Raw genomic sequence first — 576716 nt, 5'->3', positions numbered from 1 at the left:
TCTCCTTCTTCCTGCCCCCTCCTCCATCGGTCTTCTAACCTTCAGCTATGTTATTAGCAGTGTCATCCACTGATGCAGGCTACTGCCGGCTGGCTCCAGAAGTGATTGTTATGCTGGGTCCCACCTCTGCGGGAACAGGAAGTTGTGTCAGTGGAGGTGGGGGGCAGGACAGTGGTCATTTATGGAGCTGTCTGGCAATGTTCTGCTCCAGTGGTTGATGCTGCTGATAACAGTCGAAGGACTGGGTTGGGGGGGAGAGTAGGAAGAAGGGAATAGAGCGTTACTGGACCATGGGTTGGAAAGGTTAGAGGAGATGTCTGTCTGCTCAGTGAGCGGGGTTGTCAGGCAGGAGAATGAGGAAGAAGGGAATAGAGTGTTGCTGGGCTGCACAGGGTGGGAGGGGGGAGTAGAAAATGCCACACTTGCTGGAACTTGTGGGGGGTAGATGGAATAGAAACAGAGATGCCTAACTACAGGGGTGGGGAGAGGAAGAGATGTTGAAGGAAGGGAGGGAAGGAGAGAGGGAAAGAGAAATGATGGGAATGCGAGGTGGGGTGAAAAGAGAGAAGAAGGGAAGAGTAGAAGAAACGCTGAATCCAAAGATGAAGACAAAGGCAAAGAGTTATTAGACTACTTGGAGGAGGGGTGTAAGACCGAGATCCTGGCCTTGGGATGGGGAAGCAGGAGAATGGGAAGAGAGGGGGAGAAGCTGGGAGAAAGAGGGAAGGTGCTGAATATAGGGAAGAGATAAGGATGAGGACACAGAGGTAATGATGGTGGGCATGGAGAGAGAAGTGTCAAACAGACTAGAAACCCTGGAAAGAACAGAAGATGAATTGGGGGGGGGGGGGGAGCATAGAAGAAGATGGATGGGACTCGGGTGGGTGTTATAGGGAATAGAGAAGAATATGGATGGGACTCAGGAATGGATAGTAGAGGAACCCAGCAGATGATGAATGGAACTTGGTGACTGATTGGAAGAATGCTGAGGGGGGGCAGAGCAGGGAATTATGGATGAGAGATATGAAAAGAGAATTTCAAGGGGACAGTGAGGACCTGGCAATTTGTAGGTATGAGTTTGAGGTGTTGATGGCTTAGAAAAATGAGGGTGTGAAATGGGGGAGGAGTAAGAGAGGGGATGAAATGTGAGGGAAGGTGAGGCGTAATATGAATGACCTGAAAGACTGAAGAGAGGATGAAAGGTAAGAGATGGGGATTCTGGGGAGGGGTATAAGATGAAGGGGATGGGTCTCTGAAGGAGTTGAGTGAGGGTGGATATGGGTTTGAATGATGACGAAAGAGAGGCAATATTAAATGAGGTAGATGGTAAGAGATATAAAAATGCCCTAGAGGCAAAGGAAGGCAGGAGAGACAGATATGGAACTGGATTTATGAGGGGAAGATAGGGAGGGTAGGTGAGAGCTGAGAGGGTGAGCAAAGAGTACAGAAATGGAGGACTAGGGAGTGGATGAAAGATGATGGAAGGATATTGGGGAAGCAGAGAGATAGAGGGGGCAATGGGAGTACTGGAAAGAGGATGATAGGGAGATGGGAAAAGCTGGTAGATAGATGAGGTGAAAAGGAAACAGGGAGAATTAGGGTAAAATTAAATGGGCTGATATAAATGCAGAGAAAAATGGAAAAATATAAAAAGAAAGATCAGTGGCAGACAGATAGAGATGGAAAAGAATATGAGAAGAGAGAAAAGAAATGGAAAGGCAAACTTGGAAAATAGACTGACTCAAGGAAAGTGGAAAAGAGACTGGGACCAGCTCATTCAAAAAGAAAAAAAAAATGCCTAGGCAGCAAAGGTAGAAATAAAAAATATTATGTAATACTTTTTAAGGACTGAGATGTGTCCACTTTGGGAAAATATACCTTTTCTTTCTATTTTTTTATCTGTTTTGTAGGCTACAAGAGAAAATACATTTGTATTTCTTTTTTTACCAGTATTACCCTGTTTGTAGGGTCTAACTTTCTTGGGCATAGGGGAGGGAGGTCTCCAATTCAGTTTTTGTATGTATATATTTGTAATGTATCAGGTGAGCATCTATCCATATTCTGCATGTGCAACTGAGGTGAAGGATTCTGCTAACATGTAGTGTTTGTGTAGGGATATGTAACAGTCCAGCATATTCTAGGTTCCCAGTAGTAGGTATACTGGTGCTCTAGGGTCCAGTGCAATATTTATAGCAATGTCTTTTCGTAGGTGAGTTAAGGCTGTTATGGTTTGGTAAGTTTGCTATATAGGTTTTGAATGTATCTTTGCTAGATGGCTCCAGAAAAAGGAGGACAGATTGACCCAGTCCAGGTTTTACTTCCATTTAGAAAACAGGATACTGGGCTAGATGGCTAGCTTGCAATGGAAGAAAAGCCAGGCTGGCTCATGATAACCCTAATCTTTGCAGGATTTTGTGTTATTGGTCTCCACATCCTGTAGAGTCACCACCACATAAATAAAATCCCATCTGATTTAATCAAAATGTCTGGCAGTGGAAGGAGTAAGTGCTGCTCTTGAGGTGATAATCACAATTTGAATATGTTATGTATGATGTGTTGTAAGAGGGATAGCTCCATTGTTGAAGAATATAGAGTTTATGATACAGAACTGGAAGTGCAGGATTTATATTGAGATGTTATCCAATTCTGTAGAGAATTCACTTGACGTGTCACATAGAAAAATATATTGAATGATGCAATCAATTGCAATGGCGTTTTTTTCCTGGGAACTCAAACTAGCTGGAGGAGGAGGGTTTCTTTATGCATAGAAGACCATGTTGTCTTATTGTGTTAATTTAAAAAAGGGGATTGGGCGAGGGCGTTTGAAATAATGGGCATGATATGTGGAAATTTCACTTTGGCTTGCCCCCTCCATTCCTAGCTTGCCCCCCTGTTGCCACCCTAAATATTTCTATCTGGAGACACCACTGACATGACACACCCATGCCCCTCCCAAGGTCATGGTCCCTTTTTGGATCCATATGGAAAACTTTCCATGCACATCTTTATAGAATAGCTACTACAAAGATGCATGTGTACATTTCAATTATTGCCAATTAGTGCCAATAATTAATTGTTAGTGCCCAATTATCAGTGCTAATTGGCTCACTAAGCAATTAAATTGCACACACAGTTTGGGCACATGTCTAAATTCATGCATGAAAGTTTGAGTGCTATAAATAAAGGGGCCAATAGTCAAAGTGATTTAAGCAGGCAGGAGCCCCTGATGGTAATTCTAGGGAGTTATGTGGGTGCCATCAATATTCAGCTGAGGCCCACATAAGTGAAGTGGGTGAATTTAGGACCGTAATACACGAGAAAGTGGGAACAAAGGAAGCCTAGGTAAGCCTCAGGAACAATGCAGTTAAGAGTTTATTATTAAAAATATGTGTAAAAATGCTACAAAAATAAAATAAAGCCAATACACAATGAAATAAATAAATTAAAAATTAAACAATGTGCAGTGAAAGTAATGTCAATGCTTAAGATTCTACACAGCACCGTATTTCGGCATGTAACATGCCTGCCTCAGGAGTCTGACATTGAGTGCATCAAAAAATGCTGCTGAGTGGAAAAAGCAAGGAGGTCTTTAATAAGACCATGCATGTGAACAAATGCACAATACAAAGGACGGAGCTGTCAGCAAACAGTGCAAATATTCCACAAGTGCGAGGTAACCTCGTGAATGCTCAATCACTTTGCTCAAAAGCTGTCCTAAAAAAGAAGTATTTTCCCCCTCCCGGCACTCCCAATGTGCTGCCCCCATAACAATAGGCTCCCAGGCAGCATCACATCCCTACCCCCTCCTGGTCAGGATAGGACTCCCCCAGGGACTACCTGATCTCCCTGATGATCCAGCAGGGCATAAGAGGCAGGAGAAAAGCCCCCTCACTCCTGACCCTATTGGCAGGTTCTTCAAAATTGCTGCTGGGCCCCCATAACCTCTGATAGCCTGTCCACCCACACTTAGCCCCAATATTTAGTGCTGGTGCCCAGACATGGCCTGGCACTGAATATTGGGGGCTAATTCAGCTGGTGATGGTAAACGTTTAAAAAAATGCTCACCATTGCCAACTGAATATTGGGGGTTTACGTATACCTTCAAAGTTTTAGGCGTTGATTCATTGAGGGGTAAATTTTAGAAGTCTTAGGTTGCCATTTACTAGTACAGAAATAAATTTATATGAGTAATTGGTACATATGTACAAATAATAACTTTGATAAAGGTGCTGCATATTTATATCAGAAGCATAGCTAGGTGGGGCGCAGGGGGAGCGGTCGCACCCCTAAACAGCTGTTTACAAAAATGGCGCCTATGCGCCTCAACCTAATAAATATTTTTTTTCTGCTCCTTCCCGAATCTGTAATCCTATCTGTTTTGCCCGCGCTCTCCCATTCGCGAGGTCACTCTTACTTCCCAAAGCGTTCTCCCTCCGGCACTGGTGATTGACATAGTCAGCTGTTTGACAGCGTCAGGGCCTCTCAGGCGCGTCCCACCTCTGTGGAAAACAGGAAGTTGCTTAGAGTAGGTGGGGACGCGCCTGAGGAGAGGCACCGATGCTGGCAGAAGGCTGACTGAATCGATTCGCCGGTGCAGGAGGGAGAAGGCTTAACCCGAAGGTAAAGTGATGGTAACAGCTATTGTTATTGTGTCTCAGGTGGTGGCAGACAAAAGATGGGCAGATTTCCTTTTCTCAAAACCTATCAATTCTCTACTTAAAGTAGCTCTGAATCCTTGCAGAATTTTACAATAGTGTTCCACAATAAAAGCAAGTTGGATTGAAGCCTCTTGGTATTAGCAAATGTCCCTATTACCAAAATCTCTTTCAGAATCTTGCAGCATGTTTTTATCTTTTGATCTGAATTTCTGGTTCTGTATATATCTTCATATAGTTAAGATATTTAACAGTTTTAAAATTCAGTGAAAAAAACCCATGTAGTTACATACTCTCATATGAAAAATTCCCAGTATAATAATGAATTTTCTGTTGCATATTTATTTTAAATGCAACATATTCAGACATGAGTGAAAACTGTTTAAATGTCTGTTATACAGCACTGTGGCAGACTGCAATAGCAATGCCTTAGATAGCAACCTGTGAGGACCCATGTCTATTTCTTGGATACACTCCTATCACAATAACACAATCCATTCAAGAGACATGCTGTCTAGTTTTATTATGTAGCCTTGTAGCTGATACAGCTTAACTGCAAGTCCCATATCTACTCATAAGAAGAAAACATTTATGCTATCTCCTCCTTACTGAAAGTGTCTTGCAGAGCATGTTGTGACAAGAATCAAGGCAAAACAGTCCTAATCCACTCATGTGATTTAAGCAAGTCTCATTCTGTTTTTTCCCCATGAATGCTTGGTTGAGATGCCCCTGCACCGCCTCCCACTTTGGGAGCAACCCCAATATCATTCCAAAATGACAAGGGACCCACAATAACTATTTGCAGAAATGAAAGGCCACATTTTAAGATGCCATCATCTTTGGTAGTATTGAATCATTCCAGCAAGGTGCTTCCATTAACATAAGAACAATTGCACATCACTATTTCTGTGGATTTGCACTACATACGGTAATCTTCACAGCAGTCACTAGGAATTGGTTTTCTTTTCTAATTCAGTGAATGTTAATAGACATAAAAATAACTGAGAAACAGAAAGCACAGTTTAGAGTTCCTCTAACTAGGTCATTTTCACATTTCCATACTGTATTACTACTACTACTAATAGCATTTATATAGCGCTACCAGACGCACGCAGAGCTGAACACTTGACATAGAGAGACAGTCCCTGCTCAAAGAGCTTACGATCTAGGTAAAACAGACAGACAAGACATTACGGGCAAGGGAATTATAGGGTAAAGAGGAACAGGGAGGAGGAGAGCAAATGAGTAGCGGTTAGGAGTCAAAGGCAGTAGTGAAAAGGTGAGCTTTCAGCATAGATTTAAAAACAGGTAGAGATGAAGCTAGACTCAGGGCTTTTTAGGAGTGGAGGAGTAGCCTAGTGGTTAGTGCAGCAGACTCTGATCCTGGGAAACTGGGTTCAGTTCCCACTGCAGCTCCTTGTGACTCTGGGCAAGCCACTTAACCCTCCATTGCTGCAGGTACAAATAAGTACCTATATATAATATGTAAACTGCTTAGAATGCAGTTGGAAAAAACACAGAAAGGTGGTATATAAGTCCCATTCCCTTTCCCTATTGCCCCCTTTACTAAAGTTTAACTCAAGCCATCTGCAGCAGGGCCCTTGCTGCAGATAACTCATATTAAGCTTTAGTAAAAGACCCCCTCACCGCATTAATCCTCCTGTGACAACAGATTTTCTAGTCCTGATAATTCATTAGTCCAAACTGAGCAACAGTAAATTCTTTTCATTTGGATCTTAAGGATTTGAACTCAGGTTTGTAGAAGTGAACCCATACAACAATTCACATATCATCCAACCTCTTTTATCCATTTTAGCTTACTTTCTCTGTTGCATTCTCTCAGTGGCTGGAGAAGGGAGAAAGCTGCCGGGGGGGGGGGGGGGGGGGGGGGGGGGCTGGAGAAGGAAAAAGCGGGCGGGGGCTGGAGAAGGGAGAAAGTGGGCGGGGAAGGCTTAATAGGCTCACTTCCACTCTGGTCAATCTAGTCCACTTTAACAAGGGAGCCAAACTTACTTTCCTTGTGCCATCACTATCCAGCAGGATAGGCAATGTCTTGAAAGGTGGAGGATAAAGGATTTTTTTTTATATATGTTTATATCACACATTATCCCAAGCAAAGTTGGATTCAGTGTGGCTTACATTTTAAAATACAGTGAGACAGAATAATAGAATTTAGTTATATCATAGGAATAAATAGATGGATGTGTCTGAAACATTTAACAAAGTTGAGATTAGCATATATACCTAACTGGGCATTAAAAGTTTGTCCTTTATTGATAATACATGTTCAGAAATCATAGCCATAAGTATAGACAGTTATTCAAAGATTATCACATGGGAGGGGAAGGAGAGAGTGACACAAAGAGGGCACTACTGGAAAGGGGAGGAGGAGATAGGGACACAGAGGGGCACCACTAGAATGGGGATACGGGGACAATGGTGAAAAATGGGTGAGATGGGGACAAAGAGGTAATGCTGGAAAAGGGGGAAGATGGTAACAGGGGTAATGCTGGAAAAAGCAGGAAGATGGGGACACAGGACAATGTTAGAAAAAGGGAGAGGTGGGGGACACCAGGACGGCAGATGCTAGAAAGTGGGAGATGAGGAGACCAGGTAGGCTTGTGCTGAAAAAGGGGGAAGATGGGGACACAGGGCAGATGCTGAACTTGGGGGTAGGATAGGGACAAGGAACACAGAAGGGAGATGCTGGACAGGATAAATAGTGGTGCAGAAGAAAAAAGGATGGTACACTTGGAGACAGAAGAAATGTCAGATGGGCAAGAGACCCTGTAAAGCAGAAGAAACAGAGAAAAACAGAAAAGAGACAGTGGGACCAAAGCAAATGAGAAAACAGTAGAGGAGTCAGAGTGCATTTTCTTAAGTCATTGTACTGCAGCACAGATTTTGATGGGTAGAATCAGGGACTGCAAATCCCACATGAATTTGGGATGTGAGTTCACACTAGGACTGGTTGAAAAATCTCCCTTCTGGAACTGGATCACTTGGCAGCTCTATACACAGCTATTTGATAGTGGGGACATAAAATGAAAGATCAGAGCCAAACAGATGTAGAGAACGAAAGGAAGAAGACAAGAGGCGAGAGAAGAACTAGAAAGGTCAACCTGGAAAAGAATTTGTAAGGCTGACTCATGGAACATGGAAAAAAAGACTATTCCCAGACAACAAAGGTAGAAAAATATTTTTATTTAATACTTTGTAAGCACTGAGATGGGAGAAAATGCATTTCTGTCTCTCCCTCTTTTTTTTTTTTTAACCAGTATTGCACTGTTTTAAGTCTGGCTTCCTTGGGCAGGGGATCTCTATTTCAATTTTTGTTGTTGTTTTTTTTGGGGGGGGTTTGTGGCTCCCTATTCTGCATTAGATTGGTAGCATGGAATGTTGTCATAATTTGGGTTTCTACCAGGTGCTTGTGACCTGGGTTGGCCACATTGGAAACAGGATACTGGGCTAGATGGACCATTGGTCTGACCCAGTATGGCTACTCTTATGTTACATAGATGAGGGTCTGTCCATGTTCTGCATGTGTGACTGAGGTGAAGGATTCTGCCAGCATGTAGTATCTATGTAGGAATGTGTAACAGTGCAGCTTGTTCCAGTTTCCCAATAGTAGGTATATTGGTGTTTTAGAGCCCAATGTAATATATATAGCACTGTCTTCTGATAGGTGGTTTAGGGCTGTTATGGTGTGGTAAGTTTTGTGTTCAGGGTAGTCCTGGAGTACCCCCTTGCCAGTCAGGTTTTCAGGATAGCCACAATAAGTATGCATGACATTGATTTGCATATACTGCCTACATTACATGCAAATCTTTTTCATGCCGATTCATTGTGGACAGCCTGAAAACCTGAATGGCAAGGGGGTACTCCAGGACCACCTAGGGAAACACTTCTCTAGGTCCCACTGTAATATTTATAGCATTGTCTTTTCTTAGGTGGGTTAGGGCTGTTTTGGTGTGGTAAGTTTTCAGTATAGGTTGTGGGTGTCTTTTTGCAGGGGTTTGTGTTATTTCACAAAGTGTCTAGCCCTATTTGAAAGTAGGCTCTGGAGCAAGGGCCACCAAAGGTCACCCAAAATAAAAAATGCTCAAGACTAGTGTTCTTCACCTCCTGTAGAGTCACCACACAAACAAAAGTCCATCTGATTTAAACAAGGTGTCTAGCAGTGGAAGGACTGGGTGTGCTATTCCTGAGGTGATGGTCATGATTTGAATATTTTTATTTGAAGTTAAGAAGACAGGTTTCCTGCTCTGGCCAGTCCAGGAACCTCTTCTCTATCCTGCCTACTGATGTAACTTACTGTTTCCTTGTAGGCAGGACGCAACAGAGACAGCCTGTATTAATCATTGCCCGCCACAGCCCCTGAGCAACAACACAGACACTGCTGTCTAGCTGACACCAACCGGCACCTATTTTATAAAAGTCTGCTCCCCCTGAGATCAAAACCTGGCTACGCCTCTGATTTATATGTAGAAGACAGCATGCTGAGGGTATATTCTGGGCAGTCCTTTGGAGTATAAATGTTTTGTCATATTTTCTAACAGCAATACACATATACTATGATCTATCTATCAGCATTCTACCTGCTTTGAGTCAGGCATAATCCCTAGTTAAAGTCTAATTTGGACTTGGGGCTTAGAAGAGAGCTTGGAGTGGGAAAAAGTGCCCACTTCTCTTGCACTCAAAACCATTTTCAATTGCAAAAATGTTGTATGTCAGAGGATGTTCCCTAAACTGCTCTTCATGGATTTACATAATCTGCCTCGTATACATGTAAGTTACAGTTGCAAAAGAGCATCTATATATGTATGTATGTATGTATTGCCGTTAATAAAGGCATTTGCATTTCACAATCACTCACCATAAAAATCAAGAGGTCCAAAACAATACAAGGATAGTGGCAAAGCATGGACACATCCTTATTAACATCAAACACCAAACAAGAATTGCCCAGCCAAGTATACTTATTTTATTTTATACTACATTCATATATGCTATGAGTGTAGGTTCTGTGTAGCTCAGTGTGTGTGTGTGTGTGGGGGGGGAGTTATCTTAACATTGAATTTAGGGACCCTTTTACAAAGGTGCGTTAGGCTATACATGTGTGCAGTGTGCATCAAAATGAGAATACTGCCAGGCTACCGCACCCCCTGGCAGTAATTTCACATTTGGTACACAACCATAATGCCTGGATGATTTATTTATTTATTTACTCCCACACATGTCATTTTTGATGGTAATCAGTAGTTGACATGTGCCAACTGGTCATCACGCATGTAGTGTGTGATTCCTTACTGCTAGATCAATGGGTGGTGTTAAGGGCTCAGGCTGGTTTTAGGCGAGCGCTGGTATCAGATTTACTGTATGCCCTTTTCCCGTCCCTTTAAAAAAAACCTTTTTTGGACGCAGTAAAAACTGGCCCAGCATGTGCCCAAAATATGCACCTACAGTACCGCAGGCCATTTTATTACTACGGTTTAGTAAAGGGACCCCTTAGTGAGTAAAATATTTTTGGTTAATAACATTGTTGGATTCTTGGTTTCATCATGAGTTGATAATGAATGCAAACGTTGGGCAGACTGGATGGACCACGTAGATCTTTATCTGCCATCATCTACTATATTACTATGTTATTATACATCAATATCGTTTCTCAAATATGCATCACACTTAAGAACATACAAGTAGCCATACTATGTCAGACCAATGGTCCATCTAGCTGTTTTCTAAACATATTACTAACAATAGCTCAGCAATTTCATGCTTGAGTTCTTTGAGTACCCTTGGATGTATGCCATCTGGTCCAGGTGATTTACTACTCTTTAATTTGTCAATTTGGTTCACTACATCTTCTAGGTTCACCAAGATTTCTTTCAGTTCCTCTGCATCATCACCATTGAAAACCACCCAATCTGCTAACAAATCTAAATCCCTCATCCCTGCACCATTGTCTCAATCATGCATTGAGACTTCAGAGCTCTGCCTGCTTTTGGGGTCCTGCATGTGGAATGGGGAGCATCTCTGAAAATGCTATCCTACAGGATCTGGATTTCAACTTTCTACCTAAAAGCCTACATTTGGCTTCCAGAACCTCCCTCCCATATTTTTCTATGTCATTGGCACCCACATGTACCAAGTCAGCCGGCTCTTCCCCAGCACTATCTAAGATCCTGTCTAGGTGACATGTGAGGTCCGCCACCTTCACACCAGGCAGGCAAGTGACCAGGCGATCCTCACAACCACCAGCTACCCAGTTATTTACATGCCTAATGATCGAATCACCCAACTACAACTGGTATCCTAACCCTTCCTGCCTGGGCATAAGTTTTTGGAGACATATCCTCAGTACCATTTGACTAAATGGTGCCATCCTAGTCAAATATTTATTTACCTCATTACCTGCTTACCCCCAAATTTCCAACCTGCTGTAGAGCAAGGTGGGACCATATAGACAAGCAAAAAGTTCCCAAATTGCACACAGCAGTACCAGCAGCCATGTTGTGGATACAACAGCATTCAACTTTCTACTGACTGCCCCTAACTCCAATCTGAGAGACATTAATAACATATCAACTTGTCCCCAAACTACCACCATCAACCTACAACCAAAATTCCCCTCTACTTCCAATATTTGCCCCAAATCCTACAAGCAACACAATCAAATATGACGTGTGTATGTGTTTGTGTAAGAGGGGATGCTGTGAGCCCCCAGAACATCATGTTGGAATCTCACAAACTTTGTAGTAGCTCTGAATGCATGTTCCTGATGTTTTCCTGTAAAAAGTATTCAGTAAGTTTTCATTCTGCTTAAAGGTAATTTTTTTTATTACCAAATAAAGTAACGTGTACATTATTTAGCATCATTGTGTTTGGTGCCATTGAATGTTGGGAAGACAAACATCTAAATCCTAAATTTAGGGTTTTTTTTTCCTCTCCCGCCCTTTGAGGACGGGAGACATGGTTAGTGTCTCTGCATCACTCCCAGTGTTCTGCAGTGTGTTTCCAGAACTTGGTCCGACTACTACCATCCGGTTCTGGGAAATACTCAGATTTCACCCGGAACACTGGGGGTGCATGTAAGTTTTGGCGTAGTCGGCAGGATTCTGCTTGTGTTGGGACTGCCAAATTTGACAGATTCTGGGGGTTGGTTGAAGGAAATATCAACTGAAGTGCTGATATAAGGTGTTGAATAATCCAGAACACTTCCTTCGCAGACTAGCTTGGTGCTGTGATAATTAAAAAAAAAAGTTTGACTATGCCAAAACTTGTAATCACCCCTCTGTGTTCCGTTGGGAAGGTGCGTAACCCCGAACCCTGATGGTTGTAGTCATGCCAGGTAAGGGTTTAGCACCACAGAACACAGGGAGTGATACAGGTTCACTAACCACACTGTACGCTCTCAAAGAGTGCACAGGGAAAAGAAACTAAAATTGGATTATGTTTGTGTTAAGGAAACCACATGCAAATCAGTTGTCACCATAAAGTTAACATTTAGTTTATTAACAGCAAATGGTAAACTTAATCAGTATCTCTTAACAGTAAATAATTCCCCGTTTGTCATCTTCTATTACAGTCTTCTATTACAGATGCTACTCCAGGGCTTAACTAAAATAACAGTTCAGATCAGATAAGCATTTCTCCCAAAACTTTAAACGTCAAATGTATTCTTAACAAACTTTAAATGTCGACATATAACCACAAGAAAATGATACTTTGTGTGCACTTTTTATATCTTGCAAGAATTCTGGACAGCGATCATCACAGGTAAGAAATAGACTTCATGTTTGTGCAGTATAATTACCACTCTGTTGCAGCCACCACCACAGGCTGATTTTGCTCAGGATCTGTCTTGCGTTGGGGCTCAAGATGTTTTCAGGATTTCCCTTGTGACCGTCACCTCTGTACCCTACACCTCACTCTTAAACAAATCAAAAGGAGGGAAAACCCTGACTCCTTATCAATATTTTCCTCCCCCCAGAACTAAATACCATTAACCTAAATTGATTTTAAAACATTGGGCAACATCTAACTAGCAAAATCAAAGTAACTATAACCTCGCTAAACCCCCCTAGTCTTACTTATAAAATCCCTAAACTAAAGAGCACTACGATATATACACCACCTATCACTCATACAATATTTCACCCAAAAAATCACAAAATTCTTTTTAATCACCACTCTCCAGCATCCAACCTCACACAACGCCCTCCCTGTCACCAAACTCAACAATCAACCACTTCCAACCTTCCCAAAACCACTCCAAACTCACCACTTCAGCCACACCACCAAAAACACTTCCTCTCACTTCCTCAGTCACCAGCGTTCTGCCAACCACCTCACTGAGCGTTACCTGGGAGACGGAGTCTTGGCTTGGGGTTCCAAACCCAGCCAGCCAATCCCTAGTCCTGCTCAACATTCCGAACCTTCCTGCTGACAAGTGGAATGTTGAGCAGCACTGCTCAATCTCCATTTTAATTAAAGATTTCCCATAGAAATCAATGGGAAATCAATAATTAAAATAAAAACCCTCCAAATTTCCACCAAAATATCCCAAATTTCCCATGCCAATTAAACTGCCCATCCCCTATTAAACTGTGACTTTAAAATGTAAAAATCCCAACATTTAACCCCGCCTCACAACAACCTTCCAAAAATCCCAATAAAAATTCCCCCAAAATTTAAAACCTATCTCAAAAATTCCAAAATGACCCCCCCCCCCCCTCCCCCCGGACACACTAAGTCAAATTTAGAAAATTAACTCGTTCCTAACTCCCTAAAACCAAACCCCCTCCAAAAGACCCCCTAAAATTATTAAAATTCAAAAATTAACCCAACAGAAAAATCAATTAAAATTCCCCGAACCCGAATCCAAAAACAGAATTTAAATTTAAGCAATCCCTGAATTTTTAAAAATCAAAAATCGTATTTACACATTATAAAATTAAACTAATTAAAATTTTGGGTCAACAGACCCCTTACCTGAAAATAGAATTTCCCCACACTCGACCCCTATCCTTGGTTCCAGTCTCCGACGTCCGTAGGCAAAAACGGAATCCAAAATAAAACCCCCTCCGGATTAGGGTGAAGCAGGATGGCAGACTGAGAGGACACACTGTGTTTTATCTCTGCTCCTTTTTCCACTATTTAGAATGCCTTCAAAACATGAACTTGCCGTAGTCTCTGCCCAACCACAAAATAAGGGAAAATAGAGGGGAAGAAAAAAGAAGAAAGGAAAAATGTGAGGGAAAGGAGGGAAGAAGAAATTGAGGAAAGAAGAGAATAGGGAGGAAAAAGGGGAGGGGGAGGGAACCCATGGGGAGGAAAGGGGGGAAACAAGAGATAGAGATAAAGGAAAGGAAAGGGATGACATGAATAAGGAAGATGTTAGGATCAGAAAGGGAACATTCTTTTACAATTAAACAGAAAGAGACAGCGGTGAAAATACAAAGATAGCCCATCTGCTTTGTTAAAGTTATTGACGCCGAAACACGGCCCGTGTCGGGTCACTCATTAATAAAGGACTCCTGTTGTCTCTGTCTTGAAGGCCCAGTTGTGTTTTTTTGGTCTGTATACTTTTTGTGTATGCTGTTTTCCCCTCCTTTTTTGCTCTTCTCTATAAGCATACAAATATGCATACTAATCTAGGTTTTTTGTTCTTTATAGATTATTTTGGAGTTAGATATGATGATTTTGACCAGTTAGTTATGATGACTTACCAGTCAATATTCAGCTGGTAGCAGTCAGCATTTTGTAATGTGTTGATCACAGTGGTTAGAATTAAACTTGGATTTTCTGTGTCGGGCCATATCCTGTTATTGGCTTTGAATATACGGGTCTGACTGGCTAATAGTTTGTAACTGGAGAATATGCAGACCCCAGCGGAATAGAAGACAGGAACTGCATAAGGATAAGTGTTGAAGGAAACCGTCTGATCCCCATTACATCCATATTCCCCTGATCCTTTACCAAACTGGAAGGTCCATCCACAGCCCCAAACCCACCCCTCCCCACACCCCCTGGAGTTCTTTATTATCCCCCTTGAACCTGGAGGCTTACCACATGGAGATCACTGGTGGCTAGTAGGATGGAGCTGAAGCAGTAACCTTTCCGAACCTGCCTCATCAGCTTCGGCAATCAAAATGGTGGCACTGGCAATCCTAGTAGAAACGCATTGTCTCCAGCTCCATTCCATTAGCCATAAATGATCTCCCCAGAGTGATAGCACACTCCAAGAGGAGTGTTTGGAGTTGTGGGCAGGCTTTCCAGTATGGTAAAGGATAGGGGAGTTCATATCAACCTGGGTTTCAAGGACAGGCATGGGATGGCTCTGATGGGAATCAGTGTAGATGCTAAACCTGGGAATCGTAAAGGAGAGATTACTAGACACAAAGACAGTGGCCATGGGTATGATCAGAATAGGAGGTGATGAGTGTGAAGGGATGGAGGGTGGGACAGAAAGGGAGAGCCATTGGATTGTCTACCCGGAAATTATGTAGGTGCCAGCTGATATTCAGGACGTGCACCCACATAGTCAAGCAGGCATAATTAGGACTGCATTTTGTGCAGTCCTATATGTCCAGTTAGCAATGCAAGTACTGACACTGAATATTGCTGGCATCCGCATAACTACTAGCTCCTCCCTGACTTTGCCTCCACAACAACCCTGTGCATCAGTTCCAAAATGGCCGATTAGTGCCACTATTCAGCAGTATTGCCTGGTTAAGTGCCACTGAATATTAGCATATAGTGGGCCTCAAGCAATTTAGGGGCCCTTCTTCTAAATGATGCAAAACCCTTAGCACAGGGTTAACACATGAGAACAGGCTACCGCAAAATGTGTTCAAGTGTTTTGTGGTATTTTGCCTGTTAGTACACAATAACCCACATGCTACTTGTTTTAGAAAAATATTTTTGGAGGGGGTGTGCCATAAGTGGAGATTGGGCATTCTTGTGTCATTCAGCTAGTGCATTATGGTTAGCATCTGCTAACTGGAAAAAGCTGAGTTAACATGGAAGCACCTAGTGCCTCCTAAACAGGAGGCTGTAAGTGCTCCCATGTTAATTTTTTGTGGGTCTCTTATGCTAATCGTAACGGTAGTGCACAACCTGCACATACAAAAAAAATTTTGGGCTTAGTGTACAGGATTTCCTGCATTAAAACATGTTAAGCCAAGAATTTTCTGCACTTTAGTAAAAGAGCCTCTTAAGTGGGTCGGTGCCTCTCCTTCCCTATCAATTAATTTTGGCTATTGACCGCACCTCAAATATTGTGTGCAATTCTGGTCACCACATCTCTAAAAAGATATAGTGGAATTAGAAAAGTAAAGAGAAGGGCAACAAAAATAATAGAAGGGATGGGACGTCTTCCCTATGAGGAAAGGCCAAAGTGGCTAGGGCTCTTCAGCTTGGAGAAGAGATGACTGAGGGGAGATATGATAGAGGCCTATAAAATTCTAAGTTGAGTGGAATGGGTAGATGCAAATCGCTTGTCTACTCTTTCCCAAAAACAAACAGACAAGGACTAAGGGGCACACAATGAAGTTAATTTAAAAGAAGTAAATTTAAAACAGACCAGAGAAAATATTTTTTCACTCAACATGTAATTAAGCTCTGGAATTCATTGTCAGAGAATGTTGTAAAAACAATTTTCTTAGCAGGGTTTTATAAAGGTTTGGATAATTTCCTAAAAGAAAAGTCTATAAGCCATTGTTAAAATGGACTTGGGAAAAACCACTGCTTATTTCTAGGATAAACAGCATAAAATATATGTTCCTCTTTTGGGATCTTGTAACCTGGATTGGCCACTGTTAGAAACAGGATACAGGGCTTGATGGACCTTCAGGCTGTCCCAGTATGGCAACACTTTGTTGTTATGTTCTTATAACCCATAACAGATTCCTACTGTTGTTTCCTTCCCCATATGGAAAATCTTACACTGAACAAAATGCAAAATGTTCAAGGTTAGGGTTATCATATGGCTCCAGAAAAAGGAGGACAGGACACATTGATCCAGTCCGGGTTTTGCTTCCATTGAAAGCAATGGAAGTAAAACCCAGACTGGCTCAATCTGTGCTCCTTTTTCTGAAGCCATATGATAAGAGTATTCAAGGTAAACTAGTTTCATTACTTGTTATCTTAATGTGGTTCTGATCTCTAGTACTCTGAATTATGTCTTTATATTTTCGGAAATCCATTGGCAGTCTTGCTTCCCAGAAAAAACATTATACGGGACAGTCTGGTGAAGTACAGAATGTGTTTATTGCTCATATAGAAAAAATGTTTCTCATGGCAGTAACACCAATTTCTTGTGTTCTTTGATAGCTCTCTTCTTTGTTTTTCAGCTTTCATGTTCTCACTTCTTTTGTCACTCTTTTCACAGCTTTTGCAGCAATTCAGCATCAGCTCACACAGTCTCAACTTGATGACAGATTGCATTCAGCTGCTCTTGCAGCAGTATTAATGTTAAACCCTTATAAGTGATGTAGCCCATTCTAAGCATGGAAAACAGTGAATTCTGAAAAGACGTGTACAAGACACAGCAGGTTGCCTATTAATTGTTCCAATTTAAAGGTGTCTGGGTTTAAAGATGTTAGAATTCAAGGTGATACCCCTCACTAGTGGTTCACAGTCTTGTCCTTGGATTATCCTTAACTGCTCTCGTCCTTCAAGCTATTCCTGGTGTTTCTGCAGATCTTATCTCATGCATCTTCATTGCAGACATCGTAAAAATCAGGGGTCAATATTCAAAGTAATTTATGTGGCTATCTTCAGAGTTAATGGCATAAAGTTTTACTTTTAACATTCTGGACTGGCCAGCATATAATGTTTGGTCAGATGACCCAATGGCTGGTCAAACATTATGCAGGTAGAAGAGTGGGATCAGTAGTGTAACAAGGGTGTGGCTTAAATGTAACTACATATGGGCAATTTTCAGTCACTGTCTAGTTTGGCTTATCCATTTCAATAGGTCTTCAATGAATAACTGTCATTAAGTTTTGGACTGCATATTAAATGGATAGCATGACTAGAACTCTGCTTATGTTGAATATGGAGACTTCCTCAGCCTTCAAGAGAAATACAGGGGGTCTTTTACTAAGGCACACTCATGTTTTTAGCGCGCGCTAAATGTTAGAGACACCCATAGGAATACATTGGCGTTTCTAATGCTTAGCGTGTGTCTATTTTTAGTGCGCGCTAAAAATGTGAGTGAGCCTTAGTAAAAGACCCCCACAGTCTTAGTATATTCTTAATGAATATGCATGAAATATATTTGCATACTTCAGCCTGGATTTTAGATACAGTTTCCCTAATTCTAAATAGAGTATCATATGTTAGGCACCAATTACATGAGTACCTTTCATTGCTGAAACAACAGTTATGCGGCTAAGGGGGTCTTTTACTAACGCGTGCTCACGTTTTTAGCTCACGCTAAAAACGTGAGTGCGCCTTAGTAAAAGACCCCCTTAAAGTGGGGTAATGGTAGTTATGCGCTTTGCAGGCTTATTTTCTAAAGAGAAGGGCGCCCATCTTTTGACACAAATTGGGAGATAGGCGTCCTTCTCCCAGGGTCGCCCAAATCAGCATAATCTAAGGCCAATTTTGGGCATCCTCAACTGCTCTCCATCAGGGGGATGACCAAAGTTCACGGGGGCGTGTTGGAAATGCAGCGATACACCTAACACATGGGCGTCCTCGACTGATAATAGAAAAAAGAAGGGCGTCCCTGACGAACACTTGGGCAACTTTTTTTGTTATGACCAAGCCTCAAAAAGGTGCCCAAACTGGAGCTGGGAGAACCTGGGATACAAGATAGCGTCTTGAGCAGATGTGCGTGAAGCAGTCTCCTTTACCCAGTGGTGGGCTGCACAACCAAGTTCCACGGACCAGTAATGGGGAAGAGGAAAGGGAAACCCAATTTGCCTACCTCCACAGGCAGGGTGGATCCCACTCCTATGCGGCAGATGATACTTGAGGAATCAGGACTGCAAGCACGGGGAGCTGGAGCGGCCACTTTGGGAGGTCCAGAAAATCTGTTGGACCAAAGCGCCAAAGGAGTGTCGTTGAGTCCTCCTTCACTAACAGCGCCCCCAAGACCAGGAAAGGATGAATTGGCAGCGAGTGAGCAGCGCGCAGAGTGCAGAAGTCGGACCCCTGCGGCTGAGTGTGGAGACCCCGCCGCCTCTTCGACGCTAGAGGGAACATCAGGCCAGACAGGTTCTCTGTCGGAGAAAAGCTCAGGTGTGCCTTCCTTGAGTTTTGGGGCTTTAAGAAAACCAATGTCTGTTACATTGGAAACAGTATGGGAAGCAATTCAGGCCTTGAATAACAACTTGCAGCAAATTTCAGGTATTTTGCGGGGAGATGTGGCTGGACTAAAACAGACTCAATCAGTGATGACAATAAAAATTGCAGAACAAACAAATAAGATGGAAACTTTTGATAAAGAACTGAAATCAGTGAATTCCTCAACTTTAATGTTGATTAAAGATAGTAACCTTCAGCAGCGTAAAATAGAATATCTAGAAAACCAGATTAGAGGAAATAATCTGTGTTTTCTTAATTTTCCTAAATCTCCTCTTATCCCAGCTCTAGAGATGTTAAAAAAGTATATCAGAGAAGTATTAGGTGTGCCCGCTGAGGGTTTTCCACCTATTACTAGGGTGCAATATATCTCTGGAGCTGGTAAGAGTGAAATATTAAATGATCCACAGAATGTTTTAAATTTAACTGATTTCTTAGAGAATTTTATGGAGGTTATAACTGAAAGAACAACACTGTTGGTCATATTCGCTCTGCAACTTGATCGCAACAACATATTTAAGCTTTATTTCCGCCACATGAACTCACCCTTTCTTGGGTCAAAAGTGCAGATATTTCCAGATCTTTCTAGAGATACTCAAAGAAGAAGAAGAAAATTTTTTCTTTTGTTGAAAGAGAGAGTTCTTCGAGTTGGAGGGACTTTCATGTTAAGATTTCCTTGTAAATGTTGTGTCTCTTTGAATTCTACGAATTATATTTTCTTTGATCCAGGAAAATTAACTGAATTTATTTCCTCTAAAGAATAATGCTGTAATAGGTTAGCATTGCTAGGCGCTTATTACCCAGCTGTGATTTCTCTAGCCCTTTCTGCTCTAGTTTAAAATTTTCTTTTTCTTTTCCTTTTCATTAAATATGATCATTTTTATTTCCTAGATCTTGGATCCATTATTGTGGACTAAATAATTGGAAATAATTTCCTGTCTGATTGATTTGTCTTTTGATATGTTTTCTGATATTGGAATTTATGCTATATTACATAAATGTAAAAGTATATAATCTATAAATAAAAAATTTAAAAAAAAAGGTGCCCAAACTGACCAGATGACCACCGGAGGGGAATAGGGGATCACCTCCCCTTACTCCCCCAGTGGTCACTAATCCCTCCCACCCTAAAAAAACCCTTTTAAAAGTATTTTTTGCCAGTCTCTATGCCAGCCTCAAATGTCATACCCAGCTCTATCACAGCAGTATGCATGTCCCTGGAGCAGTTCTAGCGGATGCAGTTCATTTCAGGAAGGCGGACCCAGGCCCATCCCCCCCACCTGTTATACTTGTGGTGGTAAATGTGAGCCCTTCAAAACCCACCAGAAACACACTGTACTCACATGTAGGTGCCCCCCTTCAACCCAAAGGGCTATGGTAGTGGTGTACAGTTGTGGGTAGTGGGTTTGGGGAGGGTTGGGGGGCTCAGCACACAAGGTAAGGGAGCTATGCACCTTGGAGCAATATATGAAGTCCACTGCAGTGCCCCCTAGGGTGCCCGGTTGGTGTCTTGGCATGTCAGAGGGACCAGTGCACTTCGACTGCTGGCTCCTCCCACGACCAAAGGGCTTGCAATTGGTTGTTTCTGAGATGGGCGTCCTCAGTTTCCATTATTGCTGAAAATCGGGGATGACCATCTCTAAGGTCGACCTAAAGTTCGCGATTTGGGCGTCCCCGACCATATTATCGAAACGAAAGATGGACGCCCATCTTGTTTCGATAATACAGGTATTCCTGCCCCTTCACCAGGATGTCCAGCGAGGACGTCCTCAGGAAAACTTGGCGCTCCTTTCGATTATGCCCCTTTAAGTGTACTTAGGTGCTATTCTTTAACTTCTAGTATGTAACTGCAAAGGGGTGTGGGTATGGGAGGGGCAGCAGCAGGCCATAGGTGTGTCTAGCAATTATGCGCAATCCTTATAGAATACTGTTGGTTATGCCATGGCATAAGTGGTCTTGTCTAAAGTTACACCTGTAAGTGCATTACTGCCCAAGTAATTACCATTATAGAATACATGGTTAGGACCTAATTCTATTTTTGGTGCCTAAAATATTGGTACCAATTGAAAACATGCTCAGGTGTATTCTATAAACTGTGCCTAAAGTTAGGTGTGGCTTACAGAATATGCCTAAGCCCATCCACGTGACTAGAATTTAGGCACAGCAAATTACGCCAATGAAAACTTGGTGTGAATGCCCACGCCTTACTTTAGGTGCGGAGCAGGCTATTCTATAACACTGCACATAAATTTTAGGATTGCCCATGATCCATCCATGCTCCTCTCATAGCCATGCCCCCTTTTTGGGATCCGAACGGCAGAATTTACATGGACTACGTTATAGAATACGCTTAGCTAGTAGTGCATGTAAATTTTAATTAGTGCCAATTAGTATCAATAACTGCTTGTTAACATCCAATTATAGGCACTGATTGGCTTGTTGACCAATTGAGTTGCGTGTGCTAATCAGAATATGCTTAGGAAAGGGATGGAAAACAAACACGAGGATGTTATAATGCCATTGTATCGCTCCATGGTGTGATCGCACCTCAAATATTGTGTCCAAGTCTGGATATAAAGGAATTGGAGAAGGTGCAGAGAAGGGCGACGAAAATAATAAAAGGGATGGAACGACTTCCCTATGAGGAAAGGCTGAGAAGGTTAGGGCTCTTCAGCTTGGAGAAAAGGCAGCTGAGGGTGGATATGATAGAAGTCTACAAAATAATGAGAGGAGTAGAACGGACAGATGTGAAGCGTTTGTTTACACTTTCAAACAACAATAGAACCAGGGGACACAAGATGAAGCTAGAATATGGTAGATTTAAAACAAATAGGAGAAAGTTTTTCTTTACTCAGCGTGTAGTTGGACTCTGGACCTTGTTGCCGGAGAATGTGGTGGGAGCGGCTGGCCTTACGGAGTTTAAGGGGGGCTTGGACAGATTCCTGATGGAAAAGTCCATTGAACATTTTTTTTTTTACGGGGGGGGGGGGGGGGGGGGGTTGCCAGGTTCTTGAAGCCTGGATTGGCCACTGTCACAGACAGGATGCTGGGCTTGATGGACCCTTGGTCTTTTCCCAGTATGGCGGTGCTTATGTGCTAGTCACACTATATAGAATCTGGGGGTTAGTGTGTGGTATTTAGTTGCCTAACTTTTGGAGACTTTTACAGAATTACCCCCAACTGTATTAATATTCTGATCAATTCCAGTCCTGCAAACAGATAACTTTTGGCAGGACATTTTGATGTCTGGACAAAGTTTATTTGAGATGCTTTAGGGGCTATCAAAATGTTAGACAAAATAATGATGGTAGTCATCCACTAAAGAGGTAATATTATAAAGGTATTTTCACAGTATACACCATAAAATGTACATCTCAGTATGGTGGCAGTTTAGCAAAAGGGACCTTTTATCTCATTGCCTATCCAGGTAGCATACTGAATATCGCCAATACCTGGATAAGTAGCACCAGCCAACCTTCAGCACCATCTGGTATTCGGATACTGGTGCCGGATATATCCTGGAATAAAACCCCATGGTGGTCAGCATTTTAAAAACTGCTGATTTCTGTAGGCTGAATATTACCCTTTATGTTTTCTCCAACTCCAACATCATTCACCCCAGGACTCTCAAACTTTCTCATGTACAAACTTTGAATCATTTAATATCAGCTTAGTCATTTGTTTCTATCACCTTCATTATTTCTGGTTTCATCTGCAATTCAGTTTGCTAATTTAAGTAGCTCAGTTGTAATTTCATTTCACAACAAGTGTTCTTCAGTCATAAAATAATTTTCTCAAAATGTCTGAAAACTAATAGGAATAATTGCTTTAAGCAGGGTTTCTCCAGAGCTTATTAAACCCAGATCTATTTATTATGGTACAATAAACCGGCCATTTCCTACAGACAATAACTTAATAGTGAAGCATGGTTGATTATATCAAACTACACATTGTTCAGTAGTTTCACAGGGGAAAAATAGGAATGGGAATCTAGGTAGCAATTTAGATTGATTTGCTGCCCTCTATATACTGGCATTTTCATTTCTGAGACCTACCAAGTCCAAAACAAAACCATTTTTTATAGTTGTTCAGTGTCCCAAGATAAATGAGTTCAGGTGATCTCAACCCAGCTTCATATGTACGAGAGAATATGTGTGTATATTGTGACAAGGCAAGCCCCAGAGATCACCCCATGAAGCAGTTGAGCCCAGAACTACGGGTCCCAGAAGTCCTTGTAAAAAGGAGAGAGGGTAGTAGTCCTGAAAAGAAGGAATGGATTCCCAGCCACAGCAGGGGGAGCCCGGGCTTGAGGCAGAATGAGCCTGTTACTCTCTTCCCCACTAGGGGGAGAGGCAAGATTGAAACTCAGTTTCCCTGGCTTCGCCATCAGTATATAATTCCCCCCAGCTGTGGGAGGGAGAGAGCTGAGTTCCTGGAGGCTCTCAGTCCTCAGGAGAGAGGGAGATTCCATGGATTATGTGGAGGAAGGAAGGAGCCTGCCACTAGAGCTGCCCAAGGGAGAGGAATCAGCTACCATGGAATGGGAGGATTCAAAGGTTGCCCTGCCCAGCACATGAAGGCAGTGGAGGAGGCCACCCCAGAGGTGGTACTGAGAGGTGGGAGAAACTGCAGGTGATAGGTGATATTGGTGGCTGTGCAAAGACTGTGAAGAGTTTTCTGCATTATTGGGCTATAGTATGCTATGCTGGACTCTGACAAAGCCCTCCTGAAGGAGGGAGAAGGGAAACTGAGCGGGTGCTAAAGGGATTTTGGAACCTGGATTGGACCTTTTTCTTTTCTTTCCTTTTGGAGATGATCGTATAAGGACTATATCTTTATTCCTTTGGAAGACTATGTTAGGCAGGCTGTACCTTTTGTTTTGAAGAAGATGTTATGATTTTGGCTGGGAAATTGCCTGGATAATAATAGGCTTTTGACCCTGAGTTCCCATATCTGTAGTATTCTGTCTCAGGCCCCGAAGAGCCCCGTTGGCCGGCTGGCCTCCAGAGGAGGAAGTGCACCCCCTTTACTATATATATACGTATATATATATATATTACAAGCATGAACAAAAAAATATATTTTGCAAGCAGGATTTTTTCCCATCTACTAACACAAGGTTACTAGTCCCTGTTGTATAAATACATGACGTAGATATGAAGACCACATATCTCTGGTTATTAGAGTACTTTCCTAATTGACCTCATTTTCTTTATTTTTTCCCTGTAACATGACAAAATCTCAGTAAACCAAAGTAACATCCTGAAGTAAACAGTGAAGCGTGTAAAAACTAGAAAAACCCTACAAACAGTTATTTCAGAGAGATAAGATATTGAGAAATGCACATCATAGAAGAAAACTTGGTGATGTCAAAGTAAAAATGTAACCAAGCAGTGTTTTGCAGAATGTTCTCTCAGCTCTTTCCATCTCTTGGAATTACCTCTAGAAAATTAGAGCCTCTGAAAATGAAGCTTCCCCTATATGCCTTTTCCCCTCAGGTTTATCTGGGTCAATGAAAAGATAGCTAATTTGATTTTGTTCAAGTTAGTTTTCTCTGAGGGTTTAAGAAACAGCCATATTGAAAACTGTGCTCCGTGTACAGCAGCATCAGGTACTCTGTTTCAAAAGTATAGTTGTGTCACACCAAAATGTGTAAAACTGTTTTTATTGTCTTTACCATGGTCATTTCCATTGTTGTAGAAAAGATCTGAAAAGAAAATTACCTGCATAAGACAAAGTGATAATGAAAGCACAGCTCTGTGTACAATTTCCTGAAGCTGAGTATGCACAACTGGATTGGAAACAGGCTAACTTATGAATTTTTATTTCAATGATTGTTGTGGTGCACTATAGGAATTAGAAGGGGAAAGAGGGAAGGGAGGGGTTATAGATGTTGCGCATGCATTGTTCAGTAGTAGCTCAAGGTGAGTTACATCTAGGTACAGTAGGCATTTTTCTGCTTCTAGAGGGCTTAGGAGCCCTTTTACTAAGCTTTGTTAGGCGCTAATGTGCACCTAATACAGCAAAAATGGTCTAATGCAGGAAATGCTAAATCATTCTAAGTTTGTCATCTATGTGGGCTAAGTGGGAGATTCTATATATGGCGCCTAAAAAAATCGGTGTGGAAATCAGTGCCGACTAAGTGTATGCTATATGTGGAACCTAGATTTAGGTACGATATATAGAATAAGCTTATTTGATATCTCAGCACCTAAAGCTACGCACCTCCATTTACACCAATGAAAATGTGGCGTAAATCCCAGTACGTAGATTTAGGCGCACTAAGCCGTATTCTGTAAGTATGCACATAGATTTCAGAATGCCCACAAAACGTCCATTTCTCTGCCCATAACCACACCCCTTTTTGCCTGCGTGCGTTAGAAGTTAGGCGCACTGCATTACAGAATACATTTAGCGAGTTGTGCGTGTAAATTCTAATTATGGCCAATTAGTGCTTGTTAAGAGCTGTTATCAATGCTAATTAGCTTGTTAAGCCAATTAAGTTATGCTTGTTGTTATAGAATATGTTTGGATTTCGGCACGGATCTCTAGGCATGCTATATAGAATCCAGGGGTAAATGTGTAATAATTATTTTATCTTAATTTTTTTGAGGGGGTACATCAAGAGTGGCATTTCATGACCGCATGTTAACTGGTTAGTGCACAGTTAATGTAGGAGCCCTTACCACATCCAAAATAGGTCGCAGTAAGTGCTCCTGTGGTAATTTTTGTAAATGGCTGTGCTAATACTAACAGAGCTTAGCCATATATTGAAAATAACCCTTTTTCAAGGTCACAAATAAAATAGCCTTAGCAAACTGGAAGGATCTGCATAAGAATGCACTAAGCTCATTTCTTATTGTGTCTTAGTAAAAGGATCCCTGAGATTCTAAGAGGCCCTTTTACTAAAATGTAGTAAAATTTGGGCTTAGTACTTTTAACATGGGACTTTCTCAAAGACTAAGCCCAGATTCAATGTGGCACTTTGTAGGTCATTTTCTTTCTTTCTTTCTTTCTTTCTTTCTTTCTTTCTTTCTTTCTTTCTTTCTTTCTTTCTTTCTTTCTTTCTTTCTTTCTTTCTTTCTTTCTTTCTTTCTTTCTTTCTTTCTTTTTTTTTAGATTTGCATGTTGTGCCCTAATGTACCTGAAATCTGTATAAATGAAAGCTGGACAACTTACCACCTCCTTTTTAGGAGATACTAAGTGCTCCTGTATTAACTGTGTTATACAATTAATGCATGTTAATCTTATCACTCTAGCTAGATATACAGGAACATCCAGTCTCCTCCCATGACATGCCCCTCCAAAAATATTTGTAAAAAATATGTAATGCACAGGTTACTGTGTGCTAACAGGCAAAATACCACAAACCTTTAATGTATTTTACGGTAGCCTTTTCTCGCGCCTTTGCCCCACAGTGAGAGCTTATTACCCTTTAATAAAAGGGCCCTTAAGTTTATAACTGAAATGGAAGGATAAGTGATTTGACCAAGATCACAAGGCCTGGCAGTGCTCCCTGAGAGTAATCAGATGCAAATTTTGCCTACACCTCTAAGCAATCTATAAAGATAGACTAAGGGGCCCTTGTTCTGCTCTCTTTCCTGATAGGCTCTCTGTAGTCAGATAACCAGAGTACAGAACATCACTGTGAAGACTTAGAACTCATGAACCAAAATATTCTTTAATGTAAATTCAAACAAAGGGAAATAACTCAGATGTGCTATTCAAGAGTCTTTGCCTTGCACAACTGGGAGTCTGTTCCAGCTCACCATGTATACCAGGGGAGTCAGGAGTAAATACTTTTAAACTGGTAAATACTTTTAAACTGGTAAAAACCTGGTTATTTGCAGTAGTTTCAGAGGGGAGTATGCAACAGGTACAGCAAAGTTAGTTTATAGTTCTTAGAAAACCATCCTGCAGATACACTCTCAACCCCAAAATGGAAAAATAAGGGGCAGGTAGTTACAGTCCACATACAGAGGGACAAGGGCCAGCCAGTAGGAAAAGTCCCACAAGGCATAGCGAACAGGGAGAGGTGCTTAGGAAGAGCCTATCACAAGAGAACTACAATTGCATTACTTTGTAGTTTTATCCTACTCAAACAGCACAGGACACATAAAAAAAAACAAGCACCCTGCCTCCATGAATATGGGGCCAGACAATACCCGCCTGGTATTGGTAGATACCACTATTTAAATTCCCAAACATAAATACCACAAGTCCATAAATAAAGCCAGATCTTGAAACCTAGCAACTTCTTGCTTATCTCTGGTTCACTGTTGCTCTAGTGACTTGTCTCTTGCAGTCTCGCAGGAACTGTAGACAGATGGACCCAGACTCATATTTCCCTCTACCTTTTACACTTGTGGTGGAAATTGTGAGCCCTCCAAAACTCATCAGAAACCTACTGTACCCATATATAGCTGCCCCCTTCACCCGAAAGGGCTATTGTAGTGATGTGCATTTGGGGTAGTGGGTTTTGGGTGGGGTTTGGAGGGCTCAGCAGACAAGATAAAGGTGCACACTGAGATGTGTACCTGGGAGCATTTATATGAAGTCCACAGCAGTGCCCCCTAGGTTGCCCCATTGCTCTACTTGGATGTCTGGGGGGCCAGCCTGCTAAAATTGCTGCCCCCTTCTACATCCCAATGGATTGAATTTCTACATTTTTCAGTTGTGTGTTGTTGTTTTTTTTTTTCAAAAATGGCCTCAAAAGATAAATGCACCAGGCAAAAAACTTTGTTACAAACGGTAGTAAAAAAAAAAAAAATAGACATTTTGCTTTTTTGAAAATGATTGCATTTGCTATTCAGATTTGGAACTTTTAGTGCAAAACATCTAAAGTCTGACTTAGATGTCATATTAAAAATGCCCCTCCATGGGGCTCATTTTCAAAAGAGAAAATATCCAAAAAGTGTCATAAAGCACCTTTGGACGGATTTCTTCTCAAAATGACCAAATTGGTATTTTCAAAACCTATCTATGCATTTCATCTGCACTGTGTCCAAATCACAAGGAGGCATGTTGGGGTATTTCAAAGGTGGTATTAGGGCAGGCTTAGGGTGTGCCTAACACTTAGATGTTTACAGCCAGAATGGAGCAATACCAAACCGTCTAGGGTGAAAACTTCAATGTTTCGGTCTAGACCTGTTTTTCTAATGAATAAGACACAAAAAGTGCCTTTGATAATGAGATGACCACTGGAGGGATTCAGGGATGACCCCCCCCCCCTCCTTTACTCTCCCAGTGGTCAAAATGTGAATACAAATAGTACTCACCAGCCTCTATGACAGCTTCAGATGCTATAGCCATGTCTATTAGAGCAGCATGCAGGTCTCTGGATTAGTGTAGTGGTGAGTGTAGTGCGGGACCAGTCTTCTAAAAATGATGGCCCCTCCTACATCCCAAAGGTTTGATTTTCTCCATTTTTCTTACTTGTGCATTTTTTTTTTTTTTTCAAAAATGGCCTGAAAAGATAAACGTACAGGGCATAAAATCTAGTTACAAACAGTATTTTTGAAAAAAAAAAAGATAAACATTTTTCTTTTTTGAAAATTGTTACATTTCCTATTCAGATTTGCGATGTTTACAGTGGCGTAGCCAAGGGTGGGCTTGGGTGGGCCCAGGCCCACCCACTTTGAGCTCAGGCCCACCAGTAGCAGCACACCTATGATGTGGCCGGCAGAGATTCCCAAGCTGAAAACTCCGAACTGTCCCTCCCGCATACCTTATAAATAGCAGATCTTCGCCTGCAGGAAGCAGCTACTGATACATACTGCTTACACAGCCTTCCCTCTGACGTATTCCCGCCTATGCGGAAACAGGAAGCTGCATCAGTGGGATGTGGGGCCTACATGAGTAGTGTGTATTACTTGCTCCTCACTGAAAATCTGAAATTTAAAAGGTGTGCAGGAGAGGAGGGATGTTTGAGACACCATATGGCATGCAGGCGAGAGGAGAGACCAAATCACCTATGGGATGGGGTGGGGTTCTTCTGCTCACCCATCTTGGGCCCAGGCCCACCCAAAATTGGGTGTCTGGCTACGCCCCTGGATGTTTAGCACAAAATGTCCAAAGTCTGACTTAGACATCATATCAAAAATGTCTGTCCACGTAGAACAGAATCAGTTGAACACTAGAAAACAAAGTGATAGTACTGCCAACTTCTATTATAAAAGAAATACTATACAGCAAAAGTTACCAAACTTGGAAGATAAGCAAGAAAATAATATGGAAAATAGGCAGCAGAGATGTTAAAGCAGATTTTAGAAGAACATTCTGGTAGTACTTTTGAAAATGATTTCTTTGCATAGTCTGTTCTTAAATACATGCAGGAATGGATGTGTATGTGTTAGCTACCTGTGCAGCAGCACCCATTTGGCAACTGTCAAATTTGGCAGCTGATCTGCAAGACTTCGCTCTGTGAGTCTGACGTCCTGCACGTTGTACGTGCAGGACGTCAGAAACAGAAGGAAGCCTTTTGCGAGAAGAAGAGGACCTTGGCTGGCGGGGGTTGGGGTCCCCTGCCAGCAAAGGTAGGTAACAGTGGGTTGGCGGCGGGAGGGGGGGGTCGAGAGGGTCGGTGGCAGGGGGGGCAAAGTCGACAATGGCGGGGGGGGGGGGGGTAGGTGGCACCGGGGGGGCTAAAATGTGCCCCCTCACCTCGGGCTCTGGACCTCCCTCCCTCCAAAGTCTGGCTACGCCCCTGCCCACAACTATGGGAGCTTAAGAACACAGCCAGAAGATGTCATGGAGCCTGGTATCCCCTTTGCGTTTCACTTTCAGGGGAGGGGAAGGGGACAGCGACCACTAGGAGATTAAGGAGGTCTCATGCCTTAATCTTTCCTCTGGACAGCTGCTCAATCAGAGCACCTGATGTACCCTGGACGTGCCTGAAAAAGGCCTAAATAAAAACATCCTTCTTTTTAGACATGAATAGTTTTTCACCTTTTGTAATCGCTGTTGGATGTGCAGATTTCAGGCCCTCCATAGTCCCACCCAAAACACACACCTTTGCTATATGGACATATTGCAGTGTTAGACATCCTTGTTCTGCCTTTGCAAAATCAGGATTTGGATGTTTCAAGCACATGGATATCTATTTTGGCCTTTTGAGTGTCCACATGCAGTGGGTTTCAAACTTCTTTGAAGGTAGACATGAACAATACATGTTAGGAGACTCTTGTCTTAGAACCTGAAAGCAGAGGTATAGAGTGCCTCAGTTACTGATATTGTCATGCTTCATATTTAACATCTATAGAACTTCTATGTTTTGGCAGATAAGATGCAAATTGTTGTCCCAATACATAAATAAAAAAATTGGAGATATGACTGGGATTAAGAATGCTTTATAATGGGTTATTCAGTGATTTATAGATCATAAATTGGAATTGAATATTGCCAAGTTTGAAGCTCTATAGATAGGGAAAGGTAGGGCTTGTGCTGATTTCACCATTACTACTAGTACTACTGCTAATTACTATATTGCTATACTAACTTAAACCTGGATAGTTATCTAAGTACTAATTCTGACTTTTTACAGTATCCAAATAGTTTCCAGAAGCCACCTTAAACCCAGATATTCAGCGCTAATATCTAGTACTGCCACGGTCAGTATTTGAAGTCAGTTCCGACCATAGTCTCTGACACTGTCATGACTAAACTATTGTAATTCAGAGTATAGTGTTATATTGCAAGCATCCATTTGATACAAAAAAACTTCAGTGAGGGTTGTTTATGACCCCCAGTATTGAAACAATTTCACTGGCTTCTCATCCAATATGGGGTTTTAATTTAAGATTTTGACATTGTTCAAGATCAGGGGTGGGCAGTTGCTGATTTACTTGCCAGGCAAACTAGCTATGGATTTGGTTAAAATATGAGATCACAAAGAGAATCTTTTGTGTTCCTAGCCCTATCCACTAAGAAGTGATCACAGAGGGGGTAGTAAAGATACCAGTAGGGATTATTTCCTCAAACAGGGTGCATTACAGATAAGTGCAAGATGGAGATAAGGAGGGACTTTTCAAAGGATGGTAAATCAGGGGGAAATGATATGACTAGCACTGTAAATATTTAGTGGCATTTTGGATTTACAGTATGTTATCTATAGCTATTGGTAGTACATTGACAATATGCTACTTGTTTCACCTGCCTACAATACATGTGATTGTCTAGTTAGGTGTATATTGAAAATGTACCCTATGTGCACAGGAATACATATTCAAATGCATTTTTACATTTTATTGCAGTTTAAGTCCTATTCATGCTCAATATACCTTACTATATTTTATTGTGGTTAATAATAGAAAACTACTTAAAAGTAATTTAACATTCTGTTCATGTTTTATTTCTTACTTTCTATATTTTTTCTCTGCTTCATTCTCACCTCTTTATTTGTCAGCCTGCTATATTTGACTTAACACATCTCCAAGTTCCCTGTGGAGCAGATGTCAGTGCTACTTTTAATATCTAGAGAGCATTGGTACATCATTGAAACTCATTCTCGAGTGATAAATATCTGCATTATTCTTTGCTGATGATTTTGGCACAAATTCAGGAAACATTTCTCAAAGAGTAATTTAATAGAAGAAAACAGTAAATATGATGGTAATTTTGTAATGGAGACTGACCCATTACTGTGCTACAAGCCATTAGAGCATTACTCACAACTCCAATCAATTAAAAAAAAAATACTGAAGATATCTTTAGAGGCCAGGAGAAATTTTCAGACAGGGTTGTGTAAAACAACTGACTTTTTTTTTTTTTTTTTGTGGGGGGGGGGGGGTGCCTACAGAGTGGATGTCAGAATCCATATTTCGCTGTAGACATGATACACAAGCTTAGCTATCAATCAAATATTACAATTTAAGAAGCTATTTAATGATGTCCATTCAAAATCAGTCTACTGTTATCACATTCATTAATCTTTATTTTGGTAAACAATCCACTATAATGTTTTTTTCCCCATTGGAATGAATTGATTACGGTGCAGGATTTCTTTTCTCCCCTCCCCCCTACAATAAGCAACAATTGTTATGGAACTAGGCTGGACTTCTTACTCAATTTTCTTTGTTGTATATAAAAGGGGGCTATATTCCTTTAAGTGAGAAACTTTTTTGCAATGATTTAAATGAAAAGATTATGGCAATTACTAGCAAGTTTTTCAGGAAAATAGAGGTATTCTAAATACACAGCGACTATGAAAACAAAAGGACATTTATTTCCACCACTGTTCTTTAAAAAGGAGCCTTCTATTAGGATAAGCTATTTACACATTTGTAAAATAATTTTATAACAGGTTGCCTAGATTAGGAGGGAAAGCAGGTGCATATTGTGAGCTTTTTTTTAAATAAGATACATGTGGGTCCATTTACCAAGCCATGTTAAAAACTGGCTGGCCCTGGTGTCTCTGTGTGGATTTTCTGCATGCTGCATCTATGTGATGGTAAAGTGGCTGTTGTGCCATATTTTATTGTAATGACCATGTGCTAATTTCCCATTAGCACATAGAAATAATTGTGGGAGCCCTTATCACCACCTATTTAGGAGGCGGTAAGGGCTCTCACACTATTCCCATGCTAATCATGTAGGGCTCCTTTTACTAAGTGGTGGTAAGCCCAATGTGGGCTTGCCGCTCACGAAACAGGAAGTACCGCTGGGCTACCACAGCAGCCTGGCAGTATTTCCCACCCCTAGAATGCCGTCATATCCGGTGCTACAAAAATATATGTATTTTTTTAGCGCCAGAGTATACCCGGCATTAATCGGGCAGTGTCACTCGCTGCCAGGTTACCGCCAGGTTAGTGTGAGAGCCTTTAATGCCACCTCAATGGGTGGTGGTAAGGGTTTCCCCCCCTTGAAATGGCCGTGTGGCAAGTGCTTTACTTGCCTTACGGACATTTCCTGCAGGACAAAGAGACTTTCCTTTTACCCGCTCCGGAAAATGGGGCCTCAGTGCGTGTTAAAAACACACACCGATGCCAGCACAGGCCCCCTTTTGCTGCAGCTTGGTAAAAGGGGCCCATAGTACGCTACCCGATTAGTGCAGGTACGCCTACTCTCCACCCATGGGCACACCTTCCACGTTGGAAAATAAAAAATATTTTCTGGTGTGGAATTAGTGTGCGCTGAGTGGGAAACTACCACAGGACACCTCAGCACATCCTGTGGTAGTGCCCTTTTAGCATATGATAGGCCCACATTAGGCCTACTGCACCTTGGTAAAAGGGCCTCATGGAGCACAATTTTAGAAAGGTTATAGAGATGGGAATTTACATGTCTAACTTAGAATTTTCACAATTCCCCCCTCCCCCGTATTTTACAAAGACTGTGTCAAATGCAGAGTCTCTTGTAAACTACATGTAAGGATATGCAGGACTGCACACCAATATCTATCCATGTCCAATAGGAGCAAAAATTTTAGCAAGCTGCTCATGGAGAAAGAATATGTGCTTACTGCTTCCTTTTTGGAGTTGCAGGAGGTCAAGAAACTAAGGGGTCTTTTTACTAAGCTACGGTAAAAAGTGGCCTGCAGTAGCGTAGACACATATATTGGGTGCACGCCGGGCCAGTTTTTACAGCATCTACAAAAAAGGGCTTTTTTAATGGGACAGGAAAAGGGCCTGTGGTAAAAATGAAACCAGCATATGCCCCAAACCATCCTGAGCCCTTAACGCCACCCACTGATCTAGCAGTAAAGGTGCTACACGTGTGGTGAGTGGTCGGCGCATGCCAAGTGCCGATAAATAATTCGTCCATGCATTATGGGCATCCGCCAAATCTGAAATTACCATCAGGAGGGCATGCTGGCCTGGTGGTAGTTTCATTTGGGTTTTTTTTTGTTTTTGTTTTTTTTTTTAATATGAAACGCTTCACGAATTTGCGTGTCATCCTTGTGTAGTTTCATTTGGGCACATGCTGCATGTGCATAGAGCCTACCATGACTTAGTAAAATGGCCCCCAGATGTAGAAACCCTAGAATCTTTATGGGACACTATGCAGGAGTTTAATTCTTCCTTTTTGAAATTGTCTGGGAAATTTGTGGGAGATTTGACGGTTGTGCCTGAAGTGGTTGTGACTCAGGCTATGGAATAAAAAGCTATTAAAGTTAGTTCTATGGGGATTAAAATGCATGAAACACAAGAGCTTGGTGCTGCATTAATGAAGGATATGAGTGTTTTTTACGTCCAAGAGTTGAACAGTTTGAAAATCGGACATGGAAAAACGAGATTTAATTTTCCCAGATCCATTGATTGCTTCTATTGATATAAGAAATATTTTATAGAAGTTTTGAAGATGCCAACAGAGGCTTCAATACTTATTGTAAAAGCTCAGTGTTTAATATTATCTGGGGTTCCTGGAGGAATAGGACAACAGGGAGGAGATTTATCTGTTATGAATCTTACTATTTTTTTGGAATCATCGTTGGCGGTGGTTACCCAGAAAACAACATCGGTGGTGACTTTTGTATTTGAACCTAATCACAATGTTGTCTTTCAATTATACTTTCACCATATAAATGAACTTTTAATGGGGTCAACATTTTTATTTTTCCTGATTCATCTAAGATTTCACAGAACCAGGGCCTTTTGAGATTTCCTTATACTTGTTTAATTGTATTTGGGTAATAATTTTCTTTTTTATTCTTCTAAAGTTAAAAGAATTTACTAGAGCAAAGAAAGAATTGGAAGTTCAGGCTTAGCACAATTCTATAAGGGGTATGTGTCCTTTATAGAATCACGCTTAGGGCCAAATTCTATAAATGGCGCCTTAAAAATCAGCACCGAAAAATCACGCGCTTAGTGTGATTCTATAAGCTACACCTAAAGTTAGACGTAATGTATAGAATATGCTCATATGCTGTTCTTGCAACTAAGGCCTACCCATTTAGGTCACCTAAACCCAGGCCTAAATACCTGCGCCTAAGTTAGGTGCCGATCGAGTGTATTCCATAATAGTGTGCATAGTTTTTTGAAATGTCAACAACACACCCATTCCACATCTATGACCACACCCTCTTTTCAGCTTCATGTATTAGAATTTATGTACACTGTATTATAGAATACGCCTAGAAAGTTATACTCATAAATTCTAATTAAAGCCAATTAGTGCTGTTAATTGGTTGTTAAGTACCAATTATTGGTGCTGATTGGTTAGTTAATCGATTAAGTTATATGTGCATTTGGCCATGCAGCCAAATTAACATGCACTACTTAAGACGTCATTTAGAGAATTTCAGGGTTAGCGCATAACTGTGCTTAACTGTGTAGGCACTTGCAGTTAGACCTTCTATGAGTAGGCCTAGTTGTAGGCGCCTAAAGTTAGGCACAATTCTATATGTACGCTCATAAAATTTAGGAACACACCCCAAAAATATCCCTAATCATGCCCCAAATATTTATGCACTTTAGGATTTATGTGCAGATTGTTATACAATATGATATGTGTGTACATCCTAATTAGGGGCCAATTAGTGCTGATAAATGGTTGTTATCACCAATTATCAGCACTGATTGGCTCGTTATTCAATTAAGATATGCACGTTACATTGGACGTGCACCCAATTTAAAGGAGGAGCCATATATAGAATTTGACTGAGTACGCACTAATCAAATTAGCTAGGCGCCATTATGATCCACACTAAAATAGTATTCTGTAAAGGCACTCTACATAAAGTGCTCTTTACAGAATAGTAGATTGCAACGCTTCCCGTATCTAACTTTGGGCATGAGCACTTATGCCTGCCAAAAGCTGATACAAACACTCACACCTAACTGATGGCAGTTGGGTGCACAAATCCTAGTATTATTGCATCTAATTTCTAGGAATTTCCCTGACCCTCATGCCCCTCCCTTGACTATGCTCCAATTGAGTTGCGTGCTATGAAATTTAGGTGCAAATGTTATAGTATATGGCATAGGGCAGATGCACATAAAACTCTTAATTATTGCCAATTAACTCCAATAATTGATTGTTAGCACCTAATTGACTTGGAGGGGAATAATCGAACGTCGCCGGCGATCTATTTTGGCAGTGGCGCAACAGCTGGCCGGAACCGTATTATCAAAAGATGGCCGGCCATTTTTTTTTTTCGATAATACGGTTTAGACCGGCCAAATACCTTGGATGTCGCTGGGTTTGAGATGGCCGGTTTTGTTTTTCAGCGATAATGGAAAAAAATGTCGGCCATCTCCAACCCGGTGACATCTAAGGCATTTGGCCGTGGGAGGAGCCAGCATTTGTAGTGCACGTACATGCCAGGACACCAACTGGGCATCCTAGGGGTCAGTGTGGTGGACTTCAGAAACAGCTCCCACATGCATAGCTCCCTTACTGTGGGTGCTGAGCCCCCCCCAAACCCCCTACCCACAAATGTGCACCCACTAAAAGTGCTCCAGGGACCTGCACATACTCAGGCCTCTAGGATTTGTTACTGCTGTATAACCTTGGCACAGCAGTTGACACCTGAAGACTAATGTCTTTGAAAAAGTGTTTTATTTGAATAAGCACCTTTACTCACAATTAACTGCAGATCAGAGGTTGTGCCCCACTGGCAAAGAGTCTCCCTGATACTGAGATTAGCAGTAGGTCCAAGCTGGCAGAATGCTGTACAATGCCCTCTTTCAGCAACATTCAAGGTAATAAGGTTTTCTAACGTGGGTAACATATGAAAGGGATCTAAAACTGGCTTACAAAAATGGCCACTACCTCATGGACTACCGGAAACAAAACAGGGCACACTCTGACCCAGTTAGCAGGGGGGAAAAGCACCATGGGAGTATAGCCCAGTACCCTACACCCACCACAATGCATTGCTGATGTGACTCTGCAGGGCACCTAACAGAAAAGGTGTCACACTTACCCGAGAGCCACATCACAACCACGGAAAGACTGTCAGATGATACAACACATTCCCTCAGAGTCCCACCCTCAAGGAAATGATGTCAGAAGGCGGGATTCTGCGGAACGAACCACGTCTCGAAGGGAGAGAAGACTAGAGATGGGCAGGGCGGGCTGAAATGACGCGGCCGCCGCTGGGACGAGGTAAATTAAAGATTTAAAGGGCGGCACGGGGCAGATAGGAAGTAAGGGGAGGGAAGGGGAGACCCACGGCGCCGCTCACCCAGATGGATGGAGGCAGAGGAGAGGAGAATCGCGCTGGGTATGGATGGAGGGGGAAAGGGGACAGAATGGAGGGCAGGGGAGAGGTTTGCTGGACATGGGTGGATAGAGGGGATGGCAGGGGAGAGAGGAGGGTTGCTGGACATAGATGAAGGGGAGGTCAGGGGAAAGGAGATTTGCTGGACATAGGTGGATGGAGGGGAGAGTAGAGTTGCTGGACATGGGTGGGTGGCTAGAGGGGAGAGGAGGGTTGCTGGACAAGGGTGGGTGGCTAGAGGGGAGAGGAGGGTTGCTGGACATGGGTGGATAGAGGGGAGGGCAGGGGAGAGAGGAGGGTTGCTGGACATGAGTGGATGGAGGGCAGGGGAGAGAAGAGGGTTGCTGGACATGGATGGATGGAGGGCAAGGGAGAGAAGGGGGTTGCTGGACATGGATGGATGGAGGGCAGGGGAAAGAGGAGGGTTGCTGGACATGGATGGATGGAGGGCAGGGGAAAGAGGAGGGTTGCTGGACATGGATGGAGGGGAGGGGAGGGCAGGGAGAGAGGAGGGATTGTCCTTCTATGGTAAATTGTACAGCGCTGCGTAACCCTAGAAGTGCTTTAGAAATGTTAAGTAGTAGTAGTAGTAGTAGTAGAAAGGCGGAAAGTAAAGAAATAAATGGAAAGGAAGCCCTGGAAACGGAGTTAAGAGGACAGATAGCAGCAGAATTGGATACTGGGTCAGCATGATCAGAAAAACAAAGTCACCAGACAACAAAGGTAGAAAAGATCATTTTAATTTCATTATAGTGTTTGGAATATGTCCACTTTGAGAATCAGGTGCTCAACATTAAAAGTTTATATTTATTTACTTATTTATGACATTTTATCCCACATTAAACATGAATTAGGGTGTTTTGTGGCTCTACATGAGAATTGTGATATTATGATCCCTTGTTTCAAATTGTTGACGGTCTGCATTTTCCGTATGGGTGGTATATTGGTGTATTAGGTTCTGCCCAGTGTAATATTTATGGTACAGGAAGGTTCTGAGTGTGTTTTTGCACAAAGTTGTGCATAGTGTTTTGCAGTTGAGCGATTGTGGTTAGTATATGCTTTGAGCAACCACTTTATTCTTTGACATATGATACATATCTAATATCTTCTAAATTTAATAAAAGGTATTAATTGTGACTTTTATTTTTATTTGTTTTTTTCTGTATGTTATCAGACAATTATGGATTTAAGCTCCACCCTGGCCCCACCCCTAACTCCACCCCTAACCCCACCCCCCTTTAGCCTCCCCAAACAGTTGGGCCACCGACTGCCTATGCTCTGGTGGCCTTCTCTGCAAGGCCACTGCATGCACTAGTCTGTGAACTAGAGTCCCAGAGTTAAGTACTGTATTTCAGTATTCAGCATATTTGGGCACGGGCTTAGCCCTTAGTCCCAACAATACAGTTTAGCAGGACCCAGGATATATTGGGCCTACCTGAGTAGAGCTTCCACAGCAGTTTGCTGGTCCTTGCAGGAGGCATAGGGTGGAAGGCTTCTCCTCTATGCTCTGGGCCTCTATGACTGATCTGTGCATAGGGTTTTTATCTTGCCTTGAACATGCCCTACCTGTTCTTCCTGCTATCTGTCCCACCTCTTAAGGTGACTCTGTACTTGTGATGGAATGCTATTAAGGGGAAGTGGTAATTTCTTATAGAATCCCTCACAGTGCCCTCCAGAGACCTAAATGAACACCACTTTGATAACTTTTCGGCTTGCAGTTTTATGTAAGAAATTAAATAAACTTTGGTGATTTTCATAATTGTAATTAGTATGGAAAGCTGTAACTCGGAAGATATTATGAGATGTATTGTATGGATTATGTGTATGATTTTCAGTTTTGTAATCCACCTTGAAGTGAAAGGTGACTAGGGATAGAAACACCAGGGTTGATATTCAAAAGGGTATAGTTGGGTAGGAGAGGCTCCTGCCTGGTTAAACCCACTAAGGGGCCCTTTTACTAACCCATGTACAGTGGGGGAAATAAGTATTTGATCCCTTGCTGATTTTGTAAGTTTGCCCACTGACAAAGACATGAGCAGCCCATAATTGAAGGGTAGGTTATTGGTAACAGTGAGAGATAGCACATCACAAATTAAATCCGGAAAATCACATTGTGGAAAGTATATGAATTTATTTGCATTCTGCAGAGGGAAATAAGTATTTGATCCCCCACCAACCAGTAAGAGATCTGGCCCCTACAGACCAGGTAGATGCTCCAAATCAACTCGTTACCTGCATGACAGACAGCTGTCGGCAATGGTCACCTGTATGAAAGACACCTGTCCACAGACTCAGTGAATCAGTCAGACTCTAACCTCTACAAAATGGCCAAGAGCAAGGAGCTGTCTAAGGATGTCAGGGACAAGATCATACACCTGCACAAGGCTGGAATGGGCTACAAAACCATCAGTAAGACGCTGGGCGAGAAGGAGACAACTGTTGGTGCCATAGTAAGAAAATGGAAGAAGTACAAAATGACTGTCAATCGACAAAGATCTGGGGCTCCACGCAAAATCTCACCTCGTGGGGTATCCTTGATCATGAGGAAGGTTAGAAATCAGCCTACAACTACAAGGGGGGAACTTGTCAATGATCTCAAGGCAGCTGGGACCACTGTCACCACGAAAACCATTGGTAACACATTACGACATAACGGATTGCAATCCTGCAGTGCCCGCAAGGTCCCCCTGCTCCGGAAGGCACATGTGATGGCCCGTCTGAAGTTTGCCAGTGAACACCTGGATGATGCCGAGAGTGATTGGGAGAAGGTGCTGTGGTCAGATGAGACAAAAATTGAGCTCTTTGGCATGAACTCAACTCGCCGTGTTTGGAGGAAGAGAAATGCTGCCTATGACCCAAAGAACACCGTCCCCACTGTCAAGCATGGAGGTGGAAATGTTATGTTTTGGGGGTGTTTCTCTGCTAAGGGCACAGGACTACTTCACCGCATCAATGGGAGAATGGATGGGGCCATGTACCGTACAATTCTGAGTGACAACCTCCTTCCCTCCGCCAGGGCCTTAAAAATGGGTCGTGGCTGGGTCTTCCAGCACGACAATGACCCAAAACATACAGCCAAGGCAACAAAGGAGTGGCTCAGGAAGAAGCACATTAGGGTCATGGAGTGGCCTAGCCAGTCACCAGACCTTAATCCCATTGAAAACTTATGGAGGGAGCTGAAGCTGCGAGTTGCCAAGCGACAGCCCAGAACTCTTAATGATTTAGAGATGATCTGCAAAGAGGAGTGGACCAAAATTCCTCCTGACATGTGTGCAAACCTCATCATCAACTACAGAAGACGTCTGACCGCTGTGCTTGCCAACAAGGGTTTTGCCACCAAGTATTAGGTCTTGTTTGCCAGAGGGATTAAATACTTATTTCCCTCTGCAGAATGCAAATAAATTCATATACTTTCCACAATGTGATTTTCCGGATTTAATTTGTGATGTGCTATCTCTCACTGTTACCAATAACCTACCCTTCAATTATGGGCTGCTCATGTCTTTGTCAGTGGGCAAACTTACAAAATCAGCAAGGGATCAAATACTTATTTCCCCCACTGTAGGCACCTATGTGCGCCCAACGCATATCAGTTTTGAGTTACCGCCGGGCTACCACGTGACCCTTGCAGTAATTTCATTTTTGACACATGCCCATTATGCGTGCCGGAAAATATTTTCATTTTCTGGTATGCGGGCAGTAATCAGGCAGTAATTGGCATTTTATGCGCATCGACCATTACCTCCTGGTTACCTTATGAGACCTTACTGCTAGGTCAATGGCTGGCAGTAAGGTCTCACACCTAAAATGGACGTGTAGCAATTTTCATTTTGCTGCACGTCCATTTTTGGCAAAATGTTTTAAAAAGGCATTTTCTACAGGTGCGCTGAAATATGATTCTGCGTGCACCCAAAACATGTATCTACACTACCGCAGGCCATTTTTCAGCATGCCATTGTAAAACGGCCCCTAAGCTAGCTGGTCACTGAAATTTAGTAGCACTTAATTTAGTTAGTGTCACGGAATATCACCATTAACCGGCCATCCCCTAAAAATTAGGCTAGGGGCAGGCCAGAGACAGAGTTAGGCAGAAGGGGCAACTTAGCTGTTTAATGGCAATATTCAGAAGACTAACCAGCTAAAGGGCCCTTTTACTAAGCCTTGTAGGTTTCTACGTGTGCCCAACGTGCGTCAAAGTGCTGGGCTACTGTGCGGACCTTGTGATAATTTCATTTTTGACGCGCATTTGCTATGTGCACCGGAAAATATTTTTATTTTCTGGCACGTGGGCGGTAATTGCATTTTACACGCATAGACTATTACCGCCCAGTTACCGCATAAAAACTTACTGCTAGGTCAATGGCTAGTGGTAAGATCTCACACCCATTTTGCTGCACGTCCATTTTTGGAAAAAAATTAAAAAAGGCATTTTTTACAGGTGCACTGAAAAATGATTCTGTACGTGCTCAAAACATGCATTGATACTACCGCAGACCGTTATTCAGCGCACCTTTATAAAAGGGCCCCTAAGTAAGTATATACAGTGCTAACTTTGGAGAGCTCTTTTACTAAAGATTAGCATGCTATCTGCCACAGAAGTCATTTTATTCCTATGTGCCGTGCTGCAGCACACATACTTGTACACAGATTGCACATGCAAGCATTCACTAGACCCCTTTCTGCGTTTCTGTGCCCGCAATTGTGCAGAATATTTTGTTCAGAATTTGCGGTATTTCCTTGTTGCTTTCTGGACACTTTGCTGCATCTGCTTCTTAGAGTGTAAGGATTCTTAGGGCAGGAAAATACCTGCTATTCCTGAAAATACCTTACTTTAAGCAACTCTTGAAAAAGTCTTGAAATAAATCCAAAATCTGTTTTTCTCTATCAAGGGACTATAAGTAACCATATTGTCTATGGAAGAGAAAGCATTTACTGTTGAAATTAATCTACAAACATATATATTGTTCTGTTTGCTTAACAATGATCAGTGAACAAGATGCAGGGTCAGAGCATTGAAATGCTCATTCTCTAATTTTATTTATTTTTTAAGACACTCATTACTACCAATTAATGTGACACTAAGCTGCATCTTAGCTGGTACTGTTATGTAGTCCATGTGAACAGTACATAATGTACTGAAGTGAAACAAGCCGGTATAGAATTTTTAATCTATTAAAATATGTTACTGTGGATTGTGCTCAACTGACATCAAAACCTATCTGCAAATACTTTATGAAAGAAATAGTAGCAAAAAAAGCATTAAAATAAGGACATTTCGAAAGCAGGATAGCAGTAATAAATAAACCTGATTGATGTCTCAAATCTCAGAGAATTTGGTAGGTCCTATGCTATAAAATTGAAAACAAACAAATAAGAGAAAAATAAAAACCAAGAGATGGAACATACTGATAGCTCAGTTAAAAGATACAGGAAGAAAAATAAATCTATAGATTCAGCAGGTTCTGAGATCAGTGGATGCAGAAAAAGAGCAAGAAGAAATCAGGAGGAAAAATGAGTTGCAAAGGAAAGTATTTTTACCTGCATTGACTAGTTGGCCTTTGTATATCCTCTCTGGGATCCATTTTACTTAAAAAAAATGCTTTGATTTATTTAAAAGGGATTGAGAATATTTATCTGCCTGCCCAAAAATATAACAGTGTGGGATGAAATTTGGCATGAGAGAAAACTATGTAAAAAGACAGAGAGCCCTGTTTGCTAAGCCGCACTGTAGGCACGCTAAACTTTTGGTATGCGCTAAACATTAGCGTGCACTCATGCTAGAGACACCCATATATTCCAATGAGTGTGTGTAGCATTAGCATGTGCTAATTTTTAGCGCACGCTAAAAAGTTAGCGTGCCTACAGCGCGGCTTAGTAAACTGGACCCACAGTAAGTTCAAAAATGGACCAGATCAGGTGAGAGGTTCTAGAGAAATAAGCTCCCCAATAAATGACCCAATACATTTCTGTGGGAGAAGGAGTTCCAGTTTCTGTAGTATAGAAGCTTACATACTGTGAAACATAGCAGTTAGGGAACTTCTTTTAAACTGTTTCTCTCTGATTTCTACTCTCCTAAACCCTCAAACCAGTGGCGTAGCCACAGGTGGGCCTGGGTGGGCTGGGGCCCACCCACTTAAGGCTCAGGCCCACCCAACAGTAGCACATGTTTAGTAGTAGCTGTGGGGATCCCAAGCTCTGCCAGCTGAAGACTTCCCCCTGATGGTAATGAAAATGCTGCTCTCCACGACAAGCATTTTTCCACCAGCTGAGATATTTTTTGGGTGGTGGTTGGGGGGGGGGGGGGGGGGAGAACAATTGGTGCCCACCCATTTCTTCCCTAGGCCCACCCAAAATCTGTTGTCTGGCTACGTCCCTGCCTCAAACTGCCCTGTCCCTAAAACCTAGCACCCACAACTGCCCTACTTTCAAAAAATAACCCACACTATCGACCCACCACCCTGAAAACTTCTCCTTCTCCAAAACCTATACTCCACAACTGCCCCCACTACCTCACAAATTGCCCCATTCCTAAAAATTATCCTTCTGTAACTGTCCTATCACTTGAAAAATGCCCCAGGGCCCCACAAATTACCCATAACTGCTCTACCTCAACATTTGAAAAACACCCACCCACAACTACCCCATCATTTCACAAACATACCCACCACTCTGAAACTTATCCCTACAACTGCCCCACCATCACACAAACAGACCCACTCCCCAAATTACCGCCCTGCAAATGACACACCAACCCACAAAGAGGCCCTTTTACTAAGTAGATTTAAGCTCTAATGCACACTTAGGGATCCTTTTACTAACACACTCTAATGATTAGCACGTCCTAAATGATAAGATACCCATAAGACTATATTAACACACCTTAGTAAAAGGACCCCTTAATATGGGAAAAGGCTTATCACAAAATGTGTTAAAGCATTTTGCATTAATTTGCTATTCATATGTTGTTTATCATTTTGGTAAAGTTATTGGTAGAGGGTATGTCATGAGTGGGGAATGATAAAGCCTCAAGAGGGCATCAGGTATTACAAACCCTATGGAGCTGGAGTTGTCATCCTTGGCAAAAAAAAACTTTGCTTATTTTACCATTATCATATTTTATTCAATAGTCCAAAACTTTAAATACTTCAAAAATACTGCGATAATCCTAAAAATCCTTAAACAGGAGTACTTATCTAAACACATCCTCTGTCTGCTTCAAGATGTCATGCAGAGAGTCAGCTTGATCAATCAATTTCTAGATTTCCTCAATTCCCACAGTGGAGCAATAGAAAGACATTCAGGCTTATTTTCAAAAGAGAAGGGTGTCCATCTTTTGCCCAAATCGGCATAATCGATGACCTCCCCTGAATCCCCAGTGGTCACTAACCACCTCCTACCCTGAAAAAAAACAACTTTAAAAACTTTTGTCTTTTTTTTTAGTGTATGGGTGAAAGACGTCCTTCGCTATGCCTCCGTCCCTGTGATGGCAGTTGAGGACTTCCAAAATTTGGATGTTTCTGTGAGAAGGATGGACAGGCCTGGATGTTTCTGTGAGAAGGATGTCCATGCCTGCTATGCTTCTGACACCCCCTTTATTTATTTGGATTTTGGATCACAAGTAGCAACAGTGGGATTTGAACTAGCCACCTCTGGATTGCAAGACCAGTGCTGTAACCACTAGGCCACTCCTCCACTCCACTCCCTTGAAATTTGGCCATCCCTGTGGGGGAGGGGCAGTATGCAGGTCCCTGGAGGGGCGGTATGTGTGTGTCAGCGGAGGCATAACGAAGGCATGGACATTCTTCTTTCAAACATCTTGGATGTCCTCAACTGCCCCCCCTCACAGGGACAGCCAAATTTCAATGAACTGGAGTGGAGGAGTGGTTTAGGGGTTAGAGCACTGGTCTTGCAATCCAGAAGTGGCCAGTTCAAATCCTACCACTACCACTTGTGATCCAAAATCTAAATAATTAAAGAGTTGTCAGAGGCATAGCAGTCATGGACATCCTTCTCACAGAAACATCCACATATTGGACATCCTCACAGGGACAGAGGCATAGCAAAGGACATCCTCACAGGGACAGAGGCATAGCAAAGGACATCCCTGACAAGCAGTTGGACATTTTCACCTGGACTTGTATTTTTCTAAGGTTGAAGGACATTGTGTGCAAATGAGCTAACAGTTAGCAGCTCATTTGCATGCAATTTCCTTCATGCATGCCCGTTCCTTTCCAAATCACTAAAGGATCGGTAAGGTTTTTTCTGTTCAGTTGGTGCATCAGTTAGTCCACTGCAGTGCCCCCTAGGGTGCCCGGTTGATGTCCTGGCATGTTAGGGGGACCAGTGCACTACGAATGCCGGCTCCTCCCACGACCAAATGAGTTGGATTTGGTCATTTCTGAGATGGGCATCTTCGCTTTCCATTATCGCTGAAAATCTGAAATGACCAAGTCCTGGGGACGACCATCTCTGCTGGGGACGACCATCTCTAAGGTCGACCTAAATTTGCTGAATTGGGCGTCCCCAACCGTATTATCGAAATTAAAGATGGCCGCCCATCTTGTTTCAATAATACGGGTTTCCCCGCCCCTCACTGGAGCTGTCCTGCGAGGACGTCCCCAGGAAAATTTGGCCGTCCCTTTCGATTATGTCCCTCCACAACATCCTCATTTTTGTTTTCCATTCCTTTCCTAATGTAACCTAGGGTTTAAGAGAAAGAGAAAAAAAAAAAAAAAAAACTTACCCGGGGTCCGGTCTGGGGCCCCAGACCTCCGAGGATTCGGGGCTGAGTTGGGGCCGAGGAGGGGTGCTGCGAAAAGCAGCATTATAAATTTGGGAGTCCGGGGAGGGATTGAAGGTTCGGGGCCGATTTCAGGCCCGTTAGGGAAGCTGGGGAGGTTTTTCGGGCCGATTCGGGTCCCGGTGGTTGAAGGGGCGCTGCAGCAGGCAGCGCGATGATTTTATGGGTCTTCGGGCCCTGTTTTAGGGCCGTTTCGCTTCGGGGTTCGGGGCACAGGGTTGTGGGCAGAGGCGCCGTCGTTTTCATGTCCGTGGACGATTGGGGACGTCCCCGGATCAGAAGAGATGAGGTCGGGTTCGGTGGTGGGCGCAGAGGCGCCGAAGAAGCGGGCGAGGCCTGTTTTTAAGCCTGGAGTTGGAGAGGAGAAGCGACGAGAGCAGAGGAAGCGTGCGAGCGTGCTCCCGATGGGGGCGCGCCACACGCACATTTCGGGAACGTGCGCCGGACCGGAGCTCCGTTTAGGCCTAAGCCGGGGCCTAAATTTTCGGACGGAGCTCCGGGAGTTTTTTTGATTTTTTGATTTTTGTCTCCGTTTTTGCGGCCGGAAGTCCGGGACCAGAACCGGAGGGGGTCTTCGAATAAGGTGAAAATCACGGACAAGGTAAGGGGTCTTTTGACCTGAAATTTTATTCTGTTTATTTTTAAATTAAGTAAATTCAGTTTTTGATTTTTTAAAAATCAGGGGTTTAAGTTTTTTAAATTTGGTTTACATATTCGTGATCGGGGAATTTTTCTGGATTTTTGGGGTGGGTTAGTTTTTAAATTTAAATATTTTTAGGGGGTATTTTGGAGGGGTGCTAGTTTGAAGGGGTTAGGAAAGGGTTAACAAATTGAATTCGATGTAGCAGGTAGAGGGGAAGGTAAGGAAATTTTTAAGGTGGGTTTAAAATAATTTGGGGATTTGGGGGGGATTTTAGGGGTAAATATTGTGGGGCGTGTATTAAAAAGGGTTAAATTTGAAAAATAAATTCATAGATCAGGAATATAAGTAGTGCTTGGTGGTGGGTGTAAATTTGGGACATTTTGATGGAAATTTTGGGGTTAAATTATGATTTTTAGTAATTCTCCATTAAAGTCTATGGGAAAAATAAAAGTAAAATGGGGCTACAGTTGGGCTTCTCAGAATTCCGTTTGCTACTGGAAAAAAATGGAATTCTGAGGGTGAGTCTGATTGGCTGAGGAGGAGCGGAATTCTGCGCTGGGGTTCCATTACCTAGGAGACGGTGAGTTGGCTGTGGTCAGAGGAGGCTGAAGACAGCGAGGCGAGAGGGTGTGTGTGTGCAGTGCTGGCGGAGTTTGTGAGAAAAGGGAAGGAATTAAAGGAAAATTTAAGAAATGAATGTGGGAGAATGAGAATGTTAAAGGGTGAATGAAGGGTAAGTGAGAGGAATAGGGGAATTGTGAATGTGTACCTAAAGTGTCTGAAAGGGGGTTCCAAGGGATTGAGAACAAGAGTGAATGGGGTGTTAACCTGTCAGGGAAGGGGAAAAATAGCTGTGAGAAAGATTTGAATTGAATGAGGATGCATGGGTTCCTGAAGAGTTGGGTGGGCCTCCTCTATAGATAGGGAACCAGTGATTGAGCTTAGGTTAAAAGGACATAGGGAAAATTAATTTGGTTTTATTTTAGTGAAACCGGCCACAGTTTTATGATCCAAAATTTAAACCCATCTAGAATAGGGAAAACTCATATGAGGTTAGGGAGTGAGGGTTTTATTCCCATTTTAAGTTTTTAAGAGTGAGGTGTAGGGTGAAGACGAGCTACAGAACCGGACATCGGAGGAATCAGTTCCAGGGCTCCAACGCAAGACAGATTTCCAGAGGAAAAAATACAAAATTTTCATGGACAGTTAAGTGAAGGTTATTCTGTGGGAAAAAAAAAACAATTCAATTAAATACTTACCTGAGGAGACAGCTGATCCGTGGTACCTAGAAAAGAAAGAAAGAAAAAAAAACCCCACAAAGAATCAATTTCTTGCAGGGGAAATTCTACACTAAATAGTTGGAAAAAAGGAAAAGTAACTGTCTATTTTGGCTGGGGAATTTAGGAAATAAACTTAAGTACTTATCTGATATATTTTCTGTATGCTGCAAGAGTTCCTGCAGGGAGACAAAGAGGTGACATAAGGATACTGACACCACATTGATTCATATTACATAAAATGTTTAGTTAGGTTTTTCTAAATTCATTAATACTACCGTAGTTGTGCATACAATTGAAGCATGTTATAAACAAATCTTTTAAATTGTTTTACTTTCTAATTGAGAAGTTGTGTTTTGTTGTCCACAAAAAGGGGTAAAATCCTGAATTTAGTTTCAATTCCTCGCTCATCCTTAGAGGGTTAGCGACGAGGTTAGTTTTTGTAGCTTGCTTCTCATGCCTGTGAGCTGGTAAATGGGGAAGTCGCCACGACTATCAACATCTGGCTTCCCAGTTTCCTGCTCTATTTACGTCATCCACAGGCATAGGTGGGGGGGGGGGGGGGGGTCTCGCTTACACTAATAATACCTAACATTCTATTTGCTTTCTTAGCCACAGCAGCACACTGAGCAGAATGTTTCAACGTATCATCAACAATGACACCTAGATCCCTTTCTTGGTCGGTGACTCTTAACGTGGAGCCTTTCATTACGTAGCTAAATACTCAATGATGGTACAGCAACTCCCAATTTTTTAAACCAAAATACTTTTGTTTTATTGGGATTCAGCTTTATTGCTTAAAGCCTAGTCCTGAATTATGTTAATACCTGACAAAACACAGCTGGCAAGATTTGAAGTATTAGTTGGAACAGATATTAATAACAAAATATCATCTGCATAAGACAAAATCAATTCCCCAAAAAATCATTTTAATTTTTTCTAATAGACTATAAAAAATGCAACTGGGGACAGTGGGGTCTCTTGAGAGACCCCACAGCCTGGAAACCAGATACACTTGTGAACTTGCTAAATCTGAATATTAACCAGGCATTGGAAAATAATTTGTTTTGGCATACACAGTAGCTACGATTAGCAAGGAACTCCTGGAACCACTTAAAAACATTGCCTGATATACCAATTTCTATCAGTCATTCAAGTAAAAGAGAGTTGTTAACAGCATCAAATACTGCTGAGATGTCAAATTAAAGCAGCAATGTTTGTTTACCCAAACATAACTGCTCATTTACATGTGACGTTAGAACAAGCAAAAGGGTTTCAGTGCTGTGAGTAGGTCTGAACTCAGATTTAGTGCACTGTAAACATGAAAATTTATCTTTGTAAGCTAAAAGCTGTTTGCACACAAAAAATTCAATCAATTTAGTATGACAGGGATACTAGTAATTGGACATTTATCAAAGAAAAATCATTCATGTATGTTATCTTTGAAAGTTGGTATGGGTAACAAGTATTTCTGTATATTTACACCCGGCCTTTGAATGAGTCTGACTGCTTCCACTGACTAGAGCAAAAGGGAAGAGTAGATAGAGAGTGGAGGAGGGAAGTTGTGGGGTTAGAATTTAGAACATAAGAGGAGAAGTGAGAGGGGGAAAGAAGAGAGAGTAAGGTTATGAGAGAGAGCATAAGGGAAGGGACAATTTTAGAGTACAGGGAAAGAAAGGGGGGAAGTAAGGTAAGAGAGATGAGTAGAGGGGAAGGGGGAACTGGGAAAGTTCTTGGGACAGGGAAGGTAGTGAGACAGTACAAGAAGGGAAAGAGGAAAGAAGGGGGAAGACTGAAAGAGAATGGCAGGGAAAATCAAGTACAAACTTGGGTGGCAGGGGAAGGAAGAAAGAGAGATTGTTTTTGTACCTGGGGCAATGGAGGGTTGTGACACACTCAGTGCATTTTTTCTAGTGAAAAAGGTGCCGGTACTCAAATGCCAGGCCACCCTTCAGGGGTGGGGGTGATCACTGAGGGACCCACCCCACAATAGCCAGGCCCCCTGCAACCAGTCACAGAATCTATGACAAGGCAGAATTTGTGTGTAGAGCCTGATCTTTTTCATTAAAACTTGGGGACCATGGGTCAATTTTAGCAGACAATTGAAAAGGTGTCGGTATTCAGTACCCCCAAGTACCCCCTCAAAAAAAGCCCTGGACTCACTCATAGTTACAAGAAGCTTTTTGGGAATCATTCACATTTCCCTAGTTCTTAGCACACTGTGAAGAACCAGGGGGTGTTAGTACTAATTGGGTGTCTGTCAGGTACTTGTGTCCTGGATTGACCACTGTTCGAAGCAGGATACTGGGCTAAACGGATCATTGATCTGACCCAGTAGGGCTATTCTTATGTTCTTAACCATTAGGCAACTATTAAGTTGTCTCACTATAGTAAACTTGGGTTTAGAATAATTTATCTTTTTATATATATATCTATATCTATCTATCTATCTATCTATCTATCTATCTATCTATCTATCTATCTATCTATCTATCTATCTATATATATATATATATATATATATATATATATATATATATATATATATATATATACACTTTAAAAAATGCTAAAGTGTTTTAAATTGTTTTAAATGTGCTCAGACCATACCGTTTACACCCATTATATCCCCAAGAGGAATATGTGGTGGTGTCACAATGGAACCATCATTGCACATGTGATGTTCCACCTCCTAATATTTGTGTATGTACATACAGCTGCACCCAAGTAGATCTTACTCACCGATGTATGCGTATATCTATAATACATATATATAATTCATGAACTACTCACATTAAATATTGTTAGACTCTCCGTGGAGTGAGGAAGGATTCCAGAGGCGATCCCACCCGGGGAATTTATGATGCCTGCAAATTGGTTTAAAAGATTAGTATTTTTCCCTTTCTGATGAAGACTTTTGAAACTCGGCCAGAGTTAAAGGGAGCAGTTATTTTGATGGCAAGATTGGAATGGATGAATGATATGTGATTTTAATGAAGCACAAGCACGAGCACAATATACCCCAAGGGAAGTGAAATAATTATGTGAATATGTGTGTATTTCGCATTGTGGGTTGGTTTGTGTATGATATGTGGGGGAAGAGAGATCAGGGTGTCATATATTAACATATTCCTCCTTTAGGTTTAAACAAACGTTGAACTGTATGTTTTATTATCCATGTATCACAAGGTAATATGGAATGTACCATAATTTATGGGCGGAGGTTTGAGCTCAAGTCTAACAATATTTAATGTGAGTAGTTCATGACTTATATATATGTATTATAGATATACACATACATTGGTGAGTAAGATCTACTTGGGCGCAGCTGTATGTACATACACAAATATTAGGAGGTGGAACATCACATGTGCAATGATGGTTCCATTGTGACACCACCACATATTCCTCTTGGGGATATAATGGGTGTAAACGGTATGGTCTGAGCACATTTAAAACAATTTAAAACACTTTAGCATTTTTTTTAAGTGCATATATATATATATATATATATATATATAAAGATAAATTATTCTGAACCCAAGTTTACTATAGTGAGTTTAAGGTTTAACTTGGTTGGTTGGATTTGATCTTCCTGATTTTTTGTAATTTATAACTATTAAGTTGTGCCATGTGTGCTACATATGAAGATATATAATAAAATGAATTTATAATTTTGAACAGAATTACATAACAGCTTGATTGAGTTTTGATCTAGTATACCCATTAATATTGTTAGCTACGACTGATGTTATGGTATATTGCAGAATAGTATAAGTGCTTTGTACTTTTTCTGTGTTGTTTAAAAAATAGTATTTTGGACTTTATTCCAATGGTATACAGAATGTCATTCAAAATGACCACTTCCATTCAAGGAGATCACTCTCTGAAAGTAACTACAGAGAATAGTGCATCTGCCAGCTCCTACTGCAGATGAACTCTCAACTGATATAAAGAACAGCTGATCCAAAAGCTGACAGATGATTAGAATACGCATCTATTTTTTAAGTATTAATAATACTCCAAACCTTGTAGTATATAGCCAACAGAAAATAAAAATCTAGAAGGAACACCTTAAAATATTCATAATACATACACGCTTTTATTATCTTTTAATGAACTATAACACCTTAATGGTTTATCATGTGATTCTAGCTGACAAAAGAGAGGAAATGCATAACATAAGCATATTTAACCAGTAGACCAGTAAATGCAGGGACACACAGGGTATAAATGTCAAGGCTGTGTATAAAAACTAAACTAAAATATCTACATTCCTTACTAACCATATAAGATTTTAGAAAACCATCTATGGATATAAATTAAATTGTAACTTAGTACACCCAATTTAAATTTACCTTATTAAATTGAGCCAAAAATCTGTAAAAATAGCTACAATTTCAATCCTAGTTTACATTTGTGATAGGATATTTCTAGTCACAGTTGGTGCAACATAGCTAAATACCATATGGTGAAGAATCCAACCATAACCTCTTATGAGTTGGTACAACCAAACAATTTTCTTATGAAGATCTAAGGGAACAAAACCGTAGAACCTGTGTAGTTATGCAAATCCCCCCCCCCCCCCCCTTCTCCTAATGTTGGCACTGGGATGAATCTGAGCGGCTTCAATAATGAACTCTTTAGTCTGAAAAAAATGCTGCTGCTTCTAGCCCTTCAAGACCCATTGGAACAAACGTTTGTCAATGCTTCCTTAAATTCAAGCACAAGCATTCAGGAAGGGAACACTAGATGCCTGGCACTTATAAATATCTCTTCCTGTCATTGGTGCTCCTCTGCAATCTTGTGGTTCAAATCTTTAATCTCTAAACTAAACTGATGTGGAGAGATAGCATATGCTGGCAGGAAGAGGTGGTAAGGTGAAGGAGAAGAAAGGGGATAGAAAATGGTATAGTAGGGGAAGTAGAAAGTGGTAGGGTAATAACGTCCCTGAGAGGTAGGAAGTGCAGCTTTGAAGCTATTGAGAGAGAGAGTGTGAGGACTCGGATCATTTTCTTATCTGACTGGGAATTTGGGAGAATGGGTACTAAGAGAATGTAAGAGGGGTTGAAAGAAGGAGTGAGGTTGAGAGATCCACAAAAATCTTGGATGGTAGGGAGGCTGTGAAAGACAATGCAAAAGAACTGAAAGCTATAGAGGGTTTCAGGGATTATGAGGCCCTTTTACCAAGCTGTGGGGAAAAGGGCCCTGCACTGGCAGTGGGGGCCATTTTTCCCCACGCACCAGGGCCCTTTTTACTGCAGCATGTAAAGAAGCCTCCAGCACACATGGCCATGCTGTAAGATAACTCTTTTACTGCATGGCCATGTGACTAGGAGCCCTGTCAACCATTGAGGTGGTGATAAGGGCTCCCACGCTAACCTGGTGGTAATCGGGCAGCACGCAGCGATGCCTGATTACTGCTGAGCTACCACCGCGCAAGCCATTTTCAGGAGTTTTGTTTTTCTCCCAGAAATGGCATGTGCTCAGGACAAGATTACCACCAGCGGCCATGTTAAGCCGGCAGTATTCCCGAAAGAGTGAGCAGTAAACCTGCTTTGGGCTTACTGCCACTCTGTAAAAGGGCCCCTATGTAGATAAGTAAAGGGATAAAGACAGGAAAGAAATGACATTTTTCAGACAGGTACTAGTAAATAACAACAAAGGAGTTGCTATTTGTAAGGAATGAGAGACAGAGTAAAAAAGAAGACAACAGAAGTCATGAGTACAGAAGGAGGAATGGAAATGGGGGCCTGATGAAAGACAGAGATAAATGGCTGGGAAAATACAGGGGAAATGGGGAGGGGGCTGTAAAATGCAAAATGTGGGGGGAATGGGAGTGCTCAGGAAGGGATGAGAGTGGTAGGTAGGTAGGTAGATAGTTGGTGGGTAGACAAGAATTAAAAAGAGGGAAATTGAGGGCTAAGAGAGACATAAGTTCAATGGGGAAATGGAGGAGTAATAGTAAAGATGAGGAGGGTTCAAGGATGGCATGCTACTATATAAATGAAGAGTGACTGACGTGCCACGCATGCGCAGCACGTCACAAATCTCTTCTGGGTTCCGACGTTGACCGACGAGCACCAGGCGGGCAGGGATCGTCCGACAGCAGCTCCGAGGCGCACTCCGTCTCTGACAGGTACGATGAGCTGCTGCCGCCGCCGCTGCTGTGACACGGACGCTTTCCTCTGCCACCGTCCCCCGGGGTGGCTTTCCTGGGCGGGGGCTCGGCTGCACCCGGCGGGGCTCCAACCACTTTCTTGCCCGTTTTAATGGGCTCAATGGCTTGTAAGACTATAAAAGAAGTAGAAGATGGTAAATATGAAGAGGGAAAGGATGGTAGGGATGGGAGAACATGAGAGAGGGTGACTGGAAGGAATGAAAGACATTTGAATGGAGTGACAGTAAAAGAAATGGAGAATAGAGAGTGACAGAGAGAGAGAGAGAGAGAGAGAGAGAGAGAGAAAGAGATAGAGAGGAGAGTGGTTCATGGGATACAATTTTTAAGGGGGTTGAGAGATTTGGAAAATAGGGGATCTTTTACAAACTGGCGGTAAGCCCAATGTGGGCTTACCGCACGCTAAATCTGAAGTACCGCTGGCCCAGCGTTCTGGAAATGTTTTATTTTATTTCTAGCGTGGCATAACCCGGCGGTAATTGGGCATAGCCGTGCACTACCTGGTTACTGCCGGGTTACCATAGGAGCCGTTACAGCCACCTCAATGGGTGATGGTAATTACTCCCTGCCACATGGCCACGTGGTAAGAGTTATCTTACTCTATGGCCATTGGGGGGGGGGGGGGGGGGGCTTTTTACCTTCTGCAGTAAAAAAGGGTCTGGTGTGTAGGAAAAACAACCCCTGCCACTACCGCAAGACCCTTTTTCCCACATCTTAGTCCAAGGACCCATGGGTTACTGTTTGGTGGAAGAACAAGAGAACAAGACGAGATCAAGATACAGTAAATGGAGACAAAGGAAAGAGAGGCTTTAATTCAGAGGATAATTGGGGAGGTCTAAGATTGGGACATATGACTGGAGGGAGTAGAATGATGAATGAAGCTTAGTTATGAGCAGATAAAGAGGCAGAACAAAATTAATTAAATGAGATAAATGATCAAAAAAGTGAAAATAACTGATGAAGACAGTGAGAACGAAAATAGAAAAGGAAAAGAAATCCTGGAAAAGGAGTTACAAGATTGACAAAGTAGAAAAAGGAGACTAGGACCAGCAGAATTAGAAACATAATGTTAAGACAACAGTGTATTTTCATTTTTTTTCAATATGCCACAATTGAGAATGTCATCTAAGATATTGTTATATTTTGAATAGTACAGGAGGAAATTCATGCCTCTCTTTTTTTGCACTGCATGCAGAATCTGACTGTTTGGGTATCCTTTCAGTTTTGTTTATATTGAGTATTTTTTTTTATTTACTGTTACTTATTCTGTATTTGATGAGAGCCTGTTTTGTGTCTGTTTTCCTGAGATGATGGAATCTGAACAGGGATCTATAGTAGGCTGACTTGCTCTAATTTTCCAGCAGACGGTGTTTTGGTGTACAAGGGTCTAGTGTGATAGCCCTTACCACCATCTCAATGGGTGGTGGTAAGGGCTTCCTCCAGGAATGGCCACGCGGCAAGTGCTTCACTTGCCACATGCCATTTCTTAAAAGAAAGAAAGACCTACCTTTTACCCGCTCTGGTAAAAGGTGGCCTCGGCATGCATCAGAAACACGCACCAATGCCATTGCAGGCCCCCTTTTGCTGCAGCTTGGTAAAAGGGGCCCTAAGCTTGTTAAACTACGCGCATTGTTATAGAATCTGTGCTGATTTCGGTGCCGATCTTTAAGTGCGCTATATAGAATCCGGAGGTCTGCGCCTAATTTAGGTGTTGGGATTTATGCCAAGTAAAAGGTGGCCTAAATAGATGTGAACAAAAATTGGTCGCGTGGAGAGGCGCTCAGTGTATTCTATATAGCGCATGGAAATTTAAGCCTAAGCTATAAAATTTAGGTGTACTTTAGAGAATATGTCTAGGTGTATTTTTGTACCACACAGATTTTTCAGGTGCTATATATGGAATCTAGTCCTCAGCATAAAACTGTTACACAAGATTATAGAATGAGGGGGGGGGGGGGGGGGGGGAAATAACCAATTCATAATCACTCTTTGCAGAACCACCATGTGGATTTGTTTATAAGATAGCAGGCCACCCTTACTGAATATATTGAATACATCATCTATTAAAGTAACCAATTACAGCAAATTTTGATGGTTTATTAGGGTTTTAGTTCCATGTAGTTTAACTAAAGTCATTTTTACTTTTCAGTATTATTTAAAATGCTGTTGAAAGTTGCAAAGCGAGGTGACATTTCATTTTGCTTTTCTTTTGGCTTTGTTTTTCTAAAATCCTGTTGAATAAAATATAAAAATATAAAGATATTGACTTCAGTCAATCTTCATGTATTATTCAGTATTCCTGTGTGCATGCAGTATCCAGATAGTCTTTAATTAGCTACCTTGGGCAGGAAAGAACTGGTTTGGAATGTTGAAAATAATAAACTTCAGAGAGCAATTACATGTAAAGATAGAATGAAAATGACAAGTGCTACCTGATATGCGTCTCCCATCATTTCACTTATAATATTATATACCATATAATTGTGAAGTGAAAGGAACCACTAACTCAATGCTCATGAAAACCCATCACAATTCAGTCTTAGTTTCTAGCTTATGTTTCTTTAATATTTTAGCATTATATAAAATATATGCTTCTACTGTGGACTCATGAGCAGTACAAACCAACAATGAGCCTTACAAGATACTAGCATAATTTGTTCACAAGCTAACGAAAAGTAGGCAAATCAACCAGATCACAGATCAAATGACCTGAACATTTATTGAGAATTTCTCAAAATCAGACTAATCAGTAGTTAAGAAAACGTGATTGAAATTGATTCATCAAATTTTCATAGCTAAGCTAAAGGCAAATTACATTTGTGGTATAGGAGGCATTTTCTTATATGGACGGACGCGAGACTAGGGGTCAGTGGTTGTCATTCTGCACTTAGAGTCAGGCACGGTGGGAGCAGAGGAGGACTTCTCCTGCCTGCCCTATTATACCACCAGAGATAACCTCCTGCTAAGTTTAAGAGGTTCTCCGGGGTTCATGGTAGGTTGGGGGAGAATTAGATGGATGTTAGGAAATATAAGGGAAATGATATAGATGAGAAATTTGAGCAGGTCTACCATACCTTTATATAAAGGCATTTTTATGACACAGGATAGATCTAGGACAATTATGGGCATTTTGCTTTTGTTTTTAAGTATTTTCAAATGAGGAATTTTTTTATAATTCTGCTAGTAATAAGACTTCTATGTTACATCATCCTATGCCACATGAAATACTGTTGTTAAATTTAACATGATGTGAAAACGGAAAGTATTCTCACATCTGTAAAGAGTCATAGTTGATTTATCTTCAGCTGTAATTCTAAATCTATGACAAGGGGTGGGGAAGAGGATGCTTTAAAATTTTGTACGAAGGAAGGGCTTCTTTTGGATGGATAGGTTGGGTGGGAGGAGCATCCTGAGGGATCTGATAATGGGGAGGATCAGTTCAGGGGAATATGATTTTGCAGAGAGCAGGTTGGGGGCATCAGATCAGGGCAGTCTAATTTGAAAGGGGGATCAGATGTGGGGGCTGATGTGCATGTGTGTGGGATATGGGGAGGATGATAGGATTTCAAGGTACAAAATCATTTTATGTACCTACAAAAGTATTACCTAATTCTCCTTGTCTAAAATATGTCATCCTACCATTAAAATGGGTATTATGAGCAAGTGTTATTTTACCATCTATGGTAAGGTTGACTTCATATTCAACGATTCTGCTCATGAATAAAACACTCTCATGGTGATTACAGGAAATCCCCTGGAAAGTCACAACATTTATTTTAATAGCAGATGGCTAATTATATTTGATTGAGATAACAGCACTTCTAGGGGGTATTTTACTAAGGCATAGTAACATTTTTGGCACATGCTAAATGCTAGAGACACCCATATGAATATATGGGTGTCTTAAGCATTTAGCGCACACTTATTTTTAATACATACTAAAAATGCGTGCCTTTGTAAAAGGACCCCTTAGTTTGTGGTCTGTTACTAGCTGCCAAAAATCATAGGGGCCAGAATTTGGCTATAAAGTAACAATAGTAAGAAGGAGAAGGAAAAGCCTCCATGAAAGGAGAAGGAAAAGCCTCCATGATTGGAGCAAACCACAAACAGGCTTATTTTCGAAAGGGATCGCCGGCGATCTTCTGACACAAATCAAGAGATCACCGGTGATCTCCTGATCCCGGCCAAATCGGTATTATCGAAAGCCGATTTTGGCCGGCTTCAACTGCTGTTTCGTCACAGCGCCGGCCAACCTTCAAGGGGATGTGTTGGTAGGGTAGCGAAGGCGGGATGGGGGCGGGGCGGGGGTGTGGGTACGAGATGGCCGGCTTCGCCTTATAATGGAAAAAAAGAGGCCGGCTCGAACGAGCATTTCACCAGCCGGACTTGGTGCATTTATTTTTAGGACCAAGTTTGGAAAAAGTGCCCCAACTGACCAGATGTCCACCGGAGGGAAGCGGGGATCACTTCCCCTTACTCCCCCAGTGGTCACCAACCCCCTCCCACCCAAAAAAAAATTTTTTTGCCAGCCTGTATGCCATCCTGAAATGTCATACCCAGATCCTTGACAGCAGTATGCAGGTCCATGGAGCAGTTTTTAGTGGGTGCAGTGCACTTCAGGCAGGTGGACCCAGGCCCATCCCCCCATACCTGTTCCACTTGTGGTGGTTAATGTGGAGCCCTCAAAAAAAACCCCAAACCCACTGTACCCATGTAGGTGCCCCCTTTCACCCCTTAGGGCTATGGTAATGGTGTAGAGTTGTGGCAAGTGGGTTTTGAGGGAGGTTTGGGGGGCTCAGCACACAAGGTAAGGGTGCTATGCACCTGGAAGCTATTTTTGATTTGTTTTTTAATTTTTAAGTGCCCTCTAGGATGCCTGGTTGGTGTCCTGGCATGTGAGGGGGGCCAGTGCACTACAAATGCTGGGTTCCTCCCATGGCCAAATGCTTTGCATTTCACCGGGTTTGAGATGGCTGGGCCCGGTTTCCATTATGGCTGAAAAACAAAGCCGGCCATCTCATATAAACCCGGCGATCCTTCTCTAAACTCGGCAAGCGATTTGGCCGGCGCCAAGCGTATTTTGAAAATATACTTGGCTCCGCCCGCTTACGGTGCCAGCCCCGAAGATGGCTGGTCATCGATTTGGCCGGCGCCGTTCGATTATGCCCCTCAAATTCAATCAAAAAGTGGAGTCAGTGGATAAAAGTGGAATCAGATGAATCTTTATTAGGCTCAGCAACTGTGAATAAGGATAAACCCAACACAGCTGTGTTTCAGTATACAAATATGCCTGCAGCAGAGGTAAATTCTCTTGTATTAAAATTGTGGGTGTTGAAAAGAAGAAACAAAACCTCTGGATCTATATTCAATAAGGCACTTGGAAACAACTTCAATGAAGCTCGGTGAGTGAAAGTCCTAAAAGGACGTAAAACTCAGAGCGTCTCACTGGAAAGTCAAAAAGTAACTCCATCCACTAGAAAGGAAAGAGTATCTGAGAGTATATATAGGAACCTTTATTTCATTTTCATAGGATAGGTCTACAGTCTTTATAGTGATGCAGAGTTTCCCAAGTCCAGACCTGGAGTACCTTTTGCCAGTCAGGTTTTCAGGATAACCACATTGAATATGCCTGAACTTGATTTGCATGCAACTGCCTCTATTATATGCAAATCTGTTTCATGCATATTCATTGTGGATATTCTGAACACTTGACTGGCGAAGGGTACTCCAGGACTGGACTTGGGAAACACTGATATAAGGCAACTTTATGCTGCTGCCAGTTTGTCACCTCTGATGAAAGTGAGAGGAGGATTGGGGGCGGGGGTAATATCAAATGCTGTATTCAGTGGTATTTAAATATATTTTCTTTAGATAAAATACAACAAAGCAGTGGAATCAAATGCATTTATTGGAACAATACCCGACGTGGCCACGTTTCGCCCTCAGGCTGCGTCAGGGGTATAAACTATCAAAAGTGTATGTAAATGTATCATACACACTAGTGGTTCCAAAAATCTAGTTCCATTTATCTGCTACTTCCAACTGAACTGATATGCATTATTCCAATAAATGCATTTGATTCCACTGCTTTGTTGTATTTTATCTACTGTTTTGTAAGCAGTTGTGTGCCTTTTTGTTTTTTTGTAATATATTTTCTTTATACAGCATTGCAATCCAGACAGCAAGTAGCGCTGAATTTATGTGAAGACTGGATATTCATATAGCTCTGCAGTTAAAATTTGACAGCCTTTTTGCTGGCCTAAATTAAATTGAATAGTTTATGGACAGTGGCTGAATATCACTAGCTATCCGTATAATTTGGTGAAACACTCATGTCTCACCCTTGCTCCTTTTTGGCACTACCTAACAAGCGTTGAAGAGCTCTGTAAAATTTTTCAGCAGAACTATCTAGATAGTGCAGGCTAAAATTGACAGATAGGGCACTTAAAGGGGTAATTAAAGGGTTACTAAAAGTGAGACACTAAGATGCTGCACACTAAGCACAAATTCTATGGGTTCCTTTGCCGCATCCATCCGGCCCTCTCTGATGCACTTCCTGTTCACGTAGGGCCAGATGGACGCAGCAGGGGGAGCAGAGCTGCCTGTGTGAATGGCAGCACTGCGCGATGGGCGAAAAAAAGAATGCAGGGACCGAGGCAGCGGAGCCTGGGGAGAAGAAGAATTTCAGGGCAGGCAGGCAGGCAACACTGAATGCTGGCTCCCGGATGGCCATACCTGGAGCTGCGGGAGAAAAGGCAGTGACAGTGAGCGAGGGATGTTGGATGGGTGGGCCTGGAGGGAAAGTGGCTGGGCCTGGGCCCAGCCATGCCCGCCCGTGGCTACGCCCCTGGGTAAATGTACAGTAAGTGTAAGTTTTACTGTGGTTTACTTAAATGACTCCTCAGTTAGGAGCATAAATCCTTTGAATATTGGGCCCAAAATGTTTAAAAGCTGCAACTGATGTTTTAAAAAATGCTGACTGAGGGTTTTGAATATTGACTTGTTCATATTGAGGGCTTAAACCTTCTGGAGGTGAATAAAATGCACACATTTATTTGTAACTTGGGTTCTGTGGGCAGTGAATAGTTTTAATACAGTACTGATATGACTTTTTTGGCACATTCCATATGTATATATATAAATTTTTTCGAGGCGGGTGTACATATATAAAATCAGCTACTATGACAGGAAATGGGGTTTGTTCATTATTTCCTCTCAGATGCAAAAAATTTATGGGAAAAATTATCCTTTACAGGTTTTAATCTTCTGGTTGTAATGGTCCTTTTCTGTTTCTTGCTGTTCAACTTTGGCTTCATTACAGTGTTCTGATTTATGATATGCTTAACTTACTTTTATTGTCATTTTGACAAACTGCTTGTTGCATACTTTTATATTAGTTGCTTAAAGTCTTGCCTGTTTTTTTCTCCAGTCTTAAATTGTACTTTTTTATCAATATTATTTTCAGCTTCTGAGTTTTAATTTGCTTTCATTTGAACTAATTAACCTGTAAAATCTTAAGCAAGTTATTGGATCTTCAGTTAGCTTGGCCTATAAAGTACACCTGTATATTTCTGCCTTTTGAATATGTGACTTTTTTGTTTTGTTTAGGCAAACAGTAATGGGAACTAGCAACCTGCTGTATATCAGAATGCCCCAAGTTCCACCTGAGTCATAGCAATAGTCATTAAAGTTAACATTTATAATTATCATCTAATCATTTTGAAAATATAACACTATTGTTGTGTGTCAAGATCTCTTGATTTACTTCATCATGCAGGTGATGTACTAATGCACAATGATGTCTGCAAAAATGTTATCATGCAAACTAAGGGCCTCTTTTACTAAACCATGTTAGCGATTCACAATGCCACAAATGCACCACTGCCCATTCTGGGCTGCATCACATTTGCCGCACAGGAATTGCTAGTGTGGTTTAGTAAAAGAGGCCCTAAGGGACATGGGGCCCCTTTTACCAAGCTGCAGCAAAAGGGGGAAGGCGCTGCTGTTGGCACATGTTTTACACGTGCGCCGAGGCCCCCTTTTACCACAGCTGGAAAAAGGGAAGTCTCGCTTTCCTACAGGAAATGGATTGGCAGCAAGTAAAGCACTTGCCACATGGCCATTTCTGGGGGGGAAGCCCTTACTGCTACCCATTGAGGTGGCTATAAGGGCTCCCGCGTTAACTCTGTGGTAACCAGGCAGCGTGCAGCACTGCCCAATTACTGCCGGGTACACTCCAGCCTTAGTTATCTATGTGGGCTCTCATTAAGGCATAACAATTTACCATTAACTTGTGCTATTTTAGCACTGGGTGAGAAGTACCACTGAGCTGCTGCGGTAGCCCGGTAGTACTTCCTGTATAGCGAGCGGTAATCCTGCGTTGGGTTTACCACCGTTTATTAAAAGGAGCCCATGGTTATCAATGTGGACTACTATTAAGACACTGGCTCCATGTATTTTATCAAGTCCCAATTAGGGGTGTAGGTAGTTATCTATGTAGGCTATCATTAAGGCATATCATTTTACCATTAACTTGTGCTATTTTAGCATCGGCCCCATTTTATGCAATGAAACCTAGTTACTAATAACGGGAGTTAACAGTAAAATAAAGTCTTAACAGTACCATACTTTGAAAATTTTCTCCCTAAGTTAGAAAATAACATGTTCTATTCCTAGGGTTGTCAGTTGGCTCCAACTTTACTGGACAAATTTGACCCAGCCCTGGGTTTACCCTATTGCCTGCAGGGAATTGTAGTCTTGCTTTTCCTACGGAATACAACTGAAAAATTTGAACCACAAGTCCCATGCAATGAAGTAAACACAGGACTGGATTAATCTTACACAGAGGGGCATAATCGAACGGGGCGCCCAAGTTTTCCTGAGGCCGTCCTCACAGGACATCCTCGGGAAGGGCGTGGAAACCTGTATTATCTAAACAAGATGAAACAAGATGGGCGTCCCTCTTTCGTTTCGATAATACGGTCGGGGATGCCCAAATCTTAACATTTAGGTCGTCCTTAGAGATGGTTGTCCCCGGTTTTCAACGATAATGGAAACCAAGGACGCCCATCTCAGAAACAACCAAATCCAAGCCCTTTGGTCATGGGAGGAGCCATCATTCGTAGTGCACTGGTCCCCCTGACATGCCAGGACACCAACCGGGCACCCTAGGGGGCACTGCAGTGGAATTCACAAATTGCTCCCAGGTGCAAGCTCCCTTACCTTGGGTGCTGAGCCCCTCAAAACCCACTCCCCACAACTGTACAATACTGCCATAGCCCTTATGGGTGAAGGGGGCACCCATATGTGGGTACAGTTGGTTTCTGGTGGGTTTTGAAGGGCTCACATTTACCACCATAAGTGTAACAGGTAGAGAGGGATGGGCCTGGGTCTGCCTGCCTGAAGTGCACAGCACCCACTAAAACTGCTCCAGGGACCTGCATACTGCTGTCAGGAAGCTGGATATGACATTTGAGGCTGGCATAGAGGCTGGCAAAAAATATTTTTAAAGTTTTTTTTTTAAGGTGGGAGGGGGTTAGTGACCACTGGGGGAGTAAGGGGAGGTCATCCTCGATTCCATACGGTGGTCATCGGGTCAGTTTGGGCACCTTTTTGAGGCTTGGTCGCAAGAAAAAATGGACAAGTCGGCCAAGTGCTCGTCAGGGATGTCCTTCTTTTTTCCATTATTGGCCGAGGATGCCCATGTGTTAAGCATGCCCCAGTCCCGCCTTTGCTATGCTTCCGACACGTCCCCGGGAACTTTGGTCGTCCCCGCGACGGAAAGCATTTGAGGACGCCCAAAATCGGCTTTAGATTGTGCTGATTTGGGTGACCCTAGGAGAAGGACGCCCATCTCCCGATTTATGTCGAAAGATAGGCACCCTTCTCTTTTAAAAATAAGCCTGACAGTGATTCTGAAGCCAGTTGGCAACCTATTTATTCAATTTGCAAAACTTTTCATATTTTTTGTCACTTTATTTAGCCACTGCGAACATCATCACAGGTAATGCAAGTACAAGTAATGGGCTGCACAATTATGCAAATCAACTAATTATATCTATATAGATTAGTAATGTGTGTTAAAATATGCAAATGTTAATGAACAGTCATAGGATTCAGCATACACTACCTACCTTGCAATTAATCATTTTCAGTTTATTGACTGCTTGTTTGGACTGATAAAGAATCCTAGTGGATTGTGTGTTGGGTCTGTGAGTGCTTTCTGGAACTTTGGAACCACTGGGAGTGTGGCCTCCACTAACCTAGAAATCACTGCGGATAATTTCAGGGTGAGAGACTTGCCGAAAAGCGGTTGTGACCCAGTTGGTGGGAGGAGGATGCTAGTGTAGAGCACAAGTGGCAGGAACAGGCGGACCTGAGCTGTGCTGGGGCTAGACCCTCTAAGTGGCTGTGGAGTAACCCCAGGTGGGTGGCTAGGCATTTCGTGACAGACCTTGAGTCCTCCTTTTTTATGGCAGTGGTGGGATTGTCAGGCTCAGTGTGTGGTGTGGGTCAACATTCATTGAGTGGTTCAGAGTCTTTTTTTTATCTGTAACCTCCAGCCACAGAGCACAGTGAACAAGTGCAGCAGTAACAGGGTCCCTTTCCTTTTCAGTTTTGTTTTAGGTGGTGTTAGGAGATTAGCAGCATGATTATGGTGACTGGCAGCGGCCAGCAGACACTGGAGATGCCTGATCTAACACAAGAGCAACCGGACAACCTTAGCAGGGAGGAGCTACAGGACAGGCCTGCACAGAGTTCTCCTGGGGAGAGAGCAAACCCCTTGTTTGCAGAGGCCCGTGAGTTGGCAGGGCCAGATGCCACACAGCTGAGATCCATCAAATCTACATGCTAGAGTGACAACAGCTAGACCAGCTGTGGCGTGAGGAACAAGAAGAATGCCAGTGGTGAGAGGAACAGCAGCTGTGGTGAGAGGAACACAAAGAGTGACAGTGGCATGAGGAGCGAGAGTTTCAGCTTCAGAAATTAAAGATGGAGATGGAAATGGCTCATATCCAAAGCTCCAGTCCAACCCCTGCGCCAAGGCCAGAGGCAGGATCCACAGCTCGAATCAGGCCCAACTTGTTTTCACAGTTTGATGATACCCGAGGTGACATTGGTGGATATCTAACTGCCTTTGAAAAAAATTGTCACCTCAATGAGATTCCTCAGAAAGACTGGGTGCGGTATCTTGGACGAAAGCTCACTGGTAGAGCATTTGATGCATTCTAAGGACTGTCCATGGAGACATGTTCCCAGTTTGAGGAGGTGCGCAAAGCTTTGTTGAACTATTATGATATTACCCCCGAGACCTATAGACTAAAGTTTTGGACTTTGCAAAAAGGGACGGATGATACTTACAGCGAGTTTGTGATTTAGTTAAGATACCAGCAGCATCAGTGCTTGCTCATTGGAGCTGAGGTTAAAGCCTTGGTGGACTGTCAAAACCTGGTGGCCATGGAGCAGGTTCTTCAGCATTGTCATCCAGAGGTAAGGGAACATGTTCAAGATCACCATGTCTGAATAATTTATTGATATTACAGGGCATTAAAATAAACCTTTGAACCCTTGTGGACTCCTCAGCTGTTTGTTATTTCTCCCATTGGTTGTCACCACCGCTGTTGTTTGTTTGTGATTCTGTGGTGACTTTTCCTCTTTTGTTCTTATCACATCTTTAGGCATTTCTGGGGATATAGTTTGGCTGGAGATTAGGTTGATTTATGAAATACATGTATATGTTATAAAATATGTGTGCATGCAGAAATAAATGAAAAAGTTATGGCTACCTCAGAGCAAGTGTAACTTTATACAAGATACTGCCTAGCTGCCCTGTTGTAGATTGGTCTCCTACATACATAATATACCATAAATCTGTTTTGATATTGTGTTTAATTCTAGTACAGTATATACAGTATTATCAAATATGTTCAGTGCTTTAAATATTCCTAGTAAGCTGATATTCTTTAGTTCCAGTAAGAAAAGCATAGCTTTATCCAGCTACAACCACTGTTAAAAAAAAAAAAACACCAGAAGAACTTTTCACTAAAATTTAATGGACAATGGAACATTGGGTATCATCTTGACCACAGTCCAGTATACATATAGAGACTGATATTCAGGCCACGGGATGTAGGCTGGCTAAGTGCCATGATCGCCACTGAGCCCGGATATTCAGGGTTCCTTTTACAAAGGCGCGCTAGCGTTTTTAGCACACACTAAAAATAAGCGTGTTTTAAAAGCTTGAGACATGCATATAGTCCTATGGATGTCTTTAGTGTTTAGCATGCTAATCATTAGTGCGCACTAGAAATGCTAACGCGCCTTTGTAAAAGACCTCCACAATGCTGAGCTGTTTCCAGTGACTGGCATTGAATATACATTTTTTGGGGGCTGGCTTAAACTTAACCTACCAAGTTATATTCAGCACTGACCAGTTAAGTTTATAGTGGTTAGAGATAGGACTGCTATTTAGGCAGTCCAATCTGGCCACTAAACTTAGTTGGCAAAGCACTGAATATTCATGACTAGCTGGTTATATCGCTGGTTATATCGCATGATATAGCCAGTTAGCCACTAACCCCCAGATTCTATATATCATACTGAGACTTCTACATGGAAATCAAAGTGTATTCCACAACAATGCATGTAACTTAATTAGTTAGCATGCTAATCAGCGCTGTTAATTGGATGTCTACAAGCATTTATCATCACATTGGCATTAATTGAGATTTAGGCACACAAGTTGCTAAGTGCATTCTGTAATGTGGTGTGACTAATTTCTAAGTTCCGTAGTTGAAAAGGGGGTGTGGTAATGGATGGGACCTGGGTGTTTCTCAATCTAAGTGCATTATTACAGAATACACTCACTCTCTGCCGGATTCTATATATCATGCCAAGCGTTCCACAATGAAATCTAAGCGTATTCCAAAATGTAGCCTAAATGGATGTGACTAAATTTGGCTGCGTGGAGAGCTGATGTTGGTGCAGTGTGCACGTTTGACTTATTTTTTATTTTATTTTATTTTTGTTACATTTGTACCCCGTGCTTTCTCACTCATGGCAGGCTCAATGCGGCGGGCAATGGAGGGTTAAGTGACTTGCCTAGAGTCACAAGGAGCTGCCTGTGCCGGGAATCGAACTCAGTTCCTCAGTTCCCCAGGTTTAGCTTCCCTGCTTTTTCCTTGTGGCTCCCCTGCTTTCCCTTTTGGTGCTGTTAGAAACACTTATGTTTTGCTGTTAGAAGCACTTCTGCTTTCTGCAGTTAGAGGTACTTCTGCTTGTGGTGCTGTTAGAAGCACTTCTGTTAGTGGAGTGCTTAGGAGCACCTTTGTTAATCTAGTGCAGTGGAGCACTACTGTAGCTTGGTGCTTAGGAGCACCTTTGTTAGTTTATGTGTTTAGCTTCCCTACTTTCTCCTTGTGGCTCACCTGCTTCCCCTTGGTTAGTTTAGTGCTGTGGAGCACTGCTGTAGCTTGGTGCTTAGGAGCACCTTTGTTAGTTGATGTGTTTAGCTTCCCTACTTTCTCATGTGGCTCACTTGCTTCCCCTTGGTTAGTTTAGTGCTGTGGAGCACTGCTGTAGCTTGGTGCTTAGGAGCACCCCTGTTAGTTTAGTGCTTAGGCATTCTTCTGTTAGTGTAGTGCTTAGGAGCACTTCTATTAGTGTAGTGCTTAGGAGCACTTCTATTAGTTTGGTGCTTAGGGATTCTTTTGTTAGTTTGGTGCCTAGGAGCACCCCTGTTAGTTTAGTGCTTAGGAGCACTTCTGTTAGTGGACTGCTTAGGAACACTTCTGTATTGCTGGGTTTCCCTGCTTTCCCCTGGGGCTTCCCTGCCTTTCCTTTTGGTGCTTGGGAGCATTTCCGTTTTGTCTTGGCCCTGTGTTCCTGGTTTGTGCAAGCTTACGTGATAGTCCATGGTCTGAGGGGGTCCCTCAGCCCTAATCCCATCCCTGGTCCTGGTACTGTCAAGCTTGTTCTAGTATCCCAGCCCCTGTGCTATCCTGCATCTGGTAAGTCCTGCCGGCCGCTTGAACCCAGGGGCTCAACTCCTGGGGGACAGTGGCTAAGCGCAGGTGAAGCAGTGCGGACCAGTTCGGTGTACTCCAGTCCAGTGTGGTCCGGTCCGGTGTGTTCCAGTCCAGTGCAGACCAGTCCGTGTACTCCAGTCCATTGTGTTTCCGATCCAGTGTGTTCCAGTCCGGTGTGTCCGCAGTCCAGTGCGGACCAGTCTGGTGTACTCCAGTCCAGGGTGTTCCAGTCCGGTGTGTTCTAGTCCAGTGCGGACCAGTCCGGTGTACTCCAGTCCAGTGTGTTTCCGGTCCAGGGTGTTCCAGTCCGGTGTGTTCCAGTCCAGTGCGGACCGGTCCGGTGTCCTCCAGTCCAGGGGGTTCCAGTCCATGTGTTCCGGCTCACTGGGCAGTGCCTGCAGTTCTTGCCTATGCCGGTGTGCTGGCCCAGTGTTGGTTGGTAGGTTTTGCCTGCTGTTGTCGCTCCTCGTCAGCAGCCCAAGGGCGTCACCTTTGCTCCAGAGCCCGTCCCTGCTGGCTCTGAACCTGAAATCTGACAGCTGATTGGTGTATTCTATACACTGTGCAGAATTTTAAGCCGATTCTATAAAATTTAGCCATACTTTAGAGAATATACCTAGGTGTATTTATTTACTGCACGGATTTTTCAGGTGCCACATATAGAATCTAGCTCTATATGTTAAGTACTAACATTTGACCATTGCAATTGGCCCCACATTCCTTAAAATAAGATTCTTCTTCAGGAATAGAATTTGCACCATTACTCATGGTAGAAATCAATAATCAAGCACTTTGTTATGATTTTGATGTTTCCCCATCTTGTAATTTTTTTAGGTTTTGATATTTCTGCCTTAGTGCTCAGTTAGAATTATTTGAAATCAATCTTTGAAATGTTATTCTCTTTTGATTTTATGATGCCACTTGTAAGATCTTGAGGGAAAAATAACTTCTCAACCTGTCTGTTATTGCCCTAATGACAGATGCTAGGCACAATAGAATTGTATCTCTTTAACTGGTACATCACTCTGTATTACTATAAGAAATAGTCTTATCTAATTATAATTCAACATACATTGTCTTCAAATAATGTTGCACTGTGTTGACAATCTTACTGTGAAAATACAATCTTCTACAAATGGAATTTTATGTTAACCATTACTCAATTTTATTTTAAATCAACATCTAAGTAAAAAATCTCCCATGGCTTCAGTAGCAACAATTATTCGAAGTAGCCAGCTAAACCAGTAAGCAGCTGGATTTATAATATTTCTACATACACTGAACTAAAGTTGATTGTTTTAATGAAGTTGATATTTCAGGAAGGCATGCTGGCAACTGATTGTTGAAACCAAAAATCGAGTTTCTGATTATGCACGGATATCTGACCTTTAGACAAAGAACTTTGAATAATAGAGCTCCATAGGGTATCCGAACAAACCTAATTAGAAAGTTAAAATGACATGTACATCATAAAGTACTTGAGACATTGGGTCACATTATGAAAATCCCATTATGTATAAACAAAAGAAACTCAGTAATGAGTTATTCATCTTGTATTACATGATCAGTCATTGCATACAATCAAAATGCTTTCCTTTTATTGTCAGCATTGATCTATGTATGGATAACAGTTGTTGCTCTCATCTGTTCTATGTACTGACAAGAATCCATTTTTAAAAAGAACATTTATCTTTTGGTTTTCATTATTTAACCACAAAAGCCTATTTGCATATCTCTTCACATTTTACTGAATTTATTGTTGTGACTTAAATAGTCCATGACCTTAACTTCATGGCAAAAGGTCCTCCAAATAAGACCTAATCGTTTTTTTCTCATGAATTGTAAAATATAATTGGAAAGTTTACAAAATCATGCCAAGGCATATTTTTGTCAATTTCATATATTCAGATGAATGCCTTTTCACAGTAATGAATTATCACTTTGATAGAGTATAGGCCATTAACAAAGCAGTTTTTGGAATATTTTAGACAAATGGTTCTCAATCCAGTCCTCAGGGCATACCCAGCCAGTCAGGCTTTCAGGAGATCCACAATGAATGTTCATGAGACAGATTTGTATACCAAGGAGGCAGTGCATGTAAATCTATCTCATGCATATTCATTGTGATATTTTGAAAGTCTGACTGGCTTGGTGTGCCTGAGGATTGGGTTAAGAACCACTGTTTTAGACAATGAGGTCTATGCAATCAAACCTGAACAAAACATTTGTTCATTATAAAAATCTATTGGACCCATTAACAGGCAAAAAAAAATAATAATCAAGGGCTTGAGCAAGACATATTGTTACAAATGGAATGGCTTCATGAAAATGGTGTGTGATAATGCAACAATATAACTGTTAAAAAGGTGTAAACTTAATAAGAAAAAATCATTAATATCAGAATACTAAACTGGTCATGTCCAGTCTATTCTTTCTGGTTCCTTCTACCAGATTCTTAGGTGTATACAAGTAAGCCTAGCACTTAGTGCTTACTTGTTAATGCAGAAGGAAGAGATAGAAGCTCAGCAGAGAGCTACAAGGGAGTACAAGAATGACCTACCTGCATTTTCATTATTTACTACAGAAGGCTATGCGTATATCACTTCACATTTTACTGAATCTTTTATGACTTAAATAGTTCATGACCTTAACTTCATAGAAAAAGGTCCTTCAAATACAACCCCTAACCTACCTCTCTCTCATACAAAATGGCAGAATATCCTTTACTTCTTCCTTTTTTCAGGTAGCTTAGCACAGGGATATGTCCCAAGTCCCTGGAAGCATGCTGTGATATCTCTGATCTTGAAAAAAAACATCACACACAAACACATATCTTAATCCCTTTGATCCTGCCAACTACAGGTCAATTTCTAATCTTCTGCTTTCCATACTACTTGGAAAAAGTTGTTTAAAACCAAGTCATGCTCTTTTTGGACAAGCTATTTGCTTTTCACCCAAGTCAGGCTGGTTTTGACCTTTACTGATTGCCATAAAACAAATAAACAATGGAATCAGGATTAATTCCACTCAGTTATCTAGCTCAAAACATCTTTGTTTTAATTCTGGATAGTTTGTTTTGTTTCATTATGGCTGAAAAATGTCCTTGTAGGAGTGCCGAGATCCCACTTTTAACAGACTTCTGACACGCCCCCTTGTGATTTGAATGCACATCTGATGGAAAAACGTCTAAAAATTGGTTTTGAAAATACCAATTTGGACATTTGAAAGTGAGCTCCTTAGTTGATATACCAGTGCCTAAATCTACGTACTTCCATTTACAGCAATGAAAATGGGTGTAAATTCCTGCCCATAGATTTAAATGCATGGGGCCATATTCTATAACTATGCGTGTATATTTGGAACGACCATTAAAATGCCATTTCCCTGCCCATAGCCATGCCGAATATGCTTAGTGAATTGTGCACGTAAATTATAATTATTAAACATTAGTTCTTATTGTTTAAGTGCTATTATCAACGCTGGTTAATTTGTTAAGCCAATTAAGTTGCACACATTCTTATAGATTTTGCCTGGATTTCAGTACAGATCTCTAAGCATGTTATATAGAATCTGAGGGTAAGTCTTTATCGCAGCATTAGTATGGGAAAACAGACCACTGCAAAACACATTAAAGCATTTTGTAGAATTTTGCCTGTTATCACATGTTAAGCTTCCATTAACTATTTAAGAATTATGTATTTTTGTGGAGGAGCAAGTCATAGACAGAGAGTGGGCATTGCTGTGCAACCCAATTAGCACATTCTGATCAGCATGAGCTACCCATCTAATACTACTACTACTACTACTACTACTTAACATTTCTAGAGCGCTACTAGGGTTACGCACGCGCTGTACAATTTAACAAAGAGAGACAGTCCCTGCTCAAAGAGCTTACAATCTAATAGACAAGTGAACGGTCGGTCCGATAGGGGCAGTCAATTGGGGCATTCTGGATCACTGAACGGTAAGGGTTAGGTGCCGAACGCAGCATTGAAGAGGTGGGCTTTAAGCAAAGACTTGAAGACGGGCAGGGAGGGGGCTTGGCGTAAGGGTTCAGGAAGGTTGTTCCAAGCATAGGGTGAGGCGAGGCAGAATGAGCGGAGCCTGGAGTTGGCGGGGTGGGGAGAAGGGTACTGAGAGGAGGGATTTATCCTGTGAACGGAGGTTACGGGCGGGGAACGTAAGGGGAGATGAGGGTAGAGAGGTAGTGAGGGGCAGCAGACTGAGTGCATTTGTAGGTAAGAAGGAGAAGCTTGAATTGAATGCGGTATCTGATCGGAAGCCAGTGAAGTGACCTGAGGAGAGGGGTGATATGAGTATATCGGTTCTGGCGGAATATGAGACGTGCAGCAGAGTTCTGAACAGACTGAAGGGGGGATAGATGGCTAAGTGGGAGGCCGTGAGGAGTAAGTTGCAGTAGTCCAGGCGAGAGGTAATGAGAGCGTGGACGAGAGTTCGGGTGGTGTGTTCAGAGAGGAAAGGGCGAATTTTGCTGATGTTAAAGAGGAAGAAGCGACAGGTCTTGGCTATCTGCTGGATATGCGCAGAGAAGGAGAGAGAGGAGTCAAAGATGACTCCGAGGTTGCGGGCAGATGAGACGGGGAGGATGAGGGTGTATCAACTGAGATAGAAAGTGGAGGAAGAGGAGAAGTGGGTTTTGGTGGAAAGACGATAAGCTCGGTCTTGGACATGTTCAGTTTCAGGTGGCGGTTGGACATCCAGGGCAGCAATGTCGGATAAGCAGGCCGATACCTTTGCCTGGGTCTCCGCGGTGATGTCTGGTGTGGAGAGATACAGTTGGGTGTCATCAGCATAGAGATGATACTGGAAACCATGAGATGAGATCAGGGAGCCCAGGGAAGAGGTGTAGATTGAGAAGAGAAGGGGTCCAAGGACCGATCCCTGGGGAACACCAACAGATAAGGGGATGGGGGGTGGAGGAAGATCCATGAGAGTGAACTTTGAAGGTGCGGTGGGAGAGATAGGAGGAGAACCAGGAGAGGACAGAGCCCTGGAACCCAAATGAGGACAGTGTGGCAAGAAGTAAGTCATGATTGACAGTGTCAAAAGCGGCGGATAGATCCAGGAGGATGAGGATGGAGTAGTGGCCTCTGGATTTGGCAAGGAACAGGTCATTACAGACTTTAGAAAGTGCTGTTTCTGTCGAGTGAAGAGGGCGAAAACCGGATTGAAGCGGATCAAGGATGGCATGAGAGGAGAGAAAATCAAGGCAGCGGCTGTGGACTGCGCGCTCAAGTGTCTTGGAGAGGAAGGGTAGGAGGGAGATGGGGCGGTAGTTGGAGGGACAGGTAGGGTCTAGTGATGGTTTTTTGAGGAGGGGCGTGGCTACAGCATGCTTGAAGGTGTCGGGGACAGTTGCAGTGGAGAGAGAGAGGTTGAGGATATGACAGATGGAGGGGGTGATAGTAGGAGAGATGGTGTTAAGTAAGTTGGTAGGGATGGGATCAGAGGAACAAGTGGTGCATTTTGAGGAGGAAAGAAGGTGGGCGGTTTCCTCCTCGGAGATATCAGGAAAGGAGGAGAAGGAGGTCTGGGTTGGTTGGTTGAGGGAGAGGGTTGAAGGGTGAAGAGGAGGAGGTGGCTTGGTAGTGAACTCAAGGTTGATCTTTTGCACCTTGTCGCGGAAGTAGTCAGCCAGTGATTGAGGAGAGAGTGACGGGGGGGTGGAGCAGAGGGCACTTTGAGGAGGGAGTTAAGGGTGGCGAAGAGACGACGAGGGTTAGAGCTGAGAGAATTAGTCAATTGGGTGTAATAGTCCTGTTGGCAAGGAATAGTGAGGACTGGAAGGAGGATAGCATGAATTTGTAGTGAAGGAATCTGAATGGGTGCGAGATTTCCTCCAGAGGCGTTCAGCAGATCGGGCGCAGGAGCGAAGGTAACGGATGCAAGGGGTCAGCCAGGGCTGGGGATTAGTACGCCTTGTGGGACGGGAGGTGGATGGTGCAAGGGTGTCCAGAGCAGAGGAGAGAGTGGCATTGTAAGCGGAGACAGCCTCGTCAACAGACTCGAGGACATGATGGAGGGGAGGAGATTAGAAATACTAGATGATAAGGTGGGAGGGTCAATAATCTGGAGATTCCTGGAAGTAGTGGTTAATGTTGGGCGGGGCTGAGGGGGAGGGTGAACGAAGTGTGAAGGTGATCAGGTTATGAGCAGAGACAGGAAGAGCTGAGGTGTGGAAATTGGAGGTGAGCCGGAAGAGGAGAGGACGAGGTCAAGGCAATGGCCATCACGGTGAGTAGGGTGGTGGAACATAGCTGGAGGTTGAGGAGGATGTTAGAGTGAGGAACTGAGAAGCGTGAGAGTTGGACAGGTCATCAACGTGTATGTTGAAGGTCTCCGAGAATGAGGGATGGAGATGAGGGTTCAATAAAACAGAAAGCCAGGCATCGAAGTCGGTGAGGAGGAAGGGAGGGATTTATCAGGGGGGGCGGTAAATGACTGCCACTCTGAGTGGCAACGGGTAGAATAGACGGATGGAGTGACTTCAAAGGATGAGAAGCAGTGAGACTGTGGTAGGAGGAGGGGTTGGAAGCTACAGGAGGGCGAGAGTAGTAACCCGACGCCTCCTCCACGGCCAACTAGGCGGGGAGTATGGGAGAAGAGATAGCCTCCATGGCATAGAGCCGCAACTGAGGCAGAGTCGTCAGGGGAGAGCCAGGTTTCAGTTAGGGCAAGCAGGTGAAGGGAATGAGAGATGAAGAGATCGTGGGTGAAGGGAAGTTTGTTGCAGACCGAGTGGGCATTCCACAGTGCACATGAGAAGGGGAGGGAAGAGGGGGGGAGGAGGGGAATAGATATGAGATTGGAGACATCCCGGAAACGTTTGCATGGATAGGACGAGGACAGGTGTGGGGGACCTGGATTGGGATTGATGTCTCCTGCGGATAGCAGGAGGAGGAGCAAGAGAGTGCGGAGGAGGGTGGGGGAGGTAGGGCGACGAAGGCGACGAAGACGGGATGCGCTTAGGAGGAATGGGGATGGGTTAATGGCAGGAGGAAGTGTTGAAGGTTGAGAGCTAGGAAGGAGGAGGGGGGACAGGAGAGATGGTGAGGTGGTGAGGGACGGGGGTGAGTAGGGTATTGCAGTAGTGAGCAAGATGGGAGAGGACATGGGTGGGCAGTGAGTTCCAGTGGTAGACAGCGGTAGGGGGAGGGGAAAAAAGATTAGGAAGGGACAGGGCAAGGAAGAGAATGTGTAAAGGGGCCATAAGTAGTAACTGAGGTGTTACGGGTATATATGTAGTGACTGAGGTGTTAAGCGATAGATAGAACGGCAGAGCTGGATTAGAGGCTTAATACACACTAAGGGCCCAATTCTATATATGGTGCCTAAAATTAACATGCTGAAGGCAATCACGCCTAAGCGTATTCTAATACTGCATGCAAATCTAAACAAAGGTATTTAGAATATGCTTAGGCATAGGTCATGTGACTAAATCTACACACATCCATTATGCTGATGAAAGCTGGCATAAATCCCTGTGCTTAGATTTATGCGCACTGGCCCATATTTTATAACAACGTGCGCAGATTTTGGAACGCTCACAAAACACTCATTTCTATGCCCCTAAGCATGCCCCTTTTTGCCTGCGTGCATTGGAATTTAGGCACAGTACATTAAAGATACGCTTAGCAATGCACATGCGTAAATTCTAATTTTTGCCAACTAGTGCTCATCATTGCTTGTTAAGAGCTGTTCATGATTAACGGCTTGTTAAAACAATTAATCTATGCACATAATACATACTATATAACATCTGGGGGTAATACAGGAGCACTTAGCACCTCCTAAATAGGACATGGTAGTATTCCAATGTTAAGTTTTTGCAAGTCTTTCATGCTAATGACACATCAATAGCCAAAATGTAAAGTTTCATTCCATCAAAAAACACACAGCAGACTCAGACGCTCAAATTTAGGCAGTATTAAAATAATGAAAGAGAATCACAAATATAATGGTGATAGATTAGGGATACAGCAAACAAAGAGCCTTTTAAATGCATAGGAGCTTTATTACTAACGGGTTGGTGCACAACATTAGGCTTACCACGTGTCAATCTGGAACTACCGCTGGAGCCTGGCAGTAGTTCCCATCCCCTGTGTACACCAATTTCTGTCGCTACAAAAATATTTTCTATTTTTGTAGTGCTGGTGCTTACCTGGTTGTCACGTTCAGTGAGCCCTTGTGCTGATCCGGGAGGCGGAGCAACAATCGACAAGCCCTGTGCTTCACCTGTGGTGATCGCTGTTCCCCAGCGGTTGAGCCCCTGGGTGCATGCGGCCAACAGGACTTAGACAGGACAGGACGATGTGGCAGAGAAGAGGTCCGTGCTCTGGATAAGGGCAGGTGCTCAGCAGAGGTCAGGGCTGGTCTCCAGGAGAGATTTTCAGTCAGGCACCAGGCAGAAGATAGCATTGTAGGTATTCCAGGCATTGGTCAGGCAGACGGCAGGCAGAAGACAGTGTGGTAGTTATTCCAGGCATAGGTCAGGCAGGCAGCAGGTAGAAGACAGCATTGTAGGGATTCCAGGTGAAGATCAGGCAGGTGGCTCAAGGGAACTTCAAAGAATGCATCAGCTGCATCCGAAGTGTAGCAGAGGCACTGACAAGCAGTCCGGCTCCTCCTTAAAAGGTGAGGGTGTCTGATGTCAATAGGATGCCCCCACCCTGGAGGAGGTAGGAGTCGGAGGAGTCAGCACTGTATAAGGCTGTGGCAGGTGTCTGTGCCGCTGTATGGTTTGCTCGGGTATGGCCGAGGCAGCGAGATAGGTAGAGGAGTAGAACATCATGGCAGCGAAGCAGGACACTACGGTGGCTGTCCAACCTGCCAGCCACCAGAAGAGACAGGAGCAGAGCGCTGCAGTGACTGCTGCTCAGAGCACCAACCGGAAACAGGACCTACTCTGGTGAGTCGTGACACCCGGCAGTATTTGGGCACTGCCCATGTGCTGCCCAGTTAATGCAGGGTTAGCGCAGGAGCCCTTACCACCATCTCAATGGGTGGCAGTAAGTACTCCCCCCCCCCAAAAAAAATGTCCATGTGGCCATTTGTTGTCGAGTGACAGCCTTTTACCCGCTGTGGTAAAAGGGCCTCAGTGCATGTCAAAAATACACGCTGATGCTAATGCATTTCCCCTTTACTGCAGCTTAGTGAAAGGACCTCATAATCATATGTAGAGCTGTAATAATGATAAAAGACTACCAGTATAGGCTTTTATTTGCTCACTTTACATCATTTAGGGGTCCTTTTACTAGTCTGTGGTAAGCACAAGAGCACGCTTACTGCAACTTAAAATGGCTTACCGTGTGAAGCACTGAGACGTCCTGTGATAATTTTGGATCTGTGTGCACAACCATGTGCTAATAAATATTTATTTTTTAGTTCAGAAGGGGGCCCAATCTGTGGCTGGAGTGTGAGTGTTTCTGAGCTAATCAGTTAACACATCTAAATTTCGCTTACTAACTGATTAGCACAAAATTAAGGTGTGAGCTCTTACTTCCTACAAAATAGGTAGCAGTAAGTGTTCACATGCTAATCCTTTTTAATGGCTGCATGCTAAGGGCAAAATTAGCACATGGCCATTGATTTAAAAAATAGAAGATGGGCCATTTTCCCACCTGCAGTAAAATGGCCTTAGTGTGAGGGAAAGACCTGCAAACATGCACACTTAGGCCGCTTTTTACCACAGCTTAGTAAAAGAACCCTTAATGTCCCAAATCAATTACATAAATGTGTGGTTTTCTAGTGCTGTATAATTTTAAATGTTAAGGTTCTCATTTCAAAAGAGAAAATGACTCAAAGGTGGCAGATGGACATTTTTCTTGCTGAAGCAGCTCAGAACATCGCTGCTCATCTTGTATGCAAGCTTCTTCATTTACCAAGGCATCTTCTCACCTGATAAGTTACACTGGCTTCCGATAATTCACGAATCACCTTCAAACTATATGTGTGTTTGTTTATCTAATTTTGTATGGTTCATTCCCTTGCTACATGCAAAGCATGTTACAATTGCCTTCCACAAAATGCTTTTCCTACATCAAAATATTATCTTATCCTTCACTTCCCGAGTTGCAAAAAACTCCATTACAAATCAATACACCAATGCAGGCTTTACTTATCAAGGCACTAAGAAATGAAATTCTCTACCAAACGATTAAGATATATTACAGATTACCTATAATTCATAAATTGCTGAAAGCATTCCTATTCAACAAATCCCTTATCAATGTCAAGTAATTGTAACTTTCTGGTAAACTTGTTACCTTACTCCTGCTACTCAGTCTTTCAGATGTAAATGCATTGTTATCTTTTCCATGTCTATCATAACTGTTTTTCAATTGCAAAATATTTTTATATATGTTCAATGTTAGCCACAAAGAACCCAAACTTGTATGGGAAAATGTAGTATACATTGTCACAAATAAATAAATAAAATGTCAAAATTGCAATTTTCAAAAAGGCAGAATTGGGACATTTTTCACTAAATTCATCCAAAGCAAGGGGAAGTGTTGAAAGCATGTTGCATGGGACTTGGGTGGACTTACAATCTGGTCATTTGTCTTATAATGGGACAAAAAAAAAGTTGTGAGAGTGACAGTAGATACCAGGATCTATGATAGCTCCAGATTTTATGGCCATTCTTCTTATGGAAGCAGCAAGCAAGTGGATGCAGTAGCCCAGTGGTTAGTGCAGTGGACAATGAAATAGTGGGATCCAGATTCAATTCCCACTTAAACTCTTTAACTTCAGGACAAATATGTGAGCCCTCCTGGAATATAGAAATACCTCCTGTACCTAAATATATTTATTTATTTATTTGTTGCATTTTTATCCCACATTTTCCCACCTCTTTGCAGGCTCAATGTGGCTTACATGGTACCATAATCGGTGTTAACCAATTCCGGTGTAACAAATACAAGTTGCGAGTAATATCAAGGTGATATTATGGTAGAGTGAGATACATGTATGATAAAGACAATTGGGGAGAACTTAGTAAGGGAAGGAAGAGTAAAGATATGTCCGTTACAAGCTTTGGTTACGTTGTGTCGCATATGTCCAGGTTTTTATGTTGGATCGATGGGGTATGCCCTTCTGAACAGTTCTGTTTTTAGTGCTTTCCAGAAATTCAAGTGGTCGAGTGTGGTTTTTACTGTTTTTGGTAGGGCATTCCACAGTTGTGCACTCAGGTAGGAAAAGCTGGATGCATAGGTGGATTTGTATTTGAGTCCTTTGCTGCTTGGGTAGTGGAGGTTTATATATGATCGTGCTGATTTTATGGTATTCTGAGTGGTAGGTCGATGAGATCTGTCATATATCCCAGTGCCTCGCCATAGATGATTTTGTGAACTGTCGTGCAGATTTTGAATGCAATACGTTCCTTAATTGGAAACCAGTGCAGTTTTTCTCGGAGTGGTTTGGCGCTGTCAAAACGCGTTTTTCCAAATATTAGCCTTGCTGCTGTGTTTTGGGCGGTTTGAAGTTTCTTTATGATTTGTTCTTTGCATCCCGCATAGATTCTGTTACAATAGCCTGCATGGCTTAGTACCATTGACTGTACCAGGTTGCAAAATATTTCCCTCGGGAAGATTGGTTTCACACATTTTAGTTTCCACATTGAGAGAAACATTTTCTTTATGGTGACTTTAGCTTGGGTCTCTAGTTGGAGGTTTCGGTCGATTGTTACTCCGAGAATTTTCAGGCTCTCTGAAATAGGGAGGGTGTATCCTGGGTTGTTAATGTTTTGTGGGTTTGTATGTGTTGTACTGGGATGAGATGATGAGACAGTGTGTTTTTTCTGTATTGAGTTTTAATTGAAATGTGTTTGCCCATGTGTTCATGATGTTTAAGCTGAGCTTGATTTTATTGGTGATTTCTGCTAAATCGTGTTTGTAGGGGATGTATAGTGTGACATCATCAGCGTAAATGAATGGATTAAGGCCTTGTGTGGATAAGGCTTTGGCTAGTGGGACCATCATGAGGTTGAAAAGGATCGGTGATAGTGGCGATCCTTGTGGTACTACATAGTCTGGTTTCCAGGATGACGATATGTTGGTGCTTGATTTCACTTGGTATGTAACCAGCAGTAACCAGCAGTCTGAGGTCTATTGTAGTGGTGAACCTTTAGGTACAGGAGGTTTTCTCTGTTCCTAGACAGCTCACCATACAATATGAAAGGGTTTAGTTGGGATTTAAATCTGGGCCCCTTTATGTGAAATCCACTACCCTGAACACTAGGCTATTCATCTGCACTGCTGGGATGTCTGTGTGGTCAGTTCACTAGGAATGCTGTATGTTAGTCATCCCTAAAGCTTGTTTTCTACATTTTCCCCTGGGACAATATTTTTCACAACATGGTTCTTACAGATGGACATGTTCAGCCTGAAAACGTCTAGCTCAAAGTTATGGTTCGATTATGGTTGCAATGCAAGAATTTGGATTGAGATGTTTTTGGCAAAACGTCTCAATCCATGTCATATTGAAAATGCCCCTCCAAGTGTCTACATACCACAAAAAAATTAAACAAATGCTGCAAAAATAATTAATGGGAAAATCCACTCTTCATTTCCTCATCAATCAATTGCATGTTTGGTACATCATGGTATGAAAAAAATAAACATCCAGAGCAGACAATAACACCGGTTCTACAGAGTCCTGTTTTGGCATTTCCTTCCTCAGCAACCATTGTCTATAGGTCGCTAGATACCAAGCTTCTGATTGTGATAGTGAATTTGCAGGACCTGCTCAGCACTGACTCCGCTTTAACTCAAGGTAGGTGTGAGAGGAAGTAAGGGTGCAGCAGCGGCAGGTCCAGCATGAGAAACCTATGCCACCCTTCTATTCTACTGCCCTGGGCAGATGCCTAGTCTGCCTAGAGGCAGAGCCAGTCCTGTCCTTTAGAACTTCCATCTAGTCTTTGATAAAGGCCCAATTTCTTTTGCTGTAGCCATGATTTATTTTACTATCCAGAGAATGGATTAGAGTCTTTAATACTTTCAGCTTTTAGGAGCCCTTTACTAAGTCGTGTAAGTGTCTACATGCGTCCAACGTGTGCCAAAATAGAGTTGCCGTCCAGCTACCATGTGGCTCTTGCAGTAATTTCATTTTTGGGGTGCTTCTGATATGCATATCCAAAAACTAATTTTTATTTTCAGATGTGCATTTTGGGTACATGCCAAAGTGACATTTGATGCGCGTAGGTCATTACCACACTGTTACCATGTGAGACTTTCCTGCTAGGTCAATGGCTGGTAGTAAGGTCCCAAAATGGACATGTGGCAATTTTCATTTTTGCTGCACGTCCATTTTCGGAAAGAAATTAAAAAGGCATATTTTACAGATGCACTGAAAATAATTCTGTGCACGCCCAAAACATGTGTCTACACAACCACAGGCCATTTTTCAAAGCACCTTTGTAAAAGGGTCCCTAGACTTTCAACCAGCCCTGCATTTCTTCCCTCTGTGGCTCCTATTCCTCCAGGCATCCTCCTTATTTTCCATCTCTTCTCTGCTACTTCTATTCCCTCTTCCCTTCAAAGAAGTGATCACTTTTCCCCAAAATGAAGAAGTAAATACACAAAAGACAGCAGAAAACAATTTTACTTATATAAAGTATAACACCATGTATATTATTTGATATGCAAATTTATACAGCTATGTCTCAAAATTGCCTCATAAATTTATAAACCTTGCTGCAAAACCTACTCAAGCTGGTGCAAGAAACTGGGTGTTGTGAATATAACAAACACACTGAAGAAATCTGAAACTGTGCAGTGGTAGACCTAGATGCATTATCACAAGTACAGGTAAGACTATAATATAAATCCTCACTAGGCACTTGATTCATCAAGGTCTCTTGTCATGAACATAAAATGAGAAAAAAAGGCCTTAGTGAATTGACCCCTAGCTACCCTTCTGATGAAGGAGAGGCTGCATAGAGATCCACAGTAAGGCTATCATAACTGACTGCCTTTACTTATTGTGATGTATACCTCTGTTACTGGATGACAAATACTCAAATAGGCCTGCAAACTATGAATTATGAATCTACTATATTTATCATATTGATAAAACCTTCTGAAGGTAAAACTTGCATGAAACTTGAAAATTGTACTTTCTTTACCTGATTTCCTTAAAGGTATCTATCTATCTATCTATCTATCTATCTATCTATAGATATAGATAAATAAATAAATAAACAAAACATATAACAAAACAACAAAAAGTTGTCTTTTTATGATTTTAAATACTTATTTCACACAATTAATTTAGAGAGAGACATTTTGTTTGCTTTGATGATTACAGCGGACTAAGGGGCCCTTTAACTAAGGTGAGATATTGGATTTAGCTCATGCTAGGGGCTCAATTTCAAAACACTTAGATTTATAACATTTCATAGCTTACCACATAATTTTCTAAGTCTAAATGCTTTGAGAATATGCCTCACTAATCATTAGTCTCCACTAAATGATAAGACACCCATTATATTCCTATGGGTGTGTTATCATTTAGCATAGGGCACTAAATCTGTTAGCACACCTTAGTAAAAGGACCCCTAAATTTGTCAAAGATGCTGAAAGTGCATCTTTTCAAAACTCATGCATTAGACTAGATCATTTTCATCTAGCTTCCCAGGAATGTTCTGGCTTCTTGTTTTTTAATTCGCTTGGAACTCTAGAGGATATAGCAGAATATAAAAACACGTGGACATGGACATATGTTTTATGGGCCCCAAGAATTAGCTGGTTTTTTTCCATAGACATATAAAAGGTAATTCTATAATAGGATGTCTAGTATAACAGGGAAAGCAGGTACCTATCTGAAACCTGTTCTATAAAGAAAATTAGAGTGCTCATAGAATATTAGTGCACTTGGGAGAAAATGCCTTACATTTAAAGTGCATTTGTTTACACCAGCCCTATAACTGATGTTAATGTCCACCATAGATTAGCCAGAGCATGCATAATTATAGTATTCCATAATTTACATGCATATTTGTGTGCTCCACCCAAAGTCTGCCTATGTGCCCACCCATTTGCACAGTCCACATAGGAAACATAGAAACAGAGAAAAATAAAGGCAGAAAAAGACCATCCCCCAGATATTCAAAGCTATTTAACCAGCCAGACATGGCCACTTACCAGCTAAATAGCACATCGGTGCCAAATTGTATGGCACTTGTAGCCACATTCTCACCACTAAAACCAGAATACAGGGGTTTCTTTAAAGTGTACAGACCTACAATTCCCAGAAATCAATGCAGGATGAGGTCAGCAGGATTAGGTTTGGGGGAAAAGCTCAGCTTTTGCAGTTCAGAGGCTTGAGTCTAACTGGCAGGTGCTCTAAATTAGGATCTCATCGGATGGAAAACAGAGAGAGAGAGAGAGAGAGAGAGAGAGAGACATTTAAAAGAATGCGTTTGCTGAGAGAAGAGAAGAGAAGAGAAGAGAGGGAGGTACAGATTCTCAAGAGAGAAGGACAGGAATATACAGGTTATAGAATCCCTGGGCTGAAGACCTACAAGATCCTGCCAACCTAACTATAGTTGTCCTGTGTTAAGGATTGGTTGTCTAGGTTTGGAATGTAAGGGAGAGAAACATTCATATGAGGTAACCTGATTGTGTAACTGCTTGATAGGTTAAACACAACATGAGATTCGGTTAGCTATGTGGGGAAAGGTTTAAAACCCAGCAGTGCTTGATGTTACCTGTGTAGGAGAATGTTTGTAACCCAGGAGTGCTTTGTTAGCTGTTTTGGAGGAAGGTTTAAACCCAGCCATACTTGCTGTAACTGTGTGGAAAGTTGAAACACAGTAGTAATCAGATTCCAACAATGGCCTAGTTTGAGGGATCGGGGCAGTCACTGAGGGGTTCTTGGGAATAGGTCAATACAATTTTCCCCAAAAAGTATGAATATCCATTCCAACAGAATCAGAGATACATTGTTCAATTAGAAAAAAAAATAAGCTGTATATCATCAGCATAAAGCCTATATCTCATTCGCTCATTCAAGATGTCTGCATATTGAAACCATATAATTATTAAAAAGCAAGACAGGTAGAACCAAGTCTTAGGGAACACCAGAATGTACATTAATCTAGACTGATAACCAAGTGTAACCTGAAACTGTCAGGCCTTCCAAAATGAAACAAACTAGTCCAGTGCATGACCAAAAATTCCTAAAGCTTCTAGTTGCTTCAACAACAAATGGTGGTTAAGTGTCAAAAATAGCAGTGAAGCCCAAAGTAATTGTTAACAATTGGACACCTCGATCAAAACAACAAATGACTGAGTCTAAAACAGAAAAATAATACAGTCTCTGTATTATATTGTAATGAAATCCAAATTGAAATAGATCTATGATCCTTTTTTTCTTCAACATGTCTGCAATTGCAGTCCTACTAACGTTTCAAGTACCTTTGCTAAAAAAAGACAAATAAGAAATGGGTCTGTAATTTTCAGGACTAGCAGGATCTAATTTGCAGTTCTTTAACAATGGCCTAACTACAGCCTGCTTCCGAGAAGCTGGAAATATTCTCTCACAGAAAGATGTATTTATAATAACAGTGATTGGAGCAGAAATATCTTCACAGATTTATTTCATGACTGCAGTTGAGCAAATATTCAGGAACTTGAGGAATTATTCAAAGACCAAATTAGTTCAACCATTTCACCTGCCATAACTTCAGCAAATGAATCCCACTTTTTAGTTGCATGAAAATCAGCACCCACATTAGGCAAAGCAGTAGGATCAAAGCAACAATATCAGAAACTTTTGGCTAAACTTATCAGCAAATTGCTGACATTGAAAACAAAAGGTTACTACTGAAGAAAAACAAGAAGACATTTTAGCAACAATAGTAGAACATTTCCTAAATTCAGAGTGTGCCCACACTGGCGTGCACTGCATGATTACCACATGAGTAGCGCATGAGCCCTTACCTCTAGGTCAATGGGTAGTAGGCAGTAAATAGCCACATACTACTTTTAATTTTAGTGCACGAACATTCACTGCCCATTGAAAAATACCTTTTTTTCCCAGCGCAGTAAAAAGTGACCCACACTACCACAGGCTACTTTTTACTGCAGCTTAGTAAAAGAACCCCTAAATGAACTGATTCTCCAAAAGTCAAATTGAATAATAGCTGTAAAGAATAAATAAATAAAATGGTTCAAAAATATTTTTATAAGACCTGATATGGCCTTTTCTTGGCTACACACTTAACTCAGGGCCCCCCCCCCAAAAAAAAAAAAAACACACATAGATTATACGTTTTTTTTTTTTTTTTTCAAAAAGCCATAGGGTCCTTTTATAAGCATCAGAAAACACTAACACATGATTCCCATGTGCCAAAATGCACTACCACAAGACATGTTCAGGTATCCTGCGGTAGTTCTGGCACCTGTGCATGCTTCTCAGTGCTAAAGAATACTTTGTATTTTTAGCACTGGGGGAGTGTTTAGGGATGGAGAGTAGGTATGCTCAGCACTAACTCCCAGATTCTATATAGCACACCTAGAATTATATTCAGTTCTGTGCTTAAATCTAGGCATATTCTATAACCATGAGCGCAGATTAATTGTTCTACAAGTTGTTAAGCATTGTTAACAGCTCTTAACAAGCACTAATGAGCACTAATTGGCAAAAATTAGAATTTAAATGCGTACATTGCTAAGCATATTCTGTAATGTACTGTGCCTAAATTCTAACGTGTGTAGGCAAAAAGAGGCATGCTTAGGGGCTTGGAAATGGATGTCTAATGGGCCTTCCAAAATCTACATGTGTTATTATAAAATATGGGCCAATACGTGTCAATCTACATGCAGGAATTTACACCAACTTTTTACTGGCATAAATGGACGCGTGTAGATTTAGTCACATGAACTACACCTAAGCATATTCTAAATAGCACGGTATTTAGAATATACTTAGGTATAATTGCCTAATGTGTGTTAATTTTAGGCGCCATATATAGAATCAGGCTCTAATCAGTTAGTGCAGCTACATTACTGCATGCCAATTGATTAGGGAATAATTAACACGTGAGCACTCTCCACCTACTAAATAGCACCTGGCAATTAATAGGAAAAAACAGAAACATGGTCATTTTACAGCCCTTAGAGATGGTTGTCCCTAGACTTGGTCGTTTCTGATTTTCGATGATAATGGAAACCAAGGACGCCCATCTCAGAAACGACCAAAAATGGAGAAAATTTTTCTTCACTCAACATGTAATTAAACTCTGGAATTTAATGCCAGAGAATGTGGTAAAGGCGGTTAGCTTAATGGAGTTTAAAAAAGGTTTGGATGGCTTCCTAAAGGAAAAGTCCATAGACCATTATTAAATGGACTTGAGGAAAATCCACTATTTCTGGGATAAGCAATATAAACGTTTTGTACATTTTTGGGATCTTACCGGGTATTTGTGACCTGGATTGGCCACTGTTGGAAACAGAATGCTGGGCTCGATGGACCTTTGTTCTTTCCCAGTATGGCAATACTTATATGTACTTATGACCAAATGCAAGCTCTTTGGTCATGGGAGTAGCCAGCATTTGTAGTGCACTGGTCCCCCTTACATGCCAGGACACCAACTGGGCAACCTAGGGGGCACTGCTATGGACTTCAGAAATAGCTCTCAGGAACATAGCTCCCTTACCTTGTGTGCTGAGCCCCCGTCCCCCAAAACCCACTACCCACAACTGTACACCACTACCATAGCCCTTACGGGTGAAGGGCGGCACCTACATGTGGGTACAGTGGGTTTGTGGTGGGTTTTGGAGGGCTTTACCACCACAAGTGTAACAGGTAGGGGGCGGGATGGGCCTGGGTCCGCCTGCCTGAAGTACACTGCACCCACTAAAACTGCTCTAGGGACCTGCATACTACTGTCATGAACTTGAGTATGACATGACATTTGAGGCTGGCAAAAAATATATTTAAAGATTTGATTTGAGGGTGGGAGGGGGTAAGTGACTGCTGGTGGAGTAAGGGGAGGTCATCCCCGATTCCATCAAGTGGTCATCTGGTCAGTTCGGGCACCTTTTTGTGGCTTGGTCATAAGAATAACAGGACCAGGTAAAGTGTCCAAGTGCTCATCAGGGACGCCCTTTTCTTTCCATTATGGGTCAAATGTAGGCATTGCCCAAGTCCTGCCTTTGCTATGCCTCCAACACGCCCCATGAAATTTGGCCATCCCTGCAACAGAAAGCAGTGTTCTGTCTTTTGACAGCCTTGCCTAAGTTACAGTGGAACCCTGGAATGGGCTAATATTTGTTATTATTTCACTGCTAGGTCATGTGAGCTAGGCATTGTGTGTAGTGTAATTTATGTTAATGCAACCACTCTTGTCACCTCATTGACAGGCTCTGTTTCTATTGGTCTTTACCTTCTTCTTCTCCTCTGGGCTTGTGTGTGCCCTACTTTCTGGCCCTCTCTCTTTCTCCCTCTCTGTAATTCTGTCTCCATTTTACTTTCAGTCAGCTCATGTCCTGTTAAACGCTCTGAAGAGAACTTGTTTTTTTACCTTGGACATATCTTAATGTTAAGATATAACATTTCCTCCAGACGAGCTCTGAACCTCTCCTGTAAATACAGCTGTGTTTTTTCACCTGTTCAGCAAAGCTGGGTTTCTCAGATTTCTGTCTCCATCCACTGAAGCAACTGTCAGCATCACAAAGTCCTCTGTGCCATGAGGCAATCCTTCTGAACTACTGACTGTGAGTACATTGTTGTGTATTCAATAAAGGAAATATCAGAAAAGAATGAGACTTCAGGTGTGCTGGTATGTCAAGGTTAACTGCAAGATACTGAGACTTTCAGGCAACAGGTCTTAGGAGACTTGAATAAGCAGTTGGGGACGTCCAAAATCGGCTTTAGATTATACCAAGTTGGACGACCCTGTGAGAAGGACGCCCATCTTCTGATTTGTGTCGAAAGATGGGCATCATTCTCTTTCAAAAATGAGCCTGATAGCATAAGGAGGCAAGTCAGAATTCAAAGAAATAACTTTGAAAGAAAATAGTGGAAGATCAACCCCAAGCAATTACAAAATTATGGAGTAGAGGTTACAGGAGCCGATAACAGGGGAGAACGGATAGTGACCTGTTTAGAGTCCAAGAAGGTCATTAAATGAGCCGGTTCGAAAAAAAATGTATTTAACTGACTGAAATTTAATCACACATTTACAGGGAAAATTAAGCCAGAAGGTCCCCCATAACTAGAGAACACGTGAAAGTAGTTTCAAAAGGGATTGATGTCTTCATTGAGTCTGTCTAGATATATTAGAAAAAACTCTGATTTTATGATTCAAAAATAATTCTTGTCTATGATGAAAGAATTTTTTCAAAATCCAATCACGATCTGGTTGTAAATACTAAATACAAAATCTACTATTAAAGTAGAAGTTTGAAGTCCAATGGTTTCATCCTCTATCATCTGAGTCAAATTTAATTCATCAAATGGTACTTCAGAACCCACTGCTAACAGTTGAGCAGAAGATTTCTTAGTATAAGGTAACAGATAATAAATTTAAAAAGTCGGTGGGGGGGGGGGTATATTTGTTCTGGTATTTTCAAGGTTTCTGATAAATACTATTATGCCTGTTTTTGATGACCTTGAAGATCAGGCCATTTTTCTTTTCATAGAAACAGAGGACCCAGAAGAAAGAGGATTCCAGGGCACTCAAATAGAAACATCAAAGGAAATTAGGGCTTTGACCCAGGTGTCATATTTTAAAAGGCACTTCTGATACTGCTTTTTGTAGGAAGAATTGGAATGGTTTTGGTTTGAGGGTCTTGCTGTATTCCTCAGGTGCCAAAATGCAATGATCCAGCACCGGCCACATAAGAACTCTATTTTTAAAATGGCAAGTAACATTCTCTAACAGTTAAGTTAAGTATGGGGATTATTGAGAGAGTAAGTTCCCTATAGAGTCAATGGGGGAGTGACTGGGAGGTCACTGGGTGGAAGGAAGCACAGCACAAGGAGGAGTAGTTTGAAAAAAATGCTGAAAGATAATGCCCTAGTACTGAAGAATGATGGGGGGGGGGGGGGGGGGGAGTGGAGGAGATTGAGAGGAGATATTAATGAAAGTTTGCCCTTTAGAGGGGTATTTGGTTACCTGCAAGCCCCTGCCAAGTGACCCGAAGGACAAGGAGGATCCTGAAATGCCACCTTAAGTTTGGGCCAGAAATGAGGAGCAGTTATTGCCCTACTTACAATAACTGGTAAAGGAGTAAAAGCTTTGGGGGGATTGGGTAACTTAACCTAAAGGAAATATCCAGATGAATTATTACTCTTCCATTTTAAACTACAGTCAAGAATCACTCCCAGAAATTTTAATGAAATTTTAAAGGATAATCGGAAAATTTTACCTGTAACTGATTAGTATTGCTGGATCGCTGCATCACAAAAATGTAGTTTTCTCTTTATTTAGTTTCATTTTAATGCTACTTGCCCAATGTTTGAGATGAGATAAGCAGGTACTAACTAACTAAGGAAACCAATTTTTCCATTCCCCTAGACAGGTAGCAGAATAATGTCTTCTGCATATATAATTGAGTAGATACTGGGATAAACTTTTAAGGGCCCTGTTTACTAAGCCGTGTTATAGGTGCGTTAGCATTTTTAACACGCATTAACCATGTACATGCCTACAATATCCCTATAGGCACCTACACAGTTAGCACACACGCTAATTGTAGGTGACTTAAAAATACTAACGCCCCTTAGTAAACAGGGCCCTTTGTAATCCACTTTTCCAAAACTCATAGCAGATAATAAAATAAAATATTTTACTCTGTGTGTGTGTGTATATATATATATATATATATATATATATATATATATATATATATATTTACGCTGATCCTCGGTACTCTTTTCCTTTCTTAACCCAGATGGTAGAATGAGTGCACTCTATCTAGCTTTTCTTTTATGGAATTCCATAGTATCCCCTCGCACAGCCAAATTGTGCGCACTTAATTTATTAATAAGCCAATCAGAGCTGATAATTGGTACTTAATCAATTAGCAGCATTAATTGGCTTTAATTAGGATTTATGTGCACAACTTTCTAGGCATATTCTATAACATGGTGCTTGTAAATTCTCATGCATGCCATCAAAAAGGGGCATGGTTATAGTTGTGGAATGGGCAGGTTGTGGACATTTCAAAAAAACTGTGTACACTGTTATGGAATATACCCAATCTGCGCCTATCTTAGATGGAGGTATTTAGGCATGGTTTTAGGTGGCCTAAATGGGTACGCTTACATTTTAGTCACAAGAAAGATGCATATGCATATTCTATAAAGTACACGTAAGTTTAGGTATAGTTTATAGAATCACACTGATTTTTTAAAACATTTACAGAATTTGGCCCTATGTATGCTAGAAAGCATGATAATACAGCAGACATTTTGGCAAGCTTTATTCAAAAGATCACAAATTACAGCATAAAAAGCTTTCGATTTGTAACTATATAATATATACATAATTTTGCTTACAATATTTATGATTATTCATGGGAGATATGAACTGCCTAATATCTGTGAAAGTATCTGCTGAAACTGGCAGTGATCATAATCTGTAGAGTTGGCAAAGTAAGCAAAATTATATTATAGAGCAGCTGTTGCTGTAATATCAGAGTCACACGAGTTTAGCTGTATGTTGCATTGATTAACAATCCAAAACGTATTCAAGATTGCTGTCTCATCACTTCTGTTTTCCAGGGGGCAGACAATTAAAGTTCATCTTTATGACAGTGGATCAATCTTAGCCAGCTCCTTGACAGCTCTGTTCAAGAAAATAAAAGCTCATCTTTAGAAGTGATCCATGTCTAAGAGTTTGACAGCTTGGAAATGTTTAAATATTATGGATCATCTTAAATTCAAATGAATTTTGTTCCTGTATACTCCTGAAGTGCTTGTGTTATCTTGATATACCTAGATTGTGAGGTTTTTCATGGCGTGAGCTTTGCATAATAACAGATACAAAAAGGTGTTGAATTAGATGACTGGCACTACTGAACTTTGATGGCCTGCTTATGACCCTCGTCATGGGTGTTACCTTACTGTGACTGCTATATTCAGAGGCCCTATGTCCATGAAGGAGGTGGATGAACAGATGCTTAATGTGCAAAACAAGAACAGTAGCTACTTTGTTGAATGGATCCCCAACAATGTTTAAAGAGCTGTTTTTGATATCCCATTCCGTGACCTGAAAATGTCTGCTACCTTTATTGGTAGCCATCCAGAAACTGTTCAAAAGTATTTCTGAGCAGTTCACAGCTATGTTTTGCAGAAAGGCCTTTTTGCATTGGTACACAGGGCAGGGTATGGATGAAATGGAGTTCACGGAAGCAGAGAGCAACACGAATGATTTGGCATCCGAAAATCAACAATATCAGGATGCTACTGCAGAAGAAGTGGGTGAGTTTGAAGAAGACGCTGAAGAGAAAGTAACATAAACTTCATTAGCTCTCTTGTAAATTATGCTGAAAGCTGAATGAACTTTATTCATGTTGTGTTGGTCTTCATGTTCTGCACTTTATATTTGCTGTTCTTTGGCTGTCATACAGACTTAACATCACATTAAAAGCATATTTCATATTTTAAAAAAGGAGCAGTAGTGCCAATCTGTACAGTTTCAGTGCTGGAGACAATTCATGCAATTTCATTCCAATGTGAGACCCTTCTCATGACAGGAGCCCCAACATCTGTGTGGCTCATACCATAGACCAACCTCTATATGGGGGCATAAAAGCAAAACTTAACTGAGGGTGTCACAACTTCTTGAGCATATTATTAATATTAAAACCAACTTTGAAAAAAATGTAACATTTAGATGAACTTTTATGATAAAACATTTTGTGCTAACTGACGTGTAAAGCCTAGTTAAAAATTGGAGGATTTCATCCCTACCAATCCACCCCACCCATATTTTATTTACAACAGCAACTTTACAATTGTCTAATAACAATAACAAATAATACACAGGGCAGCAACAAACAAAAGAATTATATCATTTGCTAAACCTAGCTCACATTAATGGAGAGGAAAAAATACAATCAAGAAAACAACCAAGAAAATAGAAATTCTCCCTAAAATAAAGCCTGAATTACTTAGACTTGTTGCCTTACCTATAATGAAAGGTGCCCCTGATCCCAAGAGCTGAATCGGTCATACTTTTTATCAGATATTTCTAATAATGATGTTACAATGGCCAAAGTGGTACCTCTAATAATCAATGAAAGCAAGAATAATAAATTATACTCGTTCAATCAAATTGGATTTTTTTTAAATTGCAAAATCAATTAATTTAGAGGGAGAAAAAGAAGTCAGATGCTCGGCTTGTTGTCTATATTATTACAACAAGAACAGCCATGCGGACATCCTCATAGGTCAGAAAAACCTCCTGTAATTATTTTTAGAACATTTTTGTATATTTTTGATTAATTCTTTATTGATCAGTCACATTAGTTACTTGCAAATTATTGCTAACATCAACTCGATAATTTTCAATTCAATTTGCAAACCGAACAAGCAAGAGATGGACTTCTTTGAAACAGATAAGTGCTCTTCAAGTCCTATAAGGACATTTGCACTGCTGTTCTGGTTGTAATAATATAGACAACAAACCGAGCATCTGAGGTCATTTTCTCCATCTAAATTAATTGATTTTGAAATTTAAAAAAAATCCAATTTGATTGAACAACAAGTATATTTTATTATTCTTGCTTTCATTGATCATATGAGCATTCTAAACAGCAAGATATTTGCCATATTAGGGGGTCTTTTACAAAGACACATCCACGTTTTTAGCGCACGCTAAAAATATGCATAGGCAAACCGTTAGAAATGCCTATGCATTCCTATGGGCGTCTCTAACATTTAGCGCGCCCAATTTTAGCGTGCACTAAAATGTTAGCGTGCCTTAGTAAAAGACTCCCTTAGTTTTCAAAGTGGTACCTCTAAAATCTTCACCATCAATTTAAATATACTTCTTTCCTTTATAGGCGGCCAAGAAAAGTGCCGGAGCAAAGTAGTAGCACTGCATCTCCTAGGGTTTTTGAGAAGAAACCAAGCTACTGTGTTTTGTCCAACCTGAATCTTTCTAACCAAATATATTGCAAAGCTAATATAAAGGACAAAGGAAAGTAAACAGCAAAAACAAACATCACAGACCTGCACATTAACCTTCAATGCATTTCCTTCTCATCACAAAAGGTGGGTTTCTTTGGTTACTTATTTCCCACATTTTCTTCCTCCAGCACCTCTATTTGCACATAAAGTTGCCCTGATTAGGCTGGGGGAAAGACCTGCCCATCTGTCATTTCCCTATTAATGTAGAACTAATAGACTCAAAAAGTCTGTTGTTTTTTCTTATCAATATACTCAGAAATTCTGCACACTGATTCTCACCACAAGATATCTATACCTATATGTACAAAGATAGGTATAGATAGGAGTGCTATGATACCAAGGAACCTCTTAGTGCTGCCACATTTTAGAAAGAATGTAATGAGAGCACATAAAATATATGGCCTCACACTCTCCATTGGATTGCTGTAACCTTAGGCATCCATTGCTTAGGTTACTTCAGAGGTTTAGGAATTGGGATCCATGGAGGACTAGTTCTAGTAAAATTGGCTCTCAGGCATTTCCATGAGATCGTCCACTCTCCATCTCTAGAACACACTACCATACTCATGGATACGGAAATGAGGCATCTACTTCTTTTCAGATCACTTTGTGCTCATTATCTTCAAGTCTGCTGCTATTCATCCTCCTTTGCAGCCTTTGCTCTGCCTCTGAATAGTGATATAGGGAACCCTCACAGCCTAAACTGTGGGGGTAATAACATTGACTGATGACAAAGTCAGTCAAATATAAGGAGAAGAACTGGGATAGGAAAGGGGGTGGGCAGAGCAGAAGAGGGTAGGCAGGTTAGCAACAGAAAAGGAAAGAAAAAGATTGGTTAAAAAAGGAAGGAAGGGGATTGGTGGAAGAGGGAGAGGCTGAGATAGGGCAAACAGGTTTTGGCGCGCAAAAGTTATTAAGTGGGAGGGTAGGAGAGGGTGAGGGTGGATAGAGGGGAATTTGATGAATTTTTGTGAAAGAAAACCGTTTTTTTTTACCTGAGGGGTGACCGGGAAGGAGCTGGAGAGAGGCTTTGAGGTGGCATAGCGTAGCGCGAGATTACTTCCGGTTTCGCGCTGGGGAAACCGTTGCGGAGTTGCAGGACGCTGAGAGGCAAGAGGAGTCGGCGGTAAGGACGAGCAGGAGGGGGGCGGACTTCGGAGAGAGGTGAAGGAGTGGGCGGTGACGCGAACAAAGCAGGAAGTGGTGCGGGGAGAGCGGAGGAGGGCTGATTTGGCGATTGTTGTACGAGTAGGGGAGGAAGAAAGGGCAGTGGCGATTGAATTTTGCATGGGGAAGTGGGGGTCGTGGTAAGGGAAGATCGGAGAGTTCGGATAAGGTTGGGGCAGGTGTTGGTGACACGATTTGGGAGGGGGCGGGGCCAGAGTGGGTTGCAGTGGACAGTAATGCTGTCGGGTAGTGGGAGCTGCATTAATTGATTAATTTAGAGTGGGGGAGGTGTATGGTTGTACTTTGGAGGGGGAATTGTCACAAGAAGTGAATTGTAGGGGAAAAAGGGGGCTTGAGTGTGGGGTAAACAGAAAGGGGAAGGTATGGGGTTTATTTGGAAAACTTAAGTGGTGCGATTGGGAGACTTGGTTATTGGGGAAGTGGAGTAGGGGTGGTTGGCAGGGTTTGTGGGGCACTGTGCGGTGGTGTGATTGGGATACTTTGGGTGTGTTGGTGATGATGGGTCCCAAGAAAGTGGGGAAAGGTGGGGGAAAAGTGAGCAGCAAGAAGAAAAATTGTATGGGAGGGGCAGTTGCTGGGGGTAGGGGTATGCATATGGTGAGTGAGGGGGCGGGTGTAGTAGGGGCCCGTAGGGGACCGCTAGTGGATATGGGGTGTCAAGTGGGCCAGAGCCTGGAGCAGGAGAGAGCTGCATGGATGGAAGTAGGTGCTCCTGCAGGACCTGGCCAGAGTGGTGGTGTTCGGCTGCGAGAGGCAGCACTAAGCGGTGTCGAAGCTGGTGAAGATCCACTGGAGGGGCCTTCTACAGGGAGAGTGACTGGTGAGTTGGAGGAGTTTGGTGCAGCTGTGTATGGAGTGGGGAGAGAGGGAGTGCAGTTGCGGGAGGGGATTCGGGGGAGGAGTGGAAGGAAAAAAAGCGTGCATGGTCGGGGTTTGCGGAAGAAGTTAAAGAATAAAAAATTTTTGCGTAATTTGTGTCATGTGGTTAAAAGATTGGAGAAGGACAAAAGGCAGCGGAAGAGAGTGATCGGGGATCCGTTGCAGGTTTGGGAATCGTCGGATTCCTGGGATTCATCGGGGTCATCTTCCTCTTCTTCTGAAGATGGGGAAGGGGACGTAGGGGCCGGGGGGATGAGTGTGGGGAATAATCAGATTGTAGGTGTGGATGCTGGTTCAAGGCTGGGTCATACGTTATGTAATATTGCACCTTTGGATAGTTATATCACGGTGAAGTGGCGCAGCGAATTTTAAAGGGTAAATTTATTGATTTATTTGCATTGCTGGCGCAGGATAAGGATGGTAATGGAGGGAAGGATGGGGGGAAAGAAGAAGGAAAAAAGAAGAAAGGGAGAGTTGCGAAGACGATCATGAATTGGTTGCTGAGCTTTCATGTATTTGCAAGTGTGTTGGGAGATAAGAAGCCTGAGTTGTATCCAGGTTTGTGGAAATATTGTGATTTAATATTAAGAGCATATAGAATGTATGGTGGTTGGGGTTGGGTTAACTATGATGAGCAGTTTAGGTGGAGTTTAGCACGGGACAAGTCTGAGAATTGGGGTGTACGTGATGTGGATTTGTGGATCGCGAATTTTACGCCCACGGTTAATGTTCCCTTTCGTTTGGGAGCCTCTGCTGGAGTGCCCGGGTATGGTAGTGGCTCAATGGGATTTGCCGGGGGACTGGGGGTGGTGCGAGCAGGTAATGTCGCTTCAGCAGGAGGAGGAGGATTGGGCTCGAGTGGCTTCGGAGGTAGGGGGAGTGTTCCCGGTAATGCGTGTTTCCAATTTAACGCAGGAAGATGTACTCGGGCTGCCTGCAGATTTAGGCATTGTTGCACCATCTGTCAGGGACTTCACCCAGCGTTTAAATGTACCAGAGGTGGATTCGCGGGTAGGGGGAGGTTGGGTCGAGGAGGAATTCCAAGTGGGCCCGGTTTGGGCTGGCAAGGCCCCTTCTCCCATTAACTTGTTGGTTTTGGAAACCTGGTTGCACCGGTATCCGCTTGGTGGGGAGGCATATTTGCTCTGGGTTGGGTTTTCGGAAGGTTTTCCAATTCCGTATGAAGGACCTCTGTTGGTGCATAATTGTGAAAATTCGATATCAGTGGTTCAGCATGCGGAGGTGGTTAAGAAAAAGTTGGGGAAAGAGTTGAGTTTGGGTAGGATTGCAGGACCTTTTGTGGCCCCTCCAATTCAGGACTTGGTTATATCTCCATTGGGGGTGATACCAAAGAAAGAACCAGGTTCCTTCCGGTTAATTCATAATTTGTCTTATCCGGAGGGTTATGGGGTCAATACTTTTATTGATCCTGAATTCTGTTCGGTGCAATATGCAAGTTTTGAACGGGCGGTGGAGTTGTTGAGGAGGATGGGTCAGGGTGCCTTGATGGGGAAAGCAGATATTGAGGCAGCTTTTCGTTTGCTCCCGGTGCACCCGACGGCATTCAGGTTGCTGGGGTTTAAATTTGCAGGCAAGTTTTATTTTGATAAATGTTTGCCTATGGGGTGTTCAATTTCTTGTAATTATTTTGAAGCCTTTGCTACATTTTTACAGTGGGTAGTGCAACAAGTTAGTGGTTTGGATGCTATGGTGCACTATCTAGATGATTTTCTTTTTGTTGGCCCAGCGAATTCTGATCAGTGTGCTGCGTTAATGTCAGCATTTGGTACGGTGGCAAAGGAGATGGGTGTACCTTTGGCAGCGGATAAGAGTGAAGGCCCAGTTACTCGGTTGGTGTTTTTGGGAATCGAGCTAGACTCAGTGAGGATGGAGTCACGTTTGCCCAGCAAAAAGATTATTGCATTACGGGAGGAGATTGATCGGGTGTATTTCAAGCGTAAGGTGACTTTGAAGGAGATTCAGTGCTTGCTGGGGCATTTTAATTTTGCTACGAGGGTGATTCCCATGGGTAGAGTATTTTCCAGACGGTTAGCTTTGTTGTCAGTGGGGCTAAGACGGAAGCATTTTAAGGTGCGTTTGACACAAGCAGTGTGGGCGGATTTGCAGCTGTGGAGAAAGTTTTTGTCATTATTTAATGGTATATGTATCTGGCAGGAGGTAATAGTTTCCAATGTGGATTTGCAATTATTTACTGATGCATCAGGGGAGATAGGATTTGGGATTTACTTTGGAGGTGCCTGGTGTGCGGAGGTCTGGCCGCAATGGTGGAAAGAGAGGGGATGGTGTGCAAATATTGCTCTGTTGGAATTATTCCCAATCTGGGTGGCATTGTGTATATGGGACCGGAGATTGAGGAATAGGAGGATTGCTTTCTATTCGGACAATATGTCAGTGGTATGGGCTATTAATAAGCAATATTCGCGTTGTCCGCTGTTGATTGAGCTGCTGCGGTTAATCGTGTTAAAATGTTTACAGTTGAATGTATGGTTAACTGCTAGACATGTGCCTGGTGTGTCAAATGAGATTGCTGATGCTTTATCTCGTTTGCAGCTACATCGTTTCAGAGCTTTGGCCCCGTCAGCCGATTGGGAGCCTACAAGGATGTCCGAAGATTTGTGGCGCAATTTTCAAGAGGTTGTGAGACGCTGCTGATGAGGGCGCTAGCTACAAATACGTGGAAGGCGTATGGAGTTGGTTGGCGTCGATTCTTAACCTTTTTGGAAGAACAGGATTGGGATTTGGTTTTTCCGATTGGAGAAGAGAGAGTTGCTAAATTTATTGCTTTTGCGGACAGAAAAGAATGGTCGTTTGGGATGGTTTCCCAGGCCATTGCGGCGTTAGCATTTGTTGCTAAATTGCTGGGTTGGAAAGATCCAGCTCGAACATATTTGGTCCGCAAATTGTTGTGCGGTTATTCTAGGAAGAAGCAGATTTCACGGGTGGAGAGAGTGAGGCTGCCACTGTTCTATGTGCAAGTGGTACAGCTGTGTAAAGTTTTGCCGAGGATTTGTTTCTCGGAATATGAAGTGAGGTTGTTTCAAGCGGCATTTGTGGTGGCTTTCTTTGCTGCTTGCAGAGTGGGTGAATTGGTGGTTTCCTCTAGGAGGCCGCAGGGTATGGAGGGTTTGCAACACAGAGATGTGATTGTAGAGAAGGGAGTGTTGCGTTTGTATTTACGTAAGTCAAAAACTGATCAGGCTGGCAAGGGCACGTGGATTATATTGAGGGCAGTTAAAGGTTTGGAATTTTGTCCGGTGCAATGTGCAGTGGATTACAATGGGATAAGGACGGTGGGTGGGGAGGTGTGGTTGGTGCATAAAAATGGTATCCCATTGACTAGGTATCAGTTTGCAGCTGTGCTTAAAAAGGGTCTTAAACAGATGGGTTTGGAGCCTGAGGAGTATGGGACGCACTCGTTTAGAATTGGAGCGGCGTCTAATGCAGCTCAGACAGGGGGTTCGGGTGCTTTGATACAGCATTTAGGGCATTGGCGTTCTAACAGATATAAAGGATATATTCGTGAAGAAAAGTGAATATTGCATGTTAATTGTTTTAGTTTATTTTGCAGATGGATTGCCTCCTGACATTTGTGTGTGGATTTGTGGTCATTCATATGTCTTCTGGGCGCACAAGCAGGCGCTGGAGTCCAAGTGGGGATCCAACTTGGGACTGGTGGAATTCGGTATTCGGATTCGATGGTTGACCATACGTGGTATGATGTGGAAGCAGTTGGTGCCAGCATTGCTACAAGCCCGGAGATTTTCATCCCCAGTTCTAATTTGTATTCATCTGGGGGGTAATGATTTATGTAATATCAAGGGAGTTGAATTAATTCGGGTTATGAAAAAAGAATTATTAGATGTAATGTGCTATTTCCCAGAAGCAATGATTGTATGGTCACATATAATTCCCAGACGAGTGTGGAGGGGGGCTCACAATCCTAAGGGCATTGAACGTTTGCGACGTAGAGTGAATGGGGAAGTATCTAAATTTATGGGAAGAATGGGGGGTTTGGTGTTAGCGCATGAGTTGATTTCTGCGGATTGCGCAGGATTATATAGGAAAGATGGAGTTCATCTTTCAGAAATTGGGATGGATATATTTTTGAGTACACTCCAGGATCTCTTGGAGGATTGTCTAACCAAGGATTTGGCTGCAGCTTATATAGGGGGGGAGCGGTGACAAGATGGAATCTGTCACCGCTTGTGGCCTGTTTGAGGGGTTAAAGGCCCGGAGGCGGTTAAAGGAATATTGTGAAATATATGGAATGAAAAGAACTCGGGGGCGGCACCGCCACGAGTAAGATGTGGCTTGACGGCACCGTAAGTCACATGGGGAGAAGGGGGATAATATGGGGGAAAAGTGAGCCAGTTTCGTTACCGAATGGCTTAACACTATGGAACCGCTATGGGCAATTAACCTGGATTTAAAGATTTAAATGTTACAAAGACAATGTTAAGAGATGTTGAGATATTTACTGATGTTTGGTGAATAAAGCTGCAGCCAAATTTTATTCCAAAGAAAGTGTTATGGTGTTATTTGATTTCTAAGGGGAGTGTGTTGAAAGGACTGACTGAGGTGCGAATGTCAATGTTAGGGAACCCTCACAGCCTAAACTGTGGGGGTAATAACATTGACTGATGACAAAGTCAGTCAAATATAAGGAGAAGAACTGGGATAGGAAAGGGGGTGGGCAGAGCAGAAGAGGGTAGGCAGGTTAGCAACAGAAAAGGAAAGAAAAAGATTGGTTAAAAAAGGAAGGAAGGGGATTGGTGGAAGAGGGAGAGGCTGAGATAGGGCAAACAGGTTTTGGCGCGCAAAAGTTATTAAGTGGGAGGGTAGGAGAGGGTGAGGGTGGATAGAGGGGAATTTGATGACCCTTCCCAGCCCGCCCAATGTATGCATTGGAAAGGTGTATGGAATGGGAGCGAGTTAGTGAAAAGGGAGAGGGTGGTTGGGGGGGGGCGGGGGGTAGTTGGGAATGGTAGCAGCTTTGACAAGGGGTGCCTGTTTGAGGGGTTAAAGGCCCGGAGGCGGTTAAAGGAATATTGTGAAATATATGGAATGAAAAGAACTCGGGGGCGGCACCGCCACGAGTAAGATGTGGCTTGACGGCACCGTAAGTCACATGGGGAGAAGGGGGATAATATGGGGGAAAAGTGAGCCAGTTTCGTTACCGAATGGCTTAACACTATGGAACCGCTATGGGCAATTAACCTGGATTTAAAGATTTAAATGTTACAAAGACAATGTTAAGAGATGTTGAGATATTTACTGATGTTTGGTGAATAAAGCTGCAGCCAAATTTTATTCCAAAGAAAGTGTTATGGTGTTATTTGATTTCTAAGGGGAGTGTGTTGAAAGGACTGACTGAGGTGCGAATGTCAATGTTATTTCTTTTCTTTTTTATTTGCAGGCCTTTAAAAAAAATCACCAACTACTTTTCTGTTTCAGATTTGGTGAATTTAAACTTTCATTTGTACCATCTTGACTGTAATATGTTTAGACTGCTGAAACAGATGTTTATTGATATCATACTTTATGCTGCTATGTTAGTGAAGTGCTAGAATAGAAATGTATGAATTTAATGCTGAAAAGTTTCATCTTTGAGGGAAACATAAAATCATTACATACGAAATCATCTTGAAATGTGTCATAGCACTCAAGTAACTGTCAGTTTTCATTGGTCAGAAAGGTATGAATCCTGCACACTGATCATCTCAAAGTAGAAAAAGAAAAAGATTATTGTCTATCCTTGTCTGCTCTGCTGCTTGTAAAATCTGCACATTTTATAATAAACGTTTCCTTATTCCTAAGTTCAATTAATTTTTTACACAACCTAGACACACTTCAGTGAGGAAGGTCCTTTTCCTCTTACAGCTATCCCCTCTCTTTTCCTATCACTCCATATTTGCGTTGTCTTTTTCTTCAAAGCATTCATATTCATAACATTCCATTTAAGATAATTTGTTTTCATAAAGATATATAAGCCGCAGTCTGCAACTGTAGGTTGTGTTACCTCACATAGGGGTTCTTTTACTAAGAAGTGGTAAAAGGGGGTCTGCGCTAGCACCAGTGCATGTTGTTGCAGTGCATTGAGGCCCCCTTTTACCTCAACAGATAACAGGCTGTCTTATTTTCTGGAGAAGAAATGGCCATGTGATAAATGAACCACTTACTATATGGCCATTTTGGGGGGGAACACTTATCGCCACCCATTGAAGTGGGGGTAAGGACTCCTGCACTAACCCGGTGGTAACCAGGCAGAATGTAGCACTGCCTGATTACCACCAGGAAGTACTGGTATAGAAAAATAGAAAATATTTTGTCAAGAGTTATTTTGTGGGAGGGCCCATTTTGTCAAGGGCTATTTGGTTAGGGGCTGAGTTGTCAAGGTTTATTTTGTCGTGGCTATTTAGTCAGGGCTATTATGACGGGGTGCCCTGAAATGGCCGCTCGACAAGTGCATACTTACCACACAGCCATTTCATTTTTGTTGACTTTTACCTGCTGTGGTAAATGGGGCCTTAGCGCCTGGCAAATCCAGGCACCACTACTACCACAGGGCCCCATTTACCGCAACTTAGTAACTGATCCTGGTTTTTTTTTACCATGTTTGAAGCATTGCCACTTCACTGAACATTTTCCCCCTCATTCTATAGAGGGTGGCAATAATTAGGCACCAATTTGGCACATAACTTCCATGCTACAATGGCATTTATGCACCAAAAGGGTGGTAAAACCACAGGTATGTGAGTAAGTGCACTTAGGCGTCCTTTTACTAAGGTGCACTGAAAAATGGCCTGTGGTAGTGTAGAAGTGTGTTTTGGGCACTCGCAGAATTATTTTTCAGGGCATCTACAAAAAAATGCCTTTTTAAAATCTTTGCCAAAAATAGATGTCGGCAACATAAAGATGGCTGCACATCCATTTTGGGTCTGAGACCTTACCGCCAGCCATTGACCTAGCAGTAAAGTCTTGCATGGTAACCGGGCATTAATGACCTACGTGCGCCAAATGCCACTTGACGCTTTTCTGTTTTTTCAGATGCACACCAAAAATGAAATTACCGCAAGAGCCATACAGCAGCTGGGTAGTAACTCCAATTTGGCATGTGTTGGCCACGCGTAGACTCTTATACAGCTTATTAAAAGGGCCCCATAATTCCTATTCTTTAACTTGGCATCTAAATGCTGTAGCGCAAGGATGGGCAAACTTGGTCATGGAGGGCCACAACCCAGTTGAATTTTCAGGAATATGCATGAGATCTGTTTGTATGCACTGCTTCCATTGTATGCAAATAGATTTCATGCATATTCATTAGGGAAATCCTGAAAACCTTGCCTTGCACATAATTGCAAGGCAAGTTTACAAGTGGGAGGAGAATGGGTAGGTCATGGAGGTTCTGATAATTCCAAGGTATGTTTTATAGAATACTGTCAGCTGCACATGCATCGTGCTGCATTTAGTCACAAACATTTACACCTGCGATAGAGCAGGTGTAAGAGTTCATGCTTAATTTAGGAGCTTAGGAGCCAATCCGGAACTACTGCCAGGCTACCGCAGGAGCCCAGCGGTATTTCCCATCCCAGCGCTTGCTATTTATGGTGCTACAAAAATGTTTTCTATTTTTGTAGCTTTGGTGCTTACTTGATGGTAATCGGGCAGTGCCATGCACTGCCTGGTTAGCGTGGGAACCCTTACCGCCACCTCAATGGGTGGTGGTAAGTGCTCCTCCCAGAAATGGCCACATGACAAGTGGTTCACTTACCATATGCCATTTCTGTTCCAGAAAAAGGACAGCCTTTTTCCCACTGTGCACAATGAAAACACGCGCTGATGCTAGAGCAGGCCCCCTTTTACTGCAAGTTAGTAAAAGGACCCCTTAACTTTTTGGTGCCTATCTTTCTGCTCTTTTTATAGAATTCTCTCCTATATGTGAATCTGTGAAGATACACATTTAGTCACTTGTTCTGAGATTTTTCTTTCAATCTCACTATCTGATTTTGACAAATGAATCCTCAACAGAGGCTATTTCTGAATAAACGTGATCATAGAGAAAAAGCAAAATGCAGCATCTTGCTGAATGGAGTATTCTTCCTAAGGGAATTGTATGTAATATGACACTGAAAATGAGTGATTATATTTCCTAAACATTCTCAATGGAAAATCAGGCAGATGTGGTTGATTTGGTTAATTGCTTTTTTTCTCCAAGGTCTTGAAGCAGCAGTTAGGCTTCTTCTCATATCAACCGTACTAGTACGTTGTAACAGGCACTGGCATCAGATGCACTTGGGATGGTTCCAACTTCTGCTGCTCTTTTTATCCTGAGGAGTTCAGGGCACACTCAAGACAAATTATGTTCCCAGGTCACAGTTCAGAGTGCAGAGCTCACAGCTCCAAAGAATCCATCACATGTACTTTTCCTCTCTATATCTTGAGGTAGGGTTACCATATGGCTCCAGAAAAAGGAGGACGGATTGAGCCAGCCTGGTTTTACTTCCATTGCTTTCAATGGAAGTGATTGAGCCAGCCGGGTTTTACTTCCATTGCTTTCAATGGAAAGCAATGGAAGTAAAACCCGGCTGGCTCAATCCGTCCTCCTTTTTCTGGAGCCATATGGTAACCCTAGGTCTTTTTCAATCCTAGGGCAAATCCAGGTCACAGTTTATACGCAGCCTTAGGAAAACACACTACAAATATTTCCTCAGGTTAAAGTCTTTTCAAATAATTCATTTTGGGGGATGAGTTTTGATATACCCCCTATTGGTGGTTAAAATCAATGTAGTTTACGTAGTAAATACAGGTACCTATTTTGTACCTGGGGCAATAGAAGATTCAGGGCCTCTTTCACCTTGCTACACTGGCAATTATCATGCAGCAATGCTGACTAGGGGCGTAGCCAGATTTGACATTTGGAGGGGAGCAGAGTTAACATGGGGGACACTAGGCATGTAAGTGTGAGTAGTATTTGGTATACTCCTAAATAGTGCCTTAGAGTTCACTTGATAACAGATTTCTAAGTAAATAGTCTGTCCTGCATCAACATATTAACAATTACAGAATAAAGGACCAAAATTAGAAAAGGAGACACTGAGGAACCACATTCTCTGTAAGCAGTACAGCACAGGAGAAATAAACATAAAAAGGGATTATTTACTGTAGGGAGCAAAATACAAGATCACTTTCTACCCCAAAATAAAGCCCACAAATAAATTATTTGGATACCCTAGAAAAGTTAAAAACTTATAGGTTAACAGTGAGCTGTATTTTCAAAGCCCTTAGACTAACAAAGAGGGGCATAATCGAATGGGGGCGCTCATCTATAAGGGCGCCCATCTCTATTGATGGCCCTGTAAAGCGGCGCACCTGACCGTATTATCGAAACAAGATGGGCGGCCATCTTTCATTTTGATAATACGGTCAGCACTGGCCAAATCTCAACATTTGGGCCGCCCTTAGAGATGACCGACATTGGTTTTCGCTGATAATGTAAACTAATGGTGGCCATCTCAAAACTGGCCAAATCCAAGCCATTTGGTCGTGGGAGGAGCCATCAATTGTAGTGCACTGACCCCCCTCACATGCCAGGACACCAACCGGGCACCCTAGGGGGGCACTGCAGTGGACTTCACAAATTGCTCCCAGGTGCATAGGTCCCTTACCTTGTGTGCTGAGCCCCCCCCCCAATCCCCCAAACCCACTCCCCACAACTGTACACCACTACTATAGCCCTTGTTTGGGTGGGGCCAATGTCACACCTCATCTCCCCTTCAAATTATGCCCATAGAATAACACCATAAATTTGAGACACAAAGATATAGACCTGGATGGTCCATCCAGTCTGCCCAACTGTAACATGCATTATCAATCTAAGAATAAATCAACAATGAACGTGCTAATATATACTTGATCAAGGCCTTTCTTTGGTGTTTCTGGGACATAGACCGTTGAAGTCCACCTGGCTATGCCATTATGTTCCAACTACCAGAGTTGCGTTAAATCTCACACCAGCCTATCCGAATCTGCCCCGTCACTCAAGGGACACAGACCACAAAAGTCAGTCCAGCACTGTCCTCACATTTCAAACAACTGGAGTCTCCATCAAAACTCTCTCCAGCCCATCTTAAATCAGATTGCTATACGCGTGACTCAGACCGTACAATCCAACCCAGCACCGGCCTTAGTTGATGCAGCTAGATTGGTCATCTAACCACCACTTGACATGCAAACACATAAAAAAATGTTTAAAGGGTTGCATATCATTAATTTTCAGGATTAAAGATCCTCTGTGTACATACCACGTCTTTTTGAATTCCAACATAGTTTTTTTTTCTTCACCACCCTCTCTATGAAAAAGAATTTTCTGACATTACTCTTAAGTCTACCACCCCACAGTCTCATTTCATGTCCTCTAGTTTTACCATTTTCCCTTCTCTGGAAAATATTTGTTTCTATATTAATACCTTTCAAGTATTTAAACATCTGTATCATATCTCCCCGTCCCTCCTCTCCTTTAGGTTACATATTCAAGTCTTTCAGTTTCTTCTCATACATCTTTTGGCACAAGCCCCATATCATTCTTGTCGCCTTCCTCTGGACCGCTTCAAACCTTCTTACATCTTTAACTAGATACGGCCTCCAAAACTGAACACAATACTCTAGGTGGTGCCTCACCAATGACTTGTACAGGGGCATCAACACTTCCTTTCTTCTGCTGGTTACACCTCTCTCTATACAGCCTAGCATCCTCCTGGCTATATTCATTAATTTGTATTTTTTTGCACTGTAATGTAACCAAAATCTTATACATGCTACTCCACTGTAGTATAACTAGAGTATGAATGGTGAACAAAGAGAAAGCATTATGTTTATGCAGGATATTTGCCAAGTAGGTCATCATATTCCTTAATTAATTATATTATATTTATTTATTAGAATTTGTGTACCACCTTTTTGAAGGAATTGACTCAAGGTAGTATACAGTAAAAATAAATCAAACATAAGCAATAGACAGTTACAGCAGTAATATAAAGTATGGCATAGTATGCTACATTATAATGGGGCTCATTTTCAAAATGAAAAACATCAAAAACTTCCAATTTTTAGACGTTTTTCTATGAAGTCTTTCAGAAGTGCATTCAGATCACAAGGGGGCATGGTAAAGGCAGGATCTGGGTGTTCCTAGCACTTGGACATTTTTCAGTGATAATGAAACAAAACAAAAACATCCTGGGCTATAAGTTGAATGTTTTGGTCTAGACCTATTTTATTAACAAATAAGCCACAAAAAGGAAACCTAAATGACCACTAGAGGGATGGCATCCCCCTTACTTCCCCAGTGGTCACTTACCCCCCCCCCCCCCATAAAATGTGATTGAAAACATTACTTACCAATCTCTATGCCAGCCTCATATGTTCCACTCAGGTCCATTAAAGCAGCATGCAGGTCCCTGGAGTAGTTTAGTGGTAGATGCAGTGCACTGCAGACAGGAGGACCTGTCCCTGACACCTTCAAGCACGCCGTAGTCACACCTCTTCTCAAAAAACCATCACTTGACCTTACTTGTCCCTCCAACTACCGCCCCATCTCCCTCCTACCCTTCCTCTCCAAAATACTTGAGTGTGCCGTTCACAGCCGCTGCCTTGATTTTCTCTCCTCTCATGCCATCCTCGATCCACTCCAATCCGGCTTTCGCCCTCTTCACTCGACAGAAACAGCACTCTCTAAAGTCTGTAATGACCTGTTCCTTGCCAAATCCAGAGGCCACTACTCCATCCTCATCCTCCTTGATCTATCCGCCGCTTTTGACACTGTCAATCATGACTTACTTCTTGCCACACTGTCCTCATTTGGGTTCCAGGGCTCTGTCCTCTCCTGGTTCTCCTCCTATCTCTCCCACCGCACCTTCAGAGTTCACTCTCATGGATCTTCCTCCACCCCTATCCCCCTTTCTCTTGGTGTTCCCCAGGGATCTGTCCTTGGACCCCTTCTCTTCTCAATCTTCACCTCTTCCGTGGGCTCCCTGATCTCATCTCAAGGTTTCCAGTATCATCTCTATGCTAATGACACCCAGCTATATCTCTCCACACCAGACATCACCGCTGAGACCCAGGTAAAGGTATCAGCCTGCTTATCCGACATTGCTGCCTGGATGTCCAACCGCCACCTGAAACTGAACATGTCCAAGACCGAGTTCATCGTCTTTCCACCAAAACCCATGTCTCCTCTTCCTCCACTTTCTATCTCAGTTGATAACACCCTCATCCTCCCCATCTCTTCTGCCCGCAACCTCGGAGTCATCTTTGACTCCTCCCTCTCCTTCTCTGCGCATATCCAGCAGATAGCCAAGACCTGCCGCTTCCTCCTCTTTAACATCAGCAAAATTCGCCCTTTCCTTTCTGAACACACCACCCGAACTCTCGTCCACGCTCTCATTACCTCTCACCTTGACTACTGCAACTTACTCCTCACCGGCCTCCCACTTAGCCATCTATCCCCCTTCAATCTGTTCAGAACTCTGCTGCACATCTCATATTCCGCCAGAACCGATATACTCATATCACCCCTCTCCTCAGGTCACTTCACTGGCTTCCAATCAGATACCACATTCAATTCAAGCTTCTCCTTCTTACCTACAAATGCACTCAGTCTGCTGCCCCTCACTACCTTTCTACCCTCATCTCCCCTTACGTTCCCACCCGTAACCTCCATTCACAGGACAAATCCCTCCTCTCTGTACCCTTCTCCACCACCGCCAACTCCAGGCTCCGCTCATTCTGCATCGCCTCACCCTATGCTTGGAACAACCTTCCTGAGCCCTTACGCCAAGCCCCCTCCCTGCCCATCTTCAAGTCTTTGCTTAAAACCCACCTCTTCAATGCTGCATGTGGCACCTAACTCTTACCATTCAGTAAATCCAGACTGCCCCAATTTGACCGCCCCTATTGGACTGACCGTTCACTTGTCTCTTAGATTGTAAGCTCTTTGAGCAGGGACCATCCCTCTATGTTTAAATTGTACAGCGCTGCATAACCCTTGTAGCACTTTAGAAATGTTAAGTAGTAGTAGACCCAGGCCCATACCTGTTACACTTGTGGTGGAAACTGTGAATTCTCCAAAACTCACCAAAAACCCACAGTACACACATATAGGTGCCTCTTCACCCATAAGGGCAATTGTAGTGGTGTACAGTTGGGGGTAGTGGGTTTTGAGCGAGTCTGAGGGGGGGGGGGGTGCTCAGCAGACAAGGCTATATTCCTTACTTCAATTTTGGATGTTTTTAGCAAAACATCCAAAGTTGGACTTAGATGTCATATAAAAAATGCCCCTCGATGTCAATATAATACACAATGAAACATTTTAGTAGACAGCATAGGGTGAAAGCAAAGATGGAACATATAGATAGATAAAATAGACAAACAGGAGTAAGAAAATAAGGGACTAGTTTAAAGAAGGATGCAAATGCACTCAGAAAAGTAATAAACACACATTGAAATAACAACTTGAGACCTCTAAGAGAGACTTAACACCATTTCAGGATTTTAAGATAAGGAAAATGAATCCTAAGTGCCATCCTATTGAAAAAGTATTAGTCCATACATTCCTGGATAAACTTGTTATTCCCATCGGATTATATTTTTTCTCCTTCCTTGGTAGGATAACACTTTTATAACTGTCTGCTATTCTGACAGTTGTAAATAGTTCTCTGTCTGAGGTCTCTAGAACAAGATAACATCTGACAGTTCTGTCTTATAGAATGCTTAACTTCACAGAGATAGTGTTCATACTTAACTGGTCTGCTACATTCTGACCTACCACTTACAACCAACAAAAGATATTTTTTGTAAATCTCTTGAAATTATGATTCATTGCACCTGAGTCTAGATGAGTGAAGTTCCAGAATACTTCTTGCTGGGGCTAGCTCATTGTATCTCTACTAATATGGGCTTGCTTAAATTTATGGTAACTCCTTGCTACCTGTTGTTTCAAAGTAAAATATAAAATGTGCCATGCATACATTTGTGGAACATATGCAGTATATTTTTCCACAAATATACACATGATATGATATTTATACTCTACACTGAAAGAATGAGTGAGGATTTACTGTACTATAATTTTCAACAAACCCATATATTATTACATGTTTTGTAATAATATATGGGTTTGTTGAAATGTATAGTAAATCCTCACTCCTTATTCTTTCAGTGTAGAGTATAAATAACATATCATAAAACTTGTAATTCAAATGAAAAAAAAAATGTAAAATGCTAGCAAAGCATTAATCAATGTTCTGGTGTGGATTAGGAATTGGTTATTGGAGAAAAAGCAGACGGTAGGGTTAAATGTCCATTTCTCTCAATGGAGGAGGGTGAATAGTGGAGTGCCTCAGGGATGTACTACTTACTACTACTTAACATTTCTGTACTATTTAATAAAGAAGGACAGTCCCTGCTCAAAGGAGCTTGCAATCTAAAGGACGAAATGTCAAGTTGGGGCAGTCTAGATTTCCTGAATAGAGGTATGGTGGTTAGGTGCTGAAGGCGACATTGAAGAGGTGGGCTTTGAGCAAGGATTTGAAGATGGGCAGGGAGGGGGCCTGGCGAATGGGCTCAGGGATCTGTACTGGGACCGGTGCTATTTAACATATTTATAATTATCTGAAAATTGGAACAATGAGTAAGATGATTAAATGTGCAGATGACACAAAACTATTCAAGTTCCTTTCTAAAACTGCAGTATCTTCTGCTGTGGAGGAGTAGCCTAGTGGTTAGTGCAACAGACTTTGATTCTGGGGAACTGGGTTCAATTCCCACTGCAGTTCCTTGGGATTGTGGGCAAGTCACTGAACCCTCCATTGCCCCAGTTACAAAATAAGTACCTGTATATATGTAAACCACTTTGAATGTAGTTGCAAAATACCACAGAAAGGTGGTATATCAAGTCCCATTTCCATTTCCCCTTCCCCTTCTTACATTTCTGTTACCAGCACTGTCACAGGGGAGCTCTGGGCCTACAGCTGCAAAGGGATCTCTCTGGTCTGACCTCCCCAAATGACACACAATTCATTCCTTCTGTGGACTGCGTCAATGCTGGGGTTCCTATAGAGCGTGATTGGACTGCATATGGCATCAAAATTGTGTCCATAGGGTTGTCAACTTAAATGTCCACAGCTTATTGTATACCAAATTGATGATGCTGTTTGCTTGCTTGTTGCATAAGGTGCAGCTTAATTACCTTTTATATTCCTTTTGATTTGTACTTGATAGTCCTCCCCATAATGTTGTAGACAATGACATAGTTAATATTACTCATATTGCTTCTAGTTTCAAATTATAATTGGATGTGTTTTTAACATCTATATTTTTCCTTTCCTTGGTTGTATCTGAAAACTTCTTAATAAACAACAATTTTTCAAAAAGAAATCTTGTCTAAAGGACGAGAAGCAATGGGTATTGCTGGTCAAGAAGACCATCAATATCCCTTCTGTTTGCTCATCAGGATAACACAATTATATACTGTATACTGAAGTAGAAATATTCTTGAGTCACTGTAGCTGGGAAGACTTCTACAGTCTATGCCCTGATCATGACTGAATAGATAGGGATGGGCTGAAGTGTAAATTTTAAGGGGCTTTGACGTTAGCTTCAAAACGTAGTACAAGAACAATGCTGGGCTGACTTCTACGGTCTGTGCCCTGAGAAAGGCAAGGACAAATCAAATTCGGGTATACATATGAAGTATCTTGTTGGGCAGACTGGATGGACCATACAGGTCTTTATCTGCCATCATTTACTATGTTACTATGTTTTCAAACTGAAGCTTTACCAGGCTAAAGATCCAGTTTACTTGTATTTCATCATAAAACTTCAAATATCATTGCTACATTTGAAGGAGCATTTTCGATATGATGTCTAAATCTGAATTCAGATGTTAGAGAACATGGCCATTTTCACACCTGAAAAAGTTTTTTTTTTTCATGGCCATTTGCTAGACAAGTAGTTGTTCTCAGTGTGTCTTTTTGAACCATTTTTGGAAAAAAAAAGTCCACGTGAAAATGAACAAAATCAAGCCATTGGATGTAGGAGGAACTAGCATTCTTAGTAGAATGGCCACACAGACATCATAGCAGAGCAGTGAGGCACTTTAGGGGCACTGCAGTGGACTTCACATAAAAGGTCCCAGGTACATATCTCACTGTTACCCCTTTATATTGTATGGTGAGCCCTTCAAAACTCATAAAAAACCTACTGTACCCAACCGTAAGTTAGTACAATAGCCTTTATGTCTGCAAGTGTCACCTATATGTGGGTACAGTAGGTTTTTGGTGGGTTTTGGATGGCTCACACTTTCCACCATAAGTGTAACAGAGTGGGTTATGGACCTGAGTCCCCTTCTCTTATAGTGCACTTCACCAACCACTAGGCAATCCAGGGACCTGCTTGCTTTTCTAATAGTACTGGCAAATAACATCTGATACTGTCATAAAGCCTGTTATGTACTGTTTCTTTTACATTTTGGGGTGGTGGTAGGGAGCTCCATGACCACTGGGTAAGTAAGGAGGAATCATGTCTTAATCCTTCTAGTGGTTATTTAGGGCACCTTTTTGTGGCTTATTCGTGATTGAAATACCAAAACGTCTTAACCATGGACAATTTTGCTTTGTTTCACTATGACAGAAAAATATCCAAGTGTTAGAAATGCCCAAATCCTGCCTTCAACATGTCCCCTTGTGATTTGGATGGACTTCAGATGACCTAAATAGAAAAATGTCTTAAAATGGGTTTTGAAAATAGTGATTTGGATGTTTTGTGAAAAAGAAATCCAAATGCTTCTTTGTGACACTTTTTTGGAAAAATTTTTTCAATTTTAAAAATGAGCCTGTTGGTCTATATCTCATTGGAAGAATAAAAAGTAGAAAGAGGCCCAAAAGGCTTAGTCAGAAATAATACCTGATTAGCTGGAGTGCTGGGTATAAAACAATTGGAATGAGCATGGCATCTAGTATCCAGAGTTTTATATAATTTGCCTAAAATTTTCCAGGTGTGCTAAACAATACATCATAGTAATGCTAGTATGAATCACCAGGCTTCCATAGCATCAGATGATATGGTGCTAGTTAGAGATAAGGAAAAACAGCAAAAGCCAGACCCTGATCCTCTGCAACTCAGATGGCTTTATCATCACTGTAGAAACAAAAGAGGTCCAAAAATTTCCACAAAAGTCCAACACAGAAAAGAAACAGGTGGAAAAACAACTTCAAGGGATCAATCCAAGACAAGGGGTGAGATGCTCCAGAAAAACTTTATTAAGGACCCTGAAAGATACTGGCTAACCTTATGGACTTGGGGTGGACTGGGTGTCCAAAGGAGATCAGCAGGCTGAAAATCCTGGGAGACTACATTTTATGAGCTCCATTGTCTGTCAGTATATCCTCTGTGCAACTACTGTGTCGCGTGCTCGAGGACCTTGGCATACTATCAGGCTTCTTCCCCGGGAGCACTGGGTTCGTGAGCCCATGGGCCACTACCGTGGAGCGGCAGTGGCAGGCAAGATCACCTCCAAGGTAGAGATGAGACAAAACTGGACCGGAACCCTGGACTGGAGTTCTACACCGGAACACTCGGAACTGGAACGCACCGGATGGGTGCGCACTGGAGTGGGGCCCCCTGGACTGGAACACACTGGAGGACCCCACAGGACTGGAACATACAGGAGTGAAACCCGCTGGACTGGAACACACTGGACCTAGGCTTCACCTACGCTTGACCACCTTTCCCCGAGGGTTGAGCCCTCAGGTTCTGGCAGCCGATAGGACTTACAGGAAAACCCGGAACTGGAACTTGCAAGCAGGAACAGCAGGAATGAAGATCCAGGAGTGCCCCCTGGCACCTAGGCGCAGGCAAGGCCGACAGGCATGGACTGTCCGGGTTCTGGCAGTCGGCAGGTTTAAACACAATGACTAGTAACCTGTACCTAGGCTAATAGAAACGCTATATACACAGGCAAACCAGTCATACACAAGAAACATACACAGAGCACACTCAGGAGACTTGAAAGCTATACACCAGCTAACAACAAAGCTGTGCCCAAGCTAACAAGTCATGCACTGGAAACAAACACAGAGCACTAGCAAAGCTATACACAGGCTAACAAGCCACACGGTGCCTAAGCTGGCTAGTCTAAACAAACACAGAGCACTAGCAAAGCTATACACAGGCTAACAAGCCACACGGTGCCTAAGCTGGCTAGTCTAAACAAACACAGAGCACTAGCAAAGCTATACACAGGCTAACAAGCCACACGGTGCCTAAGCTATCTAGTCAAACATAGAAACTCACACAGAGCAAACACTGAAACAGTGTACAGAGCACTCTATACACCAGGGCCCTAGATGAAATGCAAAGGCCAGGGCTGTAGTCTCTAAGTGATTAATAAAGCCCTTCCACACCAGAGGCACAGCTGCAGCCATCACCTTGCATCCAAACAGAGGCTTGACACACAGAGAAGTCAGCCCAGCGGGAGCCATCTTGGATACTGGCATAGAGGAGTCGGCGGCAGCCATCTTGGAAAAGGCATAGCCCACACAGGTGAGGTTCAGTAGGGCAATCAGCACACAGAGCCAGAGAGAAACTAAGACAGAGACAGACACAGAGACAAGCAGAAGCCAGCACAGCCACTGACTCCCAGAAACAGGGTAAGTCTGAGGGTGGTCACGGCCACAGACGTAACATACTGATTGACCCCTGATGAAGGTTTTTTTAAAAACTGAAACACGGACCGTGTTGGGTCCTTAATAAAGTTTTTCTGGAGCATCTCACCCCTTGTCTTGGATTGATCCCTTGAAGTTGTTTTTCCACCTGTTTCTTTTCTTTATCATCACTGTAACAAGATAACACTATAGGCAATTGGCTCTGGGGCTACAGCAATTCAATACAGCAAAGTAAGGAGGAACAGGAAAACCTAGCTTCATAAATAGATAAGTACACATAAGTAGATCAGCATTTGAAAAGATGAAGTTGGTTGAAGCTGTCAGGATGGATGGCAAGTACCTGGCACAATGCAATTTGGAAAAGAGATGACTAGATCAGACATATAAACATATAAAACTGGCCTAAAGTAGGTTTTTCTTAGGTAATTAATAACTTGTTTTCATTGTATACTCCATCAACCTTGACACATTCATCAAGTCTTCAACACCACTGAGATGTTGGCTCAATGAATTATGGGGTTTTATTAATTAATAGCTCAACTGTTTTCTGAGCTTGATGCACTGGAACTCCATCTTATTGAAAAAAAAAGTACTCAGAAATGTCACGTATTTCAGGCAGAAGTTTGCGGTAGGTGTTTGCGGTAGGACCTACTATATTTTAGGTCAAATATGCACCTGTATTTTAGGCATGGCCACTTATATCAGCCATATATATATATATCATCTGGTACACAGACTTTATAACCTTGCCCCCTCCCCTCTTAAATTATATGAAATAACTACACAAGTCAATGCAGACTGTGAAAAGAATTGGGAACTAATAAAGATATTTACACCTCTGTTTACTAAAACTTAGCTCGAGTTACCTGCAGTAGGGCCCATAGGAATAAAATGGGCCCTGCTGCAGATAACTCAAGCTAAATTTTAGTAAACAACCCCCTTAGTTCACATCTGCTCAGTTCTTACAAAAATGTACGGCTAAAATACATTTACTGATACGTGAGAATACAAATATCCATGTCCTATGAATTAAAATATTCATATCCTATGAGTGGAAGTCTAAAAGGAGCCTAACGGCCAACACTGTGGGATTAGAACCAGGTTTAAATCTCACTGTTGCTCCTTCATTGCTTCAGATACAGACAGATTTTGAGCACTTTGGGGAAAGGAAAATACCTATTATATCTCAGTGTAACTTACCCTTAGCTACTACTGGAAACATCATGAGCTAAATCCAAATGTACATTATGTTAAAGCTGTGACACAAAAAAGCAGACCAGATAAGACAAACCAGTTTATTGTAACAATATAAACATAAACTGCCCAAAACAACCTTCCTTCAACCTGCTTTGTCCAACATCATGCCGTTCTCCCCTTGGAAGGATGTTGCTTAAAGAGTTTGCTACCATCAGATCCATTTTTTAAGGAACCTGAAGTGTAGGAAAGTTTCATCACACATTGGGAGGAAGCAGTGAAACTAAGAGATACAAGAGGGTGCAATTACATGGCTCATCATTATTTGTCTATTGTAGGTATAAAAGAATTCCAAAAGTTTTGCATATTAACAAAGCTCCTATAATGTTTAATGAGGATAATACATTTATGATGCAATGCTAAAAGCACTTAGCTTAGCATAGCGGGGTTTAAAAAAAGTTTGGATAGCTTCCTAAAAGAAAAGTCCATAAGCCATTATTATGATGGACTTGGAAAAAATCCACTGTTTATTTCTAGTATAAGCAGCATAAAGTGTATTCTACTATTTTGGGATCTTGCCAGGTACTTATAACATGAATTGGCCACTGTTGGAAACAGGATGCTGGGCTTGATGGACCTTTGGTCTGTCCCAGTATAGCAACACTTATGTACTTATGAAGCAATATTAAATAAATGCTTCCTGGATTTAATGATTTTAATTATTAAAACTTGTAAGGAGAAAGAACAAGACAAAGGAAGAAATAGATAAGGAACTTGTGTTTTTGAAAGAGAATGATACTTGTTTTGAACTTTTATATGAGGATTTTAAAAGAAATAATGAGCAGTTTGAGAGGGATCTTAGGTTACTTAAATTTGAGAAATTCAGACGGGATGATCTTGGCTATAAAACTGAAAATGTTTATCCATGGCATAGATACAGGAATCAAAGACGAAGGCATTACAATAGTATGAATAATACAACTAGACTTCCTCCAGTGCAAAGTAGAAAACAGATTAATTACTGTTACATAAGTACACAATGTGGTATCTCAAAACCCGAGTATGACACTTCGAAAGAAAAGACCTAGGAATGACCCAAATGAGTTATTTGATCCCTCAGCCTCTTTATATACCACACCCCCCATAAGTTAACATTGATAAACAGGTTTTTCACTTGGGTCAGTTGTAGAAAAGGAAGTTCACATTGGCAACAATCCAGTAGAGAATCTAAAGAATTTTACATACAGCAGAGGGAAAGGAAGGAGGCAATGAAGAAGCAGAGGGAATTTTCAACAATACAGAATAAGACAGGAACACCAAAGAATGTATTAAATATGGTCTATAATATATCTCATAGGGCTCTGACAGAAGTTGAGACTAGTGTTCTGAATAAAGGACTTTATTTCATCCCCATGTCTAGATATAATGCTTTCAAAACTAGAGTTGAACTTGTTAAGCCAATTAAGTTATGCGTGTTGTTACAGAATATGCTTGGATTTCTGCGCAGATCTCTCATTTTCTTCCAGAGTCGCTATGCTCACATTAGTCCTCTCCTCAAGTCACTTCACTGGTTCCCTATCCGTTTCCGCATTCAATTCAAACTTCTCTTACTGACCTATAAGTGCATTCACTCTACCGCTCCCCAGTACCTCTCCACTCTTGTCTCTCCCTACGCCCCACCTCGGGTACTCTGTTCTGTGGATAAATCTCTCTTGTCTGTCCCCTTCTCCTCCTCTACTGCTAATTCCAGACTCCGTTCCTTTTATCTCGCTGCACCTCACGCATGGAATAGACTTTCCGAGCCTGTACATCTAGCCCTGTCTTTGGCCGTTTTCAAATCCAGGCTAAAAGCCCACCTCTTTAATAATGCTTTTGACTCCTAACCACTACTCACTTGCCATGTACCCTTTTATCCCCAGCTCTTTAATTCCCTTACCTCTTAGTTGTTCTGTCTGTCTGCCTGTCCTATTTAGATTGTGAGCTCTTTGAGCAGGGACTGTCTTTTTATGTATGGTGTACAGCGCTGCATATGCCTTGTAGCGCTATAGAAGTGATACGTAGTAGTAGTAAATCTCTGTGTGCAAATCAAAGCATGTTCTGTAAGAAAACACATACTAATTGTTTAATTAGCTAATCAGCGCTGTTAATTGGATGATAACAAGCAATTATCAGCACTATGGCATTAACTAAGATTTAAGTGCATAACTCGCTGTAACATGTGTGCCTAAATTCTACATGGTTGACAAGGGGGTGCGGCTATGGGCATGGCATGAGTATTTCTAAAATCTATGTACATTATTATAGAATACAACCACTGTGTGCCTAATTTAGGCATCAGGATTTACGCTAAATTAAATGTGGCCTAAATGGACATGACCAAATTTGGTCATGAGGAGAGGCGCGCAGCATATTCTATATACTGTGCACAAATTTAAGCCTATTCTACAAAATTTATGTGTTTTTTCTTACCATACAGATTTTTCAGGCACCATATATAGAATCTGGCCCTATATGTGAGCTTAACAATTTCTATGGCTGATTGAACAATCCTGATGCAAATTTGACATTTCAGATTAAATATAGTGAAGAGTATATTTCTTTTTTGGATATTAGTGGTTGAAACAGGTCTAAATAAGGACATCCTTATTTTTAGAATTGGATGCTTCTTACCCTAGTCTGTACAGCTCTAAATCAAACCCAACCTTTTCCCCAACAGGAAAAAAAAAAGTATGCATATTCTGAAGCACTGCATCAGTGTGGGCATTTTTTCAAAGGAAGCTTTAACCATTAAAAAAAAAACAGCCCTCTTGTATTTCCTTTGTTACGGAGTTAAACTGCATTTTAATAAGAAGCACATGAGCTCCAGCCTATTACTAAAGTTTAGAAATTAAGAAGATTTGTAGCTCTAGAGGAGACTCAAAAAAAGTCTTCTTCTGAGAAGGGATTTTCAAGCTAAGAAAGAGCCTTAACAAATTCTTTTATACAAACGTTCTAGGAGGATGCAATGGATAGCCAAAAATGATGTGATTTCAAGCATCCAGAGGTCAACATTGACTCATTCCTCTTCCTGGTGATCCAGCTTAAAAAACAAACAAACAGTTATTTTTCATAAAAACTGCATGAAAACAGTAGGAAACAGCTCTGCCAGAGATTCTTATTGATTTATGCATGTATGCCTTTATTTAATTACTTCTTATAAAGGAAAGCTTGAACTAGATTGTCTCATAATCAAACCAAGAGTGTGCAGTACAAATATTGTATTTGAGATACGATGATTAAAGCTTATTTCTAGAGATTTATATGTATACTGGATGTTTGCTATGCAACCTGCTGTTTTTATTTGTTATAAATTTATCTACTGAAAATCTGATATGAGTATATGTGCGTGAACCTTGTTGCTACTGTCACATATGTTTATTTACCCCAAACAAACATTACTAAGGAACAGTATCATGGGTTAGTTTGGGGAGCTAGGGACCACATTGCTCCCCTAAATGCTGTAGGAAAGAGTGCCTCCCTCTCCTTCCCCTTCCATACATGGTTTAGTATCTCACCCCTCACTCATCTCCCTCCCCTTGAAGCATTGCTGCTTTTGCCCCTCAGAACTCCTCTCCTCCTATGGCTCCTTCCTCTTGCTGTGGCTATAAGCACTACCAAGACATATTTTCACTCAACAATAGTTAAGCTCTGGAACTCTTAGCCACAGGATGTAATAACAGTGGTTAGCGTATATGGGTTTAAAAAAGGTTTGGACAAATTCCTGGAGGAAAAGTCCATAGTCTGCTATTGAGGCAGATATTTGAAGCAACTGCTTGCCCTGTGATTTGTAGTATAGAGTATTGCCACGATTTAGGTTTCTGTCAGGTACTGTATTTGTGACCTGGCTTGGCACTGTTTAGAAAACAGGATACTGGGATAGATGGACAATTGGTCTGACCCAATATGGCTACTCTTATGTTCTAATAACGGTGAATAGGGTGAAATGTAAAGGAGGTGATAGAAGTTGGAAATGGGGAAGTAAAGGAGGAGGAGAATAGGAGCCTATCAGGCTTATTTTCAAAAGAGAAGGAAGCCCGTCTTTCAACACAAATTGGAAGATGGGCATCCTTCTCACAGGGTCGCCCAAATCGGCATAATCGAAAGCAGATTTTGGGCATCCCCAACTGCTTTCCATCGCGGGGACGACCAAAGTTCACGGGGGGCGTGTTGGAGGTGTAGTGAAGGTGGGACTTGGGCGTGCCTTACACATGGGCGTGGTGTACAGTGGTGGGTAGTGAGTTTTGGGGGGCTCAGCACACAAGGTAAGGGAGCTCTGTTCTTGGGAGCAATTTCTGAAGTCCACTGTAGTGCCCCCTAGGGTGCCCAGTTGGTGTCCTGGCATGCCAGGGGGACCAGTGCACTACGAATGCTGGCTCCTCCCACAACCAAATGGCTTAAATTTGGTTGTTTCTGAGATGGGTGTCCTTAGTTTCCATTATCACCGAAAATCAGAAACGACCAAGTCTAGGGACGACCATCTGTAATGATGACCTAAATTTCAAGATATGGGCGTCCCCAACCGTATTATTGAAACAAAAGATGGACATTCATCTTGTTTCTATAATATAGGTTTGCACATCCCTCCACTGAGACATTTTGCGAGGACGTCCTCAGCAAAACTTGGGTTCCTTTTGATTATGCCCCTCTATACAATGTAGTAAGACATAAAAAAAGTGACTATACATGGAGGGTGGATAGTGACAGAGAAAGAAAGTGGTTGGTGAATGGATAAGAGGCAGAGGCAGATGCGATTAAGTATGTTATGAGTACAGAGACTGAAAATAGGGAACTGGGAGGTACTTGAAAAATGGGAATGAGAGACACGAGTAGAAAAGGGAAGACTAGAAAAATACAGCACTGGATGGGGAAAAGGAGGAATAATATCTTGGTAAAAGATAAAAAGGTTGCAACGTTATTCAGACAAATGTACAAGAACCACTGTTGGAGTTGCAGCTTTCTCCAAATAATCAACTACCAAACTGTTAAGGTCCAGTCCTCCTGCCTCCAGCCATATTACTAGCTGTGAGGCATGAAACTGCTCCCAGGTTATGTTCAGACTTCTGTTCCTTGCCATGTTACTAAGGACTACTTCCAATTGACTCTGCACCCTGCAGGGCCAGTGATCTCCTCACCTTTCAACCCATCAGTTGTCATGCTTGGCTTAGCTAACTCATCTCCCCACAATCAGCAATTGACTGCAACAACATTGCAAAGCATATCATCAGAAAACAGGCAGGGATAGCAGGAATAACTGGTGAGCAAGGTACCTCCACACTCTTCCTATCTGGACACCCTCTCACACAATCTCCTTCAAACTCTCTCTCCAACATTTCCTGTGATCCCCAACCAATCAGTCCCCTTCCCACAATCAAACTCAAACATCCCACTCATCTAGACCCCCCCCCCCCCCATCTCCCACCACACTGAGGCAAGGGATCCTGTGCAGGCCCCATATTAATCTCACCACCTCTGAGGACTGCATTCTCCCAGCTCCTTATATATTGATATAATCATGCAAATAGATTGTCAAATAGCAATTTATCCATATAACAATTTATCCATAGTCTTTAGTCTCATGATTCACGATCTACTCTGTGGAAACCTTGATAGGATTCAGTAATCAGTTACTATGGTGGAATTATAGTTAGTTAAGATACTACTACTACTTATCATTTGTATAGCGCTACTAGACGTATGCAGCGCTATACACTGGACATAAAGAGACCGTCCCTGCTCAACAGAGCTTACAATCTAATTAGGACAGACAAATAGGACAAATAAGAGATAAGGGAATTGCCTTAGTAATTCCCTTATCTCTTATTTATTGATCAGATACTATGGTGGAATTACAGTTAGTTAAGTTACTGTTTAAAATTATTGCTATGAAAATATAAATTCTAGATATTTTACAGCTGCAATGGTTTTGCTACACAGCTCAATGCTTGAAACAATTTGGCCTCATTGTTCTCCTACAATATAAATTATCATTGCAGTATAATCAATATATACTTTACCAGTACACACATCACAATGATCTGTCTTTCAGTTCATACTTTGTACCTTTAAATTAATTTCACTAGAACACACTTGGGACCACTTAATTGGCCTTCTAAAATGAATTTGTTCTGTAACAATGAATACATACAGACTTTGACAAGGTCCCATAAAAGCAAAGTACTCCAGTTTATTACAAATATCATAGCCTCCTTTCTCCTTTGCAAATGGTATCTTTCTTGGAGCAATCTTATTTTTACATTTACTAAACTAGTGTCCTTTTACGGAAGTGCATTACATTTTACTGTTACTACAGTTAACCATGTCTTAATGCAAGAAATTAATGCATGTTAAGTGCAAATTTAGGGGTCCCTTTACTAAGCCGCGGTAAAAAGTGGCCATCAATAGTGTGGGTGCATGTTTTTGGCGCACGCTGGGCCATTTTTTTACTGTGGCTGGGAAAAAAAGGCTTTTTAAAATGGGGACAGTAAATGGCCATGCACTAGAATTATAAGTAGTGTGCGGCTATTTAATGCCTGAGCCCTTAACGCCACCCATTGACCTAGTGGTAAGGGCTCATACACAAAACATGCGGTACTCATGCAGCGCACGCCAAAGTGGTTACGCTGCCAATTACCACCAGGAACATCCTCAATGATAGAAAATAGAAAAATATTTTCTACTGCAGGAAATAGTGTGTGCCAACTTTGAAATTACATAAGTACATAAGTATTGCCATACTGGGCCAGACCAAGGTCTATCAAAGCCCAGCATCCTGTTTCCAACAGTGGCCAATCCAGGTCACAAATACCTGGCAAGATCCCAAAAAAGTACAAAACATTCTATGCTGTTTATCCCAGAAATAAGCAGTGGAGTTTCTCCAAGTCCATTTTATTAATGGTCTATGAACTTTTCCTTTAGGAAGCAGTCCAAACCTTTTATAAACCCTGCTAAGCTAACCTCCTTTATCACATTCTATGACAATTAATTCCAGAGTTTAATTACATGTTGAGTGAAGAAAACATTTCTCCGATTTGTTTTATTTACTACCTTGTAGCTTAATTGAATTTTCCCTAGTCCTAGTACTTTTGGAAAGAGTAAACAGACACTTCACGTCTACCCTCTCCACTCTACTCATTATTGTATAGGCCTCTATCATATATCCCCTCAGCCATCTTTTCTCCAAGCTGATGAGCCCTAGCCGCTTTATCCTTTTGTCATAGTGAAGTCATCCCATCCCCTTTATCATTTTTGTTGCCCTTCTCTACACCTTCTCTAATTCCACTATATCTTTTTTGAGATGTGGCGCACTCACTGTCAATTTGACATGCGCTACACATGTGGTAGCCCTACCATTGCTTTGTGTCCCTTAATAGGGATGGGTCCAGGATTTCTTTTGCAGGTTGCATGTTAAAGTGTCTGTTAGCACAATGTACCCTAGTTACAGTTAATGCAGATGCACAGCACCTTCTATTTAGGATGTACTATGTGAACCCATTCTATCTTCAAAATTACCACATGCTAACTAACTACAATATGCTTTCCGTGCTTGTTCTTCCCCGTGCCCCATCTAGTTACCCCTCCTATCACAGATACCCTTAACATGTAAAGTAACATGCAACATTATGTGCTCTACTTGTAAAAATAATGAAAATGTAGTTACTGTATGTGTGCAGTAGCAGTTAAAACATGACAATTCATATGTTAACTGCTGAACTTTGTATGGGTTACCCAAAGTTGGGAATGCAAATTTGGGTGTGGATTGCAGATCCACAATTAAATTAATGAGCTAATTAGGTGCTAACAATCAAGAACTTAACTGATGGTAATTCAAAGTTACACAGGGATCTGCCCTTGACCCATGCTATAACATGCATGCCTAAATTTCATAGTGCAACTCCAAAGGGAGCTTGGCCAAGAGAGGGGCATGGGCATGTCAGAGGCATTTCTATAAATTATGCACAATGTTATAATATACCTGCATTTTCATGCCTAACTGCCATTAGTTGGGCATAACATTTACACCAGCATTTGGCTGGTGTAAATGGCCGCACCCAAAGTTAGGCGGAAAATGCATGCTAAACTAGTATTCTGCAAAGGTCATTCTACACAGAGCACCCTTTACAGAATACTAGTTTAGCGAACATCATATTGATGTCTATCTTTGGATGCCATTTTCAGAATCTATCCCTAAGTGCCTAACACACTTTAGTATAAAATAAAATAAACACTGTATTACATGTCTAATGCATATTTACACTTACCAAGCAACATTTTATTTCTGCTGGTTGAGGTTCCAATCAGTTGATCACAGTTAGTACTGTAACCCATGTGAGAAAAAAAAATAATTATTATTTTACCTGGGGAGCTGGGCTTTGAAAGTCCTTTGAAAGATCATGGAAGAGTAATATAGACATTATAAGCTGCTTTTGTGAGCCCAGTGGAGTCCCTGAAACAGAATAGAAAACAGGACACCTTGTCAGACTAGTTGGATGGATTGTTTGAGCAGCTTAAACATATTCAGCTAAGTGTTTTTCATGCTTAAGTGTTATTGCACTATTTTCTATTTTTGAATTGGGCTGTATAATTTATTGGTTTTTGGCAGTGCATTTTTTTTCTAGCGAAAAAGGTGCTGATACTCAAATGCCAGGCCACCCTTCAGGGTTGGGGTTACCACTGAGGGACCCACCCCACAATAGCTAGGCCCCTTGCAACCAGTCACAGAATCTATGACAAGGCAGTATTTGTGTGTAGAACCTGAGCTCTTTCATTAAAACTTGGGGACCATGGGTCAATTTTAGCAGACAACAGAAAGGGTGCCGGTACTCAGTACCCCCAAGTACCCCCTCAAAAAAAGCCCTGGTTTTTGGACATTGGGACTTATACACTTCACATGTTATTTTGCACAGAATGAAAAAAGATTTGGATGATTAATGATGTAACTGTTTTAAGCTGTGTAACAGTCGATGTAGCTCTATAGACAGCAAATTATTTACGAGCAACAGCCATTGCCATTCAAAGTTTTTTTTTTACTGAAACACCTGCTTCCATACACACACACACACACACACACACACACACACACACACACACATATATATATATATATATATATATATATATATATATATATTTGAAATTCAGTTTGAACTCCCGTATAATATAAATTATTCTAAGTTGAAGTGCCTCAGAGATGCAGCAGGCATGTCTTGCCATGTGTGCAAAGAGTCTTAATCAACTTTCATGGGAAGAATTTGTCTTAACCATTCCTCTACACTCTTTGCAGTGGATGCTTTTTCTGACATGCATGCCACCCTTTTAGGACCAAACAGTTCCACTGGCTTAAACAATTCTGCCAGCCTGGTTCTTGCTGGAATGGTAACATCCTGTTCACCTACATTCATCATTCTTACAGGTACATTTCCGTGGGCTGGATGCACTAATGCATTTGCAACCAGTACTTTATCTGGCAAATTAATCTTCCTTGTGGCTGCCACCATCATGGCCCAGAGGACTCACACCCTCTGACATTTTTCTCTCAAGATATTTTCTGACATTGGTGGAATAATTTCAGGACCCTTACTAGAGAGCTTTACAAAGCCCACACATTCATCAGAATTGTATTCATCAAAGTTCTTATTTTCCACTATATCTGCCAGTATTCTTGAAACTTGTCCATTTTTTTCCAGTAAAACTTAAAATATCTTGGAATAAACCCTTCAAATGTTTGATCACATTTATTCCTTAAAACAACCTCTCGTCTAGCAGGTCAGTATTTTATGAAACTACTATGTTTTCTGCAGTGTGTTGGTGTCCTTTTTCCTTTCCCAAGTATAAATGTCTACTTATCTGTGCAAACTTTGGTGTCTCTTTTCTCTTCATTTATTCTCCTTTCTTGTAAATGTTGGGGCTCAGCTTCTTATGTTCAGCTTCTTTATCTTTATGCTGTCACCTCCTACCCTGTACTTTAACAAATCAAAGGAGGAAATCTCTCTTCCTCACTAAACATAATAGATGCTGTGAGGAAGAAAACAATCCTTGCTTTTCACACCACACACGTCACTCAGGCAAATACTGCTATTGAAGACAGTATCCAATAAAGCATTATATATTATATTATATATAATCATAGGCCCTGAAGATCTATACACACTCAGGCCTGTAGACCTTGCACTTACCAGAACAAAATCACAAATTTAGGGGCCCTTTTACAAAGGTGCACTGAAAAATGGCCTGTGGTAGTATAGACGCTTGTTTTGGGCGCGCATAGAATTTTTGCTGAAAATGGATGTGCGGCAAAATGAAAATTACCATGTGTCCATTTTGGGTCTGAGACCTTACTGCCAGCCATTGACCTAGCAATAAAGTCTCACATTGTAACTGGGCAGTAATGACCTACACGTGTTAAATGCCGCTTGGCACAAGTCCAATACGTACGTCCAAAAATAATTATTTTTCAGACGCGCGTATCGGATGCACACCAAAAATGAAATTACCATAAGAGCCACATGGGTAGCCAGCTGGTAACTCCATTTTGGCGCATGTTAGGGATGCATACACATTTACACGGCTTGGAAAAATGGCCCCTTACTTCTAAAAATTGGACCTATAATCTGGGTTCTCACTCTCAAACACCTGTGTGGCCACTCGGTCACTTTTCTCAGACACTATCAGTTTTAGTCCATTAACACACTGGGTACTAGAAGTAAATTTTAAAACCCAATTTTTCTTTCACTAATGCCATAAGCTGGCTGCTCTTAAATTTAAGATACATATTTCTGTGTTCACTAAACCAACATTCAACCACTTCAGACTTAAATTTCTGACTCATATTCAGAGCTCACAAACACACACATCCACTCTCTTCCGTGTCTTCAGCTTCTCTCTGCCAGCTGCCAGTTGGCCATCTGACCTCCATCAGCCAATCAGCCATCAGCAAAAAGAACATTCAGGGTTTTTTTTTTCAAGGCATGGAACTCTAACTTTACAGGGATAGTCTTCATTTTGAAACTTAAGATTTCCATAGACTGTAGTAGAAAATTATATTTTTCCAAGTTTTACTACAAAACTTTCTGCACAAAGAAATAAAAAAATACCCCAAAGCTTAATAGAAATCTGTATTATTCTGATCATGTTTTCCAAATTTAAAAACATGCGCAATGACAGACCTTATCCATTTTTCACCCCCCAAAAGACCAGAATTCCTTCCAAAAACACTGAGGGGTCCTTTTACTAAGGTGCGCGGAAAAATAGGCCGCACTAGTGTAGGCACATGTTTTGGGCATGTGCAGATCCATTTTTCAGCGTGCCTGTAAAACAGGCCTTTTTAAAATTTTGGCCAAAAATGTACGTGCATCAAAATAAAAATTAGCGCGCGTCCATTTTGGGTGTGAGACCTTACCGCCAGCCATTGACTTAGTGGTAAGGTCTAACACAGTAACTGTGCAGTAATTGTCTACTGCCCAGTTTTTACCACACGGCAGAAAATAAAAATTATTTTCCATCACGCATGTAAAAAACAAAATTACTGCCTGGGCCTCACTGTAGCTGGGTAGTAACTCCAAATTGATACACATTGGGCATGCATAGGCGTCGATGCAGCTTTGTAAAAGGGCCCTTTAACATCCCTAAAAAATTAAAATAAAACACTAGAAACGCTTTCAAGTGACTGAAGCCTGAAATTAGCCAGCAAAAGCTTCTAAACCAGTCCATACTCAATATCACACTTTTAACCACATAAATATAACCAAGAAATGTTTGCCAATAATTGTGCATACTCTTTTTAAAGAGTGTGACCACGTGTAAAAAGGGTGTGCGCTTTTGCAATAGTGCAATAGTTTGCGCATGTACACAATAGCTGGAAAACAGTGCACACACTCTGTAAGAAAAGTACAACCTCTTTATGAATGCACACTCTTTTTTTAAAGAGTGTACTCTTTTGATGTCATTTGATCTGGAACAAAAAATAAAAATAGAAAAGAACAGAATACAAATCCCTAATATGTGATCAAGAGTATCAGCAGGAACCCTTGACTACTACTACTACTTATCATTTCTAAAGCACTACTAGACGTACGCAGCGCTGTACACATGAACATTAAGAGACAGTCCCTGCTCGACAGAGCTTACAATCTAATTAGGACAGACAAACAGGACAGACAAGAGATAAGGGAATATTAAAGTGAGGATGATAAAATAAGGGTACTGAACAAGTGAATAAGGGTTAGGAGTTAAAAGCAGCATGAAAAGGTGGGCTTTTAGCTTAGATTTGAAGACGGCCAGAGATGGCATTCATCTTTTGGATTCTCTATGAAACCAGAAGATACTAAAGCATATTCCCAAGAGCAAAGTAGTGAGAATGTTTAGGTACCATATACCCTGGATGACAGAAGTGGACAGAAAGGGGCTAATTTTCAAAGCACTTAGACTTACAAAGTTCCATAGGTTACTATGGTTAGTGCTTGAATTTGCAGAAAACTCCATTTAGTTCAGCCTTAGTTTCTTGAACCCATCCAGGACACTCCCCGTCAACAAGGGTCCCGGCAAGGTAGATGCTACCAAACACCTCATGCTCTCCCAAACAACAATATTTAATAGTTTCAATCTCCTCACCTACTGTCATTCAACAACCAGGAATACTTCCCTCACACTTTCCCACAAACACTCCTCTTGGGGCTGGGCTTCTTATAACTGTATTACCAACCACTTCCTTTCCCCTAATGAATTCAGGGAGGGGCTGTCATCAGTTTAGCAATCCCTAATATAATAGGGGATTACATATATGTATATATAAGTATTAAGCTATATATAGTGAGTAATCTAGAGGTGTAGACCTTGATGATTGGCCCTTTGAATACTTAAGTTCTATTCCCAGTATCTCAGGGGACTCTTCTGGTTTGCTTGGCTGCCCTATGCATGTTGTGAGGAACATATTCCCCCTCCCACTGAATGCCTGTGTGTTCTCTTGATTAGAAGTAAAGCAGCTGTTAGGATTCCAGCGTGTTGAGAGACCTGAACCTCTCCATGCTGAGGCACTAATCCTACTGCTTGATTTTTTATTTTAAGTATTTACCCATTACCAGCAGCACGTAGCTGTCCTCTACCCAGCACCCTCTCTGTATCAGAAGAGCTGGTCACAGAATGGACTAAAAACTGTTAGGATAGAACCCATCTCACTATGAGTATATATATTTCTTTTATTTGTAATCAACTGTATTTAAGAGAACGATTGGATTAAGAGTTTGGAGTCCTTTTCTGGTAGTGGAATACTAGGTTTAAGCTGAATGAATATATTATGAAAGGAGACTAATATAGAGTCCATTATATATATGGCATATGTTACATTGCTATGCTTATCTATGTTAACGGAGATGCAAATAAGTAGTTTATCCTTTAGCTGCCTCTTAAGACTTTTGTTTTAACAAACTGATATCCTTTGTACTTTACTTGACAATGCTGTAGTTTAATTTAATAAACATGTAATTTTATAAACTCTATCTTTGTGTAAAATCAGGTTGCACATATAGAAAAACATGCATGTGAAAAAGTGTAGGTTTTGAAAGTAGACATTATTGTTCTACATCAATTCTTTATAAAACATAAAAGTATCCATGGCAGACAAAGTCATGTATATTTATGATTGTTACAGAAAAGGCATACTGTATACGTGTGAATTCAGCAACTAGTTGCACATATAAGAGGTAGTTTTATAATTGCCATTTTTATATGCATATTGGTAACTTCAGCTTATGAGGCGAGTTATAAAAAATACCTCCAAAGTCTTTTGATCATGGTCCTTTGGGACCTGTGGGGTCTGTCAGCTAGCCTGACTTTAGTGCTGGGCAAAATAGTGGAAACCATTATAAAAAATAAAATTACGGAGCAGATAGACAAACATGGTTTAATGGGACTGACTCAGCATGTGTTCAGTCAAGGAAAGTCTTGCCTCACCAGTTTGTTTCATTTCATAAAAAAACATTGCTATCTAGTCTGTCATGTGGATAAAGGTGAGCTGGTTGATGTAGTGTATCTAGATTTTCAGAGAGCTTTTGACAAAGTTCCTCATGAGAGACTCCTGAGGAAATTAAAAAGTCATGAGATAGGAGGCAATGTTTTGTTGTAGATTAGGAATTGGTTATTGTACAGGAAACAAAGGGTAGGGTTAAATGGCCATTTTTATCAATGGAGGAGGATGAATAGTGGAGTGCTGGAGGGATCTGTACTAGGACTGGTGCTATTTAACATATATATAAATGATCTGGAAAATGGAGCAATGAGTGAGGTGATTAACCCCACTGTTTGCTAAGTTGCGTGGCAATGCCAACAAAGCCCATTCAAAGTGAGTGGGCTGTGTTGGCATCAGCACACAGCAGCTACTAGTGTGGCTTAGTAAACAGGGGGAAGGTGTACATTTGCAGAGGATACAAAACTATTCAATGTTGTCAAAACACATGTGGACTGTGAAAAATTGCAGGGAGACCTTAGGAAACTGGAAGACTGGGCATCCAAATGGTAGATGAAATTTAATGTAGACAAATGTAAGTGATGCACATTGGGAACAGTAATCTGAATCATAGTTACCTGATGCTAGGGCCCAACTTATAAGTCAGCACCCAAGAAAAAGATCTAGGTGTCATTGTAGATGATACACTGAAATTTAATGCCCAGTATGCGGCAGCAGCCATAAAAGCAAACAGGATGCTAGGAATTATTAGATTGTAAGCTCTATGGAGCAGGGACTGTCTCTCTGTGTCAGGTGTTCAGCGCTGCGTGCGTCTGGTAGCGCTATACAAATGTTAATAATAATAATAATTAGGAAAGGGATTGAAAATAAAACCAAGATTATTATAATGCTTCTGTTTTGCTCCATGGTGTGACCTAACCTCAAGTATTGAATTCAATTCTTGTTGCCATATTTCAAAAAACATATAGTGGAATTATTAAAGGTTCAAAGAAGAGCGACCAAAATAATAAAGGGGATGGAACTCTTCTCAAATGACAAAAGGCTGAAGAGGGTAGGGTTCTTCAGCCTGAAAAACAGACGGCTGAGTGGGGATATTATTGAGGGCTACAAAATCCTGGGTGGTGTAGAACATGTAAAAGTGAATCAATTTTTCTTTCTTTCAAAAAGTACAAAGTCCAGGGGACATTCAATGAAATTACATGAAAATATTTTTTAAAAGGAAATATTTGTTTTCACTCAAAGAATAGTTAAGTTCTGGAACTTGTTGCAGGAGGATGTGATAACAGCGTTAGTATATCTGGGTTTTAAAATATTTGGAAACTTTCCTGGAGGAAAAGTCTATAGTCTGTTATTGAGATAGACATGAGGGAAGCCACTGCTTACCCTGGGATTAGTAGCATGGAATGCTGCCACTATTTGGGTTTCTGCAAGGTACTTGTGACCTGGATTGGCCACTGTTGGAAGCAAGATACAGGGCTAGATGTACCATTGATTTGACCCAATAAAGCTATTCTTATGTTCCTATCTCAGTCCCTCCCTTTCTCTCACTCTCCTCCATTTGCACACTTTTCCTAGAAAATAATCCTTTCTCCATTTAGTCATTGGGCATTTGTTATAATTTTAGGATAATGGTATTTTTCTGATTACAGAAATGCTTTTGGAAATTATGATGCATTTGCTGGATTTTACAGAAGTTTGGACAAATTCATATACACATGGAAAATTGATAAACATATTGCTATCTACTCTGTCCATCCATTTCTAGAGGAAAAGTCCATAAATAATTATTATTCAGAAGGCTACCATTAATTCTTGCAAATAAATCCATTATTTCAGATCTACCAGGTATTTCCTAGTAACCTTGCTTGACCTTTTGATTTGACTCAGCATGACAAATCTTATGCACTTATTTTCATATGATATTTTCAATTTTATGCCAATGTAACTGTTGTAACACTCTGGGTCTCTAGAGAAGATCAGTATATTAAGGCTAGGAACACAATAGCTTCTGTTTAGCCATAAGGTGATTTGAGTGTTCTCAAGGTTTTTAAGATAGATCTGCATCTCAGTTTCTTGTTACCCTTCATTTCCTCACTGTATGACAGAGAACTTATCCCAATATATGCTTTTTACTTGTATTCAACGTGGAACACTGGTCTTTAGCATAATAAGTCACCTTTACTCAGGATTCAAATAAATAAAAAGTTTAAAATAAAAAAAGAAGCTGAACTCACATTTGTGACCTATTTTGAGGCAAACTTAGGAGCTTACCACTGGATGCTATATAGCGCCTAGCATTTTGTGCTGAAATTTATGCGTATTCCATAACAATGCACGTAATTTAATTAGCTTAACAAGCTAATCAACATTAATAACAGCACCTAACAAGCAATAATTGGTATTAACTAGAATTTACGCACACAACTCGCTAAGTGTATTCTGCAATGAACTGCACCTAAATTCTAATGTATGCAGTTCAAAAGGGGCATGGTCATGAGTGTGGAAGTGGACATTTCATGGGCATTCCTAAATTTACACAGGTAGTTACAGAATATGGCCCAGTGCGCATAAAACTATGCTTTTGGATTTATGCTTCATTTTTGTTGGTGTAAATTGAGGTGTGTAGTTTTAGGCACTGGGATATCAACTAAGCATTATCTATATACCGCGCCTAAATCTAGGTGCCACTTACAGAATACACTTAGCTGGAAATATTTACTATGTAGATTATTTAGGTGCCTTATATGAAATCTGGCCCTTAATGTGGGAATTCATCAAGCAGCATTATGGCCTTAACATGCATTAAAGGAATTAGCACATGCTAACCCCAGGATTCTATATATGGTGTCTTAATTTCTGTATGGAAATCGAAGCGTATTCTATAACAATGTGCATAACTTCATTGGTTAACTATTAATCAGCACTGTTAATTGGATGTTAACAAACAATTATCAGCACTAATTGGAATTAATTAAGACATTTGCTAAACGTATTCTGTAACATGGTGCGCCTGAATTCTCAAGTCACATAGTTGAAAAGGGGCAATAGTCATGGGCGGGGTGTGGACATTTCTAAAATCTATGTGCATTGTTATAGAATACACCTGCTGTGCACCTAATTTAGGCATCAGGGTTTACACCATGTAAAACATGGAGTAAATAGCCACACCTACATTTGGTGATGTGCAGATGTGCTCACCGTTATTCTATATACTGTGCAGAAATTTAAGCCTATTCTATAAAATGTAGGCATAATTTACAGAATATGACTAGGCATAATTGTTTTCTGCGTTGCATTTTCAGGCGCCATATATAGAATCTAGCCCTAAATGCTAAAAACCCATAGGTAAAGAATGGGCTTTTAGCATTTGGCACATGCTAATTCCTTTAGGGTCCATTTACTAAGACATGCTAAAAAGTGACCTGTGCTACCTTTAGTGCCTAGGTTTACTACATGCTGTGGCCACCTTTAGAACACCAGTAAAATTGCCACATCTTTTTTTTTTTTGTAATGGCATTGCGCTTATTTCCCCATTAGCACAATTGTCAAAAAGAAGCAAGGCAGGCAGTCCGTCAAATCCAATAATGAAATAAAACTAGGTAGACCTTGTAAGAAACACAGTTTTTATTAATAGATTAAAAGCTCCGACATGACCATGTTTTGCCAGTACAAATTGCTGCATCAATAGAGGGGCATAATCAAAAGGGACGTCCTCGCAAAACGTCCCCGACCTTTTTCCTTTTTAATCTTTTTTTTTATTATTTATTTTTAATTATTTGTATTTTTAATGGTTGTGGTTGCTTGTTTAGATTTTGTTGTTTTTATGCATATTTGTAATTATTGATTTTTGTTTTTGCATTTGAAGCACAATCATGCATTGATTTTATCAAATAGTTGATTTCTAAGTACGCTCGCTTCTGCAACTAGTATGATATGCACCATTTTAGATACATATTGTTTTGGTGGCTACAATAGGGAATGTACTCACCACCACCATCTTTTTATTCTATTCTTTACACACACATCGTTTTGATTGCCACGACAAGGATTGTACATTTTTCTCCATGTCATTTGTGTGACAATAGAGGTGCTATGCATACTCTTCAAAAATGAATACGTTATATTTACATTTTTTATTTGCTATCATTTGTGAGGTGTCTACCTTTTTCAAACAGGCACTACTGATTTACATATGCATGGGAAGTTGCAATGATGAGGACAGTTTTTCAATCCCTCCGATTTATAGTTCAATATTAATCATGCATATTGGTAGAATGCATACATTACGTGGAATTGTTACTCCGTTTGAGTACATATATATAATAGGGGGCATCGACACATACTAGGCAAATAATGATGTAGATAGATGGCGCATATAATCTTTTTTATTTTCACCACATATCGCATATTTGGTATTACATCCATTAGACAGTAGGGGTACGCTTTGTTTTTTTCAATAATATTTTCACCATTTAATCTGCATTTTTGTTGTTTGCCACGTTTTTTTTGAACTTTGACCTAGGGCTGACGTACATAAGACTTTATTATTTTAGCCCCTGACGCAGCCCTCCTGGGCGAAACACGGCCTGTGTTGGGCAACATTTTGGTATATGTTACTACTAATAAAGTTTATATATATATATATTTTTTACTGATCTGCTGTTTTATTTTCCATGTTGGAATTTGAGGATCTCTTGCCTTGTTGTTTTTTGGGACCCTGTCTCATAAGTAAATACATCAGAATGAAAGATCCAAAACGCTATTGAGACAGACATGGAGAAACAACTGCTTGCCCTGGGACTGGTAGAAGGGAATGTTGCCATGATTTGGGGTTCTGCCAGGTACTTGTGACCTGACTTGGCCACTGCTGGAAATGGGATTCTTGGCTAGATAGACCATTGGTCTGACCTAGTGTTACGTCTGTGTTCATCTCGCCCTCTGGTGGCCAGAACCGGTGGCTGCTGTGGACCGTCACCTATTCCAGATTTCAGCCCAGTCCAGTCCAGATCTTCCAGGCTACCGGGTTTGCTTGTGCCGTTTGAGCCTGCACAGCACCCATAGCTGCCTGGTGATTGCAGCAGCTGAGTTCCAACTGCTTTTGGGCTTATCAGCCATCTTGGAACATTTCTACTTGCCTTTGCATTGCGTCTAAGGCCCTGGTATGTTGGGGTGCTGGTGCACTTCTGCCTTTTCCAGTTCTAGTTTTTACCTGCCTTGATTCTTATCTGTTCTTGCTAGTCTGTGGATAGTTAGATTAGATTGCTGTTTGTTTGCTTGTCTCTGAGTGGTAGTTTGGTGTTTAGTCCTTGTCTGTTTGTATCTTGCTGGCTGCTCTGCAGCTTTTAGTTCTGTGTCTTGTTAGTCAGTGTTTTGTTCCCTGTTTCAGTGGCTGCTTGCAGCTTCCAGTTTCTGTCCCTGCCTTGTGTTGTATTGTCTAGCCCAGTTTTCTGCCTTGCTGCCCATGTTCCTTCCTTTCCCCTCTGACACTCAGTCCCTGTGCTGCCTAGCTGTTATCCAGCTCCTGCCCTGCCCTGCAAAGTCCTGTCGGCCACCTGAAGCTGGGAGCTTAACTCCTGGTGGAAAGTGGCCAGGTACAGGTGAAGCCTAACTGTTGTCAGAGTTCTGCCTTGCCCCTGGTGTGGGGTGGTTTTGCCTGCCACTGCCGCTCAGCAGTGGCCCAAGGGCTCACAACCCAGTTCCAGATTTGAGAACGTGACACCTAGTATGGCTACTCATATGTTCTTATGTATGTATGATTCATTAACCCCCCTATTTACTAAGCTGCTCTGGCAGCTGCAATGTGCTATTGCCGACACAGCCCATTCACTTGGGCTGTGTCGGCATTGCCGCATGGCAGTCACCATCATGGCTTAGTAAACAGGGAGGTAAGTGTCATTGTTTAATGAATCCATTTGTTGGAAGAAGATTCTAAGTGTTAATGAATGTTTTTATATCTGAAAATAAACCAATGATAACCTGCTTGTCCGACATTGCTGCTTGGATGTCTCAATGCCATCTAAAGCTAAACATGACCAAAACTGAACTTCTCATTTTCCCCCCTAAACCCACCTCCCCTCTCCCCCCTTTCTCTATCTCTGTTAATGGCTCTCACATCCTCCATGTCCCCTCTGCTCGTAACCTTGGAGTCATCTCTGATTCCTCTCTCTCCTTCTCTGCACATATTCAACAGATCGCCAAAACCTGTCGTTTCTTTATCTAAAACATTAGCAAAATTCGTCCCTTCCTTTCTGAATATGCTACTAGAACCCTTATCCACACCCTTATCACCTCTCGCTTGGACTGTTGCAATTTACTTCTCACTGGTCTTCCACTCAGCCATCTCTCTCCTCTCAAATCTGTCCAAAATTCTGCGGCACAACTTATTTTCCGCCAGAATCATTATACCCACACTAGCCCACTCCTCAAGTCACTTCACTGGCTCCTTGTCCGCTTCCACATACAGTTTAAACTTCTCTTACTGACCTTTTAAATGCATCCACTCTGCAGCCCCCCATTACCTCTCCACTCTCATCTCTCCCTACATCCCTCCCCGTGAACTCCGCTCACTGGACAAATCTCTCTTGTCGTCTCCCTTCACCTCCACTGCTAATTCCAGGCTTCGTTTCTTTTCTCTCGTGGCATCTTATGCCTGGAATAGACTTCCTGAACCTATACGTTTAGCTCCATCTCTACCAGTTTTCAAATCTATGCTGAAAACCCACCTTTTCACTGCTGCTTTTAGCTCCTAGCCACTACTCAGTTGCCCTCCCCTTGTCCCTTCCTTCCTTACATAGTAACATAGTAGATGACGGCAGAAAAAGACCTGCACGGTCCATCCAGTCTGCCCAACAAGATAAACTCATATGTGTATACCTTACCTTGATTTGTACCTGCCTTTTTCAGGGCACAGACCGTACAAGTCTGCCCAGCAGTATTTCCTGCCTCCCAAGCACCAGTCCCGCCTCCCATCTCCGGCTCTGGCAGACCGTATAAGTCTGCCCTCCACTATCCTCACCTTCCAACTACCAACCTCTCTTCCCCCACCTGCTCCGCCACCCAATTTTGGCTAAGCTTCTGAGGATCCATTCCTACTGCACAGGATTCCTTTATGCACATCCCATGCATGTTTGAATTCCGTTACCGTTTTCATCTCCACCACCTCCTGCGGATTCCAAGCATCCACCACCCTCTCCGTGAAAAAATACTTCCTGACATCTTTTTTGAGTCTGCCCCCCTTCAATCTCATTTCATGTCCTCTCGTTCTACTGCCTTCCCATCTCCGGAAAATATTTTTTTGCGGATTAATACCTTTCAAGTATTTGAACGTCTGTATCATATCACCCCTGTTCCTCCTTTCCTCCAGGGTATACATGTTCAGGTCAGCAAGTCTCTGCTCATACGTCTTGGAACGCAAATCCCATATCATTCTCGTAGCTTTTCTTTGCACCGCCTCCATTTTTTAAACATCCTTCGCGAGGTACGGCCTCCAAAACTGAACACAATACTCCAGGTGGGGCCTCACCAACGAATTGTACAGGGGCATCAACACTTCCTTTCTTCTGCTGATCACACCTCTCTCTATACAGCCTAGCAACCTTCTCGCTACGGCCACCGCCTTGTCACACTGTTTCGTCGCCTTCAGATCCTCGGATACTATCACCCCAAGATCCCTCTCTCCCTCAGTACCTATCAGACTCTCCCCGCCTAACACATAAGGCTCTCGTGGGTTTCTACTCCCTAAATGCATCACTTTGCATTTCTTCGCATTGAATTTTAATTGCCAAACCTTAGACCATTCTTCTAGCTTCCTCAGATCCCTTTTCATGCTTTCCACTCCCTCCCGGGTGTCCACTATGTTGCAAATCTTAGTATCATCTGCAAATAGGCAAACTTTACCTTCTAAGCCTTCGGCAATGTCACTCACAAATATATTGAACAGAATTGGCCCCAGCACCGATCCCTGAGGCACTCCACTACTTACCTTTCCCTCCTCCGAGCGAACTCCATTTACCACCACCCTCTGTCGTCTGTCCGTCAACCAGTTCCTAATCCAGTTCACCACTTCGGGACCTATCTTCAGCCCATCTAGTTTATTTAAGAGCCTCCTGTGGGGAACCCTGTCAAAAGCTTTGCTAAAATCTAAGTAGATTACGTCTATAGCACGTTGATGATTCAATTCTCCAGTTACCCAATCAAAGAATTCAATGAGATTTGTTTGGCACGATTTCCCTCTGGTAAAACCATGTTGTCTTGGATCTTGCAACTTATTGGCTTCTAGGAAATTCACTATCCTTTCCTTCAGCATGGCTTCCATTACTTTTCCAATAACCGAAGTGAGGCTTACCGGCCTGTAGTTTCCAGCTTCTTCCCTATCACCACTTTTGTGAAGAGGGACCACCTCCGCCATTCTCCAGTCCCTCGGAACCTCTCCCGTCTCCAAGGATTTATTAAACAAATCTTTAAGAGGACCCACCAGAACCTCTGTGAGCTCCCTCAATATTCTGAGGTGGATCCCGTCCGGTCCCATGGCTTTGTCCACCTTTAGCTTTCCAAGTTGTTGATACACACTCTCTTCCATGAACAGTGCTATATCCATTCCATTCTCAGGTGTACTTTTGCCAGTCCCTCGCGGTCCTTCTCCAGGATTTTCTTCAGTGAAAACCGAACAAAAGTATCTGTTTAGCAAATTGGCTTTTTCGTCATCATTATCTACATAGCGTTTCGCTGTATCTTTTAGTCTCACAATTCCCTTTTTAGTCATTCTCCTTTCACTAATATACCTGAAGAAATTTTTGTCTCCCCTCCTTACATTTCTAGCCATTTGTTCTTCCGCTTGCGCCTTCGCCAGACGTATCTTTCTCTTGGCTTCTTTCAGTTTCACCCGGTATTCCTCCCCGTGTTCCTCTTCTTGAGATTTTCTATATTTCTGGAACGCTAACTTTTTAGCCTTTATTTTCTCAGCCACTTTCTTGGAGAGCCATATCGGTTTCCTTTTTCTCTTGCTTTTATTTACTCTCCTTACATATAGGTCTGTGGCCCTATTTATTACTTCTTTCAGCCTGGACCACTGTCCTTCCACTTCTTGTACGTCCTCCCAGCCCATCAGCTCCTTCCTCAGGTATTTCCCCATTTTACTAAAGTCAGCACGCTTGAAATCCAGGACTTTGAGTTTACAGTGGCCGCCCTCCACTTCAGCCGTCATATCAAACCAAACCGTTTGATGGTCACTGCTTCCCAGGTGTGCACCCACTCGGACATTTGACACACTATCCCCATTTGTGAGCACCAGATCCAGCGTCGCTCCCTCCCTCGTGGGTTCTGTCACAATTTGTCTGAGCAGAGCACTTTGAAAAGCATCCACGATCTCTCTACTTCTTTCCGATTTGGCATACGGAACCTTCCAATCTACATCCAGCAGATTGAAATCTCCCATCAACAGAACCTATTTTTTCTTTCCTAATTTTTGAATATCTGTGATCAGATCTTTATCTAGTTCCTCTAATTGTGTCGGGGGTCTGTAGACAACACCCACTTGGACCGAGGTTCTATCCTCTCTTTTTAAGGTGATCCATATCGCTTCTTCTTTTCCCCAGGTCCCTGTCATTTCAGTCGCCATGATATCATTCCTCACATACAGAGCTACTCCTCCACCTTTACGACCCTCTCTATCCTTCCTAAATAGATTATAGCCTGGTATGCTTGTATCCCATTCGTGGGAACCGTTGAGCCACGTCTCTGTGATTGCAACAACATCTAAGTCTGCCTCCAACATCGGGGCTTGAAGGTCATGAACTTTATTTACGAGCATTTGTGGCCATCGCTTTCCATCTATATTTCTTGGTATGTGTTTCAACATTAGTGATTTGGGGGTGTCTTTTCACTTTGGGTACCTTCATGTCTTTTTGTTCCAACTCTATTGCTTTTTCCTCTGCCTCGGTTCTATTTTCAGGAGCATTACAGTGCTGTAATGGAGCAAAAGAATTAGTGGCAACACTTGTGCAGGCGGATGCTTCTGTGTCACATGACGAAGTCTGCCTGAGCCTACTGTGAACCATCTGTTCTTATGTGGTTTTATTCTTTGAGGGAGTGGTGAGAAGCTATTTTTCTGTGCAGTCCTAGAAGCTGCTTTAATTGTATCCAATTCTTGCATTACTTTACTGAGCTCTTGTTGTAAACTAGATAGCTGAAGACAGATAGGACAAGCTTTAAGTCTCCAGATGATTGGCCTTGAAACTAAAGCACCACAATTATTGCAGAGAATAAAAGTCATCCTGGTTGGTTGAAATGGGGTATGAACAGGTGTACTATGTTGGGTTAACAGTCTGCAAGACTGCCTTTGTATGATTGAGTAAGGTAATGAGGTTTGGTGTGTCTATAAATGAGTGGAAAAACCCTGGGGTGGGTGGGATTATAAGTCCCAAAGTGTCAGCTAACTACTGTTGTTCTCAAGGCAATTCTCTAGATGGGGACCAGAATTGTTACAGTCTAATCAAAGAATTTTCAATTGATTTAACTTTCAAAATTGCCCTAGAATATAAAACTTTCCTTCTTGTGATATAAATCTAAATATTCCCAATATTTATAATAGCAGTTTCAGCAATGTAAAATGCAACTTCAGAGCCTCAATTGAGTGCTATGCAGTTTAAAACAGCCTCTCCTCTCTATCAGAGCTTGGCAGGAAAAGAAAGAAAGAAAGAAAGAAAGAAAGAAAGAAAGAAAGAAAGAAAGAAAGAAAGAAAGAAAGAAAAGGTTACACAGGGCAAATTAATTAATTAAGCAATAAGCATTAAATTAAAGAGAATATCAGGTATCTCACCTATAGCCAGAAAGTTGAGAAGTTTGGAATTTAAAGGTCAGAATTTACTTTACTGTGCAAGAGTTAGGTTCAGGGGTTCAGTACCTGGAAATTTACAAACACAATTGGTTTGTCTCCCCTTCAGAGCCAACACCCACTTCCTACTGTGTAGTGATCTCCTCCTTCTCACCCAGTACCTCCCTCACCCGTAACTGTTCTGTCTGTATTATTTAGATTGTAAGCTCTTTGAGCAGGGACTGTCTCTTTGTGTCAGGTGTTCAGCGCTGCATGCGTCTGGTAGCGCTATACAAATGCTAATAATAATAATAACCTGAAACCTGAACAAATAAGCATTTAAATTATAAGAAAATACCCTATTAAAGTTACCAGATAATTTCATTTTTACGAACTGAATTTTATTATGTATCTACTTTAAGCAGCTATAGGGAAGTGTGAATTCACTAATAGACATTCAAAAGCCAAAGTGCAAGCAAATGAGACCAATCTAGCAAACTCCCTGGCATGTTCATATAATGGCATACGTGGACAACCTAGATATTGCTGTTTCACAAAAGTCCCTGGTCAGGCAAAATAGTTTTAGATCTCTACCTCTTCTCCTGGACAAACTAGAGGATTTGCCTTAGGGCTGAAGAAAGAGTTCCTCTGTATTTCCATCACCTTATCTTGGAAGGTTCTACCGTGACTGTTCTTGCTGTAGTGATTTAAAAATAGAATGAAAAAAAGAAAAGAGGGAGCAGAGTTGTCAATTAATCTTCAGTACTGTCTTCTGCAAGTACACCAGCATAATGAACCTTGCCATGATACTGAACTACAATATACTGTACTTGACATCTGTCATGCTGTAAAATTCATACAATTCATATCTGCCTTCCATTAAAAAAATCATATTACAAAGATGTTCTCTTCTGTAAAAGTGTCACACAAATCATTGACATAGTGTCAAGGTACCTCAGCTAAAATCATAGAAAATAGTTATTAATTAATTTTTTCTCTGTTTCTTAATCTTTGGGGTCATTTTCTAAGTACATTTTTTAATCACTTGAAAAATCTAATTGGGTTGTAATTTAAGAAACAGAAAAGTAGACAACTTGTAATAAGAGTGAAAATATTTGATTAAATTACAGGATATGTGGACAATATACAGTAAGTGCTGCGGAAAAATTGTTACAATAATTAGTATTTCCTTCAGTAAGGACCTATTTACTAAATCATATTAGCTGTCAATGAGGAATAAGTTTCCATTAATATGCAGAGGGGGCATTTTCGATATGATGTCTAAATCCGATTTTGGACATTTTGCTGCTAACATCCAAACATCAAGTGGCAAAGTGATTGTCAAACCAGAAAAATGTATACTTTTTTGTTTTGAAAGTAACCATTTACTAGATGTTTTGTAGACATTTTGTGCTCAGTGCATTTTTCTTTTATGACCATTTAAAAAATATGTCCAAGGCAAAAAAGGACAGAAACAAGTCATTGGGACATATTGGGGGGGGGGGGGGGGGGGGGGAGCAACATTCTTAGTAGACTGGCACCACAGACATCCCAGCACAGCAGTGAGGCACTCTATGGGGCACAGCAGTGGATTTCACATAAAAGGTGCAAGGTATACATCTCACCCTTACCCCCTTATATTGCATGGGGAGCCCTCCAAAATCCACCAAAAACCTACTGTGTCAACTATACATCACTACAGTAGCCCTTATGCCTACAATTATCACCTATATGTGGGTACAGTTTCTTTTTAGTGGGTTTTGGAGGGCTCACACTTTCCACCACAAATGTAACAAAGTGAACTGTACTGACCACTAGGCTACTATATGGACCTGCTTGCTGCTCGCTCTTTCTTTCTTTCTTTCTTTCTTTCTTTCTTTCTTTCTTTCTTTCTTTCTTTCTTTCTTTCTTTCTTTCTTTCTTTCTTTCTTTCTTTCTTTCATCAAGTTTTGGTTCAGTGAGGATTACATTTAACAGTTTCTAGAGGTAGAACAGTGTATTTTACAATTATAGGCAGTAAGAAACAATAGTGTCACGTTTGATTAACCATAACATTTCTTGAAAAGGTAGGTTTTTATTTCTTTTCTGAAATGAAGATAGTTGGTGATGCTTCTTGTGTCTTTGGGTATTGAGTCCACCATTTGGAGCCTAGATAGCTAAATCCTGCCATATAGATGGATTTGTAGATTGTGTTTCTGTAGTTTCACATATTTTTTGGGGGGTGGAAGAGGGTCAGTGACTACTGAGGTAGTAAGGAGGGTCATGCCTTAATCCCTCCAGTGGTCATCTGGTCATGTAGGGCACCTTTATGTGACAAACATAATTGAAATAGATCTAGATCTAGACCAAGACGCCTATCCCCAGATTCTGTTTGTAATGTGCTTAGATTTATGTGCCAAAATCGGCGCGGATTCTATAACGCTGTGTGTAACATTATTGGCTTAACAAGCTAATGAGCACTGATAACAGCACTTAACAATCAATAATGAGCACTAATTGGCACTGATTAGAATTTAGGCACATAACTGGCTAAGCGTATTCTGTAATGATGTGCACCAAACTTCTAACGCACAGAGGCAAAGGGGGCATGGTTATGGGTGGGGAAATGGGTGTTTCATGGGTGTTCCAAAATTTAGGTGCCTAGTTATAGAATATGGCCCAGTGCACCTAAATCTACATGCTGAGATTTACACCAGGTTTTCATCGGTGTAAATGGATGTGCGCAGAGATCGGCACAGAAATATCAACTAAGCATATTCTATAATCGGTGCCTAATTCTAGAATATGCTTAGTTGGCACTGATTTTATTGTTGATTTTTTAGGCACCACATATAGAATCTCCTCCCTAACTTTTAGCCCTGACCATTTTTGCTTTGTTCCATTATGGCAGAAAAATGTCTAAATCCCACCCCCAATATGCTCTCGATACACCACCTTGAGATTTGGACGTACTGCAGATGAACTGTATAGAAAAACTTCTTAAAAATGTGTTTTGAAAATAGCAATTTTTACATGTTGGACAAAAAAATAAAAGGTCCATCTGCCGCTTTGTGCTGCTTTATAGACGCTTTTCTGTTTTGAAAATGAGCCTCTTAATGTAACTGCTGCTCTTACCAGTTAACCGGGCACTCAAGCATCTTGTGCACTTCCATTTCTTTATCAATTTCTTAACACAAAAGAGCAAAAGAATAAGGGGAATGGCTTGACATGTGCATTACAGTTAACTGTGTGTTAACTGTTATTGCGATCAATGACACAACATGATTTATGTCATCTGAAAAAGAGTAGCTAAGGGGTCCTTTTACCAAGCTGTGCTAAAAAGTGGCCAGCGCTGGTGTCAGCGTGTGGGTTTTCTGTACCACTTTTAGAGTGTCGGTAAAATGGCTATGTTGCTATAGTTTTTTGTAATGGCCATGCACCGAGGTGGAGGAACACTGATGTCCCACAATGAAACATAGGAATAAAAAAAGGAGTGGGAAATAGACCAGGCTAACCAGAGACTAATGAGGAAACTTCAGTCAAATGTAGATAATTTATTGGTGAAGACTTGACATAGTACCGTCAGGAGTCTGTAGGATAAAGTGCATGAGCAACATCTGATGGTCAATAAACGTAAACACAAGAGCATGGAAGAATGTGGTCTCTAAAAAGACCTTTGGATAAAAAATGCGTGAGTTCCAAAAATGAGCTGTCACAACCTTCACCAATAAATTATCTACAATCGACTGAAGTCTCCTCATTTGTCTCTGATTAACCTGGTCTATTTTCCACTCCTTTTTTTATTCCCATGTACTAATTTCCCCATTAGCTCATAACCATTACCATGGGAGCCCTTACCATCACCTATTTAGGAGGCGGTAAGAGCTCCCATGCTACTCTTGTGCTAATCAGGTAGTGTGCAGTAATGTGCCCATACTGCCCGATTAGTGCAGGCATGCCTACTCTCCACCCATGGGCATGCCTCCAGCACTGAAAACTAAAAAATATTTTCCAGGAGGGCCGGTCTTAGGCAGAGGCGACCAAGGCGGCCGCATAGGGCCCTGCGCCTAAGGGGGCCCCGCACGGCATGCCTCAACTCTGCCTTGCTCATGCCTCCGCTCCGACCTCCGCCGCTGCTCGCCTTAGATGCCTGAGATGATCCCCATTCCCGCGGCTCAGCCGCTCCGCTCCCTCCACCACCGGCGTGGCGCCCACCCCCGGCTTGGGCCTGCTGAGCCCACCGTCAGCTCCCGAGTCCCTGGACCCCGGCGACTAACTGAGAGATGCCAGCGAGCCAGCCCAGGCAGCGACGGCCCCGCCCCCGACGTCGATGACAGACAGTTGCAGCGCGACGGCTCACCTCCAGGCTCCAGCTTCCCGCTCAATGTCCCGCCTTCTGATGTATTTCCTGTTTCCGGACGCAAGGGCAGGAGTCACTGAGCGGGAAAAGCTGGAGCCTAGTCGGAGGTGGTGAGGACGTGAGGTGAGCCATCGTTGCTGACGCCAACAGTTGTACACTTATGCCAAATCGAAATCGGATTCCATGCAGGCAGGAGATCAGGAGAAGTGTCTCTCTCATCTAACGACGCTTGCGGACGAGGCAAGGGTTGGAAATGTCTGCCTCCCTGAGAGGAATTTGGCCCAACAACATTAGTTGCTGGAGAAGCTGAGCAAGTAAGATCTTCTGGCTTGGAAGAGGCTGTTTCTAACATATCTGGGTTATTTTCACATAGATCTACAGATATTTCTCCTGATAAAAATTTGGATGGCAATAGCAGATTTAGCTAAAACACTGCTTCCAGTAATTAATGATATGACACCTCAAATTAATCATTTGGAAGCTAGACTGCAATCACAGGAAGAAAAGATTACTAAGCTAAAATCTGAGAATGGAAATCATGAAGTAACAAAATCTGATATAAAGTAGGTACAATCAGTTCAAACTATTTTAGTAACTGATGTGGCTACTTGCCTCTCTGGTTTGATGGGTTACAGAGTAATAGGGGAATTTGAAAATACTGGATCTTTTCTTAATATTTTTCCTTTATTCTCCTTTGTTATGAGAATTGGAACTACTAATTGTAGTGGACTTGAACTGAATAATTTCTGGGGAGGGGAGGTTTCATGATAGCATTGTGCTTATTATTTCAATCAGATTTTTGGAAAAAGTTTAGCTTCATTTGTCTTTATTTGAAATTTCATAAATAAAAAAAAATTTCTAAAAATGGAATAATCTTATCAATGGGGTGGAGCTAGGGTGGGGGCAGAGCTAGGGTGGGGCGGGGCTAGGATGGGGCCCCACCAAATTGGTCTGCATAGGGCCCCGCACTTGCTAAGTCCGGCCCTGTTTTCCAGTACGGTATTAGTGCAAACTGAGTGGGAAACTACCATGGGATGCCTCACCATATCCCGCAGTAGTGCCCTTTCAGTGTGGTAGGCCCACATTAGACCTACCGCACCTTAGTAAAAGGACCCCTAAATGAAAAATGTTATGTGCCACTCTGACTCTCCCAATCATCTTCTGAAATTCAAACCCTTCCTTCCAATGCTCCTTCAAATTAGAATGCCCCTCTTGATCCCCCTGCCATACAAGGATGTCCCCTCCGAATCCTCCTTCTAATAAGGATGTCCCTCTTCCCAATTCACTTATGAAGAAAGATGATCCCCTAACCCAATCCCTATCCATACATTAAGACACCCCTACCCATGCAAGTACCTCCAATTTAAAACCATTAACAATCCCTAACTGACCCTCCCTTCACCCCATGACCCCCTCCCAGAGAACCAGGGACCATCCATAGTGAGCTAGTGAGCCTGGGTCAAAACAGTCCTCCTCTGCTCCCACTCAGTCTGGTTCAGGCTTCAAAATGTGGCCACTGATCCCTAGCAGTACTGTCATGGTACTGCTAGGGGTCATTCATCCATATAAGTGAGATGATGACTCCCTTATTGTAAATAATAATAATAATAATAATAATAAACAATGTAGCCCTTTTACTAAGCTACAGTGATCACTGAGGGCCAGATTCTATATAAGGCGCCAAAAAAATCTGTGTGGTAAACATTTCTGGCTAAGCATATTCTATAAGCAGCACCTAGATATAGGCACGGTATATAGAGTATGCTTAGTTGATATCTCAGCGCCTAAACCTACACACCTCCATTTACACCAATGAAAATGTGGTGTAAATCCTAGTATGTAAATTTATGCACACTGGGCCATATTCTGTAACTATGCATGTAAATTTAGAAATGCCCATTTCCCCGTACATGATCATGCTCCTTTTGAACTACGCACATTAGAATTCAGGTACAGCTCATTGCAGAATATGATTTGCGAGTTGAGAACGTAAATTCTAATTATTGCCAATTAGTGCACATTATTGCTTGTTAAATGCTGTTATTAACATTGATTAGCTTGTTATGCCAATTAAGTTATGCATGTTGTTATAGGATACGCTTATAGATTTCAGCGTGGAACATTGGGCATGCTATATAGAATCCAGCAGTGAGTGCTTACCGCAGGGTAAACAGCACTATTGTGTGGCGTGCTTAGCCATCCCATGGTAGTTTTGAGATCAGCTCATTTTGCCCACATGCTAAAAAGTAAAACTTAATTTTTTAGCTCAGGAGGCGGGTCTGAAGCTGAGAGTCGGCATGTTCTTCACTAATCGGTTAGCGCAGCTACATTTCTGCACACTAACTGATTAGTTCAATATTAGCGCATGAGCCCTTGCCTAGAAAATGGGTTTGCTAAGTGGTCACGTGCTGATGGGGACATTAGCGCATGGCCATTAATGGAAATAATGGAAAAAGGGGCCATTTTACTGCTGCACTAAGGGGTTCTTTTATGAAGCTGTGGCAAAAGGGGGTCTGCGCTGGTGTGTGTTTTTGATGAGTGCCGAGGCCACCTTTTACCACAACAGGTAAAAGGCAGGTTTCCCTATTCGTAAAGAAATGGTCATACGGCAAGTGAATCACTTGCTGCACGGCCATTTTGGGGGGAGCACTTACCACCACCCATTAACCCTGTGGTAACCAGGCAGCATGAGGCACTGTCCAATTACCACTGGGCACACACTGGCGCTATGAAAATTGAAATATTTTTGCAGCACTGGAAATGACGCGCGCTGGGGGGAGGGAACTACTGCAGGGCTGCTGTGGTAGCCCGGAGGTACTTCCCTCTTAAAGAGTGGTAAGTCCGCATTGGGCTTGCCACTGCTTAGTAAAAAATTGTCCTCAGCACCTGGGAAAAATCCATGCAGGGGATAGTGCTGGATACTTTTTAGCTTAGCTTTTTTGTTTCTGAATTCTTGTTAATGAGATACTAGTTGTTTCTCCTATATTAATAGTAGGGTTGCACAAGCCAACATTTTTCACTTTATTTAGTTTTCAATGTTGTTTGCAGGACTTTTCATTTATTTATTTATTTTTGCTTCATGGGCAACATCATTAATAATACATACTATTACAAAATAGTATTCACTTTTAAACAATAGTGCATACTATTGTTCAAATAGTGCATACTGTTCCAATAGTATATCATATCACTTGGTAGTGTGCCTGTTTACTCAAATATTATGCACTATTGCTCAATAATGGACCTTATTGCTCCATAGTATGCCTATTCATAAATGGTGTGCACTATTTTACAATAGGAAAACTGTCATTTCAAATAAATGTAGAGCCTCAATATACATGGCCACCTAGGAAAATAAGTATTAATTATTCATAATAGATTGGGTGCCTATAATTATACATTAATTGATATGCCTGTTTTCTGTCAATAATTAAAACAAAACTGTGAAATGCAAATGAATGAAAGACACCATTACCACAGAATTATCAATATTTTAAGAAATTGAATTACTTTGCTGAGAGAAGCAGCTCAGGTATAAGGTTAGCATGGCAATTTACTGTCTTTTGCTAACATATGTCAATGTTTGACCTTTATTCTCTTTTTTCTTGGACTTTACACTTCAAATACTGACAAATGATATACATCAGTTTTACATCTTTTCCACAATGTTTCTTCACCAGAAGATCATGTCTGTTTTAATGTCTTATTTGTTGATTTCACTATGGAGCTCTATTCCTAAGCCTGCCGTGCAATGAAAAAGCACTACCGTGAGACACGCTGGATGTCCTGTGGTAGTGCCTGCTCAGTGTGCACTAATTTCATACTGAAAAATATTTTTAATTGTTCAGCTTGGGCAGCATGACCATGAGTGAAGAGTAGGCAGGAGTTTGGCGCCTAGAGCTAGGTACAGAAACCGGTGCTAAGCACTATTCTATAAAGCAGTGATTCCCAACCTTTTTCATTTTGCAGCACACTGAAAAGGCTTAAAAGTTGTCAAGGTATACCATTATTTTTTTTAAAGGATATGTTAATATTTAACAAATTAGTATTAAGATTGTGTTTAAAGTAGCTTCCCCATGTCTGTCTCAATAGCAGACTACAGACTTTTCCTCCAGGAACTTGCCCAATCCTTTTTTAAACCCAGTTATGCTAATGTCTGTTACTACATATTCTGGCAAAGAGTTCAATATTTCCTCCTATTTGTTTTAAAAGTATTTCCATGTAACTTCCTTGAGTATCCTCTAGGCTTTGTACTTGTCAAAATAGTAAAAAAATCAATTCACTTATACTTCTACACCACTCAGGATTTTATTTATTTATTTTATTTGTTACATTTGTACCCCACATTATCCCACCTATTTGCAGGCTCAATGTGGCTTACATAATATCGTAAGGTGATAGCTACCTACGGTGAAGAAACAAATACAGAGTGAGGTTAATTTTCAATGAAATAGGTATGTACAGACACATTAGGGAATCATAGAGAGGGAAGTTATGTAAAGTTCATAGTGTTCATTACAAGTTTAGGTATCTTTAAGTTGCTGGGTTCAGGTACTTAAGTTGGGTCAGTGGGATATGCCTTTTCGAACAGGTTGGTCTTTAGTGATTTCCGGAAGTTGAGGTGGTCGTACATAATTTTCACGGCTTTTGGAAGCGCATTCCAGAGCTGTGTGCTTATATATGAGAAACTGGATCCATGAATAGATTTGTTCTTGAGTCCTTTGCATCTAGGGTGGCGGAGATTTAATTAAGTACGTGATGATCTGATTGAGTTTCTGGTTGGCAGGTCTATGAGGTCAGACATATATCCTGGGGCATCACCATAGATAATTTTATGGACTAAGGTACAGATTTTAAAAGTACGTTCTTTGATTGGGAGCCAATGTAATTTTTCACAAAGGGGTTTGGCACTTTCGAATCGCGATCTTCCAAATACAAGCCTGGCTGTCGTGTTTTGAGCAGTCTGAAGCTTCTTTATAAGATTTTCTTTGCATCAGGCACAAATTCTGTTGCAGTAGTCGGCATGGCTTAGGACCATAGATTGTACCAGATTGCAAAATATTGCTCTCGGGAATATGCAAGGAGCCCCTCTGCTAAAATAACTCAACTTGTAATAAAATAACCCAAATTAACAATAGCCCATTTTGAAGACCACAATCATATATCCACTCATCCATTTCTTTTCCAAGCTGAAGAGCCTTAATCTCTTTAACCTTTCCTCATATGAGAGGAGTTCCAACCCCTTTACCATTTTGGTTGCTCTTCTTTGAACCTTTTCTAATTCCACTATCCAGCTTATTTTCGAAAGAGATCGCCGGCCATCTTCCGACACAAATCGGGAGATGGCCGGCGATCTTCTGAATCCAGCCAAATCAGTATTATCGAAAGCTGATTTTGGCCAGCGCCAACTGCTTTCCGTCGCGGAGCTGGCCAAACTTCAAGGCAAGGTACAGAAGGCAGGGTGGGGGCGGGGGCGTGGTTATGAGATGGCCGGCTTCCCCCGATAATGGAAAAAAGAAGGCTGGCTCTGACGAGCATTTCACCGGCTTCACTTGGTCCATTTATTTTTAGGATCAAGTCTAAACAAAGTGCCCCAATTGACCAGATGACCACCGGAGGGAATCGGGGATCACCTCCCCTTACTCCCTCCAGTGGTCACCAACCCCCTCCCACCCAAAAAACATTAAAACATTTTTTGCCAGCCTCTATGCCAGCCTCAAATGTCATACCCAGCTCCATGACAGCAGTATGCAGGTCCATGGAGCAGTTTTAGTGGGTGCAGTGCACTTCAGGCAGGTGGTCCCAGGCCCATCCCCACCCTACCTGTTACACTTGTGGTGGTATATGTTGAGCCCTCCAACCCCCCCAAAACCCACTGTACCCACATATAGGTGCCCCCTTCACCCCTTAGGGCTATGGTAGTGGTGTAGAGTTGTGGGGAGTGGGTTTTGGGGGGATTTGGGGGGGCTCAGCACACGAGGAAAGGGAGGTATGCACCTGGGAGCAATTTTTGAAGTCCACTGCCGTGCCCCCTAGGGTGCCCGGTTGGTGTTCTGGCATGTCAGGGGGACAAGTGCACTACAAATGCTGGCTCCTCCTATGATCAAAAGGCTTGCATTTTGCCGGATTTGAGATGGCCAGGCCCGGTGTCCATTATGGCCAAAAACCAAAGCTGAACATCTCTAAACCCGATGATCTCAACATTTGACCTAAATGTTGAGATTTAACCGGCGCCAACCATATTATCGAAGGAGAGATGGCCGGCCATCTTTTTCGATAATACGGTTGGCTCTGACCCTTTACGGCGCCGGCCACATAGTTGGCCGGCCAGCTATTTGGCCGGTGCCGTTCGATTATGCCCCTCCACATCTTTTTTGAGATATGGTAACCAGCATTGAACACAATACTCAAGGTGAGATGACACCTTGGAGCGATACAGAGACATTATAATATTTTCGATCTTATTTGCCATCCTTTCCTAATAATTTCTAGCATGCTGTTTGCTTTTTTGGCTGCTGCTGCACACTGGGCAGGAGATTTCAACATATTTTTTACAATGACTCCTAAGGTGGACCCCAGCATCAGGTAATTATGATTTGGATTATTCTTCCTAATGTGGATCACTTTGCATTTGCCTACATTAATAAGGTAATATAATATGGTTTAGTATATACTGAACAGTTCCAATGTAAGTTATTATTAATTAATGTTATCTTTTGCTAACATACTGTTAAATGTAAACCGCTTAGAACTTGTCTGTAAAGAGGTTTATAATTACCAAATTAAATTGAACTAAGTTAAATTTTATCTACTATTTGAATACATTACATTAACCAGCTCACCTTTATCCACATGTTTATTCACGCCTTCAAGGAAATGAAGCAAATTGGTGAGACAAGTCTTCTCTTGGCTAAATCCATGCTGACCCTTGTCAGGATTGCAGGAGGTCAAAATTATTGCTGGACATAATAGCTGACAACCCTATTAAATCGTTTTTGTATATGTGTTCCATAACTTTATTCTTTAAACTTTTTCCACAGTTTTATCCAAAATGCATTTTATTCAAAATGTTGTGTAGACCAGTTTGTTTCACTGGTCTACACAACATTCTTTCACGCTGTCAATGTGAACGTATTATGACAGAATAATTTTAGCATTTGAGTAGAAGGGGGGATAATCTATTTGAATAATGATTGCAAACAGTTTCCTGCTAAAAATCAAAATCATAAGTACATAAGTAATGCCACACTGGGAAAAGACCAAAGGTCCATCGAGCCCAGCATCCTGTCCATGACAGCAGCCAATCCAGGCCAAGGGCACCTGGTGAGCTTCTCAAACGTACAAACATTCTATACATGTTATTCCTGGAATTATGGATTTTTCCCAAGTCCATTTAGTAGTGGTTTATGGACTTGTCCTTTAGGAAACCGTCTAACCCCTTTTTAAACTCTGACAATAATGTCAGAGTTTAAACTACGACAATAATGTTTTCTATTAATCCTATTATTAGACTGGTTGGGTCATGGGGGGGTGGGGGGGGGAGAGAGAGAGAGAGATGGGTGCATGATGGTTATGCCATAGTCCTGAGAGCATGAACTGAAAAGTAGAAAGCAGTACACATGTGGTTCTGTCAGTGATTTTCTAGCCTCGGCTTTGAACTTTGAGTCTTAAGCTTCTTTTCATTAGGTTGTATATGAAGAGAAAATTGGGCTAAAGGCCTAGATATGGACTCCAGATCATCCTGAAAACTGAGAAATGTAGCATTTTTATGCAATGTAAGTGGAGCAAAACATTGGCAGAGATGAAATATGTACTATCTATATGACTCATTATTTGTGGGCCAGCATGAGTTCCAGCTAGGTACTTTGGCCTTACAAGCATTTATTCTTAATAGCAATTTCAAATTGTTAGGTAAACCCTTAAAACACCAAATGATGTATGACCCCTGCCTGGTTTTGTAAAACTTGGTTATCAAAATAGACTCAGCATGAATGGAAACACGCTTTCTACTTAAAGGAACCGAGAGTAGTCATTAATGTTACAATGAGAGCAGAAAGGGTAATGCTTAAGAGCATGCAGTCACTCACATGTCATTTGAATGTTGCTTGAAAATCAAGGGCATTTCTAGAAGACTAACTTAAGGAATTGCTGGTATTCTAAGAAGCCATTAATTTCTTATTTTAAAGAATGATTTGGTAATGTGGCTGAAATGTAGCAACAATGACAGAACGACATAGATGATCGTTGGGTATCTAACAATGGCTTACAGCTCTATTTCAGATGCAGCTGATTTGAATGTATTTTTATGCTTATCTCATAGGTAGTAGAAAAATTGCAGAGTGTCTGCACCATATCTCCTCTTCAGAGCTTTTTCCAGTAGAGGCATTGCACATATAGGGTGACTATTTTCAAAACAAGAACATAAATTGCTATACAGGAAACCTCTAAGTTGTCCAGTTTTTAAATTGAATTTCAGTTAATTGATTTAGCAACTTTTATAATCCAACTTTCTAACTAAAATCTAATGGGCCCTTACCAAACAGTGGTAAAAAGTAGCCACAGTGGCATCATCATGTGGGAATGCTGTGCTCTGAGGCCACCTTTTACAATCACCAGTAAAAAAGGCCTTTTCTTTAAAGGGCCAGTAAATGACCGTGTGGTAAGTAAAACAAATTCCATGCAGGCATTTGCTGCCAGAGCCCGGCAGTAATAGGGCAGCATGCAGCACTGCCTGATTACCGCTGGAAACACTCACGGCACTAGAAAATGCAAGTGTATTTTCTAGTGCTAGAAATGGTGCTTGGGAGACCCAGAACTACCACTGTTTGCCTGGTTAAGCCCGGCGGTATGGCTAAATCACTGTGCATCAAGCCGGTACAACCCTTATCGCCCTTTGGTAAAAGGGCCCCTAAATGGCTCACATAGTAATGATAAGTATATCAAGATGCATTTTATATGAGATTTCACTTGAATCCATACACACAGAATTATCTCAAACCAATAAAAATATGCACAAGCAAAAACATTAATTTCATTTGGCCTTTAAACTGATTTTTGGATGTTTTTGTTTTGTCACATGTTCATTTTTATATATATAAAAAGTTTTTAACATGCACTAGAACTTTTTAATGTATATAAATTCTTAGGTTAACATGAATTAAATTAGCATGTACTACATTTTTTATTTATTACATTTGTACCCTGTGCTTTCCCACTCATGGCAGGCTCAATGTAGCTTATATGGGGTAATGGAGGGTTAAGTGACTTGCTCAGAGTCACAAGGAGCTGTCTCTGCCTGAAGTGGGAATTGAACTCAGTTCCTCACTTTCCCAGGAACAAAGTCCACCATCCTAACCACTAGGCCACTCCTCCACACATTAACAAACTAAGGAGTACTTTTACAAAAGTTGCGGTAAAAAGTGGCCTGCGGTAGTATGGGTGCATCTTTTAGGCACACGCTGGGCCATTCTTTATCACAGCTGCGAAAAGGCTATTTTTTAATGGGCTGGGAAATGGGCCTGCGCTAATATTAAACCTAGTGCAACCCTATTTACAGCCTGAGCCCTTACTGCAACCCAATCACCTAGCGATCAGGGCTTACACACTACCCATAAGCAGTGTGTGTCAATGTGGGCGTGCTGCTGGTTACCACTGGGAACGCCCTATGTTATAGAAAATAGAAAATTATTTTCTACTGTGGGATTCAGCGCGCCAAACTCGGAATTACCACTGGATGCACACGCAGTAGTGCCAATTGGGCGCATGCTTCCCATGCCTTAGCCCTCCCATGCCTTTGTAAAATCATTGTGGGCTGCTGTTAAGTCAGGTTATTTTAGCCCAGGGTTCCATTTTATGCAGGGAGCCCCTCTGCTAAAATAACCCAACTTGTAGTAAAATAACCCAAATTAACAGTAGCCCACATTGTTACTTCCCCAACCCCCAGATTCTATAAAAGTCACCCAAAACTAGGCACAGATCTCAGATCCACACACAAAATAATGAATTCATGGGCTCCAATGATTTAATTATTGGAGCTAATAAGCACTTAATTGGCACTAATTCTCATTTTTTCATAGATCCGGCTGCATGCTATTCTATAACAAAGGGCACCTAAATTAGATTGCATACAGCTCAAAAGGGGGCATGGCCCTGGGAGAAGCATGGGTGGTTCAGGGGCTTTCACAAGATAGAGGTGAAGTGTTTTAGAATAACAGAGATCTGCACCGAACTTACACACCAGGACTTACACCTGATTTCAGCATGCGTAAGTCCTTGCCCTCTATGTTGGGCACAGAAATCCACACTACATACTGTTCAATAAAGTGCGATTATACTGGAACACCCTTTATTGCATGGCACTGAGAATGGATTTTTCCTGTTACCTATTTTTCAATGCCATTTATAGAATCTTGCCCTTAATATGTACTAACATATGCACATCCCTACGAACTATCACTCCCGTTAAAGCTCCCAACTTAACTCCAACCTCTTATAAAACCATAACTTCAAGGATTTCCAAACTACACAGACTTATACCTCTTGTACTGCTGTTAATAAAATCAACTGTTAAAAAGCCATGTTTTCAAAGTTTTTCTAAAATCCAACAAAGAACCAAAAGTATGAATATTAGGAATAAGCTGCCCAAACAGGAGAGGCGCTATAGATCTGTAACAGATCATAAACCAAAGAACAACAGATCCCAGATATAAGTGATCCTTTTAATAAGAGACATTTACAGTAAATAATATAGGAAAACTATTCATAAACAATTGCAAATTAAATAAATGTAGGCTGGAGGTTTTATTTGTTTATTTATTTTTTGGCTAGTGATGGTTTAAGTAGCAGCTGCATATGCACAAAGGTGGCAGCACTACCATACTGAAGTCTTTCCCCCTTTATAGAATAATACTAGCCGTTAAGCCCGTTAAAACGGGCGCGTATTGGAATGTTTTTTTTCCCAAGGCCCCCTCCCATTGCAGCTGCAAGGCCCCCTGCCATCCTCCTTCCCTGCCAGCTCCAAGGCCCCTTCTGTCCCTCCCTCCCAGCTCCAAGGCTCCAGTCCTCCCCCCTTCCCAGCTGCAAGGCCCCCTGCCCGCCCTCCCTCCCTCCCAGTTCCAAGGCCCCAGGCCCTCCCCCCAGCTCCCAAGGCCCCCTCCCTCCCAGTTCCAAGGCCCCCTGCTCTCCCTCACAACTGTAAGGGCCCCATTCCCTCACAACTGTAAGGGCCCCCTGCCCTCCCTCCCAGTTCCAAGCCCCCCCCCCCCCGTGCCTTCTTCCCAGCCAGCTGGAAGGCCCCCTTCAGTCCAGCCCTCCCAGCTCCAAGGCCCCCCTCCTTCTGAGACCTCCCATGTCCCCTCCCCCCCAAGGTAGCCGCTACCGCCCCCCCACCCCGGAGTCGCCCCCGCCCCCCCTTCACCCGGCCCGGGCCCTCTCTTCGTTATTCAACTTACAGCAGCGCCAAAACAGCAGCAAGCAGCAACTCCCGTTGGCCTTCCTTCACTGCCTGTGCCTCACCCTCGTGTGACGTCACGTCGGCGAGGGCGGGGCACAGACAGGGAAGGAAGGCCGACGGGAGCTGAAGCTGAGCTGCTTGCTGCTGTTTCGGCGCTGCTGTAAGTTGAATAACGAAGAGAGGGCCCGGGCTGGGTGAAGGGGGGTGGTGGCGACTCCGGGGGGGGGGGGGGCGGTAGCGACGTCAGCGGTTCCCTCCCTCCCCTTCCGCGCAGTTTCCCTCTCTGTCCCGCCCCCCTCCCCCCATCATCACGTCTTGACGCGGGGGCGGGACAGAGAGGGAAGTCTCTACTGCGCATTTGCAGGTGAGTCGGTCACTTGCCATTTATAGGTTTGATTATATTTGTTTTTGTAGAAGTAACTGTAGATTAGGAAGCAAGCTGTAAAAAAAAATCAGACTATTGTGTTTTGAGAAGTTTGTATTTAATCTGCTATTTATTTATTTAGATTTTGCTTACACCTTTTCAGTAGTAGCTTAAGGTGAGTTACATTCAGGTACACTGGATATTTCTCTGTCCCAGGAGGGCTCACAATCTAAATCTGTACCTGAGGCAATGGAGGGTTAAGTGACTTATCCAAGATCACAAGGAAAAGCAGAGAGATTTGAACCTGCCACCTCTGGATTGCAAGACCGGTGCTCTAACCACTAGGCCACTCATCCACTCTAGCCAAGTGTTTTGAAAAAGATATAACTAGGCATATCTACTTAGACATATTCCCTGGGATTCTATATAGCACACCTATCTGTGCCAAAATCCAGGCATATTCTATAACAATGTGCATAAATTAATTGGCTTAAAAAGCCAATCAGCATTTTTAACAGCTCCTAACAAGCACTAATGATCATTAATTGGCAATAATTAGAATTTACGTACACAACTTGCTAAGCATATTCTGTAATGAACTGTGCCTAAATTATGTTTGCAGTTTACAAGGAAATAAGAGCAGTTCAATAATAGGTACACACAAACTTTTATTCGTTGAGTAGCAAACTTACGCCTATGTTTAATAAGCGGTGCTATGGGCGCATTAGCATTTTTAATGTGCATAACTGGTTTATGCTCATTAAATGCTAATGTGCCCATAGTAATGTATAGGTGCATTAGCGTTTAACATGCCTTAAATTTACAGGGGCATTAAAAACACTATTGCACCTTAGTAAACATACCCCTTAGTATATTGCCCGACACTGGCCATGTTTCGCCCAAAAGGGCTGTGTCAGGGGCTATACTATGGACTTGACTGGCAAAAAATACAAAGTCTTGAGGTGTGTTTGTGCATGCTGCTATCATTCCAGAAGACAGACTACAGAACTTAACTTTATCTCTGAAATAGTGTTTGTGCTGTTTTTTTTTCACTATAATGCAGTTGACATTCGTCTTATGACATTTTATGCTGATGAATAGCCCATACATCACTTTGTATTTTTTGCCAGTCAAGTCCACAGTATACTGTACCTGACACAGATATTTTGGGTGAAACACGGCCAGTGTCGAGCAGTATACTAATTTTGCTACTCAACAAATAAAAGTTTGTATGTATCTATTATTGATCTGCTCTTTTTATTTCCATATTGGAGTTTGCGGATCATCTGCCTTGTTCTAGTTTAAAAGGGGCATGGCTATGGGCAGAGAAATTGGCATTCTATGTGAGGTATAATCCACTCAAGCTTAAGATCGTGTTTCAAAATCACAACACAACTTCACACCAGCTGTGTAATTCTAGTGTGGGACACTTACACCCTCATGCAGGGAATACAGCAGATTGGATGAGAATGGTTGATATATCATTGGAGAAAATCGTTGATACAATAAGAGATACAATTTAAACCCCTGACGCAGCAATCGCGAAACCGGGGGCTCCCTGTTGGGTTGAGGAGTGGAGAACACCGGAATAATTAGAACACTACAGCATATAGATGAGCTAAGTGATTTCTAATGGTGCCCATTGATTGATCTCATTTAACAGGACTGAATTTAGTATCAAGATTGTCTGAATCATTTAGAAAGAGTGGAGACACACAGATTGGATAGCTGATAAGTACAGCGAAAGTAGACCCCTTATATGCGGATTAGTTTAAAATATATGAATGGAGTTTTTTTAAGCTATATGATGGCAAGCCGAGCCTACGCCTTATAGCTGACTATGTCGGGCTGGCTGGGTGGCGACACTGAAGTTTTTTTCTCCATTAAATGAGACTAATGTGACTGCATAAGGGTGTGAGTGTCCCACACTAGAATTACACAGCTGGTGTGAAATTCTATGGGAGTTCCCAAATTTACACGCATTGTTATAGAATAAGGCACAGGGATTTATTACCACATGGATTTTTAGGTGCCTTACATAGAATTTGTCCTATGGCGTAAATTCTATATATGGCACCTAAGAAATTGCCACCTGCCCCTCCCCCCCCCCCCCCCCCCCCCCCCGCTTAAGTGTTATTCTATAAGCAGCACCTAAAGTTAGGCATAGTTTATAGAATAACGCTTAAGCATTAGTGTTCTGTGTAAATTTAGGCGTGGACATTTGCACCAATGAAAATATGGTGCCAATGTCCATACCTAAATTTACATGCAGAGAATCTTTATTCTGTAATTACATATATAACTAAAAAAAAAACCACCCATTCTGTCCCAAAATGCTCATAACCATCCCCTTTCTGTGCCCCCTTTTTTGAGTCACATGCAAATATTAGGTGCATAACACATGACTAAAGCTAGGTGCGTGCGTAACACCCAATTAAATTTAATTAGTACCAATGTTGCTTGTTAAAAAGCCTATTTTTGGTACTAATTGGCTTATTATTCAATTATCAGGGCTGTGCCTACATTTGCATATGCAATTTTTGGTGACATTTGAAGAATCTGGGGGCTAGAGTTCCTTTTACAAAACCTATTCAATTCCTATGGGCTTCATTGCATTTGCCATGCAGGAATCGCTAGTGTGTCTTTGTAAAAGAAAGAAGCCCATAGATTGCTCATCGTTTTAGTTTAAGATATATCTATATATAGATATGGATATACACACACACGTATATTCACATACACACACACACAGACGAGAGAGAGAGAGATCTTTAATACGTACATAATTCAATGCAAAAAATACAAGAAAACAAACTTAAGTCCACATCAATAGGGAAAGAGAAAACACAAATTAGGGAAAAATAAATTCCGAGAAATTCAGAAATAAATTCCTATATCCATGTAGCTAATACCTAGACCTAATTACCTCCACTAGAAGAAAATATATTACTTAGTTTCTTTCTTCAGTACTAATTGTTCCAACTGGATTAGATCAAGGAAAATGTATTTACCATCAGAAAAACTGACTAAACATGTACAGGGGAACTTTACAAAAAAGGTTACCCCTAAAGTCAAGACCTGTGGTTTCAACTGAAGAAAAGCCTTACAGCACTGTTGAGTGGCACAAGCAATATCAGGAAAAATCTACAATTTACTACCAGAAAAAAATAAATCTGTCTTCCTAAAATTTGCTTTCAAAACAGTGGTTTAAGATATATTTGTATCCAAGACCTGTCAGGTTATCAAACTTGATCAAATAGATCATTCCAATCAGACCAATTTCCAGGACATGGCTTTTTGCAAGCAGGGAGCTAAAGAAATCATTGTGTATTTCTGGGGTTTCAGCTATTAACAAAAATCCTGCTTTTAAACCTGAACTCACTTCAGGCATTTTTAAGCAATGGGAAGCCAGTGAAATTGACTCAGTGAAGACACTATTATCTTTTGACAAAAAATCTATCTGTTGTGTTCAGGAGTTGAAAAGTCAATATTCCTTACAAAACAAAAGATTTATTTTTGAACTTTCCATCAAGATCGTCATTATCTAGAGTCAATACTATATAAGGACAAAAATGCCTTTACCATAGAAATATTTGGACAGACTGTTTATATTGGCATTGTCTATTTCCTTCCAGATTACCTAAGTGGGGGATCCTTTTCTGAACTTGCAGCACAAGGAGGCCTGCACTGTTGGCACATGTTTTTGACATGAGTCGAGGCCCCCTTTTACCATAGTAGGTAAAAAGCAGTTTAAAAATAAAGAAATGGACATGTGGCAAGTGAAGCACTTGCCGCACACTTATTTCGAGTGGGAGAACTTATCGCCACCCATTGAACGTGTGGCACTGCCCGATTACCGCCAGGTACACACCGGTGCCGGCAGGGGCGTATCTGAGGTTCGGCGGTAGGGGGGCAGGGGCTAGAGTGAGGGGGCACATTATAGCCCCCCGGCCGCCGCCCCCCCTACCGCCGTCAACCCTCCCCACCTACCGCCGTCACCTACCCCCGCCGATGTCCGCTTCCTCCAGTCCGGCAGTGGCGTAGCAAGGGGGGCGGGAGGGGCGGTCCGCCCCGGGTGTCAGCTCAGGGGGGGTGCTCCCTGCCAGCTCCCCCCTTCGGCGCATCGACACCCCCCGACCAGCTCCCGCACCCTACCTTTAAAAAGAATATCGGAATCCGAGGCGAGGCGCAGCGCCTTGCGCCTGCCCTGCACGTGAAAGAAATGTGGACCGTCGGGCCTTCCCTCGCTCTATCTGTCCCACCCTCCGCTGACGCAACTTCCTATTTCCGTAAGGGCGGGACAGACAGAGCGAGAGAAGGGCCGACGGTCCACATTTCTTTTATGTGCAGGGCAGGCGGGAGGGGCTGCGCCTCGCCTCGGCTTCCGACATTCTTTTTAAAGGTAGGGTGCAGGAGCTGGTCGGGGGGGAGGGGGTGTCGATGCGTCCAGGGGGGGATGTCATCGTGCTGCACCCCAGGGGAGGGGTGCAACAGCAAACTGACTGAGTCTGACGTCACAGCATGTTGTACGTGCAGGACGTCAACGTGCTGCGACGTCAGACTCAGTCCGAAACTGGAAGGGCTCAAGGCAGGTAGTTTTCAATAGCACAAGGATGGAAGAAGAACTTAAAACAAGACCTCGGTTGGGCTGGCGGGGGTTGGGGGTCCCCCGCCAGCTGAAGTAACATTTTTAAAGGCACCGGACCGGAGGAAGCGGATCTCGGCGGGGGGTAGGTGACGGTGGTAGGCGGGGGAGGGTTGACGGCGGTAGGGGGGTCCAGGGCAAAATCTGCGGGGGCCCAGGTCCCTGTGGCCCCACGCAGATACGCCCCTGGGTGCCGGAAATGGCATGTGCTGGAGGATGGGAACTACCACCAGGCTTCTGCAGTAGTCCAGCAGTACTTCTCTTTTAGCGAGCGGTAAGCCCGTGTTGGGCTTACCACCACTTTGTAAAAGGGCCCCTATATGCATGGGTTGTGTATCCGAAATCAGCACTATTGCTGGGCTAAAATGTGCACCTGGTGGTAATTCTGAGTTTGGCACACGCCAAATCCTGCAGTAGAAAATAATTTTCTACCACAGGGGTGCTCCCAGTAGTAATCAGCAGTTGGTGTGTGCTGCATGGTTAATGCGTGGGTAGCGCATGATCCCTTACTGCTAGTTCAATGGGTGGCAGTAAGTGTTCAGGCCGTAAATAGGCACGTTAGTTTTAATTTCAGCGCACGCCCATTTCCCAGTCTGTTAAAAAAATTCCTTTTCCCCAGCCGCAACCAAAATACACACTCACACTAATGCAGGCCACTTTTTACCATGGCTTAGTAAAAGGACCCCTGGGTGAGGACCAGCTGACACCACCATTCAAAAAATGTGCAGCTAAATCGAGGATGCTATATTTGTTAGAGTTTTAGGACTTAGAATAAAGGAACATATTTGTCAATGTGGGTTACTGTTAAGATGTGCAATTTTACCACTAATTTGTGCTACTTTTGTGCAATGAGAACGAGGGGTCCTTTAACAAAGGCACACTGAAAAATGGCTTGCGGTAATGTAGGCACGGGTTTTGGGTGCACGCCGATCCATTTTTTTAGCATGCCTGTAAAAAAGGCCTTTTTAAAATTTTTGCCGAAAATGGATGTGCAGCAAAATGAAAATTGCTGCGCATCCATTTTGGGTCTGAGACCTTACTGCCAGCCGTTGACCTAGCGGTAAAGACTCACGCGGTATTGACCTAGATGCACCAAATGCTACGTGTGCCATTACGCATGCCCGAAAATAAAAATATTTTTCAGATGCGTGTATCGGACATGCGCCAAAAATGAAGTTACTGCAAGAGCCATACGGTAGTCGGGCGGTAATTCCATTTTGGCACCCATTGAGCGCATAGACGCTTACGCGGCTTAGTAAAATGACCCCCTAGTTACTAATAACTGGTGTTAACAGTAAAATAGTACATCTTAAAAGTAGCCCATGTTAATAATGTCCCCCTCTTACAACTCAACGGTGACCCATTGATTTCTTCCCTCCAATGTTTTTATTTTTGTTACAAGTGGTTTCCATGGTGGATCTCATTGTCTATTGTACCATCTGTTTTTATACTGATATCAGTACTGTATGACCCTCATAATAGACAATTTTTGTTTAGTCCTTGTTTGTTTTTCTTTTTTCTTTATGGTTTTGTTTTATTTGAGGTGTATAACTTTCATTTCACAGCTTAGCATTTTTAATTTTTACTTTCTAATTTGTACCTTCTGGAAATTCTTTTTTTTTTCTCGTGATTTAACTGAGCTTCATTTTCCATGATTACTGTATTTTTGGTAATTTTAGTGTTTAGAGTGATGCTTTTAGTTTTAATTGTTTTAGAGTCCTTTTTAATAAGCTTCATTAGGTGCTAATGTGCACCTAATGCAGCTTGAAATGGCTTATACTGGGATGTGCTTAGGCACCCTGTAGTAACTACCAAATAAGTTCACACTAATTACAAACTAAAAATATTTTTGAGGAGGCATGTCAAGAGGTGGAAAGTTAGCATCCATGTGCTAAACAGTTAGTGTATCTATAATAGTATGCAATAACTGGTTAGCATAAGAATACCATGTGAGCCCTTACCACCTACAAAATGGGCTCACTCTGCAATTTGTAAAAATGGCTAGATGCTTATGGCAACATTAACAAATGACCATTAATACAAAAACATTGAAACTTTCCCATTTTCCCCCATCAAATGCCGTTTGGAGTTCTTCAGAGTTTTCCCTTGTCTCCGGTCTTGTTTAATTTTTTAATGTCATCTTTAGAGCAACTTAGATTAAATACTGGTGAGATGTTGTTATTTTATGCAGACATTTTATTTCTCTTACCAGTTCCTCAAATAATTTCTGAATAATCAGACTTAATTACTTGTGGAATATCTAGAACTCAACAAAGGTCTCCACCACCGCCAACTCCAGGCTCCGCTCATTCTGCCTCGCCTCACCCTATGCTTGGAACAACCTTCCTGAACCCTTACGCCAAGCCCCCTCCCTGCCCGTCTTCAAGTCTTTGCTTAAAGCCCACCTCTTCAATGCTGCGTTCGGCACCTAACCCTTACCGTTCAGTGAATCCAGACTGCCCCAATTTGACTGCCCCTATCGGACCGACCGTTCACTTGTCTATTAGATTGTAAGCTCTTTGAGCAGGGACTGTCTCTCTTTGTTAAATTGTACAGCGCTGCGTAACCCTAGTAGCGCTCTAGAAATGTTAAGTAGTAGTTGTTAAGTAGTAGTAGTTGAATAAATTAAAATTAAACTCCAATAAGACCAAAATCCTATGGTTTAAGAGACCAGAGGAAATTATACCTTCTACTATTAAATTAGTGGGCAATAATATATATTTTTAAACAATTCTATGTATAGTTTGCAAATAAGAAATCCACATACATCAGACTTATAACATACAAAACAATGGTCATAGACATATCAGAACTCTTCAATATGTGGCTATAAACAGTGGGGCAATAATATCTTAATTGTTGAAATGGAATCGTGGGTACTAGGAATAATTCTTGATTCCTAATTGCGCTATTGTTCACAAGTCAACTATTTATGTAAGAAGACCTTTTTTTAAATTCAGACAGTTGAGGTTGATACAGGCATTTTTCACTAAGGATACATTTGCTCTTTTGATTTAGATGATGAAATTAACCCATCTCGATTATTGTAATGTTTTGTATTTGGGGCTTGGTTTTAAATATTTTAAGAAACTTCAATGTATAAAAAAAACTGCTCCAAAATTAATTTTCAGATTGAATAAGTTCACTAGTGTCTCTAGTTATATGGAAAGCACTGCATTGGTTTCCAGTTGCTGAACAGGTAGTATTTAAAGCTTTTTGCTTATTATATCAGATAATTCATGGTTCAATATCTCATTTGTTAATTGGTATGATTTCTACATCTCCTTTTGGTTCCTCTTCTACATTGCTTAAACAGCTTATTCTCTGTCCTTTGTTTTATGGTAAAACATGATTTGTTAGAATGTTTAATACTATTTTTACAGTTGTTATAATATCACATTGGAATTATTTTCCTTTAGCCATTAAAGTTGAAGTAGACTATTTGAGATTCCCAAAACAGCTGAAAACAAATCTATTTGGATAATATTATTAATTATTATGTTTATTTACACTATCAGGCTTATTTTCGAAAGAGAAGGACACCCATCTTTTGACACAAATCGGAAGATGGGCATCCTTCTCACAGGGTCACCCAAATCGGCATAATCGAAAGCCGATTTTGGGCATCCCCAACTGCTTTCCATCGCGGGGATGAGCAAAGTTCACGGAGGCTTGTCGGAGGCGCAGCGAAGGTGGGACTTGGGTATGCCTAACACATGGGCGTCCTCGACCCACAATGGAAAAATAAAGGGTGTCCCTGACGAACATTTGGATGACTTTACCTGGTCCTGTTTTTCTTACAACTAACTTACAACTAAGCCACAAAAAGGTGCCCGAACTAACCAGATGACCGCCGGAGGGAATTGGGGGTTTGACCTCCCCTTACTCCCCCCATGGTCACTAACCCCCTCCCACCCTCAAAAAAGAACTTTCAAAATATTTTGTGCCAGCCTCTATGCCAGCCTCAAATGTCATACTCAGGTCCATCGCAGCAGTATGCAGGTCCCTGGAGCAGTTTTAGTGGGTGCAGTGCACTTCAGGCAGGTGGACCCAGGCCTATCCCCCCCTACCTGTTACACTTGTGCTGGTAAATGTGAGCCCTCCAAAACCAACCACAAACCCACTGTACCCACATCTAGGTGCCCCCCTTCACCCGTAAGGGCTATGGTAGTGGTGTACAGCTGTGGGTAGTAGGTTTTGGGGGGGGGGGGGGCTCAGCACACAAGGTAAGGGAGCTATGTACCTGGAAGCATTTTCTGAAGTCCACTGCAGTGCCCCATAGGGTGCCTGGTTGGTGTCCTGGCATGTAAGGGAGACCAGTGCACTATGAATGCGGGCTCCTCCCATGACCAAAGGGCTTACATTTGGTCGTTTCTGAGATGGGCGTCCTTAGTTTTCATTGTCGCTGAAGATCAGAAACGATGAAGTCTAAAGACGACCATCTGTAGGGACGACCTAGATGTCAAGATTTGGGCATCCTCAACTGTATTATGCCCCTTTCGATTATGCCCCTCCACATTTCACTAGGATTATTCTTATTTGTACATCACATTGAACAACATTGATATTGATATTGTTGTGGAGATTTGTTTGTGAGTTAGTGATTATATGGGGAAAATATTATATACACTTTAATAATATCTTTCTGATAATAAGTTGTACTGCAGAGAGACACTATTTCTGCGGTCCTTATTTAATTCATTCATGTGCATTGAAGTTAACCTTTATATCTGAGTCCATGACTATCATAACTCACCAGGATAAGGTTGGCACAAATCCAAGACTGGCCAAAAAGTCTCCCTCCTTGAATGGGTAACTTGGCAGCTCTGCACTATACAAATGAGAGTTTTTGAAAGCAAGTGTACTATTTTGGCTGCTAGAGAAAATGCATCCCCTAGCTTCTTTTTCTCTGTGCTGTCCTCTGACCTTTCTTAAATTTGTCTGTTTTCTCTTCAAGCATAGCCAGTTCATGTTTTGTTAAACCTGATAATATGAGACACCTGCAGTTTAGCAAACACCTTATTACTGATCCTAAATCTGAGGTGTCTGGTTTAAACCTCTCCCAAAGAAAGCAGAAAACTCTCAACAGACTTCATATTATACATGGACAATGTGTTTGCTTGCTCTGAGACTGAAAAATTGACAGATGATCTAAAATGTGACTGCAGTCATGAATTGCATATGATGAAACAGCCTGAGTTCATGTTTTCTTTAAAATATGCACTGGGAGGCACCTATTTTCTCTACTTAGCATCCTGGGGGAGGGAAAAAGGGGAGAGGCCTTCAACTGATTGACAAAATTGTACACCAAGTGTGAAACATTTCATAGAGACAAAAGAGGACAGGCAGAAATATGAGGTTTATTTAGTCTGAGTTGGATATTAATTTCCTGCTCTGAAGAATCCACTGGCGAAATGAGGGAGCCTTGTGTTTTTCTATTTCTGAAAATTAATGATTAACTTCTTGATAATAAGCTTGTTTTCACTGAGAACAAGATGGATGTGCACTGGTAGCCTATTTTTTTAAAATGGTTTTATTGAGGATTGTGGAGGTCCAATGATTGATTAGATTCCCGTAAGTGCATGATTGTATATGCAGTATAAGGTATTGGACTCTGATGATCTTGCGCGCCTCTTAATTTTTGTTAGGTTCTTTTTTATTCTACTTTTTTCAACGGATCTGATTTAGTTATGATGGTAGTATAATTGATATGCCCTTATCTACCTTGTTTTAGTTACAATGCACAGTTCTTTGTATGATTTATCTAGTCTACCCATGTTTATAGCACATCCCATCTCTACACTGCTGGAATCCACAAGAGCAGGGCTGTGCTTCTAGAATTATTGTCAATATTACTATTTGACCATCATATTGATCTTGAGCTAGGTGATGCATGCAGGGCACAAGGCGTGAAGAATGATTTGATTTCTGATCTGCAGTAGTAATAGAACTTCCTAGAATTTTGAAAACCATCCAGCTTATTTTCGAAAGAGAAAAACACCTATATTTCGACCCAAATCAGGAGATGGGCGTTTTTCTCGCAAAGGCGCGCAAATCGGTATAATGGAAAGCTGATTTTTGGGCGTTTCCAACTGCACTCCGTCGCGGAAATGAATAAAGTTGATGGGGGCGTGTTGGAGGCATGGTGGACGCGGAACTGGGGCATGGTTATCAGCCGAGGAGAGATGGGCGTCTTTAGCTGATAATCGTAAAAAAGAGGCGTTTTTACCGTGATTTTGGGTCACTTTTTTTGGACCCTTCTTTTTTCACGAACAAGTCCAAAAAAAGTGCCCCAACTGCCCAGATGACCACTGGAGGGAATTGAGGATGACCTCCCCGGACTCCCCCAGTGGTCACTAACCCCCTCCGATTAAAAAAAAAAACACTTTAAAAACTTTTTTTCCAGCCTCTATGCCAGCCTCAAATGTCGTACCCACCTCCATGACAGCAGAATATGTTCGATCCTGCTACAGCCTTACCCTGGGTCAGATGTGGCTCTCGGGTGCAGTACAGGGTCACATCAGCATTGCATTGTGGTGAGTGTAGGGTATTGGGCTCTGTGATTTCATTAGCTTCTGTTACAGTCTCACGATGTTGGTAGTTGGTAGGCTCTTCTCCCATGGTGCTTTTCCCCCTGCCTACTGGGTCAGTATGTGCCCTGTTGTGTTTCTGGTAGTCCATGAGGTAGTGGCTATTTTTGTAAGCCAGTTTTAGATCCCTTCCATGTGTTAGCCACGTTAGAGAATTTAGTTCTTACCTTGAATGTGGCTGAAAGAGGTCATTGTACAACATTCTGCCAGCTCTGACCTACTGCTAATCTCACTACCAGGGAGACTCGTTGCCAGTGGTGGGGCACAACCTCTGATCTACAGTTAACTGTGAGTAAACACGGTTATTCCAATAAAGGACGTTTTCGAAGAGATTAGTCTTCAGGTATCAACTGGTATGCCAATGTTATATAGCAGCAACCAGTCCTAGAGGCCTGCGTGTATGCAGGTCCCTGGAGCACTTTTAGTAGGTACCGCAGTGCACTTCAGCCAGGTGGCCCCAGGCCCATCTCCCCCACCTGTAACACTTGTGCTGGTAAATTGGAGGCCTCCAAAACCCACTGTACCCACATGTAGGTGCCCCCTTCACCCCTAAGAGCTATGGTAGTGTTGTATATTTGTGGGTAGTGGGTTTTGGGGGAGGGGGATTGGGAGCTCAGCACCCGTGGTAAGGGAGCTATGCATGTGGGAGCGTTATCTGAAGTCCACCGCACTGACCTAGGGTGGCCAGTTGGTGTCCTGGCATATCAGGGGGGCGAGTGTACTACGAATCGTGGCCCCTCCCACAACCAAATGGCTCGGATTAGAATGTTTTTGAGCTGGGCATTTTTAGTTTCCATTATTGCTAAAAAAAAGAAACGCCCAGCTCAAAAACGTCCATTTTTTCGAAAATACGGTTCGGCCCACCCCTTCACGGACCCGTTCTCAGAGATAAACGCCCATGGAGATAAGCGTTTCCATTCGATTATGCCCCTCCATATCTACCATAGGGCTTTTATATGGTAGAGGCAATTTAAAATAACACAGCATGTGATGCTTGAGTTGTACTATAAACCTTAAATAGAAAGATGTAAGGAGTTATAGTTGACCTCACTAAAAGGCCGTAAGAAAAGTGAAGATCCAAAAACTGAAATATATAGAAGACTAAGTACCAAAATATAGCATTTTCTATAGAATGATAGGCTCAAGGATAAAGGAAATGAAATGAAGTCAAAGGAAGGGAGTTTAAAAAATGAATATTTCATAGAAAGGGTTTGTATACATCAAGAACAGACTACTCATTGAGGTAGTAGGAATCAAAACAGTGACCAAATTCTAACTTACTTGACAAAGACACAACCCTCCCCCCCCCCCCCCCCCCGGATTTTATATAGCATGCTTAGAGTTACGCCTGGATCATACATTAATCTAGGCTTATTCTATATCTACATACATACATTAATTGTTTTAACAGCTCTTACCAAGCAATAATGAGTACTAGTTGGTAAAAATTAGAATTTACACGAGTACATTGCTAAGCATATTCTGTACTGTACTGTGCCTAGATTCTAATATGTATAGGCAAAAAGGAGCGTGGTTATGAGGCATAGAAATGGGTGTTTCATGGGTGTTCAAAAATATATGGGTTATAAAATATGGGCCAGTGCATATAAATCTACACAGGGATTTAGGCTAGCTTTTTGTTGGCATAAATGGGTGCACATAGATTTAGTTGCATGAACTACGCCTAAGCCTATTCTAAATACTGTGTGTAAATGTATGTGCTGTATTTAGAATAGGCTTAGGTGTGATTGCTGAATGTGCATTTATTTTAGGTCCCATATATAGAATTGGGCCCAAAGGGACCCTAGAGGCAAGCCATAAGAGGGACAATACCAGAGCTTGAGTAGGACATATCAGCATAGTAGAGAGGTACAAGTGAACAGATTAGACAGACCAAGTATTATTTATCATCTGACATTTTCATGTTAAATTTACGATGCAGGTTGGAGCTGATTCAAAATAAATACTGAGTGAGAAGCCACAGTTAATGGCTTTTAAGATGTTCCAGCCATTTTTGATGGATTGGAAGACATAGCAATGAACAGAAAATTAATGAAGATTGACTTCAATATGGTAAAATACTAAGCTGATGTGAAAAGGCTATGACTGTATGATATACTATACTATATGATATACTATAAAATAAAAATTCAATAAAGCCTTACAAGTGATGGAATGAGTTTCAGCAAGTAAAGGTCATACAGAAAGTCAATAGAAGGGAAATAACATATCTTGAATTGGGTAAGTCACATCTGCATTGTATAATAGCTATAGCAAATAATAAAGTTTGAGTACACACGTGTAAAATAGCAATGCCAAAATAATAAAGTTAAGCCTACTGGTTTTATAGCAGTGGTTCCCAAAGTTGTCTTCAGGGTTCTCCCCAGTCTGTCAGGTTCTCAGGTTACCCACAATGAATTTGCATGAAATATTTTCATGTATCAATATAATCATCAGTATCTTTAATTGGAAGATTTCAAAGGAATCTAATTTTTTATTTTGAGTGCTTCTTTGATAGAAGCAACTGTGCCTGATCTGCTTAAATATGCTTTGATTCAATCACTGTTGAATAGCTACCATTAGATACTAATGACTTGGTATTGACCAGTATCACACTTAAACTTCTGAACCAATTGGATGAGCAGTTCATCATAAGTTGCATCAGGTTTTTTTTTTTTTAGCAAATTGATTATATGGATCCCCTACAATTAGAATTCCAGAAGGGCTATCCTACTCAATCTGCCCTAGTAGGAATGCACATGATTTAAGATTGATCTGTACAATATTGTCAATATTGAATCTGGTAGACCCAACAGCCACCTTTGACACAATAGATCATGAAATGTTGCTATTCATGTGGAGGGGAAAGTTGTTTCTAAGTGTTATTCTTTCTTGAGTAATAGGTACCAGTCAGTGTGTACATGAGGGAACTCTCCTTCAACCATATTATTTAGTATAAGGATAAATTTGCTAGCCATTTCTACATATAAAGCAAATTTTATGCATGGAAATAGATGCTCATAAAAGTGAATTTTCTATATACAAATAGAGTTCTCCGCTTGATTGTGGATTTTTTTTGAGCTAATTAGTTCCAACATGAAGATAATAGAAGTACCTTAGAAAATTGCTTCAACATGTTGTTAATCATCAATGTCCAAGTGATCAGCAAATAATTGCATGGGAAACCTCTTTGCAAGATAATCAAGAAATCAGATTGGCCAACTACCCCCAGATTCTATATATGGTGCCTAGAGTTATGCACGTGGATGATTTGCATGTGTATTATAATGCTGGTCATTATCAACCATCTCCCCCATGTTTTACAGTCAATGCTTATAGAAATGAAACTTTCATAATACAGTCACCTCTGAAATCTTGTAACATCTGCTTACTGTAAAAATTAAAAAAATAAAAAAATTCCAAAAACAAGCAGCAACTAAGTCTCTGACAAAGGTATAAAGATCTTTTCCTAATTATGTAAGGGAGGAATTGGAACTATAGACAGACATAAAGGCAAAATTTAGAAACAGCCGCCAGATTGAGATAAGCAGGCAATGCATGTTTATTTTGATACCCAATGCTCAGTAACCCTGGTTTGGAGCAGGACTTGGAATATTCTGTCCTAACTTTGAATGGATAGCTTATTTATTTTGGTTAGGAGTGCCATCTTTTCCCCCGCCCCCAGAAAAACATTCCTCGTATTATGTGGATACATTTTGGTGAGACATCAAGTGTTGTGGCCAAAATCTGAGTTAGGCAGCCCCAAATGTTAAAAAAAAATAAAAACGAAAGCTCATGTAAGTCAGCACTCAATACTGATCACATCAGTGGCGTAGTAAGGGGGGGCGGGAGGGGGTGCTCCCTGCCAGCTCCCCCCCCCCCCGGCGAATCAACACCCCCCCACCTCCAAAAAGAACATCGGGAGTCGCGCCTGCCCTGCACGTACAAGAAATGTGGACTGTGGGCTCCTCCCTCGCCCCATCCCGCCCCTGCGGAAATAGGAAGTTGCATCAGCGGAGGGTGGGACAGAGCGAGGGAAGAGCCGACGGTCCACACCTCCCACGTGCAGGGCAGGCACGACTCCCGGCACTCCCCTCAAAGGTAGGGTGCAGGAGCTGGTCGTCGGGGGGGGGGGGGGTGCAACGGCGAACCGCCCCGCCCCGGGTGGCAGCCCCCCCTGCTACGCCACTGGATCACATAAATGCTTTTGAGTATTATCCCCCCCAAAATATCCATTTTGCTAGCCTGTGGCTCAGGCTGAAGTAGAGAGATCGTGGATGCTTTCCAAAGTGCTCTGCTCAGACAGATGGTGACGGAACCCACGAGGGAGGGAGCGATGCTGGATCTGGTGCTCACAAATGGGGATAGTGTGTCAAATGTACGAGTGTGTGCACATCTGGGAAACAGTGACCATCAAACGGTTTGGTTTGATATAACGGCTGAAGTGGAGGGCAGCCACTGTAAACTCAAAGTCCTGGATTTCAAGCATGCTGACTTTAGTAAAATGGGAGAATACCTGAGGAAGGAGATGATGGGCTGGGAGGACGAACAGGAAGTGGAAGGGCAGTGGTCCAGGCTGAAAGAAGCAATAAATAGGGCCACAGACCTTTATGTAAGGAGAGTAAATAAAAGCAAGAGGAAAAGGAAACCGATATGGTTCTCCAAGCAAGTGGCTGAGAAAATAAAGGCTAAAGAGTTGGCGTTCCAGAAATATAGAAAATCTCAAGAAGAGGAACACGGGGAGGAATACCGGATGAAACTGAAAGAAGCCAAGAGAGAGGTACGTCTGGCGAAGGCGCAAGCGGAAGAACAAATGGCTAGAAATGTAAGGAGGGGCAACAAAAATTTATTCAGGTATATTAGTGAAAGAAGAAGGACTAAAAAGGGAATTGTGAGACTAAAAGATACAGCGAACCACTATGTAGATAATGATGAAGAAAAAGCCAATTTACTAAATAGCTACTTTTGTTCGGTTTTCGCTGAAGAAAATCCTGGAGAAGGACCGCGAGGGACTGGCAAAAGTACACCTGAGAATGGAATGGATATAGCACAGTTCACAGAAGAGAGTGTGTATCAACAACTTGGAAAGCTAAAGGTGGACAAAGCCATGGGACCGGACGGGATCCACCCCAGAATATTGAGGGAGCTCAGAGAGGTCCTGGCGGGTCCTCTTAAAGATTTGTTTAAAAAATCCTTGGAGACGGGAGAGGTTCCGAGGGATTGGAGAACGGCGGAGGTGGTCCCTCTTCACAAAAGTGGTGATAGGGAAGAAGCTGGAAACTACAGGCCGGTAAGCCTCACTTCGGTTATTGGAAAAGTAATGGAAGCCATGCTGAAGGAAAGGATAGTGAATTTCCTGGAAGCCAATAAGTTGCAAGATCCGAGACAACATGGTTTCACCAAAGGGAAATCGTGCCAAACGAATCTCATTGAATTCTTTGACTGGGTGACAGGAGAATTAAATCAAGGACGTGCTATGGACGTCATCTACTTAGATTTCAGCAAGGCTTTCGACACGGTTCCCCACAGGAGGCTCTTAAATAAACTAGACAGCCTGAAGATAGGACCCGAAGTGGTGAACTGGATTAGGAACTGGTTGACGGACAGACGCCAGAGGGTGCTGGTGAATGGAGTTCGCTCGGAGTAGTGGAGTGCCTCAGGGATCGGTGCTGGGGCCGATTCTGTTCAATATATTTGTGAGTGACATTACCGAAGGGTTACAAGGTAAAGTTTGCCTTTTTGCGGATGACACCAAGATTTCCAACAGAGTGGACACCCCGGAGGGAGTGGAAAACATGAAAAAAGATCTGAAGAAGCTAGAAGAATGGTCTAACGTTTGGCAATTAAAATTCAATGCGAAGAAATGCAAAGTGATGCACTTAGGGAGTAGAAATCCAAGGGAGACGTATGTGTTAGGCGGGGAGAGTCTGATAGGCACGGACGGGGAGAGGGATCTTGGGGTGATAGTATCTGAGGACCTGAAGGCGACGAAACAGTGCGACAAGACGGTGGCAGTAGCTAGAAGATTGCTAGGCTGTATAGAGAGAGGAGTGACCAGCAGAAGAAAGGAGGTTTTAATGCCCCTGTATAAGACGTTGGTGAGGCCCCACCTGGAGTATTGTGTTCAGTTTTGGAGGCCGTATCTTGCGAAGGATGTTAAAAAAATGGAAGCGGTGCAAAGAAAAGCTACGAGGATGGTATGGGATTTACGTTCCAAGACGTATGAAGAGAGGCTTGCTGACCTGAACATGTACACCCTGGAGGAAAGGAGGAACAGGGGTGATATGATACAGACGTTCAAATATTTGAAAGGTATTAATCCGCAAACAAATCTTCTCCGGAGATGGGAAGGCGGTAGAACGAGAGGACATGAAATGAGATTGAAGGGGGGCAGACTCAGAAAAGATATCAGGAAGTATTTTTTCACGGAGAGGGTGGTGGACGCTTGGAATGCCCTCCCGCGGGAGGTGGTGGAGATGAAAACGGTAACGGAGTTCAAACATGCGTGGGATATGCATAGAGGAATCCTGTGCAGAAGGAATGGATCCTCAGAAGCTTAGCTGAAATTGGGTGGCGGAGCAGTTGGGGGGAAGAGGGGGTGGTGGTTGGGAGGCGAGTATAGGGGAGGGCAGACTTATACGGTCTGTACCAGAGCCGGTGATGGGAGGCGGGACTGGTGGTTGGGAGGCGGGAAATACTGCTGGGCAGACTTATATGGTCTGTGCCCTGAAAAGGACAGGTACAAATTCAAGGTAAGGTATACACATATGAGTTTGTCTTGGGCAGACTGGATGGACCATGCAGGTCTTTTTCTGCCGTCATCTACTATGTTACTATGTGTAACTTAAATAAGCCAATCAGCATTGATAATTGGATGGTAGCAAGCAATTATCAGCACTAATTGTAAATAATTAGAATTTATGCACACTATTTGCTAAGCATATTTTATAACGTAGTCTGAATACATTGTACTGCATGGATCCAAAAGGGTGTGTAGTTATGGGAGGAACATAGGAAGGGCATGGACATTCCTAAAATTTACATGCAGTGTTTTGTACAAGTTTAGCTTCATTTGTCTTTATTTGAAATTTCATAAATAAAAAAATGTTCTAATCATGGAATAATCTTATCAATGGGGTGGAGCTAGGGTAGGGGGTGGAGCTAGGGTGGGTGGGGCTAGGATAGGGCCCCACCAAATTGGTCTGCATAGGGCCCCGCCAAGACCGGCCCTGATAAGGGCTACTGTGCTAACCAGCAGTAACCAGTGCATGCTGATGCCCAATTAATGCAGGGTTATCACCATGCAAGCCATTTCTGGGCTTTTTTTTCACTGGAAATGGTGCAAGCTTGGGGCAGGACTACCAACGGCAGCCACATTGGGCTTGCAGCAGTCCAGAAATGAGAGCAAGAGATCAAGGCAGCCATTTTACCAGTTAGCCACAAGGAGCAGGAGTGAGGGGGCTGCACTCCTGCCCCCCGACTCCCACTGGACCACCAGTGATAGAAGTAGACCCGGGGGACACCCTACCTGGACAACTTGGGTGGTGGGGACATTCTGGGGAGAGGGGGGACTGCTTTCTAGTTGCAGGCTGGAAGAGAAGGAAGGAAGGAGGCAGCTTTGTCATGGGGGAGAGAGGGAGCAAGGGAAACTGAAATTTGCTTTAGAAAGTTATGAAGGTTCCGGCTTAATATTGAGTGGGGGCACACATAACTATCTTATGTGGGCCCTGGCTGAATATTGATCAGGCATAAGCTCCTGTCTGCCCACATTTAGCCCACAATATCCAGTGCCAGTGTTTGGATATGACCAGGCACTGAATATCTGTGGCTTATTCAGCTGGCAACAGTAAGTGTAACTGACCATCACCAGCTGAATATCTGCCAGTATATGGTCTTTAAGAGACATGTCTCCCAGTGGCGTAGCCAGACAGCCAATTTTGGGTGGGCCTGAGCACAAAGTGGGTGGGGACAAAATTTTCTCTCTTCCCCAGCACTTCCCAATTCAAAATATAAATACTTTAGCAGATGAGGATCCCCAATCTCTGTCAGCTGAAGGCTTTCAGTAAAGATGGCCAGAACTCCTCTCCACCAAGCCCAGTAGGCAGCAGCAACTCGTCGAGCCACTGATGCCAGCACCCCATACATTCTTAGTTGTCAGTGGCTTCAGGATGCTGCTCCCATCTGCCAAGCTCAGTAGAAGGCATCTCTGGCCAGTTTCAGAAGAGACCCCAGCTAGTAGGGCTTGGGAATCCCCACTAGCTACAGCAAGGGTCAGGGCTGCCGTTAGCCATGCTGGTGACCAGGGCAGAAAATAAAGCCCCTCCCCCAATTTCCTCTCCTCTCCAATCTCCTCATCTGCAGTTAAAGTCACACTGACAGACCCTCACAAATTAGAAATAAAAATATATAGACAAAATTGACCTGGGAACCTCAGCATGTACTGCAACACTGGAGAAAAAAAACCCCAAAACAAAACAAAAGCGCATTTCCTTTTCTACTTAACACAATAAAAAGACATCTGCTATGCACATTTCCCAAAGTTAACATATTCCATTTAAAATATTCAAAGTAAAATGATTTTCCTACTTTATTGTCTGGACATTTTATTTTTCCCTCATGTTGGTTCCAATTTCTGTCTGTATTCTGCTAATTCTTCAAGCGGTTGTCCATTTGTCATTTTTCTCCTGTCATTTCATTTCCTCACTACACCTACCTCTGAAATTTTGATCCTTCCATTTTAGCTCTTTCCTTCCTTTTTTTCTTTTCTGCCTCTGTACACTCAAATTTCATCCGCTTCCTAAATCTTTTCCTTCTTTTTACTTTTCAGATATCTATCACATTTCCATCTCCTTTCACCCACTAGCTCTCCCATTGCTCATCTCTCTCCTTCTCAGCCTTCCATTCCCTTCTATCTTCGATCTACGTGCCATTACCATATATCTACCCCTGTGATCACTATTCTCTCATTTTTTCCTTGCCATCTCCACTCCCTGGGCCTCTCCCCCATGCTTTCCACCATTCCCAGTGTCTCCTTCCCTCCACCCTTCCAGCCCAGCATCTGTTCCCTCTTTCTACCCTCCTCACCCTCATAACCTGATATTTCCTTATCCCTTTTACCTCCCACCACCAGCATCTTCCTGTCCCATCTCTCTCCCCTCCCCCATTGTCCAGCATTTTTCCCTTTCTCTTCCCTACCATCCATTGTCTATCTTCTCTCCCTGGATCCATCGTCCCTCTTTCTCCCCTCCCCCGCTTGTGCATCTCTCCTTTCCTCTTCTCCACCTTCATGTCCAACTTTTCTCCTTCTCCCTGCCTTGAGCCCCTGGTTTGACATCTCTCTCTGCCGCCCCCCCCCCCCCCATCACCATCATCATCTCTCCATCCTTCCTTTCCCTCACTGCCATGTTCAACATTTCCCCCCTCACCTCTGCCTTCCACTTCCATGTCCAAAATGTTTTTTTTCTCTCATGCCCTTTCTTTCTCTCTCCCCATCCCACCCATATCCAACAATTCTCCCTCTCTTTCCCCTTGCAGCATCTCTCCGTCCCTCCCCCTACCTAGCTCTACCCTGTCTCACTCCCTCATCCCAACAGTGCTCCTGTCTCTCCCCGACCCCCCACCCACATACCACCACCACACACACACACGTTTTCCCCTCCCTTTCCCCAGTGGCAGTCTGGCACCTGGCTGCAGACCTTCTTTCCCCTCCCCTTCGGGCAGCCGCAGTCTATCGCTACAGCTGAGCAAGGCTGCACCGCTCCGGGTCCGTCTCCGTCCTGCCGCTACTTCTGCCCTCTGGCTCCGTTGTGATCTTTGTTTGCTCTCTTCTGCTGCCAGTGCTTATCTGCAGCGGTTCTGGATCTATGTGCTCCCAGGCCTGTCTGTATGCTGCCTGCGACTGCTTCCTCTGCGCTGGCCCCGCCTACTCTTCTGAAGAGGCGGGGCCCAGTGCAGAGGAAGCAGTCGCAGGCAGCATACACAGACATCCCTGGGAGCGCACAGATCCGGAACCGCTGCAGATAAGCAGAAGAGCAAACAAAGATCACGGAGCCGGAGGGCAGAAGTAGAGACGAACCCGGTGCGGTGCAGCTTTGCTCAGCCGTAGCGATAGACTGCGGCGCTGCCCGAAGGGGAGGGAGGGAGGGGAAAGAAGGCCTGCAGCATGCCGGCGGCGGATCAATTCTTTTGTCGTCTCTCTGCATCGTCGCTGGATGGGCCTGAGCCCAAAGTGGGTGGGCCCAGGCCCACCCAGGCCCACCCGTGGCTACGCCCCTGATGTCTCCCAAAGTTGGCCACTACAAAACATGAAAGGGGCAATGATATCATAGCACCCAGCAAGCAATGAAAGAAACAGAGTGTAATATCACAAGCAGCATGGAAAAAGGCGGCCAGGCCGCAAGAAAGAACATAACAACTCATTGAATATTGAATGAGAGAGATGCAGGTGATCAGACACCAATGGATGACCTCAATGAGTAACTGAGAATGCAGTTGAATGAACATAGTTGCCAATGGGCGAGGCAGCAGTTGATATAGGCTAATACATTAGAAGGCTCATCACCAGCAAAACAAGCTACATAATTGGAAAGTGTTTCAACAAACCCCTCCCCTCTACAACAAACCAGCGTAGATCGGCAGCATCTGTGCTTTATATACATCTTCTGACTGAGACTCATATTTCAGATACTACTGATGAGACGATGGCATTAGCTAATGTGATGCAGAACACCATAAAATTGTTTAAAAAGAAGAGATCCAAAAGGAAGCATGATATTGTTGCTTCAGTCTGAACCAGTGATAAATCAGCAGAAGCTGGACTAACAGATCTCCATAGTCCCCTATTGGTAGCAAATGTTCCTTACAAGACTGAGCCTTCCTATAATATTCAACCCCACTCTGAGGGGTTAATACATTACTGTGTAGCATTCGCAGAAGACTTGAGAAAAATATAGTGCAAAGAATACATCGACATATTTACCTTACTCCTCAGGGAGCAGGAAGAGATAGGGGAGCAGCGTTCTTGGGGTACCTCACAGGAGACTGCAGGGAAAGACCATAAGCCCTCCATATACAAATCTATATACAATTAGGTATCAGAGTACCATATTTTCATGAATGCTATGATTGAGTCAGAACCAGAGCTTAGCCCTTACCTAATCTGATACCTGGACAATATCACAAAGGCATATAGAAAATACTGTGGATGGGCGTAGCTTAACTATCTATGGAAAAAAAATAGCACAAAGGACCTTCAAAACTGGAGCTAACAATGATTCTTTATTCAAAGACTCGACACGGGCCGTGTTTTGGTGTCACAACATCTGTGTCAGGGGTCTATCATATATGTAAGGCAGAATTCTAGAAAATGCCAATAAAACACAATCCTGGTCTACTCAACTGGATTAACTCTCTGGTGCTGGACAGGGTACCAGGTCAAAACAGCCCCATCAAGAATAGCCCCCCCCCCAAAAAAAAAAAAAAAAACCTAACAAAAAAAAACCCTGATGTAATAGCCACCAACATAATAGTCTGACAAAATTGCCCACCTACATAATGGGTCTGATGTGGAACTCTCTGCAGCTTAATGGTATGGTAGTGCAGGCAGTAGAGCAATGTATTGCTTTGTATGCAGACGAAGTGTTGTAATACTGTATATAGCAGAACTGAATAATTTACTTCCTGCTTTCTTGGGCATCTTAGATATGTTTGGGGTGCAAGTAAGTATTCACATGGGAAGAGTTTGGGCAGAGCACAGGCAGAATTCACACTTATGCATATAACTTACACAATATTATGTTACGCATGTATCTCCCAAGTCTAGACTTAATTTACACCAGCTCTGTGGCTAGTGTAAGTGCTACATTATATGCACATATTTATTTGGTTGTGCTAATATGCTATAAAGGAAATAGGCTCCCACTGTCCTATATAGAATAAGCTTGTGATAGGCATTCTCTAACCACTTAAATGTAGACACTCCTTTAGAGAATTGCCCTATTAATTTCTTTAATGTTGTTGTATCTATTTCATATGCCTGCCAGCAAGTTTTATGCAAGCTTCACTGAAAATGAATGGTAAACCTCACTGCTAGGGTGAAAATCTGCTTTCTTATTGACTTTAATGGAAACAAATGATTCAGAATCTAAAAACAAAGATTCTGAATCATCAAAAATAAACCAAACCAGACTGAATTATTTTCCAGTGCACGTCCATATGGACAGAGATATCCTTTTATTATTTCACCTCTGCATAGAAAACAAGCCAAAATGATCCCATCTGCCTTTTCTTACAACAGCAGAGGCCTTTATAACATTTTTAATCCATTTGAGATATTTGTTACTAAGGGGCCCTTTTACTAATGTCTGGTAAAATCTGGGCTTAATGTGTTTTAACTCAGGACTTTCTCCTTTGCTAAACCCAGATTTAAGGGCCTTCTACAAAAGCATGGCAAGCCTACTGTGGGCTTGCTGTGCGGCAATTTTGCTTTACCACTGGGCTCCTGGGGGAGCCTGGCAGTAGTTCCTGCCCCCACCACATGCCATTTCTGGCGCATCAAAAAAGTTTTCTTCAAGCAATGGGGGTGTGTCTTGCAGTAATCAGGCAGCACCATGCATGCCTAGTTACCGATGGGCTACCGTGGGAGCCCTTACTGCATCCTAAATAGGAGGTGGTAAGGGATCCCATAGGAAATGACCGCGCAGCAAGTGTTTAACTTACCACACAGCCATTTCCTTCCTTTTAAAAAAACAAGCCTTTTACCAGCGCCAGTAAAAGTGGGCACTGGCATGTGACTTGGGAAAAGGAGCCCTTAATGAAACACTTTTGTAGTTCTTTTTCTTTTCCTATTTTAAAACATTTGCATATTGTGCACTAATGTTCCAATTAGCACGCGATATCTGCAAAATGTTAATGCTGGAGCTTTTACTGCCTCCTATTTAAGATGCACTAAGTGTTCCCACGTTAACTATCTGTTATCCAGTGAAGCGCACACTAATCATAAGTTGCTAGCTGGATAATGCAGGAAAGCCCACTCTGTCCATGGCATGCCCCCTAAAAAATATATATATATTAAAAAATTAATAATGTGCAGGTTAGCACGCACAGTCAAAATACTGTAAAATGCTTTAATGTTTTTATGCAGTATACTGTTGGAATGTGCTAACCATGGGGCCTTTTTACTAAGCCGTGTAAGCGTCTATGCATGCCCAACGCATGCCAAAATGGATTTACCACATGGCTACCATGTGGCCCTTGCAGTAATTTCATTTTGGCGCGTGTCCGCTATGCGCGCACAAAAAATATATATTTTTTATTTTCTGTCTCACGTAGGTCATTACCGCCTGGTTACCGTGTGAGATTTTACCACTAGGTCAATGGCTGGAGGTAAGGTCTTAGACCCAAAATGGATGCGTGGCAATTTTGATTTTGCCGCACATCCTTTTTCAGCAAAAATTTAAAAAGGACTTTTTTACAGGCGCACTGAAAAATGGATTGGAGAGCGCCCAAAACCCACACCTACACCACCGCAAGCCGTTTTTGCAGCTCACCTTAGTAAAAGGATCCCCATGTGTTAAGGGCTTAATACTGGTGAGTTAGAGGACCCCTTAAGCAGTTCCTGAACACACCCCACAAAAACATTCCTTTTCACAGAGTGAAATGCTTTTGCTGCATCCACCCTGCAGTATACCAACTGGTCAAGGAGATGCAATGATAGTTTCTCTAATATTCTGTTGTTTCCAAAGCTCATTTATTATGGATTAACTACTATGTGTATGACCTTCTCCAACCTTCCAATTGGGACTCTTGCCAATATTTTAATGTCCATGTTTGCAGCAAGATTGGGACGTATAATTTATAGCCAAAGGCATTTTTGTCTTTTTTTGGAATCACTGAATTAAGAGCATAATGTGTAGAAACTGGGAGCTGTGCTTATGTAAGTCTTTAATTAAAGACTTCCAGCAGTCTCTCTGCCATTGAGATTTATTTAATTATTTAATATAACTCAGATGGTATGCCATTTATCCCTGGCAATTTTCCATTTACACGGAATTTAATAGTTGCTAGGATCTGTTCTGCTATGAGGTGTATCTAATAAGTCTCTGTGCTCCCCAGATAATTTTCTACATAGTATTACTGCAGGGAAGGCCCCTTACTATTGCATCAGTCATCTGACTGTTACTACTTAAATATGTTGTTGATATCTCTTGGGATCGCCAGTTTAATTCCTTCTGTGTGTCATATAGCAGGAACAAATCTGTTGCCTCCTTCAGCTTTAATTAGGGTAGGTTGCAATTTCTCTGCCTTGTTTCCATAGTCATATAATCTACATTTCTGCATCATCAACAGATTTATGCCTGTTCTTTGTCAAAAGGGTTATCTCTTTACTTTAATATTGAGATCCTCCACTCAGATTCAAAGTTCACAACATTTGTACTTTGGGGACTTTATATTTGCTGGAAAGGAATTACGTTGTTTGCCCACGTATTACTTATCTAAAAGCAAGTATTGCACAAGAATATTTTGCTCCATTGTTCAACTATTTTCTACTAAGGAGAAGTCTGCTTGGATTTATTAGCATGGTCCCAGGTCCTTATCATTTTAATTGGTACACATGAAGGCTAACATTCATGCATGCATTATGCACATAATTGTTTAGAATTCAACAAATTTGCACATATGTGCACATTAACCCTCTGATTCTATAAATGCACACAAATTTCCATAGGCAAAATTGCGCATGACCCTGAAACCCACAGTTAGAATCCACTAGACACAGCACTTTCTTTTTTTGCTGCCCTTTTCACTGGAACTCTATGCCTTTTTCCATCCAAGTTGAACTCTCTTTTAAGTTGCCTTGAAAACGTGGCTCTTCTATCAGGCTTTTGACTCTACCTAGGTTTTGGTTTGCTGCCCTATTACCTTTGTCCTACCCATTTCAGTCATTCCATCCATTGCTTTGTGGACTTTGTTCTTTAGTTTGAATGCTAACTTTCCTATTTAAAATTGTAGCTCCTTTCCTGATTTTATGTGAAATTTTACGATTGTACACCAGTGTGATCTGCAAGTTAGTTAACGGCAGTATAGCAAATCTCAATAAATAAATAAATAAAATACATACATTGGCTAATGAATCAATTAGTACCAATAATTGGATGCTAACAATCAATTATTGGTGTTAATTGGCAATATTTTGGATTTCCACATGCATCATGCTAAGCACTATTTTATAAAGATACACACGCCAGACTTATGGTGTGCAGCTCAACAGAGGGCGTGGTCATGAAAGGCACATGGGTGGTCAGGGGAACTCATTAAAAATGCATGCAGTATTACTGAATACTGGGGACCCATGCCTAAATTACACGTCAGGGTTTAACTAGGTTTCAGTTGGAGTAGATCCTCTCGCCCAAAGTTTGGTGCAGAAATTGGCTTTTTTATAAATGACGTGCAACTCAGAGCAACGTTTATAGAATAGCACTCCTCATGGATTTTTTTTCAGCAGCATTTTTTGAGTACCATTTGATGAATCTAGTCCTAATTGCATATACATTAGCAAAAAAATAAAAGGGATTTAAAAAATGTTTTGACAGGTTCCTTGAGGAAAAGTCCATAGTCTGCTATTGAGATAGACATGGGGAGACCACTGCTTGGCCTAGGATTGGTAGCATGGAATGTTGCTACTAATTGGGTTTCTGCCAGGTACTTGTGACCTGGATTAGCCACTGTTGCAAATAGGATACTAGGCTAGATGAACCATTGGTCTAACCCATTATGGTTAATCTGTTGTTCTTATGCTAATCTGTACCAATGCACATAAATTGCTAAGCACATAAGTACAAGGGGCACACTACCCCCTAATGAACCTAACTCTCAAAAATAACAGTGTTTTTCAAGGAAAGTTCCTCATCCCTTCATAATATATTTATGTATATTAAAATTTGATTAACTGCCTTTTGTAAGCAAAAGGCTTGTATGAAAAGTGGCTTACAAGACAATACATATATACTATTGCAACATAATAATGCATAAAGTACACATACACTAAGGCACTTATTTTGGAAACATCAAATTTTAGATAGTTGCAGTTACAGATACATATTGCATACACAAGTGAATTCCAATTTCAGAAAGCAGCCAGCTACATGTGGAGACCCATACCAAGTAGAGATTTTAACAAAGCATTGCCTGAGTGTAGTTTTTGACAGGATTAAAATCTACATGTACATTTCACATTTTAGAAGATGAATACACAAGTATGTGGATAAATTTCCATGTCAGATTTTACACCAGCTCAAAAGCATGCATCATATTTTTAAAAAGTACTCATTTCAACTGGAAAACTCTACCTCCATATTAGAATTGTGACCTCACTACTTAATTGGTGGTACTTATATCAGTGTATGTCTGTACAATGGGGCATCAGTATTTGAAAGTTGTGCAATGTACACATGGAAATTTCAAAACTGTCATTTCCATAAAGAAGTGACAACACCTCAATGTAGAAGCTGCCATTCAGTTTTTCAGCACATGAAATGATCACTTTTACAGCATATGGCAGCAAATACATGTGAGCAAACAAACAGAAAGAGTAGAAGGCACCGAGACAAAGTTCCAGGTTGTCCAAAGGCTCAATTTATTCTTCAAGTCCAAAATAGTGTGTTCATAATACAGTCTTAAAATCTAATATACAGGATGCACTTGACAACAAACACCCAACAAAGGCCATGTTTTGTCACATCTGCCTTCATCAGGGGTCCTATCAATGACGCAACAGACTTAAAAGCCTCTAAACTGCAGTGATCTGAAAAAGTAAGAGCAGTCAGGAGATACACCACACACTGACTTGAAGAAAGCAATAATACCATGTGGTGTCCTCTATAAAAAAAAAGGCAGATGTGCCGAAACATGGCCTGCGTTGTGGGTTTGTTGTCAAGGGCATCCTGTAGATTGGATTTGAAGCCTGTATTATGAACACACCATTTGGACTGAGACCTTACCGCCAGCCATTGACTTAGCCATAAGGTCTCATGTTTTAACTGGCCGGTAATCGTCTGCACGTGCAGAATGATGATGACCGCCCGATTTCTGCTGCGTGCCAGAAAATAAAAATTCTTTTACTGCACGCATAGCGGACATGCGTCAAAAATGAAATTACTGCAAGGGCCATGCGGTAGCCGGGCGGGAACTCCAAATTGATGCACATTGGGCACACGTAGATGCCTACACAGCTTAATAAAAGGGCTCCCCAAGTAACTTATGTGAAACTATAAATATGAAGGTATGTGAAAAGCAGATTTGCTCCAGAAATGAACTCATCACATGATGAACAGCAACCTTGAATGCATCTCATATGTGAAGGAAACATGGGATGACTTGGGGGCCAGCAAGTCAAGAATTCAGCTGTTTTCAAAAGAATAAAAATGCCAGGAGGCTGGAGTTTCACAGATTCACATTGGAAGGTGACAGGTGCCAAAGACATTACCCTGCTAACTGGTAACGGATACCTTAGTTGTGAGATGCAGGACTATGCTATTACTCACCTGTGCAGTGCAATATAGATTACATTGAGGGGCATAACCGAAAGGGACACCCATGTTTTGCTGAGGACATCCTCGCAAAACATCCCGGAGGAGGGGCGGGGAAACCCGTATGATCGGAACAAGATGGACGTCCAACTTTCATTTCGATAATACAGTCAGGGACGCACAAATCTTGACATTTAGGTCGTCCTTAGAGATGGTTGTCCCTAGACTTGGTCGTTTGTGATTTTCGGTGATAATGGAAACCAAGGACGCCCATCTCAGAAATGACCAAATGCAAGCCCTTTGGTCGTGGGAGAAGCCAGCATTTGTAATGCACTGGTCTCTCTGACATGCCAGGACACCAACCGGGCACCCTAGGGGGCACTGCAGTGGACTTCACAAATTGCTCCCAGGTACATAGCTCCCTTACCATGTGTGCTGAGCCCCCCACCCCCCTAAACCCACTACCCACAACTGTACACCACTACCAAAGCCCTTATGGGTGCAGGAGGGGGCACCTAGATGTGGGTACAGTGGGTTTGTGGTGGGTTTTGGAGGGTTCACATTTACCACCACAGGTGTAACAGGTAGGGGGGATGGGCCTGGGTCCACCTGCCTGAACTGCACTGCACCCATTAAAACTGCTTCAGGGACCTGCATACTGCTGTGATGGTCCTGAGTATGACATTTGAGGCTGACATAGAGGCTGGTATAAAAGATTTTGAAAGATGATTTTTGAGGGTGGGAGGGGGTTAGTGACCACTGGGGGAGTAAGGGGAGGTGATCCCTGATTCTCTCTGGTGGTCAACTGGTCAGTCTGGGCACCTTTTTGTGCTTGGTCATAAGAAAACAGGACCAAGTAAATTTGTCCAAGTGCTCGTCAGGGACACCCTTTTTTCCATTATAGGTTGAGGACGCCCATATGTTAGGCACACCCAAGTCCCGCCTTTGCTACACCTCTGACATGCCCCTGTGAACTTTGGTCATTCCCACTACGGAAAGCAGTTGGGGATGCCCAAAATCGGCTTTCGATTATGCCAATTTGGGCGACCCTGTGAGAAGGATGCCCATCTTCCGATTTGTGTCGAAAGATGGGTGTCCTTCTCTTTCAAAAATGAGCCTGATTGTATTTCATTCTATGTGCTTTACTTGCCTAATCTGTACATTAAAAAAATTATATATTTATACACAATTATCTACGTAAAATGCAGCTAAATGATATAACATATTGGGGGCAATTTAATAAAATGAGTGCTGATACTGGCATTTATACACGTATGTATGCACCTGGACACATGAATGCCAAAAAATCACATATCTTACACAACATGTTTTGACATGCAGCCATACACATGAATTTAGTCTGGACGGAGCATGGGCAGGAGTTAGAAGTTACACGTGTAGCTCTGGTATTTAGACATGAGCATTTACACCAGCTCAGTGACTGGCATAAGTGTTTGTGCCTAACTATATACACACACACACACACACACATACCCAGTTATGCTAGTACGGTAAAGTCTTGATTAAACTACCTAAACAAGACCCACCCATTGTCTGATAAATGAAAAGTTGGATAATATGGAAAACAATAGTAACCCCACAAACAATGCAGAAACAAAGGCAGGAAAAGCAGGTTCCTGGCTCATAATGGTGGTTAAAATAGGTCCTGGGTTCAGAAAATGGAAAGAGAAGTCAAACAATGTAGAAACAAAGGCAGTATAAGCAGGTTACAGCTCACAATGGTGGTAAAAGTAGATTTTGGAAAACGTAAAGAGAAGCCATCTGACATCACCGGGGGTCTGTCAGATATGCCAAATGGGACGACTACCTTATGAGGAGAGGTTAAGACGGCTAGGACTCTTTAGCCTGGAGAAAAGGCGGCTGAGGGGCGATATGATAAAGGTCTACAAAATAATGAGTGGGGTAGAGCGGACAGATGTGAAGCGTTTGTTTACACTTTGTAACAATAATAGAACCAGGGGACACAAGATGAAATTAGAATGTGGTAGGTTTAAAACAAATCGAAGAAAGCTTTTCTTTACTCAGCGCGTAGTTAGACTCTGGAACTCATTGCTGGAGAAGGTAGTGATGGCAACTGGCCTTGCTGAGTTTAAAGGAAGTCTGGACAGATTCCTGAAGGAAAAGTCCATTGATCATTCTTAAATTTTGGGAATTTTGCCAGGTTCTTGGGGCCTGGATTGGCCACTGTCAGAGACAGAGTGCTGGGCTTGATGGACCTTTGGTCTTTTCCCAGCATGGCACTGCTTATGTACTTATGTACTTATCAGCAAAGGTCAGATAAGCGAGACTGTACTGTATGCTATAAAAGAAAGTAGGTACTTATTTTCTTTATACAATAGGCCCTAATAAGCGCTTTCTAGGCATTTAAATATAGGCAAATCTTTTTAGAATTGTTTTCTATTGTGAAGATGATGAGGCTTGTGTGAAGATGAAGCTCCCACCTCAGGATCCCAGGTCCCTCTTTCACTCAGGGTGAGCTGGTTCTCAGTATGCAGATTTTATGCAAATTAGTCTACAACCCCTTTGTACTCGGGGTGACCTGGTTCTCAAAAGGCAAACCTAGTCAGGTCTCATCAACAGGATTTTTCTCATACAAATCTTTATTCCCGTCTCTGGGGCACACTTCTCTTAGCTTAAAACACTTTCACAAGCTTAAACAGTTCTTCCAGCTTAACCATTTCTTCCTACTCAGTGCAATCTTCCAGCTTAAACATTTCTTCTTGCACAGTTCAATACCCAACAGATTTCTTCCCCCTGAGCCCTCCCACACAGGCATCTGGGCTCAGTACTAACTCAGTCCTGGACACACAGTCCCTCCTTGTAGCACACAGTTCTTATACTTGATACGCTAGGGCCTTCTTACCCCAGCCGTATTAACTCAGTCCTTCTTGGTAACACACAGTTCACCAGCAGTCCAAAGGGCTCAGCCAATACTTCTCATGGGGATCCTCCTGCTTCAGCTACCAGCTCTCTTCTTTAGCTGCTAGCTCTCCTTTTTCCCTCACAACTCAGGTGGGGTATTAAATGGTTAATGGCCAAACAGGACCCAGCCCATAACCTGCTGCACCTGTTTCCACCCCCCAGGACTCTTTTAGTGACTCACCCAGCCCTTCTCCCTGGACATTTTAGGGGAACAGCGCCCTCTAGGGGCCTAACCAGTGTAGGACAGCCTCTTCCTTCTCACACTATGTGTCAATATATATTTATGGTCTAGAAACATATGGCATCCCTATTCTCACAATCTTTTAGTTTTAACACAATTTTTTATATTTATTCAAGTTGTATTAATAAAGTCTAAAATACATCTTGCATAGATACAGCACAATATGTTCATAAGAGTAAATAAGGAAAATAATCTTCAAAAAGAAAATAGAAAATCATATGTACCAAACACTCTGCTTTGTGTTTAGCAGCAGCTAAGAAAGCAAATAGGAAATATTAGGATATGAATGGAAAACAAAAAGGAGAATGCTATAATGCCATTGTATCACTCCATGGTGTGACCACATCTTGATAGTGTGTGCAATTCTGGTCACCACATCTCAAAAGAGATAAAACAAAATTAGAAAAGGTAATGAGAAAGGTGGCAAAAATGATAAAGGGGAGAGGATGACTTCACTATAAGGAAAAAAAGTCTATAAAGACTAGAGCTCTTCAGCTTGGAGAAGAGATGGATGAAGTGATACAGGCTTATAAAATACTGATGGAATAGGTAGATGTGAATGGCTTGTTTACTTTTTACAAAAATACAAGGACTCTGGGGACATGCCATGAATCTACTAAATAGTAAATTTAAAACAAATCAGTGAAAATATTTTTACCTACAATCCCGCAAATTCTATAAAATTTAATAAAAATTGTGCACACATATTTGGGCATATGCCCAATTTTCACATGCAATTTAATTGAACAATGAGCCAATTAGCACTAATAATTGAATGCTATCAATTATCAGTGTCAATTGGCATTAATTAAAATTTGCATGTGTAAATTTATGTGGCTGGATTCAAATGTAAATTTTACTCGCTGACCCAAAAAGGGGGGAGGGGGCAGAATTAAGAGGGACATAGGTAGATCAGGGTTGTTCATTTAACTTACACGTGTTGTTAAAGAAAAAAAAGGGGATCCATTCCTAATATAGGTGTGGGGATTTACACCAAGGTTTTGTTGGTGTAACTGGCCACACCTAAATGTAGTTATAGTTCCCAGCACTAAGTGGTTTTCTATAAATGGCACATAAATTCAAGCAACTCACAAAACTATGCTGGCTTTTAAACTTATACATTAATATGCAGTACCATTTAATATATATAAGTCTTTAAGGATGTCTTTTACTAAGATACGCTAACATTTTTAGCTCACGCTAAAAATCAGCTTCACTGACACCAATTGTAGAATATGGCCCTGTGTGCCTAAATCTGCATGCCAGAATTTATGCCAAGTTTTTGCTTGTGTAAATAGAGGTGCATAGTTTTAGACTCTGGGATATCAATTAAGCATATTCTATATAATGCGTCTAAATCTCTCTTGTCTGTCCCCTTCTCCTCTACTGCTAAATCCAGACTCCGTTCCTTTTATCTTGCTGCACCTCACACCTGGAATAGACTTCCCGAGCCTGTACATCTAGCCCCATCTTTGGCCATTTTCAAATCCAGGCTAAAAGCCCACCTCTTTGATGCTGCTTTTGACTCCTAAACACTACTCACCTGCCCTGTACCCTTTTATCCCCATCTCTTTAATTCCCTTACCTCTTAGTTCTGTCTGTTTGTCTGTCCTATTTAGATTGTGAGCTCTTTGAGCAGGGACTGTCTTTTCATGTATGGTGTACAGTGCTGTGTATGCCTTGTAGCGCTATAGAAGTGACAAGTAGTAGTAGTAGTAGTAAATCTAGGCGCCACTTATAGAAGTGTTTTCCATGTGGAATTTTTAGGTGCAATATATAGAATCACCCCCAAATGCTGAGACACCCATTATATTCATATAGGCATCTCAGCATTTATCACGAGCTGATTTTTAACACGAGCTAAAAATGCTAGTGCACCTTAGTAAAAGACCGTATAAATGTCCACAGATAGCCAAATTTTTCTTTACACAGTATTTTTAGTACTTTTATTAAAATGATTGAAAAGACTTCTGTAATACAGTTGCCTATATAGTTTTTAAAGATACAACCGTGAACAAGCAGCCGAATAATACGTGGTGATATTGCCTAAGATGTTGAATGGAGAAGGGTGGCTTCATGAAGAAGCTCATTAGTGAAATGGGGAAGCTCCATAGAGTATAGACTGCTACAGTTAATTTGCTGCTTATTTTTTATCTGACTGAAGAACATAAGTTAACATTAAATACTTTAACAATTTGATAATCTAAACAAAGTAAATTGATAAAATATGTTTAAGGAGGTGGAGGTTTTTATGACTGATGATGGGGTTCATAGTTTTGTCTAACTATGGGCCCTGTCATGAAATGCCTTGCCACCAGTGGTGTGCTGGTAAATTTTTAACAGGCTCTCTCCCTGTCCACCTCTGCACCCCTCCAAATTACAGAGCTGGTTATAGCCGGGGAGAGAGCCTGGGGAGGGGGCAATGCATTACTCTCTCCAGAAAAAAAATGCTCCCAGGTTCCAATCTAATTTATTTTTAATGTGGGATAAAATACCATAAATAAGTAAATAAATATAAACTTCCATTGAGCACCTGATTCTCATAACATGATATCTGTTTTAGAAGGCCTTTTCCAGGAGAAAAAAATATCTGCACCAATATAACAGGGTTAAGGTGGCCCTATAACTAGCCCCTCCACATAACACACCGATTACGATTACTACTCTGCATATGAAAAGTTATTCCCTTATTATACTTCCTCTGTGTGTATCCGTATGCTACACAAACTGGGATGTTTGAAAATACAACTTTTTTATAGTACCCTAAATAAAGGCCAATGGCATATCAAATCTGCCCATCCATACCATAATTTCAATTTGTCATAAGGTTTGCTACTTAGGCATACAATAATAAATGCATAGCTGATCTAGCAAAACTAATTTTTCACAAGCTAAAAATGTTGTGAAGACTGAGATTCTGTGGTGCAGGGCGATCCGGCTCTCCTCCCCCCCAAGCTACAGGGTCCCAGGCTCTGAGTCCAGTACATGCCTGAAGAAGGCAACCAACCTGGTGGTCCAGTGGATTCTCTGGGGCAGGCAGGAAAGATCCCCAGTCTTTCCTGCCCGCTGCTGGTGCTGACTCTCCCGCTGCTGCATCGCTCTTCAAAATGGCCACCGAGAGTTACAAGGGCAGCCTGCAAGACTTCAGCACGTCAAAAGAAAAAGTGCAATCAGCAAGCAATAACAGGCAACTGAGGGGTCCTTTTACCAAGCAGTGGGAAAAAGGGCCCTATGGTAGGGGCAGGGGCCATTATTCCCGCATGCTTTAGCAAAATCACTACTAAAATGCTCACGCTCTCATTGCTTCCTAAACCACTGCCCAGAATTCCGGTCTCAAACCACTTCATCACAAGTGGTCACATGACTAACAGTCAGCCTTAACAGACTCTGGCTCTCTCCCCTCAGATATGAGTAAAATCATTCTCACACCACTTCTAAAGGCTTCAGGGCTAGACTCAAACTCTGCAGCAAACTATTGTCTAGTAGCAAGCTTACCACTCTTCACAAAAAAAGCTAGAATCATATGTCAGCAAACTATCTGGACACATACTCCACACTACACCAATTCCAAATCAGATTCAGATCCGCACACAGCACCGAAACCCTACTCATACTTCTAACAACATTTGTCAAACAATACCCGTGTAAGGGTGAGCAGGTTCTACTACTTCAGTTCAACATCTCAGCAGCGTTCAAAGTGGTTGATAATGTACTACTACTACTGGACCAGTTGAACCAGATTGGGATAACCAGATCAGTTCTCAAATGGTCCAATGAATTTGTCTTAAACCAAAGCTACTCTGTGAAACAAAACAAAAATCTTTCCAAATATTGGATTCCGCAATGTTGGCTCCCCCAAGGTTCCCCACTCTCCCCTATCTTGTATAACTTCTTCATGTCATCCCTGAGCTCAATACATCTGGGATCAGGAGAACTACTACTAATATACTAAGATGATATCATGCTCCTTCTATTAGCTACCTCCTCACAACAAGATCCAATCCAATCGGCAGCGATTGGGATGAATACCAGTTCTTGGCCCTAGCAAGCAAACTGAAATTGAACACTCAAAAAACTAAGATCCTCTGGTTCCGGAATCAAGGAATTGAGGTCCCAACCTCACTAATACTAACCAACACCACCACCTTCACAGTCGAATCAGAAACTAGATTGCTTGGAGTCATCCTTGACTCCTCCCTATCATTCACATCCCATATCGACCAACTATGGAAGAAAACATTTAAAATGAGACAACTTCACCTGATCAGTTCACTCTCTGATCAAAAAGCCTTTGCGTTACTGATACAGATAATTATCCTACTACACCTGGACTACTGTAATGCCCTATTCTTGGGCATTAAGAGCAGATACAAACAAAAAACCTACAAATCATATAGAACACAGGGGTAAGACTAATTTTCAAGCTGAATAGATACACTAGTGTCTCACCTTATCTTACAAAACTACACTGGCTGCCAACAACTGAAAGATTGAAGTTCAAAACTGCCTGCTTACTCTTTCAGATTCTTCATGGTACTACCTCTGCACTCCTAATCCACATCTCAACTATTTGCTTGGTGCACTCTAATAGACTAAAACAACTGATCCTGGCAACTCCATTTCACAAGGGAATCCAACCTCAGAAAATCTTCAGCTTGCTCTTCTCAGTAGCAGGGATCACATTATGGAACTCACTTCCCCTGATTATAAGAACTGAATACAACTACCTCAGCTTCTGGAAGAAGCTAAAAACCTACTTCTTCCCAAAGACTGCTATATAACACTCACTGATCAGCGATTGCCAGAGAATGTGGTGAAAGCAGTTATTTTAGCGGGGTTTAAGCAGGTTTGGACCACTTCCTAAAAGAGAAGTCCATAAATGAGGTGGTTGGACCTGAAATAGGGGACTGGGGTGATGAAATTTTAGTCTATCTCTGTATAGCAAAGCTTATGGGGCCCTTTTATCAAGTTGCGGGAAAAATGGCCCTGCGCTGGTGGAGGGAGCTGTTTTTCCCCATGCGCCAGGGTCCTTTTTACTGTAGCAGGTAAAAAAGCCCCCAGCACAAATGACCATGCAGTAAGAGAACTCTTACCGTGCAATCGGGAACCCTTACCACGCATTGGGATGGTGATAAGGGCTCCCATGCTAATCTGGCGATGCCTGATTACTGCCATGCAAGACATGTCCAGGAGTTTTCTTTTTCCCCCAGAAATGGAACATGCTCGGGGTAGGACTACCGCCGGCAGCCACGTTGGACCGACGGCAGTCCCAAAAGAGCGAGTGGTAAGCCCACATTGAGCTTACCGCTGCTCTGTAAAAGGGCCCCTATGTTCTTATATTCTTATGTCCTTAATCTAAAATGAAAAAAAGGAATATAATTTCTCAATAGAACAAAATCAACCATTGCTATAAACCACTACCCCTGCCTTCACTGCTTAAGTTTCAGGAGAAAGGGGAATCAAAAAAGCACAGTGTGCCTAAGGGCTTCACATAAGTTTTGTCTGTCAAAAAAGTAGTTAATTGCTCAGGTTCATAAAAAATATATTTAACACCCTGACAATCACACATTTCCAAGGAAAGTTACACCAAAAAAGGGCACTTAACTGTACCACCCCAGGTCTTAATAATAAAATACTCCTCCTCTCAACTTGATTACATTTGGCTACCTGTGGAATTTTTTTTTAAGTTAAAGATTACAAAACAATTTGTTTATATGGTGGAAAAATACCTAATCAAAAGTTCCTATCAGAGTCTAAAACTATACAAGTCACCAATTCTGCACGAACTGGCACTTTATTCCCTGGATGATTTCAACGTTCAATAATCACAAATCTTGTTGAAGTGTAGAAATTTGTTCACCAGTGTCCATCTCTCCCATTCTTTTCATAGGAATTTAACAAGTGTTAAACATTAACTGCCGGATTCTATATATCATGCCTAGCGTTTCTCACCAAAATCCAAGTGTATTCTATAACAACACACGTAACTTAATTGGCTTAACAAGCCAATAAGCATTTTTAACAGCACTTAGCAATCAATAATGAGCACTAAATGGCAATAATTAGAATTTATGCACATAGGGGCTCTTTTACTAAGCTGCCTGGAGGGGCATAATCGAACGGGGGTGCCCATCTATAATGGCGCCCATCTCTAATGACAGCCCCATAAAGCGGCGTACCCGACCGTATTATCGAAACAAGATGGGTGGCCATCTTTCATTTCGATAATATGGTCGAGGCCGGCCAAATCTCAACATTTGGGCCGCCCTTAGAAATGGCCGCCATTGGTTTTCACCGTTAATGGGAACTAATGGCGGCCATCTCAAAACCGGCCAAATCCAAGTCATTTGGTCATGGGAGGAGCCAGCATTTGTAGTGCACAGGTCCCCCTCACATGCCAGGACACCAACCGGGCACCCTAGGGGGGCACTGCAGTGGACTTTACAAATTGCTCCCAGGTGCATAGCTCCCTTACCTTGTGTGCTGAGCCCCCCAACACCCCCCCCCCAAAACCAACTCCCCACAACTGTAGACCACTACCATAGCCTTTAAAGGGTAACGGGGGTGCCTAGATGTGGGTACAGTGGGTTTCGAGTGGGTTTTGGAGGGCTCTCATTTACCACCATAAGTGTAACAGGTAGGGAGGATGGGCCTGGGTCAATCTGCCTGAAATGCACTGCAGTACCCACTAAAAACTACTCCAGGGACCTGCATAGTGCTGTGATGGAGTTGGGTATGACATTTGAAGCTGGCATAGAGGCTGGCAAAAATGTTTTTTTGTTTTATTTGTTGGGTGGGAGGGGGTTGGTGACTACTGGGGGAGTAAGGGGAGGTGATCCCCGATTCCCTCCGGTGGTCATCTGGTCAGTTCGGGCATCTTTTCAAGGCTTGGTCATGAACAAAAAGGGACCAAGTAAAGTCGGCCAAATGCTCGTCAGGGACGCCCTTCTTTTTTCCATTATCGGCCGAGAATGGCTATCTCTTAACCAGGCCCCCGTCCTGCCTTCGGTACACTACCAACTCGTCCCCTTGAACTTTGGCCGGACCTGCATAGTGCTGTGATGGAGGTGGGTATGACATTTGAGGCTGGCATAGAGGCTGGCAAAAATGTTTTTTTGTTTTATTTGTTGGGTGGGAGGGGGTTGGTGACTACTGGGGGAGTAAGGGGAGGTGATCCCCGATTCCCTCCGGTGGTCATCTGGTCAGTTCGGGCACCTTTTCAAGGCTTGGTCATGAACAAAAAGGGACCAAGTAAAGTCAGCCAAATGCTCGTCAGGGACGCCCTTCTTTTTTCCATTATTGGCTGAGAATGGCCATCTCTTAACCAGGCCCCCGTCCCGCCTTCGGTACACTACCAACTCGTCCCCTTGAACTTTGGCCGGCCCTGCGACGGAAAGCAGTTGAAGCCGGCCAAAATCGGCTTTCGATTATACCGATTTGGCCGGCCTTAGGAGAAGGCCGGCCATCTCCTGATTTGTGTCAGAAGATGGCCCCCCTTCTCCTTTGAAAATAAGCAGGATAGGCACCTATGTGCACCCAATGCGTGCCAAATTGGAGTTACCACCTGGCCTTTACGGTAATTTCAATTTTGGTGCGCATCTGCTACATGCGTCTGAAAAATGTTTTTTATTTTCTGACGCATGTAGACCATTACCACCCGGTTACCATGTGAGACCTTACTGATAGGTCAATGGCTTGTGGTAAGGTCTCTGACCCAAAATGGATGCGCGGCAATTTTCATTTTGTTGCATGTCTTCAGCAAAAATCACGGCAGGCATTTTTTGTAGGTGCGCTAAAAAATAATTCTGCACGCACCCAAAACATAAGCCTACACTACTGCAGCCCTTTTTCAGCGCACATTAGTAAAAAGACCCTGTAACTTGCTAAGCGTATTCTGTAATACACAGCACCTCAATTTTAATGTGCAGAGCAAAGAAGGGGTGTGGGTATGGGTGGAGAAATGGGCATTTCATGGGCATTACAAAATTTATACACACTGTTATAGAATATGCCTCTCTGCACCTAAATCTACGCACCAGTATTTACACCATGTTTTCCTTAGTGTAAATGGATGTACACAGTTCTAGGCACTGAGATATCAACTAAGAATATTCTATATACCATGTCTAAATCTAGGTGCCACTTATAGAATACGATTAGGTGTAAATTTATTTTGTGCGGATTTTTCAGGTGCCATATATGGAATCTAGCCCCAAGGGCAAGGTTCAGTAAATGGCTCCCAAAATTAGGTGACGTTAAGATCTGCACTAACCCCTGGATTCTATATATCATGCAGAAATTTCCACGCAGAGCTCTGCACATATCCCCAAACATATCATATAACAACATGTCAATCATCCTTTGTTGTTTACATTATAAAATGTCCGTTGTATTATGTGGGGCATACCATCAGAATTCTTTATAAGACTTTCTCAATTTGATTGAGCTCTTGGTCGATTTGAACCTCTCACCTCAAAATTTCCTGATTCTCAGTGATTTTAATTTGCATATTTATGAGAATAGTAATGATGATATTGCTTTTAGTTTTCTTCAGATTTTAGACACTTTAGGTTGGAGACAACTCATCCGTGTTCCTACTCACAAAGAAGGTCATATCTTAGATGTAGTCTTTTCTGAAAAAAAATTTGCCAGCTCATGTAGTTGGGATAGATGACATTTTAGAAGTGTCATGGTCTGACTATTATGTAATGAAACTACATTTTAACATTGAAGCGGAGAGGCTTTTTAATGCTCCTCTCAGGATACATTGCTCTCGAGCTCCGTATGAGTTGTCGGATCTTAAAGCTGCTGTAACTAAGAATATAACAAAATTTGATGGCTCAGATGTCATCATAGCTATTGACTCCTTGAATTTAGTTCTTCCAAATTCACCGAATGCTGTATCCCTACCGCAGGAGCACCAGTTGACATACTACAAAAGCTGCTTGGCACAATGAAGATCTTAAAAGGCTCAAACATAAATTAAGACTTAGTTAAAGAGACTGAATTAAATATCCCTCCAGGATTACACTTGACACTTATAACTTGGATCGACAGTCTTATTGTACAGTATGTTTACATGCTAAAAAACCTTAGTGTTAAAATCACTAAGATTGAAGCTGCATCTTCTTTGTACAAACAAATATTTTCTATGCCGACTGACAGGACTGAGATGAGCCATTGATCAATAGAGACGCCCATCTTCCTATGTGGACCCTGACGCAGCAGTTTACATAGTGAAACACTGGCCATCGTCGGCCAAGGAAGAGGAGGGTGAAGCAACCGATCACATGGCGGATCAAGAAGTTAAGTTTTCTGAACTGTTTCTGTTTTCCCTTTAATGATTAATTACAGAGATTAGAATTATTTAGCCAGTATCTGCATTTATGAACATATGATAGTGCTCTAATATCATTAGTGAGCAATATTTGGGGTTTTTCGCCTATGATGAGGTATCGATCCTGAGATGACTTGCGATTGGTCACCAGGATCACCCGTTGCCGAGCAAGTTTACTTTTAAGAACCTTGCAGCACTTTGAGACTTTTTCCCCAGAGCTCTATATCGAATTCCTATATTAAATAATTTTCAGTGCTACTTGAGTAGCTCCCAGAGTAGGTGGACATAGGAATTTGACAATGCTGTTTCCTTCTGCTCAGCAGTGGGAGTGATTATAATGATTGATAAATATTTTCTATAGTAAAGCATTTAACAAATGATCCTAGAACTAAAGAACATAGCATTGAATCTACTTCAAGTAGTCAAGATTTCAATGTTGGATTTGCATCTAAGATTGCAAATATAGTAGAGCATTTTATAGACCAACTCGCACCTGTTAAAACAATATGTCTATCTATCAAAGTGTCATGAAGTATCTTTTGTCCAGCTAGTGCAGATCAGGTAGTAAAGATGTTTTCTAGAGTTAACAACTTCTATTGCTTATTTGACCCCTCTCATCCTTCAATTATCAAATCTATGAAAGATCAGATAGATAATGCCTTTACAGACATTATTAATCTGTTATTTCATGAAGGGTGCTTACCTGATCTTCTTAAGAAAGCAGTAATTAAACCACTTTTGAAGGATTCATCATTATGCCCTAACATAGTCTTGAACTATAGACCAATTGCTTCATTGCTTTTTCTCACAAAGATCATTGAAAAATTAGCTTATGAGCAACTAATAGATAGTAATCAATTTGAGTTCAGGTCATTTTTTAATAAGAATTTAAATTTACAAGCAATAAAATAACTTGCCAGAAATTACAGATAAAGTAATACACAAGAATTATTTCAATCACATAATTCTATACTCTTCCTTAGACCACAGAATAGGGAGAGTGAAACATGACAAGGAGATCAATTAAACATAAGTAGACAGAAAAAAACGTGGTATTAACCTGATTTTCCCCAGTTATTTATCTGAATCATTATTCCACATTGATCGTCTGGTTGGCTTCTTTAAACCCAAAATGGTGTATATTCAATTTATTTCGTTGGAAACATACTTATTGTCCAATATTAGTAGAAATAATATACCTAATTTCATTTTTTCTCTTTTAAAACCAGAAATTATTTAACAATGCGAACACTTGAGTCTCTAATCCAATTCCCACTGATTAAGTAATCCCAGTTTCACAGGCTTCACTCCTTTTGAATTAATATTACTAAGTAAAAAAGAAAAATAACAATTGAGTTCAGGTCATTTTATGACACGGAAGCATCTGCAGCATTTGATATAATTGATCACATCACTCATTAATCATTTAAAATCAATAGGTCTTAATGATCTTGTACTTGACTGGTTTGCTTCATTTTTAAGAAGGAAAAGGTTCTGTGTTATAAATGATTCAGTTTAATGTACAGAATTTGGTTGTCCAACAGGTGTGTCACAAGAATCATATATTTCAGCTTTGTTGTTAAATGTTTTTCTGTTACCATTTTATAGACCGCTGGATTGCTTTAACTTAAAATTTAGATTGTATGCAGATGATATACAGTTCTTGCTAGAATTTGATAAGCCTTTAGATGAGACTTTTTTTTAAGATCTTAGGTCTATACTTGAATGCAGTAAATCAATGACTAAGGGACAATCACTTGCCGCTCAATATGGCAAAAACTCAGACTTTACTATTGTTCAGTTTTTTAGATTTTACCATTGTTCAGTTTTTCACATTTTTTGTATTAACAATTTGCGTAACCTTGGAGTCATGATTGATTCTGAGCTTTCTAGGAAACCTCAGGTATTGAAAATAATTAGAAAAGTGTTTTGGGTTTTTTTAAAAATTGAAATTAATCAGAAGATTACGTGAACTCCATAAGTTTTCTAATTTAAGACTGATTATTCAGAGTATAATCATGCCATGCTTTCATTATTGTAATGACCATCTAATGGAATGAAATAAGAGTATTTTATTTGCAGTGGCGTAGCAAGGGCGGGGTGGTGGGGGCGGTCCGTCCCGGGTGTCAATGGGTGGGGGGTGCTCCGTCCATCCCCCCCCGGGTGCAGTGCCTCTCACTCCCCCCCGACAGTCCCCACCTGCCTACCAGCTGAGCTCCGACCGGCACCTCCAATCTGCAGTTCTGCTGACTTTAAATGAAGAAAACCGCCGTCTCGTCATTGGCCCTTCACTACTGAGTCCCGCCCTCTGATATAACTTCCTATTTCCTCGAGGGCGGGACTCATTAGTGAAGGGCCAATGATGAGACGGCGGTTTTCTTCATTTAAAGTCAGCAGCGCTGCAGATTGGAGGTGCCGGCCGGAGCTCAGCTGGTAGGCAGGTGGGGACTGTCGGGGGGAGTGAGATGCGCTGCACCGGGGGGGCAGGGGTTAGGGTCCACACCAGGGGGGTATCAACGCCATGGGGGGTGCTGTTCCACGCCTGGGGGGCGCCGTGATGCACTGCACCCGGGGGGGGGGGGGTGCGCGCAGCAGTGATCCGCCCCGGGTGTCAGCCAAGCACGGAATGCCACTATTTATGAGCCCTGCAGGTTGCACAAAATGCTGCTGCATGGGTTATTTTTGGTTTTTCTCAATGTTCTTATATTACAAATATACCTGCAAATCCAGCAAAAAAACCAAGAGGAATTTGGCAGCTAAAACATAGAACCATCCACCTCTACAAAACACCACACGTATCCCTTTCCAATCTACTTTCTTCCTGCCCATTATACTCAACAGCTTCCTCCTGTTTCTCTCCCTTACTCATTTTACTTTGTCCATTTATTGCCAATCCCTTCACCCCATACTCCCCCTTCCCTTATTCTGGTGCCCCCTTATGTTCTTTCACGTTTCTCAATCTTCTCAACTCTGTTACCTTCTCTTCTCATGTTTCTGTACCTCCTCTTTCCATCTTGAACCCACCCCATACTGTCCTCTCTGCATCCATCACATCACTCTTCTTATGCCCCAAGATTTCCTCGCTGTGCCCATCTCTTTGTGTCCCACCCATTCCCTTCCCCCTTGCTCTCTAAAATCCCCTTCTTTCTGCACCCCAGCTCTCAAAGCTCCCCCTAGCCTGCACACAATTTGACATTTTGTCTAATTCTCACAATATGGTCTGGAGCATGCCTTTATGACTAGATGCAGTATCCTATGTAATGAATCCGTGAATTGCAATTATAAGGCTTATTTTAGAGAAAGTTTGATGATATTCTCACCTTTTAGAGAGACGAATTACTTGTTTGCATTACCTTTGTATCCATGGTGAAATATTCTTATTGTCAGTTCAGTTTCAGACCTACATGTTACCAGTATCCTTCCTATTTACACACTGTAGCTGCCACAGTGAGCCTTATAGTAATAGACAACGCTTGAGTTGTGTACTTTCCCAGTACTCATCATATTATTGCATAGGTTGCATTACAGATGTATTAACTTTCCAAAATAATTCAGTGATCCAGATACGGGCAAAATAACATCAGCATAACATGAGAAGAAAACAACATCCTGAGTTCACTCACTGAACCACAGCACAACATTTTTTAAGCTATAACTATCAGTCATTGTCAGTCAATATTGCTGGTAGAGAGAACAATACTTACTATTGATTTAATTAAGGTGAGTTGAAATAAAGTTCAGTTATGCAGTACAATCATTCACATATCCAAAAAAACGAGGAACAGAGAGGACAAAGAAAAAATGCATAGAAACAGAGAAATCTTGTGTTGAATGGGAGAACTTAATTGGTTCACTGAGTGGAGGCACATTTATTAATCCATTAGAAAAACTATTTATTGTATCTTCCTGTAGTCAGAAGCAGCAAGTATAATAAGTGTGATGCCTAATTTGTCCAGTTTTAGTGCATCAGCATCTGAATGCTTACCTCAGACTATGACAGTAAGAAAAAAGAAAAGAAGCAAATTAAATCAATGTTTGCTTTTCAAATGGAATTTCTCTACAAGACGATCATTTTCTAATACAATACAATTTCAATTCTTTAAAACTGCAAAATCAATGTTGTATTTCTATAAATCAATCATGGACAACCAAAGTGGAAATAATGCCACATGTAGAAGGTCACAAGTACCATGAAAACCTTTAAGGTCTAAAGGTTGGTTGGAATTGTTGATACAGTAACCAGCACACTCATATTTTTGGGGGGTAGAGGGAATTAGAAGCACATAGTGAAAGATGAATCTGTATGTCAGTTAGTAAGATCCTTCCCTTCAAAATCATCAGTAAGAATAAATCCTGAATAATAATGGCAGCCATTCTATATTCCCACCTGAGATTTTATTACTGTTGATATTACAAGTATTCTTTCCAGACTAAGAGAAATGATAATAAGCAAAAAAAAAAAGAATAGACAAAAATGTGAAAAATAAGAAGAAAGAAAGGAAGAAAGAGGGAAAAGCAAAATAAAAAAGAACTGTCAGAACTACTTGTAAATGTGTTTGTTTACTATTTGTTTACTACTAATTGATAAACCATGTGAACAGTTTACTATAACCAGAATACTATATGGGTAATATAGAAGAATAGATCAAGAAAATCATGAAAATAAAGTTTAAGAAGTAAATATTCAGCTGGCAGCAGTGAGCATTTTGCTGATCACCACTAGTGTTACTCCTGGATATTCAATATCGGGCAATGTCCGATATTCAGAAATTAACCAGCCATGGGCTGCTGCATAAAGATAGGACTGTTTTTTCTGCAGTTATCCTGGCTGGTTAAATGCTGGATATCAGCCAAGTACTGACTCCACCCCAGAATACCTCCAAAATAGCTGGTTTTTATTTAGGCACTAACTGCTCATTTTCAGCAGTGCCACTTAAAATGACAGGTTAGCACCAAAACAGTGATTTAACCACTTAATGTCTGTTTCTGGCTTGTTAAATTGTTGTGAATATCGACCAGTCAATATTTAACACTGAAAGATAACGAACGAAATCATTCGACTGAAGTTCTAGGCCCATTTGTTCTGTCATTTAATTAGTCATTCATGTAATGACTTGTATAAAGTGCTTATGAATCAAAAACTTTTAGAAGAAACTATTTTTTAAGACCACTCAAATTTCTGGAGGGATATTATAGCCTCAAATGTAATGGCAGAATACTCTATACATTTAGAGCTAACACACTAAAGACAGGTTTTTTTTAATATATCTAATCTGATATGTATGAAAGAAGGGGACTACTAATAGGTTCTGTATTAAGGATCTAAGGACGCTAGAGAAAGTCCTTAGATCCTAACAAAAAGAGTGGTAGTCTAGTATAATGTATTTTACATCCCAGGTTTAATATCTGGAAAGGAATTCTGGAAAACAAAAATGGTAAACCAATGTTCATTTTTTAGTAGTGGGATTACATGGTCAAATTGTTGAGCACCAATAATGAGTTTATCTGCCACATTTTGGATTAATTGCAAGCATCCGATAGCTACTATACATAGTTCCTGTAACAGATCATTGCAATAATTCAGACTATTCATCACAAGTGCAGGCCCTAAGCTGAACAAATTGTTTTCAGTGTGAAAGAACATTTTCTTACCAAGGACTGAACACTTAATTCATTGTCCAAAGTGACCCTTAGTATCATGAGCTGGCTAATCATATTCTGGAACCAGTAATATGGATAAAGTTGCAATAGTAGTGAGCTTATTATTTATGGAGAGAGAGTATCATTTGAATTTAAAGGGTGTCATCTCCAGAATTTGAATTGATCTTGCCAGATGGAACATAAAGATGATAAACAATATAGGTGCCAAAAATGATCCTTGAATAGTGCCACAGATGTAGAAAAAAGGGGTTGTGAGTATATTCTGACAAAGTACTGTATACGATCTATTATCTAATTAGGAACCATTCTCAAACTCCTCTGGAGAAGCTAATATATTGCAGCCTACTGAGCAATATAACATGATCGACTTGGTCAAAAGCTGAAAAAGGATCCAGAAAAAGAAGAAGGAGGTTCATATCCTGGTCTAGGTTTGCCTGAATGAAAGTGGTGGTGAACATTGGGTCTGTGAGTCCAGCATATGTTCACAGGGACAGCAATGAGAATGGAAAATGTGAGGTCTTGACAAATGCTGTCAAATCTACGCATTTCCATATGGTTTTCAAAGCATATTGCTCATGTTTTGGGGGAGAACACTCAGTGCGCACCCTTGTTCCTCACCTTCCATCAGACACCTATGATGCACCCCCAAATCCCAAAACATGTGCTCTATCCTTGATCCAGACCCCAAGCAGTAATCCTTCTGAACAGAACCCCTTGAGAACATATTCCTGAACAGATCCTGCCCCCAAAAGTTACCCCACATCAAGATCTCCATTTCCCAGTGTTCCCTGATCCAGATATTTACAACAGGCACCTTCCTCAAATCAAAACCCCCAAGTTCTATCACCAATATGTCCCTCTAGCATCATACTCTGAGTTTCTCTCAACCTCTAATCCCCTGAGACTCATGAAGATGATTCCTTGATAGTCTAGTGGGCCAGGACAGAAGTAGTCCCTCTCTGGTCCTAGTTCAGAATGGTTCCAGATTTAAAATGGTGCTTAATAACCTTAGTTGTAGCCTTTAGGGGGTCACCCTGCCATATATGGACAATAGATTTTCAGTGTTGAATTTGTCATGTTTTTTCTTTAAATAGTGCAGCTCTGATCAGATTAAAAAATATTGCATATTGGCAAGGACTGACATTTTACCAAATTTAGGGATTGTCTGCACAACCAAACAGAATGAGAAGATGCTATTACATGGCTGTGAGATTTTGCATTTCCCCAAGTAAATACAGTAAAATGGCAGGTTTATGTTGATGATCACTTTATGCTTTCATTCTCATTGACTGATTTAACTAGTTTTGCTATGAAACTTCTATTTAGAGTAATTTTACATTAAAATGAGTTCATGTTCTGCTACCGTTAGGTGGCTACATATTTTTAATAAACAGGTACTTCTTTAAATTTGATAGAAGTATGTGTTATGAAAATGAAATCACTGTGGATTTACTTTCATTACATTTCATTTATTGCTTACAAAATGGCTCATGATGAAAGACATGCAATCATTAAATACAGATTGGATAAGCTAAAACAGATTAGAAACAAAGCAAAAATCCTCTTTCTTATACTTATGAAGGAACACTGGAAGTGCGTTGCTTAAAAACATCCAGTGACTTAATATAAAACAGATATCAGCTATTAGGCAGATTTAAAAGCCCATACAAATAGAAAGCCTTTTAATTTCTTCCTAAAATTGAAGCAATTCTCTTCCAGGTAGTGAATTCCAGATGATGGGTACAGCCACACTGAAAGCAGAGGCATGAACTTTCATGTGTATAACCTCAGATAAGAGGTGGAGGGGAGCACAACATGCAGCTTTGTGGAAGAGTATCCTAATGGGCTGAGAACCAGGAAAGTCTGCTCCAAATCCCACTGCAGCGCTTTGTGATTTTGGACAAGTCACTTACCTCTCCATTGCTAGGGTTACCATATGTCTGGATTTACCCGGACATGTTCTCTTTTTGAGGACATGTTCGGGCATCCGGACGGGTTTTGCCAGTCTGCTCGTTTGTCCAGATTTCTGGACAAACGGGCAGGTGGGCCTATCCTAGCCTCTCCTTCCCTTACTTACTATCTACTGCCCTGATGGTCTAGTGACCTCTTCGGGGCAGGAAAGAGCCCCCTCTTTCCTGCCTGGAGTGCTGCCCTTGCCCTGCATCCTGTTGCTGTGACATCTCGGGATTCAAAATGGCCGCTGAGAGTTGAAGCAGCCTCGCAAGACTTCAACTCTCGGCGGCCATTTTGAATCCTGAGACCGTCACAGCAACAGGATGCAGGGCAAGGACAGAGCTCCGGGCAGGAAAGAGGGGGCTCTTTCTGCCACAAAGAGGTCACTAGACCACCAGGGCAGTAGATAGTAAATAAGGGGAAGGGAGGTGACCTTGAGGAGGGGAGGTGATGGGGGGCAGGGGAGGGGAATATGTGACCCGGGGGGAGGGAAGGGGAATATGTGACAGGGGCGGGGTGAGGATGTGAAAGGGGTGGGGCATATGCGGGGCAGGGGGCAGGACATGTGTCCTCTTTTTGAGAGGACAAAATATGATAACCCTATCCATTGCCTAAGGTACAAACATGAAAGGCAAATCTATAATCTGGCACCTAAATCTAGGCACCAATAGTATATCCAATTTATAGAGGAGTAGTGCATAAGTGCATGATTGGTACCAATAATTTACAATTATGTACACAAGTGCTAGGCCCTATTCTACAAACAGTGTACCTAAATCACTGAGGGACCCTTTTACAAAGGTGCATAAGGACCTACACATGTGCTGCATGTGTCAGATCAGCATTACTGCCTGGCTAGGACATGTACTTGATGGTAACTCTGAGTTTGGCGCATGCCAAAAACCCACAGTAGAAAAAAATTGTTTATTTTCCACCATGGGGCGTTCCTGGCTTTAATCAGCAGTTGGTGTGTGCTGGATGGTTACTGTGTGGGTAATGCATGAGCCCTTACCGCTAAGTCAATGGGTGGTGTTAAGGGCTTAGGCCGTAAATAGATGCACGCTGGTTTTCATTTTGCCACATATCCATTTCCTGGCCCAAACCCCCCTATTTTTCAGATGTGGTGGAGAAACGGTCCAGTGCACATCCAATACACATGCTCACACTACCGCAGGCCACTTTTTGGCACACCTTTGTAAAATGGTCCCTAAGGTTGCAACTATCAAGGATGTACATATGGGTGAATCATAGACATGTACAGGTTGACAAATCACACACATACAGGTTGACAAACCACACACACACACATTGCATGTAGCACTTAGCTACTCCGACTTACACCAGATATTGCCCATTTGACTAACTGTCTATAGTGTATTCTGTTATTGTGTATTCATGAACAATGTTCTTCAGTTGTTATCTTATATCAGGAAGATTACTTTTTGTTCCATATATCTCATTTGGTGGCCCACTGTATTTATTTCAGCCTGCCACTATTACCCACAAGTAGTTTTCCTCCCTCCACCTCAATTCCATGGCTTTTCTACTTTTGAGGCCCATTCACCCCACAATGTTTCTTGGGAAGCTCTAGTTTATCAACTGCCTTATGAAAGCCCCTTTTCCTGATCATCGACTTTGACTCTTGGCATTCTTATTCCTTACACAACCTTCTTATTCCATCATTCTTTGGAATGTTAAATTCCATAATGATAATCTGATTTAGTTTTATGCCTCAAAGTTCATTGATTTATCACTCTGATCTGCTGTCCTACTTGCCAGTATGACCGCTACCATGACTTCGTCTTTCAACTGGTATACCTCAGACTTCTACAGATCAGTTTAACCCTCCCCCCTTCACACTAACTCATCCTTTTTCCCCATCTTATGCAGGCACATCCATTATCATTTGGAATGTCTACGATATTGATTTTTTTATTCTCTCGTATATTATCTTAACTCTTTTTCCACTAAATAATACTGTGGCTATTATTTTATAAACATATCCCTGTGTAAATGGCAGTATTTATTCATCTAAATTACATACATGTGTCAGTACCAATTTCAGAAAGCTGATACTTACATATGTGGAGATCTACATTGTACAAAGATTGAAGGGGGCATGGTTTGGGTGTGGCTTGGTGGAGGGGTAAATTTTTCAAAAAATCACTGAAATTTAGGTCACAGGATGATGAGTGCTAAGCAAAAAATCTATAACAGCAGTTGTGTGCGCAACTGTGCCATTATATAATACTAGCACAAAGTCTGTATTTATGTGTCTAACTTTAGAAACAAGCACTTGTGCCAGCTGAATGGATGGCATAAATGTTAGCACTGTATAATCTAAACTACAAACAATATTTTACTCTGGAAATTAAGAGAGAAAACACTACTATAATCACTTTGATAAGTTAAACAAATAAGCCCCAACTGCCCAGGGAAAGTCATAGACTTTTACAATGTTAAAGCCATAAGGGCTACCTTTCATCAGTTTTTGTGGTGAACTGTAAAAACAACAGTGGAAAACAACTTTCGCTTGAGCTGATACCTTCTTATTTGACTGATAAATTACTTTCTACTAGATTTGATTAGAGCAAGCCAGCAGCATAAAGTCAGTCTTCCTCCTACAAAAACATTTTCTTTCTTAAGTTTTGTGAAATCTATATGCTATAGAGCAATTGTTGAGTGGAATTCTTTAAGAGCAGAGAAAAATTGTATGATGTATTGCTGAAATTTGAAGATTATGAAAAAATGTATGCAATTTCTAGATTTGGACTAATTATCTATTTTATTATTACATTTGTACCTGCGCTTTCCCACTCAAAGCAGGTTCAATGCAGCTTACATAGTAATATGGATTACAGGATTTTGATAAGAAAATAAAACTTAAATATAACAGAATAACAAAAATGAAATAGGTAGGTAGAGAAGGACAGGGGTGAAGGAGTCGGAGAGGTGCAAGCAAGGGTAGAAGAGGCAGGAGGGGGATGGGTACAAGATAAGCAAATGGAATTTTGGTTGGAAAGATAGTCAAGGTCATTGTTGTTGTCTATAGTTTGCTCTTTTTATTATACTAGTATGGATTTTATTGTACTGTATTCATACCATATTGTGATCCGCTCAGAACAATGAAGATATGAGTGGAATGATAGAATAAAATTTTATTAATGAATACTCATTCCTATCTAGTAGTACAATAGAAATCATGAACTGCAATAGCAGTAGTGCTCTTCCCTCTGTATCCCCTTTTATGCCTTATATGCTATTTTGTTGTCCTTAATTTTTAGTTGTCTGTTGTTCAATTATTTTCTATTCAATATTCAAAAGTAAAATTAAAATTATCCTCAGGTGATCTTAATTAGAAATATGAAAATGTGGAGATTTTGGATGATAATTTCTTAGATGATGAGATGGTAATGCATGCTTTTCATATACAAAGTCTGAATATTGTTAAGTCATAAAAAGCTAAAGGATGACCTTAGGTTAGTAAACATATTAAAAAGAAAGCAGCAGAAAAGAAACCATGCAGATTTAATTCTAAGGAACTATAGAAATCTAGGAAATTAAAATATCAATTGAAAATATTAAGAAGAGAGTCACCATATGAATAAGATCAGCAGGGGGATGACTAGAACCAAAACTAGGAAAGATGAAATTTTGACATTCATTAACAATGTGGATGCTTTAAGTAACTTTGCATCAAAGATATTTTGGATTATTAAGCACTCTGTAAACTAATTTTCTAGGTTTTAGGGCTTCAGAAATTACATGTAAGAAGTGATATTATGAAACCACAGAGACAGTAAATGCTGCATCTATTAAAATTTTCATTTAAAAGGGGAATCTACAATTGAGCTTTATACATTCTAACAAAACCCCCCACTAACTTTGTCTGAGCTTTAGTTCTAATACTATAATCATTTTATCTTGCAGTTCCCAGGGCAAGAGAAAATAAGAACTATTAACTTAGATCTCACAATATCTACTAGTTAAATATTTATTCTTGAACTCTGCAGCAGATACATTAGACTACATCTGTAACCTAAATATAGCAATTATATTGACTTTGCTAAACCTCTTTTGAAATACTGTTTTTAAAGTTATACTTGAGAAGTAATTAGTTTCAAATTACTGATTGCATTGCTTAAACATTTTTAGATAGTACTTTTGAATTATAATTGTAAAGGAAAAGAGGCAAGTAAATCTATAGCCATATGGAACAAAAATGAATAATTATGTAGCTTTAAACAGCAAGAATAATTAGTATTTTATTTTAAAGTGTAGGTATTATCTAATTTTGCACAGTAATATATACCGTAGGTGACAGAAAAAAGATTTACTGAATTATACACTACTGGTGGTTATATGAATACTTCACTTAATGCAAGAGGAATTTGGAAGCAATAACATGATTTCCCTATATACTTTATTTCTGAGGCTTGGGCAAGGAAATGAACCAAAACATGGTGCCTTCCTCTCCTCTGCCTCCACAGAAATAACACTGGGAAAAACTCATTTTCCAGGATACACTGTCCTGGAAGTGATCATGGAAGAGCAAAGATGAACTAATTGCAACCCCTTAAAAGGTAGTGCTGAAACTCTGAGCATTCCCTTAGAGCTCCAATAGCAGAGGCTATGAATTCTTTATTATCACAATCATGCAGCTGTTCTTCGCCTTACTCAGCTTTTCTTTGCTGTGCCATGGTCATTATGCTACATTAATTTGAAATTTCCCACGTAGTTTCTTTCTTTCTTGTTTTACTGAAATGTCATTAATAGTATGCACAATCATTCAATAGGTGCCTATTGACAAAAGATTTGTACTATTGAATGACCATGTGCAAGGCTGAACAACATGCACACTATTAATAAAATTGCCCACAAAATGAAATCTAACAAAATGCACAAAAGACTGGTAAATTCAACACAGTTATTATATTTTGTTTGCACACCCCTAACTACCCAGATGCTTCAGGATCAGAGCCATCAGGGCATTTTCATATGCACCAGTGAGCACAGATGATGACACTATGTTGCTCTGATTGTGACTGAATAGATATGGATGGGCTGGAGTGTAAATTTTAAGGGGTTTCGACGTTAGCTTCAGAACTTAGTACAAGAACAGTGCTGAACAGACTTCTACGGTCTGAGAATGGCAAGGACAAATCAAACTCGGGTATAAAGTATCACATACCATGTAAAATTAGTTTATCTTGTTGGGCAGACTCAATGGACTGTACAGGTCTTTATCTGCTGTCATTTACTATGTTACAACAAGTTGCTACTATGTTTCCAGGAGGTGTTGCATTCTTGTTCTTGCCTTGTAGACTGATAGCAATAATGAGGACACAGTAGCACCAGCAGAGAGCAAACCGACATTGGTGACTGATGGGGTCTTTTACTAAAGCTTAGCTCGAGTTATCTGCAGCAGGGCCCATAGGAAATAAATGACCCATGCTGCAGATAACTCAAGCTAAGCTTTAGTAAAAAGACCCCCTGAAACTCCTCCAACCAGAAACAAGCATTAGAGAACAGTCCAAAGATATGCAGATTCAAGCAATGACTGGCTTTACTCCTCCCCATCTCTTCTAGATCTGAGGGACAATGTGTGCCCACCATTGCAGCCCACTCAGTCATGCCTCTATCATTGGTTATCTCTGGGACATAATAGAAAGGCATATATACCCTGAAAGGCTGTACAGGTCCCCAAACAAGCCTGGTTGTTTCCTAGTTTATAGGCCTTTCAAATCATTAATGGGATCTCCAGATATGACAATAGAAGTAGACCAACCAGTAGCTCATCTTCCTTTGTTTACAACCTCTAGGATGGAGATGGGGATGGCAATGGTTACAGGCACACTGGATACTAAATACAGAAGCAGGTTTCCTGTTCTAGTATACAGTGCTAAGCTACAATTTCTCTGACTTGTCAAGCAATGGGGTTACTGAGGAACTCCAAAATGTGCACTTTCCCCACTGACTTTGAGATGAGTTAATGTTTGACTTTTTAAGAAGCTTTTAAGTTAAGTGATCATTGAGTCTGCCAAGAAACTCTTCTCACTATTGTTTTTGGACTTCTGGTATGAGACTTCTTTTAATGATTTTAGTGAAGTATTTTATGACATACTTCATACTTAGTCAGTATTCTAGTGGCTGATTTCTTCAAGTATTATAAAATGAGGGGAGGTCTGTAATGGTTGTATGGTTCTATGGGTAGATCTACTAAATAAATTGGCGTTTTTCTTTCTGCTATGCTAACTTGTTTTCAGTTTTATTGTGCTTTATTATATTATTTGTTCTGTCACATTGGGGCCCTTTTAATAAGCAGCTGTAAGAAGAAATGCATTCTTACCACATGCTAAAAGACACTACCGTGGGACACGCTCAGGCTTCCCATGGTATTTCTGGGATTGGCATGTGCTACTGTACCTAGTCCCCCCCCCCCCAGACAGGGTTAATTCCCAGAAATGTGGTCATAAGTACATAAGTACATAAGTAGTGCCATACTGGGAAAGACCAAAGGTCCATCTAGCCCAGCATCCTGTCACCGACAGTGGCCAATCCAGGTCAAGGGCACCTGGCACGCTCCCCAAACGTAAAAACATTCCAGACAAGTTATACCTAAAAATGCGGAATTTTTCCAAGTCCATTTAATAGCGGTCTATGGACTTGTCCTTTAGGAATCTATCTAACCCCTTTTTAAACTCCGTCAAGCTAACCGCCCGTACCACGTTCTCCGGCAACGAATTCCAGAGTCTAATTACACGTTGGGTGAAGAAAAAGTTTCTCCGATTCGTTTTAAATTTACCACACTGTAGCTTCAACTCATGCCCTCTAGTCCTAGTATTTTTGGATAGCATGAACAGTCGCTTCACATCCACCCGATCCATTCCACTCATTATTTTATACACTTCTATCATATCTCCCCTCAGCCGTCTCTTCTCCAAGCTGAAAAGCCCTAGCCTTCTCAGCCTCTCTTCATAGGAAAGTTGTCCCATCCCCACTATCATTTTCGTCGCCCTTCGCTGTACCTTTTCCAATTCTACTATATCTTTTTTGAGATACGGAGACCAGTACTGAACACAATACTCCAGGTGCGGTCGCACCATGGAGCGATACAACGGCATTATAACATCCGCACACCTGGACTCCATACCCTTCCTAATAACACCCAACATTCTATTCGCTTTCCTAGCCGCAGCAGCACACTGAGCAGAAGGTTTCAGCGTATCATCGACGACGACACCCAGATCCCTTTCTTGATCCGTAACTCCTAACGTGGAACCTTGCAAGACGTAGCTATAATTCGGGTTCCTCTTACCCACATGCATCACTTTGCACTTGTCAACATTGAACTTCATCTGCCACTTGCACGCCCATTCTCCCAGTCTCGCAAGGTCCTCCTGTAATTGTTCACATTCCTCCTGCGACTTGACGACCCTGAATAATTTTGTGTCATCGGCGAATTTAATTTAATTACCTCACTAGTTATTCCCATCTCTAGGTCATTTATAAATACATTAAAAAGCAACGGACCCAGCACAGACCCCTGCGGGACCCCACTAACTACCCTCCTCCACTGAGAATACTGGCCACGCAATCCTACTCTCTGCTTCCTGGTCTCAAATCAGCGATGTTATAGTCGTGGCTGCTGTCAGAAAACACACTCAGGATTAGGGGACTAGTGCAGGATACTATCCTCGTCTTCCGCCCTCAAAGGACGGAAGAGGAATGAAACTAAACTAAAGTTCAGGATTTTTCTGATCAAGGAGAACAAACTTATTTTCCCAAGTTGTTTAAACAAGTTTAATTTAATAACTAAAGCATTTAAAACGAACATAAACTCAACTTTCTTGTACAGTAAATCAAATTTTGCTTAAAACTCTATAACCAAACATATACTAATAACTTTTTATCTTCCTACAGATACCAACATCTACTTGTATCTAGCGCACATTCAGATAAGTGTCTTTTTCTTTAACCTTTTCCTTGGGAGATGTAAATGTTATTATGTATCATTCACGTGAGTATAGTCTGACAAGAATTTGATTCTTTGCTTTGCTCTCTTTTCAGGTTTTCAGTCACTTTTCTTTGCCATGGACTTTGGGTAAGTATCTCTTTTTTTATTTTCTTTCATGTGTTTCTGTGTATGTCTCTTTCCTATTATGTTTCTTGTTCAGTGTATACAGTTACTTAGCTGTCGAAGCTTTGTTTCTTTTTCTTCCCGGCCTTGCTTGCGTTGGAGCTCGTGAGTTGTCCGGTTTTCTTCACTTTTTCTTTGGTCTTCCTCCTTCACCTCTCTCTTAATTAAAATAATTGGAAGGAAAACCTTACTCTTCCTACTTTCTTCTTTTAATAATCTTTATCAGGGAGTGCTGTCAACAGCGGAACTGTGGGCTCTATTTAAGTAAAATCAATATAAATAAATGGCCCTTACTTTCCAGTGCCTATGCTATTGATTTCTTTTCCCTACTTATTCAGAGAGAGATTGACCGTCCCTTTCACCCAATTACTCTTGCACAATTCTCAATCACAGTTATTCAAATTCCCATTGGTAAATTTTCCTTTAACTATTACTCTACCTCCCTTGAATTATTCCTTAAATTTATCCCTAAAACCTTACCCAAATACACCTAAAGCTACTATTACTATTACCCCAATAACCCCTTATTAACAAATTCCACTTAACTCCTACCCTGTACCCCAGTTCATACAAACCTAACAAAATTTTAAAACTTATACTAGAAATCACATTCTCCTTACACACCTTACTTTCATTCACCAACAATTCCCAGAAATTTCCCCCAAAATCCTCACTTTTATTTTTGAAACCCTCCTCTCACTACCAGCACCTTCTCAACACCTCCACTCTCTCTGACCAACAATCTCACTCTGACCAACCGCAACACCCCGGTTGCCTTGGAAACTAGCCTTGGCTTGCGTTCCAAACCAGCCTTGGCTTGCGTTCCAAGACCCTTCCAGCCAATCCCTGACTAGTACCAAGATTCCACACTCCACTGCTGACCAGCGGAATTCTGGCCAGCAGTGCAAAATCCCCATTTTAACCCCATAGAAACTAATGGAAAAATAATAAAATTAAATAAAAACCCTATAAAACTATATCCGAATCACCCCAAAATTTCTACACCAATTAAACTTCCCATCCCCTATTAAATCCTGCTTTTAAAATTTAAAAATACCACTTTTTACGGTCCGCCCGCAATTATCTCTCCTAAACCCCCCTCAAAAATCCCAAAATAATTTAAAACCCACTCTAAAAATTCAATCCCCCTCCCCTCTACCTGCTACGTCGAATTTAAAATTTTACCATGTAATTAACCCCTTAAAACCCACACTACACCAGAACACCCCCCAAAAATATTAAAATTTAAAATGTAACCCCCCACAAAAATAAACAAAAATACCCCGATCCCAAATATGCAAAAATATTTCCAATCCGTCAAACCCCCGATTTTTTAAAAATAAAAAACCCAATTTATGTAAATTAAAAATCAACCAATTAAAATTCCGGGCCAAACGACCCCTTACCTTAATGTATCTTTTCCCCTCACTTGATCCCAACCAACGGATCCGGTCCCGCTGGTCCTGGCCCGAAAACGGAGTCAAAAACAAAAAAAGAACCGAAGCCGGCCCAAAATTTAGGCCCCGGCTTCGGCCTACACGGAGCTTCGCGCCTCTCGTGCACGCGCACGCACGCCAACTCGTCGCGTTTCCTCTCCTCCTCCTCGTTTCTCCAGTGCAGAGGGCCCGCCGGCCCCAAACAAACCCGGAAATGCTGCCGCTGCCTCCCGCAGCTCCGTAGCAACTCTTCACCCCCGGGGACATGCTCAATCGTCCCCGGGAGTCGCAATTCGTGGCGCTGCCTGGCCTCCACCCCCGGGAACGTACCCAACCGTTCCCGGGAATAAAAAAACACGGCGCTGCTTCGCCAGACTGCGATCGGGCCCACACCTGCCCAGAAGACACCCCGTCCCTCCAGACCGCCCGAACAGCCCCAGAACGACCTCCTCCCCCACAAGGTGGGACCGGACTCCTCTACAAGCCTCCCCAGGTAAAAAAAACTTTTCTTCTTTATTTTAACCCCCTGTTACATTCGGCTGGCCTTAAAATAAATATTGTCCCCAATATTCACAACCCACCATTTCAACCATTCCAACAAATATACAGGCCCGAAGTATCAGACTTACTCAACACAAACCTCCTCCATTAACAAACTATTTATCTCATTCATCATTTCCATCCTCCCATCCCTCCTTTCAATCCTCTCAAACCCCAGTTCAGCAATTTCACCTAAAACCAACTTTGGATGTACATTTTAAGCATGTAACAAACTAAACACACTTCATCCCACCAATCAACCTTTCACATTTAGCCCAACATCTTCACATAAACATTCCTAACTTAATTATTGAAAAAAAACATAAAATTTTCCAAAATATCATTGCTAACTTTTCTATTCAATAAATAACATTTCATATCAGAACTCAAACAGTAATACATTTTTTCAGTCAGCATTCAAATACTCTAGAATGCGTGTGGATGAGGGAAAACAGAATTTTGATCTGTGACCTATCAAAATCCTTTACAATGACCATCCCTCCTCCACCAGCTTAGCTCTCCCCAAATCTGGAGATACGAAGTAACCAACTTCATTTTTATCAAAACAACCAATATCTAACTTATTTTAATATATAATTTTCAGTTAGAAATGTTGAACACACCCCTTTGTTACTTCTATGTGAAGTTCTCACCTTTCCATCAGTTATACATTCACTTGTCAAAACCCCAGGATTAAACACAAATTCGGTAATAACAGCATAACCCTTTTGTTTCTCTTTTGGAAGTACTACCGGAATACCTTTCTTATCCTCTGGAAAGACCAATTTTTCTTGAGTTTGTTCCCCTTCAATATTGATTTCCTCTAACACAAATTTTCTTAACAAATCCCTGTGAACTGTTTTATCCCCAAACTTTTCATTTCTGATTTTTACAACATTGAAATTCTCCCCAAACATTTCCACCACGCTATAAGGAAAAGGTTCCCAGGTGTCCTGTATCTTGTGTCTGCCTGGAAATCTCTGTCTCCGCAACAAGACCCGATCCCCCTCCTGCAGCACTCAAGACATCTGTGAGGAACCTGGACCAACATCCTTTCTTATGTCTGGAGGAGATACATAAACTCTGGTTGAATTTCTCTTTGCTCAAGGACGATTCAGCTGCTGGACCCTGTCTGGCTCCACTGACAAGACGACCAGAATGGGTAACTGTCCCAGCCTTCCTTTTCAGTTCTACCACCTCAGCCTCTGCGTACTTCTTGTCCAAAACATCCACTCTTTCAGGATATTCTTCAGAACTTGTATCATCCAGAAATGGGCGGTTCAACTCTTGAAGACTTAGTCCCATGACTTGTTTAATGTGCATGTCTTCTTTCAATTTTTGAGCCTCCAGTTTCAGGGTACTCTGTGTCAGTGTTTGCTTCCGATCCCGTCTCTCCCTCTCACGTTCCAGACCATACTGCTGCAGCCAGACCATCTCACTCTGGAAACTTGCAGTCCTCTCGTTCTCTTTGCTCTCTTCAAATTCTTTGGTCATGTCCATGATGTTGGAAGGATCAGGATCCGCTTCACGTGGTACCACCAACTCTGCTATTTCCAACAACTCAAAGTTACCCAGCACTTTCTGTATCTCTTTCTCTTCATATTCAGTGTCCGGGCAACTGGTTAGCTTTTCTTCTTTCTTCTGTCCAAAAATCAGCATTTCCTTCTTGCTCGTTTCCAAGCCAGTCACGATCACTTCTTTTTTACTCTTCCCACAAACGTTACCTCTTAACGATTGATCACTGTCTGTTCTGGTTTGTTTTTCCCTGTGCTTCTGTGTAACCAGGGTATCAGCTACTAAGCTCCTCTCGGGTAAGTTCATCTTTTTGGTAGCAGAAACCAGTACCGCTGTTGTACTCTTCCTTGTTTGATGACCAATTAAGAACTTTTCTGGCATTACCGGTATGATTTTGCTCACATTTCCCTGCATCTTTATCATGCTACTAGATTCCCTATTTTTGTTGGAACGCTTCTGGGAAATGCTGGACCGAATACTCGCCATCTTCACGGGCTCGCCCATCAAAGAAAACAGGTCTCTGAATAATCCTTCCAGGTACCGAAGGACATTCATGCCCACTATGCCGTGTACTGTCTGACTCTCTACTTGTCCATTATTGAAATTATCTTTAACAACGAAAATGCATCGCTCCGGCACTAATTGTCCCAAGCACTGGACATCGGCATCTATATATCCAAGCACAGGCAGATCAGTCCCATTCACTGCTACCAACTTCAGTTGACTGGCATCTTGCAGGCAAGCGGTATCCGGGAAGTTTTTATAGAAAAAGCTCGCCAAGATGGTTGAGACACTGGAGCCAGTATCTACTGTGCAGAGCGTTTCCACTCCATTTATTAAAACTTTTAGTATCGGGCTGTTTCCAATCGCTCGCTCCCCAAAATAACTTTCTTCCGGATTCTCTTCTTTATTCACATATTTCTGCATCCGGACAGATGGCTTTCCATCACCCCCCTTCACAGGAGCCAAAGTATCCTCCCGAGCATTATTTGTTTTAAAAGTACCACTTGTACTGGGTTGTTCTGGGTTATTCCTGTTGTCCCTAACAACCGGATTTTTGCCTCCTTGCTCACTTCTTGGAAGGTTACCTCTCTCAGACTGGCAATTCCTAGCTATGTGCCCCGGCTCCTGGCATCGATAACAAATCAGCTCACCCATGGCAGTTCTTGAGGGTCTCTCTCCATAGGAATTCCTAGGGTACTCTCTTCTAATATTGGAGTATCTCATTTGCTCTCTCTCCATCCTTTGACGTCTCCATTCTTCATCTTGCCTTTCACATAATTTAGCAACCATGTTAGTCAACTGCTGCATCATGGAAACTGTTGCAGACTCCTCAGGATGGTAATAATCTCCGGCATCTTCTCTTGGTCTTTGTAGAATACGTTTAGGCCCTGACTCCCAGGTTGCCAGACCTCTCTCCTCCCCGGCCCACCTGATGGCCGCTTGCATCAACTCAGCAAAAGACAATCTCGGGTTGTCCTCGCTTCGCTTAGCCACTTCTCGCTTCAATGACTCATCTCTCAAGCCCAAAATAAACTGCTCCTTCAATGTCTCGTCAGGGTCTCCAACACGTCTTCGGTCTCGGGCGATGATTGCCTCCAGCTTCTCCTGCAATTTATATGCATATACTCGGATAGAATCCCTATCCCCTTGGCGAAGATTGTAGAATTCTTGGATTCGTAAGCCCAACGCCACCTTGTCACCATACACCTGCTTCAACAGTTCAAAGATCTCCTCAACTGTACAATCCCTGGGAAGAGAGTACTTTACTGTGTCCAAGGCTATCCCCTTCAGATGGTCACGCACCATGTCAACCTGGTCTTCTGCTGGAATCCTCATAAGTCTCATCCGGGTCCTCATTTTTTCAATCCACTCACTGATCTTTAAATCCTCTGGTCCTTTAGGAAATCCACTAAAGTCAGGAACAGACCTGTCCTGCGGGATGATCACCGTATGCGCTACGACTTGAGGCACGGGAACAGCGTGAGCTCCAGATGCTTCCCCTTCCATGTTCTTCTTGCTCTAGGAACGGGCGTTACCACCGAAACAGAGACTCCAGACAAACTCAAGAACACCTAACCAGAACACTTAACCTTATCCTAAATAAATCACACTTTTATTTTTTTTATTAATTAATTATCTTCATTGATAGTTGCCTCCCTTTAAAGAATTTCTTCCAGAGTGGCTATACCCACACTCCAAATTCTGCAGATTAACCCCCCAAATTCAGGAAAATCCTGCCGACTACGCCAAATCTGTACTTAGTCCCCCCCCCCCCAGACAGGGTTAATTCCCAGAAATGTGGTCTCAAATCAGCGATGTTATAGTCGTGGCTGCTGTCAGAAAACACACTCAGGATTAGGGGACTAGTGCAGGATACTATCCTCGTCTTCCGCCCTCAAAGGACAGAAGAGGAATGAAAACTAAAGTTCAGGATTTTTCTGATCAAGGAGAACAAACTTATTTTCCCAAGTTGTTTAAACAAGTTTAATTTAATAACTAAAGCATTTAAAACGAACATAAACTCAACTTTCTTGTACAGTAAATCAAATTTTGCTTAAAACTCTATAACCAAATATATACTAATAACTTTTTATCTTCCTACAGATACCAACATCTACTTGTATCTAGCGCACATTCAGATAAGTGTCTTTTTCTTTAACCTTTTCCTTGGGAGATGTAAATGTTATTATGTATCATTCACGTGAGTATAGTCTGACAAGAATTTGATTCTTTGCTTTGCTCTCTTTTCAGGTTTTCAGTCACTTTTCTTTGCCATGGACTTTGGGTAAGTATCTCTTTTTTTATTTTCTTTCATGTGTTTCTGTGTATGTCTCTTTCCTAATATGTTTCTTGTTCAGTGTATACAGTTACTTAGCTGTCGAAGCTTTGTTTCTTTTTCTTCCCGGCCTTGCTTGCGTTGGAGCTCGTGAGTTGTCCGGTTTTCTTCACTTTTTCTTTGGTCTTCCTCCTTCACCTCTCTCTTAATTAAAATAATTGGAAGGAAAACCTTACTCTTCCTACTTTCTTCTTTTAATAATCTTTATCAGGGAGTGCTGTCAACAGCGGAACTGTGGGCTCTATTTAAGTAAAATCAATATAAATAAATGGCCCTTACTTTCCAGTGCCTATGCTATTGATTTCTTTTCCCTACTTATTCAGAGAGAGATTGACCGTCCCTTTCACCCAATTACTCTTGCACAATTCTCAATCACAGTTATTCAAATTCCCATTGGTAAATTTTCCTTTAACTATTACTCTACCTCCCTTGAATTATTCCTTAAATTTATCCCTAAAACCTTACCCAAATACACCTAAAGCTACTATTACTATTACCCCAATAACCCCTTATTAACAAATTCCACTTAACTCCTACCCTGTACCCCAGTTCATACAAACCTAACAAAATTTTAAAACTTATACTAGAAATCACATTCTCCTTACACACCTTACTTTCATTCACCAACAATTCCCAGAAATTTCCCCCAAAATCCTCACTTTTACTTTTGAAACCCTCCTCTCACTACCAGCACCTTCTCAACACCTCCACTCTCTCTGACCAACAATCTCACTCTGACCAACCGCAACACCCCGGTTGCCTTGGAAACCAGCCTTGGCTTGCGTTCCAAACCAGCCTTGGCTTGCGTTCCAAGACCCTTCCAGCCAATCCCTGACTAGTACCAAGATTCCACTCTCCACTGCTGACCAGCGGAATTCTGGCCAGCAGTGCAAAATCCCCATTTTAACCCCATAGAAACTAATGGAAAAATAATAAAATTAAATAAAAACCCTATAAAACTATATCCGAATCACCCCAAAATTTCTACACCAATTAAACTTCCCATCCCCTATTAAATCCTGCTTTTAAAATTTAAAAATACCGCTTTTTACGGTCCGCCCGCAATTATCTCTCCTAAACCCCCCTCAAAAATCCCAAAATAATTTAAAACCCACTCTAAAAATTCAATCCCCCTCCCCTCTACCTGCTACGTCGAATTTAAAATTTTACCATGTAATTAACCCCTTAAAACCCACACTACACCAGAACACCCCCCAAAAATATTAAAATTTAAAATGTAACCCCCCACAAAAATAAACAAAAATACCTCGATCCCAAATATGCAAAATATTTCCAATCCGTCAAACCCCCGATTTTTTAAAAATAAAAAACCCAATTTATGTAAATTAAAAATCAACCAATTAAAATTCTGGGCCCAACGACCCCTTACCTTAATGTATCTTTTCCCCTCACTTGATCCCAACCAACGGATCCGGTCCCGCTGGTCCTGGCCCGAAAACGGAGTCAAAAACAAAAAAAAGAACCGAAGCCGGCCCAAAATTTAGGCCCCGGCTTCGGCCTACACGGAGCTTCGCGCCTCTCGTGCACGCACACGCACGCCAACTCGTCGCGTTTCCTCTCCTCCTCCTCGTTTCTCCAGTGCAGAGGGCCCGCCGGCCCCAAACAAACCCGGAAATGCTGCCGCTGCCTCCCGCAGCTCCGTAGCAACTCTTCACCCCCGGGGACATGCTCAATTGTCCCCGGGAGTCGCAATTCGTGGCGCTGCCTGGCCTCCACCCCCGGGAACGTACCCAACCGTTCCCGGGAATAAAAAAACACGGCGCTGCTTCGCCAGACTGCGATCGGGCCCACACCTGCCCAGAAGACACCCCGTCCCTCCAGACCGCCCGAACAGCCCCAGAACGACCTCCTCCCCCACAAGGTGGGACCGGACTCCTCTACAAGCCTCCCCAGGTAAAAAAAACTTTTCTTCTTTATTTTAAACCCCTGTTACACTACCAAAACACTACAAAATAGGTTTTATTTTTTAGCGTGTGGGCATGTTTAGAGGTGGAGAGTAGGCTTGTCCTGTGCTAATTGGGTACCCTGGGTAAATCACCGTTCAGTAAATGTGGCAGTAAGGGCTCACACATTAACGGCCATATGTTAATTGGGAAAATAGCACGTGGTTATCAATGTGAAAATAGAAACTGCAGCCATTTTACAGTCACACTAAAAGTGGCCTCGGCACACAGGAAAGCACTACTGATACTGCAAGCCAAGATTTTGCGCAGCTTAGTAAAAGGGCCCCCGAGTAGTAAGGACTCACATGCTACCTGTGCGGTAACCATGCAATGTGGCATAGCTACAGGTGGGCCTGGGTGGGCTAGGGCCCACCCACTTAGGACTCAGGCCCACCCAACAGTACCACACTTTTAGCGGTAGCTGTTGGGGATCCCAAGCTCTGCCAGCTGAAGTCTTCCCCCTGATGGTAATGAAAACGCTACTCTCCATGATACCGGCATCTGTGCATGCTCAGTTTTCAGTGCATGCCTGCAGCAGACTGCCAAGGTGGAAAGAAGTGTTTTCCCACCAGCTGAGATAATTTTTTTTTTTTGGGGGGGGGGGGGGGGGGACACTTGGTGCCCACCCATTCCTTGCCTAGGCCCACCCGAAATCTTTTGTCTGACTATGCCTTTGGTAATGCATGCCAATTTGGCTATGCTGCAAATTCCCTCTGGGAACACCCCCACGGTAGAAAATAGAAAAACATTCTCTACCATGAGATTCGGTGTATGCCAAACTCAGAATTACCACTGAGTGCACACACTACCCTGATGGTAGTGCTGATTTGGCGCACACTGCGTGCATGTTAGTCCTCTAGCGACTTTGTAAAAGGGCCCCGTGAGTGAGCTATGTAGCCAAAAGTTATCCATATATGTGCAGGCAATTTTTTTTTAATATCAGGATTACTTATTGATGTGATGGCTCTTTTTATAAAAGAAAAATGGGGCTTTCATTTGGCTGGGTCTTCTCATCATCTTTCATGATCGTAACCTGTTTTTACATACCTATGGTAACATAAGCTTTGTGTTACATTGATATAGAATACACACATGGGGCTTGTGCTTTTATGACATGTGGAAGGCAATTCTATAAAGGGTACCTATGTTTATGTACTAAGAAGGTGCCCATCTGGATCCTATTCTATAAAGTAAAGCAGGCATCTACTTTCTTTAATAAAATACTAATTTGGCAGCACAAATATGCACATATAATTTAGGCATGACCACTTACACTAGATATAGAGCTGGTGTAAATGTTCATTTTATTTATTTATTTATGGCATTTATACCCCGCTCGATAGCAGGTTCAGTGCGGCTTACAATGTATGGGTACAAGTATCACATAGATAGCACAATGTATGGGTACAAAGTATCATAAAGGTAATACAATATATGGGTAAACAGTATCACAAAGATAATGCAGTTGTATAAGGAAGGACAAGAGGAAGAGATGTTGGGGGGAGGGTTGAGGCATGTTTAATGTTAGTGGTGTGGATTAGGGTCGCAGATTAAGTTGGGTTGTTTGGATAGGCTTGTTTGAAGAGGTATGTTTTCAGCAGCTTTCGGAAGCATAGATGTTCGTTTGTTGTTCAGATGAATCTTGGAACGGTGTTCCAAAGTTGGCTGCCTATAATGGAGAAGTTGGATGCATAGTAGGTTTTGTATTTGAGACCTTTGCATTAGGCAGGTGAAGGTTGAGATATGTTCGAGAAGATTTGGACCTGTTCCTGGCTGGAAGGTCGATTAGATTGGTCATGTAGTTTGGAGATTCTCCGTGGAGGATCTATGTTGCCAAGAAATGTACATAAATTGTAGCATTCTATAATTTGCACACATATCACTGTATTCTATATATTGTGCCTAGTATTCTGCTCCAAAATCCAAGAATATTCTATAACAGCGTACGTAACTTAATTGGCTTAACAAGGCAATCAGCATTTTAAAGGCACTTAACAAGCAATTATAAGCACTAATTGGCAATAATTAGAATTTTCATGCATAACTCACTAAGGGGGGTCTTTTACTAAGGTACGCTCACGTTTTTAGTGTGTGCTAAAATTGTGCATGTGCTAAATGTAAGAGATGCCCATCAGAATGCATATGTTTCCAGCTTATACAGAGGAGACGTTCCTTGACGCAGCGATTTGTGCGAAACATGATTTCATATCGGATTAAAAGATGTCTCCGAGATGAATAACAATTCTTAAAAGAAATAGAAAAAAAGAAAAAAAAAAGAACAGTGAAAGTGAAAGCTCATCTAAGCTAAGTACACTAGAAGCTATATGACTGAATATTGAAGTTAAAAGTTGAAAATTGCTAGTTGAAATGTTGAAAAATAAGGATAAATGACGAATACATGCCCACCATAACGAAATACCTGGCTTACATATTCAGCCTGAATGGTGGTGACATGACTATTTGATGGATCCAATACTCAGAACCCTTTAAGTGCGATATAAAAGATAATGATAAGGAGTGATTGGAGCTGGGGATCGATAAGGATTAATTAATGATAAACCCCCTCCACTAGGTTGAAACGATACTGTTTAAATTGGACAATTCATAGGAATGCATTGGCATCTCTAATGTTTAGCACGCACCCAATTTTAGTGCATGTTAAAAACGTGAGTGTGCCTTAGTAAAAGGGGGTCTGAGTGTATTCTGTAATGCACAGTACCTAAATTCTAATACATGAGCCAAAAAGGGGCATGTTAAGGGTGTGGAAATGGGCATTTTGTGGACAGTCCATAGTTTTTGTGCATTGCTACAGAATATGTCCCTCTGTGACTAAATCTATATGCCGGTATTTTACGCCACATTTTCCATTGGTGTAAATGGATACACACAGCTCTAGGCGCTAGGGTATCAACCAAACATTTTCTATATGCTGCGCCTAAATATAGGTGTCACTTATATAATACACTTGGAGGAAATTCATTCCATGCTGATTTTTCAGGAGCCATATATTGAATCTAGCCCATAATTATGCACCCTGCCCATTCTTTTCTAGACCCTACTAATGTGTATGCCAGCCTTCAAACTATATACTATGGCATATTCATGCATATTTACAGGATAGGTTTTTGCCAGTATGCTGTTCATTTAGATGCATATATGTGCATATATGACTAGAATACTGACATTCACATACGTACTTGCAGCCAAACATTAGGCAGCTCCTAACAGAATTACATTCTTAATCTTAATTAACCAGTAATTAGTCAAATATGTCAGAACAGCAATCTCTTTTCTTGATACTCTAGGGTCAGATGTTTCACATCTCTATAGGAGGTCCTGTATTGCCCTCTAGCTGCAGCTCCAGCCTTTTGACCATCATTTGTCTCCTCCCCCTAGACTGACTCACATCATGAAGGCTTTACAATAGGCTATTTTATGAAACAGAAGAGTTGCCTGGATATACAAACTTTGTTCTCCTCAAGTGATATCTTATCTCACCATGGAAGTGTTCTTGGTATACCCTAGCCAGGACTGCAGGCTGCTTGGCTGAGGTTTGGCTTTACTGCCTATGCAATTATAAGGGATCAACATCCTTAAAATAATGAAGCAAAACAGTTACCCAGATAGTCCCACTAGCATTTGTGTGAGAAAGACTATCCCCATTTGAGAATTGCCTCTGTGGTCAATAGACACTTTCTGCTTGTTTTATTTGTTCCTGGCTTTTTCCTTTATGCCAATATCACAAGGTCCAATGCTATTAATTGACCCATCCATCCAATGGTTAGGTCTCCCTCAAAGGGAGTTCTTTACAACTGATATAATCTGACTTTGAAAAAGCATGGAGTCTAAAATAACATCTAGACTCTAAATTTGCTGGGATAGCAAAATAGACTGGCCACACAAATGAATCTGTAAAGGCATATTATGTAAGAATGACCTACTGACTGCATCACTTTGGTTTTAGAAGGATTCAAGACAAGTTTGTGTTGTTAATCAAGAGGCAATGCTTAGTAAGACTTGCTGCAAGCACTCTCCCCAAGGTTCTATAGAGTGTGACTAGCATTTCGTGCCTCAATCCAAGTATATTCTATAAAAATGCATGTAATTTAATTGGCTTAACAAGCCAATCAGCGTGAACAGAACTTAACAAATAATAGTGAGCAATAGTTAGCAATAATTAGACATTATGCACACAACTCCCTGTGTTTTCTGTATCGCACTGTGTCTAAATATTGTCGCGTGCTCGAGGACCTTGGCATACTGTCAGGCTTCTTCCCCGGGAGCACTGGGTTCGTGAGCCCATGGGCCACTACCGTGGAGCGGCAGTGGCAGGCAAGATCACCTCCAAGGTAGAGATGAGACAAAACTGGACCGGAACCCCGGACTGGAGTTCTACACCGGAATACACGGAACTGGAACGCACCGGACGGGTGCGCACTGGAGTGGAGCCCGCTGGACTGGAACACACTGGAGGGCCCCACAGGACTGGAACATACAGGAGTGAAACCCACTGGACTGGAACACACTGGACCTAGGCTTCACCTACGCTTGACCACCTTTCCCCGAGAGTTGAGCCCTCAGGTTCTGGCAGCCGGTAGGAGTTACAGGAAAACCCGGAACTGGAACTTGCAAGCAGGAACAGCAGGAATGAAGATCCAGGAGTGCCCCCTGGCACCTAGGCGCAGGCAGGGCCGACAGGCAGGGACTGTCCGGGTTCTGGCAGTCGGCAGGTTTAAACACAATGACTAGTAAACTGTACCTAGGCTAATAGAAACGCTATACCCAGGCAAACCAATCATACACAAGAAACATACACAGAGCACACTCAGGAGACTTGAAAGCTATACACCAGCTAACAACAAAGCTGTGCCCAAGCTAACAAGTCATGCACTGGAAACAAACACAGAGCACTAGCAAAGCTATACACAGGCTAACAAGCCACACGGTGCCTAAGCTGGCTAGTCTAAACAAACACAGAGCACTAGCAAAGCTATACACAGGCTAACAAGCCACACGGTGCCTAAGCTATCTAGTCAAACATAGAAACTCACACAGAGCAAACACTGAAACAGTGTACAGAGCACTCTATACACCAGGGCCCTAGATGAAATGCAAAGGCCAGGGCTGTAGTCTCTAAGTGATTAATAAAGCCCTTCCACACCAGAGGCACAGCTGCAGCAATCACCTTGCATCCAAACAGAGGCTTGACACACAGAGAAGTCAGCCCAGCGGGAGCCATCTTGGATACTGGCATAGAGGAGTCGGCGGCAGCCATCTTGGAAAAGGCATAGCCCACACAGGTGAGGTTCAGTAGGGCAATCAGCACACAGAGCCAGAGAGAAACTAAGACAGAGACAGACACAGAGACAAGCAGAAGCCAGCACAGCCACTGACTCCCAGAAACAGGGTAAGTCTGAGGGTGGTCACGGCCACAGACGTAACAGTACCCCCTCCTCAAGACCCCCCTCTCGGTCTCCCTGAGGAGTTCAGGTGTCCAGGGGTAACTATGGTGAAACCTCCTGATGGGTCTCAAAAGCCAGGAAGTCACCAGGAAGTTCAAAACTGGCAGACAAAAGTAGAACCTGTGACCAGGAGGCTCCTTCGAATCACCACGGGGCAACCTCAGGAACATGGATGCATCAAGAGGAACAAAATTCAAAAGTAACCCTTCCCAGAGGGAACCCACAATGTCCTGGACCTCTTGGCAATTCCGTGTAATGGCAAGAGCAAGGCTGAAGCCACTACCCCAGCTGACATTAGAAGCTGGGCTGGGGCCCAAAGTGGCATCCCAGTCTTTACAGGAACTAGAAGTCTGAACAGAAGCAGATCTGGAACTGGAACCTGGGTTGGCATCCAAAACAGAGCCGGGATTTGGACCCGGACTGGAATCAACCCCTTGACTGGAACCGCAACTCGATCCAGACTCAGCATCTTGACTGGAACCCCAACTCGATCCAGACTCAGCATCTTGACTGGAACTACAACTCGATCCAGACTCAGCCTCTTGACTGGAACCGCAACTCGATCCAGGCTCAGCCTCTTGACTGGAACCGCAACTCGATCCAGACTCAGCATCTTGACTGGAACCGCAACTCAATCCAGACTCAGCATCTTGACTGGAACTCCAACTCGATCCAGGCTCAGCATCTTGACTGGAACTCCAACTCGATCCAGACTCAGCATCTTGACTGGAACTGCAACTCGATCCAGACTCAGCATCTTGACTGGAACTGCAACCCGATCCAGACTCAGCATCTTGACTGGAACTGCAACTCGATCCAGACTCAGCATCTTGACTGGAACTACAACTCGATCCAGGCTCAGCATCTTGCCTGGTACTGCAACTCGACCCAGACTCAGCATCTTGGCTGGAACTCCAACTCGATCCAGACTCAGCATCTTGACTGGAACTGCAACTCGATCCAGACTCAGCATCTTGACTGGAACTACAACTCGACCCAGACTCAGCATCTTGGCTGGAACTCCAACTCAATCCAGACTCAGCGTCTTGACTGGAACTGCAACTCGATCCAGACTCAGCATCTTGACTGGAACTGCAACTCGATCCAGACTCAGCATCTTGACTGGAACTGCAACCCGATCCAGACTCAGCATCTTGACTGGAACTGCAACCCGATCCAGACTCAGCATCTTGCCTGGAACTGCAACTCGATCCAGACTCAGCATCTTGCCTGGAACTGCAACTCGATCCAGACTCAGCATCTTGACTGGAACTGCAACTCGATCCAGACTCAGCATCTTGCCTGGAACTGCAACTCGGTCCAGACTCAGCATCTTGACTGGAACTACAACTCGGTCCAGACTCAGCCCACAGCACAGACTCAGCATCTCGGCTGGGACTGGCACTTGGTCCGGGACTACTAAGCCACCTTCTTTCAGCTTGGGCTTCAAGAGTATCCCGTAGGGTTGGCTCCGAGAGGAGTTGGAAGCGGTAAAAGAACAGCTTGGTAGAGGGATCAATAGCAGAAACTGGGTTTTCTTCAAACCCAAGCCAGGAGACACGCTTTCTCTCTGCGGCAGCTTCAGGGGTATCCTTCAAGGCTGGATCAGACAAAAGGGCAACCCGGTACTCCTGGAGCGTCATAAACAGATCCAGCTCAAAAATGGGGTTGGAACTGGGATCCAAACTGGTACTAGGAGACTCAGTAGACAGCGCCACTTGAACTGGATGCAGAGACTTGACTAGAAGCGCTGCTTGGACTGGACTCGGAGGCTCGGTCAGAAGCATCCCTTGGACTGGACTCGGAGGTTTGAGTGGAAGCGCCACTTGAACTGGCATCGGAGGCTCGGTCAGCAGCGTCCCTCGGACTGGACTCTGAAGCTTGGCTGAACGCGCTGCTCGGACTGGATTCAGAGGCTTGTCTGGGCGCACTGCTTGAACGGGACTGGACCCCTGCTGGGCCCAGAGCATGGAATTCCCAAGACGTCTTCTCTCAGCGACAGCTTCCGGAGTATCCCACAAAGCTGGATTCAGGACAAGGCTGCGGCGATACTCTGAGAGCGTGTTGAAAGGGTCCATATCTGAAACTGGGCTTTCAGTAATTCCAAGCCACCGGACACGTTTTCTCTCAGCTGCCGCTTCAGGGGTCTTCTTCAAAACAGGATGAGACAACAGTTTCCCACGATACTGACGAAGGGTCATAGAAGGATAAAGCACAATGACGGAGCTGGACCCCAGCTGGGTCAGCTGGGTGGGGGTTCTTGCCGGGCTCATGGCCTTTGCATTCTGTCGCGTGCTCGAGGACCTTGGCATACTGTCAGGCTTCTTCCCCGGGAGCACTGGGTTCGTGAGCCCATGGGCCACTACCGTGGAGCGGCAGTGGCAGGCAAGATCACCTCCAAGGTAGAGATGAGACAAAACTGGACCGGAACCCCGGACTGGAGTTCTACACCGGAATACACGGAACTGGAACGCACTGGACGGGTGCGCACTGGAGTGGAGCCCGCTGGACTGGAATACACTGGAGGGCCCCACAGGACTGGAACATACAGGAGTGAAACCCGCTGGACTGGAACACACTGGACCTAGGCTTCACCTACGCTTGACCACCTTTCCCCGAGAGTTGAGCCCTCAGGTTCTGGCAGCCGGTAGGACTTACAGGAAAACCCGGAACTGGAACTTGCAAGCAGGAACAGCAGGAATGAAGATCCAGGAGTGCCCCCTGGCACCTAGGCGCAGGCAGGGCCGACAGGCAGGGACTGTCCGGGTTCTGGCAGTCGGCAGGTTTAAACACAATGACTAGTAAACTGTACCTAGGCTAATAGAAACGCTATACCCAGGCAAACCAGTCATACACAAGAAACATACACAGAGCACACTCAGGAGACTTGAAAGCTATACACCAGCTAACAACAAAGCTGTGCCCAAGCTAACAAGTCATGCACTGGAAACAAACACAGAGCACTAGCAAAGCTATACACAGGCTAACAAGCCACACGGTGCCTCAGCTGGCTAGTCTAAACAAACACAGAGCACTAGCAAAGCTATACACAGGCTAACAAGCCACACGGTGCCTAAGCTGGCTAGTCTAAACAAACACAGAGCACTAGAAAAGCTATACACAGGCTAATAAGCCACACGGTGCCTAAGCTATCTAGTCAAACATAGAAACTCACACAGAGCAAACACTGAAACAGTGTACAGAGCACTCTATACACCAGGGCCCTAGATGAAATGCAAAGGCCAGGGCTGTAGTCTCTAAGTGATTAATAAAGCCCTTCCACACCAGAGGCACAGCTGCAGCAATCACCTTGCATCCAAACAGAGGCTTGACACACAGAGAAGTCAGCCCAGCGGGAGCCATCTTGGATACTGGCATAGAGGAGTCGGCGGCAGCCATCTTGGAAAAGGCATAGCCCACACAGGTGAGGTTCAGTAGGGCAATCAGCACACAGAGCCAGAGAGAAACTAAGACAGAGACAGACACAGAGACAAGCAGAAGCAAGCACAGCCACTGACTCCCAGAAACAGGGTAAGTCTGAGGGTGGTCACGGCCACAGACGTAACAAATATTAATGCATGCAGGCAAAAAGAGGTGTGGTTATGTGTGGGGAAATTGGCATTTTCTGGGCATTCCAAAATTTACATGCTTTGTTAAAGAATATAGCCTTCTGTGCCTAAATCTATGCCCCTGGATTTACATCACGCTTTTGCTGGTATAAATGGATGCATGTAATTTTAGGCACTAAAATATTGACTAAGCATGTTCTACATACCACGCCTAAATCTAGGCGCCACTTATAGAATACAGTTAGGCGGAGATGTTTTCAGCATGGATTTTTTTTTAAGCACCATATATAGACTCTGGCCCTCTGTGGCTAATTTCACAGATGACTCAAATCGAAAGAGGAATTGAATGTAGTTGGCATGTACACTTTCACAAAGGGACCAAATAGGGGAGCCCTTTTACCAAGCTGCACTAAGCAGTAATGCCTGTGTATCGCAGCTTAAAATGGCATACCGCGGGTCAGGTTGAGGCATCCCATGGTACTTTAGACATATGTGCATGCTATTGATGTGCTAAAAAGTAAAAATTACTATTTCATCATGGGGGCATGCCTGAGGGTTGGAGAGTGGGCATGTCTGTGCTAATCAGTTACAGCAGCTTTATTACAAATAATTAATTAGCACAAGGGAGAACATACAATGCTATTTACCAGACATAAAATTTTCTTTCCTTTATATTTGTGGAGATGATAATTTTAGCATTCTTGTGCTAATGCTTTCTTCATCATTTTAACATGCAAAATATGGCTTTCATCATTACATGCCATTTTCAGCACAGATAAGATGCACATAACTGCATTGCATGGGCTCAAAGCCTTTGCAAATTTACTTTTTCTGTTAAATTCTTTATATAAGAAAGTTCCTATTCTTTTTAATATAACTGCGTTGTCTTCGTGGACAACAATTACTTAGGGCAATGTGACAACTGTTATATCTACTGAATTTAATTTATTTTCACTCTTCTCTATTACTAAAACATAATTAAAAAAAGAGTAACAGCAGTTCTTAAAGTAGCTAATTAAGTTCTCGGGGTGGTGAATAAATGGAATAGTCTCAAAATGGAAATGTTAGTGGCAAAAACAGTAGTATATTCAAAAACAAAAACGTTTCTTCCCCAAATCCAAGAGAACCTTTTATACTTAAAAGGGGGTGAAATCATACTTTAGTAGTAATTTATTTTAAATCAAAGAGCATATATTCCTCCAAAATTTTTGTTGTGCAGAAATGCAAACTAAATGACTGATTTTATAACATGGCACCCATGTAAGATGTCCAAAAAGGTGCCTATGTTAAGCCTGTTTTAAGAAAGGAAGTATAGGCACATATGTACCTATATAGAATAGATTTCTAGATCCAGCCTCAATAGCGTACAATTCAAACCCCAAATTAGGGTTCCACTTATTCCAGGTAAAATAGTATAGGAAATCACATTACAAACATATTACTTTAACCATACATATTTATGACAATTTTATATCTAACTATTTCTGCACATAAATCTCTGATTTATATGTGAAATTGGATTTTAAAAAATTATCCTTGAGGAAGATAATTTAGCAACAGGTCACCTATGTCTGAAGAGTAAGTAGATGTCTATTATGTCATTATTTTACTAAGACAATATCATCATCACTGTCCAGCTTTGAGGGAGTTCATTTATCTCCTTTCTCTACCAGACCATCCACTGGGTTGGTGATTGCATATTACAATTTTTATTGATATCTATATAAATAAAATCCCCCCTCAAACGTTATGAAGCTCAAATCCCCCCTCAAACGTTCTGAACCTCACTCCCTGACAGTGAAGCACTGAACTCCTGTACTGTTTGTAGGCTAGGCTATCACCCTCATTCATAGACCCGCCCTCAGCCACGCCCCATCTGCACATAAAAAGCAACCTCAACGTTCTAAGGCTCACTTTGTGGCTTCAGGGTTCGTAAGTTCGAAGCTCTGTAACCACTTTTAGTAACCATCTATCTGTGCCCCGCCCTCACGTCACAACGTTATGACATCGAGGGCAGGTCATAATGAACACAAGCTCTTTCCACTCCCCAACGCAGCCGTCATTCCCATACAGTACCTATGCGTCACCCCCCCTCAAAAATCCAACCCCCCCTGTCTTACTCTCACAGATGCCCCTGCAAGTCGCCCCCCTCCAAAAGCGACAAACCACTCCCATCTGTCTCTCAGCCATTCCTCCACCCATGCAACGGCACTCCCCTCCCCGACATAGGCCCCGCCCATCCCCCTACGTGCACGGTCGCCCCCCCTCCAAAATCGCTAGCCCCCATCTGCTACCCTCCGTTCCTCTTACCGGGGTCCCAGCACAAGAACTGAGGGGCAAGGTAGCTCGCAAATTTTGCTGCCTTCCTTTGTCTTTGCTATGAGCTCTGTGCCCTGACTCTCTGGTCCCGCCCAACAGGAAATGAGGGCGGGACCAGACAGTCAGGGCACAGAGCTCATAGCGAACACAACGGAAGGCAGCAGAATCTCCAAACTACCTTGCCCTTCAGTTCTGCCGCTGCGGCTGGGACCCCGGTAAGAGGAGGGGAGGGTTGTAGAGGGGGGGTTGCCAATTTTGGAGGGGGGGGGCACCGTGCACGTCCGTGGGATGGGCGGGGCCTATGCCGGCCATCGGAGGACCTTGCTAGCGCCCGTTTCATTCCTGCCAGAAACGGGCCTTCATTACTAGTTGTAATATAAATGCACTATTTTTCTTGCATGGTGAACACTGTGCTTCATTTTGTATTCCTTATCTAATTTATTTATCTAGGTTTTTTAGTCCTTTATGTTTTTATCTTACTCTTGTATGCCTTATGCTCAGAAATGCTATGTACATCTCATAGGACAGCAGTGAATTATAAACTATGTTGCATGTACTGTTTGAAGGCAGGCTATAAATTATCTATAAAGCTGTTTGTGTGGTGGAGGTCTGATTGCAAATAATATTGCTTTGTAGTGCAAAATGTTGTCAGTGCAATTAATTAATGTTCAGTAATGTAGAACTGTAGTATGAGAATAGTGTCAGTCCCTTCTGATCTCTCTTCAGTCCTAGGAATCCATTGTGCCATAGATTTTGGCTATGTAACAGAAAAGAAAATTGCATGTGAAAAAGTGTCTGCATGTATATAGAAATTTCGTGTCATGTCATTTATTTATCTTCCACCAGTACATCTAGTATCTGAGTGCGGCAGAGTACATCAAAATAGCCATAAAATCATATGCAAAACATAAAATCAAAACAAGAAACAATATTTATGTGATACTTTACTACACAATACTCAAGGTATATATATCAATATATCTATATGCCGTTTCTTAGTTCAATTTTTTGGAAAGTACATTACAACATACTTGGAGAATGGTAACTGACTGATGCCATAATTTATTAAGATCCTTTCCCATACACACATCATTGGACAAAAGCCTTAACATTTCAAACTCTAAATAGAATAGGGAAAATCAATGCCAAAATATGGCAAAATTAGAAAGGTGAATTTTTACAATAGTTACATGCTTCATTAAGCTACATCTTGTCTTAGATAATTTTCAGATGTAACCTATCAGGCTTATTTTCGAAAGAGAAGGGCGCCCATCTTTCGACACAAATCAGGAGATGGGTGTCCTTCACCCAGGGTCGCCCAAATCAGCATGATCGAAAGCCAATTTTGGGCATCCTCAACTGCTTTCCATCGCGGGTATCACCAAAGTTCATGGGGGCATATTGGAAGCATAGCGAAGGCGGGACTAGGGCATGCCTAACACATGGACATCCTCGACCGATAATGGAAAAAAGAAGGGCATCCCTGATAAGCACTTGTGCGACTTTACTTGGTCCATTTTTTTCTTACGACCAAAACTCAAAAAGGTGCCCAAACTGACCAGATGGCCACTGGAGGGAATCGGGGATGACCTCTCCTTACTCCCCCAGTGATCACTAACCCCCGCCCACCCTATAAAAACTTTAAAAATATTTTTTGCCAGCCTCAAATGTCATACCCAGCTCCCTGACATCAGTATGCAGGTCCCTGGAGCAGTTTTAGTGGGTGCAGTGCACTTCGGGCAGGCGGACCCAGGCCCATACCCCCTACCGGTTAGACTTGTGGTGGTAAATGTGAGCCCTTCAAATCCCACCACAAACCCACTGTACCCACATGTAGATGCTCCCTTCACCTCTTAGGGCTATGGTAGTGTTGCACAGTTGTGGGTAGTGGGTTTGGGGGGAGGTTTGGGGGGCTCAGCTCCCAAGGTATGGGAGCTATGCACCTGGGAGCAATTTATGAAGTCCACTGCAGTGCCCCCTAGGGTGCCCGGTTGGTGTCCTGGCATGTCAGGGGGACCAGTGCACTACGAATGCTGGTTCCTCCCATGACCAAATGGCTTGGATTTGGTCGTTTCTGAGATGGGCATCCTCGGTTTCCATTATCGCCGAAAATCGGGGACAACCATCTCTAAGGATGACCATCTCTAAGGTCGACCTAAATTTCATGATTTGGGCATCCCCGGCCGTATTATCGACACGAAAGATGGATGCCCATCTTATTTCGATAATATGGGTTTCCCCGCCCCTTCGCCGGGGTGTCCTGTGAGGACGTCCTCAGGAAAACCTGGGCGCCCCTTTCGATTATGCCCCTCCAACGTGCCTCAACTACTTAACATCACAGTGGTAAATGTCAGTTTTGACTTCAATGATCATTCATTCTATTGGTTCTAGGGAAAATGCCCAACTGGTCTCCTGCAAAAGTGGGGAATGGTTCCTTGTTACAAAAGATAAGGAATACCCTCAGTAATTTTGAATAAGATCATATAACATATCTGAGTATGGTCCTGAACACATAACTGTGATAGAAGAAGGGAAAGGGGAGGTGGTGAAAGGATTGGGTGGGGGGTATAAATTATAGTAGGTGTTTTGTAGTGAGAGGCAAAGAGGAGGGTGAGTTGATTATTTGGTAATACTAGATTAAGAAAAGTGATATTTTGAGAAGGAATTTTGGAGGGCAGGAAAGCATTCATTGGATAGGTTATGGGTGGATATGTGTGTGAAAAGTTTCTGCTGTGAAGAATTTTTGAGGTGGTCTATCGGTTGTGAGGCTTGAGTTATTTTGGGTAATATGTTTGAAGAGGTTGGCAGGAGTTTTTTGTTATTCATAACCTGTGTTTGCATGGAATCATGATTGTGCTCCAGAGGGTGGGGCTTTTCCTGCTGCTGGTTTGCAGTGTTGTTTTCTATATTTCACACTTGTGCAATCTCATGAAAAGCTGAATAGTCCTTGAATAGGCCTTTTGGGCCCTGCTTACTTAGGAGCACTAGCATTTTTAGCTTGCTAAAAATTAGCACGCGCTAATGCTAGAGACACTCCTATATTCTTATGGGTGTCTCTAACATTAGTGCACACTAATTTTTAGCATGTGCTAAAAACGCTAGCATACCTATAGCATGGCTTAGTAAACAGAGCCCTTTGAGTTTTCCTGTATAGCTACTGTACAGACTTGGGCCACATTTTTTGAAAAGAACGTGTTAAAGTAAAAGCATGATTTCTAGATAATAGACAGCTGATTTAAAAGTGCACATAAAAGCAGGTTAGAAGCTAACATATAAGAAAGCCTTTTATGTACCAATGATTTAAGTTAGACTTTTTTATTTTTAAATCAAATTGTATATGTTGTGCTGCTGATTGATATACCTTAGGCTGGCTATCCTTTTATTTATATGTATCTCATACTTATGCTTGTTTATTTATATAGGGCCTGATATCCAGACCATGAGAGTTAGCTCATTTAACTCCCGCAGTTTGTGATGAGCCCAGATATTCAATGCCAGGCCATTTCCGGTGACTGGCATTGAATATCTGGTTTATTTTTTGCTAGTTCAAACTGAACTGGCAAAGCTGATTTTTAGTGCTGGCCGGTTAAGTTTGAACCATCCAACTTGCACTGAAAATCGGCAGATATATAACTGGCTAGTCATTAACCGTCCCACTGAAAATTTGCAGTTAGCTGGTTATGGGGCATTTAACCGGCCATATGCTGATCCTGGTGTGTTAAATGCTTTTGAATATTGGGGGGGATTGTTTTTTTAATTTTTTTCTTGCCAAGATTTATATTTGGACTCCTGATGCAAGCAGTATAGCTGAAACATTGTCCGTGTCGAGTCCCTTAAGCAGAAATGTGCTTTCCCCATGTATATTATGTGAGCAGTTGTTAAAGGACCCTTTTCAAAGATATCTTTGGCTGTACACTGGTTCTTTGGCCATCTCCACTACTTGTATGTGACACTGCCACAGGTAACGATGAAAGCTTGGTTTCAGTGCAGGCCTTTGTGGAGATTTTATAGATAAACTCCTTGAGAATATTTGGGAATGAACACAGTAGGTCATCACTGACTATCTGAGTTTTTTTGGGGAGGGAGGGGTGAAGAGAAGCCACTCCAGGACCGCTGTTAATGATGTTGAATTAAATGTTTTGTATTTCTGAATATTGTTAATAAAGCTGCAGCCAGTGCTGTGCCGAAATAAAGTGATGGTGTTAATTGGTTTTGCTTTTGGATAAATATGAATGTGGTGGAATGCTGCAAATGTCATTGTTATGGTAATCTTGTACTATTTTACTATGATTGCATATTGTTATAGACATATATTGAAAATAATTCATATTTACTGTTGTAATAAAGTTAGATTGTATTTCTAATACCATCTAATTATTTATCATCATTAATTCTATTTTAAGTTGGATGAAATGAATGGCTAATTCATAGCTATTGCTGTCAGATTAAAGCCAATTATAGAACTGGATGAAATGCTATTAAAAAATCCACTTGACTGAAATGATAAATTTTATGATGAAATTAAAATCAAAGCATATTGTTAATTAACTCTACTAGATCAAAGTAAGTTGATGAAACACAGTTATTCACAGTATTCATAGAAGAATGACCTGAAGAGGGACCATGGATAACTAGCAAACACACATACTAAAATGAAATCGATATGGCAGCATTCATGGAAGAGGTTGTTCATGATTTGCCTTTCCAAACTCCGAAGTAACATGTCCCCCTGTTTACTAAGCTGTGCTAGCGGCTGCTGTGTGGCAATACCAACACAACCCATTTAAAGCGATTGAGCTGTATCAGAATTAGTGCACAGCAGCCACTAGAGTGGCTTAGTAAATGGGGTGTCACAAAAGGCCTAGCCACCTGCCTTGAGTTACCCATAGCCACTTAGAGGGTCTTCCCCCTGGACAGCTCAGGTCCACCTGCACCAGCTCTACACTAGCACCCTCCTCCCACTGACTGGGTCACAACTGCTTCTGGCTGAGTGTCCCGCTCTCCAATTATCCTCAGTGATATTTAGGTTACTGGAGCCACACTCCCAGTTATCCCACAGTTCCCAGAAAACACTCACAGACCCAACATACAAACTACCAGGATTCTTTATCAGTCCAGATAGGCAGAACGAACAAACAAATGTGTTTATTCTCAGAACTTGGAACAGTGCACAAAAAATATGCAAATAGCAAACAGTAACAAGTAACTGAAAAATGGATCAATTAGAAAACTAACTAAACATTTGCATACCTGAGGAGAGCAGGACATATATAGCTGTTCACCAGTTAACAAATATAACTGCTTTTTTACAGGGCTTCAGCAAAGAGCTCTCTCTCTTCACTCTCTCTCTCTCTCTCTCTCTCTCTCTCTCTTTTCTCCTGGGTTGAAAATAAAGCAACAACCAGCAACAACTGCTGGGTAATTTTAAACTCCAGGCCAATCAGAGCCCAGTCAACAAGTTTTAAAGGTATACTGCTGCTTACATCCTTCTTGTGTAAAAACAAAAACAAAAACAGAACATTCAGTTCCTTAGAACAGCTTTACATCAAAGAAACACCACATGCTGGCCAAATAGGAGAAAAGTCCTTAGACCATTATTAAAATGGTCTTGGGGGAAATCCACTGCTTATTTCTAGGATAAGAAGCATAAAATGTATTGTACTTTTTGGGGATCTTGTCAGGTACGTGTGACATGGATTGGCCACTGATGGAAACAGGATGCTGGGCTTGATGGACCCAGTATGGCAATATGTACACTTTAGAACATAATCAATGCAGAAAAAATATCCAATACATTTTACAGGCTTAAAACACACTATCTTTTTATGGGGGGGGGGGGGGGGGGGTTCTAAAGGCAAAGCATGCCAAACAAACCTGATTTATTTTTTTGACTGGGTGACCTGAGTACTAGATAAAGGGTATATTCTGGATATGGTATACTTCGATTTTAGCAAAAGCCTTATGCATAGTTGCTCATAAGAAACTTATGAACAAACTAACCAACCTAGAGATGTGTCCCAAAATAGTGAACTGGTTAAAAAAATTGATTGACTGATGGCAGATGGTAATGATAAATGACATTAATTTGGAAGAAAAAGAAGATGATTAGTGGAGTACCTCAGGGGTCGGTCCTGGGGAGGGTTTTGTTCAATATTTTCAAGAGCAATATCTCTAAAGGGGTAGAAAGGAAAAATGTCCTTTTTGTTGATGACAGAAAGATCTGCAATAGAGTGGACATCCCAAAGGGAGTAGTCAAAATGAGAAGTGATCTAGAAAAACTAGAGGTCAAGTCAGATGCTTTGTAGTTTGCCTTTAATGAGAAGAAGTGTAGCATTATGCATCTGTCTACCCCATCGCTCACTTGCTATTATTCGATCAGCGTAGTAAATCCCTTACACCATATCCTTTAGTTTCCACGCCCCAAAGGCGACTGATCTGACCTTGTCTTCCTTTATCTGTTCACAATGTAACCCATAATCGTAATGTAATGTAAGAAACTGTATTTCCATCATTTACAATGTATTGTAAGCCACACTGAGCCCGCAAATAGGTGGGAAAATGTGGGATACAAATGCAACTAAATAAATAAATAAATAAAACAAAAAAAAATCTAAATCAACTATGGGTGATAGGAAGAAAGAGGCTAATAAGCAGAGTAAGATAATAATCTTGGTGTTACAGTGTTCTAATATCAAGAATGCAAAATAAAGACAACATTGTGGTTAAACTGAGAAGGATGTCTGGCTCCATAGTGAGGGGCATAATGAACAGAAAGGAAGTGGTCATAATGCCCCTATACTGGCATTGGTGAGGCCTCACTTAGGGCCCTATTTACTAAGCCACACCGTAGGCGTGCAAACTTTTTAGTGTGCGTTAAAAAGTAGCGTGCTAATGCTAGAGACACCCATAGGAATATAATGGGTGTCTCTATTGTTAGCGCATGATCATTTTAGTGTGCGCTAAAAAGTGAGCGAGCCTACAGCGCAGCTTAGTAAACAGGGCCTTTAGAGAACTGTGATCAGTTTTGAAGATTGTATTTTGCTATGGAAAGAAATAAGCAACAAAAATGGAAGGAGCTTCCATCAGAAGTGATATGAGAAGAGAGTGGTGGTCCTAAATATGTATACCATAGATGAGAGAAAGGACAGAAGGGATATGATGCAAATTTTTAAATACTTGAAAGAAGTTATTGAACAAACATTTTCTAAGTGAGGAGAAACTCTAGAACTAGAGGATGTGATATCAAGCTGGAGGGAGACAGAGTCAAAAGCAACTTCAGGAAATATCTTTTTCATGGAAGGATAGCAGATGACTTGAATGCTCTCCCAAAAAAAGTGGTAAAAGCAAAAATGGTGCTGGAAATGGTGTAGGATATATACAGTGATCCCTAAAAGGCAAGATGATGTAACCAAGCATATATCCATACATTCTATATATGGATCCCAAAATTGTGCATGTAACTTAATTGAGTAACAAGCCCTTAACTAGCCATAACTGGGCACTAACAACCAATTATTGTAGTTAATTGGCTCCAATTAGGATTTGCATATGCATTTGGCTGTGTGCTTTTCAATAAGGCTTCAATATTATTCTATTATTTTTATATCGTTTTTAAAGTTTTTTTGAACCTCAGAACCACAGTTAGCTAAATGCATATCAGTGTCTAAATGCATTGCTGCCCATTCTTCATTGATACAGTTTTTACATTTTTTATCTTATCTTCAATCAAACTCATCACTTATCTTCAACCAATTTCAATCACTTCATCAGGGTAGAGGTCTGTATCATAATGCTGTAACTGCACCCTGTGAGTAAGTAGAGCTACTGCATTATGATACAGACCTCTACCCTTAAGAAGTGATTGAAACCAGTCCATGTCAGCAGAGGGTCTGATTTGTATCACTGAGTGAAAAAGCTTTGCAAGCTAAGTACCTCTACTATTTTAACAACTACTACATTAGTTTTGTGAACTTTATATGAGAAGCAAGATTAAAGATATGAGTTTGATTGAAGATAAAAAATGTAAAAACTGGGCCGATGAGAAATGGGCAGCAATGCATTTAAAGACAATAATGACAATGATGCATTTAGCTGACCATGGTTCTGAGGTTCCAAAAAAAAAACCTTTAAAAAAACTATATAAAAATAATTTTATAATACTGGTGACAGACATTATTTGGTTGCCAGAAGCTCACTTAGGAATTGGTTTATGATCCCTGCAAGATAAGATTTTAAAGATTTTGTCTTTTTCAAGTTGATTCTATTAGACCCAGCACCTAAGGGCTAGGTTTACTAAGCCGCACTATGGGCGTGTTAGCGTTTTTAATGCACGTAAATGGTGTACGCATGTTAAATGCTAATGCACCCATAGAAATGTATAGGCCCGTTAACATTTAACACACTTTAAATTTACAGGCACGTTAAAAACACTAACACACCTTAGTAAACATACCCCTAAGTTTGATAGTGCGTGTCTGAAAAAGGGGCATGTTGAGGATTTTCTGAAAAGTTGCATGCAGATTTACAGAATACAGCTTACATGCATCCAAGTTAGGCATCAGCCTTTACATCTGATTGACACCTAAAAGTTTGGTGCAGAATTAGCACTAAACACAATTCTCTAAAGTGGGCACACTATTTATAGAATCGCACTTAGCAATTATGTTTTTGGGCACCAAATTTTGAGTATCATTACTGAATCTAGTCAATAGCAGCTATGTAATGACTTCTGAACTTCTAAGAAATCATAAGGAAAATAATCTGAACTGTACAGCAGGTAAAATCCCAGCAACACCAACAAACGGAAAGTATCCTGAATTGTCAATAAATGTCCCGGGCAGACTTGATAATCTACCTTTTCTGGTCTACCTTTTCTGTTATTTATATGGGGCTCTTTCATTAAGCCATAGCAAAATCTGGGCTTAGTATATGCTAATATGGGACTTTTCCAAGCACTAAGCCCAGATTTACTGTGACAGTTTATAAAGGATTTTTTTTTTGCAGGTCTTGTGCCAAGTTTTTCATTAGAGCATGAGACTTGCAAAAAATAACATCGGAGCACTTATCCCCTTTTATTCAGGAGGCACAAAGTGCTCCCGTGTTAAGTCCACATTATCTAGCTAGCATGCACTAATATGAACACACTAGGGAGATAATTCTTCCAGGCCTGTCTCCCACCCATGCCACACCCCCTCACAAAAATATTTTTAAAATAAATAACACATGATTCGCGCATACTAAGAGGCACTTAACAAGGTTTACTAAATGGACATCTATGTTATGTTTTTAGCACATGCTAACTATTAGCGCATGCTAACTCGGTAAGCACCCACAATATTCCTATGGGCACCTACATAGTTAATGTGTGCTAATTTTGTGCAAGCACTAAAAACGCTAGCACACCTTAGTAAACAGGGCCCTATGTTCCTGTTAAAAAAGGAAGACTTATAAAAGGTAAGAGAAAGTTCATTGCATGGTCATGTGTTTTGGGGGCTTTTTACCTGCTGCGGTAAAAAGAGCCCTAGCACATGGCAAAAATGGCCACCACCGGTACCGCAGGGCCCTTTTAACAGCAGTATGGTAAAAGGACCCTGACTATATTGCTTTCACATTTTATGTAACCATTGTTGATCCCATTGCAGTCCATTGTACTACTGCTGAGCCACAGAAACCAGCCTATTTAAATATATTGCAGCTGAGATCAGCCCATTCCATTATGTTGTTTATATATTTACTTATTTTCAGGGCATTTTTTGAGGGGGTACTTGGGGGTACTGAGTACTGGCACCTTTTCCATTGTCTGCTAAAATTGACTCATGGTCCCCAAGTTTTAATGAAAGAACTCAGGCTCTACACACCAATTCTGCCTTGTCATAGATTCTGTGACTGGTTGCAGGTAGCCTGGCCATTGTGGGGTGGGTCCCTCAGTGATCACCCCACCCCTGAAGTGTGGCCTGGCATTTGAGTACCAGCACCTTTTTTGCTAGAAAACACACACTGCTTCTTTTATTGCTTCTCACAGTTCATCTGGTCATACATGGAAGACTACCATTCAGATGTATTTAGTACCAGCATTTAGACCGTAATTAATTCTTTAAAAAGTTGTATGTCTTTAAAATGATTATGTTTTAACAAGGTATTCTAATCTAACAGCTCTGTACCATGTTCATATTAATATGCAAATGGGTTGAGAATAGAAAAATTAAGTGCAAATGAAAGCTGGAGGTTAATTGACATTTTTGTCTGAGAAACACTATTTATGGTATAATGGCAAAAAATGCTTAATGTGTCATCTTAAGAAGGGCAACATCAATCCAGAGGAAGGGCTTTTGTAGAGGTACCACAGCAAGTGCTGTTTGTGTATGCAGGTTGCCAGCTACCCCTATGCAGGTGGTCCCATCACGGTGAGCCTGCACTAAATTGCTGCCTTTTATTATACACAGTCACTGCCTAGAACAGGCCATCTATTCCTGTCAGAAATGTGATATGTCACTGACAAAAGCCTAATTACACCATTAATTAATAGGACAATTTCAAAACGCTTTGCTATAGAGACTGACACTCATTAGTGCCATTTATGAATAATTTTTCCCATGATTTAATGTTCTACAAAGTGCTATTGAAAAGAAATACATATTTAAAATCTGTGTGACTGGGACAAAGCAAACATATTATTGAATGAGACACTGCTCAAAATATTGTTATAATAGATTACATCTGTTCAAAATGTGTTGATGTTTTTGCTGTTTGTATTTAAACAGCTAATACTACAGTTACACAATTTAAATTGCATTATCATTTATTACAAACACTTATTGAGTATGGTAATGGGTTTCAATAAAGAAAACCTTTTGTAATGAAACAAAGTATATTTTGCTCATATTGATTTTGTGGTAGCTTTAATGATCTCTAGACTGGCATTTATGTCATTCTCGGCTTTGTTTTTCTCTTACAACCTCCTTCTGAGAATAACAACAATTTGCAACACTTTCCACTCCCCCACCTCCTCACACAGCATCACCAACTTCTACTCCTAAGTCAGTGAAATGGACGTACATTAGGAAATTAAAATTTGTTGCCTCTTTTAGCAACTTCTGCAAACTCCACTGATCAGATTTAAATTGTTAAAAAAGACCCTTTTCCTACTTTGAGATTCTCTAATCAATCTAATTCTCCTTTTTTTCCCTTCCAATATCCAGTTAGTATCCCCATGTCACCTCATTTATCTCTTTTCCTTTATTGCCTCAACCTCCTTTCCATCACATTGAGCCTGCAAATAGGTGGGAAAATGTGAGGTACAAATGCAACAAATAAATAAATCCAAGAAATTATCATCAAGGACCAATGATCTATTCTTGTTTTTGCTGTACAGATAGTTGCTCACTATTATTAGGATGCTTTGCTCCCTTTCTTTCCCTCTTTCTCCGCATTCTTATCCTGTTATGAATGGTGTTCTTTTCATTTCTCAATATTAGTTTATTGTTGTAAACTGCCTAGATTGTCAGTTGAGCAGTTAATCAAATATCAAATAAACTAGGAAACTTTCCCACCTGCATTAGTTTAAATGTGATTGGACAGACATCAACCAACCTGAATTGAGAACCACTACATAAAAGTCAGCAGACAGCATCACCCTGAAAAAAGCTGCAACAAGATATTTGAAAGGATGGTCAAGCAAAGCTAAAACTGCAAGAACCACAATGGACACATACCTGTTACATAGTGGTGTTCCTAGGGTGGCTGACACCCGGGGCGGATCGCAGATGTGCCCCCCCCCCCGGGTGCAGCATGACCCCCCCACCCCCGGCGAAAGGACACCCCCTGGGTGCATTTTTACCTGCTGGGGGGGGAGGGTGTCGCGCGCCTGTCTGCTTCGCTCATTCCATGCTCCCTCTGCCCTGGAACAGGAAGTAACCTGTTCCGGGGCAGAGGGAGCACAGAACGAGCGGAGCAGGCAGGCGCGCGGCACACCCTCCCAGCGGCTTGCACCAGGGGCGGACCGCCCCCACCGCCCCCCCCCCCCTTCGTACGCCACTACTGTTACAGAAAAGAGACACTTATTAGGCAGGTTGACAAATCATTACTTGGCTATACAGAAAGATAAATAATATAATCCTTAGCTACTAAGACCATGCATAACAGTGAACACATGAAAGAGACCAACTCCACACCATCCCTCGATCCATTTATATGAACCATGGAAACAGTCTGGATCTCATGAACGAATTGGACACTGCCTGCTGTATATTGTCTGCCACGCAATCTCAGATTGATATGCCTATTTCCTAACAGCCTATGGGATGGATGCATTTGCATATTGCACATATGTCCTGTGATGTGGTTTTCCCAGCCCCACAGCATAAAAAGTAGTTTTATTTGTTATGGCCAATAACATGCCATGTAAGGGAGTTCCTAGTAGACCTTTCTGGAGCACTCCACAAACAACAAAGGAACAGCACAATCCTTTAGTTATACATGGTATCTCTGAGAAGACATCCAAATACAGAAAAAAGCCATTAGAACAAAGGCCTGACACTCTACTGAAATATCCTTGTGGACAGTGGCGCCAACTCCGTGGGTGCTGTGGGTGCTTGAGCACCCCCAATATTTCCCCGCCGGAACTGGAAGTTCCCCAGGACAGGAGCCAGCCCACTGCCCGACCTCTTCTCCCACTCCCACAACAGTCCTTCGCCTGCCTCTCGCCTTCCTGCATGCCGCCCATAACTAAGAAGTCATCTTACCGGGGTCCCGGCGGCAGCAGTAGTAGTGAAAGGCGAGCACGAGCAGGCTCGGCGAGTCGGCGCTTCAGCCTACCTTCCCTTCTCATTGTTCTCAGCTCTGCCTCTGGTCCCGCCCTTGCGGAAATAGGAAATGAGAGCGGGACCAGAGGCAAAGCTGAGAGCAACGAGAAGGGAAGGCAGGCTGAAGCGCCGACTCGCTGAGCCTGCTCGTGCTCGTCTTTCACTACTGCTGCTGCCAGGACCCCGGTAAGATGACTTTTAAGTTATGGGCGGCACGCAGGAAGGCGAATGGCAGGCAAAGGACTGTTGTGGGAGTGGGAGAAGAGATTGGGCTGGAACTCGAGTCGGAGGGAGGGGGGGCTAGTGGTTAGGGTGGTGGACTTTGGTCCTGAGGAACTGAGTTTGATTCCCACTTCAGGCACAGGCAGTTCCTTGTGACTCTGGGCAAGTCACTTAACCCTCCATTGCCCCACGTAAGCCGCATTGAGCCTGCCATGAGTGGGAAAGTGTGGGGTACAAATGTAACACAAAAAATAAAAGAATACCACAATATCCCAAGAATGTGGGAGTTGCATAGCATATACAAAAGAATGCATGGCACTCAATTATCCTTGAAATAGATGTCCCAAAGCCCAACTTTCCCAACAGTCACTGGTCTTTTGTAACAGTGTCAGTCAATGCTCGGTGCCAAATACTTAAAAAGTAGTTTCACTATAGTTACTTTACAAAAAAAAATATAGTTTAACTACCAGGTTACATAAGAATAGCCATACTGGGTCAGATCAATGGCCCATCTAGCCCAGTATCCTGTTTCCAACAGTGTCCAATCCAGGTCACAAGTATCTGGCAGAAATCCAAATAGTAGCATCATTCCATGCTACCAATCCCAGGGCAAGCAGTGGCTTCCCATGTCTCTCTCAATAGCAGACTATAGGCTTTTCCTCAAGGAACTTGTCTAAATGTTTTTTTTTTGTTTTTTTTAACCCAGATATGTTAACCACTTGTGACACCCCGAGCGACAGGCAAGGGTGGGCTTGTGAAATAACACAGCTGGACAAGGGATTTATGTGAAAACAAGTGTCTTATTTAGTTTAATCTGGAGGCCTGTTATGTCACAGAAGCAGGAACAAAAGATAGAATGCCTCTGTAATTTAATAAGCAGTCGTAAGTAGGCCTTAGGCTAGCAAGGCCCAAGCACAGTCTATGGTTGGTAGGGCGGCCCTGCCCTAATCACAGCCTGAGAGTCTTTCTCAGTTCTTCTCTGAGTACTAGGGTCTGACTCCAGCCAGACCTCAGAGCAAGGCTTCCTGTTCTCAAACAAGAAGCAAAAGTAGCGTACCTCAGCCAGGTCACAATTCTTAATTATAGGTGGTGGCATACACTGGGGCTTTGATTCCTTCTTCTCTCTGGACTTCCTTAACCTCAGTCAAGCCTTGTCTTATATACTTCCTAGTTTTTGCTCCACCCCTCTTCCTGGCTCACTTCCTCTCAGGCGGGACTAGTGTTCTTAAGGTAGCTCAGGCAGTCTATGGGACTATTCTGAAGGGTGAGGATCAGAGTTCTATAAACCCCCTCACACAGCTGTTACTATATCTTTTGGCAAAGAGTTCCAGAACTTAACTATTTGTTGAGTGAAAAAAATATTTCCTCCTATTTGTTTTTAAACTGTTTCCATGTATCTTCATTAAGTGTCCCCAGGTCTTTGTACTTTTTGAAAGGGTGAAAATTTGATTCACTTCTTTCAACCTTTTCTAATTCTGCTATATCTTTTTTGAGATATGGTGACCAGAACTGAACATAATACTCAAGGTGTCTTATTTCATTGGTCTTATTTACCATCCCTTTACTAATAATTCCTAGCATCCTGTTTGATTTTTTGGCTGCCACTGAACAGTAGTCAAAAGAAGTCAGCATATCATCTACAACAACATTTAGATCTTTTCTTGGGTGCATCACTTTGCATTTTTCTACAATTTCCCAAGGTATAAATGATCTGGAAATCAGAATGATGAGTGAGGTGATTAAATTTGCAGATGACACAAAACTATTCAAAGTTGTTAAAACACATGTGGACTGTGAAAAATTGCATGAAGACCTTAAGAAACTGGAAGACTTTCCACCCAAATGACAGATGAAATTTAATGTGGACAAATGCAAAGTGATGCACATTGGGAAGAATTATCTAAATCATAGTCACCTGATGCTGAGGTCCACCTTAGGAGTCAGCACACAAGAAAAACATTGTAGACAATATGCTGAAATATTCTGCCCAGTGTGTGGTGGCAATCAAAAAAAGCAAACAGGAATTATTAGGAAAGGAATAAAAAATAAGACCAAGAATATTATAATGCCTCTGTATCATTCCATGGTGGAACCTCACATTGAGTACTGTTTTCAATTCTGGTCACCGTATCTCAAAAATAAATAGTGGAATTAGAAAAAGTTCAAAAAATAGTGACTAAAATGATAAAGGGGATGGAGCTTCTCCCATATGAGTAAAGGCTAAAGAGGTTAAGGCTCTTTACCCAGAAAAAAAGACAACTGAGGGGGGATATGATTGAGGTCTACAAAATCCTGAGTAGTGAAGAGCGGGTAAAATTGAATCAATTTTTTACACTTTCAAAAAGTACAAAGAACAGGGGACACTCAATGAAATTATATGGAAATACTTTTAAAACAAATAGGAGGAAATATTTTTTTCACTCAAAGAATAGCTAAGCTCTGGAACTCGTTGCTGGAGGATGTTGTAACAGCAGTTAGCATGTCTGGGTTTAAAAAAAGATATGGACAAGTTCCTGGAGTAAAAGTCCATAGTCTGTTATTGAGATGGACATAGGGGAAGCCACTGCTTGTTCTGGGATTGGCTGAATGGAATGTTGCTACTAACAATATTTGTTATTTGTGACCTGGATTGGACACTTTTGGAAGCAGGATACTGGGCTAGATGGACTATAGGTCTGATTTACTATGGCTAATCTTATGTGCATATTTTCAAAGCCCAAATGGACATCCATGTGATTGAAACATCCAAATCCCCATTTTGCAAAGGTATGTCAACATAGCAACAGGGCATTTTGTAGTCATGTTTTGGGTGGAACTACCTGCATGATAGAACCTTTCAGATGCTTTGGAATTCAGAGTATATGAGACATTTCCCTCATCCTTGTGGGGGTACTGCAGGGTTCCCTCCTGGCTCATGTGCTATTTAACATTTATATGGCTCTCTTGGCAACACTAATTCAGTCTTTAGGGATGATGTCATAAATATACGTAGATGACATTCAGATATTAGCTTTCTAGGATACTTGGTATATACATTTGTTGAATGTATTAAAGTCCCATTTTTTGCGTATTTCACAATGGCTTTGTAGAAAAAAAGTTGCAGCTCAATATGCAGAAGACAAAACCATTGTTGTTTTTGAGAACAGGCCACTCTGTGGATTGCTCATCTCTGCTGATTTGTGGGGCCCAGATTCCTATTAGTATTGAGATTAGGGTGTTTGAAGTTATCCTGGACTCTTGTCTAACATTTTGCTCTCACGTTTCAGCAGTGGTGAGTAAATGTTTCTGTCATTTGAGATAGATTCACTCAGTGCAGCATCTATTTACTAAATAGGCTCTAGAGATTATAATTCATGCTTTAGCTCACTCTTATCTAGATTATTGTAATTCTTTGTTTTTAGGCATTAATCAAAAGGAAATCTAACGGCTTCAGTTAATGCAGAACACTGAAGAAAGCTTCTATTTGTGGCACGTAAGTTTGATCATGAGACCCCTTTTTTCAGGTAGATCATTCGTTGCTGGTGAGGTTCTGCATCTCCTTTAAGGTCTTGATGCTAGTATTTAAAATCTGCCAGACTGGCCTCCCTTCATTTTTTGTCTGTTGATTGGTTTCCTGTGCCCCCTCTAGAGCCCTTTGATCAGCTCACTCATGCCAGTTGGTAGTGCCTTCGTTCTGCCAGTTCCTTGATTTCACAGTTTATTTATTTATTTGTAGCATTTGTATCCCACATTTTCCCACCTATTTGCAGGCTCAATGTGGCTTACATTTGCCATTATGGTGATTGCCATTTCCGGACTTTAGATATGCACATGATTTTGCAATCAAGTGCGTACATACATGGTAGAAGAATGCATTGTGTGCTTGCTTACTTGTTAACACATGGTTTTACAATCAAGTGCGTCTATATGTGGTAGAGGAATACATTGTGGTCTTGTGTAGGTGTCGGCTTTATGTAGTTGCTCAGGTGATGGTATTATGGTGAGAGTAATAGTGTTGGGCAGTGGTTATGTCATTTCAGTCTTATGACTTATATGACTTCCATATTTAGCATTGTGAGTCCCCGGCTTTGAAATCAGCTGCCAACCTCTTTGAGGTTAGAAACTTCTTTGCCAATATTAAAAGGATGCTCAAATTGCACTTCTTCCAGGAGGCATCCCTCTAAAATTTTTGTTTATCTCTTTTCATCTATTCTTAGCCATTGTAGATGGTAGTGTGGTATCCCGGGGTCTGGGACCCTAATGATACAGCAGACTTTTGTTTTTGTTTTCACTTTTTTGCTTTCTTTTCTGTCATGTGTTTTTCTTTCTGCTTCTTTTTTTTTCTATTTCGTTGGCGTTCCTTTTTTTATTGCATTAATTATGTTATTTTTTAAAATTTGCACCCGCTTTAATTTTTGTCCTTAAGCGGCCTATCAAATAAAGTAACCTTAAACCTTGAACTAGGGAGGGCCCAAAATCAGGACATCCAATAATGATTACAGAATGGGAAGGAATATCCAAGTCTAATTTGATATTAAAAAAAAAACTGGGTTCACAAGTGGAAATTGCCACTCTACTAACAATTAAATATCCAATTTATCAATTGCATATAATACATATAACATCTTTATTAAATTCAAATAATTTAAAAAACACACAAATATTGCTTCAAAACCCCATATTACCCAACCCAGTGAAAGCCAAAGCCTTCAACAGGAAAAATCCAAAAATATCAAAAAGCTCAGGCTCCCTTTTACTAAGGCGCGCTCACGTTTTTAGGCCTTGGCTTTCAATGGGTCACAAAATGCCAAATGGGGTTGGATAATATGTGGTTTTGGAGCAATATTTATGTGTTGTTTTAAATTATTTGAATTTAATAAAGATGTATCTATTATATATAATTGATAAGTGGTATATTTAATTGTTAGCAAGTCTAAATTGAAGGACATCCTAAATTAGACCTGTTTCAGTCATGTCTAGGGTACAAAAGGTGCTCTGAACAGCTGACCACTGAGAGATTAAGGCATGATACCTCCCTATTTCTTCAGTGGTAGTTGCCCCCCTCCCTCTCCCCTGAAAATGAAACTGAAAGGGGATAACAGACTCTATGACTGCTTCAGGTATTATAGACGTTCTAAGGAAAGCAGGATACAGGGTTGATTTATAGTCTAATGATAAAGACAGTGGTTTATAAAACCAAGGGACCCAGGTTCCAATCCTACTTTTAACTATTATTATTATTATTATTATTATTATTATTATTATTCTGAGCCCTTCAGAAACAGAAACATACATGTACACAGAAAGACTGAGAAGTTGAATATTAATGTGCACATCTATACTTCGCAGCTTGTATAGATCCACAGTTCATTACTTCTTTTATTCCCCCCCCCCCCCTTTTTCTGCATAGATGGTTACATCCAGGTTTCATAGTGAAGTGGTACAGAAGACTAAAAAACCACAATATATCATTGTGACTTTACAGTTGCTACCCTAGGCATTTAGGAGGCAATTTTATTACAGGGTACCAACATTTTGGCACCATCCCCCGAATTCTATATATCGCGCTGAGATTTCCATGCGGAAATCAAAGTGTATTCTTCAACAATGTGCATGCTATTTGGATGTCAGCAATCAGAAATGTTAATTAGATGTTAACAAGCAATTATCAGCAGTAATTGACATTAATTGAGGTTTACTCGCACAACTTGCTAAGTGCATTCTGTAATGTGGTACACCTAAATTCTAGGTCGCATAGTTGAAAAGGGGGTGTGGTCATGGACAGGGTGTGTGTGTTTCTACAACCTATGCACATCATTACAGAATACACCCGCTCTGCATGTAACTTAGGCACCTGGATTTATGTCAAGTAAAATGTGGCCTAAATAGACTCGACTAAATGTGGTCACATGGAGAGCTGCTTGACATATTCTATACACCGAGTGGAACTTTAACTTGATTCTATAAAATGTAGGCATACTTTAGAGAATATACCTAGGTGTATTTCTTTTCCGCATAGATTTTTAAAGCACTATATATAGAATCTAGCCCCATATTTGCATAGGTTGTGAGCCTATAAGGACATTACACACCACCCAAAATCTGGGAGCATGCTGAGCAGTATTGCTCTAGTATAGCATAAACTGGCATTGATGGGCTTAAATGTAGGCATACACACTTACCATCATAAAACAAAAAATGCTTCACAATATAAAGAAAAGAAAGCAGATATTTCTCCTACTTCTTATATATGAAATTGTCAATCTAACTATAAATATAAACTCTGTTTAACAACTACTTATACTACTTGTTAAATATATTAAAAACATCTAAAATCTTTCTAATCACAACAAAAGACTTTTCTTATTTCATAATATTTTGAAAAACATTAGCAGCTTTTCCTTTTTTTTAAATGTCCTCATCATGTTGTAAAAGCTTACATGCTTTGTTATAAAATCAAGCTCATTACAAAGATGTTTTACAACAAGCCATTTCCAAGAACTTTGTATGTAGCAAAAATTACTTATCATGGGTTCAGGGTATTTAATATTTAATCCAGCATTCATTTGGCTTTCTCAGTTGAAATCCTCATTTTTCTCATCCAAATTACCAACTTGGCCAAATTTTATACAAGCTACCTCCATTGGGCAATATTCCTGGAAATCAAGAACAGAATTTCATTTAGCTCTACATTAGGTTGACTGCCATCAAAATTATGAGAATGCTCAGTTTTCCCTTCCACTCTTAAATGAAATATATGATGCATTGCAACCAATCACCAAAAGACTGAACAGAACCATTACAAAGATGCAATCACATGTATGCAAAGGACTAATCCAGTTATTCCCAAACAAATAAAGAGACCTTTTACTAAAGCTTAGTGCATGCTAACAGACATTAATATATGCTAAGTGCCACGTGACCCAGAGGTAGAAAATAATATGCACAACATTTAACGTACACTGTTAGCATGTGCTAAGCTTTAGTAAAAGGGCCCCTAAATATCATCTAAAATGAATGCCAGTCAGACAGAAAATTCACTTTTTTATGGGGTCTTTTTACGAAGCTGTGGTAAACAGTATCGTCACCCCCTCCCCAGAACATAACACCCTCCTCTTGCACATACGCAAACACACACACTCTCCCTATCACACATCCCCTCCCCATAAACACACACCCCTATCCCCTCCCCACCCCCCAGCTCACACCACCACAGCATGGTAATTAGGTGGCTTACAGACTTACTTCCCCTCCCTCTTTCCTTCCCCGTCCCCTCTGGGAATCATCTCTCCCATCCCATTCAAGCTTCTGGTGATGGCCTGGCCCTAGCAGAAGCAGAAAGTATGTCAGAGCCCTCCCCTGTGGGGCTCCCACTGTCCTCATTGCCGTCACTCCAGTCTGCTCCCTCTGCTGTACCCTGAAAATCAGGCCATCTGATTGGTTGGATATCAGATCTGCTGCTGGGCCCTGTAACTAGCAAGGAAGTGTCTGCTGGCCCTGAGGGACCTGGCCTCTCAGTTGCCTCCTGGCCTGGGGTGCTGTGGGTCCCATCCTTGTGGCCACTGGTGGTACTTGCAGCTGGTGGGGATGGTGTTGATACAGAACTGGTGGCCCACTGGTTGCAGGACAAAGCTCAGGTGCTTGCTGTGTCAGCATTGTGCTTGACAAAGCTGCTGTATAATCCTAGAGATCCCAACAGATCCCCAGAAGCTGCTGCCAGATATTCTGGGCTGCCTTCTGGCTCTCCTGTGCAGCAGCTGTGCACATTCTTTGCATTTTTTGATCCCTTCCTGCTGCAGCTGTAGTTTCTACTGCCTGTAGTCTGCCAGCTGCAAATTCTGGACCAGAAGTTTGTTGGCCAGCCACAGCACCTGTTGCCTGTGGTGGTAGGATCCTCTACAGGCCAGCTGTGGCTCCTCATCAGCCTCTTCTGCCTCTATTGGGCCATCTGCAAATGTTTTTTTTTTTTTTTTTTTTTTGGGGGGGGGGGGGTAATGCACCATTTTTTGCTCTTTCTCTTCATCCCCTGCATGCGACTCTTGGCTGGTGCCTCATGGTACCCTTCTGTGACCCTCAGCTGCCAATGATTCACCCTCATCATCATCATGTGGCTGCCCTGCCTGCTGGTTGCTGGTTCCAGGATCATCATTGGACTCTGTGCCCTTGCCTGCAAAAGGAAAGTACAGGAAATGTGCCTGTTACGCCACATAACCTGCCAGTCTGCTACAGCCTTTCTGAACATACCCCTCTGTGTGTAATTCTAGAACACAGCTAATGAGGAATGGCATTGTCAAGCAACCCAAAGATGTATCCCTCTATGCCCAACATTGCAGGATCCAAGTGGTATGGTGTTCTGTGAACCTCAGAGGCCTGGGTGCCACACAACCACACAACCAAGTGGGTACAGAAGGAAGAATTTTGGAAGAGGTATGGACGGCACAGTGAGAGGAACACAGAGGTATGGAAAGCATAAATTAAGATGGGTTGGTGATGGGCCTAGGTGGCACCTAAACATGATAGATACAGGGACCCTCCACCCAACCAGCTGAGTAGCACCAGACCTGCCCACTAACCGTTACTCCCTGTGGAATTGTTGGGACATGGCCCCTGATAACCAGTCTTTCAGCATGTACTCTGCTAAGCCTTATTGTCCCCTCCTCTATCTATTCTACAATCCTGCCAGTGTTTGTGTTTGTGTGTGTGTGTGTGGGGGGGGGGGGGTGCTGTTTTGCCCTCACTTTTTCAATTTTGAAAGATTCTGCAGGATTCCAGAGAACCTGCTTGTTTCTAGCATTTGAAAACAATATTGAAGCACTGCCCCACACTGGCAGCAGTACAGAGAGGGTGACAGAGAACAGCCAGCACAGCTTGGTTTGCCCAAACTTACCTGACTCTCCAGCCTGTGCTGAGATGTTCTGGCTTCCCAGGCCATGGATGCCCTCCTGGGATAAGAGCTTGTGTATCATGTGCTCCATTGGGTTGAGGTTCATTGTGTCTGCATCCAATGGGTTGACCCCAGCCATGTGCCTCACTAACTTCTTCAGCTGCCTCCATTTTTTGTTGATGTCCTCTATAGATCTATGTGCAAGGTAGACCACATTAAGTTTTATTTATTTATTTATTTATTTACAGCATTTATATCCCACATTTTCCCACCCATGGGCAGGCTCAATGTGGCTCACAATAAATTACAAAAGCATACATTAAATCTTCATCAATCAATGGCAATGTAGGGAAAGGGACAAGTGAGTAATAGCAGAGGTGGGAAAATAAGGATAGAAATAGAGTTCAATAGGTACGGTGCGGGGCGGGTCAAGAGCGCAGGCCTTTCCAAATAAGTCGGTCTTTAGGTATCCTTTGAAGGCTGGATGGTCAGAGATAACTTTCACTAATTTAGGTAGGCCATTCCACAGTTGTGCGCTAATATAGTAAAAGGTGGAGGCATAAGTGGTTTTGTACTTGAGGCCACAGTAGATTGGGTAATGCAGATTTAGGTACAAATGAGCTGAGCTATGAGAGTTTCGAGGTGGTAAGCTGACGAGGGCATCCATGTACGCAGGGGCTTCACCGTACAGAATTTTATGCACCAAAGTGCAAATTTTAAACGTTATTCGGTCCTTTACAGGGAGCCAATGCAGTTTCTCCCGCAAGGGCCTTGAGTTTCCAAACCTTGATTTACCATAAATGAGCAGCAGCTGTGTTCTGGGCAGTTTGTAATTTTTTCAGGAGCATGTCTTTGCACCCTGCATAAATCCCATTACAGTAATCAAGGCAACTAAGGACTAAAGACTGAGTTAAACCTCAAAATACTTCCCTAGGGAATTAAGGTTTTATGCGTTTTAGCTTCCAAAGTGAGAAGAACATTTGTCTGGTGGTAGAGTTTGTTTGCAGCTCCAAAGTTAAGTGTCTGTCGACAAGTACACCTAATATTTTTAGAGACTCAGAGATTGGCAAGACAAGCCCAGGCTTGATTAAAGTGGAGGTCGTGAACTTATTATAAGGAGTGGAGAGGACAAGACAATGTGTTTTCTCAGCATTAAATTTGAATTTAAATGTATTGGCCCAATCCAGCATTGTGTTTAACCCAAGCTGTATGTCATTGGCTATCTCGCTCGTCCATTTTAAAAGGGATAGAGATATTGATGTCATCCACATAAATAAATCGGTTGAGACCTAACTTGGAAAGGGCTGCGGCCAGAGGAACCAACATTATGTTGAAGAGCGTTGGGGAAAGTGGTGAGCCCTGAGGCCCCATTCTCTTTCCTTAGTAAAGGCACATAGTGATTGGCCCTTAAGAACAAAAAGATGATCTCCTTCACAAGGAGTTCAATCTCACCATCACTGAAATTTGACTTCCTGCTTTGGGCCTTCTTTTTGGGTGCCATCACATTAATGGGATGTGGAGGGTTGAAAATCCTGACATGCATATTTTTATAGGACACTGGAGACTATCATACAAAGTGCAGGAACACTCAGTCCCTATGTACGTCAGCAGGAGAGAATCCAAGGAATAGGGTAGATAGGCTCTTCCAAAAAAACGAGGGAGACTCTAGTTCAGGAAGCTGATCTTTATTGAAACAAACTCAAACGATTCAGCGTAGCTGCTGTGTTTCAGCATCAAAAATGCCTGTTTCAGGAGTCTACAAAAACAAGTACAACACTGGTATAAATGTATAAATTACAAATGGAAGAGTCCTTGGCTCCTTCAGTGTGGCAAGTCTCACACTCCTTCTGATCTCCAAGCCGTTGTTTCACAGTTGGTTTCTGGAGGTAAATCGATTTTTCACTCATTCAAAAAGTATAAAGACTAAGGGACATTCAATGAAATTGCAAGGAAATACTTTTAAAACAAATAGGAGGGAATATTTTTTCACTCAAGAAATAGTTAATCTCTGGAACTCATTTCCAGAGGATATGGTAATGGCGGTTAGCATATCTGGATTTTAAAAAGATTTGGACAAGTTCCTAGAGGGAAAGACCATAGTCTGTTATTGGGATGATCATGGTAGAAGCCACCGCTTGCCCTGGGATTGGTAGCATGGAATGGTGCTACTAATTGGGTTTCTGTCAGGTACTTGTGACCTGGATTGGTTACCACTGGAAGCAAGATACTGGGCTAAATGGATCAATGGTCTGACCCAGTATGGCTATTCTTATGTTCTTATGTTGTTGACTGCACAAGGCTGTGTAGATAGGATACCTGAACTCCACAGTGCATCTCAGTTTCTGTGGTTTTGAAGCCTAGAATGCTGAATTCAAACAGCCTGCTTCAGGAATTAATCTTAGTTATAGCTAAGGTACAACACAGTACTGGTTCTTACCAGCATGTGCTTAGAGTTCTGATTGGGTACATCTCTGAGCACTAAGTACTCATGCATTCAGAAGTATTTAGATGAATTATATCTTGGATAGTAAGGTAGCACCAATAAGAGAAAGGTGTCTGAAAGCTATAAAGTTTTTCCAAAGCCTCTCCCTCTCTTAAGCATAGGCATCATGATTATATGTTATATATTGTATTTCATGTAAAACAGTTCTCTGATTGGATGAGAAGGCCACATGCAGCCTGGCTTGTGTACATGTAAACAATGGATGTTTATGATTTTACTTATTTTGCACTTTCAAAGCAGGGTGCATGTGAACAGTAGATGATAGATGAGGTAAGGGGCACTGAGCCTGCTGGATGGTACTTGTTATCAGACTGGTACAGGATAGTTCACTAGCAAGGTAGCTAACCAACATTATGTCAGCTCTATAACTTTGTGAACTTCTGTCCCCAGACTTCTCACAGGAGGATGAAGACTGCAGTCCTTTCATACAAACATGTTCTTGAGAGACGTCAGAGCCCAAGATGGTATGCACAAAGGAATCCATGACAATCAGGCTCATTGTAGCTATAATAGGCCAAAGGAGGCCTCAAACACACAATAACGTATGGCTAGGATTTAACCCTACACTATGAATACACCCAACATATGGAAAATAACTTTTCTGTACAGTACCTGTATGGTAACATGCCCCCAGCAGATAGGCTGCACATATCATAAAAGCCGACTCTGTGGGTGCTGTGGATGCTTGAGCACCCCCAATATAGAGAACATTCATTGAATGTGTCCAGGGAGGGGTTATTTCCACTGGGCTTAGCACCCCCAATAATTTTGAAACATTGGCTCCTATGTGCACATTTATAGGGGCATTCTTTACTAAGCTTGCTATAGCAACTTTACCACATAGCACAGAGTAGCACAGGCTCATGCTAATGTCTAGCACATGTTAAAACAATTCACATGATAAAAATCCTGCTCTAACTGCTTAACACCAGTAGGGCAGGAACGGAGGTGTGTACCATACATTAGCCGTCACAACTGCCAATAATGTGGCTACAGCTAGTGCCTCCTCAAGAAGAAGAGCTAAATGTAGCCATGCTACTGCACTTCCAGTAGCACAGCCACAGACCAGGTGGCAGAGTTTCATGGTCCCTTTGTGTTTCTCACCTGTCCCCCTGTCATCCCTGATAGCAACCTTGAAGCCCCCAATCCCCCCAACTACCTCATTCAAGTTAATGATCCCTCCAATGTCCTCATCCACAGTCCCCTAACCCATCTCAGCCATAAGCTTCTACCCTAATTCCAAGCCCTACACACAACTTAGCTAGATGCCCCCCCCCCCCCCCAATATTCCTGGAACTTACCCTGCAGTGATCGGTGGTGGTGGTGTAGTGGGTTGGGATGGGAGTCATCCCCCTCTGCTCACACCCTGTCCAGCTCTGGGAAATAACATGGTTGCCATGACTCCTATCAGTAGTCTAGTGGTACTACTGCTAGGGATCATCCTTCCATATAAATAAATTATCTTCTAGTTTCAAGGGAATTAATATAAATTGTGTTTGTTAAATTTGTTAGGTATTACTTTGCCATGTTATAAGCAAACTAAGAATTCCATTTTAATTTGGAATGAAGGTCACTTGGATTTGATGAGTACATAATCAATTTGACAGTGCCTTTAGGGTAAGAAGTGAAAAAGGAACTTTGCAAAAGGCAACTTGCTGGCTGCAATGAGTTACATATTTCTTGGATCATAAAAAGCACCTAATGGTGCTTTTTTGGCACTCCCTTCAATTCCAGTTCCCTGCTCTATTTTCATTTCATTGACAGACTTTTTTTTTTATCAATCTTTGTGCTAACATAATTTCAAGTATGAAAAAAAATTGTGACAGAACAATAATTTTGACTATTTCCAGAAATTATTTTCCATAGCAAAAATCTATGATAAAAAATTAATAGGGCTTGAACTGATTATGAAGTTGATTAAAAAAAAAAAAAAACCTTAAAATGCAATTAAAATTATCAACAACATATAATGGGACCCTTTTAATAAGCTGTGCTAAAAGTGGCCTGATGTATCAGTAGTGTGGGCACTGAGGCCACATTTCCCATTTTCTTTATTAATGGCTGAGCGCTAATTTCCCAATTAACTTGTGGTCATTAGCATAAGAGCCTGTACTGCCACCTATTTACTAGGTGGTAAGGGCTCCCACACTGACCATATGCTATTCGGTTAGGACATGGTGATGCTACTACACTAACTATTAGGACGGGGCATGCCTACTCTCCACCCCTCCAACACTCCCCCAGCGCTAACAAATATTTTCTATTTTTTAATATGTGGGTGTCATGAACTGAACACAAAACTACTGTGGGACATCTAATCGAGCCCCGTGGTAATGAATTTTGACCTATGATAAGTACGCGATAGTGCTTACCGCAGCTTAGAAAAAGGACCCAAAAGTTTCTACCATAAAAATACATCATATGTGGTAAACTGTTACAGCTATCGGCGGTTGCTGACTCCCATGATGACTAGGCTTGCACTTATGGTTAGAGAAGTTTTGTAAGCATGTATCAAGTGAATTGTCCAAGGATGCAAAGACCATCATTGGGAACTGAACCATACTTCACGGATTCTCAGCCTTATTACATAGTCAAATATTCAATCAACACCTTAATCTAAACAATATATTTATAAATTATATACATTTTGTAATATGGACTTCAAGTTGCCTGGCTTATAGATCTAAGTGTCTTTAGGCTACAACTCATTATGAGTCCATAAAGTTTTCATTATGAGATGTGAAAGCTATGTTAACAATATATCTAGAAATATTCTCAAAATCACAGTTAAAAGTGTGTTTTAACAAACATAACTTATCTTAATGAATTCTCCCTTTGACATGATCAGGTTTTGTTAATCTGCACCAGGGAATAAAGAAATCCAAATCAAAGAAACATCATCTCTCACCACACTCTGTTCTTCTCATTCAAAGGCTAGAAAAAAAATGACATTAACCTTGTGACTTGATTTATATAGGACATACTATGAGAAATGTAAGACTGAGACACACTGAATTTGTAATCAAAATCAAACGGCCCCTTTAGTGGAACATTGGCTGCATTTCAATCACATGCTTAATGACTTGAGAAGGACTGTAATTGACCATGAACCCTTAACTTCTGTTCAAAGACAATATAGTTTATATTAGAAAGAACAATGGTGGATTTATAAACTTAACATGCTACATCCTGAGGGCTTGAGTGCCAAAATTGAATGGCACTACTTTGTAGCTTCATTGCATGCCCCCTAGTCCTATTTTATAGACCTCTATCATATCTTCCCTCAGCCATCTTTTCTCCAAGCTGAAGAGCCCTAGATGATTTAGTCTTTCCTCATAGGGAAATCATCCCATCCCCTTTATCATTTTCATGGCCCTTCTCTGCACCTTTTCTAATTCCACTATATCTTTTTTGAGATGCGGTGACCAGCATTGAACACAATATTTGATGTGCAGTCGCACCATGGACCGATACAATGGTATTATAACGTCCTCACTTTTATTTTCCATTCCTTTCCTAATAATACCTAACATTCTATTTGCTTTCTTAGCTGCCACAGCACACTGAGTAGAGGGTTTCAACATATCATCAACAATGACATTCAGATCCCTTTCTTGGTCGGTGACTCCTAATGTGGAACCTTGCATTATGTAACTATAGTTTGGATTCCTTTTTCTCACATGAATCACTTTGCACTTGCTCACATTAAATGTCATCAGCCATTTAGATGCCCAGTCTTTCAGTCTTATAAGGTCCTCTTGTAATTTTTCACAATCCTTTCGTGATTTAACAACTTTGAATAACTAGCCAGCTCATTTTCGAAAGTGATCGCCGGCCATCTTCCGGCACAAATCGGAAGATGGCCGGCGATCTCCTGAAACCAGCCAAATCAATATAATCGAAAGCCAATTTTGGCCGGCTTCAACTGCTTTCCGTCGCGGAGCCGGCAAAATTTGAAGGGGGCGTGTCGGTAGGGTAGTGAAGGCAGGACGGGGCAGGATGGGGGCGTGGTCACGAGATGGCCGGCTTCGCCCAATAATGGAAAAAAAAAGCCAGGCTTGACGAGCATTTCGCAGGCTTTACTTAGTCTCTTTTTTTCACAACCAAACTTCAAAAAGAAGCCCCAACTGACCATCCGAGGGAACTGGGGATGACCTCCCCTTACTCCCCCAGTGGTCACCAATCCCCTCCCACCCAAAAAAAAAAATCCAAGTGCTCGTCAGGGAGGTCCTAAATCAAAGCTATTTTTGCTTGGCATTTTCAGTAGTACCATTGAGATTTGAACCAGCCACCGCTGGATTACAAGACTGGTACTCTAACCACTTGGCCACAGCTCCACTTACTTGGATGTCCATCCCTTTTGATTATGCTACTAAATGCGCTGTGATTGGCTGAGAGAGACCCCTGTCTGTGATTGGCTGAGAGAGACCTGAAAGGGCATAATCAAAAGGGAGGGGCATCCAAATAAGTGGAGCTGTGGCCAAGTGGTTAGAGCACTGGTCTTGTAATCCAGCCATGGCTGGTTCTACAGAAAAAGCTGAGCAAATGTCCCTGATGAGCACTTGCATTTTTTTTCACTTTTTTGAAGACGGCCATCTGTAAACCCGGCGATATTTAGCAGGCCCCAACCATATTATTGAAAGAAAAGATGGCCGGCCATCTTTTTTCGATAATACGGTTGGCACCGCCCCTTTGCGGAGCCAGCCCCGAAGATGGCCGGCCATATAGATGGCCGGCGCCGTTCGATTATGCCCCTCTGTGTCATCAGCAAATTTAATTACCTCACTAATTACTCCCATCTCTAGAACATTTGGAAATATGTTAAAAAGCAGCGGTCCCAGTACAGACTGCTGGGGAACCTCACTATTTACCCTTCTCCATTGAGAATACTGACCATTTAACCCCACTCTCCATTTTCTATCCTTTAACCAGTTTTTAATCCACAATAGGACACTACCTCCTATCCCATGACTCTCCAATTTCTTCTGGAGTCTTTCATAAGGTACTTTGTCAAACGCCTTTTGAAAATCCAGATACACAATATCAAAAGGCTCGCCTTCATCCACATGTTTGTTCACCCCTTCAAAGAAATGTAATAGATTGGTGAGGCAAGATTTCCCTTCATTAAATCCATGTTGGCTTTGTCTCATTAATCCATGCTTTTGAATATGCTCTGTAATTTTGTTCTTTATAATAGTCTCTACCATTTTGCCTGGCACCGACGTCAGGCTCACTGGTCTATAATTTCCCAGATCCCCTCTGGAACCTTTTTAAAATATCGGTATCACACTTGATTTTAAAGATAAATTGCATGTTACTAACAATAGTTCCGCCAGTTCATTTTTCAATTCTATCAGTACTCTGAAATTAATATCATCCAGTCCAGGAGATTTGCTACTCTTCAATTTGTCAAAATGCCCTGCTACATCCTCTAGGTTTATAGAGATTTCATTCAGTTTCTCCGAGTCGTCAGGTTTGAATACCATTTCTGTCACCGGTATTTTTCCCAAATCTTCCTAGGTGAAGACCGAAGCAAAGAATTCATTTAATCTCTCCACTATGGGTTTGTCTTCCCTGATTGTCCCTTTTACACCTCAGTCATCTAGTGGTTCCACCGATTCTTTTGCTGGCTTCTTGCTTTTAATATACCTAAAAAAAAAATTTACTCACATGATTTTGCCTCCAACGCAATCTTTTTTTCAAAGTCCCTCTTTGCCTTCCTTATCAACGCTTTGCATTTGACTTGACATTCCTTATCTTGTTTCTTATTATATTCAATGCTGGGCCACATCCAATTGCCAGCATTGAATATTCATTTTTAAGCTGACTAGCGCATGCCCAGTTCTCCATACTCAGGGCTAACCAGCCATTCATTAACTCAAAAAGACAAGGCAACTATTTATGAGGTCCTAATTAGCTTTGAATATCAGGAGTTAACTGGTTCTGCCTCTAAAATGTCCCAAGAATTCCCCCAACACTTTGGTGCTAACTGGTCATTTTCAGTGAAGATAGCTGGTTAAGTGCCAGATGAAAATGATTGGATAACCACATTGCACATCATTCATCAGCATTTTTTGACTGTTTTTGTATTACATAGATGTTTCATATGCATTCTTTGATGTGAAGGTTTTAATAATAGGTTTGGTGGTGTTTGTTTTCTATTTATTTACTTGTTGTTACATTTGTACCCACACTTTCCAGTTCAATGCAGCTTTCATGGGGCAATGGAGGGTTAAGTGACTTGCCCAGAGTCACAAGGAGCTGCCTGTGCTTGAAGTGGGAATGGAACTCAATTTCTCAGGACCAAAGTCCACCACCCTAACCACTAGGCCACTACTCAACTTCCAAAAGGTGAATGCTGTTCCTCCTGAGGAAACCAGGTGGCAAAATATGGATCTAAATTGAGTACAGACTTGAACCTGTGGATTAACAGGAGATTTGGTGAAATCTTTATTCTTTGAAATTTGAGAGAGGAGAAGATGGTATCCCTCATGGGCTTTTTTCATACAGCCCTGATCAAAGAGGTTTACCTTTGAATATCTCTGAACAAATGCTAATATCTTAGCTTGTTTTAAGCTATTTCAAGGCTTTGAGAGCCCTATTTACTAAGCCGCACCAGAGATGTGCTAACGTTTTTAGTGCATGCTAAGCATTAGTGTGCACTAACTGTGTAGATACACATAATATTCCTATGGGCATCTATATGGTTAGTGTGTGCTAATTTTTAGACCAACCTAAAAATGCTAGTGCACTTTAGTAAACAGGGCCCATTGAATTTGGAAGCACTAACAGCTTGATTTTCACTGATTTGGAAATATTCTTGTGGACTGTGAAATTTATGTTACAGACTGTGGTTAGGTTTTAGGGATTCATTTATGGGATTATCTTTAGTGCATCAGATTCCCTCGCTTCATCTGCTTAGTTCGATAGTGAATTAAAATGTATAGGTTTATATCAGTATAAATAAAAAATTGCATATTCTATAAATGTGTTACCAGTAACAACAATGTTTTGAGTTATTGTTCATGGTTCTGGTATTTATATTTTCCCCTGTATATTTAGCTCTAGTGGCATTTAAAAAAATTAACTTGTGAGCACTTACTACCATTCATTTTGTTGGTGGTAAGAGCTAACATGGTATTCCTATCTTAACCAATTAGTGTATCTACATTAGCGTACACTAACTGATTAGCACAGGTACATCCACCCCATGACATGCTGTTTCAAAAAACTGTATTAGCATGTAGTTAGCACACATATTTGGCAGTTACCAGAGGATGGAACCTCTGCAAAAGCAAACAAGATAAAACAAACAGCAAAGGTGGTCCAAGGAAGAAGAGAAAAGCCAGGAGTCCACCAAACTGAATTTATTGTAGAAGAACTTGACTTGGCCAAATTTTGGCATTGCCTTCATGAGGGTCATCAGATTCTTCATACATGTATAGTACATATACAGGCTCATTTTCAAAAGAGATGGACGTCCATCTTTCGTCATAAATCGGAATATAGACGTCCATCTCCCATGGACGTCCAAATCAGTATAATCGAAATCCTATTTTGGATGTCTCCAACTGCAGTCCGTCGCAAGAATGTCCAAATTTCAAGGGGGCTTGTCAGAGGCAATGTGAAGGCAGGATTTGGTCTATTTTATTTATTTATTTATTGTTCACTTACAGTGGTGGAAATAAGTATTTGATCCCTTGCTGATTTTGTAAGTTTGCCCACTGACAAAGACATGAGCAGCCCATAATTGAAGGGTAGGTTATTGGTAACAGTGAGAGATAGCACATCACAAATTAAATCCGGAAAATCACATTGTGGAAAGTATATGAATTTATTTGCATTCTGCAGAGGGAAATAAGTATTTGATCCCCCACCAACCAGTAAGAGATCTGGCCCCTACAGACCAGGTAGATGCTCCAAATCAACTCGTTACCTGCATGACAGACAGCTGTCGGCAATGGTCACCTGTATGAAAGACACCTGTCCACAGACTCAGTGAATCAGTCAGACTCTAACCTCTACAAAATGGCCAAGAGCAAGGAGCTGTCTAAGGATGTCAGGGACAAGATCATACACCTGCACAAGGCTGGAATGGGCTACAAAGCCATCAGTAAGACGCTGGGCGAGAAGGAGACAACTGTTGGTGCCATAGTAAGAAAATGGAAGAAGTACAAAATGACTGTCAATCGACAAAGATCTGGGGCTCCACGCAAAATCTCACCTCGTGGGGTATCCTTGATCATGAGGAAGGTTAGAAATCAGCCTACAACTACAAGGGGGGAACTTGTCAATGATCTCAAGGCAGCTGGGACCACTGTCACCACGAAAACCATTGGTAACACATTACGACATAACGGATTGCAATCCTGCAGTGCCCGCAAGGTCCCCCTGCTCCGGAAGGCACATGTGACGGCCCGTCTGAAGTTTGCCAGTGAACACCTGGATGATGCCGAGAGTGATTGGGAGAAGGTGCTGTGGTCAGATGAGACAAAAATTGAGCTCTTTGGCATGAACTCAACTCGCCGTGTTTGGAGGAAGAGAAATGCTGCCTATGACCCAAAGAACACCATCCCCACTGTCAAGCATGGAGGTGGAAATGTTATGTTTTGGGGGTGTTTCTCTGCTAAGGGCACAGGACTACTTCACCGCATCAATGGGAGAATGGATGGGGCCATGTACCGTACAATTCTGAGTGACAACCTCCTTCCCTCCGCCAGGGCCTTAAAAATGGGTCGTGGCTGGGTCTTCCAGCACGACAATGACCCAAAACATACAGCCAAGGCAACAAAGGAGTGGCTCAGGAAGAAGCACATTAGGGTCATGGAGTGGCCTAGCCAGTCACCAGACCTTAATCCCATTGAAAACTTATGGAGGGAGCTGAAGCTGCGAGTTGCCAAGCGACAGCCCAGAACTCTTAATGATTTAGAGATGATCTGCAAAGAGGAGTGGACCAAAATTCCTCCTGACATGTGTGCAAACCTCATCATCAACTACAGAAGACGTCTGACCGCTATGCTTGCCAACAAGGGTTTTGCCACCAAGTATTAGGTCTTGTTTGCCAGAGGGATTAAATACTTATTTCCCTCTGCAGAATGCAAATAAATTCATATACTTTCCACAATGTGATTTTCCGGATTTAATTTGTGATGTGCTATCTCTCACTGTTACCAATAACCTACCCTTCAATTATGGGCTACTCATGTCTTTGTCAGTGGGCAAACTTACAAAATCAGCAAGGGATCAAATACTTATTTCCACCACTGTATATCCCACATTTTCCCACTCATGCAGGCACAATGTGGCTTACAAACATTAAATAAAATACAGAATAGGAAAACTTAGAAGAATATACAAGGAGTATGCAGGGGGAGAAGCATCTAACAGGGTGAACTAGCAGGGTAGGAGCCAGGGAGGGTGCATCAAGCAGCGGTATAAAGTGAGGAGTAGGACTTGGCAAAGAAGTAGGTCTTCAACAACTTCTTGAAGAGGGCGTGGTCCGCTTGAGTTTTAAGGTGTTGTGGGAGAGAATTCCAGTGCTTAGGACTCCAATAGCAGAAAGATGAGGCGAAGATCCTCTTGTACTTGACACCCTTACAGTTTGGGAAGTGAAGGTGGAGGAAGGAACGAGCAGCAGGGTTGGCATTCCTGGGTGGGAGGTCGATCAAGGGGTGCATATACTCCGGGGCAAAACCATAGATAATTTTATGGGTCAAGGAGCAGAGTTTAAAGGCAATGCGCTCCTGAACAGGCAGCCTGTGTAATTTGAACCATAAGGGTTCGGCATGTGCAAAGCGTTGCTCTCTCAGGATGAGTCTCGCAGCAGTGTTCTGAACTGTTTGGAACTTTTTCAACAGAGAGGCCTGGCAGCCCGCGTAAATTCCGCTGCAGTAGTCCAAGTGGGAAAGGACAAGCCAGTGGACAAGTGTGCAGAACAAATCTCTAGGAAGGAAGTATCTGATACGCCGAAGCCTCCACATGGCGTGAAACATTTTTTTGGTGACCAAGTGCACATGATTGTCCAGCTGGAGGTGTGTGTCCAGTTGCACTCCTAAAAGCCGCAGGCTTGTGGCAATCGGAAGGCCAGAGCCCAATACCGGGAGCATCGTGTCAGTTACTGGAGTGTGGATGGACGAGAGGATGAGACACTGTGTTTTGTCCTTGTTTAATTTGAAACGGAAGACCTGAGCCCAATGTTCTAAGGTGGAGAAACAGGCATCAATGAGGTGAACAATTTCTGACACGGTGGTGCGAAAGGGAATGTAGACTGTAATATCGTCGGCATAGATGAAAGGGTTAAGGTCCAGTTTTGCGAGAGCAGCAGATAAAGGCATCAACATAATATTGAATAAGGCTGGTGAAAGTGGGGAGCCCTGCGGAACCCCACAGGAGGCCTTCCACGGATCAGAAGTAACCGAGTTCACTGAGACCTGGTAAGTTCTTGTTGTTAAAAAGCCCGCGAACCAGTGTAAGACAGGACCTCCTATACCAAAAGAGTCCAGCAGATGAAGCAAGATTTTATGGTCCACCATATCGAAGGCACTAGACATGTCAAATTGAAGCAGTAAAACCTTCCGACCAATGGATAGCTCTTGCTTAAAGTTAGATAAGAGGGTGACCAGGACAGTCTCCGTGCTATATTGAGCTCGGAAACCAGACTGAGAGGGGTGTAGGATATCGAAGGCAGTCAGGAAGACGTTGAGCTGGACGTTGACCATACTCTCCATTAACTTGGTAACTAGGGGAATCGAAGCCACTGGGCAATAGTTAGAGACGACGTCTGGTTTAATCTTTAGATTCTTCGGAACAGGGGTGAGAAGGATATTACCATGGCCTGGCGGGAAAGATCCAGCACTTAACATGAAGTTGAGGTAAGTAGTCAGATCTTCAACAAAACACTTCGGTGCAGCTTTCAGGAGATGAGTCGGACAAACATCCAATCTACAGGGTTTGTTGGAGAACTTAAGTAAAGCAGCGGTTACCTTGTCAAGTGATAAGCGGGAGAATTTAGTCCAAATGCGATCTGCTGGGCAGACACCCATTGGCATAGTCAAAGATTCCAGGAAGTCGTCCACATCAGAGAGGCAGCTCACAGTTGAAGACCGTAGGGTCAGTATTTTCTCATTGAAAATGTCTAGCGTGTGCCATACTCTTTTTCCTCTTATTTGGTTGTCCTTCTGAGCCCATAGGTGGCTAATGCTGGTGATGGACTGTTGCCAAAGATGTTGGACTCACATTCTATACTCCACAATTTCCTTGTTGATGTCATCACCATGGTACCACAGGAATCTCAAGCAGTTTCTGTGGTCTGGATGTATGACAAAACAGTAGAACTGTATGTCAGCTGTTATTGCAATTGGTTCCTTTCTGTAATGGATCAGAACACCTAATAGGCTCTTGATCATGTCAGGACCAGAAGGAAGTACATTCTTATTTATTTATTTGCTACATTTGTACCCCACATTTTCCCACCTATTTGCAGGTTCAATGTGGCTTACATAGTACCATAATGGCGTTTGCCAAGTCGGTTGATGGCAAATACAATGTTGTATTGTGGTCGAATGAGGTAGGTGTGTATCAGGCAACATGAGGGTCGAAGGGAATGAAGATTGTATATTGCCCAGGATGATCATTGGTAATGCTGTGTTGCTAGGTGTGGGGGTGTAGATTTTGAAGATGATCCTTTCTTTGATTGGGAGCCAGTGCAGCTTTTCTCAGAGGGGTTTAGCACTTTAGAATCGTGTTTTACAAAATATCAGCCTGGCTGCTGTGTTTTGGGCGGTCTGGAGTTTTTTTTGTGAGTTGTTCTTTGCATCCAGCGTAGATTCCGTTGCAGTAATCTGCATGGCTTAGGACCATTGATTGTATTAGGTTTCTAAAAATTTCTCTCCGGAAGTAAGATTTTAATCGTTTAAGCTTCCACATTGAATAGAACATTTTCTTTATTACAGAGTTTACTTGGCTCTCAAGGGTAAGGTTGCGGTTGATTGTGACTCTGAGTATTTTTAGGCTATCTGAGGTAGGGAGGGTGTGTCCTGGGGTGTTTATGCTTGTGGGTTTGTACTTGTTATGTTGAGATGAGAGGATGAGGCAGTGTGTTTTTTCAGTGTTCAGTTTCAGTTGGAATGGATTTGCCCAAGAGTCCATGATGTTCTTGAGTAAGATACCTTGGAACTGAGCTCTGGAATTGAACAAAATTCTAATCTGGCCTGGTTTCTGCTGGTGGTACACACCAAAGGTAGAGAGGTATTGACACTCTTCATTTTCTTTTAAGGGTGAATCAAAGACTCAACACAAATTGTGTTTTAGCCAGGAGGCATGCATCAGGAGTCTTAACCAAACACTTGCTTAATCAAAGAATAAAAATATGAGCATGCTGAGATTTGTGTCTTAAACTGCACTGGTATTAAAAGCAAAACATTCATTCTAATAAAATACAAAGCTCGCCAAGATCCAAGATGGTGATTAGCATGGATGTGTGGTAGCAGCTCCAACCCCGCTATAGTCTACTGCTACGTGGAAGTTTTCTCTAATCCAAAATGGTGAAGAGAAAAGGGAAACCCAGTGTGCCTACCTCCACAGGCTGGGTTAATCCCCCTTCTTTGCAGCAAAGAACTTTAGAAGAGTCGGGACTACTACCGCCGGGACTGCAAGCTGGAGCTTCGAGCGATTCACCGGTGTCATCGGATCTAAGTGCAGAGGGAGTAACATTGAGTTCTCCCTCGTTGACAACACCTCCGAGGCCCGGGGGAGAGTTGATGGCTACATCGGAGCAACAAGCTGTGAAACCCGGAAGAGGTGCCCCAGCGGTTGTATGTGGAGACCCCGTGGCCACGTCCTCACCAGTGGGAATAACGAACCAGGCAGGATTGGTGGTACAAACTCCCCTGCCTGAGGCAAAGCTTACTGAGCCCTCCGTGAAGCTAGGAGCGATAGTAAAACCACAAGTTGTCACAATGGACCTGTTATGGGAAGCCATTCAAGGATTAAACACCACCCTACAACAGATTGCTGGTTCGATACGTGGAGAAGTGGCAGAATTATCCCAAGCTCAAAACTTGCTGACTGGTAAGGTGGAGGAGCAGAAAACTAAAGTGGAAACCCTTGAAGATGAGGTAAATTCTGTTAAATCATCTGTAGTGGTAATTATAAAGGATAAAGACTTACAGAGACGAAAAATTGATTATTTGGAGAATCAGATAAGAAGAAACAATTTAAGTTTTTTGAATTTTCCTAAATGTCCTCTTATCTCAGCTAAAGATATGTTAAAAAATATTTTGTGGAAGTGTTGGCCCTTCCCTCTGAAAGTTTTCCTCCAATAACAAGATTACAATACATCTCTGGAGCTGGAATACGAAGATTACCTCAAACTACTCAATCTGATTTGAACTTAACACAGTTTCTTGAAAGTTCTCTAGAAGTCATCTCAGAAAGGACAACACTATTGGTTACTTTTGCTCTGGAACCGGACCATAACAATATATTTAGACTCTACTTTCGCCACATTCAAACTCCGTTCCTGGGATCAAAAATACAAATTTTTCCTGATCTCTCAAGAGATACACAAAAGAGAAGGAAAGAATTTATGCTGTTAAAAGCAAAAGTTCTCCAATTAGGAGGGACTTTTCTACTTAAATTTCCATGTAAATGTTTTATTTCCTTACAATTCACTAATTATATTTTCTTTGACCCAGGGAAGCTTTTGGAATTTATTTCAACTAAAGAGGTAGTATGAATATCTTTTTGAGGGGCTTACTCGGCTGCGCTAGCTTTAATTCCTTCCATGTTTAGAATAACTGTATAATTATTCCTTATAATTCATTACAATATTTTGTAATTTTCCTTGTTCTTGGATCACCAATTATGGACTAAATTTAATTTAGATAATTGCCTAAACATGATATAATTTACTGATTTGTATTCTTTTTTTCCTATATTCCTGATTTATGTTTATTGCATAAATGTAAAGTTGAAAAATTCATAAATAAAAATTTTTTAAAAAAATATGAAACTCGGTACGTAAGCATCTGCCACATCTGTAGCTCTAAAGTGCAAGCTGAAACATGATTCATGTTGAATTTTTGTTACCCACCAATAAAGTTTTGACACCACACTGCTTGCTTTGGGACTTTATTTGTTGCATTTGCTATTGTTGCTTCTGTTTGCTTTTTGCAAAGGTTTGTTCTTCTTTGTCTCTGTGTCTGGTTCTGCATGGCCATTAGTTAACACGTCTTGTATGGAGGTTATAAAATGCTGTTTCCTCTCTAGTTTTTTTCCTTAGATTTTTTATTTGGAATGAAGTAAGTTGAGAAAGAACTTGATCTCTTTTGTTAGGGCGTCAATGTCTGGGTGTCTGGAATGGTAAAGGAGCTACCCAGCTCTTTGACTCATCTTTGGAGAATTCTTTGTTTATGATTCTCAAGAAATCTCTATCTTCTCTTGAGAGCATAGACTTGTTGTCATCATTTGTGACTTGGAATACTGAACTCCCAAGGTGTTCTCCTAAATCTGATAGAGATGCGGTTTGATGGATGGTTAAACTAGGACTTGGTTCTTCACAACTAAAAATCTCTTTTGTACGTTGATGATTAGGTCATGGCTTGAATAAGGTAGTATGCTCATTTTCTAGGATATTTAGCATGTATACATTGACAGTTTGTCTTCTCATTCTGTTAAAGCAGACATCACCTACTGTCACCCATCCCAAGGCGAATCAGTAAGCATATGGAGCATCGGGTGGACCAGCACACGATCCTCAAACTCTAACCATTAGTGCCACATTTCTGTATAACAGAAGTAAGATTTTGGCATTTGGGTCTAAAGGCTGCAGGTGGTTGACTACAGGTTTTAGGTGAGTGTAGAATTGTGCAACCTCTGGTATGGGAATTTCATCCCTGTTAATGGGTATCTGATTACGCTTGATGAGAATAGATAGATTTGTCTTGTTACTACTGTCTATTGCTTCTATGACATATCCACTTGCTCTTCTCCCCATCATTCTTGCAAACTCTGAGAAAGTTTTGGGGCTGTAGGGAAAATAAATTAGTATTTAGCTGTGTATAATGAACTATTTAGAGTTTGTAGTCCTTGGGTTCTGTAGTCTGTTCCCAGTGCTTATGGAATCCTTTTGGTTTGCTTGGATACTCTACGCATGCTGGAAGTAGATTTCTCCCCTCCCACCGAAAGCATGAATAGAAGGAAGACAGCTTGTTAGAGTGCCAGAATATTTGAGAGACCTGAACTTCTCTATGCTGAGGTAGGAGCCCTACTGCTTGATTTTTGAAGCCTTAGCAATTCATGGTGATTTTTTACCTTTAAGTATTTACCCATGACCAGCAGCATGAAACTGTCCTTAGTCCATCCTCATCTCTGTCTGTATCAGAAGGGTTGGTCTGCTGTTGTGGCAACCACCCCTACATTTGTCTGAGTTTTCACAGATTTTATTTGAGCTTACTATCTCCAACTTTGTCATTCACCAAATTTGTTCACAGTTCCATTTCACTGAAAGTTATTTTCCCCTGATGCAGTCGGATTTTGGTGAAGCATGACCATGTTGGACAACTGTGATTGAATTATTGGGAGCTTTTATGTATTAATAAAGACAGGTTGTTCTTCCCAAGGTCTACTTCTTTTTTTGTGTCATCATAGATGAACAAAATAGCAAGTCTCTGGCAAGGTCAGAATTCTTTGACTTGTTTGACATCCACGGATATTATACATATAGTTAATGTAATCTCTTATACACAGAAAACAAGATCTTCCCCCATAACTGTGCATCCAGTTCTCCATGACTCCAGCTTTCTTTCTGGAATAAGTAAACCTCATTACAATCTGTTTCACTATAGCTGGGCTGTATAGAACTTCATTATTGAAAATGTTTTCTTGTCTAAGGGGTCCTGTGTAATTTCTGAGATGTTCTGCATGAGAGGAGTTGTGGGAATACAGTTCCTTTTAAATGCTAAATCTGGTAATAATGATTTCCATAATCATAGGATTTATAGTACCTGTATCGTAGCAGGGCAGTTTTTCATATTGAAAGCTTCATAGCTAAATGCTTTTCTTGAATCACATTTCATAACCTTAAATATAATTAAGTCATATTCCTCACTTTTTCTGCTGTTCCATTCAGTTACATTCAAACCACCAAGCAGAGCAGCATAATAATTGAACAATATTAATTTCAGCACAAAAGACCAGGTTTTCAAATATTTATTTCACATATGTCTATAGGTACAAAAGAGCTTGATAAATCAGGCCCAAATATTTTAGGGAGGCAGGTTGACTATTTAGCTATTATATCTCCACAAGTTGGTTTTTTGAGACATAAAAAATGATTTTGTTTGAAAGACAAATAAGTGCTTTCCCCTAACTGGACCAGATTATATGAAAGGAATGTTGGGTTAAAACAGCAATAGTGTTAAATGTTCTCTTTCATAGAGAACAGTGCTATGTTAATATTTTACACTATCTAGTTACCATGATAAATAGGATGGGAACATGCACATTTTAAATTATGAATTCCAAAATCTACTAAAACTGAAATATTGCACTTCGTAAGAGCTATTAATGCTGAAATGACCTAGTTAATAGTGACCTGTGGTATCAAAGTAGAGATTTAAATTGGTAATTAATAAAAGTCTATTTCTGAAAATGCTAGCACAAGAGCTCAATAAAAATGCTAACGAGGTTTCAAATATCACAGACAGTTTATTGACATTTTCATACATATTACTTATGCTAAATATTTTGTATAGGAGACAGTACAAGAATGAGGGAATAACAACTGTCAGCATTTGGGAGATCAGTGGTAAACTCTGTAAACTATCTCACGCCTATAGCTTTTAATCCTACATATAATAGAGAAATACAGCAGGACTTCCTTTTTAAGTTGGTTTATACTGCATGAACCATTTATCTCAAACTGCAGAAGGAATAATTCTGATTGAAAAAGTAACACATATCAGATGTCAAGTTTTGTGGTCAATAAATGAACAAATTATGTTGAAATCTACAAAATATATTTTAATGCTGAAGGGTATAGTGGGAGAAAAATGTTAATAGGATATGCAGCAGTCAGTAAGAATGTTTCACTGTATAGCTTACAAACAATGGACAATTTGTTCAGAGCAAATTGACTATTCAGAATTTACAGATCTGTATAAATTCTGTAGCATTTTATTTTTGCATCCTCTCCAATAACTAATGATTCAGGAACAGAAACCATTGTTTTTCATATTGAAAACTGTCCTTAGCCTAAATTGTCTTATTTTGCTTTGTTTGATCGGTATAGATGGTATTCACTGACCAAGCAAACATAAGCAGTATTCTTCAACTGAACATCATTTACAAATTTTCTGTCTTGGAATGGCATAGTTCACCATGCCAGAATTACTGAAAGTGTATACGTTTTTGTAAATATAAAAGAAGAACCCATCTTAAGGATATGTGTAAATATTTACATGCTGCAGGGTTTTTTTTTTAATTCTAGCCATGGTGTTCAAATATATTATTTATATCTGGATAGTGAACTCCACTGAATATATGTGCAGAACACTGACCACCACCAGCTTTGTGATATTCAGCTGTCATCTATATAGGTATATGGTTTAAGTTAGGATAGTCTTTTTCTGGCCTAAACTAAACTATAGAGCTATGTGGTGTGAACAGCATAAGCAGTCAGCTCTCCCGGGCAGGGGAGGAGAAGTAAAACATTTATGGGACCCATGTGGGAGCCAGATCTGGTAGAGGCGTAAAAGGTCATTCCTTGGGAGGAAAACCCCCCACATTTCTCAACCTCAGAAGAAGCAGAAAAGGGACAGGACTGGTACCCTTCAGAAAGGGAGAAACTATTATATTCATCCTGTGAGGAAGCAGGTAGAAATCAGAAACTTTATGCATAGGGAAAGGAGGCCTAAACCAGAATACTAAATAACATATGGAGGGGGAAGGGGGATCCCAGAGGGGAGAAGTCTGAAAGCTGCAATGACATCTCTCCAGCCAGGGAAGCCAGTGGATCCCTTAGTTTTCTCAGCAACTGGGTGGAAGGGTATGGTTAATGTTCTTCCCTAGGAAAGTCTCAATGTAAGTTACAGCCTAGGAGAGAGAAAAGGGCAGGAACTGAAAGGTTCCCAATGTTACCCAGGCAGCCAAACTTCCCAGAGGAGCAAGCTATAGAAATGAGTCAGGGTGAAGCAGAAGCATCTATCTTAGAAGAGGAAGATATGGGATATGAAGCCTCCAAATACTGAGGTCAGCACTGTTGTTACCAGGAGTGCTTTTTTTTTCCTTTTGGCCATTTGTTTGGGACAGGGCCCTTTTATGGGTTGGGGTTTTTCTTGGTGAGTCTACTAAAAAGAAGAAAGTGGGTGGTGAGCAAAAAGAAACACATCATTTGCTGTGGGAAAGGGAATGGTACTTGATATACTGCCTTTCTTTAGCAACTATATTCAAAGCAGTTTACATAGTATATACAGATACTTATTTATACCTGGGGCAATGGAGGGTTAAATGATTTGTCTAGGATTACAAGGAGCTATGGTGGGAACTAAAAACCTAATTCCTCATGATCAAAGTCTGCCTTACTAACTGCTAGGTTACTCCTTCCCTCTTGCCCTACCTAGCTCTTGTACGGCAAGGAGAATTTCCCTTTTTGTTTGGATTGTTTTGGCAGTGCTGCTGAAAGTAGAACTGAGAAATGAATAATGGGTTTTGATTAACACTATCCTTAGCTGGATTGAGGATATAAGGATTCCACTGAATGAGCTGGATTATGGACTTAAAAGGATTGAACAGAATTTGTTGGGACTGGCAGCTATGAATTGATAAAAAGTAAAACTCATCAAGGGTTAAATCCCAAAGGAAGGAAATGTAGCAGGGGCAAAATGCAAAGATATAGAGCCTACCTAAGGCTGAAAAGTGGCCTGGATTAAAGACTGCATCAGAGCCTGATAAATGGAGTAACTCTCTAAAACAGAGAGCGAGAAGGGGTTACTTAGCTGTAGTGTTAGCAAGTCCAGAGACCAGAAGTATTCTACAGTCCCAGAAAGCAGTAGAGGTGTTTTGAAGGAAAGGTTGCACCTGACATTACTTGTGCCTGGCTAAGGCAGCTTGAAAGTTAAGATTGTGTTAAGGATGCAGTGACAAGCAGTTGATCAAAAGCCCCGTGCTGTTCCAAACAGCGCTCTAAAATAGCGCTGGAACAGCACGGGGCTTTACCGCACCAATGATCAGAGATAATTGCATGCAGATTTAAGCACGCAATTATCTCTGATCATGGGGTAGAAGTGCGGGAGAATTGTGCTTCAGCATGCACTCAGCACAATCCTCCCGTACTTGTTTGACAGGTCTGGACTGTCAAAAGCCCAAACCTGTCAAACACAGGGGCTGGAGGTCCATGGGACCCACCGGATCTCCAGCCCTCCTTGAACCTGAGGGGGGATCATTGGGAGGGACCGGCGGTCCAGTGGACCTCCAGCCCCCCTGTCGTTGGGGGAGGGGTTGGTTGGTCACCCACTAGGCCACCAGGGACTGTTTGTTGAGGGGAATTAGGGGGGGCTGGAGACCCACCAGATCTCCAGCCCTCCCTGAACCTGGGGGGTGGATCGTCAGGGGGACCAGAGGTCTGCCGGACCTCCAGCCTCCTGTCGCTGGCAGGTTTGCTGTTGGGGGGAATGGGGGCCTGCCAGCATGCAAATGCATGCTGGACAGGGCTCACCATTCCTCCCAATGATCTGCAAACCCTAACGCAAGCTCAGAGCTGGGCGTAGGGTTTGCCGCAGCCAGCAACCCAATCTTTGGTGTGCTGGCCGCTGATCATTGGGGATGAATATGTTTAGCCCTGTTTAGCATGCATTTGCATGCTAGTTGTGTTCAGAGCCCTTGAGCGCGTTGTTTCACGTGCTCATGGGCTCTGATCATGTGGCGGAAGCAAACGCCATCGCTAGTATGGCTCTAACAGCCTCTAGCGCCGGCGTTTGCTTCTGATCATCCCCTTGTAAATGACTTATATCAAGTGCCTTCAGGAAATTGTGCCCAAGAAGAAAGATAGCAAAACACAGCCATTGTGTTTTCCAGTTCCTGACATGAAAATCTGGGTGCGAATTCTGCCTATAGAGTAGAAAGAATAGTGGCTGAATATTACCAACTCAGCTGAATTAAGTGGAATGCCTGTGCTCTTCCCTCACTTTGCCTCAACACTATTTGGATAGTGTTGGGAAAGTCTGTAAGGAAGATTTTAGTGGCCATTTCCTGACAGTCCCACTGTAAATTTGTGGGTAGGGCACTTATCTATACAGCAGAGGAAAGGGACATTTAAAAGTAGTGTGCTGCAAGGATTCGTTCTTGGTCTAGCTCTTCCTCCCGTTTTTGTAAGTAATGTAGAAGGACTCTCTGGCAATGTTTGCATCTTTGCAAATGATACTAAAATCTGCAATGGAGTACACACCCCTGGTGGTATAGATAACATGAGGAGGGACCTAGTAAAGCTAGAATTTGGCAGCTAAGATTTAATATGAAAAAAATGTAGGGCCATACATTTGAGCTACAAAAACCTGAAGGAGCGGTACAATATAGCGGGTGAAGTGTATAAAAGAGGAGTGGGATTTGGAGGTGACTGCATGTGATGATACTAAGGTGGCCAAACAGTCAGAAAAGGTATTGGCAAAGCCAAAAGGATGATTGGGTCTCTCTAGGAAGAGGAATGACCAGCAGGAAAAAGGAGGTGATAGTGCCTCTATATAAGTCTCTGGAGAGAAATCATTTAGAGTACAGTTCTGGAGACCACACCTTCAGAAAGATATAAACAGGATAGAGTTGGTCCAGAGGATGGCTGCTGAAATGGTCAGTGGTCTTTACCATAAAGCATATGGGAACAGACTTAAAGATCTCTATATGTAGACTTTAGAGGAAAGGTGGGAGAGGTCAGATATGATAGAGACATTTAAATTCCTCTGTAGGAAATACTTCCTTATGGAAAGGATGGTGAATTTGAGGAATGGCCTTCTGGTGAAGGGTGGTGGAGATTAAAATTATAAAGCTTGGGACAAGCACATAAGAAGTTTAAGAGAGTGAAAGGGGGAGAGCAGATGCAATGAATGGGCAGACTGGATAGGTCATAGGAAGGGGCATAATCGAACACGAACGCCCAGCTCCATGGGCGTCTATGTCCGAGAACGGGTACGTGAAGGGGCGGGACAGACCGTATTTTCGAAAAAAATGGGTGTCCATCTTTTTTTTCGATAATACGGTTTGTGCCGGGCAAATGCATCGGATTTAGGTGGATTTGAGCTGGGTGGTATCGTTTTTCAGCGATAATGGAAACCGAAGGCGCCCAGCTCAAAAACGAACAAATCCAAGGCATTTGGTCATGGGAGGGGCCAGGATTCGTAGTGCACTGGTCCCCCTCACATGCCAGGACACCAACCGGGCACCCTAGGGGGCACATGTAACAATTAAAAAAAAACAGTAAAATACCTCTGAAGTCCATAGCTCCCTTCCTTTGGGTGCTGAGCCCCTCAAATCCCCCCCCCAAAACCCACTGCCCACAACTCTACACCATTACCATAGCCCTTATGGCTGAAGGGGGGCACCTACATTTGGGTACAGTGGGTTTTGGGGGCGGTTTGGAGGGCTCCCATTTACCACCACAGGTATAACAGGTAGGGGGGATGGGCCTGGGTCCGCCTGGGTGAAATCCACTGCACCCACTAACAACTGCTCCAGGGACCTGCATACTGCTGTCATGGAGCTGGGTATGACATTTGAGGCTGGCATACAGGCTGGAAAAAAAAAATTTTAAGTTCTTTTTTTTGGGGGGGAAGGGGTTAGTGACTACTGGGGGAGTCCGGGGAGGTCATCCCCGATTCCCTCCGGTGGTCATCTGGGCAGTTGGGGCACTGTTTTTTGGGACTTGTTCGTGAAAAAAAAAGGCTTAAAAAAAAGTGACCCAAATTCGTGGTCAAAACGCCTTTTTTTCGATTATCGGCCAAAGGCACCCATCTCTCCTTGGCCGATAAACACGGCCCAGTCCCTCCTTCACCACGCCTTCGACATGCCCCCGTCAATTTTGTTCATTCCCGCAACAGAGTGCAGTTGAAGACGCCCAGAATTGGCTTTCGATTATACCGATTTGGGCGCCTTTGCGAGATCGGTGCCCATCTCCGAATTTGGGTCGAAATACGGGTGCTCATCACTTTCAAAAATAAGGCTGATGGTCTTTATTTGCTACCATTTTCTCTGTTTCTAAGTGCTTTGGGATGTGAGGCCAATAGTTACAAATCAAAGGACCTTGAGGATGAAGAAAAGCTCATATTTTCTTGAAAACAAAAAAAAAAGTAATCTTAAAGGTACCAGGTCAGAAGGAGTCACATCATCTTAAAATTTTCTATTTTTTCCAAATTTTCTTAAGGTAGGTTGCTTACTTGAGTACATACTTTTTCTGGATTCATCTGATATGATAGTACTGCAGTGAAAGAAAGTAGGATCAGTGTCTCTGTCCTTCTTGATGTCAGTCCTACCTCTGGAAGATTAAATATGGAATCCATAGGATGCTTGATTTGTTTAGCTATGACATTTTTATTATTAGTGGGAATGTAATTGACTGCTTATCTGATTAATGGCTTTCAGATGTTATACACCACAATTAATTGGAAATTACTGACCTTGTCTATATCCTTCACTGCAGACTTAAATAATGTTAAAAAGAACCTTTATAAAATTATTTTTTGTTTTATTTATAGTATAATTTTGACCTGCAGTAGAGCTTACAACCTAGCCATAACAAATAGATTAGATCTGCTCTGTCATCTCTAGACTTAGCTCTCATCTTGGGTTCTCTGCACATGATGGAGCTCATCTTTTCCCTAATCCATCTTGCTGTTTCTCCAAGCTTCTCCTTTTCCTGTCCTGTGCAAAACAGGGCGGGTGAAGAGTATTCCCTATGCTAACCAGCTCCCAACATTCATGATCATCCGAACACCATTCCTCCTAGAATAATCTGGGTAAATGGGCTATTTGAAAACTGCCCACACTCCTTGCTGGTAAAAAAAAGCATCAATCCAGTGCCAAACTGTAGGAGACCTGTAGAGAATTACCCTCTGTGGGCCAGAATGAGTAAATGGAACTGAAACTTAGGAACCAAGAAAATTCAGCGCTTAAGCGGTGTTCTATAACGGACACACGCCTTAAATAGAATAGCATGGATCTTCTGCCTAACTTTTGAGTGACAAACTTATGCCTGATAAACCTCAGTATGAATTCAAGTGCTCAAGTTAGGAGCAGTATTATGTAATTTTGTGTGCAACTTTTCAGAATACCCTGATATGCTCATGGCCACACCCTCTTTTGAGATCCACACAATGGGAGTTATGTACCATGCCTTATAGCAGTGGTCTCCAACCTTTTTTTATGTAAAGGGCCACAAAGTGGATACAAGAATGCTTTGGGGTCCACCATAAGATTTTAGGCTTACTCATATGATTTTAATTACTAATTTTGATTCTTCAAGAATTTATTATTTAAAAAAAAACTCACTTTTTTTTTGGCTTATTAACCTATATAAAAATAATGAATATTTTAAGATGCAGACTTTTGTGTTGCCCTAATCGTATTATACAAATGTTACTAACTGGAAAAATAAAGTTGAACATATTCATGATTCTTACCAAGGTGAAGTCCCCCAAACTTAAATACCAGCAAGTACTACATTTTTTTGTTACATTTGTACCCTGCACTTTCCCACTCATAGCAGGTTCAATGTGGCTTACATATTATATATACAGGTACTTATTTGTACCTGGGGCAAGGGAGGGTTAAGTGACTTCCCCATACTCACAAAGAGCTGCCTGTGCCTGCAGTGGAAATTGAACCCAGTTCCCCAGGACCAAAGTCCACCACACTAACCACTAGGCCACTATTGACTCCTCTTTATTCAGGATCGCATGAGGTTTGCAATCACTAATAATGTTTCTTGCTCAATGGGACATTTTGCCTAACTGGGAATAGAGGGGGTTCAACTTGGTGCTGTCAATCCGAATTTTAGCTGCACATGAAGCGTCTCCACATAGCTCCTAACATCTGAGCAAATGGGTGCTAACTAGAGAATGACACGAGGACCCGCCCCATCTCCGTGGGTTCTGTCTCCATCCCCACCCCATCCCTACAGGCCCCATCTGCATCCCTGTCTCGTCCCCACAGCCCCATCTCCATCCCCGCCCTGTCCCTGCAGTTTGTGCCCATCCCCTCCCATCCCCGTGGACTCTGTTCTCATCTGCAGAAGCCTCAAACACTTATAATTTTATATTCAAATCTTTTTATTAAAGTATAAAAAGGAATAATATGCTGTGCAACTGTTATGCATAAATTACAAATAGAAAACAATAATAAAAACTAGCAGCTATAATAACCTTCCCACCACCCCTACCCTTCCAACCCCAACAATAGCTGACTTTTACTAACCCTAGGAATCCTAATCCACCCTGTTAAATTGTCCAGAGGTACAAAATACAACCCGTTCTGTATGCCCTAGAGGGGAGAAATATGCCCTATGAAGCACTGTTATGATTTTTAAATCTGTGGATGAATAAGAAATTGTCAACAATCTCGGGATTCAGTCTAGCTATCCTGTCTTCCACAGTCCCTCCTGCAATAGAAGATGTCTTCTTAGAAGATATGCTGGTAACAGGATGTACTGGATCCCCCATACAAATCTTGCTAGCTGTGGCCAGCATTTTTTTTTTTTTAATTTTTTTATTTATTAATTTTCTCAATTCAACAAGTTTTTACACTTGAAAAGCAACACAGATAAGAAAACATTCAAAATAAAGATACACTATTTCAAAGTAATTGTTACTCTTCTTTAGACCTCAAATTTCAAGGGGGGGGGGGGGGGGGTGTGTATCTAAAGGAGAAAGAAGACAATATCACCAAAGCAAAGAAGAAAATCTTAAGGAAATTTGCTTAACACGCTATCCTATTCAAATACATATGTGTCTATCTGTTTGGGAATTGACGATTAACCAATTGTTTTCGCATTTACAAATGTCTTCAATTGTTCCGGTTGATAGAAAACATACTTGAGATCAGCATATTTAATAACACATTTGCAGGGATAGTTTAAATAGAAAGAAGCACCCATTTTTATTACTTCAGATCTCATTGAAAGAAAGTTTCCTTCTTTCCTGTGTTTGTTTGGTAATGTCTGGAAAAATCCAGACTTTCTTCCCCCGGAACAAAGATTGTGTTTTTTTAAAGTACATACATTGCACTGCTTCCAAGTCTTGTTGAAATATGAATGATGCAATCAATGTAGTTCTTTCAGAGTCTTCATTCAAGGTCGTTTCCAGTATCTCAGATATATTTAACTCTCCTTCTTCCTGATGTTTCCGTGGAATAGCTTGTTGAGAAGTTTCTGGTGGTTTCTTCATTTGTATGTAGTATATTTTATTTAATGGGGGCATAGTTTCAGGGGTAAAGTTCAAAATTTCTTGTAGATATATTTTAAAGGCATCATATGGTGTTATCCCCATTTCCCTTGGAAAATTCAAGAATCGTAAGTTCAACCTGCGATTATAATTTTCTAGCTGCTCTAGTCTACGGTGAATAGAGAGATTGTCTTTTATAACCGTAGTTGAAATCTCTTGTACTTTAGAAACGTCTTGTTTAATAGCATTTAGCTGTTCTAATGTTTCCTGTTTTGTTGTATTAAATGCAAGAGTTAAATTTTCAACAGTACTTACAAGAATTTTTATTTCGGTAGATGAGCTGGCAATCGTCTTTTCCACTCTCTGGAGAGCTTCCCAAATGCTCTCCAGGGTAGCTGGCGCTGGTTTGAGTCTCACTGCCTGAGATTCCTCAGAATCTAGGCCTCCTGTAATGTTCGCCTCTCCTGTTCCTCGTACCAGGGTCAAACACTCAACCACTTCCGGGTTGAGCTGTTCCCGCCAGAGAAGGCGATCTTCAGGGAGCGGTGGCGGATAGACCTCCGGAGGGGAGAGTGATACTTCAAGCCCCAGGTCGCTAGGGGTGTCTTCTCCCATAGCGGCAGCGGGGCCCCTCGCGGTAGATTGAATAGGCGGCCTTACGGTGTAGCGATCAAGCGTCTGCTGAAGTGGGGACGATGTCCTGGCAGTCGAGGCTACTGCCTTGATGGTCCCCTTCCGTTTAGTATGGGGCATTATGAAGGAAAAGAAAAAGTAAGTCAGCGAGCTCCAAAAACGTTTCACCGGCAGTTCTCAGCGTGTTGCCATCTTGACACCCCCCCCCCCCATGTTTGTTTGTTTTTCCAAAAAAGTAAAATATTGTCTGCATCAATCAAACATAAATTGTCCAGTTCATTAACAGGCTTCAAAGTAGAAAGTGACATGGAGACAAAGTTTGTCCCTGTCCTCACAGGCACTGTCCCCATCCCCATGGGCTCTGTCCCAGTCCCCTTCCCCATTGTTACTGCAGGTCCCTGTCCCCATGTTATTCTCTAGTGCTAACATTAATCCCTGCTCATGAAACCACCCACATTGCACCTAAACTCCTCTCCAGAGCATTCCTACTATACTAGTACATGCCAAAACAAAATATTAAATTGGCTCATCATTAGGAGATGGGTTGAGAAAAGGCCCCGCGAACCTCCACTGGGTATTGTGTGCCTCATATTGACATGTATGCATGAATGAAAATGTGTGCATACATGTTTGAACATGTATGCAAATATGAGCATGCATGGCACGCAGACACACAAGACCCAGAGGAGCTTTGTGGGCTTTTTCTCTACCCTCCTCCTGATGGTGCTGCATCATTCGGGTGAGCCAATTTCATTATTTTGTTTCAGGTATCGGCCTGCAAATATTGCCTGCCAGAGCAGCATATGGCTCATGAGCCATGTGTTGGAGACCACTGCTTTATGGAATAGCACACAGCCAGATTCATGCACAAATGTTAATGAGTGCCAATTAATATCAATAATTGGTTGTTAGCACCCAGTTATTGAAGGTTCACAGCTCATTATTTAATTTATTTCTGCACACATCTCAGAAGTGCATCCAAAGTTGGGCACGCAACTTCGGGCACCATATGTAGAATCAGGGGTATGTGTACACCTTTGTGTGAATATTTTTGCATTCTAATCATTTGCATGCAAATTTAGCAATTAAATGCCACTGCACACTTTATAAAATTACTCTTTGTGGGCTAGATTCTATATATGGTGCCAAAATGTGCTGTTCTATGAGCCACATTTAAAGTTAGGTGTGGTATATATGCAATCCAGAGATGTATGCGGAAACTTTTATGTTTAACATATCCAAGTTTCCTTGAACATCTCTGGATTGCATGGTCCATTTTTCACTCCATATTTTCTTTTCAGACAGTGGAATTGAATGAAGCACCAACACAGCGGGAAAATTGTAGATTCTTCCTCCTTCATACCTAGCTGAGTATTCCATCCACAGAAATTTACTTTTCAATACAGGTGGGCGTGGTAAATCTTACACAAAATTATTCCTGCAAAAGTGAAGAATGTTTCTTAATATTAGGGTGTTTAAATGCACACCATACCCAAAAAGACAGATACCTTTAACTCAATCCTAATGTTTTTCCTACAGCTAATAACATGCATGATAATGGAGATGATTTGGTAGTTTTAGCTAGAACCTATAGTCTTGAAACTCCAAGAGTACCACTGTACAGTTCCCAAAGAATTATGGTGGGTTCCTTGAGGTCATGTTCAGATATAAGCAGTGAATAATTTGGCTGTGATAAGTGGCCTTGATGTAACTTGGAATGCTTGAAAAAGGAATTTGAAAGACAAAACAAGAAAAAAAAGTATATGAAAATGAATGATACAAACAAGAATGAATAAATAAATAAATAAATAAATAAATAGAGTCCAGTATTACTGCCTAAGGGCTCCTTTTACTATGCTGTGGTAAGTACTAGCATGTGCATACCACAACTTAAAAGGGCTTTCAGTGGGATGCACTGATGGATCTCATGGTAAGTTCCAAATGTGTGCATGCAAACAATGTTCTAAAATAGTTTTCTTAGGGGCTCTCCACACCAGACATTTCAGCAGGAATCTAGGCCAAAGCGTCAGCCTGCCTTTCTGACATTGCTTCCTGGATGTCTCACCACCATCTGAAACTAAACATGACCAAGACTGAGCTTCTTATCTTTTCCCCTAAACCAACCTCTCCTCTTCCCCCATTCGCTATATCTGTGGATAACACTCTCATCCTCCCTGTCTCATCAGCTCGTAACCTTGGGGTCATCTTCAACTCCTCTCTCTCCTTCTCAGCATATATTCAACAGACTGCAAAAACCTGCTGTTTCTTTCTCTATAATATCACCAAAATTTGTCCTTTCCTTTCTGGGCACACTATCAGAACCCTTACCCACACTCTTATCACCTATCGCTTAGACTATTGCAACTTTATTCTCACAGGTCTCCCACTAAGCCATCTCTCTCCCCTTCAATCTGTTCAAACTTCTGCTGCACGGCTTATAGTCTGCCAGTGTTGCTATGCTCATATTAGCCCTCTCCTCAAGTTACTTCATTGGCTCCCTATCCATTTCCGCATATAGTTCAAGCTCCTCTTATTGACTTACAAGTGCATTCACTCTGTGGCTGCTCAGTACCTCTCCACTGTTATCTCCCTACACATGGTGGCCAATGTAATGCCGATTTTTAAAAAAGGTTCTAGGGGAGATCTGGAAAATTATAAACCGGTGAGTCTGACGCCAGTGCCGGGGAAAATGGTAGAGTCTATTATCAAAAACAAAATTACAGAGCACATCCAAGGACATGGATTACTGAGACCAAGTCAGCACGGCTTTTGTGCGGGGAAATCTTGCCTGACCAATTTACTTCAATTCTTTAAAGGAGTAAACAAACATGTGGACAAAGGGGAGCCGGTTGATATCGTGTATCTGGATTTTCAAAAGGCGTTTGACAAGGCGCCTCATGAAATCTATAAATGATTTAGAAATGGGAGTAACTAGCGAGGTAATTAAATTTGCTGATGACACAAATGTTATTCAAAGTCATTAACTCGCGATAGGATTGTGAAAAATTACAGAAGGACCTTACGAGACTGGGAGACTGGGCGGCTAAATGGCAGATGACGTTTAATGTAAGCAAGTGCAAGGTGATGCATGTGGGAAAAAAGAACCCGAACTATAGCTACGTCATGCAATGTTCCACATTAGGAGTTATGGACCAAGAAAGGGATCTGGGTGTCGTCGTCGATAATACACTGAAACCTTCTGCTCAATGTGCTGCTGCGGCTAGGAAAGCAAATAGAATGTTGGGTATTATTAGGTAAGGTATGGAAAACAGGTGTGAGGATGTTATAATGCACTCGAAATCCACTGTACCCACATCTAGGTGCCCCCCGTTACCCTTTAAGGGCTATGGTAGTGTTGTACAGTTGTGGGTAATGGGGTTTAGGGGGGTTTGGGGGGGGGCTCAGCACCCAAGGTAAGGGAGCTATGCAACTGGGATCAATTTGTGAAGTCCACTGCAGTGCCCCCTAGGGTGCCCGGTTGGTGTCCTGGCATATGAGGGGGACCAGTGCACTACAAATGCTGGCTCCTCCCACGACCAAAGGGCTTGGATTTGGCCGGCTTTGAGATGGCCGCCATTAATTTCCATTATCGGCGAAAACCAATGGCGGCCATCTCTAATGCCGGTGATCTCTAAGGGTGGCCCAAATATTGAGATTTGAGCCAGCCCTGACCGTATTATCAAAATGAAAGATGGCCGCTTAACGGGGCCATCATTGGAGATGGCCGCCCTTATAGATGGCCGCCCCCGTTCGATTGTGCCCCTCCACGTCACCTATAAAATAGGTGGCGGTAAGGGTTCAGTCACTAATTTTTGATAATGGCCATATGTTAATGCCAACATTAGCACATGACCATTAATTTCGAAAATTGGAAAATCAGCCATTTTCCAGCTGCATTAAAAATGGCCTTAGTGCGTGAGAAAATCCTGCATACATGAGCGCTAAGGCTACTTTTTATCACAGCTTTGTAAAAGGACCCCTATAGAAGCATAACATTTCGTCGAGTCAGGAATAGAGATTGTAACCCTCAGGGCCCCAGTCTGTTCGCCAACAGCATCCCAATTGCAGCAGCTGGACTCTAGCATACATTTAGGTCCCTGGCTCCCACAGTGAATTTGTACAACAGGTCCTGGATTCAGGGTTCAGGGACTGAGTGCCCCAAGAGTGGTTGGGAAGTTGGAAATCTGGGATGTGTTACTTAGGTTTAGGCCCCTTCTCTGAAAATTAGCAGCTCCCCACTAAAAGTATGTATCAAACACAGGCAAACTACTACAGTAAACCTCCACCTTTACTTAACCTTTTTAAGCATACGAAATCCAGACAGAACAACTTATACCCACATATACTAATACATAGAAAACAAATCCAGATGGAATAAGCAATATACAGCTCACGACTGTATATAATATTTCCCAAGCAGTATTAAAAATCAGATAAATTAACAAAACTTCAATAGAAAAATTAACATAACTATAAGGATTCACATTTTTAAAAAAAAGGTTCCAGAGGAGCTCTGGGAAATTATAGACCGGTGAGTCTGACGTCGGTGCCGGGCAAAATGGTAGAGACTATTATTAAGAACAAAATTACAGAGCATATTCAAAAGCATGGATTAATGAGACAAAGAGGGGCATAATTGAAAGAAAACGTCTATCTCCATGGGCATTTATCTCCGAGAACGGGTCCGTGAAGGGGCGGACCGAACCGTAATTTCGAAAAAAATAGACGTCCATGTTTTATTCGACAATTTGTGAGATGGGCGTTTTTGTTTTTCAGTGATAATGGAAAATGAAAGCGCCCAGCTCAAAAACGAATAAATCCAAGGCATTTATTCGTGGGAGGGGCCAGGATTCGTAGTGCACTGGTCCCCCTCACATGCCAGGACACCAACCGGGCACCCTAGGGGACACTTTTACAAAAAAAAAAAAAAAAAGGTAAAAGAGCTCCCAGGTGCATAGCACCCTTCCCTTGTGTGTTGAGCCCCCCAAATCCCCCTCAAAACCCACTGCCCACAAGTCTACACCATTACTTTAGCCCTAAGGGGTGAAGGGGGGCACCTACATGTGGGTACAGTGGGTTTGGGGGGTTGGACGACTAAGCATTAAGCAGCACAATTGTAACAGGTAGGGGGGGATGGGCCTGGGTCCACCTGCCTGAAGTCCACTACACCCCCTAACAACTGCTCCAGGGACCTGCATACTGCTGCCAGGGAGGTAGGTATGACATTTGAGGGTGAAAATAAAAAGTTGTGAAACATCATTTTTTGTGGTGGGAGGGGGTTAGTGACCACTGGGGGAGTCAGGGGAGGTCATCCCTGATTCCCTCTGGGGTAATCTGGTCATTTAGGGCACTTTTTGGGGCCTTATTCATGAAAAAACAGGGTCCAGGAAAAGTGCCCTAAATTCTAGCTACAAACGCATACTTTTTTTCCATTATTGGCGAAAGGCGCCCATCTCTCCTCGGCCGATAACCATGCCCCAGTTCCACCTTCACCACGCCTCCGACACCCCCCCCCCTGTCAACTTTGTACGCTTCCGCGATGGAGTGCAGTTAAAAACGTCCAAAATTGGCTTTCCATTATACCGATTTATTCGTTTTTGTGAGATAAACGTCTATCTCCCGATTTGGGTCGAAATCTAGGCATTTTTCTCTTTCAATTATAAGGTGGAAAGTCAACATGGATTTAGTGAAGGGAAATTTTGCCTCACCAATCTACTACATTTCTTTGAAGGGGTGAACAAACATGTGAATAAAGGTGAGCCGGTTAATATTGTGTATCTGGATTTTCAGAAGGCATTTTACAAAGTACCTCATGAAAGACTCCAGAGGAAATTGGAGAGTCATGGGATAGGAGGTAGTGTTCTATTGTGGATTAAAAACTGGTTAAAAAATAGAAAACAGAGAGCAGGGTTTAATGGTCAGTATTCTCAATGGAGAAGGGTAGCTAGTGGGTTCCCCAGGGGTCTGTGCTGGGACCGCTGCTTTTTAACATATTTATAAATGACCTAGAGATGGGAGTAACTAGTGAGGTAATTAAATCTGCTGATATACAAAGTTACTCAAAGTCGTTAAATCGCGGGAGGACTGTGAAAAATTACAAGAGGACCTTACGAGACTAGGAGATTGGGCGTCTAAATGTCAGATGATGTTTAATGTGAGCAAGTGCAAAGTGATGCATGTGGGAAAGAGGAACCTGAATTATACCTATGTCATGCAAGGTTCCACATTAGGAGTCATGGACCAAAAAGGGATCTATGTGTCATCGTTGATTATATGTTGAAACCTTCTGCTCAATGTACTGAGGTGGCTAAGAAAGCAAATAGAATGTTAGGTATTATTAGGAAAGGAATGGAAAACAAAAATGAGGATGTTATAATGCCTTTGTATCGCTCCATGGTGCGACCGCACCTCGAATATTGTGTTCAATTCTGGTCGCCACATCTTTTGGAGTGCTCATACTTTTCACCACAAGTTCCCCACTTAGAATGGGATATGGGCCAGGGTCCCCTTCTCTACACTGCACTGCATAGACCCCTAGGCTACTGTAGGGACCTACTTGCTGCTCTAATAGGACTGGCCATAACATCTGAAACTGTCATAGAGGCTGGTATGTACTTCTTTCACATCTTTGGGAGTGGGAGGTGGTCATCCACATACTGGAAATGTCCAGCATGAACATCCATTTTCCAAGCTGAAATGTCCAAATTATGAACAGGGAAAACAAGTGAGCTAGACATCTATGAGGCAGCATAGAAAGATGGAATACAACAGTGAAAATGACTCAAGAATAAGCGGACAATGCTTCAAATGGTCTAAAAATTTATTGAGGCGCAAACGGGACTCGACACAGCTGTGTTTCGGCTGACAAGGCCTGCAGCAGGAGTCTCTTGGATTGTACTGAATTGTCTAGTTGAACTAATATCTGTATTTAGTATGAAAAAGGAACAAATAAAGTGCTCCATTTGCCAAAACAATCAAAGGTATCTGTGGAAGCAACTAACGAAGCGCACTGCGTGCCGAGGCAGTCACAAGCTCACATGAACTTCTAGACTCTGAGTAAAAGCTTCTTGTTTGAAAATGAAAAACAATAAACTTTTAGACCATCTGAAGCATCGTCTGCTTATTGTTGAATCATCTTTGCTGTTGTGTTCCATATTTCCTATCCTGCAAGGATTTGTTTCTTCTATATATACACTGACAGCACAGAAAGATCCATATTATAAAATGGTTACATAGATATCTATGCAGAGCAGAAAGGTATCCTAATGGTGGGTTGAGAATCAAAGTACCCATATTCAAATCCCACCTCAGCTGTTTGTAATTTTCTTTTTAATTATAAGCCCTCCATGAACAGAAAATCTGAATGTACACTTCAATAGCTTTCAGACTTCAGGCGTATGAGGGGCCCTTTTACTATGCCGCATAAGCATCTATGCGCACCCATCACATGCCAACATGGAGTTGCCGCCTGGTTACCATGTGGCTCTTGCAGTAATTTCATTTTTTGGTGAGCATCCGATACGCACTGCCAAAAATTTGTTTTTATTTTCGGACGCACGTATCGGACGCATGCCAAGTGACATTTGACATGTGAAGGTCATTACCGCCCGGTTACCATGTGAGACTTTGCTGCTAGGTCAATGGCTGGCAGTAAGGTAGCAGACCCAAAATGGACGTGCAGCGATTTTGATTTTTCCACATATCCATTTTCTGCAAAAATTTTAAAAAATGCCTTTTTTTTTACAGGCGTACTGAAAAATGGATTGGCGTGCGCCCAAAGCCCGTGTTTACACTACTGTAAGCCATTTTTCAGTGCACCATAGTAAAAGGGCACCCTATATATTCAGGTACAGTAGGTACTTTTATGTCCCTTGAGGAATCACAATTTTAAAAAAAGAACTGGGAATTAAACCTGGGTCTTTTGGTTCCAAGCACACAGCACTGTTAGGCTGCTTCTTCTTAGAGCTGTATACTACTCTGTTGAGAATGTCTATAACACCAGAAGCTGCCATAGAGCGTGGTATCTCTTTCCAGTTTCACATTCAAGGGAGAAGAAAAGAGACATCAACCACTGGGAGATTAGGAAGGTGTGATGTCACTAACCCTCCAGTGAACAACTGCTCAATCAGATCACTTTTCTGTAACCTGGATGTAATAAGTACTAGGTCTAACTAATGTCCATCTTTTTAGACTTAGAGGTCCCTTCCACTTCAGTGATCCAAGTTAGGCATCCATATTTTGGGCTTTCTCTCATTCCACCCAGACCACGCTGCCTTGTCATATGGATGTACTGCAGTGTTAGACATCCATATCCTGCCTTTTTAAAATTGAGATTTAGACATCCATGCAATATGGACCGCCAAATGCCAGTTTTGAGACATCCAAAACAAGAATAGAGGAGTCCTTTCACTAAGGTATGCTAAATAATGGCTTGTGGTAGTGTAGGCGTGGGTTTTGGGTGTGTGTTGATTCATTTTTCAGTGCACCTGTAAAAAAAAGGCCTTTTCTTGCCATATCAAATTTGCCACATGTCCATTTTGGGTCTGAGACCTTACTGTCAGCCATTGACCTAGCGGTAAAGAATCCGGGCAGAAATGACCTACAGTACATGCGTCAAATGCCACTTGGCGCATGTTCATTATGCGTGCCCGAAAATAAAAAAAATATTTTTCAGATGCGTGTATCGGACAAGCACAAAAAATGAAATTACTGCAAGAGACATGCGGTAGTCAGGCGGTAATTCCATTTCGGCGCATGTTGGGTACGTGTAGATGCTTACACAGCTTAGTAAAAGGGCCCCAGAGCTTCTAAAGTAACCACCATAGGCATCTATATGTCTTTATAAAACTGATTAAAATATGCATCCTCTTATCCTCTAAACCTAAACGCTCTGTTGTAAAATTACCCAATTTATATATGGAGCCTGAAAATTTGGCATGGAAAAAAATACGCCTAAGCATATTCTCTATAGCAGTGGTGGCGAACCTATGGCATGCATGCCAGAGAGGGCACGCAGAGCCCTCTCCCTTGGCACGCGCGCCTGTCGCTGGTCCGCCCACGCTCCCTCCCTCCGACTAGTTCGCTGCCTCCCGCCCTCTCCAACCCAACAAGTATCAGGCCGCCCGCCCGTCCTCCCTCCCTCCCAGCACCAGGAACCCCCTCCTCCTGTGAAATTTTAAAAGCCTACCGTTCCTTGGGGTTAAAGCAGCGTGCAGCGCCGGCAGAGAAGAAGCGCGTGTTCTTCGCTCGGCACGCCTTCGGCCTTCCCTTCGGTTTCTCAAGCTCTGGTCCCGCCCCCTCATAGATGGGACCAGAGCTTGAGAAACCGAAGGGAAGGCCGAAGGCGCGCCGAGCGAAGAACACGCGCTTCTTCGATGCCGGCGCTGCACGCTGCTTTAACCCCGAGGAACGGTAGGCTTTTAAAATTTCACAGGAGGAGGGGGGTTCCTGGTGCTGGGAAGGAGGGAGGACGGACGGGCGGGCAGCCTGATACTTGTTGGGTTGCAGGGAGGGCGTGAGGCAGGCCTGGTGCTGGGTGGGAGGGCCTGCTGCTGCTGCTGCTGGGTGGGAGGGTGGCCTAATGCCTGGTGCTGGGTGGGAGGGCGGCCTGATGTTGGGTGCTGGGTGGGAGGGCAGCAGGCCTGGTGCTGGGTGCTGGGAGGGAGGCCGGCAGGCCTGGTGCTGGGTGGCCTGATGTTGGGTGCTGGGTGGGTGGGAGGGAGGCTGGGTGCTGCTGGGTGCTGGGAGGGAGGGCGGCCTGGTGCCGGGAGGGAGGGCAGCCTGGTGCTGGGAGGGAGGGCAGGGGTGAGAGGAGGGTGGCTGGACATGGGTGGCTGGAGGGAAGAGGAGGGTGGCTGGACATGGGTGGCTGGAGGGGAGAGGAGGGTTGCTGGACATGAATGGAGGGCAAGAAATGAAGAAGAAAGGAGGAAAGTAAAGAAATGAATGGAAAGGAAGACCTGGAAACGGAGTTAAGAGAACAGATAGCAGCAGAATCAGAGACTGGACCAATATGGATAGAAAAACAAAATCACCAGACAGCAAAGGTAGGAAAAAATCATTTTATTTTCATTTTAGTGTTTAGATTATGTCCAATTTGAGAATTTACATCTGCTGTCTTATTTTCTCTGGGTATACTGGAGCTGTAACAGCTTACAGAAATGATTTATAATGAAAAAAAATCATGTTATTTTTTCCTTCTATACTAGTATAATATTTTCAGTGATGTCTGTTTATATGCGCCATGGCTGGTGTAGGGGGTGTGGCTATCATAGGGGTGGAGTCATATGTGGTAACCCCGCCCATAATGAGTACCGGTACTTTGCGATAAATAATTCGATTTTGGGTTGCTGTTTGGGCACTCGGTCTCTGAAAGGTTCGCCATCACTGCTCTATAGTATGCCTAAATTTAATAGGCTTAAATTTCTGTGTGGTATATAGAATTATCCCGAGCACCTCTCCATGCAACCATTTACATCATGTTTTAATAAATCCTGATGTCTAAATTAGACGCAGAGCTGATGTATTCTATAACAACTCGTATAGATTTTATTAATGCCCACGCCCTGCCCATGGCATGCCCTCTTTTTAACTATCCTGCTTATTTTCAAAGGAGATGGCAGGTCATCTTCCGACACAAATCGGGAGATGGCCGGCCATCTCCTAAATCCAGCCAAATTGGTATAATCGAAAGCCAATTTTGGCCGGCTCCAACTGCTTTCCGTCGCAGGGCCGGCCAAAGCTCAAGGGGGTGTGTCGGCAGGGTACGGAAGGTGGGACGGGGGCATGGTTACGAGATGGCCAGCTTCGGCCGATAATGGAAAAAAGAAGGCCGGCTCTGACGAGCACTTGGCCGGCTTCACTTGGTCCATTTCTTTTTAGGACCGAGCCTCACAAAAATGCCCCAACTAACCAGAAGACCACCGGAGGGAACCGGGGTGACCTCCCCTTACTCTCCCAGTGGTCACCAACCACCTCCCACCCAAAAAAATAAAAAAATAAAAATCATTTTTTTGCCAGCCTCTATGCCAGCCTCAAATGTCATACCCAGCTCCATGACAGCAGTATGCAGGTCCTTGGAGCTGTTTTTAGTGGGTGCAGTGCACTTCAGGCAGGAGGACCCAGGCCCATCCCCCCTACCTGTTAGACTTGTGGTGGTAAATGGGAGCCCTCCAACCCACCAACCAAACCTACTGTACCCACATGTAGGTGCCCCCCTTCATCCCTAAGGGCTATGGTAGTGGTGTTCAGTTGTGGAGAGTGGGGTTTGGGGGGCTCAGCACCCAAGGTAAGGGAGCTATGCACCTGGGAACAATTTTTGAAGTCCACTGCAGTGCCCCCTAGGGTGCCCGGTTGGTGTCCCAGCACTTGAGGGGGACCAGTGCACTACAAATGCTGGCTCCTCCCACAACCAAATGCCTTGGATTTGGCCGGGTTTGAGATGGCCGCCATTAGTTTCTATTATCGCTGAAAACAATGCCGGCTATCTCTAAAGTTGGCCCAAATGTTGAGATTTGGCCGGCTCCGACCGTATTATTGAAACAAAAGATAGCCGGCTATCTTGTTTCGATAATACGGTCGGGACACCGCTTTACCACGTTCGATTATGCCCCTCCATGTGATTTAGAATTTACATGCACCACGTTACAGAATACGCTTAGCGAGTTATGCGTATAAATCTTAATGCCAATTAATGCTGATAATTGCTTGTTAGCATCCTATTAACAGTGCTGACTGGCTAGTTAAACAATTAAGTTACACACATTGTTATAGAATACACTTCGATTTCCACGCGGAAATTAAGGTATGATATATAGAATCCTGGGGTAAGAATGTATATTCTCACCCTATATATTTCTAAAAGCAGTTTCTGCTCTTAGTGCTCATGGCAGCTTTTAGCACTACCAAACCATCTGATATGATCAGGAGTACAGGTTGCTGTGAACGGCCTTGTTTACTCAACAGCAACTTAGGCAACAAACAGGAGGTCTGACTCTAAGATCTTGGTTTTCTAAGACTTTCATTTTGTATCTATGGGAAAATAAATAAAACGCTGTAACTGCATATATTTTTAAAGACATAATGCAGTTTGCTAGAAAGGCAACTGATTCAGAGACCTTCCAATTTAGAGCAAAGAAGTACAGATATTGTGAATGATCCTGCTTAATGCTGATGAAAACATATTTAGTTAAATGAAAATGGAATTTATTAATGGCTGCTAAAAAGAAGGTAACGTAGGACTAGTATTTATGAACAGTTAAATAGATTTCTGATAAGGCCAAAAGGTAATCAGTGTGTTAATTTTCTCTTTCTTCTCCATTACGATCATTAGAGCTTTCATTATTTAATCCCATAATGATTTCTTAGGTACTGATATGTTCAATATTATCATGAACTTTTTGAATCTGACCTTCTTGATTTATTCCTGTGGGCTGGAAAGTGACATGCCACCAGCTCTTTACTAAAATAGAAAATAATTGTGTTGAGAGACAGTTAACCTTTTACTTTTCAAAGGACTGCTTATAGATTCATCTCTAAGATGACCTGTTTAACCCCTTTCTACAAGTGCACTGACTGGAACCTATTTGATTTCCAAAGCACCATAAAAATGTTTCATTATGGGAAAATTCCAACTAACCATTGATATTGTGTTCAGTTTCAGAATAATGATAGTACCAGGATAGAAGAGACAATTGTGTTAACTGTGCTCTATTAGGTCTAAACAATAGTACAGAATCTAGTCTCTGAAAATGTACCAATGGACTGCAGAGATTGAATGAGTTTCGAACTATTTGGGGGGATAGAGGATTGGCATGGTGACTTCATTAAAGAATACTATCAGGCAGGGACCTGATTAAAAACCTGATGAGCACTGGTTATACCACAACCCTAAAAGGCCATGGAGTATTATCAGTGGGTTTCAGAAGTCTTGACCAGTCTTTTCTCTATCAGATATTTTAGTTTTTTATTCAAATAATCAACCAGGATTATTAATTCTCAGAGTACCTTTCTTTCTTGTATGAGAAATTCTATTAAATAATCCTCCTTTCTTGATTTCAGGATGCAGGTTCATTAACAGTTTGGCTTCCTTAATTTTCACTGGTAGAAGTTTCCTTCTTTACATAGAGGTTTGTAAAACCTCATCAACAGGTGTCTATGTTTCTCCAATTTTATGTGTATGTGTGTGTGTTTATTGAGCGTAATCGCAATGAAGATATTTTTTTTCAATATTTAAGAATTTTTCAACTACCTACCTCAAAACAACTGTGGCAGAGTGCAGGAAATAAAACACATAGCCCCTCAGCAGCATAAAATAATGGACAAGTGAAGGGGCATTTTTGATATGACATCTAAATCTAATTTTGTACATTTTGCTGAAAAAGTCCAAAAATCAAGTGGCAAACAGCACTTTTCGAACCAGAAAAATGTCCATATTTTTGTTTCAGAAATGGACGTTTGCTAGACCATGTGCTCAGTGTGTCTATCTTTTTGGACTATTTGAAAAAAAAAATCTGTCCAAGGGAAAAACACACAAAAACAAGACATTGGGATATATGGGGCGGGGGGGGGGGGGGGTATTTTTAGTAGACTGGCCACACAGACATCTCAGCACAGCAGTGGGGCACCTTAGGGGACACTGTAGTGAACTACACATAAAAGGTCCCAGGCACACATCTCACCGTTACCCCCTTGGATTGTATTGAATTTATTTATTTAATTAAAAAAACCCATTATATATCACTTAGGGGCCCTTTTACTAAGGTGCATAGGTGCCTACATGCGTCCAATGTGCGTCAATTTGGAACTACTACATGGCTGGCATATACTGTTTCTTTCCCATTTTTTGGAGGGTGGGAAGGGGTCTATGATCACTCATGGAGTAAGGGGAGGGAGGTCATGCCTTAATCCCTCCAGTGTGACTTAGTCATGATTGAAACAGGTGTAGACCAAAACGTCTAACTTTTAGCCCTGGATGTTTTTCCTTTGCTCCATTATGGCAGAAAAAAGTTCAAGTTTCCCAGGACCCCAGCTCACTGCACTAATCATTAGGCTATTCCTCCACTTTTGTATGCATATATGTATCTAATGATAAGTAAGATCTGTTTGTCATAAAGGAAAAGTGAGTAAAAGCACAGAAATCCAAACTTTTGAAGTGGAGGCTTCTTTTAGTAACTATTGGCTGTGTGCAGTCAGGAGATATGTGCCTAGGGTAGAGCAGATCACTCAGCAGATCCCAGGTGCTGTAATCAGTGATCTCAGTGTTTGTTAGGAAAGGATTTAAAAGGAATATTTTTGGGGGGAGGGGAGTGTTTGTTTAATCAGAGTGAGAGAGAGAAAAGCAAACAGGGAAGTACAAAAAGGATTTCTCTTGAGAGGAAGCACAGACTAATACCTCAGGGCAAGATTCCTGCCCTTTCCCCTTTCTTGTTATCCTATAGCCTAAAAAAAAGGCATTAGAGCATGCTTGGGGAGGTCTTATCTTAGGGAGAAGCTGTGATCCAAGGGAGGAGGGGGGGAGGAGATGATATAGTAAGTGCAGAAAGCAGTCAGCAAGGCTTTAAGCTGGAAGAGTTCTTCTCCCACTGAAATGAAATGTTGGAAATTAAAAAGATTCCAAAGGCTAGAATCTAGGGGATGGGGAAAAAGTCTGTTCCAAAGGCTTGTGGCCTGGAGAGGGGGAACTTCAGTGCACAGAGGCTAAGAGTCAGGATAAGAGCTCAAGGTATGTCCAATCTATAAATCTGAAAAGGAAGTCTCAAAGGGAGAATTGTTGGTAAAAGGGGAGTGAAAGTTACACCAAAATTAGGAAGTAGCTCAAGTTGAGTTACATTCAGGCAGAGCTGCCAAAATACCCATTCCAGGAGCGAATATTTTTGGCCGTTCCTGGTTTTAAAATTACATCCCAAAGCAGTGTAGTATTTATAGCCCATGATTCTAGCCATTGAAATCAGTGCTGCAAGTCCCATAATGCATAAGGATGAGGTTGGCAAAAATCCAATACCTGTTGTTTACTCAGAGGATTTAAAATCTAAGGGCTTCTTTTACAAAGCCACGCTAGTGATTCCCGCACAGCAAATGAGAGGAAACCCATAGGAATTGAATAGGCTTCCTCTCATTTGCCTCACCAGGAATCAGTAGCACAGCTTTGTAAATAAGGCCCTAAGTTTGTACCTGAGACAATGGGTGGTAAAACAGAGAGAGAGAGAGAGACGTGACAGAGAAAGAGACAGAGAGACAGAGAAACACAGGAAGTATAAGGAGGTTTCCTCATGACCAAAAGTCCCTGGTTCTCAGCCCTCTGCTCTTAACTACTAGACTACTTCTCCACTCCATTCTAACCATGACAAGAAGTCAATGAAGACTGCAAGGTAATTATTATTATTGACCTTGAGTAGCATAACTGTTGCATTTTGTAACAATTGAAGTCTTTTTTTTAAAGAAGATAAAATAATAAACTATGATATATGGAGTTACAGTAATCAAACTGATTTAAGAACAAATAATATTTTATAAGGGGTAGTGTTATGATGTTTTCCCACATTTAAAGCCTATATTACACACATAAAAGGGCTTTTATAATATTTTGTGACTGAATAGGCATGAAAAAATTATACATGTGGCAAGTGTGTATCTATTGCTATGTGTTCTGAATGTAGGTATTCTTAGATGCGTAGTTTGAGTAGAATGGAGGAGGAGCACCTACATGTAGAATATGGGCCTTATTCTATAAAGGTTATGCTCCTAAATTTATGCTCCTAATTTATGAGCATAATTTACATCCCTAAATTTATGTTCTTGAATTACGAGTATAATCTTTCTTGGAATATTGAGTATGCTCATAATTTAGGAGCATAACTTTTATAGAATAAGACCCTTAGCGCCACCTGATTTTTAGCATCCACCTTAGTAAAATACCCCCATAGGAGGGGCATAATCGAACGAAAACGTCTATCTCCATGAGCGTTTATCTCTGAGAACGGGTCCGTGAAGGGGCAGACCGAACCGTATGTTCGAAAAAAAATAGACGTCCATGTTTTATTCGACAATTTGTGAGCTGGGCGTTTTTGTTTTTCAGCGATAATGGACAATGAAAGCTCCCAGCTCAAAAACGAATAAATCCAAGGCATTTGTTCATGGGAGGGGCCAGGATTCGTAGTGCACTGTCCCCCCTCACATGCCAGGACTCCAACCGGGCACCCTAGGGGACACTTTTACAAAAAAAAAAAAAAAAAAAGGTAAAAGAGCTCCCAGGTGCATAGCACCCTTCCCTTGTGTGTTGAGCCCCCCAAATCCCCCTCAAAACCCACTGCCCACAAGTCTACACCATTACTATAGCCCTAAGGGGTGAAGGGGGGCACCTACATGTGGGTACAGTGGGTTTGGGGGGTTGGACGACTAATAAGCATTAAGCAGCACAATTGTAACAGGTAGGGGAGGGATGGGCCTGGGTCCACCTGCCTGAAGTCCACTACACCCCCTAACAACTGCTCCAGGGACCTGCATACTGCTGCCAGGGAGGTGGGTATGACATTTGATGGTGAAAATAAAAAGTTGTGAAACATCATTTTTTTTGTGGTGGGAGGGGGTTAGTGACCACTGGGGGAGACAGGGGAGGTCATCCCTGATTCCCTCTAGTGGTAATCTGGTCATTTAGGGCACTTTTTGGGGCCTTATTCGTGAAAAAACAGGGTCCAGGAAAAGTGCCCTAAATTCTAGCTACAAACGCATACTTTTTTTCCATTATCGGCGAAAGGCGCCCATATCTGTTCGGGTGATAACCATGCCCCAGTCCCGCCTTCACCACACCTCCAACACACCCCCGTCAACTTTGTACGCTTCTGCAATGGAGTGCAGTTGAAAACATCCAAGTTCGGCTTTTGATTATACCGCGTTATTCGTTTTTGTGAGATAAACGTCCATCTCCCGATTTAGGTCGGAACTTGGGCGTTTTTCTCGTTCGATTATAAGCAGGATAGTGTCTTATTATGGACCTGTAGTTCAATACCATTTTTTACTCATTAATGGAAGGACTAGTGATCTTACAATTAGAGCAATATTTAAATTTACATAATATTTTTCATACTTCTCAATTGGGGTCATAGGAGCCAATTGGGGTTTTACTCCTTCTTTAGTATTGAAGCATTTCTAGTTTATTTTTTAGATCATGTCAGGGATCTTTTTAGCAAGGTAAAAGTGATTTATTGCTTCAGTTTGATCTCTCCTCAGCATTTAATTTAGTGGATCATACTCTTCTTTTACAAAATCTTGAGGACATGGGAATTGTGGGGAATGTATTACATTGGTTTTATAGTTTTTTAACCAAAAGATCTTATAAGGTTAAACTGAAGGATGGTTTATCCTCCAGGTGGTATAATCCAAATGGTGTCCCACTGGGTCTTCTCTCGCCCCAATATTGCTCAATGTATTATCATGTTCTCTGGGTTTAATGTTAGAAAGCAATGTTTTTTGCACTATAGCTATGCTGACAATATTTTTGTACTATTTTCTTCAAATTCTGTTTTTGAAATTGATTATTCTAGAGTCCACCATATTTGCTGGACAAATGGATGTTTAATCACATGTTAAAACATAACACTGAAAAAAATAAATTGTTATGGTTCGATAACAAGCCAGATTGTATCTCCAAATCCATTTGTATTAATCAAGTTGAATACAAATTATTTACCGTTATCAAGATTTTGAGAATTCAGGTTGGCAGTTCTATTTCTATGGAGGTACAGGTTACCTCATTGATAAGGAAATGTTTTTTTAAATAAGGAAACTGTGCAGTATTAAAAAATGTTTTGAAGTAGATCAATTTGAGCACTTAACTCATGCACTTTTATTGCCACATTTTGATTATTGTAACTTAGTTTATATGATTTGTACTAAGGGTCTTTTGAAGAGACTTCACACTATACAAATTATAGCTGTACATCTAATCTTTGGCTTAAAGAAATACGATAGTGTTTCTCATTCCCCCCTCCCCCCATTTACAAAGTTGCGCCAATGGGCTGTGTCGGAATTAGTGCACAGACAGCCACTAGTGTGGCTTTGTAAATGGGGGCTTATGTTAAGTTTCACTGATTACCAATTGAAGCCAGGGTTCCTTTTAAAATTAGCTTGTTGTTTTTTTTAAAGTTTTACATGGTCTGGTACAGCAGATTTTTATTCCCATTTTTGTTTCCCAGTTTCTCATAGGACCAGGAGAACCAATAGTATACATTTTTTGGTCTCTCCCTCACCTAAAGGACAGTGGAGAATAATGCTGTTAGAAATTGGAAGGATTTTAGTGGAATAATGTCATCTTTTCAATCTTACTGATCATTAAAGGTTAAGACATTTTTATTTCAGAGATTTGTATTACAAACTGATTTGTAGTTTTCTGTAATTAGTTTCTTTTGTGTGTTTAGTCTTTTGTTATTCCCAGGGAATTGTTCTGGCTCTTTGTTTTTGTGAACTGTTTAGAACTGAAAGGTGTGAGCAGGAAACAAGTTTAGATGTTAATTGCCATTTGTTAAACTTATTCCATATTCAAAACAAATCTATATAAAAAGATTTAAGGGCCCTTGTATCCTGCGGCAGTAGGGCTACTGCATGATTAGCACATGGCAAAAAACAACATTACTTCCGGGTGTGCCCAGGTGCCTAGTGGTAATTCTGAGTTTGTCATGCACCATTTTTCGTGTTAGAAATAATTTTTATTTTCTAGTGCAGGGGACAAGGAGTAGGTGTTCCCAGTGGTAATCAAGCGGTGTGGGCACATTGCTGTGCACTGCCTAATTACCTCTGGGATAGTACATGAGCCCTTACCATCTACTATATAGGGGGGGTAAGGGCTCATGCAGTAAATGGCCATGTGCTAATATTCAACTCCCACGGTATTCCAAATGTCCTTAAAGGAGGGGGTTCCCCATGTATAACTCTTTCTATCACCCAACTCCACTTATATTTATAACAGTACTTGTATAATCTTAAAGGGACAAATACATTAGGATCTATCAGATTTACATGTTACCACCATTTTGGCTGTTTAATTGTGAGACTATCTTATGGTGGGCATGTATTCGTCATTCGATCCATATTTTTACTATATTTTTTAAAGACTTTTTTAGCTTCAAACAGCTTAATTCAATATTCAAAATTTACAAGATTGTACTTAGCTTTGAAATAAACTCTCTTCTTCTCCGAGATGAATGTTTGAAATTAAGAAGAAAAGAGTTTATTTCAAAGCTAAGTACAATCTTGTAAATTTTGAATATTGGATTAAGCTGTTTGAAGCTAAAAAAAAGTCTTAAAAAATATAGTAAAAATATGGATCGAATGGCGAATACATGCCCACCATAAGATAGTCTCACAATTAAACAGCCAAAATGGTGGTAACATGTAAATCTGATAGATCCTAATCTATATGTCCCTTAAAGATTATACAAGTACTGTTATAAATGTAAGTGGAGTTGGGTGATAGAAAGAGTTATACATGTGCTAATATTGACATTAGCTGATGGCCATTGACAACTACTAAAAAAATGCATTTGCCATCATGGTAAAAAGTGGTCAGACATGCAGCAATCCACTCATCAGCGCTACTGCGGACCACTTTTTACCACAGCTTGGTAAAAGGGCCACTTAATATTTCTTCTAAAGCCTAATAACTTAGGATTTGGGGGAATTGAGTTGTATTGAAAAAATAAAATTACAACATTTTTACAATAATTTTAGTAAGAGGGGTGAGTTTTTGTTTTCAGGCTCATAATTATGCATATCATTTCCAGAATACTTAGATAATTGCCAGGCATAAGCGCTATTCTAGAAACCGTGCCTAATTTTAAGCATGGCTTATAAAATGATACTTTTTTTCAGTGCTGATCTTTCTGGTGCTATATAAAGAATCTAGCCCCATATGAGCTTCAGCTGTATCCATGATTGTAAATCTTCAACAAAATATATAAAATAATCATTTTTATTTATATAGAACTTTTTATTGAACATTGCATTGTACTTTTTTATCATAACGCTTAAGAAACATACATGCAGTAGCATTTGAGATAGATGACCTTTGAGTGTGTATTTGGGCTTAGGCTGCATGCCATCTGTTGAAAGTGAGAGGGCAGATGGAGCAATGTTATTGCAATCCAACTACTGTTGAATAAACTGAAGGGGCTTTTAAGCTGCACTAAAAGATGGCCTGTGCTATGTCTAGTTTGTGGGGGGGGGGGGGGGGGAGGAGGCTGAGGGACTGGGTATGCATTACAGAGGCATAGGTGCTATGTGAGCTGCGGTGGTCATGGGGGCTAGAGGTGGCATGGTGGCCTGTCTGTGGAGTGTGTGTGCACTATTGCTGGGATCTGGTGATGGACAGTGGGTTAAAGCTGGTGTGCCTTTGGGTGTCTCTTTGTACTTGTATCAGCTGCTGCCAATGTTCCCATCAGTATGTAGGCGTAGACCAGGATGGGGTTAGGGGGTGCAGATATGTGGAGGGGGACCCATAATTAGTTGTACATTCTGATATCAGCAATATTTATATTTTCTTTCTACTGAAAAAGCAATTGCATCTATTGCAACAAGAAAGGGTTTTCAGTACATGTGACCCTGCCTATGTACGGTGCTTGCACATGAGTGATGCTATGATCCTGGGAGACAATGCTGCACACTTACCTTCCCAGGGTGGCTCTGATAGTTCTCCATGCCCACACGGAGACATTATGTGGTGGTAGGTGGTGCTGGTGCTTAAAGATGTATCATCTGTGCATCAGGCACAGGAGCACCAGGAGCTCTGTTTCTTCCAACAATATAATTTGGTTCTTTTCTCAGAGACATGTCTGTGGCCACTGAGGAATGTTCTTCCATGTGCAGAGGTATATATGGACATTTTGCACATGGAGGGAACATCCTGCCATTGCTGTGTATGTTTTCTTTATGCAGGGACCAGTGCCATCGACAGACGTTTTGCGTAGTATATTTTCAAATTCCAGAAACGTCTATCGCCAAACATCGATAACTATTTGGCATGTCCTTTTGTGAAACGTTTCTTTTTGATGTTTTTAAATACTAGAAAACATTTATTTTGCTCTTCCAATATGGACTTTGATTTTTAGATGTTTTCTGATAAACCTTTTCCGCATTATATTGAAAATGCCCCTCCATATCTTTTTGATACATTTTGATTTAGTGGAGTTTTTTGTAGTTGTATTGAAACTGTAACTAGCATAATATGTTATAGTTTGTTCTGTTAGTTGAATATTTTTACTGCTGTAATTGTTTATTGCCTTTATGCTACTTGTTTTTGCAGTACACAACCTTGAGTGACTGACTTTCTTCAAAAAAGTGGTAATAAATCCTAAAATATAAATAATATACCCTCTAATATACAGTATATTGTTCCTGGTAGAGCACTACTTTCTCTCCTCCTCCATTTTCTTTTTCAATCTCAATTTGGGGCAACATACAGTTGTAATCCAGAGGTTGGAGGGATTTGTGTGTGTGTGTGTGTTGTATTTTGGGTGATAATTTAAAGCTTTAAACATCTTTAGGCAAGGAACAGGATAAAAAGTTGACAAACTGTTTAGTAGCAGTTAGAGTGGATGTAAAATAAGCTTCAGTTAAACCTGCAAAGGGTATTGTGAATGTGACACAATATTTATGTGACCTCTTAGCCTGTTGATTATAGGGATATGGTAATTTTACAGGTGAAAGACAAGGTTTATATCTAGGGAGTAGAAATAGATGCAGAGGTAAGAATGGAAAATCAAATTTATATGGTTATAAGCGTAGGAGTTTTACTATCTCCATCAGCTGCATAGGATTCATCCTTATTTTTTTTTAACAGTAGGGTTTTGTATCTATTATTCATGCATATGTAATATCTCATTTGCACTATTACAATATCCAATACTCTGGACTATAATAAGGAGTGAAGATCATTTTCAACAAATCCAAAATGCAGTGGCCAGATTGCTAATGTTAGCAAAATTAAGAGCTCATTATGCTCCTATTTTGCAGGAGAACAAGAGAAACCAATCACAATGACAGTGTTTTTGCTATGATTCTTTTTCTAATATCATGGCTTATTTTCCTATTTGGAAGACACATCATTGGCTGCTGATCTCTCAACAGATTCTTTTTAAAGTCTTGGATTTAGCTTTTAAGTTTTGGATCCGTTCAGTGCCTCACTAAGTTCAAGGGATGTGCATTAGTGTACATTTGTTGGTTTGTTAGGATGCCTACACATCTTTTTGTGCGCAAATAGATTGTACACATGTTTACCTATGATGTAACAGGAACAAAATGAATGTAATGCATACATTAAAAACTAATGTGTGAAATTAACTGAAAAAAATTGTGAAACATCCAGAAAATCAATCTCTTTTTATGGCCATGTATACCCCTAATAGTTGGAATACTATACAACTCATTATTTTCATTTGTGATAGAACCTTTTTGCTGCCATCACAAAATGCCTTGAGATTAGTTTAAAAAAAAAATGTGATCTTTGGCAAATTTAGAAAAGCTACCACAACATTTATTTTTATTTTCTAGCTACTGAGTTCTGTCATATGGGCTTTAATATTGACTGGCAGCTACTTTAGATGGTGGACTTTTTTTTTTTGTTTAGGCAAGATTGTTCCAATAAATGTTATAGATTTGTATATTTATATATACTGTGCACGCCATTTAAGTGCACATCAGATAAGAGCATGCTCTGTTTAACTGCATGCCGTACTTCAGTCCCGTTTCTAGCACCATCAATTTTTATGGGGACAAACTTCGGTTTAGCGCACCACTGATAAGTGCAAGATTCGCTTATATTCCTCTCTTCAGTTGTCCCTTTCCCCTTATGTCCTATATGTCTGTCCTACCTTATCCCTTATTTGTCCTGTCTGTCTGTCTTGATTATCCCTTATTTGTCCTGTCTGTCTGTCTTGATTCAGATTGTAAGCTCTTTGAGCAGGGACTGTCTTTCTTCATGTTAAATTGTGAAGTGCTGTGTACGACTGGTAGTGCTATACAAATGATTTATAGTAGTAGTAGTAGTAATATGCATGGTTCAAAACCGCTCCTCTGCAGGAAAGACTCCGCATAAGCGTGCGCATGGAATATGGAAGCCAATTGGTGCGTGCCAACCAACGAGATTTCAAATTTACTGCCTCTTTAACTACCACAGGCAGAATAAGCGAAATAATGCTGTTAGAGCGTGCACCGGGGTTGTCGTCATCATCGCGGCGGAACTGTAAGACTTTAACACTGGCTGAACGAATAGAAGTTCTTTAAAAATTAGAAAACAAACAAAGTCAAGCATCTATTGCTAAAGAATATGGTCTCAATCCCAGTCAAAGTTCACATGTCTTGAAGCAGAAAAACCAGCTTCTGGAAGACTGGCAAAACAATACAAATCCACAATGGAAACGAAAATGGGCGGGAAAAGCTGAGGAGGTAGAAGATGCTCTTTTTTGGTGGTTTTCTTTTGTCAGGAGCAGACAGTTTCCTGTCTGTGGTCCACTGCTTATGGAGAAAGCTAACCAGCTAGCTGAAAGTCTTGGACTAACTGAATTCAAAGCCACGGTTGGATGGTTGGAAAGATGGAAGGAGAGGAACAGCATAAAATTCAAGAAACAGCATGGTGAGAAACAAGACACTGATGACTTTGGTGCTGAAAATTGGGTTGTTTCAGTTCTTCCTACCATCTTGAACGAGTTTGTACCTCATGACATTTTCAATGCTGACGAAAATGGTCTCCACTGGCGAGCAATTCCTGATGGAACACTAGCATTCAAACATGCCGAAACTACTGGAGGTAAAACATCGAAGGACCAACTGACCATCCTCCTCTGCTGCAATATGGATGGGAGTGAGAAGTTGAAACCCCTCGTCATTGGAAAGAGCAAACAGCCCTGTTGCTTCAAGAAAATTAAGCGACTTCCTGTGTCATATGAGGCTAATGCAAATTCAAGGATGACTGGGGAAATTTGGAAGCAGTGGCTAAAGAAGTTAGACACTAGAATGCAGGCACAGATTTTGCTGCTTTGTGATAATTGTGCTGCACAAAGGGATGATGTCAGGCTGTCTAACGTCAAGGTGGTCTTCCTGACACCAAAAACTACCTCTCTGATCTAACCTATGCATCAGGGCATAATAGCCAATTTCAAACAACATTATCGGGCTCTTGTGCTACGTCGTCTGATGAGCATTATGGATGACCAGATTGGCAAGGATAAACATGCTGTTGAATGTGTGGAGGTACATATATATTCAGTGACACTAATGTAACTGGCCACAAACCAAACAGTCAGAGTTGTACAAAACAATATGCACAGAAAAATAATATAATCACAATATGATCTACAAACAGCTGAAGACAGCACTGATGTCGAGTTATGCGCCTACACGCAGGCAACAATGGCTGATGATGGAACAGATAAAGAAATGAGCAGCGAGGCACATGCTGATGAAATTCAACAACCTCCTCCTGTCACTTTTGCAAGAGCGCTGGAGTGTCTCAACAATGTACGGGCCTCTCTGGAGGCCACTGGATGTCAGTGCTATGATATATCTTCAAACTGCTCAAAATACGGCAGCCAGACTTGTATTTGGAAGACCGCGATTCGACAGGGCCACACCCCTTCGTGAAAAATTACATTGGCTACCAATAAGAGAACGTATTACTTTTAAGATTTGTACCCTGGTTAAATTATTTATGGTGATGCCCCAGGATATATGTCTGACCTCATAGACCTGCCGACTAGAAACTCAATCAGATCATCACGTTCCATTTTGAGTCTCCGCCACCCGAGTTGCAAAGGACTCAAATACAAATCAGTTCATGGATCCAGCTTTTCATATATAAGTACTCAACTCTGGAATGCACTCCCAAAGGCCGTGAAAACTATGTACGGCCACCTCAACTTCCGGAAATCACTAAAGACTTTCCTGTTCGAAAAGGCATATCCTAATGATCCAACTTAAATACCTGAATCCAACAACTCAAATTGACCCAAATGTGATATGAACTTAATGAACTTTACATAAACTTACTCTCTATGTTTCCTAATTTCTCTGTACATATTTATTTCATTTTGCAACATCACTCTGTATTTGTTTTCTTAACCGAGGTGGCTTTGCCCCACGGTGCTATGTAAGCCACATTGAGCCTGCAAATAGGTGGGAAAATGTGGGGTACAAATGTAACAAATATATGTGTGCGTGTAATCAGCACCAAAGCTTCTAAAATTCTTTTTGTTGATTTTGTTCTGATGATATCCCCCCCCCCCCCCCCCCAGTTGCACTAGAGGCTGCCATTTGGCAATGCTGACACAGCCCATTCAAAGCGAATGGGATGTGTCAGCATTACTGCATCATCAGCTGCTAGAGCGGCCTTGTAAATGGAGGGGGGAGGGGTAGATGTTTTTCCCATTTCAGCTAAATTATGATTAATCCTAACCAGACTAGCACACTGTATTAAGATCATTAATGCCTGGATCATAAATAATAAACTGGAGAAAATCAAAATGCCTTTACAGTTGCTACTTTGAGGTATCATTCCTCTCATTACTCTCTGAAGTGAAAAATATTTTTTTCTTGATTCTACTACTTTTTATTAATTAAAGTTATTGTGATAACTGAAATATTTTCTTCACTATCTACCTTTAGAGCAGTGGTAGAAGGATTATTATATATTAGTTATGGTAGTACTAGTTTGCCATTCTTTAATCTGGGTTTTTTGTATTTGATACAAAATATTTCTACCATTTCATTGGTTACCTGTCATCTGAATTGTTAATATTCAAATCATGAGTTTGATCTTCAAGGTAATGAATGGCATAAGTCCTACTTATTTGACACAGGTATTAGAAGAGCTCCTCAAGGGAAATGCTTCGTTGTATACTTTCTTTGAAACTGTCCCAGTTAGCTGAAACCTACAGTAACCCATTCACCAAAGAGCTTAATAACTTTTTAAATGCTTGGAATTTTATTTGTCCTCCTGCTCCCTCTTCTCATAACAAAGGACACCTCTGAGACTTGTTTACTTTTAGATTTCCTTCTTAACTTTCACATTTCATAGACAATTACAATTGGAAGACTACTCCTTGGTCAGACCACTATAAATTTTATGTTCACACTTAATTGAAGGAAAATATCTCCTAAATCTATTAGTTTCTATGCTCCTTCTACTTATATAACAAGTGGTAAAATAGAAGCAACAGAATTCTGGACACAGTTCCAGACTGATTCCTGTGTATCCTTAGATAATCTAAGTAATTTTATCAGCTCTGGGAGGAAACAACCATAGAGCAGATTAAAAAAAAAAAAAAGGGAAGAAATAATCTTCTCCTTGGTTTGATAGTAACACCTTGCATGCAAAAAGATTATGCAGAAAACCTGAAAGGAAGTGGTGCAAGCACAACGCGGATTAAAATAAAAATGAATGAAGAAAAGCACTCAAAGAATACAAATTGGCTATAAAATCTGCCAAATGCAAGTGCTATGAAAAATATATTGAAGGTCAAACGTCCATAAAAAGACTTTATAACTTAGTCAACAATTTACTTAATACTAAAGATCTCCAATTATCCAATGAACCTGTTCCATCAACCCATGACTTAGCTACATTCTTTGAGCAAAAAAATGACTAAAATTAGAAGAAGTCTAACTGGATCTAATTTTGTAACAACTTTGCCAAATACCAAGATATCACTCTCTACCAATAGGATCTGGTTCTGTTTCAATCTTCCTTCTGTTACTGAGGTTAGATCTTTCCTCAGCAAATACTCACACTCTCATTGCACTCTCAACATATGTTCCAGTTATATTCTTTCAAAAGCACCCAACTTTTTCATTGACGTCTTCCATAGTTATATATCTTTCATGCTAAATAACAACTCTTTTCAAACTGAGACGGGAAATATAATACTAACTCCTATTTTTAAAAATCTTTTAGGGAAGTGGAATAATGTGACTAATTACAGACTGGTTACCTGAATACCATGGAAGATCTGGTAGCTAAACAGCTAATGGAATATCTATCACACTTGTCCTTGCTATATGTAAATGTAAAGATGGCGACAGGACAAAATGGACCTCACTGAGCTCCAGACCCAGGTGCAGGCTGCACACGGTAGGTGCAGCACGGAGGGCTCGAGCCAGTCGAGTGGAGATGTCCAACGAGATCCGCTACCATCCCATAAGCGGGTAGAGGCAAACGAACCTCTCCCTGTGGGTTGCTAGCGAGAGAGCCGAGGGTGTGCTGCTGATTGCACCCCGGTCTACCCCACGCCTGCCCCGACCACCATCCCACCCCTATTCCAGCCACCAGAACTGCGGCGGTGAGCGACTGACAGGCAGCGGGCAGCAGCAGAACAGAGGCAGCCTGCCCTACCGAATCAGCCGCTCCATCCCCAGGAACCGCGGCAGAAAGCAACCGATGAACAGCGGGTGATAGCGGTGTGGAGGCGGCCTGCTCACCCAACTCAACCACTCCATCTACCACAGCCGCGGCCGAGAGCGGCTGAAGAGCAACGGAGCGGAGGCAGCCTGTCTCCCCGATTCGGTCGCCCACCCGGGATTGAGGAACAAACAACGGCCGGCTACCGGGGCCAAGACGGTCTGCTCCTCCGCCATCAACCCTAGCTCAACCACCCAGTCAGAGCGCTGATCAGCCAGGTAAAGGACAATGGGAGACCCCACGACCACACTGTGTGCCAGGCACTGCCATTTGACAAAAACAGTGTTAGACTTACAGATGGTCAAACAATAAAGATAGACTGTGGATGCAGCATGCATAGGCTCACCAATGACGGCTGCACAGGACAGTGGAAACAGAAACTAATAAAATAGCTTCCTTACTTATAATGGTCTAGCTAGGCTCACTTCCACTACAATCTACTATACCTCCCACAAGACTTGCAAGCTTACAGGTTTACTGCTCTGCTTTGCGTGAACGCCAATGACAGCTGCACGGGGGCACTGGAAACAGAGATTAACCATAAGACTTCCTTGCTTATAATGGACTAGTTAGGTTCACTTCCACTCCAGTCTATTAAACCCCTTCAAGATTCGTCAAGTGCACGATGGAGACCTCGCAACTCGCCAATGACGGCTGCACGGGGCACTGGAAACAGAGTTTAACCATATGGCTCCTTGCTTACAACGGACTAGTTAGGTTCACTGCCACTCCAGTTTATTAAACCCCTTCAACATTCGCCAGGCGCACAATGGAGATCTTGCAACTTTTAAGAAGGACAAGACTGTTATGTAAATACAAGGTTCCGAGAGAATAATCTTTAACATTGAATACAGCAACAATCCTCTTCTAAAATTTTACTGATTTGATACCATAATGAACACCACCAAACTGCTCCTTGCAATCTACTCCGTATCCCTGATCCACCTAACAATGACCATCCCAATCGCAGAAATCAACAATATACCCATACTAATCAATAACCAAACACGGATCAGACACACCACATCACACCAAACCGACATAAACCAAAATTAAAAGAACCAACAAGTGTAGAACCTCAACAAAATGAAAAGATAGATCATAAAAAATCCACCCCAAACAAAAATGACAACTAACAAAAGCCGTACGTAGAAGAACCATAGCAAAAAATTCAAATAGGCTACGTCAACGCACAGGTGCCTACGTGGTTAGCACACACGATAAGTGTAGGCATGCTAAAAACATTAACACACTTTAGTAAACAGAGCCCTAAGTACATAAGAACATATGCATCACTATACTGGGATTGACCGAATGGTCATCAAACGCAATGTCCTGTTTCTAACGATGGCCAATGCAGGTCATAAATACCTGGCAAAATTCCAAAAAAGTAATACAGATTTTATGTTGCTCATCCCAGGAATAAGCAGTGGCTTTTCTCTGTCTTTGTTTCTACTTCACTTCTTTAATTCTCTAATTGAGCTTTTTTTTCTTTTATTCCCTTCTTTGTGTTCTCTAGTCTCTTATATCTCTGTTATAGACAGAACACAGCAAGAGACTTCACAGGGGTGAAAAAGTCAGGTGTGGCCTTTTACACGTTCTCTAATTATCACTTAATTCTACCCTCCAGGTGGTGTGATTTTTCTGTTAAATATCACCCCACTTGTCACCCCTTTGTACATTGCTAAATAACTCATCATCCCTCATTACCATACCATTAATATATTTGCTTTCTTGACCACAATAATACTTGTGACTAGAACATGAGGAGAGTAAAAACAAACATCAATAATTCATGCTGAATGTGTGCAAGTATTTGAGCATAAACTAAAAAGTAAGACAAATTCTGACACTTTTTAATTTCAATGATATTTATTTGGTATACAGTGATATTTCCTATATTCATGTGATACATTTTTCCTGAAGTGTTTTTTTTTTTAAGATGGGAACTTTTTATGATAATTAATGTAAGATTCAATAAAATAGCCATATATGGTATTAACTGACTAACACTATTCTTTATAGAGACAGTATTTGGCATGTTATATTTAAAAAATGTCATCTATATTTTATAGTTCAAATTTAAGGGTTGACCTCGCTTTAAATATAAGTATGGTCCTATATTGTCTGTATGTCAGGCCTCTAATGGAATAAAAAAAATAGAATTGTTAATTTCCTTAAATAAAGCAAACACAATCCCATTGTAGTTATTGTCACGTCTGTGGCCGTGACCCCTCTCAGACTCACCTTATTTCCTGTGGTCAGCTTCTGAGCTGGCTTCTGTCTGTTCTTTGTGAGTTAGTTCTGTCTCTGTCTCTGTGTGCTGGCTGTATTAGATTGTCGGTGTGCTGTCACCTGTTCCAGATTTCAGCTCAGTCCAGTCCGGATCTTCCAGGCTGCTCGACCCTTAGTTGCCTGGTGATTGTTGCACCTGAGTCTCAGCTGCCTGCTGGGCTTATTAGCCATTTGGAACCTCTCTGCCTTTGCCTTTGAATTGCGTCTAAGGCCCTGGTATGTTGGTGCTTGTTGCACTTCTGCTAGTCCGGTTGTTGCCTGAGATTCGTGCCTGTTTCTAGTTAATTTGTGTTTAGTTTAGGTTTGCTTGCTTTCCTTGCCTGGTTTCTTGTTTGTATTCTGTGTTTAATTTCTGTTTGTCTGTGTTCTGGCTTTGGGGCTGCTTGCAGTTCTTAGTTCTGTGTCTTGTTAGTCAGTGTTTGCTCCCTGTTTAGTGGCTGTTCTGCAGCTTTCTGTTCTGCCCTTTAGTTTTCCCTTCCTTGCCCAGTCTCCTGCCTGGCTGCCCATGTTCCTCCCTTTCCCCTCTGACCCTCAGTCCCTGTGCTGCCTTGCTGTTATCCAGTCCTGCCCTGTCCAGCAAGTCCTGCCGGCCACCTGAAGCCCAGAGCTCAACTCTGGGTGAAAATTGGCCAAGTGCAGTAGATTTGCCGAGTCTCCGGTGTGGGGTGGTTTTGCCTGCCATTGCCGCTCCTTGGCAGTGGCCCAAGGGCTCACAACCCAGTTTCCTGTTGTGAAAATGTGACCGTTATGTAAGAATTTGAAAAAAAGTAAATGATTATACTTCTCACTAAAGGCTAGATTCTATATATGTCACCTAAAAAATCAGAACAAAAAAATGTTATTCTATAAACTGCGCTTAAAATTAGGCACGGTTTATAGAACAGTGCTTACGCCCAGGAATTGCATCTAACTTTAGGTGCAGCCACTTGCACCAACAGAAAAATGGTAAATTAGTCTCAGATCCCCCTTATTCTATAATCCTCCAAGGACAAGCAGGCCTTCATATTCTCACAGCCGGGTGACAACATCTGATGTAGCCTGGTGCAGACGCTGACTAGATAGTAAGGTACAAAGCTTAGCTCAAGTTATCTGCAGCAGGGTCCATTTTATTCCTATGTGCCCTGCAGCAGATAACTCAAGCTAAACTTTAGTAAAAGGCCCCCAAAGTTCTTGCAGCATCCCACAGCTCATGCACTTGTGCCTTCCCACCTGACTCACAAGGCTGGGTTCTCCAGTCCTAGTTTTTCCGCGGAACTGAGAGGACGCGTTTCATGTTCTTTCCCTCACGCTGTGCTACTTGTTTTTTTGTGAGTGCCTTCCCTTGCACATATTTTCACCATTAGGAAGCTGGGGTATCTATTGTGCTGGACTACACTCTATTTTACACAAATGGGGGGCAGTATGGTGCTCCTCAGTAGGGAAAGGGGGGAGAACACCACATGCAATGCAAATCACTTTTCATTACAGACCATGACACAGGGAGTAGCAGGGGGGGAGGAGTATAGTGGAGGGGGGAGGGTTTCCAGCAATGTATATATGTAAATAATATATTTAAAATATAAATAAAATAATTAAACTTGTGTGTAGGTTAGCACTGTTTCACAGCTTTGGGGGCCTTCCCCATCACCAAACTCTGCATATCTCCTTCCCACACCTCTGTCCTGTAGCCACTGTGTCCTCTGAACTCCTTCCACAGTTCTATGTCTACCCACCTGCCTGTGTGGCTCCCTTGCACATCAGTCTCTGTAGTACACTGCGCTCCTTGTCTCCAGCTCTGTACCATGTACAATGACATCTGTGGCTTGCCTGCCAATCCCATTCCTCACCATCTCTTTGCTGTGTCTTTGCCTGTGGGGACACGTATATGAATGCTGAAAAACAAAAGCGGGTTATTGTGACCAACACACTTCCTCCCCTTTTGCTATGCAGGCGATGACAGCCAGTCGGAGGAAGAAGCTGGCCCTAGTGGCCACCAGCCCCAGCACACAGAGCACCAAACCAGTGGGCCTGCACAAGAAAGCACACAGGACCATGGGGTGGAACCACAGGACCCAGCAGCAGCAGCAGCAGCAGCAGAGGCTCTCCCTCCACCACATGCAGCAGAGGCTCTCCCTCCACCACCCACAGCACAGGCTCTCCCTCCACCACCCACTGCCTTTGCTGATGGTGGCACTGAAGAAAAAGCAGAAGATGCAGAAGGGCCTCAGCAGAGGCCATCCAGTCAGAGGAGGCAGCTACTGCACCTCACCACACAATTGATAGCCCAGAATGTGCACATGGAAGACTACCGCCACCAGAAATTGGAGCTGCACCGGGAAGCACTCCAGGCCCAACAGGAAGCAGTACAGGCCCAACGGGAAGTACTCCAATTGCAACGGGAAGCGGTACAGGTCCAACTTGATACAACAGCTCTAATGGCTGGAGCACAGCATCGAGGGCCTACACTGTGACCTGAGAGCACCTAATACAGCCCTGATGCAGCAACAACAACTGCATCGACTTCCACCACTGCACAACAACCACTTGCTAAGAAGTGGAGCTTGAGATCCTCAGCCTCCCCAGCCACTGGTCCAGCAGCCACCATACCATCTCCCCTTATGGGTCCTGTGCCCAGGTTGCAGGGCAAGCTACAGAATGCAAGGTGGCCGGACTTTCACAGGGCAGCCGAGGCAGCAGACTGCCTTGTGGACACAGAGGAGGAAAGTGGGAGCTCATCAGAGGACTCTCAACAGGGTTCCCCTGCAACACCAGCTGCAAAGAAACACGGTGGGAGGGGTAGGAGGGGACGGGCATGGGCCAGAGGAGGGGGCAGGGAAAGTGATGGGACATGCTGGGGGGGTGAGGGTTTGAGAGGGGAATATGCACAGAGCGCGTGATGGTGGTGGGAGGGGTGGTGGTGGTGGTGGTGTTGGTGTGTAAATACTGTGTGTGATATAAATAAATGTCAACTTACTCTCACAGAAAACTTGTCTCAATCAGTCTTTGCCTGGCTCTGACCCCCAGCTGGTGTGTACTCTGCTCTGCTCTGTGGGCGGGAGGTGGAGGGGGCTCCTCATCCTCTTCTTCTGGGGCCTGCTGCTCTGGTGGCTGTGGCTTTTCTGGGAGGGCTTGACCTCTGCGCATTGCCAAATTATGTAGCATGCAGCAGGCCAGGAATGTCTTTGCCACCTTTTGGGGGCTGTACAGGAGCTCCCCTCAAGAACGGTCCAGACATCGGAACCTATTCTTCAGTTGTCCATAGGTGCGCTTGATTATGCCACGGGTGGTCCGATGTCTACTGTTGTAGTTGTCTTCTGACCCTGTTTCTGGGTGCACTATGGGGGTCATGAGCCAACTCCGCTGTGGGTAGCCTCGGTCACCTTTGGAGAGAAGCAAGATGAGAAAGATGAATGTGTATTGTTTGGAGCGGGTACCTTGTGGAGGTGGGGAGGGAGGGGGAATAGTGGGTTGTGGAGTGAGCTGGAGGGAAACAGTGATGAGGGCTGCCTGTTGGAGGAGGTATAGTTTGGGCAGATCCATGCTGCACCTAGGAGCCATCTGCCGGTGATCTCCCCTCGCTCAAACCTGCTGAGGATTCCTGAATAATGTAATATATAGGCATCATGGGTGGAACCTGGGTATCGGGCACACATGTCTAGAATCTCCCCCTGGGCGTCACAGACAGGACAGACTGGAAACTCCCAGTGGCCAGAAAAGAGAGAGAAGCAGTGATCTTTAGGTGCACAGGGATGGGGTTGTTCCTACGGGTCCTGGGCTGCAGGAGAGGTTGGAGCTGGTCATGAAGGTGCTGAATGGCAGCCATATCAAAGCGGTACCTAGTGAGACACTGCAGGTCAGTGAGGTCTAGGAAAGTGCTACGGGGCCTGAAAACTCTGGGGCGTGAGTACCTCCTGCAGTGCCTCCCCTCTTCCTCCAACATGCAAACCGCCTGTGAATTTTGTGTCTCCATTTCCCCACACTAGAGGTGCAATGCAGTGCCACCAGTGCTCACCTCTCCCTACCAACTTGGTGAAACACAGCAGCAACAAACAGAAGCTGACACTCAGTCTCCCACCACCAACAAACAATGCAGTCACACACAGCAGAGCCACACTGCAAGCACTCCTGCCACATCCTCTAGCCACTCACTCTCCAAGCAGCAAACAACAGTCTTCACAAATACGCTGTAGCAGTACACAGGACAAAGAGACAAACAGAGACTACAAACAGGTAAGGGAATGAAATATGAACTTGGGGGACAGTGAATGGAGAGGGATAGGGGGAGGGGATGGGGAAGATAGAGGAAGGAGTAGTGTTGTCTGGGTTTGGGGGCTAGAAGTGGTAGAGAAAGCTGAAAAGGTAAAACACAAATGAGGCAGGTGAGGGTGAAAACGTTCCGACTACGGCACACAGACAAAAGTAACAGGTACTCAACAAACTCTCAGCTTTCTCTGCAAACAACGATTCAGCTTTCTCTCCCAACAACGCTCTCGCCACTCTCCAACTGCACAAAATCGCTAATGGGTCTAAAGACGACTTCCCCCTTACTCTGTTCGCTTTTATTTCAGTTCTAATTAAGAACGCTCATGTTCCGACCCATGCGAAACCATTTCACAAGCCGTTATACGCTGGGGGCGCACATCACGTAACACCGCCCATAACATACTCCCTGTGGGGACGACCATAGATGGGTGTCCTCGCGTTGAGGACGCCCTTACGGCCCGGTTTTGATTATTGCATTTGTGCGACCTTCTTTCACGGCCCATGTGCCTTTTGTGTCGCTTTTTGGATATCCTTTTTTTTCAAAATGAGCCAGATAGTTTCCTTTGATGTATTTCTCAAATGGTACCTACCATATGAATGTTTAGGATTTTCTAAAGGTTCATGGCATAAACACTGGTAAGTAAACTGACTATCAAATAAATGCTGTTGCTTTTCTACCAATTGGTCACTTATAATAAATTGAGCAGACATAGAATCATAGAAAAAGCTGTGAAAGGAGATATAGTCCATGATTCTTACTTGAATATTGCTAATTGCTGTTGATTTGGTTGAGACAGAATGAGACACTGTATACTCAGGAATCTTGGGAAAATCTATTAAAATTATAGCTTTTACAGATCACAGCAGCAAAATTGATTTTTAATGCACGTAAGTTTGACACAGTTATCCTATTAATATAATTGCATTGGATACCAGTTCAGGCACAAATTCATTTTAAATTAGCCTGTATGTTTAAGATGCTGCAATGCTTGGTTCCAGAATGTGTCTAGACTAGTTCAGTTCTCTATATGTAAGAGGTGTTTTCATTTTATAGATCTCTGTCTTTTGCGTTTTCTATCAGTAAAGGGTACACAGTTCATGTTGGTTCTGGAAAGTTCACTACTATTCCAAGCTGTAAAAATTTGGAATAATTAGCCATCTGACTTTAAATTACAACCTTTTTATGTTTTTTTTCTGCTCTCATTTGAAAATGTTTTAAATTAGGAAATATTTATTTTCTCAATATGAGATTTTTTGATGACGATGTTTTATTGCTATGTTTATATTTATAAACACTGTACTGTTTAATACTGTTAAAATTTTGGGAATCTTCATTCTCTTCCACTACAGCTTAAATGAAGAAAATATATGCAGTTGTAAAAATATTCTACAACATATTGAATTAATTATTGATATCTGTAAGAGCAATAACGTAGCTTCTCCTTCTGGTCCTTCATGATACCCCTAAATAGGATGACCTTAAGGCTGAATATGTCAGGGTACAAATTGTTGAGTTGTGTCACTTCTTAGGGGTGAAGTTATCAAGATGCATCAGGGCAATAACCTGCATTATTTACCCTTTAACATATCTTAAAGGGAACAAATGTAGGTTGTCTTGCCCTAATACCCTATTACTGAGGTCAGCATAGAATAAATAGTAATGAGCTGCAAAACATATAAATGCTATACCGCAGCTTGCAGTGTATAGCGGGTGAACACTGCAAGCCACAGATAGATACATACAAATATATACATGAAATTTACCACTAACAGATCTTTCTTTAGAGCAAACTCCATTTACCTCTACCCTGTGTCTGTCTGCTACTTAACCAGTTTTTAGCCCACTCAGAGGGGCATAATCGAACGCGAATGCCCATCTCCATGGGCGACTATGTCTGAAAACAGGTATGTGAAGAGGCGGGACAGACCGTATTATCGAAAAAGATGGGCGTCCATCTTTCGTTTTGAAAATTTGATTTGGATGGACCAAATGCCATGGATTTGGTCCTTTCTGAGATGGGCATTTTTTTTTTTTTTTAGCGATAATGGAAATTAAAAACACCCAGCTCAGAAACATCCTAATCCAAGCCATTTGGTCATGGGAGGAACAAATGTACAACACTACGATAACTCTTAGGGGTGAAGGGGGCAACTACATGTGAGTACAGTGGGTTTTAGAGGCTCCCATTTACTAGCACAAGTGTTACGGGTGGGGGGGATGGGCCTGGGTCTGCCTGTTATGGGTGGGGGGGGGATGGGCCTGGGTCTGCCTGCCTGAAGTGCACTGCAGTACCCACTAAAAGTGCTCCAGGGACAGGACTTGCTGCTGGTGTATAACCTTGGCACAGCAGTTCACACCTGAAGACTAATCTCGCTGAAAACGTCCTTTATTTGAATAAGCACGTTTACTCACAGTTAACTGCAGATCAGAGGTTGTGCCCCACTGGCAATGAGTCTCCCTGGTACTGAGATTAGCAGTAGGGCCGAGCTGGCAGAATGGTGTACAATGCCCTCTTTCAGCAACATTCAAGGTAAGAACTAAGTGCTGTAATGTGGCTAACACATGAAAGGGATCTAAAAGTGTCTTACACAAATGGCCACTACCTCATGGACTACCGGAAACAAAACAGGGCACACTCTGACCCAGTAAGCAGAGGGAAAAGCACGATGGGAGTAGAGCCTACCAACTACCAACATTGTGAGCATTTAACACAAGCTAGTGGAATCACAGAGCCCAATACCCTACACCCACCACAATGCATTGCTGATATGACTCTACAGTGCCCTTAACAGAAAAGGTGTCACACTCACCCGAGACCCAAATCAGAACCAGGGAAAGGCTGTCATAGGATAGAACACATTCTGCTGTCATGGAGGTGGGTACGGCATTTGAGGCTGGCATACAGGCTGGCAAAAAAGTTTGTAAAGTGGGGGGTTTTTGGTGAGAGGGGGTTAGTGACCACTGGGTGAGTCAGGGGACGTCATCCCTGATTCCCTCCGGTGGTAAACTGGTCAGTTGGAGCACTTTTTCGGGACTTGGATCTGAAAAAAAAAGGATCCAAATAAAGGGGACCAAATTCTCGTCAAAAACGCCCTTCTTGTTTCGATTAAGAGCTAAAGACGCCCATCTCTCCTCGGCCAATAACCACGCCCCAGTCCCGCCTTCGCCACGCCTCCGACACGCCCCCGTGATCTTTGTTCATCTCCATGACGGACTGCAGTTGAGGACGCAAAAAATCGGGTTTTCGATTATACCGATTTGGGCTCCCATGGGAAACGGACGCCCATCTCCCGATTTGGGTCGAAATATGGGCGTCTTTCTCTTTCGAAAATAAGCTGGTCAGTCTTTTTAGGTCCCAAAGCAAGGGCACTCAGTTTATTTATGAGTCACCTCTGCGGGACCGTGTCAAAGGCTTTGCTAAAATCCAAGTATATCACATCTAGTGCCCCTCCCACGTCCAACTGTTTGGTCATCTAGTCAAAGAAATCAATCAGATTCGTCTGACACGACCTGCCTCTAGTGAAGCCATGCTGCCTCGGGTCCTGCAGTCCATTCGGTTTGAGAAACCTCATGATCCTCCGCTTTAGAAGCATTTCCATTAGTTTACTCACCATCAAGGTCAGACTGACAGGTCTGTAATTCCCAACCTTCTCCTTACTTCCGCTTTTGTGCAGAGAGACCACATCTGCCCTATAAAGCATATTAAAGCAAATACATTTTGAATAGCACAGTGAAAAATAAATTAAAACATACAGGTAAATATTCAAAGTCCACCGAGCAGTTAAAGACATCAAAGTAAATTTGTCTATTTACATTTAACTATGCTGAATGAAGGCCATTTCCCAATGATCCAAAATGAAGATATTGCAATGCCATTTATTGAACAACCCGCTTTGGGCTCTAATATATTGGTTAATTTCTGACCAGTTTTAAACTTGCTGTTGCTTTAAATGATTACTGAGAAGGTAGTTCCTGTATAACTTACCTGATTCCTTAAGGATAAAAGTTTAGATATGTCATAATTTCGGTTCAGAAAAATAGTAGTAATGGAAAGGTTTTGTTGTCCAGAGACCTCCCAGGTAAGTTTTTTATTATTTTTTTTTTCCTTTCCCTATATTACAATGGCATATCTGGTCTCCGGCACGGGTGAGTGGCCCGGGGCTGATCGTGGCTGTCTGCCTGCCATGTGGCTGCGACCTGTCCCCTTCGCTGTCGTCCGACTGCTCGGGGCTCCCGCGGCCTCTCTGCCCTGCCTGTGCACTCCGTGCACTCTGGAGGATCCTGGGCTCGGGGTTCCTACGTGGTGAGATCCGGCGGGCCGCGGTCGGCCGCGCTGGTCATGCCCTGAAGTCCTGTGCGCTGCCGCCACACTCCCTGGCCGGAACGGCCTGGGCACGGATTGCAGACCACGAGACCACGAGACCGGGATCCATCCTGCGGTGGAGTCGGGATGCGAACTGTGTAACCGGGCCGATGGGGGTGGGACAAGAACCGAGAGGAGGCACAGTCCATCAGCCCCAGCTTGTTCCAGCCCGCCGATCCAGCGACCTGTGCGACTGGGCCGATGGGGGCAGGGACAGAAACCGCGAGGAGGCAGAGTTCCATCAGCACTAGCCTGTTCCAGTCTGCCGACCCAGCTTTTCCCTGCCTGCTCTAATCCATCTGCCTGTTCCAGCCCATTCTGCCTGTTCTAATCCATCTGCCTGTTCCAGTCCATCTCTTCCAGCCACCCGACCCAGTTTCTCCCTGCTGTTCCAGTCCGCCTGATCCAGCTTCTCCCTGTTCCAATCCATCTGCCCCAGCTTGTTCCAGCCCGCCTGATCCAGCTTCTCCCTGCTTGGTCCAATCCATCTGCTCCAGCTTGTTCCAGTCCGCCTGATCCGGCTTCTCCCTGCTTGGTCCAGTCCATCTGCTCCAGCTTGTTCCAGCCGCCTAATCCAGCTTCTTCCTGCTTGTTCCAGTCCGCCTGATCCAGCTTCTCCTTGCTTGTCCAGTCCATCTGCTCCAGCTTGTTCCAGTCCACCTGATCCTGCTTCTCCCTGCTTGCTCCAGTCCATCTGCTCCAGCCTGTTCCAGTCTGTCTGATCCAGCTTGTTCTAGCCCGTCTGATCCAGCTTCTCCCTGCTTTCTCCAGTCATTCTGCTCCAGCTTGTTCCAGCTTGTTCCAGCCTGCCTGACCCAGCTTCTCCCTGTTTGCTCCAGTCATTCTGCTCCAGCTTGTTCCAGTCCGCCTGATCCAGCTTCTCCCTGCTTGCTCCAGGCCTTCTGCTCCAGCTTGCTCCAGTCCGCCTGATCCAGCTTGTTCCAGCCCGCCTGATCCAGCTTGTTCCAGTCCGTCTGCTCCAGCTTGTTCCAGTCCGCCTGATCCAGCTCATTCTAGTCCGCCAGCTCCTGCTCCAAACTATTCCAGCTTGTTCCAGTCCTGCTGCTGTGCTCTCCACCGCACTCACCTGCTCCTGCCTGCCTGTCTGCCCATCAACAACCTGCCACTTTACCAGTCCTTCACCCTCCTGACTGACTGCTAACCCTGAAACCTGCCTGCCTCCCAGTCCATCTTCCTGCCAGCTCATCACTCCCCTACCCGACTGCTCACCCTCACCTGCCTGTCTCCCAGCCCATCTACCTGCCCAAGTGAACTCCTCAATCACTACTCATTGCCCCCATTCACATTCTATTCCTTGCCCTGTCCCTCCCTAATCTTTTCCCCCTCTCACCGCTGTATACCATACGAACTCACTGCCCATCCATGTCCTCTCCCGTCCTGCTCACTACTGAAATACCCTACCCACCCCTGTCCCCCACCACCTCACCATCCCTATTGTCCTCCTCCTCCTCCTTCCTAGCTCTCAACCTTCAACACCTCCTTCCTGCCATGAACCCTTCCCCATTCCTCCTAAGCGCATCCCGTCTTCGTCGCCTTTGTCGCCCTACCTCCCCCACCCTTCTCTGCACTCTCTTGCTCCTTCTCCTGCTATCCGCGGGAGACATCAATCCCAACCTAGGTCCCCCACACCTGTCCTCGTCCTCATCTCATCTATGCAAACGTTTCCGAGATATCTCCAATCTCATATCTATTCCCCTCCTCCTCCCCTTCTCGTGTGCCCTGTAGAATGCCCGCTCGGTCTGCAACAAACTTTCCTTCACCCACGATCTCTTCATCTCCCATTCCCTTCAACTGCTCGCCCTAACTGAAACTTGGATCACCCCTGACGACTCTGCCTCAATCGCGGCCCTATGCCACAGAGGTTATCTTTTCTCCCATTCGCCCCACCCAGTTGGCCGCAGTGGCGGCATCGGGCTACTACTTTCGCCCTCCTGCAGTTTTCAACCTCTCCTCCTACCACAGTCTCACTGCTTCTCATCCTTTGAAGTTCACTCCATCCGTCTATTCTACCCGCTGCCACTCAGAGTTGCAGTCATTTACCGCCCCCTGATAAGTCCCTCCCTTCCTTCCTTACCGACTTCGATGCCTGTCTCTCCGTTTTTCTTGAGCACTCATCCCCATCCCTCATTCTTGGTGACTTCAACATACACACTGATAACCCATCCAACTCATACGCTTCTCAGTTCCTCACTCTTACCTCCTCCTTCAACCTCCAACTGAGCTCCACCACCCCTACTCACCAATCTGGCCACTGTCTTGATCTTGTCCTCTTTTCTACCTGCTCACCCTCCAATTTCCGCGCATCAGCTCTTCCTCTCTCTGACCATCACCTGATCACATTCACACTTCATCACCCTCCCCCTCAGTCTCGCCCAACCCTAACCACTACTTCCAGGAATCTCCAGGCTGTTGACCCCCCCCCCCCCACCTTATCCTCTAGTATCTCTGATCTCCTCCCTTCCATCATGTCCTCCGAGTCTGCTGACAAAGCTGTCTCCGCTTACAATGCCACTATCTCCTCTGCTCTAGGCACCCTTGCACCGCCATCTCCCGTCCCACAAGGCTTACCAATCCCCAGCCCTGGCTGACCCCTTGCACCCAATACCTTTGCTCCTGCGCCCGTTCGGCTGAACGCCTCTGGAGGAAAACTCACACCCATACTGATTTCATTCACTACAAATTCATGCTATCCTCCTTCCAGTTCTCCCTATCCCTCACCAAACAGGACTATTATACCCAATTGACTAATTCCCTCAGCTCTAACCCTCGTCGTCTCTTCGCCACCCTCAAGTTCCTCCTCAAAGTGCCCTCCGCTCCCACCCCCCCTCACTCTCTCCCCAATCTCTGGCCGACTACTTCTGCGACAAGGTCCAGAAGATCAACCTCGAATTCACCACCAAACCTTCTCCTCCTCTTCATCCTATAACCCACTCTCTCAACCAACCAACCCAGGCCTCATTCTCCTCTTTTCCTGATATCACCGAAGAGGAAACCGCCCATCTCCTCTCCTCCTCAAAATACACCATCTGTTCCTCAGACCCCATCCCCATCAACTTACTTAACACCATCTCACCTACTATCACCCCCTCCCCATCTGTCATATCCTCAACCTCTCTCTCTCCACTGCAACTGCCCCGGACACCTTCAAGCATGCTGTAGTCACACCACTCCTCAAAAAAACCATCACTTGACCCTACCTGTCCCTCCAGCTCCCGCCCCATTTCCCTCCTACCCTTCCTCTCCAAGATACTTAAACGCGCCATTCACAGCCGCTGCCTTGATTTTCTCTCCTCTCATGCCATCCTCGATCCGCTTCAATCCGGCTTTCACCCCCTACACTCGACAGAAACGGCACTATCTAAAGTCTGCAATGACCTGTTCCTCACCAAATCCAAAGATCACTACTCCATCCTCATCCTCCTTGACCTATCCGCCGCTTTTGACACTGTCAATCACAACTTACTTCTTGACACACTGTCCTCTTTTGGGTTCCAGGGCTCTGTCCTCTCCTGGTTCTCCTCTTATCTCTCCCATTGTACCTTCAGAGTACACTCTCATGGTTCGTCCTCCACCCCTATCCCGCTCTCTGTTGGAGTTCCTCAGGGATCTGTCCTTGGACCCCTTCTTTTTTCAATCTACACCTCTTCCCTGGGCTCCCTGATCTCATCTCATGGTTTCCACTATCATCTTTATGCTGACAACACCCAGCTTTATCTCTCCATACCAGACATCACTGCGGAAACCCAGGCCAAAGTATCGGCCTGCTTATCCGACATTGCTGCCTGGATGTCCAACCGTCACCTGAAACTGAACATGGCCAAGACCGAACTTCTTGTCTTCCCACCCAAGCCCACTTCTCCTCTCCCTTCACTCTCTATCTCAGTTGATAACACACTCATCGCCCCGTCTCATCTGCCCACAACTTTGGTGTCATCTTCGACTCCTCCCTCTCCTTCTCTGCGCATATCCAGCAGATAGCCAAGACCTGTCGCTTCTTCCTCTATAACATTAGCAAAATTCGCCTTTCCTCTCTGAGCACACCACCCGAACTCTCATCCACTCTCTCATTACCTCTCGCCTTGACTACTGCAACCTACTCCTCACTGGCCTCCCACTTAGCCATCTATCCCCCCTTCAGTCCATTCAGAACTCTGCTGCACGTCTTATCTTCCACCTTGACCGATATACTCATATCACCCCTCTCCTCAAGTCACTTCACTGGCTCCCAATCAGATACCGCATACAGTTCAAGCTTCTCCTACTAACCTACAAATGCACTCGATCTGCAGCGTCTCCTTACCTCTCTACCCTCATCTGCCCTTATGTTCCTACCCGTAACCACCGCCAACTCCAGGCTCTGCCCTTTCTGCCTCACCTCACCCCATGCTTGGAACAAACTCCATGAGCCCATACGCCAGTCCCCCTCCCTGCCCATCTTCAAATCATTGCTCAAAGCCCACCTCTTCAATGTCGCCTTCGGCACCTAACCACTACACCTCTACTCAGGAAATCTAGACTGCCCCAACTTGACATTTCGTCCTTTAGATTGTAAGCTCCTTTGAGCAGGGACCGTCCTTCTTTGTCAATTTGTACAGCGCTGCGTAACCCTAGTAGCGCTCTAGAAATGTTAAGTAGTAGTAGTAGTTATCAGCCAGTGTATACAGTATATTGAGGTGTCAGGATCAAGCCCCTTACTTGCTCCTGCTTTGGATCAGGTCATCTGGAATATATTACATGGCATGTTTTCTTTATTGCTGCATCCATACTGTGGAATACTATGCATGCCTACTGAGTTTGAGGTGTCATTTTTTTTTTTTTTACTTTGGCCTTTGGATTAATTTACTGTAGCCTGGGTACATTTGAATTTCATGATATATTTCTTTTTAAATTCAGTTTTTGTCTACTGTTTTAACTGATATTTAAATTGATGACATATGAAGGTTTCAAATAAGAAAGATTTTGAAATTATCTTCAAAATAAAAAAAATATATATTTAATGGATATCATGTTACAGCTGACTAATTTTAATTTGAATGCATTTTGGAGAGGTTTTTTTTGTACATTTTATAAATGTCATCTCTTTATTCAAAAGCATAGAATTGAGTGGGCATTTATTTGGGAATAGAGTAGATATTTTGGGGCCCTTGTACAAAGCTTACCGCAGCAAAAAATGGCACAATACATACATGCCTTTAAAAGAACTCGATATTAACATTTATACCTGCTTTGAGGTAGGTGTGTCAGCTAATGGCTCACTTGGACCTGAGAATTATACTAATAAATGAGGCAATTGTGCTTTCATCTCTGGCATTAAAAACCACCAAAAAAGTTTAAAAAAAAAAATGTTCCCTTGATTCCTTAATTGACTTCATGGATATCCAGTTTTATAAAATCTGTGACATATGTAAGTGCCAGCACCTACACTTTAAAACCTGGAGTGATAGTGCTCTTGAAAGTGTTCCCATCTGAAATGTCTGTTTCCACTGTACATGCTGTAATTCTGTATTCCCTGTGTTCTTACAAATATTTTACGAAATAAACTATTGTCAAGATCCTTTTGTAAAACACACAGAAAAGTGTGTACATCTCAATCTAGATGTCCATCCCAATTGCTACCTAGATATTCTGTGCAAAATATGTGCCTTTTTGCTTTCATGGTACATCTTGGTCATTGGCAGGGTAGCGATTAATGGCCTTAACATTTTTGTGGAACAAGACTGCTTTTTGATTCTGACAGTTAACTTGCCTCTCCTATCCATTTGGAAAACAGTAAACATGAACAAAGCTTACAGCAATAGGAAGAAAGCAAGCAAGCACATTAAAGAGGGATTAGCTTCAGAAAGCTTTGACAGATGTAAAGTGATCTGCACACATTGCTATGCAATGTTCAACATATGTTGTCAATTAAAAATTGCTTAAGAAATATTTAACAAGGCAAATCTAACATACCGCTAGTTTGTAAGAATATATTGAATTTATGCATCACTGCCTCTCTTTCTATTTTTGCATGTTTTACCCTGGGCTGAAGAGATATCTTCCCCAGCATGATACCAAAACTAATTCATTTATTAAATTTGTATTTTAATTACATCTCCAACAAATCTGCTTTAAGAAAATGGGGCATGCTTGCTGGGTAACTTGGGGATCATTTATATAATGATACCTTTGGTAACATATCAGGTGGACAATATATTTTCTAAGGATGCAATTAAATTAAAGAAATTATATTTTGTTTTGAAGTGCTGTTTTATTTTAATTTCCAAGCCCATAGAAAACACCTTGCACTGTACTGCATCACCATGTGCATACCATACAATACCACCATTCCATATTACTTTCCTAATCAGTAAATTTAAAGAGATAACTGTATATGCTGTTTCTTTCAGCATTTGGTATCTGAAAGTTTTAAGGTTTAATGCAATAACTTAATAAATTATATCTTAGATTCAGCAAAAGTGGCTGAGCTACAGAGCAATATTATAAGCATTTACCCCAAAATTGTATAAAAAGTGATAAAAATTACATGCACAAATTTGAGTGCATTCCCAATTTTTCATGCACAATTTAATTGAATAATGAGATAATTATTGGCTTTTTAACAGTAAACTGTGAAGATTGTTACCACAAAAGGACTTTATCAGGGTTGTTGAAGTATGGTTCTGAGTGGCATTGATTATTGTAACATCGCCTATTTGGGTTTATCAGCCACATGTGTTAAATCGTACAGATGGTTCAGAACTTGGACTGAACATATTACTATTTGAAAAAGTTAAAGTGGTTACCAGTTGCTTATCATGTGAAATATAAATTGCTTTTGATGTTGCATAATGTTCTGTTTCAGGAGTCTTCTGTGTAATTGAAATAAGTGGTACAAAGGTATATTCCATCTTGCCAATTGAGGTTGATGATGTGTTGTGATCTTGTTAGACCTGCTTTAGTCTGAATGCGTTTGAATATTTATTTTATTATGCATTTTTGCTCATACCTTTTTCAGTAGTAGCTCAAGGTGAGTTGCATTCAGGTACACTGGATATTTCTCTGTCCCAGGAGGGCTCATAATCTAATTTTGTACCTGGTGCAATGGAGAGTTAAGTGACTTGCCCAAGATCACAAGGAGCAGGAGAAGAGAAACTTTTGAGTGACTGTATCAGTGGAGTAGAATCAGCTGCCAAGCAGACTAGAAAATGAGGAAAATGTACAAACATTTAAACGACAACTGAAGGCACACTTGTTGAGCTTAGCATACTATGGGGCCCTTTTCAGAGTGGTTACCTCTTGCTCTTTTGCGGCCGCCGGCGGTAGTCCCACCCCAAGCACGTGCCATTTCCGGGGGGAAAAGAAAACCTCCGGAAATGGCTTATGTGGTGGTAACCCAGTGCACTGTGCGCTGTCCGGCTACCTCCAGGTTAGCGTGGAAGTCCTTATTACCACCTCAGTTGGTGGCTGTAAGGGCTCCCCCTCGCATGACCATGCATGTGGTAAGAATTTTCTTACCGCATGGCCATGTATGTTGGGAGCTTTTTTACCTGCTGTGGTAATAAGGGCCCTGGTGCAAGGGAAGATGGCCCCTGCCGCCAGCGCAGGGCCCTTTTTCCCACAGCTTGGTGAAAGGGCTCCTAGGCGACTACTGGTGTTGACTCTGGTTATCTAAGGGGCATGGATATATCATGTTTGTTTTACTTGTTTATATATGATAAAGATTTTGTGTAGTATTTGTTTTTATATAATTTTATGTATTTGTGTTCACCGCCCTGGATAAGGGTGGGTTATAAGTAATAAATCCAATCCAACAAGCAATTATTGGCACCAATTAAAATTAATTATAATGTTTGTGCTGAATACACACCTAGATTGTACATGAGTCAAAAAGGGGGCACAGAAATGGGAGAGTCTTTGGCAGATCAGGGGCACTCCTTTAAGTTACGTATATAATTATAGAATAAGGTGGGATCCGTGCCTAATTTAGGCATGAGCATTTGCACCACATTTCCATTCTTATAAATGGATGTGCCTAATGCAGTCATGGTTCCTGGGCATAATAGCTATTCTATATACCATGCCTAACTTTAAGCACAGTTTATAGAATAGTGCTGAGAGGGTTTTCCCCAGCACCAATTTTTTAGGTGCCATATATCGAATGTAGTCCTTCATGGTTCCTACAGCCAGTTATGCATCCTGGAATGTATTGTTTTGTTTGGAGTGCAAATTCTCTGGACATAATGTAACACCACCCATGTAGCTCATAATGAGGTTAGCTGTCTTCCAAGATGTAGAATATTAATGATTAGTTACATTACTACTACTACTACTACTATTTAGCATTTCTATAGCGCTACAAGGCATACGCAGCGCTGCACAAACATAGAAGAAAGACAGTCCCTGCTCAAAGAGCTTACAATCTAATAGACAAAAAATAAATAAAGTAAGCAAATCAAATCAATTAATGTGAACGGGAAGGAAGAGAGGAGGGTAGGTGGAGGTGAGTGGTTACAAGTGGTTACGAGTCAAAAGCAATGTTAAAGACGTGGGCTTTCAGTCTAGATTTAAAGGTGGCCAAGGATGGGGCAAGACGTAGGGGCTCAGGAAGTTTATTCCAAAGCGGAGGGTGCAGCGAGACAGAAGGCGCGAAGTCTGGAGTTGGCAATAGTGGAGAAGGGAACAGATAATAAGGATTTATCCATGGAGCGGAGTGCACGGGAAGGGGTGTAGGGAAGGACGAGTGTGGAGAGATACTGGGGAGCAGCAGAGTGAGTACATTTATAGGTTAGTAGAAGAAGTTTGAACAGGATGTGAAAACGGATAGGGAGCCAGTGAAGGGTCTTGAGGAGAGGGGTAGTATGAGTAAAGCGACCCTGGCGGAAGATGAGACGGGCAGCAGAGTTTTGAACCGACTGGAGAGGGGAGAGGTGACTAAGTGGGAGGCCAGCAAAAAGCAGATTGCAGTAGTCTAAACGAGAGGTGACAAGGGTGTGGATGAGGGTTTTGGTAGAGTGCTCGGAAAGAAAGGGGTGGATTTTACGGATGTTGTAAAGAAAGAAATGACAGGTCTTGGCAATCTGCTGGATATGAGCAGAGAAGGAGAGAGAAGAGTCAAAGATGACCCCAAGATTTCGAGCTGAGGAGACAGGGAGAATGAGAGAGCCATCAACAGAAATAGAAAACAGGGGGAGCGGGGAGGTGGGTTTGGGGGGGGGAAATGAGAAGCTCGGTTTTGGTCATATTTAATTTCAGGTGGCGTTGAGACATCCAGACAGCAATGTCAGACTTCCATAGTTGGGACAGACAAATAATGTGGGTATTTCTCCTAAACAAATGCAAAAACATCAGTGAATTTCCAGCCTGAATAAAATCTACAGATATTAATGTAAGGTAGGAGATGAAAAGTCTTTCTAATAATATGTAATATGTGTGGTTTTCTTGTCCATAGAGGTGTACAAGCCATACTTTTCATTGTGTTTGTTTTTTGGGTTTTGTAAGATATTTAATTTTGTCTAGTAGGGACGTGCATTTGTTTGAAACATGGGAAATGTCAATCCTGTCATTTTACATTGATTTATCCTGAAATGATAGGGGAAAAAAACCCTCAAAACATCAGTTTTTTTTTTCAGTATCATTAACGGCCAGATATAGTAAATGCATGACACCCCCCCTCGGCGCATCACCCAAGCCCCCCCCAGTGCATTCTTGCCTGCCGTGTGCATGCCACTTGGGGGGGGGGGTGTCGGTTCCGCTGGTTCCCTGCTCCCTCTGCCCTGGAACAGGAAGTAACCTGTTCCAGGGCAGAGGGAGCAGGGAACCAGCGGAGCCGACAACCCCCCCCCCCCAGCGACATGCACCCAGGGCGGACCACCCCCACCGCCCTGCCCTTGCTACGCCACTTGATTTCATCAAATCTAATCATTAGAAATATCCAAATCAAAGGGAAAAATTAATGTGTTCAAAAGTTTAATAAAATTCTACTCTTCTCTAGCTGTTCAGTGTATAATATCTAATATTTTCTTACTAGATATGTCCCTGTTTGACCTTTGTTTATTATCTGGAGAAAGCTCTGGATGATGCAGTTGACACAAAATGATACAAATCATTTCAGCATTACATGACATTTCAGAGTTATATAACACTGAGCAGAATTCTTTCACTTGATTCAATATATCTTTGGAGGAAGAATTACCTTGTTTATCCTTAATAAGTTCAATTTCTTGTTTATTCCTCTTACCTTTTAAATATTGTGTTAACATTCTAGCACCTTTATTGTTTTCCATGTAATAAGATGTTTTCTGAGCATGGATTTGCCATCTTCTTGGCTAACAAGTGTATTGTATTCCCATTTCATCCTTTGCAGTTGTAATAAAAGCAATTTGTCTCTCCTGTTAATATGTTGTATTTTCCAGTTGAGATATCTCCCTGTCTAGTTTATGACTTCCCTGTCTTCTAAGTTTCTTTTTTCATCTTTCTAATAATTTCCTCTCATAAAGTGGCTTTTAATGCAGCCTATCTGGCTATTAAAGAAGTATTCAATTAATGATTGTTTGTAAAACTCTAATGACTCCTCTAAAATTATCAATACAGTAAATTATTTGCTTTCAGGAAGACCATTATAAAACCTCCATACAACATATTTTGCTGCATATCCTTAGTCCAGGAATAGGTCAACTGTAGCATGATCTGACATGGTAACAACATGAATCTTAGGTGTCAATGGGATAAAGCATTTTGATATTAAAGAGTAATCAATATGAGAATGGGTTGAAGAAGCAAAGAAAAAAAGGTTGTACTTTTGCTTTTAGGATGGAATGGCCTCCAAGGATCTAATTGACCTTTCTTATTCATTATTCATTTTAGGACTTGATTGGCTTTAGAACGTTTATCCTTTTTTGAATGAATTCCTTTCCAAAACACCATCTAAGGTTAAATTACAATCAGAAGCAAATAATTATTTTAGACAAGTCAGTTTTATTTATTTATTTATTTATTGCATTTGTATCCATCCCACCTATTTGCAGGCTCAATGTGGCTTACATTATTCCGTAATGGCGATCGCAATTTCCGGAATGAGAAATATAAAGTGGTATTGCATTAAAGTTCACAAGTGACAGAGTAACTGAGGCAGAGAGTTCGGTTTTGTCCAGTTCTGGTATGAAGTTCATTGTCTGGTATTTAGGATGGATCATTGTGGTATGCCTTATTGAACAGGTTGTTTTTTAGTGATTTTCGGAAGTTAGTTAGGTCGTGCATTGTTTTTATGGCATTTGGTAGTGCATTCCATAGTTGCGTGCTTACTGTATGTAGGAGAAGCTGGATGCATATGTTAATTTATATTTTAGTCCTTTGCAGCTGGGGTAGTGGAGATTCAGGAATGTGCGTGCTGATCTTTTTGTGTTCCTGGTTGGTAAGTCTATAAGGTCTGACATGTAGACCGATGCCTCGCCATGAATGATTTTATGAACCAGAGCGCAAATTTTGAACAAATTTTATCAACTAGTGGGGGGTCCTGCTTTGTTGATATCACTCTAGAAGTGGTCATTTTTACATTTACTTGTTACTCATACCCATTGTCCTTTAGTGTCAGACTTTATAGAAAATAAAACTAGATCAACTGTTATTTTAAACAATATAGCCATCCCATTTTTTTCTCACCATCAGTAAAAATACATATTACACTACTCAGCCTTTAGTGCATTTCAAAATGGAGACTGTGCTTGTTCAAAATGTGTTCCACTGGTAGAAAAAGAACCTGAAAGTTCAGCGTGGGGACATCTGCTTGGTTGGTTAAGGTCAGGTGGCACCTGCTGAAGCCTGTCGCTAGAAAAACATCTGCCTGGCAGTTGATCAGAATAGCTGAGATGCCAGAAAAGAACAGACATGTTTTCTGTCTCTGCTGAATGAGAGTGTGAAAGGCCTTAACTAGAGAACTTCAGTAAGGTGAAATAAACTAAAAAGTGATTTTGAGAGACCCAGGAACAGTCCTGAATGTAGTTTAAGTTAAATTTAAGAATTTTTCAGGATGGACCTAGTGTGACTGAACTGACTAGAGTGTGACTGCTGTTGAACTGCCAGTCTGAAAGTGGTACATTTAACTGAAGTAAGTGAGTTTGTCTAGGATAAATTGGGGAGCAGGTGATTATTTTGGTAGTTCTCTGAAAAGCCTGAGAAAAACTGTTCTGTAGGTTATTCCTAAGCTATGAGGGGTCCTTTTACAAAGCTTCAGCAGAAGGGGGCCTGTGTAGGTACTGATGTGTGTTTTTGATGTGCACCGAGGCACCCTTTTACCATAGTGGGTAAAAGGCAGGTTGTTGTTTTTTTCAAGAAATGGGCATGCTGCAAGTGATACACATACCACATGGCCATGTTGGGGGGGGGCACTTACCACCACTCATTGAGGTGGCGGTAAGGGCTCCCACATTAACCTTGCGGTAACTGGGCAGGGCATGACACTGCCCGATTACTGCCGGGTACACACCGGCGCTACAAAAATTGAAATATTTTTGCAGCACCTGAAATGGAACATGCTAAGGGAGGGAACTACCCGGTGCCCAGTGGTATTTCCCTTTTAGCAAGCAGTAAACCTGCATTGGGCTTACCGCCGCTTCATAAAAGGGCTCCTGACATTGCCATTGAAGTACTCATTGAATGGAAGTGTGTGAGAAAGCTGCAGGAGGTGTTGTGTGCTGAAAAGACAGTTTGATTTGGTATTAATGGGCTGTAGGGAAAATGCTGTTCATTAGAATAGGAAATAGTGTAAAGCATGGTTCCACATATGTCAAGGCTTACAATTAAACTTTTATTTTCATTAATTAGCAAGGCCATAGTATGTAAATATAAGTCTCAAACAGGGTTCACTGTAGTAAGTAATAGTGATGGTTTTACCATATTTGATTTTGGTACAGACAGGCTAGTAGCTCTTCATTCCTGAGAAGATGCCACTCCTGCTGACCAAGGGTCCCTCTGCAAGAGAGATCAAAGTCTTGGAGCCAAGAAAGGAGCATAACTGCTAAGTGAATATGCACAACTACACAGACATTGAGGCAAAATAACTTTTTTAGGGAAATAAAGAGGGGGAAAACATATTTACTTGAGCTGGAAAGGGTCCAGGTTGAGACACAGGATCTAGAAGGGAAGAACATACAAAGAATCAATACTTATTTAAGGGTAGGGTTCTAATTTTAAAAAGGGTAAATATTCAGAGTTGAATTACAATGATAGAGGAAAACTTATCTGAATAGTAATGCTGATCTGTGATTAAGTTCTTGACTTCAAGTAATATAACTGAAGATTTTCATTATGGGAAATCTGTAAGAGTTCATCTGAATTGACAATTTTAGAAAATTCAATTGTGCTAAGCAATAGTTGTTACATTTCTCTTAAAAACTTAAGAAATGTTTTAATGGGCTGTTTCTTAGTACATCCAAATTTTAAAAAATAATAAATATTGAAAAACAACAAAACAGTCTCTGTTTCCATCTTCTGCAAAATCCTGAAATTTATAAATATTTTCCTTCACTTAATATTGAGTTAGGTGAACGTGATTAGTTTAACTGTGTATTCTGACCCAAACCACAGTTTAGTTCAAGGATTTTGTTATGACTACTAACAACTGGTAAGGTAGAGTTAAAACAGGGTAACAACAAAAATAGCACCTAAGTAGGTGATAAACTTCCTGATTAGTTATCTAGGGACGCTCATGCAGTTTTGTTACTATGATCTACCAATAATTCAAATGTATTCAGTAAGTATAGTAATGGGGTTGATATTCAAAGTGATTTAACATTCTAGAAACAACTTTTGGGCAGTTAAATCACTTGTTCAGGGCTACCTGCTGATATTCAGTAGCACTTAATTGATTAATGCTGCTGAATATCACCACACACCACAAAAGTAAAAGTCGGCTATTTTATGGGTAGTCTGGGGGCCGAGTTTGCACTTATGAAGTTCAGTGCTGACATTTATAACTTAGGGGACCTTTTACTAAGCTGTGGTAAGCACTAAAGTGTGCTTACCACAAGTTATAAAAAAAGACTACCATGGGATATGCTCAGGAATCCTGAAGTAGTTTTGGCATCTGAGCGTGCTTCCCACACGCTAAAATATCTTTTTTTGTTGTTGCACTAGAGGCATATTTGGAGGCAGAGAGTAGGTGTGCACATCACTAATCGGTTAGCACAGCTATATCAGTTTGCACAAAATGATTAGGGCATGGTTAGGGGGTTCTATGTGAAGTCCACTGCAGTTGCCCCTAGGGTGTCCTACTGTTCTCCTGGGATGTTTATATGGCTAGTCCATTAAGAATGCTGGCTCCTCCTACTTCCCATTGGCTTGATTTTGTGTGTAGAGGAGAAGGGGGTGGATAAGAGAGATTTATCTACAGAACGGAGAACCCGAGGGGGGGCATAGGGAGAGATGAGGGTGGAGAGGTACTGGGGAGCAGCAGAGTGAATACACTTATAGGTCAATAAGAGAAGCTTGAACTGAATACGGAAACGGATGGGGAGCCAGTGAAGTGACTTAAGGAGAGGGCTAATGTGGGCATAGCGACATTGGCGGAAAATGAGTCGTGCAGCAGAGTTTTGGATTGATTGAAGAGGAGAGAGATGGCTAAGAGGGAGGCCAGTGAGTAGTAGGTTACAATAATCAAAACGAACGGTGATAAGAGTGTGGATAAGGGTTCTGGTAAAGTGCTCAGAGATGAAGGGATGGATTTTGCTAATGTTGTAAAGAAAGAAACGACAGGTTTTGGCATGGCTATGGGTGTAGAATGGGTAGATCTTGGGCGTTCTGTAAACTACGTGCAGAGTTATAGAATACACCTGCTCTTCCCCTTAGGTACCAGTATTTACACCAAGTTTTACTTGGCGTAAATTGCCGCACCTAGAATTAGGCACTGTCATAGCTGCTTGGTGTATTCTATATACCATGTGGAAGTTTAGGCTTATTCTATAATACTGATTCAAATTTTTGGTAATGCAACACACAAAGAAAAAGACCTCAAACACCAAGACAACTGCGACCACCCATGTATTTACTGGGCTTATGAATACTATCCTTGGTTAAAAAACCTTGTGGTTGCTTATAAACGTTTCTTTTTTTTTTTCAAAAACATTTTTAAAACTACATTTTCACAATTCAACTCTCCAGCATATTTTAAAATCTCAAACCTCATTTGTATGTTTGTTTACTAATCAAAAATGAAAAAGAAAAACTTAGCTTTCACCATTATGTCAGGGCATGTACTTTTATGCCAGTTGATATTGTGAGGTTATTTAATGAATTTATTTTATTTATTTATTTATGAACATTTATACCCCACTTTTTTCTACATACATGCAGACTCAAAGTGGCTTACAATGTACTCAAGGATCAATTACAATAACAGTAGATAGGGTAAAAGGAACAAGGTAAGAAGAAAAAAGGGAAAGGGTGAGAGAGTCTAAAATGGACTGTGGAAATCCAGATGCTGAGATGGACCAGAGTGGAATGAACAGCTCTTGGCAAGGCAAACCAAATCACGTATGTGGCCACTTTCACGCATGAATGATTTGATAAAATTACTTCTATCGTGTCATAAACCCACATCCTTGATTTCTCCTTATATCAAAACAAAATATAAACATCATACCTTATTCCAGTGATTCCCAAACCTGGTCCTGGAGGCACCCCAGCCAGTCAGGTTTTCAGGATACCCACAATGAATATTTATGAGAGAGATCTGTATGCACTGCCTCCACTTCATGCAAATCTCTCATGAGTGTTCATTATGGGTATCCTTAAAACCTGACTGGCTGGGGTGCCTCCAGGACCAGGTTTGGGAACCACTGCCTTATTCTGATAAGGGATTTCCTTTTCCTGCTACATATATCAGTAACCAGGAGGTAATTGAACACAGACAAGTCCCACAAGGTAACCGTAACAACCCAGGAAGCAGGAAAAGGAAGTAGGCTTGACAGGTGACAAAACGTGGTGCCATGTCGAGTCTTATGTATTGCAGACATAAAGTTTGACTGTTTATTCTGTCACCTGTCAAGCCTTCTTCCCTTTCCCGTTTTCTGCTACATATATACCATTTTTCATACAGAATTAAGGGGGTCTTTTACTAAGGTACAGTAACATTTCCGTTTTCTGCTACATATATACCATTTTTCATACAGAATTAAGGGGGTCTTTTACTAAGGTACAGTAACATTTCTAGCTCACGCTAAAAATCAGCTGATGTTAAACGCTGAGACACCCCTAGGAATATAATGGGCATCTCAGCATTTAGCGGCAGCTAAAAGAAACGCTAGCACACATTGGTAAAAGAAACCCTAATATAGCTTTATATTTTTTTTTCATTCAACACAGTCCTAATTAAACAGGATCAAATATGATTAATAGCACAATTCTACACAGTAACATATTTAATAAGGAAATACGAAACACATTTGTAACTAAAAGCATTGTAAGCCAATCCAGAGATTGAAACATTTCCCTTTCAGACAACAGTGTAATGAAAATACCTTGAAACCCCTGAAGCTGCAGTTGTGCCATTTCAGTTTCATTTGATACAAGCCCCCAACCTAAACAAATAGCAAGATAAGGAAGTGGCAAACACTAGGATAGTAAAAAAAATGGAAAAACAAAAAGTACAGATGCTGTCAAGTGCTTTATCAGAAAATTCAACTCAACATGGATGATAGCCAGCATTCCTCTGCTCTTCCATATGAATGATGTCACTTCCAAGCAATGCTTCAGAACAATAAAGCATTGAGAATAGGATGGCCAGAGTATCTCATATTGAGGAGAGTCACCATCATGCAGGTTTCACTAATAAAAGAAGATCATATGTTTCCATTTTGATTTAAAAAAATATATTAATGTGGGCTACCGTTAAGACGGGTCATTTTACTGTTAACCACAGTTATTAGTAATTAGATCTCAATGCATAAAATGTGATCTGTGCCAAAATAGAATAAGTTAATGGTAAAATAGCATGTCTTAATGATAGTCCATATTGATAACTATGCCCCTTAGTTACTATGAAATAAATTTTAAGTGATGCAACTGGAGCATAAAAGGAAACCATAGCCATACTGCTGAAGTTTGCAGCTTTTAGCATTCTGATGTTTACTGTGAAATTGCAAATTGTGTAAATACTATAAATTTAATACATATCTTAGTTACTCAGGATTATGCATTCATTAGTGTGCATTTAGGGATCATTTTACTGTGCCAGATTAGAAAATAGGTTTACTGCATATTAACACAGGACTTTCCTACGTGCTAGGCCCTTTCTAAAGCAGCAGAATTGTAGGCATTTTTCAATTATTTTTTCAGGTCATATGCTAATGTTCATGGCTATTTAGGAGGTGCTAAGTGCTCCCACATTAACTCAGTATTAACCAGTCAGGGCCAAATTCTATAAATGGTCCTTAAAAATCAGCATCAAAGAACCACGCATTTAGTGTGATTCTGTAAACTATGCCTAACGTTAGGCATAGTTTATATAATATGCTTAGTGTCTATGATTGGAACTAAAGGTTGGGTGCACCCATTTAGGCCACCTAAAATTAGGCCTAAATAGCTGAGCCTAACTTAGGCCTAGATCAGGTGTATTCTATAATAGTGCAGATTTTTGAAATGCCCACAATCCGCCCATTCCACGCCCCTTTTTGGCTGCCCATATTAGAATTTACATGCAGTATGTTATAGAATATGCCTAGAAAGTTGTGATCGTAAATTCTAATTAAAGCCAATTAGTATCACAAATTGGTTGTTAAGTACTAATTATTGGCGCTGATTTGCTTGTTAATCAATTAAGTTGTGTGCGCAATTTGGCAGTGTGGCCAAATTAGAATGCACAATTTAATGCACCATTTATAGATTTTAGAGGTTAGTATATGCTAATGTGAACAAGGTAGTTGATTTATACTTCCATGCCCATTCTCTACCCATGACATGCCCCCAGAAAAAAATATTTTTTAAAAAAATAACTAATGTGCAAGTAGCATATGCTGACTGGCAAACTCCCCCTCCCCCCCCAGTAAGTACATTAATATTGAGAAAAAAACAATACACAATAACAATAGGTGTCCAAACCTTCAGAATATTGCTGTGATGTCTCTGGCAGCAGCAACACAACTTGTAGAATGCAAAATGTTATTTTTGTGGGGCGGGGCTTATAATAAAAATAATAATATTAATTGTTTTCTTGCTAGATGTGCTGACAAACAGTTTGCCAGCACATCTAGCAAGAAAAACACCACTACGATAGCCCTTACAGGTGAAGGGGGCACCTATATGTGTGTACAGGGGGTTTCTGGTGGGTTTTGGAGGGCTCGCTGTTTCCTCCACAAATGTAACAGGTAGAAGGGGTGTGGGCCTGGGTCCACCTGTCTGAAGTGCACTGCACCTACTACTAAACTACTCCAGGGACCTGCATGCGCTATCATGGACCTGAGTATGACATCTGAGGTTGGCATGTTTTTTGAGGGTGGGAGGGGGTTAGTGACCACTGGGGGAGTAACAGGAGGTCATCCCCGATTCCCTCCAGTGGTCACCAGGTCATTTCGGGCACCTTTTTGTGCCTTAGAGGAAAGGAGAAACAAGGATGACATGATACAGATGTTCAAATATTTGAAAGGTATTAATCCTCAAATGAATCTTTTTCGGAAACGGGAAGGCGGTAGAACTAGAGGACATGACTTGAGGTTGAAGGGGGGCAGACTCAGGAGTATTGTCAGGAAGTATTTTTTCATGGAGAGGGTGGTGGATACGTGGAATGCCCTCCTGCACAAGGTGGTGGAGATGAAAATGGTAATGGAATTCAAACATGCTTGGGATAAACACAAAGGAATCCTGTTTAGAAGAAATGGTTCCCTGGAATCTCAGCGAAGATTGGGTGGTGACACCGGTAATTGGGAAACAAAATGGGAGCTGGGCAGACTTCTATGGTCTATGACTAAAGAGATAGGGATGGACTGGAGTGTAAATTTTAATGGGCTTCGACATTGGCTTCAGAACTTAGTACAAGAACAGTGCTGGGCAGATTTCTACAGTCTGTGCCCTGAGGAAGGCAAGGACAAATCAAACTCTGGTATACAAATAAAGTATCACATACCATGTAACTGAGTTTATCTTGTTAGGGAGACTGGATGGACCGTACAGGTCTTTATCTGCCATCATTTACTATGTTACTATGTAATAAAAACAGGTCTGGGTGAAAACATCCAAGTTTTAGTTCTGGGCATCTTTGCTTTTTTTTCCATTATGGCTCAAAGACGTCCAAGTCTTAGGAACGCCCGCCTTGACCACACCTTCGATACACCCCCTTGAGATTTGGACGTCCAAAATCGGGTCTCGATTATATCGATTTGGACGTCTCTCTGAGATGGATGTCCAAGTGCCGATTTATGTCACTTTTTGGACGTCCATCTCTTTCGAAAATGAGCCTGATTGTAACCTATGGAACTTTGTAAGTCTAAGTGCTTTGAAAATGAGCCCTAGTCTTATAGTCTGCATATACTGCAAGGTTCAATGCAGATAACAATATAAGAAGCCAAGTAAAAATTGGGAAGTACAAAGCACCTTATGGCATACCAAAATGCCATTGAATAGTTCAACATTAAATATATTGGTTTAAATATTTTCTAAAAAAAAAAGGAGTCCTTAAACATTTTCTAAAATGCTAGATAATAATCTATTTTCCTTATGAAGTTTTTCCTCTCATTAAAAGTAGAAGTGCAGACACGCAGTGGTTGCGAGTGTGCATGTGAGATTCACCGAGTGTATAGTTTCAGAACAAAGGGGTGTGAATCGGATCTAATTTTGAAACACACAAATATAAAAATAAAACTAAATTCTGATGCTACCACTTAGCTTTAAATGCTGGTTGGGCTGGCTGAATATCAGATCAATTGGTCTTTAGATCTAATCCATTGCTATCACTGCACATTGGTCTATGGTAGACAAGGTCCTTGTAGGTATGGAAGATTCCTTCCCTTTCCCCTTCCTGGATTTAAGTTCAACAAAGTCTGTGGACTGTACAGCATTCAACTCTATAGGGTTAAAAAAATTTGTTTCTATAACACAATGTTAAAGCGCTTTTTAACTTATTATATTTTTAAAAATGTAATCATAACCTCTAAATCCCATTTAAATTAAACCTGTGCACTCTAAGCTTATATACTTCATGATGACACTCCAGTTGACAAGATATTAAGGGTAACATTTTTCATGGAGAAGTTAAATTCAAATGAAACCCATGTAGTGTAAGTTCATATACTTCATGATGACACTCCAATTGACAAGATATTAAAGGTAACATTTTTCATGGAGAAGTTAAATTACATATTTCTATATACTTAACATTCTCATGGTTGGGTACTTCATTTTTCAGTTTCCATACAGCAGCTCTTTGGAATCTTTAGTTTTCCACAATGAAAACAGTAGTTGAAAACTATGAATTACACCACTTTTTAAAATTATTATTATTACAAATGTATACAAGTATATTTGGCATGCCTTTTTCACATGAAGCAAAAGGGGCTCGCGCAAGGAGCCTAGTGAGCTTGTGACAACAGCAAGACTGAAAAGCATTGTTATTTACCTGCAACCAGTGTTTTCTGTAGACAGCAGGATTGATAAAACACACAAGTTGGTGACATCATTCAATGACACCAGGATGCAACTGCTCTTCCACAGCTCAGAATTTAAAGGGTAATTCTATAACATAGGCACCCATATTAATGCACGTTATCAGGCTTATTTTTGAAAGAGAAGGGCGCCCATCTTCCGACACAAATCCCTCTCAGGGTTGACCAAATCAGCATAATTGAAAGCCAATTTTGGGCGTCCTCAACTGCTTCCCGTCACGGGGACGAGCAAAGTTCATGGGGGCGTGTTGGCACTGTTGCGAAGGCGGGACTGGGGCGTGATTAAGAGATGGGCGTCCTCGGCCGATAATGGAAAATAGAAGGGCGTCCCTGATGAGCACTTGGTCTACTTTACTTGGTCCATTTTTTCTTGCAACCAAGCCGTGAAAATGTGCCCAAACTGACCAGATGACCACCGGAGTGAATCGGGGATGACCTCCCCTTACTCCCCCAGTGGTCACCAACTCCCTCACCCCCAAAAATAAACACTGAAAGAAAAGGGCACGAGGCTCAGATATTAGAAGAAAAATAGAAAAGCTTGTTTATTAGATATATTTGCAGCAATAATAGCAATGTAAATCAGAGACACTGCACTTATGCAGAATTACCCAAAATGATGGTAGAAGCTTGAATTTATGTACCTGTCAAGGTAGGCTTAAGATAACACACACTAGCCCTAGTCCTAGAACTTACGCTTGAATCCCAAGGCAATATGAAAAGAAAGAAAGAAACAGTTCAACCTGACAGATGACAACACTATTGCACTGATGAACGCCAGATCCAGAGGCATTCAGGGAGCTGCTGGACGAGGCAGGAACCATAGCAGGGATGACAAGTGGACTCTCTCTCAGGATGTCCAAACAGCAGCAGAGGCCCTGAGCTGGCCAGCAGATAGCAACTTTCCCTCTGAGAGAGTACGCAGCCAGATTGGACACACTTTTAATGAGCCATCATTATGTGGCCAGCTCAGCTGGCTGACTGACAGATGCTCTCATGAACTATTCTTGATAACAGTCAAATAAACTGATGTTTCTCTGGAGCTTGTTTTATACCCTTTTTCAGGATTTGAAGAGTCATGCTGACCAAGGACCAAATCTGGTGGTGGTGGTGGTGTTGGTGGGGGGGGGGGGGGGGGGGGGGGGGGGTTCAATGTTATGTATTTGGGGCACAAAGACCCAGCTTTAGACACCATAACTGTTTTTCTCTTGACCATGATGTCCCTAGATCAGTAAGCAGAGTTCTTATTCACAGTTATTTTTGCCTCTCATTAGCCTTGGTGTGTCAGCAATGTGCCTGAGGCCTGCTTCATGAACAAGCCTGTGCATGAGGACTGCCACTGACCTAAGTCTGTTCATCAAAAATTCAAGTTCACAATATAGGATAGTGCCTTCTCTCTACGGCCACTTTTGTTCCCACACATGGATGGAATTCACATGTATGAGCATGCTGGGAATCCACCTGTAATAGTATTATTTTCTTTGTGGTGCCTCATTTGTGGAATAAACTACCTTTAGAAATTCAACAGGAATCATCTTATATACTACTTAAGGGCCCTGTTTACTAAGCCGTGCTGTAGGCACACTAATTTTATAGTGTGCTCTAAAAATTAGCACACACTAGCAATAGAGACGCCCACTTGTGCAAATGCTTCTAAAACACAGAATAGTAAGGATTCCAGAATCCAATGGATTGCAGGACATACGGTAACATGGTTTCGCTACCGGCAAGTTTCTTTGAGACAAAGCTTAATTTCTTTGGCTAGGTGACTAGAGTTTTGAATCAAGGGAGCATGCTAGATGTGGTATATTTAGATTTTAGTGAAGCCTTTTTTAATTGAAAATTTATAATAATGAGTACAACTTAGACCCACAGAGGAAAATATTCTAGTCCACATCATTGGAGATAGAGAAGAATTAAACAAGAAATAATATCACAAAACTGAAATCAGACTACACAGTCACACAGTTTGGAAAGCAATATAACATTTAACCCATGTGGAGGGGCATAATCGAAAGGGGCGCCCAAGTTTTCCTGGGGACATCCTCGCAGGACGTTCCGGCGAAGGGGCGGGGAAACCCGTATTATCGAAACAAGATGGGCGTCCATCTTTCGTTTTGATAATACTGTTGGGGACACCCAAATCACAAAATTTAGGTCGACCTTAGAGATGGTCATCCTTAGAGATGGTCATCCCCGATTTTCGGCTGTAATGGAAACCAAGGACACCCATCTCAGAAACAACCAAATCCAAGCCATTTGGATGTTGGAGGATCCAGCATTCGTAGTGCACTGGTCCCCCTCACATGCCAAGACACCAACCGGGCACCCTAGGGGGCACTGCAGTGGACTTCGGAAATTGCTCCCAGGTGCATAGCTCCCTTACCTTGGGTGCGGAGCCCCCCAAAACCCACTCCCCACAACTGTACACCACTACCATAGCACTAAGGGGTGAAGGGGCACCTAGATCTGGGTACAGTGGGTTTCTGGTGGGTTTTGAAGGGCTTACATTTACCATCACAAGTGTAACAGGTAGGGGGGGATAGGCCTGGGTCTGCCTGCCTGAAGTGCACTGCACCCACTAAAGCTGCTCCAGAGACCTGCATACTGCTGTCATGGAGCTGGGTATGTCATTTGAGGCTGGCACAAAATATTTTTAAAGGTTTTTTTTAGGGTGGGAGGGGATTAGTGACCACTGGGGGAGTAAGTGGAGGTCATCCCTGATTCCCTTCAGTAGTCATCTGGTCAGTTTGGGCACCTTTTTGAGGCTTGGTTGTAACAAAAAATGGACCAAGTAAAGTTAGCCAAGTGCTCATCAGGGACGCCCTTCTTTTTTCCATTATCGGTAAAGGACGCCCATGTGTTAGGCACACCCCAGTCCCGCCTTCGCTACGCTTCCGACACGCCCCAGGGAACTTTGGTCATCCTCATGACGGAAAGCAGTTGGGGACGCCCAAAATCAGCTTTTTATTATGCCGATTTGGGCGACCCTTGGGAGAAGGATGCCCATCTCCCGATTTGTGTCGAAAGATGGGCGCCCTTCTCTTTCGAAAATAAGCCTGTTGATGACTCTTATCAGTATTTCCAGCTGCTCAGGCTCAAATAAATTATATTTAATATCAGGCAAAATAGTCAGACATTTGGAGGGGAGAAATGATTGAGGTCTACAAAATCCTGAGTGGTGTAAAACAAGTAGTAGTAAATCGATTTTGTACTCGTTCTAAAAGTACAAAGACTAGGGGGCACTCAAGAAAGTTACATAGAAATACTTTAAAACAAACAGGAGGAAATATTTTTTCAATCAATGAATAGTTAAGGTCTGTAACTGTTTATCTGAAGATGTTGTAACAGTGGTTAGCATATCTGGGTTTAAAAAAGGTTTGGACAATTTCCTGGAGGAAAAGTCCATAGTCTGCCATTGAGACAGACATGGGGAAGCTACTGCTTGCCCTGGGATTGGTAGCATGGAGTATTGCCATGATTTGAGTTTCTGCCAGGTATTTGTGACCTGGCTTGGCCACTGTTTTAAACAGGATACTGGGCTAGAAAGACCATTGTTCTGACCCAGTATGGCTACTCTTATGTTCTTATGAGGGAAATTTAAAAAAAAGGGAACTCTAAGTGCAAGAACTCTCGGTTTAAGGAGAAGATATTATTTTATCTAATTCTGAAGAAAAGGCAACCAGGAGAGTGGATCTAGAAGTTATGTCATCTTGAGAAGTCTCTAAAAAATCAGTTAGATTTTGACACAGTATCACATAGATGACATATAAATAAATTGAGTGACCTCAGTATGAGCCCTAAAGTGAGTGATTAGGTTACGCACTGGTTGAGTGGAAAGCAAGAAAAGGTAGTCATAAATGGAGCTTAGTCTGAGGAAAAGGAGTAGTGTTTCATAAGGTTCTGTTCTTGGTCCAATTTGATTTAATACTTTTGTAAGTGATATTGCTGAAGGGCTGTCTGGTAAGGTTTGCCTCTTTGTGGATGATACCAAATTCTGCAATAGGATAGACAGTTGATGGTGTAGATAACATTAGAAGAGATCTAGTGAAGTTTGAAGAATGGCCCATAATTTAGCAGCTATGATTTAAGACTAAAAAAATGTAAGGTCATGTATGGGAGCAGTACAGTTTAGGGGATGAAGTACTTTTGTGCAAAGAGAGAAGTAGGACTTAGATGTGATCATATGTGATGATTTTAAAATCGCCAAACAGGAAGAAAAGGTAACAGTGAAAGCTAAAACAATGCTTGGATGCATAGGGAGAGGAATAGCCAACAACAAAAGGGAGGTGATAATGCCTCATTTAAGCACTACATTTTAGAGTACTATATAGAATTCTAGAGAACGCACCTTCAAAATAATATAAATAGGATGGAGTCGGTCCAGAGGGTGAGTACTAAAATGGTCATTGGTCTTCATCCTAAAGCATATGGGAACAGACTGAAAGATCTGAATATATATGCTTTGGAAGAAAGGCAGGAGAGTGGAGATATGACACTTTTAAATACCTCTGTGGCATAATGCACAGGAGGTGAGTCTCTTTCAGTTGAAAGGAAGCTCTGGAATGAGGGGTATAGGATGAAGGAGATAGACTCAGTAGAAACCTAAGGAAATACTCCTTTATGGAAAGGGTGGTTAATTCATGGAACAGCCTCCTGATGGAGGAGGTGGTGAAGGCTGCATCTGATTTCAAGCAAGCTTGGGTGAAGCACATAGGAGAGGAAGGGACAGTGGATGGCATGGGTAAGTAGACTGGATAGCCATATGGTCATTTTTTTTGTTACATTTGTACCCCACACTTTCCCACTCATGGCAGGCTCAATGCGGCTTACATGGGGCAATGGAGGGTTAAGTGACTTGCCCAGAGTCACAAGGAGCTGCCTGTGCCTGAAATGGGAATCAAACTCAGTTCCTCAGTTTCCCAGGACCAAAGTCCACCACTAGGCCACTCCTCCACTCTGCTATATTCTATATATCAGGCCTAAAAAATCATCACTGAAGAAAAATATGCCTATGGTTTGATAGTATGGAATCTTGCTACTATTTGGGATTTGAGAAAACTTATAAAACATGATGGTAAGATTCCAACCATCTCTTTTCAGACACTCTTTTAAAATGTTCATTGGCATCCGTGACTGGCAGATGGTAAAGTATATACCACAGTATGTGTGCCTAACATTGTTTAATATGAACATGACATTTCTCTAGATACATTTTAATTTGCATACCTACCGCCTTGATAAATGTCACAACACTGTGGTTCAAATTTGCTAATACAGACCTAAGAGTTAAACCCACATTCTTTTCTCTGTTCTTAATTCAGTGCAGCTGTTTGCCTGGCAAGTTGTTTTTCATAAAGATGGAAGGTATATGGTTTTTCCTGTAAAATCAATAGCGTTCAGTTCTAATTGTGCATCTCTGAATTTATATACAACTATACGAGAAGTATTCTAAACAAATTTGCTTCACTAGTTCCTATTAATTATGTTATATGAAAACAGATTTGTCAGGATACTATATTATGTGTATGTGTAAGCTGGAGGAAATGAAAAGAAGATCATTCTATTGCATAACTTATTAGCACTTCAAAAACAATAAATATGTCATACTGCCAGGATTATGATCAATGAGAACAAAATCTTCCAAAATTAACTCAATGAAAATTCATGTTTATTATGATATTTGTTTTGATCTTAACTAAAAACAAAGGAACGTTTTTACTTTTCTTTGAAAGACAAGCAAAGATATGTCTTTGGTTTTTCTTTAAGATTTGACCATCATTTTTTTTTCAGAATTTTGAGACCATTTGTATGCCTACATTGATATCATTAACAATGAATGAGGCTTCCAAACTAAGTAATACTACTAGTAAAAAAATAGCTAAATATCAAATTGTGTTTAACAAATCCATATTCCTTAGATATCTTTCATTATAGGGAGAAAAGGACTTCATATGACCAGTAGCAATGACTTTAGTAGCTATCAAGCTTTGTAATCATGGGTCCTAAAAATCTTCCAGTTTACATATCACAAACACAATTTTCATCTTTTTTTGTCATTTTTGTGTATATCATTATTATAACACATTGTTCTATAGTGCTGGGCAGACTAATATGGTCTGTGCCAGAGCCGGTGGTGGGAGGCGGGGCTGGAGGTTGGGAGGCGGGGATAGTGCTGGGTAGACTTATACGGTCTGTGCCTTGAAGAGGACAGGTACAAATCAAGGTAGGGTATACACAAAAAGTAGCACATATGAGTTTATCTTGTTGGGCAGACTGGATGGACCGTGCAGGTCTTTTTCTGCCGTCATCTACTATGTTACTATCCAGCTCATTTTCGAAAGTGATCGTCGGCCATTTCCCAACATAAATCGGGAGATGGCCGGCGATTTCTTAAAAGCGGCGAAATCAGTATAATCGAAAGCAGCATTTTTGACAGCATCGCCGCTTTCCCGTCACTTCGCCGGCGAAAGTTCAAGGGGGCGTGTCGGTAGCTTAGCGAAGGCGGGACATGGGCGGGCATGAGCGTGGCTACCAGATGGCCGGCTTTCGCCGATAATAGAAAAAAAAAGCGACGTTAAGCAGTATTTCGCCTGGTTTACTTGGTCCTTTTATTTTCACGACCAAGCCTCAAAAAGGTGCCACAACTGACCAGATGACCACAGAAGGAATCGGGGATGACCTCCCCGTACTCCCCCAGTGGTCACCAACCCCCTCCCACACTAAAACAATAAAACTAAAAACCTTTTTTGCCAGCCTGTATGCCAGCTTCAAATGCCGTACCCACCTCCATGACAGCAGAATATGTTCTATCCTCTGACAGCCTTTCCTTGGTTGTGATGTGGCTCTCGGGTGAGTGTGACACCTTTTCTGTTAGGTGCACTGTAGAGTCACATCAGCAATGCATTGTGGTGGGTGTAAAGTAGTGGGCTCTACTCCCGTGGTGCTTTCCCCCCTGCTAACTGGGTCAGAGTGTGCCCAGTGTTGTTTCCAGTAGTCCACGAGGTAGTGGCCATTTTTGTCAGCCACTTTTAGATCCCTTTCATGTGTTACCCACGTTAGATGACTTAGTTATTACCTTGAATGTTGCTGAAAGAGGACATTGTACACCATTCTGCCAGTTCTGACCTACTGCTCATCTCAGTACCAGGGAGACTCTTTACCAGTGGGGCACAACCTCTGATCTGCAGTTAACTGTGAGTAAACGTGCTTATTCAAATAAAGGACTTTTTCAAAGAGATTAGTCTTCAGGTGTCAACTGGTGTGCCAAGATTATACAGCAGCAACAAGTCCTAGAGGCCTGCGTGTATGCAGGTCCCTGGAGCACTTTTAGTGGGTATCGCAGTGCACTTAAGGCAGGCGGACCCAGGCCCCCCTTCTACCTGTAACACTTGTGCTGGTAATGGGAGCCCTCCAAAACCCACTGTACCCACATGTAGGTGCCCCCTTCACCCCTAAGAGCTATGGTAGTGTTGTACATGTGTGGGTAGTGGGGTTTTTTTTTGGGGGGGGGGTTGGGGGGCTCAGCACCCAAAGCAAGGGAGATATTCATGTGGGAGCCTTTTCTGAAGTCCACCGCACTGACCCCTAGGGTGCCCAGTTGGTGTCCTGGCATGTGAAGGGGACCAGTGCACAACAAATGCTGGCTCCTCCCATGACCAAATGCCTTGGATGTAGCCGGGTTGGAGATCGCCGGCATTTTTTTCCATTATCGCTAAAAAACAAAACCAGCAATCTCAACCCCTGTGAACTCTGGCATTTGGCTGGGCTAAACTGTATTATCGAAAAAAAAGATGGCCAGCCATCTTTTTCGATAATACGGTTCCAGCCAGCTGCAACGCCGCCGCCAAAATAGATCGCCGGCAATCTATTTGGCCTGTGACGTTCGATTATGCCCCTCCACGTTACTCATGGCTCTAAACTTGTACAACTACCATGATTTTATCAACAAAATGTGGACAATTGTCATACATATCATATATTTGCAGCAATGATCTTCACTCTTTCAGAAACAATAATTATTGCAAACTCTTATTATATTTGCAGCAGTTAACTTCACTCTTTATGAAACAAGCAGCACTTAAACCAACAGCTTTATCAAGGGACATTCAACATTATTGCTGCATTTCACAAAACTGAAGACACATATCTAAAATCATAATAAACACAGAGCAATATAAGTGTGAGCAAAAAAATAGGACAGATAATCTAAACACTAGATGATCTGCTACTGTTACAAACTCACTATAATCTATATTCGTGGAGTGCATGCAAAATGGTGGCTAATGAAAAGCCGCTCTGCTGGAACCCACTTAAAAAACAAACACTGACAATACCAGCCAATCAGCAAACAAAGAGGAGGAGGGAAAAAGAAACAACCAATGTGATTGGGTAATAAGAGGAACTGTCACTGGACTTCCAATCTCCACCTTTTTAGACTACTAATCACAGCATAACAACCACATCGCTAATGAAATAATGTTAATAAAAACAGACTATTGTATTTTGGTATTGTATATTGGATTTCTGACCTCAAGAACTTACCGGGTCAAAGGATCACCGGCTTTTTCCGCTCCTTGGAAAGCCTCTTGTGGGATTCCCCAAGGCTCACCTCTTTCACCAACTCTGTTCAACATCATGCTGTTTCCCTTGGCAGCAGCTCTAGTAAACCTAGGCTTGAACCCATTTATCTACGCAGATGATATAACTGTCTTCATCCCCTTCCACTCCTCACTAGCTGAAATCACAGATTTGATCAAAGCGTGTTTCTTTACCATGGATTTGTGGGCAAGGGCGTTTCAGTTTAAGCTAAACAGAGAAAAAACTCAATGTCTTGTTCTCTCATCCCTCCATACCAAATTCTCTGCAAGCACCCTTGTCATCAAAGACCAGACTCTTCCTATTTCGAAGAGCCTAAGACTTCTAGGCATTGAGCTGGACCCTCATCTACAACTGGACCTGCATGTGTGAGCGGTCACCAAGAGGATGTTCTATGCAATGTGGAGGCTGCGGCGTATATGGTTCTGTCTCACCAGAGAGCTCTTCCGCTCTCTTGTCCACTGGCTTGTCCTGTCTCACCTAGACTACTGCAGTGGGCTGCCAGGAGCACCTACTGAGAAAGTTCCAGACTGCCCAGAACACCACTGCAAGACTCATCTTGGGAAATCACGCTTGGTTCCTGCGCAACCTCTGCGTCTCAACCTACACTGGCTACCAGTACAAGAACGCATCGCTTTCAAGATCTGCACGTTAACACATAAAATAATTTATGGATTGGCACCGGAATATGTGGTCCCTTTGATTGCTCTACCTCCGAGAAATGCCACAAAGACAGCTCGCTCCTTTGTTCAACTACATTACTCATCTTGCAGGGGAGTCAAATACAAGCTTCTTTTTGCCTCATCCTTCCACTACTCCAGTCCGAAGATTTGGAATGCTCTACCTTTGCATTTAAAATCGCAAGCTGATCACCATTTTTTCAAGAAGTTGCTGAAAACGTTCCTCTTTGAAAAAACATACTCTATCAGTAAGTCTGCTGTTTAATCCTGTATCCTGCTGCTAATGTCACCACCTTATTCTTCTATAGCTTTCATGTACTGTACTTTTCTTTTTTTATAATTTATGTAAGCCACATTGTGCCTGCATTTGTGGGAAAATGTGGGGTAGAAATGAACCATAAATAAATAAATAATAATAAATATGCATGAAAGAGATTTGCATATAATGGAGGTAGTGTATGCAAATAAAGTTTATGTATATTCATTATGGATATCCGGAAAACCTGACTGGCAAGGGGTACTCCAGGACTGGACTTGGGAAACACTGATCTAAAACATCTACAAATGGATGCTCTCAACAGAACCTGGTCCCTATCATTGTCTTCTTTCAGTGGTTTTCTGCTGGCTGTGTGGCAGCTGCAGCAGGGAGGGAGTACTGGACTTGATGTATTCTACCCTGTGTCCCCATACTTGGTGACAAAAGGTAGAGGTTCCTAGTTTGGAAACAAAATTATAATTGTAGGGGAGAGTGTGTGTAGGCATGGGCAGATACCCAACCAGGAGCACTGTGAGTTTAAACAAATAATAGAGGGTATACAGGGTGATAGTGTACCACACCCCCTCAGCCTTGGGTATGCTGTAATAAGTAAAGGGGTCTCAACAGCTGGATGATTGTAGTCGTGGCAGCTAAATTGAGATCCCAATCGCCAAGGTCAGAGGGTGGGTACAATCACTAACCTCGTCTCCTAATCTCTAAGACCAGGAGAGGAAAATAAACTAAAATTTTAGGATCTTTCCTGCCCAAACTCCCAAAATCAGATAGCAATCAGATGGTTTTTTTTTTATGTAATCAAATAACATTTATTCAAAAACTTTTCAATATAATAGTAAAAACAGTTCAATAAAAATAATGAATATTTCTTAAACCCCCAAATTTACCATACATTCCTTTTCTTTTTCTTTCAGATTGAATTTCAGCGCTGCACCAGATTATATATCAGATAAGTTCTTTATTTTCTTTTCCTCTTTATTCCCTTAACCTTTCCTAATATTGTTAGGTATTCCCTTAAAAATTGTTTTCCTAGAATGTGATTCTTTGTGTTCACTTTTCTGTTTTACAGAGGACCTACACCCAACTTTTCCAGGTACAGGTAAGTATTTTGTTTGATTTGTTTTCTCTTCTTCCTCAGGTTACCTAACCCCACTGTTTTCCCTTTACCCCCAGTCACAGAATTCCCTGTACAGTCACTTAGCTGTAGGCTGTTCCTCTTTCTCCAGTGCGCCGGTGAACCTTTCTTGCGTTGGGGCCCTTGTAATTGCAGTGTCAGCTTTTCCAGGATTCTTTGCAGGTGACGGCTCTTCCTCCTAAACCTCCCCCTTTAATAAAATAAATGGAAGCAAGACCCTCCCTTCACTGACCAGGTACCAGGATACCTAGTGTCCGTAACAATTTTATACTGGGGCCATATAGCTAATAAAATCAAAATAATTAACCAATTCCCTATCCTACAAACTTACACTCTCTAATTAAACTTTTATTTTATCTAACTTTCCTATTAAATATGTTTGGCAGTCTTCATTCAAACATACCTCTCATTCCACTACTATACTCTTAATTATAATCTTAACCTTCTATACTATACCCCTATACTTATCCCCTCTCTATTAACTTAACCTTTAAACTCAGTTAACTTTACTAGATTCTAATATTAATTCAGACTATTCACTATACCCCAACTTCCCATATACTTTATACACTATTCCAAACCCCACAACTTTCTAAAAATACCCCAAATTCCCAAATCCCAATAAAAATGAATATTAACCCTAACCTATACTCTATACAGCCTATACTCTAACCAATATCCTATTTTTCAATACTTTCCCAATATTTTCTCAAACCTCTACCTCTTCCTTCCCTGAAACCACTCTCACACACTCCCAACACACACCACACCTCCTCTCACCTTGACTCCCAAACACATTCTGACCAACTGCCCAAACCCCGTTGCCAAGGAGACCAGCACTGGCTTGCCATTCCACAGTCAGCTCAGCCAATCACCATCTCTTTTTAAAATTCTAAACTGGCCAAGCTGACCTGCGGAATGTTGACCAGCACTGCTCCAGCACCATTTTGAATAGAAAAATCCCATAGACTTCTATGGAAAAATATTTCCAAAAATCCTAGCCCCCCTACAGTTTACCCAAAACCCCTAAAATTTGGCCCAAAAATTAAATCCCCCATTCTCTATCCATCCCTGTTTTTCAATTTTAAAAATCCCAAATTCCAATGTCCGCCCTTAAATAAACTGTTCTAAACCCCTCCAAAATCCCTAAATCCGACCAAACACCATCCCAAAAATTTCCAACTCCCCTCCCGGACCTACCTCAAATTTAAAAAATTAACCCTTAATTAACCCCTTAAACCAGACCCCTCCCAAAAGACCCCCTTAAAATATTAAAATTCAAAATGTAACCCACTGGAAAAATCAGGAAAAATCCCCTAAACCCGAAACTGAAAACCAAATTTAAATTAAACCAATCCCTGATTTTTTAAAAATCAAAAACCCTATTTGTACAATTTAAAAATCAATAAATTAAAATTTCGGGTTAAAAACCCCCTTACCTGATTGTCGATTTTCCCCACACGTGAAGACTTCCCCTGGTTCCGGTCCCGGACGTCCTGGTTAAAAATCGGAGCCAAAAATAAAAAAGCACCGAAGCCGGCCCAAAATTTAGGCCCCGGCTTCGGCCTAGCCATGAAGACGCGCGTTCGCGATTCGTGCATGAGGCGCGCCGCCTCATGCACACTCGCGCCGACGTCTCACGGATCGCCGGCCATTTTCTTTAAAAAAAACGCTGGGCCCGCAGCGCTGCCTCATGCAACGCTTCTCTTCAGCCCCGAAAATGGGCCCGATGACCCTCCCGGACTTCCACGCATCCCGAAACGCGGCCCCAAAACAACGGCGCCACTCTTCACTCTCGGGGCCCGTTCCAATCAACCCCGGGAGCAACCGGCGATGCATCTCCTCCCTCCCGAGAATGGCCACCGGAAGGCCCCAAAAACTCTCGGGGAGCGCCACTCCTCCACCGCAGCGCTCCCAAAAATCGCTGCTGCCTCCTGCAGCACCTCTCTTCTCTGCCTCTCCTCCTCTGCCTTCCCAACTGACTCCCCGGACCCAGGTAAGTATTTAAAATGTATTTATTTTCCTTAACCCAACCCTTAACCCCTTATTACAATAGCCTGTTTGCATCATACTTCTGGTTTGATGCATTTGGTCTTTATGTTCTTTATCTCCTACCAGTTGCTGGACTGCACTGACTCTGTAGTCATGCTTTGAATGCATGTTTGGTTTGCTGTGGTTGTGGGAGGCCAATAAAAACCTCAATAACCTGTGTCTCATTACATAATGGAGTTTGGGAGTATACAGCAAAACATAGCACTATAAACCTAGGATGAAGAAACAGGCCCAAATACAATGCATACAAAGGCAACTAAGGGGAAGCAAAACTGTAAACATGACAAAACCCCCAAATGGTGAGGGACACAGAAAGGATCATTGTGGGGAGGAACACCCTACCAAAGACTGCTGGGGCTGTATCAGGACACAGGGCAGACAAGTTCCTGCAAGTATTGTGCAGCCATGAGACCAGCGTGCTTAAGGGGATAGAAGTTGCACCCTGGAGCATGTTCCACCCTGGCCAGACCTGTTTCCAGGGGACCTAGTTGATGGCCAAGGGCCTTATGCATTTCGTCCTCCCTCTCTAATTCAGCAGTACAAGTTCCAGGGGCTGATGCAGGCCTACATGCAGCTGTAGCTACCCCTGGACATTGCTCAGCCTCAGGACAATGCAGGAGGACACCCATCTTCCCCCAACAATGTCTCTGCACCCCTCCTGAGGCTACTCCTGCTACTTCTGAAGGTGGAAGATGGGGTACTAAATTGGCAAGTTGGGGGGGGGGGGGCAAATGCTGGGCATTAGACCATAAAAGGTGTTTTCATCTTCACTTTCTACTTTCTTCTCCCATTTAGGACCTGGCTAGTGCTGGAGACACATTACTTATCATTCAGTGGTTGCTGTTTTTGAGGCAGCCACTAGACACTGTAACACAGAGCTAGGTATTTCCTTGCCCTGTTTGCATTTTGCTTTTCTCTCCCCACCTCCCCAGGGAGGTACACTTTACCATCCTATAGGAGGTAGGCTAGTGTTTCAAAGACATGTGACAGGACATCATGATACGATTCATTAGCCCTTTCTTCCTTCACAGTGCACATGAACCCTCTATATTAAGGCTGGAAGCTTAATATCAGAGCAATCATAAGCATTGAAATGAAAAGGCAGAACACCCATATAAATGTCAAATGTTTATAATACTTTGGATAACTCTGTACAACTTTGTAGAATATAAAATATACAACTATATATTAGATCAACTTAAATTATACTCATTTCTCTCAAGTGGATAAATGATATCATAGCTTACTTAAAAGTGCTGAGATTAATGTCATTGCAACAACTAGACAAGGTTCTGTCCATCTGTACCTGAGAAAACAAGCATCCACTAAACAATACATTCAAAAGAAGAATATAAAAATAGTCACAAAAGACACTTTGCAAGAATTCTAACAATTCACAATACCCAGTATGTTTGGCTATTGTAGTCATTAAACAAAAGTTTATGACCCTTGAGCTTGCAGTTCTGATGGAGGTATATGTCGTTCATCCATGTTTTACATGGAGTCTACAGTCAGTAGCACTTGAAGACAGAATAGTTTTGTGAGGAGAGCAGTGAAGCTGGCAAATATCATTTTGCAGCCCAATTAGGAAGGGTAAAGGGTCACTAGGGGGAAGGAGGGGAGACCCCAAGAGCAGCAGGAACTGTCTCAGTAGGGACTAAGGGTCCTACGAGGTGAAGGGACCAGGGATGTCAGAATGGCCTATACAAGATAAAAGCATGATCCGGTCAAGGGCATCCTGAAGCTTGGCTTGACCGGCTTCTAGACTGACCTGCCCAGCTTAATAGCTGAAGTGGCAAAGTAGTTAGAGCAGTATTCTTCTGGGATTACTGGTTCAAATTCCAACAGTGCAACATGTACTGCCCTCAATCCACATATTTTTTGCTAAATTCCTCCCCCTAAAGCAGCCTTTGACATTGGCCAAGGCTAGACTGCTAGAGAAGTGAAGTGGCAGAGTGGTTAGTGCACTTATCTTCTCCTTGTTGAGAACAACCAATACCATGTTACTGTCATAGTATAATATTGCAAAGGGATGTTGAAGGATTATACTGTGATGTCAAATTTGTAATTCAATTATGGGTGTCTCTAGCATTTGCACACCTACACCACAGCTTAGTAAACAGTGCCCTATGGCATCAAAATGGACAGATCCCAGCAAATTATTAAGAACTGACAGAAAAATATTATTTTATTTCATGGATCTCTATCACTTGGCCCTATTTTAAGTAACTGAAAAATTATAAATAATTGAAAGACTTAAGTCAGGTTGTGGTGAAACAGGGGTCTTTCAGGTATAGGGGCCCTTTTACAAAGCTTCACCAAAAAGTAGCCTGCACTATTTTTTAGCACATGGGTTTCCCACACGCTGAGGTCACTTTTAGCCACACTTTCTTTTTTTTATGTTACTGGCCATGCGGTAATTTCCCATTTAGCACATGGCCATTACTGTGTGAGCCCTTCCTGCCACCTATTTTTTAATGGTAAGGGCTCAAGTGCTAACCCCAAGCTAATAGGAAAGTATACATTGATTTGCCTATGCTAACCGAATAGCACAGGGCATAACTACTCTCTGCCATCAAACACGCACCCACTCTAAAAAGTTTTTTATATTTTTTTTTAGCATGGGATTGGCATGCGTCGATTCCAGAACTTCCACAGAATGCCCGAGTGTGTCCCGTGATAGTGCCTTTTAACGTGTGGTAAGCATGTATTAGTGCTTACTGCCACTTAGTAAAATGGCCCCATAATTTTTTTTCAATTTTTGGTCCTGGAGTTATATTTGGTGCTGTAAAGAGCCTACGTCTTATAGAAGCTAAACTCACCAGCAAGTGCCAGCATAATCATGATGCAGTAACTGTCAGTATTCAGAAAAGAAGGGGTTGATCTCCTTCTGTTCCAAGATAATGACATGACACAACATACTGGTAGCTGAAACAAGCATTTAAAATGTTAGAGGCTAAGGACAGTATAAAAGAAAGAAGCAACAAAAAAAAACAAACCACAATTGCAGCTAAGAAACAACTGTAAAGTAGTTGAAACATAAGGACAGAGCCAGGCGGACGTCTATGGTCTATATCCCAGAAACACCAAAGAAAGACCATGATCAAGTACATAATATCACATTCACTGTTGATTTAAATCAAATTGTTAATGAATGTGACTGTTGGGCAGACTGGATGGACCATTCAGGTCTTTATCTGCCATCACTTACTATGTTACTATGACTGCTGTCAGGATCAGTCTGACAGGGAGACCTAACTGTGATCGTTGCTTGCCTCTCATTTCAGTGGGATAGACAGCCCATACAAAGGGCTAGGGAATTGCTATGATATTTAGATCTGACTGAATGAGGGCACATGATTTAACTCTGGAAAGAAGTAAATGTACAAGTTAACATTTATATGGAATTCTTTTTCTTCTCTATATTGTTGATTCTTTTAATCCTTTTACATTCATTGTTCATCTTTTTTTTTAAATAATACATCTGTTAGTTTATTGGTGGTTTATCTGAAACTGATTAGTAATCAGATAAGTCAAATACTATGGATCTCAGTACTTTTCAACAAGTGGTCTGTGAAAAGATTTCCATTTTCTGGGAACTTTGTGACTTCAGATTGAGGAGAGGTTTTATAGAGCCCCCAGGGGAAATTGCTTTACTGCACAGCTACAGTAAAGCCTGCTGGGCGAGACACCTTGGCGAGTCTGGACTGAAGACGAGGCTGGAGCATGGAGTCAGGGCTGGAGGAAGGCATGAAGCGGGGTAGGAGCAAGGTTGGAACACAGAGCAGGGCTAGAACAAGACACAGGCAGGAACAGGAGACAAACTGGAACAAGGCTGCAACACACATTAGAGAACTCTAGGAGACCTGTAGCAAATGCACTGACTGGAAGACAGGAACTTCCTTAAATATTACAAAACAGGAAGTGATGACATCAGCCAGCACCCTCTTGCAGAGCTATAAAGAAATGCTGGGTTTCCAGGAAGTAAACAGATCCTTCTTTGCACAGAATTATGCTGGAGACCACAGACAACAGATGAGGGGTGTGACAGTAACCTGACCGCTTAGGGTCCAGAGTTCTTTGCAGGGTACAATGATCTGGGAGACAACAAGAATCTTTGCAGGGCCCATGTTGGGTTGGGATTCCAAGATGGAAGGCTTGCCATGGATGAATCCAATGTGGGCAGGGTTAGCTGAGGTTGATCAAACATTAAGCAAGACTGAGAACAGATGGGACACCAAGCTAGAATGTCACCACAGTGCCAGGCAATATGAGGTTCATGTTTCTGAAACCAGGGAAGCCCCAAAATGAGCTGATGGACAGATCTGGGGAGTACTTGAAACTATTATGTTTTGAGGCTGAGAACCCATCAGAAGAGAAATAGGTTGAGTATTGCCCACAGATGCCCTGGTAGTGGGTCTCTGTAGACCGAGAAAATGAAAAGGTGTTCTCTGAAGGGATTAACAGAAATATCACACTGGCGTATCAGCCATTTGTCCAAAACATTCTTGGCTGTGCTGGAATCAAGGAGAGCTTGGACTACTATTATTATTATTATTATTATTATTATTATTTGTAGCATTTGTATCCCACATTTTCCCACCAATTTGCAGGCTGAATGTGGCTTCACTTATTGTCCCATAGAAGGGTGACATGGAGAGTATAGCAGGAAGTCATAACAACTCGGGAAGGACCTAGGGATATCTCCCCCACAGCTCCTAGATCTGGAAGTGTTTCCGGTTTCCTTGGACATTGCTTAGCATAATGTCCTGGGTCCACACAGTATAGACAGAGCTTTTGTGCTCTATGATGCCTTTTCTCTTCTTCTGAATGTCAAGAATGCACTTCTTCCTTCAGGGGGCAGGAGAAGCTGGTTTCTGTGAGATCCTACAACTGGGGCATTAACTGTGTAGAGCAGCATTTATCTTCACATTCCTTAGCCCGAGTGGTGAGCTGGAACAGGCTCTCACAGGTTCACGTGAACCGCATGTTAAGTTATTAAGAATTTTGGGAGCCAGTTGTTAAAGCAGGCCACCCCCTGACTACTTAACAACTGGCTCCCAAAATGTGGGTGCAGGCCCCCTCTTGAGTTCTCTTTTACTTTGCTGGTGGGGATGCTGAGCCCCACCAGCCATATAAATAGACTGCTGCTGCTTCATGCTCCTTGTTTCCTGCTCTGAGCAGCAGGCTGGGTCTTCTCATGCATGGGTCCAGCATCCATGTCTGCAAAGGTATGCCTAGGTGCTCACATGAGGGGGGTGTTGAGAAAGACAGGCATTGCCCCCACAGTCCACCCCTGGTCCCCACAAATTGCAGGTCTGGCAACACTTGGAGAGAGAGCCTCTTGTTAAAAATTTACCAGCACATTCCTTAGTGCGCGCTAATTCTGTTAGTGCATGCTAAGCTTCAGTAAAAGGCCCTTAAGTGTCATTGCAGAATTACCCCCCTGTATACTAAGCCACACTAGCGGCTGCCGTAAATGGACTATGTCTGCATTAGCACCTGGCAGCTGCTAGTGCGACTTAGTGTCTATAATAATGTCAATGTGTGTACACACCTGTAGTGTATATATTAAGTAACATAATTGCAAATGACCTCCTTATTACTAATATTACTTTCTTACACAACTATAATTTCATCATAAAGGAGGTTGGAAAGTGAAGGATATATGATTCGTGTAAAGCAAAACACTGTCTTTCTGTTGTTTGTGTTTAGGTTTTTTATTATCTTACAATTTAATACAATGCTTTTTCAGCCTAGGCTGTCTGCCTCAGATACCTCTGTCATATTTCTAAGTAGACAAATTTTATATTTGAAAACTAGAGGAGAACCTTTCAATAATATAACTGTCATAATTCACTGGTGTAGACTTTTGCTGTGGCTTTAGTTGACATACTTAGTGTACTTTTCAATTTGACCTTGATAAAATCAATTTTAGAGTCTTGATATATGACCTACTGCATTTATTTTGAAAAGAGAAGCTGGTTCATATCTGAGAAGAGAATTCCTCTGTTGGTTTTGTATCTCTCTAGGGATATTCCAGAAACAGAAACGTGTTTTCCTTTAAAATTGTATAGGTAGAATAACAGGTAAACAGTCATCTGTGTGACTGATGTTCATTTATTAACCATCAAATATTTTTTCAGATAGGTTAACTTGTTTTTTTTTCTTGTGTGTTCCTTATTAGCATAATTCATTTAAAAAATTGGGTTGGCAAAATGTCAAAGGTCTAACATACCCAAAGAAAAATAAGAAACACAGATTTATGACTGCCCTGGAAACAATAATTTAATAACTTTCTGCACAACCAGTGTGTCCCAAAGGATATCAAAATGACTTTCTATAAGATCTTCACACAGTTTGGAGAATTGCTGGAATATAGCTTTTTTCCCATTTAGAAATATAACTTTGGTTCTCATAACCTCTTCCTTTGAATGACATAAAAAATTCCAAGCCGAGTTGGATCAAAGTCCATTGAGCGTAGTATTTTGTCTCCAACAGTGACCAGTCTAGGTCCAAATATCCAGCAGATCTTTCCCCCAAAATAAAATAATTACTTAGAGCTTGTTTACAGGGATAAGCAGTGGCTTTCTCAAAACTATCTGGCTCATAATCTTTTGTGGCCTATCCCTGGATAAAGTTGTTCAAATCTTTTATTTTTCTTTTAATTTCATGTAATATAGTTTTTTTTTAATAAGCCTTATACCCTTGGATAATCTTGACAATGTAGAATAAAAATTATCTATCATAAACAAGCACATAATTAAAAGTTGTATATAATATAAATTAATAATAATAAATAAACCATCATCAAAAAACAATCAAGACGGTATTCATGTCAATTTAAAAATATATTTAATAAAATTAATACCACATTAGCCATATTGGACTAGATTCTATATATGGTGCCTAAAAAACTGGTGCTGAAAATCCCCCCATTTAAGTGGTATTCTATAAGCTGCGCCTAAAGTGTAGCATAGTTTATAGAATTAATGCTTAAGCAGAGAGGTCACGTGTAAATTTAGGCACCGCCGTTTGCACCAATGAAAATGTGGTGCAAATACCCATCCCTAAATTTACATGTGGAGCACCTATATTCTGTAATTACGCATGTATCTCAAAACCAGACCCATAATCTGCCCGAAACTTCCATGACCTTCCCATTTATGTGCCCCCTTTTTTGGGGTCGTGCCTAAATATACATATATTAGTTCCAATTAAATCTAATTAGTGCCAATAATTGCTTGTTCAAAAGGCAATTATTGGCACTAATAGCTTGTTCTATTAAATTGTGTATGAACATTAGGGCCACATCTAAATTTGCGCATGTAATTTTTGGTGACCTTTATAGAATCAGCAAGATTACGTGGAGGGAAATTTTTGAAAGAACATCCAAGTCAGAATTGGGGTGTCCCACTCATAATGTCTACCCCCCAAAAAAGTCCATCTCACAATCATTTTTAAATGGAAAACTACACTTGAAAATATCCAAACGAACAGCCATTTTCCAAAATAAAATGTCCAAATTATGAACACCAAAAAACCAGGCAGAAGGACATCTGTTTGACAGCATTTATATAAAATGGCCACACAGACATCCCTGAAGTGCAGAGCTGCAACTTATTGGTCAGTGCAATGTGTGTGTGTGTGTTTGTGTGTGTGTGGGGGGGGCTCTTATTTTAAATGGAGAGCCCTACAGAGACAGGAAAATACCTACTGTACCTGACTGCACACCACTTCACTAGTCCTCAGGTGTGCAGGTTTCTTTAATATTTAGATACAGTAGGTATCTCTGGTTATGGATAGCACACAATTTAAAGGTAAAAAAAAACTAGAGTTGAAATGGGATTTAAACCTGGGTCCCCTAATTTAGAGTCCTCTCCACTGGCCACTAGGCTACCTTTCAGACCTGTTTGCTGCTGTGTTCACAATGCCCATAATACTTGAAGTTAGGGAGCCTAGTTTTCACTGTTGGACATCCTAAATTTGAGCTCTTCCTAATCCTACCTTAAATATGCCCACAACATGCCCTCTTGCTCTCTTTTTGACAAACTGCAGTGTAAGACTGCCTTTCAAAAATCAAGATTTGCATTTTGGGTCATTTTGAGACATCTATGTTTTGAAAATGAGTGCCCTAACATCCTCCCCATAACATATAATATCCAGCCATTATCAAAATACTCCGGTCAAGTGATGAGACCTATCTTATAATATTTTCAGTAATTGTGGCAAAAGTACAGAACATAAGATAAGGCAATTCTGTTTTTGTTCCAGAAACCTAGCCCTGCTTCTACCATAGTTCAATTCTTAGTCACCACCAATCTTCCTTAGTAGAAAGAATAGCCAGAGTATTGTCAGTATTTGAATGAAGCACTTTCCAAGAAGTGTACCTCACCGCTCTAGATCTAAGATATTTAGGTCCCATTTCATAAAGAATTTGAAAACCAATAGCAAATGCTTAAAAAATGAATTTGCATATCTACTGGATGTCAAAGTAATATGATTAGGAAAGAAGCTGCCCTTTCCCACCACTTTTCCCAATCCAATCTGTGTAAAGAACTCTATAACAGGTCTCCTTTCACCATATATTCATTCAACTTAAACCTAGTATTCCACAGGAACAAAGATGGTGGTAGCAACATAGCTGCGGCCTATTCTCCTGATTACCTGATGGTGAAGAAGGGCAAAATGAGGGTTTTTCCCCTCAGAACCCTCGATGATGCATTCTACTCCAGTCTCTGGACCTAAGAATTTTTTCATTTACATGGAGGACCATGGCCTCCAAGTACCGGTAGTCACTGGCTGCCTAGACGCTCTTGCCGGGTGGATCAGCATCGGGCTTCAGGTTAGACATATCATTGAACCTGGATATGATAACTCCCTGCATCAACCCTTACCAGATATTCCAGGAGACCTGCAACAGGAGTATAGCTGCTGGAAATTCCCAAGGCTGGGGGAAGTCCCATGGAGTGAACACAAAGCTCTTGACCTTGCCCTCTACTCTCTTGGCTGAATTGTTTAAGAGCAATGGGAGTAGCTGCTGATCCAGTGCAGACTCCTAAACCTGCTGCAATGGAACTTGGTGAACAGATTATGGCACTGTCACAATTTCAACATCAGAGGCCTACTGCTTTTACCCTGGAAACCATTTGGACAGTACTCGGGTAAGGCACTTTCTATTCAAATAGCAACTATGAATTAAAACCAACTCTAATAATAATGAAGCCATGAAGAATCAATTTGATAACGTTTTGCAACATGGATCTGGACATATTGATCAAATTAAAAATATTCAGACTCTATCCTCAATGTTGGTTAAAGAGAATATATTGTTAAAGTGTAAAGTGGAGAATTTGGAAAACATGGACAGATTTCCTAATCTGTGTATGATTAATTTTCCTAAGTTATTACTTATCTCAGCTAAGGAGATGTTTGTTAGATATTTAAAGGAAGTATTATAGGTTCTACAAGAAACCATTCCTCTGCTTAGAACTGTTTACTATCTGCCTAATTTAAAGAAGGAACCTACATAAGTCCTGTCAGCTGTGGTTCCCCTTCCTGAGAAGGAGGTGGATACTTTGAATGGTTCAGATAGTTTGGAGACCCCTGAATTAGAGGCTGTATCTAAAGTTACTCTGGTGGTTTGTTTAGCATTACATTCAGATTGAGGCTGGTTTCCTACAAATGTTCTTTAAAAAAAAAGACATATCCTTTTCCTGGGCCTGCAAGTCAAAATATTTCCGGATTTGGCCATAGACTCAAAAGAGAAGGAAAGCTGGTCTTTTGTTGAGTCATGCAGTTGTTCAGTTAGGGGCACTATTTTTTTTCTTAAATACCCATGCAATTGTGTGATTAAGTGGAAATCAGTGAAGTATATATTTTTAACCTTCACAGCTCTCTGGGTTCTTAAATGGCAGGAGAATAGACACTAGTTCACTGGTTAGAGATCTAGAATAAGGACTCTAAATAGTTAATTGGTGTGAACATATGCTGTATATGACCACGTTTTGAATGAGGGAATAGGGAAGGTAGTTTTTCTTGCTCCCTTCCCTCTATATGATTTCTTGATTTCATTTTCCTAATTCTTGATTCTGACTTTATTGTCTATATTGTGGATGAATTGTACTTTGTTTATTCCGCTGTTTATTTTCCTTGTATTTGATAGATATATAGGTGGATTTTCAAAGCTCTTAGACCTACAAAGTTGCATGGAAGGGCATTTTTGAAAGTGCGTCTAAGTCAGACTTTCAATGTTTTGCATTAAACGTACTAATTATGAATAGGAAATATACCCATTTCTTGAAAAAAAGAACATCTCTCTCTCTTTTCAGGCCAGTTTTGAAAAAAATGCATAAGTTAAAAATGCACAAATTCAAGCAATTGGCATATAAGAAGAGTCAGCATTTTTAGTAGACTGGTCCTCCAGACATCCCAGGAGAGCAATGGGGCACCCTAAGGGCCATTGCTGTGGACTTCATATAAATTCTCCCAGGGATACATCTTACTGTTGCTCCCTTATCTTGTCTGCGGAGCCCCGCAAAACCTATCCAAAACCCACTACCCCCATCTGTAGAGCATTACAATAACCCTTATAGGTGAAGGGGGCACCTAAATGTAGGTATAATTGGTTTCTTTTGAGCTTTGGAGGGCTCACAGTTTCCACCACAAGTGTAACAGGTAGGGGAAGGTATGAGCCTGGGTCCACCTGTCTATAGTACACTGAACCCACCATTAAACTGATCTAAACCTGAGGCTGTCATAGAGGCTGGTGAGTATTATTTTTATTCACATTTTTAGGGGGGTAGGAAGGCGTCAGAGACCACTGGGGGAGTGAGGGGGTAATTCCTGATTCTCTCCAGTGGTCATCTGCTCATTAGGGCACCTTTTTGTGTCTTTTTCATTAGAAAAACGTGTCTAGACCAAAACATTGAAGTTTTCATCCTAGACATTTTGCTTTGTTCCATTATTATTGTAAACCATCCAAGTGTTAGATACACCTCAAGCCCACAGTTTGGTAAAAGAGGACTTAAGTGTTTTATATACCGCTAGCATTCAAATAAAGTTTGCTGCAGTAATAAACCAAGAATATCAACAGCTGAGGAAAGTACAAGTACTATATGACAACTCAGTTATTTCCCCTGCGCTAGTGGCAGGGGCTGTCTTTCCCATACATCATGGCCCTTTTTCCCACAGCAGGAAAAAAGATCCCAGGCACACATGGCCATGCAGTAAGAGAACTCTTACTGCATGGCCATGTGATGGGGAGCCCTTATCGCCACCTATTGAGATGGCGATAAGGGCTCCTGCGCTAACCTGGTGGTAACCAAGCAGTGCGCAGTGATGCCTGAATACTGTCGGGTTACTGCCACGCAAGAGATTTCCAGAGATTTTCTTTTCCCTCAGAAATGGCACACGCTCAGGGCGAGACTACCACTGGCAACCACGTTGGGCCAGCAGTAGTCCCAAAAGAGCAAGCACCGCTCTGTAAAAGGGCCCCTAAGCTATTTTTCAAACAGGCAAGTTTTTCAGAGCTTTCATAAAGAAAAATATGATGGTTCTCCCAGGGCATGTGTTCCAGCCTCTCACCCCTTGAAATGAAAATAATATTCATAAACAGATTTAAAACAAATATTCTTAAAAGTAGGATAAACTATTTGTAAGGTACGAGGAAGAAAAACAGGAATGATGTCCAGATGAACAACTCAAAAGTAGTTCCATGAGACCCTCTGAATTCTGATCAAATAGTGACTTAAAAACCAAACATGGCAATTTAAATTTAATGCGCTTCTGAACCAGCAATCAGTGAAGATCTTTCATGAGTGAGGTGACACTATCAAATCTCCCTTTACTAAAGGTCAATCTGGCACGTCAGTTCTTTTACATCCCTATCATATTGCTACTGTTCCCTCACTAGCCCTGTGGATTTTCTATTGTCCCCATCCTCATATACACCTCTATCATGATAGTATTCAATAACGGAATCTGGGCTAAGCAATCTTTATAGAATTGGCACCTTAGCATGAATTTTAAGAGCACCTAAACTTTGGGTACCATTAACGGAATCTAACCCCTAGTATATAGATTTGTCTTTCACCAATGCACATTAGTAAAAAAAAAAAACATACAAAGAAAAACAAAAACAAAGAAAACCTTATTTGTGGAAATGTCCCTTCTTTTGTGTATCAACCTCCTATGAAACATTCCTAATCCAGACTCCAAAGCGTCAACTTTCCTGCCTACCCTTCCTTTCTTGATTAGGCTCTACTGATTGTTCTGCCTCTCTGCTAGGAAAATACCTTAAATAGTTGATTCTGTTTTTTAAGGTAATCTCCAGTGAACAAAAAAATCTTTTCAGCCTTCAGCATCAAACATTAGAACTCCAGCTAAAAATCCAGCTACAGTTTTCCTCCTCTGGCTATAATTTTCCACTTTAACACTCCAGTCCTTTCGCTGCTTGTATGTAGGTTACAATTTTTTGTCATTATTATTTCCCTTAGCATTTTAAGACAATTCAGAAAGCAGGTTAACAGTGACATGAATATTTTTAAATCCTTCCATCCTTAAAGTTGGATGCACATCATATTTCATATAAATAAAGGTCACTAAACAAAATATAAATAAGTTGATGCCATTTTATTGAACTGACAAAACAATTTTTCTTATATATTTATGACACTGACACTCTTCTTCAGGTCTGATTAGAACAGGCTCAACAAAGTTTCTTATGATCTAGGAGCCAGACTTGCAATCAGGGGCGTAGCTACGGGTGGGGCCTGGATGGGCCCAGGCCCACCCAATCTCAGCTCAGGCCCACCCAAATGACGACTGGAACAGCGACTTTTTTACTCGAAGTCGCAGCGATGAACGGGCGGGGGCAGCGCTTCGGTAGTAAAAGCAACAAGGAGGCAGGTTGACTGCTCCGTCATTCGCTTCCCTGCTTGCCTCTGCGTCCCGCCTTCCTCTGACGTCAATTTCCTTTCGGGCAGGCGGGACGCTGAGAGGGCAGGGAAGCGAAGGACAGAGTCGAACCTACCTCCTTGTTGCTTTTCCTACCGCTGCCTGCCCGCTTGTTCATCGCTGCAACTTCGGGAGTGCAAACAGCAAGCAAACCTGTGAGCTGCTTCATCCACGTTGTCCTTACAGGTGGCTGGGAGATGCTGCGAAGGGGGAGAGGGGGGGGGAGAGGCTGGACAGAAGGGGGAAGGGGATGGGCAGAAACAGGATGGGCAGGGGAGAAAGGAGAATTGCTGGACAACAGGGATTGATGGAGGGGATAAGGGAGAAAGGAAATTTGCTGGAGATTGGTGGAGGAGAGGGCAGGGGAGAATGGAGAGTTGCTGGACAGAGCGGAGGGCAGGGGAAGGAGGAGAATTGCTGGGGATGGATGGAGGGGAAAGGGGAGAGGGAGAATTGCTGGGGATGGATGGAGGGGAAAGGGGAGAGAGGAATTTGCTGGAGATGGATGGAGGAGGGGCAGGGGAGAATGGAGAGTTGCTGGATGGAGCGGAGGGCAGGAGAAGGAGGAGAATTGCTGCGGATGGATGGAGGGGAAAGGAGAGAGAGGAAATTTGCTGGAGATGGATGGAGGAGGGCAGGGGAGAATGGAGAGTTGCTGGACGGAGCAGAGGGCAGGGGAAGGAGGAGAATTGCTGGACATGGATGGATGGAGGGGAAAGGGGAGAGAGGAAATTTGCTGGGTATGGATGGATGGATGGATGGATGGATGGAGGGGAGGGCAGGGGAGAGAGGCGAATTGCTGAACATGCAGGGGACAGAGGACATTTGCTGGATATGGGTGGATGGAGGAGATGGCAGGGGAGAATGGAGAGTGCGGGACAGAGGGATGGAGGGAGGGGAGAAAAGTCAGGAAGGAGATGCGCATGGATGGAGGGGAGGGAAGAGAGCAGAAATGTTGGACATGGATGGAGTGGAGGGCAGGAAAGAGAGGAAAAATGTTGGACAAGGATGGAGGGAGGAAAGATAAGGAAGGAAATGCACATGGATGAAGGGGAAGGGCGAGAGGAGAAATGCTGGACATGGATGGAGGACAGGGAAGACAGAGGAAGTAGATGCGCATGGATGGAGGGGAGGGAAGACAGGAAGTAGATGCACATGGATGGAGGGGAGTGAGGAGAAATGCTGGACATGGATGGAGGGAAAACTGCTGAGTTTAAGGGCTGGTTTGGAACACGTTGAGGGCAGATACTGAAACTCGGGAAGGATAGGGACAGGGCTACAGATGGTAGACAGGACACATAAGGACACAGGAGGATGTGGACATGGTGAGAGAAAAAATATCAACTGGAAAGAAGACACTGCATAAAACAGAAGACACTGGGACCAAAGTGAATAGATCGGACAACAAAGGTAGAAAAAAGTATTTTATTCAGAATTTATTAATTGGATTATGTCAGATTTTTGAAATGTGCATCTGTGATATTTTGCATGTAAGTTTCAATTTTTTCTGGTATTGCTGCATGCTGAGTCTGACTTCTTGAGTTAACTTTCCAGTTCAGTATTTTGCCTTCATATTTTTTTATTTCTAGTTCATTGTGTCACGTCTGTTGTGTCATGTGTTTTTCGTGTGTAATCAAGGTGCAGTATTCTCTAGCGTGTAGTATTTGCAGCCCTTTTTGTTTTGCTTTTTTTTTTCATGAGGTAGTGTATTGGTGTTTTAGAGCCTAGTGTAATTACAGTTCTGCCTTTTCAAGCATAAGGTTGTAGCTCATCCTGTCCTTGGAATTAGTGCTGTTATGGTTTAGTAAGGGTATGAGTGAGTTTTTGCACAAGTTTGTGTATAGCATTTTGCAGTAGAGAGATTGTGGGATAATGTAATTATATTTAAAAATATCAATTTTTCCATTAAGTAGGTATGTGGTTATACTGATGCAGGGCAGCTGTTGGGCAGACTACTTAGAAAACCATCATCAAATGAATTCTAAGGCATTATTTTGTAAGATCCCAAGAGACACTACTCATATAGACAGTGCATGCCCACCCATATTAGCTCTGGGCCCACCCAAAATCTCAGGTCTGGCTACGCCACTGCTTGCAATGACTGGAATTTGCATTAATTTATGCACATTTATAAATTGCAGATTCATAATGTGCTCAAGATGATGCAAAGCAAGTTGTTTAGCACAATAGCAGGGAAGGAGAAGATAGGAGGCAACTGTTTTCCCCTTTATCCACCCATCTACAGCCTACCATCTGGTAATGAAGAGTGGCTTCAGGCTGTGGTTGATGGGGGCAATGGGAGAAAGCCAAGATGCAGCTACTAAGGGTGGGTGAGACAGTGCATCAATCCTGAAAAGCTGCAGCCTAACCTCTCTCCATTGCCCACCTGCCCCTAGCAGTTGCAGATTAACCCGTCCCCACTGCTAGTCCTATCCACACCCAGCAAACACAGCCACTCTTCAGAAACAGGCTTGGCTCACATCCCTGTCACTGTTCTTTCCTGTACCCCCCCCCCCCAAAAAAAAAACACTAGCTTCTCTCAGTCCCCACTCCCCCCCCCCCAAAAAAAAAAACAGATTCTTAAAAAATGTAAATGTTATTGTACCAACAGATAGAAAAGTATTAAGACACCAATCAGAATAAATATTTTTCCATATATAAACATATATAACTTTTTGGAGTATATAAACCTTAATGTTTATAGTGAAGTATTAATGTTTTGGTGATAGGTTTTGCACTTCATTTCCCTTTTATTGGACATTTCCCAAGCTCACATGATCCAATCTCATAAATAAAATAATATATGTTTTTACCTTGTAGTCTGAACAATTTATTTTTACATTCAATTTTAGTCTGTCTCTCTCTGCTTTCTCTGTTTTTCCTGCCTTTTCCAGTGTCTCCTGTCTATTCAATATTTCTTCTCTCTCCATATCTGCCATCCATCTTCTCTCTGTGTCCCTATCTGTCATGTCCAGCATCTGTCCTTGTTGTCCCAGTTCCTATCTTCTCCCATGTTCAGCATCTGCCCTTTTTAGTGCCCCTATCCTCCCCTTATATTCAGCATTGCCCCTCTGTGTATCTATCCTTTTCCCTGCAATCAGCGTCTCTCTGTGTTCTTATCCAACTCCCTTTCTAGCACTGCCCTATGGTCTTGTCTATATTCTTATTTTATGCAACAGCATCTCTTGTCTATGCCCTGTCTCTCCTCTTCCCTTCCTCTCACACTCATTTCTTTCTAAGTGGTGAACTCTCATTGACAATTAATGATCTACTTCAAATATGAACCAAGCTTCACCAACAACAGTGTCACTTTCTCTCAATGTAGATTATTCTAATGTTGCATATGCCTTCTTTGCCAAGATAGACATCCAGCTCAAGCAATTCCTTAGTTTGCCAAAACCAACTTCTATTTCGTAATATTTGGTTTATTTAGGATTAGAGTTCAGGTGGAGATGCATTTTCGATATGATGTTTAATTCCGATTTTGGGAGTTTGCAAAAAACTGTCTAAAATCTGAATAGAAAAAAAGATCATTTTCAAAAAAGACAAAAGCAACTACTTTTTTGTTTTGTTTAAATGTTGTTGTTTTTTGTTTTTGTTTAAATGCTGTTTTGAACAAGGTTTTGTGATTTGGACATTTTGTTTTTTTGGTCTATTAAAAAAAAAAAAAGTCCACATGCAAAATGCACAAAATCAAGCCATTGGGATGTAGAAGGAGCCAACATTTTTAGAAGACTGGTCCCCCAGACATCCCAGGAGATAAATGGGACACCCTAGGTGGCACTGCAGTGGACTTCAAAAACATGCTCCCAGATACACATCTCACCGTTGCTCCCTCATTTGGTCTGCTGAGCCCCCCAAAACCCACTACCCCAACTGTACACCAGTACAGTAGCCCTTATAGGTGAAGGGACACCTATATGTGGGTACACTGGAGTTTTGGTGAGTTTGGAGAGCTCACAGTTTTCCACCACAAATGTGACAGGTAGAGGGAGATAGGGACCTGAGTCCCTCAAGCCATGGTACACTGCACTGACCACTATACTACTCCAGGAACCTACATGCTGCTCTATTAGACCGGCTGTAACATGTGAGGATATCATAGATGCTGAGAAGTCATATTTGTAGTCATATTTTTTGGAGGTGGAGGGGGTTAGTAGAACCACTGGGGAGGTATTGAGGAGTCACCCCTGATTCCCTCCAGTGGTAATCTGGTCATTTAGGGTACCTTTCTGTCCTTATTTGTTATAAAAAAAGGTCTAGCTCAAAATGTTTTAGTTTTAATCCTGGATCGGTTTGTTTTGTTCCATTATGGCTGTAAAATGTCCAAGTCTTAGGAATGCCCAAGCCAACCCTTAACACCCCTCCGACATGCCCCCTTTTTTATGCACTTCTGATGGAATTCATAGAAAAACGTCCTAAAAATTGGTTTTGAAAATATTGGTTGGACGTTTTTGTGAGAACAGCCTCTAAATGCTGATTTATGCCACTTTTTTAGACATTTTTCTCTTTCAAAAATGAGCTCCATAGCCTCATTACCTTTGTCATGTGTTGCCTATACATTTTAATGCATAGCTATTCATTTCATTACTCATCTCTACTTGTATTAATGACAAAAGAACATGCTTTCTTCGTTGAAGATCTTTAAATGTTTTACATGTTTTCTTCTCAGAATATTTTAGTTCATGGTTAGAATACATCAAAAGGAAGCTGGACTGATATGAAACCTTTCTGAGGTTTACATATATTTTAAGATACATGCTTTGGGACTTAGGTCACTTTCTAAAGTAATGTGTTAGAAAAAGGCTGATGTGTTTCATAGGAGACAAGAATACAACGAGTTGACCTTGCAGTATATACTTTTGGTTGGATTAAGAAAACTGGTATAAAGATGAATGGCATTATAATGGACTTCATCTATTTTCAAATCTTCTATCTTCAACATTTGTTAGGCTGATACTCATGTAAGTTGTAATAAACAGCAGTCTCTATTCTGCAAAATTCTTCAGCCACATAAAAGGCTTGCTATCTGGAAATATTCAGCTGTCGTCATTTATTTTTTAATGCTGCAGAAAATACATTCAGACTGATTCTAGTAGAATAAAGTTTGTTTTTGCAGAGTTTCCCTGGATATAATTTTTGCACACCACTGACTTTTACATAACAGTAATCTATTTTGAAGACTTCCATTTGACAAAATGTATTCTTGGTAGGTAGCACAGTATTCTATGTTTACTTTCATAAATCAAGATAATGTGCAAAGTACAGGGCACAGAGCATTGTTATAAACCAGATATAGAAATTGTGCCATCCAGTATTATAAATAGGAATGAATTGATCCAAAATTCATAGTCTGTAATTAGGGTAACAGTGAGAACACACTGGCATTCTATTCCAGTATAATGCTAAGTTAGGACAGCATACTCTTAAAACAATGCTGGTGTGGCACCAGTAATAAACTGTTGAAGAAGGGGGGGGGGGAGTATTTCTGCAGTGCAATGCTGCCTTGTCTTCCCACACCTATTTGTTATGCACATTTGCATTAACAGTCAGAAGGCTATGAGAAGTGGGATCATTAGCAAGAGAAAGAGAAGCACTTCATTTCTATCTCACCTAGTCTCATGAGGGGGAGGAGCTATTATACTCCTTTTGGTTAAAACCACATAAAGAATAGTTATTGCCTCTGATATTATTTATTTATTTTCCATTTATAGTCTGCATATTAACTAAACAGGTACAATAAAAACATTAGCAATAAATATATGCTTATTCAAATAATGTGTTTTTAACCTACTTTTAAACTCAGTCACAGAAGACAGAAGATGCAAACTGCTTGGTAATGTATTCCACAACATGAGCCATCAATGGAAGGAGTACCACCTTGGGTGTCTGAGTAATGCGTCATCTTCAATGAAGCATAACTAATGGAAACCTGCAGACCAAAGAGAGCAGATCGGGCCATAATACAAAGGAACAATGCCTAACAAATTTTTTAAAGGTAAGCCTCAACAAATTCAACTGTGTTATAAATTGCACTGAGAGCCAGTGTAAAGCTTTCATAGAAACAGTAACATGATCAAATTGATTTAATCCAACAACCAAATGTGTGCCGCATAACTTGCAAAGCCTTGCAGTATGAGTGTGTAAGACCAGAGTGTGTAAGACTGTTGCAATAGTCCAATTTAAACAAAACCAAACTTTGCACAATTTGAAAATCCAATCTATAAAATATTGGTTTAATTTTACTCAGAACATGCATTTGATAACAGGGTGTCTTAACAGTTTTAGCTGCAAGAGTCTTAAAATGTAAATGTTAATCCAATAGCACCTCAAGATTCAGGATCTTTTATTTTAAATTGATACTATACAGTCCTGAAATCTCACAGATTCAAAAGCTTTATCATCATATCCTCACCCAACTATCGTTGTTTCTGTTTTAGATATATTCAAGGCTAGATTATTTTCATGTATCTAGTGTTGTACCTTTTTCAAGCAGTAGTGTAATTTAGCATGTCCTGTCAAAAACTTTGATCAACTGGAAAAAAAAATTGAACATCATCTGCATGTATCCTGTAATCTACTTGCCAGTCCCATAACACTCTACAAAGGGACAGAGGAAAAGGGGTTTAAAAAATGTATTAAACATTCACATATTACACAGTTAAGGTCCTTTTACTATGGTATGCTAACAGATTTAGCACATACTACATGATAAGACACCCATAGGAATATAATGGACATCTTATTGTTTAGCACATGCTAATTGCTAGCGTGCACTAAATGTTAGCATGCTTTAGTATCAAGACCTCCTAAATCTTGATAAGAAATATGGAAGTAGACACATCTACAGTTTTTCAAGACATAATACCCACAACTGGGGAAAAAAAAAAAGAAAAATTAATTCCAATTCACCACATGTTAAACTCCACAAATAAAGAAAGGGATAGGAGTTTTAACCGTAATCCATAAGGAATAGATTAATAAAGTAAAAATACTAACTACATCCCACCTATAATTATATACAGGGCAGAGACACCCATTGATACAAAGTTATCACTGAGCTAACATGGAGCAATGGTTTTCCATTGGAAACTTATCAGACAGAAAAAAAAAAAGCTAATTGAGAAGCCTAAAAATGTGTTTTACCTATTTAAACATTATGATACTTTTGCAGGGATATTTCAGCAATAAAGTTGCTCCTATCTGGATAACTTTCAGTTGTAATAAAAGAAAATGTTGCATCTTTTTTGTGTTGATTGAGCAACATCTGGAAACATCTGGATTTTTAATATACAAAAATGAAAATCCAGATGTTGAAAAAAAATAGTCTCAATATTTTATCTCTATCAGATCAAAAACCAAAGTAACTCTCATAGTGGCAGTAAGTCCAATGCAGGCTTACACCTCGCTAAAAGGGACGTACTGCTGGGCTACTGCAGCAGCCTGGTGATAGTTCCCTCCCCCAGCGTATGTTGTGTGCACCATTTCTGGTGCAGCAAAAATATAACAATTTTTGTAGTGCAAGTGTGTACCTGGCAGTAATCGGGCAGTGCCACAACACTTCCCCCTGGAGGATCTGGACTTCAGCTTTCTAGTAAGAGATTAAATTTGGCTTCCAGAACCTTCCCTCCCACATCTTCCTATGTCATGTCCTTTAGATTGTAAGCTCCTTTGAGCAGGGACTGTCCTTCTATGTTAAATTGTACAGCGCTGCATAACCCTAGTAGCGCTTTAGAAATGTCAAGTAGTACTAGTAGTAGTCATTGGTATCCACATGTACCAAGATCAGCTGGCTCCTTCCAGCACTATCTAAGATCATGTATAGGTGAACGCATGACGTCCTCTACCTTCGTACTAGGCAGGTAAGTGTCCAGGCCAATCCTCATGTCCAACAGCCACCTAGCTATCTACATGCCTAATGATTGAATCACTAACTACACAACTGTCCTAACCCTTCCCGCCTGGGCAGAAGTTCTTGGAGACATATCCTTAGTGTGAGAGGATAGTGCTTCCCCTGGTGGGCCAGGACCTGGCTACAGAAGTACTTTTCTATTTCACCAGGGTGATGCTCTTCTTCTAGGGCTGCCAGACTGTCCCTGTAGGTCTCTTCTATGTTTCTATCTCCCTCTGCTACTCTAGCATCAAGAGAATGGACCTGTTCTCTGAGAGCTAGGAGCACTTTACACTCTTCTCTGTGCCTTTTCTAATTCCACTATATCTTTTTTGAGATGCTGTGACCAGAATTGCACACAATATTGGAGGCGTGGTCGCACTATGAAACGATACAAAGGCATTATAAGATCTTCATTTTTGTTTTCCATTCCTTTTATAATAATAACTTCATTGCACCTTAACAGTCATCTAAAATGTTGCAAATTCACTTCACCATGTTGGACAAATGTCTTGGTGACACTAATGTCAAAGCATGAATGAGACTGAACATAAGCATTGCCTTACTGGGACCAACCAAAGGTCAAGCAAACCTTGTATCTGAGGTAACTCAAGGGATTCATTTGAGCAGAGAGAGATAAATGCAAACAAATTACCAGATTTGTAACATATTAATAACATTCAAAGGGTTAATTTGAACACAAGCATAGATCTCTTCTCTCTGCAAATACCAAAAGGCTGATATTCAGTGTAACCCAAGAAAACCTTTACATTTTAAAATCCTACAATGCAGACTGGTTTGGTCAGATGACTTATTGTCCAGACTAAATTTAGCTAATTCATTTTGGGATGGAAAAGAAGTATTCAGGGGGTATAAAATCTATTGAAATAAGGAAGACAAAAGTGAGGGCAGTAACATCCCCCCCCCCCCCCCCCCCCCCCCCCCCACCCCCCCCCCGTTTACTAAGCCATGCTAGTGCTGAGGTGCACTAATGCAACACAGCCCATTTACTTTGATTGGGCTATGTCGGCATTGCTTCATGTCAGCCGCTAGTGCAGCTTAGTAAACAAGAAGATTATTTGTTAAGGAAGACCTTATTTCTTTCAGTATAAGCAATTATCTGAGGGAAGCCTTATAGAAAAGGAAAACTGTTGGAGGAGTTTCCCCAGTTTATTAGGGTTGAAAGAGTCTTAAGAACTTGTGCATTGTACCCAATCTCTCCTTTCTGCTGAAAGAATGCAAGCTCAAGAGCTCATAAAACCAAAAGAAGTAATTAATGCCTCCTTTCATCAAGGTTATTTTCCTTTCTATTAGAAAGCTGTTTATTACACTCATTTTTTAAAGAGTATTGTGGATCAGGCCTTATGTAATAGCTATTGGCCCATTGCTAATTTACCTTTTCAGCTAAAATCATTGTAAAGGCCATTAGCACTCAGTTTGAGAATTTAAATGAGCAGCATAAGAGTCCTGGAGTCATCTGGTTTTTGAATGGGTTTATCATACTAGTCTATTCAGGTTGCTGTCCTTGAACAAGTCTATTATGCTCTAAGTAAGAATCATATTCTGTTGAGTGAATGATTGCCTGTGGAGTACCCTAGGAATCATAACTTTCCTCATTAACTTTTATCATCTTTTTTTTAGTCTCTAGAAGGCTTTGTTTGCTCCATTGGCTTACCACCTACCTCTAAGCTAATGATATTCAGTTGGTATTTCCTTTGGGTGATAACCCAGTTCTGGCAATTCAGAAACCTTCAGAATAGGTGCTATTAACATACTGCTAATGAATATGATTATAAATAGGATGCTCACTTGCCATAATTTAATTTCAGCCTATGCAAGATTTCAATTCAAATTAAACTGTGTGATATAGTTGAGAACTTACCATTATGTGGGGTACACAAGAAATTAATCTTTTCTTTAGAGGAAAACACTCAACTAGACAGGCTGAAAAAGCAGAGGGGAACATATATATTAGGAAAACCCAGTAAGAACTGCATTCCCAAGATAATCCCTCCAAAGCAAAGACAGGGCAGAACGTTCCAGTAGGAATACAAGGAGAGACTTTCTCTAACCAATGGGACTAAGAGCAAGAGTCTGAAAAGTAATACAATACAATCCTCCATATCCCTATATAAATTAAGAAGTATTCTCATGAAGTAGATGTCAGTTGGAGCTGGGAATCTGAGAGAAAAAACATGAAGTGATAAAAGCCCTGTCAACGAGAGAAAGAGAAGGAGGAGGTTAAGCCCCAGCATGAAGATATTGAGAGAAAAGTTTGAAGATGAAAGAAAACACATTCATGGTAATGTTTGTTCATATTTTGTTAAACTCTACAAAAAAACACTTGGGCTTTTAATGTAATAATACTTTTGTTAAAGGTGGTTTGTATCAAATGTTGATCTAATAATTGCTACAGAGAGGGTGCCAAAAGTAGCATCATTCATCAATGGTAATGCAGCAATTTTTTAAACAGTACTTCATCCAAAATTGCTGGGACTATGTTTTAGAAAACAGTGTTTGTTTTGTGAAGAGAATTTGACTCAGAGCCACTGGGACTGTGCAAGAATGATTAATGGCATTTAATTGAATAGAGCATCTTGTACTAGAAGTACTCATGACAGTGATTCAAGACTACAGTACCTGGTCTATACAGAGCACTAATTTATCTCGCTCTGTGGGAACAGACCTACATATACCAGAGTAAAAGATTAAAAGGAGGCAGAGCCTTGTGAGGTCCCAAATAAAATAAATACTTGAGGAAGACAGGTTATGACAACTAGTAGAAGTCTTTCTCTACGTTAAGAGAGAATGACAATTTGATCTTGGCCTGCTGGTACCTTGTATACCATATTAAAACTGTCCTGATTGCATCAAATATTGGTCTGTTTTTGATATATATTGAATGATTGATGGAAAAAGATGTTCAGTCTGGCAGTTACATTTTTTAAAATCTAGATTTTTAAAAAATGCAGTCTGGTAATAACTCACAAATCAGCAAAATCAGCAAAATGTTTACCTTTGTCCTCGATAAAAACAAAGGCTAACATTCAGACATCACTATCACTCTGTTTTTATTCTAATCATCAGTCCATGAAGTACTCCATATCTCAAAAAGCTGAAGTTCATTTTACATGCCAAAAATGCAAGTTGAAAAAATACTTAGCCTCGAGACTATCCAGCTTATAATCGAAAGTGATTGCCGGCCATCTTCTGACACAAATCAGGAGATGGCCGGCGATTTTTTAAAAGCGGCGAAATCGGTATAATCGAAAGTGGCATTTTTGACTGCATCACCGCTTTCCCGTCGCTTCGCTGGCAAAAGTTCAAGGGGGCGTATCGGTAGATAAGCGAAGGCGGGACATGAGCGGGCATGGGCGTGGCTACCAGATGGCCGGCTTTCGCCGATAATGGAAAAAAAAGCGGCATTAAGCAGTATTTCGCCGGCTTTACTTGGTCCTTTTATTTTCACGACCAAGCCTCAAAAAGGTGCCCCAACTGACCAGATGACCACTGGAGGGAATGGGGGATGACCTCCCCATACTCCCCCAGTGGTCACCAATCCCCTTCCAAACTAAAAAATAAAACTAAAAAACTTTTTTGCCAGCCTATATGCCAGCCTCAAATGCCGTACCCACCTCCATGACAGCAGAATGTGTTGTATCCTCCAACAGCCTTTCCCTGGTTGCGATGTGGCTCTTGGGTGAGTGTGACACCTTTTCTGTTAGGTGCCCTGCAGAGGCACATTAACAATGCATTGTGGTGGGTGTAGGGTACTGGGCTCTACTCCCCTGGTGCTTTCCCCCCCTGCTAACTGGGTCAGAGTGCCCTGTTTTGTTTCCTGTTGTAGTCCATGCGGTAGTGGCCATTTTTGTAAGCCAGTTTTAGTTCCCTTTCCTGTGCTGAAAGAGGGCATTGTACACCATTGTGCCAGCTCTGACCTACTGCTAATCTTAGTACCAGGGGACTCTTTGCCAGTGGGGCACAACCTCTGATCTGCAGTTAACTGTGAATAAACATGGTTATTTCAAGAAAGGACTTTTTCAGAGAGATTAGTCTTCAGGTGTGAACTCGTGTGCCAAAGTTATACAGCAGCAATAAGTTCTAGAGGCTGTATGCAGGTCCCTGGAGCAATTTTAGTGGGTGCAGTACATTTCTGGGTAGTGGGTTGGGGGGGGGGGGGTTGGGGGGCTCAGCTCCCAAAGTATGGGAGCTATGCACGTGGGAGCTTTTCTGAAGTCCACTACAGTGACCCCTAGGGTGGCTGGTTGGTGTCCTGGCATGTCAGGGGGGCCAGTTCACTAAAAATGCTGGCTCCTCCCATGGCCAAATGCCTTGAATTTGGCTGAGGTTTGAGATGGCCGACATAACTTTCCATTATCGCTGAAAAACAAACCCGTCCATTTCAAACCCGGCGAACTCCACGGCATTTGGCCGGGCTAAACCGTATTATCGAAAAAAAAGATGGCCGGCCATCTTTTTCGATAATACGGTTCCAGCCAGCTGTTTGCAGCACCGCCAAAATAGATCGCCGGCAATCTATTTTGCAGGCGCCGTTCGATTATTTCCCTCTATGTAATTCATTTGCTCAGCCAGTCATCTGAAATACTACTAATAATTTCTATAGCGCTACTATATGTATACAGCACTGTAAACATTATATGCAGGTACTTTCTCTGTCCCTAAAGGGCTTACAAAATTAGCACATGCTAAACTTGTAGATGCCCATAAGAATATTATAGGCATCTACACGGTTAGTGCAAGCTAAAAACACTAGTGTGCCTTTGTAAACAGGGCCCTGGGGGTTGTACCTGGGGCAATGGAGGGTTAAGTGATTTGCTCACGGTCACAAGGGACTGCAGTGGGAATCTAACCCAGGTTGCCAGAATCAAAGCCTACTGCACTAACCATTAGGGCACTCCTCAACTCTAACATGTTTTGAATACCTTCATCAGGGATGAATGACTCCTCTGTTCATCTTCTGATCCACACTCTGCGATAAAAATATTGTGTTACCAGTTTTTCTAAGATAATAGCTCCTCCATCATATTTAAAGAACCAATCATAGAAACATAGAAACAAAGAAACATAAGGCTAGATATTCAGCTTGTGGTAGTCAGCAGTTTTCCAGCCACTGATAGCTGCGGGCTAAATTAAGTCCAAATACAAATTCTGATGAATCCAACATAAGCATCACATAATGAAACTGTAGTAGGTGAAAATGGTTTGGGAAATAAAGTTAGCATGCTAAGGGGCTCATTTTTGAAAGAGAAAAACATCTTAAATGTGGCATAAAGGAGCATTTGGATGCTTTTCTCATAAAAACGTTCAAATCGGTATTTTCAACGTTTTAGATGTTTTTCTATGCTGATCATCTGTACTGCATACAAATCTGAAGAGGGCCTGTTGGGTGTGTGATAAGGGCGGGATTTGGGAATTAAGACTTAGGACTTGGACCCCCCTCCACCCCAACAAAATACAATTACAATATTACTTACTATCCTCTATGACAGCCTCAGATGTTATACTCAGGTCCATTAGAGCAGCATGCCGGTCCCTAGAGTAGTCTAGTAGTGGGAAAAAGTGCACTGTAGACAGGTGGACCTAGGCCATACCTCCCCCTACCTGTTACACTTGTGGAAACTGCAAGCCCTCCAAAACTCACCAGAAACTCAATGAACCCACATATAGGTGGCCCTTTCACATGTAAGGGCTATTGTAGTGGTGTACAGTTGGGGGTAGTGCGTTTTGGTGTTGGGCTCGGCAGACAAGATAAGGGAGCAACGGTGACATGTGTACCTGGTAGCATTTACTTGAAGTCCACTGCAGTGCTACCTAGGGTGCCTCATTGCTCTCCTGAGATATTTGGGGTACTAGTCTACTAAAAATGCTGGACCCTCCTACATCCCAATGGCTTAATTTTCTACATTTTCCCCTCCGAAGGGACACCACCTTGTAAGTGGTGGAGGGGCTTCCATGTTTCAGTGACTCAGAGGGCTATGCTGTAGGGTTACCCATATCAGACAGGCCTCTGAGGAGAAACCAGACAAAGAGTGTCCCAACCTGGAGGATCCAAGATGGCGTTGAGGGAGGACGTACGCTAGTTGAATTCCCGTTTTACACCAGAATGCCTGAATAAGAGGGCGCACTCCCCAGAGAATGGGGAAGAGAAAAGGCAAAGCCGTGGTGCTGTCCTCCTCGAACACGGCTTGGGTTCCCACCACTCCTCAGTCTATTTTGGAGAGATTTGGGGTCATAACGTCGGGGATATCGGTTCTTGCTTCGGGGAACAGCAAGGCTTTATTGTCGAATCTCAGTGGAGGGAGTGACTTTGAGTCCCCCTGTTGGCACGAACCCTCCAAGACCTGGAAATAGTAATGCTCCGCTATGGAGGTCAATAATGGAAACACCCGAAGTGGATTAGGATTTTCATGTGACCAGAGGAGGTCCTGGCGCAGCATCGACTCGGATAATACAACACAAACAACTACCTACCATAACCACACCCATACTGCACACTTCCTATCTCAGAAAATCTGAAAATTCTTGGAGTCACCATCGATCGTACCTCACACTCGATACCCACGTGAAGAATATAACGAAAAAATGTTCCACTCGATGTGGAAATGCAAAGAATAAACACTTTTTCCCCAAGAAACATCTTCAGTACCCTAGTACAGTCATTAGTGATAATCATCATGGACTACTGTACACACTTTGTATGCAGGCTGTAAAGAACAGACCCTATTAAAAAAACTCCAAACAGCCCAGAACACAGTAGCCAACTCATCTTTGGAAAACTAATACGAAAGGGCAAACCTCTAAGAGAGAAACTACATTGGCTACCACTCAAGGAACGAATTGAGTTCAAGATCTGCACAAACCGGTCCACAAAATCAGCCACGCAGATGCCCCACTCTATATGTTAAAACCTAGTGGACCTACCGTCTAGAACGCGAAAAGATCGGCCCGCAAATTCCTTAATCTGAACTTCCCCAGCTGTAAGGAATTAAATACAAACAGTCATCGTTACTACTTTTACGTATAAAAGCACACAGATATGGAACACATTAACTTGGCCCTGAAAACTATTGACAATCTTACCAGCTTTGCAAATCTTTGAAGACGCATCTCTTCAACAAAGTCTACAAAAATCATCCTTAATAAATCATTCCTCAAACTACTCAGGTGCACCAAAAAAACACCTTTCACAATACCCTACCTAGCACCTTGCATCTAAATCACCTAACTTCAGCCTATTATCGACTGTATTTAAGATCATGTAATGACTATATCATAACAACACTCTATAAGCCACATTGAGCCTGCAAAAAGGTGGGATAATGTGGGGTACAAATGCAATAAATACTAATAATAAACCAACTGGGGGATTGGAGAGTGAGCTCTTTCCCCCCCCCCCCCCCCCCCACCCCCCCCCCCCCCCCCCCCCCCCCCCCCCCCCCGAAGATATCTGGTGTGGTTTCTGTGGAGAAATTAGACTTGGTGAAGCTAATAATGTCATAATGGATGTACTATAGGAACTGCAGCAGAAAAGAGATGTAAGTTTAACTGACATTTTGGAAAATTCAGAAGTTATAGATAGAGTTATTATTAGTGACTTTCGTCTTTGATTTAGATAGGAACAATGTTTTGAAATTATATTTCCGATACATGGTTGATAGTTTTTTGGGTTCAAAAATGCATATATTTCCTGACACATCAAGGGAATCGCAGACTGGGAGTTGTGAGGTCTTGGCTTTTAAGCCTGGAATCATTGCCCTAGGTGGGACCTTCCTAGCGCAATTCCCTTGTAAGTGTTTTATTTCCTTATTACTTATTTGTTTGAACCTAAGAAATTATAAGAGTTTGTGGAAACAGATGAAGAATCCTCTGCAGCAACTTCCTTCAGTTACCACTGTACCGGCTGCAGTAACTGATTAACCTTCCTCCCTCAGAAAATGTGAAGTGTAAGATTAACCATTTTGAGTTTTTCTTATTTTCTTTAAGATTGTTTTCCTGATCTTGGATCTTCCAATTGTGGACAATTATGTAAATATATATTGTTGAGAGAAAATGTTTTCCTTTTTATATTAATTTCTGTATTTCCTTACATTTATGTGATAAATGTGAATGTAATTAAGTAAAATGATAAATAAATAAAATAAAATAAATTTTCTACATTTTTCACTTGACCGTTTTTTTTTTCTGAAAATTGTTAATAAAAATATACAATGCACAAAACCTTGTTAAAAATGGAATTTTGAAAAAAAAAGATAAGTTTTCTTTTTTTTTTTTTTGAAAATTTTACCTTCTTTCCTATTCGGATTTTGGATGCTATGTGCAAAATGTCCAAAGTCGGACTTAGACGTCATATCAAAAATGCTCCTCTAAGTGATTAAAGGATATCAAATGATACCACCAGGGCCATGATTATCATCAGGTACAATGGTTAGTGAAGAGTGTGAAGGATGCCCCTGGCCTTTCATCTTCAGCTCCACTCTCAGGCTTATTAGTTAGCAGCAGCAGCAGAAGCACAAGCAGCCCCAAGGCAGCAAAAATGAAGTCTCATATAAAAAATCAGTTATGCTGGCATTTTTGAAGTGTTTGAGAATCTACATATTGCAGATTGCATGCACCATGGGAGACATATTAATAGAGGAAAACTAATGGGCTAATCTTTGAACAGTGGAATACTGCACCATTTGGAAAAACAAGATCCGTGTGAGGTACGTTCAAGTTAGGGCTCTAATAGGCTGCAGATTCTATTCAGCATTTAAAGAGTTACAGATGAGCAACCACAATACCTCTCTTAGCATGTCACCATGATGGAGATGGGATAGTTTTTGCCATTACTGTGCAGAAGTGACAGTACACAGGTGATGATATGGTATATCAGAGAAAGAATTGCTCCATATGACCAGCCTCTATTAGTGGTTGAGAAAGTGAGGTTCAAGAGGTTATTGCATCTAATAGCCCTCATTTACCAATTGCCCCTTAGCGAAAACGTTTAGTAGGTACTTGAACTATATCCTATATTATTATAGCCATGCTTCCCCTGATGGCATGCCAGTGGCAGCTGGCATGGCAGACTGTAGGTACAATGGGAATGCAGTATGTGGTGCCGCAAACCCAGATGATGAATGACATCCATAATTAAGCTCACATTGTACCAGAAATAGAGGCATTGATGGGAGGGGGCAAACGTTTTGATGCAGCAAGAAGAACAGACACACAGCTGTGGGTATCTGCTCATGAATAGAAAAGAAGGAAATCCTGAGTGCTATGGGAGTCAATTGGATCATGTAATATAGATGTATAGATAAATTGTAATGTGATTGATTTTGAACTGTTTAGATATTTACAGGATGACGTGCTATATTATTTTATTCATATTAACCTATCCTATAAACTGTGGATTAAAAGAGCATAGTTTTATTATTTATGGTATATAAAATGTTAAAATTATGCTTAATTTGCATATTATCTATATTTTGATGTTTGATTCATTGTTGTAAATTGTTTTGACTAATCATGGATGAGGTAATGCAATATATATAAGATATATGAACCAAGACAAAGAAACCACAACCCTGATTTGGTTGCGTAATAACTGAGAAAAAAATGCAGACCACTGTTCTTGTTCAAAATTCGGAGTGCTTGCAGGTGTTAAATTTTGTCTATCAGTAAGCATATGTTAAACAATTGGGAGGAGGAGAGCATGCTACAGTATTTTTGCAATTAGTTTGGATTACTTACCTTTCTGTGATCAGACATTGTTGTTGTTTCAATCAATCAAAGCTGTACCTGAGGCAATGAAGAGTGCCCAAGGTCACAAGGAGCATTAGTGGGAGAAAATGATTTTGAATCCTGACTTACCTGGTTCTCAGCCTACTGCTTCATCCAAACTCCAGCTACATTCTAATTTGCATGCAATATTCTTTTATTTATATAAGGGATGTGCACAGGACAAAAATTTTCATTTCAGTTTTGGTTTGTTTGGGTCTTTTTAAATCAGATTGTTGGGAATTTTCCAGTTCATTTCATATATTCACTTAATAGGCACAATGAAACTTTTTAACTTGCAGTACACTAGTCCACTGATTTTATAAAGGTCACCAAAACTTACGTGCACAAATGTACGCATGTTCCTGATTTGCACACATAATTTAATTTAAAAACAAGCCAATTAGTGATAACTGGCATTTTAACAAGCAACTATTGGCACTAATTAGATTTAATTGGGACCAATGCATGTTAAGCTAGGTGTGAGATCCATTCCAAAAAATGGGTGTGGAAATGGGAGGGTCATGGTATTTTGGGGTGGAACAGGGGCATTGCTTTGAGTTATGCACGTAATTGCCTTGTAGCGCTATAGAAATGATTAGTAGTAGTAATTACAGAATAATGGTGCTCCATGTGTAAATTTAGGTGCAGGCAAATGGCCACACCTAAATTTACGCAAAACTTTCCTCTTAAGCATGCATTCTATAAACCACACCAAACTTTAGGCACGGATTATAGAATACCTAAGTGTTTTTTGGTTTTTTTTGTGCCTATTTTTTAGGCACCATTTATAGAATTCAGCCCTAAATTTTTCTAAAGGAGCACTATTAAATGGAGTGCACACTAATGAATGGACTTCCATAGTACGCAGTATTATAATGCATATCTGATCCTGATTAAACATACAATCGCTGCCTTTCTGCAAAGTAACAGGCAAACATTTAACTAGACAGTATTTCCAGGACGAGTTATGATGGAACAGATCAGTATTGATTATCGGTGTTAATTGGTTAAATTTAGTAGGGTATCTCTGTGTCACACAAACAGCTGGCATAAATTAGCAGGACAAGGTTCCTCTAGGTATATGTATCTAAATTTTCAGCCACAAATCTTGCTGGTTAGGTTTGGCTGAAAATGTGGCAAAAGACAACTGGTGAAGATAACTTAGATATTTGTGCCAATGAGTGGCTTATTTAGAATTGACTCTTAAATAGTTTGTGTACATGTTAACCTTTCATACGAAGGCCATTTGTTACTTTGCCAGAAATTTTTATTAATCACAAGTGGGGGAGGGAAGGATTAGGAAGATATAGTTGTGTTCTGAAGAGGTAGAAGTAGTGGTACTTTATATTAGGATTGTACACTTTGGGGGCAATTCTATAAGTGGGCACCTCCTTCTAGCACTCTGATACAATATGGTGAGAGCCTAAGCTTTAATGGCACATGGGTGCTCAGATTCTGTTATAGAATATTAGCCTAATCCATTATCGGCACTCCTTACATTTGGATGGTCATAGTTACATTAGCCATAAACCTTGTGTGACATCAGTTGTCCAAATATGGCAGGGGATCACGAAATTTAAAGTGTTCTGTAAGCTGCATGCCTAAATGGCAGCACTGCCTATGCCCCTCTTATGCTTTACCCATGAGAACACCCCTCTTACATTTACACACTATTGGGCTAATTTTCGAAAGAGAAGGGCGCCCATCTTTTCACACAAATCAGGAGATGGGCATTCTTCTCCCAGGGTCGCCCAAATCAGCATAATCGAAAGCTGATTTTGGGCGCTCTCAACTGCTTTCCATCACGGGGATGACCAAAGTTCCCGGGGGCGTGTTGGAAGCATAGCAAAGGCGGGACTGGGGCGTGCTTAATACATGGACGTCCTCGGCCGATAATGGAAAAGAGAAGGGTGTCCCTGATGAGCACTTGGACAACTTTACTTGGTCCATTTTTTCTTGCAACCAAGCCTCAAAAAGGTGCCCGAACTGACCAAATGACCACCGGAGGGAATTGGGGATCACCTCCCCTTACTCCCCTAGTAGTCACTAAACCCCTCCCACCCTAAAAAAAACTTAAATTTTTTTTGCCAGCCTCTATGCCAGCCTCAAATGTCATATCCAGCTCCCTGACAGCAGTATGCAGGTCTCTGGAGCAGATTTAGTGGGTGCAGTGCACTTCAGGCAGGCGGACCCAGGCCCATCCCCCCCTACCTGTTACACTTCTGCTGGTAAATGTGAGCCCTTCAAAACATACCCAAAACCGACTGTACCCACATGTAGGTGCCCCCCTTCACCCCTTAGGGCTATGGTAGTGTTGTACAGTTGTGGGTAGTGGGTTTGGGGGGGGGGGGTTGGAGGGCTCAGCACCCAAGGTAAGGGAGCTATGTACCTGGGAGCAATTTCTGAAGTCCACTGCAGTGCCCCCTAGGGTGCACGGTTGGTGTCCTGGAATGTCAGGGGGATCAGTGCGCTATGAATTCTGGCTCCTCCCATGACCAAAGGGCTTGGATTTGGTCGTTTCTGAGATAGGCGTCCTCGGTTTCCATTATCGCCGAAAACCGGGCATGACCATCTCTAAAGACGATCATCTCTAAGGTCGACCTAAATGTTGAAATCTGGGCGTCCCCGACCGTATTATCGAAACGAAAGATGGACGTCCATCTTGTTTCGATAATACGAGTTTCCCTGCCGCTTCACAGGGATGTCCTGCGAGGATGTCCTCAGGAAACTTTGGGCACCCCGTTCGATTATGCCCCTCCACGCCACTTACATATCCCCTTATAGGATAGCACTTAGGTGTTTTGCTGCCACTTATGTACATTAGTATGCATTTATCTGTGGAAAGTGTCCTTCATGTCCTTTTTATGCCCAGAACAAGAATCATACATTAAGATGACTGACAATATTCCATTGTTTATCTTTCAGTGCCAATTATTATTTTTCTTTCTTTCTTTCTCTCTCTCTCTCTCTCTCTCTCTCTCTCTTCTTTGTTTTGCTTTTCTCATCTTAGCAGTAAGGAAGATTTACTACTTGTGACATAATGAGATTCTTCTCACCTGCTAAAATAAATTTAATGCTTGTATGCATACTATGGGGCTCATGTTCGAAAGAGAAAAACATCCAAAATGTGTCATAAAGCTCCATTTGGATGGCTTTCATCTCAAAACGTCCAAATCAGTATTTTCAAAAAAAATGTTTTGCAGATATTTATTTATGTATTTCATCTGCAGTGCATCCAAATCACAAGGGCATGTCAGGGGTGTTTTGAAGGTGGGATTAGGGCATGCTTTGGGTGTGTCTAACACATGGACGTTTAACAGCCATAATGGAATAAAATGAAAGCTTCTAGGGCAAAAACTTCAAAATTTTTGTGTAGACCTGTTTTTTATAAAAAGGTGCCTTAAATGACCAGATGACTACTGGGGGGAATCAGGGATGACCCTTTTACTCCCCCAGTGATCACTGACCCCCTCCTGCCCCCCCCAAAAATATAAATAAAAATAGTACTCACCAGCTTCTATGACTGTCTCAAATGTTATAGCAGGTCTATCTGAGCAGCATAGAGGTCCCTGGAATAGTACAGTGGTGGAGGAGCATTTTGCTTTTTTGAAATGACCATATTTCCTAATCAGATTTATTTATTTATTTTATTTTAGAACATTTATACCCCGCCTTTTGCCATGTAAAGCAGCCCCAAAGTGGCTTACAATGAACTAAAGAAAAACAATTAAACAATTACAAAGACAGAAGAGGGCATAAGGGAAGGGAAGAGAAATACAATACTTAAGCAGATAGACTGCAGTTAGGGAAAGGAAGCAAAAAGAAGAGAAGGGAAGGAGGAAGAAGAAGTCTAGAGTTGAATCAGATCTTGACTCACCGAATCACAGGAAATCGGAACTTGTGACCAAGAGCAACACTCTCCAGGCATAAAGCAGCCACATAGGAGGAGACCCGCAGCCAGCATCACCGTCGACGACCACCCCAGGCCAGCAGCTGAGCCAAGAAGGCCACACGATATAGATAAATAGATAATCCCGCCGTGGCAGGGAGCCGTTGTCCAACTTCTCCTATCAAGCAAAGAAAGAGCAGTGCAGGAGGCCGTGTTACGAATGGCCGAGAAGCATGTCAGCTGATGGCACACTGAAGAAGAGCCATTACTGGTCAGGCAGAAGAAAGAGGCAAACGGCCCGGGAGGCCGCCCTGCAGAGCTGGAAAAACAGGAGTGCCAGACAGCAGCAAACTGAGCCGGTGCGCAGGGAACACCGGAAGCCAGCGGAGGACCACAGCTGATCGGATCGTAGTGCAAGCAAGACACAGGACGTAAGCAGACCCGATGGCAAAACCCCAGAGGACAGGAGAAAGCCGCTCCTCACACTCCGGCATCCGCGACCACAGCAGTGAAGCAGACAGGCTGAAAGATAAATCACAGGCTCCACTGCAACCGAGGGAACTGACGCGAACAAAATCGGGCCAGTTTAGTAGCAAACAATGGGCGAGCTCTGAGACAGTATCAGGAGTCAACGGTTTCCAAACCCGATTGTCAGCGGCCATTTTATAGTTTAATGCAAAACGTCCAAAATCTGAATGCATCTACACACCTCACTAGTTCGAAATGTGAAGTTAGGCTATTATAAACTATTTTACATTCTCAACAAATTAGTGACACCTTCCAATTTATTAATAGAAAACTCTTTTACTCCATCCTCAAATAAATTGGCTGTGTTTTTAAGACTAAAGTGCAGAGAATAAGAACTTCTATGAAGTCAACTGTAGTAAATGCATTGGTATTTGAGAATAATAATGCTGAATCTTTGGGTGGTGTAATATCTTAAGGAAAGTTATTATTGTTTAAACTACCTTCTTTGGATGAATTGGTTTCACATCTGAGAAAACTTTTGTCTTCCTTTTGTGTGCTAGACAGCTGTCCTAATAACTTTCTTAAAAATCCTTCTTTAGTCTTTTTGATATACTTGCAATTATGTTTATCAGATTTTTTAACAGTTTATGTCAGGAAGCGATTGGGAAAATCTTACACCAATTCTGAAAAATTGAAAATTACCTTTATCTGTCATTTCTAACTATCGTCAAATTGCTTCTATCCTTTTGCTAACCAAACTGATGGAGATTATAGTTGCAAAGCTGTTAACAGAATACTTTGAAAGTCATTATATTTTTACTAGTTCACAATCGGGTTTCAGGAGTTTTTTCAGCACTGAAACTATAATGACATCAATACTAGCAATTGCTAGGAAAGAGATTAGTAGGAGCAATAGAATTCTGATCATGCAATTCAATATGTTGACTGCGTTCAACTTAGTCGATCATGAAATATGATTTTCTTTAATGGATTTCTGTGGTATTTGCAATGTGGCTCTTCAATGGATAAGAGGCTTTCTGAAACACCAGTCATATCAAGTTTAAAAAATCTGACAACTATTTTTTTCCTTGGGAAGTTCAGCAACATTGGAGCAGTGAGAGGAATGGTGCAGGCACCTCCGTGATTAGACTGGCTTAAGATCTGGTTCCTGGATAAGAAGTCACCCTACTGCAGGACGTTGGGAAGCTCAGCAAAATTGGAGCAGTGAGAGGAGCAGTGCAGTCTTATTTTGCATCCCTTTTGTAATAATTCTTAAATCCTATTGGATTTTTTGACCAACGCTGCACACTGGGCAGAAGATTTCAGTGTATTTTCTACAATGACACCTAGATGCTAGGTGGACCCTAGCATCAGGTAACTATGATTTGGATTATTCTTCCCAATGTGGATCACTTTATATGTATACCCGAGTTTAATTTGTCCTTGCCTTTCTCAGGGCACAGACTGTAGAAGTCTACCCAGCACTGTTCTTGTATTAAGTTCTGAAGCTAATATTGAAGCCCCTTAAAATTTACACTCCAGCCCATCCCTATCTATTCAGTCACAATCAGGGCATAGAAAATAGAAGTCTGCCCAGCTCCCATTTTGTTTCCAAATTACTGGCATCGCCACCCAATCTCCGCTAAAATTCCGCGGAACTATTCCTTCTAAACAAGATTCCTTTGTGTTTATTCCACGCATGTTTGAATTCCATTAACATTTTCATCTCCACCACCTCGCGTGGGAGGGCATTCCACATATCCACCACTCTCTCCGTGAAAAATTACTTCCTGACATTACTCCTGAGTCTGCCCCCCTTCAACCTCAATTCATGTCCTCTAGTTCTACTGCCTTCCCATTTCCGAAAAAGGTTCATTTGAACATCTGTAACATGTCACCCCTGTTTCTCCTTTCCTCCAAGGTATACATGTTCAGGTCAGCACGTCTCTCCTTGTACGCTTTGCAATGCAAATCCCATACCATTTTTGTAGCTTTTCTTTGCACCGCTTCCAGTCTTTTTACATCTTTAGCAAGAAACAGCCTCCAAAACTGAACACAACACTCCACGTGGGGCTTCACCAACGACTTGTAGAGGGGCATCAACACCTCCTTTCTTTTGCTGGTTATGCCCCTCTCTATGCAGCCTAGCATCCTTCTGGCCAAGGCCGTCACCTTGTCACATTGTTTCTTCACCTTTAGATCCTCAGACACTAACACCCCAAGGTCTCTCTCCTGAGTCAAGCTTACTAATCTCTCCCCTCCTATTCGGTATCTCTCTTTTGGATTTCTGCACCCCAAGTGCATCACTCTACACTTCCTGGCATTAAATTTTAACTAAGACAAATAATAATTCTGGGTTTGAGAAATTGTTCGGTTTTAGCTGGTTTCGACTACATAGCGGTGTGGAGGTAGGGAGTGCTATGATGGTGGCATAGGTGGTTTTACATATCTCGAGCCTTCGAGTCGCAGTAAAACACCAAAAAAACTGAGCACAATTTGAAATTTTATTCATATGATATTCATATGATACACATTTTTTTGCACATGAAGTTTGTTTTTTAAAGTCAACTTATTTTGGTTTCTGTGAGAATTTGTATTAAATTTTAACTGCCAGACCCTCAACCATTCTTCTAAGATTCGGAGATCCCTTCTCATCATTTCTACGCCCTCCAGGGTATCCACTCTATTGGATATTTTATACTTTATACGTATACCCGAGTTTGATTTGTCCTTGTCATTCTCAGGTGCTTAACTAGGTTGAAACCTGGGAGCATTTCACATATTTTTTTTTCTTGAATGTACATCAAAAGATAAAAGATGATATGTGGAATTCAGTGGTTTATTATAAAAATGCACTTATTTTTTTTATTACTACTACTATTTCAAAGGCACCTATTGAATAACGAAGGAAGAGCTTCCTTCATGCATAAGTTCTGTCCAAAGTCAGTCTAAATGTGCCAACGTTGTCCAGTCCTGTTGTATATATTTATTTCTTCTTCAAGTCTGTGTGTTTGTAAAAGGTATGTTTTAAATCTTTAGTTCCCAGCTCTGTGTTTGTTTATAGATGTGTTTATATATAGTTCCAACGGGGAACTCCTTCAGCCAACCCTGGCCTGTTAACACCAATAAAACCGGAATTCATATCCTGTCAGGTGAAGTTCAAACCCTGCAGCTCATGTGTAGCTTTAATGTTTGTCCCACGTGGCATAAGGGGCAGCATAACTTTTTTAAGAACATGTTTATAACACAGCAGCTTGTAAAGTTGCCAGCCCTCACCTGATGACTGACCCACAATCTTGCTAGTGAAAAAAACCCCTCAGTTGGAGCATCAGGCAAAATGGTGATTGCTACCTTGCAAACACTTCTCTTCACACCCCTAGTCTCCACTCACCTTAATACTGCCTCCTAGTCTTCCCCTCGTTCCTAACAATAGCTACCCCCTCTCTATCCTCTACTACTACCCATTTTCTTTATCCATGTTCTAACCTGCTTAGAACTACCTTCCATGTCTCCAGTGCCTTCTTTCCTAATTGCCTCCCTTCCCCCACTTCAAGACCTTTTTATCAGCTGCGCAAGACCACCAACCATTTGTTTGTCTGACCTCCCAATGTGGCTAGGTTAGTTCCTTTTTCTTTTTTCTCCTTCTTGGTGAAAAGATAGCGATAATTAATCCTTAGGAAAATTGCTGCAAATGTTCAGTAAGTGCACAATGCAAAACCAGCTATTTTGAGGGTGTTCTGTGGGTGAAGTCAGCAGTTGGGCAGTTAAGTGCCAATAGAAACATGGTCAAATATTGGCAGATAAAGCCATATGGCCTATCCAGTCAGCCCATCCATGTCACCTATTCTCCCTTAGAGATCTTAGTACTTGTTTCAAGCACTCTTGAATTCAGATACTGTTTTAACTTCCACCACTTCCACCTGGAGATCATTCTACAAATTCACCACCCTTTCCATAAAGACGTATTTCCTCAGTTTCCTTCTGAGTCTATTCCCTTTCACCTTCATCCTATGCCCCCTCATTCCAGAGTTTCCCTTCAATTGAAACAGACTTGCCTCCTGTTCATTTATGTTGATCGTATTGGACATTATCAAGCCCTCCTACCTTTAACCCCATGTCACTGAATCTTATCTTCCCTATACCACCATAACTTCTTTTGTACTTGTCCCCTACCAAACTTGGCGAATGCCTTTACGGTATTATGTAAGCCGCATTGAGCCCGCAAATAGGTGGGAAAATGTGGGTTACAAATGTAACAAATAAATAAATAAATAAAATAAATGTTGCATAAGTACTTAAACGTCTCAATCATATCTCCACTCTCTCGCCTTTCTTCCAAAGTATACATATTGAGATCTTTAAGTCTGCCCCCATATGCTTTAGGATGAATACTATTGACCATTTTAGGGGTCATTTTACAAAGCTGCGGCAAAAAAGGGCCTGCACTGACATCTGCGCATCCTTTTGATGTGCGCCAAAGTCCCCTTTTACCTCAGCAGGTTCAAGACTGGTTTCCCTTTTTATTAAGGAATGGCCTTGCGGCCATTTCAGGGGGGAACACTTACCGCCACCCATTGAGGTAGCAGTAAGGGCCCCTGCGCTAACCCAGTGGTAACTGTACAGTACACAGCAGTGCCTGATTACTGCCGGGTATACATTGGCACTACAAAAATTAAATTATTTTTGCAGCGCCAAAAATGACACATGCTGGGGGAGGGAATTATCACTGGGCTGCTGTGAAAGCCCAGCGGTACTTCCCTTTTAGTGAGCGGTAAGCCCACATTTGGCATACCACCGCTTTGTAAAAGGGCCCCTTAGTAATAGCCCTCTGGACAAACTCCATCCTGTGTCTATCTTTTTTCAAGGTGCAGTCTCCAGAATTGTACACAATATTCTACCAGCCTTATGCAGGGGCATCATCACCTCCTTTTTCCTACTGGCCATTCCTCAATTTATGCACCCAAGCATCATTAGCTTTTTCTACCTGTTTCTACCAGCACTTGACTGTCCCAAAACACTAAATAAATATGATCACGTAAGTCAGTCTTATCTTTATGCAGTTCACCATAACTGGTTAAGTACTGAATATCTCACTGAACCTGCTATGTTTTAACTAGCTCCATATACCTGGAAATTTAATGCTGGAGCCTGAAATGTTAAGTAGTAGTAAGTAGTAGTAGTAGACATGGCCTGGCATTGAATTTCTAGGGAAAATGCCAGCAGCATTCAGCAAAATGCTGATAACCTCTGGCTGAATATTGGGCCCCTTATGTGTTTAATTTATAGAATACTATGTTATGTGCATATCATGGAACACTTCCATGATATGCACACAACACACCTGTCATTGATCTGGCCAATGCCATTGATCTGTGCTTCACTTTAGGTGTGTCAATGCTGACTTAGGCTAGTATTCTATAATGGCTTCTTGGCCACAGATGCTGCTTTAGAATTGGTGCTCAGTGCTTGGCATCAGCCCATCAACCTCAAGGTAACTAGTTATAGAATTGCCCCGAGTTTTGGAAGAACCAAGGCTTTATGTGGGCACTGAGAATTTTTTCTCTCAAGTGGAATTCCATATTTAAATGTTCATTAGACCTTATGTGTATAGAAACAGCTAATGCAGTAGGTAGTATGACTAAGATTCAATTTGATTTGATTTCTGAGGTCTTCCACCTCTCTTTTAGAGTCTTAACTAAACTGGAAGTAATAAGAAATTCAACAAAAGGAGAAACCTCTATCAAATATCAGGCCTAACTTGGGACTGCTGTCTCCTTTACTGTAGCTATGCACATCACGTTGCTAGCAGCATCAAGATAAAGATGTAAGATGGGGTAAAGTTCCTTTTTTCAACCTCTTCATTTATAAAATTTGCTATTCTTTTTGGACATGCCAGAAAACAGATGTACGCTCATGAATGTCCTAGTTTTTTTTTTAAGACTTTGTATTCAGCATAGCCATTTTCTAAAATACAGAGGGAATTGAGCATGTACCTATCTGAATAAATGAATCCCTCTCTCCATAATCTATTTAAAATCGGCCTTTAAATATTAACACAGTTAACTCAGATCACACTGCTATTTCTAATTCTTTCTCCATCAACAACACCCTCTGGATCTTCTGCATGCAAATTTAATGCTAGGCTGTTGAAAATCCTGGATTTCATCTGATAATTAAGAAAACATGTGAACATTATTTTAATTTTAACAATGTAAGTGACACTTTCTTGGACTCCTGGTGAGATTTGTTTAAGGCTACTATTAGGGGTTTTATCAATTATTCGGCTGGTTAAAAAAAAAGAAAGGATAGATGAAAAGATTAATTAGAGCTCTGAAGACATTAAAGAAATGGAAGTTCAACCCATTTTAAAAAGATACATAGTTTTAGTAAATAAGCTTCAACAATTAAAATATAATACAATCTTAAAACAGATGGGATCATAAATTTTCTCCACAAAGTCAGATGAAATGTGGAGGAAGATAAATGTGGACATACTTAGCCTCACTATTTAAAAGCTGAAGGTACTTATTTTAAAAGCATTATTCAGATTTTAGACATGCATGCATAAACATCAACTGAAAACCAAAAGAAAAAGGTATGTGGGCCTCAGGAACAGTGCTTTTTTATTTTGGTACTTGGACTTTGTTGCACCATTGAGTCCCTTTTCTTGTTTGGTGGGTTTGATAAACATCTACCGTAAATTCCGATTTTACAAACCTGGAATATACAGGACTCATTTCAAAAGAGAAAAAAATGCCCAAAAAGTGTCATAATGCACCATTTGGACTAATTTATTTTCAAAACATCCAAATCGGTATTAGGGTGGGCTTAGGATTTGCCTAACACTTGAACATTTCACAGCTATAAAGGAGCAAAATGAAAATGTCTAGACCTGTTTTTATAATGAATAAGGAACAAAAAGGTGTCCTAAGTGATCAGATGGCCATTGGAGGGAATTAGGGATGACCCCACCCCCTTACTCATTCAGTGGTCATTGACCCCCCTCCCACCTCCAAAAATGTGAATAAAATAGTAATCACTAGTCTCTGACATCCTCAGATGTTGTAACCAGGTCCATTAGAACAACATGCAGATCACTGGAATAGTGCAGTGGTGGGTACAATGCACTGTAGACAAGTGGACCCAGGCCCACACCTACCCTTACCTGTTACACTTGTGGTATTAACTATGAGCCCTCCAAACCTTACCAGAAACCTTCTGTACCCATATATAGGTACCCCCTTTACCCATAAGAGCTATCATAGTGGTATATAGTTGGGGGCAGTGGGTTTTGGGTGGGATTTGGAGGGCTTAGAAGACTAGATAAAGGATCAATGGTGAGATGTGTACCTCAGAGCACTTACATGAAGTCCACATCAGTGTTCCCTAGAGTGCCTCATTGCTCTCCTGGGATGTCTGGGAGACCAGTCTGCGAAAACTGTTGGCCCCTTCTGCATCCCAATGGCTTTTCTATATTTTTCACTGGTACATTCTTTTTTAAATGGCCTGAATAAATAAATACACAGAACAAAAAACCTTGTTACAAACAATATTTTTGGAAAAAGAAAAAGGATAGATATGTATGTCCTTTTAAAAATCTGCCTTAAAAAATAGACCCCTCCCCTCTGTTTACTAAATCTTAGCTCGAGTTATATGTAGCAAGGCCCATTTTATTCCTATGGGCAATGCTGCAGATAACTCAAGCTAAGCTTTAGTAAACAACCCCCAGAGAGAATAAAAATATTCCGTCACAGGATGGGATGAGAATCTGTAAAGACAGTTCAATAGTTTCAAGATTATTATGTTAAGTTAGTCTTTTGAGGTCTCAATAGCAACCAATTCTTTTATTATATTTTTGTAAAGAAATATCACCTTGCTTTTTCAGTCATTGTTAGAGACTTTAGATTGAACAATTATAGAGAGAAATTTAAGAGACTACCATGACCTTAATCTTCTGCAAAGCATTTGGTTAGGATTTTATTTATTTGATTTGGCTCCCAACATTTTCACTTGTGGCTCAAGTCAAATTACATTTCAATATAGTATGTATTTCTCTGTCCCTGGAGGGCTCACAATGGATGGTTAAAATGACTTGCCCAAGGTCACAAAGAACCATGGTGTGATTTGAACTGGGCTTCGCTGGTTCTCAGCCCATTGCTCTTCACTTAAAGTTGAGTTTTTCATGCATTTTAACAATTTTGCCATATAAGCTCAAATTGCTTTACATAGGCATTTGCACTCCCTGTTCATCAACAACATTCATATCCATCAATAAAATAAATATACTACCTTTCACTCAAACTATGGATTAAATCAACCTCAGCTGTATGAACCAAGGAGTCCCAGGGGAGTTCAGTTCAGGAGGAGAGAAGCAGTTGCAGGCTGAAAATCCTTGGGTAAGAGAGGTCCTTAAGGTACTGAAGCAGGCTGAAATCCCTTGGGTGTGAGGAAGTCCCTAAAGTACTGAAACCTCCTGAAAGTAAAGGCTGCTTTGTGATTGAACTGTTTGTCTTGGGAATTGAACTATTGTTTACTGTGCACTGGATAAAGAGCCCAGACTGAAGCTGACTGTGAGCCTGTATTGAATCCTGGTAGGTGCTGGCAGCCTACTGCTTAAAGGGGACTATTTGCCACATATTTTAAGTGGCTTACATGTGCTTAAGATTAAAGGTGAATGCTGCTGTTGGAACCGTGTATCAGGTCTACTAGAAACCTGCATGGAATAAAAGCCTTAAAATTGAAGTTGCTGGTGGACATTTGTTTCTTGATTGTACCGGGAACGCTCTCCCTGGTGACAATAGTCATTGTGGATATCCTGAAAACCTGACTGGCAAGGAGTACTCCAGTACCGGATGTGGGAAACACTGTTTTAAGACACAGTAGCTTCAATTTAAAAACAAAACAACTTTAAGGCAGCTAAACACTTTGACTACTATGCCTAATTCACTTAATTTTTCTAGAAGTTTACCATGACCTAGTGAATAAAATGCTCTGGAAATGTCAAATTGCATAAGCACCATCTGTTTGCCTCAACTAAGTGCTTCTCTAACTTTTGTTACTAAAACAAATATTAATGAAAATGTCTAATGCCAAAATTAAGTCATTTATGGCTAGACCTGTTTCAATCATGACTACCCCCTCCCCCACCTGTTTACTAAGGCAAGCTAGCCACTCCCACATGGCAATGCCAAAACAGCCCATTCAGAGTGAATGGGCTCTGTCGGCATTAGTGCACGGCAGCTGGGGGGGGGGGGGGTAAGTGACTAAATGGTGCCCTAAATGACCACTTGAGGTATTAAGACATGACCTATTATTCCCCTAGTGGTCACTGACACCTTCCCACCACTCAAAGATGTGACAGGGACAGTACATACCAAGCTCTATGATAGCTTCAGATATGATGGCCACTCCTATTAGAACAGCAAACGGGTCTCGAGAATAGCCTAGTGGCCAGTGCAGTGGACTGTAGAGAAGAGGACCCAGGCCCATATCCCACTCTAACTGGCATACTTTATGTTGAACATGTAAGCCCTCCAAAAGATGCTACCTACTGTACCTACCTATAGGTGACACCTGCAGACATAAGGGCTATTGTGTTGGTGTACAGTTTGATACAGTCAGTTTTTGGTGGGTTTTGGAGGGCTCACCATACAATATAAGGAAGTATAGGTGAGATGTGTACCTAGGGCTTTTCATGTGATGTCCATAGCAGTGCACCCTAGGGTGCCCCACTGCTATGCTGGGATGTCTGTGTTGCCAGTCTACTAAGAGTGCTGGCACCCCCACATATCCAAATGGCTTCTTTTTGTGTATTTTTCCTTGGATTTTTTAAGTAGTCCTAAGAGATGAATGCACTAATTACAAAAACATCTAACAAATGGCCATTTTCAAAACAAAAAGTTGAACGCTCTATGGTTTGAAAATGGCCATGTTTGCTACTGGATTTTTGGATGTTTTTTGCAAAACGTCCAAAATGGGATTTAAACGTCATATCAAAAATGCCCCTCTAATTATAGCATCAGTTTAAAATTCACTTTTGGTAAGATCATGCCACAATAGCAGGAAAATTAGAGCTGTCTAAAACATTTCACACTTTAAATATGTAAAATTAATGGACTACAAAATGGGAAGGGCCTTTTCAGCTGAATGTCCAGATAATTAGGGCAATAGTAAATGTCATTAAAATGATCATGATAAACAGCGATAGATATTTCTGTATTGAGAAATATATTTATGGAAAATGGGGCACAGTAATTAAATGGCATTGTATTTGACATGCTGTTAACACATTTCACTTCTACCTCCTCAGCATGCAGTGTATTAAGTTTTGAGTTCTGGATCAAAAATCATTTCACAAGCTGGATGACTTAGTTTTCTCTGAGGGAAGCACTGGGGAGTTCAATTTTAAATGCATGTGCATCAAATATTTTGAAATTTCTTCAGCATCACATACAATCAAGACCATGCTGTTATGAAGCAAATGAGAATATGCATAATTGAGCATTTCAGAGGCACTGAAGCAGTTACCGTAGAGTTACAAATTAAATAATGGCCAAGGGTGCTTCATCACTTTCAGCTATCCTATCTTTCATAGAGTCCCACATAGTGCAGTACTCATGAAATGGATAATATGCAATCGTAAACATATAACAAAGATGAACAGAATTGGTTTCTATGAACTAAGTAATGTAAAGTTTTAACTTTTTCTATAAACATATAAATTAGATACACAATTTTTTTTTAAAAGTCTAGATTTAAAATTAACAAAATTGACAAGTATACATAATCATTATGATTTATTTATGTAAAGCATTTATATCTTATCCATGCAATCATTTTATGCAGGTTACACACGTAAAACAGAACTGAATTATATTTACCTAAATAAGCCACATTGAACTTGAGTCTATTTCAGGCTAATGTGGGGTATAAATGTCATGAATAATTAATTAATTAAAACATTATTGCTTAAACACTACTTGTTCATAGATACTAGACTCTTGAGGGTTTGCTCACTAGTTTTTCCATCTGCTGTTACCATATTAGTCCACTCCTTGGTTATAACACAATTGGACTACTGTACATCTTTTTATAAATGCCTCAGAACAAAAGAAATTCACTAACTACAGACCATCCAGAACATCGCTATCCGGCTATTTATTTATTTGGATTTTGCTCACACCTTTTTCATTGGAGTTACATTCAGGCACACTGGGTGTAATATTCCAGTCATTATAACCAGTGAGTACTCGAATGGAGTCCTGAAGACAACTGTAGCATTCTCAATGTTATTTCCTCCCTCTATCCTGTCTGATATTGTGGTCTTTCTCCTCCTACCCTTCATTTTCTGTTAATTTTTAGCTCACTTTATCCCCTATTTGTTAGACTGTAAGCCACTCTGAAGGCACTCCCAAAGAGTAGGGTAGTAAACCTTATTAAACTTGGAATATTGGATAAGGGCTATTATAGTGGTGTACAGGTGGGCACAATAGGTTTTTGGTGGGTTTTGGAGAGCTTGTCATACAATATAAGGGGTAATGATGAGATGTGTACCTAGGACCTTTTATGTGATGCCCCTTAGGGTGTCCCAGTGCTCTTCTGGGATGTCTGTGTGGCCAGTCTACTAAAAATGCTGCCCCCCCCCCCCCCCATTTGTCTCAATAGAATGTTTTTGTGCGTTTTTCCTTTGGATGTGTCTTTTCCAAAAATGGTCACAAAAGAAAAATGTACTGAACACAAAAGATCTAAAAATGTCAGAAAATGGCCATTTTTGAAACAAAAAGATAGACATTTTTCAGGTTCAAAAATGGCCATGTCCGCCACTTGATTTTTGGATGTTTTCAGCAAAACATCTAAAATCAGATTTAAAGATGTCATATTGAAAATGTCCCTTTATGTGCACCAGTATTTTGTGATTTTCTAGTCTTTATGTAAGATATGAGGGGTCATTATCTGTTACAGTTTCTTGAGGGTAAGACTGGATGTATCAACCAGTAACGTGGCAAATATTCTGTTTCCGCTCAGGTATGAATGAGGATTGGGTTTAAAAGGCATAGTGCGCATGAGTGCAGTCATTCTTTTGATGAGTTTTCATGGCGGTTTGTTCCACACCAAGTCTTTGTAGTTCTATTCCCAGAGTGGATTGTAAAAACACTGAGCATTATATTTTGAGCAGCGGCTCATGCATTCAGTGTTGTTTTGTTGAATTGACCCCTAAGGCAGGAGTTGTTGTCCATGTCAGTTCACAAATAAAGAACATTGGTACCATTCTTGAGAGCCCTCTGTGCTTTTTTGGATTGCTGTTGCTGTGTACTTTGACCCTCTCCATTGTATGCTGTTAATAAATAAAAGCCATTGGCATGTACAGAAAGTTTTCTTTGTAGGTAAGCCCCCCTCCCCAAAGATAATGTCTGAAGGTGAGTTTTTTTTAGGGGGGGTACTTATCTAACAATCAACCCCTCACCTACCTACTCAAGTTCTGATTTTCTTCTTTATAGTTAATCTTCTGGCCTGATATTCAATAAAAGCTAAACTTCTAAATTTAGGCCTCTAAGTTAGGGCCTACATTTACCTCCAAAATTGTGCTCCTAACTTTAGGCTTGCCATTTATTTGACTAGATGTATGAGCCTAAAGTAGCTGCCTAGCACAGAAAATCAGTGCCAGCTCTTAACTTTTTCCCTGCTCTACATCTGACCCACTTGCTACTTATTTTTCAGGTTCCTTGATTTAGTTCAGTGAATTTTGAACATAAATATAAGAACTCAGCCTGAGTAAATATTTAAAGAGGTCAGATTAGGAACATGAATCCTTTGAATATCAGCCTCTTAATTCTTGTAGCTTTGCCCAATTAATTTAGCAATCTAATCTATGCCATCAATTAAACCCTACTGATTAGCTTACCTTGTGGACTTTGAATCTTATCCTGTGTTCTTTTCTCTATAAGATTCGGTTTAGATTTGTAGAGCGAGCTTTAATATTAAGATGTCAAAGGATCAATTTGGGTTTTCTGAATACAGCATCTTTCAACTTTCTTTTTAAGTACCTACCCACCCTGTTGGCTTTTTTTTTAAATTACAAATTCCTAATGAGCCTTATCCCTTGCTTTTCAAATAAATGTGTCCCTTCTTAAGTTATTCTCAGCAATAGTTCCCTAAAGGGCCCTTCTAATAAAGGGTGTTAAGTACTTACTGCTCAAACTAGCACATCTTAACCACTTCCGCACAGGCATCCAGCTCAGCATGGTGGTTAAGCAGTTAGTATGCACTAATTCATGTGATAACTGTATTTTGTGTTGGGGAAGGAACTAGGTAGGGCATGGTTGGAGATTAAGCGTGGATAGAATATCGCATTTGGCATGGAAAACAAACCATATGATAATTTTCAAATGTGTTGTTAGTGCACGATCACTCAACACATCCTCAAGGGGAAGAAGGAAGCATGCAGTAATTGAGAGCAGTGTTATCATGTGGAAATGAATATTTCAGCTCAGTAATTGCAGAGGATGGGCTGGGCATGCCTCCAACAGTTAGGAGGAATGTTATATACAGCGCCTTAAAAATAGGTGCCAAAAAACCACATGGTTAGTGTGATTCTATAAACTACATCTAAAGTTATGCATAGAATACACTCACGCACCATTTTTGCAACTAAACTTTAGGCTCACCCATTTAGGTAACCTAAAACCAGGCCTAAATACCTATGTCTAAGTTAAGTGCAGATCAGGTGTATTCTATAACAGTGCACATAATTTTCTGAAATGCCTACAAACCACCCATTCTACGCCCATGGCTGCACTCGTTAGAATTTACATGCACTGCATTGTAGAATACACCTAGAAAGTTGTGCATATTAATTCTAATTAAAGCCAATTAGTGCTGCTAATTGCTTCCTAAGTACCAATTATCAGTACTCATTAGTTTGTTAATCAATTAAGTTGTGCGTGCAAAATTAGCGTGCACAACTTAAGGCGCCATGTATAGAATTTGAGGGTTAGTGTGCAGTTTTTGCACTTAAGACATATTAGTTTTTGTTGTTGAAGTGCATTAAGTGCAAAAAAAATAGCCCACTTTAGTAGCCTATGTTTAGTTTGTAGCAATCATGGTACTAAATAGTAAGCATAACTTTACATGATTTAACAATAATTATTGTAATATAGGTACCAATTACTTTGTATGTTAATTCAATCTTTTATTAGTCAATACATTAATGTAAGTAAACAAACAATGCACATAGTTTTCAAAATGTATGCATTTATTTTTCACAGGAAACACATCCATAGAAAGTGCAGGTTGAAAGCTCTGCAAGTATTTTCCTTGACAGTTTTCAAAGGGAAAGTTGCTTAGGAACTGGAACAAAATAATTCAGTAAGGAGCATAGTTATGAATGTGGGCTTCTGTTAAGAATTGCTTTACTACTAGCTCATGCTGTTTTTGCACCAGTCCCATTTTGTGCAATGAGACCCAGTTACTAATAACTTGGGTTAACAGTAAAATAACACATCTTAAAGGTAGCCTGGGATGATAACTTCCCCCTCCCATAAATGTACCTATGAACTTTGCATGAAAACAACTAATTTTGAGAACTGCCCTAAATAAAATAGATTTCTATGTGCCCTGTTTACTAAGCTGCACTGTAGGTACGCTAACATTTTAGCCTATGCTAAAAATTAGTGCATGATAATGCTAGAGACACCCATAACGCACAGTAAAAGGTAGTGCACCTACTGTGCAGCTTAGTAAACAGGGCCCTACGAGTTCACATTGATAGCATTAATGTCTACATTCTAAAATTTTAAAAGTGGCACTTTATACATTAATGTTTGCCATATAAACTTGCTGCTTGTCATCACACTTTTGCTCCAAGCAATAAATGAGAGAATACTTGTAAAAAAATGTAAGAAATAAATCAGAGTATACAAGCTAATTTATCATTTATGACTAGAGACCTGCTTTTTCAGAGCCGTCCCACCAGGGGCTACAAAATAAACTAACAATTTTATCTTAAAATTGCAAGTTATTTCTCAATTAGCATACATGTGGAATGCATTGCTATTATAACTTAGCAGAAAATAGCCAGCAGATATAAATAATGGTCTTTAATATACTTTAGTATGCACACATTTCTTTTGGCCTATATATTACATTTGGTGAATTTCTTCTGATCATATTTTTACTTGATTTTGAACTTTGAAAAAAAAAAAATAGGAAAGTACATAGATATAAGACAGAATTATTAGCCTGGGCGAATATTTGTGGCATAATTCAACTCAACCATTCATAGTAACATGAGTAATAAACTAACATGAACAGATGTAAGCTCTTTGAGCAGGGACTATCTTTCTTCTATGTTTGTGCAGCGCTGCGTATGCCTTGTAGCGCTATAGAAATGCTAAATAGTAGTAGTAGTAGTATGTTGATGATCACCATATTTGTATAACAGGTAAACATGTTTTCATTGTTTGTTTCTTTTATTATTATTACCCATGAGTCACCTACTACTGATATGGATAAAGATGAACTGTTTTTTAAAAAGAAAACTTTTGATTATGCCCCTTCAGGTCTCTCTCAGCCAATCACTGAGATTATTGAAGATTTGTGTTCTTTTGCAGAAGACAGTCGAGTATGCCACGGACCCTGAAGCAGGACCCGAAACCTTGGCCAAAGTTGGCCGTGGATAGTTAAACAAGACTGTGCAACTGATGATAAGTTCAGATTTATTGAAAAATAATAAAAGTCTGGATAGTTCTGTTTAGGAAAAAGTAATCAGAAGAGTAGCTGGAGGTTTTTATGCCAGTGATGAGTGAGGGGGCTCCCTAAGGTTGATAAGCTTGGAAGCTGTTGACAACGGAATAATCCCATTATCTTTTGAGGCTTTTCCTCCATTTTTGTAGCACCATCACGCTGAGAAAAAATTAAAGAATTTGATATTGTTGATTTGGTTTGAACAAGTACTGTGACCCTTTCTAGCTCTGCGTGTATCTATAACATACAGAAGAGCAGCCATTTTAGAAATACAGTGGGGGAAATAAGTATTTGATCCCTTGCTGATTTTGTAAGTTTGCCCACTGACAAAGACATGAGCAGCCCATAATTGAAGGGTAGGTTATTGGTAACAGTGAGAGATAGCACATCACAAATTAAATCCGGAAAATCACATTGTGGAAAGTATATGAATTTATTTGCATTCTGCAGAGGGAAATAAGTATTTGATCCCTCTGGCAAACAAGACCTAATACTTGGTGGCAAAACCCTTGTTGGCAAGCACAGCGGTCAGACGTCTTCTGTAGTTGATGATGAGGTTTACACACATGTCAGGAGGAATTTTGGTCCACTCCTCTTTGCAGATCATCTCTAAATCATTAAGAGTTCTGGGCTGTCGCTTGGCAACTCGCAGCTTCAGCTCCCTCCATAAGTTTTCAATGGGATTAAGGTCTGGTGACTGGCTAGGCCACTCCATGACCCTAATGTGCTTCTTCCTGAGCCACTCCTTTGTTGCCTTGGCTGTATGTTTGGGTCATTGTCGTGCTGGAAGACCCAGCCACGACCCATTTTTAAGGCCCTGGCGGAGGGAAGGAGGTTGTCACTCAGAATTGTACGGTACATGGCCCCATCCATTCTCCCATTGATGCGGTGAAGTAGTCCTGTGCCCTTAGCAGAGAAACACCCCCAAAACATAACATTTCCACCTCCATGCTTGACAGTGGGGACGGTGTTCTTTGGGTCATAGGCAGCATTTCTCTTCCTCCAAACACGGCGAGTTGAGTTCATGCCAAAGAGCTCAATTTTTGTCTCATCTGACCACAGCACCTTCTCCCAATCACTCTCGGCATCATCCAGGTGTTCACTGGCAAACTTCAGACGGGCCGTCACATGTGCCTTCCGGAGCAGGGGGACCTTGCGGGCACTGCAGGATTGCAATCCGTTATGTCGTAATGTGTTACCAATGGTTTTCGTGGTGACAGTGGTCCCAGCTGCCTTGAGATCATTGACAAGTTCCCCCCTTGTAGTTGTAGGCTGATTTCTAACCTTCCTCATGATCAAGGATACCCCACGAGGTGAGATTTTGCGTGGAGCCCCAGATCTTTGTCGATTGACAGTCATTTTGTACTTCTTCCATTTTCTTACTATGGCACCAACAGTTGTCTCCTTCTCGCCCAGCGTCTTACTGATGGTTTTGTAGCCCATTCCAGCCTTGTGCAGGTGTATGATCTTGTCCCTGACATCCTTAGACAGCTCCTTGCTCTTGGCCATTTTGTAGAGGTTAGAGTCTGACTGATTCACTGAGTCTGTGGACAGGTGTCTTTCATACAGGTGACCATTGCCGACAGCTGTCTGTCATGCAGGTAACGAGTTGATTTGGAGCATCTACCTGGTCTGTAGGGGCCAGATCTCTTACTGGTTGGTGGGGGATCAAATACTTATTTCCCTCTGCAGAATGCAAATAAATTCATATACTTTCCACAATGTGATTTTCCGGATTTAATTTGTGATGTGCTATCTCTCACTGTTACCAATAACCTACCCTTCAATTATGGGCTGCTCATGTCTTTGTCAGTGGGCAAACTTACAAAATCAGCAAGGGATCAAATACTTATTTCCCCCACTGTATATCCTATCTAATAAAACGCACCTCCAACGTTTTGAAGCTGACTCCGTGGCTGAAGCATTCCTGCACTCTGTAAGGCTCCACCTACTGAACTGACGTCACGTACTTCCGGGTACGTCAGCCGTAGCACTGACCAACAGCACGACACCAGCATGAGTCCCCGCCCCTGCTTCCCTCGCCAAAACATCACGCCCCCCCAGGTCGCCACCCCCAGGTGTGCACGCTCGGCCCTTCTCTCTCTGTTAGCTGTGGTCCCGCCCTCATTTCCTGTTTCCGCAATGAAGGCAGGGCCACAGCTAACACAGAGAGAAGTGCCGAGGCTGCATGCCTTTTAACGCTGCTTTCGTGTGAAGATGATTTTTACAATTTGGAGCGAGTGCGCCTGGAACTGGAAGGGAGGGAGGGAGGGATGGAGGAAGGGAGGGACGACGACCCTAGAACTGGGAGGGGAACCCTGGAACTCGGAGGGAGGGAGGGGTGACCATGGAACTTGGGGGGGAGAGAGGGAGGGAGATCCTGGAACTCGAAGGGAGGGGGGGAGGTGACCCTGGAACTCGGAGGGATGGAGGGGGCCACCCTGGAACTTGGAGGGAGGGAGGGGGTGACCCTGGAACTCGGATGGAGGGAGGGGACCCTGGAACTCAGAGGGAGGGAGGGGGGGACAACCCTGGAACTCGGAGGGAGGGGGCAACCCTGGAACTCGGAGGGAGGGAGGGAGGGGGACGGCCCTGGAACTCGGAGGGAGGGGGATGACCCTAGAACTCGGAGGGAGGGAGGGGGCCCATGGCACACACTCTCATTCTTGGATATAACAAAAGAGAGGGAACGAAGTACAAACTAAAGTCCAAACAAAAAAAACAGCACCACGGGCCTTTAAAAATGGAACACAGTTCTTTAATGAATGAGCCTTGACAAAAAGACCCGACACGGGCCGTGTTTCGGTGACTAGCACCTGCGTCAGGGGTCCCCACGTCTCATATAGTAAAAGCTACAAAGCACCAAGGCACTTTCACTTTCTGTATCCACACACACTCTCTCTCTCTCGCACCCAGTCTCACTCTCTCTCTGTCACACACACACACTCGCACATTCACTCTCTCTCTCTCTCACACAGTCAGTCTCACACACACTCTCTCAAATATACACACTCTGAGGACAACCTTGCTAGCGCCCATTTCATTTGTGTTAGAAACGGCCTGATTTACTAGTAATTGGATAAAATGAATGACTGGAGCATGACAGTTTCCACATGGAAGTGACAATTTCATAACTTTCACATATAAGTTGAGCTGCTTCCACTTGTAGTTGCCTCATTTTAAAAATCTATAGGGTTGATATTCAAAAGAGTTTAACCAAGCAGGAGAAGCTGCACCTGCTGAGGTTATTTCACTGCCTGGGAGCATCAGATCACAAAGCTGTGGCCCATTGCTCCTGGGCTGGCACAGCAGAGTCCTCCCCCAGTTGAAACCATGCCTACCCCCCAACCCTCAAAAGGTGGAAGCCCCCACTTCCTCAAGCCTGCGGGCCTGAGATGTTTGTTTTAACCCAATAAAGGATGCCTATGCAAACCAGGTTTCCTCATCTTCATGATAAATTCTAAAACACAATTTTAAAGGTTAAATAGATTTTACGTGAAACTGTAATAGATTTTTAATGCTAAGCTATACATTAAAGCTGCCTTTGGATTCTTGGAAGCAGAGAACAATAAAACAGAGATAGTTGTAACCTGGAATGGAATATCAGGAGTTGGAATTTTGGAAGCAGGTAGCTTTGAAACACAGATTAAAGCCATATACCTAGGACTCTTTGGAGTAGGTGAGGGCATCCTAAATCTGAGGATCTTGGCAATAACAAAATTTTTCAGATCACACAGAAGTGGGCTGTTCTCATCCAACAGGGGATGCAAAAGCAGGCACATGAGTCCATCTGGACCTCTTCTGTAAGAACCTCCTGTGGGTGGGCCAGGAACCACTGGAAACACTTCATAAAGGATCCAGTCTAATCCTGAACTGCCAAGTTACACAGTTACAGGAAGGAAACATTTTGGTTAAATCTGGATTTGAATTTACACCCCAAAGCCTCCTTCCTGGAACTGGGTAACTTGACAGTTCTACTTAACTGCTGTGGGTGCTCAAACTGAACTGAGTCCTATCAGCTTCCTTATTTAGGTGACTGAGCCTATCTATTAGGACATTTATTTTCTCTGGTTCATTCTGTCACAGAATCCCTAGCCAGAATGTGGGCAGCTACTAAACAGGAACTTCCAAGCCTTGTATACTACACAAGAGCAAGATGAGAGCTACGATTGCCCATGATACATTTTAATGTCACTGTATCTCGAAGAAGTGCATCCAAAACAAAAGAACAAAGAAGGATTAATGAAAGCAAAGACCTTGCCAAGTTGGAGTCCCGAAATATCAGGAAACAACGTAAAAACAGGATCAAAATGCATTGCTGGACAAGAAAAAAAGGAATTAAAGGAGGATGATCTCCACAGAAATAAATCCAGAAAAGGAAGAGCAGCGGTGATGACCAAGGAGAGAATAGAAGACAATCAAGTTACATGCATCCAAATTTATTGGCAATCATCAAAACAATTTGGCATGGACTGGTGAGTTTGGAATCCAGTAGTAAGAGAAATCACCTGCAAATTGTTTGATGATTCTGGCCCAGTGTTCTTCAGTATGGCAAGCAAGACATTTGCAGGTGATTCCTCATACTACTGGATTCCAAACTCACCAGTCCCTGAAAGACCCCTGACTTGGGCAAAACACGTGCTGAAACATGATTATGTCAGGTAATTTGTATGTTGAATTGTTTTGTTGGTTGCCAATAAACTTTGGATGCATGTAACTTGGATCTCTTGGCTTCTTCTACCCTCTCCTTGGTCATCATCACTGCTCTTCCTTTTTAGGGTAAGAAAACATGACAAGTATCAGCGAAAAAATACTAACATCTTTCTTGGGCTGCTCTCTGCTGGGTGAACCAGGAAACAGGAAATTAAAATGACCAGAAAATACATCACATGGCTGAATAGCTCCTCCTGGAAATTATATGTTTCCACACCCAGAAGTCACTGAGTTCAGATTGGCCCATATCCCATTAACAATGCTGAGGGGGAACAAGGCATTGGAGAATTAACTGAAGTTTCACTTTAGAAATGATATGGAAAACATTTTTCGTGTCATTTAAAAAAAATGTACTATCTGGTGTATATTCCTGTGCAGCTTTTATGAAAAGCACATTTTCTATGTTTTAAACATAGAAAATGCTTTATAAAATTGTGGTGTCTTTTACTAAGGTACGCTGAAAGATGGCCTGCACTAGTTTTGGATGTGCACAGATTAATTTTTCAGTGCACCTGTAAAAAATGCTGCAAAATGAAAATTGACACATGTCTATTTTGGGTTTGGGACCTTACCTCCATCCATTGACTTAGCAGTAAGGTCTCACACGTTAACTGGGCGGTAATTGTCAATGCAAGTAGAATTTCAATTACCGTCCATGCGCTGGAAAATAAAATATATTTTTCAGTACGCGTAGTAGATGCGCTTAAAAAATGAAATTATCATGCAGGTCATGTGGTAGATGGGTGGTAGTTCAAAACTGACGTGTGCTGAAGGCGTGTAGGCGCCTACGCAACTTAGTAAAAGTACTAAAATTTATCTGTCCAAAGTGAGGCAAGATGTTGGGGAGGGATCTAGGCAAGGTCAGAAGTAATATAGATAGTGTTGATATTCATCTAATGAATAAAAAAATATTTAATGGGGGAAGGGGGTATGAATATGATCATCAGACTTATCTGTTGGCAAAAGTTTATGTAGAAATTATTTGTGTTCAGTATTAGATTTATTGCTACTGAGGCTTTCGGGAAACTTTCAAAATTATCTGAACTTTCTTTGATTTCTTTTTATTTTCTATCAATTCAGTGGCTTGGCCATGGGGAGTCCCAGGGGGCCTGACCACTTTGAGCTCAGGCATCTCCAGCATTGCAACACCATTGCTATGGATGGTGGGGATCCACAAGCCTCACCAATGGAAGAAATCCTCATCTGATGCCAGCCCCCCCCCCCCACACACACACATACATATGCTCAGTTCCCACATGTGCATAAAAACTGAGCATGAATGGGAGTGGTACAGTGGTGGTCCATGAAAGATCCACTGACTGCCAACTTTGGGAAGTTTCTGACTGCAGAAGAAGGGCCTCTTCAGCTGGTAGGGCTTGGGGATCCTGCCAGCTCAGGTATTGAAAGGTTGAGTTGTGGGTTGTGGGTGGAGAGCAGGGGAGTGTGTAAAAAATTGCATCCCCCCCCCCAACACACACACTTTGGTCTCAGAGCCCCCCCCCCTTCAAAATATATTAATTGATTGATTGATTTTCTCACAATGTCAAGATTACAAAAATTACATTCATAAAAATGAAACATAAAACAATGTGTAATATAATAAAACTGTCAAACAAACTGACAGAATACAATTCAATACAGAGGTTCCTTAATATGAGTTCTAACAATCTTCCAAAACTAGATGAGTTTTTACTGCCTTCTGAAAACATAATAAGTCATCAATAGATCTTATGGTAGATGGCAACCTATCCCATAACCAAAGCTGGAAATAAGAGTAGGCTCGTACACTAGCACACTCTAATAAAACTGAAGGCCTGGCTATACCACTGTTTCAATTTGAATTGGCATGGAAGGAGTTTTAAGAAAGGGTTCATCTGCTAAGCTGGGCTTTATTAGGTATTTTAGTGGAGTCTAGTTTCATATGTATTAGTAGATGAAATTGCTGTTGGCAAATTTTATTACAATAAGCATTCTTTAGTTTGTTTTTTAGGCTAGAAATATGTTTCCATGCTTAACTAAAAGTTTGACCTATTACAGGTTTGAGTTTGATTTTTTTTCAGTATAAGATATGTGTGCCTTCTTCCATGCATTTCTAATAATACTGTCTAAAATTTGATTTATGTTTTTCTTTCTTTCCCAATGGAAGTCCAGGACATATCACCACTTACCAAATGGAGTAGACTTTAAAGCTAAAATGTAATAGAAAGACTGGCTACATTCCAATCTGGGTCCAAAGTGTTTTATCACATAATCAACAGGCAAAACTTTTGCACTTGTCTATGGCAGCTATCATTGTTTCTAGGTACATTTATGAGAGAGGTCAAACAGTCATATATAACTTCTTTTTTTAATCTTCTATTTCCACTCATGGTTTATGTTTCATTTATTTGTAGAATTGTTAAGGGAAAGTACTCCAGTTTAAGGACATTAGAATATTTTAGATTCCCCTCTGCTTTTTATTTTTGCTTTACTAAGCTATATAATGTTAATGTATTAATAAATTTGTATTTTTTTTTTTAATTAGGGCCCTGTTTACTAAGCAGTGCTATAGGTGCATTAACATTTTTAACTTGCGTTAACCATGTATGTGCGTTAAACATGTACATGCCTACAATATCCCTATAGGCACCTAGATGGTTAATGCACACGCCAAGTGTAGGCCCGGTAAAAACACTAATGCACCTTCATAAACAGGGCCCTTAATCTTGTTTCTAAAGAAAATATGCAGCATGCTATAAGTTTGAGTGCATTTCATGAGAAAAATGTTTTGCGGATAGAAAAATAACCCAGTGGTCATTTTATTACTAAGGGGCCCTTTTATTAAGCTGCGTGGGTGCCTACGTGAGCCCAACAAATGTCAATTTGGAATTATTGCCCGGCTACCATGTGGCCTAGCGGTAATTTCATTTTTTATGTGCGTCCACTACGCGCACCTTTCCGGCGTATGGGTGGTAATTAGCATTGTACGTGCATTGACAATTACTGCCCAGTTAATGTGTGAGACCTTACCACTAAGTGAATGGGTGATGGTAAGGTCTCAGATCCAAAATGAACGCGGGACAATTTTCATTTTACCACACGTCCATTTTTGCCCCCCCCCCCCCCCCCCCCCCCCCCCCCCCCCCCCCCCCCAAAAAGGGCATTTTTTATAGGTGTGCTGAAAAATATAAGTACATAAGTAATGCCATACTGGGAAAAGACCAAGGGTCCATCGAGCCCAGCATCCTGACCATGACAGCGGCTAATCCAGGCCAAGGGCACCTGGCAAGCTTCCCAAACGTACAAACATTCTATACATGTTATTCCCCCCCCCCCTTTCCCAGATTTCTCTCTGAATCCATAAAATTCCCACAAATTCCCCTTGCAATGCTGGTAGGAGGAATTTCTCCCCTTACATGCTACTAATTTGGCATCAGTGTTGATCTGAACAGGTTATGGTAGTGGCTAGTAAATGGTATAAATTTTGTAACAGGTCTGATAGGTCATGAAGTAACAAGGCACCTATTTTATCATATTTTATAAAGGCACATAGATGCTTATGTGCATTTAGAAAACACTAGTGGTAAAGAGGCAGAAATAACAGTTGAAGATGTTGTCTTTTATGGGAGTAGATGTAAATGCCTGAATCTAAAATATGTATTTATTATAAACAATGTGCATGCATCCTGACTCTGCCTGTTCTTCAGCAAAACTCTACATCTCAACATGTCCACACTCTTATACAGGGCTTCTTTTACAAAGGAATTGAATGGGCTTCCTCTCATTTGCCTTGCTGGGAATCACTAGCCTGGTTTAGTAAAAGAGGCACATAGTTGCTTGACCCCAGCAGTAGTATTGCAAGACTACCACTAGGGGTTGCCAGTGCCATTGTGAAATCAGTGCCAGAAGAGGCTGAAATACCTGGAGATCACTTCTACTCTAAACCCACATGACACCAGAGGTTAAGAAAAGTAGGCTAGGGGGGTGGAGAGGATAAGAGAGTGCTTTTGGTAATTGAGAGAGTCCTCGGAGCTGAGGAGATGTCATTGTGATGGCTTTGAGTGGGGTATGTCAATTGAGGGAGACTTCAGAATAGGGGGATATACTTGGGGGAGGTTCTAGACAAGAGGGAGGGAGATCAATAGGGAAGATGAGGTAGGAGTCAGGTCTTGATGTTGTGTGTTGTCCTCTATAATAATCACTTAGATGCAAGCAGCATCATTCTTGTACAATAGGAGTGACTACCACTGGTTAGTCATTCCTATGGTAAGTTAAGGCAGTGGCGTAGCCAAGGGTGGGCTTGGGTGGGCCCAGGCCCACCCACTAGCAGCATACCTATGATGTGGCTGGCAGGGATCCCGAAGCCCCACCAGCCGAAAACTCACAACAAGTGTCCCTCCTGCATACCTTGTAGGTAGCAGATCTTCGCCTGCAGTGAGCAGTGACATACATACTGCTCGCACCGGCCCCACAGCCTTCCCTCTAATGTATTTCTACCTAGGTAGAAACAGGAAGTTGCATCAGAGGGAAGGGTGTGGGGCCAATGTGAGCAGTGTGTATTAGTTGCTGCTCACTGCTGGTGAAAATCTGCTATTTAAAACGTATACGGGAGAGGGAGGATGTTTGAGAGACCATATGGCATGCAGGTGAGACAAGGAGAGACCAAATCACCTGTGGGATGGGGCGAGGTTCTTCTGCCCACCCATCTTGGGCCCAGGCCCACCCAAAATTGGGTGTCTGGCTACGCCCCTGAATTAAGGTATGGCAAAAGCCTATTTTTTATTATCAAGTTACCATTTTTACTATTCAGTTACCATTAACTTGTGCTCTGTACAAATTACATCCATTAAAAAAACAACACTTTCCCCTTAAAGAACTCATTCAATAGCACAAAAATAATTCAAAAGGACAAAATGCATTCCCTCATTCCATAACAGTACTGAATCCATATGGTTCAAGAGAACATAATCTAAAATCTATTTCTCATTCTGTTTAAGACAACTTTAATTTATGATTACTACTGTGCTGCCATGCCTCTACATTTGCTATACAAACCAATTATCTCTTCTACAATAATCACAAATGTATTAAAGTAGTTCAAGAAGAGCAGAGCTGACAAATTTCCCTGAAATGATATGGGTGGTACATCATTTAATGGTTTATATTTATTGTCATATTTACTATACTGCTTTTCCAAAAACAAGCTAAAGCGGTTTGCAATTTAAATACAGTCAGGTCACATACATAACCAGGTGATAGAGAAACTACCTTTTGCACATAGCTGTCACCCCCACAGTCCCAGGCCAAGTGGCTGTTTACCAAAATCATCCATAAAGAATTGTGATGTAATTGCCACTTTAAATTTCTGAAATGAGAGTTCCCCTTGAATAACAGAGGGAAGATTATTCCATAACCAGTCATAGAGCCTTGTATCCACTGTTGTTTCAATTCTTAGGTGTGTTGAGGGGGGTCAGTAATCAGTGGGGGATTAAGGAGGGGTTATGCCTTCATCCCTCCAGTGGTCAGCCGCTCAATCAGCGCACCTTTTTGTACTCTGGTCATGATTGAAACAGGTTTAGATAAAAAATGCCCTTTTTTGACTTGGATATTTCTTTCCATTCCATTATCACTGAATGATGTCCTAATTTTTAACCCACTCTACTCCTACTGAATACATACCTCCAACATGATATCTTGATATTTGGATGAACTACATCGTAAATTGTCCAGATACTACATTGTAAATCGTCCAAAATCTGGCTTCAGAAAATTGTGATTTAGTTGTTTTAGGCAGTTGGACCTCTTTTTGGCCATTTTGAGACATCCATCTACTTCCAAAATGAGCACCATAGTAATACATACTAATAATGAACATTTATTTTATAGTTTAATATTCTTAATATACCATTTGTATTGACATATAGGTCTTAGTGGTTAACAATAAAATACAAATAAAAATAAGCTAAAATTGTTCTGACCACAACCAAGTTGGTAGTTCATCCCAGAATTTGAAGCTATAAAATAATATGCATTATGTCTTGTGGATTCTAAGTGGGCTACCTCAGGACTGGGAAGAACTAAGCAGTGGAAGTTAGTAGACTTAGATGACTTGAGAGGGCATATGGAATCATGAGAGAAGCCAAGTAAGAGAGAGTACCTAAATAGTAGGCTTTGTGGGCTAAACAATGTATCTTATGAAGGCAATTCTAAAACTAGGTGCTTCCCTGCAGGTGGGCAAATACACCCGGATTCTATATAGTGCGACTTAAGTTGCATACACAAATCTGGTCATATTATTGATTTGCATGTGCAACTTAGGGAGTCTTTTACTAAAGATTAGCTCAAGTTATCTGCAGCAGGGCCCATTGGAATAAAATGGGACCTGCTGCAGATAACGTGAGCTAACTTTTAGTAAAAGACTCCCTTAATAAGCTAACAAGCCAATCAGCACCGATAATTTACAGTTAACAAGCAATTATTGACACTAATGGATATTAATTAGAATTTATGTGCACAACTGTCTAAACATATTCTATAAATTTGTGCACATAAATTCTAAGGTGCATAGTTGACATTGAATGGGTGGATCATGGACATTTCTAAAATCTATATGCATATAGAAAACACCCAGTCCATGCCTAATTTAGGCATTGGCAACTGCCCATGAATAAATGTATTTGTGCGGATGGGTGCTAGGCATGTTCTATAAACTATGCCTAAATATAGGTGTATTCTCTAAAGTATGACTAAATTTTGGATCTGGGCCACAGCGAGACACTACAGGGCAGAGTAAGGGCATAATATATATATATATATATATATATATATATATATATATAATGCCCTTTATAAGTATTGCCATACTGGGAAAGACCAAAGGTCCATCAAGCCCAGCATCTTTTATCACATTCTCTGGCAACGGATTCCAGAGTTTAATTACACGTTGAGTGAAGAAACATTTTCTTCATCGCATGCCCCCTAGTCCTAGTATTTTTGGAAAGCGTAAACAGACGCTTCACATCTACCCGTTCAACTCCACTCATTATTTTATAGACCTCTATCATATCTCCCCTCAGCCGCCTTTTCTCCAAGCTGAAGAGCCCTAGCCGCTTTATTCTTTCCTCATATATAAACCATTTCAGTCAACTTGCCAGGTTTTCAGTTTTTTAGAAGGTGCATTTTAATATAGTAGAATTAAGAGAGAGGAACATCAAGATGATTGGCTGTTGGCAGATATTGCCATGCTCCTGCATGCTGATTCTCTACTTTATAAAATTCTGTATTATATAGCCAGAATGTGATGCAAAGGGGTAGGAAAAAAATCTGGGGGAAAGATATAGGCCTTTCACTAGAGGAGGCAGAATGAATGAAGTTATGAAAGTCTGCTCTCTCTGTATCGTGATTGGCTTCACTGTTTCAGTCTGTATGCTTTATAATGCATAGAGCTTTATATATCTCTTTAAAAGCATCTAAAATGGGAGAGGCAACTAGTAATTGCAGGTCCTTTAATTGTGAGGGTGAAACATTTTAGCATCAACTCTGTTCAAGTACCCATATGAATAGATCCAGGACAGTGGCGTAGTTAGGGTAGTTGACACCCGGGGCCGGTCATTTTTAACACCCCCCCCCCCCAAATCCAGTACTAGGCATACTGAGAATACAAAACACTCAGGACCTATAGAGCAATTCTACCATATCATAAGCAGTTATTTCTACGAGTCACACAAGGAAAAGGAAAGCATCTTAAACACTACAGTGAGCACTAGAACATCAATTCACCTATTGTAAAACGAAACCAGACAGAATAGTACAGATCGTCGATCCTGCAGTCAATGCCAATTGAAAGCCATGTCTTTTTCACAAACACAAATACACCCTAATCCACTATAGAATAAGTAATCATAAACTTTCTATTTAGACAAAAATTAAACTGAACCCCGATGCCAGACTCTGCATACAATGCAACACCACAGAAACAGAAAATGTCCCCTAGTACTGTGCAAAATATAAAGACAGCAGATGTAAATTTGAAAAAAAAACTAACAAATACCAATCACCACTTTACAAATTAACAAATAGAAATAAAACAAATACAGAAAATAAAATAATACCATTTTATTGGACTAATACATTTAGCTTCCAGAGGCCAAAATCTCCTTCCTCAGGTCAGTACAGTATAGTGCTGTTACAGTATCCTATCCTGACCTGAGGAAGGGGGTTTTGTTCTCTGAAAGTTAAGTCAAAATGTATTAAAATTAGTCTAATAAAAAGATTACCTTATTTACGTGTTCTATTTATGAACATTTATTAACACAGCTACAATACTATATCCTAAAAAAATAATAAAAATATATATTTACAGTTTGTTGTCTCTGGTTTCTGCTTTCCTCATCTTCTTTTCACTGTCTTCCTTCCATACAGCATCTATCTTCGCTCTCTCTCTCTCTCTGCCATCCAGTGTCTGCCCTCTCTAATGTCCCATCCATCCACTGGCTGCCCTCTCTCTCCCTTCCATCCACATCTGCCTTCAATTTCTGCCCCTTCTATCCACCATCTGCCCCAGTCTGCCATTTCTCTCTCCTCATTCCATCAACATCTGCCTTCTCTCTCTCCCTCCCTTCCATCCACATCTGCCCTCTATCTCTGCCCCTTCCATCCACCATTTGCCCCAGTCTGCCCTCTTTCTCTCTCCCCTTCCACCCACCATCTGCCCTTTCTCTCTGCGCCTTCAATCTGTCTGCCCTCCCTCTCCCATCCATCCAAGGTCTGCCCTCCCTCATGCTCCCCCTTCCATCCAGGGTCTGTCCCCTCTCTCTCTCTCTCTTCCCCCTCTTTTCAGCCCCCAGTTCCAGCCCCCTTATTCCACCTGCCCCTAGTTCCAGCCCCAGCCAACATTTCCCACCTGCCCCCCTTTTCAGCCCCACTATCCCACCAGTCCCCATCCCTTTACTCCCATCAGTCCCAAGCTTCAGCCCCTAGTTTCAACCCCAGCCCTTTTCTCTCACCAGTCCCGAGCTTCAGCCCCAGCCAGTTCTCCCTGTCCCCTTTAAAGCCCCTAGTCCCCACAGTTTCAGCCCCTGCCCCTTTTCAGCCCCCAGTTCCAGTACTAGCCCCCTTATCCCAACTACCCTCTTTTTCAGCCTCCAGTTTCAGTCCCCTTCATCCACCACATGCCTTGCATCCCCACTTTTCAGCCCCAGACCCATTCTCCCACCTGCCCCAGGCATGGCCCTATTTTCCCTCCTGCCTCCTTGTCAGACCCCAGTTCCAGCTTCAGACCCCTTCTCCCATCTGAGCACTCCCTTCCCCAGTCCCCTTCTCCCCTCTGAGCATCCCTCTGAGCTCCCCCACCCTCCCCAATCCCCTTCTCCCCTCTGAGCACCCGCATCTGGGCTCCCCCACCCTCCCCAATCCCCTTCTCCCCTCTGAGCAACCGCATCTGGGCTCCCCCACCCTCCTCAATCCCCTTCTCCCCTCTGAGCACCCGCATCTGGGCTCTCCCACCCTCCCCAATCTCCTTCTCCCCTTTGAGTACCCCTCTCAGCTCCCCCATCCGAGTCCCCCCTCCCACCCGCCCCAACCCGACACAACACACCTACCCACTCCGTTCTCCTGCTCCCACCCTGTCCTACCTTTAAATTTTTTTTGCAGCGCCGGAGTGGCAGGCCCTGCTGGTAAAAATCTCCTTGACATCGCGTCCGGCCTTCCCACATTGAGTCCCGCCCACACTCGCGGTAATAGGAAATTACCTCAGAGGAGGGTGGGACTCAATGTGGGAAGGCCGGATGCGACGTCGAGGAGATTTTTACCAGCAGGGCAGACGCGAGGCGCTGCCTGCCACTACGGCGCTGCAAAAAAAAGTTTTTAAGGTAGGACAGGGTGGGCGCAGCAGGAGCGGAGCACCCCCCCACCCGCTGGCACCCGGGGCGGACCGCCCCCACCGCCCCGCCCTTGCTACGCCACTGATCCAGGATAAGAGTTTTGGAGAAAATAACTGAACTCTTGAACCTGGCTATTTTAAAAATGTATTGCTGAGGTCTGTGACCCTCACTATGGTCCTAAGTAAAGATGATAAACGGTTATTTGATTTTATAGTAATTGTTGCCATTCAAAATTATACTTTACCACTGGAATCAGGAGCTCAGATGAAAATATATCAGTGGTAGAGAACTATCTGCCTGTTTTGGAAATATGAGGGTGTTGTAATGGAAAAGCTAGGGCAGTCAGATAAGTATTCACATGGGTAGAAGAAATTTGACTCATGCAAACAAAAAACAGTAATATAATTTTGTTTTATATGGAGATATAAGTTTTTCACTGTTGTTGCTGGTTTTCTTTTTTGTTATTGGTTATTTGAAATAATATACTCAATAAAAAAAATGGAAGTGCGGTAGTACACTCCACACACCTCTAAACTTGCCAGCAAGTATCAGTAATCATAGTTCTCCTGCACCTGTCATTAATGTCATGAGACTTCTTGTCAAAAGAGACTCCTCAATGCATGCACCAGTGCTCTGAAGGCAAACAGGCTGATAGCACTGAGATACTACATGTACCTGCCTTAATAAGTTTCAAGATGCTCCAGGCAGCATACCCAAGTCATGCACCATTTCAAATTCCAGCAGCAATTTGCAAGAGAGTAACATTAATACACATTTATTCATGTGCTGAGCCAGTCACATGACAGCACAGGAAGCTGACCAGTACAAATATGCATGCCACTAGGACTAACAGCTCAAACATGACAGTACAGGTAACTGTCTAGTAGGTATCTTCATACACATTGCAATCTCATGCAGATTAGACACCTGCAACTTTGGATTATAGATAGTCATTGGGACTTCTGAAGAGGTGCCACACTGATATGACCTTTAGGGGCCCTTTTACTAAACCGCGTGTCTGCGTGAGCACAAATGGAATTACCGCCCGGCTACTGCATGGCTCTTGCAGTAATTTCATTTTTGGCGTGCATTCGATACGTGCGTCCAAGAAATAATTTTTATTTTCTGATGCGCATATTGGGCGCACACCAAGTGACATTACCATATGCGCCGTGACATTACCACCCAGTTACTGCGTGAGACTTTACCGCTAGGTCAATGGCTGGTGGTAAGGTCTCAGACCCAAAATGGATGCATGTGAATTTTCATTTTGCAAAAATGTTAAAAAGGCATTTTTTTTCAGGTGCGCTGAAAAATGAATCTGCGTACACCCAAAACACACGTCTACACTACCGAAGGCCATTTTTCAACGCATCTTAGTAAAAGGACCCTTTACACATTTATGCAGAGGCTATTTCCCCCTCCTACATATAGAGTTTAAAGGCAGCCCTAGGGGCCTTCCATAAAACACATGCTGGCCTACACAATAAAAGAACTTCTCCTTTTTATACAGTTCAGTAGCAGCCCTGGGAGCTAGAGGAACAAACTAGTGCTTGTTGAAAGGATCTGGTCTTTGGCTCTCTGGTCTGTTTAAACAAATAGAAAAGAAATGGCTATCAGTGTATGTTATTACATCATTTGATGCATATCCTGGTGTCAGTCTAGATTAGAGTATGGGTCCCCACCCTCAACAATCATGAGTGCATAAACCCTTCATTACATAGCCATGCAGGTGAGACCCATACATGGGATTGGCGCTTTATCCAAGTTTATTTTGTTGCCATCAAGCATGGCCTAATAAGTCCGTTGTGATGCCTAATGAGGAACAAACAATGATGCATAGAAACTTTTGCTTGCATTGTCAGTTGTACAAATATCAACCTTGATACAGGAAACTGAAGTCTTGTCTACAAAACTTAGATGTTTAGATAGTATTTCAGTTTTACTATAATATTTTTAATTAATTGACTCATAGCCCATTTGTAACAAAGGAAAAACGGTGTCAATTAATATAAACATAGCATTAAGTATATAGAATCCATTTGTTTTTCCAACCAGTGAAAAGTCCTCTGTCAGAGGTCCTCACCTATTTAATTAGCAATCTGCATATGAGTCAAGCTGTTTTGCAATCCTGTTATTCTCATTAGTAAGTTTTGATTTAATGCTAAAGGTCTTAAAGAAAAATCTGTTTGCAAATGCCCTTTCTTAGGTTAAACACATTTTAAATCAGTTATTTCTGAATTTTAAAAAAGTCCATGCATAGCAGAGATAGAGGTATGTGAAGGCAGATTTTAGAAAGAATTTGCTAATCCACATTGAAATGTCCGGATTGGGATATGTCAGTTTCTGCTAGTATTTCAGAAAGAGATCTGGTGACATAAAGCCTTTTTTAAAATATATGCAGGAATTGATGTGTATGTGCTGGCTATGGGGCCCTTTTACTAAGCTGCGGTAAAAAGGTCCCTGTGCTAGCAGCAGTGGTAATTTTTGCTGAGCACTGAGGCACTTTTTACTGCAGCAGGTAAAAAGTCCAAAAAAAAGACATGACCATATGGTAAGTTTGCACTTACCTGTGGACATGTTGGGGGGAGCACTTACTGTCACCCATTGAGGTGACAGTAAGGGCTCCCGCGCTAAACCAGCGGTAACAGGGCAGTGTGCAGTGTTGCCCAATTACTGTAGGGTAACTCCCTGTAATAACATTTTTCTGGAATTTCTGGTAGTGCTGGAAATGCCACATGCTGGGGTGGAACTACTGCCAGAGGCTGCGTTAGGCCTGTAGTAGTTCCGATTTGCCGCACAGCAAGTCTGTTACCGCTCAGTGACCCTTTAGTAAAAGGGCCCCAATGTGCAGTGGCAGCACTCATTTTGCAATTGTCAACATCTACAATATCAACAGGGTGAACCTGACAACATACAAGTGTATGTTGGTATTTCAAAACATGCAAGCGTATGTACAGCACATACATATATATATTTCTAAAATGACAGATATGCATATCCATTTCACCAAGTTGCCACACAACTCAATAACATTTGGCAGAATCACTTTTCAAAGGAAAAACCTCCTCTAATCCCTCCAATAGAATGCTGCACAAAATGAGCACCTTTATAAAACATAGTCCCCGGGAGCAGACATAAATTTTGACATAGATATCAGGATACATAAACATCTAGGTGTCATTGTAGACAATATACTGAAATCTTCTGCCCAGTGTGTGCGGTGGTGGCCAAGAAAGCAAACAGGATGCTAGGAATTATTAGGAAAGGGATGGCAAATAAGACCAAGAATACTATAATGCCTCTGTATCGATCTATGGTATGACCTCCCCTTGAATATTGTGTTCAATTCTGGTCACCATATCTCAAAAAGGATGTGGAGGGGCATTTTTGACATGTTCGACTTTGGATGTTTTGCACACAATGTCCAAAATCCAAACAGGAAATAAGGTCATTTTCAAAAAAGAAAAATGCCTATCGTTTTTTTTTTTAATACTGTCTTGAACATGGTTTTGTGCTTTGGATATTTTGTTTTTTGGTAAATTTTTGAAAAAAATGAACAAGTGCATAATGTAGAAACTCAAGCCACTGGGATGTAGGAGGAGCCAGCATTTTTAGTAGACTGGTCCCCCAGACATCCCAGGAGAGCAATGGGGCACTCTAGGGGACTCTTCTGTGCACTTCAGAAAAATGCTCCCAGGTACACATCTCACATTTGTTCCCTTATCTTATTACCTGAGCCCTCCAAAACCCACCCAAAACCTACTGCCCCCAATGTACACCATTACAATAGCCCTTGTGGATGAAGGGGGCACCTATATGTGGGTACAGTGGGGTTTTGGTGAGTTTGGGAGGGGGGTCACAGTTTTCACCACAAGTGTGACAGGTAGAGGAGATGGGAATCCGAGTCTCTCACTCCATAGTGCATTGCACCCACCATTACACTACTCCGCAGCCCAGTTATCACTGGGTTAGCATGGGAGCCCTTACCACCACCTCAATGAGTGGTGGTAAGTAATGGTAAGGCTTCCCCCCCCCCCCAAAAAAAATGGCTACGTGGCCATCTCCTGTAGGAAATCGAGACCTTCCGGCCTCACGCACTGACACCAGCGCTGGCCCCCCTTTGCCGCAGCTTGGTAAAAGGGGCCCTCATAAAGGCTGGTAAATCATATTTTTATTTACATTTTTGTGGGAAGGAGGAGGTCAGTGACCACTGGGGGAGGGGGGTAATAGGGGTCATCTCTGATTCCCTCCAGTGATCATCTGGTCATTTAGGGTACCTTTTTTGCCTTATTTGTTATTTTAAAAAACAAGTCTAGCTCAAAACATCTTAGTTTTAATTTTGTTTTGTTCCATTATGACTGGAAAATGTCTAAGTCTTAGGAACACCCAAATATGCCCTTTACATGCCCTTGACACGCTCCTTTGAGATTTGGATGCACAGCAGATGAACAATATAGAAAAACATCTGAAAAATAGGCTTTGAAAATACTATTTTGGACATTTTTATGAGAAAAATGTCCAAATGCTGATTTATGCCACTTTTTAGATGTTTTTTGCTTTTGAAAATGAGCCCCATAATGGAATTAGAAAAGGTTCAAAGAAGAGTGACCAAAATGATAAAGTGGATGTATCTCCTCCCATGTAAGAAAGGCTAAAGTGGTTATGGCTCTTCAGCTTGAAAAAGAGCTGAGGGGAGATATGACTGAGGTCTTCAAAATCCTTAGTGGTGTAGAACAAGTAGAAGTGAATCTATTTTGTACAAAGACTAGGGGACATTCATTGACGTCTCATGGAAATACATGAAAAACAAATAGGAGGATATATTTTTTCACTTAACAAATAGTTAAGCTGTAGTACTTGTTGCCAGAAGATGTGGTAACAGTGGTTAGCATTTCCAGCTCTGTGTGTGTGTCAGCCATTTTACTGTGGATGGATAAGATTCTTAAACAATGGTCACCTTTAACTCTATTGTGGTGGGGTTGAGTTGAGGTCATTAAAATGTCAATAATGCCTGCTATTACTTAGGGATCCTTTTACAAAGGTGCACTGAAAAATGGCTTGCAGTAGTGCAGGCGCAGGTTTTCGGTGTGCACCGATCCATTTTTTAGCGTGCCTGAAAAAAAGGCCTCATTTTTTGCTGAAAGTGAACATGCGGCAAAATCAAAATTACTGCATGTCCATTTTGGGTCTCGGACCTTACCACCAGCCATAGACTTAGAGGTAAAGATTCTGTGTGGTAATGACCTATACGCATCAGATGCCAGTTGGCACATGTCCATTACGCACACCAGAAAATAAAAAATATTTTCAGATGTGTGTAGCGGCCACGCGCCAAAATTGAAATTACTGCAAGGGCCACCTGGTAACCGGGTGGTAACTCCAATTTGGCACATGTTCGGCGCACGTAGGCACCTACACGGCTTAGTAAAAGGGGCCCTTAGTATTTTATTGGCTTCTCGCTCCTTTTGTAAAGCATTAGACAATTAATTGTCTACCTATTTATGACGTGATAAAACACCACACATCACACTCAAAACTCTTAAAGCTGCCAAAACTGATGGGGGAATTGGTTTTCCTGATTTTTATTTGTATCATAGTTAGATTTGATATATTCTGGATAAATTCTTTTGACAAACATTCTAACTTGCCTTTGTGGTCTGCTATAGATAGGGATATTCACCCTTTATTATTGCCTTATGCTCATAAAGGCCTATGATATTGAGGAATTGAAGAAGTACAGTATTGTTTGCAGAGTTATTATAGTTTATTTGAGAGTGATGTATAGTGTTATATGTTTGATTTTGTACGTTTAATTGTAAATTGCTTAGAATTGTAGATGATGCAGTCTATAAACTTTAATAATAAATAAATTAAAAGATTTGAAGTTGTATAGTCCACTTCACAAGCAATATTTGTGCTTGATTCAGGTTTTGGCATTCAAGAGTGACAGTCCCTATGTGCTCCAGTTTAGTTCAACTCTTTATAATTAATTAATGAACAAATTATTTCCTGACCCACTTGGCAGAAGAAAGGTATTTGGATTTTAAAGCAATTTATCATTCATGGCACTTTATTACCTTTTGCCCAGATTATGGTTGATTTTGATTTAGCTGGCTCTGAATTTTATTGATGGCTCCAACTCAGACATTGTTTACTGGATGAAATATGGCCCCTGACAGATTTCTCTGATTGTCTAATTTTTGATCATATTTGTAATTTGGGTTCTGTTCAAGGGCATACTACCTCCCTCTTTTATAAAGAACTGTGCTCTAAAATACATGAGTACAAAGGTAGACTCATAATTCTGTGGTATAATGAAACATCCTGGTCTGGATCCAAGGAATCCTGGTCTACGTTTTGCACTGTAATTAGCCATCCTCCTTCATCTGCTAGTGTTTTTCAATCCATGTACTTCCTATCTCATAAAGCATTTTGGGCCCCTAATAATTTTCATACAGCTGGATTTAATGATAATACTTTTGTTGGCATTGTAATGATCATTCAGGAGTTCTTCTTCATATGAATTTTTCATGTCCTTATATTCAATTTTTCTGGTCTTTTGTCTGGACTAACTTAAATCATTGTTGCCTATCTCCTCTGACTGAAATGCTAACATTCTTATCTTTAAATCTCTTGCACTCTCCGAGTCTTTAACATCTTGACAGTATTGTTTGTTTGACATAATTATTGTGTATGGTGTACAGCGCTGTGTATGCCTTGTAGCGCTATAGAAGTGATAAGTAGTAGTAGTGTTATCTCACAATATTTTATTGTATTGGAAATCAGTAAGTCTACTGAATAATTCCCTTTTGGTGGGTTTTCTGTACATTTTCTTCTCTTTTTGTTGCCTATATAATGCAATTTTGAATTCATATTGGTTTTTTTCCCTTTTATTTCCCATGTTTATATGTATTTTTACCTGGCTGCATTTTAGCAGTTTGATTTGTTATGGTTTAAAAACTTTCTAATAAAATTTTTATGAAATTCAAATTTGAAAATTCCTTTATAAAATTACCTCTATAGAGGCAAAGTCAATATATTTATATTGCAGCTGAGCAGAAAGGAAGAACAAGTCAGAAGAAACCTTGTTAGCAAAGATACGAAGGCACCATAGGATCATTATGGCCATGACAACATTTATTTAAAATTCACTTTTCTCTTTCAAGATAACTTTCCCATCCATGCTCTTGTTTATTTATTTATTTATTGCACTTGTATCCCACATTTTCCCACCTATTTGCAGGCTCAATGTGGCTTACAAAGACCTGTTATGGCATCGCCATTCCAGGGTAAAAGATACAGTTAGTATTACAATAAGATCGAGGATGGCATAGAAGAACTAAGCAGACAGTTATAAAAGGCATTATTCAGAATAGGTGGATTGGTGAAGTGTTATAGTTAAACTATGGATTCTCGTGGTAGGCCTTGTTGAAGAGATAGGTTTTCAAAGATTTGCGAAAGTTAGTGATTTCGTTAATTGTTTTCAGATTTGTTGGTAGTGCATTCCACAGCTGCGTGCTCATGTAGGAAAAGCTGGTAGCATGTGTTTATATCCATCTTTTCCTTTCTTGACTATTAATTTTTATTGAAAAACCTGTAGAATAACTAGTGATTAGAGCAGAAGCAGGATGAGAGCTTGGGAAGCCAGAGATCCAATCCTGCTGATGCTATGGTTAATTTTATCTACTATTTTGATGCTCAATTCTCCAGTCTGGCAATGTCCTTCTGCAGTTTTGGTTTCCTTCAGGATTAGACCCTCATTGAAGAGACCTGTGTTTTCTGTAGAGCCACTTTTATTGACTCACAGACCTTTAAGATCTTTACCATTCCTCAATTCTAATATTCCTCATTAAACTGGAGCAGCTAGTATAGGCTGTAAAATTAAAATGACTTACTGTAACACTTTTAACAGAGACATCTTAATCTTCATGAGCATTAAAATAATAAAATAGTGTCCTAGATTTTATTCAATTTTTATAGTACATGCCAAGTGTTCCAACAGTTTTAAGAAAAATTAGACCAATTAAAAATTCTAACCATTTTGGGCCATAACCAGGGGAAATTCTAGTTTCATTAAGATTATGTAGTATGTCTTTCACTGTGTTATCTATTAACAGAACTTGGAAGCACTGGGAATAACAATACAGAAATGTTATACATAATAACTTTGTTACTTAGATAACTAGAAGATACCTAATAACTTCCAGAGGGATACTATGTATATTCCATAAACAAGAAACTTATATAATTCAACTACAGTATAATATAGACATAAAAGTGCTATAAAGCATATGTCTCATAAATTTTACATTTTAAAAATTACTTTGATATAAAGCTCCAGTATAGCAGTCTATACTACCATTTAAAACTTTTCCAAAATACCAAATGCTTGTTTAAATAATATTTCTATAGAAAGAATGAATGCCCTGGGACTCAAAACTCATCACAAATCAAATGAATGTTCTAATACATTTTAATTAAGTAGGGATAAGTACAAGCTTGTGTTTTTATTAATAGCAAAAACTATGACCACCGATCCTTCTTCTTCCAGTCGGTATAAGAGTCATAAATGGATAAAATTTCACAGCTTTAATTTTTTTAATACTTGACAAATGTGACGTTCTGATTATGCTAACTTTCTGTGGGAGGTTCTGTTTTCAATATTTTATAATGGAGTGAACTTTCATCTTTCCAGTAGCAGAATAGTTCAGTTTGTTGGTTTGATCACTCCAATCTGTTCTCTGGTCTCCACTTCCTTTCATTGGCCATCCTATTTTTGAATATTTCATATTATAATAGACCAGTAAAGGACGTGGGAACCAGAGAACAGATAGAAGTGACCTAACTAACCAGCAGGACAATATGGAGGTTGTCCTAAAAGTAAACTACTAGCACAAAAGCAGAATTATACCAAGAAGTCTGGGTTCAAAGAATAACATAACAGGGAAATGTAGGTCAGATAGGTATCAGATGTTCAAGAGGGGTCAGGTGATGTGGAGTGACTACCAAAGCTCTGGCAAAGGAGGCAGATGAGGTTGAGTAGCCATTTAAAAGTAATTTTATGAACTAGATGTGAACATTATGCATCTATTACTGGCATCAATGTTTAGAATATTAACAGCTATGTACACAAATTTGGAAAAACACGTTTTGACAGCGCCAAACCACTCTGAGGAAAATTGCACTGGCTACCAATGAAAGAATGTATCACTTTCAAAATCTGCACAACTGTTCATAAAATTATTTACGGTGAGGCACCAGGATACATGACAGACCTCATTGACCTGCCAACCAGAAACACCACAAAATCTGCACGATCATACCTAAACCTCCACTACCCAAGCAGCAAAGGACTCAAATACAAATGCATCTATGTATCCAGCTTTTCCTACCTAAGTGCACAACTATGGAACGCATTGCCAAAAGCAGTAAAAACTACGCTCGACCACCTAAATTTTCGGAAAGCACTAAAGACAGACCTGTTCAAAAGAGCATACCCCACCGACCCAACATAAAATACGTGGACACTTGTGACACAATGTAACCAAAGACCTTAACGGACATTACCTGACTCTTCTTCCCCCTTTCCCTCTCTAAGTTCCCCCCAATTGTACCTACCATACATGTACCTCATTCTACCACAATATCACTTTATATTCATTCATAAGAACATAAGACCAAGGGTCTATCAAGCCCAGCTTCCTGTCTCTGACAGTGGCCAATCCAGGCCTCAAGAACCCAGCAAAAACCCCAAAACAAAAGAAAAATTTAAATGAATAATGTTCAATGGACTTTTCCTTCAGGAATCTGTTCAAACCCCTTTAAACTCAGCAAGGCCAACTGCTGTCACCACATTCTCCTGCAACGAGTTCCAGAGTCTAACTACGTGCTGATTAAAGAAAAACGTTCTCCTATTTGTTTTAAATCTACCACATTCTAGCTTCATCTTATGTCCCCTGGTTCTATTATTGTTAGAAAGTGTAAACAAATGCTTCACGTCTGTCCGCTCCATTCCACTCATTACCTTGTAGACTTCTATCATATCACCCCTCAGCCGCCTCTTCTCCAAGCTGAAGAGCCCTAACCATCTTAGCCTTTCCTCATAGGAAAGTCCGCCCATCCTTATTACCATTTTCGTCGCCCTTCTCTGCACCCTCTCCAATTCCTTTATATTTTTTTTGAGGTGCGGCAACCAGAACTGAACACAATACTCGAGATGCGGTCTCACCATGGAGCGATACAACAGCATTATAACATCCTCCTGTTTGTTTTCTATCCCTTTCCTAAGAAGGGCATATATGCACACATATGTACACATACCATGTATTTGTTCAAACCGGAATCGGCTAACGCCATTAATGGTTATATGTAAGCCACATTGAGCCTGCAAAAAGGGGGGGAAATGTGGGATACAAATGTAACAAATAACAAATACCCACATACTCCAGGATTTCATATATGGCACTTTGAGTTGAGCACACAAATTTGGATGTAATGTGCTATTGTTTTCGGTGATGATTTTTTTTTGCACCATCTACACAATCTATTCCATAAGGTGTAACAGGTGTCTAAATGTTATTCTGCAAATACTCACTTAATTACATAATACATATTTGCAAGTATATTTGTGAGAGTCGCACTTACACATATAACTTACAGAATAGGGTAAGTTACCTGTGCCCCTGCCTTATTTAGGCACTACTACTACTACTTATCATTTCTATAGAGTTACAAGGCATACGCAGCCCACACTTACACCTGTTCTAGGGCTGGTGGAACTGTGGGTGCAAAATGGGTTATGTTAGCATTCTATTATGGAACCTAAGCTTCTACAATTCAGCCTCAGGGCCCATGGTACCCAATTATAGAATTGCTTCCTAAGATTGTAAGTCTATAGAATGGGTGCTAACATTTACATGTTAAGTATATTATTATTATTATTATTATTATTATTATTATTATTATTACATTTGTATCCCATATTTTCCTACCTATTTGCAGGCACAATTTGGTGTACCATAAGGCGTTTGCCAAGACCGATAGAGAAAAAAAATACAAGGTGATATTTTGGTCGAGTAAAAGTGCATTTGATTCAGACATAATAGGGAGGGAAGGTTAAATAAAGTCCATTACGATCATTGGGTTTGCTGTGATGCAGTGTAGACATCTATGTTGGGTCAGTATGATATGCCCTATTGAACAGGTATGTTTTCAATGATTTCCTGAAGTTTAAATGGTCGTAGATCATTTTCACTGCTTTGTATTTGAGTCCTTTGCAGTGTGGGTAGTGGAGGTTTAAGTATGTTTGAGATGATTTGGTTCTGTTTCTGTTTGGTAGATCTGTGAGGTCTATCATGTATCCTGGGACTACGCTGTAGATAATTTTGTGGATCAGGGTTCAGATTTTGAAGGTAATGCATTCTTTAATTGGGAGCCAATGATTTGAATAAGGGCATATATGAACACATATGTACACATACATATAAAATTAGGGGTTAGTTATCATTTATATGCTGATGATATTCAATTTGTTTCCCTATTACTTCCTGGAACGCTTGTCTTGAATTGCAGTTACAGTCATATATGAATGAAATCAATGACTGGATGTGTGAACATGGTTTACTTTTGAATATTGCAAAATCAGAGGTGATGTTTTCAGAAATAACTGTTAGCCTCAATCTTTGAGGTTGAATGGGGTGAGTTTGCTATTTCAAAGGGTATATCTCTGGATTCAGGTTTGACCATGAAACATCAGGTGGTGAGTATTATTCAGTCTTCCTTTGCTCAACTTTGGTTACTATATAGGTTGAAACTCAAGGTGCCATTAGGTGATTTTTGTGGAGTTATAAGGAGTATGGTTTTGTCCTGGTTGGATTACAGCAATACTCTTTAGCTTGGAATGTGTAAGTTCAGTATTAGAGTGTTGCAGTTGATACAAAATGCAGCGGCAAGGTTGGTTACTGGAGTACCTAGGGTGACACATATCACCCCTATTTTGAAACAGCTGCATTGGTTGCCAGTTCAATTTTGGATAGGGTACAACGTGGTTTGTTATGTGCATCAAGTAATATAATTGCCAGCTTCATAATATCTGAAGGATTGTTTTTGTATATACCGTTTAAGTAGGAATTTGAGATCAGAGATGGCAATGCATCTTTCCCTTGATTCATCTGTTCAGATGAGATACCATGACACAAGGTTTTCAACTTTTTCTATAGCTGGGGTTTTCTTGTGGAATTTGTTGAGGGTGCACTTGCATGTGTGTGCAGAGGCTTCACAGTTTAAATGATTTTTAAAGACATTTTTTTTATTTGATGATGCATTTTAGTAACTTTGACTGAGACAGTTTTGAGTGACATTGCAACAGTGTGTATTACTATTAGCAGAATTTGTGTTTTAAATTTTAACATAAGAACATAAGTGTTGCCATACTGGGACAGACCGACAGCATCCTGTTTTCAGCAGTGGCCAATCCAGGTTACAAATACCTGGCAAGATCCCGAAAACAGTAAAAAAAACATTTTATGTTGCTTATCCTAGAAATAAACTCTGTTGAGCATGAACTGTTAGATTATACGCTCTGTCAAGCAGGGACTGTCTCTTCATGACCAGTATACAACACTGTGTACGACTAGTAATGCTATAGAAGTGATAAGTAGTAGTAGTAGCGTATTTTTCCCAAGTCCATCTTAATAAGGTGTTTGTAATTTATGTACATTTTGTTTGTGTCTTATAAACCACTTGGATTTAAGTCGTATTGTAATTTGGAAAATAAATAAATAAATAAATAAATAAATTCTTTTGTGTTATTCTGTAAATATGCACATAACTTACATTGCATATATTTAAATAGGTAAGGCATATACAGGGGTAGAGTCTGGATGGACCATGAATGAGACTCACATACATGTAACTTATAGAATACTCTAATTTGTACAATATCTCTGCCATTGAGGTGTGAGTGCTTATACTAGCTCTATAGCTGGCATACATGCTTTAATCTAATGAATCTTAAATTCACAAACTAATTCAGGCACAACCTCTTTTCCCTTCACCTTCATCTTTTTTTTACCATTCTTTTCAAACTTCTCAGAAATGTCTTACTCAAGTGCTTGATTAATGCCCAGTCCCTTTATTTTTAGCTCAAAGATCCTCTATCACCACCCTACTCCTCTTTACTACCCCACCCCCTTTTCTTCTCATGCTGGCAGTGGTGTCTGTAGACAGAAATGTCTGGAGTGGCAATGGGGATGCAATCTATATATGAAAGGGGGTAAACCAAAGTAATATTTTGCACTTCTTGTCCACCACACCACACCCCTTTCCCCTTGCTTTTTAAATTAGTATAAACAGACACTATAAGAAAAAAGTCTCAAGGTTTTCAATGCTTAAAGAATCCGTCACACAGTCTGTTTCAGCCACACAGACAAATTATTTTACCACAACATTCTTGAATTTTTCTATACAGGATTCTATACACCACTGGAAAGAATCACAGTATAAACCCAGCATACAAACTCACACACCTCACACAACTCGGGCATTCGGCACACACTCAGACGTATCAACCCCCGCCCCCTTCAATACCACACTACAAGCCGTATCTTCGATAGAATTGGATTTATTTTGGCCGCAGCCAGGAACATCAAAATTGTTACAACTTAAACAAATTACATTACATCTTCTACTAATCATTATGCCAGCATGCATTTCTACCCAGGTACACAGCTTCTACACGTAGTTGCATATTCTGGGCCACAGGCCAAGCCGTACGAAGCCCCTGTGGCCCCCTGTGCTGTTTTCCAAGCACCCGACGTCACTTGGTGTCTTCCGTTGAAGGAGGCACCTACCACATTTACAAAATGATGTTCTAGGCCTCCCGGCCACCCAAGCCAGGAGACAAGCTGTATACACGTTGTTTCCTTATAACAAGGCTGCTCACATGCAAGCCTACCATTTGCATCAACTTGATAATTCCTCTCTCCTCCTCCCTTGCTCCTCCCCTTCTTTCCTGCCCCCTCCCCTTGCTACCCCTTGTTTCCCTCCCACTACTACCTCTGCTCTCTAGTTAGGCCCTCCCTGTACCCTCCCCCACACTTCTGTCTTCGCTGGCCTTCAGCCCGGTTATGGTCGGCCCCCCTTTAATGGGTGTGCCTGGTTCTTTCCCCCAAATAGAACAAAAACATTTCCACTTACATGTACATACATACTACAGTAGATTATATCACAAAACCCTGAAAAAGATACTCAGAGCCTATATAGCATACTTACAATATCAACACCACACACTTATGAAAAGACAACCATGCAAACAGTACACCAGGTCCTAGATCATCAATGCACCTCCTATTGGGAAGGCATAACAAACTAAACTGCTACAAATCCCTTCATGGAAAATACACAGTATATGAACGCTTTACCTTGGTCACACAATCAAAACAAGAACAGATCTACACCTAATACAGAATAAGGAATCACAAACGAGAAAAAAAAATGCAATTCTTCCTGTACTTTGTAAAATACAGCAAAACAGATATTTCCCAAAACTGACATTCTAATTCCTATTTTTGTTTTCTTTTCCACTTTTATTTTCTGGGCATTTTTCTGTTCAGGTGGTACCACACTCTCTCTCTCTCTTCCACTTTCTTGGTGTAAGTTATTTCTCAGGGTCTCTGCTATTTTTTCTCTCTCCTGTTTTTCTTCTTCTTTATATTTCACACGATTTTCCCTTTTATTTTTTTTCTTGCATTTCTATCTTTTCTGCCTCTGTAATTATAGCTAGATTTTATATCTTATTCTTCTTTTCTCTCATTATCAGTTCCCCATCTTCTCTCTTCAACTCTCATTTACCTTCCAACTATTTTCCACTCTTGTCCCTTTCTAGCTCTCCCATTGCCTGTTCCATCTCTCTCTCTCTCTCTCTCTCTTCTCTCTTGACCCAAGTTGCCATCCTCTATATTCACCCCTCCCTAGCCTTCATCTACCTTCCTCTGAGACTCATTCCCTCACCAGCACCAACTCTGTCATACAACCCCTCCTGGCATTCAGCTCCTTTCTTTTTTCTTAATTATTCCATAGATTTCCATCCCACTCTTAACTCAGCTCCCTTTTTCACCTTCTTTTACCCCTTCCATGGTCTCTTGTCTCTTCATACTGCTTAACTTCTCCCTTGTCCCTTCAGATCCTTCACAGTCTCTCCATTCATTTCCTCATACACTATTTCTCCCATCTCACCTTCTTCAGTATTATATTCTGAATCTTAATGGTTCAGTGCAGATTAAAGAGCTTTAAAAAATAAGAGAAAAACCATCTCTGCTAAACAAAATGTAAAATAATTAAACAAATATCTCCATATCATAGTTATAAAAAGGGAAAAATAAGTAATTGTTGGCCTAGCAAATATTTCTTGAATAGGAGAGTCTTCAAAAATGTCCTAAATATCAAATAGGAAGATTCCTGTCTTAACACTAATAACACTTACCAATCTGATACCAAAAGGAAGAGGTAAGAAAGTGCTTATAACATATATTGCATATTAAGGGGAAGAGTAATAGGTTGCAGTCTCTAGTACATAAAAAAACTAGACAGAGATAAAGAGTGCATAGAGCTAGGAGCTAATCCAAGTATTCTAAAAGCAATAGTAGCTACTTTAAAGATACATTGGGTTTTGACAGGGAGTCATGCTTCACACAAGCTCATTCCAGACATTATTTTCCCCTTTACAATCACTCCTTTGACTTACTTCCTCCTTGCACTTGATCCCTTCCTCTCTGATTCCAATCCCGAAAACAGTAAAAAAAACATTTTATGTTGCTTATCCTAGAAATAAACTCTGTTGAGCATGAACTGTTAGATTATACGCTCTGTCAAGCAGGGACTGTCTCTTCATGACCAGTATACAACACTGTGTACGACTAGTAATGCTATAGAAGTGATAAGTAGTAGTAGTAGCGTATTTTTCCCAAGTCCATCTTAATAAGGTGTTTGTAATTTATGTACATTTTGTTTGTGTCTTATAAACCACTTGGATTTAAGTCGTATTGTAATTTGGAAAATAAATAAATAAATAAATAAATAAATTCTTTTGTGTTATTCTGTAAATATGCACATAACTTACATTGCATATATTTAAATAGGTAAGGCATATACAGGGGTAGAGTCTGGATGGACCATGAATGAGACTCACATACATGTAACTTATAGAATACTCTAATTTGTACAATATCTCTGCCATTGAGGTGTGAGTGCTTATACTAGCTCTATAGCTGGCATACATGCTTTAATCTAATGAATCTTAAATTCACAAACTAATTCAGGCACAACCTCTTTTCCCTTCACCTTCATCTTTTTTTACCATTCTTTTCAAACTTCTCAGAAATGTCTTACTCAAGTGCTTGATTAATGCCCAGTCCCTTTATTTTTAGCTCAAAGATCCTCTATCACCACCCTACTCCTCTTTACTACCCCACCCCCTTTTCTTCTCATGCTGGCAGTGGTGTCTGTAGACAGAAATGTCTGGAGTGGCAATGGGGATGCAATCTATATATGAAAGGGGGTAAACCAAAGTAATATTTTGCACTTCTTGTCCACCACACCACACCCCTTTCCCCTTGCTTTTTAAATTAGTATAAACAGACACTATAAGAAAAAAGTCTCAAGGTTTTCAATGCTTAAAGAATCCGTCACACAGTCTGTTTCAGCCACACAGACAAATTATTTTACCACAACATTCTTGAATTTTTCTATACAGGATTCTATACACCACTGGAAAGAATCACAGTATAAACCCAGCATACAAACTCACACACCTCACACAACTCGGGCATTCGGCACACACTCAGACGTATCAACCCCCGCCCCCTTCAATACCACACTACAAGCCGTATCTTCGATAGAATTGGATTTATTTTGGCCGCAGCCAGGAACATCAAAATTGTTACAACTTAAACAAATTACATTACATCTTCTACTAATCATTATGCCAGCATGCATTTCTACCCAGGTACACAGCTTCTACACGTAGTTGCATATTCTGGGCCACAGGCCAAGCCGTACGAAGCCCCTGTGGCCCCCTGTGCTGTTTTCCAAGCACCCGACGTCACTTGGTGTCTTCCGTTGAAGGAGGCACCTACCACATTTACAAAATGATGTTCTAGGCCTCCCGGCCACCCAAGCCAGGAGACAAGCTGTATACACGTTGTTTCCTTATAACAAGGCTGCTCACATGCAAGCCTACCATTTGCATCAACTTGATAATTCCTCTCTCCTCCTCCCTTGCTCCTCCCCTTCTTTCCTGCCCCCTCCCCTTGCTACCCCTTGTTTCCCTCCCACTACTACCTCTGCTCTCTAGTTAGGCCCTCCCTGTACCCTCCCCCACACTTCTGTCTTCGCTGGCCTTCAGCCCGGTTATGGTCGGCCCCCCTTTAATGGGTGTGCCTGGTTCTTTCCCCCAAATAGAACAAAAACATTTCCACTTACATGTACATACATACTACAGTAGATTATATCACAAAACCCTGAAAAAGATACTCAGAGCCTATATAGCATACTTACAATATCAACACCACACACTTATGAAAAGACAACCATGCAAACAGTACACCAGGTCCTAGATCATCAATGCACCTCCTATTGGGAAGGCATAACAAACTAAACTGCTACAAATCCCTTCATGGAAAATACACAGTATATGAACGCTTTACCTTGGTCACACAATCAAAACAAGAACAGATCTACACCTAATACAGAATAAGGAATCACAAACGAGAAAAAAAAATGCAATTCTTCCTGTACTTTGTAAAATACAGCAAAACAGATATTTCCCAAAACTGACATTCTAATTCCTATTTTTGTTTTCTTTTCCACTTTTATTTTCTGGGCATTTTTCTGTTCAGGTGGTACCACACTCTCTCTCTCTTCCACTTTCTTGGTGTAAGTTATTTCTCAGGGTCTCTGCTATTTTTTCTCTCTCCTGTTTTTCTTCTTCTTTATATTTCACACGATTTTCCCTTTTATTTTTTTTCTTGCATTTCTATCTTTTCTGCCTCTGTAATTATAGCTAGATTTTATATCTTATTCTTCTTTTCTCTCATTATCAGTTCCCCATCTTCTCTCTTCAACTCTCATTTACCTTCCAACTATTTTCCACTCTTGTCCCTTTCTAGCTCTCCCATTGCCTGTTCCATCTCTCTCTCTCTCTCTCTCTCTCTTCTCTCTTGACCCAAGTTGCCATCCTCTATATTCACCCCTCCCTAGCCTTCATCTACCTTCCTCTGAGACTCATTCCCTCACCAGCACCAACTCTGTCATACAACCCCTCCTGGCATTCAGCTCCTTTCTTTTTTCTTAATTATTCCATAGATTTCCATCCCACTCTTAACTCAGCTCCCTTTTTCACCTTCTTTTACCCCTTCCATGGTCTCTTGTCTCTTCATACTGCTTAACTTCTCCCTTGTCCCTTCAGATCCTTCACAGTCTCTCCATTCATTTCCTCATACACTATTTCTCCCATCTCACCTTCTTCAGTATTATATTCTGAATCTTAATGGTTCAGTGCAGATTAAAGAGCTTTAAAAAATAAGAGAAAAACCATCTCTGCTAAACAAAATGTAAAATAATTAAACAAATATCTCCATATCATAGTTATAAAAAGGGAAAAATAAGTAATTGTTGGCCTAGCAAATATTTCTTGAATAGGAGAGTCTTCAAAAATGTCCTAAATATCAAATAGGAAGATTCCTGTCTTAACACTAATAACACTTACCAATCTGATACCAAAAGGAAGAGGTAAGAAAGTGCTTATAACATATATTGCATATTAAGGGGAAGAGTAATAGGTTGCAGTCTCTAGTACATAAAAAAACTAGACAGAGATAAAGAGTGCATAGAGCTAGGAGCTAATCCAAGTATTCTAAAAGCAATAGTAGCTACTTTAAAGATACAATGGGTTTTGACAGGGAGCCATGCTTCACACAAGCTCATTCCAGACATTATTTTCCCCTTTACAATCACTTCTTTGACTTACTTCCTCCTTGCACTTGATCCCTTCCTCTCTGATTCCAATACTGCCTACTTTTGCACAGTTCCCTTCCTCCCTACTTCCAAATACTATTTTCCTTTTCCCTTTACCCTCATTCTTCCTTCTGTTCAGTCACCATTTCTTCACTCTTCTCCTTATCACCTCATTCGTTCAACTCTTCCCTCTTCTCCCCTCCCCAATGCTCTTCCCTTCTCACCTTCACTCCAGAAGACATTATTATTTTGTACGTTTTTCCATATTTCCCTCACACATCTTTTTTTCTCAGGTACATCTCTCTCCTCCTTCCCTCATTTTTTTCTTCAACACTCCTCTTTCCTTGATTTCTTCCTCTCTTCTTTCCACCATACTGAGAACCTCCCTCTTTCAGCTCTCCTCGCTAGCGACTCCCTCTTTGTATTTTCTTCCCTATAATTTATTTCCTTCCCCCATGTACCTCAACCACCTTTTCTTATTTCATAGCATTCTCTCTTCATCCTCTTCCCCTTGTCTATTATATGTGCACAACCTGCCCCTCCAGGATTTTCTTCTCTGCCCCCTGCTGTTACTTATTATTTGTTCTCCCCTGCCTCTAGCTAAACCTGTTGTACCTGGGAATGCAGTCTGCTGTCCCCGTAGTTCCTCTTTTTTCTGCCGGCGCTGCAAACAAGTTGAAAAATCCATTCTCACAGTTTAAAAACCACTACTGCAGGGCAGGCTCAGGCGTCCCACTGTAATTTTGAGATTGACATGCGCTTCCCATGTTCTAAAAAATACCTTTTATTTTTTAGCACTGGGGGGGGGGTGTGTTTAGGGGTGGAGAGTAAATGTGTTCTGTGCTAATTAGTTAGCACAGCTACATTGCCGCAAGTTAACCATTTACCCAGGATTCTACATAGTGCACTTAGATTTAGGTTCTGAAATCGGCGCAGATTCTATAACACTGCATGTAACATAATTGGCTTAACAGGCTAATAAGCACTGATAACAACACTTAACAAGCAATATTGAACACTAATTGGTATTGATTAGAATTTAGGCACACAACTCGCTAAGCGTATCCTGCAATGATGTGCACCAAACTTCTAACGTGCAGAGGCAAAAGGGGGCATGATTATGGGGGGAGGCGCATTTCATAGGCGTTCCATAGACCAGTGCACCTAAATCTACGCACTGAAATTTACACCAGTTTTGTGTTGGAATCAATGGATGTGCACAGATATCAGCGCTGAAATGTCAACTAAGCATATTCTATCATCGGCACCTAAATCTAGGTGCTGATAATAGAATACACTTAATTGGCAGTGATTTCAGAGCCAATTTTTTAGATGCGTATATAGAGTCTCCTCCTTAGCATATGATTAGCGTGGGAGCCCTTAATGCATACAAAATAGGTGTCAGTAAGTGCTCCTGTGCTTATTGAGAAAGAGGGAAATGCAGCCATTTTACAGCCAGGCAAGGTCTCAGTGCATGGGACGTCAAGCTATAGTGATAGCACTGACCACTTTTTAGCACTGCTTAGTAAAAGTGCCCCTCTGATTGGCCTTTAACCTTACTGTTATTCTACTTATTGATAAATATACTATGATATATCTTCCACAATAATGCTTCCTATGTTCAACCCAACAATATAATTAGGATTACAAAGAAATATTTTAAAATTGAATGTAATGTTTTGAATTATCAGCCCATATGCACATGCATTTCATAAAAGTGTGTGAAAAGGAAATAAATGAAACATCTGCTGTTGATGCAAGAGACATAAAACGTATAGCTATCTACAGTTTTCTGTTTTAAACAGTTATGATTTCCCAGTTTCAAATGCAACATGTACACCTGTTTTGTAGGAAAAGACAGAAATCAATCCCAATAAATACAAATTAGAAATCTATCCCAAGATGTCATCACTTTGAAAAGATTCATATGTATACAAGAAAAATCTGTCACCTAGAAGCCTGTTTTTATGGGTCCTTCTAAGGTGTTAATTTCCTCCATCACTAAACCAACTTTTGCCCAGCCTACATGATAAGTCTTGCCATATAGATTGGCTCACAAATTTGAGTGTGTGGAGTTTATATTAGAAAGAATTAGTAGAAAATAAAAATAAGGATTTAATTAGGTCAATCGGCTATCTGTGAAAAGAGATTGCTTAAGCACATTTCAATTAAATAACATAATTTTCAATTACTTGACTAGTTACATCTTATTAAATCTTTGAGATAATTGAAAAGGGATTCTCATAAATATAAACACATTTCTAGTTTGAGGTCATGGACATGTGATAATGGAGAACCATGATTGGGATATAGATATACAGAGCTATATTCTATTCAGGGTGGCCAGGGTAGAAAAAAATGGGAGGAGAACTGGTGCTATACATAAAAAAAATAGTAGTAAAGCAAAAGCACTACAGGGCTTACATGTTAAGAAGGAGATGCTGTGGGTTATTCTGGAAAGAAGGAATGGAACATCTGTTTATACTGAGTTAATACACACACCTTTGTTTTGTTTTTTATCATCTGTGGCTAACCCCATTCAGATGTAGATAGATGAGGGAATACAGAGCCAGTTCAAGGAGTTGTGGCAAACTAAGGGACCCGTTCACCCGCTTCCGTATACAATTCAAACTCCTCTTACTGACCTTTAAATGCATCCACTCTATGACCCCTCACTACCTCTCCTCTCTCATTTCTCCCTACACTCCTCCCCGTCAACTCCGCTCTCTGAACAAATCTCTCTTGTCGTCCCCCTTCTCCTCCACCGCTAACTCCAGACTTTGTTCCTTTTATCTTGCGGCACCTCATGCCTGGAACCGTCTTCCTGAACCCATACGTCTAGCTCCATTTCTACCTGTTTTTAAATCTATGTTGAAAACTCACCTTTTCACTACTGCCTTTGGCCCCTAACCGTTACTCATTTGCCCTCCTCTTTCCCTGTTCCTCTTTAATTGTAATTCCCATGCCCGTAATGTCTTGTTTGTCTGTTTTACTTAGATGTAAGCTCTTTGAGCAGGGACTGTCTCTCTATGTCAAGTATTCAGCGCTGCATGCAGCTGGTAGCGCTATATAAATGTTATTATTAGTAGTAGTACTTTACTAAGCCATGCTAGAGGCGCGTTACAGCTTTTAGCGTGCACTAACCACAATATTCCTATGGGCGCCTACATAGCATGCTAATTTTGTACATGCGCTAAAAATGCTAGCGCACCTTAGTAAACAGGACCCTAAGTCAATTTTTCATTTTGTGCCCCTAACTTGGGCCAGTCTTGCATAGCTCTAAAGGCCCATACTACATGATTGGCTCCTTGCCACGAAATAAATGTGGTAAATGACCTACAGTACTCCAGCTTTTTGAATTCAGAGCTCCTCTCTGTCTATAAATAGAGCACTTTCTGAACTTCTACAGCTACAATATCACCCCCCCCCCCCCATTGTACACATGCAAATGACATACTTGAGTTCCGTTAAAGTTCCAGTAAGTCCAGCAGAACCTCTTGGCTAAGTCCAACCACTAGCCATAGAAAGACAGCAAATGGCACAAAGCATTAGTATACAAAAAATACATTTGCATGTACCATGTCCGTTATATGGAAATCTATCTCATGCATATTTCTTGTGGATTTCTTTTGAAAACCAGATTGGCCTAGTGAGAATGTCTGCTGTAGAGTGAGTATTAAAATCAATTTAAAACTTCCTTGCAATGACTGGTAGACACTATCTTTCTTCCCCTGCTGTCATGCGAATTGATTGAGACAGTTAGGGGGAAAATAGATGTATTTTTATGAGTATATCTTGTTCCAGTCTGGACCATACTTTGCTTCCCTAGCTGTTTTCACATGCAGCCTTTCTTGGAATTATATAAATCAGTTTCTTTAACATAAAATCAAAACATTGGACAAGGATCAACTTGTAGTAAATATAATAAATTATACTAAATTCAGCACTTTTCAAAACAGTGATCATGGCAGTACAACTTGAATATATACAATTATTAGAAATAATGTATAGCTAGTTATGCAAATTTCTGAGAAGCTCAGCATTCAAGTTGATCAGTGAACCAATTCCCTGGTTTCCAGTTCACAAAATTAATGTTTCTTATTCCTGCATCTTCTATTGCCCCTTTAGTAAATGTGATATATTGAAAGCAGTTTTAGCAGCCAAGATAGCTACATTTTTCTAAGCAATTCCCCAAGAGAATCAAATGCTGAACAGATTATTAAAAAATTCTAGGAGAGAGAGAGAGAAAGAGAGAGAGAGATACTAGTAAAAAAGACCCGTTTCTGACACAAATGAAATCGACGCTAGCAAGGATTTCCTCGAAGTGTATATGTTTGAGAGAGAGTGTGTGTGAGAGTGATTGTGTGTGAGCGAGAGAGAGTGAATGTGTGAGTGTGTGTGTGAGACAGAGAGAGAGTGAGACTGGTTGCGAGTGTGTCTGTGAGAGAGAGAGAGTGTGTGCCACGGGCCCCCTCCCTCCCTTCCTCCGAGTTCCAGGGTCCCCTCTCCCTCCCTCCGAGTTCCAGGGTCGTCCCCTTCCTCCGAGTTCCAGGGTCATCCCCCTCCCTCCCTCCCTCTGAGTTCCAGGGTCGTCCCCTCCCTCCCTCCCTCCGAATTCCAGGGTTGTCCCCTCCCTCCGAGTTCCATTGTCTTCCCCTCCCTCCCTCTGATGTCCAGGGTCGTCCCCTCCCTCCCAGTTCCAGGTTCCCCCGCCCCTCCCTCCCTCCGAGTTTCAGGTTCCCCTCCCTCCCTCCCTCTGAGTTTCAGGGTCCCCCCCTCCCTCCCTCTCTCCGAGTTTCAGGGTACCCCACCCTCCCAGTTACAGGATCCTCCCCTCCCTCCATTCCTCCCTCCCAGTTCCAGGATTTGCACACAATTTAATTGAATATAAGCTAATCAGCACCAATAATTGGGAACTAGCAATCAATTAGCACTGCTAATTGGCATTAATTAAAATTTATATGTATAAATTTATGCAGCTGGATTCACATATAAAATTACACATGATTCCAAAAAGGGGACACGGCAAGGGCTGGTCATGGGTGGATTGGGGGCATTTCCACAATGTATGCACGCTATTATAGAATAAAGGGGATCCACACCTAATTTAGGCACGGTGATTTAACCAGAGTTTCATTGGTGTAAATGGTTATGCCTAAACGTAGTTGCGGTTCCCAGTGCAACGCACTATTCTATAAATGGTGCCCAACTTTACGCGCCATTTATAGAATAGCACATTTATAGAATAGCCACATTTGCTGCTCTGCTCTTTTTTCTTCTTGCTCCTCCTGTGCACGCTGACACTCCTTTACGTGAAACTGAGAAGGAGCATCAGCATGCACAGGAGGAGCAAGAAGGAAGAAGAGCAGGGCAGTGAACGCAGCTATGCCAGAGACCGGTGCTGAAGAAGGCTTCGGCTGGTGGGGGCTGGGGACCCCCGCCAACAAAAGTATTCATTTTGTGGGGGGAGCTACGAGATGGTGAGGGGAAGTGGCAAGGATGCGAGGCAAGGAGGGCGAGGCGGTGGGCAAGGCAAGGTGTGGCAGTGGGGGGGGGGGGGGGGGGCGAGGCAGTACTCAAAATTTGCCCCCAGTCTCGGGCTCTGGCCCCCTCCGACCATGATGTCTGGCTATGCCCCTGTCCTGTACAAGTCATTGGTGAGGCCCCACTCGGAGTACTGTGTTCAGTTTTGTAGGCCGTATCTTGCTAAGGATGTAAAAAGAATTGAAGCGGTGCAAAGAAAAGCTACAAAAGTGGTATGGGATTTGCGTTACAAGACGTATGAGGAGAAACTTGCTGACCTGAACATGTATACCCTGGAGGAATGGAGAAACAGGGGTGATATGATACAGATGTTCAAATATTTGAAGGGTATTAATACACAAACAAACCTTTTCCGAAGATGGGAAGGCGGTAGAACTAGAGGACATGAAATGAGATTGAAGGAAGGGGCAGACTCAAGAAAAATGTCAGGAAATATTTTTTCACGGAGAGAGTGGTGGATACTTGGAATGCCCTCCTGCGGGAAAGGAAAGGAATCCTGTTCAAAAGGAATGGATCCTCAGAATCTTAACAGAGATTGGGTGGCAGCGCCAGTGGTTGGAAGGTGGGGCTAGTGGTTGGGAGGCAGGGCAAGTGCTGGGCAGACTTCTACGGTCTGTGCCCTGAAAATTGCAGATACAAATCAAGGTCAGGTATACATTTAAAGTAGCACATAGGAGTTTATTTTGTTGGGTAAACTGGATGGACCGTACAGGTCTTTCTCTGCCGTTATATACTATGTTAGTATGTTACTATATTACTATCAGTCGATAAGGCCCAGGCTGAGAGGCGGACCTGTCCATCTTAAGTAAAAGACTAACCAGCGCCATGTTATATATCGGAAAGGTCTGATCCTCCACCACAGCATCAAAATAAGAGACCAACAGGCATAGGCGTAGACTGGGGGGGGGGGGGCGAGGGGGGGCAATGTCCCCCCAAACGATGCGAGGCGCCGCCGCGCCATTAGTTAAAAAAAAAAAACACACATGCAGGCACGCACTCCTCTCCATCCGCTTGGCTTCCCTGCCCTCTCTATCTGCGTCCCGCCTTCCTCTGACGTCATTTCCTTTCGGGCGGGACGCAGACAGAGAGGGCAGGGAAGCCAAGCGGACGGAGAGGAGCGTGTCCGTCTACCCCTCTCTCTTCCTCCCTCCCTCCGGCGCAGGCAGCAGTTTTTTACAGTGTTCCTGGCAGCGGTAGCGTTGTACACGCTGCCTTTGGCTCTGCCCCGAAGCCTTCTCTTCAAGTTCCTGTTCCCGCATAGGTGGGAACAGGAACTTTAAGAGAAGGCTTCCGGGGCAGACCGAAGGCAGCGTGTATATCGCTACCGCTGCCAGGAACGCTGGAAAAGACTGCTGCCTGCGCCGGAGGGAGGGAGGAAGAGAGGGGGTAAACGGAGTCACCATCTTGGACCTCGCTGGGGGGGGGGGGGGGCAGAGGGAAGATGGATGGGACGGAGGGATGGTGAGCAGAGGGAAGGAACAGAAGATGGATGGGAAGGGGAGGGGTGGGGAGCAGAGGGAAGGAACAGAAGATGGATGGGACTGGGAGCGTTGGGAGCAGAGGGAAGGACCAGGAGATGGATTGGACTGGTAGGGGTGGGGAGCAGAGGGAAGGAGCAACAGATGGATGGGACTGGGAGGGGTGGGGTGCAGAGGGAAGGAGCAGGAGATGGATGGGGTTGAGAGAGTTGGGAGCAGAGGGAAGGACCAGGAGATGGATGGGACTGGGAGCGTTGGGAGCAGAGGGAAGGAGCAAGAGATGGATTGGACTGGGAGGGGTGGGGTGCAGAGGGAAGGAGCAGGAGATGGATGGGGTTGGGAGAGTTGGGAGCAGAGGGAAGGACCAGGAGATGGATGGGACTGGGAGCGTTGGGAGCAGAGGGAAGGAGCAAGAGATGGATTGGACTGGGAGGGGTGGGGAGCAGAGGGAAGGAGCAGGAGATTGATGGGGTTGGGAGAGTTGGGAGCAGAGGGAAGGACCAGGAGATGGATGGGACTGGGAGCGTTGGGAGCAGAGGGAAAGAGCAAGAGATGGATTGGACTGGGAGGGGTGGGGAGCAGAGGGAAGGAGCAGGAGATGGATGGGACTGGGAGCGTTGGGAGCAGAGGGAAGGACCAGGGGATGGATTGGACTGGGAGGGGTGGGGAGCAGAGGGAAGGAGCAACAGATGGATGGGACTGGGAGCGTTGGGAGCAGAGGGAAGGAGCAAGAGATGGTTGGGACTGGGAGGGGTGGGGAGCAGAGGGAAGGAGCAACAGATGGATGGGACTGGGAGGGTGGGGAGCAGAGGGAAGCCTACTGGAAAGAAGACACTGCATAAAACAGAAGACACTGGGATCAAAGCGAATAGAAAAACTAAATGATCAGACAACAAAGGTAAATAAAAGTATTTTATTCATAATTTATTAATTGAAATGTGTCAGCTTTTTGAAATGTGCATCTGTGATATTTTGCCTGTAAATTTCATTTCCTTCCTCCATATTAGCATATCCATTTGCATATGTATATATGCAAATGATATGCTAATATGCTCCGCCCATTCTATGCCCCCCCCCCCCCCCCCCCAAATGGAACAGTCAAACTACGCCTATGCCAACAGGTCTATAAGCAGTGACCGTAACAGTTTGTAATAAAGCCATCTGGGCCTGAATGGCAGATTGTACTTCTTTCATCAGAGAGTGGCTGGTTAAGAGCTAAAATGGCCTGAAGTGTGAGATGGGGCATATCCAACTACTGAAGGTAACCAGTTGCTATTTGATAAAGATCATCACACAAATCTTTTAGCTTGCAACTGAAAGGGGGCATGGCCATGGGAGGAGCATGGGCAGGTCAGGGACATTCATTAAAGATGAACACAGTATTATAGAATTTGGAGAATTTGTGCCTAACTTGTATGCCAGGATTTACACTATGTTTCAGTTGGCTTAATTTAACTTGGATGTAGATCCAGGCACTAGATGCGTTTTCTATAAATGGTGTGCAACTTGGAGCACCATTTATAGAATAGCGCTCTGTGTGGATTTTTTTCAGCGCCAAATTTGGATGTCATTTACTAAATCTAGTCCTATATGTATAAATGCTGGTATTTAATAACATCATACAACTAAATATTTTTCAGAAGGCAGACAAATAATGTTGAGAAAATTTGACAGCTTCAACAGAAAAATAATGTGTATTAATGTATGTTTCAGATCGTCATGTTAAGCAGGCATATTTAAATAGACTTATCTTTATCTACTCTTCCCAGGTCAAAAGTGCACAAACAGCTTTTAGGTTACAGGCATCTCTTAATTTGGGACATGCTTTCAATATAGTTTAATCCAGCTACAATCCGAGGACTTGAAATTTTGGCCTAGACACAGATACCAGCTCTCACCTAGTTGACCAGGGTAACAGATATATCTATCTATTATAAATATACTTGAAGGTGGAGCTGTAACATTTTAGCAGCAGAGGAGATTGTTTTCATTAAAAAAAAATAAATTGGTATAGTTTTTGAAACCTTTTTTCTTTTTCCAGATTGGAGGAGGGGATGACAGAAAGCACTATGCATGTAGGTATCCATCTTAGTCTGAGTGGCAGCTTCCCAATTGTTTTTGGATTTACAAAGCAGAGACAATAAGTCTGCTCTGTAGCTCAGTTTATCACTGTCAATAAACTTCTCTCAGATTAGCAAAAGATTTCTTTTTCCACTTGTTCAGTTGCCAACATTTTATATGTGTGTGTCTCTACCGACAGCAGAGGTAGGCTTTAATGTATCACCTGCAATTACTCACTTTTCACTGACGATAAGTTACAAGCAGAGAGTAGATATTTTATATCATTGAAGCAGCCAATTGATCGCAGGATGTCATGTATTTTTTATAATGCCTTGAGATGTTTGGACACAGTATTGATGCAAATGACAACGCTAAGTGAAAAATATTGTATATTATGCAGAAATTAGAGATACCTTTAAGGCACATACTGTAAAGCCCTGCATTTCTCTATTGTTTCTTTAATGATGAGTTTCTGAGCTTCTTGCTAACATTTCCTTTGAGTTGATATTAGTTGTACTTAAGCGCTGACTTTTGATTCAAAGAAGCATTGTTTTAAAATTAAACTCTGGTTACAAAATGTGTTATTACAAAAAATGCCACATAATTGTAGATAATATTTAGTTAAGTAATGTATGTAGAGGTTGCCATATATCACGGAGACTGTTATCCACCACACTTTTGAGTGAACTCCACAGTAATGTGGAGCAGGGTAAGATATCACTAGTGCTTTCCTTAGATCTTTTGGCTGCTTTTGATCTTATTGAAGAAACTCTTCTGCTTCATCATCTGGTTTCTCTGGGTATTTTGGGTACTGTTCTTAAATGGTTTACTTCTTTTCTGGAACACCGCTCCTTCACAGTTGCTCAGTCTACATCTACTTTTGCCCCACCTACTTTCTTATGTGGGGTTCCCAGGGTTCTGTCCTTTCATCCTCTCTATTCAACCTGTTTGTCAGTCCCTTATCATTGCTTATTCAAACTTTTGGTATAAATGCCTACTCATACTCTGATGATTTTCTTTTAGTTTACGACACCAATCCTCAATGGGAATGGGACTGGGACTTGATATACCACCTTTCTGTGGTTTTTGAAACTACTTTCAAAGCAGTTTACGTGGAAGGGCATAATCTAACGGGGCGCCCGGGTTTTCCTGAGGACGTACTCACAGGGTGTCCTGGTGAAGGGGTGGGGAAAGCTGTATTATCGAAACAAGATGGGCGGCTATCTTTTGTTTCGATACGGTCGGAAAGCAGTTGAGGACGCCCAAAATTGGTTTTCGTTTATGCCGATTTGGGCAACCCTGGGAGAAGGATGCCCATCTCCCGATTTGTGTCGAAAGATGGGCGCCCTTCTCTTTCAAAAATTAGCCCAATAGTATATACAGGTACTTATTTGTACCTGGGGAAATGGAGGGTTAAGTGACTTGCCCAGAGTCACAAGGAGCTGCAGTGGGAATCAAACCCAGTTCCCCAGGATCAAAGTTCGCTGCACTAACACTAGGCTATTCCTCCAATATTAACTTATCACCTCTACAAGACTACCTACAGGAAGTCGCTATCTGGTTGATGCAACATCTTGTCCTAAATCCTGAAAAAAACTGTGGGCAGCTGGGTTACAGGGTCTTCCCCTCTTCCTACAGCAGTTTTGCTCCTTTTCGATAGACAGATTACCCCCGTTAGTTCATTAAGAGCTCCTTTTACTAAGTGGCAGTAAGCTCAACGCAGGCTTACTGCTCACTATACAGGAAGCACCGCTGGGCTACCACAGCAGCCCAGTGATACTTCCCACCCCTAATGTGCCATCACTTCCGGTACTACAAAAATGCTTTACTTGCTGCATGGCCATTTCATGCAAGAAGGTGAGACTTCCCTTTTATCAGCTACGGCCCCCTTTTGCTGCAGCTTGCTAAAAGGGACCCTTAATATCTTGGAATTATTTTGTCTTTCACCCTCTAAATTTCTCAGGTCATGAAAATGGGTTTCACACATTTGAAATTATCTTTCAGATAACCCAAAGGAATGGTACCAAAGGCGTAGAAGAGGGGGTCAGAGCCCAAAGTGGGAGAGGCACATTTTGGCCCACCTCCCTGCCGCTGCCCCCCCCCCCCCACTGCCACATCCACCCCCTGCTGCTGCTGCCCTCTCGCCACCGCTGCACAAAGGTACCTTGGTTGCTGGGGGTCCCCAACCCCCACCATCTGAAGTGTTTGTCCTGCACTGGTCTCGCATTGCCTGTCCTGTTCTGTTGTGCTGTGCATGCTCATTTTAATGAAACTGAGCATGTGCAAATTGTTGTGCATGCTCAGTTTCACTAAAATGAGTGTGCACGGTGTAACTGAAAAGAGCAGGGTAGGCAATGCAACGAGACTAGTGCAGGACAAACACTTCAGATGGTGGGGGTTGAGGACCCTTGCCATCCAAACTGGGGGCCCCAGAGCCAATTTGGGGGCCCAGACCCCCATGGCCCCCTGTAGCTATGCCACTAAATGGTACAGTTTAGGGGTGAAGAACTTTTGTGTATGAAAGAGGAGCGGGAATTGGGTGTGATCATATGTGATGATCATAAGGTGGCAAAACAGGTAGAAAAGGAGATGGTGAAAGCTAGAAGGGAGAGGAATGGTCAATAGGAAAAAGGAGGTGATGATGCCTCTGTTGAGGCTTTATTTAGAATATTGTGTACAATTCTTCAAAAAGATATAAACAAGAAGGAATCAGTCCAGAGTATGCCTACTAAAGTGGTCAGTGACCTTCATCATAAAGAACTAGATTCTTTATATGGTGCCTTAAAACAATCAGCACTATTCTATAAACCAAGCTTAAAGTTAGGCATGGTTTATACACAGGAATCGCACCTAACTTTAGGCACAGCCATTTGCACTACGTGAAACATGATGCAAATCTCCATGCCTATATTAGGTGTGTATCACCCTTATCCTATAACTACATGTGTAAATTCAAGGAAAGCCCCCAATTCACCCATAACCCTTGCATTTCTGCATACCCTTTTCGGACTTGCAGGTAAAATCTAGGTGCAGATCTGGCACCTAAATTTATACGCTTAACTGCTAATTAAATCCAACTAGTGCTAATAATTGCTTGTTAGGATTCCAATTAAAAGTGCTAATTGGCTTGTTATTGAATTAATTTGTGTGCACAAATTGGGCATGTGCCCAAATTTGTACATGCAACTCAAAGCACCATATACAGAATTCAAGGGAATGGGTATGGGGGGCAGACATACAGATCTCAATATGTATACTTTAGAAGAAAAACAGGAGCGAGGAGATATAATAGAGATTTAAATACCTGTACAGCATAAATGCACAGCAGGCAAGTCTCTTTCAATTGAAAGGAAGCTTTGGAGTTAGGGGGCATAGGATGAAGTTGAAAGGCGATAGACTCAGAAGTAACCTGAGGAAACTCTTCTTCGCAGAAAGGGTGACAAATTCGTGGAACAGCCTCCTGGTGGAAGTGGTGGAGATCAAAACAATATCTGAATTCAAGATGAATATTATCATCATAACTGATAGCCTTGGTTCAAAGCCTGACTTTGGTTCAGGATCTAAAAATGACAGAAAAGCTTACAGGCCTGTAACTGTAATTTGAACCCTGGCCATTCCAGTAAAGCTCCTGTGCTGTTGGGACACACCATTCAGCAAAATAAGGAAGGGGCTAGGGTGCAAACACCTCAATTACAGGATGGTGCGGTCTACCAACAGGGCATAGTCAGTTATACCCAGGAAGATATGGTCAGCTGAGTGGTCTCGCAAGAAGATGACCAAGCTTTCCGATCAATGCTGGAAAAAAAACAAGCACGTATGCTAAATGGTACCATATATGGTCACTAAGGTGGTCACTACAATATATTATATCCAATAAGGTGTGTTACTGTCATTTTGTGTGTATCCTAAATGGCATATAAAAACTTAGTGTATTTCCTATTTCTTTGAAGTGAGACAGTCACAGCCAGCACCTTTGTGCAAGCAGGGCTGCACTCTCATGAGAAACCAATCAATTGTATCTGAATTGGCAAATAATCCTATTGCTTTCTCATAAGAAGCCTTGAGTTTTTTATATCCATTAATTGGCTTTGGCTGGTAAATAAAACATTAGAGACTCAGACACAGAAAACACCTATGTGTAGCTGTGGTACTGTATTCCCATAAACAACTGATTGTACATGCTGTATGTATATTCTTTTGAGTCTCAGATATAGAGGTAATTTTGTGTAGCAATGTTCTGTACTCCCAGTGAGATATCACTGATCTGCTAATAATACAAATACTTGATAAGGTATCTAATAAAAAGCAAACTGATGCAGCCTTGGGTGATTTGTTTTTTTCCTAGGTAGTGGTGGGTAGACCACCATATTGGGAGGGATAAATATACCCTAAAAAATACAAAGAGAGCTTCAGACAAGTACATAGGATCTCTAAGGGAGTGATAGGGAGAGTAGATGGCGTGGATGGGCAGACTGAATAGGCCATATGGTCTTTATAAGCTACATTTTTTTTGTTTCTATGTTTCTGCAAAATATACTAATCCTTTGTTTATGTTGTTGCCAGTTGTAATTTGTATTTTGATCTTAGATATCTCTTTAAAGAGAGTTATTGATTTCATTAAAAATTCAAGGGCTGTCTGCCTGAATTGGTATACTACTGAAACCATATTCTTGGTGGAACTTTTGTTTTATTTATTGAACATCTGTTAGTAAGTGTATTTAAGTTGTGCTTGCACTCTGAATATATGCATCTACTTTGATATCTATATCTATGTTTATTGCATGAACCTCAAAATTTTAAGATATAGAGGAACATATGATAGGCATAAATAGACCTATAGATGTAGATAAAGCTATTTGGACACATTTTAAGTGTTTGTTATTTGTTCAAAATATGCATTTATCAATATTTGTAGACATATCTATAGATCAATGTCTCTCTGTCAGAGGTGACTCCTTCCTTTTTTGGGTCTCCAGCATTCTATATATCCTAGGACTTCCACAATCAGATGAATGAATGTACTTATCACATTTTTACCTCTATGCAATTTCTCTAGCATCAGCAACAGCTCATAACTAAACTGGAAACATTGTAGAATTATTTGTTCCTTGTCCCTGTTGTCAATAGTTTACTCAGAAAACAAGCAATTGCAGAAGCATTTGTCTTTTAAACCTGTTGCAAGAGTTCAGCCTTAACAGTACATTTTGAAGAGACAGTCTCACTTTTACTGCATTATAGCTTCTCATCAGTATAAGCTCCACAATCTTGCTCTTCTCAGTGACAACATGCCCGGTGTCCTCTGCACTCGCCTACATGTTTCAATTTCCCATTCTACATTGGGAACATCATATCTTTGTACATTGGAATTTTACCCTGGATTCTTTATACGGCTCTGAAAAATATGCACCAAAATTTGTGCATGGATCAAAGATGTGCACTCAGATTTATTAGCTAACAAGCCATGAATTTGCAATAAATTGATGTTAACAATGTAGTATTACAGTTAATTGTCAGTAATTGGAATTTGTGCGTGCATCTTTCTAAACATTGTTGGCACTCAAATCCAATGCCACATAAGTCTAAATGAGACATGGCCAGGGGTGAAGCAGGAGGATTCCAAAAAAGTGTGCGCTTTGTTGTAAAATAGCATCATTCCTGTGCTGAAATGCTAAAAGTTGGGTTGCCGTTAAAGATTCTGATGATCCCCATAAAAAACTTATTTCTTCAGTTATATGGAAATTAGATTCAGATAATTTGTGTAATAGTGAATGTCTGGGAAATAAGATTACTATAACATATGGAATAATCCCCACATTAGGTCGTTTAAATTTTGAAAAGTTGGGTACCAGCATTTATATGCAGTTTCAGCAGATATAAATACTGGCACTCAAATTTGGGTGTGTGAATTGAATCTAAGTGCTATTCTAAAAACAGTGCTCAACTCAGAACAACATTTATAGAATAGCACTTTGTGCTAATTTTTTTCTGGTGTCAATTTTTTTGCATTATTTACCTCGTGGAGGGGCATTTTCGAATGGGGACGCCCATCTCTAAGGTCACCCATATCTGAAGACGTCCCCGTGAAGGGATGGGGCATCCCGTATTATCGAAACAAGATGGGCGTCCATCTTTCGTTTCGCTAATATGGTCGGCGACACCCAAATCTCAACATTTAGGGCGACCTTAGAGATGGTTGACCTAAATGTTGAGATGGTTGACCTTAGATATGGACGACCTCGGTTTTTGCTGATAATGGAAACCGAGGACGCCTATCTCAAAAACGACCAAATGCAAGCCCTTTGGTAGTGGGAGGAGCCAGCATTCGTAGTGTTGTGGTCCCCCTGACATGCCAGGACACCAACCGGGCACCCTAGTGGACTTCACGAATTGCAACCAGGTGCATAGCTCACTTACCTTGGGTGCTGAGCTCCCCAACCCCCCAAAACCTACTCCCCACAACTGTACACCACTATCATAGCCCTAAGGGGTGAAGGGGGGCACCTACATATGGGTACAGTGGGTTTCTGGTGGGTTTTGGAGGGTTCTCATTTACCACCACAAATGTAGGGGGGGTGGACCTGGGTCCGCCTGCTTGAAGTGCACTGCACCCACTAAAAACTGCTCCAGGGACCTGCATATTGCTGTGATGGAGCTGGGTATGGCATTTGAGGCTGGCATAGAGGCTGGAAAGAAATGTTTTTTAATTTTTAGGGTGGGAGGGGGTTGGTGACCACTAGGGGAGTAAGGGGGGGTCATCCCCGATTCATTCTGGTGGTCATCTGGTCAGTTCAGGCACCTTTTCAAGGCTTGGGCGTGAAAAAAATTGAACCAAGTAAAGTCGGCCAAATGCTCGTCAGGGACACCCCTTTTTTCCATTATCGACCGAGGACACCCATCTCTTAATCATGCCCCCGTCCCGCCTTCGGTACACTGCTGATACGCCCCCGTGAACTTTGGTCGTCCCTGTGACGGAAAGCAGTTGAGGACACCCAAAATCGGCTTTCGATTATGCCAATTTGGGCAACCCTGAGAGAAGGACGTCCATCTCCTGATTGTGTCGGAAGATGGGCATCCTTCTCTTTCGATTATGCCGCTGTTAGTGACCCTAGCTCATGCTCATCTTTCAAGGTTCTTCCAATCTTATCCTCCTCATTTCTTGATCTATTATATTATATAAACAATGTAGCAACATAGCAACAGTTGGTACCTTCCATTACACTATCTTATTTACTTATGTCTAAATATATATATATATATATATATATATATGATGCATTTTAGAAATATGTACTTTGGAATATAAATCTAATTTCCCATAAAGTATGTTTAATCTATATTTATAAAGAAATGTAACAATATTGTAGCTTTCCCTTTAAAAAAAAAAAAAGAAAAATAGTTCTAAAAATAAGAATACACATTTACAGGACTAAGGGGTAATTTTTACTAAAGTGTTCTAAATGATATAATGCCCATTATATTCCTATGGGTATCTTATGATTTAGGGGGTCTCTTATTAAACCGCAGTAGCATTTTTAGCTCATGGTAGAACTCAGCTGGTGGTAAATGCCAAGATGCCCATTATATTCTTATGGGCATCTCAGCATTTACCGTCAACTGATTTCTACCATGAGCTACAAGTGCTACCATGGCTTAGTAATAGATCCCCTTAGTGCATGCTAATCACTAGCATGCACTAAATCTGTTAGTGCACCTTAGTAAAAGACCCCAAAATTGTATAAATGGCACCCAAACAATCAGTGCTGAAAAAATAGTGCTTAGTGCTATTCTATTAATGGTGCTTAAATATAGGCATCATTTATAGAATAGTGGTTAGTGCCAGGAATCATGACTACAGTTAGGGATGACCATTTACATCAATGAAACCTTGGTGTAAATTCCCACACCTAAATTAGGTGCAGATCCACATTATTCTATAACTTGAATAACTTGTGAGAATGCCCCCGATCTACCCATGACCCTTCCATGGCCGTGCCCCTTTTTGGACCCACATGTAAAATTGACATGTAGATCCTGCATCTAAATTTACTTTGATATAATAGTATGTGATGCAGTATATTAAAGCTAATAAAACTGTAAAGTATAAACTGTGCGTAAAGTTTAATTAAATCCATCTAACACCAATAATTGCTTGTTAAGAAGACATTATTAGAATAAATTGGCTCATTATTCAATTAAATTGTGTAAAATTGTCCTAAGACATCAAGGTGGTTTACAAAGCAATAAGCAGTCAGAAAAACAATAATGAAGAACACTGGGGTGCCCATTTACCATACCTTGACTGGAATAATTAAAGTACAGTAAGTGCAAAGTGTGCTGTAAATGCAAGGGGTATTAATAGCATGTGCTCTGCATCTAGTATACAGGGCAGACACATGAAGGGCACATCTATAAAGGTTGCTCACTTACATAGGGGCGAGCCCAAATTGCAGCATCACAAACTAACGCCTATGTTTATTAAGGTGGGCTATGGACATGTTAGTGTTTTTAATGCGCATAAATGGTTTACACGTGTTAAACACTAATGCGCCCATAGAAATGTATAGGCATGTAATGCGCCTTAAATGTAAGGGCGTGTTAGAAATGCTAACACACCTTAGTAAACATACCCTAAGCATGTATTCTCTGAAGAGTGTGCAGGGGGCTGTGCTCTTTATAAAACAGGCACGCAAATATAAGCACTCATATATTGCGGAGCCTTAAATGATAAGCATGCACTGTCACATATGTGCATCTGCGTGTACACAATGTACATGTTGATGTCACAAACAGGATGCACTCTCAAAATGGCTTCTGTCACTGAACTTCCCAATTTTAGACTATCTGACAACCTTCTCCTTGTTAAGCTGATCATGCCAAGGGGACACAAATTGTTCCCTGTGCCTGGCTAAAGGAAACCCAATGTACACATGAGAAGGACCTGGGAAAGGCTGGGGAGCCAATTAAATAGGAAACCATCATTTCCTAGAGAGGTAAGTTACAACTGTTGGGTAAAGCTGACAGGAACGCACTAGATAGGATATATAAGGAAATATATATGCGTGAATCTGAAGCCATGCAAAAAATTGGCCCACATGAGTTTGATGGTCAGACAGACCAGGGACATAATACCAGCACATACAGCGGAAAGGAATTGGGGCTGGTAAAGGGAAAGAGCACATCCCATCTCACCTGCTCAATCAGAAATTCCCATATATAGTCACTACATATTTGTAGTATACTTTGTAAATGTAGCCCTACATGAAAAGGGGGAAGCAAGGATCCAGGAGGCATCACTTTGATGTTTGCCATCTGCCTAGAAAACAAGTGGGTAGGTGGACTATATAGATTGAAGGAAATGGTGAGCAGACCACAAAAAGATTGCAGAAGTCCAAAATAATACAAAAAACACTTTTATTATGTAACAAGAGTGGAGGGTTTTGAACACAGAGCCTGACCTTCACCAAATTTTGCCAAATGGCTACTTCAAGGGCTAAAATAACTAATAGAAATATAATATAAAAAACCCACAATGTTACTAACTAACTAACTAACTAAACAAATAAATAAGAAAGTGTAGCAACATAACAATTGTAATCCCCTTGTAATTTGGGGATGAGAAAGTGTATGGGTCGCCCCAGGGGATTACTACAATTGGTTTAGAGAATTCTCCAGCATCACGTGGGAGGTGGGATAGTGACAGTAGGAAGATGAAGGACACAGCCCAAAGGGAGGTATTGGGAGATAGGTGACAAGGGATGTCATATCAGGGATGGACTTAAATGTTACAGATCACGTGGTATTTGGTTGTCATCATCCATGTCAGGACCCATGAGGATAGGGAGTAGCAGGCCCTATAACCTAAATCGCATGGTCAGATCACTATAAGTTAATCTGTTCCATTTCATGGCAGGAAACAGGTCCACAGCACACCCGAACCCAAATGACATACAGCACCAGAGGATATATAGACCCACAGGTATTCTGGCAGTTAATCTACAAGACTGATTGGCCTGAACAGGTGGAGTCAGTTCACTTCTTCTCAAACTGGGATGAACGATGCAGAAGAATTTTAGACACTATGAAGTGCATAATCGAACGCGGACGCCCATCTCCATGGGCGACTATCTCCGAGGACGGGTCCGTGAAGGGGCGGGACAGACCGTATTTTCAAAAAAGATGGGTGTCCATCTTTTGTTTCGATAATACGGTTGGTGCCGCGCAAATGTATCGGATTTGGGGGGATTTGAGCTGGGCGGTATTGGTTTTCAGTGATAATGTAAACCGAAGCCGCCCAGCTCAAAAACAAACAACTCCAAGGCATTTGGTCATGGGAGGGGCCAGGATTCGTAGTGCACTGGTCTCCCTCACATGCCAGGACACCAACCGGGCACCCTAGGGGGCAATTTTAAAAAGTAAAAAAAAAACAATTAAAATACCTCCCAAGTCCATAGCTCCCTTACCTTGGGTGCTGAGCCCTCCAAACCGCCCTCAAAACCCACTGTACCCACATCTAGGTGTCCCCTTCACCCATAAGTGCAATGGTAATGGTGTAGAGTTGTGGGCAGTGGGTTTTGGGGGGGGGATTTGGGGGGCTGGGTTCACCCATTAACAACTGCTCCAGGGACCTGCATACTGCTGTGATGGAGCTGGGTATGACATTTGAGGCTGGCATACAGGCTGGCAAAAAAAGTTTTTAAAGTTCTTTTTTTTGTGAGAGGGGATTAGTGACCACCGGGGGAGTCAGGGGAGGTCATCCCCGATTCCCTCCAGTGGTCATCTGGGCAGTTGGGGCACTTTTTGGGGACTTGTTCGTGAAAACAAAAAGGGTAAAAAAAAAACCAGCCCAAATTCTCGCTACTGCCGCCCTTCTTTTTTCCATTATCGGCCGAGGGTGCCCAGCTCTCCTTGGCCGATAAACACGCCCCAGTTCCGCCTTCACCACGCCTCCAACACGCCCCCATCAACTTTGGTAATTTCCGCAACAGACTGCAGTTGGATGCGCCCAAAATCGGCTTTCGATTATATCGATTTGGGCGCCCATGAAAGAAAGGCACCCATCTCCCGATTTGGGTCAAAATATGGGCGTCTTTCTCTTTCGAAAATAAGCCTGTATATCTCCACTTAGAACATGGACAACAAACAGGCATGCCGTTACGCCATGGTATAGTGACGATCTTAGACAACTCAAAACCGTTACAAGAAGGGTGTGGACTTTGTTTTCTAATTTTTTAAGAACTTCTATTCGTTCAGCCAGTGTTAAAGTCTTCCAGTTCTGCCGCGACGACAATGACGACGACCCCAGTGTTCACTCTAACAACATTATTTTGCTTATTCTGCCTGTGGCAGCTAAAAGTGCGGTAAATTTGAAATCTCGTTGATTGTCACACGCCAATTGGCTTCCATATTCCTTGCGCGCGCTTATGCGGAGTCTTCCCTGCAGAGGAGTGGTCTTAAACCATGCATGTTAGTGAATCTTGCACTTATCAGTGGTGCGCTAAACTGAAGTTTGTCCCCATAGAAATTGATGGCACCAAAAACAGGACTGAAGTACGGCATGCAGTTAAACAAAACATGCGCTTATCTGACGTGCACTTAAATGGAGTGCACTGTGCTGTAGCATTTTTCAAGAGAATATCAACTCTATCAATAACATAGACTGTTCTAACTGCCTCTACCAATAACATGGACTGTTTGTTAAATGAATAAGATGAAGTTGGGTATCTACCTGTTGCAGCATTCCAGTAAAGTTATTACATTTAATGCAAATCCTGGAGTGGAGAGTTTCTTTGGAGTTTGAGTGAAGTCAATTCGCTCAGAGACTAATAGAGAAATGATAAAGAGAGTGACTTAATACCCTATGGCCTACCGGGATCAAACCTGGCCCCAGCCTGTGCCCAACTCATAAAAACAGATCTTTTGTTTGTGGTCTTGGTCTCAGATGCCCAACCTGAGAGCTTAGCCAGTGCCCAGGGGACTTATGCAAGACCAGGGTTATGCAACAATAAAAATAAAGTAGCAAAAACGTCAACAACCAGCTAAAAACACAAATATCAACATAACATCAAATTTGGTTGTAAAGGTGATGAGTGAGGGGAGGATAGTGTGTGCAAAGAGTAGAAATGTTGTACTGGGGAATAGTTGAAAGACAGCATGGAATAGGAGTCTGGTGAGACCAAAATAGGAGGGATATGGGGTGAGAGAGAAGTAGATGAAATTTGATAGGTAGGTGAAAGGAAACAGGAAATAGAGAGCTGGAGAGTGAAGCTTGAGTGGACAGAGGCAAAAAAGAAAAAAGTGAGGAAAGATCAGTGTGTCAGACAGGTGTAATGAGGGAACGGAACAAGACAGGAGAAGAGAAGAGAAATGATGAATGGAGAACAACTGATGAAAAAAGCAGAATATAGGAAAACAGAAAAGAGATACTGGGATCAGTGTAACTGGAAAATAAAATGTCCAGGTACCAAAGGTAGAAAATAAGTATTTTATTTTGAATTTATACACTGATGTTAGCTTGGGAAATGTGCATTACAGAAGACTTTTTATTATGTTCATGCATTTCTGTTCTTATTTCTTCAGTGTTGCAATACATGCTGAGTTTGATTTTTTGGTGTTTCCACAGTAATCTGTCAGATTGGAAGATTGGGGGGGGGGGGGGGGCTACGGCCCTTATTTCCCAGGGGCCCAGATCCCTACTAGTCTGTTCCTGCCTCAAGTTGAAAGGGTAGGGAGGGTACATGAAGAGGGAGCACCTACTATATTTTCACAGTGAAAAAAATGAGCTTAAATTACCAGCCTGGGTCTAACTGGGGATATTCAGCAACACTTAACCTCACAGTGCCACTGAATATCACCTCTGACCACCCATGCTGAAACCAGCTACTTTGTGGGTAGTATGGAGGTGGAGTTAGGGCAGAGATAGGGTAATGCAGAAAGTTAGTGAATGGCAGAGATTTTCAATCTGCTAATTGACTGAACAACTGTATAAAGTTAGGACAGAAAAAAGAAATCCTAACATTATATAGTAAAAGAAACTGGGCACCAGTCTGAATATCGGCCAATGCCCTGTTACCTTCCGGGGAGCAGCTATGGCTGTCCTGATCCCTCCTCCCACCCCCTTGGAATAGCAATATTCCCCCTGTGACCTTAAGCACCTCCCTCCCTCCCACCCCACCCCCATCTCAGTAGGTCCCCTGGGCCTACCTAAAATCCCTGATGGTCTATTGGGGTGATGGGGGCTAGAGTGAACCCCCTTACTCCTACCCTTAGTGGCAACATCCAGAACATGGCTGCCATGAGAGGTCACAGCAGATATATTGAGGAAGCTGCTGCTAGGGCAAGAGTGAAGTGGTTTACTTTTGTACCTATTGCCCCCACTAGACCATGATGAATTGAAGGTAGGCCTAGGTGGACTATTGAGATGGGGGGGGGGGGGGTGTCATTGTGGGGGGGGGGGGTGGATGGGAGGAGATACATGGGCTGGGAAGGGAAATAGAGAGGCCTAATGGGGCTTGGGGGGGGGGGGGCTTCTAATGACTCTACAAAGTTGCTTTCAATTGTATATTAAGAGGTTTATGATTATATATTTCTATAATTTTGAAACACCTGCTAATGTATATGTGTAGAGATGCAGTAAAACAACCATTTTTACACTTAAAATAGTTATTATTTATGTTTTATATTGGTGTTTGGTAAAATCACTTTTGACATTTCTATGGACAATTATAAAGAACAGGATGCCTAAACTCAGCCATGCTGGTTTACTCTGCAGGGTGGTTTACTTGTTACTCAATTATTTAAGCACCTCATTTGAATTAATCAATTAAAAGACACTAGGGGTTCACTTATTAATTCAAACACTGATTCTGAATTAGTCTTATTGATCTTAATTGGTACCTTATTTTGTCTTAATTCCAAAGACTTGTTTAATTTAGGCCCTTTTTGTTGCATACAAAAACCCTGAGTTTTAGTAAGAACTTGTAAAATCCTTACAAACACTTGGGAATTCACAGAGATTTCTTACAGCATTGTAGTGCAGGCAATATCAAAAGAAGTCCTTTCTGCACATAAGTATCTTTTATATAGTAAATGGCTTCTAAAATGACTAAAATATGAAAACGTTTCCCAGTCCAAACAATATATAGGTAAGTAAAATAAATAATTGAAAAATATAATTTCACAACATTGTTGAAAAGAATAGTATTCAAAGAGGACACTCAGGACTCAAAAATTTTAATCATCACACACATTCACCAAATTATTGTAAAAGCTTTTCAACAGCTTAACAAAGTGCTTCAAAAACATGTAACCCCCCCCCCCCCCAAAAAAAAAAAGGAATATACTTTAGTTTTTATTAGCTAAACTTTTTCTTTTGATGGTGTTCCAAAATGGATTAATTACTACATATGAACATTATGGGCCCTATTTTATTAATTTAGATTTTGCTTGCATCTTATTCAGTAGTAGCTCAAGGTGAGTTACATTCAGGTACACTTGGCATTTCCCTGTCATTCTGACAATCTACAATGGAAAGTTAAGTGACTTGTCCAAGATCACAAGGAGCAGCAGTGGGATTGAAACAGTCCACCTCTTGATGTCAAGACTGGTGCTCTAACCACTAGGCCACACCTCCAGTCCGCCAAGCCATGTTAGTTGTTATTGCAGCAAGTAACCTGTGCTAATAGTAAATGCGGGCACTGCATTATCATTTAAGGCAGCACATTAGTAGTTAACGCATGGAAATTTAAGTGCTAACAAGTAATATAGATTTGAAAATGGCACCCAAATCTTCATAAGAGTAACCCATCAGGCTAGGGTTCAAACTGCTAAATAAGGGAATACTCCCTGCTGTGAACATTAATGGGAGAGTTCTATATATGGTGCCCAAAGTTGCCTACCATAATTTGAGCTTGTGCCCAATTTGCGCATGCATCCTAATTGATCAAGTTGGGCACTAACAACCAATTATTGCAGTTACTTGGCATCAGAATTTGTACGGGCAACTGATTGCATGCTATTCTATAAGGCTCAGCGCCTAACTCATTGCATGTATCTGAAAAGGGGGTGTGGCCAGCAACATGTCTAGAGAGTTCCAAGAAGTTGCACGCAGAATTACAGAATTTGGCCTAAGTATGCCTAACTTGGGTGTTGGTATTTATACCTCGTTTTAGCAGTTGTAAATCCGGTGCCCCCTGATTTGGCTGATTTGTATGTAGGCCATTTTGAGGATTGTTATCTAAAAGATTGTCATCCTTTTGTTCACTTGAAGGAGCACTTTTGATATGATGTTCAAATGGGAAATAAATGTTTATTGGAAAACATCTAAAAACGCAAGTCTATAATGGAAGAAAGAACTAAGATGCCGATATTCAAAACGATTTAAGCAGGAAGGAGCCGTTCCTGCTTGCTTAAATAGCTTCCCAGTGCCTAACCATGGATATTCAGCAGCACTTAACCGGACAGTGCCGCTGAATTTCCCCTGAGACCACCCAAACAAAAAGTGGGCAGGTCAGGGGTGACGCTGGGGGCAGCACTGGGGAGGAGACCCAGATTATGCAGGTGCTGGCACCAGCATAGCTAAGTGGCTTCATTTAGGACAGCTTTAGAACTGTCCTAAATAAGGCCGCTTAGCTATGCACCCTTAATTGAACACTGTATGATGTACAATAATGCACTTACGGTGGCACATAGCTATTGGAGAAAAAAAGATGTAGATGAATTCTTCTTAAAGGCAAATAGAATATCATTTATTAACTGAACATTGATTTTTCTGCAGGTTTAAATCAGAAGTTAAATTTAAGGGCCCTGTTTACTAAGGCACATTAGCATTTTTAATGCACCTAAAATTAGTGTGCATGCTAACCGTGTAGATGCCTATAGGGATATTATAGGCGCATACACTGTTAACGCGTATACATGGTTAACGCACGTTAAAAATACTAACGCGGGAAGATGGCGACACGCTGAGAGCTGCCGGTGAAGCGTTCTTGGAGCTTGCTGACTTACTTTTTCTTTTTCTTCATAATGCCCCATACAAAATGGAAGGGGATCGTCAAGGCAGCAGCCTCGACTGCCAGGACATCGCCCCCACTTCAGCAGACGCTCGACCGCTACACCATAAGGCCATCTATTCAATCTACCGCGAGGGGCCCTGCTGCCGCTATGGGAGAAGACACCCCTAGCAACCTGGGGCTTGAAGTATCACTCTCCCCTCCGGAGGTCTATCCGCCGCCGCTCCCTGAAGATCGCCTTCTCTGGCGGGAACAGCTCAACCCGGAAGTGGTTGAGAGTTTGACCCTGGTACTAGGAACAGGAGAGGCGAACATTACAGGAGGCCTAGATTCTGAGGAATCTCAGGCAGTGACACTCAAACCAGCGCCAACTACTCTGGAGAGCATTTGGGAAGCTCTCCAGAGAGTGGAAAAGACGATGCCAGCTCATCTACTGAAATAAAAACTCTTGTAAGTACTATTGAAAATTTAACTCTTGAATTTAATACAACAAAACAGGAAACATCAGAACAGCTAAACGCTATTAAACAAGACGTTTCTAAAGTACAAGAGATTTCAACCACGGTTATAAAAGACAATCTCTCTATTCACCGTAGATTAGAGCAGCTAGAAAATTATAATCGTAGGTTGAATTTACGATTCTTGAATTTTTCAAGGGAAATGGGGATAACACCATATGATGCCTTTAAAATATATCTACAAGAAATTTTGAACTTTACCCCTGAAACTATGCCCCCATTAAATAAAACATACTACATACAAACGAAGAAACCACCAGAAACTTCCCAACAAGTTACTCCACGGAAACAACAGGAAGAAGGAGAGTTAAATATATCTGAGATACTGGGAACGACCTTGAATGAAGAATCTGAAAGAACTACATTGATTGCATCATTCATATTTCAACAAGACTTGGAAGCAGTGCAACGCATGTACTTTAAAAAAACACAATCTTTGTTCCGGGGGAAGAAAGTCTGGATTTTTCCAGACATTACCAAACAAACACAGGAAAGAAGGAAACTGTTTCTTTCAATGAGATCTGATGTAATAAAAATGGGTGCTTCTTTCTATTTAAACTATCCCTGCAAATGTGTTATTAAATATGCTGATCTCAAGTACGTTTTCTATCAACCGGAACAATTGAAGACATTTGTAAATGCGAAAACAATTGGTTAATCGTCACCCAGAAATGCTAAAAGATCAACCCGAACATACCTCAACCTCCACTTCCCTAATTGCAAGGGCGTGAAATACAAGACGCTACACGCGTCAACCTTTTCTCACATGAGCACACAGCTTTGGAATACACTGCCGTGCAACCTAAGAACAATTCACGAACAAGCTTCCTTCCGCAAATCATTGAAGACCCACCTGTTTGAAACAATCTACGGAAAGAGCCAAAACACATAGAGTCCACACTCACTATTCATCAATGCATCACACAACCATTTCTGACCCTCACCCCCCTTAATTCCACATCACCCATACATGTACTCACAGAAATATGTACACCATATGTCTTTGTGCTTTACTACTGCCCTTTAAGCTTCCCATTGTCTCCTTCCAATGTTTCAGTGTTGATGTCCCATTGTAATATTCCTAACGATACTTCGATGGTCTCGCATAACCTGTACAATGTGACCCATAACCAAGCTGTACAATTGTATTTCCACTATTCATATCTTATTGTAAGCCACACTGAACCCGCAACGAGGTGGGAAAATGTGGGATACAAATGCAATAAATAAATAAATAAATAAAATTCCCAAACAGATAGACAAATATGTATTTGAATAGGATAGCGTGTTAAGCAAATTTCCTTAAGATTTTCTTCTTTGCTTTGCTGAGATTGTCTTCTTTCTCTTTTAGATACACCCCCCCCCCCCCTGAAATTTGAGGTCTAAAGAAGAGTAACAATTACTTTGAAATAATGTATCTTTATTTTGAATGTTTTCTTATCTGTGTTGCTTTTCAAGTGTAAAAACTTGTTGAATTGAGAAAATTAATAAAAAAAAAAATGCTAATGCGCCTATAATGCGCCTTAGTAAACAGGGCCCTAAGTGTTTTCCTATAGCTAAATTAGAAAATATATTCTTTTTTTTTTCTTCTTTTAGTGATATTATTATTATGTTTTTGAGCTATATGGTATATCATTGTCTTTCTGTTTTTAAACTGTATAATCGCTATGTTTACATAAAACATTTTTTTGTTAAACTTTGGTTGACTAATACCATCTGAAAAAGTAACAATTAGTGATACATTATGACGTTTTTAAAGATCTTTTTATATCTGTGCAGTTTGTCCCTGCATATTTATGTGTGCATATACTGTATACTTCTATAGTGTGTATGTTCTATAGTGTGTGTGTTCTATAGTGTGTGTGTGTTCAAAACAAATATATATGCACACATAAAAATACTTAACAAGTTGCTAATTGGCTGATTAGTGAAACAATAAATTATTATATCCTGTAGTCATATCATCTTGGACTCTGATCTACTAGGATTTCAGAAAGTTGAAGTCAACAAATAATGTATGTGAGAATCAAATCTGGCTTTAGTTTACAAATGCAAAGAAAATGCACAAAGATTTTATTAAGAGAACAAAAAGATATTATTGACTTATGAAATGCTTTAAAGAAACCAAGTAGAGATAATGTTATGCTAATGGCCAGTTAGTATTATGAGTTTTTAAATAGAGAAATTAATTTCAGTGTATAGTTTAGATATTTTGCTCCTAAGACCAAATAGAGCTGCAATCATTATAAACAAAAGTTTAGATTTTTAGAAAGCTGAAATCTAGGCACATTTGTGGATCTGACATGACAGATTGCAAGAGATCCTATCACATTCCAATAATTTCAGTAGAGCAGCCTGTGGATTACCTGATGCCACCTGTGGAATATGAATAGATTCATAAAGGATTATGTTTCATTTTTGCAGTTTGTACTGTATCATCCATTGCCCACAGAGATAGGAAAAGTAAAGAGCAGCGTTGTTTACATAGTGGAATCTAAGGTTGTAATTGATTTGGAAAGCAATCATAACAAATAAAATCTACTACTCCAAGACATTAGTGTGTTTGGAAATAATGTTTAAGGTAACTGACAAAATGTTAAATTCTTTAGGATGAATGTACTAAAGAGAACTAATGTATTTTTTCATGATACGTGTATTTCTCATATAAAAGTTAGTGTCAGGTTCTCAGGTTCAGAGCCCGCGGGGCTGGGCTCTGGAGCAAACGTGAGCCCTTGAGCTGCTGACGAGGAGTGACAGCAGCAGGCAAAACCCACCAACCAACACTGGGTAAGCACACCGGCAGGGATTGCAGGCACTGCCCAGCGGACTGGAACACACTGGACTGGAGCACACCAGACTGGAACACACACTGGACCGGAACATACTGGACTGGAGCACACTGGACTGGTCCACACAGCTTCACCTGCACTTAGCTACTAAGCCCCCCCAGGAGTTGAGCTCCTGGGTTTGAGTAGCCGACAGGACTTACTGGACGACACAGGGACCAGGACTAGAACAAGCTGTAACTGAAGTGCACCTAACTCCGAAAGTGACCAAAAGTGTTCCTAAGCCCAGCACCAACAGAAAAGCTCCTAAGCCCTCCACTAACAGCAGTGCTCCCAACAGAAACTAACAGGGGTGCCCCTACGCCCTACACTAACAGAAGTGCAGGGAAACCACAAGGGAAAAGGAAGGGAAGACAAATGCCAGACCTAACACTGGTACTTCCTAAGCACCAAGCTGCAGCAGCTAAACATGGATTCTCAACCTGGTGCTTCCTAAGCACCCAGCTACAGCAGCTAACCACAGGTCATGAGGAAAAGCGGGGCAAGCACAAGGCAACAAGCAGGAAAGCCAAATACCCCAACAACAAAAGGTGCTTCCTAAACACCTACTAACAAGGGTGCTCCCAGCATCAAACTCCAGCACTGCACCAACAGCAGTACTACTCACCGTAACAAAAGGGAAAGCAGAGGAGACAAAGGGAAAAACAGGGAAGTAACACACAAGTCACAAGTGCACACTGACTGCACTAAACTAACCTGGACCTAAAGCAAGTAGCCAGAAGCAAACGTTGCGAAGGCCCTGAAGGAAAGAACCCACTTCCTTATCAAGGTCCTCCCTGATGATGTCACACTCCCTAGACCCAGGCAACAGCACCCTAACCCAGAGAGCACACTGAAAACCATAGAGGCCCAACCCACACCAATGCAACACCGTGAAACACTTGAAGCCAGTACACCCAAAGAGAGTTAGAGCAACTCAGACTACACACACAGGTGCAGTATAGTGAAACAATTAGAGCCCTGCTGCTGGAAGCTGCCAGCACAGAGAGACAGAGCCAGCTCAGAAAGGACAGACAAAGAAACATAAGCCAGCTAAGAAGCTGACCCCCAGGAAAGAGGTAAGTTTGAGAGGGGTTCTGACCCCAATCATAACAGCACCTCCCCCTCAAGGCTCCCGTGTCCCCACGGGAGCTCCAGGTCTCAAAAGACAATTTAGGTCTCCATGGGTAGCTGTGATGAAATCTCCCAATGGGTTTCACCACTTAAATCTGGGCGGCTGGGCAGGACGTGACAAGTACATCTGGAACTAGGAAACCAGAATGGCTTTGGCCGCCACGAGGCTCTTTAGAACGGCTGCTAGGCAGGATCAGAGTCTTGGATGCATCCAATTCAACAGAAACCCTCTCCCTAAGGAGTCCACAACTTCCTTGACCTCCTGGCACTCCACTGTAGCACTATATTGTACAATCAGGGACTCAAATATACTACCGGAGCCTTCGTGTTATAAATTACAAATTTGCTCCAGACTGTTGAAATACAAAACTCTTTATTGAACACATGCGCTTCAAAACCTGCTCATGTGCATTTTAAAATCTGTAAATACACACACAACTCTCTTCTGTCTTTCATACCCATTCACTCCTGTAGCGTGTCTGCTTAGTGACTCTATAAGCGTTTAAAGTTTTATACAACTTGCTGTTTTGAATATTATTGCACTGCACATTATATTTCACATTTTACATTCCTCAAATAAATATCACAGTGTTACACAAAATTAAAGGCAAACATTCTTTGTAATTCTGCTGTCTTTGATCTTCCAGTTTCCCTTTCTTACAATGTCTATTTTGAGGGTTTGCAAAAAGTCTCCAGTGCTTTCCTCAATAAGTAAATGAGTCTGCTTTCAATACTCTTCAGGCACTACGTTGGAGGAATGAGTTACTCATGGTAAAATTTGCTGTGGTCCTTAACCAAACGTCGGTTCCTCTATGCAGGACCGCATTTCGTTTTCTTCCTCAGGAGGAACCACCATATCATCTACAATAATACAATTGCATTATCACTCTCTCAATTCTAGTTTCCAAATCTACTTATTATGCTTTAACTATTATATACTATACATAAATCTTCACTTACTTAAGCTGATCTGCTTGGCAGCCTGCCAGCATGAACCCTTCTCAGGTCAGAAATCAACTGCCGTGGCTCTGAATGTGTTGTGAGAAGTAAAAACGCCCTGACTTATATTCTCCCAGAATGCCTAGCCTCACCTCCTTAGCTTAAAGAGACAGGCCCTTATATCCACTCTACTTCCTGATTTAACCCCTTAGGAGTCACTGTTTGCCACATGTAAATATATCTCTGTTCTATAGTTAACAATCGGGAACTGATATTTCCTTCCCCCCCTGAATTGATCAGGGGGAATGTGTGTCAGTATCACACATCTTAGTTGTTCAATAGTGTGATTATGATCATACCAATGGGCAACTAAAGGACACATTATTTTTTTCAATCGGATATTACTTATGTGCTCTGCTAACCTATGTTTTAAAGGGCGTTTGGTGTGACCTATATAATATAATCCACAAGGGCACATGATACAGTATACAACTTGGGAGCTATTACAGTTAGTGTTGTGTTTTAATATGAAATCCTTATTACAGTGAGGTATAGCTATCTTTCCAGTATTTAAAGAATACCGGCAATACACACATCTTCCACACGGGGAATGTTTGCCTTGCTCCTCTCTCTTTCTTGATCTTTTTAATAATTCTCCCACATTAGCTTGTCGCCTATAAGCTATTTTCGGGCGCTCCCTGAACTCTGGGTGTATTGACAGAACATGCCAATGTTTGTATATAATTCTGCTGATTGTGGGTGCTTTCTGAGAAAACGGAATGACACATGCCAGCACTTTTGAAGGAGATTTTGATTTTAATTTTGGTAACATTAACCAGGGGCGGTGAGCATAAAGTGCTCTCTTATAAGCATTTTTAAGAATCTTCATAGGATAACCTCGAGTTCTAAATCTTTCTATCATTTCTCCCGCTTGTATTTTAAATTCTGAGGTGGTAGAACATAACCGTCTTAAACGCAATAGTTGGCCCACCGGTATCCCTTTTTTTAAACCCTGATGATGAAAGCTCTGATAATGTAACAGAGCATTACAATCCGTGGGTTTGCGAAAGATAGTAGTCGCAAACCCTCCTTCCAGGGTTCTGCTTATTTTAATATCAAGAAATTCTATTTCATTCTGGGCTATGCGAGAAGTAAATTTTATATTGGGATCCACATTATTTAAGTATTCCAGAAATAGTTTCAAATCTGCCATGGGGCCATGCCAAAGCATTATGACGTCGTCTATATATCGTTTCCAAGAAGCAATATTTCTAAACCATCTAGACTCATACACATATTTTTTCTCGAATTGAGTCATATAAAGACATGCCAATGAGGGAGCCACACTTGCCCCCATAGCGACCCCCTTCACTTGTTTATAAAATTGTCCTTCAAATCTGAAATAATTGCAACACACCACCCTTTTTAATAGTTGTGTCAATACTTCAATTTTAGAACTCGGGATATGAAGAGCTTCAAAGTGCTCACAAGCTATCTGTATAGCCCTGTTTTGGGGAATATTTGTATAAAGTGCAATTACATCTAAACCTACCATATACAAATCTTGTTCTCTCAATGCAGGTTCCAGCTGTTCAAGTATTTGGATGTAATGCATAGAATCTTTTACATATGAATCTGTTTTAGAAACCATGGGGTTTAATATCATATCAATGTATTTAGATAATGGTTCTAATACTGAGTTCTTAGTAGATACTATTGGACGACCTGGGGGATCGGTGGTGGACTTATGGACTTTAGGGACAAAATAAATATACGGAATGTTAGGACTAGGATGACACAAAAATTGTTTTTCTTTTTTGTAAGAATATCCTTCATAACCGCTTCATTTATATATATTTCTATCTCAGATTGTAATTGTTTCGTGGGATCATTATCCAGTAATGTGTAATACTGGTTCTGACCCAACTGTCCATTTGCTTCCTGTTTGTACTTGTCCCTGTCCATAATCACCACGGATCCCCCTTTATCTGCCCTTTGAATTACTATATTATCATTATTAGCTAACTCTTGAATGCTTCGGCGTTGTAAGCCTGATATATTACTCCAATCTTTACCTCTACTTTCCTCTATTTTTGCTAGATCATATAAAACCAATTTCTGAAAAGCTTGGATCATAGGATCTATTGTTCCCGGGGGGACCCATCTGGAAATATGACCCGTGCGTGGAAGTATGGGGTCTTGGTTAGCATTTTCTGTGTTGCCAAAATGTAATCGTAATCTTAATTCTCTGAAAAATCGATATAAGCCCCGCCTGGTATCAAAAGCATCATATCTATTAGATGGAACAAAAGATAATCCCTTAGTCAAAACCTCCTTCTGTGTTGGAGACAATCCAGCTTATAATCGAACGAGAATAACGCCCAAGTTCCGACCTAAATCGGGAGATGGGCGTTCTTCTCACAAAAACAAATAAAGCGGTATAATCGAAAGCCGAACTTTGGACGCTTTCAACTGCACTCCGTCGCGGATGCGGACAAAGTTGACGGGGGCGTATCGAAGGCGTGTCGAAGGCGGAACTGGGGCGTGGTTATCGGGCGAACAGAGATGGGCGCCCTTCGCCGATAATGGAACAGTTTTGAGCTAGAATTTAGGACACTTTTCCTGGACCCTGTTTTTTCACGAATAAGGCCCCCAAAAGTGCCCTAAATGACCAGATGACCCCCAGAGGGAATCGGGGATGACCTCCCCTGACTCCCCCAGTGGTCAGTAACCCCCTCCCACCACAACAAATGATGTTTCACAACTTTTTACTTTCACCCTCAAATGTCATACCCTCCTCCCAAGCAGCAGTATGCAGGTCCCTGGAGCAGTTGTTAGGGGGTGCAGTGGACGTCAGGCAGGTGGACCCAGGCCCATCCCCCCCCTACCTGTTACAATTGTGCTGCTTAATGCTACTAGTCGTCCAACCCCCCCAAACCCACTGTACCCACATGTAGGTGCCCCCCTTCACCTCTTAGGGCTATAGTAATGATGTAGACTTGTGGGCAGTGGGTTTTGAGGGGGATTTGGGGAGCTCAACACCCAAGGGAAGGGTGCTATGCACCTGGGAGCTCTTTTACCTTTTATTTGGTTTTTGTAAAAGTGCCCCCTAGGGTGCCCGGTTGGTGTCCTGGCATGTGAGGGGGACCAGTGCACTATGAATCCTGGCCCCTCCCACGAACAAATGCCTTGGATTTATTCGTTTTTGAGCTGGGCGATTTCATATTCCATTATCGCTGAAAAGCAAAAACGCCCAGCTCACACCTTGACGAATAAAACATGGGCGTCTTTTTCTTTTAAAAAATACGATCCGCCCCGCCCCTTCACGGACCCGTTCTCGGAGATAAACGCCCATGGAGATAGGCGTTTCTGTTCCATTATGCCCCTCCATGTGTCATTCGAGATATTAATAACTGTATTTATTTCTTGGGTGCCTTTTTGATTTTGGGTCCTTTGATACCGCCCTTTAATTCGCCTGTTGTATTGATCCCCTGATCTCCTATTCTTAAAAAAGATTCTGGTAAGTTATCAGATTGTTCTAAATTTTTACATACATTTATATCTTCTATTTTTCTACGTGTATAACCTCTTTCATCATCACCTGATGATTCACTAGAAGATAATTTAAATTGTACTTTTCTACCACCGAATTTATTTTTCCGAGTATGACGTTTTTTATCCATCCAACTATAGACATAACCCTTTGTGTAGTCATGCTCATCTCTTCGAAATTTCGCAATCTTCATAGCTCTTTGGTTATCGGTGTATTCTTCTATTTTTAAGTTATGTTCTTTCAAATTTTTCTCAAATGTCCCCTGATAACTTACCAGAATCTTTTTTAAGAATAGGAGATCAGGGAAAAATAGAAGATATAAATGTATGTAAAATTTAGAACAATCTGATAACTTACCAGAATCTTTTTTAAGAATAGGAGATCAGGGAAAAATAGAAGATATAAATGTATGTAAAAATTTAGAACAATCTGATAACTTACCAGAATCTTTTTTAAGAATAGGAGATCAGGGGATCAATACAACAGGCGAATTAAAGGGAGGTATCAAAGGACCCAAAATCAAAAAGGCACCCAAGAAATAAATACAGTTATTAATATCTCGAATGACACATTGTCTCCAACACAGAAGGAGGTTTTGACTAAGGGATTATCTTTTGTTCCATCTAATAGATATGATGCTTTTGATACCAGGCGGGGCTTATATCGATTTTTCAGAGAATTAAGATTACGATTACATTTTGGCAACACAGAAAATGCTAACCAAGACCCCATACTTCCACGCACGGGTCATATTTCCAGATGGGTCCCCCCGGGAACAATAGATCCTATGATCCAAGCTTTTCAGAAATTGGTTTTATATGATCTAGCAAAAATAGAGGAAAGTAGAGGTAAAGATTGGAGTAATATATCAGGCTTACAACGCCGAAGCATTCAAGAGTTAGCTAATAATGATAATATAGTAATTCAAAGGGCAGATAAAGGGGGATCCGTGGTGATTATGGACAGGGACAAGTACAAACAGGAAGCAAATGGACAGTTGGGTCAGAACCAGTATTACACATTACTGGATAATGATCCCACGAAACAATTACAATCTGAGATAGAAATATATATAAATGAAGCGGTTATGAAGGATATTCTTACAAAAAAAGAAAAACAATTTTTGTGTCATCCTAGTCCTAACATTCCGTATATTTATTTTGTCCCTAAAGTCCATAAGTCCACCACCGATCCCCCAGGTCGTCCAATAGTATCTACTAAGAACTCAGTATTAGAACCATTATCTAAATACATTGATATGATATTAAACCCCATGGTTTCTAAAACAGATTCATATGTAAAAGATTCTATGCATTACATCCAAATACTTGAACAGCTGGAACCTGCATTGAGAGAACAAGATTTGTATATGGTAGGTTTAGATGTAATTGCACTTTATACAAATATTCCCCAAAACAGGGCTATACAGATAGCTTGTGAGCACTTTGAAGCTCTTCATATCCCGAGTTCTAAAATTGAAGTATTGACACAACTATTAAAAAGGGTGGTGTGTTGCAATTATTTCAGATTTGAAGGACAATTTTATAAACAAGTGAAGGGGGTCACTATGGGGGCAAGTGTGGCTCCCTCATTGGCATGTCTTTATATGACTCAATTCGAGAAAAAATATGTGTATGAGTCTAGATGGTTTAGAAATATTGCTTCTTGGAAACGATATATAGACGACGTCATAATGCTTTGGCATGGCCCCATGGCAGATTTGAAACTATTTCTGGAATACTTAAATAATGTGGATCCCAATATAAAATTTACTTCTCGCATAGCCCAGAATGAAATAGAATTTCTTGATATTAAAATAAGCAGAACCCTGGAAGGAGGGTTTGCGACTACTATCTTTCGCAAACCCACGGATTGTAATGCTCTGTTACATTATCAGAGCTTTCATCATCAGGGTTTAAAAAAAGGGATACCGGTGGGCCAACTATTGCGTTTAAGACGGTTATGTTCTACCACCTCAGAATTTAAAATACAAGCGGGAGAAATGATAGAAAGATTTAGAACTCGAGGTTATCCTATGAAGATTCTTAAAAATGCTTATAAGAGAGCACTTTATGCTCACCGCCCCTGGTTAATGTTACCAAAATTAAAATCAAAATCTCCTTCAAAAGTGCTGGCATGTGTCATTCCGTTTTCTCAGAAAGCACCCACAATCAGCAGAATTATATACAAACATTGGCATGTTCTGTCAATACACCCAGAGTTCAGGGAGCGCCCGAAAATAGCTTATAGGCGACAAGCTAATGTGGGAGAATTATTAAAAAGATCAAGAAAGAGAGAGGAGCAAGGCAAACATTCCCCGTGTGGAAGATGTGTGTATTGCCGGTATTCTTTAAATACTGGAAAGATAGCTATACCTCACTGTAATAAGGATTTCATATTAAAACACAACACTAACTGTAATAGCTCCCAAGTTGTATACTGTATCATGTGCCCTTGTGGATTATATTATAGGTCACACCAAACGCCCTTTAAAACATAGGTTAGCAGAGCACATAAGTAATATCCGATTGAAAAAAATAATGTGTCCTTTAGTTGCCCATTGGTATGATCATAATCACACTATTGAACAACTAAGATGTGTGATACTGACACACATTCCCCCTGATCAATTCAGGGGGGAAGGAAATATCAGTTCCCGATTGTTAACTATAGAACAGAGATATATTTACATGTGGCAAACAGTGACTCCTAAGGGGTTAAATCAGGAAGTAGAGTGGATATAAGGGCCTGTCTCTTTAAGCTAAGGAGGTGAGGCTAGGCATTCTGGGAGAATATAAGTCAGGGCGTTTTTACTTCTCACAACACATTCAGAGCCACGGCAGTTGATTTCTGACCTGAGAAGGGTTCATGCTGGCAGGCTGCCAAGCAGATCAGCTTAAGTAAGTGAAGATTTATGTATAGTATATAATAGTTAAAGCATAATAAGTAGATTTGGAAACTAGAATTGAGAGAGTGATAATGCAATTGTATTAGTGTAGATGATATGGTGGTTCCTCCTGAGGAAGAAAACGAAATGCGGTCCTGCATAGAGGAACCGACGTTTGGTTAAGGACCACAGCAAATTTTACCATGAGTAACTCATTCCTCCAACGTAGTGCCTGAAGAGTATTGAAAGCAGACTCATTTACTTATTGAGGAAAGCACTGGAGACTTTTTGCAAACCCTCAAAATAGACATTGTAAGAAAGGGAAACTGGAAGATCAAAGACAGCAGAATTACAAAGAATGTTTGCCTTTAATTTTGTGTAACACTGTGATATTTATTTGAGGAATGTAAAATGTGAAATATAATGTGCAGTGCAATAATATTCAAAACAGCAAGTTGTATAAAACTTTAAACGCTTATAGAGTCACTAAGCAGACACGCTACAGGAGTGAATGGGTATGAAAGACAGAAGAGAGTTGTGTGTGTATTTACAGATTTTAAAATGCACATGAGCAGGTTTTGAAGCGCATGTGTTCAATAAAGAGTTTTGTATTTCAACAGTCTGGAGCAAATTTGTAATTTACTCCACTGTAGCAGCCAGAACTGGGCTAGAGCCAACACCCATCCTGGAATCTGAAGCCGGGCAAGAACTTGAACTGGACTTCAGACTAGACCTTGCCCCTTGGCTGGAGCTGGAACTCAGAAGGAGTTCAACATCTTGGCTAAAATGGGAACTCGGAGTAGACTCAGCATCTTGCCTGAGACTGCAACTTGACTCGGACTCAGCATGTTGCCTGGAACTGGAACTCCCACTTGACCCGGACTCAGCATCTTGCCTGGGACTGGAACTCCAACTTGACCCGGACTCAGCATCCTGCCTGGGACTGGAACTCCAACTTGACCCGGACTCAGCATCTTGGCCGGGACTGCAACTTGACCCGGACTCAGCATCTTGACCGGGACAGCAACTCTCACCGGACTCAGCATCTTGGCCGGGACTGTAACTTGACCCGGACTCAGCATCTTGCCCGGGGCTGTAACTCAATTCTGATTCGGCATCTCGGCTGAACTCTGCACTCGGTGCAGACTCAGCACTCATCGTGGACTCGTCATCTCGGCTGGCTCTGCCCTCGGTGTAGATTCAAAATCCCGGCTGGGACTGCAACTCGATCCAGACTCAGCATCTTGACTGGAACTGCAACTCGATCCGGACTCAGCATCTTGGCAGGCAAAGCCCTTCAGGCTGGACTCAGAAGTTTGGCGGGAAAAATCAGGAAGCCACCTTCTTTCAGCTTGGGCTTCAGGAGTATCCCGCAGGGCTGGATCCGAGAGAAGCTGAAAGCGATAAAAAAAGAGCTTGGTAGCAGGGTCAATGGCAGAAACTGGGTTGTCTTCGAACCCAAGCCAGGAGACATGCCTTCTCTCTGCTGCAGCTTCAGGAGTATTCCTCAAGGCTGGATCAGACAAAAGTGCAACCCGGTAATCCTGGAGTGTCAGAAACGGATCCAGCTCAAAAATGGGGTTGGAACTGGGATCCAAACTGGTACTAGGAGACTCAGTAGACAGCGCCACTTGAACTAGACGCAGAGACTTGGCTTGAAGCGCTGCTTGGACTGGAATTGGAGACTCGGTAGAAAGCATCCCTCGGACTGGACTCAGAGACTCGAATGGAAACGCCACCTGAACTGGGATAGGAGGTTCGGTTCGAAGCGCCCTCTGGACTGGACTCGGAGGCTCGGTCAGAAGCATCCCTCGGACTGGACTCAGAGGCTTGAGTGGAAGCGCCACTTGAACTGGAGTCGGCGACTTGGTTAGGAGCATCCCTTGGACTAGGCTCCGAGGCTTGAGTGGAAGCACCCCTTGAACTTGAGTCGGCGACTCGGTTAGGAGCGTCCCTTGGACTAGGCTCCGAGGCTTGGCTGGACGCGCTGCTCCGACTGGATTCAGAGACTTGTCTGGGCGCGCTGCTTGAATGGGACTGGACCCCTGCTGGGCCCAGAGCATGGAATTCCCAAGACGTCTCCTCTCCGCTACAGCTTCAGGAGTATCCCACAAAGCTGGATTCAAGACAAGGCTGCGGCGATACTCAGCGAGCGTGATAAAAGGGTTCATATCTGAAACTGGATTTTCAGCGATTCCAAGCCACCGGACACGTTTTCTCTCAGCTGCCGCTTCAGGGGTCTTCTTCAAAACAGGATGCGACAAACGTTTCCCACGATACTGACGAAGAGTCATAGAAGGATCAAGAACAATGATGGAGCTGGACCCCAGCTGGGTCAGCTGGGCGGGGTTCTTGCCGGGCTCATGGCCTTCGCAATCTGTCAGGTTCTCAGGTTCAGAGCCCGCGGGGCTGGGCTCTGGAACAAACGTGAGCCCTTGGGCTGCTGACGAGGAGCGACAGCAGCAGGCAAAACCCACCAACCAACACTGGGTAAGCACACCGGCAGGGACTGCAGGCACTGCCCAGCGGACTGGAACACACTGGACTGGAGCACACCAGACTGGAACACACACCGGACCGGAACACACTGGACTGGAGCACACTGGACTGGTCCACACAGCTTCACCTGCACTTAGCTACTAAGCCCCCCCAGGAGTTGAGCTCCTGGGTTTGAGTAGCCGACAGGACTTACTGGACGACACAGGGACCAGGACTAGAACAAGCTGTAACTGAAGTGCACCTAACTCCGAAAGTGACCAAAAGTGTTCCTAAGCCCAGCACCAACAGAAAAGTTCCTAAGCCCTCCACTAACAGCAGTGCTCCCAACAGAAACTAACAGGGGTGCCCCTACGCCCTACACTAACAGAAGTGCAGGGAAACCACAAGGGAAAAGGAAGGGAAGACAAATGCCAGACCTAACACTGGTACTTCCTAAGCACCAAGCTGCAGCAGCTAAACATGGATTCTCATCCTGGTGCTTCCTAAGCACCCAGCTACAGCAGCTAACCACAGGTCATGAGGAAAAGCGGGGCAAGCACAAGGCAACAAGCAGGAAAGCCAAATACCCCAACAACAAAAGGTGCTTCCTAAACACCTACTAACAAGGGTGCTCCCAGCATCAAACTCCAGCACTGCACCAACAGCAGTACTACTCACCGTAACAAAAGGGAAAGCAGAGGAGACAAAGGGAAAAACAGGGAAGTAACACACAAGTCACAAGTGCACACTGACTGCACTAAACTAACCTGGACCTAAAGCAAGTAGCCAGAAGCAAACGTTGCGAAGGCCCTGAAGGAAAGAACCCACTTCCTTATCAAGGCCCTCCCTGATGATGTCACACTCCCTAGACCCAGGCAACAGCACCCTAACCCAGAGAGCACACTGAAAACCATAGAGGCCCAACCCACACCAATGCAACACCGTGAAACACTTGAAGCCAGTACACCCAAAGAGAGTTAGAGCAACTCAGACTACCCACACAGGTGCAGTATAGTGAAACAATTAGAGCCCTGCTGCTGGAAGCTGCCAGCACAGAGAGACAGAGCCAGCTCAGAAAGGACAGACAAAGAAACAGAAGCCAGCTAAGAAGCTGACCCCCAGGAAATAGGTAAGTTTGAGCGGGGTTCTGACCCCAATCATAACAGCTAGACTCCAAAGTAATAACAGTTCCAGAAGAGCTAAACGTATCCACACTCTATGTAATCAACTCTTTTCTCTCTTACTTTATCATGGACCTCAGCGGTGTCACTCAGTGGTTCAGTACTTCATTGCCCTTAAGCTTTACACACTCACCTCATCACAGGTCCCCTATGTTATTTAATTGTTCTTTTGATACTATACCCTATGACCAATTATTGCAGTGTTTGGGTAGGGTTCTTGGATGATTCAGGAGCTATCTTGCAAGAAAGACGCACTGTGTATTCTGGAAGGGGGATTTCTCTAATGCGGTGCCTGTTTGCTGTTCTGTAGGTGCCAATTGTGGTCCTATATTGTTTAATGTATATCTGGTAGCATTATATAAGGAAACAGATGAGTTTGATTTTGAGATCCCTATGTATGCTGATAATATTCAATTGGTAACTCATGCTTGACAAGATCATGCAACAGAAGAAGCCAGGTTAAATGAGTGTTGATCTGTGTTGGTTGACTGATTATAAGACATTTCAAATTAAAATAAAAAAAACAAACAAAAAACAATTATACGTTTCAAAGACTGGGGCATGATTGAATATATCTCCAGTGATTTCTGGTTGTCTTGCACTGGTGTGTGATCAACTCTCAAACTTGGGGATGAAACTTGAGGCTTAGGCAGTGGTGTGCTGTAAATGTTTAACAACAGGCTCTCTCCCCGGTCCACCTCTGCACCCTCCGTGCACCTCTGCGCCCCCATGTCCACCTCTGCACCCCTCCCAAATTGCAGAGCTGGCTATAGTTGGGGAGAGATCCTGGGGGGGGGGGGGGGGAATACATTACTCTATCTAGGACAAAAAATAAATAAATGCTCCCTGGTTCCAATCTAATTCATGTTTAATGTGGGATAAAATGCCATAAATAAGTAAATAAATATAAACTTTTAACATTGAGACCTGATTCTCATAACATGATGTCTGTTTTAGAAGCCCTTTACCAGAAAAAAAAAATCTCTGCAGTATACCCAAAATGACATAAACCAAATTAGCATACAGACCAGGAATTAGGAGAACACGTGGTCTTGCCAACTCTGAAAAACAATGTATTATCAAAATCTCAGAACCTAACAAACAGATCCCTATTCAGACACTTGGCCTTGAAGTCATACATGCAGAACAGAGATAGTCCCTATTCAAACTCCTCAAAAATTAACCTGAAATCCTAAGAAGTTAGACTGTGCATGCATCACAATACCAGAAAAACAGAAAGAAACACGTTGCTATACATTGCAAAATATGATAGCAGATGTAAATTCTCAAAGTGGACATATTCCAAACACAAAAATGATAATAAAATGATTTTTTTCTACCTTTGTTGTCTGGTGACTTTGTTTTTCTGATCATGCTGGCCCAGTATCTGATTCTGCTGCTCTCTAGCTTTTCCCTTGACTCCGTTTCCAGGGCTTCCTTTCCATTTATTTATTTTCTTTCCTCCTTTCTTCTTCATTTTTTGCTCTCCATAAGTAAAAGCTGGGTCCTCCGCAGACTTGACTGTCCAGTGGATCCAGCTTCTGCTTATTTTCTCCATCCATGTACAGTTTTTCTCCTCTCTTCCTTTCCCCTCATCTCATCTCCTTCCTCTATCTTCCCTCCATGTCCAGTATTTCTTCTCTCTCTCCCTTCCCTCTCCACCATCCATGTCCAGCATTTTTCCTTTCTCCCCTCCATTCATGTTCATCTCACGTCCTCTCTATTCCCTCCCCTTATCCATATCCAGCATTTCTTCTCTCTCTCCCTTCCCCTCCATCCATGTGCATCTCCTTCCTATCTTCCCACCCCTCCATCCATGTCCAGAATTTCCCCTGCCCTCCCCTCCATCCGTGTCCTGAAACTCTCCTCTCTCCCCTGCCCTCCCTTCCATCTATCCATGTCCAGCAACCCTCCTCTCTCCTCTGCCCTGCCCTCCATCCACCAATGTCCAGTAACTCTCCTCCCCCTCCCCTCCATTCACCTATGTCCTGCAACTCTCCTCTCCCCTGCCCTCCCTGCCATCCACCCATGTCCAGCAACTGTCCTCTCCCCTGCCCTCCATCCATCTATCAATCCATATCCAGCAATTCTCCTCTCTTCCCTGCCCTCCCCTCCATGTCCAGCAATTTCTCCTCTCTCTCTCTGGGCCCTGCCCTCCCATTTATGTCCATCAATGGCTTCGATACTCCTCTCTCCCCTGCCCTCCTGCTCCCATGCCTACCTGCCCACCCTCTTTCCCTTCCCCAAGCATCCCTCTTTTTGCTTCTGCCACCCTGCGTGGTTTAAATCTTTTATTTACCTCCGTCGCAGCAGCCGCATCAGTAAAGCCCTGCCCGGCTCTAGCCTTCCCTTTGTTTCCTACCAGTGTCCCGCCCTCTCGGAAAGAGGAAATGATGTCAGATGAAGGTGAGACACTGACGGGAACAAAGGGAAGACTAGAGACGGGCAGGGCTTTCACTGCGGCTGCTGCGATGGAGGTAAATCAAATATTTAAACCCCTCAGGGCGACGGGAGGTGAGGTAAGTAGCATGGCTTGTGGCACACTCCTGCCATGCTTACCTCGCTTACCGCCGGGTTTCGCCACCCTTGGGAGCCAGCTCGCCTGCCAGAACAACCAGCTACCAAGAGCTTTAAAAATTTAACAACCGGCTCTTGCAAGCCTGTGCGAGCCGGCTCCAGCACACCACTGGGCTTAGTGCCCCTTTTACCAAGTTGCTGCAAAAGGGGGCCAGTGCTAGTGTCGGCGTGAGTTTTAATGCATGCTGAGACCCCCTTTTACCGCAGCTGGTAAAGGGGAAGTCTCAACTTTCTGCAGGAAATTGCCATGCGGCAAGTAAAGCACTTGCCGTGAGGCCATTTCTGGGGGATCCCTTACTGCCACCCATTGAGGTGGTAGTAAGGGCTCCCACGTTAACCTGGCGGTAACTGGGTAGCAGAATAGTGCTATATGTATCATTTCAATGAGCCTACATTGAAGACGCCTTATACTGTATAGAATCTGGCCCACTGTGAACTACAGATTTTCACCTAAAACACACAGTAAGTGAAAAACCTTAACACACTTTGGTAAAACAGTTCCATATCTCTGAGAAGCATACATCTTATTCTTGCCACCTGATGACTGAGCTTTTTTGGCGGGGGAGGGTGGTGTAAGAGAAAGTGCATTTACTGCTGTGCATTCAGTGTGATAGTGCATGCTAAATTAACTTAATGTGTACCAATCAGCAAATATATGCATGGTACATTAACTAACAGGCTTATTTTCGAAAGAAAAGGGCACCCATCTTTTGACACAAATCGGAAGATGGGCGTCCTTCTCCCAGGGTTGCCCAAATCGGCATAATTGAAAGCCGATTGTGGGCGTCCTCAACTGCTTTCCGTCACGGGGATGACCAAAGTTCACGGGGGCGTGTCGGAAGCATAGCAAAGGCGCCCATCTTTTGACACAAATCGGAAGATGGGCGTCTTTCTCCCAGGGTTGCCCAAATCGGCATAATTGAAAGCCGATTTTGGGCGTCCTCAACTGCTTTCCGTCACGGGGATGACCAAAGTTCATGGGGGCGTGTTGGAAGCATAGCAAAGGCGGGACTGGGGCATGCTTAACACATGGGTGTACACGACCGATAATGGTTTCTGAGATGGGCGTCCTCGGTTTCCATTATAGCTGAAAACCAGGGACGACCATCTCTAAGGACAACCATCTCTAAGGTTGACCTAAATGTTGAGATTTTGGCGTCCCCAACCATATTATCGAAACAACAGATGGACGCCCATCTTGTTTTGATAATACGGGTTTCGCCGCCCCTTTGCGAGGACGTCCTGCGAAGACGCCCTCAGGAAAACATGGGCGCCCAGTTCGATTATGCCCCTCCATGTGACCTTTGACATAAAAGTCAGGGTTCTAACCTTAGCAACAGTGTATCTCTAGTAAGTAAACTATTTCTTTTTCACAGTATGAGAACAGAAATGTCTTGAAAAGAACATACTAGAGCAAAGGTTGAAGTTTAATAAACATAGCTAATAAATCAGTCTGGGTCCATTTTCAACCATTGCCCATTAATGCAAAATCTTTGCTGATCATATCCTTTTAGCAGAACCCTTTGTTTTTCTGTGGGCCAAGTTATGTTGGAGGAGTTTTCATAAGAATGTTTTTCCTCTAATTGAGAGAGAAAAAAGATTTGACAATTCGATTTCTCCTGCCTCACAATTCATCTTTAGGTAAACACTGCTTGTTATTTTGTGAGATCCCATTTGTAATATAACCACATGAGCTGCTGTCTCCGTCTGGCAGGATGCGCAGGATTTTGCTGTGTTTCTTTATTGATGTCATGTCCACAAAACGGAGTCTTTCCTGATAAATGAGGTTCAACATTTCACAAGCATACATTTTTTAAATATAATACATGGGTAAACAAACTCAAAGTATTAGCATTTTTTCCAAGATGTGGTTAGCTTTGCAGAAGGGAGTAATGGTACTCCTATTAGGAATATGTAAATACTATCACCAGTACAGAATTTTTATGCATAAAAATATTTCAGTTAATTTATTTGGTGTACAGAAACATTCAGTTTCATAGAAGCACAATAACAATTACTTAGTTTATAAGTCAAGGGGAAAACAGGCTTATCGCTAGCTAAAAGGGAAGTACCACCGGGCTACCGCAGCAGTCCGGCGGTAGTTCCCACTCCCTGCACGCACCATTTACTGCGCTACACAAATATTTTAACTGTTGTAGCGCTGGTGTGTACCCTGTGGTAATTGGACAGTGTTGCGTGCTGCCTGTTTACCGCCAGGGTAGCACAGGAGCCCTTACCGCCACCTCAATGGGTGGCGGTAAGTGCTCCTACCCAAAATGGTCACGCAGCAAGTGCTTCACTTGCTGCACATCATTTATTTTTTTAAACCCCTGCCTTTTAGCTGCTGAGGTAAAAGGGGGGCCTCGGCGTGCATCAAAAATATGTGCTGACACCAGAGCAGGCCCCCATTTGCCGTAGCTTTGTAAAAGGACCCCTTAGTTTTTGCCCAGAATGTATCTGCCCCTTTTGTAACTAAACATATGCATTTTGGATGGACTCAACTTGCCCATCAAATTTTATGCATTTGATTACACAACAATTTGTTGACAATATAAGTGCTTTTGAATATTGATCCCCCCCCCCCCCCCATTTTTCTTTCGTATAGGAAATGGACAGGTGCAATACTAAAAAAAAAAAAAATGAGGGGATGAAGGATATGAGTGAAGCATCAAAAAGTAGAAAAAATTCCACAATAATTCTGAGGAAAAAAAATCTCAGAAGCATTTGAAAAGCAGATAGTATTAGTTTCGTATATTCAATCAACAGTGTCAAAAATCCGCCTTGATTTGACAATCTGCTCAATTTTATTTTCAAGTTTACATTTGGAATGTTTATGTTGTTTTTATATATATGAAAAGCATATGTATTAGGCAGGTTAAAAAAAAAAGCTTTAAAACTCCACAGTCAATAGTGATCAGAAATATTATCAAAAACATGCTATCAAGAAAATTGGAATTTGAGAACTTGGAAACCTATCTTAATTCATATGAAATGTCTAACACCATGGGCAAATAGGTATTCAGTAAAATTTTGAGGAGCTCAGAGCACATTATGATATCATTGAGCATTTTTTCTTAAAGTTTATGTTGGTTTGTGTCTAATCTCACAGCTAATTCTGAGGCCCTTTTACTAAATTGGGGTTAGCCTAATGCATGGTTAACATGCAAGAAAAGGCCTACCACAAAAAAAAAAAAAAGATTTAAAGCATTTTGTGGTACTCTCCCCATGGTTAAGCAGACAGTAATATTTGTAAAAATATATTTTTGGAGAGAACTTGTCATGAGTAGAGACTGGGCATTCATGCATTCTCCGGCTAGTGCTTTATGATTATCATGCAGATCTCCTGCATTAACCCCAGAATGTAGCAAGTGCAACAATGGCAATATGAGGGGCCCTTTTACTAAAGGATTGGTGTGCGGCAACAGGCTTGCCGTGCACCAATCTGAAACTACCGCAGGAGCCCAGTGATAGTTCCCACTTCTAGCATGTGCAATATTTCTATTTTTGTATCGCTGGTGCTTACCCGGTGGTAATTGGGTAGCACCATGCGCTTCCCAATTACCACTGGGTTATTGCAGGAGCCCTTACTGTCACCTAAATGGATGATGGTAAATGGTTCACTTACAGCACGGCCATTTTGTTTTTTAAGAAAAAAGACAGCCTTTTATCTACTGCGGTAAAAGGGGGCTTCAGTGCATGCCAAAAACACATGTTGATGTTAGTGCAGGCCCCCTTTTACTGCAGCTTAGTAAAAGGACTCCTTAGTGCACAACCTGCATAAAAAATATTTTTAATAACTCTAAAATGTGCTGCATAAGATCTGGGCTTAGCTTGTGGGAAACTCTGGTGTGACAAACGCTAAGCCCAGATTTCAGTGCAATTTAGTAAAAGGGCCCCTCCATTTCTTGTGTAGTTTCTGATAGAGGACATTGAGCCCCTTTTACTAAGCGGTGGTAAGCCCAATGTGAGCTTACCACTCGCTAAGCAGGAAGTACCACCAAGCTACCGCAGCAGCCTAGCAGTACTTCCCACCCCCAGCACACAGTCATACCCGGCAGTAATCAGGTAGTGCCACATCCTGCCCAGTTAGCGCTGGGTTAGCACGTGAGCCCCTACCACCACCTCAGTGGGTGACAGTAGGGGCTTCCCCCCAAAATGGCTGTGCAGCAAGTGCTTTACTTGCTGCAAGGCCTTTCCTTGCAGGAACGAGAATTCCCTTTTACCTCTACGGTTAAAAGGGAGCCTCAGCGTGTGTGAAAAACATGCAATGATTCCAGCGCAGGCCCCCTTTTGTCGCAGCTTGGTAAAGGGAGCCCCTTGTCTTTAATGCTTAAAGCAATGCTTACTACATAAAAGATCAGATTTAAAAAGTGGCCTGCGGTAGTTTGGATGAGTGATTTTGGTGTGTGATGGGCCATTTTTTTTACCATGGCTAGAAAAAAAAGATTTTTTTAAAAAATTGGTGCAGTAAATGGCTGTATGCTAAAATTTAAAGTAGTGCATGTCTATTTACTGCCTGAGTCCTTTCCACCACTCATTGACCTAGAATTAAGGACTCACGAGCTACTTGCATGGTAATCATGTATCATGTGCCAATGTGGCTGCACTGCTGATTACCGCTGGGAATGCCCTCCCATGGTAGAAAATAGAAAAATATTTTCTATTACGGGAAACAGAGTGTGCCAACTTTGAAATTACCACCAGGTGCCCATGCAACCCCGGTGGTAGTATCGATTTGACGCATGCTACCAGCACGTTAGCCTTACCGCAGCTTAGTAAAAGGGCCCCTTAGTGCAGAAAAATTGGTGTCCAGTTCTATATTATAAAGGGAGCTGAGAGTTCAGCACCTTTTATAGAATTGAACATAGCATGAATTCTTGAACCCCAAATTTAAATGTCAGGACTTACACCTGTCTATAACACTGCATGCACATTTCCAAAATGCCTCTGACCTGCCCATGCTCCTCCCATGGCCACACACCCTTTTGGGTTGTGCACTATGAGATTTGGGTGTGCAGCTTTCTAGAATACAGCATAACAAAATACGTGTGTGAATCCAAATTTGTGCCAAGTAATATCAATAATTGATTTGTTAGTGCCCAGTTATTGACATTAATTGGCTTGTTACCCAATTTAGTTGTGCATGCTTCTCAGGATCATGCCCAAATTTGGACACACAAATTTGAGTGCCCTTTAAAGAATGTGTGTGTGTGTGTGGGGGGGGGGGGGGGGGGGGACTCTGTTGTAAATAAGGAGCTAGATATCATTAAATGTCCACTCATCTCCTTTTTTGTCTTCCTTCTTTTACAATTGTACATAACATATATTTTTCTGAATATTATCTTGTTTTGTTTAATTGTTTTTGTAAAAAATAATGAAGCAGAGGAGTTGTGTGATTGGCACATGGGCAACAGGGGATAGCAGTCATCTTATTAAAGGATGTTTACTTTGGTGTTATCTGGAGAGCAGTCTACTCTGTGGATGAAATGTCAACATATTGGAAATGAATAATAAAATATGAAAAGTTTGTTCAATCTTTGCTTGACCTTTCTTTTGTCAACATAATATGTAAGACACAATATAATGTTACAGTGAAAGACAATTAAATAATACTATGATGATTTAGCTGCTTATCTTTATGCCTGATATTCACTAGCCCCCTTCCTTTAGGCAGGACCTGTGAATACACATTTTCCTGGATAGTGGCTGAATATTGTTGCTATCTGAAAATATTTTTTTCCTGCCACCTGAATGCCTTTAATACCCCTCTTAATTTTATGCAGATACATTTTGGCTGGATATTGAGCTATCTGTCCAAAATGTATCCATTAGCAGGCATTTTGCTTTTGAATACATCAGTTTTTAGAACAACAAAGTCTTAATGAACAAGCTACTAATTATTTGCAACCCTGCAGGAAAGCTTTTAATTAAGAGTAAAACAAAGTGAATAGATTAGGATATTTATCACTATGAAATCATGTTTTAAATCTTAACCACTTATTTGCCTCAAACATTAGACATCTATACAGACCAATGACACAGCCAGACAGACAAGTTTGGGTGGGCCTGAGACTAAAGTGGGTGGGCATGCTTCCCCTCCCCCTGCTTTGTGTTCCCTGGTGCCTCACCTCAAAATATAAATACCTTAGCAGTTGGGTATCGCCACATCCCACCAGCAGAACACTTCTTCCAAACCTGGTTCAGGTTTTATACAAGTTGGATGCTGCTGACATCGGTGGCTAGGGGATGCTGTCACCAATTGCTGAGCTTGGTATAAAATAGTTACAACCTTTTTCAAAGGAGGTCCTCAGCTGGCATGCATTGAAGATGCCCACTAGTTACAGTATGAGTCAGGGCTGGTTTTAGACATGCTAGGGCCCAAGGCAGAATTAAGGAGGAGCTTCCACCCTGTTCTACCCACCTGCCATTGCTGCCACTCACCAACAGACCCTTATGAAACACATAACAAGGGATCACAAATTAGTACCAGCTGCAGTGAGAGGTCATTTTGACAGGCAGCTATGAGGGATCAGGAGCAAGAGGGCTGTGCTCCTGCCCCCAACAACCACTCATGGACAACCAGGGAGACAACCGGGGGCGGGGAGCTACCTAGACATTGGGGGTGGGGGAGGAGGTTCATTTTAGGGGTAGGGGAGCTACTTAGAGTATCACTGAAAGGGGGTAGAAGGGATAGAGTACTATTAGAGAGACCAGGGGGGAGATCGGTAGTGTTTTAGCAATTAAATAGTTATGCGGGTGCCAGTCTGATATTCAGTACTGTCATCCACGTAGTTAAACAGCCTAATTTAGGACAGCTTGTAGGCAAGTCATGAGTGGTGTTGTTCCCCTGTCTGTAAATCTTTACTTATATGCTCTACAATAAAAGCCATCAAAAAAGGAAACATGGATGTATCAACATCAGCCAATAGTCAACTTGCCATTTACATCCAAACTAATACAATGAAAAGTAGCAGAGCAATGGATAAGGTGTTTAGACCAAACAAATTGCCTGTACTCACCTCACATCTCAACATAACAAGAACAAATTCACAGCCATTAACACACCAAATCTGAACCTTCCTATTTTGGACACCCTAAAAATTCTTGGAGTTACCATCGATCGACACCTAACACTCGAAAGCCATGCAAAAAACACAACCAAGAAGATGTTCCACTCAATGTGAAAATTAAAAAGAGTAAGACCTTTCTTCCCAAGGAATGTTTTCCGTAATCTGGTACAATCAATGGTGCTCAGTCATCTAGATTACTGCAACACACTCTATGCCGGCTGTAAAGAGCAAATAATTAAGAAACTTCAGACAGCCCAGAACACTGCAGCTAGACTCATATTCGGCAAAACAAAATATGAAAGTGCCAAGCCCCTACGAGAAAAACTACACTGGCTCCCACTCAAAGAACGCATCACGTTCAAAATTTGCTCCCTAGTTCACAAAATCATTCATGGAGATACACCAGCCTACATGTCAGACCTGATAGACTTACCACCCAGGAATTCCAAAAGATCATCCCACCCATTCCTTGATCTGCACTTCCCTAACTGTAAAGGTCTAAAATACAAAGTAATGCACGCGTCAAACTTCACCTACTTAAGCACACAGTTATGGAACGCACTGCCACGCAACTTAAAAATGACCTACGAACAAACTTTCGCAAACTACTGAAGACCCATCTCTTCAGCAAGGCTTACCATAAAGATCAACCAATGTGAATATACATAAATCCTCCACACGTAGTTAGAAATGTTTTATACTATCTGCTTGTCATACTACTATCATGTCTTATCATCATAGGCGGTCGGTGGCCCAACTGTTTGGGGAGGCTAAAGGGGCGGGGTTAGGGGGTGGGCCAGGGGTGGAGCTTAAATCCATAATTGTCTGATAACACACAGAAAAAATAAATAAATAAAAATAAAAGTCACAATTAATACCTTTTATTAAATTTAGATATTAGATATGTATCATATGTCAAAGAATAAAGTGGTTGCTCAAAGCATATTCTAAGCACAATCGCTCAACTGCAAAACACTATGCACAACTTTGTGCAAAAACACACTCAGAACCTTACTGTACCATAAATATTACACTGGGCAGAACCTAATACACCAATATACCACCCATACGGAAAATACAGACCGTCAACAATATGAAACAAGGGATCATATCATCACAATCCTCATGAAGAGCCACAAAACACCCTAATTCATGTTTAATGTGGGATAAAATGCCATAAATAAGTAAATAAATGTAAACTTTTAATGTTGAGCACCTGATTCTCAAAGTGGACATATTCCAAACACTATAATGAAAATAAAATGATCTTTTCTACCTTTGTCTGGTGACTTTTTCTGATCATGCTGGCCCAGTATCAGATTCTGTTGCTATCTGTCCTCAGTGCAGGTCAGGAAGTCATCCTCTTTAAATATCTCCCTGGCAACACAGGACACCTCCAGCCAACCTCCCCTCCCCCGCTCTCCCAGCAGTAAGGTAAACAAACCATAAATCAATTTCTACAACTGCTTACAAAAGGCTAGAGGGCTTTCACTGCAGCTCCTGCTGTGAGGATGGAGGTAAATCAACAATTTAAACCCCTCAGAGCACAGCAGGGGAGGCTTAGCCTGTCCAAGCCTCTTATACCGGGCGCCTATGCTTATCATTATCATGTTGCCAAAACTTTTGTGTAACACCAAATGCCTATTTTTCTATTATATTTCCACTATCGATGATGTATTGTAAGCCACATTGAGCCTGCAAAGAGATGGGAAAATGTGGGATACAAATGCAATAAATAAATAAATAAATAGCAGACTTTTGCAAGCATCACAGTACAGAAATAATTGTTCTTGGCACCTCTACTTTATCCATATTGAAAATATGGTCATAAAATAAGTTCTTGAGTTGGTTTTTTGTTGTTTTGTCTATTTTATTTGTTATAGGTTTTATAACTAATATTTTATTTTCAACTTTTTTTAAATAGCCCAGAGCTACTTGTTAATTATTATTATATTATTATTATTATCCAGGTAAACCTACGATAAAACACTTTATTCTAATTTCCTTATATCTCTTAGCAACATTTGATCTAGAAGACCACAACCTACTACTCCAAGAAATAGACATCTCTGATACTGCTCATACTCAACTAACAAAATCAACTCTGTACTATGGCAGAACTTGCTATCCCCACCCCTTATTCCCTCACTTATGGGGTACCACAGGTATCAATTTTAGCTCCCATCCTATTTAACCTCTTTATGGCCCCTTTCTTTGGATCAATCTTTATGTTATGTGTAAGACAGTCAAATATTAACTACTCTAGATCCCTCACATTCGCTGGATATTTTTACTATTAATGGTAAAACTACACATTATTGCACCTTGATTACACATTCATAAGATAAAACTCAACCCAGACAAATAATAATAATAATAATAATAATAAAACACTCATCTTTTCCCCTAAATCAGTAGAAATCAAACAAAATAAAACATGGAAAAGAAAATAAGATGATACCTTTTTTATTGGACATAACTTAATACATTTCTTGATTAGCTTTCGAAGGTTGCCCTTCTTCGTCAGATCGGAAATAAGCAAATGTGCTAGCTGACAGTGTATATAAGTGAAAACATTCAAGCATTACTATGACAGTCTGACAGGGTGAGAGGATGGGGGTGGGTAGGAGGTATGCATGGGGACATCAAAGCATATCATTGATATTCTAACAGGATGGGTATGGATAGGTGAGGGGTGGAGAGAAATACAGTTTTATGGTTTATAATGGGCTAGGAACCCCATATCCTTGTTAAGTCCTTTCTGTTGGGTTAAAATATTCAATCATTCTGACTTCAAAGGTCTTACGTTCTTGTATGGTTTTAAAGTTACCTTTCAGGATTCTCACTGTGAAGTCACTGGTATAGTGTCCTGGTCCTGTAAAATGCTGACCAACAGGGGTGGGAACCCTACTGGCACCAGTATTGTTCATGTGATGTCTATGTAAATTGAATCTTGTCTTAAGCATCTGGCCTGTTTCTCCAATATAGCATCCTTCGTTACATTTTTTACACTGAATGATATATACCACATTGGAAGATGAGCAAGTGAAAGATTCCTTTATGTTGAATATCTTTCCTTTGTGGATGACTGTGGGGTCCTGTGAAATATTTTGGCATAGTTTGCAACTGGATAAATTACAGGGAAGTGTGCCCTTCTGTTCCTTTTCAGTCTGTGATGGAAGTTTACTTCTGATATATACCTGATATATACACAAGCGCAACCTCACCTGAAGAAACTCATACCAAACCAGCCTTCTGTGGGCATATTCTACATGCTACCCAAGATCCACAAACCGGGAAACCCTGGCAGACCAATCATATCAGGTATTGGCACACTCACGGAAGAAATATCTGGATTCATAGAGGGAATTCTGAAACCTCTCGTACACAAAACTAACATCTGCATACAAGACACCACAGACATTCTGAATAAATTGAAAAATATCAAGCAACTACCACCTAACACCCTTCTGGTCACGATGGATGTAGAATCACTATACAGCAACATTCCACATGCGGATGGCATAGCTGCATGTGGAAGACTCCTAAAAAAATCCACACTGGACCATCAATACTCACCAGAAACTATTACAAAATCAATCAAATTCATTTTAACTCACAACTACTTCCGCTTTAACAATGATATCTATCTACAAATAATGGGCACTGCGATGGGCACCAGGACAGCACCCCAATATGCCAACCTTTTTATGGCTGAGCTGGAAGAGACATTTCTGAATACACACCAGACCAAACCTCTAAAATACTACTGGTACATCGATGACATTTTTATGATTTGGACGGAGGGTGAAGAAACTCTGAAACAATTGTATTTGTAACTTGGAAACAAAAATAAAAAGAAAAGAATATTTGAAAGTATCTGCTGGTGGCAATTTGTGGGGCTTGGATTAATCCTGGGGAGGAGACTTCCTTCCTCCCCCTACTGGCGCAGCGGTCCCGTTTACAAACTGTACATCACTACAAGAACTCTTATGACTTCATGTGTCACCTGTACTTGAGTACAGTAGGGTTTTGGTGGGCTCACACTTAACACCATAAGTGTAATAGAGTGGGAAATGGGCCTGGGTTCCCTTCTCTATAATGCACTGCACTAACCACTAGACTACTCCAGGGATCTGCTTGCTTCTCTAATAGGATTGGCTATAACATCTGATGCTATCATAAAGGTTGGTATGTACTGTTTTGTCACATCTTTGGGGGTGGGATGGGGACAGTGACACTGTGGGAGTAAGGGGGAAGGGTCATATCTTAATCCCTCCAGTGGTCATCTTGTCATTTAAGGCACCTTTATATGACTGACCCCCCCCCCCCCCCCCCTGTTTACTAAGCCACACTAGTGGCTGGCAACACAGTCCATTCACTTTGAGCGCTTTGTGTTGGCTTACTAAATGGGGGAGGAGGGGGTTAGTAATTATTGGAACAGGTTCAGACCAAAATGTCCAACTTTTAGCCCTGGGCATTTTGGCTTTGTTCCATTATGGCAAAAAAACATCCATGTTGTGGGAATACCCAAAATCCCACCCACCCTCCCCAAAACACCCTGATATGCCCCCTTATGATTTGGATGCTCTGCAGATGAACTACATAGAAAAATGCCTTAAAATATGTTTTGAAAATGGTGATTTGGGCATTTTTGCAAGAAAAATGTCCATCTCTCTTTTTTGTGACGGTTTTTGGAAGATTTTCTGTTTCAGAATTGAGCTCCTATATCTATAGCCAGTATTAGTATCTTGATTATTGTCGTCTTAAAAATCCTAGGAGTCACTCTAGATGATAAATTGTGCAAAAATATTTATTTAAACTGAAAATTTTCTTCTAAGTTCAGTCTATCTTTGTTCAAGATTCCGTTCAAAATAATATCCTTGTTCACAAAATGCACAGTTAGGATCTTGTAGCAGAGCGGGTGAAGGTGGGCCTGGAGCCTTGATAAATGCAATGTGACATAGCAGGTTGAAAAGTGAAGCACAGCAGTTTATTAACATGCAGGGAAAAGGGGTGACCTCTTTATTCCATGGTGTGGAAAAATAAACACAAAAAGACAGTCCTTTGAATCAAGTATTCTCCCCCGTGACCTGCTTCTGCAGGACTGTGGCATGCACTAGACTAAGGGGTCCTTTTACAAAACTGCGCTGAAAAATAGCTTGCGGTAGTGTAGAAGTGGGTTTTGGGCTTGCTCCAATCCATTTTTCAGTGAGATTGTAAAAAAGGCCTTTTTTTTTACCGAAAACGGACGTGCGGCAAAATGAAAATTGTTGCGTGTCCTTTTTGGGTCTGAGACCTTACCATCAGCCATTGACCTAGCAGTAAAGATTCATGAGGTAACCAGGTGGCAATGATCTGCATGCACCAAATGCCACTTAGTGCGCATCTGTTATGTGCCCCCAAAACAAAAAATACACTGCCGATTACCACCCAGTTAGCGCCACACAGTAGGAAATAGAAATTAGTTTCTGCTGCGCATATTGGACTTGCATAGAAATTAGAATTACCACCAGGGACACGTGGTAGCCGGGCAGTAGTTCTAATTTGATGCATGTTCTACACATATAGGCGCCTACGCATCTTAGTAAAAGGGCCCCTGAAGAACAGAATATCTCAGCATGACAGATATTAACATTTTTTGTTGGAAATCTACAACAAACAGACGGGTCCTTTCACAGAGCAGCAGTAAGCCCAATTCGGGCTTACCGCTAGCTCTTTTGGGAATACCGCCGGCCCAATGTGGTCACTGGTGGTAGTCTCGCCCCTACTGCATGTCATTTCTGGGGGGAAAAGAAAACTTCTGGAAATGGCTTGTATGGCACTAATCGGGCAACGCCATATACTGCCCGATTACCGCTGGGTTAGCGTGGGAGCCCACATCGCCACCTCAATGGGCTCCCTGTCGAATTGCCATGCGGTAAGAGTTCTCTTACCGCATGGCCATAGGTGCCTGGGGTCTTTTACCTGCTGTGGTTAAAAGGACCCTGACACAGGACCTTTTTCCCGCAGCTTGGTAAAAGGGCCCTAGAGTAATCCTTTGCATAGGCATCTTGTATTTCAGATTTATTAAATATAAGGTTTAAGTTGGAGTCTTTGGAAAATTCATTGAGAAATGTGAATTTGGATTTTTGAATTTTCCACATTCTTAAAAAATTGTCATCTGTGGTCTAGTTTAAAAGATACTGTGGAGGGGCATAATCGAACGCAAACGCCCATGTATAAGAACGTCCATCTCCGAGAACGGATCGTGAAGGGGTGGGCCGAATCGTATTTTCGAAAAAGATGGACGTTTATCTTTAGTTCACGCTGTTAGATGCTTGCCTAACCTTTCAGTTTGTATTCTTATTTAACTTTCTGTAAGCCACATTGCGCCTGCATGAGTGGGAAAATGTGGGATATAAGCAACAAATAAATAAATAAATAAATAAATAAAAGTCTTGAAAATACAGTTTGTGCCAGGCAAATGCATTGGATGTGGGCGTTTTTGAGATTTGGTCGTTTGTTTGAGCTGGGCATTTTCGTTTTTCAGCAATAATCAAAACCGAAGTGTCCCAGCTCAAAAACAACCAAATCCAAGGCTTTGGGTTGTGGGAGGGGACAGGATTCGTAGTGCACTGGTCCCCCTCACATGCCAGAACACCAACCGGGCACCCTAGGGTACTTTTAAAAAATAGGAAAAAACATTAAATTATCTCCCAGGTGCATAGCTCCTTTACCTTGGGTGCTGAGACCCCCAAATCCCCTCCAAAACCCACTCCCCACAACTCAACACCATTACCATAGCACTTAATGGTGAAGGGGGGCACCTACATGTGGGTACAGTGGGTTTGGGGGGGGTTAGAGGGCTCCCATTTACCACCACAAGTGGTACAGGTAGGGGGGGATGGGCCTGGGTCCGCCTGCCTGAAGTGCACTGCATTACCCACTAAAACTGCTCCAGGGACAGGACTTGTTGCTGCTGTATAACCTTGGTACAGCAGTTCACACCGTAAGACTAATCTCGCTGAAAACGTCCTTTATTTTAATAACTGCGTTTACTCACAGTTAACTGCAGATCAGAGGTTGTGCCCCACTGGCAACGAGTCTCCCTGGTACTAAGATTAGCAGTAGGTCTGAGCTGGCAGAATGGTGTACAATGTCCTCTTTCAGCAACATTCAAGGTAAGAACTAAGTTCTGTAACGTGACACACGAAAGGGATCTAAAACGGACTTACAAAAATGGCCACTACCTCGTGGACTACCGGAAACAAAACAGGGCACACTCTGACCCAGTAAGCAGAGGAAAAAGCACCATGGGAGAAGAGCCTACCAACTACCAACATCATGAGACTGTAACACAAGCTAGTGAAATCACGGAGCCCAATACCCTACACCCACCACAATGCAATGCTGATGTGACCCTGCAGTGCAACCGAGAGCCACATCTGACCCAGGGAAAGGCTGTGAGAGGATCGAACACATTCTGCTGTCATAGAGGTGGGTACGGAATTTGAGGGTGGCATAGAGGCTGGGAAATAAGGTTTTTGCAAGTGGGTTTTTTTTTGATGGGAGGGGGTTAGTGACCACTGGGGGAGTCAGGGGAGGTGATTCCTGATTTCCTCCGGTGGTCATCTGGTCATTTAGGACACTTTTTAGGGACCTGTTCATGAGAAAAAAGGGTCCAAAAAAGTGTCCTAAATTCTCGCTAAAAACGCCTTTCTTTTTTCCATTATCGGCCGAGCGTGCCCATCTCTGCTCGGCCAATAACCACGCCCCAGTCCTGCCTTCACCACGCCTCCGACACGCTCCCGTCAACTTTATTCGTTCCCGCGACGGAGTGCAGTTGAAGACGACCAAAATCGGCTTTCGATTATAGTGATTTGGCCGCCCAAGGGAAACGGATGCCCATCTCCCGAACATCTAAGGTAGGAAGTAGTTCCAGCTATGTCTCACATTAGTTATTTGCCTGTACATAAATATTGTGTAATTGGTGGCTTTGATTTCATGGCAGCCTCTTTGGAAGTTTGTGACTCTGCAGGTTATGTCTTTGGAAATATACCAGGGATATCAATAGTAACTTTTGTAACGAGTTTGTATAAAGGTCATATTTTGAAATATTACTTTAAAACTAAAGGCAAGAGTTTAAGGAAATGAAGATGTGGGTATTCCCTGATATTTCTAGAGAAACACAGAAGAGGATGAAAAGATTTTGTTATTGCATCCTCAAGTAATTCAGTTGGCTGCTACATTTTATTTAAAATACCCATGTAAATGTATTGTAAGCTATCTTTCAAATAAGTATATACTTTGGGTCCCTTGCATACTTGACTACCTTTTTTGGCAACAAAGAAAATCCCTACAATAAACCCGGAGGGCAATCCTGTTAGTGGACATTACTATATAATCTGTCCTTTCTTCTCCATTAAGAACCTTTTCTTTTCTTTTTTGAATATTATTTTTTCTTCTGACTTATCATCCTTAGTTGTATTGGATCCCTCAAATTATTGTAGACTAGAGCTAAATATATTTGCTTGTAGCTTTTTCTTTATATATTTTGCTTTTTGAAAAAGATACCCCCCCCCCCCCGTTTACTAAGCCACTAGCGCAGCTTAGTAAACAGGGGGGATTGTGTTTCTTAATCATCTTCTCTGCACAAGTGGAGTTCTTGGTTGTTATAATTAAGGGGTTATTTTACTAAGGTACACTGAAAAATGGCCTGCGGTAGTGTAGATATGTGTTTTGAGTGCCGCACATCCACTAGAAGTAAGGTCTCACGCGGTAACAGGGGGGTAATGGTCTACATGCATCAAATGTGCCATGTGCCAGAAAATAACAAATATTTTTCTGATGCGTGGAGTGGACATGCGCCAAAATTGAAATTACTGCAAGGGCCATGCAGCAACTGAGCGGTAACTCCAATTTGGCGCATGTTGAGTGTGCATAGGTGCTTACATGGATTAGTAAAAGGGCCCCTTTTTTAGCATGCTCTAATGCTAGAGACACGCACATATTCCTATGGGTGTCTCTAGCATTAGTCCATGCTAATTTTTAGCGCATGCTAAAAACACTAGCATGCCTTAGTAAACAGGACCCTAAAATGTATAAATAAAAATTGTTTAAAAAACAGAAACACTAACATAAATAAGAAACACCTAAGTTCTAGCATACTCAACCAACAAAATTTTAAAAGTAGAGAAAATGGTCAAGATTTATCTTCCTGTGTTTCAGAAGCCTGGAAACACTTGTCTAGAAACTTCGCTCTCTAGTTCAACAGTTGAAAAGTAATATGGTCTTGAAAATCTCATTAATAAAGCTGCAATAACTGAAGTCTCCAAGATCCTACATTTTCCAAGGTTTGATTTTCCAAAGCATGGCAGTTAATTGCACACAAAAGTCCCTAACTCTGCTGCATGAGATTTATAAGGCAGTCACACTAACTTCTCCACATTCTTGTTAAACAATATTGAACAGACACTTCTCTCATGTGGGAAATGTGTCTTCAAGAGCATAAATCTTTTCTGTAGTTTTCAATTATCTTAAGCCCTATTCAGAGATTCACTGGTTTTCTTCTTCCATACAAGTGTCTTCTTTCTCTACAATCTGTCTCTTGGGAAGTGCTCTGTCAGAGAGTACTGCCAGAAAGAAGCTATGAGTAGTCAAGAACAGCAAGAAACATACTCACATACAAATCTCCCATTTTACCACCTCATCTCCCATTAGTCATTATTTTGATGTATGGGAAGAGTTTTTACTAAGTGATTTTGCCTGTGTGGAACGTGTCTTTCCAGATATCCCTTTGGCCTATCTTGCTAATGCTTTTAACATATAATTTTTCCACTGCATGTGTTGTTTCATAATCTCTTTATTCTGGTTTATATTCCTATTTTTCAAGGTTCTCAAAGCACAAGTAGGCACATAGGACTACATTCTAGAAATGGCACCTAAAAAATCATAACCCCCCACAAAATATCACTTAACGGTATTCTATAAATGGCGCTTAAAGTTCAGCATTGTTTATTGAATAGCGTTTAGCACCAGGAACCATGACTACATTTAGGCACAACCATTTACACCAATGACAAAGTGCATAAATTAAAGAAATGCCCCCATTCACCCATGACCCTCCTTTGGCTATGCCCTCTTCTTGGACCTGCACCTAAATGTATACACATAAATTTTAATTAAATCCAATTAGCACCAATATTTGCTTGTTAAAATCTCAATTACTGGTGCTAATTGGCTTGCTATTCAATTAAATAGGGTGTGCAAATTGGGCATTCACCCAAATTTGTACAAGCAATTTTTAGCAACTTGTATAGAATTTGGGGATAGTTTTGATTTGATTATTGCCCTGGAAAAAAGTATCCAGAGGGTGTGAGTAGCAGTATTTGCAATTATAGATTACCAATTTTATAATGCAGCAATTTATAATTTGAGTAGCTACAGTATTCATTGATTCAAATAGGGAATGTTCTGGGTGATTAATGAGCGGTACAAAATAAATATGTGTTTCTCATTTCACAATAGGAATACACATACATTTTTTATCAATCCCTATTAGCATTTATACCTGTTCTGAGGCAGGCACAAGTGTCAGGTAGCTGCTTATTTAGATCTAGAGTCAACAGTGGTGCATCAGGAAACAATTGTACTCACCTCTGTGATGTCTAGCACCACCTCATTTTATTTTCACTTGTCTATTTTTGTGAAATCTAGCACTTACCCATGTAATAAGTGGCAAATAGTCCCCTAATTCTATAAAAAAAATCAGCAAAACGTGAGTGCATAAACTTGGACATGCTCCCTATGTGCATGAACAACTTAATTAGTGTCAATAATTGGCTTTTTAACAATCAATTATTGGTGCTAATTGGAATTAGTTAAGATGTACATGAATAAATTTAGGCGTGTGATCCATGAGTCTGGGGAGAAAGTGAAGAGGGAGTTGGAGGTGAAGGCACTTTGAGGACAGAGTTCAGTGTGGCAAAGAGATGTTGAGGGTTTGAGCCAAGAGAATTTGTCAACTGAATGTAATAATCCTGTTTGGCAAGTAAAAGAACAGACTGGAAGGAGGTCAGCAAGAAGTTGAAATGTATGAAGTCAGCATGGGCACGGGATTTCAGCCAAAAGAGTTCAGCAGAGCGGGCACAGGAACGTAGGTAGCGGATTCTAGAGGTCAGCCAAGGCTGGGGTTTGGTATGCTTTACAAGACGGAGAATGGGAGGAGCAAGAGTATCCAGAGCAGAGGAGAGAATAGTATTATAGGAAGAGACAGCCTCATTGACAGACTTGGATAACATAGTGGTTGGATCAGCAGTCATAAAGCCAAGGAATCCTGGGTTCAAACCCCACTTCCACTCTGCAATCTTAGAGAAGTCACTCATAAGGGCAATTCTAGGCACTTACATTTATGTGTCCCATTCCAATACGATTAATCATTATTTTAGTGCTACTAGACACACAGTGCTGTACACTTTCTCTGTCCCTAGAGGGCTCACAATCTTTTGTACCCAGGTCAATAGAGGGTAACTTGACCAGGGACACAAGGAGCTGCAGAGGGAATTGAACCAAGGTCACCAGGATCAAAGCCCACTGCACTAACCACTAGGCCACTCCTCCATTCCCATGCTTGTATAAATGTCTAGAATACTAGCACTTACAAATATGTATGTACACATACCAATACAAGTGTCCAAAATGCCTGTGTAACTTATGTGAAAGGCAGCTCTAAAATTGAGTGCATGCACATGTAAGTTCCACAGAAAACAGCACTAACCCTCAGATTCTATATATCGAGCCTAGAGTTCTGTACCAAAATGCAAGCATATTCTATAACAATGTGCGTAACTTAATTGACTTAACATGACAATCAACATTAACAGCACTTAACAAGCAATAATGAACACTAATTGGCAATAATTAGAATTTACGTGTACAACTTCGTAAGCGTTTTCTGTAATGCACTGTGCATAAATTTTAATGCACACAGGCAAAAATAGGTGTGGTTATGGGTGGGAAAATGAGCATTTCATGGGCATTCCAAAATTTATCATGTTGTTATACAATATAATCCTCTGCGCCTAAATCTACATGTTGGGGTTTATGCCACATTTTCATAGGTGTAAATGGATGTGCACAGTTTTAGGTGCTAGGATATTGACTAAGCGTATTCTATATACCATGCCTAAATATAGGCACTGCTTATAGAATATGTTTAAGTGGAAATGTTTTCTATACAGATTTTTTTTAATTGCCATATATAGAATCTGTCCCTGAAATCTATCACCAGTTGTTATCAGAAGTTATTGACCAATCCTGTCATGGAATTGGAAATAGAAGCTGAAGATCTAATATGAACTGCTCTATTCTGAGAGCTAAAGAAGCAACATTTTCATAGCATCAATTTCCATCTACTCCTCAGAAGTATTTTGTACCAAAAATAAATAACAATGTAGTCACGCAACTAGTGGGCTCATTTTCAAAAGAGAAGGATGCCCATCTTTCGACATAAATCGGAAGATGGGTGTCCTTCTCACAGGGTCATCCAAATCGGTATAATCAAAAGCCGATTTTGGACATCCCCAACTGCTTTCCATCGCAGGGACGACCAAAGTTGAAGGGGGCATATAGGAGGTGTAGTGAAGGCGGGTCTTGGGCGTGCCTAACACTAGGACGCCCTTGACCCATAATCGAAAGAAACAAGGATGTCCCTGACAAACACTTGGACAACTTTACCTGGTTACGTTTTTCTTACGACCAAGGCACAAAACTGTGCCCTAACTGACCAGATGACCACCGGGGAGAATCGGGAATGACCTCTTCTTACTTCCCCAGTGGTCACTAACCCCCTCCCACCCTAAAAAAATCTTTAAAAATATTGATTGCCAGTCTCTATGCCAGCCTCAAATGTCATACTCAGGTCCATCACAGCAGTATGCGGGTACCTGGAGCAGTTTTAGTGGGTGAGTGCACTTCAGACAGGCGGACCCAGGCCCATCCCCCCCTACCTGTTGGGTTTGTGGAGGAAACACTGAGCCCTCCAAGACCCACATAAACCCACTATACCCACATCTAGGTTCCCCTCTTCACCCATAAGGGCTATGGTAGTGGTGTACAGTTGGGGGTAGTGGGTTTTGGGTAGGTTGGGGGACTCAGTTCACAAGGTAAGGGAGCTATGTACCTGGGAGCAATTTATGAAGTCCACTGCAGTGTCCCCTAGGGTGCCCGGTTGTGTCCTGGCATGTCAGGGGGACCAGTGCACTAGAAATGCTGACTCCTCCCATGACCAAATGGCTTGCATTTGGTTGTTTCTGAGATGGACATCCTTGGTTTCCATTATCACCGAAAATTAGAAACAACCAAGTCTAGGGACGACCATCTCTAAGGACGACCAAATTTCAGGATTTGGCCGTGCTTGACTATATTATTGAAACAAAAGATGAACGTCCATCTTGTTTCAAAAATACGGGTTTCCCCTCCCCTGGATCGGGACATTTTGCGATGACGTCCTCATCAAAACTTGGACGTCCCTTTCAAAAATGCCCCTCTAAGTCAACCTATAGTATCTATGAGATATATTCTTTTGGAAAAAAATTATCCCATTTGTTTTAAACCTGCTTTTAAAATGAAATTATATGTACAAGTCACTGTTCACATGTTATATGTTTTGGAGATTTGGAGAGTTATCTGCTGACACATATAGCTATATTGGATGCCATTTTTTGTATACGTGCCTCCCTCAAGATGCCTCATTACGCATTAGTTTCAGAAAAGTTGGATTGGAGTCCCCCTATTATAACTAACTAGGTAAGTTTTGAAAAATAATTGTTTCCAAGGTAACTTTTACAAACAGTCATATGGAATGGCAATGGGGTTTTGGTAGCCCCATCAGTAGCTACCCTATATGCGATTCTTACTGAGGAATATTTACATACATCAAATGTTTTTATTCTATCTTAATCTGGAAGGAATTCTTACATGATATCTTTTCTTATTTGGACAAACACAGAGGATGAGTTGAAAAGATTTTGCAGTGGTTAACTGGGTCTTTTATTAAAGTGCGTTAGCATTTTTAGGTAGTGCTAAAAACCAGCTGGTGCTAAATGCTGAGATGTCCACTAAATGCCGGCATTTAGCACCAGCTAATTTTTATTGTGAGCTAAAAATGCTGGCACACCTTATTTGACTGAATCCAAAACTGCAGTTTCTTATGACTTACTATAGCACTGAGACTGATTTTTTTAGATATTCATATTTGCAAATGTCAGGGGACATTAAGCACCATTTTATGTAAGAAGAGTGTAGAAAGGAATAATTACTTGAAATTTTACAGTTTTCAGCCATGCCAATCTAGAATTAGTTCATGTATTAGTCAGTTTTTTTAAAACTAAGCAAATATGCTTTTCTGGCATTGAGGTTAAAAGGAATCAATTATATTAGCAACACACATTTGACACTGAGGCTATTGTGCTTCAGTTATAAGATTTGTCAAACTCAAGCCATATGTTTTTTTTCTGAACCGTAGTGGCATCACTTAGAGCTCAAACCTTACATACCAACCTCGTCATCGGTCTTTAATTTTTTATACAGTCTAGCCATAGAATTTTGCTACCAAAACATTTTAAATTTGAACACTTATCTTATTAAAAGATGTACAGATCAGCTGGGGAAGATTTGTCTAACATGTACCATGTTTTGCCTAATGGCTTTTTCAAGGAACATCCCCTGCAAACATACACATTCAGTCAAATAATGTGTAACAACTTTATCTCTCAAAAAACTTGCTTCAAACACTGTTTTTACTATCAATTGCCAAGGGTCCATCAAGCCCAGCATCCTGTTTCCAACAGTGGCCACAACTTAACTGAATAACAAGCTAATTAGTGCTGATAATTTACTTTTAACAAGCAATTATTGGCACTAATTAGAATTAATTAAAATGTATGTGCACGAGTCAAAATAGGGAGCGTGGAAATGGGAGGTATCATGGTTGAATGAGAGCTGTTTCTTTTGGTTATGCATGTAATTATAGAATAAGGTGGGATTCACACCTAATTTAGGGAAGAGCATTTGCACCAGATTTCCATTGTTGTGAATGACCATGCCTAAATGTAGTCATGGTTCCTGGGCATAAGCGCTATTCTATATACCACACCTAGCTTTAACTCCTCTGTATACTAAGCTAGCGACTGCCATACGCTAATGCCGACACAGCCCATACACTGCTTTCATCATATCTTCTCATACTTGTTCCTTCACTCTTCACTCTGGAGATATAAAGTCTCATTTTGCATATGGGCTCCATGTGGGAAATGGGATGGCCAGGTTATGATATTAAGAGTTATGAGTATTTTGTAAAAGGCTCAGCTCACTTGTGAGTCTTATCATTCCTGATGTCTATGGAAAACATCTGCTGCTTTATATTCATATACTGAAAACAATTTTATGGTTATTTTTTAAGTTCAAATATCTTTATTGATTTTAATAATATAAATGAACATAGATAATATATAACACCAAAACAGAACAATAAAAAGACAAATGACCTGGTATTAATGACAAACATCTGTATACTGCTAATATCCTTCAATTGTTAATTCAGCACTGAGAAATAAGGAGAAAGAAGGTAGGGAATATGGATACAATCTTGATGATAAAATAAAAATGATCAAAAAGAAAGCAGGACAATGCTACAAAAGTTTCTAAGTGACATTACAAAAATCGTGCAAGGGATTACAAGTTTTATGAAAGTTGGCCAAACACCTTTATCGCTCAAAAAACTTACTTCAAACACTGCTTTTACTATCAATTGCCGAACTTGCCTCTAGACCCCACTTTTTTTCCTGTAACAAGATGGCAGCGGTGTCCTCAAAGCTCCTCTAAATAACCCAGCTGATACCTCCCACCAATCACAACCCCCCTAAAATTGGCCTTCAAAAGAAAAATAATTTTCTTTTAATGCTATTATTGCAATTTCTATAATGTATTCTGCAGAGATTTTTAGATTAGTGTCTTTAGATTAGAATCTCTACAGAATACATAATAGAACTTGCAACAATAGCATTGAAAGAAAATTATTTCTCTTTTGAAGGCCAGTTTTAAAAACTGATCAACCCTCTCCATAGCTAATCTCTATGTTGCACGTTTTGATGAAAAATTATTAACTGGTACTCCCTTTAAGAAATATATTGCTCTTTTGATATTTTAATGATTTGGAATGACAAGCATGTGGAACTATTTCCCTTTTACGAATGGCTGAATACTAGAGGCTGTAATTTGAAGTTCCAGATAAATTATAGCAAAAGTGATATTTCTTTCCCTGACATTAAGATCATGTATGTGGATGGAAGTTTTAAGACCACTATGTACCATAAACTGATTGGTATGAATAAGTTATTGCATTACAGAAGTTGCCACAATATGGTTATGAAGTGTAATTTACCCTATAGTCAGTTTTTGAAAGTAAAAATAATCTGTTCTGAACAACAGGTCATGTTTAGCCAGGTACAATTGATGGCTTCTAGATTTTTGGACAGAGGATATCTGTCAGGTTCTCAGGTTCAGAGCCCGCGGGGCCGGGCTCTGGAGCAAACATGAGCCCTTGGGCTGCTGACGAGGAGTGACAGCAGCAGGAAAAACCCACCAACCAATGCTGGGCAAGCACACCGGCACCGGCAGGGACTGCAGGCACCACCCAGCCACCGGAACACACGGACTGGAATCCCCCAGACTGGAGGACACAGGACTGGAACACTGGACTGGAATTCCCCGGACTGGAGCACACTGGACTGGTCCAAACAGCGTCACCTGCACTTAGCTACTAAGCCCCCCAGGAGTTGAGCTCCTGGGTTCGAGTAGCCGGCAGGACTTACTGGATACCGGATGACACAGGGATCAGGACTGGAAACACAAGTACTCCTAAACCTAAACTGATCTACGTGCTCCCAAGCCCTAAACCAGCAGGAGTGTTCCTAACAGTAAACTGACAAAAGGACTTCCTAAGCCCTATACTAAACAGGAGCTCCTAAGCCCTGCTCAAGAAAGGGATTCCCTAAGCCCTAAACTAACAGAGCAGGGAACTAAACACAACGCTAACACAGGTGCTACTAAGCACCAAGCTACAAGCAGAGCTCTACACTAATAAGCTAAACACAAAACTAACAAGCTACCTAAGCACTGCTCTAGCAAGCTAGATACAAAACTAACAAGGTGCTTCCTAAGCACTACTCTGGCAAGCAACCAGAAGAGCTCCTAGCACTAAAAGGAAGACAGGGGAGCCACAAGGAAAAAGCAGGGAAGCTAACACATAAGCCAAGAGTGATTCTAAATCACCAAACACCAACAGCAAAGACTGCAATGCTCCCAATAGCACAAACACCAGAAGTACTTTTAACAGCAAACTCTGCAGTGTTCCTAACAACACCAAACCCTGAAGTACTTCTATCAGCAACAGAGCTTCCAAAGGCCTACACACAGCAATGCTTCCAAAACCAAGAGGGAAAAGCAGGGGAACCATAAGGGAAAAGCAGGAAAGCTAAACACATAGTCACCAGTGCACACTGCACTAACACTAACCTGGCCCTTAGCAAAAGTAAGCAGGGGAAACTAGACACAAAGTCAGAAGTGCACAATGCACCACCCTACCTAAAACAAACACCACCGTTGCCAAGGCTCTGAAGGAAACAACACCACTTCCTTATCAAGGCCCTCCCTGATGATGTCACACTCCCTAGACCTAGGCAAAAGCACACTGACCCAGAGAGGCCCAACCCACACCAATGCAACACCGTGAAGCACTTGAAGCCAGTACACCCAAAGAGAGGTAGAGTTAACTCAGTCCACCCACACAGCTGTAGTAAAGTAAAACAATTAACCCCATGCTGCTGGAAGCTGCCAGCACAGAGGGACAGAGCCAGCTCAGAAAGGACAGAGAAAAGAAACAGAAGCCAGCTAAGAAGCTGACCCCCAGAAAAGAGGTAAGTTTGAGAGGGGTTCTGACCCCAATCATAACAATATCCATTGAAGCATGTTAAAGAAGGTCTGAAAAGGGCAGGGCAACATGCTAGAAGTTCACTTTTGACCACTCATCCTAAAAGACAATCTGAAAAAAATAGTTTGTCCTTTGTATTATGACCACCTGTCCCAGAATATAATCTGCATATTTAGAAAATATTGGCCCATTGTGTAGTCTATTCCACAATTTGCCAACAAAGACCTAATGATAGCTTTTAAAAAGTATAAGAATTTGAAGAATGTTTTAGCACCATCAGCACTTCCAGTGTCTCAGAAAAAAAGATACTATCCGGGGGCATTTCCAGGGCTTGAACTGTTCTGTAAACCATGTCAATTTAAAAACAAAATTCTTTACACATCCTGTTTCCAGTGAGAAATTTGAGCTATGACAGTACTTCAGTTATAAAATAGAAAAATATATGTAAAATGTTATATGTTGGAAAGACCAAAAGAGCACTTAATTCATGAGTTATTGAACATCGAAGTGCTATAAAGAGGAATGAAGATGAGAATTCTCTTATAGAACACGTGCAAGCCAAAAAACATTGATGAACTGCTCTTCATTGTACTGTACAAGATAAAGAAATATCAGAGAGGTGAAGATATTGACATACTGTTACTACAGGCAGAAAAAGATTAATTTTCAAATATGAAATCAAGAATCAAATTTGCCTGTATTCTTATGATCTTGAAAGAGGACTCTTTTCAAGTAATGATCACATATTCATCACTAGCCCCTCTGTTTACTAAAGCTTAGCTCGAATTATCTGCAACAGGACTCATTTTATTTCTATGAGCCCTGCTGCAGATAACTCAAGCTACTCTCATATTTTGAGTTTTTGTTGACACTCCTGCTTATTTTCGAAAGAGAAAAACGCCTATAGTGCGACCTAAATCAGGAGATAGACGTTTATCTCACAAAAATGATTAAATCAGTATAATGGAAACAAAACTTTAAGTGCGTCCGTTTCGCTCGTATGCTCAGATACAAACGCCCAAATAAGGGGCGTGCCGGGGGCGTGTTAAGGGTGGTGTTACGAGGTGGGCATCTACAACGTATAACGGATAGCGAAATGATTTAGGGTGGGCGCGAACATGGGCGTCATTGCTTAGACCCAAAATAAAAGCGACCAGAGCAAGGGGGAAATCGTCTTTAGACCCATTAGCGTGGAGTTGGAGAGTGGCGCGATCGGTGTTGGGAGAGCTGAATTGTTGGTTGCAGAGAAAGCTGAGTGTGTGGAGTACCTGTTACATTCGTCTGTCTGCCCTAGTCAGAACGTTGTCACCCTCACCTGCCTCTTTTGCGTCTTACCTTTTGACCTTTCCCTACTCCTCCTCCTTGCTCTATTGGTCCCTTCCCTTCCCTTCCCCCTATCCCTCTCCATTCACTGTTCCCACATGTATATTCTATTGCCTGACTTCCCTTTGTCTCTGTGTTCCCTGTACTGTTTGGGGAGTCACTGGCCAGAGGGTGTGTTCGGAGTGAGATTCTATGTGCTGCTGTTGTTTCAATACTACTACTAATACTTGCACTGGTGGGGAAATGGATGCACTAAATTCACTGGTGGCTTCCATGTTAGAGGAAGAGGCCACACACCGCAGGAGGTATTCACGGCCCTGAGTGTTCAGGCCCCGCACCACCTTCCTACAACTCACTGACCAGCAGTGTCTGACAAGGTTAAGGTTTGATAAGGCGACCCTTGTGCAGCTTTGTGAGCAGCTGAAACCCCTCCTTCAGCCCCAGACACGTAGGAATAACCCCATCCCTGTCCACCTCAAAATCACTGCCTCTCTCTCTGTCTTGGCCACTGGGAGTTTTCAATCTGTATTAGCTGCTAACACAGGGCTCACCCAGGCTTCTATTTCACACTGTCTCACCCAGTTCCTGGATGCCTTTCTAACTCACACCTCTTACTACATCACTTTCCCCACCACCCCCCAGGCCCTGCACAACAACATGGCCGCCTTCTATGCTGTTGCTAGTTTCCCCTCGGTCATAGGTGTGATTGACTGCACACACGTCCCACTGAGACCACCCCCCCCCCCCCCCCCCGGCCACACAAAGCCACCTACAGAAACAGGAAGGCATTTCATTCGATGAACATGCAAGTTGTGTGTGATGCCCAGGGGGAGATATTAGATGTGTGTGCCAGGTACCCCGGTTCCACCCATGATGCCTACATTCTACAGCACTCGGGCATCTTCCGCAGGTTTGAGCAAGGGGAGTTCACTGGTGGATGGCTACTAGGTAAGTGCAACATGGATGTACCCATACTATATCTCCTCCACTGGGCAACCCTCCGCCCTGCCTTCCTCCACCTCACTCCACAACCCACTATCCTAATCCCCCCCCTGTACCTGCTCCAAGCAATACACACTCATCTATCTCATTCTGCTTCTCTCCAAAGGTGACCGAGGCTACCCACAGAGGACATGGCTCATGACCCCCGTGGTGCATCCACAACCAGGGGCAGAAGAAACCTACAACAGGAGGCATCGGAGCACCTGGGGGATCATTGAGCGGACCTTTGGCTTCTTGAAAAACCGGTTCCGCTGTCTGGACTGGTCTGGAGGAGAGCTGCTCTACAGTCCAGAAAAGGTGGCCAAGATCTTTGTGGCGTGCTGCATGCTGCACAATTTGGCCCAGCGCAGAGGACAGGCCCTCCCAGAGGAGCCACAGCCACCAGAGGAGGACCCAGATGAGCAGGAAGAGGAGCCCCCACCACCCCCAGCCCACAGAGCAGAGCTCACTGCTTACCAGCTTGGCGTCAGAGCCAGACAAAGACTCAAAGAAAAAGTTTTGTGTGAAAGTAAGTGCACATTTATTTGCAATACTCACATAAGTGTTACCATCACATCACACCCACCACCACCACCACCCACCAACCCTCACCCTCCAGCATGTGCCATCACTTTCCCCGTCCCCTCCCCGTCCCCTCTTACCCCTCCCACGGACTTCTTTTGCAGCTGGTGCTGCAGGGGAAGTCTGTTCAGACTCCTCCGATGGGCTACTCCCACTGTCCTCCTCCGTATCCACACAGCAGCCTGCGGCTTCGGCTGTGCTGTGGAAATCAGGCCACCTTGTTGGCTGTAGCCTGGCCACAGGACCCAGAATGGGAGCTGGTTTGGTGGGTGCTGCACTAGTGGCTGCGGAAGCGCCCGATCTCAAGGCCCACCTCTTAGCTGGTGGTGGTTGCTGCCCACTGGAGGAGGAAGTGGATGGCAGGTCTTGCTGCACCACCACCGGTGGAGTAGGTGCTGTGACCTGAGGGCGCAGGCCTTCAATGCTGTGCTGCAGCTGTTGCAGTTGCTGGAGCACCTCATGGTGGGCTTGGCGCTGTGCCTGGAGCAGTTCCTGGTGGGCCTGGCGCTGCGCCTGCAGTGCTTCCCGCTGCAGCTCTAATTTTTGCTGCCGGTACTCCTCCAAGCCCACATTGTGCCGCAGCAAATCAGTGGCAGCCGCAGGAGTTGCCTCCTTTGACTGGAGGGCCTCTGGCGAGGAGCTGGCCCCCTATATGTATCCTCCGCATCAGAAAACTCAACCGGTGGTGGAGGTGCCGCCTCTGCCGGTGGTGCTGGTGGAGGTTGGGCCTCTAGTGCTGGTTCTGCTGCTGCAGGTGGTGGAGGTAGAGGCTGCACTGGTGCAGGTGGTGTTAGAGGTTGGACTGCTGCTGCTGCTGCTGCAGGTGGTGGCGGTAGAGGGTGCTCTGGTGCAGGTGGTGGAGGTGGAGGTAGAGGCTGCAATGGTGCAGGTGGTGGTGGTGGTGGTAGAGGCTGGACTGCTGCTGCAGGCGGTGGAGGTTGAGGCTGTCCTGCTGGTGTAGGCCTTTGTTGTGATTGGAGGCCACTAGGGCCAGCCTCATCAGAGTCATCACCTGTATAGCACAAGGGTGAGGAAGTGTGTTGGTGAAAATAACCCACTTTTGTCTTTCAGCATTCATCTACATAGCCCCACACTTGATGATACTGCAAAGAGATGGTGAGGAGGATTGGGTTTGAGACCCATGTGAACGACAGCCCCACAGGCAGCTGGGTACAGCTGGTGGATGGACAGCCAAGACAAGGACACCGCTCACAACTTTGTGGACCCGGACTAGCTGTTTGTTGTATATTAGTTAAAGTGAAGGACATTTGAGCATGTCTTGTGTTACTTCTGACTTGGTACACTGCCTAGAACTGCTTTATTACCCCGATTACAGGCTCCTTAAGTTGCATGCATGTGGCCCACACTAACTAGAGCACAAAGGTGACAGAAGGAAATAGGCACAGTTTGGTGATGATGGGAAAATAGGAGGGAGTAGGGAAGGAAGAGGCCCAAAGTTGTGCCAAAGAGTAGTAACCTACACACACCCATAGGATAGGAGCCAAGTGTAAAGTATTATTGGGGGTGCTAAGCCCAGTGCAAATAAGCCCTCCCTGGACACCTACATGATATTTCCTCAATATTGGGGGTGCTTAAACACCCACTGAGTCTGCTCCTATGACACACATTAATACTACCACTACTCAGACACCTTACACTGTAATTAAGCTGCAAACACAGGACAAGTAAGAGGGAAGCCAATGACTACGGTAGGAATAGAGAGTAAGGGTACAGAGCAAGTGAGTAGGGGGTAGGAGGTGAGACACCATCATAAAGGTGGGCGTTTATTCCACATACTCCTCCCCCACCTCCCTCCTCCCCCTGGCCCCAACTTGTATAACACAGTGTAGTGTAGAACAACAGATATCCCAACATCATAATGGACAACCTACCTGAGCCCTCAGGCTGGGCCGAGGTGTCAAGGGACCCGATCCCGTGGATGCCCTCCTGGGGTAGCAGGGCGTGGACCATCAGCTCCATGGGGGTGAGGTTGGCTGTGTCATGTGCTGCGGGATTGGCCCCAGCCTTCCTCCTCACAACCCTCCTCAGCTTGCACCACTTGCGCTTGCAGTCCTCCACGTCCCTTGCACAGTGGAAGACCGCATTCACCCTGTCACGTACCGCCTCCCATTCCCGCTGCTTGGTGGTCGCAGCCAGTCTCTGTCCTGTGGGAGCAAACAGGTTGGTGTGCCGTTGCTGTATCTCCTGCACCAGGAGCTCCACCTCGGCATCTGAGAAATTACCCTTCCGGGTTGGGGGCTGGCGTGGCGGCATTGTACCAATGGGGTTTCGAAAATACGGAGTGGGCGTTTATATCGTTGCCAGGAATGCCCATTTTGGACGGGGGATAGGCGTGTCTGATATGGGCGCTGTAATTTCGATTATACACATAATTCCTAAACGTGCCCAGTTGAGATAGCGATTTGGAGCTCCTGATTTCGATTATGGGTAGATAACTATGGGCATCCCCACCTGCCTTCCCCTTCTTGATTGCCATTTAAACCGCCATTTTATGTGCTGGGACTTCTGATTCACGTGAGTTCTCACGTGTTACCCACATTTATATTAAGGTTTGTGTTTGGCAAGGTATGCTTCGGTACACCTGTGTATTTTGGGGGGTTGTTATTTGTGGTTGCCCTCAGCCCACAACGCTTCCGTATCCATCCTTTGGGCCTCTTCCTGTCTCCCATTCTCTCTGCCTGGTTGTAGCAGGCAGTCTGTGGGAGCTAAGAAATTGCTACAATCGCTCCAAATCAAGCACCCCTCCCTCGGTAAGGGTCATTTCACTGAGGCAAATGTCCAGCTAATGTTCCAGAAGATAGAAGGCGCACTACACATTCTTGAAACAGACGTTCATGGTAAGCTCTTCTCTTTCTGCTCATTATCAAGGAGTGTTCATTCACTGTATGTAGTCTGCAGTCATGTCTTAGCTTTCTTTTCAGCAGGTTCCTGTGCACTGGTTGGAGGCCATCAGCCCTGTACTGTGTGGTTCTGCCAGGTCCTCAATGCTGTGGGCCAGCTGTTGCAGCTGCTGTATTGGTTCCCGGTAGGTTCAATCCTTTGTTTGTGTGCTGAACCCCAGTCCCCATTTATGAAATGGCCACCCATTCTCACTTTTGATAGGAGAGGGGGGGGGGGAACTATATAGGCAAATCATGTTTTTAGCACAGTATTGAACACAGTCCTACAATCCTCCATAGTTCTGGAACAACAACATTTCTAACATGTAGGCTGCAAACTAGTTTCAAGGTGGCCACAGGTACTGCCTACTAAGCCCTTAAGACATGATGAGGGAGAGAGTTTGTGGTTACAGGTCCAAACTCAAATTACCTGCAGGTAGCTGCAACCTGATGGCTGCTGTGGCCTAGTGGTTAGATCACCAACCTTATAATTACAAGGTTGACGCTTCAATTCCCACTCCTGCCCCTTGTGATCTAGAGCAAGCTACTTAACCCTCCATTGCCTCAGTTGCAAACTTACAGTCCTCCTGGGACAGGAAAAGACCTGGAATGTGGGTCACCTTGACCTCCTACTGAAAAAGGTGTGAGCAAATACCAAATAATGAACACCATATTTATTTGTGCCCTTCTGTAACTCTTGTATTATATTGCAACTGTGATGCAGTAAGCCTCCATCTAATGGTTTTCCCATTGTTTTCCCTTTTCTCCTCAGCACTGTATACCATTGCAGATGCATAGAATGTGAAAAGATGAGGCAGCTGTTTGTAGGTCCTTGGTGCCCCCCCCCCCCCCACCAATTTGGTATGGTTGTGGGTAAGGGTGTCTGGTGATCACTCTGAGAAAACATCATGTATGTGCTACCTAGGGTTATGTGCAAGAGTGTACTTGCAGATCACAAGTGCTAGACAACAAATCTATTATTAATGCCACTCTGTGCTGTGGGGCTCTATGGTAAGGGGGAGGGAGAGAGGCAGGATGGCCATTTGTGTCCCTCAACAGTAAATAGCCATCCAGCCTCCGTGGCCCACCCCCCTGCACATAGGGCCATGGAGGTTGGAATGAACAGGTGGGCTTCTGTATGGGCACCATTATCACAGACATGCATCAGCTTTCTCATTCACACTTCACATTTCATACAATGCATATTGCTGCCTCCTCTCACATCAACAGCACCATGTGGTTATATGTAATGCACAACACACACACTGTTAGTTAAAATGTGAAAAATATTATTTATGTACAAACCCCAACATATTCCCCCACACCCACCCCTACAAATTCCCCCCACACACACAAAAAATTCCCCAACACCCCTACATATCCCCCCAACCCCCCTCCAACATTTCCTCCCCCCAACATACAAAAACCCCACCCACCCAACAACCCCCCCCACAAAATACAAACTGTCATCCCTCCCCTCCCCCCTTCCCCCCATCTAGGACGGGTGGCCACGGCCTCTAATCAAGGCCCTCTGTAGCAGGGTAATGAGCAGCAGCAGGACCACCCTAAGTGGGCCCTGCAGCTGCTCATTACCCTGCCTTATGATTCGTAGCTCCTGCAGCACCTGGTTCTGGCCATCTACCAGGTGCTGCAGGAGGCGCACGACAGCCGCAGGGCCAAGGGCTGGAGGTGGCCCAGGGGACCCAGATGATGGCCCGGGGGATGGAGGTGTCCCAGGCGATGGAGCTGCCTGAGGCGATGGAGCTGCCTCAGGGGATGGAGGTGGCCCAGGCGATGGAGCTGCCTCAGGCGATGGAGATGGCCGAGGGGAGGGAGATGGCTCAGACTGAGCTGCAGGTGGAGAGGGGTCCTCCAGAATGTCCTCATCAATGATGAGGACCCCCTCCTCCGAGTCCTCCTCCTCCTCCTCCTGGTGGGCTTCCTGGCCTGGCTCCTCCTCCTCCGAGTCCTCCTCCAGGTGCCCCTCCTGGCCTGGCTCCTCCTCCTCCAAGTCCTCCTCCTGGCCTGGCTCCTCCTCCTGCAGGTGGCCCTCCTCATCAGCCTACTACTCCTGCTGGTGCTGGAGCTCTGTGTATGTAAACAGAGTATGGATGAGATGAGCACATGCAACATGGCTTGCATAGTGCAGTAGCTGGGTGGCCTGAGCCAGGGGATGGGGGAAGGTGTGAGGAGGCGTGGCCTATACCCATGGGGGACTGAGATGCATCAGATGACATGACAGGGAACCCTGGAAGCTGCACTGACACAAAACACACAGGACATGCTGGCAGACCACACTCATTGGTGACCAGCATGTTTGCATTGTGAGATGCGACGAGGGTTTGGTGACCTGTTTTTGTTGTTTTTAAGGGATGGGGGGTGGGGGGTGGGAAGGGTGTTTAGCACATTACTTTTATGTCAGGGAGGCCATGACATCCAGTAAAAGTAGGGCCTCAGGCAGGTCTACCAGGACACACTATTCACCCACCCCAAAAAGGGGGAGAGTAAAGTGAGGCATGTCATCTCATTCATCTGGGGGGGGGGGGGGGGGATGGTCATTGGAAGTTGCAGCAACAGTCATGGGAGGGCACCTGCAACCTGCATCCTTAATCTGGGACCAATAAATATGTTATTACTTATTAGTTGGCTATTAGCCACATATTGTACAGGACATTTGCATTAATCAATAAATATATTTACAAATCAGTACAGGTGTCCTGTTTTTGAATACTTACGGTGAGCCCTGAGATGCCGTCGCACTGCCTGGATGAGCTCGGGCCTCTCCCGCCTCACACGGCGGAACCTCCTCCGTAGGGACTCGAGGTCCCGGTGAACGCCGAAGCGTCTGTAAGATATAAGTTTGTAGCGCAGGAGTCAGAGGATGGTCCTTCTTGCCCTCTGCACACACATTCATTTGTTATTCAAATAGCAGAGAGAGGGTCAACACTGTTGGGGGGGGGGGGGCACCTCCATTGGTACAGATTCATAGGAGCCACCTTTTTAAAATTTTGGGGGGGTGCTACCCCCAGTGGAGATCACCCCTCCCTGGATACATACAAGGCATTTATTCTATATTGGGGGTGCTCAAGCATCCACAGCAGCCACTGAGTTGGCTCCTATGCAGATGATGCCATAGAGGTGGCCATGAGGCCAGAAAGTACCGTTTGTATGCATTATAATTTATGCTTGTAAAACTACTTTATATGTGTTATCATTACCCTGTTATCAAGTATGCTATACGTTTAATTGGTATAATGTTTCCACTATTCCGATATGTTGTAAGCCACATAGAGCCTGCAAAGAGGGGTGGGAAAATGTGGGGTTCACAGGCAAGAAATAATTAAATAACGAAATACATTATTGTAGGGATGTGGGAATGGTCGTCCTTTCAAGAACATACATTTTATTAGTGATTGTGTATGTACCCATAGTACTCATTATCCTTGCATGCACACTCCAGTTACTGGTTACATTGATGACGGAGCTGTTATGTGTAGGTAAAGGAGGGGGTGTGTGGGCCAAACAATTACCTTTCAAGCCTGTCCCTATTGTGGGACCAGGCTCCCATGGTCTGGAGCCTGGGGGGCAGGTGGTGGTGGCTAATAAAGAGCCGATGGCGGTGCCTTAGGCATAGCCGCACCAGCAGCAGGCTTTCCTCGTGCCAGAAGTTAGGCTCACGTCGGTGCGCCATTTTTTCAGGTGTTGGAAAACAAGTGCCTTATATAGACGTCCTTGCGTGATGGACGTCATTTCGTGCACAGCTCCATATATGGATGACCATCCCATATATGGCCCTATCAGCACATGGACGCCGTCGTAAGCATAGACGTCTTTGACGTGCATGCCTGGTTGTTATGCGTGCGGAACTTGCCTTATACAGATGAGTATGAAGCACCCGACCCTTTTCACATATACACAATATGCATATAGCTGCATGCAGTTCCGGACATCCAGAAAGGGCACATATGAGGAATATTCGGTGGAGCAGCATGATCTTTCTGTAGTTGACACGTATAAACGTTCCTCATATTTTCCCGTACCTGGACGTCCAGAACAGCATGTACTGTACTTGCGGTACACCTATGTACATTCTTTTACACACTTTCTGATTTGGTCGTTTGCACCTGCGATAATCGAACGTGTTAGGGCGCCCAATTTAGTCACGCTTATGCGCTCCTAATTTGGTGGTTTTGCTACAGGGATAATCGATTATCAAAAAACGCCCATACTATTTTCCGATTATACATGCCTGATTTTTGGACGTTTTTGTAAGGACGTCCTAATGCGTACTTAGACGACCTTTCGATTATTCCCCTCACTATCTACTAATTTTACATGTACTTATTATGTATATATTTATTTATTTATTATTTGGTTATTTGTTTATTGAATTTTGTGGCCAATACTTGAATATGGCTTTTTTTTTTTTACATTGGTATTATTTATTTATTTATGTTTTGTGGCCAATTCTTGGAGCTTCAAAAGCTCTTTTTTATATTAAGGGTGCCCTCATTCTTTTAATGCATATTTGGCTCTATTTTAACTTCTTACAGCAGTATCCAATTCAGATGACAGAATTTGCATAATTGGAATGCATCCAAGATGGCCACTGCAATACGTAGATTTTTAAACTATTTTAGGCATTTAGATGCATTTTCCAACTTTTTTCATTTTAAAAATAGTGTTTTGATGTTGGTAGATCAAGCTACATTGAAATCTACCCTCGTTTTTGTATTTTATATATTTTGGAAAGATCAATATTTTTTGGATATGGTAATGTCTCCTAAACTCTCCTACAGTTTTTAAAATACATATTTGGCTTTTTTAAGCATGGATTTGACATTTTAGTTTTTTAAGATTTTGCATTAGATTGCCTTTGGGAATAGAAATGAAACTTTTGTATTCTTAACCTTTGACCCCCTATGAGCAGGAATAAAGCTGTTAGTCCTCCACAGTAGGGCAGACTGTCTTCACTAATATAGAGGAAATGCTGCTGCTCTGATCTAAGACTGCTGTTTGTGTGAGTAAGCTTTGCCTGATGTTAATGATTTTTTAAAATCCTTCTTTTAGTATTTTATTTTTTACACATTAATATGGATGGATTTATACTTATTGCCTGTATACATTTTATAGGCTATTTAGAAGTGGATTGGCAATAAGGGAAAGTTTGATAATTATTCTCCTATAGGTATGTTTCCTCTTTGGTGCTTCTTAATAAGTTCACACCACACCTGTTATATCATACTTATGCTTGTGTTTTCCACTTGTGATTTCACACTTGCTGAGATGTGTTCACATACCTATAGATGAATCACTCAGCTTGAAGTAACATGGCTATGTATATATATCTTGCATTAGATATAATATGGTTTGATCACCGCCTCTCACAGATACCACTATCTATGTTCTTTATGTTTGCTTTATAGATATAGCTCTTTTATTTATATAGTGCTTTTGCATGTATGACTATATTTTATGCAATCTTTTCACATGACTCCACATCCACCATGAAGTTGTTTTATGTTATATATGCTTTTATCATATGCATGATTTTTAAATTTAGTTTTTCTTCATTTTGCAATTTGATGTTGATTGATGTTTCTCATCTGTTTATTATATGATTTCAATTTAGCTATATGTTTATATGTTTATATTGCAGTTTCACCACTGATACAGCCTTTGGGCAAAATGTGCTACATTTGTTGTTTGCTAATAAACCACATTGTTCTTCCTACTGCTGGTCTGCTCTGTATTTTACTGCACTTCTGGATTTGCAGATCACCGCCTCTTTTGGTTTATTTTTGGGCTCATTTTCGAAAGAGAAGGACATCCATCTTTCGACATAAATTGGAAGATAGATGTCCTTCTCCGAGGGACATCCAAATCGGTATAATCGAAAGCCGATTTTGGATGTCCCCAACTGCACTCCGTTGCAGGGATGGCCAAAGTTAAAGGGGGCGTGTCGGAGGCATAGCGAAGGCGGGACTTGGGCGTGCCTAACAATTGGACATCCTTGACCCATAATAAAGAAGGACGTCCCTGACGAGCACTTGGACTTTTTCACCTGGACCTGTTTTTATTATGACTAAGGCACAAAAAGGTGCCAGAACTGACCAGATGACCACCGTACAGAATCGGGGATGACTCCCTTTACTCCCCCAGTAGTCACTAACCCCCTCCCACCCTCAAAAGACATCTTTAAAAATATGTCGTGCCAGCCTCTATGCCAGCCTCAGCTGTCATACTCAGGTCCATGACTGCAGTATGCAGGTCCCTGGAGCAGTTTTAGTGTGTGAGTGCACTTCAGACAGGCAGACCCAGCACCATCCCCCCCCCCCTACCTGTTACGTTTGTGGAAGAAACAGAGAGCCCTCCAAAAACCACCAGAAACCTACTATACCCACATCTAGGTGCCCCCCCCCCTTCATCCATAAGGGCTATGGTAGTGGTGTACAGTTGTGGGTAATGGGCTTTGGGGGAGGGTTGGGGGGCTCAGCACACAAGGTAATGGAGCTATGTACCTGGGAGCAATTTATGGAGTCTACTGCAGTGCTCCCTAGGGTGCCCGGTTGGTGTCCTGGCATGTCAGGGGGACCAGTGCACTAGAAATGCTAGCTCCTCCCATGACCAAATTGCTTGCATTTGGTTGTTTCTGACATGCACGTCTTTGGTTTTGAAAATCGCTGAAAATTAGAAACATCCATGTCTAGGGACATCCATCTCTAAGGACAACCAAATTTAAGGATTTGGACGTCCCTGACGGTATTTTTGAAATGAAAGATGGACAGGACATTTTGCAAGTACGTCCAAATCGAAACGTAGACGTCCCTTTCCGAAAATGCCCCTCCTTGTCTGTCACCTTTGCCAACTTTAGTGGAACAGGATCAAACAGGCACATAAGCATCTCTAAATAGCAACATAAATATGTATATGCGGTAAACATACAGATTATACCAGCCATTTTTCCTGATGCTGTCACACAGACAACTTCTTCTTCCTGGTTTCACATTTTGGGGAACATTGACCCTTGAGTATAAAGGGAGTAGCCTTCCCTAATCCCTCAAGTGGAGTACTGCTCAGTTTGATCTTCTGAAACCTAGATGTCTATGGTAGCAGGTGTAAATTCTTATGTTGTTCTCTTTGGACATAGATGTGCATTCTCCTGCTGAAATGGGAGATGCATTTTTAGGGCACCTTTTACAAAGCTGCCTTCAGGCATCCTGTGATAGTTTTTGGATGGCCGCATGCTTCCCATGTGATAAATAATATTTTTTATTTTTTAGTACTAGGGGTGTGTTTGTGGATGGAGGGCAGGCATGTTCTGCGCTAATTGGCTAGCACAGCTACATTGCTGCATGCCGACCGATTAGCTCATGATTAGCGCAGGAGTCCTTTCTGCCTAGAAAATAGGTGTCAGCAAGAGCTTCCATGCTAATGACCACATGCTAATGAATAAATTAGTGTGTAGCCATTAATTGAAGAAATGGTAAATATGGCCAGTTTACAGCCACACTAAAAGTGGCCTCATGCGTGGAAAAGCCCCTCGCTAGTGATAGCACTGGCCACATTTTTAGTTCATATCAATTGTTCAACTACCTGTAATTTAACAGCAGTAATTTATATGATCACATGCCCATGTGGACTTAGATATATTGGCCAAACCAAATGTATGGAGGAGTGGCCTAGTGGTTAGGGTGGTGGACTTTGGTCCTGTGGAACTGAGGAACTGAGTTTGATTCCTGGCACAGGCAGCTCCTTGTGACTTTGGGCAAGTCACTTAACCCTCCATTGCCCCATGTAAGCCGCATTGAGCCTGGCATAAGTGGGAAAGCGCGGGGTACAAATGTAACAAAAAAAAAAAAAACCCCAGTAGACAGAACACAAACATACCATCAAGTCAAAGAAATTACATATGTCGTTAGCTAAACATTGTGATCGCCAACAACACTCTTTTGATCAACTACGCATGGTTGTGATAGATCAACTGAGGAACAATGGATGATGGTGAAATGTATCCCGAAGTCTTCATCAGAAAGAACAAAAATGGATATTTAAACTGCAAACAATGCTGCCTATGGGCCTGAATGGTCCAATGGAATGGGAGGCGTTTTATTAACATCGCTGATAGATGATAGGTTATTTAGTGATGACGTCAGTATGAAAAGGCGTGTTTAACAGCCGGCACCTTATAAAGTGAGAAACCATTTTGTACCAATTTGTGATCATACTCTGGTGATATAAGAAAATTCCGTTTTCCCCTGAAGCAGGATCGAAACAGGGGTTGCCCCCTGTCGGGATATTGAAAATGATTTGCCACTCATGAGGACTACAAATTTTGAAAAGTTAACTATACTTGAGTTGGACTAACTGGCATGGTTCCAAGCTAAGTACTTTGCTTTTCCGCTCATTTATGTGGTGCACCCATATTTTTCTAAAATTTGAAGTTTTGCAGGTTAGATTGTAGATTCTTTAGCTAGGAATTATCTATTGTGTAAAAATATCCTCCATTTTTTCTGCCACAGTGTTTTTTCTCCATATAGGAGTTTTTTACACTGTGGTTGTTTTGGGAGGTTGGTAGGGGAACCTATGATGAGGAGTCCAATAAGGGTTAGACCATCGTTGAAGGTCACCTGGATTTGTGAGGTTCCATTTATTAAAATTGATTTTGATGTTGGAAATTTCCTACCGATTTGAACTACATGAGAGAGCTTTGTTTCTATATTGAGTTTCTATTGTCGGGGCTCTCTGATGCTTATTATTTTTATATTTATAATAATAATTTTGACATCCTATTCAAGAAATAGAAATATGTTGGATATGGTTATGCTCAACTAGGTCAAACTGTAGAATGGGTGAGGTTGGAGAAACCTGAACTTATTTCTGCTATCTCTTTTTGTAATTTGGTTTTGTAGTCATCAGTAGAATAAAATAGAGATTTTTCTCATCAATGTGGTCACTATGATTTTATATGATTTTATATTTCAAAGCTGTTGTTGTTAGATATATATTTTTAAATTATATTTGCAGCAGAAATCTTGACAACTTATCAAAGTGAAGCAGAGCTGCTAATAATAATGTTTATCTGTGGTAGTTTGGTAAATAGTATTGACAAATATCTCCCTTTGAAGAAATCTCATACTAGGATTTTCAGACGTTAATGAAGAATGTGTCCTACTGTAAGATTTCTTAATTTTCTGATACCTTGGCCTTCGTTACAAGGATTTAATCTTACATAAAAGTAATGAAAATATTTTCAACAGTATTTTATCTGTAAAGTAAAAAGAGAACACAATATTAGTCTACCATCAATAAAGTGAGTTAAAATAGTAAACAACAAAGTAACATAAGTGTATTAGAAAAAAGGGAAAAAAGACTAAACGTCAGCCGGCGTGGCTAAACAGTAAGATAAAGGAAATCATTAGAGCCAAAAAACAATCCTTCAGAAAGTGGAGAAGAGAACCAACTGAAAGTAACAGGATAGATCATAAGGAATGCCAAGCCAAATGCAAAGCGGAGATAAGGAGGGCAAAAAAGGACTTTGAGAAGAAATTAGCGTTGGAAGCAAAAATACATAGTAAAAACTTTTTTAGATACATTAAAAGCAGGAAACCGGCCAAAGAGTCGGTTGGGCCGCTGGACGAAAATGGTGTTAAAGGGGCGATCAAGGAGGACAAAGCCGTAGCGGAGAAATTAAACGAATTCTTTGCTTCGGTCTTCACCGAGGAGGATTTGGGGGGGACACCGGTGCCGGAAAGAATATTTGAAGCGGGGGAATCGGAGAAACTAAACAAATTCTCTGTAACCTTGGAGGATGTAATGGGTCAGTTCAGCAAGCTGAAGAGTAGTAAATCACCGGGACCTGATGGTATTCATCCCAGAGTATTAATAGAACTAAAAAATGAACTTGCGGAGCTACTGTTAGAAATATGCAATCTGTCCCTAAAATCGAGTGTAATACCGGAAGACTGGAGGGTAGCCAATGTTACTCCGATTTTTAAGAAGGGTTCCAGAGGAGATCCGGGAAATTATAGACCGGTGAGTCTGACGTCGGTGCCGGGCAAGATGGTGGAGGCTATTATTAAGAATAAAATTGCAGAGCATATACAAAAACATGGACTGATGAGACAAAGTCAGCACGGATTTAGTGAAGGGAAGTCTTGCCTCACCAATCTAATGCATTTTTTTGAGGGGGTAAGCAAACATGTGGACAATGGGGAGCCGGTTGATATTGTATATCTGGATTTTCAGAAGGCGTTTGACAAAGTGCCGCACGAAAGACTCCTGAAGAAATTGCAGAGTCATGGAATCGGAGGTAGGGTATTATTATGGATTAAGAACTGGTTGAAAGATAGGAAGCAGAGAGTAGGATTGCGTGGCCAGTATTCTCAGTGGAGGAGGGTAGTTAGTGGGGTCCCGCAGGGGTCTGTGCTGGGTCCGTTGCTTTTTAATGTATTTATAAATGACCTAGAGATGGGAATAACTAGTGAGGTAATTAAATTCGCCGATGACACAAAATTATTCAGGGTCGTCAAGTCGCAGGAGGAATGTGAACGATTACAGGAGGACCTTGCGAGACTGGGAGAATGGGCGTGCAAGTGGCAGATGAAGTTCAATGTTGACAAGTGCAAAGTGATGCATGTGGGTAAGAGGAACCCGAATTATAGCTACGTCTTGCAAGGTTCCGCGTTAGGAGTTACGGATCAAGAAAGGGATCTGGGTGTCGTCGTCGATGATACGCTGAAACCTTCTGCTCAGTGTGCTGCTGCGGCTAGGAAAGCGAATAGAATGTTGGGTGTTATTAAGAAGGGTATGGAGTCCAGGTGTGCGGATGTTATAATGCCGTTGTATCGCTCCATGGTGCGACCGCACCTGGAGTATTGTGTTCAGTACTGGTCTCCGTATCTCAAAAAAGATATAGTAGAATTGGAAAAGGTACAGCGAAGGGCGACGAAAATGATAGTGGGGATGGGACGACTTTCCTATGAAGAGAGGCTGAGAAGGCTAGGGCTTTTCAGCTTGGAGAAGAGACGGCTGAGGGGAGATATGATAGAAGTGTATAAAATAATGAGTGGAATGGATCGGGTGGATGTGAAGCGACTGTTCACGCTATCCAAAAATACTAGGACTAGAGGGCATGAGTTGAAGCTACAGTGTGGTAAATTTAAAACGAATCGGAGAAAATTTTTCTTCACCCAACGTGTAATTAGACTCTGGAATTCATTGCCGGAGAACGTGGTACGGGCGGTTAGCTTGACGGAGTTTAAAAAGGGGTTAGATAGATTCCTAAAGGACAAGTCCATAGACCGCTATTAAATGGACTGGAAAAATTCCTCATTTTTAGGTACAACTTGTCAGGAATGTTTTTACGTTTGGGGAGCGTGCCAGGTGCCCTTGACCTGGATTGGCCACTGTCGGTGACAGGATGCTGGGCTAGATGGACCTTTGGTCTTTCCCAGTATGGCACTACTTATGTACTTATGTACTTATGCACTATCTCTAGATAGGCTGAAAAATAAATGTGATACTTCAATATATTTATAAAATACTAGACTGTTCTGCATAGATGGATTGTGATGTCATGAAAGCTGATTCAAAAGTCAGCATTCCCTCATTACTAAAGTTAGATGCCAACCCCCAGTTTTTATGTACGGTGCCCAGAATTGCGTGCGTAAATTTGGATGCATACTTCAGATGCACGGACAAATTAATTGAATAATGAGCCAATGCATATCAATAATTTAGTGCTAACAACCAATTATTGATGCTAATTGGCACTTATTAAAATTTGCATGCATCTGGCTGTGCACTATTCTATAAGATATTGCACCTAACTCTACTAGCAAACCAAAAGAAAAAAAGCTGATAAAAAAAGACAAAAAAAAATGGAACAGGAGGGTAACAGAAGAGGTGGTTTATTGCAAGGTTACCCGACGTGGCCACGTTTTGCCTTCAGGCTGCGTCAGGGGTACAAAAAACTACAAAATAAAACTACAAAATGAATAAAACATAAACATCACATAATATATTTTATAATAAAACATATCTAAAAACACAATCAAATCATATAAGATAAAAACAGGTCAAATCTAAAAACATAATACAAATATAATATCAAATCAATCAGTTTAAAACATTCAGATTAAATATGCATGCAGTAAAATAATTTTAATACAAGATATAAGATATCAACAAAAAATAATATCAACACAAAATATATCAACAGAACTGCATAAGACAGATAGGTGGAGATATACAACACTAAAATAACTGAATGACCGTACATACTAAATATCACCTACCTAATAGGGGTAAAAAGCAAAGTGAACCCCTAAAAGTAGTCATACAACCACCTAAAAATGCAATACAAAATAAATAAATAAATAAAATCTCACAATGCTTGGCCTCAATCGCCGTCTCTTATGCACATTCAATGATCTAAAAACATTGAAATTAATATTCACTTTATATTTAGTAATTTTTGTTAAAAGTAAGAATCAGTGAAACATGCCTATTAGATGGGTTTCCATGTTCTAATAGATAGCAACTCAAATCAATAGAAATTAATAGAAATTAACTGAAACACTACCTAAAAACATCATACTGTTCTGTAACAATCATATTTACCTTAATGATGATATCATTAAAAAGAACTACATAGTCTTTTTTTATCTGCATTTTTTCTTTTGGTTTGCTATTTCTGTGGCAGATCTTTGCCTTTTTTTTTTTTTTGTTTCTTTCTCCTAACTCTACTAGTGCATAACTCAAGAAGGGATGTAGTCATGGGCATATCAGGGGCATACTGAAAAGCAGCATATAGAATTATAGAATACAGTCTCAGCACGCCTAACATGGATGCCAGTATTTACACCAGGTTTCAGCAGGCGTAAGTCTGGTGCCTAAAGTCAGGCATGGGAATTGGCACTAAGCATGATTCTATATAGGGTGTACAGCCTTTATAGAATCACACATAATGCCAACTTTTTTCTGGTGCCAATTTTTGAGCACCACTTATTGAATCCAGTCCTTCATTTGTGCATATAATTAATAGTATAACTGCACTTACACACAAGATTGTTATAGTTTTGTGCATTCCCCCAAAATCTATAAATGACACTTTAAATTGTGCATGCAAATTTGGTACATACCCATTTTGTTCACACAATTTAATTTAATAACAAGCCAATTAGAGTTGATCTGGAATTTTAAGGCAGTTATTGGTGCTAATTGGCTTTAATTAAATGTTATGTGCCTAAATTTAGGCACATAACTTTGAATAGCATTTATAGAAAAGTGCTTGAGTGCTTTTTTGGAGTTGATGTTTTAGGTGTCATTTATAGTGTAATATTTTTACATGTAGCATGACATACCATCACTCCCTTGACATGGCTTTTTATGTTGTAACTCACAACGAATTGGAACATTGGACTCCTAATGTAGGCACCCATGCCAAAACATGGCCATGTCAAATTTAGCTTCTCCAGTTGTCAGTTTTTGGTTGTTATATGGACTGGTTCCTTTTTATGGGGTCCTTTTACAAAGCCGTGATAAAAAAGTGGCCTGCAGTAGTGTGGGAGCATCTTTTAGGTGCGTACTGGACCATTTTTTTACTGTGGCTGGGAAAAAGGCATTTTTTTAATGGGTTGGGAAATGGACCCGCACTAATATTAAAACTAATGCGCACCTACTTACGGCCTGAGCCCTTTCCAGCACCTATTGACCTAGTGGTAAGGGCTCACGTGCTACCAAATGGTAACTACACAGCATGTGCCAATGTGGGCACCTGCCGGTTACCGCCGGAAATGCCCTGCTGTAGAAAATAGAAAATTATTTTCTACTGCAGGATTTGGTGTGTGCCAAAATCAGAATTACCGCCAGGCGCACACGTGATTTCTTCACATCCGTACGACTATTTTGTTCTTCTTTCTGACCTCCCTATATTCCTATTGGTTTGTACTGTGAGGACCTTCTTCTCCTTCATTCCCTTCCTAAGCAGTATTGCAAATCATAATATGCATAAACATAAAGATGTATACCTTGCAAAATATGCATTGACAGTGTCTTCATATTAGCTGTGATTTCTGCAGGATATGTGGGACAGTCTATATATTTTTTTAAAGATCCAAAATAGACACTCACTTGGTCTCTCTGCCTAGGGGACTTTATACAATTACTCTTTGCACTATTATTTGATATTGTTAGAAGGGGTTAAAGAATAAAATAAAAGTTTTTATACTTACCTGGGGCTTCAGAGGTCCGGGAGTAGCTGCTGGAAGAGGGTGGCAGGCGGTGATAGGCTTGGGGGCATTTTGGGCTGCTGGTTAAAGGGGGAAGCGCTGTGGGAAGTGGTGCCATCGTTTTAGTAGGTCCGGGGATGATCGGGCAAGTCCCCGGACATGAGGAGGTGAACGGGGCGTTTTAGTGGCCGAGTTGGGCCGCCGAGGGTTACAGGAGCCCTGTTCGGGGCTGTTTCCGGCTTCCGAGGGGAAGGGGACACGCGGTTGGCATCGGGAGTGAGGTGCCGTCATTTTGGGGCCAGTCGCGGTTGGTGGGGCGATGCGCGAGCTGTTTCCGGGGCCTTGTGGAGCTGGTGGAAGGGAGGAGCGAAGAGGAAGACGTGCGGGGGCGCTCCCGACGGGGCGCGCCTCATGCACGAGTCGCGACGAAGCGCATCGGCGAAAAAAACTCCGAGTAGGCCGAAGCCGAGGGCTAAATTTTGGGCCCGGCCATGGAGGTTTTTTTGTTTTCCCTCCGTTTTTGAAGAGGGATCACCGGGACCGGAACCAGCGGGGGTCTTCGCGAAAGAGGAAATTCTTCTTTCAGGTAAGTGGTCGTTTGACCCGAAATTTTAATTTATTGAATTTTAAAATGTGGAAATAGCGTTTTTTATTTTTTAAAAATCGGGGTTTTGAGTTTTTTAAATTTGGTTTTCAGTTTTGGGGTCGGGGAATTTTTGGGGATTTTTGTGGTGGGTTAGATTTTGAATTTGCATATTTTAAGTGGGAGTTTTTGATAGGGTGCTGTTAAAAGGGGTTCTGAAAGGGTTAATTTTTTTTATTCGACGGGGTAGGTTAAGAGGGGGGAGTTTGAATTTTTGGGATATTTTTTGAATTTTGGGGGGATTTTTAAAAGGGGATTTGGGGGAAAATAGTGAGGTAAGGTTTAGAAAGGGTTAAATTTAAATTTTGAAATTACAGCTAGGTAGGGAATAAAAGTGTTATTGGGGATGGGAATTTTGGGGTAAATTGGAAGATGTTTAGTTGGGTTTTTATTTTAATTACTGATTTCCCCATTATTTTCTATGGGAAATCAGTAATTAAAATGGGGATTTAGCACTGCTGGCCAAGATTCCGCCGGTCAGCAGTGAAGCTCGGAATGTTGAGGGAGAGGGCTGATTGGTTGGGAAGGGCTTGGAATGTCACCGAAAGCTCCGTATCCTTGGATACGGAGTCGTTGGCGGTTGGCAGAAGGAGTTGGGATCTGGTGAGGAGAGGGTGTGTTTTGGAGTGGCTGGTGGAGATAGGTGATTTGAGGGTGAGTGGTGTTGATTTGAGTTGGAAGAAGGGAGTGATTGGTCAGGAGGAAAGTGAATAAAGAAGGATTTGGTGTTAAAGGGTGAATTAATGCTGGTGGGGCTAATTTGCATATATTTGGAGTTGAATGTGAATGTTAGGGTTACTGGGGGGGGGGGGGAAAGAGTGATTGTGGGGTGTTGTGTTGGGTTCCTGTTGATCACCTGATCGCTCCTTTATTAGTTTAGGGTCTATAATAAAATAAAGTTAGGTTTTTTTAGACTAGGGAATTATAATTGTATTTGTTTAAAAGTTAAATAGAACCAAAGTTTTGATAGTGTAATAAAGTAGTGTCATTAAGTGGTACCTGAAAGGGAGAGAGGGTCTTGCCTCCTTTTTGGTTTTTAAGGGTGAGGTTAGGGCGAAGACGTGCCGGAGGAGTGAAGCTGAGAACACGGGCCCCCACGCAAGAAAGACTAGCGACCAGCTAAAAGGAGCGTAAGGAAAAGACTGCATTGCTGCATCCGTTTAGGAAGACGGGACTTTTGAAAAGGGAAAAACAAGGGGGAATAGGATATAATATAAAGAGTAATACTTACCTGGTTCTAGGGAAGGTTGGTCCGGTAATCCTGTAAAAGAGAAAAATCACACAAAGGATCAAAATCCTTATATAATAAAACAATTCTGGAAAAGAAATTGAATAATTTTCATGGATATTGTAAAGTATAGGAATAGAGGTTAAAGATAAGGATACTTATCTGAGGCTGGGTGGTGTGGAGAGAAAACCTATGAAAGGAATAGAGAAATAAAATTACATACTTGATTGACATTATAAATTTTATTAAATGTTATGCAAAATGTTACATCTGTTTAAAATAAATTCATAATCGTTTACAATTTTATATGGTGAGTTGGTGATTTGTACTCTCAAGGTGGGAAAATCTTGAAATTAGTTTCCATTCCTCCCTTGCTTCAGAAGCAAGGGACGAGGTTAGTGACTGTTGTCTGCTCCTCACTCCTGGGAACTGATTCCTGAAGAGTCGTCACGACTACTTCCATCAGGCTTATCAGGGTCCAGTTTATTTACACCATCCCGGGCGTGAGGGCCGACTAACAATATGATAAGGTCACATTCACACCACTTGCATCATGTAAAACAATTAACAAAGTTTAGCATCTGCATGTATGCTGAGTGAATATTAAATGAATCTCTCTATATATACCAACTGAAAGATCAGAAGCAATGTTTACTAAGATGAAATAACCCATTTCCAGGAAGATTAAGCAAGTTGCAGGATGCTTTGGGGAGAAGTTATCAATATGGGCTATTGCTAAGATGTTATTTACTGTTAACTTCAGTTATTGGTAACTAGGTTTCACTGTGTACTGCATCACCCAATTCTTTAAAAGATTGTAATTTCCCTCAATAAATGTCATGGTGACGCCAAATGATGTTTTTGGCAAACTTGCTTTGGAATGATGGTGGATGGGTCAAATAGAGGGGCATAATCGAACAGGGCTGGCCATCTATATGTGCGGCTATCTTTAAGACCGGCCCCGTAAAGCGGCATACCCGACCGTATTATCGAAACAAGATGACCGGCCATCTTTCATTTCGATAATACGGTCGGGGCCGGCTAAATCTCAACATTTGGGCCGGTGTTAGAGATGGCCGCCATTGGTTTCTGGCAATAATGGAAACTAATGGTGACCATCTCAAACCTGGCCAAATCCAATGCATTTGGTCATGGGAGGAGCCAGCATTTGTAGTGCACTGGTCCCCCTCACATGCCAGGACACCAACCAGGCACCCTAGGGGGCACTGCAGTGGACTTCAGAAAAAGCTCCCAGGTACATAGCTCCCTTACCTTGGCTGCTGAGCCCCTCAACTCCCCGCCCCCCAAAACCCACTACCCACAACTGTGCACCACTACCATAGCCCTTACGGGTGAAGGGGGGGCACCTAGATGTGGGTACAGTGGGTTTCTGGTGGGTTTTGGAGGGCTCCCATTTACTACCACAAGTGTAACAGGTAGGGGGGGATGGGCCTGGGTCCGCCTGCCTGAAGTGCATTGCAGTACCCACCAAAAACTGCTCCAGGGACCTGCATAGTGCTGTCAGAGAGCTGGGTATGACATTTGAGGCTGGCATAGAGGCTAGCACAAAAATGTTTAAAATTGTTATTTTTGGATGGGATGGGGTTGGTGACCACTGGGGGAGTAAGGGGAGGTGATCCCCGATTCCCTCCGGTGGGCATCTGGTCATTTGGGGCACTTTTTTGAGGCTTGGTCCTAAAAATAAATGGACCGAGTAAAGCCGACCAAATGACTTCTTTTTTTCCATTATAGGCCAAAGCTGACCATCTCTTAACCACACCCCATCCCGCCTTCTGTACCCTGCCTGCACGCCCACTTTAACTTTGGCCGGCCTTCCAACGGAAAGCAGTTGAAGCCGGCCAAAATCGGCTTTCGATTATATCGATTTGGCCGGCTACAGGAGATGGCCGGCCATCTCCCAATTTGTGTCGGAAGATGGCTGGCCTTCTTCTTCGAAAATAAGCAGGATAGTAACTAAGTGGCAAAGCAGCAATAGAGGTAGGCTTTGAGCAAGGATTTGAAGATGGGTAGGGACGGGGCTTGGCGTATGGGCTCAAGAAGTTTATTCCAAGCATAGGGAGAGGCGAGGCAGAAAGGGCGGAGCCTGGAGTTGGCGGTGGTGGAGAAGGGTACTGAAAGGAGGGATTTGTCCTGTGAGCGGAGGTTTCGGGTAGGAGCGTAAGGGGAGATAAGGGTAGAGAGGTAATGAGGGGCTGCAGATTGAGTGCATTTGTAAGTTAGTAGGAGAAGCTTGAACTGTATGCAGTACCTGATCGGAAGCCAGTGAAATGACAAGGAGAGGGGTGATATGAGCATATCGGTCTAGTTCTGAATAGATTAAAGGGGGGGTAGATGGTTAAGTGGGAGGCCAGTGAGGAGTAGGTTGCAGTAGTCAAGGCGAGAGGTGATGAGAGAATGGATGAGAGTTCGGGTGGTGTGCTCGGAGAGGAAGGGGAGAAGTTTGCTGATGTTCTAGAGAAAGAAGCGACAAGTCTTGGCTGTCTGCTGGATATGGGCAGAGAAGGAGAGAGAGGAGTTTGATACTTTCCAGGCAGTTTCAGCCAATCCCACCACTGCCACAAATTGTTGACTGCTGTCTTCCAGGTTTGATCGTCCAGATCAGAAATCTGTCTACAATCCACTATAACCATCCAGCCAATGGTTAGTCCAAAATGTGCTATAGCCTAGCTCTTTTTGTCTCTATAAGGTCAGACCCTTAAGCTAGAATCTTTCTCCAACAGTCAACCTTCCTACCTTCAAGAATGGAAAGATCAGTCTCTAACTCCTGAGATGTACCAGCTGTAAGGTCTTTATTTATTTATTTATTTGTTTACTTATTACATTTGTATCCCACATTTTCCCACCTATTTGCAGGCTCAATGTAGCTTACATAGTACCCTAAAGGCATTCGCCTTGTCTGGTAGAGAAACAAATACAAGGTGATATTTGGGTCTCTCTCTAAAGTTAGGGTGAATCCATAACCACCAGCAATCAAGCATCTTTTAGTCCAGGGCCTAACAGGGTTCTTTCCTCCCTTCCTGGGTTCTGTTAGCAAACAATGTCCACTGTTCAGCTGCCTATGCAAATCATATGTTAATATCTTTCCCAGTTTGGTTGCTGTGTATTCTTCTCTCACTCCCAGTGCTTAGGGAACTCTAAAAATATAATCCAGAAGAGTTAGCCCCGCCACATCCCACATAGCTTTTCCTGCTAAGCTACAACCTCCTATACAGTGTCCCAGTGTTTTCACCCTAACTGTACAAGTGGGCCATGGAACTAACCTCAAATCCAGGTTGTCCTTTTATAGACTAAGTCCTGGAAGGTTTTGGCAGGAGTAGTAGCAGCAACTACTAATCCTAATTCTCCTGTGGGATACTGTTAAAATGTATTTTGTTTACTACTAGTCCTACTTTGTGCAGTAAAGTCTAGTTGCTAGTAAGTGGGGTTAAGAGTGAAATAACATGGTTTAAAAGTAACCCAGATTGATATTCCCCCACCCCAATAATAAAATAATGCATCTTAACAGTAGTTCATAATGATAACTATGCTCCTTAACCTGCCTATTGATATTATAGAAATGATAAATAGTATCAGTAGTAGTTAAAATATAGAGCCACCATTAGACCCTTCACATCTCTATCCTTTTGTAATAATCAGGGCAGTCTGGACCCATCCCCAATCCCTAAGTACCCCGAACATGTACTGGAAATCTCTGGGATCCAGTGGGTGGTAGAAGTAAATCTGTTACTCTTGCCCCAGTGGTTTCCTAATGATATCACATGAGCAACTGCCAGTAGCCTCTCATAACATTGCTATGGATTAGACAGCTAAAAAAAAAGCTTCCTTACTTGTTCTAATGCTATGAGAAAAACATATGCCTGCTTGTAATAGACCTTGTTCTTGGATTTGGGGGAAAACATCCAAATCCATAATATAGCTTAGCAAACAGAGTCTTAATATTGTATCTGAGGAACTAGGGCATAAAGAAACTTTCTCAAGGTTATAAGGAATGTCTGTGGGCTTCACACTCTGGTTTTCTTGGTTCGCGGCTTGCAGATCCAATCACTGGACTACTCTACCATTCTTTTAGTAATAAAAGAAGGCATAGAATCAATAAAAGCTCAAAAAATGCTTGGAGAAGGGGCTGGTGATTATAAAAGTTTTAAGTGGAAATATGTTCTTTCATAAAACCTTATTTAGGAAAGATAATATATGTTTGACTTGGCCCTTGTTCAACTCAATAATGTATGTAGAAATTTCAGTAATTCTCAAGCAAGATAAAGTCTTTATGGAATGTAAATCCCAAAGTGATATTATTAAATATTGGCCACAAAAATATTACTCATTTATATTAAATTCCAATATCATGTGGCTTGTCTTATAAGAACAACACATTGGTGCTCACTAGATTGTGGTACACATAAATTAAAAAGCTTTAGCTCTTGATTAATTAAATGCGTCAGCATAACTTTGAACTTCAATCAACTGTGACATCCATTAATTAGCTTGGATACAACAGTGAATTAGATTTATCGCTTTATTCAATGTTTTAAAACTGGAACATAATTTTTAAGCATATTTTGAATGGTAAAAAAATGTATTACAAAGGTTCCTTCAATCCAAATTCCCCTCATGTCCTTTTACATATTTGTTTATTTCTAATAAAAATAAAAAAACAAATAGGGTACATATTTTTAAATTATATTATAACATAAAGTTGGGGCCTATTTACTAACCTACACTAGCAGTTAATGAGATATTAACTAAGGATGGTTAAATGACTATTGTTTGCCAATAAGAGTGCACAGTATTTGTATACAATGCATACTTTTCTTAAGGGGGCACATGCAGATTTTGTGTTGAACATTAGTGCACAGTCATTAATGAAATAAATGGAAAATCAGGTGTTTTATATCCACAGTAAGAATGGTCTTAGCATATGGGAATGACCTACATAAGGGTACACTAGCACCATTTATCACAACTTAGTAAAAGGACCATAAAGGGATCCTTTCACTAAACTGTGGCATGTGCTAGAGCAAGATTAGTGCATGGCCATTAATGCAATAAATAGAAAATCAACCATTTTGCTGCTGTGGTAAAAATGGCCTTAGCACACAGGAAAAACCTGTGTAAGGGCACACCACGGCCACTTTATATCACAGCTCAGTAAAATGACCCCTAAGTGAGCTACTTTTTTCTCTGCTGCCACATTTTGTACTTAAGAGTAATACAGCAACATAGAGAGGGTCAAAGTACAAACATGCAAACAACAAGAAAAAAAAAAACACCAAGCGCTGTTAATATAGGGAAAAACTTTTATTCTTGGACCTGACACTGGCCTAAACAAGGAATCATTCTGTAACCCAGAAGAGTCAGGGTGCACAGTGCTGGGCAGCATGGAGGCTATGGAGTTCGTGGCAGCGCTAGGAAGTCAGTGGCGGTCAAATTGATGATGGGAGCAGTGCATTGAGGGGTAAGGCTCGCAGAAGAGCTTCAGTGCTTGTGGGTCTGCATATGGCATACCACATTAGCATGGCGGGGCATCTTTCGGACATGCTTGCACAGGGACACCAGAAGTTGGGCCCTGAGTGGAACCAGCCCAATCTGTGAAAGTGGTCTGGTTCTGCGGGTCGAGTGTACCTTTGGGGATGCGGAACATATTGGGAAGTGTTCTGGAGTTTTTTAGTTGGGCAGGAGATGTGGAGCCCGGAACTGTGCACACATGGACACAGGAGGCATTGCAACAGGAGGAGGCAGAATGCATGAGATTGAAGTGTGGCTCATGGCACAGCTGTGCAGCGGTTAAATGCTGGTTGTGTTTTTAGAAATAAACATTGGATTTTAAAAGGAAAAGGTATGTGAAAAAAATGTGTTGGACTGTTACATTTTAAGATTAAGTATTACTTGAAGAAAACTGACTGTGAGAGAGAACGTGTGTTGAAGTGTATGAGCTCCACAGAATTCTTTTTGGGCTCAATGGGAAACGTGTGTGTGTGAGTAAGGAAAATTATATAGCTAAATTCTTGAAAGTGTAAAGATTTGAAGTGTTAAATATAAAATTAAAAGGAAAAAAAATCCAAACCCTATATTTGGGTAGCAACTGAACTCAGAACATAACTAGTGTAAATTTGGTTCTCAGACTATTGCCAGAGACACGGTAATCATTAAGTGTGAATGTCAGAGAGGCTCAGTTCTTCTGACACTGGGAACCTATATAATTAAGTACTGAACATTCAATTCTGGTTTGGTACAACAGTATTCTGTTTTTGAGATTTTAAGTAAAAGTGGAAAATGCAAAATATTTTACCTGCAGGGAAAAAAAAAAAATATATATATATATATATATTACACTGACTCCCAATCAAAATTTAAAACTAGCACTCTCATCTTCAAAATACTATTTAGCATGTTTCCTGACTATATGCTACACTTGATCGAACTATCCCCATGAAACTCAAGTCCAGAAACCAGAAGTTCTTTACTACTTCACTTACCCAACTGCAGAAACACAATTTAGAAATCCATCTACATGGCTCCAAATGGTGGATTTGCCATCTAAGATCACAAGAAGCAATACAAACTATCTCCAGTTCAGAAAAGAACTTAAGACCTACCTTTTCAGGAAATTCTATGGGTAATTAAATGCACTACTGATGTTCCACATTACGCTATGCCTGTAACACATCACTACAATTTCACCTAATTGTTAACTGTAAGCCACATTGAAACTTGTTTTTGGATAACAGTGGGCTACAAGAATGAATGAATGAATGAATGAATGAATGAATGAATGAATGAAATAATGTCTGATAGTTATTTCTTAATAACAAATTTCCTGTTCAGATAGTTGGAAACCCTTCTGTTTAGATCAGCCTATGTATCTATAGATATTCAGGCCTAGTTAAAGCTCTTGGTAATTGCTATTCTCTGTACATTTCTGTTGGATCTCCAGTATTGGGGATTATTAGAGGATTGTGTTCAATGGATGTTACATAATATGTATTGCTATTTTCTCCTTTTGGGAAATGTTTTATTTCTTTTTTTACTGTGAACCTATCCTGTTTCTGAACAAGTAATATTTTCTTGTGTATATTTTGAAATCCTTAATAAAAAAGAAAATTAAAAAAAATTATGTCTGATGGGCTCTAGGATTTAGTTATCAGTCTTTTAAAAAAGATTTGTAGAATGGTTATATAATTGAACTGTTATCCTAAGTCAGATCATGCAAGGGCAGTAGATTTCCCTGTTGGATTTTATAATCTATACAATAAATACTTTTTAACAAGCACTCTGATGATATACTTTGTTCTAAAGTAATGAGGTAATAAACATTATTGAAACAAATTATCACAGCATGCAAGAAGCTCTTTCCTAAAACCATTTCTTTCCCAACTGCTGTAGGTAAAAGTATTAATGAAATTCCCATTGTATCATAAAACTTGTTATTTCTATGTCAAAAAGAAAAGTTTATGGATTTGCCAGAGCTATTATTTTAAAAAGTGGTATCATTTATACAATGGCATGCTTATGCATTTCTAAATAGCTATATATTTTTGATCTACCAACAATGACCAAGTCTATGATAACTGTATAAGAAGGAAATAAAATTGCAAGCAATGACTAGTATGATGTATAAATTATTAAATGGTTTTCAACTTAACACAATAAACATACTGCTACTGTTAAAAAAAAAAACATTAAAAATGTACATACATAAAGCAATCTTACATTGACATTAACTGGCAAGATAGTAAGATAGATTTGTTAGTTTGCTGGAAAAAGAAAAAAACCCTGATTTGCTGTAGCTGCCAAAAAAAACCCAAACCAAATAGAATGCTAAGGATTATCCAAAAAGGAATAGAGAACAAGAATTAGAATATATTTTGCCTCTGTTTAGATCTATGATGACTGTGCCTGAGTATTGTGTGCAGTTCTTGTCACCACCCCATTACAGAAAGGATATAGCATAACTAGAAAGGAACACAGAAAAGCAACAAACACAATACAATGGATTGAATATCTATTGCAAAAAAAGGCTAAACAAATTAGAGCTCGTCATCTTGGGGGAAAAAAGACAAGTGATAGAGGATATGATAAACATTTATAAAATAATGAGTGGGGTGGAACAATAAAATAGGGCATCTTTTAATCAAGGTTAAAACCAGAAGATAAAACCAATATATTTATAAAAATCATAGAAAATAGTTTTTTAATAACATGATGCATTATTAAACTGTAGAATCTGTGGTCGGAAGACTTGGTGAAAGCAGCTAACATAGCAGGATTGAAAGAGATTTGAAAAACTCTCAGAAGCAAAAGATCAAAAAATATTAGATAGAAGAATTTGGGAGAGACATTGCTTATCCCTGCAAATGAGGTATATGCCATACTTTGTATTGTTATTTGAATATTTTTACTGCTGTAATTGCCTATTGCAATCAGGCCCCCTCCAGTTCCACACCTTAAATGAGGAAGAAGGGATACCCACTCACTCCTGCCTTGGTGCTGTCATTTTTAAAATGGCAGCACCCTGCTCCAAAGAGTGCATCCTGGGATGCACCAAGCAGGGCCAGTCTGCCAAACAAGGGAAATTTTCCCTTTTATGGTGGGCTGGCCTCACCTGGTGTATCCCAGTATGCACCACATAGGACAGAGAACCACCATTCTGATGATAATAGTGCCAAGGCAACAGTGAGTATGTATCACTCCAGCCTTGGAGGGGGCCTGAGCACTGAGTTGGGGTGCCCCACTAGATAGCAGGGACTTAAATAAAGTCAGCTCAGGCAGGTAGGGTGCCACTAAACACCAGATATTTTTTTTTAGTCAGGGAAGGGAGTGGTTATGGGTGGGAGTGCCCAAGATACCACAGATTTCTTTGTTAAAGTGGTGGTGGTGATGGGGTCAGATGGGGAGGGAGTGCCCTAGACACCAGGGAATGTGTTATTTTAAAGTCAGGATGCAGGGATGGAGGATTGATTGAGTCTGATAGGGGAGGTGGTGTTGGTGCAGAAAGTTAACCAGGCAAGGACATTAACAGGTTTATTTTCAAAAGAGAATGACGCTCATCTTTTGACACAAATCGGGAGATGGGCATACTTCTCCCAGGGTTGCCCAAATCGGCATAATTGAAAGCCAATTTTGGGCGTCCCAACTGCTTTCCGTCGCAGGGACGACCAAAGTTCCTGGGGGCGTGTCGGAAGCGTAGCGAAGGCGGGTCTTGGGCGTGCCTAACACATGCGCATCCTCGACCCATAATCGAAAAAAAGGGCGTGCCTGATGAGCACTTGGACAACTTTACTTGGTCATTTTCTTCTTATGACCAAGCCACGAAAAGGTGCCCAAACTGACCAGATGACATCCAGAGGGAATCGGGGATGACCTTCCCTTACTCCCACAGTGGTCACTAACCCCCCTCCCACCCTCAAAAACAAATGTAATTTTTTTTTTTTGCCAGCCTCTATGCCAGCCTCAAATATCATACCCAGCTCCATGACATCAGTATGCAGGTCCCTGGAGCAGTTTTAGTGGGTGCAGTGCACTTCAGACAGGCGGACCCAGGCCCCCCCCCCCACCTGTTACACTTGTGGTGGTAAATGTGAGCCCTTCAAAACCCATTACAAACCCACTGTACCCACATCTAGGTGCCCCCCTTCACCTGTAAGTGCTATGGTAGTGGTGTACAGTGGTGGGTAGTGGGTTTTTGGGGGGGTTGGGGGGCTCAGCACACAAGGTAAGGGAACTATGTACCTGGGACCTTTTTCTGAAGTCCACTGCAGTGCACCCTAGGTTGCCCGGTTGGTGTCCTGGCATGTAAGGGGGACCAGTGCACTACGAATGCTGGCTCTTCCCATGACCAAAGGGCTTGCATTTAGTCGTTTCTGAGATGGGCGTCCTTAGTTTCCATTATCGCCAAAAACCAGAAACAACCAAGTCTAAGGATGACCATCTCTAGGGACGACCTAAATTTCAAGATTTGGGCATCCCTAACCGTATTATCAAAACAAAAGATGGACACCCATCTTGTTTCAGTAATACGGGTTTCCCTGCCCCTTCACCGGGATGTCCTGTGAGGACATTCTCAAGAACTACTACTACTACTTAGCATTTCTAAAGCGCTACTAGGGTTACGCAGCGCTGTACAAGTTTAAACATGGGGAAGGACAGTCCCTGCTCAAGAGAGCTTACAATCTAAAGGTAACAAACTATGGGTGCCCCTTTTGATTATGCCCCTCTAAGTTGAGATATGCCTGCCTTGGACCTGGCTAAAGAAGTCATGAAGTAAATGTGCATCAGAGGCCATTTTTGTTTGGCAACACTCCAGCATACTTAATATTCTCATATGAATTCATCTGTCTGAATACAATGTGCGGTCATGTATGCCACATGAGTTAAACCCACATTTAATCCCCTTCCTGCATTACTCGTGAGCATATATATAGAACAATATCTATGTGGCTGACCTGGTGTAACTTTCTGCATCAGCCCATTTGTAGTATTTTGTTCTTTCAACCAGCATGCCCTGTCTTTAGCCGTTTTCAAGTCCAAACTCAAAACCCACCTCTTTACCACTGCTTTTGATTCCTAACTCACTTGCCCTGTCCTTTATCCTCACCTCTTTATTCCTTTACCCTTAATTGTTCTGTCTGTATTCCCTTACCCTTAACTGTTTTGTCTGTTTACCTGTCTTATCTAGATTGTAAGCTCTTTGAGCAGGGGCTGTCTTTTGTGTATGGTGTACAGTGCTGCGTATGCCTTGTAGCGCTATAGAAATGATAAGTAGATAGATAGATGACTGTTGGGGGATAGGAAAGGATTTAAAAATCTATTATAGTTTTCTCTTTTAATGGATGTTGAAAACTGTATGAGGAATTGAAAGCCCTAGGGAAAAAGAAATACACTTTTAGGAGTCAATTTTCAAAATGATTTAATGGGGCAAAATAGGTTCTTGCCTGGTTAAATAGCACTGAGTGGATTATGAGCCACTGAATATCAATTCTGAGTGTTGTGTAGAGCTGTATTCAGTGCTGGTGCCCACATAGATAACTAGGCATATAGAACCACATGAATAGGAATCCTAAATTTGCCTGATTAGCTATGCATTTTAGAACATCGCTAAAAAGTGACCGGAGCATGCAGAAAATCTAAAAATACCACCGGCCACTTTAAGTGCAGCTTAGCAAAAGAACCCCTTAGTCTGCTTCAGTCAATGTTTAAAATTGAAAAAAAATATCTGACCACCATCAGCCCTTAAATCCTAACCAAGCTAGTGGATTAACCTTGGGCTGTCCCTTGTAGAACTGACTGAATGAGGAAAAGAAGTCCTAGTAACCAAGTAATGAAAGCCAGCAAAGAAAGGACTTTTTATGAGTACCATTGAAATACTGTTTAGAATAATACAGAAACTTTTTGGTCATTGGGTGATATACCAAATAAAGGGTGACCATCAATATAATTATCTAAGCAGTTTACAGAATAACCAAAATAAAGGAAGGAGTCAGAAAAACAGGAAAAAAACAAAAATGTGGCCCTGGTTACATCATAATAGATTATAGATTAAAGTAAGATGCAAAAGGAGGGGTAGAGTATATAAGATGAATTGCTGATCAGGGAGACAACATTTCCGAGAAACTAATCAGCCTTAGAAAATAATATATCTTCAGGGCTTGCTTGAATTTTTTTAAAGTCTCCAACCAGATGTCAAGAGGAAGGTGATTCCATAAAGTAGAGTGAGTACCTTAACTAATGAAAGTGTCACAGACTTTTCTTCTAAAGCTGGAAGATCACTTCCTGCTGGAGTAATGTCCATTATTAGTCGCTGTTCCTGTAACATGTGACACATTCTTAATGCTTTGTGGATTTTGGAGCTGGAAGATTATTCATAAGTAGAATTTTGTTTTCTCTTTGTTAGATTTTCAAAAGAAAGTTCAAGAAAAAAATCTGTGGAAATCTAGTGTTTCTGTTCCTTTGCTAAAGACTTAAGTTTTAAGCCTCCAATTCTATGAATATACAGCCCTTCTGCTGAGGAGGGGTAGGGGTGAATGATGTTGCAGTGCAAGGAATAAAGCCAGAAAATATCATTATCTTATGCATCAAAAGCATGGTTAGTGGTGTGTCATGATAGTTATTAGACTTAAAAACCTGATCATAACTACAGCTAGGCCGGAATCCTGCCTGTTATCTAGCAATCATTGTCTTAGAAAATAACTTGATTTTCTGGAACATGTTATATTGTAAAAGTAAGTAGAGCACAAAAAAGTATTTGTCTGTAACTTCCAGGATCATTGGTTGATTTTCCTGATTCAGATATTGTCACGACCACTAGTTTGTGTTATATTGTTGGAATACATCCACATTGCATTATTGTATTAAGCAGCTTCATCAGTCATTAGTATTCAGTTTTGCCAAGTTGCTGGAGAAATTCTGAAGGGATGGTATCTTTACCAGCTGTCCTCCTTTTCTTATTTGCAAATAAACTACCCTTTACTTTCTAATAGCAGTTATTTTTTTAAAAACAGGATTGGAAGTAATTGTGTGAAATAATTGCTAATGAACCACTTACTCGATGTCTCTATTTAATGAACCTTTTTGTATTTCCAGCAATTTACAGAGTCTAGGCACATTGGTCTGAATGAGTGAAATCCAAATTTTTAACTCATTCAATCCTTCACTGTAATCTAATGGAGTTTAACGATTCTAGAAGAGCCTTATCATCTTGTGGCTGCCATTCTACTGTTGAAGAACTTTGCACACCTCTGTTCTCCAAATGGAGTTGTAATCATTTCAGAAACCGGGGATAATGCTCTTCTTGGTAGCCGCCATTAAGCCTGAAGAGCATTAGCAGTTATTATCTGTGGGTACTGAGTAAGAGGAACGTCAGTGGATGCCAATTTTCCCTGAAGAAGGAATCTGCAAAACTGAGTGTTCTCTAGGACAACTCTGACACTATCTTTACCACAGATAAGTGTGTTTTATGCATGATAATGCATTACAATTATAAATTGTTCTTTGCTTTTGTGGATAAACAGTAACTTATAACACTGGTGTAAGAGAGATTGCATTTTAATTTCATGGACACTGTTTTATTTCACTTAATATTTCACATCCAAATATTTCACTGATGGGGCAATATGATTTGAATAATCTGTTCAATAGAAGAGCCATTGACTATGGCCAATTTATGAACATGAGCTCTCAAATTTGTGGAATTAGCTTTTTTATACTGAATGCCCCCTCTCACAACAAAAAATTGTTTTTCTTATGGGGCTGTAGTGGATTGTTGTCACTGGATTTATTAGTGGGTTTTGATTTGGTAGAAATTGAATTATTGCTTGAAATATGTAGGGCTTTAGGGATAACAGATAATGTTTTAAACTGGCTCTCATCTTTAAGAACAATAACATTACAGTTACATATAGAATTCAGTGGTCAAGATGTTATTTTGGAAGTGGGGAGTACCATAAGGTCCCGTCCCCCCCCCCCCCCCTATTGCCAGTACTTTTAATATTCATTTAAAACTTTTGGAAATGATTTGAAAACATAGGGGCTCATTTTCAAAACAAAAAAAAAAAATGTCCAAAAAATGTCATAAGTGGGCAGAAAATGTTTTTCTCTCAAAAAGCTGTGATTTTTGACACTCTGATATTAGATGTTTTTTCTTCAGTTTGCAATAACCCTTGAAGTGGGGGGTAAATCTCCAATATCTCAAACAACTACCCAGAATATCTTCAGTCTCATGCACATTAGAGGAAAGGATTAACATTACATTAATTTGTTTGTATGTAAGACCTCAGCAATAGTTTACTTCACAAGAGCTAAATATACACTCTTGGCTCGCTCAGGTCTTCATTGGTCCAATTTTTCTTTAATCAAACATATTTGTTCAATACGTTCTCTTTATATTTAAAATTTCAGTCCAATTTGACAAATTATGAATGTTTTTTAGCTTTAAATGCTGATTGTTCACAGGACCATTTGTCGACTTGTGGCATGTTTTGAAAAATAGTTGCATCAGTGTTCGATCCACTGAATTTTACATAGTAACATAGTAAATGACGGCAGAAAAAGACCTGCATGGTCCATCCAGTCTGCCAAACAAGATAAACTCATATGTGCTACTTTTTGTGTATACCCTACTTTGATTTGTACCTGTCCTCTTCAGGGCACAGACCGTATAAGTCTGCCCAGCACTATCCCCGCCTCCCGCCACCGGCTCTGCCACCCAATCTCGGCTAAGCTCCTTAGGATCCATTCCTTCTGAACAGGATTCCTTTATGTTTATCCCACGCGTGTTTGAATTCTGTTACCGTTTTCATTTCCACCACCTCCCGCGGGAGGGCATTCCAAGCATCCACTACTCTCTCCGTGAAAAAATACTTTCTGACATTTTTCTTGAGTCTGCCCCCCTTCAATCTCATTTCATGTCCTCTCGTTCTACCGCCTTCGCACCTCCGGAAGGCGGTAGAATGAGAGGACATGAAATGAGATTGAAGGGGGCAGACTCAAGAAAAATGTTGGAATTTTCAAACACAAATGTTAGTATCCAGCTTATTTTCGAAAGAGAAAAACGCCTATAGTGCGACCTAAATCGGGAGATAGACGTTTGTCTCGCAAAGGCGCCCAAATCGGTATAATCAAAAGCCGATTTTGGGCGTTTCCAACTGCACTCCGTTGTGGAAACGAATAAAGTTGACAGGGGCGTGTCGGAGGCGGAACTGGGGCGTGGTTATCAGCCGAGGAGAGATGGGCGTCTTTAGCTGATAATCGAAAAAAAGGCGTTTTTACCGCGATTTTGGGTCACTTTTTTTGGACCCTTTTTTTTCACGAACAAGTCCCAAAAAAGTGCTACAACTGCCCAGATGACCACTGGAGGGAATTGGGAATGACCTCCCCGAACTCCCCCAGTGGTCACTAACCCCCTCCCACCAAAAAAACCCCACTTAAAAAAATATTTTCCAGCCTGTATGACAGCCTCAAATGCCGTACCCACCTCCATGACAGCAGAATGTGTTTGATCCTGTCACAGCCTTTCCCTGGGTCAGATGTGGCTCTCGGGTGCAGTACAGGGGGTCACATCAGCATTGCATTGTGGTGGGTGTAGGGTATTGGGCTCCATGATTTCATTAGCTTGTGTTACAGTCTCACGATGTTGGTAGTTGGTAGGCTCTTCTCTCGTGGTGCTTTTCCCCCTGCCTACTGGGTCAGAGTGTGGCCTGTTGTGTTTCCTGTTGTAGTCCATGTGGTAGTGGCCATTTTTGTAAGCCAGTTTTAGATCCCTTTCATGTGTTAGCCACGTTACAGAACTTAGTTCTTCCCTTGAATGTGGCTGAAAGAGGGCATTGTAAAGCATTCTGCCAGCTCTGACCTACTGCTAATCTCGGTACCAGGGAGACTTGTTGCCAGTGGGGCACAACCTCTGATCTGCGGTTAACTGTGAGTAAAGGCGGTTATTCCAATAAAGGACGTTTTCGTAGAGATTAGTCTTCAGGTGTCAACTGGTGTGCCAATGTTATATAGCAACCAGTCCTAGAGGCTTGCGTGTATGCAGTCCCTGGAGCACTTTTAGTGGGTACCTCAGTGCACTTCAGCCAGGTGGCCCCAGGCCCATCCCCGCCCCCCACCTGTAACACTTCTGCTGGTAAATAGGAGGCCTCCAAAACCCACTGTACCCACATGTAGGTGCCCCCTTCACCCCTAAGAGCTATGGTAGTGTTGTACATTTGTGGGTAGTGGGGTTTGGGGGAGGGGGTTTGGGAGCTCAGCACCCGTGGTAAGGGAGCTATGCATGTGGGAGCTTTTTCTGAAGTCCACCGCACTGACCTAGGGTGCCCTGTTGGTGTCCTGGCATATCAGGGGGGCCAGTGTACTACGAATCGTGGCCCCTCCCATGACCAAATGGCTCGGATTAGGACATTTTTGAGCTGGGGGTTTATAGTTTCCATTATCACTACAAAAAACAAACGCCCAGCTCAAAAAGTCCATTTTTTTCGAAAATACAGTTCGGCCCACCCCTTCACGGACCTGTTCTCGGAGATAAATGCCCATGGAGATAGGCGTTTCTGTTCGATTATGCCCCTCCATGTCTCCAAAATAAAAGTCTACAAATATAATATCTTGCTCCACTTCACAATGACTCACCCAAACACATCTCATAATCAATTGACTCAATTTTGCTATAAAAAGACGTGGTGGGTATTTATTGGAATAAACGTTATTCCATGGTAGAACCTGAGAACCAATGAACAGCTTGTATTGTTAAACAAATGACACACTTCACATTAAAGATGCCCAATCTAATTCGTTATTTAGGCCATCTGGTGACAAGTATCTAAATTGTATATCCAATGCTGTTCCTTATATTTCAATAATTTTCTTAAATCCCCTGCCTCCCTTCCCAAAACAATCTGATCAACTATACATCAATATAAGTCTGTAAGGGCATGTTTGAACTCCAACCAAAATTATTGAACTATTCTCTCTCAGTTGTATGTGTAATTTATAGAATCCTATAAATTATGTACATCACGTGATACACTTAGATGCACCAGCTTGCATATGCCATTGACATGAAGTAAAAAGAAGCATCTAGACATGGGTGCACCAATGTCAACATACTTTAGTATCATATAATGGAATCTTAGCATCAAGATGACGTCATGGAATTGGCACTAAGCACATGGCATTAAGGTACCTAAACTAAGGCTCCAATTTATAGAATTGCCCTATAAGTTTAAAGCTTGGTGAGGTATCATTAGAGGGGCTAAGAGGTTATTTAAAAATAGGAAATTATACAATTCCATGGGTGAATTTTGTAAAAGTAATGGGGGTAATTATAGAAAAAAAAAGGCGATTGCCAGTAACATCTCTCCAATATGGTTAAAACAGTGTTCTTTAAACTGAGATTTATCAGACAACTGACACACATTTTGGATACAGAGTACTCTTCCCACATGACCATGTAGTGGGAAGAACTTACCACCACCCACTGAGGTGGCAGTAAGAGATCATGTGGTAACCTGGTGGAATCTGGACTAGCGCCATGATAAAAATGTTTTGTTGCAACGCAAATGGTGTGCACTCAAGGCAAAACTACCGCCAGAGGCCACGTTGGGCCGGCAGTAGTTCCGGGTTGCCACATTTTTTTTAACAATAAGGATACTGCTGGTGGGGAACTCGGAGAAAAAAGAGTTCAAGTATCTTTTCTATATGAGATCATATGCTTGTCCTCATTAGGCAGATAAAAATAATGGATTCTTTGATTATGCTCATGAAATTTACAATAGATATATCAAGCATGCTTCAAAGTTAGATTTTTTGTTCAAAAATATTTTATTATAGTAATCCAAAATCTAGGTTCAAGATGGATTACAAGCCAAAAGTATGAACAAATCTAAGACAAATGATAATTTTAAAATAATAAGTAAAGTATTTATAACATACCAGACTTAATTGAAATTGGAAAACCACATTTTATTACAAAATAAAATGAATAGATAAATATCACTGTATATTGCATCAATTTTATAACTTTTTTAATTCAGCTGTCCCAGTACTGTAAAAAAATAGCATTTTCTTGATCTTAAATTCACAGCCTATTAGTTCAGCTAATGGAAGTAATCTTACGCAGTTTCAAAGTGAACCTAGAGAGAGTTTAAGATAAGGGAGTCTTTCAAATTTACCAGTAATATGGTACATGGCAGCAGTGCTGAGATAAATTGGAGTAGCTTTTTCCATAAATTTGCTGGGGTTTAACAGACTGCATTTTTTTTTGTTACATTTGTATTTCTTTCTAAACTGCGACTGATAGATACCTGATTTTGGCAAAGAATGGAATATGCTGATAACTTAGAATGACTGGAGTATTTAGTAATGTTGTGCACAAGATAACTTAGAAACGGCTTCCTTGTGTCTTTTGTAGCCATCCAATTTAGTTAAATAGACTATGTCTTGAATATTGCTCATTGTGTTCCCATTAATACCTGACCAGGGGAAATGTGTTGTTTATATGTGTGCAGAAAAAAAAAAAGAAAAGAAGTAATTTGGTTTTGCAGTGAAAAAGCCTTAGTGCCCCTAGCCACAGATAAACAGTGAAATGACAACGCTTCACTATCACTCAGTGTCATTCACGCCTTGGCTGCAGCATCAAATTGCAAGTCAGATAAATTATTGTCCGGTTTTACTTCACTGGTTGGAAATAAATTACTGGCAGATCTCTTGTGAATTAAGTCACCCCTTTGCATGCATATAAATCAAACAGAAGAAAAGAAAATTACCCCCAGATGTTTAAAGACCTATATTCTTCATTCAAAATAATACACATTTCACCTACTGAAATTTAATAGTGTAGTACAGTCAATATGTTTCAAAGATGACCTTATAGCACCCAGCAATATAAACTACAAAAAATTCAAGCTGTATTCCAAGGCTGCACATTCTTGTGTAAAATTCTTTTCTTTATGATAGTGCAATTTAAGGCAGGTTGATTTACCTGGCAGGCCTCTCCTTTTTTACAATACATTTTAGGTTAATGATGAGAGCCTGTTTTAAACTTAGGAGAGAAAGGCAACCTGCTGCTGGCTTCAAAAATCCCACTGCTGTTCATTCCAGTTTGATGAAGACTCTAAGGGGCCCTTTTTCTAAGCCTCGGTAGGGATACCCCATGGGACGTGTGCGCCAAATTGACCCTACTGCCAGGATAGTGCGGGCACCCAGTGACATTTCCAAAGTTGGCATGTGCAGTTTCCCCGTGGTAGAAATTTTTTTCTGTTTGCTAATGTGGGTTCCTGGTGGTAATTGACAGCATGGCCACATTGCCACATGCTGCCTCATTGTTGGAATAATGTATTGTATTTAACATGCATTTTCTGTCAGCAATGTTTTTTTTCTTTCTCTGTGATTACTCTGTGACCTCTGATGTGAATTGTTTAGAGAGGTCACACCCATGCAACTTCCTGTGGGTGTGATTAGGCACAGCACATGGAGCTCATGGTCTCTCCTAGCCTGAGGATCTATGGTGTGAGCATCTATTACCATCTAAGCACATGGAAAGAGCTGATAATCCAAATGTATAGTATTATGTATATATAAGCCTGTCTGAATATAATCTAACTACAAACTGTGAGTAAACAGATGTTTTGTTACTTCAACTTTAAAGTGACTCAGCAGTGAATTATTCTGGGGAGTATGTGAGAGAGATGAAGAAAAGAAATTAACATTTCTAAAGCTGAAGCTGTGTGTATAAAATCTGCTAATTATTTACTACAAATAATCCAACAAAAGGGTTATGGGCCCAGCCCAGGAATTGAAAAAGGGGAATATTACCAGGCAGTGAAAAAGCCACATTTTTTTTCTCTTAAGTTTTAAAAGAAAGATTCAGTCTGTCTCTCTCCCCCCCACACACCAAACAGAAGGCAAGGCTACAAAATGGCTGAGGGAGGAAATTCACCATTTTTCTACTCTCTCAAGGTGCCTAAATTAACTGAATTTAATTATCAGCAGTGGGAACTAAGATTCAGATGTCTCCTTCAAGCAAAGAAATTAAGTATATGTTTAGACCAAAACAGAACAGCTGAAAATATGGCAGAATGGGACAATGCAAACTATTATGTGAAGTACATGTTTTTGGAAGCTCTCTCAGAGAAACAAGCCATATTGCTGGAAGAAAAAGATACAGCAAGGGACATTTTATATAAACTGAGAACTATGTATGCAACTACATATGCAAAACAGCAACCAATTTGGTTAGCAGAGTTGAATGAAACCAAATTAAGGGATAAAAGTAAATGTAATGATCACATTATGCATCTTATGTCTTCATTTCAAAAGTTAGAACTTTCTGGAATTCCCATGTGTGATGCATTGAAAAGAGCATTTCTTTTTACCTCACTATCAAAGAAGTTTGATGTTTTTAGGTCTGTAAATGAAGCCATTGAAGGGCAATCTTTTGAACAGGCAGCATCAAAACTGAGGCAGGAATGCATAATTAATGATTCTGAGGAGATGTGTTCTCAAAGAAAGTCAGAGAGAAATGAAACAAATTTCTTGGCAAAGAACAGAGGAAGGCGGAGCTATGGGAAAACTCCACCCAAGGGCAAGCTGATTTGCTATTCATGTGGAAAGGAGGGACATGTATCTAAATGGTGTAAGGAAACACAAAACACCCCCTCTAGCTCACCTAAGCCAATGGAACAAAAGAACTTTCCAAGCAGGACATGTACAAAAGACAATGATAAACATAAGAGCTTTCTAATGGTAGAAAAATCTTTGACTATGGTAAATAATAATTCAAATGAAAGTACTTGGATTTTGGATTCGGGGAGCACATGCCATTTAACCAATTGTAAGGATTTCTTTCAGGAAATGAATCCAGAAGAAGGTATTCTTCAAACTGCAAACACAGGGACTACTCAGATCCAAGCAAAAGGCATTAGATTCTTAAAATGCAAAGTGTCTAATGAAGTTAAAGAAATTCCTGTAAGTGATGTCTTGTATATTCCCCAAGCAGTTTGCAATATGCTTAGTGTATCTACATTAGATAAGAAGGGATTTGCGATTCATTTTGAAAACAGTAAGTGCACAATCTCTAAAAATGATGAAGTGTATGCTGAAGCTTTTATGCATAATGATATTTATAAACTGAGCATTTCAGGTGAAGCCTCACATCTGGCGCAAGTAAGGAAGAATGATGGTAAATGTAGTCTGGAAATCTGGCACCGCCGCCTGGGACATCGTGATTTTAAGGTGATCCAGGATCTTTACAGTAAGCAACTTGCCACAGGCATTCAAATCAGTGCAGATACTGGTAAAATGGAGAAATGCATAGACTGTGTTACTCAAAAAGGTGTGAGACCCTCATTTCCTGCATACACAGGAAATAGGAGTAATAAAGTACTGGACTTAATACACAGTGACTTATGTGGACCGTTTAATATCCCATCATTGGGAAATAACAGATTTGTGCTAATATTCTTGGATGATTTCTCTAGATATTGTGTGGCCTATTTGCTGAAAGAAAAAAGTCAAGTCACAGACATGCTGAAGAAATACGTAGCCATGGTGAGCAATAAATTTGAAAGAAAACCAAAGCACCAAAAACAATGGTGGTGAGTTCACTTCACAAAGCATGCGCACATTTCTAGAACAAGAAGGCATTCAGCATATCACAACAGTAGCTTATACACCAGAGCAAAATTCTGTTGCAGAGAGAAAATTTAGGTCACTTGTGGAAATGACCAGATGTATGCTGTCAGATAGCAATCTCCCTAAAAGACTATGGGGGGAAGCCATTCTCACAGCAGTGTACCTACAAAACAGAATGCCAACTAAAGGCGCTGAGCGCACACCACATGAGACATGGCATGGTAGGAAGCCAAACCTGTCACACATAAGAACATTTGGAAGTACAGCGTATGCTCATGTACCAAAGCAAAGAAGGCATAAGCTGGATTCCACAACAGAAAGGGGCATTTTAGTTGGCTATGCTCCAGGACACAAAGGATATAGAATTTTGAATCTGAAAACTGGCATTGTTGGCATAAGACATGTTACATATTTTGATGAAAACAAAAGGGTTGATAAAGGCTGGATTATCCCAGATGAGCCTTATCATCCAGAATATGAAACTAGAACCATAATAGACATGCCAGTGTATATAAATGCCATACCAAGGCAGATGTCTGAAAGCAACTCATCTGTATCTAACGAGGAACAGGCAGAGGAAGCAGACACAGAAAGGATCATTGCAGAAGACAGTACAGTTGGAGAAGGGGAATCAATTGGAGAAGGACTCTCAGATTTAGAGGATGCGGAAAGGTCAGACCAACCTGTTGTCAGACGCTCATCCAGGGAAAACAAAGGTGTTCCACCCCCAAGACTGTCTTACCTAACAAAGTCAGCAGAAGCTCAAGAGCCCTTAACATGGGATGAGATTGAGAAAATGCCAGCAGAAGAAGCTGCTGAATGGCGTAAAGCTGCACAAGAAGAAATTGATGCATTGCATAAAAATAATACTTGGATTCTTACAAAATTACCTCCTGGCAAGAAAGCTATAGGATGCAAATGGGTATTCAAGTTAAAAAGGAATGCACAAGGAAAAGTGGAAAGGTATAAAGCCAGATTAGTCGCAAAGGGATATCTTCAAAAATATGGAGAAGATTTTGATGAAGTGTTTGCACCTGTAGTGAAACACACGACAATTAGAACACTTCTGAGCATTGCAGTCTCAAAAGGCATGCAAGCCAACCACATTGATGTGAAAACAGCATTTCTTCATGGAGATATAACTGAAGACTTGTACATGGAACAGCCAACAGGTTTCATAAATACAAAACAAAGACAGCTAGTGTGTAAATTAAACAAAGGTCTTTATGGATTAAAGCAAAGTGCAAAATGTTGGAATGACAAATTGCATGAAATATTGACAAATTTAGGATTTAAGCAAGGTGAAGCAGATAAATGCTTGTACACTAGGTGCAGAAATGGACAATATGCATACATTTTAGCTTTTGTTGATGATCTGCTCATTGCAAGCGAAAGTGTGCAAGAGTACAAGGACATTGTAAAATATTTAAACCTGAATGTTGAGATAAAAGAACTTGGTAATGTGTCATACTATCTTGGTATAGAAATTGAGAAACAAAATGATGGTTCTTATCTTCTAAGCCAGAAGCAGAAAATAAATGAGCTTATTGAAAGTTTAGGTATGCAAGATGCCCAAGTTGTAAGCACTCCCATGATCACTGATTTTCTGAAGGATGAAACAGTAAGAGAACCTTTACCAGATAACATCCAATATAGATCAGCCATAGGTAAGCTTTTATATCTGACTACCACATACAGGGCTGATATAGCAAATGCAGTAGGAATTTTGAGCAGAAGGGTCAGCTCACCTTCCAAATCAGATTGGACTGCAGTTAAAAGGATGGTAAGGTATTTAAAGGGTACCATTGATTGTAAATTAAAGATTTCAGCCAATAGTAATCCAAAACTAATATGTTACTGTGATTCAGATTGGGCAGGGGATCATTCTGATTATAAATCCACAAGTGGATATGTGTTTATGTATGGAAATGTACAAATTTCATGGGCCAGTCATAAACAAAGTATTGTGAGTCTGTCTTCTACAGAAGCTGAATATGTGGCCGTATCAGAAGCATGCAGAGAACTGATGTGGATTGAAAAACTTTTGCTGGATTTTGGAATAGCTGAACAGAGACCAATCCAGATAATGGAAGATAATCAGAGCTGCATCAGACTGTCACAGAATGACAAGGTTCAGTCACGCACCAAGCACATCGCAACGAAATATCACAACGTGCGAGAGCTGGCGAAAGAAGGGGTCATCAGTCTAGACTATTGTCACACCAGTGAGATGACAGCTGACATCATGACCAAACCGTTACCCAGAGAACGTTTTGAGAATCTGCGAATAAAGCTTGGACTTTGTATGAATTAATAATTGCATGACAGTTATGCATGAGAAGGGGTTTGTTGGAATAATGTATTGTATTTAACATGCATTTTCTGTCAGCAATGTTTTTTTTCTTTCTCTGTGATTACTCTGTGACCTCTGATGTGAATTGTTTAGAGAGGTCACACCCATGCAACTTCCTGTGGGTGTGATTAGGCACAGCACATGGAGCTCATGGTCTCTCCTAGCCTGAGGATCTATGGTGTGAGCATCCATTACCATCTAAGCACATGGAAAGAGCTGATAATCCAAATGTATAGTATTATGTATATATAAGCCTGTCTGAATATAATCTAACTACAAACTGTGAGTAAACAGATGTTTTGTTACTTCAACTTTAAAGTGACTCAGCAGTGAATTATTCTGGGGTGTATGTGAGAGAGATGAAGAAAAGAAATTAACATTTCTAAAGCTGAAGCTGTGTGTATAAAATCTGCTAATTATTTACTACAAATAATCCAACACTCATTACTGTACAAATAGCGCGTGAGCCTTTACCTCCTTCTAAGTAGGTGGCGGTAAGGGCTCAGGCAGTAAATAGCCGCATGCTAATTTTAATATCATTGCACAGTTATTTACTGCCCTACTAGGAAGTTTGAAAATAAGAAATTAGTTTGCGGGTGTCTCCCAGTATAGATTCCAACTAGGAAATCTGAAAACATCAATTATTCAAATTGGAACCTCAAAGCTCCTCGTAGAGAAAATACAAATGTATTGAAACCATCCTAGTTGGAATGTATACTGGGAGACACCCGCAAATGTCTTATTTCTTATTGTCAAACTTCCTAGTAGGGTGGAATGCTTATCTATTAAGTTTGATTTTCCCTGTTTTGTGATAGACAGTTATTTACTGCCCCATTTTTTTAAAGACTTTTTTTCCTGCCATGGTAAAAAATGGCTCAGTGCATGCCAATTCCATGTGCCAATACTAGTACAAGCCACGTTTTACTGTGGCTTAGTTAAAGGACCCCTAAATTAGGTCCTTGGTTAAACCTCTGATCTAGGACCACACTAATGCAATCCAGTGTGTGGAGGTATCTTTTTCCTACCAATGCAGCTGCATGGAAAATAATAAGATGCTTTATTTTGGGGTAGTGGATGCACTGAAATGAAAACAACAGCTCCAAACAGTGATTTTTAAACAATAGGGCCCTTTTACTAAACTGCGGTAAGCACTAATGCATGCTACTTTTCACGTGCTAAAAAAATAGATTTTATTAGTGCTGGGGGTGGAGAGTAGTTGTGTACTATGCTAATTGGTTAGCACAGCTATATTGTCACGTGCTAACCAATTAGTGTGTTTGTTAGCTCGTCAGACCATACTGCCTAGAAAATAGGTGTCAGTAAGTTCTCATATTCTGATGGCCACATGCTAGTGGGAATTGTGGAAAATCAGCCATTTTATTGCCACACGAAGGGGTTCTTTTACCAATCTGCTAGAAAAATGTCTCTGCACTAGCGGCAGGGGCCATTTTTCCTGTGCGCCAAGGCCCTTTTTATTGCAGCGGATAAAAAGACCCCAGGTACACATGGTCATGTGGTAAGAGAACTCTTACCGCATGGCCATGCGATGTGGACTCCTTACCACCACCCATTGAGGTGGCAATAAGGGCTCTCGTGCTAACCCAGAGGTAACTAGGCAGCATGTGGCAATGCCTAATTACTGCTGGGTTACCGTCGTGCAAGCCATTTTCAGGAGTTTTCCTTTTCCCCCGGAAATGGCGCATACTCTGGGTGGCACCACCGGCGCAGACATGTTGAGCCGTGGTAGTCCCGTAAGAATGAGCGGTAAGCCTGCACTAAGCTTACCACCACTTTGTGCCAAAATAAATAAATAAAAGTAAAATTGAGGTAAAACTCCTGGATACTGGAGTCCCCTAAAACTCCAAGCTGGTTGGCTAACATGAATTAAAGGCGTCTGACGTAGTCTTTAAAAAGAGCAGCCATCTTTGGTTCTTACTTTGAAGTTCTAGCACATACCGTAGCGGAGGTATGTCAACAATATTAGATTCTAAAGATCGCTCTAAAGAAGAGATGTTAAGATTAATCCTTCTATTTATGTTTCTTAGATATAACGAACCACCGTACCCTGAAGCAGGTCTTTCGAAACGACGGCCATCGTAGGTCGGGGTTCGACCAGATTAGCAGCAGACAAACGAACGATCGACTCTGCTTAAAGCTAAGTAGCTAATTAGAAAAGTATTGGTGCTAGTTCTTGTAACTATAAGAAGAAACGACAGTCTAAAGAACTATAAAAGAATAAAACGAATTAAAAGAGGTATTTTGAAAGCCAATGATGACGAAGCCTAGCTCTCCGAAGTAAAATACAAAATTGAAATTATGAAAGTATTTACTGGAGGCTTCTAGAGGCTTTTTCCTCTGAATAAGCACTTTATCTTTATAAATGATAAGATTGAAGAATAGTGCTGTTTTTTGACGCCATATATAATAATCTCCCTACTCGGTTTTGATAGCAAGCACTATATATAGGCAGGGTCACATGCACTGAGGTACCTTTATTGATGCAATATATGTTATTTTTTTTTTCATACGAAAGAATAAAAAAACATTGATGAAATCAGAATGTACAGATTATCCAATGACAACTAATTATGCCCCCCTCCACTAAACATACAGTTCCAAAGTGAAGGACTGCACATATCTGGACCCCTGCCCTCCCTATGCATCCTGGCCCATGCCTAAAAACTGTTGGAAATGTTGGCAGCAGCACACTAAAGTACATTGAGCCACCCAAAGCCACACTGGTTTACCCCACTGCCCATCCCAATCTACCAGCAACAGTGCACATGCTCCACAGAAAAGGCCACCATACCATCCTCTTCCCCCATGACCACCTGAAATCACACAGCACCTGTGCCTCTGTAATACATACCCACTCTTTCAATCCCCTCCTCCCTAAATCTGCCTGTTGCCATTTGTTACAGGCTATGTGAGGAGCATTGTACAAAACGTCAAAAATAATAATGTATATAACACCAAGAAGGCCTATCACCTGAACCCTGTCTCCACCAACTTGTGTTTTGCAGATGCTTCAGGATACCCTGGGACCTTGAGTCACTTCGGTGCCGGTATAGACACGTCCAGCAAGAAGACCTTGCCTTAATCCAGTGCATGAAGGAGTGCCTCAGGGCCCGACGTAAGTACCTCAGACTTTTACAGAATGGGGAGGCTGAAGACATCAAGAAAGAGAGTGTAAGCTTAAAAGGGGATGTGCTTTTATGGCAATCCCTCATCAAGGATGGGATGGTAAAGCCTCGGCATGTCAATGGTATATGTCTCAGGCAGAGTAATGCTGAACTTAGTGAAGCTGCCCAAAATGCTCTAGATAGAAGATCTATCTGTATATATTATTGATAGATATTCTTAATTGCATGCATGTATATATGCGCATGATATTGTAAATGTCTTCACATATGTAAGTAAAAGAATGTTGCGGCAATAATACATTTCACTTTTCTTCTCAGACGATTTGTCAGGTGTGGGTATATAGACTGTGTGGTGTGATAAAAGAAGTGTGTCATGGTGCCACCTACCCTGTTGGTTCTTGATGACTAATACATAACTCTTTGAACACATTAAACTAGTTTGGAAGTATGTGCACTCTCTTCATATTAATGAATAGATTCCATTGAAAGTTCTTTTATGATATTTAAGATTTTACATGCGATAGCTCCTATCTATGCTTATGACTTCAGTGCTACACACCAACTCAATATTTCCATTTGCATAGAACTTTTTCCTATGCTGGCCCAAGCAGTGGAACCAGCTCTCTGGACTAAAAATGATGTCTGAACCTACTGCGTTTTGGAAACATTGTAAAGCATGATTCTATGCTGCTACTTTTACTGCTTGGTTTGGTTGTATTGTTTGATATGCATACTTTGTGCTGTTTATTTCATAATACTGTTCACTTCCTGTTAGGGTAGATAGATATGATAGGGGCATGTTTACCAAAGGGTGCTAAGCTGGTAATATGCAAATTAGCACATGGTATCTCTTACCAGAGAAGTAGAGAATGACATGGGGACACAATTTGCCCCCATCCCGGCCCCATGGGTTCTGTCTCAATCCCCATCTTGTCCCTATAGGTTCTGTCTCCATTCCTACCCTGTCCCTGCAGGTTCTGTTCCTGTCCCTGCCCCATCCCCGTGGACTCTGTCCTCATCTGCAGAAGACTTGAACACTTATGATTTTATATTTAAATCTTTTTATTAAAGTATAAAATGAACAATATTCTGTGCAACTGTTGTTTATAAATTACAGGTAGAAAACAATAACAACAATGAGCAGCTATAATAACCCTACCCCCACCACTACCCTCTACCCTTCCAACTCCAACAATAGCTGACTTCTACTACCCCAAGGAATCCTAATCCACTCTGTTAAAATGTTCGTTCTGTATGCCCTAGCAGGAGAGAAATATGCCCTATGAAGCACTGTCATGATTTTTTAATCTGTGGATGAATAAGAAGTCATCACACATGATTCAATCTAGCTCTCCTGTCTTCCATTGTCCTTCCTGCAATAGAAAATGTCTTCTTAGAAGATATTCTGGTAGCAGGATGTACAGGATCTTCCATGCAAAGTTTGCTAGTTGTAGCCAGCACGTTTGCTTGCTCTTCCAAAAAGAGAGTTGCATGGAGACAGAAATTTCATCCATCCCCGCCCATCCCCAATGTAATCTAACACATACCCACCTGTGTCTCCTTAAGATCCATTCTATCCCCACCTATCCCCACAATTAATCTCCTCTTTCCCCACTCGTACTCACAGGAGTCAATATTATTATTTACTTGCTCGCAGCCCTCTGTTTCATCCCAACCCCAGCAGCCTCCTGTGTTTTTTTGTTTGTTCAACCAGTGAATGTTCCAAGCCTCAGTCTGGTTTTCCAGATATTTTGCTAGATATTCTAATCCTCATTCTGATATTCCAATTGCCTCTCTCACTTCATTCTAAGCCTCATTCTGAATTCACCAGAGATTTTGACTACACTCCCATGGGAATCCTATGGCAACTTCTCTATCCCCACGGGAAACTCATGACAAATTCTTCTATACCCGCAAGAATCCCACAGGTTCTGTGGAATTCCCACAATCCCATTCCTGTGCAGCTCTCTAGTTTTTACCTGCTTTCAGCATGCCAGTTTGTGAAAGTTTGTGATCTTCAATGTGTCCTTGACTAACATGCTATTTTTTTTAATCTAAAGTTCTTTTCTGTAACAAGAACAAAATAAAGAAAAACATAATTAGTTGAAGTGACCATTATTCTGAAACATGGATAGATGCTTATTCCTATTATCTAGCCCATAACTAGCTGAACTTATTACTGAAATATAGAGTCTAATTATGCACTTTTTATACAAGGAGAATATAAATGTTAAATAACCTTTGCCTTTATTCTGATTAATTATGGTCCTTATTTCTTTGTTTATGAATTTGTAAAATAAAAAAAAATCTAAAAATTACACATTTTTCTTTTCATTGCATGCCAATTTAACTTGAAGAAGTATATGTAAGGAATGAATAGTTTTGTTCTATTTTATAATTGTTAGCATTACACTGTCTCATAAATTTTTACAATGGACAATATATATCACAAATAGTTTTTTTTCCTTTATATTGTGTATCATTAAACATTATTTATTGCATTATAAAGCTTTCTACTACATCTATAAAATATTCTGATGATACCTTCTTTGGCTGAATATCTTGTCACAGAAAGAAAAGTGGATTGAAGTATTAAATGCTCACTATAAAATATCTCACCTTTTTCTACTGCAATGTGGAAAGTTGTTAATTTATATTGATCCAATGAAATATGTAGCAAAAGATTTCCTGCAGCAAGCTCTTGAATCCCTTCTTATAATATTTTATGAAAACAAAATTCAAACCCTGTCCTCTTGAGCGAAACAAAACTTTGAACAATCAGGTATATGAAGTGGGCTATTAAATTAATGGATATAATAATTCCAAGGTATGAACAATAAGGAGCCCCTTGGTTTAATACTAGGGGTAGATAACAGTAGTAGATCACTTCCTGGGTTGGCATTAGGAATATAGGGGATGTGCATAGTGTTTGGGGGTGGTGAGGGGAAGGGGGGAAGGGGAGTGCATAATAAGGAGGGATGGGATTGAGGGAGATGAAGGATTAGCTAGGTAGGAAACAGGGAAAGAAGAGTGGAAAATAGGGTGGCTGGGATTGGGCAATTAGAGAGTGGGCAGGAAGGCAGGTTATTGTGGAAGGGTGCGGGCAGGTGAAGTGGGTGTGCAATTTTGTAGTATTTTTCTGTCAGGTATTTTGAGAGATTTCAGGTTTGTGTTAGAGAGGAGACTGGATTACCTGGTGTATGCAGTAGACTTGTATTGATTGTCAGCAGTAGCTAGTGATGGTTTTGATATTGTCAGCTCGACCACGAATCCTCATTTTCTGCACAAAAACAGCTGGGTGGAGTGCTTCTGTATGCTCTCTGTTAGTGTGAACTGTGCTTCGTATTGATGTCCTTATTGCCAGCTTTGGCTGTGTCTCGCAGGACTAAGAGGAGAAGTGGTGTCAAGTTTCTCTCGTGGAAAACCATACCTTGGTGCAATGGTCGCTGCTTCAGCAGTCTACTCTGTGTGTGATTGGCTGGGCTGCCAGCCTAGTGACCAGCGTCCTTAGTGACAGTGGAAGAAAATATTCATCCCACAGGCAATAGGCTGCTATGGTGAGTCATCTTTTCTTGGTTTGCCATTCTGCTGTTGAGTAGTTGTAGTGGGGGATTGGGGTCTTTGAAGTCTGTGGAGTTTGTGGACCATGGTGATGCAAAGAGCAAGTGGGGCTCAGGGAGGTAGTAGCGGTAAGGGTAGGAAGGCTAATCAGGTAAGTGTAAGGATACTTCCTGCAATACTGCCACATTGGGAGGGGGTATGATGGGTACTAAAAAAAAGTACAGATCTAAAGGACCCTCAAGAGTACAAGGTGGTAATGCTGGGGTGCCAAGGGTGTGTCAGAGAAGTAGCGAGAGAAGGGACTGTTGTTGTATGGTAGGTGTGTTGGAAGGGAAAGGGATTCATAGATGAGTAGGTGACGAAGGAGGATATGCTTCAGATAGCCAGACATTTGAATGGGGGTAGGCAGCACTCATTGGGACAGTGCTTACCGTGTTTCCCCGAATATAAGACACTGTCTTATATTAATTTTCCCTCCCCAAGACCCGCTAGGTCTTATTTTCAGGGGAGGTCTTATTTTTTTTCGGGGAAACATCGTGGTCGCCACCCCCACCCAAGATCGCCCCCCCAACCGAGGTCGCTGGGCCCCCCCTCCACCCGCCCTCCGTCGCTCCCAACCTGAAATGCCTCCTTTCACCTTGCTTCGCAAGTTCGGAGCAAGCAGCGGCAGGGCAGACCTCTCCTTCCTTCTGTGCCTTGCCTTCGCCTGACGTTACGTTACGTCAGGCGAGGGCGGAACACGGAAGGAAGGAGTGGCCTGCCCTGCCGCTGCTTGCTCCGAACTTGCGAAGGAAGGTGAAAGGAGGCGTTTCAGGTACTGGTAGTTCCGGGAGCGATGGAGGGCGGGTGGCGACCTCGGGGGCGGCGGCGGCGGCAGCAGCCTTTGTCCGGCTCTCGGCGGCACTGCTTCAGGTAGGTCTTACTTTCGGGGGAGGCCTTATAATACAAATTTGTAGCAAAACTCCGGTAGGCCTTATTTTCGGAGTAGGTCTTATTTTCGGGGAAACACGGTAAGAGTTTGTAAATTTTTGCAGTGGCTGAAGCATATGGTTAAGCAGCTGAATATAGAGAACCACAAATGCAGAGCAACATTAGGGGACCCTATACAGGTTTGGGAGTCATCCAACTCTTGTACTTCTCAGAATCTTCTTTATGTTCTGAGGACCTCCCACATAGGGTGCATGATGCAGGGATTGCTTTTGTGGCGGTTGCTGGTGCGGCTGGTAATTGTTCCCGGGTTTCATGTCAGGGGACATACTCTTTGTGAGACAGCTCCCTTGGATTGTGCAGTTTCTCAGAAATGGTGCTAGTGGTTCTTAGGGGAAAATATATTGAAATGTTTGCATTGTTGGCTAGAGACCAGGAAGGGTCAGATAAGAAGAAGGATGAGAATATTGAAGATGCTGAAAAGAAGAAGGCATGGGTGCTGAATACTATCTTTATTGGCAGTTAGGGTTTCATGTATATTCCAGTGTGCTGGGGACAGGAAAGCCAACACTGTATCCTGGCCTGTTGTGATTCTTGGATGCTATTTTGCAGGCTTATAAATCTTACAATGGCTGGGCTTGGATCAATTATGATGTTTAGTTTCACATGGGTCTGGCTAAAGATAAGGCTGATGCTTGGGGTTTTCATAATGTCGACGTCCGAGTGACAGAGATCTTGTTTTTTTTTAGGTGGAAGCCCCTCTGGGCCTGGAGTTTGGTGGGTGCCCCATCTATGTCCCAGGCAGGGACTGTCATCATGAATCCAGTAGGAGGTTTGGGCCAGTCTAGAGGATCTACTTGGCAAAAAGTTGGGTTTGGGTGTACTTCAGGTTAAATGTAGGTAAATGTGGCACACTCTTATGCTGATACCCTTTTAAGTGAAGCCAATGCAGTGGAGCACATCCCATCATTAGATGTGGTTTCTCTTCTGGGGGTCATGTTACAGGTAGTAGAGCTGGACTTCCAGTTCCTCATGTGTACCAGAACAAAACACCCTCCCCCATTAAAGAAGAGGTCTTATGTCAATGGTTGCATAGTTATCCTGATGGTGAGGAGACAAGGTTGCTGTGGTGTAGGTGTTCAGAACGTTTTAATATTCCATTTCAGGGTCTGTGTTTATTTCATAGTTGTGGCTTCAGTTCATTGTCATTGCAACAAGGTAGCTGAAAAACTTACCGAGGAATTACAGCTGGGCCATATTGTGAGTCCTTTTTTGGCCCCTCTCTTGGCATATTTTGTAGTTTTGCCACTGGGCATGATTCCTAAAAATTATTCAGGGAAGCTCTGATTGATCTATAACTTTTTGTATCCATTGGGGAAGAGTACCAATGATTTAATTGACCCTAGTCTGTGTACGGTGCAGTATGCATTGTTTCATCAGATGGTGGACATGTTATGGTACCTAGAGCCAGGTGCATTTATGGCAAAGGAAAACATCAAATCTGCATTCCATTTGCTGCCTGTCCACTGGGAGTTCTTTCATTTGTTGGGTCAGTATTATTTTGACAACTGTTTCCCTTGGGATGTTCTATCTCATGTGCTTATCTTGAGATGTTTTCCATCTTTGCATATCGGGTGTTGAGTAAAAGAAGTTATCTTTGAATGAGATTCAGTCTTTGGTAGACTGCTTTAATTTTGTGGTACATGTTATACCCATGGGAAGAGTTTTTGCATGCCATTTGGCTTTCCTGTCAAATGGCTTGTGGAAGGAGTATTTTACAGCGTGTCTCACACGAGATATACATGAAGATCAGAATTTGTAGCAGCATTTTCTTGCTGAGTTTAATGAGGTGAGTATTTGTCAGTGCTTGACAGTTTCTAATATTAATTTAGGCTTCTTTATGGATGCTTCTGGTGGTTTGGGTTTAGGTATTTATTTTTGTGATGTGTGCAGGTCTGGCCATAATGGTGGCGTGATTGAAGCTGGTGTAAGAACGTAGAATTCCTGGAACTGTTCCTGGTATGGGTAGCCTTGGTGATCTGGGGCAGAATGTTAGCACACCATCGACTGGTTTTACACTCAGATAATGCAACTGTGGTACTGGAGCTTAAGTGTCAATCAACCCATTGTCCATTGGTGGTGGAAGTGCTGTGTTTAAAAGTGCTGCATTGCTTGAAATTGAATATTACACTGTCTGCTTGTCATTTGCCTGGAATGCATTTAGGTGGCAATTCTATAAAATAGGTTTTGGCATTTACATATGTAAATGTTTATAATAATGGCAAATATGAGTATATGCCAAAATTCCACCTAGGTTTTTATTCTTTAAGTACGTGTATAGCTTATGTAGCATGCATTTCACTGGTAGGCAACACATAGACAGAGCCTGAGTGGGACTCTCATGTACCTAACTTATAGAATGTAAGTTATGAGGATCTCTGACATTTAGGCATGAGCACTTATATGAACTCTAAAGCTGGCATAATTGTCCATGCCTAAATTTTGCATGTGTATTTGTGTGGTTACACTAATATTCTATAAAGAAAAGTAGGTGCCTATAAATAAAGGATAGACACCTTACCAAACTTGGCTTTTCCCCCAGGCCTATGAGGATGGTTTTATGAGGTCATAACTGCAGTCCAGCTCTCCTCACCTTTACTATGCCATCTGACTCTTCCCTTTTTCTTCTTGTGTGTGTTGATGTGCTATCTTATTGTTATTGTAGTTCTTTTCCTTTTACTGCTAGAGTGGTATAGTAAATGCATTAAACTATAACAACCACTACCAAGCACTCTTTGGGTGACTAATTCTAGACACCAAGTTGTAGAGGGCATCTAGTTATAGTTTCATTTCTTGATAAGCTGCTTATCAAAATTATCATCTAAGCAGTTTACAATTTTAATAAAAATATTATATTAAAATATGAATACGAAGCTAGAAAACAAATTACAGTAAGGGGCTCTTTTACTAAGGTGCGCTGAAAAATGGCTTGCGGTAGTGTAGATGCGTGTTTTGGCCACACGCAGAATCAGTTTTTAGCGCACCTGTAAAATATGCCTTTTTTAAATTTTTGCCAAAAAATGGACGTGCGGCAAAATGAAAATTGTCCCGCATTCATTTTGGGTCTGAGACCTTACCACCAGCCATTGACCTAGCGGTAAGGTCTCACATGGTAACTGCTAGTGATGGCGTGAAATGCCAATTACTACCTGAGCGTGTAGTGGACGCATGTAAAAAATGAAATTACCGTATGGGCCACACGGTAGCCAGGCAGTAACTCAGAATTGCCGCATGTTGGGCACGTATAGGCGCATAGGTGCTTACGCAGCTTAGTAAAAGAGAGTGAGGAAAAATTGTTACAGTGTCTCAAGTGTCCTAAGCCCCAGAGTGCTCCTTGAGCTTTCTGTACCCATGTAGGTAGTAGAGGTTGTTATGTAGGGATGGGAGTTTGCTCAAGAGAAGTTCATTTGTAAAGCTATGTCAGCTTGTGAAATATTGGTTCTGAACACAGGTACAAAGGAGATTGCTACATCAAGTTTGGCTTGCTTGGAGCCATATTTTCAAAGCACTTAGGGTTTCTTTTATCATTCCGCGCTAGTAGTTCCCATGTGGTAATGTCAACAGAGCCCATTCAAAGTGAATGGGCTTTGTTGGCATTACCGCACAGGAGCTACTAGCATGTCTTGATAAAAGAGGCCCTTAATTACAAAGTTATGTGGTAACCTATGTAGCTGTGTAAATGTAAGTGCTTTGAAAATAATTCTTATCTGTTTTTATGTTGTTTGTAATGTTATAATAGAGGCAATGTAACGGAAGGGCACCTAATTAAGTGCCAAGAAGCATTTGTTCAGATTATTTTACATAGAGAAGTAGGTGTCCATTTGTCTTTATAAAACACTAGCATAAATGACAGGCATGGACATTTACACCATCTCTAAGGCTGCTGCAAATGCCAATGCGAAGATTTGTCTAATATGCATGTAAATTATATTATTTTATAATCTATGCATATTCTTTTGTGTTCTTCCCGTGTTTATCCCAAAATCCACCCATATGTATGTCCTCTGGCAAAGTAACTGTCATCATTTCAAAGTGGGTACATCTGCACTGGTTGGTATTTTATAAGAGGTCCTTTATGTTTGTATGCAGCCATATCTACATGTAAATGACTAAAGTATCCCAAGTGGGCATATACTTTACCATTTAAAGTAGGTGCCCCCTCCCTTATACCTTCATAAAGGTTTAGGGGGCCCTTTTACTAAAATGTGTAAGCGTCTGTGCACGCCCAACGTGTACCAAAATGGAGTTACTGCCCGACTACTGCATGTCTCTTGCAGTAATTTCATTTTTGGCATGTGTCCGATATGCGCGCCCAAAAAAATAATTTTTATTTTCAGACACACACATTGGACGTGCCAAGTGAATTTGACACGAGTAGGTCATTACTGCCCGGTTACCACGGTCAATGGCTGCCAGTAAGGTCTCAGATCCAAAATGGACACGCATCAATTTTGATTTTGCCGCACGCTCATTTCCGTCAAAAATTTTTAAAAGGGTTTTTTTTGCAGGCGTGCTGAAAAATGGATCTACACACACCCAAAACACATGCCTACGCTACCGCAGGCCATTTTTCAGCGCACTTTAGTAAAAGGACCACTAGGTTTGTCAAAACATTAGGTCTGAAATGTAAACCTGCAAATGACAAGTGCTTTCTTAAACAACAAAGCAGTAATATGATGCCTACATCATTTAATTAAGTTGCATATCTATTGATCCTGGTTAGTCAATAAGAGGCAGGGGCATGATTATTAAGCTAATTAACAAGGAACAGCTGCCTTGTTGAAATCTTTGTTAAAAAGTGAGATGAATTCTGTTTTTTTTCACCCAGAGAGCTATAATGTCAGATTAGACAAAAGAAACAGCCTGGATTTTTTTTCTTTAGGCTCTGATTTTTATTGAAAATTTTTTTTAAGATTTCTTATTATGGAAAGATACTAATTTTTACAAATCAAAAGTAAAGTGAATCCAGCTTAGAATTTTGCTACCTTCAGATGGAGACATTTTGGTAAAGTAATTAATTAGAAAAATATGAAACAGGAAAGAATAGTTTTTATACATTTGTATGACAGGCAAATGTTGTTATATGGATTTATTCAGAGGAACTTCTACACTGAAACCAGATTAGCAAGGAATTATATTTACTTTTATTAGAAATCATGTTTCTATGAGAGTCAGATTGATTTTGCGACCAAATTTAACAAACAGAGATCAGCATAAAAACACCTCAGCCTACAAAACGATCTGGTAGTCATCTAGCAACTGTATAGGAGTAATCAGTGCCTTTAAGTGACACATGAACAAATACTGAAAAATCATTTAGTGGCACTTTTACAAATCTGCATTAGGCACTATCTTGCACCAAACACAGTTTAAAATGGCATACCGCAGGACCTGGTAAGTCGGACTTAGACATCATATCAAAAATGCCCCTCTATGTATTGGATGCTTTGTTAGCTTATTGATGAATGTTTGTGTTATGTGTTACCTTGCAATTATTTATTTTCATCCTTGAATGCTTTACCTAATCTTTCCTATTTTAATGGAATTCTTTTCTTAATGTTAATGTTTGGTTGTAGTTTTTTCTTTGCTTATTGTAAGCCACTTTGACCTTTTTAAGCAAAGGTGGTATATCAAAATTTTAAATAAACGTAAAAATAGAAGCATATTTTCAAAGCACTAAGGGCCCTGTTTACTAAGCTGCGCTGTAGGCGTGCTAACTGTTTAGAATGTGCTAAAAATTAGCATGTGCTAATGATAGACATCCATTTATTCCTATGGAGGTCTCTAGCATTAGCCACTCTAGGGGCCCTTTTACTAAGGCATGCTGATAAATGGCCCATGCTGGTGTAGGTGTGTGTTTTGGACATTTGGAGGTCCATTTTTCAGCGTGCCTACAAAAAAACCTTTTTTGTGGCCGAAAATGGACATGCGGCAAAATTAAAACCAGTGTGCATCTATTTTCGGCCTGAGACCTTACCACCACCCATTGACTTAGCAGTCAGGTCTCATGTCCATTTTGGGTCTGAAACCTTACCGTCAGCAGTTGACCTAGCGGTAAGGTCTCACGTGATAACCAGGCAGTAATGGTCTACATGCGTAGAATCATGATTACCACCTGATTACCGCCCATGCGCTAGAAAATAAAAATATTTTATGGCGCGCCTAGCAGACATGTGTCAAAAGTGAAATTACCGCAAGGGCCACTTAGTAGCTGGGTGGTAACTCAAAACTGATGCACGTTGGGCATGCATAGGTGCCTACGTGGCTTAGTAAAATGCCCCTTAGTTAAGAATAGACATAAAACTTAAAAGAACTCACCTCAAACTGCTCCAGTGTCTACGTACAAAAGAACCAAAGAACCGGTGCACATGCATGTAACCTTTTTTAACCCAAGAACATAGGATGTTAAAAATGACCTAATCCAAAGTGCATAACTAATACTAATTTGAAAAGATTGATTGTTATATAAAAAGCCAAAATGTCTGTTTGTGACATATCATGAAAAGCAGAACAGTCTAATGCTTGCATGAACAGTGACTAGTAGTGCTCAAACCATTATGTCAGATCTGTTAAATCAGAGTTTCATAGTAAACAAATAAATGGAGGACATGCCTGTACATACAAGATTTGCAATACCTATGTCTCCATATCTATGTACTAATCAACTTATGTATGTATTTATTTATTACATTTGTATCCCACATTTTCCCGCATAGCAGTAGGCTCAATGTGGCTTACAGGTTCCAGAGAGGAGAGTACCAACTCCGGGAATATGTACAGAGTGGAAAATACAGTAACAGTAGGTGCAAGGAAGCTGATAAGGTTCCAAAAAAGAGAATACAACTCTGGGACAAATATATAGTAGCATATATAGAGATGTAATCCCAATTAGGCTGAGGGGATGCAATACAGAGTAGGATAAGGGTAGAAGTACACTTAATTATAACTGGAGTAGTAAAATTCATACAGTTTGAAGTAATAGGATTATGTGGAAGGGGTATTGTTTATTTCTTAGATCGAAAGATGTGATGCATTGTTCATGAATTAGTTCGGGTCTGCTGGGTAGGCTTTCCGAAGAGGTGAGTCTTGAGGTCTTTTCGAAATTTTAAATGGGTGCTCACAGTTCTAATGTTTCTAGGTAAAGCATTCCAGAGCTGGGTGCAAATGTAGGAAAAGCTGGATGCATAATAAGAGGCCAATCCCTTAAGGAGAGGCCGATCACAACTGAGCTGAAGGCAAGCGAGGGTTAATGCAGGAGGAAGGAGAAGGGAGGGTGAAGTGGGAGGGGAGGTTTGGGAGTAAGGAAAGGTTAAGGGGATGGAAAGGGGGAGGGGAGGAATAGAGGAATATAAGGGTGGGGGGGGGGGGGCGCAAGCAAGGTCCGTCATTTGCCAGAGAAGATAGGTTTGTGAGTGGAGCTGACCCGCCCGCCCACCCGCTGGAGGTCGTTGTCGCAGCTGGACCGGTTAGTACTGATGATTATTCTGCGAATATGGTGGGTATACAGCAAGTGAGTGCATAAGAGTGGTACATGATTGATGTATAATTGCCCAAATGTTAACTGCAATACAAAGTTAAATGTTATGCCTGAATGTGGGCAGGTTACGTTATTTCATTGAGAATGTGGCTTGTCTCCTGGCTTGGACGGCCAGGAGGCCATGAACTTACCGGGGTCTATCCTTAGACGGGATACACCCTAGTCATCGGGTGCTAGAAGAGAAGCACATATAGGCAGGGGTATGCTTGTACGGCACCCTCGGAAGTGTATTTGGGTGTAATCTGAAGTAAGCTGTGTACCTCATGAGTTGGAGTTGATAAGTTGTAAGAAGTTATTTACTAATGAAACATATTATTATCTTTAATAGACTGTTAAGTGCCTGGCTGCGGCCTTAATAAATTCCAAATTTAGTGAAGAACTGGCTTCTGGTGTTATTGTGGTGCATGGGGATATGGGGAGTGAATGCCGAATGCTCGAGTTGATGTTGATTTGTATTTTAGTCCTTTACAGTTTGGGTAATGCAGGTTTAGAAACATTCTTGATGATTCAAAGATGTTTCTAGTTGGTAAGTCGGTAAGTTCAGTCATGTACTGTAGGCTGGGGCCAGACCATGGATTATTTTTTGGACCAGAGTGCAAAGTTTGAAGGCTATTCATTCCTTGATTGGTAGCCAGTGCAGTATTTCGCGTAAGGGTTTAGCACTTTCGAATCTTGTCTTTCCAAAAATGAGTCTAGCTGCCGTGTTCTGCATGGTCTGGAGTTTCTTTAAGATCTGTTCTTTGCATCCCGCATATATGGCGTTACAGTAGTCAACATGTGATAGTACCATTGTTTGAATTATGTTACGGAAAGTTTCCCTTGGGAAGCATTGTTTGATCCATTTGAGTTTCCCCATTGCATGGAACATTTTCTTTGTGGTGGCAGAGGCTTGGCTCTCCAGGGTTAGGTTGGTGTCAATAGTAATTCCAAGGATCTTCAGTTTGTCCGATATTGGGAGAGTATGTTTCGGGGATTTTATGGATGAAGGGAGGTTTGTTTTGTGGTGAGAAGAGAGAATAAGGCAGTGAGTTTTTTCCTTGTTGAGTTTGTTTGAATGCCGATGCCCAGGCATTCATTAAGCTTAAACTAATCTTTATTGCAACAGTGATTTCTGTTGGATTAGAGTTGAACAGTATGTAAATGGTGACATCAACCGCATACAGAAAAGGATTGATTATGCTTATATAGGGCATGAGCAAAGGGGATCATCATCAGATTAAATGATATGGGTGAGAGAGGTGAACCCTGGGGTACTCCGCAATCGATACTCCATGATGGTGATATGTTTGAGTTTGCTTTTACTTGATAAGAATTTGTGGTTAGGAAACCCTTGATCTATTTGAGTATATTCCCTCCTATGCCTATCTTATCGAGTATTCTTAATAGTATATACTGGTCAACCATATCGAATGCACTTGACAAGTCGAATTGCAAGAGCAGTATGTTTTTACCTAATGCGATTTCCTTTTTGAACTTGTCTAGGAGAGTTACCAGGATGGTTTCTGTACTGTGGAGAGATCTGACATCCGACTGTGATTCATGAAGGATTGAGAAATTGTCGATGTATTCAGTAAGTTGTTTCGCTACAATGCTTTCCATCAGTTTGGTTGTAAGTGGGATGGATGCAACAGGTCGGTAATTGGTGATATCATTAGTTTTCTTTTTGGTGTCTGTTGGTAATGGTGTGAGTAGTATATTACCTTTGACTTTGGGGAATATGCCATGCTGGAACAAGAAGTTGAGGTGGGAGGTAAGTTCAGTGATGAATCAAGCGGGATGGGATCATTAGATAATTGGGGCAGATGTCCAATTGACAGTAGGCTATAGAGATCTTATTGGTTGCTAGTGCTATTGTTTCTTGTGTGATCTGGGCGAAATGTGTCCAAGTTCGGTTGGCTGGGTATTCTTCTGAGCATGGGTCTAGCTCATTAAGGAAGGTATCAAGGTTGGTGTAGTCCTGTGACATATTTTTGCATAGATCGACAATTTTGCCTTTGAAGTAGTTAGCAAGATCGTCTGCTGTTAGGATTCCTGATTTTGTTGAGGACACTGGTTTTGTGTCTAGAAATTTATCCAGTAGCTTGTCCAGCTTATAATCGAAAGTAATCACCAGCTATTTCCCGACACAAATCGGGATATGGCCAGCGATTTCGCAAAAGCGGCGAAAAGCGTATAATCGAAAGCTACATTTGTGATAGCTTCGCCGCTTTCCCTTCGCCTCGCCGGTGAAAGTTCAAAGGGGTGTGTTGGCGGCGAAATGAAGGCGGGACATGGGCAGGCTTGGGCGTGGCTACCAGATGGCCGGCTTTCGCGGATAATGGAAAAATAAAACCCGGCAATAAGCAATATTTCGCCGGGTTTACTTGGTCCTTTTATTTTCATGACCAAGCCTCAAAAAGGTGCCCCAACTGACTAGATGACCACCGGAGGGAATGGGGGATGACCTCCCCTTACTCCCCCAGTGGTCGCCAACCCCCTCCCACACTAAAATTATTAAAATACAAAACTTTTTTGCCAGCCTGTATGCCAGCCTCAAATGTCATACCCAGCACCCTGACAGCAGTATGCAGGTCCCTGGAACAGTTGTTGTTGGTTGCAGTGGACTGCAGAAAGGCAGAGCCAGGCCCATCCCCCCCTACCTGTTCCACTTGTGGTGGGTAATGTTGAGCTCTCCCAAACCCCCCCAAACCCACTGTACCCACATGTAGATGCCCCCCTTCAGCCCTTAGGGCTAGGGTAATGGTGCACACTTGTGGGCAGTGGGTTTTGGGGGGGATTTGGGGGACTCAGCACACAAGGGAAGGGTGCTATGCACCTGGAAGCTAATTTGGTTGTTTATAAAAGATGTTTGAAGTGCCCCCTAGGGTGCCCGGTTGGTGTCCTGGCATGTGAGAGGGACCATTGCACTACAAATGCTGGCTCCTCCCACGGCCAAATGCCTTGGATTTCACCGGGTTTGAGATCGCCGGCAGTTTTTTCCATTATCGCGGAAAAACAAAACTGGCGATCTCAAACCCGGCGAAATCCAAGGCATTTCGCCGGCCCACACCGTATTATCGAAAAAAAGATGGCCGGCCATCTTTTTTGAAAATACGGTTCCAGCCAGCTGTTGTGCCACCGCCAAAATAGATTGCCGGCGACCTATTTCGCCGTGACATTCGATTATTCCCCTCTGTATAACTTTTTCCATGTCTTTGTAGTCAGAACCTAGTTGTTCATTATAGTAGTTCCGTTTGGATTTTTTAATTTCATATTTATATTTTCTATGTGATTCTTTCCAAGCATTTAGATTTTGATTGTTTTTGTTTTTTCTCCTGGCTCGTTCGAGTTGTCTGGTTCTAGATTTTAATTGTTTCACATTTTCGTTGAACCATGGGGTCCTATTTAGTTTGTGAATGTTTTTTTTTTTGTAAAGGAGCTAATTCATTTAGAACGGTGATACATCTCGATTCCAAATCTGCAAGATAGTTGATGGAATCAGATAGAATAGACCATTTGTTGTCGTAAATTGATTGCCAAAATGCAGTTGTGTCCATTTTACCTCTGGTTTGGTAAGATTTTTTTTCATCAGCTTTGAGATGCCCATTCTTCAGCCAATGTAGGGTCAGATTTAATTTGAAGTGATCTGACCATGGAATTTCCATCCATTTGTGGTCAATGACTTTAATGATTTAGTCTGATGCGAATTTATGGGTTAGCAGTTCAAGTGTATGGCCTTTTCTGTGGGTGGCATTCTGATGTGGCCATTCAAAATCTCATAGTTGGAGGAATTGGACACCAGTTGAGTTTGGGTCTTCTAAATGAAGGTTTATGTCCCCCATGACAAGTATGTTTGAGTTAGATGTACAAGTGGCCGTTATAAAATCCATTAGGGTTATATATGCTTCGCTCCAAGTGCCTGGCGGTCTGTAGAATAGGATGCAATTTAGATTGTCGGCTACACTTTTATGTTGCAATCTGATTGAGGCAATTTCTAGTTGAGGTGTGATTGATTCAGCAGATTATGGCAATGCCTCCACCTCTTTTACCTATTCTGGTCCAGAGTGTAATGTTGTATCCCGGAGGGCAAAGGTCCAGCATTATGGGATCTTTTAGTCATGGATCCAGGTTTAGCTGATGAAGAGTAAATCTAAGGTTTTCGATGTGATCCAATCTTTTATAATTTATGTTTTGTTTACTGTTGATCTGGCATTGATGTAACCTATTTGAATTGTAAGGTATGGAACTTCCGTAATGGTGAAAGTGGGAGCCTTTCTGTTAGGGGTAATGTTTTTTATGAAGAACATGAAGGACTAAGAGGGTCTTTTACTAAAGTTTAGCTTCAGTTATCTGCAGCAGGGCCCATTTTATTCCTATATGCCCTGCTGCAAATAACTCAAGCTAAACTTTAGTAAAAGACCCCTTAAGTAATTCAAATAGTCCCCAAAAATTATCATTTAAAAACTTCATGATATACTTTACATGAATGAATAAATTAACCCATAATGCCATAATGTACCACTCTGAATATGCAGTGCAAGGGATAATCCATGTCTAAGATACATGCATTCAGCAAAGATATTATAGTATACAACAGTGCACTTTTCTAGTGAAAAAGGTGCCGGTACTCAAATGCTAGGCCACCCTCCAGGGGTGGGGGTAGTCACTGAGGGACCCTCCCCACAATAGCCAGGCCCCCTGCAACCAGTCACAGAACCTATGACAAGGCAGAATTGGTGTGTAGAGCCTGAGCTCTTTTATTAAAACTTGGGGACAATGGGTCAATTTTAGCAGCCAATGGAAAAGGTGCCGGTACTCAGTACCCCCCAAGTACCTCCTCAAAAAAAGCCCTGGTATACAACCACATCACACATAGATTAACTCATAATCCTACAGCAAACAGTATTTAATGCACAACAGAGAAAGTGGTGAATTTTATATATGACACCCAAAAGGCTGGCACCAAAAAAAGCACTATTCTATAAATTGTGCTAAAAGTTAGGTGTGGTTTATAGAATAGTGTCTATGCCTGGGAATCATGCTTAACTTTTTGCATGGTCATTTGCACCAACTGAAATGTGGCGCAAATCTTTTCACCTAAATTAGACACATATCCCCATTATTCTATAACTACCCATGTAAATTTCTGGAATACTCCCATTCTACCCATGACCCTCCCATTGCTGCACCCTGTTTTTGAATTTGCGTGTAAAATTTAGACATAGATCCCACACCTAGATTTTTGTGCATATATATGAATTAAATCTAATTAATTAAAAAGTTAGTATGCCTACAGCACAGCTTAGTAAACAGGGTCCTGAATAACCTGTGTTTATATCCAGCTCCTGAGTAGGTTTATTTATTTATTTATTTATTTATGTTTTATTGCATTTGTATCCCACATTTTCCCACCTTTTTGCGGGCTCAGTGTGGCTTACAATATGATATAAATGATGGAAATACAATTTGTTACAACTTGGTTATGGGTTACATTGTGCAGAGTTATGCGAGACAATCGAATATAACAATGGAACACAAACATTGAAACATTGGAAGGAGACAATGGGAAGCTTAAAGGGCAATGTTAGGCATGAAGACATATGGTATATATATTTCTGTGAGTAGAGGTATAAGTGATGTGAGTAGAGGTATAAGTGGTGTGAGATTAAGGGGATGAGAGTTCAGAAGTGGATGTATGATGCATTAGTGAACAGTGAGTGTGGACTTTATGTATTTTGGCTCTTTCCGTAGATTTTTTCAAAAAGATGGGTCTTCAATAATTTGCGGAAGGAAGCTTGCTCGTGGATCGTTCTGGTAAAACTGATGGTATTAATCTTTCCCTGAGAATTTTGTACCATACACTATCACTGGCTTCTTATTCTGAAAACATTTGTGAGATTCTAGAATGTGCCAGTTTTAAAAATTATTATTATTATTATTCGCTGAATATCCCCTGCATGAAAACCTCAGAGTGCACACAATGTCAGGTTAAAATTTCTCAAATCTACTTTATAAAAGGGACTCCCTGCAACAAGACCTTGCTTTCTTCAGACTGTCAAAAATGCATTTATTAGGATATCCTCTCTGTGCAAAGTGACTGAACACAAAGTTGGTGATCAAACTCTTTCATATTTGTGCAAATTCTGCGTAGTCTAAGAAACTGGGAAAAGGGTTAATTCTTTTTTAAAACTCTTATTATGAAAACTGGTAAAGTATTTTTTGTCTGTTGACTCTTTATAAACCCTAGTGATAATTGCATTTTAAAGTGCAGATTGGAGTCCTTTGAGTTTAACCATTGATGAAACTCTAACAATCTATGAACTTCTCCTTTCCATAGTAGATAAATATTATCAATGTAACATTAGTGCATGACAATGAATAAAAAAAAGGCCATTTTTAGGGCTGCAGTAAAAATGTCCTTAGAGTGTGGGAAAAGCCTGCTCAAGGGGTGCGAAGGTCACTTTTTTGCCGCAGCTTAGTATAAGGGCCTTTACTTAACTATAATCAGAATTCACATTTAGCTGTGTTGGTATAGTTCACCTGTCCACTTTAAAGTACACAGCTGTGAAGTGGAGGTAAAGTCCTCAAAGAGTCTAGCCACTGTGATAAGGGTTAGTCGCTAGTACACTTTTTTACACTTTTTTCTATGAGAACTAGTAAGGGTAAACTTTTGTTTGTATTCCTTTCTACATATTGAATTCTTGCAAGGCTATGAATAATGTTAGTAATATGAATATAGGCATATCTACATTGCTGTTGCTTCTTAAAAAGAACATGATCAAAATACAATAGACTAGCATTATCCTGAATCTTACTCTAACAGCTTTTTGATACTACACAAACATACAGTAGGCCACCAACAAGCTATTTCCATATGTCTATATTTTTCAAAGAAACACTCTCAAATAATTTCTGATCATTGTTTTTTGTTCTGAAACATTTGCTGTTTTGTAGCAATGTGAGTCTTGGAATTTCTCAGTATATAATTATATTTTCCTCTTCATGCCCATGTTTTAATTTAATTCTATTTAAAACTTATTTTCACCTTTATACTTGGCATACAAGTTGGGTTACAATTATGAAAATGAATAATAAAAAAGAAGTTTCAAGTGCACTTTATAATTACAATATATTTAACAAGCTAATCATTTGCACAACGTATCATTTTATTACCTGCATCCTCTCTCCCATACAAAACACTGCAGTTAAAATATGTCAGAGCAAATTACACCTTTGTATTGGCTCTTCATATCCACTTACATCCTGATTCTTGCACATCGTTGCTATTATATGGGGATTCCAAGATATATGCATTCAGCTCTAATTCTATTCCATCAAGAACATACCTTTAGATCATGGATAGGCAACTTTGGTGCTTGAGTGTCACAGGTAGGTTAGGTTTTCAGGATATCCACAATGAATATGCATGAGATGGATCTGGATGTACTACATTATATGCAAATCTATCTCATGCATATTCATTGTGGATTACCTGAAAATCTGACCTGCCTGTGGTACTTGAGGACCAGAGTAATCAATACCAGTTGTAAATTGTCACAGGCTACCTTAGTTACACTAATGTGCTTTTACATGCAAGAATCAAATTTGACATCTCAAGAGCCCCACATTCTGGAACACTATCAGCTGCATAATCGAAAGAGAAGGACGCCCATCTTCTGACACAAATCGGGAGATGGGTGTCCTTCTCTCAGGGTCACCCAAATTGGCATAATTAAAAAACGATTTTAGGTGTCCTCAACTGCTTTCCGTCGTGGGGATGAGCAAAGTTCACAGGGGCGTCCTCGGCCAATAATGGAAAAAAGAAGGGCGTCCCTGATGAGCATTTGGACAAATTTACTTGGTCCAATTTTTTTCACGACTAAGCCTCGAAAAGGTGCCCAAACTGACCAGATGACCACTGGAGGGAATGGGGGATGACCTCCCCTTACTCCCCCAGTGGTCACCAACCCCCTCCCACCCCCCCAAAAAAATTAAAAAAAACATTTTTACAGCTTCTATGCCAGCCTCAAATGTCATACCCAGCTCCATCAGAGCAGTATACAGATCCCTGGAGCAGTTTTTAGTGGGTGCAGTGCAGTGCACTTCAGGCAGGTGGACCCAGGCCCATCCCCCCCTACCTGTTACATTTGTGGTGGTAAATGTGAGCCCTACAAAACCCACCCATAACCCACTGTACCCATATGTAGGTGCCCCCCTTCACCCCTTTGGGCTATGGTAGTGGTGTACAGTTGTGGGGAGTGAGGTTTGGGGGGGGGGGGGTTGGGGTACTCAGCACCAAAGGTAAGGGAGCTATGCCCCTGGGAACAATTTATGAAGTCCACTACAGTGCCCCCTAGGGTGCCCGGTTGGTGTCCTGGCATGTGAGGGGGACCAGTGCACTATGAATGCTGGCTCCTCCCATGACCAAAGGGCTTGCATTTGGTCAATTTTGAGATGGGCGTCCTCGGTTCCATTATTGGCGAAAACCGAGGTCATCCATCTCTAAGGTCGACCATCTCAACATTTAGGTCGACCATCTCTAAGGTTGACCTAAATGTTGAGATTTGGGCGTC

This window comes from Microcaecilia unicolor, chromosome 4 (genome assembly GCF_901765095.1).
Source record: "Microcaecilia unicolor chromosome 4, aMicUni1.1, whole genome shotgun sequence".
Classification (NCBI taxonomy): Eukaryota; Metazoa; Chordata; class Amphibia; order Gymnophiona; family Siphonopidae; genus Microcaecilia; species Microcaecilia unicolor.
Note: the sequence above shows the minus strand (reverse complement) of the source record.